This window comes from Cetorhinus maximus, chromosome 11 (assembly GCF_964194155.1).
Source record: "Cetorhinus maximus chromosome 11, sCetMax3.hap1.1, whole genome shotgun sequence".
Lineage (NCBI taxonomy): Eukaryota > Metazoa > Chordata > Chondrichthyes > Lamniformes > Cetorhinidae > Cetorhinus > Cetorhinus maximus.
In genome coordinates, this window is record NC_135889.1 from 81,003,600 (window position 1) to 81,580,315 (window position 576,716).

At 42.9% G+C, this 576,716-nt stretch overlaps 2 protein-coding genes across 7 annotated transcripts; one reads left to right on the plus strand and one right to left on the minus strand.

Moving 5' to 3' along the window:
• Nucleotides 1-61,937: 61,937 nt before the first annotated feature.
• Nucleotides 61,938-132,914, plus strand: galnt3 (UDP-N-acetyl-alpha-D-galactosamine:polypeptide N-acetylgalactosaminyltransferase 3 (GalNAc-T3)). 3 transcript variants are annotated; one of them, XR_013577978.1, is made up of 12 exons: nt 61,938-62,631; nt 69,455-70,064; nt 72,240-72,412; nt 73,068-73,217; nt 74,537-74,771; nt 82,152-82,269; nt 87,520-87,720; nt 111,513-111,644; nt 112,083-112,184; nt 127,774-127,923; nt 131,129-131,303; nt 131,937-132,914. XR_013577978.1 is itself a non-coding variant. In XM_078552308.1 (11 exons), exons 2-11 carry the CDS (start codon nt 69,568-69,570, stop codon nt 132,048-132,050), a joined length of 1,872 nt encoding a protein of 623 aa, XP_078408434.1. In that variant the 5' UTR covers nt 61,959-62,631; nt 69,455-69,567; the 3' UTR covers nt 132,051-132,914. The 3 variants fall into 3 exon arrangements, 1 of the variants encoding a protein (XP_078408434.1); XR_013577979.1 differs by having other exon boundaries at nt 61,941-62,631; nt 131,141-131,303; XM_078552308.1 differs by lacking the exon at nt 131,129-131,303 and having other exon boundaries at nt 61,959-62,631.
• A 19,118-nt stretch (nt 132,915-152,032) lies between these two features.
• Nucleotides 152,033-417,001, minus strand: csrnp3 (cysteine-serine-rich nuclear protein 3). Of its 4 annotated transcripts, XM_078552312.1 has the most exons (8): nt 416,836-417,001; nt 266,049-266,180; nt 263,674-263,773; nt 238,942-239,067; nt 200,730-200,902; nt 164,898-165,157; nt 161,430-161,726; nt 152,033-160,806 (listed from the first exon to the last, which is right to left on the minus strand). In XM_078552312.1, exons 5-8 carry the CDS (start codon nt 200,875-200,877, stop codon nt 159,718-159,720), a joined length of 1,794 nt encoding a protein of 597 aa, XP_078408438.1. In that variant the 5' UTR covers nt 200,878-200,902; nt 238,942-239,067; nt 263,674-263,773; nt 266,049-266,180; nt 416,836-417,001; the 3' UTR covers nt 152,033-159,717. The 4 variants fall into 4 exon arrangements, with proteins under 4 accessions (XP_078408438.1, XP_078408435.1, XP_078408439.1 ...); XM_078552309.1 differs by lacking the exon at nt 238,942-239,067; XM_078552313.1 differs by lacking the exons at nt 238,942-239,067; nt 266,049-266,180.
• Between the last annotated feature and the right edge of the window lie 159,715 nt (nt 417,002-576,716).

The window sequence follows — 576,716 nt, forward strand, 5'->3', positions numbered from 1 at the left end:
GTCTGAGCAAATCCTGAGATTGCCAATTTTTTTTAAGCACACGGGTGATGGAGCTGCACCAATTGGTATGCTGGTGCACTCGGCCAATGACTTTGTTACATTTCATCCTATCAAGCTTCACTTTGAGCTTCTCTTGAATGTACATGCAACACTTCTTTGGCGCATTGAAAGTAGGAACTGCATATCATCCCTTACATGCAACATGGCATCTCCCTTGAAGTCATCAATTATGACAAACCTGTCCATATAGAGCAATTGCAGGTCTTTAACAGACTCAATGCACTCCATGCTGCAACTTTCTGTACCTTTTGCTGCGATACTGTCCTCATGTATTGTAACGGTCCATAAATCTTGGCATATTGGAAGTCCTGCCAGAGCTGGGCCAGCTACAATATAAAACAGTTGAGGTTCCCATTCCAACTTCCCACAGCTGCACTGCAAGGTTATTGTTCCAATGCACTTTATTGATGAGCCATTGTAGCAGTCAGTCTAGCCATAGTGGGTTGTACATAGATTCCCATTTCTCTACATACATAACCTTCAATATACTGAGAGGCAAGATATTAGCACTTGCTCCCATATCGATTTTGACCTTAAGTGAATGCTTACCATTCTTCTGTAGATATATGATCCCAATCGTGGAGAATGCCTCAGATTGAATAATAGCATCATCAAGTCAACCCACAATGGCCCATCAATTGATTATATGGAATGCTTGTTCAACTGGCATCTGAACATGGTTTTCATTCAGATCCTCTTCATGTTTTGCTTCCTCACCAACCTGGTGTATCACCTTAGACTTCTGCTATGTCTTGGCATACCTTTGACTGTGGTTGCCACTGTGTCTTGCACTGTTTCCTCTGCATGTAGTTCATTTTTAGATGCATGCTTGAGCTTGGCCTCCTGCATTGCCTTGCACAATGTCCTGCACACCACATGCTTCGCACAGGTCTTGGTATTTCAGACAATTGTGATTGCATGAGTTAGCCCACATTTACCACAAGGCTCAGCATACTTCTGAACCCTGGTTACCATAGCAACTGCCGTAGCCTTCCCCAATGCTTGTAACTGTTGGCACCCAGCCACGATGGCTTCAAGTCATTAAGTAATACATTGATGCCGTTTCCTTTCTTCTTCTCTAGTAGGTATTTTTGAAAAGCCTGTCTTAGTTTCAAAATCCATTCCAAGAATTTGACATCTAAAAAGTTACACTCCAGCTTTGTTTTGGCACCTTGCAACAAACTGAGCATCTTGTCATTGACTGTATGTCATCAACTCTAAACTATGGATCCGGAATTTGACCAAACTTTGAATTGATTTTCCAGGTGTGCCTATATCTTGCAAGGGTCTGTCTGCCCCTCAGCCGTCAATCCTATTGATTGGTGCAGGCCCTCATTGCCCAGTGCGATCTTGATTTTTCACAGCCTGTTTCTCTGGTTCACTCACTCCTTGATCCAGGAAGCACAGTTCCATTTGTTAGTGAAATAATTAAAACTCGTGTACTATATCCTTCCAATTCATGAGTGGGCATTTAAGTGCCATTTTCTCAATGTTCCTTTAAAAATACTAGCTGTCACAGGTTTTCTTTTTACTTGTATTTCCAAAGGCTTGTCTCTTTTTTTATTTCAGGGGTGGCTGCTGCACAGACTCTATTTCTTCCCAGAGAGCTGCAACTACAACTGTCCAATGTAGCTGTGGGGCTATTCCTACACTTTCAGAGCAGGCCCCACCCATGAAGTGATTCAGCGTGGGAATCCACAGATGGCAAGGGCAGCGCGCTGTGCTTTGGATTTCTGGCCCACTGCCATAACAGTCAAGGACACTTACTCTGCCACCACCACCCCCCCACCCCAGCACACCGCCCCCTCCCCCCACCTGACCACCAATCCAGCTGCTGTGTGGCTATTGTACTCGCACATGGGTCCTGTCCTGTAATGGGTCCTCTGCACTGTTGAACTCTTGAGTTACCTTCAGCCAGTCCTGGTAAACGACCAGTTGTCACTTTAACATATTTGGTGATCTGGATTCCTCCAGCGCAGTCACTCTGTTGTACGCAGTGTTCTTCATAATTTTTCCACTGATGCCACCATATAGTCATTTGGTAGTACAGAACTTGAATATTGCTGAAAAAAGAGACATGTCTAAGCTTTTCGGCTTGTACCCATCAGGACGTTTCGCAAGAATACCAATATAAGGGGAAAACAATAATTTCCACCTATCACTGGCCCTCTATCCAGCTCTACTTGTCCCACCCCACCTTAAACCAGCTTATGTTTCACCTCTCTTCTATTTTTACTTAGTTCTGTTGAAGGGTCATTCGGACTTGAAACGTTAACTGTGTTCCTCTCCACAGATGCTGCTGAGTTTTTCCAGGTATTTTTGTTTTTGTTAATAATTTATTATGTATGTGAAGAGAATGCTGATTGGTTGGCATGTGGTGTTGCCATGGAGAATACACCAGTGATGGTGACTGACAGTTAACTGCCAAGCATTGCTTGAAATTAGGTAGCTTGACCCTCGATTGGTCAAGGCATTACCCTGAGGAATGAGTCAGTAAATGGCTGTCACTTATTTTGTTTAGCTGAAACGGGTGTAATGTGTGTGTACATGTTCTTTCTGTCTGCAAAGAACAGAGGCCTATGTATTAATATATGTAGCTCCCAGTACATGCAAATGCACCACACTGCAAACCCAACTGACAATCTTAAATTGGTTGTCAGCATAATTCTTAACACATTGAGTATTATTTAGCAAACGTTGTCCAATCATGTGTCCAACATGACTCTGCGATATTAAACTTGTGTTTTTTTTTGTTGAAATGTAAGATTAATAAAAATATTTGTTAACTTTCTCATTAATATTTAACCAATTAGTGGAAGTAAATTATGCAATTTCAGCTTTAAAGGAAATATCAAAACTTATTTTCCTTAAAAGGTTCTGAAAATCCATCACACAAGCAATCGCTCCCTGAGGATCTTGACAATTGACAAAACCATTTCTCCAACAGCGGAGATACATTGTTGGTGAGTCACTGGGCCATCGGGCAGAATTTTCCTTGCCTGCCGGCATCGGGCGTGATCGGTGGTGTGAGCAGACAACATGGCATGATCGGTTTTTTTGGACTGCAAGCTTCAGGAGGGTTGGGGGTTGGGGTTAAGGGCAGCCTTGCCATTGAATACGCTGTACAGCATTTGGTGTGGGGCTAGGGTGGGTGAGGGAAGTGGCCAGGCATTCGGTAAACCTGTAGAAAATGATGATTCCTCTGCAACTGAGACAGTTCAGGCACACCAAAATTGATATGACTGGAGTCGGGCTTCTTCCTTATCTTCCCACTAAAGCAACGCAGAAACATCAAAGTGCCACCAAGCGGTCCAGAGCTTCCCCCTGCCAACCACCCCTTGGCACAGACTGCAAATTCATGAGCATTTTACTGGACTGCAGCACAGTTGGGCGACTGTACATGTTGTACAATCTCCTCGCTAAAGCTGGCCATGGAGCAGTCACTGGTGGAGGCGCTCAGAGCCCCTTGCAATGTCAGCATCCCAGTTTGGACCAGTCTCCTCCAGGGTCCAAGCTAACAGTGCAGCCTTGCAACTCACTAATCTCTAGCCATCCAAGTGGTGGCTAGCACTTTCTGGGAAGCATTAAGGGCCCATCACACTTAACCAGGACAGGTTCTTAGTACACCCATGCTAACCATGTGTCTCTCTCTTTCACCCTGCAGGAGCACATCAGGATCATGGAGCCTGGTGAACTAGCTGTATGCCTGATGGCTTACAGAGGGCGAAGACAACAGAGGAGAGAGCGACTGTGACTACTGCATGCGCAGAGGCAGGGGTAGCAACCTCAGGAAGAAGAGGCGGCTGGGGCTCCCACACATGCTGCCCAAGAGCCACAGGCTGGCGCCTAGCGACACCCAGGGTCTATAGACGCTGCTTTGCATTCCTGCAGATGACTGAGAACCAGTGTCGCCGAAGACTGCACATGTCTAGGGAACTGGTCGGTCACATCTGCCAGCTACTGCAGGGTTTGGCAGCACGGGAATATGGAGGGCATCCACTGCCATTGGCTGTGAAAGTGATTGCGGCACTCAATTTCTGTGCCAGTGGCTCCTTTCAGGGCTCCACAGGAGACCTCTGTGGAACTTCACAAGCTTCCACCCACAAATGCATCCATGAGGTCATGGATGCCATTTTTGCGAAGGCACACAACTTTGTACATTTCACCCCGGACCAGGACAGCCAGGATGCTAGAGCAATTGGATTCACCCAGATCTCTGGTTTTCCACAGGTACAGGGTGCGATCGACTGCACTCACGTAGCACTCAGGTTTCTGTCACAAGAAGCAGTGGACTACATCAACCCCAAGGGTTTCCATTCACTGAATGTGCAGCTGGTGTGTGACCACCAGAAACACATCCTGCAGGTGTGCGCACGATTACCAGGGAGTCTGCATGACGCCTACATCCTCAGTTGGTCATAGATCCCTGGAGTCTTCCAAGGTCCACGGAAGCTGCAAGGATGGCTTCTCAGGGACAAGGGCTACCAGCAGAGGCCATGCCTGATGACACCCCTGTGGCAGCCTCAGCCTGCGGTAGAGCAACAGTTTAATGAGGCTCATGCTGCAGCTCGCAACTTGGTGGAGCAGACCATCGGGTCCTGGTGCCTGGACCGGTCTGGTGGAGCCTTGCAATACAGTCCACAGAGGGTGTCACGCATCGTTGTTGTCTGCTGCGCCTTTTACAACCTGGCGCTGCAACGGCGATGTGAGTTGGCTGAGGAGGAGATTGAGGAGCTGGAGGTCTCCTCCTATGCAGAGGACATCGACAGGGAAGAGGGTGAGGTGGATCTCAGAGGCGACAATGACAGGGATGAGGCCCTCGCACTAGCTAGATGGGACAGGCGTGCTTGGGAGGCCCTCATAGCTGCTAGATTTGTGGAGGATGATGACGACATGTAGTGAAGTGACCCCATAGATCCTCACATTGCATCTATGAACGTTTGACTCCAGACTGGCTTATGGCAGCGCAAATATCCTCTGTGAGAATCCTGTCATGGAGATGCAGTGGAGGCCCTAATAGTCGCTCGATTGCAGGAGGATGATGACGACATGCAGTAAGGACACTCCATAGATCTTCATGTAGCCTCTGAGAATGTCTGACACCTGTTTGGCCGAGGACAGCTCACTTGCGCTCTGTGATCAGGGTCACATCATACAGAGGCAGCCATGAAACTTTAAAAGCATCTGACCCTTTGTCCGCCTTCAGTACCAGAGCACTTCAGGAGCACAGCATCAGTGGTCACTGATGCTGGTGTGATGGGGGACAGCCCCACCTTAAAGGTGCTGAGAGCACACAGAGAGAATGAGAGAACTGTGTGGCACCTGCCCACTACATTCTGACAGCAATGTCAAGCACCGCTGAGGTGCAGGCATCAGTAATGTGTCCAGGCAGTGTGGGGCCGGACCATCACTTTGATCTGAAGGCTGCACAAAGCACAGGGAAGGGGCCCTGGACTGAGACACCTGCCTTTATCTTGTGCAGAAAGGTTTCACATTTAGGTGACAAGAACACTGCTCATTAGAACAAGGAACCATAGGCAGGGAGACATTCTTGGGAGTTTATTTACAATGGTAAACAGTATGTACAAGTGATTAACACCCATGCTCAGGCTGTGCAATTACTTCTCCTTAACTTTCCTAACCCTGTTGCTACGTCTTGATGCTCCCCAGACATCCACAGTGGAAGCGGAGGCAGTCTGGTGGCTGCGATGCCCTGTGTGTGTTGACTTTAGCAGGCGTCTTAGGAGGGCTGAGACTTGGAGGGCCCCGGCCTGATTTTGGGGTTCCACTGTGTGGCAGTGGCACCCTCCCTGCCTGTGGAGTTGGAGCTGCTGAGGTCACAGGAAGAGGGGAGTCAAATAGGCCAGACGCTCTCAGAGTCACCTGGATGGATGGGCCCGGAGTGTGCACCTGCTGATCCTCCTCCCTATAAGTGCCCGAGGGCACTAAGCTGACTCCTTGAGGAGAAGGGGTAGCTGGAGTGAGGTCGAGCTGCCTGGCACCCCTCTCACGTACACACTGTTGGAGGCCAACTATGGCATCAGTGATAGAGTTGAGCCCATGCAGCAGTGCAGGAGCGACGTCCTGGACCAAGGTCTCCATGGCGGCCGCCATCCTACCAGTGTTGACCTCAGTACATTGGCATGCCGGCGCTATCACCTCAGAGTGGAGGCAGACGGACTCCTCCGTTGTGCCTTGCAATTTGAGGAGTGCAGTGGACATCCCTTCCTGATGTTCCCGAGCTTGCCTTTGCAGCTCCAGCAACTGTGACATGACCGAGTCCAGAGGCTCATCATCTGACTCGGACTCAGCAAATTTCTGGCCTCCAGAAGTCCTCCGATTGCCAGGTGCCACAGAGGTCCTTGCCGCCACCTGATTTGGAACTGACAGTGCGGTGTGCTCACCAGATTGTGATTCCAAGGCTATTCTAAAGCTCGGTCCCACTGAGGTGTGTGTCTCTGCCCTGGTGGAGGGTGTGTGTGAGTGCTGTGATAGGACTTCAAGGAGGGTGCCTTCAGATTCCTCTTCAGGGGTTTCTTCGGGGCTTGATTGGGGGCCCTGGGTCGTGGACTCTATTGACTGTTTCCAGATGTGCTTGCAGAAGCAAGGGGAGATAATTAGTGCATGGCTGTGGTTGGTGAAACAAGACACATTTGTACAGCATGGTTTTCTGATGTACTGCTGGACCATCACTTGGTAGGGCACCGCCCACCTCACCGTCAGCACAGGACTGGTCCAGATTGTCGCCGGCCAGCTGGATGGCTCTGTTTTCAAAGTCCGCGAGGACCTTAATTTTAGGCATTCCGCCACTGGTCAGCAACCTCTCCCTCTTGTTGTGTGCCAGCTTGTCCTGCATAAATAGGGATGGAGAGAATACAAGCGGGATGTCTGCCAGACCAGATTATAAGTATGCCTGGCATGTGTGGGTGGTGAGTGGTCCCATGGACGGGATGAGGACAATGATGGTGAGTGTGAGAGAGTGAATGGTGATGTCCCATGAACTGGCAGTGAGTGAGATCGCTGTGGATGTGCAATGGGTTTGTGAATGTGTGAGTTGAAAGCGACTTACCCTGGTTGAATGGAGGACATCATTCATCCTCTTGCGGCACTGGGTGGCTGTCCTCTTTTGAAGGGCGTTGGCGCTGACCACCGCTGCCACCACCTCCCAAGTTTGATTAGTGCTCTTGCTACCCAACCTGCAGCCAAAGCAGGGGGTAGAAGACATCCCGGTGGGCCTCCATGGTATCCAAAAGGCGCTTGAGGGATGCGTCACTGAACCTGGGGGCTACAGTCTTTTTGCCTTTCAGGGCTATGTCTTCCTTGCAGCAGTCGTGGTCTGGAAGCAATGAGATGTGTGTGTGCAGCTGGAGTTTAAATATGGCGCCTGGTGCGATGCAGCGGTGAGGTGATGGCGGGCGAGCAAATGAGAGCCTGCTCGCCATGGAAATGGCGTGTTTCCTGGGAGTACATAAATAATGTGGTGGGTTTGGGACAAAACGGCATGAAAACCCGCCATCGCAGCCGGCGGGTAAGACATTGTTTTACCCACCAGCTACCTCACAGTGAAAATCTGGGAAAATTCTGCCCATACAAACCAAGAAATGCCTTAGTTAACTGACCACAATTACAATTACCCCAATGTCTCTGAGCTAAAAAGCAGAGGAGGGATTGAAAAATTAGTCAAGATCCCCACTCCTGCTCGTAGACTGCATATTGGATAGAATGTGAGAATAGGACAGTTGCGTGTGTCTTGTTCTACTGATAGTTTTGAACCAACTTCACTTAAAGAATGTCCCATTCAGATGAGGGAATTGTTGGGAAAACCATCTCTTCACAAACTGAATTTTTCCTTTAAAATATGGAAAGACATTGCATGATCTGGACATTTGGATACTGACCTGGTGTTTTTTTAAAAAGGGCCATAAGTTCACTTTGGAACTCTCAACAAGCATGTATTTTTCAAGCAATCACCTGACCAGCATGGTACTGGAGGAAGAGCTGTTTATTTGTTTTAAACTGCAATCACTTCAATTGATGGAGGCTGGTGGGGGAGCGAACTGATAAAGGCACAGACAAATTATTTACTGGAAATCACATGGCAGAGACAAGCTTTAAGTTTTGAATCTGTTGTTTTGTGAATTCAGTCTTGTTGGGGAATAAGCTAAGCAGGAAGGTGATACTAACTGACTCTCAATCTCTCTCTCTGCATTGGTTGAAATTCTATATGTGGTTATAAACCTCATAGACATTTACAACACAGAAGGAAGCCATTCGGCCCATCGTATCCCCACCATTCAATGAAGATCTGACTACACTAATCCCATTTTCCAGCGCTTGGCCCATAGTTGTGGATGCTATGGCAACGCAAGTGAATATCTAAATACTTCTTAAATGTTATGAGAGTTTCTGACTCAACCACCCTCTCAGGCAGTGAGTTCCAAACTCCCACTACCCTCTGGGTGACAAAAATTCTCCTCAACTCCCCTCTTAACCTTCTACCTCTTTCCTTAACTCTATGCCCCCTGACTATTGACCTCTCTACTAATGGAAAAAATGCCTTCCTAGCCACCCTATCTATGGTCCTCACAATCTTACACACCTTTATCAGGTCCCCTCCCAACCTTCGTTGCTCCAAGGAAAACAACCCCAATCTTTCCTCATAGCTCAGACCCTCCAGCCCAGGCAGCATCCTGGTAAATCTACTCTGTACCCTCTCCTGTAGCCAGAGAATCTCATCTGAGTGTAACTTATCTGCATTTTGGAACTACAAAGCTAGGACAGCAAGAACTGGTCCGGCACTATATGCTCCTCTATGCTGAAGCTCCGTTGGTGAGAACCTCTAGACATTTACTGGGACCAGTGGCCTGTATTCACACAAGGGAGCTCCTGATTGACAGCATCGAGACCCTGCGAACTTTATCTTTTATTTTTATAATGCCTATCCTCTAAAGTCCATCTCTGCAGAAAGACCCGACCTCTTTGCCCTTTGTTTGTTTGTGTGTGTGTGCTGGGAATATTTTTAAAATAGATGGACAGTTATACTTCCAGAGTGCCATTGTGTGTTAACCAGTTCTTGCAAATTGTTTAAAAATAAAGCTTTTGTTTATAATAAATCAATAATTCTGAATTTATTGAAAGAAGCCTGGTTAAGACTCTTTTCATTTTGGGTCTAACAGTAGCGAAGGTAAATAATTGGCCATTTTTGAGAGTGAATTAAACTTTTAAACTAATGGTGTGACTGCGGAGTAGTGGGGCTGGATAAACTGCGCAATCCTCCCATTCCAGTCGTAACAGAATGTAAAGCTCCAAGTAACAATGGAATTATACTCCCAGCTCTGGGGATATACATTTTAGGGGGAGACCATGGCATAGTGGTAGTATTGCTAGATTAGCAATCCAGAGGGCCAGGCTGGTGTTCTCAGGACATGGGTTCAAATTCCACAATGGCAGTATTTAAATCCAATTCATAAAATCTGGAATATAGTGCTAATCTCAGTGATGGTGACCATGAAACTATTGTTGATTGTCATAAAAACCCATCTGGTTTACAATATCCTTCAGGAGAGGAAATTCGCCATCTTTGCCCAGCCTGGCTCCAGGCCCACACCAATGTGGTTGATTCTTAACTGCCCTCTGAAATGGCCTGGCAAGCCACTCAATTCAAGGGCAATTAGAGATGGGCATCAAATGCATGGATCTCATGGTCTCCGCCTACCAGTGCAGCAAAGAGATCTTGGATGACTTACGCCTGTGCGGAAGGTGAGAAAACGTCTCTTAAGTTGAGAAATTGACCACCAGAGAGCTGTCAGGAAGTTGGCCATCACTTGCACAGTGGAAAATATGGGCTCCAAGCTCTGCATGATGCCCTGTGCCACACAGGAGCCAGAATGTTCCTTGACAGCAACAAGAGGCTATCTGGCAGCCAAGCATCTCGATGTGTTATCCTATCGGTGTTCTATGAGTTCTTGTCTAAGTCTCCTATAGCAGAACTCATGTGATCTTGCTTTCTAGTGAGCTGACAGACATGCTATCCTTTCCCTTGGCCTGGTTCCACCCCACGACAGCTGGGGATTCATTATGTGCAGATCCTGACTCTACACTAGCCTCTAAAGTTTGTGCAGAGCCGGTATCTGAGTTGGTGGCTGTGAGCTTCACATCAAGGGAGCGCGTTTGTTCTTTGGAGGTCTGGTACAGCTCTTTCTCCTGTGGTTGCTACGCCAGGCCAGGCAGCTGTTTTTGGGTATCAGAAAGCATAAAATCAGAAAGGGATGTTTGGGGTGATGGCAGTTCTGGGATGGTATGCAAAGCAAAAGATCCGAGCTCATACCATGTGCAGCTTGCACTTCATGCCAGATAGTAGGATGAAGGTGAAGAGGAAATTAAGGAGCATAAGGAAGTAAAATACCATCAAATGCTTTCAGGATGCTGGATGCTATGAACATTGTTGAAGCCAGTCCTGTGATGGTGAGAACCATCTCCTTGTCAGGCTCAGCATGAAGGCATGCCTGGCACTGACTGATCCTCTCCTGCTGCTTTGTATTTCAAGCCACCTCGTCCTGCAAAAGCGAGGACAGACAGTCTATGATTGTGTTACACTGGGCAGAATCGTCCCAGATTTGCACTGAGTGTGGTAACCGGTGAGTAAAACTATGTTTTACCTGCCGGCAGCAATGGCAGCTTTCCACATCATATCGTCCCAAACACGCCACATTAATTATGCATTCCTGGGAAGCATGCCGTTTTCATGGCAGGCGGGCTCTCATTCGTCCTCCCATCATCAGCTCGCCACTTCCTCATGCCAGGCGCCATATTTTAAGTGCAGCCGCGGGTACACCTCTCAGTGCTTCCAAACCACAACTGCTACAAAGAAGACATGATCCCGAAAGGCAAAAAGACTGCAACCCTCAGGTTTAATGACGTGTCCCTTGAGCACCTTTTGGACACAGTGGAGACTAACCATGATGTCCTCTACTCCCATTCTGGCCGCAAGATGGGCAGCAACCTCACTAATCTGGCTTGGAAGGCAGTGGCAGCAGTGGTCAGCGTCAACACCCTTCAAAAGAGGACAGCCACCCACTGCCGCAAGAGGATGAATGATCTCCATTTCCACCAGGGTAAGTTTCTCTTCTCATCACCCTCAACTTACACACTCACAAACCCATCACACATTCACAGGGCCCTCACTCACTGCCAGTTCAGGGGACATCATCATTCACTCTCTCGTACACAGCTTTATTGTCCTCATCCTGTCCATGGGACCACTCATCACCCACACATGCCATTCATACTTATCATCTGGCCTGGCAGGCATCCCGTTTATATTCTCTCCATCCCTATTTATGCAGGACAAGCTGGCACACAACAAGAGGGAGAGGTCGTAGACTGGTGGAGGAATTCCAGAAATCAAGATCCTCACAGACTTCGAAAACAGAGCCATCCAGCTGACCGGCAAGGATCTGGATCATTCCTGTGCTGACGGTGAGGTCAGCGGTGCTCTACTAAGTAAGGATCGAGCAGTGCACTATCCATCAGTCAACCATGCCGTGAGTGGTGTGCCCTGTTTCACAGGCCACTGCCATGCACTAAGTATTTCCTCTTGCTTCCAGAGGCATATCTGTCAAACAGCAATGAGGTCCAAGACCCAGGGCCTCCAATAAAGTCACAAAAAAACCACTGAACAGCAATCTGACAGCATTCTCCTTGAAGTCCCACCACAGCGCCCACCCACATCCTCCACCAGTGCAGAGACACTCACCTCAGTGGGACCTAGCATTAGAGTAACCCTGAATCACAATCTGGTGACCACATCACACTTTCTGATCTACAGCAGGTGGCGGCAGGGACTTCCCAGGTGCCCGGTACTCGGAGGACTGCTGGAAGCCAGAAATTTGCTGAGTACAATTCAGATGATGAGCCTCTGGACTCGGTCATGTCACAGTTGTTGGAGCTGCAAAGGTAAGCTTGGGAACATCAGGAAGGGATGTCCCCTGCACTCCTCAGATTGCAAGGCATGATGGAGGAGTTTGTCTGCCTTCAGGTGAGGTGATAGCACCGCATGCCAACGCACCAATGTCAACACTGGTAGGATGGCTTCAGCCATGGAGATCTTGGTCCAGGATGTTGTTCCTGCACTGCTGCGCAGGCTGAACTCCATCACTGATGCTAGTTGGCCTCCAACAGTGTGTACACAAGAGGGGTGCAGGGCAACTCAATCTCACTCCAGTTTCCCCTTCTCCTCAAGGAGTCAGCCAGGGGGCCCTTGGGCACCCATAGGGAGGAGGGTCAACAGGTGCACACCCGAGGGTCATCCACCCAGGTGACTCTGGGATTGTCCAGTCCATTGGAATCCCCTGTTCCTGTGACCCCAGCAGCACCAGTTCCACAGGTTGAGGAGGGTGACATGTCCACACAGCAGGTCCTTGAAAGCAGGCCAGGGCCCTCCAGACTTTGGCCCTCCCATCAAGGTCATCACAGACAGGGCTTTGCAATCAGCAGGCTGCCTCCACCTCCGCTGTGGATGTTCAGGGAGCACCAAGACGTAGCAGCAGGGTTAGGAAGGTTAAGAAGATGTAGTTACACAGCCTGGGCATGAGTGTTGGTCACTTGCACATAATGTTCACTATTGTCAATAAACACCTAAGAATGTCTGAAACAAAATCAGAAAATGCTGGAAAACTCAACAGGTCGAACAGCTTATTTGTGGAGAAAAACATAGTTAACGTTTCAAGTCCATATCACTCTTCTTCAGAGCTTTTAGCCTCTTCCCTGTACTTTGTGCAGCCTTCATACCAAAGTGATGGTCCGGCCTCATGCTCCTTGGACACTTTACTGATGCCTGCACCTCAGCGGTGATTATCATTGCTCCCAGAATGTAATGGGCAGGCATTGCAGAGTTCCGTCATTCCCTTTGTGTGCTCTCAGCACCTTTAAGGTGGGACTGGACCCCATCTCTTCAGCATCTTTGACTGGCAATGCTGAACTCCTGAAGGGCTCAGGTGCTGAAGGCAGACAAAGGATCAGGTGCTTTTAAAGTTTCATGGCTGCGTCTCTATGATATTACCCTGATCTCAGAGCGCAAGCGAGCTTCCCTCGGTCAGCTCAGAGGCTATGTAAAGATCTATGGAGTGTCCTCACTGCATGTCATCATCATCCTCCCACAATTGAGTGACTATTAGGACCTCCACTGCATCTCCATGACAGGACCATTATCACAGAGGGTTTGTGCGCTGCCATAAGCCAGACTGGAGTCAAACATTCATAGATGCAGTATGAGGATCTTATGGTGCCTCCTCACTGCATGTCGTCATCATCCCCCACAAATCTAGCAGCAGTGAGGGTCTCCCGAGCATGCCTTCCTTGTCTGGCCAATGCGAGGGCCTCGTCGCTGTCATAATCGCCTTCGAGGACCTCCTCACCCTCATCACCGTCGGCGTCCTCCTTATCAGAGGAGACCTCCAGCTCCTGCGTCTCCTCCTTGGCCAGCTCCTCTCCCCGTTGTAGCGCCAGGTTGTAAAGGGCGCAGCAGGCAACAACAATGTGTGACACCCACTGTGGGCTATATTGCAGGGCTCCACCAGACTGGTCCAGGCACCGGAACCTCATTTTCAGTATTCTGATGGTTTGCTCCACCAAGTTGAGCCTCGTTATTCCCTCGATCTGCAGCCCCCTGAGGCCACCACATGAGTGCCATCAGCCACACCTTCTGCAGGCAGCCCTTGTCCCCAAGGAGCCAACCCTGCAGCTCTCTTTCCATTCTGCCCATTTCAGTCAGCAACGGCCTCCTTTGATGCAACACAGCTTGTGGTTAAGAGGAAGCCTTTGAGCTGTTGTACTTAAAGACTGCACTGCTTTCTCTATGTCTGTCTTAGTGAGAGGTCTTCATTGAACTGATTGTAAGATGGCAACTTGCAGAGCTTCCCAGTGGCAGGGATCACATGACTACAGCAAACCAGATCAGAATTGTAGTTCTGTTGCATTTCAAGCCCAACTATCACTCTTTTCATTATGAACAAAAGACACAAACATCCCCCTTTTCCTAATTAACAAAAGACAGGTTTCCATGCACTATCATGTGGAACTCTAAGTTACCCAAGTTACCCTCTATACACCCGCTGTTCTTATGCCTTAACAACTGATGGTTCTACTAGTCGGTCTCTGCACATGCATTATATACATGGGCCAGAATCTTCCCGTCGGCGATTTGGGGGCGGGGCCCACTCGCCGATGGGAAAATGACACGGGATGACGTCGGGAGGAACCCCTGACGTCATCCCGGTCCCTTTAAATTTTCAGGAAGGCGGGCGGACAGCGAAATCAGCTGTCCATCCGCCGGCCGGTCAATGGCCAATTGAGGCCATTGGCAGTGTAATTAAAGTAATTAAAGGCCCTGCCCATCCTACCTTAAGGCTGGCGGGCAGGCCAGGAGCCCCAGTGGGCTTCTGATAATACAAGAAACCTCATCCACTGGCAGGATGAGGTTTCATGTTCCTTTTTAAAATTTTTAATAAATGTAATGTGATATTTATTAACATGTCCCATCTCGTGTGACATTGTCACATGAGGGGTACATGTTAATAATATTTTTATTTTTGTATTTTTTAAGTTTTGTACACTGCCACTAATCTCCCTGAGACAGCACTTAGTCTCAGGGAGCAGCGGGCTCTTTTGCGCGCATGTGCCAAAGAGCTCACTTTGACAGCTGGGGATTCCACCCCCCCCACCCCCCCCGCCCCACCACGCACAGGAAGCACATAGCACTTCCTGTTTGGCAGGCCGCTGGGCAGGCCTTAATTGGCCCGCCCACTCAAAATGGCAGTTCACCTCGTTTCGGGGCGGGGGGTCGGCTGTCCGCCCGCCATCAAGCCGGTGGGGCCTGCACGCCCACCAAGGGCAAAATTCTGCTCATAGTCTTTAAATTGTGCAGGTCTCTTAGTACGAGTGTGCGTTGTCATTGGCTGTTCATCTGGGTGATGTTCCTTGTCCAGACAGTGTCTTTCCTGTGGCACCTTTTGCCCTGGTACCTGTTGTTGTTCCATTTCCATTTTTGGGGAACGACTAGACCTCTGGGGCAGATGATTATTCTGTACAGCTGAGGAAATCCGCTCTTTCTGACTGGCTGACTGCAGTAAAGGAATAGCTTTGCTAGTCGTTCGTATCTGCCTACAGTTGCACTGGTATATTTGGTCATTCACTTCTACTGCATATGATCAAGGTGACAATTTCTCTACACATCTCCCAATTTTCCATGTGGGCTGGCTCCTGTTGACCGCATTGCAGGTTTGCACCCTGACTGGCTCTCCGATGCTCAGCTCTGGCAATAGTTTGGCAGTCTTGTCAAAATGAAATTTGGCTTTCTGTCGTTTCACCTTTTTTTCACTCACACCTGTTACTACTTCTGGTTTCAGTGCTTTTTTGTTGTTGGAACAGTCCTTCGTCTGTGGTGTGACATTAGTCTTTGGGCTTGACTACTTTCCATGCCTACAGACAGTGTGTTTCTCCACTCAAGGACTGCCTTGTATATACCTGTGCTCGATTTCTTGATTATTCCTTTGGCAATTTTGACTGCCGCCTCAGCCTTTCCATTTGATTGGGGATAGTTCAGAGATGATGTGTAGTGTTGAATTTCCCAATCCTCTGTGAAATGGCTGAATTCTTCACTCATGAACTGACGGCCAGTGCCACTCATCACAATGTCTGGAATGCCATAACAACTGAAGTGTGCTTTCAGGCATTCTACTACTACTCCCATCGACGTTGAAGTCAGCTGGACTAACTCCCAGTAGTCAGAATAGTAGTCTACAGTGACAAGATAATCAGTTCCTGTTATAGTGAAGAGGTCTACTCCCAGCTTCATCCATGGTCTGTCTGGGAGGTCATGCGTCATCTGCGGTTCTCTAGCTTGGTAATCCCTCTAAGCACCACACTAGCCTATGTGGTCTTTAATTTCATTGCTCATATTTGGCCAAGGGAGCACTTCTCTCACCTTTCTCAGGCTCAATTCAATTCCTTGATGGCTTGCATGGATGTGCTTCAGCATCTTTCCTCTCATTTCCTTAGGGATGATGACTCTATTTCCTTTATACAAGATGCCATTTTGGGCTGTCAATTCATCTCAGTATGCCCAATATGCTCTTGTAACCACAGGTGTGTCCTTGATGCTTTCAGGCCATCCTTTCATCTCTACTCCTTGTAGCACGTGGAGAGTTGCATCTTGTTAGGTAGTTTGCTTGATTTGAGAAGGCACTTATCTGTCAGATTCAATGACTCTGCTGGTTTGATGACTTCCAGATCAGGTCGAGCTGCTGCTTCACGTTAAATCGCTGTTGACATGTTTAGGGTTACCATTCCAAGCTTTAGACTTGCTCCAGCTGAGATGAGTGGCTGTTGTGTCCCATCTATGATTTGAAACTCTAAATCGTCCTTCTTGCCATTGCATTGGGCTCTCAGACTAATTTGTCCTCTAGCTATGTATTTGCTTTTCTTTGTCCTTTTTCAGCAGCTCTTGGCAGATTTCAACATTTCTGTATGTCTTTCTGAGCTGTCTCTTCTCTACAGAATTTACAGGATTTCAAAACTCTATTTAATCTTGACGTCCTGACACCATGTTTCGTCTTTTAGGACTGCAGTGCTTTCTTAGTGTCTGTCTCAGTGAAAGGTTTTTATTGAACTGATTGTAGGGTGGCAGCTTACAGAGCTTCCCTCATGGCAGAGGTCACATGACTACAGCAAGCCAGATAGGTCATATAATACTGTTGCATTTCAAAATGTATAATGGGTAACTGGTGTAACTCACAGTTACACATGATAGTGCATGCAAATTTGTCTTTGTTCATTGGGAAAAGGCGAATGTTTGTGTCTTTTGTTGGTTACAAAAAGAGGGATGTTTGGGTTTTGAAATGCAATAGTACTACATGTACTAGTCAACTTGCTGTAGTCATGTGATCTCTGCCATGATGGAAGCTCTGTAAGCTGCCATCTTACCATCAGTTCAATGAAGACCTCTCTCTGAGACAGACACTGAGAAAATGCTGAAATCTTTGAACACGAAACAGGGAGTTGGTGGCTAGTTGAAAAACATGCCAGCCATGCAGGCCCTCTGTTGTTTGTACAATGAGCCAACAGTGCAAGTTATGTTGTGCTGAATGCTGAAATCATGGAAATGAGGAGGCAGCATGAAGTTTGCTTGCTGTCTGCTTCAACGGGAACAGACATGGACAGACCATGAATTGCAACCCCTTGCCTTTAAACAGGCCTTAACAAATTTCCCCCAGTTGCTTTAAATAATTGTTTGTGCATTCCAGGCCAGGAGTTATTGTAATAACTAAATAGATTGCTGTTCTGGTAAGAAATTTAAAAGTGGAGTATGTTTCCCCAGGAAAAAGTGTGATTTTTTTTGGAATTGTTAGTTTAAGTGCAGGGATTTATTGCTGCATTGTTCAGTAATATACTCAACATGGTTACTTTCTCAGTTCCTTTGAGGCAGTGTTTTGCTTTGGCATGTACAGTTTGGATGCACTATTTGTGCTGTTATTAAAGCATCTTGGTCGAAACGTTTGGTGCAGGTTTCTAAAGAGAAAATAAAAGTCAGATAAGAGTATGTTATGTGGGAATAAAGAACTAAAAGTGATTATAATAAAGCAAATTCATGAGGTGCTAACAACTAAAGAAGTGAAATTTGATCATGTTATAATCCTGATCTGGACCCCAAAATAACTAATAACCTTGAAATTATTCAAATATATCAATCATTTGTACTATATATTGATGCATGCATTATTCATAGTTCCATTTTTGTCTCACTTTTTAATTGCTATCAGCTATTTTGGTTACTAGATGATGCGTCTGTTCCTTTTACTGATCCATGATGACGTCCATACAGTAATGTAATAAATTGAAATACTTTGAATGATAATGGCTATTAGGAATACTCTGCATGTTGTACTATGCAGTTATAATACATTTGAGAAAAGGTCATGCAAGTCAGATTTATTTCACTAATTAGATCTTTTTCATTGAAGCTTTAGATTAAAATCTATGTTCAATATTAGCAGCATTAATTTTACTATTGTCATATAACCAGTAAGTTACATTTCACAGCTTCATGTCAGCCATAGCTACAATAGGTATAGCTCACAGACAGTGGATGCCTGACTGAAAATCAATACATTCTGTTTCAACAACATATAACATTTCTGCAAACATTACATACGTACAACAATTAGAGTAGAACATTTATTTTCCTAATCCCTTTTCTCCTGATCATGGGTGGGAGATAAAACATCTTTTTAAATCTTCATAAATTGATTTCACGAGTTTGCAACATTTAATATTATGCAGGAAACATATAAGCACTCCCAGAATTTTGATTGAATACATGATTTATTTTTCCAATAGTAAGCTCTTGAATCAACAAAACAATTTGTCAATTATGTGAAAGTATTAAAAGCCCCTTATTGTCAGACGATTATATGTATTGTTATTTAAAACATGTAATTGTGTACAGTATCATTCATTGTTTAAAATTCTTGTGTGCCCTATGTGCCTGAAACACCACACATTTTCAACAATTTATAAAATATAGACTTGATAATCATTATAAAGACCAAAGAGAGGCAGTTTTACCTCCTGGCAAGAACACGCAGGCATGGATTGAGACCGAGAATGTTAAGAGACTGTCTTGAGTTTTTAACTCTTGGGCCTGAAATACATAATCCCTGATTATCTCTCGTCCAAACCTGACTGAAAGCCTTACCACTGGAGACCTGAACAAGCAATGCCTTTGCATACAGGTAAGTGGTTGTAAGAGGGTTGAGAGAGCATTGTAGGAGGGGAAGGGAGGTCTACAGCAGAAATGCCCAAAGTTTTCTTGTGGGGTTCAAAAGAGCTGTCCAGGTTGGCCTTAGGGGAAGCCATGATGGTTTCCCTACATAGATCTCAGGTTAAAGTTGGAGACCAACCTCGATGATGTCATATTTAAAGAAGGGCCATGCTGCTTTCTAGTGGTGTCTTTCTTGACTGCTCAGAAGAACAGGTTATGATCAAAACCCTTCGGAAGACAATGGTGCAGCTAAGGCCCACAAGCCACTTGAATTGTCCACTTGCTAGGATTCTGCAGGGTTAAAATTGGTCATAAGAATTTTTAGTTGATATTTTGGAAACAAATTTGCTTCAGCGACTTATGTTTTTAAATTACCTTCTTGGAAAATAAGGCTATCATGCTAATATTTTTTTTTAAAAAGGATATTTTAAGTTGGCATTACCTAAACTGCACATTAAAGCTGTAATAAGGAACTTTTAGCTAATTATTAGTATTGTTTGTAGATGTGGGCCATTACAATCCTAAAGATACTGCAGCATTTGTCGGATGTTACAAAATGTATCTCATAATACAGGCATAAATATAAATGTGTCATTAAAGCACATAATATAAGAACATAAGAAATAGGAGCAGGAATCGGTCATTTGGCCTCTTGAGCCTGTTCGGCTATTCAATACGATCATGGCTGATCCTTTACTTTGCCTTGACCTTCCTGCACTATTCCCATATCTTTGATTTCCTTAGAGTCCAAAAATATATCAATCTTACCCTTAAATGTACTCAAGGACTGTGCATCCACAGCTCTCTGTGGTAGTCACATCCTACCCCAATTTCCTACAGATCCTATTTTCACCAGGGAGCAGATCAGGGGTGGGATGTGACTCCCCCGTGTGGGAAACCTGAACTCAGCAGGGCCATTTGAACTCTGTGCTGAATTCAGACACCATTTTTGATGCAGCAAGAGCCTTATTCCACAGTATGTGAATTATGAATTTTTTAGAGTAGACGGAAATGCTTGTAAAGGGTGGATAAGGTTTGTAGAACTGTCAAGCTGTCAAGTTATTTAAATTGCCAGCCCTTTAAAAATTAGAAAAATTGCCTGCCTGTGTCTGTTAGTTGAAAGAAAATCTGTTCTAACAATTTTAATGACCGTTTGTTGACTTAACTCTAAGTGATGTCATTATAACATTATTAATGCTTGAGAGCTTTGCTCAACCTATAATTATCACAGTGGGGAGCTGCAAGTTCTCAGTTTAATTGATAGCTCAAAGAGATTATTAAAGAATTAGCTGTCTTTAATCTGGGATTTTGAATACAAATGTTTGTTTCTTTAAGGGGTTAAGTACTTGAGGGGATTTAAATGGGCTCTCATGAATGAGCTTTTTTTTTATAAATATGAAGTCTATAATATTTTATTTATTTTATTTCATCTCAGCATGGTTGCTAAGGTCTGCCCATGGTGGATATTGGATGAGTTAGCATGGAGGGTGTAAGGGAAAAGCATGGTGGTGGGGCTATGAGCTGGCACTAAGTTTGTATAGGAGCTATAAAATCCATGGGTGTGTGGGGGGCATGGGCTGGCATGAGTTGGCACTAAGTTGGCATTGGGACCATAAGGGTGCATGGGGTGGGTGGGGGCATGGGTTGGCATAAGTTGACTTGAAGTTGGCTTTAGGACTATAAGGGTGCATGGGAGTGGGTGGGGGCATGGATTGGCATGAGTTGGAAGGTATGAACATAGGGAGTGGGTGAGAGTGAGGGGGTGTGAAGTGGGAGGCCTGGAGGACATAATGTTTAAGAAAACAACTGGGACAGAGGACTGAGGTGGGCCTTTTATCCAGTCTGCCTTGGCACTTAGTGTTCTCTGTAGCCGCTCTGGGTTGGTGGGCCCGACTCCATCCCATACCAGCCTCCTACAGTCTGTTTCAAATAGCTCTAAGTTCACCTGTAAAAAAATTGGACCTCCAGTCACAACAGCCACCAGAGACTGTCTACATGACATGCTTGAACAGTCTTCCCTTCGAAGGAACTTTGCAGTTAATCCAGATCGAATCCCGGCCATCTAAACTTATCTGAACTAAATTCAAGAGTGGGAGCACCTCCATCCTTCACTGGATTCTCAAATATGTGGGCTGCTAATAATTTGCTTGGTTTTAATATTTGTAGAACAGCGCTACCTTCTTTAATTGTATCTTTCTTGGAGGTGTGATGTATGATTGAAATAGCATTAGACTTTCTGAGGTGAGTGTGTGAATAAACAATCCTCCTTGACTAAATCACAGAAGTATGCTGTTGGTGACTTTTAAATTGACTGTGCACTAACGACTGTGTGGTAACCCACACATTAGCCTTTTCAAAACTAAACTACACTAATTATGGATAGAAGGTTTCAGTTTCTCTCTCTCCATTGTCTGTAATGACTGTTAGATGAACTTCCAAGATTGGACAGCACCTGCTGAAAAATCCTGAGTGTGCTAATATCTACACTAACAACCAATTTAAGATAATCAGTCACGTTTGTAACATGGCACATTTGCACTTGCTACAAGCAATATTCATTCATAAGCAGGGATCTGTTCTCTGCAAACAAGAGGAATATGTTCAAATCTTGTGCTTTTTTTGAATTATTCAGAAGCATGAGAGACCAATAGTTCCTGTTGCTTTCTCCATGGCAGCTCCTCGGCCAATAGGGGTCAACTAGCCAACCAATCAGCACCCTTTTTCTCCTGCGGTATAAATTGTTATGATCATTTGAAATTTTGCATTCTTGTGTTTGTCCTGATGAGTACAAGATGAAAAGCTTCGGCAACATGTTTCTCTTTTCAGCAACATATAATCATTTAATTAAAGTTATGCAATTTATTTATATGCTGACAGTTTATTTACTTTCTCCTAACTCCTTAAGTGAATAAAATAATAACGATTACTACTCCAAGAAATAAGCTAACTCCTAATAACTGATTTTAAATAATCTTCTTGTATTTCATACATAAGTTGCACTGACTCTTGGTTTGAACATAACTCTTTCCTGGGATAGAAACAGGACTTGTATGGACTTGGTGGATTACAAACCTCAAAATATTCAAGCTTTTAAAAAAAACTGTCCGTTATGAACAAATGAAATCAATCAGTCAAAATTATTTAGTGTGTAAATAAGGCCACTTGCAACAATCTATTGACGTAAATTTGGAACAGGAATTTGAACTGTAATAATTTCTAAACTGCTCAGGTACCACAGATTTAAAGGGACAATCAGACTGAGACAAAAAATTAATTGAAAAGTTATCTGGAAAATCTAGCTGACAGCTCAAATATAAAGGAATATGGTCGCTTAAAATTAACCATCCGCCTCTACTAAACCTCTCATCCATGCATTGTTCACCACCAACTTGATTTGTCTTTATGTTCTCTTGACTGGTTTCCTGAACTTTTCTGTATGTGTGAGTTGTCTAAAACTCCACAACCTGCAATATTTAGTCCCACTAACCTCTCACCCTGCCTTCTCCATTGATTTTCCATCTCTCATCTTCAAAATCCTTTTCATTATTTACAAATTCCTCCATGGTATCACATCCCAGCTCTATGTCTCAAATCAAGCTTTCTAGCTCTGGTCTGTGTGTTTCCTATTTCCCTTCCTATCTTCTTTTGGAATTTTCTTCCTAAACATTTGCTCCTTGCAACATATCTCTCCACCTTCAAAAACCTACTGTAAACCCATTTCTATAATCTTCCATCACCTCCCCTAATTCTTATTTGGTGTCCATTTCTTGTCACTTCTCAACTCCCTCCCTACATTATGAAGCATCCTGTGTTAATGACATACTATAAACGCAAGTTCTATTATTCTCGTTGCCATAAGGGGATTTTCATTTTCTAGTTACATTATTCCATTGCAATCTGGCTGCATTTAAATAGCCAGTGTAATGTCAACAGAACACTGCAGTAATAGCCGTCACTTTTTTTGGTAGAATGGTTTATGCTAACATTTCCAAGGTCTGCTGCGAGAATGTGAAATTTATAAAGGTATAATTCTCACAAGATGCGAGAGAATAATGTTTACATTTATGTTCTTGTAATACATACGTTCTAAAAAAAATTCCTCTAGAAATTTCCCCTGGGTTTCTCCCAATCAGCTGTTGGAAGCTTAGCAGAAGATTGGCGCAAACCCCGTTACAGGCATAGGTGGGACTTCTGCTCATCTTGTAGCGGCAAATCGGGAGAACCCCCGGGGAAATTTCCACCATTTATTTATATGTTAGAAATGCATTTAATTAATTTGGCTGCATTTAAATACATTAGCATTCCTCAACTGGTAATTCTTCACCAGCTCACCTGTTAACTATTAACCAGTTCTCTAAATTAACGGTGTACCTTTTGGATTCACTATTGTTTTAAACACTTTTACGCAACACACAAATCTGGACACAATCTGTTCATTGTCTTTAGACTAAATTAACCGCACCTCCCTGGGGAATGAGTGCCGTATATCTTAAAGATAAGATCAGTTGGCAGACAGGCAATCTGAGAATGGTTTTCATTTGTTTCTATAAAATTGTGGGGTTTGGTCTTGGAATATACCGGATTTTTATTTTCTTTGCCACATAATTTAACGCAATATTTACAGTCTTGCTTACATGCCAGCAACATTTGCTTGCGGTTCACTTAGCTGTTAGCGTATAATCCAGTCACTAAGAGGCCAAGGAGGTATGCGGTGGTCACTACAACTGTTGATTTAACTTTGCATGGGGGGCTGGGCTGGGCGGGGTGTCGGCAGAAACTCGCAATAATATGTGGCTTTTCACCTTACCACTATATTGCAGTCTTTTACTCTCAACTTTTCTTTGTTGATGCAAGTTGGTATGTATCTGACAAGGTGCAAAAAGTTACCGACTTTTGTTTGGTAAGTCAACACTCACAATTGTTGCTTTTCTTAAAGATTCTGTAAAATACAGGAGAACTGAATGGAAGTTAAATCCATTTGTAAGACATAAGGCAGAAGATGTATGAAGCCCCGTGGTGTTTTAATTATCTAGCTTGAAGAATAATGTGGTCTTAAGCTGCGTTGTACAGAAACATAAACCAGTACTGCAACTCATGCATCTGAGTTTGAACAAAGTAAAGAATAGTTTGTTTTTTAGAAGTTTGCGTGGTCGGTCAGTACATTAAAGGATATACTGCAGGGCTGTGTTTGGTACAAAACTGAGTTATATTTGATTGAGTTTTTGTTTACCAGATTGCTACCCATGTACAAAGAGACACATGGAACAATAGCTAAAGCAAAGGCCAAGGAGTTCTGGTTCATGATCTTTAACTTAACTGCAGAATAAATGCAAAAAATGGTAAGGAAAGTCAGCAATCTATAATGAGAGTTTTTTTTTAATACTTTGGTTATATTAATACATGACAAAATTAGATATTTTCAATGCCTTTTCAGCAATAGGAAGTTCTATTTAGCAATCTACTTATTTTAATTCAATTGTAATACAGTTATCAATAAATTAGTACAAATATTCTAAGTTCTTCAAGATCTTTTTAATCATAAATGAAGAATTAAGACCTAACATTTAATAAATCCAAGGTTTATTTCTGCTGTGATGCCCTAGTGAAATCTGATTATGGTCAGAGTGACATCTTTGTAAGAGCTGCAAGGACTGTGTGACTATTAATTGAAAACTGAGTCTGCATAATGATTTGTAATTATTATCAGAAGCTATTAATACATGTTTTTATATCAATTCGTTTGTGTTTTGTATGGCTGTAACAAAGAAATTTCCTCCTGCAGGCATTTATTCATAATTCTATTTTTTGTCACACCACAGCAGGAGATAGCTTAAAAGAAAAATGCACCTTTCTTAATAGAAAAAAGACATCAGTTGTGTCGCAGCTTACAAGTCCTTTACTATAGAATGATGTAGTTTGTATTAAATTCATAGAATCAAGGAATGATTAGAGCACAGAATGAGTTAATAGGACTTTGAAATTGCATTACATAAAGTTGGCATATCATTATATGAACAGGTTACTTACAAATTACTTGCAAATATCATAGCGAGGCATTTCTAAACCTTAATTTCTTTTACTTCTAATGCTGTTTTGTTGAAGATTTTGTAAATGTTTCTGTCAAAACTACATTTAAAGAGGTTATTCTTTTGTAGCTTATCACTATATTGTTGTTGAGACTACGCACTTAAAACAACATAGATTTTTTAATAAACACAGTGGCCAGAATTTTCGGGTCAGCGAGCAGGGGCGGGACCCGCTCTCCAACACGTAAAATGATGAACGGTGACGTCGGGCATTCATCCCGACATTACCGCGCGTCCCGACGTCACCACGCATCATTCAGATCTTGAGTTCGGTGGGTGCGCACCGGAGTCGGCTGCACCAAACTGTCAAAGGCCAATTAAGGCCATTTAAACACCAATTAAACTAATTAATGGAGCTGCCCGTCCAACCTTAAGGTTGACGAGCAGGCAAAGAGCCCAAGTGGCCTTCGCATTTATCATGAAACCTCATCCACGGGCGGGATGAGGTTTCATGAAGGTTTTTAAAGTTTAATAAAAGTTTTTAATAAAATTCATTGACATGTCCTAGCTTATGTGACACTGTCACATGAAGAGACATGTCTTAAATTTTTTTTTTCTTTATACACTTTTCCAAAATCAGACTAATCTCCCTGAGGCAGCTCTTTCGCGCACATGCGTGAAAGAGCGCAGGCTCCAACTCAGCCTTCTCCCCCCACCCGCACAGGGAGTGCACAACACTTCTGGGTGCACATCACGCTGGGCAGGCCTTAATTGGCCCGCCCACATAAAATGGAGATGCGCAGATGATCGCCGCGGCGGCGATCGGCTATGTGCCCACCTGCGCCCGCTCCCATCCAACCCCTCTGATGGGGAGAAAATTCTCCCCAGTAAATATTGGTTAAATTGAAACAGATAGGTAAATCATGTTCTGGACAATTTTAACTCTTTAAATGTTTCAGGCCAAAATAGAAATGTAAACGGCAACATACGATGGCAACGTGCAAGACACATCAGTGGTCTGTTAGTCTAAAAATTACACTTCGTCTTACTGCATGAGAGATTGCATTATAGTGCTAATTAAGCACTATTTTGTCACAAATCTAGTTTGACATCATTAGCAGTCAACATTGGATTACTTCAAAAATGAACATGCTTGGAAATATCATTCAAGTGAATATTTCACAAAAGTTGTGGAACGAACAGGAATGGGACAGAATGGTATTCGTGTCCATGTGAATGGATGATCCCACTGCAATACAGGCTCTTGACCTATATTGGGAGCACGCCAAGGATAGGTGGCCACATATGTGGGGACTAATATTTAGCAGCTATTCAAAGGTTGTCTCGACAAAAAAAGTCTAACACAAGCAGTAGTAACCAAAGTAAATGTGGCAGCAAGAAAAGGTCTATGAGCATGTGAGGGAGTGATGCAGCATTCAAACACTCTGTTTGATGGCTGGTGAAGTGGAGAAGCTGCTGTGTGCAAGTGTAGAAGAGGGGTTATCCTGAATGCCACTCCACAGGGCAGAGGATGGTGGTCAAGCTTAATGAAGTGCCCACAGAACAAGGAACAAACGCAGAAACAGGTGTCACAACTGAAGGAAGCTGCCAAGGTGTGAATACCCAATAGTACCATTGAGCAGACAGATGGCAAAGATATCCATGTATCTCATGAACAAGGGCAACCCACAGGGGATGTGGCTGCTGATGCCCATGGGGTGGCCTCAGACTGCAGCAGAGCAATGGTATAACAAGGTTCATGTCATGACTCAGGCTTTGGTGAAGCAAACAATAGGTACTTTGAAAATGAGGTTCTGGTGCCTCGACAGGTCCGGTGGAGCACTGCAATACAGTCCACCAAGGGTTCGCGCATCATTGTCACTTGCTACGCGCTCCATAACCTAGCATTGCAATGGGGGGAGGACCTGGCTGAGGAAGAGATGGAAGAGCTGCACGTCTCTTCCAATGAAGAGGACGTTGAAGGGGATGATGGTGATGAGGACCTCGAAGGCGAGGATGCCAGCGATGAGGCCATTGCACTGGCCAGACGAGGTCAGTAGGCTCGGGAGGCCTTCATAGCCGCAGGATGCGAGGAGGATGATAATGAGATGCAGTGAGGGCAATCCTGATATCCTCACATTGCATTTGTGAACGTTTGACTCTTGTGGCTGATGGCAACGTACATACCCTCAGTGCTCAGGCTCATGTCATGGAGACACAGCAGAGGACCTAAATTCCAGGAGGATGATTACAATATGCAGTGAGGGCACTCCATAGATCTTCACAGTGCCTCTGTGAATGTCTGACTCCTGTCTGGCTGAGGGCAGCTTGCCTGCACTTTGTGATCGGGATCATATCATGCCAAGAAACTTTTAAATGCACCTGATCCTTTGTCAGCCTTGAGCACCTGACCCCTTCAAGAGCACAGCATCACCAGTCACAGATGCTGAAGAGATGGGGGCCAGCCATGCCTCAAAGCTGCTGAGAGCACACAGAGAGAATGATGGAACTCTGGAATGGCTGCCCACAACACTCTGGCAGCAAGGATAAGCCACTATCAAGGTGCAGGCATCAGCGATGTGTCCAGTGAGTGTGAAGCCGGACCATCATTTTGCTCTGAAGGTTACACAATTCATAGGGAAGAGGCCCCGGACTGAGACACCTGCCTTTATCTAACCCTGCTGCTACATCTTGGTGCCCCTCTTTCATCAACAGTGGAGGTGGAGGCAGCCTGCTGAGTGCTACACCCGGTCTGTGATGATCTTGGCAGGCATGCTCTGGAGGGCTGAGACCTGGAGGGCCCTGGCCTGTTTTTGGGGTCCTGCAGTGTGGCAGTGGCACCCTTCTCAGCCTGTGGAGCTGGAGCTGCTGGAGGTCACAGGAAGAGGAGATTCCAATGGGCCAGATACTCCCGGGTCCCCTTGGTGGATGGACCAGGAGTACGTACCTGCTGATCCTCCTCCCTATGGGTGCCCGAGGGCCCCTGGATGACTCCTTGAGAAGCTGGAGAGAGATCAAACTGCCCCGCACCCCTCTCATGTTGACACTGTTGGAGGCCAACTATGGCGATTGCAATGGAGTTCAGCCTGCGCAGCAGTGCAGGACAGATATCCTGGTCCAAGCTCTCCATGGCAGCTGCCATCCTACCAGCGTTGACCTTGCTGAATTGACATGCCAATGCTATCACCTCAGACTGAAGGCAGATGGACTGCTCATTGTGCCTTGCAATCTGAGGATTGCATCGGACATCCCTTCCTGATGTTCCCGAGCTTACCTTTGCAGCTGCATCAACTGAGGTATGACCGAGTGCAGAGGCTCCTCATCTGACTCGGACTCAGCAGATTTCTGGCCTCCAGCAGTCCTCCGAGTGCCAGAAACTTGGGAAGTCCTTGCCACCATCTGCTGTGGAACAGACAGTGCGATATGCTCACCAGAATGTGAGCTCGAGGCCACTCTAGAACTAGGTTGCATTGAGGTGTGTTCCTCTACGCTGGTGGAGGGTGTTGGGTTAGTGCTGTGATTGGTCTTCAATTAGGGTGTCATCAGATTTTTCTTCCAAGTTGTCTTTAGGGCTTGAATCCTGCACCAAGCACATGGACCCCCTCAGCTGCTTTGCAGATGTACCAAGGGGAGACAAATAGAGCATGGCAGGGGACTGCAGAACAGGGGAACTGACTCACAGCATGGTTGTCTGATGGATGGTGCACTCACTTGGTAGAGCACCACTGACCTCACCATCAGCACAGGAGCAGTATAGATTGTCTAATGGCCAGCTGGATGACTCTATTTTCAAAGTCTATGGGGACCTTGATGTCAGGCATTCCTCCACCAATCTGCGACCTCTCCCTTTTGTCTGCCAACTTGTCCTGCATGAATACAGATGGAGAGAATGTAAGCAGGATGCCTGCCAGACCAGGTGAGAAGGATGCCTGGCATGTGTGGATGGTGAGTAGTGCCATGGATGGGATGAGGACAGATGAAGGTGTGTGTGAGGACAGGGAAGATGAAGGTGTTTATGAGAGAGTGAATGGTGATGTCCTTTGAAACTGCAAAGTGGCTGCTTTTGTTCTGGTGACTCACAGAAAATAAGTCACAGACAGGGGGTCAGCCATCTTAATGGTCTTTGTTCAGCCAGAAGATCCAGTTTAAAATTAAGAAATAGTAATGTTCATCTCGGTTCTGTTCCATCGCAGTGACTTTGTCCACTTTGGCAGGAAGAATAGAAAAGCAGTATACTATTTAAGTGGAGAGAGATTGCAGAACTCGATGGTGCAGAGGGATCTGGGTGACCTGGTGCATGAATCACAAAAAGATATTATGCCACTGCAGCCAGTGATTAGGAAGGCAAATGGGATGTTGGTGTTTATAGCAAGACGAATGGAATATAAAAGCTTTACTGCAGCTGTACAAGGCCTTGGTGAGACACATCCTGAAATCTATGTGCAGTTTTGGTTTCCCTATTTGAAAAAATATATGATTTTGTTTGAAGCAGTTCAAAGAAGGTTCACTTGACTTATTCCTGGGATGAAGGGCTTATCTAATGAGGAAGAGTTGAATAGGTTGGGCCTGTACCCATTGGAGTTTAGAAGAATGAGAGGTGATCTTATTGAAACATGTAAGATCATGAGGGGACTTGATAGAGTAAATACTGGGAGGGTGTTAACACTTGTGGGGGACTAGAACTAGGGATACAGTTTAAGAATAAGAGGTTTCCCTTTTAGGCAGATATGAGGAGAATTTTTTTTCTCTCAGGGGGTCATTAGTATGTGGAAAACTCTTCCCAGAAAGCAGTGGAGGCTGGGTCATTGAGTCGGACAGATTTTTTTTTATAGACGAAGGAGTCAAGGGTTATGGGGAGCTGAGAGGAAAGTGGAGTTGAGCCACAACCAGAGCAGCCATGATCTTATTAAATGGTGGAGCAGGCTCGAAGGGAAAATGGCTACTCCTGCTCTTAAGCCCTATGTTCCTATTGAGGGAGCCTATTCAAACCTCAAGTTAAAATTGTAAAACATGCTGCACACATAATTGAAGATTGTCATACAAATCCTACCTAGCTGTAGGATAAAAAGTGTAATTTTGAACACCATCACAGATGAAAGGAAGTTTCGCTAGGTTGTGCAGTTATTTTCACATACTCAGTTTAAGATTTAAGCCTATCCATATGTATTAACACAGAGAGAATAAGCGTAATCTGCTGTTTTAAATGTTTTTCACCAGTAAAGGCTATACAGTATGAACGTAAAACATCAAAAGAGATTTATTACAGAGATTTCGGGCAGCATTTTCTGCGCCCGCTTGTGTCGGGTGTGACCAGTGGCCTGAGCGGACAATATGGCGCGATTGGTTTTTACGACGGTGGGAAAGCAGTTCGTTGGTGGGCAGCATTTCCTACCATCGGACGTCAGGAACCTCATTGCAATACATCAGCATATCATTATCAAGCCAGCCCGCTGGAATCATCCCTCCCCCTCCCCCTCCCCTGGATCGCCCATTCTTCCCATCGACGTGTTTCACAACAGCACATAAAAGGCATGCAATTGGCAGGCTGCACTTTGAGGGGAACTCAGAGGTGAGTACACAGTAACGTTGTGCAGCGCATGCCAGGGTCATCTGTTGGATTTCAAGCTTTAGAGGTGTTGGGCAGGTCAGGGTTAAAGGCAGCCCTGCCATTGAGATGACTGGTGAAAGGGGGTGGGGGAGGGACGCAAGGACTGCCCTGCTGTTGAATATAATGCGTTAGCATTCGGGGTGGGGGTTAGGAAGTGGCTACGCATTGGGGAAACCTGTATTAATTGACCATTCCTCTGCAACTGAGACAGTTCAGGCACAGCCACGTTGATATGTTTGGGGTCGGGCTCCAAGCTTATCTGCCCACTCAAGCAACGCAGAGGCATCAAAGTGCTTCCAAGTGCTCCAAAGCTTTTCACCCCCTATGACCCCTCCGCCCCTGCCCCAGCACAGACTGTAAATTCATGAGCGTTTTAGTGGACTGCAGAACAGTTGGACGACTGCACACGTTGTACAACCTCCTGGCTAAAGCTGGCCATGGAGCACTTACTGCTGGAGGTGCTCACAGCCCCTTGCAATGTCAGCATCCCGGTTTGGACTAGTCTCCCCCATGATTCAAGCTAACAGGGCAGCCATGCAGTGCACTAATCTCTGGCCATCCAAGTGGTGGCCGGCACTCTCCAGGAAACATTAAGGGCCCGTCACACTTAACCAGGACAGGTTCTTAGTACACCTATGCTAACCACGTGTCTCGCTCTTTCATCCTGCAGGAGGAGTACATCAGGATCATGGAGCCTGGTGAATTAGCTGTATGCCTGATGGCCTACAGAGGGCAAAGACAATGGAGGAGAGAGCGACTGAGGCTCCTGGCTGCGCAGAGGCAAGAGCAGCAACCTCAGGAAGAAGGGGCGGCTGGGGCTCCCGCATACACTGCAGAAGAGCCACAGCGAGCAGTTGCTGGTCGGCGCCTAGCGACACCCAGGGTCTATAGACGCCGTGTTTCATTCCGGCAGATGACCGAGAACCAGCGTTACTGAAGACTGCGCATGTCTCAGGAACTGGTCGGTCACATCTGCTACCTGCTGCAGGATTTGGCAGCATGGGAACATGGAGGGCATCCACTGCCAGTGGCCATGAAAGTGACCGCAGCACCCATTTTCTACACCAGTGGCTCCACTCAGGGCTCCACAGGCGACCTCTGAGATCTCACAAGCCTCCACCCACAAATGCATCCATGAGGTTATGGATGCCATCTTTGCGAAGGCACACAACTTTGTGAATTTCACCTGGGACCGGGACAGCCAGGTTACACGAGTGACTGGATTCACCCAGGTCTCAGATTTCCCACAGGTTCAGGGTGCGATCGACTGCACTCAGATGGTGCTCAGCTCTCTGTCGCAACATACAGTGAACTACATCAACCACAAGAGGCTCCATTTGCTGAATGTGCAGTTGGTGGGTGACCACCAGAAATGCATCCTGCGGGTGTGCGCACAATTTCCAGGAAGTGTGCATGACGCCTACATCCTTAGTCAGTCACAGATCCCTGGGGTCTTCCAGGGTCCACAGAAGCTGCAGGGTTGGCTCCTCGGGGGCAAGGGCTACCCGCAGAGATGACACCCGTGCGGCGGCCTCAGACTACAGCAGAGCGACGCTATAACGAGGCTCATGTTGCAACTCGCAACTTGGGTGGAGCAGACCATCGGGATGCTGAAGATGAGGTTCCGATGCCTAGACGAGTCTGGTGGAGCCCTGCAAAACAGTCTGCAGAGGGTGTCACACGTCGTCGGCATCTGCTGCGCCCTTAACAACCTGGCGCTCCAACGGGGAGATGAGCTGGCTGTGGAGGGGTTGGAGGAGCTGCACAGCTCCTCCAATGAGGAAGCTGACGGGGATGAGGGTGAGGAGGTCCTTGGGGGCGACGATGACGGCGATGAGGCAGGCGTGCTTAAGAGGCCCTCATAGCTGCTATATTTGTGGAGGATGACGACGACATCCAGTGAGGTGACACCATAGATCCTCAGATTGCATCTGCGAACGTTTAACTCCAGTCTGGCTTATGGCATAAGAACATAAGAAATAGGAGCAGGAGTAGGCCATTTGGCCCCTCAAGCCTGCCCTGCCATTCAATAAGATCATGGCTGATCTGCCTCAGGACTCAACTCCTCTTTTGTGCCAGCTCCTCATAGACCTCCCTGATATTTCAAAAATCTATCTACCTCCTATTTAAATACTTTCAGTGATCTAGCCTCCACAACACTATTAGGTAGAGAATTCCAGATATTTGCTACCCTCTGAGAGAAGAAATTTCATCACATCTCAGTTTTAAATGAATGCCCCCTTATTCTGTAACTATGTCCCCTAGTTTGAGATTCCCCCATTAGTGGAAACATCTTCTCAACATCTACCCTGTCAAGCCCCCTCAGAATCTTGTACATGTCAACAAGATCACGCCTCATTCTTTTAAACTCTAATGAATAAAGGCCTAACCTATTTAGCCATTTTTGATAAGTCAACCCCTTCATCCCAGGAATCAGCCTCGCGAATCTCTTTTGAACTGCCTCCAATGCCAGTATATCCTTTCTTAAATATGGGGACCAAAACTGTACACAGTACTGCAGGTGCGACCTCGCCAACACCCTGTACAGTTGTAACAAGACGTCCCTATTTTTAAACTCCAAACCACTAGCAATACAGGGCAAAATTCCAGTTGCCTTCTTAATTACTTGCTGCACCTGCATGCTAACATTTTGTGTTTCATGCACAAGAACACCCAGATCCCTCTGTGCTGCACTTTTTTGGAGTCTCTTTCCATTTAAATAATAGTCTGCCTTTTGATTCTTCCTACCAAAGTGCATAACCTCACACTTTCCTACATTAAACTCCATCTGCCAAGTTTTTGTCCACTCACTCAACCCATCTATATCCCCTTGCCGATTCCTTATGTCCTCATCACAACATGCCCTCCCACCTATTTTTGTATCGTCAGCAGATTTGGATACATTATACTCTGCGCCCTCCTCCAAGTCAATAATATAGATAGTAAATAATTGAGGCCCCAGGACCGATCCTTGTGGCACTCCACTAGTTATGACATTCCAACCTGAAAAAGACCTATTAATCCCAACTCTCTGTCTTCTGTGTTAACCAATCCTCAATCCATGCTAATACATTACCCCCAATACCATGAGCTCTTATCTTGTGCAATAATCTTTTATGTAGCACCTTATCGAATGCCTTCTGGAAATCCAAATACAGGACATCGCGCGGTTCCCCTTTATCAGCTCTGCTTGTTATATCCTCAAAGAACTCTAACAAATTTGTCAAGCATGATTTCCCCTTCACAAAAACATGTTGACTCTATTTGATTGCATTAAGCTTTTCTAAATGCCCTGCTATTTCTTCCTTAATTATGGACTCTAGCATTTTCCCAACGACAGATGTTAGGCTGACTGGTCTATAGTTTCCTGCTTTTTGTCTCCCTCCCTTCTTGAACAGGGGCGTCACATTAGCAGTTTTCCAATCCTCTGGGACCCTCCCGGAATCCAGTGAATTCTGGAATATTTCAACCAATGCCTCCACTATCTCTGCAGCCACTTTCTTTAAAACCCTTGGATGCAGGCCATCAGGTCCTGGTGACTTGTCTGCCTTTAGTCCCATTAGTTTCTCAAATACTTTGTTCCTCGTGATAGAGGGTATTTGCTGTGAGAATACGCCTGTCATGGAGACACAGTGAAGGCCCTAATAGTTGCTCAATTGCAGGAGGATAATGACGACGACATGCAGTGAGGACACTCCATAGATCTTCACGTAGCCTCGGAGAATGTCTGACTCGTGTCTGGCCGAGGGCAGCTCACTTACGCTCTGTGATCAGGGTCATATCATAGAGACGCAGCCATGAAACTTTAGAAGCAGCTGATCCTTTGTCTGCCTTCAGCACCTGAGCCCTTCATGAGCACAACAGTGGTCACAGATCCTGAAGAGATATGAGCCAGCCCCACCTTAAAGGTTCTGAGAGCATGCAGAGAGAATGAGAGAACACTGTGGCGCCTGCCCACAACATTCTGGCAGCAACGGCAAACACTGCCGAGGTGCAGGCATCAGTAATGTTTCAAGGGAGTGTGAAGCCAAACCATCACTTTGGTCTGGAGGCTGCACAGGGAAGAGGCCCTGGACTGAGACACCTGCCTTTATCTTGTGCAGAAAGGGTTCTCATCTGAGTGACAGAAACACTGCTCGTCAGGACAAGGAGCAATATGCAGGGAGACATTTTTGGGAGTTTATTGACAATAGCCAACAGTATGTACAAGCAATGCCCAGGCTGTGCAACTAATTCTTCTTACTTTCCTAACCCTGCTGCTACATCTTAGTGCTCCCTGGACATTCATGGCGGAAGTGGAGGCAGCCTGTTGATTGCAACACCCTGTCTGTGATGACCTTGGCAGGCGTCCTCTGGAGGGCTGAGACTTGGAGGGTCCCGGCCTACTTTCAGGATCCTGCTTTGTAGCAGTGGCACCCTCCTCAGTCTGTGAAGCTGGAGCTGCTGAGGTTGCAGGAAGAGGGGATTCGGATCGGCCGGACACTCTCGGAGTCACCTGGGTGGATGGCCCCCAGAATGTGCACCTGCTGATCCTCCTCCAGATGAGTGCCCAAGGACCCCAGGCTGACTTCTTGAGGAGAAGGGGTAGCTGGCGTGAGTTCGAGCTGCCCCGCATCCTTTTCGCATACAGGCTGTTGGAGGCCAACTATGGCATCATTGATGGAATTCAGCCTGCTCAGCAATGCTATCACATCAGTCTGAAGGCAGATGGTCTCCTCCATTGTTCCTTGCAATCTGAGGAATGCAGCGGACATCCCTTCCTGAATTCCCGAGCTTGCCTTTGCAGCTCCAGCAACTTTAACATGACTGAGTCCAGAGGCTTGTCATTTGATTCAGACTCAGCAACTGTCTGGCCTCCAGCAGTCCTCCAACTGCCGGACACCTGGGAAGTCCCTGCTGCCGCCGGCTGTGGATCAGGCAGTGCGATGTGTTCACCAGATTGTGATCCTGACGCCATTCTAAAGCTAGATCTCACTGAGGTGTGTGTCTCTGTGCTGGTGGAGGGTGTGGGTCAGCGCTGTGACAGGACTTCAAGGAGGGTGCCTTCAGATTCCTCTTCTGAGGTGTCTTTGGGGCTTGACTGGAAGTCCTGTATCATGGAATCTCTTGGCTGTTTCCCAGATGTGCCTGAGGAAGCAAGGAGAAATATTAGTGCGTGGCAGTGGCCTGTAAAACAGGACACATGACTCACAGTATAGTTGTCTGATGGATGTTGCACTGCTGGACCCTCACTTGGTAGAGCGGCGCCGACCTCACTGTCAGCACAGGACCGGTCCAGATCCTCGCCGGCCAGCTGGATGGCTCTGCTTTCAAAGTCCGTGAGGACCTTGATGTCAGGCATTCCGCCACCATCCTGTGACCCCCTCCCTCTTGTTGTGTGCCAGCTTGTCCTGCATGAATAGAGATGGAGAAAGTATAAGCAGGATGCCTGCCAGGCTAGATGATAAGTATGCCTGGCCTGTGTGGGTGGTGAGTGGTCCCATGGACGGGATGAGGGCAATGATTGTGAGTGTGAGAGAGTGAATGGTGATGTCCTTTGAACCAGCAGTGAGTGTGGGCCCTGCGGATGTGTGATGGGTTTGTGAATGTGTGAGTTGGGAGTGTTGAGAAGAGTGTCTTACCCTGGCGGAATGGAGGAGATCATTCATTGTCTTGCGGCATTGGGTGGCTGTCCTCTTTTGAAGGGCATTGGCGCTGACTACCTCTGCCACTGCCTCCCAACCTGGGTTAGTGCTGTTGCTGCCCATCCTGTGGCCAGAGCGCAGGTAGAGGACATCCCAGCGGGCTTCCATGGCATCCAAAAGGTGCTCGAGGGATGCGTCGCTGAACCTGGGGGCTGCAGTCTTCTTCAGTTTCAGGGCCATGTCTTCCATGCAGCAGTGGTGGTCTAGGAGCACTGAGATGTGCATTTGCGGACGGACTTTAAATATGGTGCCCGGCGTGATGCAGCGGTGGGCGTTGGTGGGCAGACGAATGAGAGCCCACCCACCATGGAAATGGCATGTTTCCTTGGAGTGCATAAACAATGTGGCAGGTTTTGGATGATACGGCGTGAAAACTCACCATTGCGGCCGGCAGGTAAAATGTCGTCTTACCTGCCTGCTACTGCATGTAGTGCAAATCTGGGACGAGTCCACCCTTTAATTCTCATGCAGCCAATTATTCTGCTGTAAGACCTTTTACAAGTATATAAAAAGCAGGAGAGTAGCCAGAGTAAACATTGGTCCCTTAGAGACAGAGCCAGAGACAGGAGACATTATCATGGGGAATGAGAAAATGGCAGAGACATTGAACAAATATTTTGTGTCTGTCTTCACTGTAGGAGACACAAACTGAATACCCGAAATAGAGGGTAACTAAGGGGCTAGTAAATGTGAGGAACTTAAGATCATTAATATCAGCAGAGAAAATGTATTGGGGAAACTTCAGGGACTAAAATCTGACAAATCCCCTGGACTGGATGGCCTACATGCATAGATTCCAAAAGAGGTAGTTGCAGAGATAGCGGCAGCACTGGTTGAGATTTTCCAAAACTCCCTGGATCCTAGAATGGTCATAGCAGATTGGAAGTTAGCAAATATAACACCACTATTCAAGAAAGAAAAGAGGGAAAACAGGGAACTATAGGCCAATTAGCCTGACATAAGTTGTCAGCAAAATGCTGGAATCTATTATTAAGGAAGTCTTAACAATGCATTTAGAAAATAATAGTACGATCAGACAAAGTCAGTATGGTTTTACAAACAGGAAATCGTGCTTGACAAATTTATTTGAGTTTTTCGAGGATGTAATTTGTCGGGTAGATGAAGGGGAATTAGCAGATGTAGTAACTTAGATTTTCAAAAGGCATTTAATAAGTCGCCACACAAAAGGTTAATACGAAAGACAAGGGCTCATGGAGTTGGGAGGTAATATATTGGCATGGTAAGAGGATTGGTTAATGGACAGAAAGCAGAGTGAGGATAAATGAGGCATTTTTAAGTTGGCAGTCTGTGACGAGTGGAGTTTTGCAAGGATCAGTGCTGGGGCTTCCATTATTTACAACCTATATTAATTTTCTAATGATAGGTGGGAATGTAAGCTGTGAGTAGGGCACAAAGAGGCTGCAAAGAGATATAGACAGATTAAATGAGTGGGCAACAAGGTGGCAAAAGCAGTATAATGTGGGGAAGTGTGAGGTTATTCACTTTGCTAGTAAGAACAGAAAAGCAGAATATTCTTTAAAAGGTGTTAAACTTGTAAATGTTGATGTTTAGAGGGACTTGTACAAGGATAACAGAAAGTTCGCATGAAGGTATAGCAAGCAATTAAGGAGGCAAATGGCAAGTTGGCCTTTATTGCAAGGTGATTGGAGTACAAGAATAAGGAATACTTGCTACAGTACTTGCTATTCCATACCTAGAGTACTCTGTGCAGTTTTGGTCTCCCTATTTAAGCTAGGATATACTTGTATTGGAGGCGGTACAGCAAAGATTCACTAAGTTGATCCCTGGAGAGAAGGTTGGCCTATGATGAGAGGCTGAACAAAAACTTGGGCTTATACGTTTGAGGTTCAGAAGAATGAGAGGAGACCTCATTGAAACATATAAGATTCTAATTTAAAGGGTCAGGGTAGACACTGGAAGGTTGTTTCCCCTGGCTGGGGAATCTAGAACACATTGGGGTGGGGGTGAGGGGTCAATCATTTAGGACTGAGATGAGGTGAAATTTCTTCACTCAAACTGTTTTGAATCTTTGGAAATCTCAATCCTAGAGGGTTATGGATGCCATTTGTCAGTATATTTAGGGCTGAGATAAGCAGTTTTTTTTGGTCTCTCAGGGAATCAAAGTGATATCGAGAGCAGGCAGGAAATTGGGGTTGAGGGTGAAGGTTAGCCATGATCATATTAAATGGTGGAACAGGCTCAAAGTACTGTATAATCTACTCCTGCGCCTATTTCTCATTTACCAAAGGTTTCAATATTTAAGGGTGGATGAAAACCTGATAACAATCATTGCTTTACAGTGTCTAATTTAGTTAAATTCTGGACTTATTACGTGGAATTCCTGAGTTTTACTAGCATTTTGAAGTGTGCTTTCTGCAAATCAGCCCATTTTTCCATGAACATGGAAATCAATACATTTATTTATAATGTGCTAAAAGGCTGCTGCTCCCTATAATCATGGTCACCAAAGTATAATGGCTCAAGAAAGTAGACTTTCCTGGTCCAGTGAAGTTCAGTCTAGAGTGAATAGGAACTAGTGCAAAAATTGCCATATGTGCTCTGAACTTGTTGCACATAGTTTTCGGTTTTCAGGTTGTCTGTACAATTATTGCTCCCTGTGTAGGCAACTAGTTTAACAGAGGGAATGGAAAATGATACTTTTTGATGAAACCTAGCATTATGCAACCACAAGTGGCTATATAGGAACCAAAATAGTTTCAGCCTTTGAAAAACTCCAATTAGTTATATTTCAAATAAATAGCTCAATGGCCATGAAACATCGAGGGACATTTTGCAGATACAGTAGATGCTACATAAATGCAGGGTTTTTATTTGTTTCTTTCAAACTGGGTAAATCAATTTTTGTTTTTAATATGCAGGATTCTAGATTTTCACTCGCATTTAGATGGTTGTTCTATAGATTTTTAAGTGCGCTTCCTTAAACTGACAACTTTGGACATCCATTTTGTGTGGGTTGGTGTATATGAAGGGTGCAGGGGAAGAGGAGAACATGTAACTCATGAAATAAATCTTGAAGCATTTTATATTGACAGCAACAATATAAATGATTGATTTTTCATTTATATAGTTCTACAAATGTAGAAAGAGGGATGTGGTCCTGTAGCCAGAATTTAGGGAGCTAGGTAGGAAATTAGCGTGCAGAACCTCAAAAGTAGTACTCTCCAGATTACACCCAGTGTAATGCGCAACTGAGTATAGAAACAGAAGGATAAAGCAGATGAATGCTTGGCTGGAAAGATGGTGCAAGAGGGAGGGCTTTAGATTCTTGGGCCATTGGGACCGGCTATTGGGGAGATGAGACCTGTAATGGGCATAATGGGTTACACCTAAACAGAGCTGGGACTAAGTTCCTTGCAGGGTATTGGGGAAGGTTTAAGCTAACTTGGCAGGAGTGTGGGAACCAGGACATAAAATCCGAGAGGAATACTAAAATTCACAGATTACTGGGTAATCTGGAATACTAAAATTCACAGATTACTGGCTAGATAGATAATACTAGAATAGGGAATAGTAAGATAATAGCTGTGGTCAGAGTAAAGTTAAACTAATAAAGTCTAAATCAGGGTCACTGTGCATATATGTGAATGCATGGAGTATAGTAAATAAAATTGGTGAATTACAGGTGCAGGTTGCCATGTGAAAAAATGATGTAGCTATAACAGAAACCTGGCTTAAAGAAGGACATGACTGGGTGTTAAATATCCCTGGACACAAGATGTTCAGGAAAGATAGGAAAAGAAGAAAAAGGGGAGGGGTGGCGGCATTGATTAAGGAGAGCATTGCAGTGCTGGAGAAAGAGGACATCTCAGAGGGGTCAAGGACAGAATCTAATTGGCTTAAGCTAAGGAATAAAAAAGGTGCAATTACATTTCTCAGTATAGTCTATAGGCCATCAACTCATGGGAAGGATTTAGAGCAACAAATTTGCAAGAAAATTACAGAGAGGTGCAAAAATTACTGTGTAATTCTAATGGGGGACCTTAATAATCTGAATATAGACTAGAATAGTAGCAGTGTAAAGGGCGGAGAGAGTGAAGAGTTCCTTGAATGTGTTCATGGAAATTTTCTACAACAGTATGTGTCCAGTCCAATAAGAAAGGAGGCACCGTGAGAGCTGGTTCTTGGGGATGAGGTGGGCCAAGTAGATCAAGTGTCATTATAACGTTTAGGGGACAGTGATCAAGGTATCTTAAGGTTTAGGCTGACTATGGAAAAGGACAAAGAACAATGCAGAGTAAGAATTGTTAACTGGGGGAAAGCCAACTTCAATGGAGTAAGAAAAGATCTGGGCCAAATAAATTGAAGTCAACTGTTGGCTGGAAAAACGGTAACTGAACCCACTCTCAGCTGTAGGCATTGAGTAGTTAATTGGTTAACTGCTTGAACCTGATTACTCTAGCCCCAGTTCAGTTTACTATAAATTCAGGGTTCTTTAGTGCAGCCAAAGCAAAAGGAGTGCAGCTGAGGTAACTGAGTGAAGGCTTGAGGGACCAAATGGCCTACTTCTGTTCCTATTTCGTATGTTAGTATATTGCCTCCCCACGTTCTTCCTACCAAAATGAATGACTTCATATTTTTCCACATTGAACTTCATTTCCCACTTGGCTGCCCATTTTACCAACTTGTCTTTGTCCCTTCGAAGCTCCACACTATCCTCCTCATGGTTTACAATGCCTCCAAGTTTTGTATCATCTGCAAATTTTGAAATTGTGCCCTGTACACCAAGGTCCAGGTCATTAATATATATCAGGAAAAGCAAGGGTCCCAACACCCGGGGAACTCCTGTCTAAACTGCAAGAAAGAAAAACTTAGGCTGCTTATACAGTGCTATCCAGTTACTGCTAATTACAGACTAGATTAGATTTTAAGAGCAAAACTTAATAACAAAATTAGCACTTAAAACACCCCCTCTGACCAACCTCTAAGTCTTCACTCAGTTTCCTGAAAAGAGTATAATTCTTGTAAAGGGTACAATTCTAACGGGGGTATAAGGGCAGAGGGACCTGGATGTTGATGTGCGTAAGTCACTGAAGGTGGCAGGACAGGTTGAGAGAGTGCTTAACAAAGTGTACAGAAACTAGGCTTTATTAATAGGGACATAGAGTATAAAAGCAAGGAGGTTATATTGAACTTTATAAGACACTAGCTCGGTCTCAGTTGGAGCATTGCTGGAATATCCAGTTCTTGACGCCACAATTTAGGAAAGATGTGAAGACATTGGAGAGAGTGCAGAAAAGATTTACAAGAATGGTTCTAGGGATGAGGAACTTCAGTTATGGAGCTAGATTGGAGAAGTTAGGACTGTTTTTCTTGGAGAATGTTGAGAGGAGATCTGGTCGAGATATTCAAAATCATGAGGGTTCGGAACAGAGAAGATAGGGAGAAACTGTTCCCATTCATGAAAGGATTGAGAACGAGAGGACACAGATTTAAAGTAATTGGCAAAAGAAGCAAAAGCGTTATGAGAAAGAACTTTTTCACACAGCAGGTGGTTAGGGTCTGAATGCACTGCCTGAGAATGTGGCAGAGACTAGTTCAAATGAGGCATTCAAAAGGGTATTATCTGAAAAGGAAGAATATGCAGTGTTACAGGGAAATGGTGGGAGAATGGCACTAAGTGAATTACTCACTCGGAGAGCCAGTGCAGACATGATGGGCTGAATGGCCTCCTTCTGCGCTGTAACAATTCTGTGAAAAGTATATACACTTTTTGCAACATCTTTTGCCAACTAAAACATTTATGTCTTGAGCATAATTTGAAGACTTCAATGGTAATTGAATGATATATTTGCCTATACAATAAAGTGTCAAAATGTGCATATAATTTGCTTTGTTTTTGTCTTTTATAATGATTTTATATATACTGTGGCATTCCAAACATGATCATTGGGAACAAAGACATGAAAATTACCAGCAGTAATTTGCAATTTTGTATTTAGATATTGATTACTTGTCAATTTATTTGTTATTCATTCTCAATCTTGCTATAACGTTTCCTTCATATCCAAATTTTACTGGAATCCTAAAGTTACACGAGAATCTATCTGCAGAATTAAAAGTCTTGGTTAGGACTGATCACATATTAAATCTGGAGTTTGATGCATTAATTGTAATAGAAGTAAATCAAGTATCAAGCCTTTCTCATTGGCTGAGCTGTTGGGGGGGGTGTGTGGGAGTGGGTGGGTTGCGATGGTCACAGTGAGGCCTGAAATTCATGCATATCTGCTGCTTACCCTCCTGTTCCTTCTACCCATGGGATAGGAAATGGATACGAAGCCAGATTATTGTCTTATTAGTAATTGAAACAGGCTGTATTCAGCTGAGAGATCAGCAAGGTTAAGATGCTAACATTTTGGGACTACTAAAGATTTCCCAGAGGAATTGTTTGTGTTAAAGCAGCATGTTTTTTTTTTGCAGATTCCTGCTTTTGAGTTCTCAAGGCCTAAAGCAACTATGTGCTCGTTTTTTTTTCCTGTGGGGTGATTTGGCAGGGATATCAATATTTTCAAGAACTTCCAGTGCCTGGAATTTCTGAGCTTGGCAATGATGAGCTGATGACAGTATCATCCGCAAGCAAGGTCCTGTAAGATGTATTTCCCTTCTGTATTTCAACTGTAGCTTAAAAATGTAAAAATACTTTGGCTTTGGATTTTGTCATGCTTAAATTCTCAAAACTACTTCCTGAGAGCAGTAAGTGTAATCCAAGCCTTGGTTATAATAAACTGCACGTTTACAGCTTATATTCTCAGTAAAAGGATCAGGTAAAACAACATGGCTATTTATTTTGATCCTAGGTAACCTGCTTCTTATCTCTTGATAATGAATTTAAAACTGCTGACATTAGCTAGTATCAGGCTGAATGCACTATTCTTTAAGTTTTACCAGCAATGAGAATTAGTGTCTCTCACCAAAATTCAATAAAACACAACCATCACTCATGTAAAAAGTGCCCTAATTGCAGAAAAACATCGTTTTCATTGGAGTAACCTATAAATATAAATGTAAAAGGCATCTGAATAAGAATTGTTCTTGTAACTAAGTTTTAATTAGCAGCAGTAAAAAGGAAAAGTGAACATTGCCCGTGCAGACTATTTGAATTTTCTGTGATTTTGTATCCAAGCAACACTTCAGTGAAAAGGTTGAATGCACAGGACCCTGACATCAACATACTATCCTGCTGCTATTCAAACAAACCATGGCAACTAAGCCACCATTTCTTTTTCAGTCTTTCAATCAAGATATTACACATTGTCACAAAAGTGGGCTACAGCTTCACCAACTACCTAAGGCCATATTGAACTTTTTAAGCAGGACCTGTGTTTTTTAAAGAAATACAAGGAAAGACACTGATCAAAAGATGGCTGATACTGTAAAGTGACCACTTTCTGGAAAATCCCTATGTGGATTATACTGACAAACCTGCCCTGAGAACATGGAATTTCACACCTGAAGAGGTATCAAGGCCCAATTCAAACAGAGACACTTGAAAGAAAGGAATGGAAAATGCAAAAGGCTGGGCTTTAATCTCCTGTGTCTGTGGAGACAATGGATTGTTTCCTACAGCTCAGCAGAAATCCAGAAAAACCAACTCATGTTGATTTATATTTCAGAATATGTAAAAAAAAGTTCTGAGATGAAAGCAAAACGGACTGTGGAAGTAAGACATGCCTATTTCACCCTCCTGGGAATCAGTCAGTGACAGTGACAGAAGAAGGTCAGAAAATTGGACAGAATATAAGGAATGGATGACTAAAAGATTAATAAGGAGGGGAAAATTAGAGTACGAGAAAAAGCTAGCCAGGCATATAAAAAACCAGACAGTAAGAGTTTTAAATATAAATATTTAAAAACGAAATGAGTTAATAAAGTAACCATTTTAACACTCCACCCTGTTCTCTTGCCCACATGTCTGTCCTTGGCTTGCTGCATTGTTCCAGTGAAGCCCAACACAAACTGGAGGAACAGCACCTCATCTTCCGACTAGGCACTTTACAGCCTTCCGGGCTGAATATTGAATTCAACAACTTTAGATCTTAAACTCCCCCTCCCCCCATCCCCACCCCGTTTCTTCCCCCTCCCTTTTTTTTTCAATAATTTATATAGATTCTTCTTTTCCCACCTATTTCCATTATTTTTAAATCTACAACTAATACTTTGTTAGTCTTTCCACCCCACCCCCACTAGAGCTGTACCTTGAGTATCCTGCCATCCATTCTTAATTAGCACTTTTCTTAGATAATATCACAACCTTCAACACCTCTTTGATCCTTTTGTCTGTGACATCTTTTGATTATCTGCTCCTATCACTGCTTGCTTGTCCCCACAACCACCCCACCCTCAACTTCTCTCTCCCCCCGCCCCCCACCTTAGACCAGCTTATATTTCACCTCTCTCCTAACTATACTTCAGTTCTGCCGAAGGGTCATGAGGACTCGAAACGTCAACTCTTTTCTTCTCCACCGATGCTGCCAGACCTGCTGAGTTTTTCCAGGTAATTCTGTTTTTGTTTTGGATTTCCAGCATCCGCAGTAGCTTTTAGCTTTTTGTTTTTATAACAAAGTAATTGTTGATCCTATAGAAAGTGAGTCTGGAGAATTGATAATGGAAAACAAGAAGATGGCAGATGAATTGAACAGGTATTTTGCATCATTCTTCACTATAGAGGATACAAATAACATCCCAGAAGCAACTATAAATCAGGGAGGGAGGAACTGAGGAAATTTACCATCACCGGACAGCAAATTGTTGGAGCTGCGGGCTGACAAGTGCCTGGATCCTGATGGACGTCATCCTAGGGTCTTAAAAGAAGTGGCTGGTAAGATAGTTGATGCATTGGTTTTAATTCTCCAAATTCCCTCGATTTGACGAATGTCCCATTAGCTAGGAAGAGAGCAAATGTAACTCTGTTATTCAAAAAGGGAAGGAAACAGAAAGCAAGGAACTACAGGCCAGTCAACTTAACATTTGTCAGGGAAAATGTTAGAAGCTATAGCAGGGCACTTGGATAAGTTCAAGGTGATCAGGCAGAGTCAACATGGCTTTGTAAAAGGGAAATCAAGTTCAACCAACTTATTGGAGTTCTTTGAGGAAGTAACATGTGCTGTGGATAAAGGGGAACCTTTGGATGTACTTTGCTTCGATTTCCAGAAGGCACTTGATAAAGTGCCACATCAAAGGTTATTACGGAAGATAAAAGCTCCAGGTATAGAGCATAACATATTGGCAGAAGATTGGCTAACTAACAGGAAGCAGAGATTAGGCATAAATGGGTTTTTTTCAAGTTGGCAAGATGTAACGAATGGTGTGCCACAGGAATCAGTGCTGGGACCATAACTGTTTACAATTTATATAAATGACTTGAATGAAGGGATAGATGAGATGGTTGCCAAAGTTGCTGATGACACAAAGATAGGTGAGAAAGTAATAAGAGGACATAAGGAGGGTACAAAAAGATACAGAAAGGTTGTGAGTGGGCAAAGATCTGGCAAATGGAGTATAATGTGGGAAAATGTGAAATTGTCCATTTTGGCAGGAAGAATAAAAGAGAAGCATATTATCTCAGTAATATCAGAGTAATCTCAGAGCTATGAAATACAGAAGGATCTGGGTGCCTTAGTGCATGAATTGCAAAAGGCTAGTATGGAGGTACACCAAGTAATTAGGAAAGCAAATAGAATGTTATCATTTATTGTGAGGGGAATTGAATACAAAAGTGGTGAGGTTACGCTTGTTATACAGAGCACTAGTGAAACCACATCTGGGCCTGGATTTTTCCTATGGCGGGCGGGCTGGGCGGAAGTGGGCGAGGGCGGGCAAGGAGCCGATTGCCGCCATTTTACACAGGCGGGCCAATTAAGGCCCACCCAGTGTAATGCACGGTCGGTAGTGCTCAGCGCTATCTCTACGGATGGGGAGGAGGGAGAGGAGAGTAGCACAGAGCTACCTCAGGGAGATTGAATGATTATGAACATTAATAAAGAATGGATTTAAAAATTTATTCAAACATATCCCCCTCATGTGACAGCATCAAATGAGTTGGGACATGTTTGTAAAGGTGGGAAGATTAATTTATTGAATTTATAAAAGCTTCAGGAAACTTCACCCCACCCGTGCATGAGGTTTCCTGAAAAACGTGAAGGCTGCTTGGCCTTTTCTAGTATTTATGCAGCTAACTAGGGACCTGGAGGTTCATTTGCGGAGGCTAGAATTTTCCAGCCCCTCCCGCCGGCGGGATCTTCGGGTCCTGCCATAGTCAATGGATGTTTGAATGGCTCGTCACATTTTCCGGCCCTGCCCCCGCTGCAATGGGGCCGGAAAATTACACCCATAATCTTCAAAGGAACCTGGGAGGTCCTTGGGCATAGATATTTGAAGGTAGCAGAACATATTGAGAGAACTATTGGCAAAGCATATGGGATCTTGGGCTTCATGTATTGAGGATTTGAGTACAAAATCAGGAGGTTATGCTGCATTCTAAAAAATCTCTGGTTTGGTCACAAGTAGAGTACTGTGTTCGATGTGGTCACCATACTTTAGGAAGGATGTGAGGGTCCTTGAGAGGATGCAGAGGAAATTTATCAGAATGGTTCCCGGGATGAGGGATTTTAGCTACAAGTTTAGATTGCAGAAGCTGGAGTTGTTCTTGCAGCAAAGGTGATCGAGGTGAGATTTGATAGAAGTGTACATGATTATGAAGGTTAGACAAGGTAGACAAAGAGATATTGTCCCCATGAGGTGAACGTATGAACATACACACGGACATACGAACTAGGCGCAGGAGTAGACCACTCGGCCCCTCAAGCCTGCTCCGCCATTCAATAAGATTATGGCTTATCTGTTTGTAACCTCGACTTCACATCCCTGCCTACCCCAATAACTTTTCACTTCCTTGTTTATCAAGAATCTATCTACCTTTGCCTTAAAAAAAAATCTGCTTCCACCACCTTTTGAGGAATAGAGTTCCAAAGACTCACAGCCCTCTGAGAGAAAAAAAATCTCATCTCTGTCTTAAATGGCCAAGCCTTTATTTTTAGATAGTGACTCCTAGTTTTAAATTCTCCCACAAGGTGAAATATCCTTTCCACATCCACCCTGTCATGACCCCACAGGATCTTATATGTTTCAATCAAGTCATCTCTTATTTGTCTAAACTCCAGCGGATACAAACTTAGCCTATCAAATCTTTCCAGTAAGACAACTGTCCCATTCAAAATATTAGTTTTGCAAACCTTCTCCGGAATGCTCCCAAATCATTTACATCATTCCTTAAATAAGGAAACCAATACTGTACACAGTCCTCCAGATGTGGTCTCATCTATGCCCTATATAACTGAAGCATAACCTCCTTTTGTATTCAATTTCCCTCACCATAAATGATAACTTTCTATTAGCTTTCCTAATTACTTGCTGTACTTGCACACCTTTTACGATTCATGCACTAGGACACCCAAATCTCTCTGCATCTCAGAGCTCTGCAGTCTCTCACCATTTAGATAATATGTTCCTTTTTAATTCTTACTGCAAAATGGACAATTTCACATTTTACCACTTTATACTCCATTTGCCAGAGCTTTGCCCGCTCACTTAACCTATCTACATCAGTTTCTGGCCTCCTTATGTCCTCTTCACAACTTATTTCCCACCTATCTCCATATCATCAGCAAATTTAGCAACCATTGCGTCAGTTCCTTCATCCAAGTCATTTATATAAATTGTAAAAAGTTGAGACCTCAGCACTGATCCCTGTGGCATACCACTTATTACATCTTGCCGACCAGAATATGACCCATTTATGCCCACTGTCTGATTCCTGTTAGCTAGCCAATCTTCTGTCCATGGCAATATGTTACCTCCTACACCATGAGCTTTTGTTTTCTGCAATAATCTTTGATGTGGCACCTTATCAAATACCTTCTGGAAATCTAAGGACAGTACATCCAACAGCTCTCCTTTATCCACAGCGCATGTTACTTCAAAGAACAATAAATTGGTTAAACATGATTTCCTTTGCACAAAACCCTGTTGACTCTGCCTGATCACCTTGATTTTTTCCAAATGCCTTGCTATAACGTCGTTCATAATAGCTTTTAACATTTTCCCTAAAACAGATGTTAACCTAACTGGCCTACAGCTTCCTGCTTTTCTGTCTCCCTCCCTTTTTGAACAAAGGAGTTACATTTTCTATTTTCCAATCTAATGGCAGGCATCTTCCATGAATCTAGGGAATTTTGGAAAATTAAAATTAACACATCAATTATCTCACTAGCCACTTCTTTTAGGACCCTAGAATGAAGTCCATCAGGACCCAGGTACTTGTCAGCCCACAGCTCCAACAATTTGTTCAGTACCACTTTTTGGTGATTGTAATTTTCCTGAGTTCCTCCCTCCCTTCCATTTCCTGAATTACAGCTATTTCAGGGATGTTACTTGTATCTTCTATAGTTAAGACCGATGCAAAATACCTGTTTGATTCATCTGCCATCTCGTTATTTTCCCTTATTAATTCCCCAGACTCACTTTCTATAGGGCCAACGCTCACCTTGTTCCCTCTTTTGCTTTTTTTATATATCCCTAGAAACTCCTCTTATCTGTTTTTCTATTTCTAACTGGCTTTCTCTTATATTCTAATTTTTCCCTCCTCCTCAATCTTTTAGTTATTCTTTGCTGTTTTTTATATTCTGTCCAATCTTCTGATCTGCCATCCAACTTTGCGCAATTGTATGCTTTTTCTTTAAGTCTGATGCTATCTTTTTTTTAGTTAAGCACGGATGGTGGGCCCTCCCCAAAGAATTTTTCTTCCTCATTGGAATGAATCTATTCTGTGTATTCTGAGATATCTCCTTAAATGTCTGCCACAGCTTTGCTAGTAACCTATCCCTTTAGCTAATTTTCCAGTTCACTCTGCTTTCATGCCCTCATAATTGCCCTTATTTAAGTTTAAAATACTAGTCTTAGACCCACTCTTCTCTCCCTCAAACAGAATGTAAAATTCAATCATATTATGATTGCTGCCACCTATGGGTGCCTTCACTATGAGGTCATCAATTAATCCTATCACATTGCACAATACCAGGTCTAGTATTGCCTGCTGTCTGGTTGGCTCCATAATGTGCTTTCTTAGGAACTATCCTATGAACTACTCATCTAGGCTATCTTTCTCAGTCTATATGTAGATTAAAATCCCCCATGATTATCGGTGTACCTTTCTGACAAGGTCCCATATCTCTTCCACTATACTCTGTTCTGGGATGTAGTTAGTTAGAGGACCTGTACACCACTCCAATAAGTGACTTTTTGCCATTTCATTTCTCATCTCAACCCAAACTGCTTCTACATCCTGGTTTCCTGAAGTTAGGTCATCCCTCTCTAATGTGCTAATATCACCATTCATTAACAGAGCCACCCCTCCACCTTTTCCTAACTTCCTGTCCTTCCTAAATGTCATGTACCCTTCAATATTCAGGTCCCTATTTATGTCACCCTGTAGCCATATCTCTGTAATGGCAATTAGATCATACTTATTTATTTCTATTTGCGCTATCAATTCAGCTGTTTTGTTTTGAATGCTACATGCATTCAGATACAGAGCCTTTAGTTTTGTCCTTTTATTGTTTTTGTAATGTCTAACCTTGACTGCTGATTTACTCTTAGATCTGTACTCTCTACCCCTCCCTGTCACGATCTGCTTATGATTTCCCATATGAATACCTTTCTCTCTTCACTTGTCTGTGCTCTTTGATTTACCACATCTTCCCACATTTGATCCCTTGACCCACTATTCAGTTTAAAATCCTCTCTACTTCCTTAGTTATGCGGCTTACTAGAACAACAGCTCCAGCATGGTTCAGGTGGAGACCATCCCAACAGTACAACCCCCACTTTCCCCAGCACTGCTGCCAGAGAGCAGCGCAGAAAGTGGCGGAGACTTCAGTTTGAAAAGGATGTGGAGAGCGGCAGGGACTTCAGTTTGAAAAGGATTGAGACTTTGGGACAGAGAGGTTACAACAGCGAGACTTCGGGACAGAGAGGTTAAAACAGCTAGACTTCTGGACAGAGAGATTAAAACAGGGAGACTTCAGGACAGAGTGGTTAAAACAGCGAGACTTCTGGACAGAGAGTTTAAAACAGGGAGACTTCCGGACAGAGAGGTTAAAATAGCGAGACTTCGGGAGAGAGAGGTTAAAACAGCAAGACTTCGGGAAAGAGAGATTAAAACAGCGAGACTTCAGGACAGAGAGTTTAAAACAGCGAGACTTCAGGACAGAGAGTTTAAAACAACGAGACTTCGGGACAGAGAGATTAAAACAGGGAGACTTCGGGACAGAGCAGTTAAAACAGCGAGACTTCTGGACAGAGAGATTAAAACAGGGAGACTTCAGGACAGAGTGGTTAAAACAGCGAGACTTCTGGACAGAGAGTTTAAAACAGGGAGACTTCTGGACAGAGAGGTTAAAATAGCGAGACTTCGGGAGAGAGAGGTTAAAACAGCAAGACTTCGGGAAAGAGAGATTAAAACAGCGAGACTTCAGGACAGAGAGTTTAAAACAGCGAGACTTCAGGACAGAGAGTTTAAAACAGCGAGACTTCTGGACAGAGAGTTTAAAACAGCGAGACTTCGGGAGAGAGAGTTTAAAACAGCAAGACTTCAGGAGAGAGAGGTTAAAATAGCGAGACTTCGGGACAGAAAGGTTAAAACAGCAAGACTTCAGGAGGGAGAGGTTAAAATAGCGAGACTTCGGGAAAGAGGGGTTAAAATAGCAAGACTTCGGGAAAGAGGGGTTAAAACAGCGAGACTTCGGGAAAGAGGGGTTAAAACAGCGAGACTTCGGGAAAGAGGGGTTAAAACAGTGAGAATTCGGGAAAGAGGGGTTAAAACAGTGAGAATTCGGGAAAGAGGGGTTAAAACAGTGAGAATTCGGGAGGGAGAAATTAAAACAGCGAGACTTCAGGACAGAGAGGTTAAAACAGCGAGACTTCGGGACAGAGAGGTTAAAACAGCAAGACTTGGGGACAGAGAGGTTAAAACAGCAAGACTCAAGTAGGAGTAAGGGTAAAATAAAAGCAAGCTTCAAGGAAGTAAGGCAAGGCTGGATGGCCTCTACTTTAATGCCAGGAGTATTACAGGTAAAATGGATGAGTTAAGGGTGAGGATTGACACGTGGAATTGTGATATAGTAGCCATCACAGACGTGGTTGAGGGAAGGGCAGGATTGGCAGCTCAACATTCCAGGATATAGAATCTTCAGGCGAGACAGGGGACGGGGTAAAAGAGGAGGAGGCGTTGCATTGTTAGTTAAGGAATCAGTTACTGCAGTAAGGAGAGATGATATCTTGGAGGGGGCATCGAATGAAGCTTTGTGGGTAGAGTTTAGGAATAAAAAAGGGGCAGCCACATTGTTAGGTGCTTGTTATAGACCCCCAGATAGTCAACGGGAAATTGAGGAGCAAATATATGCACAATTTGTGGAGGTGTGTAAAAACAATAACAATAGGGTAATTATATCAGCTGATTTCAACTTTCCCAACATTAATTGGGATAGACATAACGTTAAGGGCTTGGATGGAGTGGATTTCTTGAAATGTGTACAGGAGAACTTTTTAGGTCAATATGTTGAGGGTCCAACAATGGACAGTGCATTGCTGGGCTAATTCTGGGGAATGAAGCCAGACAGGTGGCTGAGGTGGTGGTGGGGGAGCATTTTAGTGATAGTGACCACAACATGGTACAGTTTAAGTTTGTTATGGACAAAGAAATCGACAAGTTGCAAAAAAATGTTTGGGATTGGGGGAGAGTGGATTTTAGTAAAATAAGGCAGGATCTGGCCAAGGCAGACTGGGAACAGTTACTTGTGGGGAAATCTACATAAGGGACCAAGGGGGCAATCTATGCGTGGAGCCAGAGGACATCGCTAGAGTGCTGACTGAATACTTCACATCCATCTTCACCCAAGAGAATGAGGATGAAGGTATCGAACTCAGGGAGAGAGTGAAGAGGGCATTCCCTCCCATCCTGCAACTACCACATAGGCCAGTTGAAGAGGAGAAACTACAATCCCCGACCACATAGCGACCAGAGAGACTCAGGCTTCCTTTACCGGTTTTATTCAAGCATATGCAAGGGAGCCGCAATCATTCCTAAGAATTAAGACCCAGCTCCCAGATTGATTACATTTCACTACTTTTGTACTTTTTCTTATCACAATACATTTGAGTATATTTGAATATATCCAATCGGTAACCTACACATAGGTACCATTTTAAAACGATCCTATTGAGTACGTAAACATGTGATTTTGCTAACCAATTATTCTAAAGGGTGTATACATAATTATATTATCCAATCAAAATTAAAACACGTACGCAAGACCTTGGTTCTCACAACTCAAGACTGCTGTTGTTTCATCAAAGACTCCTCTGTCCATTGTATGTTTTCCCATATCTAAGCTAAAACCACCTGCCCTGTCCTTATCTGAGAGAGGAGTATACCTAAATTAACTTTATGTTATGTTTTATCTCCAGTCCAGCTCTCAAGGCTTCATCGCATCGTTGCACCACTTGAATGGTTCTGCCTGTGGCTGGACTTTAGCTCGTCTCTTGAAACTGTGTAAATCACACAAACTCAAAGCCCCTTTGTTTGCAATATACATCTGCTTACCCTCAGCTGTCATTAGGTCTAACATCCATGGCTGCTTGGAGATTTTAAGTGCTCTTCAGTAAATTCTTAGTGTTCTCATTTAGCAATTTTAATTTTCCCCTAACAGAGAGACTGCGAGGTTCTTAAGCAAATTGATATAGGGAGTGACAGGGTATTGGAGGTGTTGGCAGGCTTAAAAGTGGACAAAACTCCAAGTCCGGATGATTTGTGTCCCAGACTGTGAGGGTGTCAAGGGAGGAGATCGCAGGGGCTCTGACCTGAATTTTTAATTCCTCTCTGGCAATGGGGGAGTTGCCAGAGGACTGAAGAACAGCTAATGTGGTTCCGCTATTTAAGAAGGGTTGTAGAGATAAGCCAGGGAACTACAGGCCAATGAGTCTCACGTCAGTAGTAGGGAAACTATTGGAGAAAGTTCTGAAGGAGAGTATCTATCTCCACTTAGAGAGGCAAGGTTTGATCAGGGATAGTCAGCATGGCTTTGTCAGAGGGAGGTCATGCCTAACAAATTTGATTGAATTTTTTGAGGAGAGGTGACCAGGTGTGTAGATGAGGGTAGTGCAGTTGATGTAGTTTATATGGATTTCAGCAAAGCCTTTGACGAGGTCTCACATGGAAGACTTATAAAGAAGGTAAATGCACATGGGATACAGGGTAATTTGATAAGGTGGATTCAAAATTGGCTTAGTTGTAGGAGGCAGAGGGTGATGACAGAAGGATGCTTTAGTGACTGGAAGCCAGTGACCAGTGGCGTACCACAGGGATCTGTGCTCGGTCCCCTATTATTTGTCATTGATACAAACAACATAGATGACTATGTGGGGGGTCAGATTAGTAAGTTTGCGAATGACACAAAGATGGGCCAGGTGGTTGACAGCAAGGTTGAGTGTCTTGGGCTACAGGAAGATATAGACGGGATGGTCAAATGGGCAGATAAGTGGCAGATGGAATTTAACCCTGAAAAGTGTGAGGTGATACACTTTGGAAGGAGTAATTTGACAAGGAAGTATTCAATGAACGGCATGGCACTAGGAAGTTCTGAGGAACAAAGAGACCTTGGCGCATGTGTCCATAGATCTCTGAAGGCAGAGGGGCACGTTAGTGGGGTGGTGAAAAAGGCATATGGGACACTTGCCTTTATCAATCGAGGCATAGATTACAGGAGTAGGGAGGTCATGTTGGAGTTGTATAGAACCTTGGTGAGGCCACAGCTGGAGTACTGTGTGCAGTTTTGGTCGCCACATTATAGTAAGGATGTGATTGCACTGGAGGGGGTGCAGAGGAGATTCACCAGGATGTTGCCTGGGATGAAACATTTAAGTTACGAAGAGAGGTTGGATAGACTTGGGTTGTTTTCGTTGGAACAGAGAAGACTGAAGGGCAACCTGATCGAGGTGTACAAGATTATGAGGGGCATGGACAGGGTGGATAGGGAGCAGCTGTTCCCTTTAGTTGAAGGGTCAGTCACAAGGGGGCATAAGTTCAAGGTGAGGGGCAGGAGGTTTAGGGGGAATGTGAGGAAAAACCTTTTTACCCAAAGGGTGGTGACGGTCTGGAATGCACTGCCTGGTGGAGGCGGGCTGCCTCACTTCCTTTAAAAAGTACCTCGATGAGCACTTGGCACGGCATAACATTCAAGGCTATGGGCCAAGTGCTGGTAAATGGGATTAGGTAGGTAGGTCAGGTGTTTCCCACATGTCAGTGGAGACTCGATGGGCCAAAGGGCCTCTTCTGCGCCGTGATTCTGTAAAAAAAAGATAAAGCAGATGAATAAATATATAAAGCTGGAGAGATGGTGCAGGAGGGAGGGCTTTAGATTCCTGGGACATTGGGACTGTTTCTGGGGGAAGTGGGACCTATACAAGTTGGACAGGTTACTTCTGAACAGGAACAGGACAAACATCCTCTCAGGGAGGTTTGCTAATGCTGTTGGGGCGGATTTAAACTAAATTGGCAGGGGGATGGGATCCTGAAAAGCAGTTCAGAGGAGAGAGAAGCTGAGATGGAATTAGAAGTTAAAACGCTAGTAAGTGAGTCTAGAAGGCAGAGGAAACATAGGTTAGATAAGAAAGAAGAGAGTTTAGCAAGGCTAAATGGAATATATTTTAATGCAAGAAACTTGAAGAATAAGACAGATGAGCTGAGGGCACAGATAGGCATGTGGGAGTATGATATAGCTATGACCGAGACTTGGCTAAAAAAAGGGCAGGATTGGCAGCTCAACACTCCTGGTTATAGGTTATTCAGACGATATAGAGAGGGGGATAGAAGAGGCGGTGGGGGGGGTGGGGTTTGCAAAATTGATCACGGAATCAATTATAACAGTGAGGAGGTATGATATCTTGGAAGGATCATCAAATGAGGCCATATGGGTAGAAGTAAAAAACACAAAAGGGGCAAACTTTGCGTGTGTACTATAGGCCCCCAAACAGTCAGGGAGAGATAGAGGATCAAATTTCAGAGAAGTGTAAGAATAATAAGGCAGTAATAATAGGGGATTTTAGCTACCTAAATATTAAGTGGGACAGTTTTAGTGTGTAAGGTAGGGAGGGAGCAAAATTCTTAACTTGCATCCAGAGCTTTTTTAGCCAGTACGTAGAAAGCCCAACAAGGGAAGGGGCAGTTCTGGACATAATATTCGGAAATGAGCCTTTGCAGGTGGAAAGCGTATCAGTAGGAGAGCATTTTGGAGATAGTGACCATAACTCAGTTAGATTTAGGATAGTTATGGAAAAGGATAAGATTGGGCTGGGAATAAAAATTCTAAACTGGGGAAAGGCTAATTTTATTATGATGAGATACAATTTGGCCCAAGTGGACTGGGAGCAGCTTCTTGCAGATAAAACTGCGTCAGAGCAGTGGGAGGCATTCAAAGAGGTAAGAGCGAGAGTACAAGGCAAATATGTTCCCATAAAGACAAGGGGTGGGGGGATCAACTCTGGAGAACCCTGGATGTCAAGGGACATAAATGTTAGAATTAAGAAAAAAAAAGAAGCTTATGGCAGATACCAAGGACTCAATATGGCAGAGTCCCTAGAGAAGTATAAAAAGTGCAGGGGGGAACTTAAAACCGAAATTAGGAAAGCTAAGAGAGGGCATGTGAAAGCATTGGTAGGTAGAATAAAGAAAAACCCAAATGAGTTTTTTAAATATATAAGGAGCAAGAGAATAACTAGGGAAAGAATATGTCCAATTAGGGATCATAGAGGTAATCTGTGTGTGGACGTAAAAGTCGTGGGTAAAGTCCTCAATGAATACTTTGCATTGGTCTTCACAAGGGAAAAAGACCACATAGGTATAGATATCAGGGTGGTGAACTGTGAAATATTAGAGGAAATTAATATAGAGAGGAAGAACCAGCGGGTTTAGCGGCCTTAAAAGTGGTTAAATCCACAGACCTGGATGAGATGTATCCCAGGCTGTTGAGGGAGGCAAGGGAATAGATATCAGGGGCCCTAGCAGTAATTTTTAAATCTTCTCTGGCCACAGATGAGGTGCCAGAGGACTGGAGGACTGCTATCATTGTCCCACTATTAAAAAAGGGAGGAAGGGATAGACCAGGGAATTACAGGCCAGTCAGTCTAACCTCAGTGGTGGGGAAGTAACTAGAATGAATTCTGAGGGACAGAATATATCTGCACTTGGAGAGACATGGATTAATCAGCGATAGTCAGCATGGATTTGTTAAGGGAAGGTCGTGTTTCACAAATTTGATTGAGGTTTTTGAGGAGGTAACCGGGGGTATTGATGAGGGTAATGCATGCGATGTGGTCTACATGGACTTTAGGGGGTTGAGTCAGAAACTCTCATAACATTTAAGTATTTAGATATTCACTTGCGTTGCCATAGCCTGTAGGGCTATGGACCAAGCGCTGGAAAATGGGATTTGTGTAGTCAGATCTTTGTTGACTGGCACAGACATGATGGGAAGAATGGCCTCTTTCTGCACTGTAACATCTATGAGTAAACCAGAATCTACTTCTCCCACACCAGTCTTTGAACCACGCATTCACTTCTCAAATCTTATTTGCTCTATGCCAATTTGCATGTGGCTAGGGTAATAATCCAGAGATTATTACTTTTGAGGTTCTGCTTCTTAATTTGGTGCCCAGCTCCTCATACTAACTATGCAGAACCTCCTTCCTTGCCCTGCCTTTGTTGTTGGTACCTACATGGGCCAAGGCGACTGGATTCTCTCCCTTCCACTATAAGTTCAGCTCCAGCCCAGATATCCTGAAACCTGGCACCAGGTAGGCAACACAGCTGTTTGGGCTCTCGCTCTTTGCTGCAGAGAACAGTGTCAATCCCCCTCACTATACTGTCCCCTACTACCACTACATTCTTTTTTGCTCCCCCCACTTGAAAAGCTTCCTGTACCATGGTGTCATAGTCAGTTAGCTCATCCATCATGCAACCCCCGACTCTCATCCAAGCAAGCTGAAAAAACTTCAAACCTGTTGAACAATTCCTGAATTCTTGCTCTCTGGGTCCCCTTACCTGCCTCATCTGCAGTCAAATCTTGCTGTCCCTGACCACCTTCCAAATAAGAAGACCCTATCCTAAGATATGTGACTGCCTTCTGATACTAAGTGTCCAGGTTACTTTCCTCCTCCCTGATGCATCGCAGTGTCTGTAGCTCTACCTCCAGCTCAATGACTGAGCCGAAGCTCCTCAAGCTGCAAACACTTACTGCAGATGTGTGGCACACTGGTATCCAGGAGCTCCCACATGCTGATGCTGTGGCACATCACCTGTCCTGCCATCCTTAATGTGTTTTAATTAATTACTTAATTCTTTATTCAATTATTTATTTTCCTTTTTTATATATTTTATTGACTTTACCACAAGCTTCTGTACTATTTTAAAACTTAGAAAGAGAATAGACCATAACCACTTACCAGAAACTCACCAAAACATTGGTTTCTTCCCATGTAGTGAAGTAAGAACCAATTTCTAGAGGGTGAAAGGTTAGAAAAAGCAAAGGAGCACCTCCTTTTCCTCCATGCCTAACTCCCTCAACTCACCAAACTCCCAGAACGCACTCCAGAAAGACTTGAGGTCACAGAATTAAGGCTTTGGGCAAGACATAGAGGGGGGATGTGAGGAAGAACTTACACAATGAGTGGTAATGACCTGGAACTCACTGCATTCAAGCTAATGGAAATGAAGTTGCTCGATGATTTCAAAAATAAATTGGATGGGCCCTTGAGGAAAATAAACTTGCATGGCTATGGGAACAGAGAAGGGGAATGGGACTGAATGAGCTGCTGTACAGAGAGCCAACATGGACTAAGCGGGTGGAATTGCCTCCTTCTGTGCCATATTGACTGTATAGGCTGAATTTCATGGGGTGGCGTATTGCTCGACACCCCCTACCTGTTGCAAGAGTCAACCAGCCGTCGACGGACCCAAAAAAACCCACCCAGTTGTGCTGATGTGCTACTGGTGGGTAAAGCAGGCTATGAGTTGGACTTCCATCCCTCAGAAAATCCTGCCCTCAAGATCTGCTGGCCAACCAGATTGGCTGGCAGCTCTAGCAGTCCCAGCAGTGCCTGAACTGAGTAGTGGGCACTGGCGGAACTGCAGGAAGTCCCACGAAGAACTTTGATAGATCCCGGAGCCAGGGAAATCCTGGGCTTTTAGGCGGGGATGGATCAGATGGCCTAGGGAAATTTAAAGTCCTCCCTCCTGTACCATCTCTCCAGCCACACATTTATCTGCTCTATCCTCCTATTTCTGCAATCACTTGCACGTAGTACTGGGAGTAATCCAGAGATTACTAATTTTGAAGTTCTGCTTGCTAATTTCCTAACTAGCTCCCAAAATTTTGACTGCAGGACCACATCCCTCTTTCTTGTAGACCAAGTCTGCTGGTTGTCCACCCTCCCCTCTCCGGGTACTCTGTAGCCCTTCAGTGATATTCTTGACCAGGGAGGCAGCATACCATCCTAGATCCACATCTGTGGTCGCAGAAATGCCTATCTGTACCCCTAGCTTTCGAATCTCTTATCACGATTGCTCTTTCAATCTTCAATGTGTCCCCCTCTACAGCTGAGCCACCCGTGGTGCCATGGATTTGGTTCTGGTTCATGCCCCTGATGAACTACCTCTTCCATCAATATTCAGAACTGAATTCTGATTGGAGAGTGAGATGCACTCAGGGATCTCCTTTACCACACCTGCTTATTTTTTCTGACTGTCTGGTGGTCATCCATTCCCTCTCTCCCTGCATAGGCTTAAGCTGAGAGTTGGCCACATCTATAAACATGCTATCCACAAAGCTTGTAATCTTGCAGAGCCACTGCAATGATGCCAGCTGCTGCTCAAGCTCCAAAACCAAGAGCTCAATCTGCTACACCTGATGACATTTCCCATACATATGGTTATCCAGGATACAGGATATGTCCTGGAGTTCCCACGTGGGACAGCAGGTGCATTCCAGGGGATGGAACTGCCCTACTATTCCTCTATCTATAAGATATTAAAATTTACTACTTAAAAAAGGATTCGCCAGCTCCTCACTTATCTTCTGTTGTCACTAAATATGGGGAGATTAATAGAAATACTTTTATTTAACCCTTATATAAAAATGATTTAAAAAAAATTCCCATCTCCTAGACTAACTTCCTAGCTTTGTGGGAAGGGAAACAAGGCCACAGTGCTCACCAGAGAATCAACTCATGCCGTTCCAATGATGTCACAGTTAGATGTTTTTTCTCTCTCACTTCAGTGATCCTTCCCTGTTGCACACTCCTCCCAGTCAGCATCATAGTGATCCTGAACTGCTTCACACGCCTCTCAGTCTGCTTCACAGTGCTCCCGGCCTGCTTCACAGTGATCCCGAACTGCTTCGCACTCCTCCGGTCTGCTTCACAGTGATCCTAATCTGCTTCACACTCCTCCCAATCTGCTTCACAGTGATCCAGACCTGCTTCACATTCCTCCCGGTGTGCTTCACAGCGATCCTGACCTGCTGCACACTCCTCCCAGTCTGCTTCACAGTGATTCTGACCTGCTTCACACTCCAACGGTCTGTTTCATAGTGATCCCAACCTGCTTCACACTCCTCCCGGTCTGCTTCACAGTGATCCTGACCTGCTTCACACTCCTAAGGTCGGCCTCATAGTGATTTTAACCAGATGCACACTCCTCTCCTCCTGCTTCATAGTGAACCCCTCCCATTCTGCTTCACACTCCTAAACTGTTTCTGTAATGTTTTCAGCAAAATTCCTGCTGATACAATGATCTCCGACTCACCTTTTATGATTGCATTTGATAATTTTTAATAAAACGATAAAATGCTGGGAGTACTCAACAGGCTATGTAGCATCTGTGGGGAGAGAAAAACATAGGCTGGCTGCTGCAGGTTTTCTTTGCTGTTTAATTCTCTTCCGCTAATGTTCCTGGACTACACATTTTGAAGAAGTTCTGTTCTTATCACATGAAAAGCGTTTTTCTTTTTGCTTAATTGTAGTTTTTACTTTGCCAGCTCCATTGGATTTACTTTGTTTTATTATTCTTATCTTAGTTTGCTTATCTACTTTTGTAACCCTTCATATTTAATTTAGATAAATATCCTCTACTAAAGCCAGCGTCCCGGATCTTGGTTAATAAACAACCCGTCCAACTTGCATTATCCTATTTTCACCCCACTTACCTATAAACAATGTCACTGACACCCAACTTGCTCCTTATTTGGCCCTAGAATTCGATCGTGATCTCGTAAAAGTGACAATAACATACAATGTACAACTTTGCAAATTTTCTCTCCTAATTTCTAGACATTATGATTGATCCTACTTTTAGCATTAGTCTCTCCCTTGAGTCATTAGATGCCAATCGCATAAAGCTGCCAAATAGTTTTTAACAATTATGTTTTGAGTCATTCAGTTTACACTGATGCTTTTCAATTCAATTGCTATTTAAAGATAACGCTCGTATAATCTCTTATAATAGTTTTGTTACCAAAGGTTCTTAACCTGTTTGCTTACAAACTTCTGGCAGGTCTTTCTCCTTCGACAACGCGTGGACTCTTCGACAGTTCACAGACTTTGAGATGAATTACTCCGCATTTTTTTGTGTTGAGATTGAATCTTCTGTGAGGACATAGCTGTCACCTTTACTAAAATAAAAATGATCGTTCGTCAGTTGGATTCATGTAATACCTGAAGAAAGCATGTGCATTGTGACAAAAGAAAATATTAGGCATTTACTACAATCTTTAACGTAGATTGGTTTACATAAAATACTACTCCTAGCAGGAGGCGTTTCTCATGCACAGGATTTCGAAACGTTAATGCAAAAGCGCCATTCCTGGTCTTACTGAGCGGATACAAACTATTGTCTCCTGTAACACAGGATCTTTCATGTAACTATGTGTAATTTCCCGTGTCCTGCCGCTGTGTTCAGATCCGAGATACACCAGCAAGCTTGGGGTGGTACGGAACTAGTGTTTGCATTCACCAGCTCTGAACATCTCGGCTTTTTGTAGTTCTTTTGGCTAGCACGCGTTTGGATCTGTATCCGTATCCGGAATTTTTGCCCAAAAGATTGATACCTTTAGCATAGGAATGTGGTCTTTCGGATATTTTTGAAATTTTGCATCGAGCCAACTGGATTCACAAACAGACTTTAGCCACTCAGCCGGAATGCAGTTTGTTTTGCTTTAAAATTGGTGGTGGCAAGAAAAATGTTATTTCGGTGAAGAAAACCTTTCAGTCAGTACACAAGCAAAATAAATAAATCGAGAGGCAACGTTCGTCCAGGCATTCTATGCCCATTAGAAAACTTTTACACAGATTGTCAGAACGAATCTGCAAGGTTTCCACGTTTCGCTGATGCTGTGACCATTTTCTTTCCAAGCCCTGGTTTAATACCCTTTGTATAGCGACTGCACCCAGTCTGCTTCACTAAACTCACAAAGCACCGCAGCAGCCCTGTCGTGCCTGTTCCTTTCCCTGTTCTCAGTGGATGGACCAATCTGCAAACTCGATAAATTAATATTTGTATCTTTCGCTTTCGTAAATTTATTCTCAAATTTCAGATTTTGAGGACTGGTGTTTCCCGGGTGTTTTACGCCTGAAAGGTGGACGTGGTTTTTATTTGTGGACGGATGTGACAGTCAACCTTTCGACATGTTTAAAGAGAGAGTCCAGTGGAGGTGGCGCGGCCCCTTTAAATCTCCTGCCTGGAGCAAACTCACCTGGAATTGGGACTGGCGCATGCGCACCCGGGCCCACCTGCGTGTGCACACCTGTTTCCAACGAGGCGGAAGTTGGTGCTGAGGGTGAGAGGAGTGGAGAGTGAGGGTGAGCGGAATCCCTGTGGAAAACTGTAGTGTTTCGCTTGTGGTGGGGGCGGGGACGCCGGCTGGGCACTTCACCGAGTTGCCCGGTTGTTTTGTTGAAAGCCGGTTGGTCGTGACAAGCCCCGACTGATGTCTCCTCGCTCTGAGACTCCTGCCTGATTCACGGTATTGTATCTATCGTCCTGGCCTCCACAGGCGATGAAAGCTGACTTATTTCAGTCCAGATCTGATTGAATTTTCAAACTGGCGAGCACATCGTCACCCCACCTTTAATGTTTCATTTTATGAACTTTAAAAAAAAAATCAGGTACAGCGTGCACGGTCATTTCTTGAAGGTTTTGAAGATCTTTTGAGCTGAAGATCTTGAGAGTTTCTGGATTCAGGCTTTTCATTCACCTTAAAGTTATCGAGGCTCTTCCAAGAACCAACGCTTAGGGTAAGTCACCATTTATTCTGCATTAAGCATTAAGAACACATTTAAAAAATGGTTTTAAGAAATAAAAAGTCTTTCAGCATCTGTGGAGGAGAAACAGTTAACATTTGAGTTGAATATGACTCTTTAGAACTGATTTTAAGGGTGTGCACATAATTGCAACTTCCATGTTGCTGTGATGCTAGAATTAGAATCAAATTTGGACTCAGGAAGTGATTTGAGACACTGGGTTTGACACTCATTGAGTGTACCTCAAAACAAAAAAAACCTCAATTTCTCTACAATATTTATCTCTGTTTTATGCCAGAGTATGCGTATAACTAAGGCCAAAGGGAGTCACAGTGAACCCCTCCGTATAGTTGGAGTCATACATGGCGCAAAGGATAATGGTTGTGGGAGGCTCGCTATCACAGCCCCAGGACATTGCTGCACAGTCCCTCAGCAAAGTGTCCTCAGTCCAACCATCCCTCTGCCATAAGCTCAGGGGCACTGCTGTTTAGTGATGATTCCACAGTATTTGCCTTCATTCATCTACTCCTTTGTTATCAAGGACATTCATTGTAGCATACAGCAGTGCATGAGTAGGATTCAGCTGACAAAGGGTAGCTAACGTGCCATACAAATGCCAGATAATGACAATCTCAAACAAGACAAAAGCCCAGCCTCTCCCCTCGACCTTCACTAGCAATACCACCGTTAAATTCTCCATCATCAACACCATGAGGGTCACATTTGAAAGATTGCTTAGCTTTACAAGCCAGATCAACACTGACTACAAGAGGAGGGCAGAGACTCTTTGATGCTCAAAAGCCTTTCTTCTAATTACTAAGCTCAAATAAGAAGTATAATCATATACTTGCCACTAAAGGCTGCAACAACACAAGCTGGCAGCATTCAAGTCTGAGCTGTTTGCTTGATCGGTGTTGTGCCATTGACCTAATGTCTGCTACTGGTTCAATGTGGCTACAGGATGCACTACAGTGCTACTGTTGTTATCTTAATACTACGTCTCTCCCCTGCAACCTATAGTATCAATGACAACAGTAGCAATGCTTTAGCAATAAAATCACCTCCAAGTTGTCCATCAATCTGATTTGGGAATACGTTGTCATTCCTTCATCAGTGCAGGATCAGTGTTCTAGCATTCCCTACCTCATGCAATTGTGGGAGCACCAACAGCTTGAGATATCAGTGGTTAAAGAAACACACTCACTGCCTTCTTGGAGAAACCAAGGATGACCAGTAAATGTTGGCTTGCCAGTGCCATCTGGAGAAAATTCAAAAATAGATTTGAGTATGGTGTCAAATTTGGTTTAAAGTGCTCAGAAGGTCTCACTAACCCTTTTGGGCACTGTTTAAACTAAACCAGATTTGACCTAAATAATTAGAGTGTGCGGACAGTCTGTGCTCCAAAAGTATTTAAATATTGAGGATTGTATAAGGAGTTTAGCATGTGCCTGGCTGACAGCATTACTGCTGCTATCAGTCTTATCAATTATTATTGCTGACTATAGTACACCATAAGCTTCAGTTCTGTATTTGTAGAAATTGATTTATTTTGTCAAGTACAGTAAACCATTAGCTGAAATTTTCCGCATTGGAATTACAGCTAAGTTGAAAATCATACAATATTTTACTATTGTCAATGAATTGTGTCTGCATTAAGGGTAACAACTGTTTGAAAATTTCAATCTGTTCCTTTTATTGGAGCAAAATGTGACTCGATATGTAATGATATACATTAAGGAAGCAATATATATTTCTAATTGTATTGTGAATTTTTAAGATTAGATGTTTGAGTTGTGGTTGTCCGTGAATGACACTGTAATGATCCTGTCAGATTCCAGTTTTGTCCATTATTATTGCATTTAAAAGAAAAACCTGCAATTTGCGACAAGGAAGACGGATGGCATGAGTTGTGAATATCCACAAATTGCTAGACAATTTCCACCGCTTCACCTTCAACCTCTGAAAAATGGAAGCTCGCTGTTGACCTCTTCCACAAATGTCTAAAAAATAGCTGCATTTGTGCTCACTGCATAAAATTAATATTGCTTTGGAAATCTTAAGGACCCTTTATGGGGTGATTTATGGTCCTGACGTGCTACTCAAATTTGGAGGCCCAGAGGGAGCAGTTGAAATTTGGTGTCTCATTCCTGCAGATAGCAAATTGTTCCTGGTGGGACATTTGATTTAAAATCACTAAACCAATCTTTCTTTTCCCTCTATTTCTCTTTCTGGAACTGATCTGATTCTAATTTGCCCTGTTTCCTTTTTCAAAGTTCACTGTATTTCTTTCTCTATGCTTAAATCTTATTGGTCAACAACATGTATTTGTATTGCACCCTCACTATATATAAGTGCTCCAAAATGCTTTACAGGAGCATTATCAAACAGAACTTGACATACAGCCAAATGAGATATTGGGATTTTTTTTATTCTTTGGGATGCGGGTATTGCTGGCAAGGCCAGCATTTGTTGCCCACCCCTTTTTGTCTTTGAACTGAGTGGCTTGATAGGCCATTTCAGAGGGCAGTTAAGAGTCAGCCACATTGCTGTGGACCTGGAGTCACATGTAGGCCAGACCAGGCAAGGATGGCAGATTTCCTTCCAGATGGTTTTTAACCACTGAACCATTGTCACTTGTTGTAATCATTAAACTTCAAATTCCACCATCTGCCGTGGTGTGATTCGAACCCAGGTCCCCACAGCATTATCCTAGTCTCTGGATTACTAGTCCAGTGACAATATCAACTACACCACCACCTCCCCTAGTTGACTGAAAACTTAGAGGTAGATTTTAAGGAGTTGGGGACTTGAAGTAATGTTGCCAAAGTGACAAGAGAAACCATAGCAGCAGATTCTCTGACTCCAACTGGATAGATAAAAGTAAAGTAACCATTTGAGGACAGTCCCACCCTACTGAAAGTCGGAGGAGAGACATTGGAGGAGGATAGCATGGTCAACCATGTTAAATGCTGCAGACAAATTGAAAAGGATGAGAGGGATAGGTTATTACTATCATAGTAATATAGAATATTGTTTGTGATGTTAAGTTTTCCTCGGTACCATGGCAGAGGTGGGAATCTATTGAGGGGTTCAAACGTGGCATTTCAAGGAATCTGGGCACAGAATTGGGAGGTAACAGCCTTTTCAAGGACTTGAGAGGAAAGGGAAATTGGATTTGGACAATAGTTTGCAAAGGGTCAAGTAGAGTTTTTGATGGGGTGATGACTGCAGAATTAAAGCGGGCAGCACTTGAGGAAAGTGACCCGTTAACAATAACAACTAACATGATGACCAGGAAGGGAAGTTGGGAGCCATCTTGAATAAGTCCCACCATTCACCAAGGTTGTTGATCTCCCAATGACTGCATTGAATTGTTAGCCATTTGCACTTCCAGCAATTTGTGACACTAATGTTAAGTGCCATTCAAGCACACAGACTGCACAAAGGTCACAAAGCAGGGATCCTTTATTCCACTGGCATCAAATCTTTATAAACATTAATGGAAAAGCGTAACTCAGAAACAAATTATTTACAATGGACGTCAGTGGCCAACATTGCAGATCCACCAGGATGCTATCAAGAAATTAACTCCTTATCTCTAATCAGTTGGGTAGCAGAGTTCAGTTAGTGGAGTTCACGTTGCTAATTGCCATGACCACATGAGCCAGATTACCTGCTCATCCAGAGTGTAAAAGAACCTTCTGCTCTTCGGACTAGGGTGCTGTCTGGGCAGCCCATCTAGATTTCCAGCAGCTGTATTCCTGCCACAATTCCCCTTCCTTGTTCTCTAGCTACAGTCTGAGGCTGCGGGCTGCCCTATTCATGGCCTTAGCTCTTAACACGTTGCAACTCACAAGCCCCTTCTCTTTTCTCCTTGCTGCTACTCTCTCCTCATGGCTTCAGGCTCTGCCCCTCCTTCAGCTTGTGCTCAGGGCTTCAGGTGCCTCACAGTGGGTGGGGTCCAGTATCTAGCCCCGGGCGGAAGTCGGGGCACCAAGGTGTTGCTCACTTCTCTTGCTACTCAAAAATAATTGGAGCTTTTGAGTGAGGGGAAACCAACTCATCACTAGATGCCCCACAAGCAAATTCTGGGCCATTTCCTTGGATTTCATTTTATGGTATTTTAATAAAAATTTTGAACTTGTTCCGTTTGTAATAAATGCAGCATTTTATTTTTTGTGGCAGCTTAGTGTATAGTTAAGCCAAACTGAAATAAGTGAATTAGTATCCAAACTCATTAATATGGTTAAAATTAGATATGCTAGGTTATATTGGTGTAACATCAGAGAGTTAGACTGTAATACTGGATTTGTGTGGACTGTATAATAAAAATAAGCCAATTAATTTGGTTGCAAATTCTCATTACACAGTCGTATAATGATTATTACATTACTAAATGATTTACACTAGTCAAAATTTGCTATAATAGTGAGTTCTTGAAGATTACTTTTCAAAATATTAGAGACCCTTTCTCATTCTCCTTTCACTTTTTCCCCCTACCTACCCTCAGTCCCTCAGCTGAAAAATCCACACCATGGAGTGCAATTACCAATTTAGCTGTTGGGGGCGACTGCTCAAAGTTCTCTTGAGCTGGGTGTAAAATTTTCCTACTGAGTTACATATGTTTCACATATGCTTTATTTGCAATATATTCCACTGTTAATTATGTACAGTAGCAATTGGCAGTACTTACAGACTTACATTATCTTCAAGCATCTTGTAAACCTTGGTTTACATTACGTTGGAGGAAATTTATTTGAAACTGCATGCCAATTTTGTCAGTCATTGTGTTTTTAATTTTAAAATTTAGTTGCTGTAGACAGAAAATAATTGATATTATATCTCCTGAGGGGAGGAGGGGAACCAATGTCGGGGAGGTGTGCATATGTTTGATTTTTGGAAAATAAAATGTCAACTGAATTAATGTCATGGTTGCGGCACAGATCAACTTCAATATTTTCATGGAAAAAAACATGTTATGTTTCTCAGATGCTAACCCTAACCTGCTATGTCATATAAGGAACATTTGAGCGAAACATGGAAACAGTAAGGGTCCATGAGGTGTTGCTTTTTGCTTTGTTTTCATGAAATAGCTAATACATGCAAAACATTTTGATACAGCACAAAAAAGAGCATTGTGGTCTTGCATTATTTGTTGTCAGTTCTGAATAACATTGGTTGAGATCTAGGGCTTACTGACTATATTTGCAATGCGGCCTGGAAGTTATTATAGCCATGAAATAAATGACCAATTCTAGCTGTAAATTATAGGCTCACAAAAATAGTGGCCCAGAATTTATTAGAGCACTCCTGTTTATTAGACTATCCGCCCGCTCTTTGGTTCAAAATGTTTTGCACTGCAAATTGCTGGTCGCATGAAGGATAGGGTGGTTAGATCTCTGGTTTACACTATACCCAAAGCATGACGCCTCAAAGTGCAGACCAAAGGGTGAACAATTAACCTTATCATGCCAAAAACCTTGGAACTTACAGCCTACAAAGATGATTAATGTCAGTTGATTCAAGAAAATTAGAAAGGCATTTGAGAAAAATCAACTTGCATGGATATAGGAATGGAGCTGGAGATTGGGACTGACTGGATTGCTCCACAGAGCATGGACTCGGGCCAAATGGCCGCCTCCTGTGCCATAATGACTTGATGACTATGACTCTATAAGAGATGCACACTGGATAAGCATCACTGGGTGTGCCAAACTGCCTGTTTCCATGCTGTAATTTCCACATGTATGCAATTTTGCATTAATGTGAAGAAGTTCTGGCTTCTCCCTAGTGCTAACCACATGAACGTATGAATTAGGAGCAGGAGTAGGCCTCTCAGTCCCTTGAACCTGCTCCACCATTCAATAAGACCATAGCTGATCTATTTGTAACCTCAAATCTACATTGCTGCCTATCCCCCATAACTTTTCAACCCCTTACTTATTAAGAGTCTATCTACCTCTGCCTTAAAAATATTCAGACTCTGCTTCCACCACCTTTTGAGGAAGAGAGTTCCAAAGACTCTCAACCCTCTGAGAGAATAAATTTCTCCTTTTCTGACTTAAATGGGTGACCCCTTATTGTTAAACAGCGATCCCTTAGTTCTAGATTCTCCTACAAGAGGAAATATCCTTTCCATGTACACCCTATCATCATAACCGGTGCAAACCGATTGTGCTGACTCCAAAGCAAGATGGGACTTCTTAGAGGAATTTCTCTTCACTCTAAGAAGTTTTACTCCATTTCGCCCTAGTGTTAACCTGAATGCTAATAATGGTTCTCGATGCATTACTTTAAGGTGCAGCATCCTTTCAGTTATTTGGAACCACATCCTTAGAGTAAATAATTTTACAGGATATACCTGATAACTTGGGCACATATAGGATGTATGATTCACTGAACTGAAATATTTAATCCAAAATGCCATTGTAATTAGCAGGAGAAGCAGAGTGTGTTAAATTTAAGACTGTATAGAGACTGTGCAGCGAAATTGTGATTAAAACAATGCAATTTTTACTTTTTATTCAATTTTTAGAAGTGAGCAATTTTGTTAAATTACAAGAGACAAGTACTGCTTCCTTTACAGCTAAGGCAATAATGTATGCCATATGGAGTAAGAACATTCTTAAATAAGGCTCCTTTTTCTGTGTCTCTGTGACCACCTCTTTACAAATAGTAATGGATTGGTTATGTATTTTTTACAATTTTGTTTTTCAAGCAGTTGTAGCTTTCATTTCTATATAGAAAAAAATGACTGCATTGGGTCTGAAGGAGTGCCTGAGGCTTGCATAATATTTATTGACACTTTACTTTTCAGATTCAAGATTTTACTACCTCATGAAAGTTTGTGCAAGCTTCTTTGCTGCTGGGAGCTGGATGTTCTTCTAAACTTTAAAACAACATTTCTGGAGTGGATATTTAAGACTAAGCATGCCTGTAATTAGAAGGCTCTTAAGAAGACGTTATTTGCCCTGGAAACTTGTACTTGTAGCTCTTGTGTTTATCACATTTATATTTCTGATGCATAGGGAAGTAGTTGGGACTACAACGCAAGAGCCATGGCTGAAAGAAATGGTAGTAAAGAAAGACAAAATGTTGCACATGATGATGGGAGCAGTGAACAATCTAAGAGACTCAATTCCAAAAATGCAGATAAGAGCACCTATCAGACAGAAAGACTCTACAGACGGCAAAAAACCCTGTTTGCCGGGATATTACACAGCAGTAGAATTGAAGCCTTCCATGGAGCGGCCACCTGAGGATTCAAATGCCCCTGGAGCTTCTGGGAAGCCATTTCATACTGATAATCTCTCCCAAGAGGAGCAGAAGGAAAAAGATCAAGGAAATGAGAAGCACTGCTTCAATGCTTTTGCAAGTGATCGAATTTCTTTACACAGAAGCCTTGGACCTGATACACGACCACCTGAGTATGTTTACTATTTGCATCTGATTTCAAGTAATCCATTACTCTTGTGAATTATGGCTTATTTGTTTATATTTAATAAGACAGTTCAATTTGAACTTGATATTAGTATTCACCTTTGAGTGTAAAAGCCATTTAGATACTTTAATTTATAACTTGAACATGTGTGCATCAAACCTTTTAGAGAATGCATTGATATTGCAGTTTTAGCATCATTGCCAGTTTAGCATTGATTTGCAGTGTAAATCAGGAGGCAGAACCCAACCTAACTCCAGTGATATGGACTAAAATTCCCTGGAAAGGGAAATCTTCCGTCTCTTGGTTTCACTGCATAGAATGTAAATCCAGTGCAGATTTGAATTCGGGTTAGGCTGAGCACTTTGTAAACCATCTTAATTTAAATGTTTAAAATGCAGAGATTGTCCTCTCCCTGTTCTCTATACATATACATTCCTATCTTTTGGAAGACCTCCCTGTCCATGCATGTGTTGAGAGATATGAAGAGCTCTCCCCTAAACAGTATAGTGAAAGTTGCAGCTGGCAGGAGCCACAACTGCGTCCTGGCTGAGTACAAGCTGAACTATAGCTACTGGTCCTGGACTGGTGACTGCAGTTAAATGCACTCATGTGTATCCCTTAAATGTAATTTGATTGCCTTTTAATGACCAGGTAAGCATTCAGAATTCATGTAAGTCATTTGATTGAGTAATCCATTTAATGTTATTAGTTGAGTATAAAGATTTCCAACTAACTCAATTCAAAGAAACATTTTTATTATAGAGTTGGATTTCTAAATTTTTAAAAATTAATTTACGGGATGTGGGCGTTGTTGGCTAGGTCAGCATTTAATCCCCATCCCTAATTGCCCTTGAGAAGGTGGTGGTGGTGAGCCGCCTTCCTGAGCCACTGCAGCTTCTGTATTGTAGGTACACACACAGTGCTGTTAGGGAGGGAGTTCCAGGATTTTGACCCAGCAACAGTGAAAGAACAGTGATATAAATTCCAAGTCAGGATGGTTGAGCAGCTTGGAGGGGAACTCCCAGGTTCTGGTGTTCCCATGTATCTGCTGTCCTTGTCCTTCCAGATGGTAGTGGTCATGGGTTTAGAAGGTGCTGCCTAAGGAGCCTTGGTGCTTCTGCAGTACATCTTGTAGATGGTACACACTGCTGCTACTGTGGTGGAGGGAATGAATGGCATCCCTTTCACAAGCAATCAAGCAGGCTGCTTTGTCCTGGATGGTGTCAAGCTCCTTGAGTGTTGTTGGAGTTGTACTCATCCAGGCAAGTGAAGAGTATCCCATCACACTCCTGACTTGTGCCTTAAACCACGAAACATAACTAACTTTACACATTGCAATAATGAAGTGTCACAGTCTACATAAAAACTTAAAGGAGTGTTTTGTTTTAAATCTACTTTTTAATAAAAATTTGCCCGTTAAGCAAAATTTAATATTTTGTCCCCTTCTATGAATGCAGATGAATTATGAACTATAAGGACCTTGTTTAATAGCGTACTTATTGTGCAGTAACTACACATTTAGACTTGAAAGTACGCATATACAGATCTAATGAGAAATTATATTTTCTTTCCTTAAAACATCCAAAAGTAATGTACTCCTGAATAAATATTCTTTTCACTAGAATAAAAAGCCTAACATTGTCTTTAGCATAAATATAAAGTCATCCAGTGCAGAATTGTGGCTTTTTCATAGTACTTTTAAAAGAGAAAGAAATGGAAAGAAAAAAAAATGCAGAATAATTTGTTCCAGTTGTAAAAGTAAGTAGAGCATAATTGTATTATATGGAGCTTTACAAATATCAGTAAACTTGTTTATTTCTAGTAGTTCTATTGAATATAATGGCAAAATTCCATTTAATTCGAACCTGTCCAGAATTGTATATCTGTTATTCTGAAGATGTCCAATGAGAAATTAACAAAGTAAATGAACCATTAACTTAATAGCTGCTGCTGAGTGACATTTGTAGAGACTGCTTCAGAACTGGATATACTAACATAGAATGGAAGTGTTTGATCGTTTCCTGCAGCTCTGCTAGATATTTAAGTAAAATAACAAAGTGGATAAAGGCTCTGTAACTGTAATATGTAGTCAAGAATAACATTTTTATCTTCATAAATTTCACTATATCTTCAAAATCCTTATGAAATGTTTTCTGTCCAGATGTATTGAACAAAAATTTAAGCGATGTCCTGCCCTGCCTACTACTAGTGTGATTATAGTGTTTCACAATGAAGCTTGGTCTACACTACTCAGAACTGTTTTCAGTGTAATGCATACTTCACCCGCTATATTTTTAAAAGAGATAATTATGGTGGATGACGCAAGTACAGATGGTAAGTACAAGCTACCATCAAGACTTTTCTTTCATATGAATGATTAAATTAAGTTTTTTTGGTATCTATTCCACGATCCCATAATTTACAAAGTATACATGATGAAAATAGCCAATCTACTTCAGTTTCTAAAATACTATTCAAGTATAATTTTGAAAAGATTTAAACCTACTCAGTATATCCCGAAAATATGAGTGAATGCTATTAATTTTAGATTAACCTTAGATAAGTGTTCACATCAATTTACTTAAAATACTTGTGACATAAACTAGTCATCAATATATTAATATTTATACACTATCATGAGAAGCTTTTACTTTTACTTTTGTAAGAAAAATATTGTGAAAATTGATCTGTTTGTTATGCAGACCAATTCATGGTAAGTGTCCTGGCTGACATTCCAGTTTAATCATGATCATTTGATATTTATTTGGACAGTGGGTAATCACAAGAGTATATTTTAATATTTTTAAAAAAGATTAGATTTCTTTCCATAAGTGTTTTTAGATTCACGAAGAAACAACTTTGGATATAAATCAAATGTCTTTGTTCAATGCTTGTGGTTTGATTCTGATTTCTTAACTTTTTTCAACTGATTATGCTCATTGAAATAGCTACGTTGGAAATGTAAGGTAACAAATATTTCTATCTACAGATTACTTAAAAGATCAATTAGATAATTACGTGAAGCCATTTCAAATAGTTAAAGTTGTTCGTCAGCAGGAAAGGAAGGGGTTAATTACTGCAAGATTGCTAGGAGCCTCAATAGCGACAGGAGAGGTCCTGACCTTCTTGGATGCCCATTGTAAGTTGACTAGTTTTGACTTTTATAGAATGAGTATAACAATTTTGTGAATAATAATTGTAAGCATTACCTTTTGATCTGAGAAAGTAAATTAGCCCTTGAAACACTGTTTGTTTAGTATAAACCTTACTAAAGAGTGCACAACCTTAGATTGGTTTATATTTTACAAATATTATGATATATGATATACGGTAGTATCGTCATTTTGTTATTGGACTGTCCATCCAGAGACCTACCCTAGTTATTTGGGGAGGTACATTCAAAACCCATCAAGGCAATTAGGAAATTTAAATTGTTAATTAAATGTCTAGAATTTTTTAAAAATAGACAGTATATGCAATGGCAATATTGAAACTACCGGATTGTCATAAAAAATCCATCTGGTTCACTGCGTCATTTAGCAAAGAAAATCTGCTGTCCTTACAAAATGGCAGATGCTAGTCCCACTGCAATTTAGTTGACTCTTAACTGAAGTGGTCTAGCAAACCACTAAATTTTATAGCGATGGGCAATAAATGCGGGCCTTGCCAGCGGCGCTCACATCCTATGAATGGATATGAAAAAAAAATTGCCTCCAGGAGCCACACTGGGCAGTTAAATTTTATAAAGCTAGCAATACTCTCAAGTGAAGTGAACCCAAATATTAAAATTAAGTGCTGAGTGTAAAAATGCAAACCAAATAAATTAACTGAAAATGAGCTGAATTCATGATTTACTTAATTGACCACATTTACTCTTTTAGTCTACATCATTGCTGCTACTTAAAGATTAGCTTTCATGCTGATGGGACACTATTTGTTTATAGAAGCCATGAGGAAGATGTCAGGAAAAAAATCTGACCCATAAGAGATCAAATGCAAAATTTTATCTAATGGGGATCCCTTCTATTTTTTGTTTTTGTTAATTTAATCCAAAGGGGATGGGAAAAGGGGAGTGTATTATATGATAAGTTTCCTAACCTTCTCGCCAAATGTCTCACATAGTTCATATGCTAAGAATTCTTTTTGATTAATGCTATTTTTCAACTTGTTTATTTTTCAATGTGTAATATATGTGCATACATCATATATTACTAAATGGTGAATATCTGTAGAGGAAAACCAAAAATTTAAATTAGTCGCTATTCATTAAGAAACCTGCAGAGAGCAGTGAAGCTACTTGGGGCTAAAAAATAATTTGTTTGATTTAATATTCTAAGATAGCATAAATTTACATTTTAAGCAAAGTCTATTGGAATTATTTGCGTTCTGCCAGATATTTTCCTAGAATCAATGCAGCACAACCTTTGATTTGATCAAAACCTTTTTTTACTCTATTAGGTGAATGCTTCAACGGTTGGCTGGAACCTTTGTTGAGCAGAATAGCTGAGAATTATACAGCTGTGGTGAGCCCTGATATCTCCAGCATTGATCTTAATACATTTGAAGTGGCGAAACCAAATCCATATGGACAAAATCATAATAGGGGTAACTTTGACTGGAGTCTGTCATTTGGATGGGAACTCCTTCCTGACCATGAGAAGAAAAGGAGAAAAGATGAAACTTACCCCATCAAGTAAGTTCACATTTTCAAAATGCTAATGTGATATTAATTATGTTAACAAACTATGATACAAGAACTACAAGATAAATATCCTGATAGATATTCATCAACCCTTCATTGCATTGCACAAAGGTAGTCGAGATTCTTAGTGTGGAAAGTCCTTGATCACAAAATGACAACAGTGCGCCATAAAACAGTAGGTAATAGAAATTTATTGTATAATTAGAAACAAACTGAATAAATTAGGAAACATGAATCACAACAAAAGTGCATTATTGGTTTTGTTTGCCAGCACAAAATTCTAAGGAAAATGGAAGCTAGAAATGTATAGAACCACGAGGATGACAACTTATTTAAAAGAAAATGTGGACTTTGTAGAACATTGTAGAAATAAGTTAATACTGACCACCATTGAATAAATTGATAGTATTGGAAAAATAATAAAGCGATAGGTACAGCAAAAAATACAGTAGATTAATGGAACTGCAAGTAGCAGAAAAATAATAAGCTAATGCAACAAAAGTGCACTCAAATTAACAAAGAATGGTGGATTGTAAACTTAACTCACAGGTACCTACTTTTCTATTAATAGAGCAGTGGGAAAGTGAGATGCCAGTGAATGAATCAATTATTAGTAAAGTAGTATTATAGCTTTTATGAACGCTAATGTTGAATAGCCACAGCAATTCCATGCAAACTATTATTTTTGATAGTATCTGAAATTGTGGTAAGCTGTTTAGGAGTTCTTTGCGTTAATAAAAAGGTGCTTGAGTTGCATTGATGCAGATGCTCCATAACTCAGTTTAAAATAAAAAAGATTTTGGGGGTTTTTTTTAAAGAAAGTTCCATCTTGTGGCTGTAAAAGTTGGCCCTACAGTGCCACTGGTTTCAATACTACAGGAACCAGGAAGTCATAAAAATGGCAGGGGGTCCACTTCCAGTGACATCCTGTGTGGCTCGTTCCCATCACCATTTAAAGGGCAATACTGTGGCGTGTTGTGCATGCACCAGAAGAACCCTGAGTGGGCAGATTTTAATGTCAGTCAGTATCAAATGTTGATTTGGTGTCCGACTTGCCATTTTTGACCTCATAGGTCCTCTCTTAATGCCCTCTCTCAAACATCCAGAGCTGAACATAGTTCAGGAGGGATCCACCTGTGTTGTTTAAAGACTTCAGCATGGGACTTCCAGGTGAGGTGCTTTTGACTTTTTTGCTGCTGTAGGGTTAGCGTAAGAACAGTTTACTGTGATGTTAGAGGAGCTCTCACAAGCTATTTGAGTCAGGGGGGAGTGGTGCTAAACTTTTGCAAGGAGTTGTGAACGTTGAAGGCCTTTGAACAGAGCTTGCTGCCAGTAGGCACCTTATTGTCATTCCTTTTGACTGCCACAAGACGGGGAGATGGAGCCCAAGCAGCAAAGATGCAACGAGATTCATGCTGTAACCAGTTACATCATGGAGCAAACAACTGGTGTTCTCAAACAACAGTTCCATTATCTGGACCACTCAGGGAATAGCCTTCGTTTACTCGCTGGAATGTACCTCTGAATTTATGGTGGCCTATCGTGTCCTGAGAGTGCCCTTGCCATCAGATCTTCAGCGAACACCTTGGGAGGAGGAGGCATTTTGGACATTACTATCGCACTATATAGCTCATCAGACTCTGCTTTCCTGACAATATTCCCTCATCACTGTTGCTCCACAATTCTCCACCTTACCATCCCTTTGCTACAAGCTGTCATAGCACCGTCTGGTCAAAATCCTGAAGTAAAAAACACCACAGTAAACAATTCCCTAATAACTTTATCCACAACATTTCCAATTATACATACAAAACTGAACTGTTCACTCTTGTGCTTACCTTTACCTCTTGTCTTGCATGTGTCTTTGCCTAGCATTTGTGAAGTAGTGCTACCTCAGTTGTTGCAGCATTGCTGGTAGATGGCTGCTGACTTTCAATGGGGGAGATTGCAAGTGGCTTTGCAGTTCACCTTCAATTGGCTTTGGCTCTTGCAGGACCGGCTTCAGACTCTATCACCTTAACATGGAAGGTGGCAGTCTGGGTTGGCTGGCTGAGACATCAGCAGGAGCATTGGTCTAGTGGCAGTAATGGGAGCACAAATGCTGTCACCCTATGATACACAGCAGGTTTGTGCAAGTCAGCGTCACTGCCGCTCCCCTCTGGTGGTATCTCTGCAATCCTAGTAACCTGCTGAATCACTGATTACTGGACTGCAGTGAGATCCTGAAAGTTCCTCTGAGCACTGGTATCCACAGTCATGAAGGCAACCGTTTTGATTCTCCATGATCAACATAGATCTTATGACCTTGGTCTGAGTTTCCACTGCAGCATTTTCAGTGCTGCAATGGAAGCTGAGACATAGCCAGCAGATGCTGCATCATGGCTGAGTCATGGAGTTGGCCACAATTTTCAGACTAAAAAGGATGGACTCCAAGCTCTGTGCCAAGTTGAATTGGGACTTCTCGCTGCTATTTGACAGTGACTACAGGCTCTAGGGAAAACCTTGCATTGCACCAAGCATTTGATGTGCATGCCCATCAGCCATTGCCCCATTTGAAGTCCTCATCTGTGTCCTCTCAATCTGCACTGCACCCTTGGAAGAGCTGGCACAAGCACTATCCTTTCCCCCAACCTTGCTGAAGCCTATTCAAGCCTGATAACTTGCATGTAGATCCCACCACTATACTACCCTTAAAGTATGGGCGGTGCCAGTATCTGAACTGGAGGCTGCAAGTATTAGAACAAACAACGGTGCTTCTTTATCCAACATCTGTTCGTCTTATGCCTCATTGGCTGACCAGTGTCAGTCCTTGGCTATCAGAAAACGCAAATGCAGAACAGGGTTAGGTTGAGGGAAATAGGGTTTGGTGGAAAGCACAAAGTGCATGGTCACATCATTTGCTGTTCTTCATACCAGATTATGGAAACTGAGAAGTTGCATAAGGCAAAAACGCACCGCCATCATCCTGGATAGTTTCAAAAACACTGGTTGTAATAGACTGTGACAGCCATACCAACAGTTTGGAGCACATCTTGTGTAAGGAGCTTGTGGTACAGCTGTGGCTGTATATAGCAGGCTTTCTCATTATATACCAGCTTGTCCTGCAAGAGAGGGGGAAGGGTAAATGTGTTTTGCAGTGTGTTTGGGTGATGTACTGTTTTACCTGAATAGCTTGAAATATGTGGTAGCTGTGACACATGGATATGAGGCTTGCAGTAGTGCCTAAATATGTGAAGCTGAGGTGGAACTTATGTTAAGTGCGAGTCTGATTGTTCATAGTTCAGTTACGGTGGCGCAAGCTTGGTGCAGTGGGAAGGAAATGGCATTTCCTGACTAATTAGTTGGTCTATCCCTTCTTCTTTTTAAAAAAAAAATAACGGGACAACCTTAGCATTCTTCCAGTCCTCCGGCAACTTTTCTGAGGATCGGAAAATTATGCTCAGAGTAATTAGCAAAATGTATGGGATCCTGGGGTTCGTGAATGAGGTATTGAAAGCAAGGAAGTCATGCTCAATCTTTATAAAGCTCTGGATAGATCACAACTAGAGCATTGCATCCAGTTCCAGTCATCACACTTTAGGAAGGGTGTGAAGGTCCTTGAGTGAGAGGAGATTGACCAGAATGGTTCTGGGATTGAAGGACTGTAGTTACATGGTTAAGTTGGAGAAGCTGCAGTTATACTGTTTGGAGCAAAGGAGATTGAGAGGAGATTGCTCAGATACATGATTATGACAGGTTTAGATCAGGCAGACAAAACTCGTTCCTATTAGCCAATGGTATAAGGACAAGGGGACGTAGATTTGAGGTTTTGGGAGTATGAAGAAGAACTTTTTACAGAGTGGTAATGACCTAGAACTTACTGCCAATGAGGATGTTAGAAGTATAGATGCTCTGTGGTTTAAAAAAGAGGGACATAAACTTTCAGTGGTATAGGGATAGAGTGAGGCAATGGGATTAAATGGATAGTTTTAGAGAGCTGACATTGACTCAGTGGGCCAAAAGGTCTCCTTCTGTACACATGTCCGTCCTTGGCCTGCTGCAATGTTCCAGTGAAGCTCAACGCAAACTGGAGGAACAGCATCTCATCTTCAGACTAGGCACTTTACAGCCTTCCGGACTGAATATTGAGTTCAACAACTTTGGATCATGAACTCTCTCCTCCATCCCCACCCCCTTTCTGATCCCCCTTTTTCCAATAATTTATATATATTTTTCTTTTCCCACCTATTTCCATTATTTTTAAATGTATTTCCATCCATTGTTTTATCTCTACCTTTTTAGCCTATATCGATCCCTTCCCCCCCATACCACCCCCACTAGGACTATCGTCCTGCTTTCTACCCTTAATGTCACCATTAGCACATTTCTTAGCTAATATCACCACCGTCACCACCTCTTTGTCCTTTTGTCTATGACATCTTTTGGCAATCTCCACCTATCACTGGCCCTCTATCCAGCTCTACCTGTCCCACCCCACCTTAAACCAGCTTATATTTTACCTCTTTTCTATTTTTCCTTAGTTCTGCTGAAGACTCATACAGACTCGAAACGTTAACTGTATTCCTCTCCGCAGATGCTGTAAGACCTGCTGAGTTTTTCCAGGTATTTTTGTTTTTGTTTAGGTCTCCTAATGTGCTATAATGACTCTGACCCTGTGCTGGGATCTCAGGAGGAGGCAGAGATGGATCAACCACTTGGCATTTCTGGCTGAAGGTGGTTGCAAATGTTTCAGCCTTGCCTTTTGCACTGGGCTCCTCCATCATTAAGGATGGGGATGTTTGTGAAGCCATTTCCTCCTCTGGTTAGTTGTTTAATTGTCCACTGCCATTGATGACTAGATGAGGCAGGATGGCAAAGCTTAATTCTGATTTGTTGGTTGTGGGATTGCTATGCTTTGTTATTACATGCTGCTTCTACTTTTTAGTATGCATGTGGTCCTGTGTTGTAGCTTCATCCGGTTGGCATCTCATTTTTAGGAATACATGGTGCTGCTCCTATCATGCTCTCCTGCACTCCTCATTTAACCAAGGTTGAGTCTCTGACTTGATGATAATGATCAAGTGACGGGCATGTTGGGCCATGAACAGTTCTGCTGTTGAGGCCCATAGTGACTCATAGATGCCTTGTTTTGAGCTGCTAGTTCTGTTCTGAATCTATTCGATTTAGCAAGATGGTAGAATTTCACAATATAATGGAGGGTATCCTCAATGTGAAGATGGGACTTTGTCTTCACAGGAACTCCTAATAATACTATATTGGGCCTATGTATCTGCGCCAAGTAGGTTTGTGAGGAAGAGGCCTGTTAGGCTTTTCCATCTTGTTCTCCCACCACCTGACCCAGGCCCCGTGCCTTTCAGGTATGTTGTTCCAGAATTGGCCAGCCTGGCCTGTAGTGGTGCTACTGAACTCTTGGTGATGGACGTTCCCCCATCCACCGTACATTCTGTGCCTTTGTTACCCTCAGTGCCCCTTCCAAGTGTGGTTCAATATGGAGAAGTACTGATTCATTGGCTGAGGGACAGCAGTAGGTGGTAATCAGCTGGAGGTTTTCTTGCCCATGTTTGACCTGATGCCATGAGACTTCCTGGGGCCCAGAGTCAATGTTGAGGACTCCCAGGGCGATTCATTACCAACTGTATATTACTGTGCTGCCACCTATGGTGGGTCTGTCCTGCTGGTGAGTCAGAATGTACCCAGGTATGACGATGGAGGAATGTGCAACATTAGCTGTAAGGTATGATTTGGTGAGTATGATAGTGTCAGGCTGTTGTGCTCTCTCAATTTTAGCACAAGTCCTCAAATGTTGGTGAGGAGAACTTTGCAGGGTCGACTAGGGTGGGTGTGCCTTTGTCATTCCCAGTGCCTTGATCGTTGCTTGGTGGTCTGCCTAGCTTTATTCTTATTCAATTTGTCCATCGTGGCTTGCTACAACTGAGTGGCTGACTGGACCGACCATTTCTGATTAAGAATTAGCCACATTGCTTTGGGTCTTTGCCAGACCAGGTAAGGATGACGCAAACAAAAACAGAATTACCTGGAAAAACTCAGCAGGTCTGGCAGCATCGGTGGAGAAGAAATCAGTTAACGTTTCGAGCCTTCACGGCCCTTCGGCAGAACTGAAGCATAGTTAGGAGAGGGGTGAAATATAAGCTGGTTTAAGGTGGGGGGGGGAGGGGGGGAGAGAGAAGTTGAGGGTGTGGTGATTGTGGAGATAAGCAAGCAGTGATAGGAGCAGATAATCAAAAGATGTCACAGACAAAAGGATCAAAGAGGTGTTGAAGGTGGTGATATTTGTCTAAGAAAAGTGCTAATTAAGAATGGAAGACAGGACACTCAAAGTACAGCTCTAGTGGGGGTGGGGTGGAAAGACTAACAAGTAAACTAAAACCTTGTTAGTCTTTCCACCCCACCCCCACTAGAGCTGTACTTTGAGTGTCCTGTCTTCCATTCTTAATTAGCACTTTTCTTAGACAAATATCACCACCTTCAACACCTCTTTGATCCTTTTGTCTGTAACATCTTTTGATTATCTGCTCCTATCACTGCTTGCTTATCTCCACAATCACCACACCCTCAACTTCTCTCTCCCCCCCCCCCCCCCCCAACCTTAAACCAGCTTATATTTCACCCCTCTCCTAACTATGCTTCAGTTCTGCCGAAGGGCCGTGAAGGCTCCAAACGTTAACTGATTTCTTCTCCACCAATGCTGCCAGATCTGCTGAGTTTTTCCAGGTAATTCTGTTTTTGTTTTGTATTTCCAGCATCCGCAGTAGCTTTTAGCTTTTTGTTTTTATATAAGGATGACGTATTTCCTTTGCTAAAGGGATATTGGTGAATCAAATGGGTTTTTATGACAATCTAGTAGTTTCATGATCATTAATGAGGCTAGCATTTTATTCTGAATTTTAGTTAATTAATTGAATTTAAATTCCCCCAATTGCTGTGATGAGATTTGAACTCTTGTCTCTGGAGCATTAGTCCTGGCCTCTGGACTACTAGTTCAGTAATGTTACCACTATGTTACTGTGCCCTTGAATACCATCTTTTAGCTGGTTCCCAAGGAAGCTTTCCTCTGGATACCCGAGGATGTGTAATATTTTATCTATTTCTCTTATTAATGTAATGCCATTGGGGGTACTATCACCACAGGGACTGCTGCAGTTCAAAAAGGTCTGCCACCTACTCATGGCACAAAAATGCAACCTTGTTCGTCACTCATAGCCTGCTACATAATTCTAATTTCACAATAGATAAACTGGGTGACCTTTTATTGGAGTTTTCTTCAGGAAGAAAGGCGGTCAGAATCTCAGCAATATAAGTTCTATGGCTCAGAAGATAATTAATATTTTGTCTCTTAAATTAATTTTGCAGGTCACCAACGTTTGCTGGTGGGTTATTTGCTATCTCGAAACAATACTTTGAATTCATAGGCAGTTATGATGACCAGATGGAAATTTGGGGTGGTGAAAACATAGAAATGTCTTTCAGGGTAAGTATTATGATTTTTTGTTGCAAAAACTGCATTTGCAAATTTTCATCCAAATATTGTTAATGCTGTTTGTTTAAAAGCTGCTTTTTCCCCTAATTTTAATCTGTCAACAGATTGTAATTTAAAACTGGTGACTTGTATATTAATTTGCTGACATTTATGTGTGATAAACACTTATTTTTTTCTGCTTGTGTCTCTTTCGTCTTAGATTGTTAGGTTGGAGTAGGGCTTTTTATAGCACTCATCATCAATTAGTAAGAAATGAAATTTGAGCAAGATGAGTTGGCCACTCTTGAGTATCTCACCAACAAGTGGGTCGTTGGCACAAGTGCCTAATTAAATTCAGGAATAGGATGTATCTGCTTAACTTGAAAATAAAAATAAAGACTGGGATTTATGTAGCACCTTTCACAACCATAGGGGGTCACAAAGCACTTTATAGCTAATTAAGTGGTTTATTTTTTGAAATGTAGTCACTGTTGTAATATTGGAAATATAATTCATTATGGACCTTTCATTTATTTTGGTTCAGTTTGGACTGTCTACATTTTTTTCACATACACAGAAGGAAAAGCATAAATTCATGTTGACTTCAAAGTTTAAGAGTACTGTTTTTGAGGATTTCAGTCGTGTGGGATACGTAACAGGATAATTGGTGCGGAATAAATTTGATTTGCAACCTTTAACCACACAATGAATATTCAATTTATGTGTAGCTGAATAACTACAGTAGAATGGCTGATTTAGAATATTGTGCTATATGTAATGTGCTACGTTAATTATTGTCAGGCATGTGTGCAGGGATATTGTATAATGCTTCATTCCATTGGCTTTCCATTGCCATACTATAACCTATAACTTGCACTTAGCACTTTTAAGTCCCACAATGCTGCACAAAGAAAGTGGATAAGTATTTGAAAATAAATGTAAAGGATATAATGAAAGGGTCAGCAATTGGATATCTCTTTGAAAGCTGGTGTGCTGTGACAGACAAATACCTGCTTCAGTGCTTCACAATAACTCTGAAAGCAGACATTAAGAAGGTGATTGAAGGTATACTTGAAGAAGTAGGTTTTGACAAGGCTTTGGAAGGCACAGAAGGTTTGTAGCAAGGTGAATGATAGAAAGACCATTCTGGAGTGCAAAGACTGGTGGCTAAAGCTTTGACACCAATAATGATGTGAAGAGAGGGCAAGATGCACAATAAGCCAGGCTTGGAAAAGCAAAGGACGCTGTAGTGTAAAAGGTTAACATCAAAAGCACATGAAGTTGATGTAATGATGATGTAACACCACATGATTGAGTAACAGAGATTTGGAGGGAGCAGAAGCTCCAACCTTGTGCAGAGGTCTTAATATATATGTAGTAGCTGTAAATAATGGTTTTAACAAACAACAGTCTCAAGCAGCTCACTTTGGGAGAATGGTCAAGCCCCAAAGAACCCCATCTAGACCCTGAACACATAACGAAACATGGTGGCAGCAGACAGCGAGTAAAAGACCTGGAAGAAAGAACTCCAAGAAGCAGCTACAGACCAGGCAAGATCCTTAAAAGAAGGACAAAAGGAACAGATTCAAAACTCACCAAAAAGACCACTGCAGGTGCAGCACGTGCAGGGTGAGACACAGACCCGGAGTCAAGATGGCAGTGAACACAGACCAGAATCAACAAGTAACACCAGTGAAGCAGCAACAATTCCAGGGCTTGGTGCAACCATGGAATCCACACTACCACTCCCAGAACCATTCCAGAGGACTGAAGGCTCAGCATAGGATAACCGGAGAAAGAGGTTTTCCATATATAGAACTGCTTCTGGTTTGCACAAAAAACAGCAAAATGATACGCAGTTGGAGCTATTGATGAGGACGTAATAGCGAGGCAGGGAGTCAATGAGACTTCAACTTCTAAAGTGCTGCAAGCATTTGATTCATATTTCAGCATTCCCAAAACTTAGCTATGGAAAGGGCAAAATTTAACACGCAAAGGCCAAGCGAGAGCATGGATTTGTTCATCAATCTATATAGGCTGACAGAAAATTGTCGTTATGGAATATTGAGGGAGGAATTGATTTGTGATGACAGTGTAGTTGGGGTCTTAATGAAGCTCTATCAGATCTCTCTCAAATGAGAGATTTAACACTAATCAAGTTGCGAGACAAATTGAGTTTAGAAAGCAAAATAGAGCATTTGTTCACGGGGAAGGCCAAGTCCCATGGAAAAGAATGTGAGAGGCGGTTCGGTGTGCCGAAGAGGGAAAGCACATCAAATCAGAAGCACGCCAATCTTGAAAATGCCCTTGGTGTGGCGGGAAAAACCTGCAAGCGGGAAGAATGCCCAGCAGGGGGAGCCGGGTGCCACAGCTATGGAAAAATAGGACATTTTAACCTTGTCTGTCGATCTGAAACAGCCTGCAAAAGTAGGAAAAATATTAAAGCCAAGCCACATACAAGAAATGGCAGAATCACAGTAAAAGGAAATAATTTTCCGCGGGAAAGTAAATGAAATGGAAAATAAACAATGGAGTATTAAACTTGGAGTGGATGGACACCCCACCGAGTTCAAATTAGACATAGGCATGAGTTTCTGTCTTATCCGATGGAGGAAAATGGCTTAAGCACATTACATTACAGCCTTTATCAAGGTACAAGGTCCAGGTGGAATTACATTGAAAGTTTTAGGCCAACACATGGCAAAATTTGAAGTACAAAAATAAAGAAATCATTGAACCCCTGTCATCCAGAATCAAGAATCTTCTTTACTCAGCAGGAAGACATGCTTAAAATTGAAGGTAATCTATAAAATTGATGAAGTTGCTGATGAACATTATAGCAGTACATTCGGGAATGAATTTCCAAGATTATTCACAGGCTTGGGAAGACTGAAGACCAAGTATTGTATTACCCAAAGAGCTGATGCTAACCAACTTTCCTCTTTACACCGAGGAAAGTCCCTAACCCACACAAAGTCAAGAGTGAAATTGAAAACTGGCTATCTCACCAGTAACCATGCCAACAAAATGGTGTTCAGGAATGGTCCAAAAGCTCAATTAAGATCTGCATGGGTTTAACTCAACTAAACAAATCAATGGAACATGATCGATCTTATGTGATGACAGTCTTGTTAAATTCGCCAGGAGCACCTTTATTCACCAAATTAGATACAAACAGTGGACTTTTGCAGTTGCCTCTGGACGAATCCAGATTGCTGACCGCTTTTACAACACCATTCGGTCATTATTATTGCTTTAATGGATTACCATTTCAGAATTGCGTGTGCTCCTGAAATTTTCCAGAGAACAATGTCTCAAACCCTAGAAGGTATGGAAGGAGTAATATGCCATATGGATGACATGCTTGTAAATGGCTCCATAAGAGAACTGCATGACCGTAGAGTTGGAGCAGTCCTGAAAGTCATACAGGATGCAGGCCTAACATTGAATGAAAAATGTGCGTTTGCCAAACCCACAATTAAATTGCTAGGTCACATTGTAAACGCCTCAAATAATAGGCAAACCACAAAAAATAAAGGTGTACGTGCCTCAAATAATAGTTAAACCACAAAAAAACAAAGGTGATCAGAGAGTTTCCACAACCAATAACAATACCTACACAACTTGAGCATACAACCTGATGCTCAAATTCTCCCGAGGCCATTAGATAATATATGCATGCTCATTATTCTATATCTAGGTACAACAATGTTTCACTTTGACATAATATTTCCAGGTGGGGCATACCTGTGTTCTCGCAAAAGCAAAGGGAGTTTTGGCATTAAGCTCCAATTAAGTTAATCTATGCTACTCTTGAATTTAAAAAAATGGAAATGGCATAACTGGAAAAGATTTCCACTGTGGTGTGATAATTTTGAGGTTAAACTTCAACTGTGTTTGGTATCCTGAGTTACTTGCTAGATCTGGTTGGTGACTCTTGCAATGTCAGAAAGTGTGCTGTGACTTCTTACACTTTTTCAAACACCTTCAGACAAGGCCTTTGGGTAATTAAAAAGTGTAACTGGAGGTTTGAATAATTCAAAATTCTTGGCTCCTGTATGAAGCCTAACGATGGTACTAGGCAATAATGTATCTTGGTTGTTCTTTTGTGTCCACAAATATAATCAATCTCAAGTTAACATGAGAACTTCTTGGCTCCAGTCCTAGATGAACAAGGGAATCGAATGTTCTGGTTACTGAGTCACCGTATTAGACTTGATACATGATTCTTTATACAGCTCAAGTTCTTTCTCAAAACTTCTTAAGCTAGATGGAAGTTTATTATCCTATCTGCTTCAAAAGGTGTGTCATTTCCTCTATGTAGTTGTGAAAAAAGAATCTCAATTATGACAAAGCTATTAAGCATGGATGATAGACGCAGTTGTTCTGTCCTACAAAGTTTTGTATATGTTTATGTTGAAACATGGATAAAATTATTGGCTGTTTGTGCAGTATTCTGCTGTATTGTGCATTAGACGTGCCTGCACAGTTGATTTCATTCTTAATTGGAACTATTTAGTGTTCTCTCTAAAATAAGCCAGAAGAAGTTATTTTAGATTTAACTCTTAACATTTGACATTACAATAACAACTCACATCTGTAGGGTGCCTTTTTAAGTTGGAAAACATCCCAAGGCACTTCACAAAACTATAATCGGGCAACGGTTGACAACGAACTTTGAAAGGAGTTATTAAAGTGACTAAGACCTTGGTCAAAGAGATGATTGTTAATCCAGACTATACCAAACCAGTTAATACAATTTATCAATTCAATGCCCTGTGGTTCCTTGTTCCATCTGCATCATTAACATGGGCGAGAGTTTAGTTCACTCAAAACCCATTCAATTACACAGAATTTAAATCTGGCTCAATATCTTCTCAATTTAAAGAATTGAGAATTCTTTATCTTCATGAAAGTCTTTAGCAAAGTTTTTTTTCCAGTTGGGAAGAGGAACTACATGTCATTTACTTTAATAAACTTGCACTAAAGTGTTACTATTTACTACATATAAACATGTTTGTGTAACATTGATCATCGTTTTAACTTTTTTTGCAGAGATTCTCATGTCTGGGCAGGGTGATGGTCTTTTCTGAAAGACATCTTTTCATACAAGATTTTTCTATCAGATTTAATCTAACTTGTTAACAGATGACTTTTTCTAATCAGCTGTTTCCAGATTCTAATTATGTATTAAGGTAGTTGCACTGAACTGTTAGCTGTTTTGTTTATTAATATATCAGTGCCTTTCCTTTTTACTAACAGGTTTGGCTGTGTGGTGGACAATTGGAAATTCTGCCATGTTCTGTAGTAGGTCATGTTTTTCGCACCAAGAGTCCACATACTTTTCCCAAAGGCACTCAAGTAATAGCTCGCAACTTGGTCCGTCTGGCAGAAGTATGGATGGATGACTACAAACAGATATTTTACAGACGAAACCAACAGGCAATGCAGATGTCTAAAGAGGTAGGTGGCATTGCTAAAATGAGTACTTAGGAATTACCTTGTATTATTGCAGTTTATATAGATTGCCTACCAATAGTTTATAGTTTTATTCATTTTTGGGGTTTAGAATTGTTGAAGATTTTCAAATAAAATGGTTAACAAAAATATTTTAATAAATATTTAATACATCTATTCTCAAAAGAATGGTTTCTTGTACTACTTGTTTAACGTTTTGCTCAAGAAATGACATCCAAAACATGATGCATAAAGCACCATGGAGAAACAGGCTTATAACAATAATGTTATAGGTCTAGCTTGTTTGGAGCATTGTGAATGTTTTTATTCGCCAGCATTTTAACCTTTATTTTTAAAAAGCTCAAGTAAGTGCATAACTACAGCTAACCGAAATTTTAAAGAATACAATAATTCTGTAGCATCGCAACCTTGGTTCATAATTATATCTTCGTTGCAATCCATTTCAGTCAGAACATTCAAAAGGATTTTTTCTTTCTATTTATTTGTTGTGGCGTTGCTGACAAGGCCAGCATTTATCGGCTATCCCTGATTGCCCTTGAGAAAATGGTTGTAAGCTGTCAACTTGAATTGTTGTGATCTGTAATATTGGTATTCCCACAGTGCTGTTAGGTAGGGAACTCCAGCATTTTAAGTCAGCAATGATGAAGGAACAGTGTGTCACAGACAGAATGCATGTGCTCTCTCACTGCCCATAATCAGTATGTTTTGTCTTGAAAGAGGTGTGTATTCCAATTAAATAATTTTGCAGCAAGCTTTCGTGAGTTTAAAATAAAAGAGGTTATTATTTTCTCACACGCTTACCCCAAATTAACCAGCATCGCACACTCGCACGCACTCTCGCGCACACACTTGCAAGCATGCAATTTAGATCATGATATTGTACTTCTATAGATTTCCGGTCTCCCATGTTGGCCGGTCTGGGTTTCTTGAATGGTTTCAGTGGTTTAAAGTTATAGTCAAGGGTTTACAGCAGATTGCGAGGTTTCCTGTACTCCACTATCTAGGAGGTAGTTCTCCAGTTGAAATTTGAAACAGGAACAGGCTAAATACTTTGGCTGTTTGATGACAGGTTCTCTGGCTAACAACTGATCTTTCTTCAAATGGCAAAGATGGCCCAGCCTTTCTTTGCAGCTGTTGTCTTGTTGGTATTCTTCTGCAGTCTATGCAGGTCTCTTCTGGGCCTTGGGATAATAAAGGATCTCAATATCAGAAGCCAGTTTTGCTCACATGGTAAATGTCCATTATCTACCCAGAATGGCGTAAAGCTAAAAGGCCATTGACATACAATAGGAGATAGATGGTGATTTTTCACACTTGATTGGATAACTGGTCTCATCAGCTTTATTTTGTTGAGCTGCAACCCTGGAGATAGAGTCTAGGAATCTAATGACTTTTTGAGTAAGCATCAAACAATGGCATGTGTGAATTCCAGAGTTAACATTTAACTTGGTATGTCCATTTTAGGGGGAAGGTCTCCCAACCATGATTATTTAATTCAGGACTTTCTGGAAGCTTGATAGTCTGTGTTGAATAAGAATAGTTACCTGACCCCTTGGCAGCCATCTAAACAGCTCAACAGTGTCCATTTTAATTAAATAAAAGACCGTTCCAAAAGCTTCCACACAAGCTTAGTCTATGTGTAAAGCTATGAATATGATATGCCTTTGCTGGACATGATGAGTGATATATCTCCAAGTCAGACTTCGTGGGGAGAATGGAGAGGACGGTATTCCAATGTGCCTACTGTCCATGTCCTTGGTGATAGAAGGCATAGGTGGTCAAATGAGGCTTGATGAGTTGGAGTAGTGCATCTTGTGGATGGCACACACTGCAGACACATTACACAGGTGGTAGAGATAGTGAATGTTTAAGGCAGTGGATGGGATGCCAATCAAGCGGGTTGCTTTGTTCTGGATAGTGTTGAATTTCTTGAGTGTTTTTGGATATGCAATCATCCAGGCAAATGGAGAGTATTCCATCACACTCCTGGCTTGTGCCTCATCAATGGTGGACAGGCTTTGGGGAGTCAGGAGGTAAGTTACTCTCACAATAACCCAAACTCTGACCTGCACTTGTAGCCACAGTATTTATGTGGCTGATCAGTTTCTGGTCAACAGTGATGCCAGAATATGGATAGAGGTGAATCAATCAGCCCTAGGATGTTGCTTTAGGAGTTCCTCAGGATGGTGACCTAAGCCCAACCATTTTTAGCTGATCCATTATTGACTTCAGAAATGGGGATGTTCTCTGATGACTGCATAATGTTCACCATTTGCAATTCCTCAGATACCAAAGCAGTCTGTGACTGCATGCAGCAAGACCTGCATGTCACTCAGCCCAAGCCTGAATGCTAAGTAATATTCACACCACACAAGTGTCACTTAATGACCATCTCCAACAAGACAGAATCGAACCATCTCTCCTTGGTATTATCATTGCTGAATCCCCTGCCATCAACATCCTGGGGATTACCATTGATCAGAAACTTAATTGGACTAATCACATAAATACTGCAGCTGCAAGAGCAGGTCAGAGGCCAGGAATTCTGTGACAAGTAACTCGCTTTCTGACTCCCCAGAGCTTTTACACCATCTTGAAGGCCCAAGTCAGGAGGGTGATGGAATGCTTTCCACTTGCCTGGATAAGTGTAGCTCCAACAACACTCAAGAAGCTCTACATCATCCAGGGCAAAGCAGCCAGTTTGATCAGCATTCCATTCACTGCCTTAAACACTGTCCCTGCACCACTGTAGCAACTCTTAAAGACTCGTTCAACAGCAACTCCCAAATCAGTAACTTCTACCATCTAGAAGAACAAGGGCAGCAGAATCATGCGAACACCACCACCTGCAAATTCCCCACATTGTCTCACTTTGTCCTGACTTGAATTCCCATCACTGGATCAGAATCCTGAAACAATTTAAATGATATTTGGAAGGATCAATGCAACTTTTTGTTTGTGATTTTTCTCAAAAGTGTGTAACTTTTCCATCTTCCCAAACAAATTTTCATAGTTCCCTTTGAGTAATATCATCAGTCCAATCCTTCGATCATTGCGCTGCTTTTTCTGTTACAATACTGACTTTTAAATGGAAATGATAAATAGTTGGTTCATTTTTACTTTAACTTGTTTTCTAAATTGTGCTTGGAAGGTAATTTCAGCAGCCTTTGCTTTTGACTATTGAAGCATTTGTTTGCTGATGCTAGCTAAATTGTGCAATTGCTTTCTCTCCTAGTTGTCCAACTTTAAACCAAATCTGAATTTTTCTGTACATCTTAACTCTTTAATCATTTTCTTCGTTTTAAGGCATCTTTTTTTCTTCCCCCACTCCTTCCCTGCATTTTCTCTCCTGAGTCTTTACCACACAAACAATTCTATTTGCATGACCAGTGGTACCCTGGTGATCGAATTAAAAGTGTGTAGGCATGGACAGGGCTTAATATAACTCTACTTAATTGTTCAAACCCTTGTATGATAGTACCTCATCTCTTTGATTTCCCAATTGGCTTCTCTTTCCCCTCCTCTTGTTTTTCGGATCAAGTGCATGGTTCAGATTAGGTATTCAACAATGTAGAAAACTGTGAATATGATCCAAGGCTTAACCATTCTGAAGCAGTGCCAATATGAATGCTACTGTGTTTAGAATAAGTAACATTGATTTCTGTTAAACTCCAGCTTTTTTCTCCACGTTTCCTTTATCCCTTTTCCCTGCCACCCTTCACCCTTGTCTCCAACAAGTGTTCAAGTTTATTAGTTGTTTATAGCTTTTAATAAGGCAAGGTATATGACAATTTAAATAGAATGTTTGCTTAGTTTTTTGCTTGTCCCTGATTTTCAATTGAAATATCAGGCCAAATTATAACATCGTTCATGAGCTTTCATGAGTCTTTATAATTGGTATCGCGATACTAAGTGGCGAATTTTCACTGTTGTTTACAGTTATTCAATAAACTTTTCTGAATTTTTAATTAGATCTTCACTCGTTTTGGTGGTATTTTTATGTTCCACATGAGCAACTATTTGAATTCTTTATTCAAAACAATTATCGAAGGCTGGTGGTTTACAAACGTTAAGACACTTTGTATTTCAAGTGTGAGTGAGTCATGTCAGTAGTCTACTTTCTGTAACTTTGCAGCTTCCAACTTGTAATATAAATGGAAGAGTGCATGCCTGAACATGTGGCTTAATTCTGATAGACTATTAAATTTGGTTTTTTCCCCAATTCTTGACCTCACATGATGTCCAGACACATCTATATGAATTGCCCTCTTTCATGTTGATTTATAAATTGTGAATTGCAGGATTTACACTTGGTATCACCATAAAAGCCATTGAAACACATTTTACATCATATATACATTGATCAAAATGAAGGTTGTACAGAAGACATGAAACAAAAAACAAAAGGATCAAAGGTTCATACAACTGTCAGCAGAAATGTTATTTTGGAGCAATTTAAATACTATCGAAAATGTCAGCACAAGAACAATGGGCCAAATGGCTTCCTGATTCTTTTATTCAGAGGAGCAGAAATTTTCCATAGAGAGCCACAAGGAACAGGTGAATTATAAATTCTGCAGTGAAGTGGAATTGCCCGTATACCGCGTACTTCCTTGTACCACTCGCATTCCCATTTCCCTTCCAACTTCACCTCCTTTTGTATCTGACCAGAAATAAAAGTCCAAATGTCACTTACAAAACAACATGAGAAATAGGAGCAGACATGTGCCATATAGCCCATCAAGTCAGCTCTGCAATTCAAGAAGGTCATGACTAAAATTCTAAATGAGCTTCCCTTTCCCGCCCTATTCGCATATCCTTTGATTCCCTTAGTGCCCAAAATCCTTTGATCTCTATCTTGAATATATTAATCAGCTGAGCATCCACAGCCCTCTGTGTTGAGAATTCTAAAGACTCACAAACGTCTGAGAGAAGAAATTACTGTTCATTGTTATGACCACAGCTGGTGTTAATTGCTGCACAAACCAAATTCCAGAGGGAAACTGTGCTTAAGGGCCACAACCTTTTTTTTGTATTCTGTTAACGAGAATAAGATGTACTGATCTCAGCAGTAAGAGGTCCAGTAACATTTTGAGTTTTTAAAAATTAAAAGCTTTATTTACAAAAAAAAACTTAAGCACACAAGATTACAGTTACACAATTAAGGTTAGCCTTACAAAACGTTCCCCCAAAGCTTTACTTGGTCAAACCCACAAGTAAGTGACTTCCAGGCAACGCTCCCTTCTAGATATTTAAATATGGAATCCAGTAATATCACAGAAGGCGGACTGCTGTAGCTTCAAATAAAGGTGCACCACATGACCAATACCCTCTTCAACTTTCTGGAATTAACTTCAGAATAAAACTGCTTGCTGCAGCCCAAGACTTCTCAAATGCTCCAACAGTTCCAGCTATTTCCAGCCATCTCCAGCTTAACAGCTATACAGCCATCTGCAGCTTAGCAGCTAAAAACCAGCTATCCACAGTAACTCTAATATACTTTTGTCCCCTTTCATCTCAGTCCCATTTTTTTTCATTTTTTCACATCCCTTTGAAACTTAAACCCTTCCAAGTATAAGATTTTTCATAAAAACAAAAAGCTAAAAGCTACTGCGGATGCTGGAAATCCAAAACAAAAACAGAATTACCTGGAAAAACTCAGCAAGTCTGGCAGCATCGGCGGAGAACAAATCAGTTAACGTTTCGAGCCTTCATGGCCCTTCGGCAGAACTGGGGATTTTTCATGATTTTTCATGTTCCCATCTTGTCTTTGCTTTAGGTCAATAAAAATATAATAGTCCTGCTACTATTTACCTTTGGACTACAGCAAGATGCAAACATTGTTCTCGTTACCTCTGATTCCCCTTTGAAATTCAAACAACCTCTCAACTTATTTAAAAATGCAAACATTAGATCTAACCTGTTTACTTGTACCTCAGACTTAACACTTTTAACTCTTCATGTTTCCAAATCCCCAGACAGCATGACTCCTATCAACCTCTTGCCAAGCTTAATTAAATCACACACACCCAGCATTTTTATTTTCAGAAAATCATAATGTTTCCCAAAATATAAAAAATAATCCATTCTCACATCATCACAATCCCTTATCCTGAGAATGAGACCATTGGTTCGAGACTCTCCAGCCAGGGTCACCCCTATATATAAAAGAAATATATGTTTCAATGAGCTTACCTCCCAATTCTTCTAAACACAAAGGAACTTAGTCTCATTTTACTCAGTCTGTTCTTATAGGATGATCCGGGAATTGATCTAATTAAATAAAAGCTAAACACTGTGGTTGCTGGAGATGTGAAATAAATACCGAAAGATTTGGCAACATCTGTGGAAAGAGAAACTGAGTTAACGCCTCAAGTCCAATATGACTCTCCTTGGGTCTTAGTTTTTCCAGAACTTGGTTTTTATATCAATCTAATCAACTTTTGTTGCACCCCCTCTAAGGCAAGGATTTCTTTCCTTCCTGAGGAATGCAGTGATTCTGTCATGATGAGAAATTTGGCATTGTACTTGGGTGGATGGTAGAGATTGAGGATTTTAAATGAGATGCAAGATTGGTGGATCAAGATGAGATGCTCTAAGGAGCAGAAGGTGCCAGAGGAGTTGGGACAGATTAAGGTAGGATTTGGTGATCAGCTACAACATCACTGCTGCGGTTTGAGTGGGGCAAGTGGTGCAATGTAAAGTCAAGTGGGGAAGTTTCACAAAGGCGTTTTTCAGACGACTGCCAAAGAACCAAGGAATAGTGACTGTTGACATGTTATGTTGCTTGGGGTAGCATATCATTACAGGAGTGAAATTCTTTTAATTTCTTAAATTATGGCATTCACACAAGGTGCTGTAAGGCAATATGCATGGAGTCAATGACATCCAACAGCACTCGGAAGCTAGCAAACAGTGCAGACCCATGTGCTCACTCCACTTACTGCTTCTCTTAAAAATATAAGTCAATTGAGGTTACCTAGGAGGCATGGTTAGCAGCAGGAGTGTGGTGCCACATTCATGGATACAATGTAGGAAGTGATTTAATGACCTAAGAAAGTGAGAAAAGTGGGAGAAATGGTACATTTGCTATATCCTGATATATGTATCACCCCAACTCTGTTTCTCTACCATCTCAAACTTGCTCCAGCACATTACGCCTTACACCAATTTACCTAGCAGGTGCACCTATCCATCTTTGTCTTTGCACTTTCTCATAACCCCATCCATCCATCCACCATTGATCCTCTCCCTAATCCATGTGTAATCTCATGCCTCTCATACACACTTCGGCAAATGCTCTCCATCCATCCATTCAACACGTGCCATAATACTTGTTCATGGGTCGTCTTTGCCTCTTTAGAGGAGAACACAACACAGGACACGAGGAAAGGGCAGAGAACAGGAGGTGGCCTGCCAGCCATTTGTAGCTAACAGAATCTCTCAGAATCACAGTGCAGAAAAGGCCCTTCGGCCCATTGAGTCTGCACCGACGCGTGAGAAACACCTGACCTACCTACCTAATCCCATTTACCAGCACTTGGCCCATAGCCTTGAATGTTATGATGTGCCAAGTGCTCATCCAGGTACTTTTTAAAGGCATAGGCAGTCTCCACCACCCTCCCAGGCAGTGCATTCCAGACCGTCACCACCCTCTGGGTAAAAAGGTTTTTCCTCACATCTCCCCCCTAAACCTCCTGCCCCTCACCTTGAACTTATGCCCACTTGTGACTGACCCTTCAACTAAGGTGAACAGCTGCTCCCTATCCACCCTGTCCATGCCCCTCATAATCTTGTACACCTCGATCAGGTCACCCCTCAGTCTTCTCTGCTCCAATGAAAACAACCCAAGTCTATTCATCCTCTCTTCATAACTTAAATGTTTCATCCCAGGCAACATCTTGGTGAATCTCCTCTGCACCCCCTCCAGTGCAATCACATCCTTCCTATAATGTGGCGACCAGAACTGCGCACACTACTCCAGCTGTGGCCTCACCAAGGTTCTATACAACTCCAACATGACCTCCCTACTTTTATAATCTATGCCTCGATTGATGAAGACAAGTGTCCCATATGCCTTTTTCACCACCCCACTAACATGCCCCTCCACCTTCAGAGATCTATGGACACACACGCCAAGGTCTCTTTGTTCCTCAGAACTTCCTAGTGTCATGCCATTCATTGAATACTTCCTTGCCAAATTACTCCTTCCAAAGTGGAGAGGAGGAGATTCTGGAAATCTGTGGTCTTAGCATGCATGGCCATTGGAGAAGGGACCTCCCAGCTACATGTGAAGAAGTTTTAAATATCATTCAGCCACGGCATACCACACTCACTCATGTTAGCCAGCGTTTACTCTAAGCTGCACGGGTGTGTGATTGTGCAACCAACAGGCCAAAAACAGATGATAGTCATTTAAAGGGTGTGCATGTGTAGATGCATGACTGCCTTATAGGGACCACTTAATGCATGAAACATGCAGCGCACAGCAAAAGGAAATTAGAGGAAACTTTACTGTTGGTGTTATATCAGCAGTGCTTGAAATATGATTATGAGCACAATGTCATGAAAGGTTCTTATCCTTGTCAGTACTCTTTTGTTCCTTTATCTCCCTCTGAGTGGTCTTTTGTCCAGCAAGAGGCAGCCCAGTTGGCTGGCAACAGCAATGAGGTGGTGCATCTTCAGAGGGAGTGACCATCACAGAACTCATGCAAACCATCTTGGTAGTTCAGTTACCTTTTCCTTTGTAGAGCCAGTAAGGCAGATAATTGAGCTTTCACCTAGTGACTCACACATCACTAGTGGGCAAGGAGACAGGGACGGAAGTGGAGTGTCTGCTTCTGACGACCCAGGACGCTCCAAGCTCTGTTCAGCTGGATGCAAATGCTAAACCTTGGGGTCTGCTGATGAACAGGATACTTCTGGAACAATGACAGACAATATGCAATGTACTGGTAGGAGTTCTAGCACAGCATATGCTAGCAGAGAGATTGGAAGAATCCATTTCAAGCATGACTGGCACAATGTTGAAGGCCTTCCTGATGTCTTTGTCTATGGATAGAGTAGCAACCCACATGAACAGCAAATACATGAATTTATGTGGGCATTTACTCCAGTGATTTGCATACTTACCACTTTAACTAGGATATCTAATACTCTAGCTTTGGCTGTTCATTGACCCACTTATCAGCAGCAAAGTGTTCTCCAGCTCACTGGTGGCAGAGAAATGTAGTTGGACCATGAGATGGATGCTGGTGAAAGAGGACATAGAAGTGGGGACTTGGCACAAAGCGCTTCCACTTCTCACCTGTTGTTCCTAATCTCCTCTGCAGTACCCCTCCCCCTCGCCTCCCACCCACCATTATCAGATCCTTTAAAGTGTTAATGTTAACCTTTTTATCTGATTTGTTTAATAAGTAAATTACATTAAATCAATGAAAATTTCAGATAAATCTAATTTAAAAAATTAAAAAGTCAGATTAGCATTCTTAACCATTTAACACTTGAAAGGTTCCTTCGGTGCCGGCAGCCTCATTAAGTATTTGTGAAATGAGTGGAGGCGCCTTAGCACCTGGAAATACCAGCCCTAATCTTTTTCTGTACAAATAGTTCAAAATGCTCACTTGTTTCTTACTTGCCGTTTAAATTTGCAGGCTGGTGATCGAAATTGTGAGACCTGCAGGGAAAGGGGCAGGGGGGTGGAACTGTACATTAGTTCACTATAGTTTCTAGACTTGGGGTGCTACGGTGCAAATATCCGGAAGTAGCTGGGCCTCCAATGTGGAACAACAGATGCTGAGCTCATCGCTGTTATTGGCACCGCAAAATCAGGGCCAATGAAATTGACAATCTGCTTCACTGGGGGTTGCTTTCATATATCTTAATATGCTGCAGTTTAATGCAGAAATGCCGGTTTGAGCCAGCTTCCTGATGAGCTTGCGTTTTTCTGGGATTTCACCTCCCAACCACACCACGCATTTCCCCCACCTTAAAATTCTTATGATGATTTTAAAGGTGAACTTTTATAACTGGCTTGAAAACAAAGTTATATCATTGATAGGCATTGAAAATTTAAAGTTCCCATACTTTCAATAAAATGTCTTCAGTAAGATTGGCTTCCATCAGATAATTTTCTAATTATTAGAATCCCTCCAAAAAAATAATGTTGGACTTCTGAAATTGGATTTTTTTTAGTTTGAAATATAGTGCATTATATGAAATGGTTACAATGTGCATTCATTGTTGGATAGAAAGGTGTTCAATTGTAACTATTATTCCCATACTCCAAAGTTTAAACAAAAATCTATTGAACTCAATCTTTTGAATACAGGAGAACCATTGGATACGGTTCATTACCCTTTTGATTGCTACAAAAGTTTTTTTTTTTGCTGGCACAAGTACAAAGGCTTGCATTTTGGTTTAATTCTGCTGTGGGTGAGCAGCAGTTTCTTCTGGGTCTTGGGAAAAAGACCTATCAATCCAAGTTGTGATGGGTCAAGTGACACACTTTATTCCATTCTCAGCTAGTCAATTCTGAGGTAAAAATTGTAGCAGTATGAAAAAGGGTTTTGAAAATATAAGTTTGTATGGTTTTAATTAGAGTAAAACATTGTATAAAAGTGAATTGTGCAGTTGTCTTTACAGTGTCGTGTGAAATTGTCTTTGTTCTTTGGCATAGGACATGATGTGTTTTTGTCTTTGCTTTCAGTCTCGATTGTAAGGCTTGCTGTCTGACCTAGTATACAAATATGGAAAGGTCAGGAGCATGGAGAAGAAGGTGATATACATTGGGGAGCTAGGACACCACTGTTTCACCTCATTCTTTACTTTGAAACTATCAGAAGTGGAGCCACCAAAATATACAGTGCTGTGCATATTGTCATGGAAGGAGCGGATGAGACTGAAGAGATTTGGTGGACTGTCAATTTTCCCCAAAATCTTGTTGAGTCCTGCTCTGCTGATGGTGTCAAATGCCTTGTTGAGATCTCCAAAAGTAACGTAAAAAGGTATACCCTGTCCCCTGCACTTCTCTTGTAGCATCCATATAGAGAAGATCCACAGTAAATCTGCTGGCACAGAAACTGCACTGTGCCTCCCAGTACCCTTGATCTGCAAGTAGATGGAGTCTTTTAAGTATGACCCTAGCAAAGGTCTTACCCATGACCCGAAGGAGTAAGATTCCCCTGTGATTGTTACAGCCTCCTTTGTCGCCTGTATATTATGCTGATTTTTTACATGACATTTCTCCTGTAGAACAGAGCCGACCTTCCAACAGAGAAGGCGAAGTTCATGAAGGTATGACAATAGATAGGACTTTGTGCTTGAGCAGTTCGGCTGGGATTCCATCCTTTCTGGTGCCCTTCTGTTTGCTAAGCATTCTATGGCCGCCTTAAGCTCAAGTGATGAAGACAAAAATAAATCTCATCCTGATCAGAGAACTCCTCTACATGCTGCTGATGCTGCACTAGTCGCCCACACAGAAACTAAGCTAGAAATATTAATGAACTGTCTCTCCCATATAACTTGCTCTCTCTGACTATAGGTATCAAGAAAACTGTGGTCATGGGCCAAGGTGTTGCGTTGCAGCCCCTGATCAACACCTTGTTGGAAGTGGTTAGCAAATGTTGCCACCTCGGATCTATGGTGACACACAATCTGTCCCTTGATGCAGAACCAGATGCGCACATAGGGAAAGCAGTCACCACCTTTGGCCAACTCTCAAAACACAAATGGAACAGCATCAAGGTGAACTTTGGGACCAAGCTAATGATTTATAAGGCCTGTGTTCTCAGCACCTTGCATGGCTCTGAAACATGAGCGACTTACAGCTGTCAAGAAAAGAAGCTCAATAATTTCCAACTTCTCTATGGCGCATTATGGATATCTTGGCAGAACAAAATGATGAATGCGGCAATCCTCTCAAAGGCAGAGCTCCCAAGTTTGTTAGCACTCATCAAGCAGAGGCAACTTTGTTGACTCGTGCATTTCCACAGAATGGAAGATGGGTGCATACCTGAGGACGACTTGTATGATGAAGTAGCCAGAGCCAAATGCCCAATAAGTCACCCAAAGCTCCATCTCAAAGATGTTTGTAAACTTAACATGATGTCCCTCGACATCAATTATCATGCCTGGAAGTCACTAGCTGATGAGAGAGGAAAATGGTGACACCTCGTGTGGGCTGGCATGCACCATAACCAGTGGCAATAGCAGCTTGGCAACAGATGCAAACATGAAAACAAGAACCCACAATGAAACTCGGTAACTTCATTTCCAGCACCAGTGGTAGAACTTGCCTCTCAAGGCTTGGCTTCTTTAGTCCTCAAGTGCACCATATGTGAAGACACCCCACCTACTGTTTGCTGTGTGTCCATTTTTCATAGATGGAATGATGCAGGCAACAATCTTTGGCACAGTTGTAGTCTGAAAATGGTTTGTGGCTAGCTGTAATGCAATAAATTGAAGTACTGTTGATTTAATGAAAATGTTCACATGACCATGTGCCCTTTGAAATCATTAAACTTCATAAGCTTCTTATTGGATTGTAATAAACTTGGTGTACCAGACAGGTTTCATGTTAGAACTTTATTTACAGAGCTGCTGATGAAGTTACATGCTTGTGCCAAGACCAAGGCTAGAAAGCTCCATCCCTAAGACTACCCAGCTGATTTGTCTGTACAGTCACATGATCCCCATAACAATATGAAAGGTTTTACTTACAATCACCACATTCCTCTCTTTTGAATTTTGATTTACCTCTCTTATTTACAAAAATATCTTAACCCATAACATATACAAATATATACAGTTCATGCAATTATCGATTAAGTCTTTGTGGTAGTTTTCTGATTTGGGTAGAGCATTGCGACTCTACAACTTTAAATGCTTCCATTGGATCGACATGACAAGGAAGGGCAGCATCAGGGACATCCTTAGACAGAATTATTTATGTCAACAGAGACATGAGGCATGCCTATTCTTTGTCACTCTGGCACCTGGGGGAACAAAGGCTCGACTTTAATTTCAGGTGGAGTAACTATTTGTTGGAGTGTGTCTCTACCTCTAAGATGATCCACACATTTCCAAACAATCCTGTTTTCCACTTTCACTTGGTAAGACAATGATCCTGTTTCAGAGACAATTATACCAGGAACCTATCTCAGTCCAGTTCCAAAAATTCGCACAAAAACTCTCTATCCCACAGTAAATTTTTGACCTGTGCTGCAAACATTATGATCCACTTCCTGACTACTCTGGTTCTTCTCCACCTTCCCCTCTAAGTTAGGGGATACTACATTCAATCTTGTACGAAGGCGGCATTTCATTAGCAATTCAGGCGGTGGTGAACCTGTAGTTGCAGGAGGAGTCGGGCGATAGTTGAACAGAGATTTTCAAATTTGTGTTTCTGACCTTCCTTCACATAATTTCTTCATGCCTGTTTTAAAAGTTTGTACTGTTCCTTCTGCTAACATATTGGATGAGAGATGATATGGTGCTGTTCTGATATGTTTACTCCCACTTAGGTTCATGAATGTCTGGAATTCTGTACTAGTGAAAGCAGTACCATTATCCAAAACAATGATTCCTGGTAGGCCATGTACACTAAAATATTGGCACAGCTTTTCAACAATTGCATGTGATGTAGGTGATCTCACTTCATGTACATCATCCACTTTGCACGTTGATGATCACTAAAAATGTGGTACCTAAAAATGGACCGACATAGTCTATATGTAGTCTACCCCAGGGTTAACCAGGACACTCCGACAGATACAGTGGAGCTGAAATGGGCAACTGCTGCTATTGCTGACACCAGAGACAGTGTTTAACCATTTTTTTTCTATATCAGTCTATACCTGGCCACCAGGTATACTTTGTGCGAGCATCTTCATTTTTGAAATGCCTGGATGCACACTATGAAGCTCTGTCAATGGTGGTTCTCTTCCTTGCGAAGGGACGTCAACTCTTGCTCCCCACAGCAAGATACCACCTTGACAACTTAATTCAGATGTACAGGCATAAAATGGTTTTAATTCTTCAGAGACTTGTGCATTTGACCATTCTTGCAATACCTGTTCTCGGACTCTTGATAAAATTGGATCCCAGTTTGCCCAATTCTTTATCTGCTTTGCACAGACCAGTGAGGGGCCCAGGAAATTGAACACAAGTACAACTTCTTGAGGTACTGGAGCATGTGTAATGCTACCTGGGAATAGAAGATGACTAAGGGTGTCTGAATTTGCTATATGCACACCCGGACAGTGCACAGAAGTGTACTTCTAAAATGTACTTACAAGATCAAAGCCTATCTTTGAACTCCAGCAGAGGCTATCGGTGGAATTGCCTTGTCTTCACTAAATAATCCCAATAGTGGCTTGTGATCCGACACTATGGTGAAGAGTCATAGAGGTCTACAGCACAGAAAAAAGCCCTTTGGCCCATCAAGTCTGTGCCGGTCAAACAAGTACCTAACTATTCTAATTCCATTTTCCAGCACTAGGCCCATAGCCTTGTATGCCATGGCATCACAAGTGCACGTCCAAATACTTCTTAAATGTTATGAGGGCTTCTGCCTCTAACACACTTTCAGGCAGTGAGTTCCAGATTCCAACCACCCTCTGGGTGAAAAAATTCTTCCTCACATCCCCTCTAAACCTCCTGCCCCTTATTTTAATCTATGCCCCCTGGTTATTGATCCCTCCACCAAGGGGAAAAGTTCCTTCCTGCCTACCCTATACATGCCCCTCCATAATTTTATACACCTCAATCATGTCCCCTCTCAATCTCCTCTGCTCCAGAGAAAATAACCCCAGTCTATCCAATCTCTCCTCATAGCTAAAACTCTCCAGCCCAGGCAACATCCTGGTAAATCTCCTCTGCACTCTCTCTACTGCAATTACATCCTTCCTATAATGCGGATTCCAGAATGTTCCAGCATAACCTCCTTGCTCTTATATTCTATGCCTCGGCTAATAAAAGCAAGTATCCCATTTGCCACCTTATCTACCTGTCCCGCTACCTTAAGGGACCGGTGGACATGCACACCAAGGTCCCTCTGATCCTCGGAACTTCCCAGCGTCCTACCATTCATCACGTATTCCCGTGCCTTGTTTGTCCTGCCCAAGTGCATCACCTCACACATAGACCATAAGACATAGGAGCAGAAATTAGGTCATTCGGCCCATTGAGTCTGCTCTGCCATTCAATCATGGCTGATAAGTTTCTCAACTCCATTCTCCCGCCTTCTCCCCGTAACCTTTGATCCCCTTACCAATCAAGAACCTATCTATCTCGGTCTTAAATACACTCAATGACCTGGCCTCCACAGCCTTCTGTGGCAATGAATGCCATAGATTCACCACTCTCTGGCTAAAGAAGTTTCTCCTCATCTCTGTTCTAAAAGGTCTTCCCTTTACTCTGAGGCTGTGCCCTCGGGTCCTAGTCTCTCCTACTAATGGAAACATCTTCCCCACGTCCACTCTATCCAGGTCTTTCAGTATTCTGTAAGTTTCAATCAGATCCCCCCTCATCCTTCTAAACTCCATCGAGTATAGACCCAGAGTCCTCAAACGTTCCTCATATGTTAAGACTTTCATTCCTGGGATCATTTTCGTGAACCTCCTCTGGACCCTCTCCAGGGCCAGCACATCCTAAGATACGGGGCCCAAAATTGCTCACAATATTCTAAATGTGGTCTGATCAGAGCCTTATAAAGCCTCAGCAGCACATCCCTGCTTTTATATTCTAGTCCTCTTATCCGGATTAAATTTCATTTTCCACTGATCAGCCCATCTGACAAGCCCGTCTATATCCTCTTGTAATCTAAGGCTATCCTCCTCACTAGTTACCACCCCACCAATTTTCGTGTCATCCGCGAACTTACTGATCAACCCTCCTACATTCAAGTCTAAATTGTTTATATATACCACAAACAGCAAGGGACCCAACACCGATCCCTGTGGAACCCTACTGGACACAGGCATCCAATCACAAAAACACCCCTTGACCATCACCCTCTGCTTCCTGCCACACAGCCAATTCTAGATCCAATCTGCCAAATTGCCTTGGCTCTTATCTTCGTAATCAGTCTCCCATGCAGTACCTTATCAAAAGCTTTGCTGAAGTCCAAGTAGACTACGTCAAATGCATTGCCCTCATCTACACACCTGGTCACCTCTTTGAAAAATCCAATCAAATTGGTCAGACATGGCCTTCCCTTAACAAAACCATGCTGACTGCCCTTGATTAATCCCTGCCTCTCCAAGTGTAGATTAATTCTGTCCCTCAGAATTACTTTCAACAGTTTCCCCACCACTGAGGTTAGACTGACTGGCCTGTAGTTCCCTGGTTTATCCCTGAGGTATTGAAAATTATTGCCAGCGCCCCTGCTATCTCCTCCCTTGCCTCACTCGTGGAGATTTATCTACTTTTAAGCCTGCCAGACCACTTAAAACCTCTTCCCTTTCTATGCTAACTTCTTTAATTATATCACAGTCCTTCTGCCTGATTTCCATACCTTTGTTGTCCCTCTCACTTGTGAACACTGACACAAAATATTCATTTAGAACCCTACTTACATCTTCCGGCTCCACACACAAATTACCACTATGGTCCTTAATGGGCCCTACTCTTTCCCTAGTTATCCATGTCGGCCATGCAAATATTGATGGAACTTCTTTATTCCAAATATTACAGATAAGCCTTCCTTTTCAATTTGTGAATAACCCTTCTCAGCCTTAGAGGGGGTTCTGGATACGTATCCTACTGGCCTTTTAGAAACATCCTCCATCTTGTGAGGCAAGTCTGCTCCCACTCAGTAGTAGGGAGAAGCATCACAAGTTAGTATTATTCCTTTTGACAGGTCATAGTATACTAGCAGGCATGACGAGGGAAAAGCTCCTTGAATTTTGTGAAGGCTTCTTCTGGTTGTACTTTCCAAGACTATCTGTGGTTCTTCAATAATAAGTGTAAAGGGGCCAACACTGTGGATAAATTAGGCAAGAAGTGACTGTAGTAATTTATCATGCCCAAAAAAAAAGACTTGAGCTCAGTGACACTGGTAGGAGACAGCGCTACCTTGATTACTCTCACTTTCTCCTCTAATGGATGCAGTCCTTGGGCATCTGCTCGATGACCCAAATAAGTGACTTCTGTCAATTGAAAAGTACACTTTCTCTTTTTTTCAAATGTACACCAGCCTCCAAAAATCTCTTTGGAACCTCTTCTAGGTTAGCTAAATGTTCTGCTTCCATTGATCCTAATATCAGGACATTATCCAGGTACAACATAACTCGGGGAAGTCCTTGTAGGGTTTCCATGGTTCTTTGGAAAATCGCACAGGCAGATGACACACCAGAGGGTAGGCATGTATATTGGTACATGTTGTGCGTGTTGCTGGATACATACCCTCTAGATGTGCTGCTCAGCTTCATCTGTTGGTATGCATGGTTCATGTCTAGTTTAGTGTAGAATCTTCCTCCTGCAAATTTAGCATACAAATCTTCAATTCTCGGGATTGGATCTTTGTCTAATTTAGAAGCCTTGTTCACAGTTAATTTGTAGTTTCTGCAAATGTGAATCTTTTGATCTGGTTTCATCACAGGGACTATGGGTGCTGCCCATTCTGAAACTTGGGCTGGCTGGATTATTCCTAACTTCTCCAAGCAGCACAATTCTGCATCCACCCCCTCCTTTAGGGCGTAAGGCACAGATCTGACCTTAAAGAACCGAAGTGTTGCGTCCGAATCTACGTAAACTTTAGCTAGTAGGCCTTTTATCTTTCCCAACTCATCTCAGAAAACTCTGTCACCCGCGGCCCTTACTCTAGAGTTAAAATTGAATCTTTGCACGATCACCGATGGCTTAGGCTAAAAATGTGCCTTCACGAGGTCTACTAGCTCATTAAAGGATCTGGAATTTGGCACGTTCGGGGTCATCAGACTATGGATTAGGTTATATGTCTTCCTCCCGCAGACACTTAAAAGAATTGCTCTCTATTTCTCCTCTACCGTTATTTTGTTCGCCACAAAGTAGAAACCCAGGCGCTCTATTTACTGACTCCAGTCTTCGATGGACGAGTCATACGGGCCAATTCTGCCGAAGAGTGGCATGACTGGCGAGTATATTTTTCTTTCTTCCCTTAAAATCGAAATACTCATTCGCGAGATGAGGTGCAGCGTCAGAGATTTTTATCCTCGTCACCAATTGTAATACCAGACAGTCGTCTTGTTAGAAACAGTAAACTTCATTTGCAGAGCTCCTGATGAAGCTACATGCTTGTACCAAGACCGGGGCTAGAAAGCTGCGTCCCTAAGATTACCCACACTTGTGCCTGTACAGACGAATCAGCCCTATGATCCCCATAACAGTATGAAAGGTTTTACTTACAATCAGTACATGGATGTTTGACATAAACTGCTTCATTATTTTATATCAGGGTCCGGCTGCTGAAAACATAGGTTGTTTCCATGGGATTTCTGGGTTTGTTTTGCATGAATTGATCCTGCTAATATCAATCTTAAAAACAGACTTTGCAACTGGTCTGTTTTTAAAACAATGTAGCAATGACATTATGAAATGAAAAAATTTTTAGGTGTTTATCCGATTGTTTTCTGAGATGTTTGTTCATATTCTGAGAAAGCTGTTCTTTCATAAGGTTGCTTCTATATCCAAAGGATCTAATGTATAATTGTCAGACTTATTAGCTACCCTTTAAAAGCAATAATGAATTGGAACTTAAAAATATGAACGATGGTTAGAGCTCCCTAAATTGCGTAAAATTGCTAGAGCCTGTACTTGACAAAGTGTGTTGAGAAAACTTGAAAGAGCAATAGATATTTGTCAACCCAGTTATTTTGTAGCTCAAATTATTGATCATTTTGTATGAGGGAAAACTTGAAAGAGCAACAGATATTTGTCAACCCAGTTATTTTGTAGCTCAAATTATTGATCATTTTGTATGAGCACCTTAGCTAATGTTTTGCATCTGTGTAGCATTTTACTAAGTAAATCTAGACAGTATTTTAGCTTGTATAAAGTGGCTTAGTATTTTCCACAATCTTGAGATGGTGGGTATCCTACCTGTTCTCCAGTATGTAACTTAATCTGATTGAGGTTAACTGTTACACCAGGGTAACACTAATTCAATATGGCTGAAAATAAAAATGCTGCTTTCTCTTGTTACGATTTGGTTAGGAACCAGTAACTTTTGTTGAAAAATAGACAAAATTTTAAATCTCAGGGATTTACTAAGAGAATAAAACCACAAGATTCCACAGTTTTAAACGTACAGAAGATTTTTTGCTGTGTAAGAGTCAACAAAGTAAACAGTCAATGCTATCTATCTTATACTCTAACATATATAATTAACATGAGGTAAATGTGAATTAACAGGCAAACTGGTCAAATACAAACCATAAACTGCACACCAAATGGCAGACACAACCAAGACAGATCCCACAAATGTCTCCAGACATCAATGACCAGAGTGAATCACAAAAAATCATTCAACCTGTGTCTTCCTCACGAGGGATTTCAGTTCCGCTCCTTTGAGGATCTTGCTTCTCTTTTCCCTCAACAGCAACTCCAACCCAACCTGGAAGCCTTTTTGTTTGTTCTGCCTACAATGAGTTCACAGAATCACAGAATTGTTACGGTGTAGAAGGAGGCCATTTGGCCCATCGTTGTCTGCACTGGCTCTCCAAATGAGCGTTATGACTTAGTGTTATTCTCCCGCCCTTTACCCATAACCTTGCACATTGTTTCTATTTAAATAATAATCTAATGTCCTCTTGAATGCCTCAATTGAACCTGCCTCCACCACACTTCCAAGCAGTGCATTCCAAACTGGAGCCACTCGCTGTGAGAAAAAGTTTTTTCTCACATCACATTTCCTTTTTTTGTAAATCACTTCAAATCTGTGCCCCCTCGTTCTTTGTGAGTGGGAACAGTTTCTCCCTATCTACTCTGTCCAGCTCCCTCATGATTTTGAACACCTCTATCAAATCTCCTCTTGATACTGAACACCTCTATCAAATCTCCTCTTAACCTTCTCTCCAAGGAGAATAGACCCAATCTCTCCAATCTATCTTCATAACTGAAGTTTCTCATCCCAGGAACCATTCATCTAAACCTCTTCTGCACTCTCTCCAATGCGTTCACATCTTTCCTATAGTGTGGCACCCAGAACTGTACACAATATTCCAGGCTGAGGCCTAACTAGTGTCTTATATAAGCTCAGCATAACCTCCATGCTCTTGCACCCTATGTCCCTATTAATAAAGTCCAGGATATTGTATACTTTATTAACTGCCCCTTCCACCTGTCCTGCCACCTTCAATGATCTGTGCACATACACACCCACATCCCTCTGCTCCTGCACCCCTTATTTTATATTGTCTCTCCATGTTCTTCCTACCAAAATGCATCACCTCATACTTCTCCACATTGAACTTCATCTGCCATCTATCTGCCCACTCCACCAACTTGTCTAGATCCTTTTGAAATTCACTGCCCTTCCCACAGTTTAAATTGCTTCCAAGTTTTGTATCATCTGCAGACATTGAAATTGTGCCCTGCATACCAAGATTTACATCATTAATATATATCAGGAAAAGCAAGGGCCCCAATATCAGCCCCTGGGGAACTCCACTCCAAATCTTCCTCCAGCCTGAAAAATATCCATTGACCGTTGTCCTCTGTTTCCTATTACTCAGCTGATTTTGTATCCATGTTGCTACTGTCGGGCAACAAGAGTCTAGCTCAAATTGCCCCAACAACTGTTCACCTCCCAGTAGCTCAATCTCTCTTCCTGCAGCATCATTCCACTGGGAGCTACGAGGCTGTACCCCAGCATCTAATTACAGGCAGGATCATTGCTTTCTAGCTGCACTTAGCAGACTACCACTGCTCACAGAATTTTTTTTGCCCCAATTCCCAGCCTCATGGAGCAGACCATTTCGCTTCACTGAGCTGCAACTGCTCCCTATGGGCTTTCTGAGCACCAATTACCAGCTGAGCTGCTGCTTGAACTGAACTTGAATCTGGTTAAATCATACAACAGAGGTCAGCTTCTCTTCTGAAACAGGATCAGATGTACCCAATGTTGGTACATTCTGAACCTTAAATGTCACAATCTCCAGTCAACCAAGGGTCACTCTGTTAAGTGCTAACTTAAAATGGCTCTACATTTTCACACTTATCATAGGAAATTTGGTCTACCTACTGAATTTGGTCACTATTTTCTTTCCTTATTCCCCATTGCTGTTAAGGGTGAATTTGGAAGGAGGGGGAGCTATAATTGGAAAACCTAAATGTGCCCATCCTTCCTAAGCTATGCACTGCTTTGAAAATAGTATCTGATTGGACCAACCATCCATGGAATTTCTCTGCCTTAATCTGCCAGTAAATGACCCTGTACTATAAGAAGGGTTATTTCAAGTACAGTCGCTAAAGTATGTAGATTTTTATTTGATTGTTCTGATCAGCATTTGAATCTTAAATGAAAATTCTGTGTCCTTGCCTACTTGTGATTACAAAATAGAATTATTAGTGCAGTACAACTTGCACTACATAAATGTTGGTTACACTGACACAGGTATTGCTTCCTTTTGCTGCTTTTTCTGGAAAATTGAGAAAGCAGAGCTTTTACCTGCAGCGAATGAAGGTTTAAGTTTTACTCATAGCTTAGATATCATTTTTAAAATTGCTTTCAGCTAGTTTTGTGTCTGTACATGAGACAGAACCAGCATTGAGGTGAATACTAACTGTCCTTGTGCTACTTCAGGATGGGGGTTAGGAGATAAATTGACCAACTGACTCAGGTTAAGATTTATACACATATACGAGTTAGGGTGAAGAAGCTTTGGCTGTGAGGCCAATTAAATTTTACATGAGGAAAGCATTATTAGACATGGAAGATCTGGATGAATGGTGGACATCTGCTCATTAAGTAATTGTATACCCAAGATAAAAGCAAAATACTGTGGATGCTGGAAATCTGAAACAAAAACAAAAATAGCTGGAAAAACTCAGCAGGTCTGACATCAACATGCTGAATGCTATCTTTGAACTAGATTGTTTGACAGCTTTGTATTTGGATTCCTATGGACTGGGATTAATTCTATAGATATTCCTCATCTTTAGGTCAATTCACTTGCAAAATTGAACTACATTGGATACTTAGGAATTCCCACTAACACAGTGGTAGACTGTGATTTTGATATAAAATGTACATCATATACACATTTTTAAAAATTCATTTATGGGATGTGGGCATCACTGGCTATGCCAGCATTTATTGCCCATCCCTAATTCCCGCTCAGAAGGTGGTGGTGAGCTGTCTTCTTGAACTGCTGCAGTCCTTGTGGTATAGGTACACGCACAGTGCTGTTAGGGAGTTCCAGGATTTTGACCCAGCAACAGTGAAGGAACAGCAATATATTCCAAGTCAAGATGTTAAGTGGCTTGGAGGGGAACTTCCAGTTGGTGGTGCTCCCATCTGTCTGCTGTCCTTGTCCTACTCGATGCTAGCGGTTATGATTTTGCAAGATGCTGTCTAAGAAGGCTTGGTGAGTTCCTGCAGTGTTTGGCATCTTTCTTGTAACAACATAAATGAGGCATTTTTCTTTCTAACATGTACTTAAACTGGGTCATTTAGCTAGTCAGAGGAAGAGACAATTTTGAAAACTGTTCCTTTATGGCAGACATTTAAATGTCTTTAGTTAGCCCCAACACACTGGTTGCAAATTGTAACCCTGTCCACTCATCATGATGCCGCAACCCTCCTGGAAATTCAGTGAATCAAGGAAAGATAGCATTTCGTTGTCCACCAGGTCCTCAACACCAGTTGAAGCTGCACAGTCCCTTTCTGGATCCGTGAGCTTTACCGTCAACATTGCACATTCAATGCTGATGAAGCTCAGAAAACTGAATAGAGTTTGCAAGAAGTCACAAACAAATACCTTGTCAACAACTCAATGCAAAATATCCCTGGCTTTGATCATCTGCTAAACTCACACACTAGCAGATGCAGATACTTGATGTGCAAATTAAAAATTTTAAAACTCTTGCATGTGACAGTGGTCACCCAGTACAGACAATGGTGCATATAATGATTCACAAATACAGAAGGCAAGGCATCACTGTGATGCCCTCTGTTACTGCTGAGACAATTATCTCCTTATTCACCTGAATATAAATTATAGTTGCTGCTACAGATTTACATTAACCATAAGAGAGATTTGCATTGAGTAGACTTTAAGTTGTACATGACATTCCAACCCATAAAAGTATTGTATTAAAATCATTTTTGAATATTCTTGCCAATAAAAATATCTGCATTCCCTTGATGATTTACATAGATTAATAGTTAATTAGTGTATAGACAAACTGTATCCGTTACAAGGTAAAACTAAAGGAGCAATATAAACTTGTGTTTTGTTCATTTATTCTGCAAATGTTCAACCAGAGTTATGCACTGAGGAAGAACTGTAGTTTTTAAAAGCATGGCCTTGAATGTAAAGTGTCTTCAGGAGACACAATTAAATGTTATTAAGTGTACTGGGGTGAATTTAAATGTTTTGAGGGAAAGCTGTTGAGGAATTAGATGGGAAATTAAAATGTCCCATTTCAGAAGAAAATACTTTATACAAAGCATATGTTGTCACTCGTCTTTGATCCACAGGCAATTCGTATTTTAAATCCTTTCCCTGATTGTGACATTATATTGATTCAGTTAGTCAGCATTCCCTTAATAACTTAGTGCTTCTCTTTAACAGAAAACATATGGAGACATTACTGAAAGGCTAGAGTTGAAACAACGTCTACATTGTAAAAATTTCACTTGGTATTTGAAGAATGTTTATCCTGAGGTGTTTATGCCCGATATGTCTCCTGTACATTATGGTGCAGTAAGTACTTTTTTATATTACACATTTGTCATGAATTAATTCACTATTTTAAAAGAATTATTGTCCTGTTTTATGAATATAGGAATTCAGTTTTTGTATTTAACATTTTAGAATTTGTTTTGATTGCAACCTTGCTTTATTTAGTAGTCTATCAGCATTTCCAAATTTCTAATTTTATGCTTGAGCTATTAGTTGTAAATCTGAGATTTTTACATATTTATCAATTATGTACTTTGATTATTTTATAGCTACAATGCTTTTCAATTAAATATCTTTAACTGAATAAAACAAAATCACGCTAAGATAGTTAGCATTGGCCCTTCTGAAATGTAAGCTCTTTCTCTTCAACAAAAAAGTAAAACATATTTAAAAAAACATTTTAGTTTATCAGGAAATAGGACTGCTGCTTTGATTTTTTTTTTAATTCTTCAATTTCAGATTAAAAATCTAGGTTTGGAAACTTGCCTTGATGCTGGAGAAAATAATCAGGGTGCCAAACACTTAATAATGTATTCTTGCCATGGTCTTGGAGGAAACCAGGTAATAATATCAAAAATTCAATTTAATAATTCAAAGTTAGATCACTTTTGGGAAAACCATTGCTTCTTATTAGATATTTTCAGTAATTCTTCTCCCTATAAGTAAATGACCCCTGGGGCAAAATATTTTCACCTGTCAAGTACATTATTTGGGTGTATTGGCTACAAAACTCTAAATAATTTCATTCTCCGTATGCTTCTCTAGTTGCTTTGTACACTAGTTAAATCCCTGATAATGATTACAGTTTTCTTATTTTTGTCACTTTTTAATCTGTTCATTTGACTTTTTGTATTTATACGCCAGCAGAATTAGCTACTGTATTTTTCATGACATTCGTAACATTTCAGGAAAACACTAAAATCTCCTTGGACGCTCACTGCCAGAAATGTGGTGAGAGCCCTGTTTATATTTGTGAATGGAGTTTCTACCACACTTCCGGTGCAATTACGATAGAAAAGTGGGATCAGCTCCATGAAAGTTCCTGACTTAGTCTCTTTGCAATGCAGGCAAAAAGATGACCCAGGAAAGTACACACGTCAATTGGCAATGTTATTCAAAGGTACAATGAACTTGAATTTAGCTGTGTTACAAGTGTTAAAGTAATAATGGCCTGGATTTTTGAGAGGAAATCAGTGCTTAGTTAATAAAGAGTAAATCGGGCAGAGATCACGCATTACACATCCAAATCAGGAAGTTGTCTAAGTTGCCCTGCTCCTCCAGAAGCTACGCTAAAACAGTATATGGCCGAGAGACTCATTCAATTACACAGAAATTACACACGTTGCAGTACTTGCATAATATATACGCACTAAACATGCCAGAATTTTTTAGGACTTGCCCATGCTAGTGTAAGTAAATTTTTAATGGCGTGGTAAGCCTTACTTACTGCCAAACAAACTCTATGACATGGAAAATTAACTTCTATAACTGTGGACACAGCTTATTTCAGATTTTAATTATTGTCGAAAATTTAAAAATCAACTTTCTTTTACTTTTTATTGCATTGATGTTTGTGAGCGATTGCCATGTCAAATTGACTTGCTGAATTTCCTACTTTATAACAGTGTAAATAAAGTTTTGAGCACTTCAAAAAGTGCTCAAGTGGCTATAAAGCCCTTTGGGATACCAGATGTCATGAAAGGTGCTACATGGATGCAAATCTTGATTTGGGCTTTTACACTGGTACTTGCAGTGATTAGAAATCTACTTCAGCCTGGAATGTGTCTCGTTTAAAATCCATCTTTCTCTCCTAATTTTGCTTTCTGTATATGAATTTGGCGTTGAATTACTATTCTAACTTACACTTTCTGGTTGAGACTCTGCATGACTCATTAAGAATTCTTCAGTCTGGTTAAGGAGGTACACAGTTGTTGGTCCTGTTCAGACAGGTTCCAGATCCCCCTTCTGAGGGTGCCAGGCTGAAATGGATTTCTAATCACTGCAAGTTCCAGTGTAAAAGCCCATACCAAGACTTGCATTCATGTAGCACCTTTCATGACATCTGGTGTCCCAAAGGGCTTTACAGCCAATTGAGCACTTCGAAGTGCACAAAACTTTATTTACACTATTATAAAGTAGGAAATTTAGCACGTCAATTTGACGTGGCAAGAGCTCACAAACATCAATGCAATAATGACCAGATCAACTGCTTGTTTCAGTGATGTTGATTGAGGGATAAATATTGGCCAGAACTCAGGAACAAGCTCTATTGCTCTTCTTTGAAGTAGTGCTGTGGGGTATTTTACATCCACCTGAGAGGGACGCCGAGGTCATCACTTAATGTCTTATCGAAAAGGCAGTAAGTCTGTTGGCAAGTACAAGTGTGATGAATGGCTGGTGCCATTTGTTTGCTGCTGACTGCAAAATCCAGGCTGATTTTCACAAAATAGTAATTCCTCACTTAACATTTTAGCTGTATTCCTGAAAAGCGCAGCTTTAAATTAAACAAATTTAAACAAATCAGATTTTCCCATTACAACCAAAGAAAAGGCTTTAGTTAGGTTCTGTAGGACCTTGCCCATCAAAAAAAAACATTGGGCAGAATTTTCCGAGCCCGGTGGTGGCGGGTGTGATAGGTGGTGTGCACAGAAAAATATGGCAGGACCCACTTCACGACAGCGTGAAGGCAGGTCACGACCTTCCGCTCGGGCTGCGTTTTCTACCATCAGTCGGCGGGCAGCTAATTGTAATATGTTAGCATATAATTAAAAAGCCATCCCACTAGGCTCTTGGAACCCCGCCGTATCGTCCGTCCACGTTGGCGGGAAAGCACACCAATGTGTTTCACAATGGCACACAGGCAACGTGCACTTGGTGGCCTTCACTTTGGGGGAACTGAGGTGAGTGAGCAGCAACGTTCTCCACGGTTTGTCTGTGTTTACAGGCCTTGGGTGCTGGGGAAAACTGATGCCTGGCTCCACAGACGACTGCTGAGGGGTGGGGGTGCCTGGGGACAAGTGCTGGCCAGCCTCAGTGGTGACTGCTGAGGGGTGGGGCTGGGGGGGGGTGGGGGGCGGCGGTGGTCAAGTGCTGCCCTGGCGCTGCATCCTGTGCACAGGCAATCGAGGTGGGGGCAGGGTAAGCGAGGGAAATGGCCACGCATTAGGGACACCTGTATGAACTGACCATGCCTTTGCAACTAAGACAGATCAGGCGCAACCAGTGATATGATTGGGGTTGGCCTCCTAACCTGCCTGCCCATGCAAGCAACACGGAGGCACCAATGGGCCACCAAACGCTCTATACCTTACCCCGCCATCACCCCACCAGCACAGACATTGAGTCCACCACCACTTTAATGGACCACAGAGCAGTTGGACTGCACACGTACAATCTCCTCGCCAATGCTGGCCATGTAACAGTCACTGCTGGAGGCACTCACAGCCCCTTGCAACCTCAGCATCCTGGTTTGGACCAGTGTCCCCCATGTCACAGGTTGACAGGGCAGCCAGCAGCTCACTCATCTCTGGCCATCCGAGGGGTGACCAGCACTCTCCGGGAAGCATTAAGGGGTAGTCACGCAGAGTTAGGAAAGGTGCTAAGTACAGCCATGATAACCACTTCTCTCTCTCTCTTTCATGCTGCAGGAGGACCACGTCAGGATCATGGATCCTGGTGACCTAGCTGTATGTCTGATGGCCTGGAGAGACCATAGAAGATGGAGGAGAGAGCGACTGAGGCTCCTGGCCATGCAAAGGCAGGAGCAGCAACCTCATGAAGAAGGGGCAGCAGGGGCTCCAGCACACGCCACCCAGGAGCGACAGCGAGCCGTGGCTGGTCAGCGCCTAGCGACACCCAGGGCCTATAGATGCTGCCAGCCATTCCGGCAGATGACTGAGAACCAGTGTCACTGATGACTGCACATGTCTAGGGACCTGGTAGCTCACATCTGCCATTTACTGCAGGACTTGGCACAAAGGGGGCATGGAGGGCATCCACTGCCAGTGGCTGTGAAAGTGATCGCGGTGCTCAATTTCTACGCCAGTGGCTCCTTTCAGGGCTCCACAGGTGACCTCTGTGGGATTTCACAATCCGCCACCCACCAATGCATCCATGAGGTCACAGATGCCGTCTTCTCCATGGCACATAACTTTGTGCATTTCGCCTGGAACCAGGACAGCCAGGATGCAAGGGCCTGATCTCAGGATTTCCACAGGTGCAGGGTGCGATTGACTGCCCTTGTGGCGCTCAGGTCTCCATCACTACACTAAGTGGACTTCATCAACCGCAAGGGCTTCCACTCACTGAACATGAGCTGGTATGTGACCGCCAGAAACATATCCTGCAGGGTATGTGCACGATTTCCAGCACCTACATCCTGAGTCACTCGCAGATCCCTGCAGTTTTCCAGGATGCACAGAGGCTGCAGCGTTGGCTCCTTGGGGACAAGGGCTACCCACAGAGGCCATGGCTGATGACACCCATGCGGTGGCCTCGGACTGCAGCAGAGTGACACTATAATAAGGTTCATGCAGCAGCTTGCAACTTGGCAGAGCAGACAATCGGGATGCTGAAGATACGGTTCTGGTGCCTGGAACAGTCTGGTGGAGCCCTGCAATCCTGTCCGCAGAGGGTGTCACGCATTGTTGTCGTCCGCTGCGCCCTCTGCAGCACTGGGTTGTAACAGGGTGAGGAGCTGGCTGAGGAGGAGATGGAGGAGTTGCATGTTTCCTGCAATGAGGAGGACGCTGATGGGGATGAGGGTGAGGGAGTCCTCGGTGGTGACGACGATGGGGATGAGGCACTCGCACTGGCTAGACGAGGCAGGTGCACTCGGGAGGCCCTCATAGCTGCCAGATTTGTGAAGGATGATGACGTACGGTGAGGTGTCCCTGTAGTTACTCACCTCGCAGTTGTGAACTCCAGTCTGGCTTATCTCAGGGCCTATACCGTCTCTGAGAATGCTCCTGCATGGAGATGCAGTGGAGGCCCTAATAGTCACTCGATCACAGGAGGATGATGACATCATGCAATGGGGACACCCCATATATCTTCACATGGCCCCTGAGAATGTCTGACTCCTGTCTGGCCAAGGGCAGCTCGCTTGCACTCCATGATCAGGGCCATCTCTGAGACGCAGCCACGAAGCTTTAGATGCATCTGATGCTGTGTCTGCTTTCAGCGCCTCAGCCCTTCAGGAGTTGGCGCACAGCTTCACTGGTCGCAGATTCTGGTGTGATGGGTACCAGACCTACCTTAAAGGTGCTGAGCACACAGTGAGCATGAAAGAACTCTGTGGCACCTGCCCACTACATTCAGGCAGCAATGACCAGCACTGCTGAGGTGCGAGCATCAGTAGTGTTTCCAAAGAGTGTGAGGCTAGACCATCGCTGTGGTCTGGAGGCTGCACAGAGCACAGGGAAGAGGCCCTGGACTGAGACACCTGCCTTTTATCTTGTGTAGGAAGGTTTCACATCTGAGTGACAAGAACACTGCTCATCAGAACAAGGAGCCATAGGCAGGGTGACATTCTTAGGAGTTTATTGACAATAGTGAACATTATGTACAAGTGATTAACACCCGTGCCCAGGCTGTTCAGATGATTCTCCTTAACTGTCCTAACTCTGCCGCTACATCTTGGTGCTCCCCGGACATCCACAGTGGAGGTGGAGGCAGCCTACTGACTGTGACGCCCTGTCTGTGATGTCTTTGGCAGGTGTTCTCTGGAGGGCTGAGACTTGAGGGCCCTGGCCTGCTTTCGCGGTCCTGCTGTGTGGCAGGCACCTTGGCCTGTGGAGCTGAAGCTGCAGAGGTCACAGGAAGAGGGGAGTCAGGTGGGCCAGTCACTTCCAGAGTCACCGCTCCTGGGTGGATGGCCCCAGAGCATGCACCTGCTGATCCTCCTCCCTGTGGGTGGCCAAGGGCCCCTGGCTGACTCCATGAGCGGAAGGGGTAGCTGGAGTGAAATTGAGCTACCCAGCACCCCTCTCGTGTACACACTGTTGGAGGCCAACTATGGCATTAGCAATGGAGTTAAGCCCACTCAGCAGTGCAGGAGTGAAATCTTGGACCAAGGTCTCCATGGCGGCTGCCATCCTACCAGTGTTGACCTCGGTGCGTTGCAATGCAACTATTCCCTCAGCCTGAAGGCAGACAAACTCCTCCATCATGCCTTGCAATCTGAGGAGTGCAGCAGCCATCCCTTCCTGATGTTCCCGAGCTTGTCTTTGCAGCTCCAGCAACTGACATGACCGAGTCCAGAGGCTCGTCATCTGACTCGGACTCAACAGCATTCTGGCCTCCAGCAGTCCTCCGAGTGCTGGGGACCTGTGAAGTCCCTGCCTCTGCCTGTTGTGGATCAGAAAGTGCGATGTGCCTATCAGATTGTGGTCCCGAGGCTACTCTAAAGCTAGGTCCCACTGTGGTGTGCGTCTCTGCACTGGTGGAAGGTGTGGGTGAGCGCTGTGACGGGACTTCAGGGAGGGTGCCTTCAGATTCCTCTTCAGAGGTTTCTTTGGAGCTTGCTTGGAGGCTCTGGGTCATGGACTCCATCTGCTGCTTCCTAGATGTGCCTGCGAAAGCAATGGGAGATAATTAGTGTATGGCGGTGGCCTGTGAAAGAGGACACATCACTCACAGCATGGTTATCTAATGGATGTTGCACTGCTGGATCCTCACTTGTAGAGCAGCGCTGACCTCACCATCAGCACAGGACCAGTCCCGGTTATCACCAGCCAGCTGGATGGCTCTGTTTTCAAATTCTGAGAGAACTGTGAATTCTGACATCCCTCCACCGATCTGCAACCTTTTCCTCCTGTTGTGTGCCAGTTTGTCCTGCATGAATAGAGATGGGGAGAGTATATCAGGACACCTGCCGGGCCAGATGATAAGTATGCCTGACCTGTGTGGGTGGTGAGTGGTCCCATGGACGGGATGAGGACAATGATGGTGTTTGTGAAAGAGTGAATGATTATGTCCCTTGCACTGGCAGTGAGTGAGGGCCCTGTGGGTGTGTGAAGGGTTTGTGAGTGTGAGAGTTGGGAGTGGTGAAAAGAGTGACTTACCCTGGCGGAATGGAGGAGATCATTCATCCTTTTGCAGTGGATGTCCTCTCCTGAAAGGCATTGACACTGACCGCCGCTGCCCAAGCCAGGTTGGTGACATTGCTACCCATCCTGCGGCCAGAGCCGGGTAGAGCACATCCTGGCGAGCCTCCATGGCAGCTAACAGTCGCTCGAGGGACCTGTCATTGAAGCGGGGCGCTGCAGTCATTTTGTCTTTGCTGGCCATGTCTCCCGGGCAGCAGTGTTGAGCTGGTGGCGATGAACGCTTTGCTGGCGGCTGCCTTTTAAAGATGGTGGCTGGTGTGATGTAACAGCGGGCTGATGGCGAATGGGCAAATGAGAGCCCGCCCGCCTTGGAAACAGCGTGCTTTGCGAGAGTGAATATATAATGAGACGGGCTCAGGAAGATACGGCGTGAAAACGAGCCATTTACGTTGGCGGGTAGGATTCCATTTTACCTGCCCACTACAGCATTTAGTGCAATTCTGGGAAAATTCAGACCATTATGTTCTAAGTTTAAATACTATACATTGCTAAATTACTATATTTGCAAAAGAAATAACTTTTAAATAAAATAAATGTTAAAATATAAAAGAAATAAACTAACTCTTTCTACTCGCCTGCAGCTCACCGCCTCTCCCACTTTATGCCTCTTCCGCTCTTTGCCTCTCCCGCTGCCTGACCCTCCAGCTCACCGCTGATGTGCTTCTTGCCCCTCCCGCTATTGGCTATACAATTACACAATCTACTTTTATGCAATTTATGCAATCCATTATATAATTGGAAATTTTATCATTTGATTAGGTAACAGAAAATACATTGTAAATACAATAGTTACTTATAATAATGACATGATACGGCACATAAGGTGCTATTCAGCTCAGTGTGTACACATCTTTATTAGAACTTTCCAATTAACCTCTCTCCCCTGTTCTTTCTCCATTGTCCTGTTTTTTTTTGTTTCCCTCCAAGTATTTATTCAATTCTGTTTTGAATGTTACTATTGAAACTGCTTCCATCATCCTTAAAAGGCAGACCATTCCATATGACAACTCCATACAAAAAAAATGTTCCCATGTCGCCGCTGTATCTTTTACCAGTTACCTTATACCTGTGTCCTCTGGTTCCCACCACTTCCACCACAGAAAACAGTTTTTCTTTATTTACACTATCAAAACCATTCATGGCTTAAGAACATTTAAATTGCCTCTTAACCTTCTCTTCTCTAATTGGGATGACCTCAGCCTCTCCAAGCTCTTCATCCCTGATACCATTCTCGTAAATCTCTTCTATACCCTCTCCATGGCCATGACACCCTTCCTCAAGTATAGTGTCCATAATTGAACACTATTTCAGTTGAGGCCTGACAGCCTTTTATAAAGGTTCAGCATTACTTTGTTCGTTCTTTTACTCTGCCTCTTTAATAAAGCCAAGATGCCATTAGTTTTTTTTTAAAAAACTACCCTTTTAGCCATTTCTGCCACCTTCAAAGGTTTGTGTACATGCATCTCCAGGTATCTCCCTCCCTGCACCCTTTTAAAATTTGTACCATTTTGTTTATGTTGCCTTGTCTTTTTACATTACTCTGCATTAAATTTCACCTTCTATGCGTCTGCCCCTTTCACCAGTTTGCCTATGCCTTCCTCAAGTCCATTACTCATTACCTACTACATTTCTGAGTTTCATGTCATTTGCAAAGCTTGAAATTATGCATTCTAAACCCAAGTTCTGGTCACCAATATATAAAAAGAGTAGTGGACCTAATACTGACTCCTGAGGAACACCACTGAATACTTCCTTCTAGCCTTGAAAAAGAATTGTTTACTGCTAGTCTCTGTTTTCTGTTTTTTAGCCAATTTTGTATCCATGCTGCCATGGTTCCTTTAATTCCTTGGGCCTTAATTTTACCAGAAGGTCTGTTATGTCTAAACAGGGTGACTTTTCTACTTTGAGCAGTGCGAATATTTTTTGTACCTCCTGTTTATTTTTATCCTATCCAGCATTATTACTGCCTTTTCCTTTACTCCTTTATTGGCAGCTCCCTCCTTTCTAGTAAAAACTGATACAAAGAACTTACTTAGTACGTCAGCTATGCCCTTTACCTCCGCAACAACATCTCTTTTCTGGTCCCTAATAGGTAACTGTGAGTCACAAAGCAAGCGAGGATTGATATTACTCCCCCCTCTTATTTTTACAAAACCTTGATGAAAGTAGTGTTAAAAGTTCCAGACAATGCTAAGCTGAGCATGATGTTCTCAGAGGAGAGAGAAAGAGTGAGAATCGATGGAAGGGAAATTGTGTTTGACAAATCTGTTAGCGTTTTTGAGGATACAACTAATAGGATAGATATGGAGGAACCAATGAATGTAGTTTACTTGGATTTTCAAAAAACATTTGATTAAGTGCCACAGTAGCCATTGCACAAAATTACAATTTAAGGGATTAGGGGTAACATATCAGCATGGATTCAGGATTGGTTAATAGATGGAAAAGGGGTTGGTAGGAAAAATGAAAAAGCAGAATATTTTCTGAAAGGTGAGAGGAAATGTTTGCATTCATAAGGACCTGAGTGTCCTTGCACAGGAATCAAAGTCCACATGCAGGTACAAAGGGACTGGAGTATGTGTAAAGAAGTCTTACCGTGAGCTTCAGGAAAGATGGAGAAGAAAAGAAATGAGCAGAGGTAACAGTATTGATTTAAGGAAAAAAATTACAGTGCTGGAGAGAGAGGATGTCCCTAAGGGGTCATGAACAGAATCTATTTGGTTAGAGCTAAGAAACACTAGAGGTACCATTGAACTGCTTGGTGTATTCTAATGGCCACCAACTAGTGGGAAAGATATAGAGTAATAGATTTACAAGGAAATTACAGAATGGTGCAAGAATTAGAGTTGTTATATTGAGGGAACTTTAATTATCCTAATACGGATTGGGATAATAGTGTAAAGAGCAGAGAGGGCTCCTAGAATGCTTTCAGGAGAATTTTTTATATCTGCAAGTTTCCAGTTCAACAAGGAAGGAGGCATTGCTGGATCTGGTTCTGTGGAATTGGGTGGATCAAGTGGTCAAGTGTCAGTGGTGGAACTTTTAGAAGATAGTGATCATAGTGTGATAACATTGAGGTTGCCTATGGAGAAGGACAAGGGGCAATCCAAAGGAAGAATAATTAAACTTCAATGGGGTGAAAATGGATCTGGCCCAGATAAATTGGTATCAAAAAGTGGCAGGTAAAACTGTAACTGAGCAACACTAACAGAGCTGCCTATAAAGAGAGAGTTTGGGTACAGTAATGGAGGAAAGATAGGGCAAACAAATTCATAACTCCTTGGATGATTAAAGAGATAGAGAATAAGATGAAACAGATAAAGAGTGCATATAACAGAAGACAGGTGCATAATACAATTGAGAACCAGGTTCAATATAGAAGGTTCAGAGGGGAAATAAAAAACAAATGAGAAGCAAAAAGAGAGTATGAGAAGAGACCGGCAGCTATCATAAAAGGGAATCCAAAAATCTTCTATAGGTATTTAAATAATAAAAAGATGGTAAAAGGAATGTACCAGATGAAGTTTATGAAGAGAAGTGTGAGGTGATTCATTTTGGTGAATATAAAACAAAGGGTACGATTCTGAAAGGGGTGCAAGAGCAGAGAGACCCGGGGAGATATGTGCACAAATCCATGAAGATGGTAGAATAGGTTGCGAGCTCGAGTAATAAAGCATATAGTCTCCTGGGCTTTATAAATAGGAGTACAGAGTAGAAAAGGAACAAATTTATGAAAAACTTTTATGAAACACTGGTTCAGTCTCATTGGGAGTTTTGTGTCCCGTCCTGGGCACCTCACTTTAGGAAGGATGTAGATGCATTAGAGAGGGTGCAGAAAAGGTTCATGAAAATGGTTCCCAGAATAAGGAACTTCAATTACATAGATTGGAGAATCTGGGGTTGTTCTCTATGGAGAAGGAAAGGTTGAGAGGGGATCTGATGGAGGTATTCAAAATCATTGGGGGCCTGGACAGAGTAGATAAGGCGAAAGTGTTCGGAACCAGGGGTCACCGATTTAAGGTGATTGGCAAAACAAGCAATGGCGATGAGGACAAGTTTTTTTTTATATGCAGTGAGTGGTTATGATCTGGAATGCACTGACTGAGAATGTGCTAGAAGCAAATTCACTTGTGGCTTTCAAAAGAGAACTGGATAATTATCTGAAGATAGAAAATTTACAGGATTACGGGGAAAGACAGATGAGTGGGACTAGGTAAGTTGTTCTCATAGAGATCTGGCACAGACACAATAAGCTGAATGGCCTCCTCCTGTGCTGTAACTATTCTATGGGCAGAATTTTACGAGTTGGTGAGCAGGGGCAGGGCCCGCTCGCCAATGCGTAAAATGACGCGCGGTGACGTTGGGGGGAACTCCCGGCATCATCGCACCCAATTTAAATTTTCAGGAAGGCGGGAGCGCAACAAAATCAGCTGCGCACCCGCCGACCTGTCAATGGCCAATTCTTAAGGTTGGCGGGCAGGCCAGGAGCCCCAGCAGGAACTAGAAAAAATTTGAAACCTCATCCACGGGCGGGATGATGTTTCATGTAGGCTTTAAAACATTTTAATAAAGATTTTGTAAAAATTATGGACATGTCCCAACTCATGGAACATTGTCACATGAAGGGACATGTAAAGAAAATTTTATTTTTCTATTTTAGTCTTTTTTACATGTGCAGCCCATCTCCCTGAGGCTGCACTTAGCCTCAGGGAGATTAGTGTGCTTTTTCGTGCGCATGCGCGAAAGAGTGCACCCTCGATTTTGGGAATCCCGCCCCCCCACCCGCACAGGGAGCACAGGGACATCACGCTGGGCAGGCCTTAACTGGCCTGCCCACGATCGGAAGCGCGCCCATATGCGCCCGCCCATCAAGTCGTTTCCCACCCCCCCAAGACGGGGGGAAAATTCAGCCCTATGTTTCTATTCTATTAAATGTACAAGGAATGGTGAGGTCACGTGTGGAATACCATTTTGATGACCTGACCTCTTTACCCAAGGAGGGACATACTTGCCTGGAACACTGGTTCCCAAAGTGGGCTACCCATTCCCCTGGGATTATGGCAGATGTCTTTAGGGGTACTTTTCTGTTAATTGTGTAATGGCAGATTTTCAGGGATCTGAATGTTATTCAGACCTCTGCCTCCCCCTTTCTGTAGTCTAGGGGTTCCCAGGCACTTGTGGTTCTGGTTCTCAGGCTAATGTGCCACTGCTAACTCCCTGCTGCTTACTGCTCCTGCAATCACAGGTTGTTTCTCTCCTGCACTTGCTGCTAATAGACACAAGATGCAGTTGTGATTGGAGCAGCAGTGGGGAGGTGAGTGGTGGTTCCTGGACCTGAGCACCAGTATGGTGGTGGTGTGAGAGCAGCAGCTTCTGGCCAAAACGTTGTCCATTTGGGAGAGATGGCTGCTTGACCTGCCAGTCTACAAGCTGCTGTGCGGAAACGGCTTGTGTGGCCGAGGCCGTAATCTTGGTGGAATGGGAGTAGAGGGTTGTGAAAAGGTACTGTTGAGTGAGAGAGAGTAGGGGGTTTGGGAAAAGGAACTGCTGAGTGAGTTGGGTGGGAGGAGGGATTGGTTTGGGAAGAGGGGCTGCTGAGTGAGAGTGGTGGAGAGGGGCTTGGGAAGTAAATAAGATAAGTTATATTATTATTATTGACACGTTTACCTGTAATGTCTAATTACAATTTACAAAATGTGTGGTCATTAGAGGGGTGGGTATGCAGAAACTTGGTACACCTGAATAGGTGTACTTGATCAATAAGCTTTGGGAACCACCGCCCTAGAGGGATTGCAACAAAGTTTTACTAGACTGGTTTCTGGGCTGGCAATATTGTCCTATGAGGTGAGATTGATTAGTCTCTGCCTATATTCGCTGGAGTTTGGAAGAATAAGAGGTGGTCTAATTGTAACATACAAAATCCTTAAAAGGCTCTACAGGGTAAATGCTGAGAAAATATTTCCACTGGCTGGGGAATCTAAAACTTGGGGTCACAGTCAAGTTACCTCTAACCTGAAGAACCCTAAAGATCAGTTTAAGTGTAATAAAGCTAACCACTTTCTTTGTTATACTCAACAAAACCCACAGTGTGTAAATAGCAAAGTATTCACTGAATTGGCAAGTATATCCTTTGCAAACAACAAAAAAAACCTGTTGCAGTCAAATGAAAAAGGGGGAAAGAGGCAGCCATTTGACCTCTCCTCACCTGGTTGTAACAACAAAATTAAAGATAATTAATAATTCATTAAAATGATCTGATAATTGACCAAGTAGAAAATAAACTTCATAAGTTACACCAAGTTTTAAAGAACTAATACCTAACAGCATTACTGGAATTACATCTTGGATATCGTAGTTAGTTTTGGTGGCTGTACTTAAATTTGAAGGGCAATCGATATGGTTTCAAATGATGGAAAGTAGCTTTGAGAAGTAAATTTGTTCTTGGAAATATTGTAGCCAATATGCTGAAGGCACTCAATAAATTGTGTGTAGAAGGGCTTATTTTTGAATGGAGTAATTAATTGTGAATGAAGCTACTAGTTAAACATAATTGAATTATTTCTTCACACTAGGAGCACTTGATTTTTGGAATTAAATGCCACTTAACAAAATGATTGCTGATTTGACTATCAGATCTGTGGCTTAGTGTTGAGAGGCAAAAAAAAACAATTTCAAGATTTGAGCTTTAGTAGTAGGATAGGAGAGATATGAGAAGTAGTTGTGTAAAAGAGGACAGAAAATTGGTATGGTGAGGTTCTTTTGTTTTAGTAAAACATCAATAAAAGCCGTGGGATTAATGGGGAGCAGCAGCAGAGATATGGAATTGGCTCAGATAGAGAAAGTAAAGAGTAGTGCTGAATGGTTGTTTATCAGACTGGAGAGAAGTACACAGCGCTGCCCCCTGGGCATTGTAGTGGGATCATTGCTTTTTTGGTCACATATTAATGACCAGGACTTGGATATAGGAAGCAAAGTTTGCAGATGACACGTAGCTTGCAAATGTACTAAACAGTGAGGAGGATAATGGCAGACATCAGGGGGACAGAGACAGGCTGGTGACATGGATGAACACATGGCAGATTAAATTTAATGCAGAGAAATGTGAAGTGCTACATTTTGAGGAAGAATGAGGAGGAGCAATTTAAACTAAATGGTACAATTTTAAATGGGAGGAAGGACCAGAAGTTTACATACACAAATTTTTGAAGGTTAGGGCTCAAGTTGGTAAGGCCTCTTATTTTTATTATTTAAAAAAAAAGCCAAAAGGATCCTTTGCTTTATTATTATAGGCATACAGTAAAAAGCAAGAAGTTTTTATAAATCACTAGTTGGTCCTCGGGATTATGTCTGATTATGAATGCCATACTTTTGAAGAACATCAAGTACTTGGAAAATGTGCAGCAGAGATTTACTAGAATGGTGTTGGGGATGGAGGACTTCAGTTATATGGAGAAACTGGGCTCGTTATTTTTTTGAGCAACAATAGCAAAGAGGAGAATTGATAGAAGTGTTCAAAATCAGGAGTACTTTTGATAGAATAAATGAACTGTTTTCAGTGAGGGCCAGTAACCAGCAGAGACAGATTTAAAGTGATTGGCAAAAAACACAATGACATGTGGAAACATATTTTTACACAGCGAGTTTTTTTAATATGGAATGCACTGCCTTAAAGGGTGGTCGAAGCAGATTCGATAATAACTTTCCTAAAGTGTATTGGATATATGCTTAAAGGGAAAAGAGCAGGGAGAGTGCAATTAATTGTGTAAATCTTTTAAGAGACCGTGGGCCATATGGCTTCCTTCTGTGCTGTAAGATTCAATGTAAGATGATGAAGAAAAGTTTCATTTTATAACAGTATTAACGCAATGGAAAAATATAAAGCAGAGGAAATTTCCAATTATTAAAATTCAAAGGTGCATGGCAAATCTCAGTTCAGTTGTCATTGTAATGACAAATAATTGAAAAGTGGCAAACCAATCGAAATGATGCTCTTTTGCCTGCCTGAGCAAGGAGAACCTGCTAAGTACCTTCCCATGATGACAATTGTAGTAATTCTAGTGCAGAAAATGTGAGCTGCACATCAACTTCATGGAGAGAAAAATTGTGTGGGTGTATAATCGGAGGCTGATCACCTGTCAATTTCTGCTCATGCTCAACATGAAGATTATCAATTAACTCTATAATAAAACGAAGAGAAAAAAGCCATGGGCATTTAAGATTGTGTAAAAGGGACAAATGTTGCCAAAGGTCCTTGCATTTTGGATATGTTAGCAATTTTGATTGAAAATTGTTCCAAAAATGCACATGCATATGAACATACGAATTAGGATCAGGAGTAGGCCATTCGGCCCCTTGAGCCTGCTCCACCATTCAATTAAGATCATAAGTGATCTGATTGTGGCCTCAATGTCACTTTCCTGCCTACCCCAATACCCTCTGACTCCCCTCTTAGTCAAGAATCTGTCTAGCTCTGTCTTAAAATCAGCATACGGTCGTTGAATATTTTTGTTATGTGTTTTATTTTCTTTAACATTATATATGGAAAGTTTTGTAGCAAAACTGCAGACTAATGCAATCTCATTCAATTAAGACAATCAATACATATTACACAATGTGCAAAGACTATTATAATTTCCCATTATTTCAGAGAAGAAAAAGGGACTTCTCTCTCATCTCCTAGCCAATGTTTATCCCTTAACTAATATCACTAAAAGAGATTATCTTGTTATTATTACATTACTGTTTGTGGGACCTTGTGTAAAAAAATTACCGGCTGCTCTTTCCATATTACAATAGTGACTACTCTCAAATGTACTTTTTTAGCTGTAAAACACATCGTAAAGCCATAAGGGTGCTATATAAATGCAAGTCATTTTATTTTTTTAAACATAGATTGATGTATAATTTTATATTTGATGTAATTCAACAGATTTCTCAAAACCAGCAATTACTATAAGGCCATGCAAATTTCAAAGATTTCGCCTGAATTCAAAGTGCATTTATAATGCAATTTATTAACATGAACTTGCTGTTCTTTTCAGTACTTTGAATATACCTCACTGCATGAAATTCGTCATAACATTCGGAAGGAGTTGTGTATTCATAACTTGAAAGGCATTGCTTTTCTTGAGGAATGTACACATAAAGGTCCATACAGCTTTGTTTCAGGAGAGCAGAAATGGGAAATTCAGGTGATTAATCAATTTCCTTGCTGAGATTGTAATTGATCCCATTTAATGTGTGATGTTGTACTTTGGATCTAGTTTTAAAGTTGTTACAACTTGTATAGCAATTATTGAAGTTTACTGTTGTAACAAACTTTTAAAATTAATTATAGCAATGTTATTACAAAGTGCATAGATTGTCTATTTCTATCTATTGCATTTGAATAAATGATAAACAAAGCAGCTTTGGGATGTTTTGCCTTGAGGGGGATGCCTCTTCTTGCAATTTAAAATTCTAACCTAAGAGGCCACCTAATGGCTTAGTACAAAAATGCAGTAATCTATCATGATACTGAATCCTATAGAACAGGAATGTACCCAGTTCAACCCCATGTCTATGCTGATTTAGCTGATTAGAGCCAGAACAGTAGTTAAGAGTGAACACTTTAATTCCAAAGATGAATGATTGAAAAGTGTCTAAACACAATTCAAGATAGTTCAGGAACCAATTAAGAATAGCAGGTAGACACTGGAGACAAAAAAAAGGAACATGAACACCAGAAACATTAAACATATGCTTCAATTTGAAGCTGTTGTGGCAATAGGGATCAATGAAATAGTAGGAATGTCAGAAATATGACTGACAATAGAAGATGCTGATCAATAGAACATAGGATTATAGAATATTTAAAAAAGGTAGTGTAGAGTGGAATGGACATGGTGTAATGTAATTTATAGAGGCCATCAGAAAGATTTAATAAAATATGCTATGGGAGATCAAATACTATGCAGCAACTACTTTGGGATCTTTAACATGAAACAATGCAAACATACAACTAATACTAAGGGCATATGAAAATCAGAATAATGAGGGGGATAGCTTGTCCTATGAATAGATAACTTTTATAGATTCTATTTTAATAGGGGGCTTTAATTAGTCAGATATAAATTGGAAATACCAAATTGGTTAGGTTCAAGTTGATGTATCTTTGTGATGCAGTGTGAGCTAATAAGGTGTCATGCAGGAAATTAATTCTTGCTGCTCCTTATGGGTGTCAAGTACAAAATTACAGTTCAACATGATCTAAGATTTGGAAATACTTGAGCACACTAGGTGTTGGTATGCAATTTTAGAAAAAGCTAGCTTCAAACAATTGATGAAACTGATTAAGAAAACTGGTAGTAGGGTGTTGAGGGGAGGGCTTTGTATAACAATACTTCAACATTATGCCTTTTAAAGGTGTTCCACTTGTCCCCTACTGAAAGATTAATAAGCATAGAATGAACAAACATAGCCACTGTTGAATTAACATGAGTAAGAACCAAAATCAGGAAGGAAAACAGCTTCCATAGATCCTGCGGTGAAACAGTTTCAGGAATGTAGAAACTTGCAGAAATATGTTAAAATGGCAAAGCAAAAATTGAAAAAGAGTATAATTGTAGGTGGTTTAAAAATTGTCTTTCAGTGCTATAATAGTTAGACAATCTGTAAAGATTTGTGAACCCTGCTAATGAAATAAAAATGGAGAATGACTATAGGGTTTAAAAGGCTAATATGTTTGCCCTAAGTATTCACAAGGGAGGAGAAGAGCTACATGGCCCTCCTAAAAAGTGATAATCCAAATAAAATTAACATTTTTTTTCTTAGATGAGATGCAAGTTCCAGAGCTGAAACGATTCACAAATAAATTGCCATTACAGATGGTATTATATCTTAAGTATTAGAGAGATGAGAGGTGACACTTGTGAAGAATTAATGATCATTATAATGGAATTGATAAATGCTTGAAAGGTCAGATTTGAAACAGCTTCAAAAAGAAGTGACAAAAAGATGCAGCAAACAATAGATGTATTCATCTTGTATCAATACCAGATAGAAAAATTGAATTAATTATTAGGATGAAATTTGAACTCTGGAGCTTAATGTTGGCACCCCTACAGTTTCTAATTCACGCTTAGAACTTGGACTCAGAAACTCGATGCAAATTAGTCATATTCACTAACAATACAAAAATACAAAGGGCAGTTAAACCTCAGAAGGCAGCTCAGAGAATACAAAATGAGTAACACAAAATGTGTAAATTAGTGGAACAATAACAGTTTAAATCTAATGCAAAAAATAAGTGCTGCATATTGTAATTATAATCAGGACACGTAGCTACTCCACAAATGCTGCTGAAGTAGGTAAGGATGAAGTTAACAGGTTTAGGTTAAGAAAATTTGGTGCTCTACAAATCCAATCTTGCAAAAGAAAAATCAAAAATTGAATGCTGATCTTTATATCTAAACCAAGAATGTAGAAGTCATAGAATCATAGAATGGTACAGTGCAGAAGGAGGCCACTTGTCCTATCATGCCTGCATCAGGTCTTTGCAAAGGCTATCTAATTAGTCCCACTCCCTGGTCTATCTCCATAGCCTTACTAATTTTTACCCGTTCAAGTATTTATCCATTCTCAAAGGTTAACTGAATCTCCTGTCAGTTGGTAGCACGCTCACCTCTGAAAAGATTGTGGGTTTGAGTCCCATTTCAGGACCAGAGCACAAAAATTAAAGCTGACACTTCAGTGCTGTACTGTTGGAAGTTCTGTCTTTCTAAAGAGACGTTACACTAAGGTCCCTCCTGCACTTTCAAGTACATAAAATATCCTATAGCACTGCTTCAAAGAGGAACAGGGGTATTATCCCTGGTGTCCTAGCCCTTATTTAATCCTCAGCCAACATCGGGCAAATGGATCATCTGGTTATTCTAGCATTGCTATTTGTAGGAGCTGTAGGCTATATTATGCCCACTTGAGAGGGCAGAAGGGACCTTGGTTTAACATCTCATCTGAAAGACAGAACCTCCGACAGTGCAGCATACATTCATACTCCAGTACTCACTGGAGTGTCAGTTTTTATGTGTGTTCAAGTCCTGAAGTGGGACATGTGCAGATTGACTGACTGCTTTGGAATGCCCTGTGGTCATGAAAGGAATTCAAGTTATTTCTTTCTTCCAACACTATTTCAGCATAGTGCATTCCAGACCATTGTAACTTGCTCTGTAAAAAAGGTTGCCTCCATTTATTAAGCCAAGGATTCCATATGCCTTTTAAACAGCCTTTAGGACATCTCCTGGCAGCTTCAAAATCTCTTGCATGTACATCCCCAGATATCTGCTGCTGTAATGGAAGTCAGAGGAAGTTGTATCAAAAAATGTGTTCTCGCCAGGATACAACTTGTCTATTGTCTAGTTCTATTCACAGTAATGCATGGAGACCTTCAGGACCTGAGAGGAGGTGCAGGCGACACCTGTGCAACTGTTCCCTAGCTTAATAGGACTGAGCTATGAAGAAAGATGGAAAAACTTGGACTTTCCAGCTTTATAATGAAATAGCTGAAAGGTGATCTTGGGAGGAACATATGGTGGTAATTTAAATCTGGAACACAGCTTCTGACTAAACTTTGACTGCAGAACCAGACAGTCTAAGTTTATACTGGTAAATGGGAAACTCAGGACAGTGTCAGGCACTTCACACAGAGTAATCAATACATTGGAATGGACTTCTGGGAAGAGCAGTGGAGACAAAATAACAATGTCAGAAACACTTGAATGCTTTGCTCAGGGAGGGGGAGAACTGGAAGTTTTCTAGACAGATAAGCTGAATTGTCCTCCCGACCTGCAATATTTTCTGAGTTGGCCTCATTTCTCATGAGCTAGGGAGGGGGAAATACAATCTGGGTTGCTGCTGATTGTAATATAGTAATTAAGTGCTTAAAAGTGCACTTTGTGTGAACATTAGTTGAGAACAAGTCTAGTTTTCAAAATGGATGAGACCATCAGTTTCTATAGTAAAATACTCGCTAGGCTTATTCATGCCAGTTGCTTGAGTGAGCTGTAGCACAATTGTAGCATTTGTGAATCCATACTACAGCAAAAGTTAGTGCCTTCAGAGTGGAGATAAAATAGGGAGGAAGGAACATCAATTTAATTTTTGTTAAAAAGGCATTCAGGAAAAGATGCCGCAGACAGACCTCTTATAAATATGTTTTATGTTTCAGGACATGCATCTGGTAAATCAATTTTCAAATGAGTGCTTAACTGCAAGAGGGGAAAAACCGAACTTGGTGCCATGCAATCCTTCTGATCAATACCAAAAGTGGATTTTCAGCTAACATACAATATTGTTCCAAAACAAAATGAGGATTTAAGTGCATATTTTATATCACAAGTCAGGAAATATTTGCATGGGTTGTAAAGCAAAAGAACAGAAGAATTATAGCTATTATAATTGAAACATATTTTCAAGACATTCTTAAATGTTTGAAATGAAGCATATTGCACTTGAATGTATTAGATGGTGCTAGGGTACCTTCCTGTTTTTCTCTACAGGCAATGAACATTTTTTAAATCATTTTACAATATTTTTTATTCCAGTACATAAAAGTGAATTCAGAGGATGTATAATGTTTTGATTACTGAGTGGGTGATAACACATGCTAGAAATTTTAATGTGTGGATAAGTGATCAAATAAGTTACAATTTACTTCTGTAAATGATTTACTAGGGATTTTTCCAATGGATATATTTTTGGGATTTGGGTATATACTGGAAATGATTCTTTCCTTTCATGAGATACAAAATAATGTATGTGCTTGGGAATATTTTTACCACATGAACCAAGAAGAACTTTCTAAAAATGAATCAGTACAATTTTTTTTTTGTGATACCTCATTTGGTTTCTCAGAGTACATGTATGATTTGATCCTTTTTGGTTTGATGAAATTCATAACTTTAACAATTATATAGAAAAATACACCTTTAGAACTGTATCATGTCACTGCTGTGTTATTTATTTTATTGAGATTACCAGAAATGGGTTGCAGTGGTCTTTTTTTATACTAATGCAACTATGGTTGCGGGAGTCTTTTGTACAGAGGTGTTCAAATTTCTTTGATATACTGTCAAATCAGTCTCTCCAGAAACTGTATTTATAATGTTTTTCAAGCCCTATTTTCAATAAAATGTCTTCACTTTTACAGTATTAGTCCAAGATTTATTTCCTAATCTAACTCAAACCATACATGATGAGCAACTGGAGAACAACCAGGACCTGTGGAACTGCATTCTAGCAAGGAATTTTTAAAAATTATTTCATGGGATGTGATCATCGATAGCAAGGCCACCATTTTGTTGCTTATCCCTAATTATCCTTGAGAAAGTGATGTTAAGGTGCTTTCTTGAACCGCTGTAGTACATCCGGTGTAGTGCTATGATCCCCGCAGAGACTGATTTCTTTTTAAAAGTTTGAACTTCCAGTGAATGGCTAAAAGGATCATGCAACAAGATTTAAAGTTTTAAGACTTCTACTGTAACACACAAACTAAAAGCAATATTTCAGTAGACAACTTATACTCTAATGTACAGAAAAGATCCCCCCGTTTATAGCAACAAAAATCTTCCTCTATGGTTATACTTCACTCTGGACTGGTACCTGGAGAATGAAATATCTATTTAAGGAACAAAGTGATTCTTAGCTCCTTTTATCTTTTCCAGCCTGATAACTTCCAAACCCTGAACTGACATTCACAATGTGGGTTACCCTGGAGATTCCTCCCTCTGGCCAAAGCTAGGCAAATCTTCCATCATTGTTTGAACCCTCAGGACCTTGATCTCCTCAATCCAAACGCAAGCACCCACCGTCGTTTTGTATGGTGAACAATAAAAACTTGTTGCCTTTCTCTCTTGAACATATCCTACAATGGCTTCCTTTGAACTCTTCCTCTCTCAAAATCCATCTCAATGACAATGTGAGATACTAATTAGCTACCCTCTAGACCGTTAATTCAATTCTATATTGGAATTAAATAGACAATTTACAAAACCTGACACTCCTAACACCTCCCTGGGAGTTGGAGACTAACAGTCTGTGCCGTCAATACAACTACTTGGTTCATTGTTTACGGTGTGAATATCATGCACCACCTTCCCAGTCAAACAATGTGGGCCACCTCTTTAACCTTGCCACAGAGGCTTGTTGCCAGCAGAATTCAGAACAGATCGCATGAACCCCCCAATATTCCTCCATTTTATCCTAAATTAAAGACTCTCTGTCCCAAGTATAACAATCTTATAAAACCTTGCATTTGCATCTGTAGGTATCTCCACTGTGCTGTTAGGACACTCGTTTGGACTTTAACACCTTGACATCGCTCTTAAACAGGAAGGTAGGTGTGTGTGTGAAGGTGGGGGCAGGGAGTGGTATAGTCACAAGGCAAATCTTGCCTCTTGAATAGCTGGAGAATATGGACATTCTATTTGCTATAAAGGTATGATTTATATTTCTCTTATTAGCTTTCTCCTTTGTTTCGCTAACTGATTGGATTACTAAAACCCTGTATATTTATGTTTACTTATCTGTATAGATGTCCCAGTGACAGTATAGAAGCTTTGGGCATCTAGGTGCAAAATCTAGTTGGATTCCCAACAGGAGACAGGCAATTTTTGTGGATAAGTTAATTTCTTTTGCATGTTTCTTTATTTTTGTGTTTCTTATAACCTACATATATAGTCAGCTGACTGAAGAAACTCTGGTACTGAAAAAAGCTGTGAGCATTAAGAGAGATGGTTAATTGACTATGCTATAATAAAAGCAAAATATTGTAGATGCTGGAATTAACTGCTGTTTTGTACCAAATTATGCCTAGAAATGGAACAAAAGGTCTTCTATTTGCTTGCTTTAAATGTCCTGTATGGAGTGGATCAAGAAAGTATAATTTATGTTAATAGTTTACAGAAAACTAAGTTGTTTGTGTGTGTGTGTGTGTGTATATATTCCTTCAGTTTGTTATACTTTACTTATTTTCCATGGTTAAGACACACTGCTCTGAAGCTTTCAAATTTGAATGGGTCACTGGCATTCTTAATAAATTATAAAAGAGAGTATAAAATTTTTGCCTGGCAGTAATGCTTATTTGGTGCTTTCACTCATTCTCGGGGCTGAAGCTGATGTTTCGAGTTGAAATGGACAGATGTTGAATGGAAATCTAGTTTCATAGGCAGAGAAATTCTGGGTCACGTGTTGAGGTTTTTCCCTGTAATATGAACTGGGGGTGGGGGGGTGTGGAATGCAGCAGTTATGTTTGACCATTTAAAAAAATTCACAAATGGATATCTAAATTTTCAGCCCAGGCATAAATAGAACTTTGTATTATATGACTTATGAAGTCTTGGTGTTGCAACAAACAGAAACTGACACTGCCCAAAAAGACCAAGCAGAGTTTATAATAGGAACTTTTAAAATTATGAAGGGTTTTGATAGGCTGAATAGGAAAGACTAATTTCCTCTGAGGGTTCATCAAATTAAAAAGTGAATGAGGAGAAAGGTTAGGCAAAGTTTCTTTATACAGCAAGTTTTTGGATCATTGAGGGCGTGTTGAGTCAGAGATCATTGCTCCAAGGCAAATATAGTTAAAATTTAAAATAAATGATAATACTGGACTCTGGTAGAATTGGTTCTGGTTTGTTCTCGTAAAAAGCTGATACAAACATGATGGGCTGAATAGTCTCCCTTCTATCCTGAGTATTCTTCTATTCAATAAGATCATGGCTGATTTAATTGTGTCCTTAACTCCACTTTCCTGCCTGCCTCCCCCAACCTTTGACTTCTTTGTCAATCAAAAATCTATATAACACAGCCTTGACTATAATCAATGACCAAGCCTTTACTGCTCTCTGGGGAAGAGAATTCTAAACACTAACCACTCTCGGAAGAAATTCCTCCTCATCTTCGCCTTAAATGGGACACTCCTTATTTTAAACTGTGCTCCTGAGTTCTAGATTCCCTCATGAGAGGAAACATTATCTCAGCATCTATCCTGTCAAATCCCTTAGTATATTCTATGGCCAGAATATTGCTGTCGGCATGCAGGGGCGGGCCCAACGCGCAAAATCATGTGTGATGATGTCGGGCATGCGTCCTGGTGTCATTTAGATCTTTCGTTCGGTGGGCGTGCGCTGGAGGCGGCTGTGTGCCCACTGAACTGTCAAAGGCCTATTAAGGCCATTGGGGAAGTAATTTAGATAATTAACAGCGCTGCCTGTCCAACCTTAAGGTTGGCGGGCAGGCGAAGAGCCCAAGCGGCCTTTGCGTTTTTCAGGAAACCTCATCTACGGCCAGGATGAGGTTTCCTGAAGGTTTTATAAAATTATCAATTAATTTTTGCACAATTCATAAACATGTCTCAGCTTATGTGACACTGTCACATGAGGGGACATGTTTAAATAATTTTTAACTTTATTATTTATAAATTATGTGCTTAATCTCCAAGGCAGCTCTGTGCCTCTGAGATTTCTGCGCTCTTTCGCGCGCATGTGTGAGAAAGCTCCTAACTCTCCCTCCTCCCCCACCCGCACAGGTAGCACTGAGCACTACCGGCTGTACGTCACACTGGGTAGGCTTTAATTTGCCCGCCCACGTAAAATGGCAGCACGCAGCCGATCGCGGGCGGCAATCAGCTCTGTGCCTGCCCCTACAAAGCCTGCCCAACACAGGTAAGTTTCTGGCCTATGTTTCCTCTTGTTCTTCTAAACACCAATGAGTATAGGCCCAACTGGCTCAACCTTTCCTCATAAGACAAACCCCTCATCCCAGGAATCAACCTAGTGAATCTTGTCTGAATTGCTGCCAATGCAAGTATGCCCCTTCTTAAATGAGGAGACCAGAACTGTACACAGCTTTCGAGGTGTGGTGTCACCAATGCCCCAAACAGTTGTAGCAAGATTTCCCTAATTTAATACTCCTTTCCCCTTGCAATAAAGTCCAACATTGTGTGCCTTCCTAATTACTTACTGTACCTGCATGCTGACTTTTTTCTGACTCATGTACAAGGATAATTAGAACCCTCTCTACAGAACATTCTGTACTCTCTCCATTTAAATAATCTTCTGCTTTCCTATTCTTCCTGCCAAAGTGGACAACCTCACATTTTCCCATATTATACTCTATCAGCCAAATTTTGCCCACTCACTTAACCTATCCACATCCCTTTTTAGACTCTTTTTGCATCTCCCTCACAACTTACTTTCCTACCTATGTCCTTAGCGTCAACAAATTTGGTTAGCGTCAACAAATTTGGCTACAATACAGGCAGTCCCTTCTGCCAAGTCATTAATATAGATTGTAAACAGTCTAGGCCGCTGCGATGATCCGTGTGGCACTCCACTAGTTACAGTTTACCATCCTGAAAATTTATGCCGACTCTGTTTTGTGTTAGTTAACCAGCCCTCTTCTATGTTAATATAGCACCCCCAACACCATAAGCATTTATCTTGTGTAGTAACCTTTTATGTGGCACCTTATCAAATGCCTACATCTAGCTACACTACAAATACACTACTGGTTCCACTATACCCACTCTGCTTGTTACATCCTCAAAGAACTCTAATTTGTCAAAAACAATTTCCTTTTCGCAAAACCATATTGACTCTGACCAATAGTATTATGATTTTCTAAATATCCTGCTGTTACCTCTTCAATAACGGATTCTAGAATGTTCCCGATGAACGAGATTAGGCTAAGTCGCCTGTAGTTTCTTGTTTTGTCTCCCTCCTTTCTTGAACAGTGCTACAATATTTATGGTTTTCCAATTCGCCGATACCTTTCCAGAATCTAAGGAATTTTGGAAGATTTACAACCAATGCATCATTTATCCCTACAGTCATTTCTTTTAAGACCCTAAGATGTAGATGATCATGTCCAGGAGATTTGTCAGCCTTAAATTTCATTAGTATTCCCATTACTTTTATCTCTATTGATAATGATTGTTTAAATTCCCCTCTCCCTTTTGCTCTTGATTTTTAAAAATTATTCTCAGGATGCTTTTTGTGTCTTCTACTGTGAAAACAGATACAAAATATTTATTCAGTGCCTCTACAATTTGCTCAGTCCCCATTATTCTCTCTCTATCTCTCTCTCGCAGTCCCTTGAAGCGAAGAGGACACTTGACACAGAGCCCTTGGCAAGAGCTCACTCAAGATGTCTTTTAAGATGGATATGCTATTGCACTGCAGCTACCACGTGGTTCTCGCTGACTTGAAAACTCTCCTACAAACAAAAACAGAAAATGCTGGGAAAACCCAGCAGGTCTAACAGCATCTGTGGAGAGAAAAAACAGTGTTAATGTTTCGAGTCCTCATGACTTCTTCAGAGCTAAAGAGAGTAAAAATGTAATGAAATTTATACTGTTAAAAAGGGGGTGAAGTTGGATAGAAGGCCAGTGATAGGTGGAGGCAAAGGAGAGATTGCCAGAGATGTCATGGACAAAAGGAAAAGGGTTGTTAATGATAGTGATACTGACTGAAGGAGGTGCTGATGGTGGCATTAAGATCAGAAAGCAAGAATTTGATAATGGCAGGACCACGGTAAGTACTCTGGAAAGAACAACATGAACAAGTGACAGAAGGTCCTTGTGGGGGTGGGGAAAAAAGATTGAAAATAGGATAAAAGGTGGGGATAAATGAATAAAAATGAAAATAAATAAAAATAAGTGGATAAAAAATAATTTTAAAATGAAAAAATAAAATTAAGAAATGAGAATGAATATTGAAAAAAAGGGGATATAAAAAAGGGTAAGGATGGAAGAGAGAGTTCATGATCTGAAGTTGTTGAACTCAATGTTAAGTCTGGAAGGCTGTAAAGTGCCTAATCGGAAGATGAGGTGCTGTTCCTCCAACTTGCGTTGGGCTTCACTGGAACATTGCAGCAGGCCAAGGACGGGGCATGAGAGCAGGATGGGGTGTTGAAATGGCAAGTGACGGGAAAGTCTGGGTTATGCTTGCAGACACACCGAAGGTGTTCCACAAAGCGGTCACCCAGTCTGCGTTTGGTCTCTCTAATGTAGAGGAGACCACATTGGGAGCAGCGAATACAGTAAACCAAATTGAGGGAAGTGCAAGTGAAGTGCTGCTTCACCTGAATGGAATGCTTAGACCCTTGGATGGTGGGGTGGGAGGAGGTAAAAGATCTCGTGTTGCACCTTCTGTGATTGCAATGGGAAGGTGCCGTGGGAGGGAGATGAAGTGTTGGGGGTGACGGAGGAGTGGACCAGGGTGTCCCGGAGGCAACGGTCCCTACAGAATGCCCACAGGGGGCGGGTGAAAGGAAGATGTATTTGGTGGTGGCATCATGCTGGAGTTGGCGGAAATGGCGGAGGATGATCCTTTGAATGCGGAAGCTGGTGGGGTGAAAGCTGAGGACAAGGGGGACCCTATCATGGTTCTGGGAGGGAGAGGAAAGAGGGCAGAGGTACGGAAGATGGGTCGGACACAGTTGAGGGCCCTGTCAACCACGTGGGTGGTAAACCTCGGTTAAGGAAGAATAAAGACATGTCAGAACCGTCATTTTGGAAAGTGGCAACATTGGGTCTGATGCGGCGGAGGCAAAGGAACTGAGAGAATGAGATGGAGTCCTTACAGGAAGCAGGGTGTGAGGAGCTGTAGTCAAGGTAGTTGTGGGAGTTGGTGGGCTTGTAGTGAATATTGGTGGACAAGTCTACCACCAGAAATTGAGACAGAGAGGTCAAGGAAGGGAAGTGTCAGAGATGGACCATATGAAGGTGATGGAGGGGTGGAGATTGGAAGCAAAATTGATAAATGTTTCCAGGTCCAGACGAGAGCATGAAGTAACACCGAAACAAGTCATTGATGTACTGAAAAAAGAGTTGTGGGAGGGGGCCTGAATAGGACTGGAACAAGATATGTTCCACATGCCCATAAAGAGATAGGCATAAATGGGGCCCATGCAGGTACCCATAGCCGCATCTTTTATTTGGAGCAAGTGAGACAAAGGAGAAATTGTTCAGTGAGAGAACCAGTTCAGCCAGGTGGAGGAGGATGGTGGTGGATGGAGATTGTTCAGGCCTCCATTCAAGGAAGGAGTGGACAGCCCTCAGACCATCCTGGTGGGGGATGGAGGTGTAGAGGGATTGGACATCCATAGTGAAGAGGAGGTGGTTAGGACCAGGGAACTGGAAATAGTTAATATGACGTAGGGCATCAGAGGAATCACGGATGTAGGTGGGAAGAGACTGGACAAGGGGAGAGAGAACAGAGTCAAGATAGGAAGAAAGCTCTCCTACACTTACCAGCTGCCATAGGAATATTGGAAGGATTTACAAGTTGATAATCAGCCTGTTTAGCCACGCTATGCATGCACCTTCCGTAGCCACGCAGTCCTGTCGTGGGACTCAAACCCAGAGCTTCTGACTTAATGGTAGGGATGCTAAATACTGTGCCAGAAGACCCCATGATTCCCCACTATTAATTCCCCTGCCTCAACCTCTAAGGGACCAATGCACACTTTAGCTACTCTTTTCCTTTTTACATACTTGTAGAAGCTTTAACTGCCTGTTTTTATATTTCTTGCTAGTTTTCTCTCGTACTCCAATTTCACCCTCTTTATACTACGTTAGTCATCCTTTGCTAGTTTCTAAGACTTTCCTAACCTTCTGGCCTACCACTAATCTTCACCGCATTGTACGCCTTTCCTTTCAATTTGATACCACCCTTAACTTCCTTCGTTAGCCACGGATGGTATATCCTTATAGAATCTTTCTTCACAAGAACACAGTACAAAAATCTTACGTTTTAATGATTGCCTCTCATCCTTCTGAACTCCAGATGTGTAGGTCCAATTTACTTAACCTCTCATCATAGAACAACCCCCTCATTCCAGGGACCAAGTTAGTGAACCTTCACTGTACCACCTCCAATGCAAGTATATCTGTATATAATATATAGATACATGGATATAGATATATAAAATGAAGAATATATAAATAATATATCATCTATATATACTATATCCATATTCATTCCTTAATGGACTATATCTTTGTTGAGAGTTATGAAATATCTCCTTAAATGTTTGCCACTGCTTCTCTACTGTCTTCCCTTTTAACCTAGCTACCCAATTCACCCAAGCCAAGTTTGCCTTCATAACCTTGTAACTGTCTTTACTTAAGTTTAATATACTAGTTATGGACCCACATTTCTCACTCTCAAACTGAATGTGAAATTTCATTGTGTTATGATCACTCTTGCCTGGAGGATCCTTTATTATGAGGTATTTAATTAATCCTGTCTCATTACACATTACTGAGTCTAAAATATCCTGTTCCATGGTAGGCTCCAGAATGTATTGTTCTAAGAAACTGTCTTGATGATATTCTATGAACTCATCCTCGAGACTACCTTTGCCAATTTGATTTGCCCAATCAATGTGAAAATTAAAGTCACCCATGATTGTGCTGTACCTTACTTGCAAGGCCTTATTATTTCTGATGCATACTCTGTCCTAGTGTGGCTACTGTTAGGAGGCATATAAACTACTCCCATCAGTGACTTTCCTTTGCATTTTCTTGTCTCCACCCAAACTGATTCTACATCTTGATCTTCCAAACCAAGATAATTTCTCACTATTGTACTAATCGCATCCTTTATTAAGAGTCACTCCATCTCCCTTTTTTTTCCTCCAGTCCTTCTGAAATGTCAAATACCCTTGAATATTCAGGTCTTGGTCACCTTGCAACCATGTCTCCCTAATGGCTATCATACCATACTCATTTATTTCTAATTGTGCTTCAATTCATCCATTTTGTTACAAATGCTGTAAACACTCAGATATAGAGCTCTGCACCTTCCTGTAACACTCTGGTTATCATTACCCATATCATTACCCTGCACTAATGCCTTGTCCTTTCTCTTTAACTTTCCAAATATCCCCTCACATAACTCCTCCTATTTAAATTGTTCCCTGCACCACAGAGCCATGGTCAATGTTCTCATCCTCCATGCAGTTTGTGTTTCACCAGGACCACTCGGCTCCTGCCCTCATTACAGCCTTAGTCCAAACATGGACAAAAAAGCTGAACTTGAGAGGTGAGGTGAGAGTGACTGCCTTTGACATCGAGGCAGCATTTGACTGAGTGTAGCATCAAGGTGCCCTACCAAAACTGAAGTCAATGGAAATTGGGGAAAACTCTTCACTGGTTGGAATCATGCCTAGCACAAAGGAAGATGGTTGTGGTTGTTGAGGTTTGTTGGAGGTCAGTCATCTCAGTCCTGGGACATGACTCTGCTGCAGGAGTTCCTCAGAGTACTAGGCCCAACCATCTTCAACTGCTTTGTGAATGACTTTCTGTCCATCACAAAATCAGAAGTGAGGATGTTCATTGATGATTGCACAATGTTCAGCACCATTCATGACTCCTCAGATCCTTGAGCAGTCTGTGTCCATAAGCAGCAAGACCTGGACAACATTCAGGTTAGGTTGCTGAGCGGGAAGTAAAGTTCGCACCACACAAGTGCCAGGCAATGACCATCTCCAACAAAAGAGAATCTAACCATTTCCCCTTGAGATTCAATAGCATTACCATCACTGAATCCCCCATTATCATCCTACTATCACCATTGACCAGAAAACTGAACTGGACCAAACATATAAATACCATGGCTACAAGAACAGGTCAGAGGCTGGCAATTCTGTGGTGAGTAACCCAGCTCCTGACTCCCCAAAGCCTGTCCACCATCTACAAGGCACAAGGCAAGAGTGTGATGCAGTGTTCTCCACTTGCTTGGATGAGTGCAGCTTCAACAACATACACGAAACTTGAAGTTCAGAGTCCAGCTCATCAACTCTGAGCCAAAGTTCCTCAGCCTGCAGACACTTACTGCAGATGTGGTTGCTGTGCATCATGGAGGTGTCTGCCAGCCCTCACAGCTGCTACATATCACCTGCCTTACCATCTGTGCTGTGTGTTAAATAAATTAGCTTTAAAAATATCATTCAATGATTATCTGTAGTTATATAAAGTGGTTTAACTAATTAAACTATAAATGTAATACAATTCTTATATCTCCCCATTTACAGACAGAGAAAAAGCTTAAAACTCTCAACCACTCACCTATCTGTTCACCTAATTAATGCTTCTGGGCTTCAATGTTCATGTCCTGTTGCTGGTCTCTGGCACCCTCTCTTGGACCACTCCTTCATTGTAAAAGTTCAGAACTGCACCACCTCCCTCACTTACCAAATTCCCAAGCTTAAACTCTGTTTCAAGCTGGACTCAGTCACAAGCTGCTATCTTCATGCTTTCTTAATGTGCTTTGCAAGACCACTTGAGCTGAGTCAGGTACTGCTGGCTAGAGAATCCGTAGAACCATAGAAAAGTTACAGCACAGAAAAAGGCCTTTCAGCCCATTGTGTCTGTGCTGGTCAAAAAAGAAAAAAAATTAAAAACTAGCTGCCCATTTTTTGATCCTACCTTCCAACACCTGGTCCATAGCCTTGCAGGTTACAGCACTTTAGATGCAGATCCAGGTTGACCATTTCTACCTTTGCCACCAAACCAGACAGTGAATTCCAAACACCCACCACCCTCTGTGTGGAGAATTTTTTCCTCATGTCCCCTCTAATCCTTCTACCAATTGCCTTAAATCTGCTCCCCCTGGTAATGACCTTTCTGCTAGGGGAAACAGGGCATCCTGTCTACTCCATCTAGGCCCCTCATAATCTTGTACATCTCAATCAGGCCATGCCTTAGCCTCCTCAGTTCCAAGGGAAAAAAACCCAGCCTATCCAATCTTTTTATTCAGTTAGCTACCTAATTAGCTGATGACACAAAGATAGGTAGGAAAGTAAGTTGTGAAGAGGACATAAGCTAGAAAAAGATTTAGATAATTTAGATTTAGGTTAAGCGAGTGGACAAAGATCTGGCAAATGGACTATAATGTGGGAAAATGTGCAATTGTCCATTTTGGCAGGAAGAATAAAAGCGCATATTATCTAAATGGTGAGAGATTGCAAAGCTCTGAGATGTAGAGGGATCTGGGTGTCTTTAGTGCATGAGCGCAAAAGGCCAGAACGCAGGTATAGCAAGTAATTAGGCAAGCTAATAGAATGTTATCATTTATTGTGAGGGGAATTGAATACAAAAGTAGGGAGGTTATGCTTCAGTTATACAGAGCACTATTCAGACCACATCTGGAGTACTGTGCACAGTATTGGTCAGCTTATTCAAGGAAGGGTGTAAATGTGTTGGAAGCAGTTCAGAGAAGGTTTACCAGACTAATACCAGGAATGGGCGAGTTGTCTTATGAGGAAAGGTTGGATAGGCTAGGTTTGTATCTGTTGGCGTTTAGAAGGGTGAGAGGCGACGATCAAAACATGTAAGATCTTGAGGGATCTTGACAGGGTGGATGTGGAGGGGATGTTTCCTCTTGTGGGAGAATCTAGAACTAGGGGTCACTGTTTAAAAATAAGGGGTTGCCCATTTAAAACTGAGATGAGGCAAATTTTTTTCTGAGGGTCATGAGCCTGGAACTCTTCCTGAAAAGGTGGTGGAAGCAGATTCTATGAATGTTTTTAAGGAAGAGGTGGATAGATTTTTAGTAAACCAGGGGGTGAAAGGTTATTGGGGGTAGGCGGGATGCAGATTTGAGGTTACTATCAGATCAGCCATGATCTTATTAAATGGTAGAGCAGGGTCGATGGGCCGAATGGCCTACTCTTGCTCCTTGTTCCTATATTCGTATGTAGCTGTCTCTCCAGCAGAGAGCTTGTTTATCCCCAAAATTGAAAGGAACTTAACTTTAACAGTAAATTGCAGTTAAATGCTAAATGCAAAACTTGACTAGATTTTAGAAAGAGATTAACCCTTGAAATTTCCTCACTTAACAAATTTCTGAGCTTACACGCAGTCTCAAGCTGCACTTAGTCGTGAACTGCTATTTTCGTGCTTGCCTATTGAACTTTCACTATTTTTAATTCATGAAGGATTTCAATTCCATTAAAAAAATCGATTTTAGATTTTCTAGGAAGGTCAAGTGTGAGGCCTGCAAGATTGATGTGCCCTTGAACAATTACTATTGTCAGGAAGATATACCAATTGTCATAATGTTATTGGAATTTATTGTTAAGTAGAGTAATGGTGAGGTCTGTGCCTATGTCTGTGTGTGTGATTTAATTGAATTAAAGGCAGCTGGTCTGAAGGCTTTGATGTATTTGAAGATGAGCTAGCTTTGAAAGGTTAAGTAGGTAAACATAGGTGTGTAAAGGGAACATTTGCATTTTTAAAACAAATGAGATTGTTTTTAAAGGAGGGGTGAAATGGTGAAATGTATCTTTACCTAGCCAGGTAAAGTTCAGAAACAGTGGGCGGAATTTTCCGAGCCCACGTGACGGGCGTGATAGGTGACATGCGTGGAAAATATGGTACAACCTGATTCACGACGGCATGAAGGCAGGTCGCAATCGTCCATTCAGCCTGCCGATGGGCCATGTTTCCCACCATTGGTCAACGGGGAGCCAGTTGTAATACATCAGCATATAATTAAAAGGCCATTCCGTCTGGCTCTTGGAACCCTGCCATATCATCCATCCACATCGGCGGGAAAGCACGCAATGTGTTTCACAACAGCACGCAGATGGCGTGCACTTGGCGGCCTTCACAATGGGGGAACTGAGGTGAGTGAGAAGCAGCATTCTCCACAGCGCGTCTGTTGTTTACAGGCCTCCAGGGACAACTGATGCCTGGCCCTGGAGGCGACTGCTGTTGGGGGGTGTCTGAGGGGAAGTGCTGGCCAGCCTCGGAGGCGACTGCCTTATGACTGCCGACATGATGCAACAGCAGGGTGATGGCGGAAGGGCGAATGAGGGTCCAGTCGCCATGGAAACGGCATATTTTGAGGGAGTGAATAAATAATGAGCCAGGTTCGGGACAATACAGCGTGAAAGCCCGCCATTTCTGTCGGCAGGTAGGACTCCATTTTACCCGCCTGCTATTGCACTTAGTGCAATTTGGGGAAAATTCTGCCCAGCGTGTTTATTTTTCCCAAAGATTACTGGTAAAATTAGTACTGAGAGATTTTTATTGTCACAGTGATAAAGTCCAAAGACATAGTGAAACAATGGGAATTTGCATTCAAAGGGGAAAATATGTAGAAAGGAGCGAAGCTTGTGTATAAGGCGAGGCATTCTAAGATTTACCGAGTGTGAAACCCTCCAGCATCTAAGCCCCAAGCTGCTGTCAACAACGAACTGAAGTTAAGAAAACTCACTTTGATTTGATTGTTCAGGGTATCATGTTTCTTTGCCTGGGTCTTTTAACATCTATGTATCTTATTGTTGCCTTAATGAAGGTAACTGGGAGTTAGATTAATTAGGGAATTTAGAAGTTATCATAGTAGTAATTTGTAGATCTACATATGTATTTAAAATCATTTCTTCTAATAATAAAGGTTTAATTTAGTTTTGTAAGAAACCTATATGACTTCTTACTACTGAATTCAAGGTGCACATCTCAAAATTTATACAAATTGCAAAACAAGTGTGGCAGTTGTTTCAAGTTTCCCTCTGGGATTTGAGCAGCTCAGCATTTACTGTGCCATGACAATTTCTAGACTAGCATTTTGACCCTTAACGGACTTAATCAGTTTGTTTTTGTCAAGGAGGTGTTGTAAATATTCAGCCCGTGTAAGTGAGATTTGGTTCAAATAATTTCTTGGCCATTTATTTTATCAAATTTTTCCTGGGGCCTCTCCTGAAATTTCAGGGAGGGATTAATTCATGATTCAATTTCACACATGTTTTATGATTTGACTTCTCGGTGTTTTCATTTTCCAAATGATTTTGGTTTCCTTCATTTTAATTTGTCTTTCCACACAGATTACCTCATTTTTCGTGGTTAAGTGTCTAAGTTATCATGCTTCTTACCTGTTGATCATGTCATGAAGAGATATTAATGTCTATAATGTTATTGGAAATTATCTTTAAATTGGACTTCTAGTAGGGTGTGTGTCTGTCCATATGTGGCTTAATTAGATTAAAGCCAGCTAGTCTGGGTGCTTTGATGTGTCGTACTTTTGAGAAGTTAATTGGATAAATGTAAGGAAGTTAAAAGGTAAAGTTTAAATTTGCATTTGTTGAATAAAACATTCAAGAGTGGGAGTAAAATCTTGCACCCAGCTGGGAGACACCAAGCAATGTATTTATATTACTAATAAAGTTGGTGAAATGAAAGGATCATTGCTGGGAGAGGTAAAATTTTTTAAAAAGTAATACAATGGAAAATTTACATTCAAAAGGGAAGTTAGGTATAAACAGAAAGGAGTTTGCGCGTATAAGTCAGAGGCATTTAAGATCTAACCAGCCTGTAAGTCTACAAGTGTGTCTGCAAAGGAATGGAATTTCAAGGAATCTTATTTTGAATTCGTAAGGTCAAATGTGCTTTGCCTGTTGTCTGTTTAAAATCTATGGGTTTTTGTTGCCTTGGTGAAGATTTACCTGGGAGTGATTAATTTGGGGATTTGTTTAAAAGTTATTATGGTAGTAATTTGTAGACATGTGTATGTGTTTAACTTGTTAAATTAATAAATGTTTAAGTTAGTTTTATATTAAAAAAAACACTTGAGGCTCGGTGGTCTTATTCCTGAATTCAGAGCTGCATTTCAAACATACCAATTGAAAATATAGGTTATGACAGTTGTTCAAGTTTCTCTCTGGGATTTAAACAACTCAGCCTTTACCAACTGCTGTGTCATAACAACCTCAATAAACCAGGAGGTCCTGCAGGACTCTTCTTAAACTTTAGGGAAGTAACATTTTTTTACCTTTGGTTCACTGAATCTCTGATTTTTCATTTTATTTTCTAGAGATGTCCTTGCCCAGGCATGCTTTTGTAATTAGTTAGCAATAGCTCCCTTATTTCCTAAAAGTTTTTAATTGATTGAGATTCCTAAATTTTTTTGAATGTGATTTTTATTTTCTTCCATTTTGTTTTCACAGGGCTTATTTCGAATTTCTCAAAAAATATTTTTGGGGTATACTTTTTGCAAAATTTGTTAATTCCTATAAATTTTGAACATGATTTTGACATTAAATTGGGATGAATTTCCCAATTATCAGAACTAATTTGTTTCTGTTGAATTTTGTGAATTTCACATCACTTTTCATTAAAATACAGGGAAACAAAAAGTTTACAAGAACATTATATATGTACACGCACATACAAACATTTAATTCTTTCCTCTTTTTACTTATATTTGTAGATGAATTGCCTGCATCATTCACATAACTGCAGGTATCAGACCTTTTCCAATTCAATTAAGTAGGTGCAGAATTATAGCAGTATTATGGTGAATTATTTAAGCAAGCATCTCTTGTTGTCTGAAGCCATAGACTCTCGGCTCCCTCTGCTGTTAGAATATGTAAACACCAGTATCAATATGGCAAGAAAACCATAGTGAGACTGGTAGGTTTACATGGGATTAGGATTGTACTCTTTTCTGGATTAACTCTGGATCTGAATGTGGCATTAGAAAATGGGATTTAGTATCTTTAAAAAGAGATGGCTGCACATTTCAAAGCTGGGTGTTTTTAATACCGGTAAATAATAAATTGGGTCTTAAGTTATTTCATACTGGATTTCTGAATGAGGGTATGTATCCATACACTCGCAGAGCTAACCTCAGTAACCAAAAAGTGTACACACTGTACAAAACACTATACATACTTGAAATTATGAAGCACACAACTGGTTTAACCATTCATTGCCAGATCTGTTTGGTCTACAATATTGGACCCTGCTAACCTCTTGTCAAAATGCTCACTACTCCAGGTGAATTCTAGCATGAAAAGATACCCCACGTTCATTACTACTAACTGTCTCCTTAAACCTCTCTCCCCTGCTCCCTCCACCTTCAACAAATGCAAGGAGCTCAGGGACTCATTTATCATTCAGTTACCTCAACTGCATCATTCCCTTCACCATACCCAAAACATTAATCTTTCCTTAGGGTCTCTCCTATCCACCTCCTCCCCCTCATGCCCTCTGAGCTCATCTTGTCCTTGAGACTCATTTCCTATTCTCTGCACCCTATTCCCACTGAACTGTTGACCACCCAACTTCTCTTCCTGGCTTCCTATCTAAATAATATTGTTAACTTCTCTTCCTGGCTTCCTATCTAAATAATATTGTTAACAGTTCCCTCTCAGGATCTGCCCCCACCTCTTTCACATCCACCAACATCACCCCGTCCTCAAAAAACTCACTAGCGATCTCTGTCTTTGCAATTTGTGATTCCATTTCCAACCTCCATTTTTCTCTGCAAAGTGTTTGAATGTTTTGTTACTGCCCAAATTATTGTTGTCGATCTATGCTGCCCAAATTATTGTTGTCGATCTATGCAAATCTTTCTTTCACCTTCATTTAAACATCTCCAGTCAGGTTTCCACCCCATCACAGCACTAAAAAGTGTCATACTTGAAGTTAGACAACTGAAGACAGGGCCTCAATGGTACTGTCTAAAATCTGGATTTCTGTCCCTTAACCTCTCTGATTTACCATCTCTCTCTGCTCCTGTAAGATGCACTTTAATAAGGATCAACAGTCCCACTTGGTATGTTGGCTACCTGGTGCCAGAATGAGAGATATTGGAGATGGAGGGGCAAGCTCCATGTTGGGACCAACTACATAGGAAAGAATAGCCAAGAAGTTCTGATCAGAGAGTACCAGAATCTAGGGGTTCAGTTTAATTTAAAAAAGGACCTCAAGGGTTATGATCTTTGGGTTATTACCAAAGCCATGTGCAAATTGGCACATGAATAAGCAGATTAGGGAGCTGAATACATGATTGAAGGAGCCGGCTGGCAAAGAGGGTTTCCATTTCATGGAACATTGGCACCAATACTGGGACAGCATGGAAATATCTGGTTGGGACAGGCTTTACCTGAACCAGACTGGGACCAGGCTCTTAGCAGAAATGATGAATAAGGCAGTCACAAGGACTTTAAAACAAAAAGAGAGGGGCAGGCTCAGGTGATAAAGCTACTATAAATAATAATTCTAAAACAAAGAGGGCAGGGAGTAGAGTAGCACGTTGGGGGACGAGACCTTTGTTCACCTCCTTGTGGAATGTGCCTTTGCAAAGAAGGTCTGGAGAGAGATGCAGTGGTTTTTGTCGAGGTTCATTCCGAGCAGTTCTGTGACACAGGACTCTGTGCTCTACAGCCTGTTCCCAGGGGGACACACCGAGACAAACATCAACTGCAGCTGGAGGATCATCAACTCAGTGGAAGACGCTCTTTGGTCTGCCCGAAACTTGTTGGTCTTCCAGTGCAAAGAGTTGTCTTGACCAAGTGTTGCAGACTGGCACATTCCATGGTCCAGGACTACTTGCTGAGGGATGCACTAAAGCTTGGGGCAGCTGCCGCAATGGGGAAAGGTCGCTGTCTAAGACCTTTCAGCCATAGTGCACCAAGGGGCTGGGAAAGGTATAGACCCCTTGGCTCACAATGAATGTATGCATTAAATACTAATTGTATTATAATTGTATTGAAGCACCTCAGAGTGCAACATACTGTATGTTGATAACTCCAATACCATTGCACTGTCTGTAATGACCATATTGAAATGATTGTAATATTCATTGATTGTACTGAAGCACCTCGTGATCCATGTGTAAAAGATGAATCTGATTGCACTTTTTGTGTTGACGATTTAGAAATATTTTGTAATGTTCTTCCAGATACTTTGAATAAAGTATATTTATCAAAAAAAATTAGTCAGAAATTGGGCTTTAGGCACTATAGGTGATGGGAAAATTAAATGTGCTAAGTAATTAAATTAGGAGAGAGAAATAAGAAATGAGACAGAGAAACATTAGAGCAGAAAGACCGGTGTGTGGCCCAAAAAAGCATTCTTTATACAAAAGTATTGGCATAATCAGGAACAAATTAAATGAATTGCAAGTGCAAATTCAACCTACGTGGTAGTCATTAATGGAACACAACTACAAGATGGTCAGGACTGGAAACTAAATATACTAGGTTCGAAAGCCTACAGGAAGGATCAGGAAACACGTGGAGGAGGGTGGGTGGGTTGGGGGGAAGAGTAGCCATAGTGATTAAGGATGAAATTACTTCAATGGTAAGAAAAGATATAAAATGACATAAGCATTTATAAATGAGATAATGAGATCAGTGGAATTAAGAAATAGAAAAGGATTTGAAGCTGTAGTGCAAGTTGTGTAATGGCTCCCTGGTAGTAACTGTGAAGTCGTAGTTTGCATAAATGCTGAGATTAGACAAACAACTAGCAGAAGAGTAGTTTTAATGAGAGATTTTGGGTTGAATTTAATACCCTCTGCCATTGCACCTTTGGTGGTGGTGAGAGCCATTTAATCAGGCAGAAGGGTGGCTGCCCCATTGCCTTCACACCTTTACTCTGATTAAGTCTGTGCTGGGAAGTCTTGCGGATGGCTTTTCCATCCCTCTGCTAAATTCAGGCCCATAAGTGGGTAAATGCCATTGATATTAACCCAGTGGCGGGCAGGGGGCTCGCCCTGTAGGTAGCATAACAAGCAAATCTGTGCGGGGTTGCTTGCGGGCTCCCAATGGGGGTCCCTTGTTCAAAAAGGGACTCAGTGCTTGATTGAGGTACCTGGCATTGGAAAGGAGGGGGCCTGCTGAGAGCCACCCCACTGCCTTTGCTGCCAACCCCACTATCCCACCACTCCCCTCCTATTCCCACTTACCTCTGGCCTGGAATCCAGTAATGATCGTAGGCCTCTGGTGTGTGTCATACCAACAGCAGGCACTACCTCCCCATTGGTGCTGCTGTCCAACCTCTGGCTGGCCGGCTGCTCTCGGCGACGGTACTTCCGCCCCCTGGGTCTTTGATCCCGGGATAGGCCCACTGTTGCCCAGTTAAGTGCTTGAGTGGCACGTAATACAACAGGACTTCCCTAAAAGTGGGGTTCTCGCTAGCTCTCACCTCTATTAAATACTGCCCTTTAAGTTTCATACAGATTGGGATAAACAGACAAGTTTGTGTCAGAAAGATAGTGAATTTCTTGTGTGAATTCAGGATACCCTCCTAAGACATGTCTTAGGGCCAGCAAGTGTTGTATTAGATTTAATCATGGGCAATGATGCAGATTTCATTAATAGCATAACATTGCATGAACATTGATCTATTAGCGATCATCATATGATTGATTTCAACATTGTTTAGAAAGGGAGAAACATGAAACAGCTATGAAGATTCTAGATTTAGGCAAGGCTGACTTCAATGGGACGAGACAGACACTGTCCACAATAAACATGAAAAATCTTTTAATGGGTAAATCGATACAGAACTAGTTTATGCCTCTCAGGAACAAGAGCTCTACTTGCCAAAAAGTAAAGCCATTGAGGACAAAAGAGGTCAGGGACAACATAAAATCCGAAAGAAAAGCATGCAGAAATGGAAAAACTAGCAAAGATCTTGCTGATTGAGCAGTTATAAAGAACAACAAAAGATTGCAAAACATTTAATAAGAGCTATGACCAGGGAGTAGGAAATGCAACTTGCAAGGGGTTTCAAAATCAACAATTTTTATTTTTACAATTATATTAGGAAAAGTAAGGTGGTCAGGCGCAATGCGAGTCCCTTGACAACCAATGACAGTGGCATTGTAAATGAAAATAAAGCAATGACGGACATAATTACTTGGTGTCCATATTTACTGTGGACATATCTGATATCCCAAGGAAATTAATATGGAAGTGAGGACAGGGACTCACCAAAATTAGCAGCAACAAAATAAAAGTAACGAATGAAATAATGGCACCAAAGAGTGAGAAATCTCCAGAACCAGATGGTTTCCATCCCAGGGTTTTTAAAGGAAGTAGGTGAAAGCATTGCAGAGGCCCTAACTATAATCTTCCAAAGATCTCTTGATTCAGGAAGCATTCCTTTAGACTGAAAAGTTGCATCTCTGCTATTTTAGAAAGGTAAGAGGAGGAAGCCTAAAATATTGTTGTTGGGAAGTTACTAGAATACATAATTAAGGATAGAGTGATTGAACACCTCGAAATTTTCAGATAATCAGAGTCAGAATGGGTTTGTAAAGGGCAAGTCATCCCTAATAAACCTGACATAATTTATTACAGAGGTAACTAAAGTATTGGGCAGGGGAACATTTAGGGATGTTATTTACATGGACTTCCAGAAGGCATTTGGTGAAGTCCTTCATAAGAGACTTTGCTAAAGTTGAAGTTCGTGAAATAGAAGGAAAATTATTGAACTAGTTTGGAAATTGGCTGAGTGGCAGGAGACAAAACTGAGATGAGGAGGAGGTAATCTTAATTTCAGAATGTGATTTGTGGGGCTGAATTTTCATTCGGCTGTGGAGGCAGAACCGGTGGCATATGGGCCAACAATTGCTGCTATTGGCCAGTGTGCTGGCAAGTTCCCACTTCCGGGGCTAATTTAAAACAGGCTGGAGTCAGGGAGGGTGGGGGGAAAGGCAGGAAGGGAGATAGAGAGTTGACTGCTACCTACCCACAAAAAGTAGGTAGTCAATTATGCCACCTAAAAGATCTTTTAAAGCTACTCTCCCAGTGCCGAGTGGAATTTTCCTGTTGGCGTGCAGGGCCTCCGCTGAGGCTGAGGGATGGAGGCAGGCTCCCATTGTTAAGACCAGTAGGTCAGCACATTATCCAAGTAGCAGTACCACTTACCCACCACCACCCTAGCCATAGACATAATGCCCGAGCTAGAGCTGCTGCTGCCCAGTGGAGGGGTTGAACCTCCACGACAATGGCTGGGCAGCTGTGGCCTCTTTATATTTATAAGTTTATAAAAGATCTTCAGAATGGACCTCTATCTTGGGGAACCATCTCTTTCGCCTACCTATATTGGCAACTCTCATCACTGATGGTGGGGCTGCTAATCTTTCAGTGCTAAAGGGCACTGAAAATTGGCCCTCCAGCCTCAGGAGCTTGCCCACCAGCCTTAGCTGGTTGGGGCACTGGGAGGCAGCCACTTAATTGGACGCCTTCTTCAAAATCACTTCCAGGGCCCCGCCACCTGGAATTCAGCCCAGTGTTGGAATTGGACCCTGGAACAAAAGTCCAGCCCTACAGGGCATACTACAGGGATCTGTACTGGCTTCAACTACTCACTGTACTTACTATTGACTTAGATGACAGGACTGAGAACTACATATCTAGGTTTGCCGTTAACATGAAGATAGGCATTGTAGTGTAGGCAGAAGCAGGAAAATACAAAGATATTAATAGATTAAGTGTACGGGGCAAAAATGTGGTAAACTGATTTCAAAATAAGCAACTGTGAAGTCATCTACTTTGAACCGAAAACGGACAGATTATTTTCTAAATAGTGGAAAATTAGACACAGTAGTATTGGGGTCCAGGTAGAAAGATCATTAAAATGCCACGCACAGAAAATAATCAAAAAAGGCTATGCAATGCCAGTCTTTAGATCTTTACACAACCTAAAGTTTACATTCTGGGAATTTAGAAGGCTAAGGAATGATTTGATCCAAGCTTCCAAAATGTTAAGCGGAACTGATAGTTTCGCTTTAATTATCCTATTTCCACTGGTGGGGAGTGTAGGACAAGGGGACATACCCTAAAAGTTAGGCCTTTCATGAGTGAATACTTTTGTAAGCAAAGGGTGGTAGAAGTTTGGAAATCTCTTCCACAAAAGGCAGTTGATGCTAAATCAGTTGTTAATTTTAAATCTGAGATTGATAGATTTCTGTTAACCAAAGGTATTAAATTATATGGGGAAAAAGTGGGTATATGGAGTTAGGTCACATATCAGCAATGATCTCATTAAATGGCAGAACAGGTTTGAGGGGCTGAATGACCAATTTGGTTCCTATGTTAAAGCTTGGTCAAATAGGCAGGCTTATAGTCACCTATTCTAATATATCCTCCTTTGGCTCAATACTAATTTCCTGTGAAACATCTTGCTGCTGTTATGTGGAACATCTTAACGTTTATGTATTGGTATTGCAAATGTTTAAGAACAACAAGAAGAATGTAATTTTAGCCTACAAATGATTGTTGTTGAAAATTGAATGAAGGCAAGAAAGAACTAGTTGGCAATGATGAAAATTCAATTAGTACTGTATTTTGGCTTTGTTTCTACAGCAATGTGGAATAATTAAAACATAGAATTTTCACATTCTGACCATCTATAAGCAACAATTGTATGTGCAAAGAAGGCAAAGAACTTCAGAAACAATAGATTGTCCAGTTTTACAGGCCCCGAAGATGCAAGTTATTTGGACAAATGTTAAACCTGCACCTCTCAATAGCTGGAATACAAACAAGCAGACATCAGAAAACCGAAGCTCATATAATACAATTCAGCCTTAACAATTAGCACTATTATACTAGCAACAGAAAAGATATTACAGTAAAATTTGAGAAAAAAGTTTGCAATATATTGTTGCAACAGACCACAATAAATACATCAAGTATTTGTATCGTCATTCATAGTAAATACTGCACAGATAAATACTACCAAGGAGACATCTACTGTGAAAAAGTTTATTACAATATATAAGACCCAGATTGAATTCAGTTGTTGAGATTTTGTGGCTTCGTAGCCTACCTTCCTCTTCTCTTTTGGCACAACTAGGGTCACAGGTAGACTGTATAAATTCTTGCAATATCCACAGTTTTCAAAAATAGCAAAGTATTTCCTGTATGGTAGGATCCTGGATGAGACAACTAAACTATTGTCAAATGTGAGTTGAGACACTTCCAGTGTACATTTTAATTTCTCTTTCAGTGATGATAAGTGTTATTTAAAGTAATTTCCAAAACGTAAAGCTGAAGTCGCAACCTGCCCGAAAAGTATTTGCCTATGCAAACTTACAAAGCTGATTTGGACCAAAAACCTCTCATTTCTTTTAACTGTATTCATGATAATAGCTGTTTTACTCAATTTTCTTCCTGGATTAATCATCATGTGACTAATTTTGATCAAAGGTAAAGGACTGAAGAGCTTTAGTGATTACACAACTCTATATTACTTGTGCCATCACCAAAGCTGGAACTAGATGTATTCTGTACATCCTGTCTATTGCCTGGTGGTATTTTCTTAAGAAGCAAACAGCCTCAACGTACTATGCCAGTTTAAACACCCAGTGCCTCAGGAGTTTCCACACGATTTCTAATATTCAATAAAGTTAGTTTTTAAGAAAAACCTTAATTCCAATAATCCCATTTACATGAAGCAACCAATGTCACCCAGAACTATTGATTAACCTGAATTTTACTCATTATATTTTGTTTACATGCCTAGTTACCACAATAACTGACAACAGCAAACTTAAAGGGCAGAATTTTACGCTCCCCTGGAAGTGGGTTGGCAGGCAGGTGTAAAATTTGATGTAATGCCATGGGTGCAACTGACTCGCTCGCCCCTGACCCCACCGGAATTGTACATGCAGTGGAGGGCGGGGTCGGGTGGCTCACCCGCTATTGGGCTAAGTGAGGCCCTGAAGTGGCCAATTAATTGCCATTTAAGGGCCTCTATGTGCCCCGCCACAATTATTCCTGCAGTGGGCGGAGGCTGGACACAAGTTTGAAGCCTGCCAGATCCCATACCTCGGGCTATTGGTGGAAAAGGGAGGGGATCCTCATTTGTAGGCCCCCTGGGTCTATTAGAGCTCCCCCAAGGTATCACCTCTCTTCTTGGCCCCCAGCTCCCTTGCTGGGGACTCCTAACGTGACCCTGGTGAAACTCCCCCAACTCACCTCCCCAATCTGGCTCCAGGACTGACTACAGTCCCAACAGTGGCCACCGCTCTTAGTGAAGCTGCTGAAACCAGAGAGCTGCCGGTTATTTGATTGGCCAGTAGCTCTCACGATGAAACTTCCTCCTCAGATGGGGGCAGAAGTCTCACCTTGAGCCAATTAACACCCCTCAGTGTTAAATGGCTCTGCAAGACAACCCACCAGAGGAAGAGGAAAGGCAGGCTTCCCATCTACCTTTTCGCTGGTGGGGTTGGGTGGGAACCCTGCTTAAATGTAATATTCTGCCGAAAAAGATAATCTCATATTTATTGCTATATAGCAACATAATCAGATTCAAATGGCTTTTCAGGGGGATTAATATGCCAATTACCAGCTACTCACCTAATAGATGCCAACATATTTGAAAAAAAAATCTTTTTTTCTTGAAAGTGCCAAACATATTATTGAACCAAGGATGATTTTTGAAATTCTTTGCAAAAACTGCAATATAAGGTACTTGCACAAAAAACAGCAAATGTGTTGTTAAAAATGTTATTGCCTTGGTAGTATAATGTTCAATTAAGTGCATGAAGAATTCTGCTAGAAAGGATTAACCTAAAATTTCAAACCATTGAGAAGTCAACAGGCATTGATCTATAGACCCAGCTGATGTCTCTGTACTATCGAAGTATATATAGAAACAGTGGTAGAGTATGTTGGATGCCAAAAGTTTGTCAATAAATTATCTGTCGCTTGCCTTTAAATGGAAAAAAAAACACCAGTTATTTCAACAAAGGCTATATTAATGAGTAATTGAACCATCTAAAGATGGTTGCATTTGCTGTTATCGATATTTGCAAAGTTAAGTAAATTGGTAAAGCACAATTATACTAAAAATTTGAATTGCAAAGTTATCATTTTTTTGGAATATACAGTTCCAAGACTGTACAAGTATAAATAATAACCTACATTACTTTGGTCCCTGCAGCCACATGTTGAAGAAAGCTCAGAATGAAAGGAAAAAGGTCTCATATATTTTGCTTTTTCAATGTTGTATTTTGGATGTAGATTGTTCTAATAGTAATAGCAATTTTGGTCACTTTTTTTGAAACTAAACTTAAACCTGTAGTAAATATATTCAGCACCATATTCAGCCTTTAACAATCAGTACACCTAATTCTAAGCAAATTTAGGTTTAAAATGTTACAGCACTGCTGATTGCAGTTTTGAATCATTATTTTGATATGGAGGTAGAGATGGTGTGTAGTTGGAGGCTGGTTTTCAGAGCCTTTCCTTCATTGTTACACAAACATGTTGCATGCTACAAGTAAATTTTATCCAAATGGACAGTTGTGATTTATATTCTATTTACATGACACAACTTAAAATAAACTTCAAGTAGATCAGTATAAACCCGCACAAAATAAAGCCAATGGGTTTAAAATTCTACAGCGATCTGTAATAATTACCATATGATAAATCCATGCATTAGCAGAGTAGCTCAGGTGTCCTGCTAGAATTCATGAAATGTGAGGCTTCAAATTATTATTTTTTAAATAAAATCACACGTGGGCTTTCTGAACCTTTCACTTTTAAATTTTTAAATTCTAAATCTGAAATCCAAACATTTACCCACTAATGTAGCTGCTGAGTAGGAGCAGAATTTAAAGTGAGATGTATTGAATGAAATGAACATTCAACCAGGGAATAATATAGCATAACTTACACCCTCTGATTGCTGTCAAAAGATATCAGGAACTATTTAATGGAGCGTTAAAATGAGGTTCTGATAACTAATGACCTTTACTGTGGTTGCCTGAGTATTTTTTCCCTATACATAAGCACATTCACACCCTAATGGGAACACATGAATTAAAGTAAAGTGTTTTCCTGGAATGCCTTTTCAAAGTCACCACTAGATTTCTACAGGCTGTGAGGACTGCTTTTGACAATTTCCATCTCACTGAAGTTGAGTCTCTGCACTATTCCATTTTGCAGGTGCTTCATGTAGTTGAAGATACTGGCAAGTGAGGGGGGAAAATTTAAATTATCATAGAATATCTTACTACAGAAAATAAATTCAGGTCCTCAAATGTGTAGCTTGACAAAACATCTAGATTCCTTTTATAAAGAAATATTGAATTTTAACTGGATAAGTGCACAGTACTTATAAAGAGCCCACAACAATTTTTCTGTGGTAAAGATTTCACTTTAGTCTGCTTGATAGAACAAACATGTATTTCCTTTAGTTATTAGTGGTAACAGAAGTGGATTGTCTTTTCAGCCTCTCCATTTCCACACTGTTGATAGTATGGAATTTTTTTCTACAGTAGACTTAAAAAAAAAATATATCCAATGTAGTCAGTAGAGGAATAACAATGCAGGATTCCTCATTCATTACAATGGAACTAGCTCAATTGCACATGCTACAGGTCAAAAACACAACAACCTGTTTTAGGATAATTCCTACAGCTGCAAGATACATCCACGGCTTTTAGTTTTACATCAGCTGTTCTGGCTCCACAACTCTATAGAGTATTGAATAAAAACACAGTAAAGAAAGAACTGCCCACTTATATCAAGCTCAAAGTATCACCTTAATTAAAAATGAAATCTATATAATTTCAAACAAAATCTTCTGCTGCATGCCATGGATCGGATCATCAGTCTCCCATGTATACAGCTGGCAACAGGAATATTTAACATATACTTCACATAATTGCACACTAACTGGCATAAATAAATTCACAGATGAAACAATAAAATTATTTTCATAATTTTCACATGTACAGTACGTAAAGTTATATCCATATATTTTGTTGAAAACTGGGATCTTACTTAAATTTTTGAGAATATGTGATGCAGACTAAAAGCCAAGAGCAAAGCTTGTGATATAATTCTTCAATCTGGCTGGGTTGGTATCCTTCACCAGTAATGCTTGTTTAACAGTTAAAATGCTTTTGAAGCCATATAAATTATTAATGACTAGGATGGCTTATACCAAATCACGCAATGCCTAATGCAGCATTTCACTGCTGTGGATAAAGAATTGTATAAAGTCTGCTTCCGATCACATCCTGTAGTCTTTAAAGCATTGAATGCTAGTGGCATCAACCACCATTACTGACCAGTTGACCTAAAGATGGTGGTGTTAAAAACATGTAAACTATTTAAGTTATACTCCTTTCCATTCTGAATAACTGGTAAAATGTAGTAAAGAACAAAAATTAGAGTGACTGAGCACACTAAACAAACACAGTTTCCACTACTGATGTTTTAATAGTCTCTTCTAACAGTCCACTGCCCTCTGGGAGGATGATGGTATTTTCCAGTACCTGTTTAGGTGCGTAAACATCCCCATTTGAAGCAGCAACATAGTCATCTTGAACATGGTTATTTAAATAGCTTTGAAGCTCTGCTTGAGAGTGGTTAGGTTGTTGTTCAGCATATAAATTGTTACACTGAGCATTATTTTCATGTGCTGAAGGACAACAGACTATCACAGAAGGTGTTGCTATGGGATAGTGAGCACCGGTAAAGCTCCCCTCTGGCTGGTGTGCGTATTCAATATATTGCTCTACAGCTGAGCCATAAGGCACCAAGGAAAGTGCTCCATTCTCCTGACTCCTCTCCGTATAGTTTGATGTTAAAGTGGCTTCTACACAGAAAGGCTCATTGCCACAATCTGTAGTAGCAGTTGTAGTGCTGGTAGTAGCAGTAGTGGTAGCAGCAGCAGCATTACCCTCTATTTGATAATATAGTGTTGAAGAATTAGTGTAATAAGAGGCATCTTCTGATGGTGTGTTATCATGCGCAGAAGTGCCATCAGCGTAGCATAACACAGAAGAAAGGGGAATAGCTTCAGTTTGTGTCACAACAGGGGCAGCCAATGCTTCACTAAAGCTTTCAGCTTTGCTGTCTGCCTCTTCGTCCGACTCACTGGCTGCTAAGCTTTGAATGCTGGAGTCCGTTATGCCACTGCACAAACTGCTCCCATCATCATCCTCCTCCTCCTCATCTTCTGCTTGCCAGTTCAGCTCCTCTGCTGACTGAAGGTGCATCACTGCCGTTTCGGGTTCATTTTCAATGTCAAAGCTGTCTGCAACAGAATATTCATGGGAATGCTGGCTTTGTATCAGATGACTAGCATGAGCATTCATGTCTCCTGAGAAACCATTCTCCATCCCAAGCTGCTGCTGATTTTTCTCCAACTCCAGCTTCATTATTGTGTGCAAAAAATGTGTCCGTACTCTAATCGGGTTGAACTCAATCCTGCCTGCAGTATTGCTGCAGCCTTCTTTTGTGCATCCACATGGGAAAGACATGCGGTCCACCTAGGGGAAAATTGCACAGACAAGTTATTACACAAGCAAATGCATATGTTCCATCCCAGGTTCGGATGCCAATTAGTGTGTTGGTATCCCATGTGCCTCAAGGTCACTGTTTTCCTGATTTTATTTATCGGCACAGAATGCCATACTACACCACCAAATACATATTCAAATGTCATTTTTCATCCATTTGTGATGAAAACAGAAGACTTCCAAGTCAGTACTGGGGGAAAAAACAACCTCTTGTGTGCAGAACAAATACAAAGGCTATTTAGTCCTCATGATGAAAAGATAAAGGTAATTTTAAAAACATGCTGAGGGGTCGTCAGTATCCATTATATCTGAACTATTTTATTTAATGAAAAGAAGTCCCGACAGTCATTGCACACATTCAAGCCAAACAGCATTGTTAGTACAGGCAGCACACTAACATACTCTCTCCACTCCCCATGCAGCAAGCTACAAAAGAAATATGCTCTGTCAGATAGGAAGGGAGAGGGAACAACAGTTCATTTGATTTGAATCACAACAAAATGTGTCAAGAAATAGGGCAGCACTAGATAAAAATACACTTACAACTAAACAAAAACTAGGGTTCATATAAATGACTCATGTTATCCACTTACTTGGCATTTAATCCCTGCTTGACTACAAGCACAAAGTTCAGGATCACAGTATATTCGACAATCACAGCCACAATCTTCCCTGGATACACGAATTGCACGGAGCTCATGTTTCTCCTCTCCATCGATCTTTTTAACCCCAGAAGCCCGTAATAATGCCCTTCTCTTTTTGGTCGGCAATGGTTGTAAGAAGAAGTAGTCATCAACTTCTGTATTATCTAGGTCAATGTCGTCATCAGAAATATCATCTAATGTGAGTGTATTGGCTTCCTCAGACTCTACTGTGCCATTTTTTGTTAGCTGCAAATGCAAAGCATGATTGACAATAATACAGTCAATACTTATCTAAAATACTATTTCAAATGATGCAATTTTACAATTTATTGAATAAATAACACATTAATTATCAAAAGACAAATATTTACATTTTTAATATAAACGTAAATAAATTTTGAAGCAACAAATGTTCAATGCAATAAATTCTGGAGAAGTGTGTTTTAATGGACCACAGCCTTCAGGTGCCAACCCTACCATCTTCCCACTCATTCCCAAGTTCATCCCATAATTGCAGGGGGGGTGGGGGGGTGTAGTGGGCAGGCATTCGCCAGCCAGCCCGCCATGTTTACATAATTAATCAGGGCTTAGTTAACAAGCCAATTGAGCCCGATATCACATTGCCCATGCCATAATACGGTTGGCATTTTTATAAATAAACTTTTTACAAGGGGTTGAGGGAGTACTCTCTTCATGGGGCTTGGACTTTGTGCTTCGGGTGGGATGCTCCCCTAAGATAGTACACCCACTTTATTTATACCTGCCTACTCTGTAAAACATACCACCCCCACCCAATTCCCTAAGCTGTCCAAACCCTCCCTGCCCAAGACCCTGGACTTATCTGGCTCCGGGATCCATGGGCCTGCTTACCATCCTAACAGCGCCCACTAATACATTCTTAGCGCTGCCAGCCAATCAGGTTGGTCAGCAGTTCCCGAGAGTGGGACTTTCTCCCCGGTGAGGGGTGTAAGTCCCACAGGCAGCAGTCCATTGAGCCCGTCTGCAACACATTATGGCTGCAGTGCAGGTTGGAGCCGGCTCCACGCCTATTTTGCTTCTGGGGGTGGTGGTGGTTGGGGGGGGGGGCCGGCGTTTGTGTGTGCAAGCTGTTTGCGCATCCCCAGACACCCCCACTCTTCCTGTAATATGCTGCCCTATGTTCATTTTCAAGATTAAATTGGATAGGTAGAGGACAAATGTCACCATGGACTGGTTCGGCTGAATGGCAATTTTCTATATTGTGACCTCTATGTGTTTCTATGATATGGTAATGTGTTTAGATATAATCTATATTACTGCAATTACAAATTTGTTTACAATCACTTTTGCATGAAGACAAATGTACCCCTAAACACAAGGTACTTATGTGAGTAGATGTTAAATGTACCACCCTATTAAAGTAAACAACAGGCACCTCGTCTGTAAAATCCAGAAGCAATGTACATTAATATAATATTGTACTTTGACTCACTGTTGAAGTCAGGACACTGTGGAGCATTAATTTATTAACTTCAATACCAATAATTTCTCAGAACATATGCCATACAAATGAAATATATTTCTTAAACTACCAACATAACAAGAAGCTGCCATTGCAACTGCAAAGCTTTCAAGCTCTGGGCTACCACTTTGAATTCCAACAACTACTGGTAGGATGAAAAACATCATAGTTGTAGAATGCAAAACCTGGGCAGTAGAAAGCAGAACAATCATAGCTCTAAAGCCTCAAGTCTTTGGGATTTCACTACATCCTAAGTTTTAATTATTATATTTATAATCCATGATTTAGTGTCTTTATTCAGTTTACTTTTTCATAATTTCCTCCCAGGCAGGCTTGTGCTACTTAACTCCCAGAACTAGAAAAATGGCTTATGACACTTGTTATTTTAGTTTGAAGACCTGGTGGAGAAGTTTGCTTCACAAATTGTTAGCAAAGCCCACACAAATTCATGTTCTCTGCAATCTCTTTTCTATAGACCTAATATAGATGAACATCTGACAGTAAGAAAAGCATAACATTGTATTATACTACAGTTAAATTGGAGCAGATCCAAGAAGTAATACTGATATGAAATTGCAATCAGATCAATGCAAATTTATTTTACTTCCACTAGCACTGCGATTACTCAACAGTCTGTGCAAAAGGATGGGACTGATTGAACAGTTAGGATCCTACTGTGAGCAGAATGTGGTGTTTTCAATTCAATGAATTGATGTGAGGGTTATTTTATACAAATGGACCTAATTAGTTGTTTGCTGAACTAATTCCAATGTTTACAATTAAGAGAAAAGGACATTAGTCAACCAGTGGAACCAGTGGATAATCTGCAGCTTTTGTGGCTATTTTTTTTCCTCTGGTGTTGGTGCATTAATTTTCCAAGTTTGCCAAATTCTGTTTCAAAAATATGGTGTCAAAACTCATTATCACGTCACTTGAATGTGATCCAACTTCTCTGGCTTGTCTGCTCCCAAAACACTGTTCATAAAGGCAATGAGCTTTATGCTAATAAATTCTAGCACATTTAACTTTTCAAACTGCTGTTTAAAAAATTATCATTTATCAGTTTGATGGCATTCCTATTGGATGCATTGTTGTGGGTGCTATGTTTAGGTATAATTTGGTGAAACCCAAACAAATAACCTTGAAAGACCATAGCATATAAATTCATGGATCCCCAATGAGACAGAGTAACTGGAGCTCCATGGGACTTAACACTCGCCAATATCCAAAGACCTCAATTCATTCAGAAATCCAGGGGTCAGCTAATTGCAATAATACTTGTGGAATAAGAGTATGAGTTCCATTCACTAGAGGTCACATATATAGAGCTGAATTCAAGGGCTACATGCAGTTCAGCAGTTGCACAAGCTCTCGGGAGAGAGCTGCAACACAAGCAAAAGGCAGACATGTAACTTTTCAGAGACTGATGTGATGTTGCAGAGCTTCCACATTAGAGAATAGAAGGATGCCATTTTTGGAGCATTAAGAAAGAAGCAACCACATGCAGCAACGAGGCATTTGCAAGGAAATGGCTGTGACTGGTGATGGGACCTCCAAAAGCCCCACGATCCCCTTGCATTGTCGTAACTAGTTAATTGGCCTTATTGGGTCAGCAAAGATAAGAATATTTTCAGATGAATAACAGTCTATATAACTGATATATAACCATGCATATTTGCAATTGCTGATTTGGACCCATCCCCAATCCAGGAATTTCAGGGTTTATTGGATTAACGTTACCAATCAGTATCAAAATTGAAATTCATCAAGACACCGCCCTCTGGTCAAACCTGCAAATACTTCTTGGAGTTTCAAAAATATGACCTCCACAAACTGTGGCCTGAATTAAGGCTGTAGTCGCCACTGTCAGCTATAAATGCTTCTGAATACGGATAATGGGTATGGAGTCATCTTACCTTCAATTTCAGTGAGTTGAGCTTTTCCTCCTTCAGGTGCTCTTTCAGCATCTCTCCATGCAGTCTCTCTTGCTCCAAGGCAAATTCCCCAAGTGTGTACTGTCTTACACATTTGTGCCGATTGGACATGCCAAGTGTGCTGCCACCCTGGCTGGGGACACTAGTGAAGCCCTGTCTCCGTGTGAAGTAATAGACAGTCACATAGTCAAAGCGAACATTTTTTGTCCTCATCCGCTTCTCCCTTTTCAGGATTGATGATGCTGTGGATATAAAAAGATAAAACTAGCTCAGATACTGTTCAGATAATACAGATAATGTTCGACACCGACTAACTGTACTTATAAAAATACACCATCGTGAAATATTTGATGCAGATCTGACATAAATGATTGAGTCTTGTTGGTAAACTTAATCATTACTGTTTTAAGCTTTGCAGTAAGTATTCTTAGGGGTGTTTATAAAACAATAGTGAAAATCTTTGTTAGAAGTACTGTATATTCATATTTCCTCGATTTTTAGTGGACTGAAAGATCTGAAGGTGGATAAATCACCTGGACCAGACGGATTACACCCCAGAGTTCTGAAGGAGATATCTGAAGAGATAGTGGAGGCGTTAGTGGTGATCTTTCAGGAATCACTGGAGTCAGGGAGCTGGAAAATCGCTAATGTAACCCCCCTGTTTAAGAAGGGACTGAGGCAAAAGACGGGAAATTACAGGCCGATTAGACTGACTTCGGTCGTTGGTAAGATTTTAGAGTCCATTATTAAGGATGAGATTTCAGAATAAGTGCATGGTAAAATCGGGCAAAGTCAGCATGGTTTCATCAAGGGGAGGTCATGCCTGACAAATCTGTTAGAATTCTTTGAGGAGATAATGAGTAGGTTAGACAAAGGAGAGCCAATGGATGTTATCTACTTGCGACTTCCAGAAGGCCTTTGACCGCACAGGAGGCTGCTCAGTAAGATAAGAGCCCATGGTGTTAGAGGCAAGGTACTAGCATGGATAGAAGATTGGCTGTCTGGCAGGAGGCAGAGAGTGGGGATAAGGGGATCCTTCTCAGGATGGCGACCGGTGACTAGTGGAGATCCGCAGGGGTCAGTGTTGGGACCACAACTTTTCACTTTATACATTAATGATCTAGACGAAGGAACTGAGGGCATCCTGGCTAAGTTTGCAGATGATACAAAGATAGGTAGAGGGACAGGTAGTATTGAGGAGGCGGGGAGGCTGCAGAAGGATTTGGACAGATTAGGAGAATGGGCAAAGAAGTGGCAGATGGAATACAATGTGGGGAAATGTGAGGTCATGCACTTTGGTAGGAAGAATAGAGGCATAGACTATTTTCTAAATGGGGAGAGAATTCAGAAATCTGGAGTGCAAAGGGAGTCCTAGTCCAGGATTCTCCTAAGGTTAACTTGCAGGTTGAGTCGGTAGTTAGGGAGGCAAATGCAATGTTAGCATTTATTTCGAGAGGACTAGAATATAAAAGCAGGGATGTGCTGCTGAGGTTTTATAAGGCTCTGGTCAGACCACATTTAAAATATTGTGAGCAATTTTGGGCCTCGTATCTCAGGAAGAATGTTCTGGCCCTGGAGAGGGTCCAGAGGAGGTTCACGAGAACAATCCCAGGAATGAAAGGCTTAACATATGAGGAACGTTTGAGGACTCTGGGTCTATACTCGATGGAATTTAGAAGGATGAGGGGGGATCTGATTGAAACTTACAGAATACCTAAAGGCCTGGATAGAGTGGATGTGGGGAAGATGTTTCCATTAGTAGGAGAGACTAGGACCCGAGGGCACAGCCTCAGAGTAAAGGGAAGACCTTTTAGAACAGAGATGAGGAGAAACTTCTTTAGCCAGAGAGTGGTGAATCTATGGCATTCATTGCCACAGAAGGCTGTGGAGGCCAGGTCATTGTGTGTATTTAAGACTGAGATAGATAGGTTCTTGGTTGGTAAGGGGATCAAAGGTTACGGGGAGAAGGCAGGAGAATGGGGTTGAGAAACTTATCAGCCATGATTGAATGGCGGAGCAGACTCGATGGGCTGAATGACCTAATTTCTGCTCCTATGTCTTATGGTCTTATGGATAAATATACCTCCCAATGTGTACAGAGCTATAAAGATCAGGACAGCCTTAAGCTCAATAACTGGTTTGTGCTAAGTTTGATGACCTTGGTCAGGATTATAATAGGGGATATAATTGACTACTCTGTCCTCTAGCTATGGAGGGGAAACTTGCCTGGGTTCCCTTCCTGATAGTTATTTAGGGGTCCATGCTGGAAAGTATGCTTTTATGGGTTTCATGTAAGGGCAGAATCAGGTACAGCTAAAATGTTCCGCCCGTATGCTTGTACAACCTGCTAATAACACTCATCACCATGGTTTCTAGAGTATGGCTGCTTTGTTTGATGTCAGAGATGGCCTGCATCCATGAACAATGCCAAGTTATGAGTCAGGAAGGAGAAACATTGAAAAGGAGGATATTAACAGAATAAAGGTGCTTACCAGTGTCCTCTAGTGGCTCAACTGTGGAAAATGTTTCACTAAAATATACAAACATTCCCATCCACAATTTTGTCCATAAGAAATAGATTTATGTAAATCTAAATGATTACTGATTAAATATTAGGGATTGTGCATTCCTGTATGTCTGAACAGCAGATCCACAACAGGTGCAGAAAGGAGTGTTGAAATTAGATCAGTAAGGTCCTATAACTTCCTTCTGCTTGAAATTCTGTGCACTTCTATTTATAGTGAATTGAAGCGCTTGCATCTATTTCTAGTGTGAGCCTCATTAAGGCTTCAGGTTTTCTGCAAAAATATTCAAACGAACACCTCGCACAGTTCAGTGGCACTTGCGTGCCAGATTTGCTCTTTTATACTTGGCGTACCTTTCTTGGAACGCCAGCAAGGAAGTTCTGTGATGTAGGAGCTCTTAAATAGTCTTTGGAAAGATTTTGTTTTGTAATGTTTACAGAAGCTCTATTGAACAATGCTTTTGTCAGGCATTTTTTTTTGTATTTTTGTTCAAACAAGTTAATTATGGGAGAAAAATGTAAGACATTTCACTTCATTTCTTAAGCTAAGTTCATTTTTAAAGCACCTTACATAAAGTATTTCATGAGTGAGGTGGTACAAAATGTAAGGAAGCATGCTAGGGAGATTGGCAGGCCCCCATCATTCTGTAGGTATTAGAACACCTAATTACCAGTAACATATAATACAACAATGCCTATATTATGCGTAAGATTAGGTACTATGTTATATGATGACTTGTAAAGGGAGTCCTATAACAATAGAGAAACTGGAAGATTTCATTGGGGAAAGATTAAACTGGCAATGATTTCTTCGAAACTAGAAACACCTAAAAGCATATAAATAAAGTCATGTTTTGATTTCTCTTCTGCAGAGGCCATCTTGATAGGTATTCATAATGCGTTTTTGGTTCTACAAAAGGACAATGAATAATAGGGAAGGACAGTAGATTTTTTTTTACATTCAGCTACTAGTTTAACTGAATAGGGTTTGCAAGTTTTATTTCACTGATCTATCTATTAAAAGAGCTGATAAGTCTTATGTGCCATTATGCATGAAATATTCTAAGCCCTGTCCTACTGTTGGGACCTTGCACTGACTTCTGTGGACAGAAAAAATTCAGACAGTACACCTGTGGTTTTCCAATAAACATTTGTATGTTATCTGTGCCAGTGACATGGAGTCCCATAAAAGTTTGTAATTGAATCACTAATACTGCAACAAAGAATGGTAAAATAAAAAATGCAGGTTAAAAAAAATGGAATAATCTCCTGCTCTTCTTCTGAGGCTACTATTTTTAATTTAAGTGGGTTGTGGGAACTGATTATCCCTAGTTCTGCAGCAGTGTGAATAAGATGACAAGGGCAACAGAATCACCACCCCGTTTGTTGATTGATCTGGCTCAATGATTGAGTGGGAGGTGCTGAGAGAACAACTGAGAGGGTTAGGGAACCATGGGGTCAATTTTAACCTTTGGTGATGTTGAATAGGCCACCTGTTATACACTGTTGCCGATTTTTGTTTCCACCATGGAAGCTTATACATGCCTAGGTCCTAGGTTATGGTGCAACACTATGTACTATGATGTAAACCTGCTGCCGCAAATCTACATTTTAAACATGTAAAAAAGTTGCGATCAGCGATGTGTAACCCTGACAGAACATGACTTTTACAACAAACCCTTCTGCCTGTTTATATTCAAAGAAATTTTTTAACATACTGTACATTTGACCAGACTTGCAGTACAAATGCAACTGTTTGTATCTATAAACTTAAGTTCTTTAAAAGCAAATCCAATTTAGGATAATTTAGTTATAGTTTCTACATTTTAAGCAAAAAATTAATTGGGAAATATGGTGGGGAGGATTTTATGGTGGTGCTGGGCATTTCACCTGCTGGCTGGAGAGCTGGCAAGAGATCCACGTTGCTCCTTTGGGAAGGCCCGGTTGTATCAAGTGCTCTTCAGGTACTTAAGTGGCTAGTAGTAAGCTTTCCCTGGGATCATGGACCCTGGGAGGTGGGGCGGGGGGGGGTTGGAGGTGGGGGTGAAAACTCCACCCACTGAGAGCTGCTGGCCAATCAGAGGCTAGCAGCTCTTTTGCTTAGCAGTGCCACTGGGGAGGCAATGGCTATTGCCGCAATGACACCCACCAGGGGCTCAGGATTGAGGAGTGACCTAGGCCACAGGTAAGTAATGGCATGAGGGGTTTTGTGGGGTTAGGATCACAGGGGAGAGGGTCCAGAGGGGGTTGGCAGCAAGGGCAGGTGTGTGGCTCTCAGCAGCCCCCTTCCTGATGCTGGGTCCCTCGATCAGGTTCCTTTCAATGAGGGATCCAACCCCTTCCATGAGCTCATCGTGCTATCCACATGGCGACAGGCCCACCTGCCTCACCGCTAATACTAGAGGTGGCAGGATGGGACCCTTAAGTGGGCATTAATTGCCAACGTAAGGGCCTCAATTGGCAGCGGGGGCAGAAAGTCCGACCACGTGTCTTCCTGCCCTAGACTTAACTTTGGCAGAAGCAGTAATAGCAGGTTGCTTGCATGCCACCCTCCCATCTTCAAACATGCCTCGAGAGGGCATAAAATTCTGCCCACCGTAATTCCTTTAAGACAAATAAATTATTAAACTGGATTTTAAAACCTTATACATTTGTTTAAAATTATTTAAAAATCTTTGCAGATCTTAGTTTCAGCTTCATCGAACAGGTGGGCTAAATTCATTTTGTTACTACATCATTAAATGTTAATAGTCTACTTTGAAACAAAAAGTCACTATACAAAGATGCAAGCTTAAGAAATGAAGAACAGAAAATGACCAGCTGGTCCATCTAGCCTGTCCCACACATTCACGTTATCTTTAGCATCACAATTTCCAACACCCCCTACCCACCCACAGCCATATGCTCCCCTGGGTGGGGAAAAATCTAGATAAAAGATACAAGGTTATTTGAGGGAGAAAAAAGGTCCGTGAATTTCCTCTCTGACTGGTGATTAAAATTAGTCCAGGAGACCATATTAACCACAATTTGCATCAGCTATCTTTAGTTCTCCATGATTTCAGCCAAGCCATGAACTGGTTCAGCTGTCTTATGGAACAATTGAGGATTCACTGCATCAGCCAAATATTAATGCAAAGGTTTATGATCCTCTGGGGAAAAAAAATAATCACCAGACATTAAACCTCCTTATATTCATGATCCCTGGATATCCCTTAAATCACAAAATAATACAGCACAGGAGGTGGCGATTTGGCCCACTGTGCCGGTACTGGCTCTTTGAAGGAGCTATTTAGCAATTAGTCCCACTTCCCCTCGCCTTGCAGTTTTTTTTTGTCTTTAAATATTTATCCAATTTCCTTTTGGAAGTTATTATTGAATCTGCTTCCATCACCCTTCAGGCAGTACATTCTCGATCATAACTCATGGCATAAATTTATTTTCTCCTCTTGCTGCTTCTGGTACTTTGGCCGATTACCTTAAGTCTGTTCCCTCTGGTTTCTGACGTTTCTGCCAAATAATCCATTTATATGAATACTGTTTAGTGCCATCATTATTTCAAAACTCCCTTTTTCTATAAAGTAAATAGGCCCAGCTTCAAAAGTCTATCAGGCTGACACAAATGTTTTAAACTGGGCATCCTTCTTATGACCGTCTTTTGAAATTGCTCCACAGCCTCTATATCAGCTACCACATGAGGGAATCAAAATTGGACTTAATATTCCAAGTAAGGCCTAACTAAGGTCCTATACAAAATGGCGCTTTTATTTTACAATGAATAATCCTAGCAATGCAACCTGTTACGATTTCTGTTGCGATCTTGGTCGAGACCAGTAACTTTGCTGAAAAAGAGACGTGTCAAAGCTTTTCACTTTGCACTCTTCAAAAATACCAGTATTCTTGCTGGAAGTCAACAATTTATACCGTATGTGAAGAAAGTGCTGATTGGGTGGCAAGTGGTCGCTGATTGGAGGGGAATAAGAAAAGTGATAGGCAGAGAAATCAAGGGCAAGAATCAAACAGGGCCTCAGTGAAAAATAGTGGGAATGGGACAAGTAATGTTAAAAAGACAAGCCTTAAGGCGGTGGAGTTGCACTGCTGGTTAAAGAGGAAATTAATGCAATAGTGAGGAAAGATATTAGCTCCGACGATGTGGAATCTGTATGAGTAGAGCTGGGAAACACTAAGGGGCGAAAAACGTTAGTGGGGGTTGTATATAGACCCCCAAACTGTAGTGGTGATGTTGGGAATGGCATTAAACAGGAAATTAGAGATGCATGCAATAAAGGAATATCTGTAATTATGGATGACTTTAATCTGCATATAGATTGGGCAAATCAAATTAGTAATGATACCCTAGAGGAGGAATGCCTGGAGTGTATACAGGATGGTTTTCTGGACTAATACGTTGAGAAACCAGCCAGAGAATAGGCCATCCTAGACTGGGTATTGTGTAATGAGAGAAGAATAATTGGCAATCTAGACGTGTGAGGCTCCTTGGGGATAAGCAACCATAATATGATAGAATTCTTCATCAAGATGGAGAGTGATGTAGTTGATTCTGAGACTAGGGTCCTGAATCTTAATAACTGAAACTACGATGGTATGAGATGCGAGTTGGCTATGATGGATTGGGAAATGTTACTTAAAGGAATGACAGTGGATAGGCAATGGCAAACGTTCAAAGAGCGCATGGATGAACTGCAACAAGTGTTTATTCCTGTCTGATGCAAAAGTAAAATAGGAAAGGTGGCCAAACCATGGCTTACAAGGGAAATTAGAGATAGTATTAGATGCAAGGAAGAGGCATACAAATTGGCCAGAAAAAACAACAGACCTGAGGATTGGGAGCAGTTTAGAATTCAGCAAAGGAGGACCAAGGGATTGATTAAGAAGGGGAAAATAGAGTACGAGAGTAAGCTTGCGGGGAACATAAAAACTGACTGTAAAAGTTTCTATAGGTATGTGAAGAGAAAAAGATTGGTGAAGACAAATGTAGGTCCCTTACGGTCAGAAGCAGGGGAATTTATAATGGGGAACAAAGAAATGGCTGACCAACTAAATACATACTTTGGTTCTGCCTTCACAAAGGAGGACACAAATAACATACCAGAAAAGTTGGGGAACACAGGGTTTAGTGAGAGGGAGGAACTGAAAGTAATCAGTATTAGTAGGGAAATGGTGTTGGAGAAATTGACGGGATTGAAGGCCGATAAATCCCCAGAGCCTGATAATCTACATCAAAGAGTACTTAAGGAAGTGGCCCTAGAAATAGTGGATGCATTGGTGGTCATCTTCCGAGATTCTATAGACTCTGAAACAGTTCATACAGAATGGAGGGTAGCTAATGTAACCCCACTATTTAAAAATGGAGGTAGAGAGAAAACAGGAAATTATAGACCAGTCAGCCTGACGTCGGTAGTGAGGAAAATTCTGGAGTCCATTATAAAAGATTTAATAGCTGAGCACTTGGAAAACAGTGGCAGAATCGGACAGAGTCAGGATGGATTTACGAAAAGGAAATCATGCTTGACAAATCTATTGGAATTTTTTGAGAATGTAACTAGTAGAGTTGATGAGGGGGAGCCAGTGAATGTGGTTTATTTGGGCTTTCAGAAGGCTTTCGACAAAGTCCCACATAAGAGATTAGCGTGTAAAATTAAAGCGCATGGGATTTGGGGGTAGTGTATTGAGATGGATAGAAAACTGGTTGGCAGACAGGAAACAAAGTGGAGGAATAAACCGGTCTTTTTCCGAATGGCAGGCAGTGACTAGTGGGTACCGCAGTGATTGGTGCTGGGACCCCAGCTATTCACAATATATATTAATGATTTAGATGAGGGAACTAAATGCAATATCTCCAAATTTGCAGATGACACAAAGAGTGGGTGGGAGGGTGAGCTGTGAGGAGGATGCAGAGATGCTTCAGTGTGATTTGGACAAGCTGAGTGAGTGGGCAAATGTATGGCAGATGCAGTATAATGTGGATACATGTGAGGTTATCCACTTTGGTAGCAAAAACAGGAAGGCAGATTATTATCTGAATGGCTATAAATTGAGAGAGGGGAATGTGCAATGAGAACTGGGTGTCACCGTACACCAGTCGCTGAAGGTAAGCATGCAGATGCAGCAGGTGGTAAAGAAGGCAAATGGTATGTTGGCCTTCATAGCAAGAGGATTCGAGTACAAGAGCAGGGATGTCTTGCTGCAATTATACAGGGTCTTGGTGAGGCCACACTTGGAATATTGTGTGCAGTTTTGGTCTCCTTATCTGAGGAAGGATGTTCTTGCTATAGAGGGAGTGCAGTGAAGGTTTACCAGACTGATTCCTGGGATGGCAGGACTGACATATGAGGAGAAATTGGTCGGTTGGGATTATATTCGCTGGAGTACAGAAGAATGAGGGGGGATCTCATAGAAACCTATAAAATTCTAACAGGACTAGACAGGGTAGATGCAGGAAGGATGGTCCCGATGGTGGGGGAGTCCAGAACTAGGGGTCACAGTCTGAGGATACGGGGTAGACCATTTAGGACTGAGATGAGGAGAAATTTCTTCACCCAGAGAGTGGTGAGCCTGTGGAATTCGCTACCACAGAAAGTAGTTGAGGCCAAAAGATTGTATGTTTTCAAGAAGGAGATAGATATAGCTCTTGGGGCAAAAGGGATCAAAGGATATGGGGAGAAAGCGGGAGCAGACTAGTGAGTTGGATGATCAGCCATGATCATAATGAATGGCGGAGCAGGCTTGAAGGGCCGAATGGCCTGCCCGTGCTCCTATTTTCTATGTTTCCATGATTGATAGAGGATTGCCGTGGAGAATGCACCAGTGATGGTGACTGACAGTTAACTGCCAAGCATTATTTGAAATTTAAGCCAGACAGCTTGACCCTGATTGGTCAAGGCATTGCCCCTGAGGAATGAGTCAGCAAATGGCTATCACTTATTTTATTTAGCTGAAACAGGCGCAATATGTGTACATGTTCTTTCTATCTGCAAAGAACAGGGCCCTGTGTATTAATATATGAAGCTTCCAGTACATGCAAGTGCACCATACTGTGAGCCCAAGTGACAACATTAAATTGGTTGTCAGCATAATTCTTAGCACACTGAGGATTATTTAGCAAATGTCCAATCGCAACATCTAATGTTGGACACTGTGTTTAGATTTTTGCAAGTACGGGCTGGTTGGGTATGGTTTGTACCTTGCCTGTTGCAAACAGTGGTTGGGGCATGCTGTTTCATACAGCAACTTCACAGACAGTATATAAATTGTTGTCTTTCCCCTATATCAGTATTCCTGCAAAGTGTCATGATGAGTGCAAGACGAAAAGCTTCGACATGTCTCTTCTTCCAGCAATACTCAAGTTTTGCACTACCAAACAACTACCAGTAATGCTTTTCTTATAAAAGAAGAAATCCGAAATCCCAGTAATTTACTGAGAGAATGAAGCCACAAGATTCCACAGTTTAAAGAAAAGAATTTTTAATATACAAGAGCCAAACAAAGCAAACACTAAATACTATTTTTGATAACCGCCTATACTCTAAAACCCAGAATCAACTTAAGTTAATCATGAATTAACAGGCATATTGTGGTGAATTATAAACTATAAATTACGCATTAAATGGCAGATACAACTAAGACAAATCTTACGAGTTGGCTCGGCATTCCACTCAGCATATATGTAATCAATCTCAGTCACAAAGTCAATCAAAACTCTGTCCTCCTCCCGAAGAATTTCAGATCCTTTTCTTTTGGGATTTAGCCTGATCCCCAGCTGACAGCAACGCACAAGCAACCTGAGTTTCATGGGCACGGTCTTCAGCAAAAATGGCGCATGTTGCATAACCTCTTTAACTCAGCTTATAACTGTCTGGATGGTATAGATCCATCAATGTTATTTTTAAGTAACAGGAACAAATTCTCCAACAGGTAGATATATAGCCACCACCTGGGGGTTCATCTTACAAACAATCTTCAATAGGGATTCCACATTCAGCAGAGAACTTTCAAGCAAAGAGGGTTCTTGGATTTCTGAGGAGGAATCTTTGGAATTGCAAGATAAATATCAGAGTTACAGCTTACCATGTTTTACTGGATTGTTGCTACCCATGGTGTGTACTACTTAGACACCATTGAGCAATCTTGTAGAAGTTACAAAGAAGTCTTTATTAACATTACTAAACCATGTAAATATTTACAGTAGTGGGTACAGGTATGGAGAGGACTCCCTGGCATGTCCTTATGTGTTGCTACCTAGCTCTACACTGCTGACCTAAGCTCTAAGTCAGGTGCCTTCTTACATCACCAGAGGCAGCACAGTACTCAGTCCCAGGTTAAGCTTTAATGCACCGGATCCTTCTTCTACACCTCCCCCCCAAGTCTTTATCCATCTTTATCCCCTGGATATAGATTGACAATAGTTACTTACAGTTTGTTTCAAGTCTTGTGTTGTCATAAGGCTTGTGTACTTAACTTCAGCATTGCAAATGTAACTAACTCTAAACTACTTCATGATCAAAATTAACAGCATGCATTAACAGAGTTCACACCACCCTATCTCCCCACTTCAAGTCTTTGAAATCAGGGTTTGAGGTAGTCTGGAGGTCTTGGACCGCTGCGACGTCTCATTTGATATCTGTTTGTGAGAGTGGCAGGAACTATGGGCTGTTGATCTTGGTGGTGGATCGTTGGTAGGAGCTAGTTGCAGGCATGGTTTCATGCGCTTTTTCCATTGGTGAGTGTTGCACCACCCCTGATCAGTCAGGTGGCTGCAGTGGTGGTTTGGTACCATGAGTGGTGATCGTTTCTTTCTGGAGAGACAAGAGTGGTATTGTCTGGCAGTCGGTTGCGACCCTTCTTCTTCTTCTTTCACTTTTTCCAGCATCTGGAAGCCTTCTGGGATTGAGGGAGATGGAAGGAGAGCGTAGAGACAGCTCACTTTTGTAGAGTAGTGTTTGTGTTGGGCTGCTACCTGGTTCCAGTGGACTCTGTGGTTTCAATCACACTGGCTGGTAGTTTCTGTGTGTAGGTCGTCATCTCAACTGACTGCACCATGGTTGCTGGTGGCGACAGAAGCTCTGCTGGAAGTTGTTCTGGCTCTAGCGTCGCCTCCACTGGGGGTGCTGTGGTAACCTCCTACGCTGTTGGCTGGTCTGGCCCTTAGTTCAGTTCAGGGACCTGTAAAGGAGAACAGACCTGCTCCACGAACAGGAAAAGAGGTTACAAACAAAATCAACATTGGGCTGCTACTTCATAGTTGGGCTTTCGGGAGGACCCATTTTTGGCTGTGTGTGGACTGTGGTGATCTTCTCATCTTATGCCGGTTGAAGCAGGTTGACTGCTATACAGACATCTATACTGAGGAGTGAAAAGGGCTGATTTGGCACGACATAATTAACTGCTGTGAATTGTTTGTCAACGTAGCTTAATGGCTTTAGAATCGTTCCAATGACTGGGAGTGGGACTCTGCCTGCACCAAACAGCAGGGTGTACATGGTTCGGACCCAGTGGCCTTGGAGCCACGTTATTCATCCAATAAGACGGTCACTCTGGTGATGAAATCTAACTTGCAATTAGTTAGATGGCCATTTACTGACATGCCCGTGTTCCAGGAGGAGGAGCCGCATCATCTGATGTTGCTCAGGAATAAGGGCTGTGTGTCTTCTGGACCGGTGGCCCCGCAGTGCTAACATGGTCGTTCAATAGGGTGGTTGGGGGTTGACCCACCCTGGCTCTGACAGTTTCTGTGGTTCTTTGGCCAAATGTGGTGGGCTGAGGTGTGGATCCTGCCCCATGAATTGCTCTCACCTCTAAGAATGATCCGATGTTGGTCTCTCACCTCGGACAGCCTGATGAGCTGAACAGCCTTGTTGAGAGTGAGGTCTTCCTTGGCTTGGAGAAGGTCAGAGAGTGAATTCTTCGCAATACCTACTACGATTCTGTCTCGGATGAGTTCTGAATTCAGATCTCCATGTTTGCATCCTTCTGCCATACGGTAGAGGTTGTTGATAAAGGAATCGACAAGTTCCCCAGGCTGCTGGACTTTCCGATTAAATTTGGCGCATTTGAAGATCTTGTTGGATCACAGGTTGAAAGAGAGGTCAAAAGATTTCAAAACATCTTCAAACTTATCAGATGATTCATCTCCGGTTTGCCTGGCGTTGATATCATCTGCAATTGGCCCAATTGAATAAAGTAATGTGCTAACTTGTTCTGCCTCCAACTTTATATTTAATCCTGCAGCTGTGCTACATCTGAAGAGCCTTTTTCTCCAATAAGTCCAATTGTGAGATTGGTCTGGGCCATAGGTAAGGCACATTGGGATTGCAATGAAGAACTGCGATCCATGGTTGAAAAATCTTTAAGTGTGGGTGTCCCTTTAAGAGATTGGAGGGTTTCAAAAAGCTACTGCCGGTATTACCAGGGAGGTGATTTTCATGTGCTTCGGACTTTTGGTGCAATTTTTAAAATGGCAGCAACAGGCCAGGAGGAGGAAGAAGCTGCAAAATAGCCACGTGTCGAGTTGTGACTGTGGGTCAATTGAATAGCATCAGCCTGCTGCGGGTTGGGTCTGAGTCTGGGTCAGGAGGGCATGAATCTCGCTGGCCAGAAGGCCGAAAATTTTGTGAGGCTCTCGGGCTTTCGTTTAAATGGGGGTTTCTGTGTGTTTGATGGTTTTTTTTTCCCTTTTTTTGTGCTCCGGATTTGAGGGCTACGTGGAGACAGTGCCGAGTTGGAGGTTGGGCTAGCGAAAAATGTGTTACTGAGTTTTCTGCCTGACTGATTTTTAAAATAAATAGTTTGCAGGACTGGCTTCCCTGGAGCTTTAAAAAGGTTGCATCTTACCCTGCAGGCTGCTGGGTCTGATTTGGTGAAGCTGCTTCCATAGTGATCCAATGGAGACTTTAGTTTGAGCTTAACTTCTCCCTTTTTTTCTGCTGCCAGGATCTTCTGTCCCTGGGGCTTTTCAGGTGAATTTTCTCAACTTCTTCCTTCTTGTGAGGTTTTTTCAGGGCAGAAATTCGTTGCTGGTGTCATTTTCTTGATTTCTTCAATCTTTTTACAGAGGATGTGGTTTTTGATCTTCAGCTGTCACCATGTTCTGTTGGGTTGTCACTACCCATGCTGCTTGGACACCATTAAGCAGACTTGTTGAAGTTACCAAGAAGTCTTTATTAACATTACATGTACATATTTCCAGCAAAGGGCACAGGTATGGAGAGGATTCCCCTGGCATGTCCTTACATGTTGCTACCTAGCTCGACACTGCTGACCCAAGTTCTAGGTCAGGTGCCTTCTTACGTTACCGATGGGCGGTACTGTACTCAGTCCCAGGTTAACCTTTAATGTATCAGATCCTTTTACTATATACTAAACATTTGTTTGTCCAATCCTGAAATATGCAAGTTGTCTGTGAGATCCTTATATGGCGAGAGGTATAAATAAAATTGAAGCAATCCAAAGATACGTTGCATGATTCTGCACAATTCAGAGTGGGAAATACACTAGTGTCACATCCTTGATCAAGGATTTAGAATGGGGATCATTGCAGCAGGAAAATATGTTGTATAAAATATGGAATGGAATGGACTGGTGGGAAAAACAAACACTTGGTGCCCTCTGGCATTGATAAAACATAAGGTAGCCACCTACACAAACTACAAAGACCATTTGTTTCCAAGACAGTGTATCAATAATCTTTCTTCCCAAGGATAATTCCACAATGGAACAAGCTGCCAAAGGAAATAGTCACAGCCCCATTACTTGAAATCTTTAGATTACTTCCATTTATAAGTTTTCATTATCATGACTACCATTTCAGCAGGTCATGCCTGGTTTAGCTAGTGTTACCCATATAAATGTTGGTGGAATATGGATACTAGTCTGTGATGCTAACACAACTAAAGCAGAAGCAGCTGCAGAAACTGTATATTTGCCTACTCTCAGCTTCTGGATCGAGCCTCTTCAGCCTGCCGGTACCGCACCACCGGGATCATCATCTGAGTCTGATGACTCTGTGGCCTTTTATATGCTTTCAACCATTTCCAGCCTCTTGAGAAGCTCTGATTTCCGATCACAATTTAAGTCTTAGTTTCCTTCGAAACAGGAAGGGTTTGCTTCCTTTCTCTGTTTCCCTTTTCCATTAGGGCCTGTCTAAAAAAAATACAAGCTTTGAAATCACGGATTCCATTACAAAACTAAGACCTTATTTGCTTTGGGTAGCACTGCATAACAGTAGTCAATAGCCTTTAGGGAATATGCAATATAACAAGGTTCTCAACAGACTTCAGTTCTAAACCCAGTAGTGTATAAAGCATAGATGGCTCTAGTCCTGCCGATGTGTAACACTACATGTATCCATATTAAATGGTGCTTGCCAAATAAGGGCTCATTCACCCATTGCTGTAAGATTCAGTTGCAGTGGTTTATTTTTATGCATGGTGCCACCACTCATAGATTCTTGTATCATCATCAAAATTAAGGACCACTCCCCAATTAATTCAGGTCATCAATGAAGTAATGGCTTTAACACTGATCCTGCAGGGAAGCACTCGTCCCCAAGCAAATCTGCAACCTTTAATAACCACTTTCCACCTATTGGAATGCAGCCGATTTGTCATCCAATCTACCAGCTTTTCACAAATTTTACATGATTGTATCTGGTGGAGTAACCTATTACATGGCAGCTTATCAAAAGCTTTCTGCAAAGCTATGTATATGATGACTTCTGGGCTAAGTTTATCCACCAACCTAGTAACCTCTTTAAAACATGAGAACAGATTGATAAGATATGACCTTTTTTCCAGAAGCGAATTACATTTTTGAAAAAGTCTGTCAGCAAAAGTGCTGAGTCTGTAAACATTTCTATGATAAATGGATAATTGTCACATATTCTTGTAATATTCCACTCCTGCAGACTGCATTCAAATTGCTATGAAATAGCTTACGCTGATGAATTGGATTAAAAACCCAATATAGACTAATATATGTGCTGTTTATTCAGTTATCAAGGTATATTTTTGACCTAAATAAAAGCAAAATCCTGCGGATGCTGGAGGTCTGAAATAAAAACAAAGTGCTGAAAAACTCAGCAGGCCAGGCAGCATCTGTGGGGAGAGAAACAAAGTCAGTGTTTCGAGTCTAATGTGACTCTTTTTCGGTACTTATCTTTTCTACTTTTGATTGTGCCAATGTTGTCCAGATAAAGAACATCCAGAGGCACTTTGCTAATTTATTAGTGCATGAATTTTACTCTTCTTTCTCAGAAGTTAATTATTTGAAGTGAATAAACACTTAAAAATTTTGATCTGACCTTCAACGTCATCCTATAATATAACTTGAAGATGAAGCCGTCAATACAATTTTTACATTGTATCAAAATTATCAGGTACTTAGGTTCTTCAATACTAGAGAGCTGAATGCTCATTCGGGAGATTTGAGTACAAATCCCAATATCGACAATACTTGGAGATATCTTATCACAACAATGGTAGTGCAGTGTAATGTGATTATACTAATAGTAATCCAGAGGCCCTGGCTAATGCTCCAGAGAAATGAGTTTAACATCCACCTTGGCTTGTGGTAGAATTTAAATTCAATTAATTAATAAATCTGGAATAAAAAGTTAGTCTCAGTAATTGTGATCATGTTGTAAAAATCCATCTAGTTCATCAATGTCCTTCAGGGCAGGAAATCTTCTGTCCTTACCCAGCCAGATCAACCCACAACAATGCGGTTAACTCCTGCCCTCTGAAATGGCTTAACAAGCCCTGAATCGAATCAAACTGTTACAGGAAATTTGAAAAAGAATACAACTGGACAGATCATACAAGATCAACCTAGCAGTGGAAATGACGAAAGCACACTCTGTCTAATCAGCCCTGCAAAGCCCTCCTCAATAACGTCTGTGGACTTGTGCCAAAATTGGGGGAGCTGTCCGACAGACTAGTCAAGCAACAGCCTGACATAGTCGTACAGACCGAATCATACCTTACAGACAATGGCCCAGTCGACTCCATTACCATCCCTGGGTATGTCCTGTCTCATCAGCAGGATAGACCCACCAGAGGTGGCAGCACAGTGGTTACATAGTCAGGAGGGAGTGGCCCTGGGAGTCTTCAACATTCACTCACAAAGTCTTATGGCATCAGGCCAAACCTGAGGAAGGAAACCTCCTGCTGATTAGCTGAAGTAGGGTAAAGAGTCAATACTCCTCCATATTGAACACCACTTGGAAGAAACACTGAGGGTAGCAAGGGCACAGAATGTACTCTGGGTGGGAGACTTCAATGTCCATTATGAAGGGTGCCGTGGTAGACCCATCAGTTACCAAGCTGGCTGAGTCCTGAAGGACCTATCTGCCATACTGAGCCTACAACAGGTAGTGCGAGAATCAATAAAAGGGAAAAACCTACTTGACCTCATCTTAACCAGTCTACTTGTTGGTAATACATCTCTCCATGACAGTACTGGTAGGAATGACCACTGCACAGTCCTTGTGGAGACAAAGTCCTGTCTTCACACTGAGGATACCCTTCATCATATTGTCTGGCACTACCATTATGCTAAATGAGGTAGATTCGGAACAGATCTAGCAGCTCAAAACTGGGCATCCAGGAAGTGCTGTGGGCTATCAGTAGTATCAGGACTGTATTCAACTACAATCTGTAATCTCATGATTTAGCATATCCATCGCTCTACCATTACCATCATGCCAGGGGATCAATCCCAGTTCAATGAGGAGTGCCAGAGAGTGTGTCAGGAGCAGCACCAGCATACCTAAAAATAAGGTGCCAACCTGGTGATACTACAACACAGGACTACATGTATGCTAAACACTGCAAGCAGCATGTGATGCAGCAAAGCAATCCCACAACCAACAGAACAGATCAAAGCTCTGCAGTCCTGCTATTTCTCATCATGCATGGTGATGGGCAATTAAACTACTAACCAGAGGCAGAGGGTTCACAAACATCCCCATCCTCAATGATGGGGCAGCCCAGCATGTCAGTGCAAAAGGCATGACTGAAACAATTGCATCCATCTTGAGCCAGAAGCATCGAGTGGATAATTTGCCTCCACCTGAGGTCCCAGCATCACAGATGCCAGTCTTCATCCCATTTAATTCACTCCACGTGATATCACAAAATAGATGAAGGTACTGGAAACAATAAAAGCTATGGCCCTGACAACATCACAGCTGTCGCACTGAAGACTTGCACTTCAGAATTAGCCACGCCTGTAGTCAGGTTGTTCCAGTACAGCTACATCTACCCAACAATTTGGAAAATTAACCAGGTATATCCTGTCCACAAAAATCAGGACAAATTCAATACGTTCAAGTATCACTCATCAGTCTACTCTCAATCATCAGCAAAGTAATGGAAGGTGTCACTGATAGTGTTATGGAGTGACACTCACTCAGCAATAATCTGCTCACTGATGCTCATTGTGGTTCTGCCAGGGCCAGGCGACTCTAGACCTCTTTACAGCCTCAGACCAACCATTGACGAAAGAGCCGAATTCCAGGTACAAATAAATAAAAAGTGATTTCAGTTCGGCTGCTAGGTTGGGCGGCGGGGCGTGAGTGTTGGGAGAAAAGGGGTTGGAAGTGAATTAACTAACATTCAATATGCTTGTTATGAAACACTGCCCTTAAAAACAAGTACTTTGGTTACTAAACCTTAATGGTTAGTGATAATTTTAACTATTTTGAGAATAAGCTCCAACATTCACCTTATCTCTGAAACTTCTCAAAGTGTATCCTTGCTTCAAATCAGCTTCCCCAATACCATTACTGAACATCCCCAAACCTTTTAGAATTGAAAGAGAATTGGCAAAATAAAGCCTGGGGAAATGGTGAAGGAGATATGAAGGAAGATGCTAGTGCCTGGAACACTTGGACTTATCTATTTTTAGCTCAGTTATCAGGCTTCCTCTTCTATTTCTCTTGATTGTGGCGAGGTTATCTTTATAGAGTAGTGTCCTAATTTATCAGTGCTGACACCTGATGAAATGTTACCATCCATGTGTAGTATGAAAGTGCAATAAGAGAGAAAAATAGGCATTCTCTCACTCAGTTCTTCTTAAAAGAAAGTAAGTTTCTTCCTTCCCAGACGAAGTTTAGCCCCTTTTATATGGGGTTTGAAGAACTGCTTTTACTGTTGACCCCTAACACACGGATCTTGTGCAGCCAACAGTAACCCTAAAGTAACTTCCCTGATCCACTAAAGCTGGTATCTGAGATATAGGTGTCAGCTCAGTTTCCATCATTAGCAAAGTGGGAAAGTTTACTTTGTTTTAGTTTGCCTACCAGACTCATCCCCACAGGAGCAATTTTTTGCCCATTTCTTTTTCAATGAGAAAAGAGATAACTGGAAGTCTAAAAGCAAAAAACTGCGGATGCTGCAAATCCAAAACAAAAATAAAAATACCTCAAAAAACTCAGCAGGTCTGGCAGCATCTGCGGAGAGGAACACAGTTAACGTTTCAAGTCCGTATGACTCTTCAGCAGAACTAAGTAAAAATAGAAAAGAGATGAAATATAAGCTGGTTTAAGGGGGGGTGGGATAGGTAGAGCTGGATAGAGGGTTAGTGATAGGTGGAGATAGCCAAAAGATGTCATAGACAAAAGGACAAAGAGGTGTTGAAGGTGGTGATATTATCTAAGGAATGTGCTAATAAGTGACATTAAGGGTAGAAAGCAGGACAAGTAAGGTACAGATAGCCCTAGTGGGGGTGGGGCGGGGGGAAGGGATCGAAATAGGCTAAAAGGTAGAGATAAAACAATGGATGGAAATACATTTAAAAATAATGGAAATAGGTGGGAAAAGAAAAATCTATATAAATTATTGGGGAAAAAAAAGGGGGGGGATCGGAAAGGGGGTGGGGATGCAGGAGAGAGTTCATGATCTAAAATTTTTGAACTCAATATTCAGTCTGGAAGGCTGTAAAGTGCCTAGTCGGAAGTTGAGGTGCTATTCCTCCAGTTTGCGTTGAGCTTCACTGGAACAATGCAGCAGGCCAAGGATGGACATGTGGGCATGAGAGCAGGGTGGAAGTTCAGTTTTGCTGGTGCAGCTGCACATGCATTACTTACAGAGTTCAGCCGAGTACTTTCAAGGTAGAAAACTATGCTGGAACTAACCTATCAATTTATCTCAAATCCTATACCATAAGAATCTACTTCCATTTCCTTCGAAAGTACTTCCAAGTTCATAAAAATATTTGAAGTATGTATTTTCCAATAGCTTCTCTTTTACAGTGTTACAACTTCTACTGCACGTGAAATATACAGTAAAAAAATCCATCTCATTTCATATGATGTATCATAGCATTGAATAGCAACCTGTTATTTCATAATTAAACTGTTGGGTGCTGAATTTCTGACACAGTGTGCACCTCAGCAGTTACCTTGGGTCACTGCTTGATGTTGCAATTTTACTGAAAAAAGAAGGGTGCAGAAACATGTTGATTCATTCAGAGCAATTTGTCTCTTTCTCCACATTTATTCATTAAAGAAAGTGGAATGGTAAGTCTTTATACAAGGTGTATAATCCCTAGGACGGCGGGATTGTCTTATGAGGAGATATTGAGGAAACTGGGCCTGTATTCTCTAGAGTTTCGAAGAATGAGAGGTGATCTAATTGAAACTCTCAAAATTCTTACAGGACGTGAAAGGGTAGATGTGCATGGGACGTTTCCCCTGGCTGGTGAGGCTAGAATCAGGGGACACAGTCTCAGAATAAGGAGCAGGCCATTTAAAGCTGAGGTGAGGAAGAATTTCTTCACTCAGGTGGTGGTAAATCTTTGAAATTCTCTACCCCAGAGGGCTGTGGAAGCTCAGTCGTTGAGAATATTCAAGACAGAAATCGATAGATTTCTGGATACTAATGATATCAAATGAAATGGGGAAAGTGGGGAAAATGAAGTAAGAGGTAGATGTTTGAATGGTGGAGCAGGCTCGATGGGCCGGATGGTCTACTCCTGCTCTGCTTTCCTATGCTATGTGTAAAAAAAATTTTGAACAAGGAGAATTAGGGAACCCTAAAGAAAGAACATCTGGCAAATATAATTAATAGCAGAGCTGGCTGAACTGCAAAATATAAACACTTTCTAATACTTCCTCAGCTACATGAAAGAAAACAGAAAATCAAAAAATTGATTAAAATAAATATAAAACATCTGGATTCTCAGCAAAAATGTTATCTGAACTTCATCAAATATTCAAAATGATGAACTTTACAAGAAGATTGTACATCCTAAGTTTTCATTAACAAGCAGCAGTGTGAATTCAAAGCTCACTCTTCCTAAAGCTACTGTTGGACACTGAGGGAACATCTGTTAGCTAGTTCAAGAGTAACTTGTCAATTTCATCTCATCACCTATGTACTATTGGCATTTCCATCTCTCCCTTCCATGGATACCCCAGCAGAAAGCAGCAATTTCACTCCCAAGTGCAAATACAATGAATTCTTAACTAAGAGTTCAAATTGCAATGTTGCTGTAGGCATTGTAGCTTCTCAGGTGCATTTTTGTGGCCTAATATTACCAACACATTACTGTGGGTTCACACAATCTTCCACTTACAATATTTTGGAAAACTGCTTTTATAAATAACTAAATTCAATTTATTTCTACTGCAAATATGTTTCAAACATTAAACAGCACATTATATTAGGATGTTTCTCCTTGTGGGAGAGACTAGAATTAGTTTAAGGGGTCTCCCATTTAAGATGGAGATGAGGAGATTCATTTTCTTTCAGAGGGTCTTTGTTTGTGGAATTCTCTTCCCCAGAGAACAGTGGAGGCAGGATTACTGAACATTTTTCAGGCTGATTTGGGTAGATTCTTGACTGACAAGGAAGTCAAAAGTAGAGATCACAATCAGACCAGCCATGATCCTGTCAATTGGCGGGGCAAGCTTAAGGGGCCTACTCCTGCTCCTAATTCCATGTTTGTATATTTTTAAGCATTTATTACAGACCTGAGAGGCAATGTGGAGCAGGCTCAATGAGCTGCATGGTTTGCTTATGCTTCTGATGTTCTTATTAGAGCCATAAATTAATATAAAACATGAACTCAATGTAAACTTTATGACTTGTTTTACTACAAAACATTGATAAGTACATGCCAACCAGGCTTATTACTTAATTTTAGGTGAGAAGGCTCATGTTTCTTTTTCAAACAATACTTGTGTCTTTTTTACTTGGTAATGTGCCAAGTGATCAGCTGCCAGGCCTGGGCCAATCAATACTGATGAGAACCAGCTGTTAAAACCCCAGGAAAATGGCTTGAGGAATATCTCTGAGTGCAAATTTCAGTGCTTTTCCATAATGAAATTGGAAATTCTGTGGTGAGATTTTAGGTCCACCACTGGACAGTTTTCTTGCAGGCAGAATGGTGGGGAAAGTGGAGATGGGATGGGTGGGTAGGGTGGAAGAACTTCCCACCTACAAATGGAGAATAGCCAATTGAGGGTATTTAAGGGCCAATTAGGGCCTATTGTCAGAGGCTGAATGGAATTTTCTAGAGGCATCAGGGAACAGACCAGCTCCCTGGGGCCATTTTCCCAGTGACAGAATGGGGAGCCAGTGCTTCTGGCAGACTTTGAACCCCACTTCCCCCTGCCTGGCCTCAGCTGCAGCCTCAGACCGCCCTTTAGAGGTATACCTCTCCATAATGGTGGCTTGGCTGCTGGGCCTATCTTTTATTTAATATTTTAAAAGTTGGAGAGTGGTGCCTCCATCTTGGGGTACCCTCTTTCTCTACTTGTAAAGGCAGCCTGTTGCTTTGCAGTGCTGGAGGACCAATGGGAGGCCCGCCCACTGTCCTTAATTGGATGGTGAGCCCACTAATTGGTCAACATGGGGAAAATCACTGCCAGATTCCCCACACAGTGTGGGGTTCTGACCCCCATTTGACCCTAACACTGGGGTCCCAAAGCCTATGGGGAGTAAAAGCCTGCCCCACGTGTCCACTCTGTTGAAAAAATCTTAAAAATCAAGAGATTTGGTACAAAAATTATGAATTGCTGTTTTTCCAAACATAAACCAATATAGGTTGACAGTTGTTTTATAAACTTCAATAGTGGAATACTTAATCTCTAACAGGTTACAGCTCTTTACAAAAACTATATAAATGCATCTGAAATGCTTTACAAAGAACTTTTTTGGCAAATCTACCTGTTAACTGGGTATGATCATGGCCCCACTTGAGGTGCAGGGTCTAATGCCATATTCTCTTCTCAAGAGGCCAATGAGCCTGCAGCAAAAGTGACTGGTTGTAGAACCTGGCCCCACAGCTGCTGGATGTTGGACAGGGAGAGCAGAGAGTTTATCATCACATTAATGTACTGGCATGCATCAGTCTATTAGTTAATCAATGTAACGCCTTTTGCTTAAATGAATTGGGTTGTAAATATTAATTTTTAATGTCTATGTGAGCACTTGTGTTTGCTATCCATGTACTTATACACAAATGCATTTATAAATAACAGATATATTTGTTAGTTTTATAAGTATTTGATTTTACCTATGTGTGTGCTGTTTATAAATATATTTATAAATACGTTAACAGCATTTATAAGTAACATTCGCACTACTCAAGTGCCAGGCAATGACCATCTCCAAACAAAGAGAAGCTAACCATTTCCCCATGACATTCAATGTCGCTGAATCCCCCACCATCAAGCAGAAATGGAAACAGGACTAGCCATATAAATACTGTGGCTATAAGAGCAGGTCAGTGGTTGGGAATTCTGCGGCGAGTAACTGACCTCCTGACTCCCCCAAGCCTGTCCACCATCTACAAGGCACAAGTTAGGAGTGTGATGGAATACTCTTCTCTGGCCTATATGAGTGCAGCTCCAATAACACTCAAGATGCTCAACACCTTACAGGACAAAGAAGCCCGCTTGATATACAGTCCATCCACCACCTTAAACATTCCTTCCTTCCGCCGCTGACACATCTTGGCAGCAATATGTACCATCCACAAGATGCACTGCTGCAACTCACCATGGCTCCTTTGACAGTACCTTCCAAACCCATGACCTCTGTCACCTAGAAGGACAAAGGCATTATATGCATGGGAAACCACCACTTGCAAGCTGCCCCGCCCCCAAGACACACACCATCCTGAATTGGAATTATATTCTGGGTCAAAGCAACCTCCCTGACAGCACTATAGTTGTACCTACTCTACATGGACTGCAGCGGTTCAAGAAGGCAGCTCACCACCACCTTCTCAAGGGCAATTAGGGATGAGCAACAAATGTTGGCCTAGCTAGCGACACTCACATCCCACGAATGACTATAATACAAATTTGTGTGTTATTGATTAGTGCATTTGCATATCTCTCTAATTGTGTGATGCTTTGTTCCCCAATCACCTCCATTTTAAGTATACTCCATGGTTTGTGCACTGTCCTATTTGCCATCTTTTACTTCCAATATATACTTCCTTTCCCTTTTCAACTCATTGAAACTGGCCTCAGTAAAGTATATTTATCATTGACTATTCTATTTCTTTTTCAGCTTAATTAAGTTCTGCTCATTGTGTCCCAGATGTATCCCTAGAAACTGTTTCTCTTAAAAAAAATTGCCATCAATACTGTGTGAGTACCAGATTATCAGATGTTTAAACATTAAGGGTCCAGTGGATCCCTATCCAGACATCATTGAACCCTGGACATTACCCCAACTCCCAGTCGCTCACATGGCTGCATTCAACCTGTCACCTGTCATCTTTGCCAACACTCACAAATTCAGCATCTTCAAATGCAAGGAAAATGTCAGATCATCTGTTAGGTTGATGATCAGTAACATAACTTCCCAGCATAATAACAAGGCAACATCGAGGAAATTACCAGCCAATAGTGAGGTTCAATTTTTCCTGAGAAATCACGTCTGCGAGAATTGGCATGACTGTCAGTAAACAGTTGCAAAAAAAAAAATGGCCTAAATCTTTCAACCTTCGGATCGGCAGAGACTGGACATATGCCTGGAGATGCTCGGCGCAACCCTACAAAGATCCTGATGCGCTGACCTACATGGAAATTGCCCGAGAAGTTCCAACTTCCAATAAGCAATTCCCCTGCTCCCCAGGGCCTCCGCAAATATTTACCTGAATAGTTACCCTGAAAATGTTAGGGATTAAAACCTAGTCGAACTCCTGAGTAACTACTGATGCCCCCCCCACCATCACTCACACTGACCCCCTGAGTAGCCCCCGACCCAATCCGAATACCCCCTCCGACTCCACCCCGAATCGACTCCACCACCCACCTGCCTCCTTACTTACCCACTTGCCCATCCTACTTACCTCAGCCATTTACCTCACCATCCTACCCCACTATCCATCCTACTCAATCATACACTCATCCATTCACTAACATTCAAATTGGACCTATAAATTTACTGTACGCCAGTTGGCACTGTAAAAAAGGGTCTTTGTCCTGTCTTGCCGCCACCCTACCACCCAGTCCAAACTCTACTCCGTTGCAACAGGGCTCTCAGAGGGACGCTGCGCTCTGCATTTATGGGAAAGCCATGTTTTTGAAGGTCCCGGAAGAAATACAGAGCAGTGTGGAGTTGGGGGAATTTTTGAGTGGAGCGACAATCCAATGATGATTGCTGCTCCACGGAAGATCTGGGCTATTATTTTGCCTATTCCTACTTAACTGAGGAGTTCTGTTTCCATTCTGCTCCAAAAGTCTTTCAGTGCTGGGGGGGATCTGTGAGTAAACCAGTAAGTACAATTTAAAAAGGTAGGGTAAATCAAATCAGATACCATACCATGGAATGGGAACTGCTTAATGCTGACAAAGTCTATGTAATTTGATACTGATAACTAAACATTCACATTTCTTTCAGATACGATGCGTATTTCTAAGAAATGGATCCTTGGCAATGGCTCACGCAAATATATTCAGATATTCTAAACCTTCATAATGTTTATATCTGATCCTGACATCTACAATCACCTCAATTTTTGAAGCTTAACAAGTTTTTAGTATACAAAATCACAAAATTGTTGGTGCAGAGGGAGGCCATTCGGCCCATCATGTTTGCATAGGCTCTCCAAATGAGCATTATGACTTAGTGCCATTCTCCTGCTTTTTTCCCCGTACCCTTGCATGTTGTTTCTATTTAAATAATCATCCAATGCCATCTTGAATGCCTCGATTGAACCTGCCTCCACCACACTTCCAGGCAGTGCATTCCAAACTCGAACCACTCGCTGTGTGAAAACGTTTTTTCTCACATCATATTTGCTTATTTTGCAAATCACTTTAAATCTATGCCCTTTTGTTCCCGATCCTTTTACGAGAAACGGGAACAGTTTCTCTCTATCTACTCTATCCTGCCCCCTGATAATTTTGAACACCTCTATCAAATCTCCTCTTAGCCTTCTCCTTGCCAAGGAAAACAGTCCCAACCTCTCCAATCTGTCTTCATAACTAAGTTTCTCATCCCTGAAACCATCCTTTTAAACCTCTTCTGCACTCCCTCCAGTGTGATCACATCCTTCTTAAAATGTGGCGCCCAGAACGGTACACAATATTCCAGCTGAGGTCTAACTAGTGTCTTATATAAGCTCAGTACAAACTCCTTGCTCTTGTACTCTATGCCCCTATTAATAAAGCCCAGGACACTGTATGCTTTATTAACTGCTCTCTCCACCCATCCTGCCACCTCAATGACCTATGCACATGCAACACCCAGGTTTCTCTGCTCCTGCTCCACCTTAAGAATTGTACCCTTTATTTTATAGTCTCTCCATGTTCTTCCTACCAAAATGCATCACCTCACGCTTCTCAGCATTGAACTTCATCTGCCATCGGTCTGCCCACTCCACCAATTTGTCTATGTCCTTTTGAAGTTCTAGGTTGTCCTCCTCACGGTTTACAATGCTTCCAAGTTTTGTATCATCCACAACATATAACACATAAAATATCCAGGGCCCTCACATGTGGATCATTTTTTTCTGAGCACATATTGATGAAATTTTGAGATGTATTAACTAAAATTGAAAGCTACCCACAATAGCAATGGCGTAGAATTTTATACATTCTCCCATTTCATATTAGATAGTTATATCCTGTGTAAGGGCGCTCTTCAGACACTTCCCAAATTACAGATAATGCCTCAGAGCATAGAACAATGTGGGAAAAAGGCGGCTACCGAGAATTAAAAAGGAAGTAAAAATAAAAAGGAAGAAAAAAGAAAGTCAAAGGCACAGTTAAAGAGAACTATTTTTAAGAGTCTCTTGAAAAAATACACAGCCCCTTAAAAAGAACTCCCAGCTGTCTCAGCGACTTCCAGTTTCTTTCCTCCTGTTTCCACCTGCCATAATGCTGCTGTTTCCATCGACTTACTCAACAACTCTTCCACTTGCACATTTTCCACTCTCATTCTTGCCTAAAGATGATGTCCTAAGGCCTTATTGAAGTTGGGGCTTGGGCCTCATCTATATGACACCAGAGAGCAGCAGACACCAATTGGGTGTGGTCTTAAGAGTTTTAGTTGAGTCAGGTAGTTCCTGGGGGACGATACAACTTAGATGATGAGCGGTGGGGGGGCAGTCCAGGCCTGCCCCGTTTTCCTTCGAGCCTTCAGCACACAATGGCAGAACTCCCACCACAGGTGCTGCAGTGGCATGAGCTGTCCAGGCCCACTGGCCATTTTGTGATTTTCTTCCATCTCTTACAAATTCTAAGTTAAAAGGTATTTTTAAATTCTCATTTAATTTTTTATTGCTTTTCTACCCCCTCTGAAACTCAAGGTCTTTCGAGGTCCACTTCCATCTGCCTGGTGCATGTCTGCTTTCTTCCACCATCACCAGCTCTATCTCATGCCCACATCAGGGAATTACACTGTCCTCTTCCCCCAATCATGATATAATTCAACATGACTAAGTTCTGAGGCCTAGTGACTCCTCCTCATAGAAAGTCTCATTCCTGATATTGCTTTTAAAAGTGAAGGACTTGCAGACAGTTCTGACAAAAGCTGAGGGTATAGCAGTAATTTTCTTTTTATTCTTTCATGGGATGTGGGCGTCGCTGGCAAGGCCAGCATTTGTTGTTCATCCCTAATTGACCTTGGAGGTGAGTGGCTTGCTAGGCTATTTCAGAGGACAGTTAAGAGTTGACCACATTACCGGTCACATGTAGGACGTCAGATAGTGAGCCAGATGGGCTTTTACGACAATCAATGATAGTTTCATGGCATGTTACTCAGAGTAGCTTTTTAATTTCAGATTTATTAACTGAATTTAAATTCCACAAGCTGCCATGGTGTGATTTGAACCCACATGCCCACGGCATTTGACTGGGCGCCTGGATTATAAGTACATTACCATTATGCCACCACCCCACCCCTACCCCCCCAAAGTACTCTGGAAAGTGGTACACTCCATGCAGAACGAAAGGTGAAGATGGCACCATGGCACTGGGCTGAACTATGGCAGGATCTTGAAGTTGGATCAGAGGTTACAGTGGAGGGGCAGAGGAAAATTCAGTCAAAGAGTGGAACAGTGCCAGCCATCAGGAGCAACAGTGGGAAAAGAGCAGACAGGATGCTAGATATCAAGCTCCAAAGTGGGTGAAGAATAACACCATGGTGCCATCCATCTTGGCAACTGGAAGGTCTCAGAGATAAGCAAGGAACAGCATTACCTTTCTTGGAGAGCAAGGTTGGAAGACTCAATCAGGGGGAGGTAAAATGAAAAGCTGAGATTATTTGTGACAGAAAACATGATAGATGGGCAAGACTGAAATAGCGTGATAGGAATTGCATGATGAGAGAAAGCGGTTAAATGTTATTTTACCAGACATGTGTGCATATGGAAGGTAAAGTTTAATATATTATTGATCTGCTAAAAATCAGAATGGTAACAGAACTGTGCATAATGAATCAAGAGGATGAAAGGAAGGCCAGTACTTAACACTGGGCAAGGGCATAAATGTCAGGGGTAAGCTTGCCTCTCCTCTACTGGTTTGACCTACAGACATTTGAGGTGGGTGGGCTGTTAAGTAGCTCGAGGTGATACTTCCATCCCCAGCTGGGGAGGAAGCGCAGCCTCAGAGACCTGCTGGCCTATCAAATGGCTGCCAGCTCTCCAATCCCAGCAGCGCCACTGGGAGTGGTGGCCACTGATGGAAATGCAATCAGTCCCCAATGGTGACTGGATGAATGTAAGTTAGGTGAGGTGGGGTGGGTTGGGGTGCGGTGGGGGGGGGAGGAAAGGGGGCACTATCACCAGGATCAGGTTGGCAGGCCCTGGCAAAGGGGCCAGTGTGTGCACGGCTGGATTGGATGGGTCAGGCGGGAAGGAGGAATGTGAAGGGTGGGACCTTGAGGTAGGGCCTCTAATTGGCGCAAGGGGGCTTTAAAGGAGGTACACTCCTTCCACCCACTACCACATAGAATTTTAAGGGAGGCGATAGCATAGTGGTATTGTCACTGGGCTAGTATTCCAGAGACCCAGGGTAATGCTCTGGGGACCCGGGTTTGAATCCTGCCACGGCAGATGGTGGAATTTGAGTTCAATAAAAATCTGGAATTAAAAGTCTAATGATGACCATGAAACCATTGTCAATCGTTGTAAAAACCCAGCTGGTTCTTTAGGGAAGGCAATCTGAGGTCCTTACCTGGTCTGGCCTACATGTGACTCTGGACCCACAGCAATGTGGTTGACTCTTAAATGCCCTCTGAAATGGCCTAGCAAGCCACTCAGTTGTAACAACCGTTACAAAGTCACAAAAAAGGAATGAAAAGGAAAGAATATCCAGAGTAAGTGTCTTGTGTTGACAGAGACAGGAATCTAAGTCAAATATGTGTTTGTTGTTGGAGGTTTAGGCCAATATAGTCAGAATGATGACAAGAATGAAAAAAGGAATGAAAACGGACAGACCAACTGGCATCACCCTCCTGTACCTACACCACATGGTCAGCAGCAGACCACCATCTTCTCTACGGCAACAAGCGATGGGCAATAAATGCTGGCCCAGCCAGCGAAGCCCACATCCCATGGATAAATAAAAAAAATATTAAAAAAAGAAAGCTGTTAGGCTTCAGATTTGGTGCTGGCCTCCGCCCACAGTGGCCATAATGCTTTAAGTGACCATATTAGGATCTCAATTAGCCCATGGATGGGCGGGCCTCCCGATGCCTCCCCAGCTGTGGATAGGCATCAGGAACCTTCCATGGAGTGGTGTAAAATTCAGCCAGAAGAAATTAAAGCATAGATAATTGTAAATTACAGATACAGGAATAACTGGAATGGAAAGATGCTGCATAGGCTGAAAGTAAACAAGATAAAGGAACTGCATGAAGTTGATGTGATTGCAGAACAAAAAAGGAAGGTGAAGAAAAATATTTTCAAAAGCACAAGTTAAGAAAACATTGTAAGACTAGAGCCTCAGCTCTGTGCTGTAATGTGAGCTCAGAATGCGGATTACACACTCTTCCACTTCATAATTTGAAGTGCACTACATTACCATTAAATCATCATCACACACCTCCACTTTATGATTTAGAATTTTGAAGAATATTGTACTGGGAAGGTCTTGTGCCGCAGCGGTAGCATCCCTACGTCTGGGCCAGAAGTTCTGGGTTCAAGTCCCACTTCAGGACTTAATGGCCACAGAAGGTGTGTTCATAGTGTGGTCAAACAGGTTGATAATCAGCCTGTAAATCCTTCCAATATGCCTGATGGCAGGCGGTAAAAGCGGAATAGTTTCTTGGTCAGTCATACTGCAGTACTTTGCCAAGTAGTATAAATGTAAGGACATTAATGAGAAAGTATCTGACTTCAGAAGATCATTTAGTAGAATCAGTAGGGGTGGAAATTGGGAACAAGAGTCAGAAAACATTGGTGAGAGTAGTTTATAGGCTCCCTAACAATAGTCATACCATTGGGCAAAGAATTAAACAAGAAATTACTGGAGCTAGTAACAAAAGAAATGTAATAATTATGGGGGGCTTTAACCTTCATATAGACTGTGCAACAAATTGACAAGAGTGATTGTGAAGATGAGTTTTGTAGAATGTTTATGTGATGGTTTCTTGGGGCAATATGTTGTAGAACCAACTAGGGATAAAGCTCTCTTAGATCTATTATTGTGTAATGAAGCAGGGTTAATTAGTAATGTTGTAGTAAGAGGTCCACTTGGAGGTAGTGATCCTAATACCAGTAAATTTCATGTTAAGTTTGAAAGTGACATACACCAATAGCAAATAAGAATCTTGAAGTTAAACAAAGCCAATTACATACGTATAAGGGCAGAACTGGCTAAGGTTAATTGGGTAAATAGACTAAAAGGTATGGAGGTAAATGAACAGTGGAAACATTTAAAGAATCAATTCAAAATCTTCAACAAAAATACATTCCACTGAAAAACATAATATTAGATAAATAGAAGAGACTTACAATGTTGCAAAAAAAAAAACAGTAGCAAGTCTGAGGATTGGGAGTGTTTTAGAAACCAGCAGAGGGCCACCAAAAAGTTGATAAAAAGGGAAAAAATAGAATGAGAATAAACTAGTCAGAAATGTAAAAAAATAATTGCAAGAGCTTTTAAAAGTATATAAAAAGGAACAGTGTAGCTAAAGTAAATGTTGGTTCCTCAGAAGCAGAGACAGGAGAAATTATCATGGGGAATAAAGAAATGGCAGAGGGATTGAACAAATATTTTTGTCTGCCTTCACAGCAGAAGACACACGTTTCATACCAGAAATAAACGGTAACCTAGGAGCTAAAAGAGTGAGGAAATTAAGAAAATTAACATCAGCAGAGAAGAAGTATTGGAGAAACTTTGATAGCCTAAACCGTAGGGTTCTAAAAGAGAGAACTGCAGAGATAGTGGATGTGCTAGCTATGATTTTCCATAATTCCTTAGGTTCGGGAATGGTCCCAATAGATTGGAAATTGGCAAATGTTACAGCACTTTTCAAGAAAGGAGGGAGAGAGAAAACAGTGAACTACAGGCCTGTTAACCTAACATCAGTTGTTGGGAAAACACTGGAACTTATTAATGAAGTCTTAACATTGTACTTGCAAAAGCATGTGATTAGAACTAGTCAACATGGTTTTACTAAGGGGAAATCCTGTTTGAGAAATTTATTAGAATTTTTTAAAGGATGTAACTAGTAGATAAAGAGAACCAGTAAACGTAAAATACCTGGATTTCCAAAGGGCATTCAAAAAGGTGCCACACAAAACATTAATAGGAAAACTAAAGGCTCATGGAGTTGGGGGTAATATTTTAGTATGGATAGAGGATTGGTTCATGGATAAAAAGCAGGGAGTGGGCATAAATGGGGCTGTTTCAAGTTGGCAGGTAATGAATAGTGGAGTGCCGCATGGATCAGCGCTGGGGCCTCAGTTATTTACAATCTATTTTATTGACTTAGATGAAAAGACAGAGAGTAATGTATTAAAGTTTGCTGATGATACAAAACTAGGTGGGAAGGTAAGCTGTTGGGAGGACACAGAGAGGCTGCAAAGGGATCCAACAGATTAAGTGAGTGGGCAACAAGCTGGTAGATGGAGTATAATGTAGGGAAGTGTAAAGTTATTCACTTGGTCGTAAGAATAGAAAAGCAGAACATTTCTTAAAAAGGTGTGAGCTTTGTAAGTGTTGATGTTCAAAGAGACTGGGTATGTTCATACAAGGAACGCTGAAAGTTGTCAGTTGCGGCAAGCAATTAGGAAGGCAAATGGCATGTTGGCCTTTATTGCCTAAGGATTGGAATACAAGAATAAAGAAGTCTTACTACAATTGTACAGGATTTTGGTGATACCACATCTGGTATACTGGGTGCAGTTTTGGTCTCCACATTTAAGAAAGGATATACTTGCATTGAGGCAGTATAGCAAAGGTTCACTAGATTGGTCCCTGGGATGAGGGAATTGTCTTACGATGAGAAGCTGAGCAAATTGGGTCCACATTCTCTGGAGTTTAGAAGAATGAGAGGCGATCTCACTGATACCTACAAAATTCTGAAGGGTCTGGGTAGGGTGGACGCTAGCAGATTGTTTCCGCTGGTTGGAGAGTCTAAAACACAGGGACACAGTCTCAGGAGAAGGGGCCAATCATTTAGGACTGAAATGAGAAGAAGTTACTTCACTTAAAGGGTTGTGAAACTTTGGAATTCTCTACCCCAGAGGGTTGTGGATGCTCCTTTGTTGAATACATTTAAGGCTGGGATAGACAGATTTTTGGCCTTTCAGGCAATTAAGGGATATGGTGAGCAGGTGGAAAAAATGAAGCTGAAGCCCAGGATCAGCCATGATCATGTTGAATGGCGAAGCAGGCTCAACAGGCTATATGGTCTACTCCTGCACCTATTTCTTGTGTTCTAAGTGGTTGAAGTTGTTTGTGCTAGAGTACCTTTAACCAGCCTCCTACACTGCTAGAAAATGCATGTAAATAATATAAGTTTTTGTAGTATGAGAAGTCAATCACTAAACCAAAAGTTGTACCTCAATCTTTAAGTTCAAATCCCTTACAAATATCAAATAGCTGTTTGTCACTACATGATTGTAATCTTATTTTTACTTTCAGCAAGGTGAGGGATGTTAATGCTGAGGAAACTATTGTTTTTTCTTCCCATTTATGGGTTCCAATATCAGTACCAAATACTTCCAGGCTGGGTAACGATGTAGAAAACAACTTCCTCTACACATTATATTTTCATCTCCACGTAAGTAGAGCACCTGCCCAAGTACACCAGTGATAATATTTTCACTTCCCAATACAACTGTCCTTGTGACCACTCTTAAGCTTAATTGTGTGCAGTCCTGTGCTATGAATTCATAACTAAACACTTGTGCCATTTAGCAACTGACTAGGAATGTGATGACAATGACTGCCAGTAAAGAGAGCATCCTAAGCTATTGACTTCTTCTGCCTTTTCACAGATAGGTCTCGCAGCTCTCTTTAAATTCTACTTGCATCTTTAAACCGACAGCTATGCTGCTTTCACTATTTAGTTTAATTTATTTGTAACCATTTTTATGCATATAATACAAAGCTTTTCCACAAGCATAAATTCCTGGGTCTGGGGACATGGTTTTCAGACACACCACCATCAGGGGAGAGGGGGAATTCAATCCCATTAGAAATACAGCACTCCTAGGGGTGATCATAATGATGATTTTGTGGTAAGGATAATGGTCATCAGTGTTCATCGTTATTATGGAGTAAATCACTCAGCAACTTCAGGCATCTGCACACACAGTTAATTGGGGAAATAATGTTTGAGTTTCCCTGCTCCTCTACCAAATAGCCATTACCTACCAAATACCCATTACCTACCAAATACCCATTAAGCATGCCAGAAAAAGTAGAGTTTGTCAATTCAAGTGTAGATGAATTTTTAACAGTGTGATATATCTTAATTTCTGCCAAATAACAACTCTCTTGCCACAGAAAAAATACTGTGGAGTCTTCTTTCTGTCTCTTAATCCCATCTTTCTTTCCCTTGCTTTAATTTGCTTCCAGTAGCTGATTTGACATTGAATCAAATATTCTAACTTACACTTCCTGATTTAAATTTTGTGTGTCTCAGAAAGGATTCTTAATTCTAATTGGTTGAGGAGATAGGCCATTACTTGCCCTTTTCACACTTGTCTCAGATCCCAAGGAGAAGGTGTTGAGCTGTTTTAGCTCTCTAATTACTGCTAGATGTAGTGCAAAATACAACAGAAGCATAAATGCAATGAATGGCAAGCATCGTTTGTTCACTGTTGACCACAGAGTCTGAGCCAATAGTCCTCAGTATGTGGACAACACTGACTGGGCTACAGCCTTGTGATGGTGACATTGGGCCTTCCAGTGAGTGTTTCTTTTAGAATCAATAGGCTTTCTAAATTACTTTGGAGAGGATTAGGAATCAACCATATAGCATGAGGCACATGTGCATCAGACAGGATATTGTGTCAAGTTCTCTCTCCTGCAGGTCAGTAGCAAGCTAGCAGCTTTCATAGGCATTTTCCTGGTTCCAGCATGGAAATTACCATATTCATTAAATTTTATTTTGTATCTGAACTCTCAATCTCTTGAACACTAATCTAGTACCATCATCATGATGCTACAATACCTAACCAACATAGAACTGAGGAATTAATGTCATTCACACCCTTAGCAATACTGGCAAATAGGACCCGACATCCAGCACTGGAGGGTCATTGGGCAATGATCATTTAAAACTTTCATCCTATTGTCATTAGTTAAAATTACTTTCTATGTGCTGACATTATTGATATTTGACTAATTGGATGTGTAACATATATCATTGTCATGAAAAGGTGCCGATGTCCATTCAAAACCTCTAAATGAGCCTGAACTCCAGAATTTGGATAGGGTCGGTGTTGCAGGCAGCAAATGAGTAGAAGTTCTACAGCAACTCAGACTCATCCCCCTACCCCTAACCCTCCCCCCACCCACCCACTCAGGAATTTCAGGGTCTAAGTAGGTAATTTTACATTTTGACAGTAGTATAAATTGGATTGGCTGCCCTTTATACAGCTCCCCAGACTGTCCTTATTATTGAACACAATGGAAGGGAGAATTTGAGAGTTGTAAAACGATCATTTAACCCTGTTTCACACTATTGTCATTAGTTAAAATTACCTATGTGCCTACATTATTGATCTTTGACTAATCAGATGTGTATCATATTAAAAACAAGTAGTTCCTTCCATGAGACAGGTGGCAGACCTGCCATACCACCACATATGGAAGCAAATTTTCATTTGCTTAGATGATGCAATATGGTCTCTCCATACTGTATAATACATATAATTCAGAGTCATACAATTTATGACACCAAAGGAGACAATTTAACCCATTTGCACCAATGCCAGCTTATGTAAAAGCTACCCACTTAGTCCCAATCCCATCCTTAAAATGTTTTTATCTCAAAACATGAGATTGTGTCAGAAAGTCAGCTGGTGCAAATTACCCCAGCAAGAGCCAATGTGTAGGAGGCTGCAGAGTGCCCTTATGACTCGAGTAACCAGAAGTCACTGGCTATGAACATCACATGGGTCCTAACATGAACTCTCCATCAACTTTCCTGAGTAATAGATTCAGTGGCTTTGATTTAACTGCCCCTGCCTGACAGGAAACAAGCAGAGTGAGAGGACAGTTAAAATGAAGCCAGTCACTTACTCACACTGATCCTTTGCAACTATATTGCAACTTGGCAACTGCTAAACAGATGTAATTTCAGTTATATCCTCATCATAACATTGAAAATTTTTAAAAATACACTTACGAGTAAAATGGCTAGAAGTGGATGGGTTCACACTGTCACCACTCTCTGCGCTTTCACTTTCAGAGATTTCATCATCCGACTCCCTTATAGAGGAACATGGTGAGGCTCCTTCAACATCTTCAAACTTTCTCTTCAAAATCCCACTCATGGTGTTCTCAAATTATTAACAGCAACTGTAACAAAATGTATATTTAGTTGAATAATGTTTCTCACTTTCCATTAAAAAAACACTAAACTCATAGCTGATAGTAACTGGAATGTGGGAGGCTCTAGGTGTTAATAAAGAATAATTAAGGCTGAAGTGACCCATACATTTCTCAATTACAGGACAAATTAAAATTAAACAAGTTTATTTTCAAAATTATTGATCTGCTCTTATGCCATCAATTTTTCAGAAATGTAACTGAAGTAAGAGTTCATTAATGTAGGTTTTGACACATGTAGCACTGATCTTTGCTCCTTATTCTAGTTTTAGATTCCATAATTAGCAAGCACTGCAGGTTAAATGCAGAGGTCAGCAGTATGAGCATACAAATTGTACGCAACTATTCTCGATTCCCTGTGCGAAAAGTTAAAGTTCTTATAAACGATTGGAGCAGTAAGCAATTATTCCTATAAGAAGACATCTAGTGCTCTGAGGAGAAATGTATTTGGTCTTGAGGTCTTGACCATTTTTTGTCTATACCCAGGCACTCCTGATTATTCTTTGGTGGGTTCACACAAGCACGTACAAAAGCAAAATATGTGGTTGTTTTTGTATCACAAGAGCATGTGTTGGGTTGAATCATAAAAAAATGGATTTCATTCTGTCACTGACAATTAGTTTATGATTGGACACATTTGGACAAGGAGATGATTTGTGTTTTATACTATAATTACAAGAGCTTCACTTAAAAGAAAACACTAAGTTGTACTAGTAATTAAATGATTATGTCTGCCATTATTGGCTTGGTTTTAAGTAACCTTCCACATATTGCTTACTGCGCAACGAAAGCTATTCCAGGTCTGAGCTAAGCTGTTTAAAGTGCTTGTGTGCTCATAAATCCCAAAATAAGATGGGATTGTTCAATGCTTTTTTTGAAACTAAACATTTTGACTAAATTGTTTACTTCAAGCCTCTCAATGTCCTTTACAGTTTTCAAAATAAAAGTTTTCAATCACACAAATCTATATGTAGGATTTTTGTAGGATTGAATTCACAGCAATTTCATAAAATAACTCCCACTGACTAAAACTGGTACTCAAGTAACCATCTTTGGAATTACAATAATAACAACTTGGTTATTCAGGTTAACTCAGGATATACTTACCCTGCATTTATTATATCAACTTGCGGTTTCCATTTCACCCGCTATATAACATCTAGCTTGCAACATGGAGAGAAAAAGATCCTCAAAATAGCAAACTTTAGCATGCATATAATCTGCACTGAGGTAATTACAACCTACCCCTCGCAGTAGTAAACTGACATGATCAGATCAGCTACCTAACTTCCACACCACCTGATTTTACTTTCCATGGACTAAATACTTCATTAAGAAAAAGGGTAAATTATGCTTCATTAAATTATAATTCATTAAATGAATTGTTTGTATAGTAGCGAGACAGCAAAATATAACGTTTATATGAATTGTTTTTATTCATTCACAGGATGCGGGTTTTGCTGGCTGGGCCAGCATTTATTGCCCATCACTTGAGAAGGTCTGGTGAGCTGCCTTCTTGACTGCTGCAGTCCATGTGGTGTAGGTACGTCCACAGTGCTGTTAGGAAGGGAGTTCCAGGATTTTGACCCAGCAACAGTGAAGTCACGGCGATATATTTCCAAATCAGGATGCCGAGTGACTTGGAGAAAAACTTCTAAGTGGTGGCATTCCCATCTATCTGCTGCCTTTGTCCTTCTAGATGGTAGTGGTCATTGGTTTGGAAGATGTTGTCAAGGGAGCCTTGGTAAATTCCTGCAGTGCATCTTATAAATGGTACACCCTGCTGCTACTGTGCGTCGGTGGTGGAGGGAGTGAATGCTTGTGGATGGGATGCCAATCAAGCGGGCTGTTTTGTCCTGGACAGTGTCAAGCTTCTTGAGTGTTGTCAGAACTGCACTCATCCAGGCAAGTGGGGAGTATTCCATCACACTCCTGACATGTGCCTTGTAGATGGTGGACAGGCTTTGGGGAGTCAGGTGGTGAATTACTCAATGCAGGATTCCTAGCCTTTGACCTGCTCTTGCAGCTACAGTATTTGTATGGCTAGTCCAGTTCAGTTTCTGGTCAATGGTAACCCCAGAACGTTGATAGTGGGGGGTTCAGTAATGGTAATGCCATTGACTGCCAAGGGGTGATGGTTAGATTCTTGCTTGTTGGAGATGGTCATTGCCGGGCACTTGTGTGTGGTGTGAATGTTACTTGTCACTTGTCAGCCCAAGCCTGGGTATTGTCCAGGTCTTGCTGCATTTGGACATGGACTGCTTCAGTAACTGAGGAGTTGCAAATGGTGCTGAACATTGCACAATCAACAACAAAAATCCCCACTTCTGACCTTATGGTGGAAGGAAGGTCATTGATGAAGCAGCTGAAGGAGCCGAGGATACTACCCTGAGGAACTCCTGCAGTGATGTCCTGGTGCTAAGATGACTGACTTCCAACAACCACAAACATCTTCCTTTGTGCTAAGTATCCTCCAACCAGCAGTGAGTTTTCCCCCTGATTCCCATTGACTCTAGTTTTGCTAGGGCTCCTTGATGCCACACTCGGTCAAATGCAGCCTTGATGTCAAGGGCAGTCACTCTCACCTCACCTCGGGAGTTCAGCTCTTTTGTCCATGTTTGAACCAAGGCTGTAATGCGGTCAGGAGCTGAGTGGCCCTGGTGGAACCCAAACTGGGTGTGAGTGAGCAGGTTATTGCTAAGCAAGTGCCGCTTGATAGCACTGATGATGGGCCCTTTCATTTCTTTACTGATGATCGAGAGTAGACTGGTGGGGCAGTAATCAGCTGGGTTAGATTTGTCCCGCTTTTTGTGTATAGGATATACCTGGGCAATTTTCCACATTGCTGGGTAGATGCCAATGTTGTAGCTGTACTGGAATAGCTTGGCTAGGGGTGCAGCAAGTTCTGGAGCACAAGTCTTCAGTATTATTGCTGGAATATTGTCAGGGCCCATAGACTTTTCACTATTCAGTGCCTTCAGCCATTTCTTGACATCACGTGGATTGAATCGAATGGGCTGAAGGCTGGCATCTGTGATGCTGAGGACCTCTGGAAGAGGCTGAGATGGATCATCCACTCAACACTTCTGGCTGAAGATTATAGCAAATACTTCAGTCTTATCTATTGCACTGTTGTGCTGGGCTCCCCTATCATTGAGGATGGGGATATTTGTGGTGGCTCCTCCTCCAGTGAGTTGTGTAATTGTCCACCACCATTCACGACTGGATGTGACAGGATTGCAGAGCTTAGATTTGATCCATTGGTTGTGGGATCGTTTTGCTCTATCACTTGCTGCTTATGCTGTTTGCCACGGAAATAGTCCTGTGTTATAGCTTCACCAGGTTGACACCTCATTTTTAGGTATGCCTTGTTCTGTGCCCTCCTGCTCTCTTCATTGAACCAGGGTTGATCCCCTGGCTTGATGGTAATGGTAGAGTGGGGAATATGCCAGGCCATGAGTTTGCAGATTGTGTTCGAGTACAAATGCACACTATTTTGATGAAAGTGCTGCCATCAGTCAGCCTGAACTGGATCTGAATCAAGGTTCCTGAGCTGAAAGGATAAAAGATACATAAAAGTGCCATCAAAAGGAAGTAATTGAACCCATCGTGCCTTGGTTGCAGTTGGTAGGTCTGCATTGGAGCTATGTACTCAATTCCTTTTTCTAAATTTTTGTACCTCTTTAATACTTTTTGGGTTTGTTTTAAATTACTGCATTTAACGGATTCTTCAATATTGAGATACAATGGTCCCAACCAGAATATCATGGATAACAGATGTAGCTCCTTGGGTCTCACAGAGAAGTAATGTCTGAAGAGGCAGGGAGCTTTGTCTGAAACAAGCCATTTAACTTCAGAGGACTTGCAGAACAGTCAATCGCCATTACCAATGACAGAGTTACGGACACCCTGAATTTTTGTGCTTCAGGGAAATTTCAACCATCCTCAGAAGGTCAGCCTGTTTGCTGGGTACCTCTAATTAGATCACTTTGGTCTTGATATTAACACCTCTTCCTCATGTTAACATATTTAAATCAGGCTCCCACTGTGCAATTGTGAAACCAATTTAAAACTCACTGCTGCTATGCAGTTTTCACAGGGGGTCAGGAAACTCAGCAGTGAACAGCGAGGCAGGAGTTGCTGATCCACATGATGAAGTGCCTTTTCCAGCTTTTCTTGTGGGTCAGGAGAAGCATGCATGCTCCTCCCCACCCCTGCCCTTCAAGGAAGTCTTCAGTGTACCGCAGCAATGATATCTGACATTACCCTCCTCCTGCCATGGTGGACTTGGCTGAAGGGCAACTCCAAAGCCTGTAAGACGAGGAAGACTGGTGTGCTGGAGCTAGCAGCAGCATTGCAGCTAAAATGCCAGGGACACAACTGCATAAATATCTCACAGGGAAGTCCCTTCAATGAAATCTGCAACTGGGCAATATTATTTTCTAATTGACGTAAATACAATCGACCAAGTGTTATTTACCATACTTGTATATTTTTAGCAGAGAATTATTTGTAAACATCTGATCCTTAATTTTCTGCATAAAGAATTACAAGCTGCAAGATTCAGTGAAAATGAATCCATTTTTTAAAAATTGTATCAAATACTGTAACGCATAAGTCAATTTTTCACAGAAGCCATGAATTTCTGTATTTTGCTTATTTTTTCCGGTTAATATTAAGTTCTCTCCAACTTGATTCATTCTGGTGAATAATTCCTCATCAGGCTGATGAGCTACATGGAACATATAAGGCCCACTATCTGCATCTGCAATGATTTCTGGTAGACTTGGACCAATGTCAATGGTATCCCTTGCTGCAGCGACACTGGGCTTATTACTTTCAGAACTGCATCTTGTGAATGACTGGAAGATTGGTCAGTACTACCAATGACTTGAATGTCAAGCACATGCTACTGTACTCATCCCTTGCTGGATGGCATTTCCTCCTAAAGCTAACTGATCAGTCTGAGTATAAAAGACTGGTCTCCATGGGGCAGCTTCTTGATTGATTCTAAAGGATTAGATAGAAGCATCTAAGTTCAGTGAATAATTTTTGTGCTTTCAATCCCAAAGCCTATGTAGCAGAGCAGGAGCATCCATGAGAAGTATTCCTAACAAGCCCATGACGGATACAATCGCAGTCTGCAATCCACATCTCAGTTTTGTTGTATTCTTAATGAAGAATGCAGTGCAGACAACTGTTCCTCCATGACAGCACATATCTCGATGCGAGACTCCTCAATATGACCCAGACCACATTCCACATCATGTGGGAGCCAAGTAGCTGTGCAGTGCTCCCATGATGCTGTAAGTTTCAGTTTCACTTCAGAGCCATTACAGTCTACATCCTCATTCAATTTAGGAGTATAAGTCATGGTAAGTGTGACTTCCAAGCAGTGCTTTGTGTTCATGCTCTGATCCTTTATCAGTATATATACTTCCTTTTCCTTCTGTATCTTCTCTGCTAATTGCTGAAACGTTTGATTTTGTTCATAGGATGCGAGTGTCACCAGCTAGGCCAGCTTCTGATGCCCATACCTACTAGCCCTCGAGAAGGTGGTGGTGATCTGCCTTCCTGAAATCCTGTAATCCATGTGGTGTAGGTACACCCACAGTGCTGTTACAAAGGGAATCTAATTTTTGGACCCAGTGAAGATGAAGGAGATGAAGTAGGGTTCCCACCCCTCCAGGATTGACCTCTAGGAATTGAAAATCAATCTCCAGGACACTGCTACGTGTGACCCTGGAAGAAAATCATCAGGGCCTTAAAAAAGTTTGTTTTTTCTGTCATTTTCTTTGAACATTTCTCTTTACCAGATATAAGAAATATTGAAAATGTTAAAAAAAGGCTGTTTGGCTGACTGTCAAGGATCATCCAACTGGATGCTTTCCAATTGGCGTAGGATGTGTTGGCCGACTAAAGGCTGGAGCGTAGGGGAAAGTCATGTAATGCAACCTCCAGGAACACATTTAATCACAGTTAGCAAACCTAAGACAAAGGAGGTGAAAGAGCAGTAATAATGCTTAAGTTTTTTTTACTGTAACAAAAGGCTAAAAGCTCTATTGACTAAACACTATAGGCAGGATTTTCAGGTCATCAAGTGGAAATGATGGGTGGGCCTGGGAGTAGCCAGGAAACGAGTCACTGCCCGTGATTGGCCCTTGACCGTGATTTCATGCTGGCTGACAAATTAATGGCTAGCCAGCGTGAAACACGCATGGACAGGCTCAGCGCTGCCGGGATGGGGGCGGGAGGAGAGCGAGCGCTTAAGTCTGCAGGGAAGCACACAATGAAAGCTCCCTCAGAGAGCTGCCTCAGGGAGCTGGAGAATTTAAAACCAAGAAACAAGGATGTAAAAATTCAGAAAAAAATTTCCACACATTGGACTCACTCACCTAAAAATAGAGATAAAAATTCTGCCCATTTTTTTAAAATTGATATCGGAAACCTCATCCTGCTCTTGGATGAGGTTTCCTCAAAAATCTAAAGGCTGCCCCGCCAACCGTAACTTTGGACAGGCAGCAAAAAATCACTGCTAATTGAAACTTTAATGGCCTTAATAGGCTTCTTAATTGTTGGCGGGCATGCTGCTGACTCTCTCGCATGCACGCGGCCACCGACCGAAATATTGCGCGACGTCATCACGCGCTATTTTATGCCCGATCAGGTCGGGTGCATGCCTGCCCGCCTGCAAAATTCTGTCCTATATTTGTAGGCAACTTATACTTTAAACCACAGAACAGGATATTCTATTTTATTTATTTTATTTCAGCACAATCAAAAAATAACACACTTCATGGGTATACGTTACACTGTCCTTGAAGTAAACTTTCAGTTCTTCCGAAATCAGCCTAAAGAGATTCTTAGCTCCCGAGGGTTCATTTCAGCTCTTTTCCTTTCGCAGCTTGGTAACATCTAACCCCAGAACTGTCCTTTATGGGGAGTGTATTACTGGAGATCCTCCGTCTAGCACAAGCTAGGCAAGTCTTCCAGCCTCATTTTAACTCTTCACAAATTTCATCTTTTCAATCCCAGCGTGAGCTTCCACCCACATTCTGGCGTGATGAACCATAGAGACTTTAAGCCTCGAGCTGCTCTCTCTCTATCTTCTGGACCCTGGCAGACCAACTCACCTGCCTGTGAGTTTTCAGAGATATCTTAGAAATCCTTCCCCTCTCAAAGCCCATTTCCATGGCAACGTGAATTACGTGAGTATTGTATCAGCTAGAAATGCAAATTAGCCACAATTGAGAGTCCAATTCTCTTTTATCTTTGAACTAAATGGACAGTTTGAAGCACAACTGTTTACAAGCCAACATTCTTAACACTTTGCTGGGACTTAGGTGACTCTCAGTCTGTCCACTGTTACCACAGGCCGCTGCTATCATCTCCAAGTGTGAATACCTTTCACCTTCTTCCCAGTAAAACAATGCAAGCCCACTTTGAAATCTGACGATCAAGCCATTCAGGTTTGCTGTCAGGCAGACTTCAGAACAGGTTACATGACCCCCATTCATTTTACTTAAAGACACAGTCGCAAAACATACCAATCTTATGCACCTCATAACTGTAACAAGTACTGTTCAAGCTGCACTCTTATTATTCGTTCGTGGGATGTGGGCGTCGCTGGCTGGGCCAGCATTTATTGCCCATCCCTATTTGCCCTTGAGAACTGATTGGCTTGCTAGGCCATTTCAGAGGGAATTTAAGAGTCAACCACATTGCTGTGAGTCTGGAGTCACATGTAGGCCAGACCAGGTAAAGACAGCAGATTTCCTTCCCTAAAGGACATTACAGAACCAGGTGGATTTTTATAACAATCGACAATGGTTTCATGATCATCATTAGACTTTTAATTCCAGATTTTTTTAAAAATCGAATTCAAATTTCACCATTTGCCATGGTGGTATTCGAACCTGGGTCCCCCGAGCATTACCCTGGGGATCTGGAGTGCTAGTCCAGTGACAATACCAGGCAAATAGAGACTATTCCATCACACTACTGACTTGTGCTTGTAAGTAGTGGAAATGGGCTTGGGGGAATCAGGTGTGTTACTTGCCGCAGAATTCCAAGCCTCTGACATGCTTTTGTAGCAACAGTATTTATATGGCTGGTCCAGTTCAATTTCTGGTTAATGGTAGCCCCCGGGATGTTGATGATGGATTAGTCAGTGATGGTAATGCCATTGAAAGTCAAGGGAGGGTGGATATATACTCCCTTGTTGGAGATAGTCATGGCCTGGCACTTGTGTGGTGTGAATGTTACTTGCCATTGATCAGCCAAGCCTAAATGTTGTCCAGGTCTTGTTGCATGCAGGCATGGACTGTCAGTACCTTAGGAATCGCAAATGAACACTCTGCAATCATCAGCAAAAATCCCCACTTTAACTTTATGGGCAACATTTAATGGGTAATGGGGTTTCCTATTCCCCTGCACTGAAAAAGTCAGCAATTCTCTGGTCCCAGCAGTGCAACCAGGAGTAGTTGCCATTGCTCAGACTGCATCCTGTGCCAGCAAAGAGCAGCCAGGATACAAGGTAAGTCAGGGGTGGTGCAGAGGGGGAGGTTCCTAGCAAGGCCAAGAATGGCCCATAAAGGCCTCAATTGGTGAAAACCTGTTGAGGTCAGGGCAGGCAAGTAGGTGGCATAAAAGTCACCCACAGAATTTTAAGGACCCTGCCCTGCCTGCAAAGCCACGTGTGGAGGTCCATGAAATTCTGCCCTATGTTGGCAGGAAGATCATTGATGAAGCAGCTGAAGATGGTTCGGCCCAAGGACACTACCTTGAGGAACTCCTGTATCGATGTCCTGGAGCTGAGATGATTAGCCTCCAACAATCACAGCCATCTTCCTCTGTACTATGTATGATTTGAGCAAGAGGAGCCACGAGTTCAAAAAGAGTGAGAGAGGAGACAGGAGTTCAAAAAGAGTGAGAGAGAAGACAGGAGTTTAAAAAGAGTGAGAGAGGAGCCGGGAGTTCAAAAAGACCTGAGAGGAGCTTAGAGCTGGGAGAGGTTAAAACAGCAAGAGTTCGGGAGAAAGAGTTTAAAACAGCGAGACTTCGGGAGAGAGAGGTTAAAACAGTGAACCTTTGGGGCAGAGAGGTTAAAACAACGAGACTCAAGTAGGAGTAAGGGTAAAATAAAAGCAAGGGTCCATATTCTATTTAGTTAAGATATGTCTGGGGAGCTCAGGCCCATGATTTGCATATCCTGCACTATGTGGGAAATCCTAGATGCTCCTGGTGGTCTGGTTGACAATGTGTGCAGGAGATGCCTCCGACTGGAGTACCTCGAGCTCCGGGTTTTGGAGCTTGAGCTGCAGCTGGGGGCACTACGGTGCATTCACGAGGCTGAGAGGTTCGTGGATAGCACGTTTCAGGACGTGGTCACCCTGCAGCTAAAGGAAGTGCACAGCAGAGAGGGAATGGGTGACTGCCAGACAGAAGAAGGGTACCAGGTAGGTAGTGAGGGAATCCCCTGAGTGCATCTCACTTGTAAACCGTTTTTCAGCTTTGGAAAATGGTGAGAGTGATGGTTCCTTGTGCAGCCCAATCAGAGCCAGGGCCATGGCAGTTTGGGTGGTCCAGTCCCTCCGGGGTTGGGGGGGTGAAGAAGTGTGAAAGGGGATTCATTAGTGAGGGGAGTAGACAGGCGCTTCAGCGGCTGTAGACATGACTCCAGGATGGTATATTGCCTCCCGGGTGCCGGGGTCAAGTATGTATTCTGAAGGGGGGTGGGGGGGAGCGGTGAACAGACACAGGTCGTGGTCCATGTTGGGAGCAATGACATAGGAAGAAAGAAAAATGAGGTCCTGCAAGCAGACTTTAGGGAGTTAGGTAGGAAATTGAAATGCAGGACTTCAAAGGTAGTAATCTCCAGATTACTCCCGATGCCATGCAGTAGTGGGTATAGGAACAGAAGGATAGAGCAGATGAATGTGTGGCTGGAAAGATGGTGCAGGAGGGAGGGCTTTAGGTTCCTGGGGCATTGGGATCATTTCTGGCGGGGGGTGGGACCTGTACAAGTTGGACGGGTTACATCTGAACAGGAATGGGACCGGAGTCCTCATGGGGAGGTTTGCTAATGCTGTTGGGGTGGAACTAAACTAAATTAGCAGGGGGATGGGATCCTGAAAAGTAGTTCAGAGGGGAGAGAAGCTGAGATGGAATTAGAAATTAAAACGCTAGTAAGTGAGTCTGGAAGGCAGAGGAAACATAGGCTAGATAAGAAAATAGTGAGTTTAGCAAGGCTAAACGGAATATATTTTAATGCAAGGAGTCTGAGGAATAAGACAGATGAGCTGAGGGCACAGATAGGCATGTGGGGGTATGATATCATGGCTATGACCGAGACTTCACTAAAAGGGCAGGATTGGCAGCTCAACATCCCTGGTTATAGGGTATTCAGATGAGATAGAGAGGATAGAAGAGGAGAGGGGGTTCGCAATATTCATCAAGGAATCAATTATAGCAGTGAGGAGGGATGATACCTTGGAAACATCATCAAATGAGGCCATATGGGTAGAAGTAAAAAGCACAAAAGGGGCAAACACGCTGTTGGGTGTTCACAATAGGCCCCCAAACATTCAGGGAGAGATAGAGAATCAAATATGTAATCAAATTTCAGAGAAGTGTAAGAATAATAAGGCAGTAATAGAAGGGGATTTTAACAACCCAAATATTAACTGGGACAGTTTTAGTGTGCAAGTAGGGAGGGAGCAAAATTCTTAAGTTGCATCCAGGAGAACTTACTTAACTTCTTTAGTCAGTAGGTAGAAGGCGCAACATGGGAGGGGGCGGTTCTGGACCTAATATTCGGAAATGAGCTCAGGCAGGTGGAAGACGCATCAGTAGGTGAGCATTTTGGAGATAGTGACCAAAACTCAGTTAGATTTAGGATAATTATGGAAAAGGATAAGGTTGGGCCTGGAATAAAAGTTCTAAACTGGGGCAAGGCTAATTTTACTAAAATGAGATACAATTTGGCCCAAGTGGACTGGGAGCAGCTGCTTGCAGATAAAACTGCGTCAGAGCAGTGGGAGGCATTCAAGGAGGAAATAGCAAGAATACAGGGCAAATATGTTCCCATAAAGACAATGGGGGAGGGGGGAAACCAAGTCCGGAGAACCCCGGATGTCAAAGGACATAAAGGTTAGGATTAAGGAAGAAAGAGAAATTTATGGCTGTTACCGAAGGCTCAATACGGCAGAGTCCCTAGGAGTATAAAAAGTGCAGGGGGGAAACTTAAAAAGGAAATTAGGAAAACTAAAAGTGTGCATGAGAAAGCATTGGTGGGTAGAATAAAGGAAAACCCTAAGGGTTTTTCTTTTAAATATAGAAAGAGCAAGAGAATAACTAGGGAAAGAGTAGGGCCAATTAGGGACTATAGGGGTAATCTGTGTGTGGACCCTGAAGACGTGGATACAGTCCTCAATGAATACTTTGCATTGGTCTTCCCAATGGAAAAGGACGAAGCAGCTATAGACATCAGGTTGGAGGGCTGTGAAATATGTGAGGAAATTAACAGAAAGAGAGGAGGTACTAGCAGGTTTAGCAGCCTTAAAAGTGGATAAATCCGCAGGCCCGCATGAGGGCATCCCAGGCTGTTGAGGGAGGCAAGGGAAGAGATATCAGGGGCCCTGGCAGTTATTTTCAAATCCTCTCTGGCCACAGATGATCTGCCAGAGGACTGGAGGACTGCTAATGTTGTCCCATCATTAAAAAAGGGAGGCAGGGATAGACCAGGAAATTACAGGTTAGTCAGTCTAACCTCGGTGGTGGGAAAGTTACTAGAAAGAATTCTGAGGGACAGAATATATCTGCACTTGGAAAGACATGGATTAATCAGGGATAGCCAGCATGGATTTTTTAATGGAAGGTCGTGTTTGGCAAATTTGATTGAACTTTTTGAGTAGGTAGCCAGGAGTGCTGATGAGCGTAATGCATTTGATGTGGTCTACATGGACTTTGGCAAGGCTATTGATAAGGTCACTCATGGCAGACTGGTTAAGAAAGTAAGAGCCCATGGGATCCAAGGCAACATGGCATGTTGCATCCAAAATTGTCTGAGAGGCAGGAAGCAGAGGGCGATGGCAGAGGGATGTTTCTGTGCCTGGAAGTCTGTTTCCAGTGGGGTTCTGTAGGGCTCAGTGCTGGGGCCCTTGCTGTTTTTGGTGTACATAAATAATTTGTACTTAAATATAGGGGGTATGATCAAGAATTCGCGGATGACGCCAAAAAATTAGTACGGTGTTAAGTAAGGAGGAGGATAGCCATAAACTACAGGAGGATATCAATGGCCTGGTCAGGTGGGCAGAGCAGTGGCAAATGGAATTCAACCCAGAAAAGTGTGAGGTAATGCACTTGGGGAGGGTTAAGAAGGCAAGGAATTATACTATGAATGGTAGGACCCTGAAGATCAGAGGGACCTTGGTGTGCATATCCACAGATCCCTGAAGGCTGCAGGGCAGGTAGAGAAGTTAGTTAAGGAGGCATACCGGATACTTGCCTTTATTAGCCGAGGCACAGAATACAAGAGCAGGGAGGTTTTGCTAGAACTGTATAAAATGCTGGTTAGGCCACAACTGGAGTACTGCGTACAGTTCTGGTCACCACATTGTAGGAAGGATGTGATTGCACTGGAGAGGGTACAGAGGAGATTTATCAGGATGCTGCCTGGGCTGGAAGGTCTGAGCTATGAGGAAAGATTGGATAGGCTGGAGTTGTTTTCCTTGGAGCAGCGAAGGTTGAGAGGGGACCTGATAGATGTGTATAAGATTATGAGGGGCATAGATAGGGTGGATAGGAAGGCACTTTTTCCATTAGTGTAGGGGTCAATAATCAGGGGGCAATAGGTTTAAGGCAAGAGGTAGAAGGCTAAGAGGGGAGTCGAGGAGAAATTTTTTCACCCAAAGGGTGATGGGAATCTGGAACTCACTGCCCGAAAGGGTGGTTGAGTCAGAAACTCTCATAACATTTAAGAAGTATTTAGATATTCACTTGCATTGCCATAGCCTCCAGGGCTATGGGCCAAGTGCTGGAAAATGGGATTAGCGTAGTCAAATCTTTGTTGGCCGGCGTGGACACGATGGGCCAAATGGCCTCCTTCTGTGCTGTAAACATATATGAGTCTATATGGTGTTTTTCCTACTGATTCCCACTGAATTCAGTTTTGCTAGGTCTCCTTGATGCCACAGTCAGACAAATGCTGCCTCGAAGTCAAGAGCAATCACTCTCACCTCACCTCGAATTCAGAATTTTGTCCATCTAAACTGTAATGAAGTCTGGAGCTGAATACCTCTGGAGGGATCTAAATTGAGCACCGGTGGGAAGATTATTGCTGAATAAGTACCGCTTGATGGCACTATCAATGACCCCTTCCATCAGTTTGCTGATATAGACGGATTGAGTGGTAATTGGACTGATTGGATTTGTCCTGCTTTTTGTAGACCTGACATACCTGGGCGATTTTGCACGTTGTTGGGTAGATGCTACTGTTGTAGTTGTACTGGAACAGCTTGGCTCCAGTTGCAGCAAGTCCGGTAGCACAAGTTTTGAGCACTACAGCAGGCATGTTGTCAGGACCCGTAGCCTTTGCTATATCCAGTGCGTTAAACATCAAATGGAGTGAACCGACTTGTCTGAAGACTGTCATCTGTGATGCTAAGGACCTCAGGAGGAGGTCAAGATGGCTGCAAATATTAGCCATGTCTTTTATACTGACATGCTGGGTTCCCCCATCATTGAGGATGGGGATGTGTGTGGAGCCTCTTCCTCCTGTTAGTTGTTTAATTGACCACCACCATTCATGACTGGATGTGGCAGGACTGCAGAGCTTTGATCTGATCCGTTGTCTTTGCTATCACTCAGCTCTGTCTATCGCAATTAGCTTCCACTGTTTAGCATACATGCAGTCCTATGTTGTTACTTCACCAAGTCGGCACCTCATTTTTAAGTATGCCTGGTCCTCCTCCTGGTAGCTCTCCTGCACTCCTGATTGAATCAAGATTGATTCCCTGTTTGATGGTAATTGTAGAGAGAGGGATATGCTGGACCATGAGGTTACAGACTGTGGCTGAATGCAATTCTGCTCTTGCTGATGGCCCACAGCACTTCATAACTGCCCAGTATGGGCTGTTGGATCTGTTCTGAGTTGATCCTATTTTGCACAGTTGTAGTGTCACACAACACGATGGAGAGTATCCTCAGCATGAAGATGAGGCTTTGTGTCCACAATGATGGCGTGATGGTCATTTCTATCGAGATTGTCATGGACCAATGCATCTGCACCAGGTTTATTGGTGAGGGTGAATTTATAGGTTTTTTCCTTCTGTTGGTTCTCTCAGTACCTGTTGCAGGCCCAGTCTGGCAGATATGTCCTTCAGGACTCAGCCAGCTCCACCAGTAGTGGTACTACTGAGCCACTCTTGGTGACGTACATTGAAGTTCCCTACTCCAGAGTACATGCTGTGCCCTTGCTATCCTCAGCATGAATGCTTCACTAAATGTGATGTTGGATGCTTCTTTGGCAGTTTTGACAATCACAGCATGTCATTCTTTCAGTGTCACTGCATGAAAGAAAGCCTGTCAGGCTGCTGGAGATCCAGCATTGCCTAATTGGCTCCACCCACCAGGATGCCAACAGCCATTTCTGCAGGGCATGTCACGCCATCTAACATGGTGCTAACCATGGGCAACTGTTCTCTCAGGGTCTGGATTAGTGCAGAGGCTGATGCAGTGATGTACCATTCGTGTCAATGAAGAGGTTTGATTGTGTGCCTTTATCACTTGGTCAACTTATTAGAGGGTGGCCAGCATTTGTGGAATGGTAATGCTATCAGGAGGGGAGATGGGGAGAGAAGGCTAGAAGGCTGACGGGTGTAGAGGAAGAAAAGCAATGCAATTGTTAACTCTTAACTACATAAGCCTTACACTTTGGGAAAAGTGAATGGACAAAGTTGGAACTTCAACCCCGAGTAATGACATCCAGCTTTCAAAAAAATATATTATTAATTAATATTTTGTGTTTTTAAAGCTTTGAACATGTACCCTAACTTTTTTTAAAAATTACTGTTTTGGTGAATTTCTATGCTGCTCTTCAGAATGAGGGATAACAATGTTGAAAAATGAACTTCTGTGCCCAGTATCTGCATCAAACGCTCCTAGGTCACATATAGCATGGGCCATATGAAGAACAAGGTTCCATTTACTGTGACAAGTGCTAACTTCTCCCCCCTTCAAACTCAGGCTACCACCTATTAATATTGCACAAATTTTCATTCTCTGAAAGCAGCAGCTTCTGTGACATTTCAGAATATGATGACCAATTATTTCCAATATAAGGACAGTCTGTATAATGGAATTTAAGCTGCTAGGAACTAGGGCTGATATTTCCCAAGCTTATTTCCCACAGAATCTTTAGTGGTAGTATTGATCTACATTTAGGTACCATAATTGCAAGGATAATAATTTTATCTACCTTTTGCACCATCCAAATTTTCACAGTAGATATATCTTAGTAGTTACTTGTAAACCGAGAACATATTCTGATGTGAAACATGAATGACTACACTTGCTTATAATAAAAGAAAATACTCGCAAAATATTAAAGGGCCCTCCAAACATCTGATAACATTATCCATGTGCAAAAATTCCCCGGATGACTATAAAAGCTAGCCAACATACCTAAATATATGATAAACACAGAGCATCTAAAAATAATGCCCAAGCAGGGGTACAGTTGCTTTAATTTAAGAGCAGGTAAGTCATGGACAGATAAGCTGCAATTCTCAATCATATCCTCCTTGTATTCATCTTTGCTTTACTTCTACTTGAATACTTGGCTCTTGTTATAGCAAATTTTCTTTCCATTTTATTTTCCTTATTATGATGCTGCTCTTGTTTTATGCCATTAGATCTTCCTAATTATACTGGCACTTGGCAGCAACATCCTTCATTTACCATACTGCAAACCAAATTGTAATAAAATTTGTGTTACAGAAAAATGGAAGTCATTCTGTCAAGCATGTAAAGCTGAAGTGAAAGATGCACTTAGCTTTTTTTGAGCTGCATTTTGTAAATCTCTCTTTTATGTTCTGCCATTCCTTGCTCAGTCTTTCCCAGTCCTACTTGAGTACTTCATGATAGTACCACCTCTTCATACTACTAAAAATACTGACGTTACATTTATAGCTGTTGAAAATCTGCATTTGTTGTGGCAAGAAAGGAAAGCAATAGCAGTATAACACAATTTGGAGGTTCATGATTCTCAGTGGGTTCAATCTGTTATTTTTTGACCCATTTTCATTCCTCAAATTTTCTGGTTTCAGCAGAATGTGCTACTTACCACACAAACCCCTTCATGTATGCAAACTAGTTGGATAGCTTACAGAGTTTGTTATGATCCTGGACCAGACCCCCAAATTTTCTGTACAATCTGGTTAAGGAGCAGTAACTTTTTGTTTAAAGTAGACAAAGCTTGCGATCCAAGGTACTTAACTAAGAGGATAAAGCCTCAAGATTCCACTTTTTTTTCAAAAACAAAATAAACTTTACTATATAAGGTCAGAAAAATAAAACAATTTACAGTATCTATCTTATACTCTAACATTCAGTATTAACATGAGGTAAACATGAATTAACAGACAAACTGTGGTCGAACACACCGGATGCAACCAGGACAGACCCTAGAGATTTCTCAGCAATCACCCAGATGTCAGTATCCACGGTGAGTCACAAAATCTTCTTAAAGTTCTGTCTCCCTCAAGAGAGATTTCCAGTCTTCACCATTGAAGGTCAACCTCCGAATTCCCTCAAAAGCTGCTCTGACTTGGACTACCTCAATGACTTCACCACCCAGGGTTTAAATTTCATCTCCTGAGACTATGTTCCCCTGGAGGCAAAAGTGGTCCTTTGAAGCAGTGGTATTCTGCTTGGTGTTGCTGAAGATCTGAAATTGTGCCTGCGAGTTGTTGCTGAAGTGCAACCTCAGGAATTTTTTTATTGCTGAAAGGGCAACTAGGGATGGGCAATAAATGGTGGCCCAGCCAACGAAGCCCACAATCCATGAATGAATAAAAAAAAAAATCCTGAGATTGCACTCCAGCAACAGCTCATAGGCACAATTTCAGATCTTCAGCAACACCAAGCAGAACACCACAGTTCCAAAGGAACACTTTACCCCAATGGCCCGCAGCACAGAGTCACCAGCCTTCCATTGCCTTTTCAATCTACAAGGCTTCTCCAGAGCCCTCACTACTTGCAGCCCGCTAACTGCAGCACTTTTAATGCTTGGAGCCTCTTTCTTTCTTCCTCTCTCCAGTGGTTTCTCTCCCTGATGGTTCCTACCAGTGGTTTCCTCCTGGTGGCTCTTTCCCCAGTTCCCCCCACTCCAACTCTTTCTCTCTCTCGGACCTCTCCCTGTCCCCTCTCTCTGAATTCTCTCCCTGTCCACTGCCCCGGGTCTCCTCTTGTTATGGTGCCCAACACCTGGGTCCCACGATTGGATTTTTCATGCCATTTCTTCTCCCCACACAGGCACACTGGGCACTTGTCCCCAACCCAAAGATCTCACAACACTGAACTATGCATGCACAGCCTGCTCCCAATTCATGCATGCGTGGAACTTCCCAGCCATGTCAGGTCTTGTAGTTCCTGACTTTCGCTTGGAAATCAGGTAAGCCGGAATGCTTAACCAGTTGAAGAGCAAATTTGGTGGTGGGGGAACTTAATTGGGCGGGGCAGTGGGAGGTGGGGGATCTGTCTTCTCGCCTGTTATGGTTAAGTGCAGGGCAAGAAGGTTCGGGTATAACCTTCCCATCCTGCCGCCAATTGAGGCCCTCAAGTAGGCAATTAATGCTCAGTTAAGGGCCTCATCCTGCTGCTGCAGGTATTCACCCAGCAGTGTCTGGGAACCTCTCCATGCAGGAAGCTCGAAAAGCAAACCCTGTTGAGGTTCCTTGTGGGTTTCAGATGGCATGGGGGGGTCCTTTGCTCAAAGGCACTCTGTGTCCGATTGAGGAAACAGCATCGGAAAGTGGCGATGGGGAGGGGGGGGGGCGGTGCTGAAAGCCAGGTCTTGCCCTTGCACCCCAACTACCCTGTGATCCCTGTCCCGCCATCATTCGCCTGTGGCCTGGGTCTCTTGGTGATCAGGGACCTCAGGTTAAGTGCATTATTGGTAGTAGCCACTGCTCCCCTGGCAGTGCTGCTGAGCAATGAGGAACTACCAGCCTCTGATTGGCTGGCAGCTTTCAGCAGGTGGGACTTCTGGCTCAAGGGTCCTTGATCCTGGGGGAAGGCCCACAACTGTGCAGTGAAGTGCTTGACTGCAGGGGAAGGCAGTGGCATGATGGTATTGTCACTGGACAAGTATTCCAGAGACCTAGGGGACCTGTGTTCAAATCCCACCATGGCAGATAGTGAAATTTGAATCCAATTTTTAAAAAATCTGGAATTAAAAGTCTGTTCATGACTACACATAGTCTAATGGCCTACTCGTGACTCCAGACCCACAGTAATGTGGGTGACTCTTAAATGCCCTCCAAACAAAGGAAATTAGGGATGACCCTAGCCAGCGATGCCCATATCCTATGAATTAATTTTTAAAAATCTTATTTGCTTGCATGTTTCTGAATTTATTTTTAAAGTTGCAGTCTGTAAATCATTTGACTTTCCAATAGTAGTCCTGGTACCAAATAAAAGACTCTATGGATATTGGGCTTATAATAGTTCTCAATCTTTCTTGTTTAGCTGTTCATAACTTAGTTATGAAAATGATTGACAGGGCTTCTATCAGATCAGTGATTAATCATTATGGTGACCAGCAATCAAACAACTACACAATTATCGAATAGATATACTGAAGGAATTATACATGAAGGTACTCAAAGCTATGAAAATACATTATGACACTGGTGTTACAAAGATTACATAGAGGAAAAAGCAGCAATGCCATTGCGCTCAAAAGATTACACGTCAACCACATCTTAAAGCACCATTCACAGATGGATAGTAGAAAAAAGCAAAATGTTGCGGATGCTGGAAATCTGAAACAAAAACAGAAAATGCTGGAAAAACTCAGCTGGTCCAGCAGCATCTGTGGAGAGAGAAACAGAGTTAACATTTTGAGTCCATATGTTCTGAAGAAGGGTCATACGGACTCGAAATGTTAACTCTGTTTCTCTCTCCACAGATGCTGCTAGGCCTGGAAGAAAGAAGTGTTGATAAAAGCAAAATACTGGGAATCTGAAACAAAAACAAAAATAGCTGGAAAAACTCAGCAGGTCTGACAGCATCTGCGGAGAGGAATACAGTTAACATTCGAGTCCGTATGACTCTTCATCAGAACTAAGGAAATATAGAAATGAGGTGAAATATAAGCTGGTTAAGGGGGTGGTGGGACAGGTAGAGCTGGATATCACTGGCCCTCTATCCAGCTCTACCTGTCCCACCCCCCTCAACCAGCTTATATTTCACCTCATTTCTATATTTCCTTTGTTCTGATGAAGAGTCATACGGACTCGAAACGTTAACTGTATTCCTCTTCGCAGATGCTGTCAGTCCTGCTGAGATTTTCCAGCTATTTTTGTTTTTGTTTCAGATAGAAGTGTTGATTCTGCTCAATGGTGAACAGCATTCAGATTTACATTTAACAATGATGAGTGAAGATTATAATATTTCAAAAAATATTGTGGTGACAGGGATATGATTTTTAGACCACCAAGCTATTCTCTGGAGTATTTCTTAAACATAAAACATCAGACAAGTGCATTGTTAATAGGTCAAAATAGCAGACCTTGAATGTACATTAGTTTCAAAATTAAGTGATTCCATTTCTTGCGATCAGTGCAACATATGGTTTTGAACCCATGATCATATATTTTCTAAAAGTAATTTTTTTTTTCAAAATGTCAACACACAAGAGATTCCTCTCATTGAATTGTTTTGTGCATAAGTTCTTGTTTTTGAAAAGTTTGTATTATTGACATTAAATTTTGAAACTTCTCAAGACTTAACAACAAAAATTGACATCTGTCCCCAAACTGTTAGTCCTGGTCATTTTAAAAGAATAATATTCCTTAATTATCATCATTATTGACAGTAATCGCCATTACTATGATTTGACCACAAACAATCTACTAATTGACTTATTTTAAGAAAGCATTTGTAAGGGAATATTACACAAGATAAACTGCCACAACAGGCATTTTTGTTCTTGCTAGGCAGAGTAGACAATCACTGTGCAGTCTTTTCTATTTGAGCTGACTGTTCCCAGAGCAATGCACATGATGGCGTTGGTGGTAGCAGCCTCACTACCACGCCTGTAGTCTCATCTGATTCAGAACAGGATACAATTGGCTGGGCTAGACCAATTGCTTCAAAAAAATAGATTTTAAATAGTGTCACCAGAGGGATAACAGTATACTTATTATTTTTAAAGTCATGCAATTGCTTTAAAATGGAATCATTAAGATCAATGAATCCTTTGGGTCTGCTTTATAATCACCAAGTTATTCCCACGATGAATGGCAATTAGTTGTGATCTTGATCACTGCAATTCAGGCAGAAAACTGCAAGGAAAATTTAAACTTCGACTTCATAACAAAGCCTTATGATTATCAGTATAAGCAAAAACTGCATTTTACACAGCAAATCTTAGATGCTAAAACACTGCAAGAACAGTGCAGTATGAAGAATTTGTAATATGAAAGGTAGATTAATTTTTGTGCATAGTGTGAAACTTACATGGAATGTGTGGTATCATTTTTATAACACCTAATGCATACTGTCTGCTTTCTACTGTACTTCTGCTGCAGAATTGCTGCAAGCTAATTACTATAGAAATGTTTTGATGCCAATGTAATCTTGGTTGTACCCAGATGCATCCAAATTGCACTCTATTAAGTCCCCCTTCTTTTGATACTTCAATAATACTGCATAACAGTTACTACAGGTAGAAAATAGCATCTCTACTTCTATTGGTTGTTCAATACAATCTTTTGCTTTACCAGATAATAAGCAAACGAGATGTACCTTGTGTAACATACATTCACTCAGCAGCACCCGTGTCTCCTCAGATCTGAAACAGTTATGCTTCCCAGTACTGAGAGAGAAATACTAGCACCATATGCTTTCATTGTTTAATGACAACAGCACACTCTACAAAGGCTCATTAGCTTCTGCTGGCTGAATAGCTCCAGTCTGACTCAGACCCCCTGTCACATGGGAGGAATGTCTGAAACATTCAGACGTGCCAGTGTTTTACTGTCTGGGGAAATTTTTATCAGCCGAGGGAAAGATATGACCCATGCCAGCCTGATTTCAGCTATTACTGCATCTGAATTGATGGCACAGGCTTCTTACAGTGTGTATGAACCTTGGAACCACTCACTAGTTGCCTGCCTGATGCTTGTATATGAACGATTGGAGGGTGGGGAGGAGAAAAGAAATCATAATCTTACATTATTTATGAGAGAGAGGAAGCACCATTGACTATCTGGTTTTATTATTTACAACATTTTATTTTCTTTCTACTATATTCACTAAATGGGAAGGTGGGCTGATAATCCATGGCATCTATTGTCCCCCTTGAACAGGGCAGCTCAGGAAACTGTTGTTGAGAATAGGTTGTCAAATGGTTTGCTAATCACGTTTCATATAGAAGATTAACAAAAAAGGGGATTCAATGGCGCTTTCTCTCCCTCGTGTCCTTTAGGGTTATAACTTTACTGCGATCATTTAATATTTGATTAGAAAACTGCACCTCAGTTGCTCCAATGATAGAAGCCACTGAACCAAGAAGGCCTCAGGTTCCATTTTTTGACTATGTTGAGTTAGCTAGTCACAGATGGAATGGCTACAATTGGCCTCAAATCCCTTCAACTAAAAAATCGACCAGTTTGACAGGAAAATGTGTGTGGATGGGCCTGTGGGAGGTGGTGAGATAACCAATAGAAAGGAAAACCTACTGGACCTCATCCTCACCAATGTATCTATTGCAGATGCAACTGTCTGTGAAAGTACTGGTTGAAGTGACCACCACACAGTCCTTGTGGAGACAAAGTCCTATCTTCACCCTGAGGACACCCTACTTCATGGCACTACCACTGTGCTAAATGGGACAGATGCACGGGATCTCCACCACATGCAAGTTCCCCTCTAAGTCACACACCATCCTGAATTGGAATTATATCGCTGTACCTTTACTGTTGCTGGGTCAAAATCCTGGAACTCCCTCTTTAATCATATTACGTGTACCTACACCCACATGGACTGCCGCAGTTCAAGAAAGTGGGTCACCACCATCTTCTCAAGGGCAGTTATGAATGGACAATAAATATACATAAAATATATATATATAAAAAATTGAGGTCAAAATCAGGCTTGACTCTGATGTCCCTGTGGGATGAATAGCCTGCCAACACTCACTGTTTAGGCTCACAAATGAAGAACAGCCATTTGGGCAAGGTTCCGATGGTGCCCGCCATCAGCAATATAGTATCCCAGCAGGAGTCAACATGCTCAGATGAGGAAGGAAAAAAAAACTGACAAAAAAAATCTCTGAATGTGCTTTCAGAAAGCCCTGCAGTTCCTTTGTCTACTTAGTTATGCTTGAAGCCTATGAAATCAAGAATGTGCATAATAAGCGAATAATTAGCATACTGGAGCTTTCACCAGAAGATCCATGAGATCACTTTCAGAATTTAATTTAAACATTGCAAAATTATTCTTGTGCACCTAAGAATAACTGTGAGGCCCAGTTTCTGCAGTACATGCCTCATATGTAAGATTTATTTGAAATCAAACATTCACGATAAGGTTTTATTAAGTGTGCGAAGACTTTAAAGTATTTTTAACTTTCGCTTATTCAGGTCAATAAAATTAATATGTGTGCTGCTTTGTATTTTTGGGAATTAGAGATTTCAATTCAATTTTTAAAAAATTCTTAATCTAGTAATAAATTAAGAAGATTGTTTATGGTGTACAGTGTCACACTTCCCCTAATATCCATCCTCTAACACGTCTGTGTCAGACTTGATCAAATATAAATCTGTTAATTTATGGTGAGAATTTGAGCTCTCTCCACTCAGCAGGGAGTGGGACGGCATTTAAAATGGAGCAGCTCTAATTTTCCACATAGTTTATGTCAATTTCTGATATTAACGTCATTAGTTTGGCAGTGGGTGAAACGCCCAGCAGACTAAGACAGGTGCATCATGAATCGATGCCAATGGGCTCCAATTGCATTTAACCTATGCCTGAGCAGTTAAGTTTCTCTGCCTTTCCCTCTAGGTAAAACCAGTTTGGCAGCTGGCAAGATCCTCCAAGGCAAGTTTAAAAGCGTCCTTCTTGGGATCGTTAAGAGCAGCTTTGCTCTTTCAAAATCCATAATGAGAGTTGTGGCCTCCCCAAAACCTGACTTAAGTCCTATCCTTCCAGGATACCCTCCAAAACCCATCCAGTGATTTGCCTGTTTGGGTCACAGTTGCTCATCTTTCGCCACATGCACCTGCTTTACTGCACACCGACTGCCTCTGCCTCTTAATGCCTGGACAGCTGACTAGCTGCATGCAGATGTAGCCTGAGAGTTAAAATGCAGAGTCCTCAACCTTAGGCCTGCAAGTGCACCCTACACTCATCCACATGTCCAAACCTAGATGGGGATTAAAATCTGCCCCTATGTTAACTTTTCTTTCATGGGGATTTGAACACTGCTGGCAAGGTCATTGAGCCACTTATCTTGAATCACTGCAGGTCATGTGGTGTAGATACACCTACAATGCTGTTAGGAAGGGAATTCCAGGATTTTGACCCAGCAACAGTGAAGGAATGGTGATTTAGTTCCAAGTCAGGATGGGTGTGACTTAGAGGGGAACTTTTCCAATCTCGGTAGAGACCGGTAACTTTTAAAAAGAAATCTGAATTTCCAGTTATTAACTGAAAAGACCACGCAATAAGACTTCACATTTTAAAGGGAAAAAACTTTTACTGACAAAAGAAAATGATAAAGCACTATTAACTTAACACTACATTGTAAGCACTTGTATTTTTAACCAAAATTCCAAACCAAACACTCCTCATTCTACTTTTAATTTCAACAGAGGACTCTTTTTTTATGTTACAGTTACTTGAGTTTATTCAAGTTTCCTGGGATCAAACCAAGCTGTGTCACAGCTTCCTTAGATTCCCAGTTATCTTCCGAGGCGAGGGATTTCTTAAGGTTTCTCCCACTAGCATCCGGCTAGGTGAATCTTCCAACCCTATTTCAACATCTCATGAATTTGGATTTCCCCAGCCTGAGCAGGGGTCTCACTTGCATCTTTGAGTAGTGACTCCAAATCTGAAACACCCTGGATTCTGGATGGCCCTCTGCTCATTGTTCTGGCTACTGACAGATCCTCTCTCTACCTTCTCCAAGCTGCTCTCACACAGGCTGACCAACACAGCCCAGATATATAAAAAGCTTCCTAACTCCCATAGCCTCCACCCTCATGGCAATGCATGGCTTTCCCAGATAGAAATGCAAATTAATTATCTTTAACTTTAAACCTGTCCTTTGATCTGAAAAGTAGCTGGCTACTTTAAAACCTTCCCTCATTTACCAGGTGCCTTCAATCCCTTATTTGATCTAGGAAAATTACATGAGTAATTTAAGCCTTCTGGTTAACTTCAAACCTTCTTTCAAGATGCCTACAGATAGCCCATTTCCTCAAGAGATATTCAGAGAGGGTGTGAATACCTCTCACCATCAACCCAACAACACAATAGGACTTCCCATTTCACTTACTACTCCTGGCCTATTTGATAATCTATCCAGACCAAGCTTTCTTTCATCTAACCTCCATTTAAAACCACAGTCTCCTGAACCAGAATAATATCTTTGAAGATGATAAACCAAAAGTTGCAATCCTAAAACACATTAATCTTAAAATTATGTATTTATAAACAGAACTTGCAGGTGGTGGTGTTCCCACAAATCTGCTGCCCTTGTGATTCTAGATGGTAGGTGTCATGGGTTTGGAAGGTGCTATTGAAGGAACCTTGGGGGTTTGCTGCAGTGCAACTTGTAGATGGTATACATTGCTGCCACTGTGTGTCACTGGTGGAGGGAGTGGATGTTTAAGGTAGTGGATGGGGTGCCGACAAACAGGCTGCTTTGCCCTGGATAGTGTCAAGCTTCTTAAATATGCTGGAGCTGCACTCACCCAGGCATGTGGAGAGTATTCCATCGCACTCCTAACTTATATACACTCCTTGTAGATGGTGGACAGGGGCTGGGGAGTCAATGGGTGAGTTACTCGCCACAGAATTCCAAGCGTCTGACCTACTTTTCTAGACATAGTACTTATATGATTGGTCCAGTTCAATTTCTGGTCAATGGTAAACCCCAGGATGTTGATGGCAGGCGATTCAGCAATTCAACAAGTATCAAGGGTAGATGATTAGATTCTCTCTTGTTGGAGATGGTCATTGCATGGTATTTATGTGGCATGAATGTTACCTGCCACTTATCAGCCTAAACCTGAATGTTGTCCAAGTCTTGCTGCATTCGGGCATGGACAGCTTTAGTATCTGAGGGGTCTCAAATGGTACCAAACACTGTGCAAACATCAGCAAACACCCCTTCTTCTGCAATTATGATGGAGGGAAGGTCATTGATAAAACAGGTGAAGCTGATTCATCCTAAGGCTCTGGAGAACTCCTACAGTGATGTCCTGGGACTGAGATGACTGATCTTGAACAACCATAACCATCTTCTTTTGGCTAGGCATGATGACAACCAGTGGAGAGTTTTCCCACGGATTCTCACCGATTCTAGTTTTGCTTGGGCTCCCTGTTGCTACACTCGGTCAAATGCTGCCTTGGTGTCAATGGCAGTTGCTTTTCACCTCACCACTGTAATTCAGCTCTTTTGTCCATGTTTGGATGAAAGGCTGTTGTGCAGTTGATTGCACAATATACAATTTTATTCCACATCAAACAATTTTCATCTAGCTGACTGGGCAGCATACAAATGCATGAGTTGGGACACACATCTAATCTTAAAGTCAATATAATAATAGAGATGAATTGAACAAAATGAAGGTGGGCAAGGATAATGATGATAGTGGAGTGAGGTAGGGTGTGGGTGACGAGCAAGTTGCAACTTGTGAAGGATGAAACTATGAGGGCTGACAAAATATATAATAGTCAAGGCAATTCATATATTGTTTTTGTATAAAATGCACAATGTCTAAAATAACAATAAATATTCCTGCATGCCACATAATGAAAATGGAATTTGACTTATCCAGTGATCGAGGTCAGTGCTTGTATAGGAAACTTGCTGGTCTATATTACATTCACACAAACAAAGCGAAAGAATTGAACTTAAGGGTAAACTGAGACCATTATTCATCTCTCTTTTTCTCACAGAACAAAATTGTTCAGAAACCACTGCCAACTATACATGTATTAAAACAAGGTTTTCCTCTTCATTATACCTGGAGAATAAAACCTGTTGCGTTGGGCCTTCATGAACACAACAGGATTCCAATGCAACACAACTGAACCTACATTGGCAAAAAGTGTAGGTCTAACAGAATAATAGCTAGGCAGAGGTGCTCCTGCATCACTTTCTCCTACTTTTGCTCATCATCCAAACAGAATGGTACCACAAAAAACCTGGAAATGGGTGTTGCGTCAGGACTGTTTTTTCATTCTTTGACTAGGCCAGCATTTTTATTGCCCATCCCTAATTGCCCTTGAGAAGGTGGTGGTGAGCTGCCTTCTTGAACCGCTCCAGCCCATGTGGTGTAGGTACACCCACAGTGCTATTAGGGAGGGAGTTCCAGGATTTTGACTCAGCAACAGTGAAAAAACAGCGATATAGTTCCAAGTCAGAATGGTGTGTGCCTTGGAGGGGAACTTGCAGGTGGTGGTGTTGCAATCCATCTGCTATCCTTGTCCTAGGTGGTCGAGGTCGTGTGTTTGGAAGACTTGCTGCAGACAGCAGAGTCTGCAGTAATTCTGGAAAGCAGTCTGAAAATAAATGGATGCAAAGTACAATGTACTGGATTTTTCTTTAGAAATAACAGTGAGGTTAACAGGGTTTACAGTTATTCAGATGTAAATCGGACAGCCACTGGAATGCTGCCTCCAAGCAACTGGCCTAGTCCGTGGAGCCTTCTAGGCAATCTCTGACAATAGGTCTTAATAGGCCTTTAATTCCTGTTAATTGGCGCTATGTAGGCTTGCTGCTCCACCCCATTCCACCTCCAGTAAAACAGCCCACGTGTGGGATGGTGCCAGCAAACTGGCATTCCAGCCAGCTAGCAGTGTGAATCTTTGAGCCCAACTACCTCTGTACGCTTCCCCATCAGGGGCTAAATCCCCTGCCCTTAATGTATTTTGCCTCTTTTATTTCTCTCACTTAATCCCATCTCTATCTTCTGATAGAGATCAGGAGGTTGCTGTATCTCGTCAGGAGACTGGGCATTGAAATACATGGAACGGCATGAAGTAGCTGCACTTGTGTGAAAGGTATAACACTAACCAGGCCAGGAAAAAGTTTGGATCCGTCCAAACTAGTGAAAATAAATTTTAAAACCATATAGTAAGTTGTAATTATTCCCAAATAAACCATCTAGCAATGAAAAGTAACTTTCACAAGTGTGGCGTCTCGCTCTTTCAGATTTCCATTATTGTTGGCGATTTTTAAAAAAAACATTTAGTGCACGATTTTGCCTGTGGATCAGGACCCTGACATTGGGGTCAAATGGTAGTCATGAACCTGCACTGTGTGGGAAACAGTCAACGGTTGTGATTTTCCCCTAACTGGCCAATTAGTGCCAAGAGGGAGGGCTTGCCAACCAATTAAATGCAACAGGAGAGTCTTGAATCTGAAGGGCCAATAGGAAACCATCCACCCCAGAAGGAATATAGGCTGCCTTTTCAGGTGTGTGAGAGAGAGAGAGGGGGGAGAGGGCATTCAAGATGGAGGCGTTCTCTCTCCTACTTTTTCAGCTTTTAAATTTAAATGTCAGCAGCAGCTGGGCCACCATTGTGGAACAAACCCTCCACAGGGTGGCCTTTGGCTGCAACTGAAGCCAGGCAGGTGGGGAGGTCCTCAAAGCCGCCCTGGAGCACCCCTGCTCTGTCACTGGAATGCTGTCTCCAAGCAACTGGCCTAGTCCGTGGAGCCTTCCAGGCAATCTCTGACAATAGGTCTTAATAGGCCTTTAATTCCTTTTAATTGGCGCTATGAAGACCTGCTGCTCCACCCCATTCCACCTCCAGTAAAACAGCCCAGGGGTGGGATGGTGCCAGCAAAATGGCATGCCAGCCAGCTAGCAGTGTGAATCTTTGAGCCTAACTACTTCTTTACTCGTCCCCATCAGGGGCTAAAACCCCTGTCCTTAATGTATTTTGCTTTTTATTTTGTCTCTTTAATTTCTCTCGCTTTTTTCCCTTTTGCAATGAAAAATTCTGATAGATCTTCTGAATCTCTGACTGGCAAAAAGGTATAGTCATTCCAGCTACAATTCTATGCAATCTAATTTTAACTTCTATTAAATATGTTATCCCTATTGCTGCTAACAATTCAACTCCTATCTCTCTTGATGCTGGATCCTGCTCTCAGGAATATTTCATGCCAATCACAAAATCAAACATCATGTTCTGGCAATCAGTTCTTCCAGTATATAAACTTAGGATAACTTTTATTCACTGCAAAGCTATTAGGATTGACAAAACAATGTAAAGGCATTCATAAACACCCAGAAATATTTCAACTGCTGAAACTGCAAAAGACAATCTGAAAAGCATTGTATTACCAACAATTTTTTCAGACTGAAATGGAAATAACTGAAACTTTCATGTCACAAACTAGTTGTTTTGCTCCTAATGTCTGCAAGCAGAATAATTTACATTTCTAAACAAATTAAATTGGTAATGTTCTTATGTCCAGTTCATAGAATTATAGAATGGCTGCAGCACAGGAGGAGGTCACATGACTGATCGTGGCTGTGTTGGTTCTCTGGAAGAACAACTCTGTTAGTGCTACTCCCCTGCCAAGGCACTGCAAATTATTTCTCCAGAGATAATTACCCAGTTCCCTTTTGAAAGCCAAGATTGAATCTGTCTGCACCACAATCTCAGGCAGTACACTGCAGATCCTTGCCACTCGTTGTGTAAAAATGTTTACCCTATGTCATCTTTGCTTCTTTTGCTATTCAGCTTAAAACATTGTCATCTGATTCCTGAACCTTCTGCCAATGGGAACCGTTTCTCTCTGTCTACACTGTCTAGACTCCTTATGACTTTTAACATCTCAATCAAATATCTTCTCAATCCTCTCTTCCCTAAGGAGAACAGCCCCAGCTTCTCCAATCCATCCACATAACTGAAGTCCCTCATTCGTGGAACAATTCTCATAAGTCATGTCTGCACTCTACATATCCTTCCTAAAGTGTGGAATTGGTCGAAATACTCCATCAATATCCTAGGGGCTTACCGTTGGCCAGAAACTGATCTCACTAGCCATATAAATACTGCAACTACAAGAGCAAGTCAGAGGCTGGGAATTCTACAGCGAGTAACTCACCTCCTGATTCCCCAAAGCCTGTCTACCATCTGCAAGGCACAAGTCAGGAGTGTGATGGAATACTCTCCATTTGCCTGGATGAGAGTGGCTGAAACACTCGAAGCTCGAGACCATTCAGGACAAAGCAACCAGCTTCAATGCCCCACCCACCACCTTAAACATTCACTCCCTCCATTACCAACACAGTGGCAGCAGTGTGCACCATACGAGATGCACTGCAGCAACTCACCAAGGCTCCTCTGACAGCACCTTCTGAAACCAAGACTGCTACCACCTAGAAGGACAAGGATAGCAGACACAAGGAAACACCACCACCTGCAACTTCCCCTCCAAGTCACTCACGATTCTGAATCTAAACTATATTGCTGTTCTGTCACTGTTGGCGAGTCAAAATCCTGGAACTCCCTTCCTAACAGCAATGATAGTGCATCTACACCAGATGGACTGCCACAGTTCAAGAAGGCAGCTCACCACCACCTTATTAAGGGCAATTATGGATGAGCAACAAATGCTGGTTCAGCCAGCAACACACATCCCATGAAAAAATAAGAAAAAAGTTGAGGCCAGTGTTTTATAAAGGTTCATGGTAGCTTATTTGCTTTTGTACTCTATGGGCTGAGTCAGGATGACTTGGGAGCCCTTTAAAAATGATGGGTAGGTCCCGATTCTGGGATTGCCAACCCCGTTCCTGGGGTTTCTGATTTTTGGGAGTGCCTTTTAAGTGTGTGGGCTGGTTTGAGTTGCAAGCCCGCACCCTGAACTCTCGACTTTGCTGATTCCATTGTGCGGATAGAAATGTCCTACTCCTCCGCAATTTTCAACATCGGACCAGCTTTTCAAAGAGTCGTGGGTCACAGTACCTCAGAGGGAACCTTTTGACAGGTAAATTCAAAAGATCCTTGCCATGCCCTCAATGCCAAGGTATGCCCCCAAACCACTCCCTATGGCCACTCATGCTCCCAAACAGCCCCTATGGCTCTCAGCAGCCCAGAAATCCATTTGTCTGTTGAAATACCCAAGCCTCAGGGAAAATCTTGCTTGGCTGACAGCTCTGGATCTGTGATCTATGCTGTCAATTTCACAATGTTTATTTACACAAGGTAAAGCGATTTCAAGTGCTCACAGTTTCAGCTATTGATACTTTAAAAGGGTCTGGGTGACTGACACTTTTATTGGGTTATAATAAAAAGGAGTTTTTTTTTAAAGAAAGTGGGAAGTTTCAACAAATGACTTTTTTAAAGCTTTGTTACACATTCTACTGTCACTATAGGGCTCATTGCTTCTATACAGTGTACAGGTGAATGGACATGGACATACTGTAGGTTGATATTGGGGAGCGTATGGGACCATTGGGGTTGTTTGTGGGCCATAGCTTAGAGGGGGGGCATGAGGCAGCCATAGCACTTGTTTGGGTGGCATAGCTTGGCTTGGGGGGGCATCAGGGGCCATAGGGGGTGGGTGGGGACATGAGATGGCATGGTTGGGGCGTGGAGAGTGTGTGGGTGGTGAGGGCTAGTGGGTCCTACTTTTTTTTATTCTAACCTCAGCACCAAGGTGGGCCTTTCCCAAAGCCCACCTCCACACCCAGCAGCCTCTGTGCCTGCCTCTGAACATTCTCCAGTTTTCCAAGGTTGGCTGGCCTGACTGCAGCCCGCATCCCACAACGAAAATCCTGTCCTTGTGGGCACATTTTCCAAAGGTGGCCGGGCCAAACCAGGAATTCTCCTGACTCACTACTGCCTCAAGGATGCAAATCCAGCTCTATGCCTCTATTTATAAATCCCAGGATTCCATATTCCTTATTAACCACTTTCTTAACCACTGTCACCTGCCAATGATTTGTGCACATATACCCCCAGGTCCCACTGCTCCTGAATCCCCTTTAGAGTTGTATCCTTTATTTTATATGCCTCTCCTCGGGCGTCTCACCAAAGTGAACCACATCACACTTCAGTGCACTAAATTTCATCTGTCACATGGCAACCCATTCCACCAGCTTACGTTCTCTTGAAGTCTATCTGTTATCTGAGGTCAAATGACAAACCAACACTATTTTCCATATACATAAAGGAATAGGTATATGTTCAGGGTCTGAGGGCAGGCCGGTCCTTTGTTCCACAGATATGTAAGAATACGCTAATGCATGTAATGTTTAGCTGTCACCTTGCATATCAGGGGAGTTCAAAGAGGTGGCTGTAGGCTCCATCTGCTGTTTATGGCATAATCATATGTTAGGTTTTTGAAGGAGACCCTAAAGCTTTTAACCCTCAAGAGCCAACATTTCCACGTATCTACTCAATAGTCTAACGATCAGGATTGAGGTCGCTAATCGGGGAAGGGGCAATAAAGTGAGTTCTAAAGGATGGGATTATGAGAACTGTGCACCGTTTTGCACATAAGCTCTATCTAATGGTGTGTAACACCCTGGAGAAATACAGAACAACATACAATACTGCACCTGCAGCTCTAAACATCTGTGCACATTCTAATTCCTTCTAAAAGCCAACAAACAAACTCAAAATATCAGGCAAAAAAAAATTCTGATATAAAATGTGCAACTCCTTTAGTAGAGATGGGGCAGGATTTTTAGGACGGCACACGGGCACAACCGGCGGGCCCAGGAATAGCCGGGGAACAGAACGCTGACTGCGATAGGCCCCCGACTGCGATTTCATGCTGGCTGGCCAATTAAAGGCCAGACAGCATGAAGCGCGCGCTGAAATGCTCAGCGCTGCCGGGGTAGGGGCTGGAGGAGGGCGGGCACTAATGTAAGTGCGGGCAAGCGCTGAATACAGAGAGCTGCCTCAAGGAGCTGAAGACTTTAAAACTAATAAATAAAGTTTTTAAAATCCGGAAAAAACTGTCCACACATCACAATCAGTCACCTGAACATATACATGATAAAAATTCTGCCCAGGCGTTTTCATTTTTAAAAATTTACTAACGGAAACTTCATTCCACCCGTGGATGAGGTTTCATGAAAAACGCAAAGACCGCCTGGCCGATTTGCCCGTCCGCCAACTGTAAGGCTTGACAGACTATGAAAAATCGGAGACAATTACTACTTTAATTTCCTTAATTGGCCTCTTAATTGTTGGTGGCTGCACTTCCGACTTATGTGCAAGCCCGCCGACCGAAATATTGCGCGGGACGCTCACCCAGCGCCATCTCACGCAATTTCACAGTCGATCGGTTCAGGCGCACGCCCACATGCCTACCTAAAAATTCTGTCCATGGGCATTTAGAAAATTAGGTGTTTATTTGTGTAGTGATGAACTAGACTAGCTCCTGTTAACATGATAGCACAAACTCAATACTATACTATTTCAGAGAGATAGTAATTAAAACTCAGCCAGCAGAATTAAAGTTAATTTTGGATCAGATGAGTACTTGTTTGTATTGATAGATCAAACACAACATGAAGCTACTTGTGTGAATTGGGCAGAGCATAAACATAACTTAAGATGTTTGCTGCTGTTTCAAGCTATACGTTGGCTATCATCACCTGTTTATTTTTGATATATAGGTGTTGACTTTGGTAAAATTTGTAGATTTCAAGCTAAATTTTGAAGCAAAACATTTTGTAGCATTATTAACGTTGAAGATATTCTAACCTCTAACCTTATTGGAACTCATTAATTAAAGTTACATAATGATTTGTCTATTCAATATTCCAGTTCACTAATGGACATCCGAATGGTATTTTCTTCCATTTACAGTGAAAATATGCATAACTTTCATCATTTAGCCCATAAGGAAAAACTGAACATATCAACTGTATAACAAATAAATATAACATTTTAGATATAAAATATCTCAATTTCAAAGCACTTGATTTCCATCTATGTATATTTGCAAGGCACCTGATTCTCCCAATCCAAGCTATGCTATCAAAAGAGAAAAGAAACAGCTGGAAGCTGAACACAGTTCCACAGTGAAGACAACTTCAGTGAGCAAGACAGTGTACCTCATAGCAGCCTGTTCAAGAACAGAATAGTAAAGTCAGTCCCAAGACAGTCAAAGTCAGTTCCAGGACATCACTGTAGGAGCTCCTCAGGGTAGTGTTTTAAGCCCAACCGTCTTCAGCTGCTTCATCAATGACCTTCCTTCCATCATAAGGTCATAAGTGGGGATGTTCACAGATGATTACACAATGTCAGCACCATTCATGACTCTTCATATACAGTAGCAGTCCGTGTCCATATGCAGCAAGACGTGGACAATATTCAGGCTTGGGCTGACAAGTGGCAAGTAACATTTGTGCCATACAAGTGCCAGGCAATGACCATCTTCAACAAGACAGAATCTAACCATCTTCCCTTGCCATTCAACCATCTCTGAATCCCCCACTACCAACATCCTGGGAGTTACCATTGCCAGAAACTGAACGGAACCACCCATATAAAGCTGTGACTACAAGAGAAGGCCACGGGCTGGGAATTCTGTGGAGAGTAACTCACCTTCTGACTCCCCAAAGATTATCTACCATCTACAGGCACAAGTCAGGAGTGTCATGGAAATTCTCCACTTACCTGGATGACTGTAGCTCCAACAACGCTCAAGCTTGACACCATCCAGGAGAAGGCAGCCCACTTGAATGACACCCCCCCATCCACCACCTTAAACATTCACTCCCTTCACCACCAACCCACAGTGGCAGCATTGTGTACCATCTATATGATGCACTGCAGCAACTCACCAAGATTCCTTCAACAGCACCTCCCAAACCCATGAGCTCTAACACCTAGAAGGACAGGGACAGTAGATGCATGGGAACACCATCACCTGTAACTTCCCCCCAAGTCACATACCATTCTGACTTGGAACTATAATCGCTGTTCCTTCACTGTCACTGGGTCAAAATCCTGGAACTCCCTTCCCAACAGCACTATGGGTGTACCTACACCAGGTGGACTGCGGCATTTCAAGAAGGCAGTCCATCACCATCTTCTCAAGGGCAATTAGGGATGGACAATAAATGCCTGCGATGCCCACATTCCATGACCAAAGTAATTTTAAAAAAGGTTCGAGATCATGCCACCTTTTTCTGCCTCAGTTGTGGAATAGTGGTAGCCTAAATATAAGGTAAACATCTTTAAATAGGAATAGGAGGAATCCATGAATTTTAAATCTGGAATTTTATTTCAAACTGACTTGGGACATCAAAGAATTTTATCCCCAAAACCTTCAGCTTTCTGTAACCAATTCCGAATTCACTGCTTTCTCCATAACTTTCTCTAAGGGTATGAATATTTATTTACCCAACTGAATTAAAACAAGAGAAGGCCACAGGCCTTTTCAAAATAAAACAGGAATATAATTCCAAGTCAGTGTAGGCAGTGGATATCATGAGCCAAGCATCACCAAAAAACACTTCTAGAAATAGTAATATTCAGTTACTAGCTCGCGTCAGCCTTGGCCTGATGGTAGCAACTCTCACCTCAGAGTCAGAAGGCCATGAGTTCAAACCACATTCCAGAGAATTGAGCACAGAATCTAGTCTGAAACTTCAATGAGTACATAGGGAGTGCCATCAGACATGCCATGTTACAGATGAGATGTTAAACTGACACCCCATCTATATTCTCAGGCTTATGTAGAGGATCCCATATTCCAACGAGAGTTGAGGGAGAAGGGGCACAGGGGGATTCTCCAGGTGTCCTGGCTGATATTTATTGCACAATCAGCATCATTATAACAGATTGTCTCGTCATTGATCTCATTGTTATTTGTAGGACTTTGCACTTTGCACATAGGTTACCAAGGTTTCCTCACATTACAACAGTAACCACTTATTGCCTGTAAAGCATACTTAAGTAAAGTTTATTCTCTTTTTTCTCCTTGTAGGTAAAATGGAAGGATAAAATGCTCAACTTCCCTAACATATTGCAAATCCTAATGTTTTTAATGTTACATTAAAACTACTTGCATTTATACATATATTATGTAAACCTTTAATATTATGCTGGAAGAAATGTTGCTGCTACAATTATCATGTACAATTAATCTTTGAAAAATCTTTCAAAATAAATATCTAGTCAGTCTGTTTTTGAATCAGAGTAGGACTATTTGCAAAATAAGTTTGCGATCTTATTTGAATGATGAAAATATAATAGTTTCAGGTTATATTTCATTGTCAAACAATTCTGCATTAAGTGTACATAGCCACAAACTTTCCTTGCATAGGAATGAAACAGACTGGCTGCAGACAAAACCAACAGATCATGTAGTGCTTTCTGATACATTCATGTCCTTGTCTCTTTTAAGTACTGAGCACAGGCCAACAGCTGCCTCTTTTTTCATGTGAGAGAGCACCAACTCTCATCACAGATTCAAGCTGCCAATTACAGTAGCTTGTCATTATAACAATACATACGCATACAATAATGGGCATAGGTTATCTCTGATAAATACATTCAGCCATATAAAAAACTGTTCATCATATACTTTTTGTTTCCTGTAACATGATTAATGGTCACATTTTTTCAAAAAATATATTTCCAGTTTTCCACTTTTTTTCTAACTACTCTCTATTTTAAATGTCTCACCATATACTGTATTTCACATGCAATGGAAGCTCTACAACACCGTGAATATCAGCAAGCTATTTGGTCATGCGGCACTGCATTCAAACCCTGTTTTTAATGTTCATAAAGGCAGGGATTTAGTACAAACCACTGGATGGTAATCAGGAATGGATATGTTGCCTGGTTTTCCTGACCCTACCCTAAGGAAACTGAAACTAGTTGTCATGTCTCAATTGTTGCCTCAGTTATAATACAAATGAGGATCAAGCAGTGAGACCAGTGCAATATCAGTAACCATTAATCTGTCACATTTATAATCTACCGTTAGAAATGTTGAAAACCTTAGGCCTGCCTTTAAGATCAGCTGGTACACAGTGCATGATCACAACTATATTTTCCATTTGATCCTCCCTACATTATTTCTGAATCAGGGTAGTTGTAAATCAAACCTAAAATATCTCAAACATGTTATCAACAATAAAATGCTAAATTAGTTCACTTTGTGTTATAATTGCATTTAAGTATTTCAATGATTGCAAAATACTTTACTTCCTAAGATATTTCTATCATTCTACTGAACATTACATTATTTTACATAAATTATACATTAGAACCTCTAAATAAAATAATTATTTTGAGTAGTTTGCGCACAGAAAACATTTATTAATATTTCACTGTAAGCAGAACATTTTACCAGTTCACAGGTCAAAGATTCTATCATCCATTTGCTTGACTGACTATTCCAGATTTTCATTCCGACACATTGCCAGTATCCCATGGGTAAATATGCTTCATGTCCTGCATAACGTTTTATTTTCCTTCCTTAGAAAAATGCTAGAGGCACTGGCAATAAAGAATATTTCAGCTTCCAAGACCTACAAACTTGCATTCACTAATTTATTGAATTGCACGTTTGTAACAGTTCAGCCTGTATGTGGCAATTAAACAGGGTCATATAAGTATTTTAAATTATATTTGATAACCGACTGCAAGTGCATTTTTGATCTGCCAGTGTGTTGTTGTCTTATAAAGCTCACAGGCATTTCATCCATTAGCACATAATTCATGGTATCGGTTTGTAATAAATGCATTTTTTCACCTCTTCATAATTTTGCTAAACTTTGCTCTCAACATTCCATACCATTCATAGCTCTGAAATTGTTACAAAATTTTATGAAACGTATAATCAATTTTAGGGGTGTCACTTAAAGACCTAGATTTCCCTGTGCCACGCACAATCTCGAAGAGCAGCTACAGAATGACTTCTGGAGCAGGTGCTGGCCAAAAGCCACTTCCCCCACGAAAGAGAGAGAGAGAAGAAAATCTGAGGGTGAATTATTTGAGGTATCTCACAGATTTAAATGCTACATCAGCTGGGGACTGATGCACTGCAGACAGAGATCTCTGATGGAGTAAAGGTAAATAAAAAACTAATAAAACATTCCAGATGCTTATGTAAAAAATGAAAAAAATGAATTGTTCACATTTTTTGACACATTTTTCCAATTTCCCACCCTTTTCTTCAATTCCCCATCTCCTCTAAAGGCCTTTGCAAGGGTTCAATTAAGTGTAATTAAACTGAGATCACAGAGTGCTATCAAGAGCAAAGCATAACAGAACTTCATCTAACACTACCAAAAAAATGTTAACTGTTCACTCGTGGCATTGCTTGTTTTTAGGGTGTTTCCAATCCAGAATTCTGTAGCATTCACTGCACTTATTAAAAAAGGTACATTGTGCGAGACGCTTTGACATTGTAGGGGTACATATAAATGAAAGTAGCATTAAAGTAAAAATGTCTGAAATAATCTTTCAATCCCATGTAGATCACACTTAGAGGTTACCATTGTTCAACATTTCTCACAAGTGACTGTGTTCAAAAAAATAATCCAACATACCAGTAATTAACTTGTAATTAATTTTTTCACTTCCCATTAACATGCTATTCAGCAAGAGGTCCCATCACTTGTGAACAGTTATGTCAAACTCATCTCTGGAGTATTGGTTGTGACAAAATCCTGAAACTGAACCATTAGAATGTAAAACAAACACTGAAACTGGTTCTATAACTTTTGAAATAAAGTCGGGTGTAGGTTATTCTATGATATTTGCAACAAATGTATGCATAAAGAACACATTTATGATTTATTTTCAAAAATCACACTGAAGAAATAATTGCTCACAGTGGCCTGCATCACGTGGCTTAACCCTTCATTTTCATCTCCAATTAAAAAAGACACAGGCCTCAATTTTACGAGGTGGGTATCGTGCCTCTGGCTGGTGGGGTGTGCTTCAAGCTCTCCATGACATTTCAGTGTGAGACCTGGGCAACTGTAAAGCTGGGGTATTAATAAACTTTGAAGGAAGGCTGCTCTTCCAATCACCTGATGATCGGGCAGCCTGCCCATGTGACCTTCTCTATTTTCAGCACATTCCCTGGCCTTCCTTAAAGCGGGGATGCACCTCTTGGAGCAAAGTTGGATCCCCATCTTGCATTTTTCATACTTGAAGAATTTCTGGCTGCAGACTTGGTTCAAAGGACTTTGCCCCATTTTCATCTCTAGACGTGCAAGTGGAGGAAGTCAGCACCAGAAGACAAGTACCCTGACATTGGAATGAGCATTACTAAGACCACTGCCAAGTAGGCCTAGACAGAGGTAGCTAAGAGGGTCAGCGTCAACAGCATCATGTCATGGCCCTGAGTTCAAAGCAAAAAGAGGTGAGTACACCTCTTCAACCCTCCAACTCTCTCACCAGCACCTCATAACACTCCTTTCATTACTCCCCTATTGTTCTCAGCTAATATCGCCCTCAATCAACTCCTTCAACATCACGAGGAAACACTAAAACACTTCCTTTGCAAAACACACATCCACCCGCACGGAGGGTTGGGTTCCCCATTTTAAATGGGGGATGCAAATAGAATTTCCTCCCATACACAATTTTCTTCTAGTGGTCAGGGGTTTTGGAAGCCCATTAAAATCACACCAAGTTTGAGTGTTAGTGAATAAAATGGAAAGCTTTGCTGAAGAGTCTGGAACATTCAAAGCTAAGTGTAAAATTTTTACACACCTTCAAATGTTACTATTAGGTATTTTTTTGTAATGTTGATGTATTTTTAATACATTGAGTCATCATAGGGATTTGTCCTGCAAAGGTTAGTTGACACTCACATTGACCAGCATTGTGTAATTGTTCACATTACGAGGGAGAAATTCTATAATACAATGAAAAATTTTACAAAATGTCCTGTCAGTCTGAGCTGTCATGTTTTGTAGTGTGATTTAAATGGTTCTGGTTGATTCAAAAAAGACTTCTGACACTTGAGGAAAAAAAATCTAACCACTTGCTCCCATCTGTTGATTGACAGACACTCTGCTTTGAAATTGATATGAATGCTTTTGGTTCTTTCCATATTTATTGTTTGGACAGCTGTGGCCAGTATGAATGCTTGGCTAAGTTTCAAGTACTAATAGTGCTAATAGGTTTCAGCACAACAGGTGCATTCATCTGAAAATGGATGACAATTTTAAGACATTGTAAAAACAGGTTGCATCTTTGATGTGGTTTCTAGTTTGTTGACACAAGCTAATAGGATTACAAGTATTTCAAGCTTTATTTCGCATGGCAGAATGTATTTTTCTCGGAATCAATGGTAATGCATTTGATGGAGGCTTTAATTAGATATTGAGAGGTTTTTTTTTCCCCAAGGAATGTAAAATATTTTCTACTGATATTGCACAGAATCTGAGGATGGTACATAGTGGATAATAAATGAGTGGCTATGGAGGATATAGGGGAATGTGGTTTAGGGAGCCTTTAAACAATGTTAGGAGCCATGCTGCTGTCGCCGAGAACTGAGATGGGCCTTCTCATTAGCTCACCTCCACAGCCCACTCCTCTCGCACTGGTTTGTGGCTCACAAACTGAACTGCGAACCTGAACCCTGCGGGAAAAGACAAAATTTCCGGGCAAAGTTGCTCATCAGTTAGGAATGCAGTTTGCACGCTGTGAAAGGGCCTGATTCACAAAACACACTCCCAAGAGGAAAATCCAGCCTATAGAGTACAAAAGAAAGGAATTTATGCTAAACCTTAATAAAAGACTGGTCAGTCTTCAGTTGGAGTATTGTGCTCAATTCTGGGCATCACATTTTAAGAAGGATATCAAGGCCTTAGAAAGAGCATAGAATGGTACCAGAGATAAGACCAGAGAAACAGGGATTGTTCTTCTTAGAGCAGAGAAGGTTAGAGGCGTTTAAAGTCATGAATGGTTTTCATAGAGTAAATAAGGAGAAACTGTTGGTAACTAGAGGGCACAGATTTAAGGTGATTGGCAAAAGAAACAGAGGCGACATGAGAAAACCTTTTGTTACACAGTGGCTTGATTTGGAAGGCATTGCCTGAAGGGATGGAAGAAGCAGATTCAACAGGACCTTTCAAAAGGGAATTGGATAAATACTTGAAGTAAAAAAAATACAGGGCTGCAGGGAACAAGCAAGGGAGTAGGACTATTCAGATAGTTCTAACAAAGAGATGACAGGCACAATGTGCCGAATAGCCTCCTTCTATAGGGTACCATTCTATTATTCCATGAATGTATGTCATTCATTCTGGGGCACATTACATGGAGAACCCCAGCAGTTAGACATCTGAACCTCGTCTTAAGCAGTTCTATCATCTTCATCCTATAAGGATACTGGTTGTGCCCTGGCTTCTATTGCATCTGTGCTTAATTTATTTAATGTGTTAACTTGTTTAAGGTATTAGTCTTGGCTCAATTTTAGCACTCTTGCTTCTGTCAAAGGTCACCAATTCTAGCTCCATTCCAGAGACTCTTGAGCACATAATTCAGGTTGACACCTCAGTGCAGAACTGAGCGGAGTGCGTTGTTGGAGATGCTGTCTTTTGGATAAGACATTAACCAGAGTCCCATCTACCCTCTCAAGGTCCCATGGCACTACTCAAAGAAGAGCCAAGATTACTCATGGCTCCGGCCAACATTCATCACTCAACCAACATCACTCAATATAGATTATCTGGTGATGCATTATATTGCTGTTGATGGGACCTTGCTGTGTGCAAATTGGCTGCTGTGATTCCCTGCATTACAACAATGACTATATTTAAAAATTACTTAACTGGTTGTAAAGAGCTTTGGGACACCCTGAGGTCATGAAAGACACTTATTAAATGCAATAAAAGCAAAATACTGCGGATGCTGGAAATCTGAAACAAAAACAAAAATAGCTGGAAAAACTCAGCAGGTCTGACAGCATCTGCGGAGAGGAATACAGTTAATGTTTCGAGTCCATATCACTCTTCATCAGAACTAAGGAAATATGGAAATGAGGTGAAATATAAGCTGGTTGAGGGGGGTAGGACAGGTAGAGCTGGATAGAGGGCCAGTGATAGGTGGAGGCAAAGAAGAGATTGCCAAAGATGTCATAGACAAAAGGACAAAGGGGTGTTGACGATGGTGATATAATCTAAGGAATGTGATAATGGTGACATTAAGGGTAGAAAGCAGGACAAGCAAGTGACAGATGGCCCTAGTGGGGGTGGGGTTGGGGGAAGGGATCGAAGTGGGCTGAAAGGTGGGAATAAAACGATAGATCAAAATAAATTTAAAAATAGGTGGGAAAAGAAAAATATATTTTAAAAATTATAAATTATTGGAAAAAGGAGGATTGGAAAGGGAGTGGAGATGGATGAGAGAGTTCACGATCCAAAGTTGTTGAACTCAATGTTAAGTCCGGAAGGCTGTAAAGTGCCTAGTCAGAAGATGAGGTGCTGTTCCTCCTGTTTGCGTTGAGCGTCACTGGAACATTGCAGCAGGCCAAGGGCGGACATGTGGGCTTGAGAGCAGGGTGGTGTGTTGAAATGGCAAGCGACAGGGAGGTCTGGGTCATGCTTGCAGACAGACTGAAGGTGTTCCACTTCACATGCACCTCCCTCAATTTGGTCTACTGCATTCGCTGCTTCCAATGTGGTCTCCCCTATATTGGAGACACCAAACGCAGACTGGGTGACCGCTTTGCGGAACATCTTCGGTCTGTCCGCAAGCATGACCCAGACCTCCCTGTCGCTTGCCATTTCAACATACCACCCTGCTCTCATGCCCACATGTCCATCAATCTCCTGAGTGGCCTTCCTGCTGCCCTCCCACCCATCCACAATTTTACATGTGCTTAGGGTGGCACGCCTACCCTTGAAACAATTGAAACTTTAACTGGCCAATTACTGGCCATTTAAGGGCTGCTTTCTGCCCAGCCTCCATAGAAAAGTTACAGTGCAGAAAGAGGCCAATCAGCCCATCGTGTTGGCACTGGCCAAAAGAGAAAAAGAAACTAGCTGCTCATTTTAATCCAACTTTACAGCACCTTGTCCATAGCCTTGCAGGTTACAGCACTTCAGGTGCAGATCCAGGTACCTTTTAAATGAGTTGAGCATTTCGGCCTCAACCACAAACTTAGGCAGTGAATTCCAGATGCCCACCACCCTCTGGGTGAAAAGGTTTTTCCTCATGTCCCCTCTAATCCTTCTACCAGTCACCATAAATCTATGCCCCGGTAACTGACCCCTCAGCCAGGGGAAACAAGTCTTTCCTGTCTACCCTATCTAGGCCCCTCATAATTTTATACACCTCAATTGGGCACCCCTTAGCCTCCTCTGTTCTAAGGAAAACAACCTGAGCCTATCCAGTCTCCCCTCATAGTTACAATTTTCAAGCCCTAGCAGCATTCTTGTAAATCTCCTCTGCACTCTCTCCAGAGCAATTATGTCCTTCCTGTAATGTGGTGGCCAGAACTATACACAAACTTCCAGCTATGGCCTAACCAGCATTTTATATAGTTCCATCATTACATCCCTGCTTTTGTATTCAATACTTCGCCCAATAAAGGAAAGCATTTCAGATGCTTTCTCGACCACCTTGTCCACCTGTCCTGCCACCTTTAAGGACATGTGGACATATACTTCAAGGTGTCTCCCTTCCTCAACCCCTCCAATAACTTCCCGTTTATTAGGTATTCCCTCGCTTTGTTTGCCCTCCCCAAATGCATTACCTCACATTTTTTTGCATTCAATTCCCTTTGCCACTTTTCCGCTCACTCAACCAAACCATTGATATCATTCTGGAGTTGGTAGTTACCCTCTTCACTATCAACTACACGGCCAATTTTTGTGTCATCTGCAAATTTCCCAATCATGCTTCTCACATTTAAGTCTAAATAATTAACATATACAACAAACAGCAAGGGCCCCAATACTTGAGCCCTGTGGAACACCACTAGAAACCGTCTTCCATTCGCAAAAACATCCATCGACCATTACCCTTTGTTTCCTGTCAATGAGCCAATTTTGGATCCAACCTGCCACCTTCCCCTGTATCCCATGAGATCTCATTTTACTGACCAGTCTGCCATGTGGGACCTTGTCAAATGCCTTACTGAAATCTTTGTAGACAACATCCATGGCTTTACCCTCATCAATCCTCTTTGTTTTTTCTTCAAAAAAATTTAAGTTAGTAAGACACAATCTTCTCCTAACAAAACCATGCTATCCTTGATCAACCCATGCCTTTCTAAGTGACAGTTTATCCTGCCTCTCAGAATTGTTTCCAATAATTTACCCACCACCGAAGTCAGAATGACCAGCCCTTTTTTAAATAATGGTACAATGTTCACAGACCTCCAATCCTCTGGGACCTCACCTGTATCTAGTGAGGATTTGAAAATGATCCTCAGAGCATCCGCTATTTCCTCCCTGGCTTCCTTTAACAGCCTGGGATACAATCCATTTGGCCCTGGTGATTTATCCACCTTCATGGATGCCAGTCCTTCCAGTACTTCCTCTCTCACTATGTTTATTGTATCTAATATTTCACACTCCTCCTGTTTAACTACAATATCTGCATCATCCCTCTCCTTAGTGAAGGCAGGAACAAAGTACTCATTGAGAATCCTTCTCACATCTTCTGCATCAACCTACAAGTTACCACGTACATCTCCGATAGGCCCTAACTTTTCCTTTGTTATTCTCTTGGTCTTAATGTTCTGGTAAAATATCTTACGGTTTTCTTTGATATTACCTGCCAATATTTTTCGTATCCTTGCTTTGCTTTCCAAATTTCCATTTTTACTTCACCCTTGTACTTTCTATACTCCTCTAGGCTTTCTACACTATCAAGGCTTTTGTGACTCATAAGTTTTCTTTTTCTGCTTTATCTTGGCCTGTATGCTTCTGGATAACCAGCGGGCTCTAGATTTGGCAGTACCACCCTTTTTCTTTGTGGGGACATGTCTACACTGTGCCTGTAGAATCTCGCTTTTGAATAACACCCACTGATTTGACACAGCTTTTCCTTCTAATCGCTGTATCCAGTCTACTCTCGACAGCTCACCTCTCAGCTTTGTAAAATCCCCCAATTTAGAACTTTTACTCCTGTTCTATCTTTGTCCTTTTTCATAATGATGCTAAATTTAACTTTTTATGGTCATTATCTCAAAATGGTTCCCCACTGCTACTACATCCACTTGCCCAGCTTCATGTCCTAAGACCAAATCTAGAATTGCGCCCATTCTCATTGGGCTTGTTACGTGCTGGCTATAAATGTTCTCTTGAATGCAGTTCAAGAATTTTTACCCTCTGTGCCCTTCACAACGTTCATATTCCAATTGATATTAGGGTAGTTGAAGTCTCCAATGATTACTGCCCTATTGTTTTTACACTCAGAATTCTGTATACATATTTGCTCTTCTAACTCCCTTACACTATTTGGTGGTCTATAGTACACTCCTAACAATGTGGCTGCCCCCTTTTTATTTCTGAGCTCAACCCATATGGCCCCATTTGATGCTTCATTTAGCATATCATCCCTCCTCATGGCTGTAATTGATTCTTTAACCAATAATGCTACACCACCACCTTTTTTATTCCCTTCCCTCTCCTACCTGGAAACTCGATATCCAGGGTTGTTGAGCTGTGGTTCTTTCCCCTCCTTACACCAAGTTTCTGTTATAGCGATGATATCATGCTGCCATGCGTCTATCTGTACCCTCAGCTCATTGGCTTTATTTACTATGCTCCTTACGTTTACATATATACCTTCTAACACTGCTGAATTCCTGTGCTGTACACTTTTGAACCTGTGCTGCTTCAGTCTCTCTGAGTCACTCACTAATTCTCCATCCCCGTTCCCTGCTCTGAATTTGCCAATCTATTTTAAGCACCCCCCCAACAGCACCAGCAAATATCCCTGCGAGGACATGCATCACAATACTGTTCAGGTGTAGACCGTCCGGCTTGTACTGGTCCCACCTTCCCCAGAACCGGTCCCAATGCCTCAGAAATTTGATGCCCTCCCTCCTATACCAGCTTTCCAGCCACATGTTTATTCATTCAATTCTCCTGTTTCTATACGCGCTTGCACGTGGGACTGGGAGTAAATCCTGAGATTACTGCTTTAGAAGTCCTGCTTTTCAATTTCCTTCCTTGGTCCCTGAAGTCTGCTTTCAGGACCTCATCCCCTTTCCTACCTAAGTCATTGGTACCAAAGTGGACACGACCTCTGGCTGATCACCATCCCCCAGAAGAATATCCTGCAGCCACTCCGTGACATCCTTGACTCTGGCACCAGGGAGGATGGCCACAGAAATGCCTGTCTATTCCCCTAATTAATGAATCCCCCAACACTACTGTTCTTCCCCTCTTCTTTCTCTCCTCCTAAAGCAGAGCCGCCTGCTGTGCCACAAACTTGGCTCTGACTGCACTCCTCCAAAGAACCACTGGTATCCAAAATAGAAAACTGATTGACGAGCAGGACTCCAGGGGAATCCTGCACTACCTGCCTAATTTTTTTGGACTGCCTGGCGGTCACCCATTCCCCTTCTGCCTCCATGCTCTTAAGGTGTGGTGTGACCATTTCTCTGAATGTGCTATCCAGGTAGCTCTCAGCCTTATGGATGCGCCACAGTGACTTCAGCCGCTGCTCAAGTCCCAAAACCCAGAGCTCAAGATTCTGAAGCTGATGACACTTCCCGCACGTGGGGTCGTCTAGGACACTGGTAACGTCCACAACTTCCCACATATTACAAGACATGCATTCCACACAACCGAGCTGTCCTGCCATGGCTTCAATTTACATCCTTTAAACCAAAGTCAAATAAAGTTAATTCACTTTTGAAACTTAATTATACCTGGCCTCGACTTAATTTTATTTCCCCATTGCTTGTGTTTCTTACTTAAATTTAAGTAGCCCCTTCTTTTAAAAAAGAATGTGTTTTTCTAATTTTCAGCTACTTGACGGCACTCCCTAACAGCAACCAATCACCAACTAATGAACTTATGTTTATTCTGTGATGTTAGGTGCTAGATGCTGCTGACTTCCTGCCCCAGGGCCCTCCTCTCACATTCTCCGCTAGGCGCTGCTGACTGCCTCACATTTGAGGTTGGTGGGAGGAGTTCAAAAGCAGGAGGAAGTCTGACAGGTCAACCTGTTCAGGCCATGGGTGGGAAGGGGAAGGGGACACCCTCTCAAGGGGCCCCTTTCCACATCAGGAAACCCCTGTCCCCCACAGCTGCTCCATGTGCTCCATGCCCCCCAACCTCTCCATCAACTTCCCCGCCACCCCACCTGTTGTCAACTCCCCTCCCCTGCATGAGAGTCCCCTGCACTTACCTGGTCCTGGACTCCAGGACTTAGAATCTAGGGACTGCTTGTAGTCCAGTTCTAGTCACTGCTGCCACTTGCGCCGCTAGGGTTACAGAGCTGCAGGCCAATCAGATTGGCCGGCAGGTCTCTGAGACAGGACTTCCACTCTTCACTCAGGTGGAAGTCTCGTCTCTAGCTACTGCTGCGATCAGTGGGGATGCGTTCCCCGCCAACTCTTTGGGTGGCGGGGTGGGAAACCCCGCTATCTGAAAAACTCTGTCCATAAAGCATTGTGGCACCTCCCTCGGTACCCACCCGGCACAGGCCTGCATGATATTGTTCCTGTGATCAGCCACTAGCTGCACATTGACGGAGTGGTGACAGACTGTCTTTTTCTGCTAATGAATGTTGTTGGCTCATGCTCCAATGCTACATTTTTGTAATTAATCAAGCCCTACATGTGAGGGAAGCCAATCACTGTTGGAAAGCCATGAGCTCTCCCCTGTCAACTGCTGAGGTAAGTAGACAAGGTAATGTACTGCTTGACCCTGGCATATCAGATGTCGGTCACCTGCTTAATGTATTAGTGAACAGCATGCTGATGACATTGATGTACTGATATGGCAGATCCCTTAGGTCAGCAGCCAGATGATTCTGTTGAAGGAGGGCCAAGAGGCTGTGACAGCTTGTCTGCAGAAGTGCATTGTCCTCCCGTATTGCACCTCAGTTAGATCCAGGAAGATGACTCTTGGCATGTAGATCCCGTGTACTGAGTATGACCACCAAGAACAGACTTCGGTTACGTGGATAGATTAGAGAAGCTGATGTTGTTCTCCTTAGAGATGAGAAGGTTGGGGGGAAATTTGATCGAGATACTCAAAATCACGATGGCTCTAGACAGATAGATCGGGAAAAATTGTTCCTATTGGTAGAAGGATCGAGAACCAGCGGACACAGATTTAAGGTGATTGACAAAAGAACCAAAGGCGACATGAGGAAAAGCATTTTTACATAGTGAGTGGTTAGGATCGGGAATGCATTGCTGAAGAGGGTGGTTGAGACAGATTCAATTATGGCTTTCAAAACAGAATTGGTAAGCTCCTGAAGAGAAAAAATCTCTAGGGCTCCAGAGAAAGGGATTGGGACCAGCTAAACTACTCTTGGAGAGAGCCGGCCGGGACTCAAAGGGCTGAATGGCCTCCTCGGTGATGTAACCAGATCTATGCTTTTCCTAAAACAGATTTATGTCCTTTATAAGAAAGATGCAGAACAACAAATAACCCCATCTATGTTGTTATGTTGTTACACCCAATTTGTGAAACTGCCCATTTCATGAAATAGCCAGTCAAATTGCCCATTTCTTGAAATAGGCAACCTATCTGCACAGTTCATGAAACTGGCAGTTTGACCACCCAGTTCATAAAATGGGCATTTAAGAGTCAACCACATTGCTGTGGGTCTGCAGTCACATGTCGGCCAGTCCAGGAAGGACAGTAGATTTCCTTCCTTAAAGGACATTAGATGGGTTTTTACAACAATCAGCAATGGTTTTGTGATCATCATCAGACTTTTATTTGAATTCAAATTTCACCATCTGCCATGGTGGGATTTGAACCTGGGTCCACAGAGCCATACCCTGTATCTCTGAAATACTAGTCCAGTGACAATACCACTATGCCATTGCTTCCCCATAAGAGACCATGGGATGCTTATATACTTTTCAGAGTTTGTGAGTCTTCTTTTCACCACCATGGCCAGTTTCAATGTGGGCTTATCGCATGATGTCTAGGACTGCTTCCTTGATAGCCATGTACTTACCATTGCTCAATCACCATTTGTGCCTTTGAAGACAAACTTGCTTCCCCAAATTTACAATGTTCTTGCTGTTACTGAGCAATTTAGTGCATGATGTTAAGCTTGTACACTGCAACAGGCTTGAGTAACAATTCCACAAATAAGATTTTAAAAATTGTTCATAGCACTGGCCACTTCATGAAATGAGCTTTCAAACTGCCTATTTCATGATCTGTGCAATGGGTTTGCCCATTTCATGGGTGTAACACACGTTATACATCACAAAGCATTTTACACAATTAATTTCATTAGTTTAAACATAAGAACATAATAAATTGAAGTAAGAATAGGTCGCTTGACCCCTCGAGCCTGCTCCATCATTCAATTACGATCTTCTGCCTCCCTCCACTTTCTCCATATCCATTGATTCCCTGAAAGAATAAAAATCTGCCTAATTCAGGTTTACATTTCGTCAACGATGGAAAGTCACAATCTCTGGGGTAGATAATTCCAAAGATGCACAACACTCTGAGTGAAGAAATTACTCCTCATCTCCTATATCCTAAACGATCAACCCCTTATCCTGAGACTGTATCCCCCATGTTCTAGATTTTCTAGCCAGTGGAATCTACCCTTTGGCTCACAATCTACCCTTCAAGCCCCTCCAGAATCATGTATGTATCAATGAAGTCACCTCATCCTTCTATATTTTAGATTTACTCTGCCTCTCATCATAGGGCAAACCTTCTCATCCAGGAATTAATTTAGTGAACCTCTGTTTAACCGTTTCCAATGCTAGATTATTCTTCTTTCAATATAGGCCAGAATTTTACGCTCTAGGAGCGAGTGCACATCCGACCCGAAGTCACATGAAATCGCGTGAGAAAACGTGGGGCATGTGTCCTGACCTCATCATGCCATCATGCCATATTATGATTGGTGGGTGTGCGTGGGAGTCAGAAGCAGACCACTGACAATTAAACGGGCAATTAAGCCCAGTAAAAAGGCAAATGTATGACCCATGTGCCCTGTGTGATTTAGCGGTTGGCGCACAGGCCACACAGCCAGGTGGCCATCTCGTTTTTAATTGAAACTCAATCCATAAAAAAGATAAAAGTCGACCAGAGCTGTGGCAATGTGAGTTTAGGTGAGAGTTGGTTTTTGGTAGTTTTCTGACAGTTCATTGCATTTCCTGCATTTTCTGGTGCACTCTTTGGCTTACAAGCTTTCTTAGAAGCTTTCTGCTGTGTTTCAGTGCACTATCCTGTGCCATCTGTATTCCGACAAATGGGGACTGATTACTCCGCTGGAGAGACCTCCTTTGGCTTATAAGCTTTCTTAGAGGCTTTCTGCTGAGGGTACCCTTCAGTGCACTATCCTGTGCCATCTGTATTCTGGCAAATGGGGATTGTCTACTTCGCTGGAGGGACCTCCTTTGAAGAGGAGGAGAGGGCCAGAAGAGAGAGAGGAGGCCTGGCGTTTGCAGGTACCATCCTAGAGAGTGACCTGTGGGAAGAGAGGTGCAGCTGAGGGGGTCAGGGTCAGCAGGAAGTGCAAGGTGGAAGGGTCCATTATTCTGCAGCCAGAGTCTACAGGCAGCACACCAGCTACCTGGACATGTCTGAGGACCAGTGCTGAAGGAAGCTCCACCTTTCTAGGGAGACTGTGACCTCCATAAGCCAGATGATTGGCCCAGAAATCACCTCAAACATGAAGGTGGCCACCCTATGCCAGTGGCTCTTAAGGTAACAGTGGCCCTGAACTTATTCATCTATGGTACTTTCCAAGGGTCATTGGGAGATCTATGTGGTGTATCCCAATCTGCTGTCCACAGGTGCATCAAGCTGGTCACTGACGCTCTTTTCAGACGGGTCATGAAGTTCATTTATTCCTGGACCAACAAAGCCAGCCAGTCTGAGCGAGCCAGAGGCTGTACTGCAACTGTTGGCTTCCCCTGCATCCAGGCTGCCATAGATTGCACACATGCAGCAATAAAGGTGCCAGCGGGTGAGCCGGGTGCCTTCGCCAACAGGACATCTCCATGAACGCGCAGATTTTTTGTGACCACAAGCCAAAGGTTTTGCAGGTCTTTGCCAGGTACCCTGGCAGCTCCCTTGATGTGTACATCCTGCAACACTCCCAGGTGCCAAGGCTTTTCATCACTCCAGCTCACTTGGATGGTTGGCTCCTGGGTGACAAAGGCTATCCCCTGAAAAGGTAGCTCATGATGCACTCAGATGCCAAGGGCAGAAGCAGAGGAAAGGTGTAATGGACAAGGGCGGTAACTGAGAGGACCATTGGCCTGCTCAAGATGAGATTCCGCTGTCTGGACCAATCAGGGAGAGCACTGCAATATCCTCCAGAGCACATCGCGCTTACTGCCGTTGTGCGCTACGCTCTGCACAGTCTGAGCCTGTCAAGATGGAGGGTCCACTGGGGGATGAAGACAGCGTGGCAGCTTCCTAGGCAGAAGAGGACAACTCAACTGATAGCTCTGATGAGGAGCCATTGGAGCCCAGGGTGAGGACACGGCTTCAGAAGTGAGGAGCCTTATGGGAAGGCAAGGGGACCAGGGAGGCCTTGATTCTCCATTCTTTCAGCTAGGCATCCAAGGCATGACTTGAAAGTGAGGGCAAGGGTGATGCCTCCTTACTGAACATTCCTGATGAGGCCATCCTGTGACCCTTATGTTAAGTAACAACCTCTGAAATAAAGTTTGCAGCTCTTCCCATCTGTCACAAGCCACTCCCATGCCCAACACCTATGAAAAACATGAATCACATTCAGGCTCTGACCCATAACGACATCTTTAAATGGTAGTCATGTTTACACAATTTGAACATAGAACATGTATCAACTGAAGTTATATCACCCGTGACAATCTCTCTTGTGTTTGTAGTGCATTAAACTTCTGTTTGCAAATACTACGTCTTGGTCCCCCATCACCGGCAGTGGTATTAGAGGCATCCTGCTGATTGTGAGGTCCTTTTGGCCCGAATGATCTTGCGGACATCCTCTGGCTGGCTGAGCCTGTGTAGGCACCGGCTGGGAGGGAGCGTCCAGCCCCATGGCTGGGCACTCCTCAGTTGTCACGGCCTCATCAGATACCACGGCACTGGCAGAGCGATGGAGGGGCTGCTACCTTTATCTGGAGCGCCCCGAGAGGAACCCGCAGATGCAACATGCAGCTCGTCCGCCAGCATGAGGTTGATTTGAATCTCCCTGCTCACCATTGATGGATGGGCACCTAGTAGACAGACTAGATGCTTCGTCCATCTCTCACGCTCAGCAACCTGCTGAGATCACTGCCAGTGTGAGAGCTTGCAGGTCCGAGCTCAGCCCTAGAAACCCCTGATTTTGTTCTCGGAGCTGCTTCTACATGAGGGTTGTCACGCTCTCAATTGAGGAGTCTGCGCGCTCGGAGCTCCGGGTCAACGCAGTGTCCATGCTCTGCTTGGATTCCTCCAAGACAGAGACCATAGTACGCAGACCCTCAGGGATCTCTGCCAGATCTTCATACGCTGGACATCATGCATCTACTGCCTGATGGATGACTCCAGAGGCTCATCATCAGCCTCGGACTCAGCATGCCCCTGGTCTCCAGCAGTCCTCACTGCCGGCACCCTGAGCACAGATCTCTGCCTTCGCCAGCTCCTCATGTGAATGTGATTTGCCCTCACCACTGTGCACTACCATCTGATCTGACACGCTATTGCCTGCCGACATGCCTCTATCTGCGCTGGTGCTTGGAACGGAAGGATGATGTGACGTGGGTGCATGTGTCCACGGCTCCCTTTCGGGTGTCAAGGTAGGGTCCTCAGGGTCTCTCGGGCTTCATGAGGATGGCGCATCTAAGGGAGGAAGAGAATATAATTACATTGCAACAAAGTGACTGTGCATGCACAATGGTTGCTTGTCACAATGGACAACTGCCTCACTGAGGCACTGTGATTAGATGAGCAATGGAGCTCTTGATTTGGACTTCTCATTGGCGATGCCACGATCTTACATTTTTTAAATACTTCCCCAGTCTCTCACCCGTCCACTGAACTCTTATATTCCTCCGAGACCCCTGCCTCTTTGCGGCCTGTGGACCTTGCTCCATGCTCACATTCTATGTCCCAGCACCCATTCATGCACGCTCCAGCGCACTATGGCTTCTCTTCTCCTGTACGGAAAAGGTGTATTCATTAGTGCACCTTCTACTTGCCACAGCATACCAGCCTCGCAGCACTTCCCCTCTCCCCCCCAACCCCAAGGAGACCCAGGTTGAGGTGCTCATCAGATTAGCACACCTCACCCTTCTATACACCCAAGGCAAATGGGCACATCCCCCACATTGGCTGGCACAGTGATATGTGCCATTTGGTACTCTGCATCTCACACCCCTGAGTGCCACGAAGAATGGCCACCCTCCAAGACATCTATACGCAGTTCCATGCCAGGTTGGTACTCACCGTTGTGGAGTGCAGAAGATCAATGCCTTTTCCGGCACTGGATCAATGTGCGGCGCACAACATCATGCCCGCTCACCTGGGCAGCCATCTCCACCCAGGCCTCCTTCATCAGGTGGGGTGGCCTCCTCTTGCCATCCCATGGATTGAGGATGTCACGCTGGGCATTCACTGCTTCCATGAGAGTGCGCATGCACTCGTCAGAGAACCAGGGGCAGGGGGGTGCAGAGTGCCCACTGGCATTGCCCTCCTGCCTGGTGTGCCCAGCGGTGCTGAGGCCATAACTCCTGCCAAGTAAAAATCTTATGCTTTCTCATGGACAGCTCCTAAAGCTCCTCACCAACTTCTGGCTGCCTTTAGGAAATGCCTGTGCTATTTTAAAAGCCTCTTCTGGGTCACTATTGGACCCAGCACTTGCCACGCTCCTGCTGGCAGCGCTGAGACAATGTCCGGGTGCGTTTCACGCTGGTCGACCCTTAATTGACCAGCCAGCATGAAATCGCGTCCAGGCTGCGATCACGGGTGGAAGCAGATAACGCATCAGCTTCCGGGCCCATGATTACGCACGCACAACATGTGTAAAATTCAGGCCATGGAGACCAAAACTGCACAGAATACTCCAGGTGTGGTCTCATCAAAGCCATATACAATAGTAGCAAAACTTCCTTATTCTTGTAATCCAAATCCCTTGCAATAAAGGTTAACATGCCACTTGCCTTTCTAATTGCTTGCTGTACCTACATGCTAACTTTCTAAGTTCCTTGCATGAATACACCCAAGTCTCTCTGAACTTCAACATTTTCAAATTACACACCCTTTAAAAATATTATGCATTTCTCTGTTCTTATCATCACAAAGGTAACAACCTCTTTTCCATATTATACTTCATCTACCATCTTGCTGTCCACTCACTTAACCATCTATATCACTTTGCAGCCATTGTGTCATCTTCATAGCTTATATTCCCGCCCAGCTCTGTATTGTCAGCAAACTTGGACACGTTATTTTTGGTCTCTTCTTCTAACCCATTAATATGTGATTGTAAATAGCTGAGGCCCCAGCATTAATCCTTGTGGCACTCCACTAGTTAAAGCTACCAACTTGAAATGTCCTACATGCAAATATATTACCCCCTAACTCCACGATCCCTTATCTTGCATATTGAGTGGCACCTTTTTGAATGCTTTTTTTTGGAAATCAAAGTATCTCAAATCTATTGGCTCCTGTTATGACCCCAGCTGAGGTTACCCCTGGACAAGCCTGATCCCAGCTTGATAGATGCTAACTTTTATTTATTTGTCTAGATACGTGGAGAGTAGCTACTGAACAGAGGCACAGGGGTCAGCTGATGAACTTTTAACAAAAGAATAAAACATTTATTCAACAAAAAAAGGTTCACTTATATTTCAATACTCCTTTACCCACAATTACACCTTTACAGATGTATACAGATTTGGAAGGATAACACAAATTACAAAAGCTATCATATACTCTAATGTACACACAGTAAGTACACAGTCCATGTACACTTATGGCGACCTGTGGTCAGACATACCACATTCTGAAGCCAGATGTCATCTCAACCAGGTGCTATGGATCTCTCCTCAACTCCCCCTAGAAGCTTGCCACATAGCGAGCCAACCAGTCTCACTGAATTCCATCCTTCGCACGAGGGTTTCCAATCTCCACTCTACAAGACATTGCCTTGGAATCTTCTCCTAAACCGACACTTTCTCTCAAGCGCTTTCCGCAAGGGTTCACCTTCAGGGTTTCAAACTCTCCTTCTGATGTTCCTGTTCCCTGGGTCACCACATGCATTCAAGCTGGCTTCCACACACACTGTCTCTCTGACTCAGCCGTCAACAGTGCACCGCTGCTTCACATGCCCATAGCAAAGAGTGGGCAGACCTTCAGTTGTCTCTTTGGACCTTCTTGCCTCTTGCAAGCTGTTCTTGCTTAAAATCTGCTTTCTGCAGCTTTTGTCTCTAAATCTGAAGCTTGGAGCCTTGCTAACGCTTACCCTTAACTTAATTTAACAGGACTTTTTCCCAGGTTCCTGTCCTTCCTTTGATTAGAAAGTCTTCTTTGGACTTTCTCTTCTTACATTCCCCTGGATTTTTGGAGTTTTCCTTAGCTTGGGGTTTGCTATCTGACCCCTTTTAGGCTGCTTCTGCTTCACACTGCCTTCAAACCAACTGAACTCAAACAGCTTCCAAAGCAAACTGCTGTCTTTCTTCTTGTGTGTGTGTGTGTGTGTGTGTGTGCTCCTGTGGGAGGGGCCTGCCTCTCTGGGTCCCTGTTGCTAGGCAACAGTTCAATCTTTCTACCCTTGTGTGTTTACTTTTTCTTTAGAGGTCGTAAAACCCCTCATTTGAAATGCAAGCACTAAAGTGAAACTAAAATGAATTTGACCTTCCTTAACATACAAATACAGAAATACAAATCAAACTTAAACTTTAAAGCTAAAACTCATTCCTAACACCCAGAAATACCAATATAACTTACTTAAACTATCTCTATTTTCTAACAACTCCTCTTAATCTAACCTGATAGTCACATCCTCAATAAACTCATCCACTATTTCTGCAGTTCCCTCTTTCAGAACTCTAGGATGTAGGCCATCAGGTTATCAGTATTTGGTGGCATTAGTTCCTTAAGTTTCTTTAACACTATTTACAAACAAACATACGAATTCGGAGCAGGGGTAGGCCCCCTCGAGACAGCTCCGCCATTCAATAAAATCATGACTAATCTGAAAGTAACTTCCACTCCACATTCCTGCCTACCCTGATAACCTTTCACCCCCTGCTTATCAAGAATCTATCTAGCTCTGCCTTAAAGATCGTAAAAGACTCTGCTTCCACTGCCTTTTGAGGAAGAGATTCCAAAGACTCATGACCCTCAGAGAAAAAAATTCTCCTCATCTATCTTAAATGAGTGATCCATTATTTTTAAACTGTGATCTCTTGTTCTAGATTCTCCCACCAGAGGAAACATCCTCTTCACGTTCACTCTGTCAAGACCCCTCAGGATCTGATATGTTTCAATCAAGCCACCTCTTACTCTTCTAAACTCCAGTGGATACAAGTCTAACCTGTCCTACCTTTCCTCATAAGACAACCGTCTATTCTTGGTATTAGTCTAGTCAACCTTCTCTGAATTGCTTCTAATGCACTTACATCCTTCCTTGAGTAAGGAGACCAATGCTTTAATCAGTACGCCAGATGTAGTCTCACCAGTGCTCTGTATAATCTCCCTACTTTTGTATTCAATTCCCCTCACAATTAACAATCACACTCTATTAGCTTTCCTAATTACTTTCTGTACCTACATACTAGCCTTTTGTGTTTCATGCACTAGGACACCCAGATCGCTCTGAATCTCAAAGCTCTGCAACCTCTCACCATTTAGATAATATGCTTCTTTTTTATTTTTTCCTGCCAAAATGGACAATTTCACATTTGCCCACATTATACTCCATTTGCTAGATCTTAGCCTGCTCACTTAACCCATCTATATCTTTTTGTAGCCTCCTTACGTCCTCTTCCCAACTTACTTTCCTACCCATCTTAGTGTCGTCAGCAAATTTAGCAACCATACTTTCAGCCCCTTCATTCAAGTCATGTATGTAAATTGCAAAATAATTAACATCAGCAGAAAAATACTTTTTAAGTTCCTCATTCTTACGAGCCCTTGGTTACCTTTTATTTCTGGTGTATTACTTGTGTCTTCGACTGCGAAGACAGACACAAAATATTTGTTCAATGTCTCTGCCATGTCCTTCTTCCCATGATAATTTCTCCTGTTTCTGCCTCTGAGGAACCAACATTTACATTAGCTTCTCTCCTTTTTATATACTTTTAAACATTCTTACAATCTGTTTTTATAATACTGGCCCTGTGCTGGTTTTAAACTCTCCCAATCCTTCTGTTTCAAACAACATTAGAAGTCTCTTCATTTAATCTAATACTATCCTTAAATTCTCTAGTGAGCCACGGATGGATCTTTTACCTTGAGTTTTTGTTTATCAATGGAATGTATTTTTGTTGAACATTTTGAATCATTTCTTTAAATGTTCCCACTGTTTATTAGGCATCATACCTTTTAGTCCATTTACGCAATCAACCGTAGCCAGCTCTCCCTTCATACACATGTAATTGGCTTTATGTTTCAAATTCTTGTTTTGGACTGGAGTATGTTGCTCTCAAACTTCACATGGAATTCAGTTGTACTATGATTACTTTTTCTTAGATGATCTTTTACAATGAACCTGCCTCATCGCACAATACTCAATCTAAAAGAACTTTAACCCTAGTTGTTTCCACAATATTGTTCCAGAAACTGTTAGAAAAGCATTTGACAAACTCAAACTTCCAAACTACCATTGCTAATTTGATTACCCCATGAAGATTAAAGTTCCATGCGATTATTACATTACCTTTGTCGCAAGCAACAATTATTCCTTGTTTAATGCCCTGTCAAATTGCATAATTAATGTTAAGGGGCCAATAAACTATTCCCACCAAGTGCTCCTACCCTTGTTATTCCATACAGATTCTACTTCCTGATCTTCAAGCCATTGTTTATTACTTTATTACTACTGTTCTTATGTCATCCTTTACTATCAGGGCTACTTCTCCTCCTTTCCCATTCTGGAAAAAGATCCAATAACTGGTACGGAGACAAAAAGTCCCAAAACAGCTATGAAACAGACAAGCAGTTGGTCTGCAGTTAGGTGGCATTGACCAAGGCAGGTATGTTACCTGGCCATCCACTCCAATACTCCCCTCCATGGCGTGGTTGACCATTCAGCTCTCAAGTGGTACAGAAAGGAAAAAGGGGCAGAGACTGATTATACTGGGGAGTAAAGCCCCTTATATGTTACCACAGCATTTCTGTGACTTCCCACCGTGGTCGTCCTGGGGGTTTCACCTACAAGTGCAGTATAATGACTATACAGGAGATGAGGCGAGAGACAATATTCCCTGCTCTCTGTTTCAGGTCCAATTACAGGAACTGAGGGGTCAGCGAACAAGGTGGTCTGAGAAGATAGGTAGAAGCTTCAGTTATCACCTTCAGTAAGATCTCAGGGGCCAGGAGTTTTCTAATAACAGTCTGATTGTTGTTAGACTGAGGCTGGTAGTCAGGTCAGCAGTTGTAGGCCTTTTAGGCTTGCAGTTACATGTGTTCCCACCTTCTTTTGTTAAGCACAAGGCCCTTGCAAAGAGAAAGCCTGTACAGGGGTGTGACTAGATCATGCAAGAGAGCAGACCAACCAAAAATAAGTATTTTGAGGTTTCACCAGGAACAGCACTGTTCAAGCATATTGCATCTCTCCAGCAGCCAGGTAAGTAGGGGAGAATACTGGAACTCACTTCTCATTACCGTTCTTCAAATAGTCCCTTAGGATATTTAATGATCATCTGGAACAGGCAGATGATATGTTCCAACATAAAAGTCACATGGGGGAGTGGAAGGGACAACATGGTATCATCTTAAACAGAGTGACTGCACCCTACCAGGAAGTTACTGGCTTGAGGCGCAGAGCTGAATGTCAAATAGGCCAATTGCTAGTGTAGACAGCAAACTCAAGTATAGTTCTAGAATGCCTCAACATCAAGGTGCAGCATCAGAATGAACACTGAGCTCTGCTGATGCTGAGAGCACCATAATAAGGATCAGAGAATCACAAAATGAAGACACTGGAGTGCAGAGAAGATTCATGAGAATGGTTCCAAGGATAAAAGAACTTCAGCTATGAGGAGAGATTGGAGAAGTTAGGAGCAAAAAGCAAAATGCTGTGGATGCTGGAAATCTGAAACAAAACAGAAAATGCTGGAAAAACTCAGCAGGTCTAACAGCATCTGTTAGAGTCATATGGACTCGAAACGTTAACTTTGTTTTTTTTCTCTCCACAGATGCTGTTCAACCTGCTGAGTTTTTCCAGCATTTTCTGTTTTCGTTGGAGAAGTTAGGTCTGTTTTCCTCGGAGAAGAGAAGGCTGAGAGGAGATCTGATAGAGGTATTCAAATCATGAGCGGTCTGGACAGAGTAGATAGGGAGAAAATTTCCTACTCCTGAGAGGATTGAGAATGAGAGGGCTCAGATTTAAAGTAATTGGCAAGAGAAGCAACAGCAACATGCAGTGAGTGGTTAAGGAATGCACTGCCCAAAAGTATTGTGGAGGCAGGTTCAATTGAAGCATTCAAAAGGGAATTAGACTTTTATCTGCAAAGGAAGAATGAACACGATTACAGGGAGAAGATGGGGAAATGGCACTAGGTTAATTTCTCATTCAGAGAGCTGGTATAGACATGATGGGCTGAATGGCCTCCTTCTGCATTGCAACAATGCTGTGATTCAGCATCTGTCCATGATGGTGCATTTCTGTTGAGAACTGATACAGTTAGCTTACCATCCCGAGTGAGATAAGGCAGTGGGAGAAACAGGAATGTAAATGAATACAAGAATAATTAAATGTATGCTTTCCTGCAGACGCCTACACTCTTACCACTTTTCAATCTTTTAAATGTTACAGAGCTGACTTTACAAACTCAGCATGGAGTCTCAGCAATGGGAGAACCATTTCATAAAATCAGCTTTACGTGGTCTTAGTTCTTCATATGTTCATTTAACAGGTGACAACAGCATTATAATAATAATGTAACTACATCTGATCTTGAAAGGACAACTCTTCAAAGTAGAATAGTGAAGATAATTTGTTGACTGTGGAGACAATTGTTCATGATTCTGCAGGAAGAGAAGGCCATGATTTCAGGCTTGTAGTGACAGTGCTGTAACCTAAATTTCCATGCTATGTGTGTATATTTAGTTTGATGATTAGGCTAAGAACTCTGATGCACTATTTTCTACGGTGTGCCCTATACCACCCATCTCATCAGAATAGAAGATATTCATAGTACACAAAACATGCAAGGTGACTGGCACATACTATATATTATATATAGATATACTGATAGAAGATGTACAACATTCATACAGTGCCATATCAATCTGAACTATTGGCCCAATGCAGACTTTACTGCTCCTTCGCTATGGCACACATATAACTTTGCTGCTCACTTTACAACATACATATATAGGAGTTTCTGCATGGCTCACATAATTGAAAATCACTAGACTGTGGTATATTCAATTACAAGAAGAATCAACTTTAAAGGCAATCACAGTAGAAAATGATGCAACTAACTTTCTTAAGTTTTCTCAGTGAGAAGATATAGAGTAATAACAACACAAAAGCTTGTAATGTACAGTCCCATGGCATATATGTTCCACTATACTGTGCATAACTAAGGTCATCATATTGTAGTGGTGTTCCACTACTGACTAAAATGGAGCTTTTGCCAAGATCAAGAAATACATTTACTGAAAAGAGGGCAATTCTATGTGCACAATATAGTTACTCCATTAGATCAATATTTAATAATTGATTTTTCTTCTGAAAACATTCTCCGTGAAAATAAAGTCTGTTTTCTGCGTCACTAAGAAAAAACATACATTTTGTAAAATGCCCTAAACCTATCGGCAGTTCTAAAGGAATTATTCATATTTGGAGTTGCTGAACAAGTGCTAATGAACACAATTTTTGATGTAACAAAAAAAGTTTGTGAAATGTTCAATGATTAGAAACCTTGCCAGGAAAGATAAGGGGGTGAAATTGATTGATATTAGCAGTGTAAAATAGACTCAGTGAATTGGAAGGAGATTTTTCACTGCACCCGCTCTTCTTTCCATTGAAGCTCACAGAATGAGAGTTGTGAATTTATGAATTAGGAGCAGGAGTATGCCACTCGGCCATTCCAGCCTGCTCCACCATCAATAAGGTCATGGCTGATCTGATTGTAACCTCAAATCCACTTTCCCGCCTACCCGATAACCTTTCACCCCTTTTCTTATCAAGAATCTGTCTACCTCTGCCTTAAAAATATTCAAAGGCTCTGCTCCACCGCCTTTTGAGGAAGAGAGTTCCAAAGACTCAGAACTCTTTGAGAGAAAAAGTTTCTCCTCATCTCTGTCCTAAATGGTAACCCCCTTATTTTTAAACAGCAGCCTCTAGTACTAGATTCTCCCACGAAAGGAAACATCCTCTCCACACCCCTCTCAATACCCCTCAGGATGTTATATATTTCAATCACTGAAGCATAACCTCCCTACTTTTGTATTCAATTCCCCTTGCAATAAATGATAACATTCCATTAGCTTTCCTACTTACTTGCTGCACCTGCCTTTGTGCTTCATGCATGAGGGCCCCTAGATCCCTCAGAGCGCTTCAATCTCTCACCATTTAGATAATATGCTTCTTTTTTTATTTTTCCTGTTCAAACTCTTTTTGGAGACTTGTTTTCTTGTCACACTGCTGCTGTCACTTGGTTTGAAATTAAAAATCTTGGCAATATTTTCCAAGTCAATGGGATTGCACTATTGCAGTGCAATTGTGTAAAAAAAAAAGTGAAGACTGTAAAGGTCAGCTTTGTCTTCATTTTTCTCTTTTTTCCACAGTGAAGGATTACTCCTTCTGCCAGAAAGCTAATTTGTTCCCACAGGTAAAGCTTTGACGCAATGCATGTGCTATATAACAAGCTGAGAGATGCTGAGCAAAGGCAGCTCAACACTATGGTGAATTCAATCAAAATATAATACCCTGTGAATCAGTTAGGGGTCTGACTTGTGCCCCTTTAGGTAGCATAAGTACACTGTATTCAAATTTAACAGATATTCTTCAAAATATGAATTTATTTAAGCCATGCTTCATTGTCCAGTATACTCCTGGAACAAAATGACATTCCATGCCATTACCCCAAGTGTAAGGGGTTGGTATTACATTATTTATAGCACTGACTTATGTCAGAGCAAATAAGAAAATACGGCTATTTGTATTATTGTATCAGATTGATGAAACTCTTTTAAGTGATTTCTCTTATTAGTTATCCTTCATGTGAAACGACACTGAAATTGCCTTTTCAGGTTAATCTGACCATAAAAGCAAACAAAAAGCCCTAAATACTCCATGATTAGCAATCAGGGAGTTCAGGCAAGCTGCTAAATATTGGCCAATTCCTTTCTTCAGTATTTTTGTAGGTCACTTTGTTAATTAGTAGTGGGTACAATGAGTTATTGGATTGAGGTTTACCTCATTGTAACATCATTGCAGATCAGGTGCTGAGTGAATTCCAATTTTTCGTAGCGTTTCTAAACTTCATTGTATAACAGATAACTTCCACTTTATCTTTCAGGTCTACTCATGTACAGCTTCCTAAGACAACAGGTTGGATTTTGTTTTTATGGCAGTGTAGTGGCAAGGCATCTGCCTGCTCCACTGACTGTGCCACAGTCTCAGCCTATTTCCCTGGAATGAAAGTCACTTAACATGCAGAGTGGGCTCCAAAGACACTCCTCCCATGAACCATGAAGGGGAGCACACATCTGCTGGGGGGCCCTGGGGTGGTGGAGTGGGGAGAGTGATCAGGGTGGGAGGCATGTTGGGGAAGCATTAGTGGGGGTGGACATTCTACCTAAAGGGGCTGAAGAACCCAGAAGAATAATTTAGGAAAGTCATTAGCACTGAAGACCATTGAATCCTCAAATTTTAATTTGTATTCTCCCCTCCATGCCATTACCCCAAACAAAAGCGACTCTTAAGGATAACCACTGCAACACAGTTATGGTTCAAAGTAGGTACATCATTGATAGGTCTTAATGTGCACTCACCTTGAAAGCCTTTGTAATTTTAATCTGATGGAGATGTCCTGGCTAGGTCCTGATTTTCATTGTCATCATTCTTCAGATCTCAGGGTCTGTCTCAGTTTACCTAAGATAATAAACTTAAAAATTAGCTAACATGCTGGTAATACTTAAACTACTTTAGATAACCAGCAAAGAGATTACATTTTAAATACTTTAAAATATTCAATACTTTTAAAATGGTTTGACAGCATTATTCATTCATACATACAGCTGATTGATTTTCACTATGTCCTTACAAAGTTGCTTAAAGTACCTGCGTCTTCAATTTGCTGTATTGCAGTTGTACAGGAGGAAAATACTTTAAAGGCAAAGACAGAATTAAACAGATTAAGTTTCCCAGGAGCTGGGGTCCCACTGCTGGGGTCTCCCACTTAAGAAGGTGATGAAGAGAAATCTTTTCTCTCAAAGGGTCATTGGTTGGTGGAATTCACTTCCCCAGATAGGAGTTGAAGCAGTGTCATTAAATATTTTTAAGGATGTGTTAGATAGATTCTTGATTGACAAGGGAGGCAAATGTTATAGGGATAGACAGAAAAGTGGAGTTGAGGTCACAATTAAATCAGCCATTATCTTACCAAATGGTGGGGCAGGCTCAAATGGCCTACTCCTGCACCTGATTCGTATGTTCATATGTATGTATGTATGCTCATGGTGGAGGCTAACTGTCAACAAGAAACATTTTCCCCGTACACAGCTTGCTACTGCAGTTTCTTAAGCATCTATAATAGCAGCTTAAACTGGGGTGCAATTTTTGTCAGCAAAACATTGAAGCATTGTGGATCTGCAAGAGGATAGCCGGATATAAGGAGTTTCTGTAAGACACTGAGGTTTCCAGACGCGGCCAGTGGAAAGACCTCTGAATAGGAAAGTGAACCTCTTCTTTTTGGAAGGTCAGCAGATGCAGAGAAATTGGTGAATTGGCATGGTAAGATGTGGCACTAACTGAATATGATCAGCAATAGCTCCAGGATCTTGCTACAGCACAGCAATAAGTTTAACAATCTTACCAAGAATGGCAAGATAATACTCCCCTTCATATTCCCCATACTTTCTGCACAGTGCTGAAAGAACCTATCTCTGCCTCAGTGCTATTTAAATTTCCTTCCACTGCTTCTCATTGTTGGCACCAGATCAGTAGGGTAGGCAACACTGCACCTCCTCGTTTCCAAGCAGCCAGCTTTTGCAGAGGTAACCAGTAGAGGGATAGAGGATTGGTGAAATATAAAAACATCACTGAAACATACACAGACCTGCATGATGTGATGATGCTGGTCATCACAGACCAGATGCAAATTAATAGAGTGGAAATGCTTGCAATTCATGAAGGTAATTGTGTGAAGAAGCACACAAGGCAATAAGTGTGCAGTGAATTACACTCTGGACTTGGGACAATCCCAAAATCTGTGTGAACCACATACCTTATACTGCTGTTTCTGGAGGAAAATGATGAAACAGTTCCTTCTCGTAAATAAGTCATCAATCACCTGTTTAACAAAAACATTGATTGTGTGTAATTCTAGCAGCCCCACAGTTAAACATCTGTTAAACATCCTGTGTTGATAATGGAATCTATTGCAGGAAGGCTACATCAAGCAAATGTAAATGGAATAGAATGGGTTGAAAATGGGGCATAAGTGAGAAGCTGGAAGTAATTAACAAACTCTAGTTATACCAGGTTTACAAAGTATGTAGTTAATAAAACTTACTCAGAACTGCTGTGTCTGGGGAGAAAAATCTGCCGGGCTGGGTGGGGTAGCATGGGCCTCTCTCACCACTGGTTAAATCCCAGTCGTGGCAGGATGAGGCCCCTAAGTGGACATTAATTGCCCTCTTAAGGGCCTTAATTCTCCCACTAGCAGGCAGGCCACCTGACACCACCCCCACCACTGGTATAACTGTGCTGGGGACAGGGGCAGGTGGGAAGGCGGCAGACAAGCCATCCGTTGGATTTAATGAGCCACCCCGCCTTCAAACCCATCTGGGGAGTGTTAAATCCAGCCCCACGTGTCCAGCAATGGTGATGTCATCAAACAGGGTAAGCAGCCAATTATATTGAAGCATTCTTGCAGGCAGGAAACTGGAAAGTAAAATGCAAAGAATTTTCATTTTTGAATAAAATGCCGAAATTTGACATCCCACAAATATAAAGTTATATTTCAGGGACAGTGAGGCTTTCCAGCAGTAATTAGGAACTTCATTCATCAAGGTACAACTTTATCAAAGGTTTTACAATGAGACTAATAACATAAAAGGGAGGTTCTCATCAGCTTAGTTACTTCTAATTGATTGTAGTCCGGCCATTACTTCAAGAATGCACAATATGAAAGAAACAGGATCACCTAAAGCAAGTCCGATATTTCTGTGTCTAACTGCACATATTCAGACTCCAGAAGTCGCTGTTGTTTCGACTATGTGAGGAAGGGTGAAATGACTCCCTTATTCTTCCAATTCACGTTTGACCTTAACAAGGTCTTTAAGAGAATTGAGAGAGAACGTGCTTACCGATTCTGTATGAGTCCTACTATTTACGCTTTGAGGTTGTAAAGAATTATTCATACAGGTTTTCTTAGGTTAAACAAAGAATTTCCCGAGCTAAAAAAAAACTAGGTAAAACTCAACCATCATTCATACGGTCACACACATTTGTCTCAGCTCACACACATACTAATACAGAATGCTGAGTATGAGGATAGGTTTCTAGGATTTTTTTTTAAAAACAGTTCATGAAAGGTAAAACAAATGAGTACGTGGTTAGCTGCACCTTGGCTGATCTCAGTGCAGTGCTTCAATATTGCTGCCATTATGTTCAGCTGTCCATGTGAGTATAGTGGTATGGAGCAGATTTCCTTGTATTTGGAAAGTTTTCTGTTTGCAGTCATTTTTTCTTCTCAAGATGGCTATTTTTGTAACTGGGCACAGCATGTCAAAAAGACAGAGAGCACACAGCTTCAATCTGTCTGTGTTCAGTACAGCATTGCCTTTTTTTCTCTCTCTCCTGCTTGGTAAGGCCCTTGAAGTAGCTTGCTGGTTGTGTATTCCAGAGAAGTTCTTTTAGTTCATGTCCGCTGCAGTTATTGCTTCAGAACAGGAAATAGCATTTTGATGTCTCATCTCAAACATTTGAAAATTGAAGCGAGGTGAGAGTGACTATCGTGGGCATCAAGGCAGCATTTCACTGAGTGTGACACCAAGGAACCCGAGCAAAACTGAAGTCAATGGGAATCAAGGGGAAAACTCTCTAATGGTTGGGGTTATACCTAGCACAAAGAAAGATGGTTGTGGTTGTTAGAGGTCAATCATCTCAGTTCCAGGACATCATTGCAGGAGTTGCTCAGGACAGTGTCCTAGGCTCAACCATCTTCAGCTGCTTCATCAATGACCTTCTTTCCATCATAAGGTCAGAAAGGGGGATGTTAGCTGATGATTGCACAATGCTCAACACTATTCGTGACTCCTCAGATACTGAAGCAGTCCATGTCCAAATACAACAAGACCTAGGCTGTATCCAGGCTTGGGCTAACAAGTAACATTTGTGCCACACAAGTGCCAGGCAATGACCATCTCCAACAAGAGAGAATCTAACCATTGCTGCTTGACATTCAATGGCATTACCATCACTGAAACCCCATTATCAACATCCTGGGGGTTACCATTGACCAGAAACTGAACTGGACTAGCCATATAAACACTGTGGCTACAAGAGCAGGTCAGAGGCTAGGAATCCTGTGGTGAATAACTTGCCTCCTGACTCCCCAAAGCCTGTCCACCTTCCACAAGGCACAAGTCAGGAGTGTGATGGAATACTCTCCACTTTCCTGAATGAGTGTAGTTCCAACAACACTCAAGCAGCTTGACACCATCCGTGACAAAGCAGCCCACGTGATTGGCACCCCATCCACAAACATTCACTCCCTCCACCACCAATGCACAATAGCAGCAGTGTGTGCCATCTACAAGATGCACTGCAGAAACTCAGCGAGGTTCCTTCGACAGCACCTTCCAAACCCACAACAACTACCATTTAGAAGGACAAGGGCAGCAGACAGATGGGAACACTACCACCTGGAAGTTCCTCTCCAAGCCACTCACCATCCTGACTTGGAAATATGTTATTTTTTCATTGTCACTGGGTCAAAATCTTTGAACTCCGTTCCTAACAGCACTGTGGGTGTACCTACACCCTATGGACTGCAGCAGTTCAAGAAGGCGGCTCACCACCACCTTCTCAGGGGCAAGTAGGAATGGGAAATAGATGCTGGCCTAGCCAGCGACATGCATATCCCATGAATGAATAAAAAAGAGTCTGAGCGGTGTGAGTAGTCAGGGGATGGGGTCTTTCATGCTCCTCAGGTGGTGGAGTGTCTGTCTTCATCTCACTTGGTGGAATGCGAAATTGAGTATTGCAGCAGTCTGGGCAGCTTTCCCATTGTTTATATAGTGTCCCAGTTTTTAAAAAAAATCCAGCCAGCGAAAGAGAAATTAGAAATTGCGTCTTCGAAAAGCACACCCTCATAATACTCAGTTTCAGAGGAGTACTGATGATCAGCAAATGACATGATTACTACTGCAAAATGTGGACCATTGATATCCCCAGTGCTTCAGTTAATTACTTTCATCTTCTCACTTAGGTCTGCTTAATGCTGGTGGGCATTGGAGGAGCGGGGGCGTGGTGGTGGTGGTTTGGGGGGGGGGGAGAGATTGGAACGGTCACTCCTTAATGGTCTTAGTTGGGGGCTCCCACAATGTTTAACCCCACAGGCTGCCCATCCCCATGACTTCTCAAACCCCAGCCCCCTAACCCCCTCGCCAGGGCCTGCCAGCTTTGCACCCAGCAAGGCCCCCAACCATAATATAAAAGCAAAATATTGTGGATGCTGGAAAGCTGAAACAAAAACAAAAACTGCTGGAAAAGTCCGACAGCATCTGTGGAGAGGAAGACAGAGTTAACGTTTCAAGTCCGTAAGACTATTCATCAGAACCAACCACATTTGAACGATCCAGCGCTAAGCACCCAAAATGCAGGACAGCTACCGGCCTCTGATTGGGCCCCAGCTATCTAAGATGGGACTTGTTGTCCCCGAGGGAATCCTGCCTCCAGTCTATTAATGGCCAACTGGCATTCCCCTCGGCAAGCTCTCACCGAACTTTACAGGCGAAGTTGGGGTGGAGACTCCGGAGCCTCGTATAATGCATTCCTGGAGATCCGCTTGACTTGGCACCAGATTAAAACTGATGTTGGGAAACGGGAAATCCATGTCACAAAAGATTGACAGATTTTTGTGGGCAACCTGCTTCAAGGCCAGTGGCAAGTGCCATGAGTTTACCGCTGACCACAATATTCAGGCCAATATTTATTAGATTTTCATCATTTCTTTTCTGTCTTATTCAAGGGTTTAAGCTGCAATTCACAAACACTTTGGACTAATTAGCGTTGCATCGAGACTGAAAGTTTTTGTTTCCTAGTTTATATTGTCTCCAGGAATTCCACCCTATAATTCAAGTTGCATGGCTTAATAGCCTTGACTATGAATCACCTCACAAATGATGCCCATTAATTAGCTGACAATAGATGCTTTTGGAGCTCACAGGGCTACTATACTATTCCTTCTCTTGTTCAATGGCGGGAGCAGTCTGGCACAGCAATTCCCTCCCTCCAGCAGATTGATAGTCTGGAATGCCAGCTCACAAGCAGATGCTGGCAAACCCAAGCAAAAGGTAGCTCTAGTGATCAAACCCACAACCATCTGGTTTGAATGCAGCTGCACTATCACCTGGACTACCAGCTTGTGTGTTCAAAAATACAATTTGACTAATTCATGTCCATGAGCCAAATGATCTTCAATCTTCTATAAATCCCCCAAAAAAGACTATGGTTTAGTAATCAATTTAATGACGAGGAACATAAAGATAAACTGGTCTGTCATTATATAGATGTAAGTCAATCCATGTTCCTTTTATTTAAAGAGTAATTTATTCATTCTGAAATATAAATAAGATATAAAACACGAGATATAAATAAATGAACTTTATGACCCAGCACATCCTCTGCATGCAGTTTGCTGAAAATACAATTTGAGACATTCTATTTAACCGCTTCAGAGAGGGCGCTTATGTGCAATAACCCTTGTTCTATTACTCATTACCCTATCACCAGAGTGGATATGGAATATTATATTTATCCAGGAGTGAGGGAATGGGAAAGGAGAAAGGAAGAATCTCAAAATACTGCTCAGCCACCTGCAACAACCAAGGCACTTGGAGAGTGATTCAGCCCTGCATTTGCAGTTGGTCTCAGTTCTTTTTTCTAATGTTCTAAACATACTAATATTCAGTTTTCCTTTTGAAATAAAGGGGCAGAATTCTTTCATCTGCATGCTGGTTCCAGTAGCATTAACAACAATGGCGAAAACATCAGACAATTAATGCACTACTAAAAAATGGCACTGAACATTACAAATCTCAATTTCTCCATCTGCTGCCATGTGCATTCTAAAGTGTCAAAGAGACTTGGACAATTCTATTATTATTATTTAAAGGGAAATTCCCTAACATGGACATTAGGGGCCGGATTTTTACAGAGTTGGGCCAACCCGGAGGCCTTTAGAATAGGTGGCCGAAACCTAGATGCGGAAGTCTCATGCCCATTTCTCACAGATCCCATTTTTGCCAGCAGGAAGAAAGGGGAGGGGTGTGAATCTCACAGGCTGGAAACCTGAACTCAGCAGGGTCACTTGAAATTAGCACCAAATTTAAACAGACCCCATTTTCATTGTCCCAAGGGCCTTGACCAACAATTGAGAGTCATAAATTTATGGAGTAGATGTGAATGCTTGTAAAGGATGGATAAGGTCTGAGTGTCATGATCTGAAGTTTTTTAAAATCCTGAGCCATTAAATATAGGAAAAAAACAGGCTGAGGGTGTCAATTAGAGTTTAAAAAAATCTGTGCTTGACTGATTTCTGGTGTAGGTTAGAAAAAACTATTACCATATTTTCCTGTGGTTTCGATAGTGTTCTTTGTTGACATTTCCCAAGGACTGCTATTACAGCGGACATAATTATGAATTCTTGGCTGTGTTTCAAAAGCTTCAAAAACAGATCTCATTGGGGGGCTGAGTTCATCTTTTGATTGATACTTTAAAGAGGCTATTGAAGGATTAGCTGCCTTTGGTGTAGTTACGGAACATAACTTTGTTTTTAAAACAGATTTAACACTTGAGAGGATTTAAATTCTTTGAATCGGTTTCATGAATGGGAGATTTTCAATATCAAGTATGTATGAATGAGAACTCTATTAGATTGTTAGAAGTTTAATTTTGTTTCATCTTCACATGGCTCCTGAGGTCTGCCCATTGTGGATAGTGGGTGAGTGGCTATGGAGGGTAAGAGGTGGCATGTAGAAGGCATTGGAGGGAGCATGGAATATATGGGGGTCTTATGGAGTTCTATGGTGGGGGGCATGAGTTGGCATGGAAAGTGGGTGGGGCTGAGGGGTTGTGAGGGATGAGGGTTAGAGGGTCCTACAAGTTTTAAAATAACTTGTCCAAAGTCTCAGAGAACCAAGGCAGGCCTGCTAACCAGCCCAACTCAGCACTCGCCCTTCCCTGTGGCCGCCCATGGTCTGTTTATGAGGTTGGTAGGCCCGACTTTCCTGCCCCTTCCCCCCCAGCCAGAGCAAAAATTGGGTGCAATGGGGCCTTGAAACTGAAACAAGTCTGCCAAGTCAGGAAATTTCCTGACTTGAGCTCCCTGAATCAGTGGCAAAAATCTGCTGTAGCTAGATTGCACTATAGAACTGAGCAAACCATAAAAAAGAGAGAGACTGTTGCGCCATCTTTCAACTGAATAACAATAGTGCAATTGTGCCTGCACTGCAGCAGCTGCTAAGGCCTTCGCAATGTATTTAAGCTGGTGCACTGATAAACATTCAGCAGAATGGCTCTAACAGAATTTACTGTGCCAAATTAACATAATTGAGATGTTTCTGTCCCTCACATTCAGTCAAGCACTAATCTCTGGTGCTACTGTTAAAATCCACCAATGGGGTGCTCCATCATGTCGATGATATCATAGATCACTTTTGCAGTACACATTGTGCTGCAAACTTATGAGAAGTATGCCTATCAAAAAGGCTTATTTTAATGCAGCGAGAAAAGTGTACCACCTTCATTACCAAAAGAAACAGACCTGTGAATTGCATGGTGTTTTTCTCTCAGCAGTAAACATACCTGCCAATTCCATACTCATAAATATGGACATGAGGCCCAGTGGTTTAAATAGAGTTTCCTGATTAACACATTGCTATCATTTGCTTATTTCCTTCAAGATTACCTTCAGATTCTTGGGATGCTATTCAACTGAAGAAAACAGTGTCATTTCTTTCCGGCTTCTCTGTGTTGTGATGCTGGACAGAAGTACTGCACTCAAACTGTGCTGCCCCTGTTCTGGATGAGCTCTCGCTGACATTGGTGCCCTGGGTCGTTAACGTAGAACCAGAAAACTGGTCAGGCAAAAACATACCTACAGGCTCCCAAGAAGGCCACAACTGTGGGCTTGTTTGTCAGCCAAGGATTCTTCGGGTACTGGTGGAAAGCAGGAACCAGGAGCTTAGGAAAGTCCTCAGGCCCAAATATCCAGTGGGTTACTTTGAACTACCTCCAGACGTACTCTTCTGCTTGCCACTACGCGCACATTCGCTGTTAGCTTCTTGGGATGATCCTGCACATCAGTGATGGCCCTGTGTCTGAAATAGACACAGGCCCAGGCCCAACCTTCTCCCCACTCTGAGAAGCTCCAGAGATCATGGCACAATGTAAAAAGTGCAGAGATTCAGCATACCCCTTTTTCCTGACCTAGCAAATCAGGGGTTAATGACCAGGAGAATTGACCCCAACATTTGAGGGAAAACAAAACCTGAAAGTAATGGGAGAAGAAAAAAAAGAAAGTGTCTCCTAAGATTCAAAAGCTTTCACAGTAACTGTTGAATTTGTCATGATATGTGCGTTTCTAACTGCGTGGGACTTAAACCCACGCCACCGAAACTTAATATCATGTTATAAAGGGTTGATTTTGATTTGGAAATACTGAATCAAATAAGCATAGCTACAAGGGCTAGAGGGAGCTAAGGTACACTTACTGTACATACATGCAGTGAGTAAAGTCTGCATGTTGCAATGACCACTGTTGCCACATTGGGAAAACTGAACTAAAGGAAAAGAAGACAGATGAGAACAGAATATAGCTGCAGTATCACAGCTCTTCTGATAAACCAAGACAACAATGATGCCTTAAGATCCTGTATAAATAACAATGACAGGACGAAACATATTGTAATCTAGTATTAATACAACTGGTCCAAAGGTTGTTCTTTGTCCATCACAGCATTTTGTGTTATTTGATATCTCATTTACAATGATTTATCTTTGCGCAATTTTCCCAGAAACCAGTTAGGTCTGTTATGGTATCTTGTGTTGTAAAAGTTAGACAGTACCAACCCATTCAGGCCCTGCAACTCCATGGAGGGCTCACACTACATAATAATAATCTTAGTTAATAGGTTCTCAAGTTATCTAAGTTTAGTTAAATCTGTATGAAATTGCAATTCTCTAGATACGTAACAAAAGTGAAAGCGGCAGAGAGCTAACTAAATTTCCCAAAACAACAAACTTGTTTACATGTTAGCTAAGGCTAGGATTTAGATGTCTAATCCTAGTTTTCTCGATTTCAATTACTGTTTTGCATTTCATTTGCATGTAAACTGCACTGGCTCATCAAGACTATGCTTTTAATTAAAAGCAAGATGTTGCAGGTGCTGAAAATCTGAAATAAAAACATTGCTGGAAATACTGGCAGCATCCGTGGAAAGAGAAACAGAGTTAATGTTTCGAGTCAAATATAACCAACCCTCAAAACTGCAATTAATGCCCACTTAAGAGCCTCATTCCACTGCCGATGGGATTTGACTGGCAGCAGAGAGGCTCATGCCAAGCACCCAGCCCAGCCCAGCAGGCTTCCTCCCAAAGGGCCCTCCCTAAGGTCTTATCTACCCCAGGTTTCCCTCCCCAAACGGCCTCGCAAATCCCAGGCCCACACCCACAAACATTTAGGAGGTCCCGATCCAGCGCTGAATGTCTCCTCAAGCCCTGGGTGCAGCACTGGCAGTAGCCAACATTCCCTGTGGCACTGCTGGTACTGGAGAGCTGCCGGCCTCCGATTGACCGGCAGCTCTTGGTCGGGCTTCCTGTCCCCGAGGGCCGGAATTCCTGCTTCCAGTCTATTAATGGTGAATGAGCTGTTAAACTGCGGGGGGCAGCCGTTCTTCCCCTGGGCAGGCTTCCCCCATCTCCACCCTCCTGACCTTTTAGCTGGAGCAAGTGGGGCCCACTGATGCCCCGTAAAATCCAACTCATAGTAATTTGTGGAAAATATAACAAACATGTAAATTAAAAGACTTTGGGAGCTGAATTGCAAAGCCCCCAAAATAGAGGACAGGGATTGCGAGGGGCGATTAACCCAAACTCATTCAATTTAATGCATCTATCCCCTAAGACGTGCGTACTGTCAGAACTTGAGCAGGTGGCTGCAAGTGTAAAATTGAGTGACAATGCTGCGACTTCATCATCACACTCTCTTTGGTGCTCCTCCACTGCCTGGGTTATGGCATCTTTGTGCTGCCTGCTCATTTAAGTAATTGCTCCATGCAGGCAGCACCACCTGCATTGTTTAATGGTTACACGTGGCAGTAGGGGCTCAAAATGGAAACTTCCTAGCACCATCAAGGTGACCACCTAGCACCATTAAGGTGACCTTAATGCCCACCATCAGCACCTCCTTTAGCCCTTACCACTACCATTAACACCCCTTTGTCCTTTTGTTCATGACACCTTTGTCAATCTCTCCTTTGCCTCCACCTATTGCTGGCCTTCTATCCAGCTTCACCTGCTCCACTCCCCTTAAACAGTACAAATTTCATCACATTTTCACTTCACTTTAGCTCTGAAGAAGAATCATATGGACTCGAAACGTTAATGCTGCCTTTCTCTCCACAGATGCTGTTAGACCTGCTGAGTTTTTCCAGCATTTTCTGTCTGTGTTTCCACTTAAAGCTAGCCTGTACTACTTGGAGGATGTGCATTGTGGCTGAAGCAGGTGTTGGCAGTCGTGCAGGAAATGAATCTGACCTGGGAAATAGTGAAGAATGGCTCAACATGGGAGGCAGCCAACTCCACAAAATTTTCAGACCCTGCACTGGAGGCCTAGGTGGAGGAGATGGAAAGTAGAAGAGAGGTCATCTATCCATGGACTGGGGTTCAAGAGGTCCTCCAGACACATGGCCAAAAAGCTGTGGTGGGAGATTGCGATGTCCAGGAATCAAGCCCAAAAAGCAGTGGGAGGGGGGTCACAATGGCCAGGAGTCAAACTCCCAGTGTCCTCCAGATAGTTATTCACTGTCGAATAATGTACACTATGTGAAAAGTGTGAGTGAAGAACGGCTACGAATTTAACTTATTGACTTGAAAAAACTGCTGGAGAAGAATGAACTCTCCAAAATTAAGTGGGTAGATGTAAGTCAACAGCTTGTTTGGCAAAAAGAAATGCATGTACAAAGAAATTAATCGGGGTCCTGGGGATGGGAGTCTTACAATGTAATGTTTAATGATGGAAGTTTTTGATTTAATTTGGTTTTAAATTTTGATTTTACGTATTAACTCTAATTTCTATTTAAAGAGAGAATGGGATCCATTACTTGTATGTTAATTGTGTTTAGTTGTATGTGAGTGGTGAGCGTTAACCTGGCGATTCACCTGAACCCCTAATGGCAACAGCCACTGCTCAAATTGCCAAACTTCATTACTCACTTATAAACAATCTTTATCAATCAGGATTCATGTCTAACATTCATATGCTTCACTTCACCCTCTACACACTTAGCACTGCTGGAAGCAACACCAATATCTCAGCTTGCACACGGGCAGTTATTGAATCATGACGGTCATGCCATCCAAACAGGTTACACGTCACTTGCTTGCATACTTCCCCTCTTGTAGGACATGGTGATAAACAAGCAGAGGCAGCAGAAGCTAATTGGAGGGGCTGAAGCTGGCCTGCATATCCTAACCCCCATGGAGGAGATGGTGCTGGACATACTTGGGATGCCCATTGCTGAGACCATGCCAATGGCAGGGTTGAAACCATTGAAGATGACAGTATTCTCATACCTAATCCTCTTTCGCTCATCCCTGTCATCCTCTACTCTCTTCCGATTTACAGGTTGCAGATGGTGTAAACGTGCACCTCGTACTTCCTGAAACCCCCCACCCCTACTCCAGCAGGACAACCTTACTCTATGTCTTTTTCCTTTGAGTTGCCCAGAAGCTACATCCTAGCCAGGCAATGCAGGAAACCCAAGACTGTGATGATGAAGATGCAGCACCATCATTTAATTTCACACTTGTAGCCACCAGATACGGGCATTGTGTGTATCCTAGAGGATAAATCAGAAGTGGGATCTGCACACAGGGGGACACTGGGAACAAGCAGGCTGAAGCCAGGGCAGGGGTAAAATATAGCACGTGTCAGCCCTCCAACGTGCGAGGTACACACACAGGTTCTGCTTCAGAAGACACAGATGAAGACTTTGATCGGGCAGCCTACAGAAGAACACTTATGGATATGCACAACATGCTTGGTGCATTGGAAACCTGCCTTTGTCTCCCACCTCCCACTAGTCATCCTTCAGTTCGTTGTGCAGCTGGCATGGTGGACTGCCACTGAATGAAGGCATCATAACTGCTACCAGAATAGCAACATTGACCTGCATGATTGTTGTCTATGGTCACACAGCAGCTGAATGTTGAGGGAGTGGAATCCATTTCAGTTCAAGTATTGGACAGAAGCGCAAAATGATGTGTGTATAGTCAAAGGCATCTTGCACAATGGGAAGCTTGCAACCCTAATAGGGCTGCAGGCTCATTTTGTCTGCTTCTTTCTGGCAAGGGAATGAAATGTAGCCAGCTCGCAATAAATAGCAAGCCCCAGTGACCTCCCATATGCAACAGTGGACAGCAAACTGAGATGTTACAAGCTGAGATATTTCCAGCTCCAGCCTGCAAAGAGCCAAACACATAAGTTCATCACTAAATACACCTTCACAGTCATTGACAATATCATCCTTTCTTTGCTTTGAGGTTGCAGTCGTGGCTGCAGCAGTGGGTAGATTTCAGTGAGGATGTTCTTGCTGATGTGCAGATGTTGCACTTTTTGTCACTGGTAGGTAGAATTGTTCCATGAATACCCTCCTGCTGAGAGCCCTTCTCTCTCTCTCTCCTTCCTCTCCCAGCAGTTGACCTGTGCAATCTCTTCATTCTCCCAGCCATGCTGTTATTCCAAAGGGAATGTCTACCAGTGCACCCAAGCCTGGAAACAACTCACTTGTATGGAAGCCTTTGGTCAACCAAAATCCATCAGCACCTATCACACCACTCTGTATACTCTTGCAAATTGAAACAACAATGGGAAGTATCAACACTTATAGAATCATAGCAACAGCTAGAAGAAATCAACCAGCAACTAACCAATAAATAGTTGATGTACTTTTTAAATAGTGTTGTATGTTCAGCTGTGCAATGTCAAAAACTGGCACTACCTGGAATATCAAGCTTCAAAATAGCACCATGGGTCAAATCAGCAATTGCATGCTGATTGACATCATGATCTGCCTGCTCTGCAAACTTCCAGCAAATGTTCATTCCACATGCTAATACCCTCACCAATATGGTGTCCAGCACAAATTTCCCCATTGTGTGCATCTGCTTTGGATACCATTATGAAGGTCTACAGGCACTAATGAGCCTAATTTATTACCCTAATATTGGTGTACGTATTAAATTATTACATGGCTTGAAAGGGAGGAATTAATATCGCTAAACCTTGGACTCTTTGCCCGAAGGCAGGTCTGACCCACAGCGCCACAACCTCCACCACAGTAGGGCAAGGAGACAGGTCCCAAATCTACCCCAGCCAGAAGGGGGGCATCAAATCTCATGGCCACGCACCAATCTGATCCACACCAGCCATTCAGCCAACTGAGCCAACTGCCCCCCGACAAGCAGTCAGAGTTGCTGTGGCAACATACACTTATATGTGCATATTGTAGCCTGATGGTAGAGGCTCCAATTGCTTTCCATCATATGGCTGACTAGGAATGTCTCCTGCTCTTACACCTGTCATTGACATTTTCCTTGGCCATCAAGTTCCACTCCAGGGACCCAGAGCTTCTGGCTCAGAGGCAGGGACAGTGCCCACTGCGCCACCAGACCTCAAACCTTCGATTACGCCTTTCAAAAGAGGTTATAAATTGATGAGGTTTACATTGGTAAATTTATATATTCTTTTCTCCCTGTTTAAATTAAAGTCAATTACTTGGCAATCTGGTGTCCAGTGTCTACAATTAAATAAAATCTTCCATTTTACTTTAACTGACAAAATGACATCTGTTAGTTGCTAGGTAACACCAATACATGACCAATAACATCAAGTCAGTGTGTTCATTTTGCTGAAATTGTTGATGCTGACACATCATTTGTTATTTGAGCTAAATAAGTATCCTGAAACAGCAAACAGCTTTCCTGAATGTTCAGAAGTTTTAATATTTTAATCACATGGCTGAAGAAGCCTAATCTTCAAAGCAATGGTATTACAACCCTACTGCTACCTCTTATGATTATCAGTGAAGATCTATTCACCATGAAAAACACAAGATATAGATGACTACGTGTGACTCTGCAGGACTCCTTAGTTTAGTCATGGATACTAATACCTTCAGGCACATAAAAACTGAACACATCCCAAATGAACACATCCTGAATGAAGTAATTGCTGGATTGATCCGAAGTACATTAATGAAGCTGTATTGACTATTCTGCTGCAGCATATGGTGCCTTACTGATCTGTACACATTTTAACATTCCTTTTATTCTGGACTCAAAAGCAATGCAGTGTGTGATAATTATTAGCTCCAGTGGCACTTTGCCTTTTATAGCTGTAATGTCTAGTCATTTACAATGTAAAATATTCAATTGAAATTCTTTTAATAGCAGAAGTCTTCTTTAATGTAATCTAGTACTGAGATATCCTTTAGGGGACAGAGATCTCATACCTATATTCTTCATAAAAAAAATACACTGACAATGGTTCTGTAACACTGTTCTTGCATAAATTTTAATGTTCCTTTTGATTCATAGAAATAACATTGCAAATAATTAAATATAAAACTATCAAGGTTCTTGACAATATAGCTCAATACAGAATTATCGTGATAAGTAGAGTATTTCACTCATTAGGGAATCAACAAATTATTCTTCCTGGGGACAGTGAGGCTTTTTGGCATTAAAAATATATTGTTTCTACATTGTTAATGTTCATCTATAGTGACTCATCATTTACAACTGACTAACTTAGAAAAGATCAAAAGCAGGCAAAAGGGAAACAGATGCCAATCCGGTGAAGCATGGATATAAAATGTAGAATTATGGATAAGCAGAAGGATTTCAATATATGAACAGAATCTGTAAGGAGGAACATTATAAGTGTCTAAAATAATTGCAATATTTCAAAAAAAGGGTCAAAAATCTAGTTGGAAAAACTGATAAAGCATGCTTAATGTGTGTTTTAGGAGTTATTATAATAATAATAATATTGAGAAATCTAATTGGTAAATGCTTGGAAAAATCATAACCTATTAAAGGACTATCAGCATATTTGAGGAAAGGGACATCATATTTAAATAAACTACTGAATGCTTTCAAATATATTCTTGACATGACGGACAAGGAAAACGCAGGTTTTATATATACTTAGATTATTAGAAAACTTTCCATGACCTTACATTGACATTAATGGTTAAGCTATTGAATTGCAGAATAGCAAACAAAATAAAGTAGTTGATATAAAACGAGTAGAAAAAGTTAAACAGGATGAACAGGCTCTTTTCAGGATAGGGAGAGAGTAATTATAAGGTCTTTACTAATGTTATACAAATAACGGTCTAGAAATTAGATGTGCCATTTTTTGGACATGGGGGCCGCAGTTTGCAACCTCACTGCACCCTTTGCCATGGAGGTAGGCAGCACTCAAAACGAATCTGGCACTGCCACTTCATTTACCTGATTGCAGCATTGGTTCAAGTACAGTCTGTGCTGCTGTTTGGCTGAGTGCTTTGTAGGGAACCAAGTACCACGCGCTGATAGCATGTGGTGCAGCCTGCCTGCTCCTCTTTATGACTGTTAGTCTTAATGGGGAAAAAAAATCACAGGAGACTGCTGCTAAATGTTATTGCTACAATTCTAAAGAAGAAAATGGAACACCAGGTTCACGGGTGCAGCACTGGAGGTCTTAGCCATGGAAGTGGACAGGAGGAGAGATGCCATGGTTCTGTGGAGGGAGCTAGGAGGATCTCAGCAGGTGACCAGAGAGGTCAATTCCCAGAATTTGGTCTCAAGGACCTGGTAACAGTGCTATAAGTCCATTGATCTCATGTGAGTTGTCAAGGTAGTGAATGTATCTCCACATTACATCTCCTACCAACCACAGCACAAACCTCTCGTAGCACACATGAATGCACACATCCCATTACACACCCGTTATCAGTCGCTGGCACTCAGGACTCACACCTAACATCCAGATGCTCCACCACATCTTTGCACATTTTCTCATGATGCCAGTCTCGCACCTAGCTCCTGCTGCTTTCACACACTCCAGCTATTCAGCTGTGGCAAGTACATCACTCAAAGACAGTGCAGCACAATCACTGACATTCTGTCTTCTCCCTTCCAAAACAAGGTGGAACACAATAAAAGGGATCAGAGCAGAGCGTACAGCGAACAAAGATATCTGCATCTCCTGAGCCCAACAGGGGAGATGGCTCTGAGCATCTTGGGCCTATTGTGACAGAACCATTGACATCCAGTATCACTGAGAACACGGAGGATGAATGCATATTTGGGCCTTATGAACGTTCTCAACTCCCAGCACACCTTCAGCCTGCTCTCTGGCATAATGAGTAAGCTACAGGTAGTGTGACCATGGACGACTTTCTTTTCTCACCAAATCCCTCCCACACTCCAACCTCCTCTTTCTTACTTCTATTTTCAGACGTACACCCAAGAACTGCCAGCTGCCCAGGCATAGCAGCCCCAGGAGGAGGGGTAGGGGGGAGGGGTAGAAATTAACAGAACACCACAGATCAAGAGGCCCCATTTCTTAATCCGTCACTCACAACCAGCAGCTCACATAAGGACTCTGCATGCACATTTGAGGCAAGCACTGGAATCTGCACATTGTGATTTATTGGGTGCAAGCAGATCGCAGCCAGGCCAGGGGAAAGGATAGTCCAGTAGCGGGTAAAGTCACAGATGGGTTCTGCTACAGGGGAACCAGATGAGGACATTGATAGGGCAATATCCAGAAGAATACTGATGAGGAGGATGCAAACAGAGTTGCTGGTGAATGCCAGGCAGCCTCCTGTCACTGTCAAAGACACTGTGGAGACCAGCTCCAACTTTGCAGAGGGCATCATGCAAAGTTTCACCTCTCCTCAGCCTCTATCCCATCTGCCTTTCATGCTGATGGCCCAGAGTCTACTGCAGCCCCTGTACTTCTTCCAGCCTACGTGTGGACAGGTCACCAAATCCTCTGCCCTCCCTGTGAGGATGCAGCAACATTTTCTGCCATATACAGAAGCTCACCACTACACCTTCAAAAACACTCTACTGTATCCCACAGAGGCATTGTGCTGTAGGAGGCGTTATTCTAAATGACCTTATTGCAAATTGGGTGCCTGGTACTTTAAACGACCCTAATGCCGGGCCCTTTTGGCAGCTGAATCGAAATTCTTTGGTGAGTAACAAGATCATCAAAGTTTGTTGAGTGGACTTGCATGATCCAAGTTCACAAATAGAGTCATCAAATCAGCTGAGTGATGTCACAACAGCACCAGTTCTGTGGCATCCGATGCATGTTGGGGACTCCCCATTCCAGTGCCCTTCTTAACATGGGACACCTCTTAGTCAATGGCCAAAGTGGCTGGAGGCTCAGCGAGCCCCATTCAGAGGGACTCAGGCTTCCTTATAGGTATTTCCAGTGGCACCACAGATCCAAATTTTGTGCCCAATCAATCTGAGTACACAGTAAGTAACTAACCAGATATATAAACACGATTGAAATAGGAAACAGGACAAAAAATTAGAAAAATTATAACCTGATTCAAAAGGATTTGGACCTTTTAATTGGTGGTACATGGAATTTAATGGAAAAAATTTGAAATAATTAATAAAGGGGGAAGGGACCAAAGGACAGATTACTTATTAAAGGGGTAGAACCTGTTGATTAGGGAATTAAACTAGGGTTATCTTCGTTAAATGTATGAAACCACTAGCATTGTACTTAGCTGCAGTGAAATAACTATATCTGATAAGGTATTGAGTAGTGTTAGCAGAAGAACCCAGTAGTCAGTGGAAGAGAGTAAAAAAAATAAAAGTTTGTATTGTGTGTTTGGATTACTTCCAATCACCTAAGCACAGAAAGGATGGTACTGCCACTGAGAAGGAAAAAAACGGAGCAACAAAGATACTTCTGGAATACAGGAATTTAGCAGCTGGGGAAGTTTAAAGAAATCATATGTATTTTCACCACGAAAGAGAATACTTTGAGGTGGTCTGTAGGAAGCCTAGAGGAGTATAGAAAATGCAGGGGTGAAGTAAAAACGGAAATTAGGAAAGCAAAGAGAACATACAAAAAAATATTCGCAAATAAAATCAAAGAAAACCCAAAGCTGTTTTACTGGAAAGTTAAGAGCAAGAGAATAACTAAGGAAAGAGTAGGGCCTATCAGAGATGCATGTGGTAACTTATGCGTTGATGCTGAAGATGTGAGCAGGATTCTCAATGAGTTCTTTGTATCAGTCTTCACTAAGGAGAGGAATGATGCAGACATTCTAGTTAAAGAGGAGGACTGTGAAATATTAGATAAAATAAGGATGAGAGAGGAAGTACTGGAGGGACTGACATGCTTGAAGGTGGATAAATCACCAGGTCTGGATGGTTTGTATCCCACGCTGCCAAAGGAAGCCAGGGAGGAATTAGCAGATGCTCCGAGGATCATTTTCCAATCCTCACTAGATACAGGCAAGGTACCAGAGGATTGAAGGTCTGCAAATGTTGTAATATTATTTAAAAAGGGTCCGAGGCATAGGCCAGAAAATTATAGGCTGGTCAGTCTGACTTCGGTGGAAGTCAGAATTGAAATCAATTCTGAGAGATAGGATAAACTGTCACATAGAAAGGCACAGATTGATCAGGGATAGTCAGCATGGTTTTGTTAGGGGAACATCATGTTTTACTCACTCAATTGAATTTTTTGAGGAATTTTGAGAAAAATGAATTTTAATAAGGCATTTGACAAGGTCCCACATGACAGAGTGGTCAGAAAAGTGAGATGTCATGGGATACAGGGGGAGGGGGTGAGTTGGATTCAAAATTGGCTCAGTAACAGGAAACAGAGGGTAATTGTCGATGAATGTTTTTGCCAATGGAACGCAGTTTCCAGTGGCATTCCACAGGGTTCAGAGTTGAACCTTGCTGTTTGTTGTATATATTAATGATTTGGACTTAAATGTGGGAGGCATGATCAGGTTGCGGGATGACACAAAAATTGGTCATGCAGATGATAGTGAAGAGGATAGCTGTTGTCTCCAGAACTAGATCAATGGTTTGGTTGAGTGGGCAGAAAAGTGGCAAATTGAATTCAAGCCGGAAAAGTGTGAGGTAACGCATTTGAGGAGGGCAAAAAATGCAAGGGAATACTGAATAAACAGGAGGATATGGAGCGGTTGAGGAAGTAAGAGACCTTGAAGTGCATGTCCACAGATCCTTGAAGGTGGCAGGACAGTTGGATAAGTTGCTGAAGAAAGCATATGGAATGCTTTCCTTTATTAGACGAGGAATTGAATACAAAAGCAGGGATGTAATGACGGAACTGTATAAAATGCTGGTTAGGCCACACCTGGAATTTTGTGTACAGTTCTGGTCACCACATAACAGGAAGGACATAATTGCTCTGGAGGGGGTACAGAGGAGATTTACAAGAATATTGTCAGGACTTGAAAATTGCAGCTATGAGGAAAGATTGGATAGGCTTGAGTTGTTTTCCTTAGAACAGAGAAGTCTGAGGGGTGACCTAATTCAGGTATACAAAATTATGAGGGCCCTAGATAGGGAAAGACATCTTTCCCCTAGCTGAGGGATCAATTACCAGGGGGCATAGATGTAAGGTGATTCGTAGAGGGATTAGAAAGGACATGAAGAAAAACTTTTTACCCTTCTCAAGGGCAACTAGGGATGGGCAATAAATGCTGGCCCAGCTAGCGAAGCCCACACCTCGTGAATGAAGAAAAAAAAATCTGCAAGTGAAATGCTGTAACCTGCAAGGATATGGAGCAGGGGCTGGAAAGTAGGATTAAAATGAGAGGCTCATTTCTTTTTTTTCTCTTTTTTGGCCGGTTCAGATACGACAGGCTGAATGGTCTCTTACTGCGTCATAACTTTTCTATGGTTCTATGGTCTAACTGAAGCCTGAAGTTTGTGGGCAGTGAAATTGTGACACTTGTCACCGTCTTCAAAGCAAGTTGCCCACAAGGATCTAACAATCTCTATAGTGTGGATTTCCCCTTTCCTAATGATAGTTTGAATGTGGCATCAAGTCAAAAGCATCTTCAGGTATCCAGCAACAGTGATGTCACCAGTAGGGGAAGCAGCCAGTCATATTGAAGAATTCTCATGGACACCAAATCAGGAAGTAATATGCACTGGTTATCCTTAATTTTAATTACATTTCACAGGGAGCAAAATTAATGATTGGGACAAACACATTTGAAGCTGAAATATCATACATTTCAAAAATATATATTATACATTAAAGTTTGGAATTTTTAGCAAAATGGAAAAATTTGAGATTACACAAAGATAAAAATTGATTTTCCAGGGTTAGAGAGGTTCTTCATCAATAGTTATGACTTAGTACACCACTAAAATTACAGTTAGACCTCATTAACAAGATGTAACATTTTGGAGGCTTTTAAGAGTGATATTACAGTGTAAGAGGTTAAGTTCTCATCAGTTCAGTGATTGCTGATTGTTTGCAGTCAACAGTACATTGGAGAAGCACTTCTGGATTTCCCTGTTCAACTGTGCATGTGTGGGCTGCAGAGGTTGCTGTCAGTTTCAAAGGAGTAAGCAGGGAGAATACTGGCTGTTTTCATTGTCAGTACTACTGTAAAACCTGGACTATTGAAGGAATTCACTAAACTGACCTAAACAAATGGTTTGCTACAGTGAAGAGCTCCAAAACCTTTGGATACCAGTTAAAATGAATAAGAAAGAAAAGTAGACAGAATCTTAACACTCAAATAGTAATGGCATTGCACAATTAGTAGCTAAAGTTAACAAGGATGGCCACTGGGCATTAAATTCAAAAGACAATCAGACGCCTTTCTGAAAGGAAAGAAGGAATTGAAAAATATAGTGGGCAGATGTGGTAGTCCTACAGAATATCTGTGAACCAGCACCAGTTAAGATAACGGAGGTATTAAACCCTATTACTTTAACATGAATATTAGATTGAAATCCTCTTTATTTCTCCCCCCACAACCCCAACTCCCCCACACCCGCTCTCATGCACTGCTGTCTCTTCTTCAAGAGAAAACATGTTCCTGTCCGATTTATCCAAATATGGTGCACTGCAAACGACAAGCTGAATCAACATGTTAATCTATTTGATTTATTCTATTAAAACTGCAAATATTGGATTACCGGCAATGGTAACATTCACAATTAAATGTATGCATGGACCAATATTACCCTAGGAACTGACAGGGCAGAACATCACCTTGTATTATGCCTGTACTTATATCTGGATTCATTATTAACTTAGTAGTTTCAAATAAATGAAAGCACACATTTTAACGCTACAAAGCACAATTAGCAGTAAAAGGTCCCATTTGGTTTAAAATGTTCTCTGGAATTGTGCTGACCTGAATGCCTGTTGTTTTTGTATACAAAAGTACACATCAGTAATTCCATGTCATCTTACATACAAACTGATTTGAACTGAAAAATCTGTAACAGAAAAACAACTGAATTCTATTCTGATCAGTACAATCCAAACTAAATTTGATCCTTAAAGTAATAAGATAAAACGTTTCAGCATTTCAATCAGATGCAAGTCAAATTAACTTTAAACCTGTGTTGGTTTGTAATTTACAATTTAAACCGAAAAACTGTTACCGCTGTTGGGTACAGACATGGCTGCAGGCATCACAACGAATCTCACCTTCCATTCTGCACTCTATGCATGCCTGAAGCTGCTTTGCAGATTCAACAAATGAGCATTATTGATCTCTGCTTTGACACAAACAAAATAAAAAGGCAGACAATAACTTTTACAGTAGCCAGAAGAAAGTCTGGTGTCAGACTGAGAATTGTATAACATCCAATTCCTCCAAATATTTGTCTTTCATCTTTGGAACATGTAATAAATATCAACTGCTGTATTTCTTGCGGAGAACATACTTATATTTAAACAGGAGCCTATCGCTTTTGTGGCACTTCATTTAATTGCAAAATAAGCCCTAGAAGGACCCAGCGAATTTTAAAAATGCACTAAGGGAGAGACCAAGCAGCAGACCCAGAGAGTATAAAAAGAGCATGAAAAGAGAGAGAGAGAGAGAGAGAGAGAGAGAGGCAGACCAGACTGTAGCTCCAGCATGGACTGGTCATGTTCTGAGAAAAACCAAAATACAATGTCACAGGGAAACAGTTAAGTGATTCGTTGGTGCGAATTATTCTCATTTAGCTTTTAAAACTTGGGTAATTAATTAGTAATTGTAAGGTGTTACTGTAGTAATAATGTTTGTAGTTGGGTTTATTAATTATAAATTTATAAGACAAATAAATTAATTAACATAATAAAAATGGCAGGGCAGGTGATGTGTTGCGGCTACAGTATGCGGAGCTGATGGATGCCAGAGCGATCCTGCAGCTCGAGGAGCCTTTGGCTTAGAGTCAATGGGTTGGAGGTTGAATTACAGACACTGCAATGCATCAGTGAGGGGGAAAGGTTACCTGGACGCTTTGTTCCAGAAGGCAGTCACACCCCTTAGGTCAGAGACGTGAGGGGGGTGTTGCTGCGAGTGAGGCATGGGTACCAATGACATAAATAGGACTAGGAATGAAGTTCTGTTTAGGGATTATGAACAGCTAAAAGCTAAACTAAAAAAAAACTACAAAGGTAAAATTTTCTGGATCATTACCTGAGCCACAAGCAAATTGGCGTGGGGTAAATTAGAGATAGGAATGCATGGCTCAAAGATTGGTGTGGGAGAAATGGATATCGATTCATGGGGCATTGGCACCAGTATTGGGGAAAGTGGCATGGTCTTCACCTGAATTGTGCTGGGGCCAGTGTTCTGGCGTGTTGTATAACTAGGGTGGTAGAGAAGGCTTTAAACTAAATAGTGGGGTGGGGGAAGAGATCATGTGAGAGGAGATGTGATAAATAAAAGGGAAACAACAGGGTAATAGAGCAGGGTAGTGATTTGGTTAATGGTAACCTGAGTGTGGCAGGAAATGACAGAGCATATAAACTTAAGATTGCATCAGCAGACAAAGTCAGAGATTGCAAAAATGGTAAAAAGGCAAAGTTAAATGCTCTGTGTCTGAATGCATGCACCATGTGTAGTGAAATGAACAAATTGTTAGTACAGATAGAAAAAAATATGTATGACCTGATAGCCAATACAGACACATGGTAGCAAGGTGATCAAGGTTGGGGCCTGGTTACTGAAATATTTGACATTTTGAAAAAACAGGAAGCTTGGAAAAGATAGTGGGGTAGCTCTGTTAATTAACAGCAGTTACACTGTAGGGCAGGGTAGACAGGAAGAAATAAATGAGGTGTGTAAGAAAAGTTCCATGATAATCATGGGTGACTTTAATCTACATGTATATTGGGTGAATCAGATTGTCAAAGGTAGCCTGGAAAATGAGGTCATAGAATGCAATCAGGACAATTTTTTTTAGAGCACTATGTTCTAGTGCCAACCAGGGAGCAAGCTAATCTAGACCTGGTTATGTATAATGAGACAGGATTAATCAATAATCTCATGGTAAAGAGCCTCTAGAAGACAACGATCATAACATGGTAGAATTTCATGTTCAGTTTGAAGGTGAGAAGTGTGGGTCTAAGGCTGGTGTTTTAAACTTAAATAAAGGCAATTCTAAGGGTATGAACACAGAGCTGACTAAATTAATTGGGAAATTAGGTTGAAAGGTAGGACAGTAGAAATGCAGTCGCAGACTTCTAAGGAAATATTTAATAACTCTCAGCAAAGATTTATCCCAGTGAGAAAGAAAGACTCTTTGAGAAGGATGCATCACCTGTGGCTAAATAAGGAAGTTAAGAATAATGTCAAATTGAAAGAAACACTGTAGAAATCTGTGAAAATTAGTGGTAGGTCGGAAGATTGGACAGATTTTAAGAACCAGCAAAAAATGACTATAAACATAATAAAAAGGGAGAAAGTAGAGTATGAGAGAAAGCTAGCTAGCGATATAAAAACAGACAGTAAAAGGTACTATAGGTATTGAAATAGGAAAAGAGTAACTAAAATGAGTGTTGGTCGTCTAGAGAGTTAGTCTGGGGAATTAATAATGGAAATGCAGAAGCATTGAACAGGTACTTTGTATCTGTCACTGTAGAAGACTTAGAAAACTTCAGAAAGATATTTGAAAATCAAAAGGTGAAAAGGAGGGAGGAACTTTAAACAATCACCAATTAGATCTAAAGGCTGACAAGTCCACAGGGCCTGATGACCTGCATCCTAGTGTCTTAAAAGAAGTGGCCACAGAGATAGTAGACACATTGGTTATAGCTTTCCAAAATTCCTTAGATTCTGGAAGTACTGTAACACCTCTATTCAATAAAGGAAGGGGGCAGAAAGCAGAAAACTATAGGCTAGTTAACCTAACATCTGTGATAGGGAAACTGCTAGAATCCATTATTAGGAAGGTTATTTATTTATTCATGGGATGTGGGTGTCGCTGGCTAGGCCAACATTTATTGCCCACTCCTAATTGCCCTTGAGAAGGTGGTGGTAAGCTGCCTTCTTGAATTGCTGCAGTCCGTGTGAGATAGGTACACCCATGGTGCTATTAGGGAGGGAGGTCCAGGATTCTGACCCACCGGCAGTGAAGGCAGAATGGTGAGTGGCTTGGAGGGGAACTTACAGGTGGTGGTGTTCCTATCTGTCTGCTGCCCGTGTACTTCTAGTTGGTAGTGGTTGTGGGTTTGGAAGGTGCTGTCTAAGGAAGTTTGGTGAGTTCCTGCAGTGCATCTTGTAGATGGTACACACTACTGCTACTGTGCGTCGGTGGTGGAGGGAGCGAATGTTTGTGCATCAGGTGCCAATCAAGCAGGCTGCTTTGTCCTGGATGGTGTCAAGCTTCTTGAGTGTTGTTGGAGCTGCACTCATCCAGACAAGTGGAGGGTATTCCATCACACTCCTGACTTGTGCCTTGTAGATGGTGGACAAGCTTTGGGGAGTCAGAAGGTGAGTTACTAGCCACAGGATTCCTAGCCTCTGACTGCTCTTGTAGCCACAGTATTTATATGGCTAGTCCAGTTCAGTTTCTGGTCAATGGTAACCTCCAGGATGTTGATAATGGGGGATTCAGCGATAGTAATGCCATTGAATGTCAAGGGGCCTCCTTGTCCTTTGACTCCTCGCCCTCAGATGATATGGCTCCTTTGCCAGCCTCTGGTCTGCGATGTGAATGCTCCTCCACCATGCCATATAATGGAACATGCAGCAAAAGACTTTGACATTCTTGCAGGTGACATCCTGCAAGATGGTTAGATTCTGTCTTGTTAGAGATGGTCATTGCCTGGCACTTGTGTGGCACGAATGTTACGTGCCACTTGTCAGCCCGAACCTGGATATTGTCCAGGTCTTGCTGCATTTGGACATGGGCCTGCTTCAGTATCTGAGGAGTCACGAATGGTGTTGAACATTGCGCAATCATCAGCGAACATCCCCACTTCTGACCTTATGATGGAAGGAAGGTCATTGATGAAGCAACTGAAAATGGCTGGGCCTAGGACACTACTCTGAGGAACTTCTGTAGTGATGTCCTGGAACTGAGATGATTGACCCCCAATAACCACAACCATCTTCCTTTGTGTTATGTAGAACTCCAACCAGTGGAGGGTTTTCTCCTGATTCCCATTGACTCCAGTTTTCCTAGGGCTCCTTGATGCCACACTCAGTCAAATTTGCCTTCATGTCAAGGGCAGCACTCTCACCTCACCTCTGGAGTTCAGCCCTTTTGTCCATGTTGTTCCAAGGCTGTAGCAAGGTCAGGAGCTGAGTGGCCCTGGCGGAACTCAAACTGAGCGTCAGTGAGCAGGTTATTGCTGAGCAAGTGCCGCTGGATAGCGCTGTTGATGACCCCTTACATCACTTTACTGATGATCAAAAGTCGACTGATCGGTGGTGATTGGCCAGGTTGGATTTGTCCTGCTTTTTGCGTACAGGAAATACCTGAGCAATTTTCCACATTGCTGGGTAGATGCCAGTGTTGTAGCTATACTGAAACAGCTTGACTAGGGGTGCGGCAAGTTCTGGAACACAAGTCTTCAGTACTATTGTCGGAATATTGTCAGGGCCCATAGCCTTTGCAGTCCCAGTGCCTTCAACCATTTCTTGATATCATTTTGAGTGAATCAAATTAGCTGAAGACCGGCATCTGTGAGGCTGGGGACCCCTGGAGGAGGCCAAGATGGATCATCCACTCAGCACTTCTGGCTGAAGATTGTTGCAAATGCTTCAGCATTATCTTTTGTACTGATGTGCTGGCCTTCCCCATCATTGAGGGTGGGAATATTTGTGGAGCCTCCTCCTCCAGTGAGTTGTTTAATTGTCCACCACCATTCACGACTGGATGTGGCAGAACTGCAGAGTTTACATCTGATCCTTTGGCCATGGAATTGCTTAGCTCTATCACTTGCTGCTAATGCTATTTGATGCAAGTAGTCCTATGTTGTAGCTTCACCAGTTTGACACCTCATCTTTAGGTATGCTTGGTGCTGCTACTAGCATGCCCTCCTGCACTCTTCATTGATCCCCTGGCTTGGTGGTAATGGTAGAGTGGGGGATATGCCAGGCCATGAGGTTATATGTCGCGGTTGAGTACAACTCTGCCACTGCTGCTGATGGCCCACAGTGCCTTCTGGTTGCCCAGTCTTGAATTGCTAGATCTATTCGAAATCTATCCCACTTAGCATTGCGCACACAACACAATTGTGCATGTCCTCAATGTGAAGATGGGACTTTGTCTCCACAAGGACTGTGAAGTGATGACTCTTACCAATACTGTCATGGACACATGCATCTGCTGAAGGCAGGTTGGTAAGGATGAGGTCAAGTATGTTTTTCCCTCTTGTTGATTCCCTCACCACCTGCCATAGACCCAGTCTAGCAGTTTCGTCCTTTAGGACTCAGCCAGCTTGTCAGTAGTGGTGCTACCGAGCCACTCTTGGTGATGGACATTGAAGTCTCCCACCCACAGTACATTCTGCACACTTGCCACCCTCAGTGCTTCTTCCAATTGGTGATGGAGGAGTCCTTATTCATCAGCTGAGGGTGGAGTGGGGAAGGGGGGAAGCAGTAAGTGGTAATCAGCAGGAGGTTTCTTTGCCCATGTTTGACCTGATGCCATGATACTTCCTGGGGTCCAGAGTTGATGTTGAGGCCTCCCAGGGCAATCACTCCCAACTGTATACCACTGCGCCACCACCTCTGCTGGGTCTGTAGTGGAGGGGGACAGGACATACCCAGGGATGGTGATGGTGATGGTGATAGTGGTGTCTGGGACATTGTTTGTAACGCTGTGATACAGCTCTCCCAATTTTGGCACTAGCCCCCAAATGTTCGTAAGGAGGACTTTGCAGGGTTGATAGGATTGAGATTGCTGTTGTCATTTCCACTGCCTAGGTTGATGTCAAGTGGTCTGTCAGGTTCCATTCCTTCCCAGATTGATACAACTGAGTGTCTTGTTAGGCCATTTCATAGGGCAATTAAGATCAACCACATTGCTGTGGGTCTGGAGTCACATGTAGGCCAGATTATGTAAGGATTTCCAGGTCTGGAGTCACATGTAGGCCAGATTATGTAAGGATTTCCAGGTGGGTTTTTTTTTTACAATCAAAAATGGTTTCATGGTCATCATTAGATTTTTAATTGCAGATTTTTATTGAATTCAAATTTCACCATCTGCCATGGTGGGATTTGAACTTGGATTCCCAGAGCATTACCCTGGATCTCTGGATTACTAGTCTAGTAACAAACCGCTACGTTACCGCATCCTCTTGCAGGATGCTTAAAATCATAATGGGATCAAGCAGAGTTAACACAGCTTTCTGAAAGGAAAATTGTGTTTAATTAATTTATTAGAGTTCTTTGAGAAAGTAACAAGCAAGGGGATAAAGGGGGACTTGTAGATGTGGTGTACTAGGATTTCCAAAAAGGACACTAAATAAGGTGTCACATCAAAAGTTATCATACAAATTAAGAGCTCATGAGTCAGGGGTAGCATATCAAAATGGATTAAGGATTGGTTAGCTAACAGGAAGCAGGGAGTAGAGATAAAAGGGTCTTATTTCTGTTAACAAGCTGTAACTAGTGGAGTGCCACAGGGAGTAGTGCTGGTGCCTCAACTACTTACAATTTATATCAATGACTTGAACGAAGGGACCAAATCTGCAGTAGCTAAATTTGCCAATGACACCAAGATAGGTCGGAATGAAAGTTGTCAGGAGAAGGTAAAGTCTACAAAGCGATATAGATAGGTAAGTGACTGGGCAAAAAATTGGCAGATGGACTATATATTTTGGAAAATGTGAACTTGTCCACTATGGCAGGAAGAATAGAAAGGCAGTACAATATTTAAATGGAGAAAGATTGCAGAACTCAGTGGTACAGAGGGATTTGGGTGCCCTGGTACATGAATCACCAGAAATTGGTATGCAGGTACAGCAAGTGATTAGGAAGGCAAATGGAATGTTGGCATTTATTGCAAGGGGAATAGAATATAAAAGTAGGGAAGTTTTACTGCAGCTGTACAGGGCCTTGGTGAGACCACATTGGAAGTACTGTGTACAGTTTTGGTCTCCTTATTTGAAAAATGATATAAATATGTTAGACGCAGATCAGAGAAGGTTCACACAACTCATTTCTAGGATGAAAAGCTTATCTTTTGAAGAAAGGTTGAACAGTTTGGGCTATACCCATTGGAGTTTAGAAGAATGAGAGATGATCTTACTAAAACATATAAGATCCTGGAGAGGATTTGAATGGGTGGATACTGGGACGATGTTTCCTCTTGTGGGGTAGACTAGAACTGGGGGCACAGTTTAAGGATAAGAGGTCTCTGTTTTAATATGGAGATGAGGAGCATTTTTTTTTCTGAGTGTCATGAGTCTGGGAATTCTCTTCCCCAAATCAGGTCGGCTATGGTCTTATCGAATGGCAGAGCAGGCTTAATGGGCCAAGTGGCCTACTCTTCCTCCTATGCCTTATGTCCCTATGATACTGGTAGGGTTTCATCAGCAATCAAAAACAAGCTAGGTCATTTCTCACGACAGTATGTTTGGTAAAGATGAAATTGAGACAGAATTAAACAAGAGCTAGACTGCCATTTTTAAAAAAAGTAAGAGTCGCTTTAAGTATTACCTGGCAAAAAAATGAAGAGCCTGAAAGGTCCCAAACATAACAATGGATAAGTAATGAAATGTGAGTGCACCCAAATACCCAACTTTTAAAAATGAACCTGTGTTCATTCTGGAACTGAAAGTAATTAGCCATAGCCCACAAAGGACAAAAGGCAGTTCTCTCCATTAGAGATAAACAGTCGGTCACATATAGCTTGAGGGTACCACTCCACAATTGTGGGGCAAGGTAAGGAAGTAGGCCTCCATTAACTACCACAGCTGGTACAGGGACTGAATCTCTGACATTAGTTTTGTTCTGCCATCTAGCCAGCTGAGATAACTGAGCCCCCTGAAACCGGAACTGAAACATAAAGAACTGTACAGATATGTAATCTATCCTGCGCACTCGCCTAAATGCCGGGTTAAGAATATAAACCGTGACCGTATCAATAATTTATATTTTCCTCTTTAGTGAAAACAATTTTGGGCAGAGCTTTTCATCCTGTGGGCTGGCATGCGCCCCGGCCCAATTGGGAGTAAAATAGTGCGCGATGACATCGGGCGAGTGTTCCGACATCATTGCGCACTCGGGTGATATTTTGCTCAGCAGGCATCACAGGTGCCGGAGCAGCGCCCACCATTAATTAAGCAGCCACATAAGGCCCTTAACAGTCTAATTGACTGTGATTTTTCCTTGCCCGTGCGATTTTCTGCTTGTCCCCCAGAGCAGGTGTCAATGATTGTAGTTGCATGTTGTGCTCGCCACAATCTGGCACTGGCAAGTGGGACCCATCAGAGGAAGAGGATCCTGACGCAGCACAGCGGGCCACAGATGACGAGTCCAGTAGTGAGTCAGAAGAGGAGCACAGTGAGGAGATTGCTGAGGGCATGAAGCCAGACCTTGGTAACCTGCATGGAGGCAGGGACAGCAGGGGCACCTTGATTCAACACTCCTTCAGCTAGGCTACCAAAGATCAGCTTCAAATGCATGCCATGAGTGCCACCTCCATCCCGGGTGTTTGAAACCCAAAGAACACTCAGTGCCTGTGGAATAAAGTTCAGAGCCACCTATGTTCAACATTACATATTGACTTTCCCCGCACCAATGAACTAAAAAGGTGAAGCATACTCAGGCCATTATGACAAAAATACAATTTATGTCATTCTGACAGTTCAATAACCTTAACAGAAACATTTCTGGAATTCAACATCAGACCAGTATACATAAAGTAAACAAAAATGAACATAAAATCACTCATGACCTGTCCCTCTTGTGCTCATGGTGCTTTTAACTTACATTTGCGAGTGCTATATCTAGGTGCTCGCTGGCACCAGCATTGGAGACAGCCTGCTGACTCTACTGCCTTGTTGGCCTTGATGACTTTGGCAGTCGTCCTCTGGCCAGTGGAGCCTGTGCTGGCTCCACCTGGGAGAGAGTGGCCAGTGCCACGGCTGACATTTCCCCACTTGCCGCAGCCTCATCAGGTGCCACTGGCAGAGGGGCGGAGGAGCCGCTGCCATCATCCAGAGCACCCTGAGAGGAGCCCACAGAGACAACAGGCAGCCCGTGCACCAACGTGAGGTCGCTCTGGACCTCCCTGCCTCATCCATCTCCCACACTGACAGTGACCACCTGAGGTCATGCCTGTGTGAGGGTTTGCAGGTCCGAGCGCAACTCCAGGGACCCCTCATTCTGTCCCTGGAGTTGCCTCTCTGTCAGAGTCGACACTCTCTCAATGGAGGAGGCAGTGCATTCGGCCATGATGGTTAACGTAGTGCTCACGCACCGCATGGACTCCTCCATCACGAAGATTATGGCACGCACACCCTCATGGATCTCCGCCAGATCGTCTGGCACATCTTGCTGGACATCCAGTGGCCTGCTGCCTACTGGACAACTCCAGTGGCTCATCATCAGCCTTCGGCTGAGCATCGTCCTGGTCCACAACAGTTCTCTGACTGCTGACGCCCTGGGCACACACTGCCTCCGCCTGCACCTCAAGCGATTTTGAAGTGCACTCACCAATGTGCACCGCAAAATACTGCAGATGCTGGAAATCTTATACAAAAACAGAAAATGTTGGAAAAGCTCAGCAAGTTTAACAGCATCTGTGGAGAGAAAAAACAGAGTTAATGTTTCAAGTCCGAAGAGTTTGAAGAAGAATCATACGGAGTTGCTGAGTCTGCTGAGTTTTTCCAGCGTTTTCTGTTTTTGCACTGAGATACTAGTCGCCGCTCTAATGCCCACCAAGGAGCTGGTATCTGCGCTAGTGCCTGCTTCAGAGAGCGGGTGTGATGCAGGTACAAATGACGTTTGGCAGTCCTCCAGTGTCAGGGATGGTCCTTCAGGGTCTGGAGAGTGAACATCTGCTGGGGAACCTAAAAGGGAGAAGGACATGTCATTCATTAAAGTCATCACACTGTCACTATGCATGCCAGGTACCCTGGTGAGACAATAGAGGTCTGCATTATGGTGCCCTTGTCTTCTAATGATCAATGGGGACTCCAGGTTCGAGGCTCACATCAAAGAAAAGACTACACTAGAATGGTTGCACAAGCCACTCCACGCCTGATTGCACGTGGGGCGTGCTAGCTCTCGAGCTCCAGGGTGTCTTGCTCATACCTCAAGAGGATTAGGAAGCTAACAGGGCCTTCACCAAACCATGAGCTTTCTATATTGTTGTGGGCCATCTTCTCCTGAAACAACAGATGAGCATTGATTAGTCCACTCTACGTGTACCCCATTGCAGCCTGGCCAACCCCAGCTGAGGAGCACATGGCAGGGCACTTCCAAATCGTGGCCCTCGAGCCGCAGGTCTCTCAGCCCAAGCAGCCAAAGCTCACCCACTTGGCAGCTCTGACGTGATTGACAGTTGGCACTCTGACTCTAGTACCCCTGAGGTCCACAGAGGGACGGCCAGACCTTAACACATCTGCACACTGACCCATGCCAACATGGTACTCATCCTTCCTGAGTGCAGCAAGTCATTGAAGGGCTTCTGGCACCGCACCCAGGGGAGCCCCATCACGTCACGATTGCTGACCAGGGTTGTCAGCTCCTCCCATGTCCTCTTGGTGAGGTGCGGTGGCCAGCTCCTCCCATCCCTAGGGACAAGGGTGTTCCTCCTGGCAGTCACCTCCTCCAGGAGGATGGCGAGGCACTCATCAGAGAAGCAGGCGGAGGGCCGAGTGCCTATCCGATCTGCCCTCCCGCCTGCCATGTCCAGCTGCACTCGGGTCCATAGTGCCAGCTCAGGGAACGTCCTCCGTGACAGCCTTCCAGGGGCTGCCTGGGCTGCTTTTAAACCAGCCGTTGGACACGGTGGCTGACAGGCCCCTTCCTGGCCCTATGCGGAGCCGCGTTTCGCGGTAGGCAGGCCTTAATTGGTTCCCCCAGCGTGAAATCATGTTCAGAGCCTGATCGCGAGTGGCAGTCGGTTTTATGGCCGCTCGCGGGCCCGCCCACAACACCTGCCCAATGAAGGGAAAATCCTGCCCTTTAATTCTAAATGTAAAACAATATTCGTATTTGAGCAATCAATTGCTAAATATATACCAGCTTTTCAATTTGTATTCTGTTTGTAATTTTTTACATCTTGAAAATCAAAACTTTTTTTTTTAAGCACCTTCCTCAACTCAGAAAATCCCAAAATAGTTTACAGCCACTAATAAATGTTTTAAGAGTCACCACTGTTGTTATGTAGGAAAATATGCCAACCAATGTATACGCAGCAAGGTCCCAAAAAGAGTAATGAGATAAAAAATCAATTAATTTGCTTGTGGTGGTGTTGGTTGAGAGGTTAAGTGTTGACCAGGAGAAATAAAATGTTTATAAAATGAAATATTTCTTTGTTTCTTTCCTATAATCTGCATTAATATGAAAAACAAATAAACTTTAGTAGCGCAATGTTTCAATTTAAATAAGAAAAATACTAACTTTATATCCTTCAAAATGGGGGAGGTTTTGGGAGGAGAAGGGCAGGCAAATCTGTCTGGAATACATGTTACTGACAGTGCATAATGGTGAAAATATTTCCCAGAAAAATTTAATAATGCATCGAACAATGATTTGCTGTTTCTGGATATTAAAATTAGTGTGGGATTTGACTGATTGTGTAATAACGTGTAATAATGCAAATGTGCCAAACGAACAAAATGTCCCTTCAGAACAACCATTCAACTTATATTGGGGTATTTATCCTCCAATAAAGATGGGAAGAGAAATTTGTTCACACCGCTGCTATACAGACTTATCTCAATTCTCGGTGAAATATCTTTAAAGAATGCTGCGCAGGTTGCCACCCGTGCAGAATCAAATTCTCCCCCCTTTTTTTCCCCATCCATTCCCTACCCTCACCTTTAGGGCATATGCTCTCACTGCTCAAGGTGACAGGTTAGTAGCTTATTTCCAGGACAAAGTAAATATTACTTTTTCATGTTCTCTTGGGTAACCTAATCTAACACTCTCACCATCCAAATTTTTTTTCGTCCACAAGGGGATACTTGTTCTCCATTCCATGCAAGTAGCATAGTTGATATTTTCATAGAATCATAGAATGGTTACAGCACAGAAGGAGGCCATTTGATCATTCGTGTCTGTGCTAGTTCGCTGCAAAAGCAACTCAGCTAGTCCAACTCCGCTGCCCTTTCCTTGTAGTCCTGCAAATTATTTCTCTTCAGATAATTCTCCAATTTCCTTTAAAAAGCCATAATTGAATCTGCCTCCACCACATTCTCAGGCAATGTTTTCAAATCCTAACCACTCGCTGCATAAACAAGTTTTTCCTCATGTCACCTTTGGTGTTTTTACCATTTATTTTAAATTGGTGTGCTCTGGCTCTCGACTATTCCACCAAGGGGTATAGTTTCTCTCTATCTACTTTATCCAGGTCCCTCATGATTGTTAACACCCCAGTCAAATCTCCCCTCAAGGGACAACAGCGCCAGTATCTCCAATCAATCCAAGTAACTAAGGTCCCTCATATCTGGAATCATTCTTCTAAATCTTTTCTGTGCCCTCTTTACATCCTTACTAAAGTATGGTACCCAGAAATGGAGACAATATTCCAGTTGAGGCTGAACCAGTATCTTATAAAAGTTCATCATAACTTCCTTGCTTTTATACTCCATGCTTCCATCAATAAATCCCAGGACCCCATATGCCTTCTTAACCCCTTTCTCAGCCTGCCCTATTCACGACAACAATTTGTGCACATACATCCCAGGTACTGGATAGCATGTTTCAGGGCATGATCACCCAACAGCTTAAGGAAGATCAAGCAGAGGGGGAATGAGTGACCGCCAGACAGAAGAAGGAAACTAAGCAGGTAGTGAGGGAACTAAGATGAGATACAATTTGGCCCAAGTGGACTGAGAGTAGCTACTTGCAAGTAAAAGTGTGTCAGAGCAGTGGGAGGCATTCAAGGAGGTAATAGCGAGAGTACAGCGCAAATACGTTCGCATAAAGACAAAGTGGGGCGAGGGGGGAGAACCAAGTCCGGAGATCCCCAGATGTCAAGAGACATAAAGGTTAGGTTTAAGAAAAGAAAGGAAGCTTATGATAGATATCGAGGGCTCAATACGGCAGAGTCCTTAGAGGAGTATAAAAAATGCAGAGGGGAAATAAAAAAAGAAAATTAGGAAAGCTAAGAGAGTGCATGTGAAAGCATTGGTGGGTAGAATAAAGGAAAACCCAAAGTGTTTTTTTAAATATATAAAGAGCAAGGAAAGAGTAGGGCCAATTAGGGATCATAGAGGTAATGTGTGTGTGGACCCAGAAGACGTGGGTGCAGTCCTCAATGAATACTTTGTGTCGGTCTTCACAATGGAAAAGGACGAAGCAGATATAGACATCAGGGTGGAGGACTGTGAAATATTAGAGGAAATTAATAGAGGGAGAGAGGGAGAGAGAAAGGAGGTACTAGCAAATTTAACGGCCTTAAAAGTGGATAAACCCATAGGCCCAGATGAGATGTGTCCCAGGCTGTTGAGGGAGGCAATTGAAGAGATATCAGGGGCCCTGGCAGTAATTTTCAAATCCCCTCTGGCCACAGGTGAGGTGCCAGAGGACTGGAGGACTGCTAACCTTGTCCCATTAAAAAAGGGAAGGGATAGACCAGGAAATTACAGGCCAGTCAGTCTAACCTCAGTGCTAGGGAAGTTACTAGAAAGAATTCTGAAGAATAGAATATATCTGCACGTGGAGAGGCACGGATTAATCAGGGATAGTCAGCATGGATTTGTTAAGGGAAGGTTGTGTTTGACAAATTTGTTCTAATTTTTTGAGGAGGTAACCAGGAGTGTTGATGAGGGTAATGCTTATGATGTGGTCTACATGGACTTTAGCAAGGCTTTTGATAAGGTCCCTATGGCAGACCGGTCAAGAAAGTAAGAGCCCATGGGATCCAAGGCAAAGTGGCACATTGGTTCCAAAATTGGCTGAGAGGCAGGAAGCAGGTGGTGATGGTAAAGGAATGTTTCTGTGACTGGAAGTCTGTTTCCAGTGGGGTTCCGCAGGGCTTGGTGTTGGAGTCCTTGCTGTTTGCAGTTCATATTTGGACTTAAATGTAGGGGTATGATCAAGAAGTTTGCGGATGACATGAAAATTGGTAGGGTGGTAAATAGTGAGGAGGATAGCCATAAACTGCAGGAGGCTATCAATGGACTGGTCAGCTGGGCAGAGCAGTGGCAAATGGAATTAAACCCGGAAAAGTGTGAGGTAATGCACCTAGGGAGGGCTAACAAGGCAAGGGATTACATTATGAATGGTCAAGGCATAGAATGCAAGAACAGGGAGGTTTTACTGGAACTGAATAAAATGCTGGTTCGGCCACAACTGTAGAGTACTGCGTACAGTTCTGGTCACCACATTATTGGAAGGATGTGAATGCACTGGAGAGAGTGCAGAGGAGATTTACCAGGATGCTGCCCGGGCTGGAGGGTCTGAGCTATGGGGAAAGATTGGATAGCTTGGGGTTGTTTTCCTTGGAGCAATGAAGGTTGAGAGGGGACCTGATAGACGTGTATAAGATTATGGGGGGCATAGATAGGGTGGATAGGAAGGCACTTTTTCCATTAGTAGAGGGGTCAATAACCAGGGGGCATAGATTTAAGGTAAGAGGTAGAAGGCTAAGAGGGGAGTTGAGGAGAAATTTTTTCACCCAAAGAGTGGTGGAAGTCTGGAACCCACTGCCTGAAAGGGTGGTTGAGTCTGAAACTCTCGTAACATTTAAGAAGCATTTAGATATTCACTTGCGTTGCCGTAGCCTCCAGGGCTATGGGCCAAGTGCTAGAAAATGGGATTAGTGTAGTCATATCTTTGTTAGCCGGCATGGACACGATGGGCTGAATGGCTTCCTTCCGTGCTGTAGATGTCTATGAATGTCTCTACTCTTGCACCCCTTTTAGGATTGTATCTTTTAGCTTATATTGCCTCTCCTTGCTCGTCCTACCAAAATGCATCATTTCACACTTCTCTGTACTAAATTTCATCTGCCAGATGTCCACCCATTCCACTAGCTTGTCTATATTCGCCTGAGGTATTTGACTATCCTCCTCACAGCTCACAACACTCAAGCTTTTTGTGTTATTCTGCAAATGTTGAAATTGTGCCTGCACACCCAAATCTGATTCATTACATGGATCAAGGAAAGCAGTGATCCAAGTACCAATCCTTGGGGAGCACCTTCTTCCAGTCCAAAAAATAACTGTACACCACTACTCTGTTTCCTGTCACTCAGCTAACTTCATATCCATGCTGCCAAGGTGTCCCTTTTATTCCATGGGCTTTGACTTTGCCAACAAGCCTCATATGTGGCACTTTATCAAACACTTTTTGGAAGTCCAGGTGCACATCAACTGCATTACCCATATCAATCCTTTTTAATGACCTCATAAAAAAACTCAAATTAGTTAAAGACAGTTTGCTTTTACAAATCCATGCTGGCTTTCCTTATTTAATCCACACTTGTCGAAGTGACTGTTAATTTTGTCTCAGATTATCGTTTCTAAAAGCTTTCTCACCACTGAAGTTAAACTGATTGGCCTGTAATTGCTGGGATTAGCCTTACAACCCTTTTTGAACAAAGGTGTAACATGTGCAATTCTCTAGTCCTCTGGCACCATCCCTGTATCTAAGAAGGATTGGAAGATTGTCAGTGCTTCCACAATTTCCACCCTTACTTCCCTCAATATCCTTGGATGTATCTCATCCGGTCCTGGTGACTTCTCAAATTTAAGCATGGCCGGCTTTTCTAATACCTCTGCTTTATCAATTTTTAGCCCATCTGTTGCCTACCTCTTCTTTCCCTGTGATTTTGGTAGCATCTTCTTCCTTGGTAAAGACAGATGTAAAGTACTCATTTAGCCATGCTCTCTTCTTCCATGTGTAAATCCGCTCACTTGTCAATAATTGTTCCCACCCTTCTTTATACTATCATCATACTATTTATACACTTAAAGAAAACTTTTGGATTCCCTTTTATGTCAGCTGCCAGTCTCTTCTCAAACTCTCTGTGCTTTCCTTATTACTTTTCCACTTCCTCTCTGGACTTTCTATATTCAGCCTGGTTCTCACATGTGGCGTAAACCTGACATCTGTCAAAAGGAACTCTTTTCTGCTTCATCTTACTCTCTATCTTGTTGGTTATACTGGGAGATCTGGCTTTGTTTGTCCTACTTTCCCCCCCTTGTGGCAATGTACCTTGATTGTACTCTTGAACTGTCTCCTCTTTGTATTGCTGAAAAATAAACAGACATGTCGAAGCTTAGAAAAGTTTAGCCATGCCTCTTTTTTCAGCAATACTCAAGAACTGTACTACCAAATGACTATTTGTCTCCTCTTTAAAACAAACACATTGTTCCATTACAGTTTTGCCTGCCCATCTTTGATTCTAATCTATCTGGGCCAGATCCTTTCTCACTCCACTGAAACTGGTCCTCCCCAAATCATTATTTTCACTCTGGATTGCTCCTTAGCCTTTTCCATAGCTAACTTAAGTCTTATGATACTATGGTCACTGTCCCCTTTTTGTTCCCCTATTGCCACTTGATCCACTGACTCACCTCATTTCCCCAGAATCAGATCTAGCAATGCATCCTTTCTCATTGGGCTGAAAACATACCGATCTAGAAAATTCTCCTGAACACACTTCAGAAACTCTTACCCCTTCTTTGCCCTCTACACTATTAAAATCCTAGTCTTAATCAAATACCTCCCATTATAACTACTATATAGCTTTTGCACTACTTTGTAATCTCCTTGCAAATTTCTTCCTCTATATCCTTCCTAGCAGTTGGTGACAAATAGAACAGACCTTGCAATATAATGGTACCTCTACTGTTTCTTAGCTCTAAACAAATAGATTCTGTCCTCGGATTCTCTAGGACATCATCTTTCTCCAGCACTATAATATTCTTCTTAATCAGTATCATTACCCCTCCTCCTTTCTTTCCTTCCCTATCTTTCCTGAATAACTGAATAACTTGACCATCCAGTCAATACTGGTCCCACCTCAGGACCGGTCCCACCTCAGGACCGGTCACAATGTCCCAAGAAGCTTTAGTCCTCACTTCTGCACCATCTCTCCAGCCACACATTCATCTGTTCTATGTTCCTATTTCTATACTCACAGCTGTATGGCAATGAGAGTAATCTAGGAATTATTACCTTTGAGGTCCTGCTTGTTAGTCTCCTTCCTAGCTGTGGAGGTGTCAGCTGTGGCTCAGTTCATAGCACCCTCGCCTTTGAATCAGAGGGTTATGGGTTCATGTCCCACTCCCGGAAAAACCAAGAACTGTGATTGTACTCGAAAGAGTTGCAATCTGTGACTGTTGATAACTCGAAAGAGTTTCCTTCCTAGCTGTGGCTACCAGTTTGTTGAGCAAACAGCTTAGCAATGCAAGTATGTAGAATTTCCACGACTGGTAAATAACCACCAATAAACAGTGCTTACAATTTTAGTGTTTTGAACACAAATTCAGGATATATCACTAAATTAAAAAGGAAATAGTTTAAGCAACATGCTTGCTATCTCCATGATTGTACAAGGTTTTCAAACAAAGTTCTTAAAACAAAAGCCACTTAATTCAAAGTACCTGTTAATTCAATGGTTTTTAGCACTAAATTCCCAATTTTGTGTGTTAAATATACTGCTTCACTTTTAGGATTGTTCATTAGGCTGCTCAATGCCAAATACAACAAATTTAGCCACACATGGTGCATACTCTGCACATTTGTACCTGAATTTCACATTTGAAGTCCTGGTTTACAAATTTAAGAAATCTAGCGGCTGTTACAGGTGGGTGTCTTTGCTAAACATTGCCCAAGCTGCTGTGACATCCAGTGGAATCCGAATGTAGGACTCAAACATTTGGATGTCTTATCTGATTTTAAGCCAGCAAAACAGACAGCTGAGAGTGGAATTTTCCCCCATTATATCCAGAAACAAAGCCAATAGGACCAACTGCATCTCATTAATAAAAGCTGGGGTTCTGAGTGGAGGATTGGAACAGCACTCAATTATTTTGCTCCTTAGAAAAGATCTGCAAGCACAGGCTCCTATAAAAAGATATGGGCCTGAATTTCATGCTTGGCGAGCGCGGGCATGGAAGTGGACGTATAATCCGCTCCGGGGGACGTTGTGTTTCCAATGCGATTTCATGCTGGGTGGCCAATTAAGGGCTGCACAGCGTGTAACGCGTCTTTCAATCATCGGGAGGGCTGGGCGGGGGCGGGAGCCTGTCGGGACCCAGGTGGGAGATTTTAAAGCAGCAGAGGTAGCTCCCTGAAGGCTGACAGGGGACACGTTGTAGCTTTAGAGTTGTTTGAGGAAACTTTTTTTTTGAGCTGCAATGGCATCTGCACCTGTTGGGAATGCCAGGCTGGAGGACATGTCCTGTGGGCAGTCAGCCCTCAGGTTCTCGGATGAGTGCCTGGGAATCCTCGTGGAGGAGGTAAGTGCCAGGTGGGACATCCTCATCCCCATGGATGGCAAAAGGAGGCCAACCTCCCGACCAAGAAAGCATGAGCAGAGGGTGGCTGCCCAGGTCAGTGGCCATGATGTTGTGTGGCGCACATGGGTGCAGTGCCGCAAAAGATTCAACGATCTGCTGCGCTCGGCAAGGGTGAGTACCGAGTTGGCATGGGTCTGTGTGGGGAAGTGTTAACGGCTGGCCGTCCCACCGTGGTGCTTAGTGGTGTAAGAGTCTAATTGCCAAGTGTCAATGACATTGGAGCTGGCCAAGGGGGAGAGCTCCGGCTACTTTTCCTGATTGCTTTACGAGTTGAGGGCCACGACTCGGATGTGTCCTGCAAGGTGTTCCACAGATGGGGTTGGCCAGGCTGCAATGGTACTGCAGGTAGAGAGTGGACTAATCAATGTTCCTCTGTCCTGTCAGGAGAGCAGAAGCCATAAAAACATCGAGACGTCAAGGACAGGCGGAGGCCCCCAATCCTGCACATATTGGTGAGATGCAAGACGAATGCCTTAGAGATGGAGTGCCAGCGCCAAGCTCGGTCCACAGATTGTGGAGAGGCAGGGGTCTCCGGTGAGGATAAGAGTGCAGTGCACAGATGCAAGTGTGTCAGAGTGGGTAAACGTTGCTGTGTTGTCTCATCTGATATGGAAACCTCAAGCTGGAGTCCCCATTGTTCTTTGAAAGATGATGGCACCATGATGCATATCACCATTGTCTCACCAGCCCGCCTAGCATGCACAGTGACAGTGTGATGACTAATACTATTGACATGTTGTTTTTCTTCCCAGGAAACAACTGCAGGACCCTGATGAGCCACAACTGACACTGGAGGACCAGTGGCCGTCAGATGCACCTGTGTCACACCCCCTCTCTGCAGCAGGCACCAGTGCAGATACCAGCACCTTGGCGGGCATTAGATCATCAGCTACAATATAGGTGCACAGTGGTGAGGGCACATCACACTCACACGAGGAGCAGATGGAGGCAGAGAGGTCGGAGGACTGCTGGAGACAAGGACCATGCTGAGTCCGAGGCAGATGACAAGCCTCTGGGTCATCCACTAGGCAGCAGATGCTGGATCCATGGGAGTGATTGGTGGAGATTCCTAAGGTTTTGCATGCCATGGTCTATGTCATGGAGGGGTCCATGCAGAGCATGAGTACTGCGTTCAACCTCAGCACCGAGCGCAGTGCCTCTTCCATTCAGATAGTGGCGACTCTCATGGAGAGGCAGCTCCAGGAACAGAATCAGTGGTTTCTGGGGCTGAGCTCAGACCTGCAAGCCCTCACACAGGCAGTGACCTCAGAAGATCTCTGCCAGTGAGAGAGATAGATGAGGCATCTGTACTAGTTGCCCCTCCATCAATGGCAAGCAGGGAGGTGCAGACCGACCTCATGTTGGCACACGAGCTGTCTGTCATCTCTGGGGGCTCCTCTCAGGATACTCTGGATGGCAGCAGCTCCTCTACCACTCTGCCAGTGGCTGTGGCATCAGATGAGGCCATGATGACTGAGGAGTGCCCAGCCATGGTGCTGACTCTCTCTCCAAGGCGAGGCCTGTGCAGGCTCCACTGGCCAAACGATGACTGCCAAGGTAATCAAGGCCAAGAGTACAGCACAGTCAGAAGGCTGCCTCTGATGCTGCTGCCAGCAAGGTCAGGTCACCAAGATGCAGTACTCACAAGCGTAAGTTTAAGGCACCGTGAGCACAAGAGGGACTTATCACAGCTGATCTTCTGTTCTGCCATGTTTTGTTAATTTGGTTACTGGTGTGAGCATTACCACCTGATATTGTTATTTTCGCTTTCTGTGAGTGTCAACATTGTATAAATTTGCTTTTGTGTTAATGGCCTGAGCATGCTTCACTTGTTTATTTTTTAGGTGCAGGGCATGCCAGTATATCATGCTGGATGTCAGTGGCTCTAAACTTTATTGCACAGGCACTGAGTGGACATTGGGTTCAATAAAATGGGTCATTTCAAACATCTGGTAAGGAGGTGGTGCCCCTGGCATGAGGTGAAAGCACTGCCTTGGCAGCCTAGCTGAAGGAGCATTGAATCAAGGCCTCCCTGAAGGTTCCAGAGGTCTGCCTCCACATCCTCATCATGTTCTTCCCTGGGTTCCTTTTCTGGTCCACCACTGGAGTCATCATCTGTGGCCTTTGGAGCTGTCACAAGTTCCTCTTCCTCCAGTGGGTTCCCTCTTTGCCACAGCCAAATTGTGGAGAGCGCAGCATGGAATGACTATCAGAGACACATGCTCTGGAGGGTTTAGCAGTATTCCGCCTGAACGGTTCAGGCATCTGAAGCTCATATTCAGCAGACCTATGGTCCTCTCAATGTCCACCCTTGTGAAGGCAATGGCTCCTATTATATTTCTGCTCTGGTTCTGTTCTTAGGTGCCGGAGAGGCGTCATAATCCATCTTTTCAAAGTATAACCTTTGTCACCCAGCAGCCATCCATCCAGTCGAGCTGGAGCCATGAACAGTATGGCATGTGTGAGTGTCAGAGGATGTAAGTGTCATGGGAGCTTCCAGGGTACCTCGCACAGACTTGCGGAATATGCATCTTGTGGTCATAAACTATCTGGACATTCATGGAGTGGAAGCCCTTCTTGTTGAGGAAGGCACCCGGCTCACCCACTGGCTCCTCAGTGGCAACATGTGTGCAGTCGATGGCACCCTGGATGTAGGGGAACCCAGCAATTGCAGCGGAGCCTCTGGCTCGCTCAGCCTGGCTGGCCTCGTCCATCCTGAAATGAATAAGTGCCATGATCCACCTGAACAGAGCATCGGTCACCAGCTTCACACAATTGTGGGCAGCTGATCCACACAGATCCCCCAATGACCCCTGGAAAGAGCCAGAGGCATAGATGTTGAGGGCCACTGTGTTCTTCAGAGCCAGTGGCATGGAGTAGCCACCCACACAGCTGGACGTAACCTACGGCCCAATCATCTGTCATATGGAGATCACAGTTTCCCTGGAGAGGCAGAGCCTCCTTCGGCACTGCACCTCTGACATGTTGAGGTAGCTGCATCGCTGCCTGTACACTCTGGCAGCAGGATAGTGGTGCCTTCTGCAGCCCCTTCCACCTTGGACATTTGCTGGCTCTGCGCCCCATGTGCCTGCGCCTCTCCTCCCACAGGTCTCTTCCTTGTACGCTGGCCTCCTCTCCCTTCTGCCCCCTCCCTTCCTCCTCAGAGACCGTGCCACTAGCAGAGTACACAATCCCCATTATCAGAGAAACGGAAGGCTGTCTAGTGACTGGAAGGGTCCACACAGTATGAATCCTCCAGGGGCCTTGGAGACACCAATGAGTCCTAAAATGAAGGCTAGCAATGCAATAACTGAAGCTCAGGACAGAGATAAAGCTGTCAAATTTCACAAAGCAACCAGCAGCAAACTATCTCCTAAACTCTGCACTACTCACAATAGCAATGCACCAGGCCATTTTTATCCCGCCCTTGGATGACAATTCACTAAAAACGGGCTGCCCGCCTACCTGTTTTGCCCCTGCAACAAGTGTGAAATCGCACTGGCAATGTAAAATCGAGTGCAACTGACTTTTTAATGGCTTCAATCGGCCCTTTAATTGTTGGCGGACGTGGCTCCAACCCGCACGTGCCAGCCGACCTCAATATTGCTCGTGTGCGCGATGACATCGGGATGCACGCCAGATGTCATCTCGCGTAATTTCACGTGCACTCGGAACGTGAAATTCGGGCCATGGTTTAATAGTTCAGAGATAAACCTTCGGTATTTTAATATAGGTTTTACTCCACCTGCAAATGAAATGAAGGATTTATTTATTGTTTGTACACATGGAAATAAAAGCACAAAATTTCAATAATTAACCCCTCCCTATCCACATCAGTTTATTTTTCAGCAGGGTCAATGACAAACAGTTAAGGAATGGAAACTTTGGTCATATTTCTCTCCAGAATTAAATCTATGCAGGTCAGAAAAGACTGGATTTTAAAAAAAATGTTGTTGTAACTTTGGCATCTAAACAGGTCTGGTCAATCAGGCTTTGTTCATCATTCCACAAAGCTTTGATTTATGCAGTGCCATATAATGTACGACAAACTGGCCTCATAATTTAGAACTAGTTCCGTTATAATGAATTCTTTGACACATTTCAACTTTCTTCCTTCCCCTACACCCCCACAACTGACATCTTCATCATATGGGATGTCTTTCTGACTATATTGCAAGAATCCACCAAACATACCCAGGTATCTCAATGCTTTTTTGATGACTCCAATGGGTTGGTCAGTGAGGGCTCAATGTGACCCATGGAAATGATGGTGGAGGAGTTTCACAACTGAGTGTGGCTTCCTAAAGGAAGCCATAAGCAAAGTGTGTAAGAAATATATGTCACTATGTAAGCAAGCAGCCTGTAACTTGTGCAGGGACAAACAATGGGAGGATTGCAGCTACCAGGAAAAGCAGGCATAGACCTCCATCATACACTTCAAGTCATCACACATCAGTTGAGCATTAATATTGCAGCTGTGAACACAAGGAGAGTGGTAAGGAGGCCAAGAAAATCACACCCAGTGTTACCATTTTTATAGGAGCAAACATAATTTAATTCTCAAGACTGAATGCAATCCAGCTTTCACCCATTACGAAAATTGCTGAAGTTGTGCATTCCGAATTGCTGTTGGCACAAATCAGAGTTGCCTCACACCATTGTCAATTCAGAATTATGTGGGCCAGTGCCAATAGAAACTGAAGGTAGATTTATAGCTGATGTCCTCACCACCCACCCTGAAAAAATATCCAGCCAGCGTATTGTTCTTCTTACCAGCTGCACATCCCTCCCTCTGTATCATCCTTTGGATCACTTGCATAATAGTTACCATCTGTTCTCACCACTCTAATTGAAACCTTCCAAATTAATGAAAAAACCTGCTCATGCACACTCATGTGAGCTATATACACAAACAGCAATTCACTTACACACAGTTTGTGCACACGCAAAAACAATTTAATTTTAGAAAGATAAAGCTTTGGAGCAACTGTGGAGCACAGCAGCTATTTAAAGCTTGTGATTTCATTCCATCTCCAATTCAGATTAAAGCTATAGCAACACATTTTACTATAACTCCAAAATGTGTGAATTTCTATCATCTGAATTCTGAGATTACATAGGATTCATGGTGATGCTCAACTCCAGTTAATTTTTAATTGAGGTCAAACCAAAATTAAGTATGCCTCTTTAAACAGAAATACCATGCAAATGCTTGCATCAGAAACACAGCATGTAGTTGAGTCACTATGAAGACTGAACCAGATTAGTCTCCAGTTAACGTCATGATTGTATAGCCACCAGCAGAGGTGCACTGGCTTTAATGTTAACTGGGGCAGAGGGGCAAGGTTTGGATGTGCAGGGGGGAATAGTTCTCCCCACGGAGAGCTTAGCATGAGGCCTGGACCATTTGAATTGCAGGGCCTCTTTTAGCTATTCCATCACCTCCCTCCTGCCCAAAACTGACATGGCTGATGTCAGGGCTAGTGGGCTGGAGCTGAAAATTAGATCACGAGCTTCAGGATGATGGGGTCTGAAAAGGCATTATCAGGATTATCCAGGCTTGGCCAAGTTATGAATTTAAGTTTTAAAAGTGCTTGCAGTAAAAAAAATAGAATGAATATGACCTTGAATGACTAGCCTATGGGTCAGTCCATAATAAAGCTAATGAATGTGACCTTTGGATCAGGATAAAATAAATTGATGAATGGTTTGTGAGTTATACTGTAATAAACTGATAGCTTGACCTCAGGGTCAAGCTATGCAGATGACTAGGCACTGCAGTGAAATGTCAGGATAAACAAAATTCATGTTTTGGAACATAGTTTGTGCTAATGGTCAGGTCATTTCATGATTGTTTTACAAATTCCTCCATAACTGCTGAGGTAATGAACAGGTCATTCTGTGTTTATGTTGTAAACTCTTTTGTAATTAAGGATGTAACAATTAGATACACAAGATAAGAACATTGTGAGTTAATGATGAGTTAACTGAAAGATGGTATATATAACCAACAGAAACGGTGTAACTTTGAACTGCCTTTTAGAACATTCTGAAAGAGCATTTTCCATGTGTGCACACAAGTGCTAAATAAAGAACTGCTGCAGAATCTACCTACAGCAGACTCTGTGTCGAGTGTCTTTTAGATACTCCACAACAGGGTCCCAGAGCTACAATCCTCTTGGTCATTTCTGGCCAGTTAGTGCCACCTGCTGTGATTTTGCTGTTGGGTTTTACACTCTTCCAATCTCAACCTTAAAATCAATTTGCAGTGCCGATAACATCATTGGGCTGTGAGTTTTGAATGTAAAATATGTACCTGTCTGCCTGTAGTGGGAGCCTCAGCCACCTTGAATGTCAGGGAAGATGAAATGGTGGCAGGCAGGGATGTAGTGACCTCTGGCCAGTAATTCAATGTTGTCTAATCTTTACACAAAAACAAAATATTACAGGTGCTGGAAATCAGAAACAAACCTAGAAATTGCTGGAAACACTCAGCAGGTCAGGCAGCATTTGTGGAGAGAAACAGAGTTAGCCTTTCAGGTTAATGGCTCTTTTGATCTTTCATCAGAGCTGAGGAAAGATGTAATAGGTTCTGAACAAGTGGAAATGGTGGGGCTGGAGTGGGGGTGGAGGTGGAGGAAGGGGGAGGAAGAACAAAATGGACGGTCTGTGACAGTGTGGAGGGCAGGGGAGATTAATGACAAATACTGTTCTCACATTGAACAGCTTCTCCATCAACTCCATTCACCTTCTCCAAATAAAAGATGTTGCTATGAGTATTTCTGGGCATAGGCTATCCACTAATATTCACAACAAATTCATGAACTCCCACAGTTACCATAATGACACTTCCTCACACCCAACTTCCTGTAAAGACTATATTATATTCTCTTAGTTTCTCTGTCTCTGTTGCACCCGTTGATACGAAGTAATCTTCCACACAAGCATTTCCAATATGCCTTCCTTTCCTCAACCGAGGATTCCACCTGACCCACAGCATACTACTGTCGTTAACAGGGCCCTTCACCTTGTCCAATCTATTTCACGCACTTCTGCTCTCACCCTTTCCCCGCCCTCCCAGAATCAGTATAGGATTCCCCTTGTCCTCTCCTCCTCACCCACTAGCCTTTGTATTCAACGGATCATCCTCTGCCATTTCCACCACCTCTAACACAAAGTTACCACCAAACACATCTTTCCTGCCTTCCTCTTTTCAGCATTCCAAATGGACAGATCCCTCTGCAAAACTCCAGGCCACTCCGCAATCACTCCGAACACCCAAGCACAGGAAATGCAACACCTGTCCTTTTACCTCCTCCCTTAACATCATCAAAGGCCCCAAACATTCCTTCCAAGTGAAGCACAAGTTACTTGTACTTTTTCAACTTTGGACATGTATTCACTGCTCATGATGTGCTCTCCTCAGCACTGGGGAGACCACACAGAGGCTTGGTGACCACTTTGCAGAACACCACTATTCAGTCTGCAGGCATGACTCTGAGCTTCCCGTCGCTTGGCATTTCAATTCTCCACCTTGCTCCCAAATCTGACCTTAGTCTTTGGCCTGCTGCGCTGATTCAGTGCAACACAAACTGCAACACAAGCTTGAGGAACAGCACCTCATCATTCGATTCGACACTCTACAGCCTTCTAACTCAACACTAAGTTCAACAATTTTAGATCATAACCTCTGCCTCCACTTTATTCCTATTTTTGCTGATTCTGTTTTGTCTTGTTTCTTTATTTCTTCATGTTGCTTTTGGACAGTTGCTATGCAGCCATTCACGCCTCATCTGGACACATTTTTGTTTCTTTACTATACTCTTTACCACTCCCTTTGGCTTTTGTACCATGAAACGTTTTGTCATTTAATGTCGCCTGTCCTCCACCCTATCACAGACTGCTCTTATGTTTTTCCTCCCCCCTCCCCACTTACACTTGCTCAAACCTATTACATTTCTATCTTTCCTCAGTTCCAGTGAAGGGCCCTTGATCAGAAACCTTCCAAACACAGCTCTCAACATGTGAGGGGGTTAAAATCATGGCCACTGTCTTTTTTTTTTAAGGACAGGCAATGAATTTCAGGTCAGATCCAGCTTTTACTAAAAAAAAGGAAGTAGAAATTTGATATAAACGTGCCCTAAAGGGAGAAGCAACTTTGTCAACTAGGATGAATAGACTCCCATCAGCCTAAATGAGTCTAACCAAACCCTGCATGAAAATTAAGGGTGGGTGGGGTAGTTTACCAGGGTCCCTGAAAATGGGTATGAAGGTGGTTGGGAGGGGAGGAAAGGGATTAGAGGAAAATGTGTGGGCTGATTTGCCAACATATTCCTGGCTCTGGTTACTTTATTCAGTGCTACATTGGCAATCCCCATATCAGTGGCAGGAAGCCAACTAAAGTTGGTTCGGACACATGTAACAGAAATTTTCTCCAGACAATAGGGAAAATTACCAGTGACATACAAGATCTTTGCTGTGTCTGCAGCTTGTCAACTCATAGGAGGATAATGGAAGAGCGGAGCACCATGACAATAAAATGTTATCTGCCCTTTAATGTTGAAAATTGGCAGCTTGAGATCATCTCCAGGCAGAGGCTTGCAATTACATTATTGTCTCTTGGAGACTGCAGTAAGCAATAGTGATGGTGGTAAGGAATTGGCTGTCATTGCCTCTAGCTGTTTCATGCCTCCATTTTGTCCAGGTCTCTCATGCCCTATTTGCATCACTGTTTCCCTGCAGATAAAGTGAAGGTTGCCCGATGGCCTGGCAATTGTATGTACTGAATTGCCCTTCTGCCTCCTCAACCTGCTTGCCATCCCTAGTTGGACAACGATCCAAGAAGTGCCCTCTTAACTGGATGCCTCCTGGAAGATTAGGCCAGTAGTCACACTGCTGTGGCGATGGGGTTCATGACCCAAAAATGGTCCTGCCTTCAAGAGAAAAACTAAGTTGGGAAAATTCAGCCCAATGTATCATTAACAGTAATAGAAAATAATATGGACCTGTGCAACTGATTTGTAACTGACAAACCATCCTACAATGGAATTTTTCTAACATCTTTCTCAGCTGCAAAATATCCACAAGATTAAAATCATAATACTTTATATTTCACAGCAGATTTATGTTACCTTTCTGTAGAAATATCACATTTATATCTTTGCATTTTGGAACAAATCATAAAAAGCTTTACTAATAACAAATCTAAGAGCTAATATAATTTGTTAGATACTGTTTCCACAGGACTTGTCAAACACCGTACTGTTTCTCTACAGCTGTAGTCATCCAGGTCCAGAAACGTTCAAACCTTTTCTGAGTTACATATACAATTAGAAAAAATATACAAGCCAAAGCTTTATTTTCTAAATTAGATCCTGTTGCATGGCAAAAATACATTCTTATTGCCATTCACATAAGATGTGCACATGTTAACACTTTAGCAAAAGAGTTATAGCTACTACTTGATGTGCTGCTGGAACCCTGTAAAACTGATACTTATAATTTTTAAACAGTCAATAAATGATGAATTATATATTTAAAAAAACATAAGGCAATATTAGTGCTGCATTTGTCCTATAAATCACTTCAAATTAATGAAAGCAGTAAAACAGGTTGTTGTTTTGTTAAATATGAATTTTAAATATAGCATTTTGGATGCAGTATTATTAACATTTATAAAGGATACTGGAGCTGCATGTGACTGATGTAAACTTTACACCATCACTCCAGATCTGCTCTAACCGGCCTGATTAAGCTTCCAGTCTTAATCTACATAAGTATGTAGAAGACTGCAGCCAATTGAAAGCAACATGATCCAGGATGAATACAATCACTCAGTAATCTAGTCCAAGCCTATTTGTGCTCTAAATCGGCTTGATGCATGCCACAGTTTTACAACCTGGTGTGTGACCGGGGACTCAGATCTCACAGCTTCATGGCATTAACTCAGTTTGCACACACAAAAGCCACATTGCATAACAAATGTGACATTTCTAGGTTTTACTTTTGAAACATAGGCCGGCAAAGAAACTCAGCTGGGTTTGGTGCTTGTATCACTACAAAACAACACAATAAATAATGGGGTATCCTTGATCGCAAACAAGATGCTTACACAGATATCATTATGCAAGTGTCAATGCAGATGCTGTGCCCTCTTCCACCTGCAGCTTATTAGAGGTTATATTGTGGTGATGTTGGCTTTCTGACAGTAGAAATTTAATTGCTTCAGCACAGATTCCTTTATTTTGTTTCCGATTATAGCAAAATGAATTAGTTTAATCTGGCCTCAACTTTTGAATCAGTTTAAAGCAGACTGAAAGGGAATGTTCTAGTCATATTGTGATGTGGTGGCATAACCATGTCAGTGTTTGAATCAAACTCCAATCCCATAATAAATAGAATGGAAGACTAGCGAGCCTTTTGCATGCTTTCTCGATTAGCGAATACTTTCATTCCTATTGTATTTCAGGTGAAAAGCAGTATTTCCTTTACATAGGCTACAATATTCAGTGAAGAGAGTTCTTTTTTATGTTACCATTTTGCATCTCCTAGATAAGAGAAAAAGCTTAAGCTTGGTTATCCATGGCACACTGATTTGTCAAGTGTAAGGCACTTCCTTTCTGTGTTTTACTTCAAGTTTGCTGTTAACATTGATGGAGTTATTTCAAGTCACTTACTTTAGAAAAATGTTTTACACAGCTAAATGTTGTTCATGTATTTTGCATTTTACAGTAATTGCGGGCATTTTAATTATACTTTATTGAGAAATGCTGCCTGAATATTAACATCACGTGCATCTTTACTTAAAGGGTGTCCAATCCTCATTTCCGGGGGTCGTTGTAAAAGTGGGTAGAAGCACCCCTGCTCCCACTGGCTCACAAACCGGTAAGGTTCTCCCTGAACTTGTCCTCACCTCCCTTCAGATGTTGGTTAAGGCCTAGATGAACCAGCCAGCCAGTCCCAGTGCTAAATGTGCAAGGCTAAAGAAATTAAAATGACAATCTGCCTCCTGTGAGTGCATTATTTGCCTGTCCCTTGTCTGGCCTCTGTTAAATCAGGAAGTGGAGACTTGTTGGGATCGGTTTCTGATTTTAAAAATTTTAACATTCAACCCGACTCCAACTCACACTTAGGTGTTAAAATTCAGCCTTGCTCTCAATTTGGTGAGAGACCAAACATAAAAAAAAACTGTTCCATTTGTGGATTTGTACTACATATCCCCTTACCTATATTTGGATGGAAATTGAAATGGGAAATAAGTAGGAATAACAAACTTATCATTCCAGGAGATTTTAATTGTCCATTCATTGATTGGGACTGGAAGGGAGTAAATGAAGAAACTTGGATAGGATTCCTAAAACGCGCACAGGACTCTTTCCTCGAGCACTATGTTTATATGCCTATAAATCGAGAGGTCTTAATTGTTCCAGTTGTGAATAATGACACAGATCAGCTAGGTAAGTTGATATGGTAAGATGTCAGGTCCAAAGAAAAGAAGTTCAAAAACAAGAGTACTCGATGGAAACAGGATAGATTTTCTAAAGATGTGGAGTGAGCTGAGGCGATGTGGGAAGAAAAATTGGAACAATTGTAGATCAACAATGGAACAACGTTAAAATGAAGGATGTAAAATTACAGAATAATACATACTATTAAAAAGAAGACTATTTCAAATTGCATGATGCTGTGGATAAATAAAGAGAGCAAATAGCATCTATAGGTAAAGTAAAAATGATAGATCCAGGAGATCACAAGACAAAAGGTAACAAAAGGAGTAGGAGAGGAACTTAAAAAAAATTATACAAAATCACAATTTAATAGGATAATTATTAAATGTGAGGTAACACCCCTGAGAAGAAAGAATACTCCGTTAGTAGAGAAAAAATGGAAACTGGCAGTGATACTTAACAAGTATTCTGCATTGGAATTTATGATAGAGAAGAAAATTGAGGAGGGGGCAAATTTTGAACTAGTTAAAATAAGTCGAAAGGTATTATTCCAATAAATAAATGGAAAGTGGTAAAGTAAATAAAACCAAAGGAAGACCTATGTGGGGTAGATTCCGAGGGAGAAATGAGAGAAGAAATAGTGGAGACCCTAAATATTATATTTCAGGGTTCTAGCGAGAGTGGATGTGTGCTGGACAACTGGAGAATGATCAATGTGGTATGTATTTTTTTTATAAGATGGTGATTGAGCAAACGCAGGTAATTATGGGCTAATTAGTTTAATATCTGTAGTAGAGAACATATTGGAACCTTTAATTAAAGATGAAATTACTAAATATCTAAATGAAGAGAAAGTAATTAGAACCAGCCAACAGGAAAGATTGTGCCCAACAAACCTGATATGGCAGATAGAGGAACTTTACTTAATGTGGTGGATGTAGACTTTCAGAACGTTTTTGACAAGGTACCATGCAGAGGATTGCTGAAAAATGTTAAGAGGATTGGGCAAAGATAGCAGATTGGATTAAAAACTGGTTGGAAGGGCAAAAGGGGTAAAGAGTTAAGGGCAATTTCTTAGGTAGTTAGAAATGGATAGCTATGTCCCACTGTTCTAGGAGAGCGGGCGGAATTTAATGGAGCCAACGGGAGCAGGAAACGTGGCAAGTGGATCCACTGAATCGCATAGGATGATTCAGATTGGAGTCCCTGTGGCGGGAAAAGGGAAGGCAATTACGTGCACGGTGGGAAGGAAATGAGGCTGCAAAGCTGCTCTGAAGCATCAGGAATGTGGTAAAGCTCACTGACAAGGTCCTTAAGTCAGATTTACATAACTCTGAATTAAATTTTATGCTGCCTTACAAATTTAACAAAATGCGCAAGGGGATCCTGCGCCACCAGAAACCCATCCATTAAAACCTGGTGGTTCTCAGGCAGCATTTCTAACTTTCAATGGAAATATTGATCCATCTTCCATTGCAATGCAGTCTAGGACTGAGGAGAGAGAGAAGGAAAATATTGGTCAAACGAGAGGGGCAGTGTTGAGGAACTGAGGGCCTAGAGCTTTAAAGGGGATGCTCAGCTCTGGTGTACTGAAGGGCCAGAACCTTAAAGAGGAAACTTTAAATGGTCACAATGGGATCAATCCATCCTCAGCAACCAGTCAATAAAGGGTAGGAGTCATAATGATGGGAATCATCCACCCAGTGTTACAGCACCCATGAGTGCTGGAGAAAGTGCTCAGAGGAAAACAGCACCATGGTGCAGAGCCACCTTTGCTGGCACTGCAGCTGCAGCAGGAATTACAAACTGCAGCTGGGCAGGAGCCACTGCAAGGCCAGGCAGAGCAGCAATAGGAGAGAGGGAGGAGAAGGGGGATAGTGACACAGCCCAGAGTCTGCACAACCTGAATAAATTACCTGCAGATGTCTGGGAGGCAGTGCCAAAGATGACTCCACTTCTCCAGGAAGTCAGTCACCGAGCTGTGCACCATGATGTAGGGCGATATGCATCCAATAGGATTGGGTGGCCACCCTATGCTAGAGGTGCTCAAAATTACTGTTGCACTCAACTCCAAGCCTCCGGATCCTTCCAAGGATCCACCGGTAACATGTGGGATATCCTACGAGGCAGCATGCTGCTGCATAAGGCAGGTGACCAATGCACTGAGGCAGCTCTGTGCCTTTTGGGAGCTTTCTGTGAGCGTACGCGCGCGCTGATGTCCGAACTCACCCTCTTCCTCCCCCACCCAGGCAGCACTTAGTGTTTCAGCACATGATTCATGCTGGCTGGTCATTAATTGGCAGATGGAGTATATTGTGGGAACATGTGAGCAAGAAGAATAGAGATGCAGAATATTATTTAAATGGAGACAGACTTCAGAAATCTGTGGTACAGAGGGATCTGGGTGTCGTGGTACACGAATAACAAAAGGTTAGCATGCAGGTACAGCAAGTAACTGGGAAGGCAAACAGAATGTCGGCTTTTATTGCAAGGGAAGTGGAGTATAAAAGTAGGGGAAGTGTTTCTACAGTTGTACATGGCCTTAGTTAGACTGCATCTGGAGCACTGTGTACAGTTTTGGTCTCCTTACTTCAGGAGGGATATAATTGCACTAGAACAGCTCAGAGAAGTACACTAGGCTGATTTCTGGGTTGAAGGTGTTGTCTTATGAGGAAAGGTTAAGCAGCTGAGGCCTATACTCGTTGGAGTTTAGTAGAATGAGAGGTGACCTTACTGAAACATAAGATTCTGAGGGAAATTGACAGGGTGAATGCTGGGAGGATGTTTCCACTGGGGGAGTCTAGAAATAGGGGGCAAAGTTTCAAATTAAGGGGTCTCCCATTTAAGACAGAGATGAGGATGATTTTTTTTCTCAGAGGATAGTTAAACTTTGGAATTCTCTCCCCCAGACAGCAGTACAGGCTGGGTCATTGAATATATTCAAGGCTAAGTTAGACAGATTTTTGATCAAGGAGGAAGTCAGGGTTATGGGGGGCAGGCAGGGTAGTGGGGTTAAGGCCACAATCAGATCAGCCATATCTTATTAAATGACTGAGCAGACTAGAGCGGTTGAAAGGCCTACTCCTGCTCCTATTTCTTGTGACCTTCTGATGCATATGTGCTTCAGAACTCCCAGGTGACACATTTGTTCCAGCCCCACCTGCAGCTAAGGGATGGATCCTCATGGCAGAGGTTGCCATCTCTGGACTGGCTAATGATGCCAGTCAGAAACCCTTGCAATGAGCTAGAGGAACAATACAAAGCACGTCATGGCTCCACATGGGCCACTATCAGATAATAAGACTGATGAAGATCTTCAGCAATTCTGTTGCCTGGACCGTTCCGTGAGAACTCTACAGTATGACCCAGCAACAGCCTCATGGATCATTGTTGCCTGCTGTGCCTTGCACAACTTGGCGCAGCAAAGGAGTGTGTCCTTGCACCCAGAAGATGCAGAGGAGACACAAGCCTCATTTGATGAGGAAGATGGGGAAGAGGAAGTTGAACAGGCAGGCTTGTTACATTATCAGCCTACAACAGAGGTCATAGGCATGGCAATACGTGTTAGGGAGGCCTGCGAGAACCTGCTTCTCAGCCATTTCCAGCATCCATCACCCTCATGAGGGGCAGCTGCTTTCCAACTTGCCATTCTACCCACCAATGTTTTATGTCATGTGAGGATTCTGAGATCATAACCCAGTCTCTGCTTTCACCATGCTCCATTACACAGAGAGCCATATTCCAGTTGTAATCTTCTATAAATGGAAATGTATATGGTATCCAAGAGTTTCAGAAGCCATTCCTAAAGAATTACTCACTTAATAAAAGACAAGTGAAAGCCCAAACCCAAATCATAAACAAGCAACAATATCTAACATCAGAGATTTAAGCACCTTGCCACCTGGCACGTCAAAGCTCTGTTTTAATGCATTTCCTTGTGTTGCGATGAGGTCAATCACTGGCATCCGCAGCTGAGGTGGAGCCAGGCTGCTGATCTCCATGCCTTTGTGGCTCTGTGATGACCGTGGCAGCCGTCCTCTGGTTTCCTAAGGCCTAGAGGGCTCCTGCACATGTGGAGAGGCCTCCTTTATGGCCACTTCTGCTGGAGGCATTTGGGTCACTGTCAAAGAGGCTGGGCAGCTCCTGCCCACTCTTGGAGCATCTTGAGTGGAATCGCCAGATGTGGCAAGCGGCAGCTACTCCAGCCTTGCGGTGCGCGATGGCATCTTCTGCTTTCCATAAGAGGAGGTGCACCTGGAAGAGGGTCCAGGTGCACTATTCGCCTCTCATCGGCCACTACTGCAGTAAGCTCATGTCAAAGCGATCATTTGCAGGTTGCACTTACACCCTGCATCCACTGAGTGGTCTGCTGGATCTGTCTCTCCATGACGGTCACCAACCTCTCCACGGAAGAAACCATGCATTCATATGCCTGAGCAATGACAGAGTTCAGGGCCTGAGTGGATTTCTCCATTATCATCCATACACATCCGCTCAATGTCTCAGGCAGCTCCACCACATTCTCTACTGCTTGTCACTGCAATTCAGCAGATTGAGAGTGTGGCCAACAACAGAGGCCCATTATCAACTTGGGGCTCAGCATGGGCCTGTCCTCCAACAGTCTTCTGACAGCTGGTGCCTTCAGCTGTCACAGCCTCCATCAGCTGCACCTGCCTTTCACTGAGGTGTTCACCAGATTTACAACCCAAGTCAATTCATGAGTGTGTCCCCACCAAGGTGACTGTATTTGCACTGGTGGAGGGTGCAGGGGAAAAATGCGTTGCTGCGTCCTCTGAGGCATAGGCACGCTTCCTCAGAGGCGGTCTGAAGAGCTTGAGTAGCGGCCTCTCCATGCCCCTCTGGAGAGCATGCACCTGTGAGGGTGAATAAAACAATTAACTCCTCTGTCCTCAAAACACCTATTCCCATTCATTAATGTCACGTGCTTCCTTTCTGGCATGAGGTGTAGACAAATCTGTAGTTGTCCTCACTCTCAATTGGCTATCACTCTGATCTCCAATCTCTACACTGGAGATGGAATGACCACCCTGCTCTCTGGCCAACTCAAGTGCCTCCATCTCAGCAGGGGGTCAGTAATCAAATATCTGGTATTCTTCCTCACCATCATCACTCTTTCCTGGTTGTTGTGGTCCCTTATCTCCAGCAGGCAGAAGGGAGAGTGAGTCTCCAGAACATGATGAGGTGGACCCCTTTTTGCTGACCCTCCCTCAGGTCCATGATGGACACATGTATAGGTCTCTCTCACATGTTCAGCGTCATGGGACTTGGAGGGTGCTGACAACAAGATGTGAAGGAAGGCTAAGTCCAGAGCAAACACATTAAAAGACCCACCTCCATTTCAAAAAACCTCAGCCCAATTCTTCCAATGTAATCAATGGCTCACTGATATACAAACGAACCTTTTAACCACTTTTAACCCCTTGACCTCACCCTACCCCCTCACCCATTATCCACAGAACTCACAAGCCCTATTATAATAATTGGAAGCCATTGAATAGCTCATAAACTCTGAGTAAACACCAGACTCTTCAAACCAGCTGTGCAGACAAAGTCAAACTCTTATAATATGACGATGAAGTTGAATAGTGGCCAAGAGTGCAAAGATCTCCCCTGGTAAACGGACTTCAGAACTGCTATTTAATTAGATGTCTAGACTGAATTCATAAAAGCAATTGGAAAAAAAATAAACATTTACACATTGTTATCATACTAGGTTACTTCAATAGTGTGAAATGTACTCTACCTTTTTATCCATTAGATGAACTTCTTTAACTCATCTGGAAACTCTACAATGTTGGACTTTTACTTGACAACTTGCCAGTCAGCGGAAGTAACTATCTGGCAAACAGATTGTTTAAGGGATAGTTACATCTTCCAATCACAGCACTGTCATAACTCACCTTAATGAACACAGATATAATTCATGTTATAGCATTTCATGTTGAACTGTACAGGAGGAAAAACCATTTCACTTACATTTTAAACTCTTCCCACCAACAATCCATGTTTCATACCTCCATGTAGCTGGTGTAAAATCTGACAGCTGCTAAAGTCTGCTGCCTCCATGAACATTAAAAGAAAACTTACCTGAGGCTCTCAATAAGCTGAGAACACGGTCAGTTACCTCCTTCCTTGGAGCGGACGTGTTCCGGGGCTTGCTCCCTCCCCTGCCTTCCTAATGGCTGATTACCAAATGGAGGCAGGGCCTCCAGGTGAGCCATTCAGTGGCCACTTTTTTCCGGTTTCGGTCCCATTTGGTCCCAATCAGGACCATGAAAATCCAGCCCTTACTGTTGGATTTATAACACTTCATATGCAGTCTACCATAACTGTGTACTAATCACCAAACATTGAGGAATAAACATTTGACTAAGCCCGCTTTCAGGTACATGGGTTGTGATATGTGATTTGCCTATGCCTTTTCCTTTGGAAGCAGTCGGCAGCATGTCCCATGCTATTTTATTGCTTTATGGCTTCAGTAGTGTTGACACCAGCGGTGTTACACAGCCCAAAATCACAGCAATGCAGATCTAAAACTGTTTAATTTTTCAAACTATTCCACATGAGAAAAATGAATAAAATGTAATTTTCTTTAAAAAAAATGAAGCATAATCACCTACTAGGAAAATATTTTGGGGCCTTCTAATCTGTCTAGATTTAGACAATAACATTACATTGTAAACCAGGTTGCAAAAATACAGACAGAATAGCTGAAATTAACATGGCTTTCAATAGCAGCTATAACAATTTTGAAGCTCCAAATACATTTCTAGATTGAAACAAAAACCATATCTGTCTGTAGCCACTTTATTATACCATTATGTTTCTTTAACCATAAATCTGCACCATAAATACCCTTTCATATTGCTTATATTAAAGAAACAATAGTTCATTCTGGATTATAAAAATTCCACTATCTTATTTTGTGGAAAAATATGATCTATCATTTAGCAGCTCAATGTATCATCAGCTCTTTAAAATGTCTTCTTACTGCAGCCCAATGTCACAAATGTGACATTTTTAAAAATCATTGTTACATTGCTCTAATGTTGCTGGTCCTTGATGAGAAACTGTTTGTAATTAAGGTATAATGCTCATGTGGAATTAATTGTTAAAAAAATGGATACAAAAGTTGCTGCTATTTATTAAATTTAAAAGTATATAAAATTTGAAAATGCATTAATTTTGTGATAACTGGAACTTTAAAAGCGCCGAGGTATTGTTCGGTGATTTGCAGAGATCTGACAGAAGGTCCTAAACAGATGCAATATGGGAATATTATGACAGGATGAAAAACAGACTGAGCATAAAGGATTTTTTTTCAGGCACCTTAACTGCTTGTAATCCATGGGTGGGAACAATGAACAACTGAAGCTCCTTTCATGGGCGCCCTGTTGTATACAAGCTGGTCTTGTAGTGTGACCAATCCATTCTGTTTTATCTACATTTCTTTAACTGTACGTGACTGGCACAGAAACATTGTTGCAAATAATCTGTAAAGTCATCATGTGTTCTCCTTTCCTTTAGCGTCCTTACCCTTTTCCGGACCATCTGGCTCAAATTTTATTTTAAATATGTACAAATCATATAAAATACTTGTCCAAGTATTCTCTGGTGCAGTTATAATTGTTTATTTACATCTGTATGTAAATCAAAATTGTCAGAATAGTAAAGCTGAAATTTGTTCTCTGTAGCTTCCTTGTAAGGCCCTTTTGTTTCTCTATCTTTAAAAACTTTCTCAAAACGCATCTTTGACTAAGCTTCCCACTTAATGTCTCCATTTATGGATAGGAACACCCCCCCCCACATCTACTGTTATTTATGAAGTGCTTTAGGGTTTTTTTAACATTAGAAGCATATTATAAATGCAATATACTGCCCCAATGACACGAGGCTGCAGGTAATTTGCTTGGCTTGTATTTATTATTTTAAAGTTTACTGAGGCTAAACCATTTTGAAATCTTCTATTACCGAATTCCTGTTGCATATCTTGTACAGATGTACTTCCTGTACCTCAGATAAAATGTGACTCCAGAGGAATCATCTTTTGCAAAATGATTACGCTGATAATTACATTAAAAAGTAGCACACAACAGAGCTTAGCCTTCAGTGTCTGAACACACTTTCAATTAATACAATACATTTATTTTGTCTATTACTATGTCTACATATCTTCTCAATTTAAAATAATTCTGAAGTTTTGTTACTATAACTAACTGATTTGTAAAGGCCAATGTTCCTGACTAAACAATTGCAGTCAACCTTGGTGACTGACATAAATTGCATCAATAATGAACTAGTGAGGAAATAAAGAAATAGAATAAGAGATATGAAATACACATGTAAGAGAAAGAAGAGGATTTCAAACCTACAAAGCAAAAAAAAAATCAAAGGGTGACTGAAAGATATGCTATAAAATCAAGAAATCTGTTTACCTCAAAGTTTAAGGTGAACACCTATATTAAAATCTTTGCAATCATCGACATATCAACTAAGTGTTATCAGGACTAAATCTATTTTGTAATTTTTCTTAAAGCCCAACTGGTAACGTACTGAAATTCTCAGAAAATTTTCAAAATGTGTATGTGTCCACGTGAATACCTAATCACAGATTTTCACTGGATATTACAAAATATTACTGATATAAAGAACTCAGAACACTTCTTATCCTATTATGAGACATAAGTAAATAAATAAGGCACATGGTGAAGTTAATGATTGAGGGTGCTGCCCTTTAGAACCCTCTATGTTTTTATGTTGTAAGAATGCCACCACTATTAAGGAATTAACTTTTCCACAATCTAGATGTTTGGATGAGATGTTTTGGAGACAAAGCAGAAAAAAACTAGAAGAAGTCACTTTTACCCATACACTAATGATGGAAGAGGTACTGTGAAAGAGAATGGCAATATTTGACTTTAGCCATCCCTCCCCCAAGCTAAACACAAGCAAGCAAGCCTGTTAAAGAGATTCCAACTGAGACAACATTATGTGCACTATCAAGTGAGCCTGGTATGAGGTCTGGAGAAAAAAAGCAAGCAAAAGTTATTTTTTAATCTAGTGGGTGATGAAGCACAGGTGTGAAACAGCTCATATCACCAGTAGATGCAAGTCTAAATTGGCTTGCCCTGAAAAGGCTGGAGAGGGTGACATGCCTACATGATGATATCAAATGGTACCGCCGATGAATCTCTCTTTTATGCATGCATCACAGGGGATAGAAAATGTAATGAGAAAACATACCACTACTAAGCCTGTGACCGAAAATGTCAAATTACTATTATTAAATGGGATTCTAGGATTTTGACCAGTGGTTTTGGGAACACATGCACAATTCCAATCATTTTCCCTGCATAAGCTTCTCCCCATCTATCAAATATCGTGGTCTATTTTGTGATCATCAATATTTGCATTCCAATACTTACTGTAGACTCTGATGGAATGCCTCAACGATAATTTAATAATAACTACCTTGGTGTTCTCACTACATAACAATTTCAGACCATCTAGACTCCAAAACTCCATTCACCAGAAGCCAATAACTGATCTTTGCTGGAGTACGTGCAGGAGCATGGCGACTGGCCTTAATGTTGGAGGCCGAGAGAGAGGGAGAGGAAGAGAAAAAAAAAATCTCACATCTGACAATTATCCAGTGAATTTTGATGCAATTTCGATACAAAGATACTGAGTGAATATATCAATCTCATCAGTGGTACCTCCACAGTTGAATAATCAGTCTGACCAAGGAGGCCTGGCAGAGGTTCGTACCCATGGCACCCACAAAAGAACCATCCAGCAGTACAGAAAAAGGATGAATGATCAGCTGCACACCATCTACTCACCGCAAAGCGACATTCATAAGGGCTTCATGCAGTCCAACATGAGTACAAGGGATGTCAGACAGGAGTTTGAGTTGCAGGACTCAGCAGCAGATGGGATATGTGCACTGCATGTGTGCCATTCACTTCATGCTCTCAATGTTCTAACAGTTGCAGGACATCCTGCTTGTTAATCACTTACTGGGGAGGGCTCAGGAGCTGTCATAGGCATGCATGCTCCTAAACTGCTCATGTACCCATTGGAATGACACTCAATCCTTCTGTCTGTCTGCAGAACCAAAACACCCATAATAAGACGGTGTTGGCCAAGACTGGCATTTCGGATTTCAGAGTGCTTAATACCTTTGAAGAGGAGGCCACTGAATTAGCTGGGGAGGACTGGGACTATGCATGCACCAAAGGCGCAGGGACAGGACTCCCCAGCAAGCCAATGTGGATGCCTCCAGTCTGCAGTTGTCAAAAGCGCTGAAAAAGAGAGACACAGTTTAGATAAGGGAACCTGTTTAGGCATCTAATAAATCTTTCTCCATTCCAGGTACCAGCAAGAAAAGGGTCTGGAAAAGAACCCAGGCGATCCACAGCTTCACCCTCAGAAGCGAGGTTGGAGATGATGACTCTCAATCCTCAGAGAATGCACCATAATGCATTCATCTGCACCCTCCTGCAGCACAGATACGTTCATCTCAGTGGGTGTGCGTTCTAGGGTAGTCTCAGAGCCATAATCTGGTGAGCACATCACTGACATGAGTCCACAGCTGATGGAGCAAATGACAGCTGAGGTCTCTGACACTTACAGGACTGCTGGAGACCAGGCCCCTGCTCAGCCCCATGCAGATGACAAGCATCTGGACTCGAGCATAGGAGACATCTTGGAAATGCAGAGACAGGCAGGGGAACATCAGGCAGAGATGCAAGAGGCTGTGCACAGGCTGCACCGAAGGCTAAAGGAGTCCATCCACATTCTGTCTGCTGTCGTGGCTCCAGCATGTGAACACTTGGCCGCCCCCATGGAAAGGGTGGTGGCCACCTTGGAGACCCAGGTCCAGCAGAACTCACAGTTGCTGCCGGATATCCACTCGGACCTGAATTCCATCGCTCTAGCCATGGGTGCAGTGCAGCAGTAGCTAGGCAGGAGGAGGATGAGACACATCTGCCTCCCTCCAGTTGCCCAAACTCTTCAAGGAGGTGTCATCATGTACCAACAGGGAGGAGGAGCAGCAGCAAGGCACCCCAAGGGTACCCTGCCACTAAACTTCCTCTCTGCCAGTGACCCCATCGCCTACAGCAGGTCAGGCCAAGGAGGGTGCACCTGCACTTGTGCAGGAGACATTCAGCAGGCTGGGGCCTCTAGGCCTTGAGCCATCAAAGAATGCCTGCCAAAGTCATCACAGTCAACATGGCATAGCAGTCAGCAGGCTCCCTCCACTTCAGGTGTGGTTGTCGGGGCTGCACCTAGACACAGTGATAGAAAAAGAATGATAAAGAACTTTTCAAGGCACATAGGTGGCATGGGAGCACAACCATTGTATATTAATTTTTTATTCATTCACTGGATGTGGGCTTTGCTGGCTGGGCCAGCATCTATTGCCCATCCCTAGTTGACCTTGAGAAGGTGGTGTGAGCTGCCTTCTTGAACCACTATAGTCCATGTGGTGTTAGGAAGGGAGTTCCAGGATTTTCACCCAGCAACAGTGAAGGAATGGTAATATATTTCCAAGTCAGGATGCTGAGTGATTTGGAGGGGAACTTCCAGGTGGTGGTGTTCCCATCTATCTGCTGCCCTTCTACATGGTAGTGGTCATAGGTATGAAGGTGCTGTCCAAGAAGTCTTGGTGAATTCCTGCAGTGCATCTTGAAGATGGCACACACTGCTGCAACTCTGCGTCGGTGGTGAAGGGAGTGAATGTTTGTGGAAATGGTGTCAATCAAGCGGGCTGCTTTGACCTGTACAGTGTCAGCCTTCTGGAGTGTTGTGGGAGCTGCATTCATCCAGGCAGTGGGGAGTATTCCATCACACTCCTGAATTGTGCCTTGTAGATGATGGGCAGGCTTTGGGGAGTCAGGAGGTGAGTTACTCATCACAGGATTCCTTGCCTCTGACGCAGTGGAGCCAGGAAAGGAGCCATTGGTAAGACGTTTAGGGCTGCAGTCACCTTTAATACTACCAGCATGGGATTGCCTCCACATGACTGCAGATGCAGGTCTTTATGGAGAAACTGGCATATGTGAGCCACATTCCAGGACATCCTAAAGCACCTCCGCTGTTGCTTTACGCTCATCTGCAAGTGGCTGCACTACCTCGGATATACCCGAGTTCAGGCCAATGTTCGCGTTGCACTGGCCCCTGGTAACGGGCATCCTGAGGTTCTTGAGGCTCCGCTGTCTCTTGCTGCACTGGCCATTGCTCCTCCTGGCCCTGGGCTAACCTACGCCAGTCCCTCCTCATCTGGACAAGGGCCAGAAAGGCAGGGTTGTCTGGAGCCTGCATCATCTATGCCTCAATGGATCTGAACAAGGTGCTGTGATTTATCTAATTAGCATATTGTTTGTAGATTCATTTCATCTCTGAGCCTCTAAGACAATGCTAAGCCCTGTGCCTGGCATCCTTCTAGATATGGCATCCCCACCCCACCCCTTCCAGGTGAAGGACATTATGAAAGATCACAGTGAGTGTTTCTCCCATTCATACATGATTATGCATGGTGCATTGACGAGGGTAGTGACAGTCATGTGCGAAAACCTTCCCTCACACACTATTCTTCTTGCTTCCATTACCCTTGAGACTCTATAGAGACACAATTGCCTTGACATCATAGAAACATTTACCACATAAACCCTTGTCAGTCATGACCATTTACCCAGGAGGATGGAGGTTTGGAGTCAGGTGCTGGCTGCCATCCACTACCATTTCCCTTGGAGGTATCCACTTCCCTCCCTCACTTTATCTCTGCCTCTGATAGCAGCCGATGCCAATCAGCATACAATGTATGGCATCTCCAGACCTTGATGGGTTCTCGCTGGAATGCGATCCATTGGTCATGGAGCAATGCTATTGGGCATTGGAACCTCAAGAGGAGAACTCAGCCGAGCCTGACTCTCCATGGCGTGGACTAATAATTAATAGGGTGCCCCTCAATTCGCCCAAAAAAACAAAGCATTAACTCCTCCCACCTGAAAAAAGACCCACCCAAATGCTTGAGAGTTTTTATGGACTGTGCGACAACCTTGACAGCTTAGCATGGTGTGTGTGAGGTTTGCCAGCATATCAAGCAGCTTCTATCCTCCCCCTGTTACCCACCAAGTTCCTCCCAACCTCCTACACAATCACTGTCTTGTCATTCCTTTCCCTCCTGTAACCCTTCAACCTCCCACTATTACCCTGGACTTATTATTTATGTGGACATTCCTGCTCTCCCCCTGTTCCCATAAACATTGATATGCCCATGCCTCTCCTGATCCTGACACCTCCCATTCTCAATGCCAGCTGTACCCTGACCCCACCCCATGAGACCATCCACTAACCACCCATGACCCTAGCACTTCCACTCTATCTGATCCAACTCCCACCCTACAATGTGACCAAGGCATCCATGACATGCTTACCTTCCTCGGCAAGTTGCGAACAGTGTGGCTTCTTTCCTCAGATACCCTCCTCAATGGCCCCGGACAACAGTTTGGCTTCTTTCCTCAGACACCCTCCTGCCCTTCCCCGCTGACCCTGCCTCTCTTGCCCAGCCTCCGCTCCACCCTTCTCCACTGACCCTGCCTCCCTTGCCTAGTATTCACTCCATCTTTTGCCGCTGACCCTGCCTCCATATCCAGATTTTGCACAGCTTGGACTACCAGCACCCAATCTCAATCAAGAGGCTGACATTTGTGAGCGGTCTCCAAGAAGGCCAAAGCAGCAGCTGCTCATTCCAAAGTCCAGAAAGAAGTCTTGCCAGGTGCATGCCATTCATATACAGTTGTAAATGAGAAAGTTAAAATTTCTTGCTGGTGGGGAACTTAATTTGGAGGGGCCACTTAATTCTGGCAAGCTGGCCTTTTAATGAGCGTGCATGATGTGCAAAGGTATACAAAAGAGCTTCCCAACACTGGTCATCAGGAAGCTCGACCCACCTTTAAAGTCCCAAGAACTTAATTGCAAAAGTTCATCCCACCATTGGGAAACTGATTTTTTGGCCTCATGCCAAATTAAACTCCCCTGCCTGCCAAACTGCCTGCTGCAGGCAGAACTGAAACATTCCAGCCTGTGTTTTTTTTTACCCCCATTGAAGTTGAAAATAATCCCTTAAAGACTAACAAGGGAAAATCCAACCTAGAAAGAGGAATAAACAACAGTAGGTCAGTCGGCCATTATACACCTTGCCTGGTTTTCAATTGCAGTCAATGGAAAGGAAAATTGGATGGATGTATAACAGATGGATCCATTACCATCTATCTAACACCCTGCCGAAGTCGAATTTCATCCCTAAATACTTAATTCACAAAAAAAGCAAAATATCAGTAACAGTTGTTTACATTTGGCATGTCCTGAGTAACTGATGGCTACCATACCTGTGGCCTTAGCAATTAATCAGTACAGCCATTATTATTGCCACATTTACTCCAGACCTGTATCAGCTCTAATGTTTGACATCCCCTCAAGTAACTCATTATACTATTTTGGAATTGTAGGCTAGTAATTAATTTTGTAGCCATTTGCTTTCGACAAATTTCGCCAAAAGCTTTGACGTTCTTTATTCCAAAATAGGCATATTAGGATTATATTATTATATAGATTTCAAATTCTTTCTGGCAACCTAGGCAATTTTCCTTCAAAGGCTAGAAGGCCATAGATTAAGTTTTGGTGTTCATAAATTGATATTACAAGATCCATTACAGGAAGAACTTAATGTAATTCATTTGTCAATTTCTAAATAAACAAATGATTCAAGCTATAATTGTAACATAACCATATTACCCTTCTGACTGGATACTAAAGGGCTGATTTTCCTTGACATGGAACCTCACCTTCCAAGATCAGAAAATCAAAGGCCAGCAGCCCACCTCTGACATAAATGATGCTCAAAAACAATTGGTGAAGTCCCCCTGACTTCCCAGATGTGAGTAGCAACCCACGATTTCCCAGTATGCACAAGGCTTTACATATGAGCAACCATCAGCCTTGACTCAGCAAGTCACACTTCTGCCTCTCAGTCAGAAGTTGCTATTTCATATGCCATTTCAGAGACTTGAGCACAAAATTTAGGTTGACAGAGAGCTGCATTGTCAGGAGTGCCGTCTTGCAGTTGAGACGTTAAACCAAGACTTTCACTGTCCTCTCTGATGCATGTAAAAGATTCGATGGCACTATTTCAAAGAACAGCAGGGTGTTGTCCCCTGTGTCCTGGCGAGTATTGATCCCTCATCCAACACCAATAAAAAGAGATCATCTGGTCATTACCATGTTGTTTGTGCGGATTGGCTTTGTGCAAAATTGCTATCATGTTTCCAACATTATAAGAACAGCTACACTTCACAAGCATTTCAATGGCTGCAAAGTGCTATGGGGCATCCTGAAGTTTTGAAAGTCACTAGATCAATGCACCAACTTTATTTTTCCACCGCACATTCTGAAAATCAGCCATTAAGCAGTAATATTTATCAGGGTTAATGATGGCAAAAACCTTGGAAGACACCAGTACTCTTTTATAGCATTGCCTAATTTGATTCTGTTAATTTGACTGTTAATTTTCTAACAGTCCGGAATTGCGCAAACGCATTATTCTGATAAGCTGAAGTGAGTGAGAAAGATGCATTGTAACACAACTGGTACTCTGAACTGTATTTGGCCATTCATTTTTTTTCAAAACCATCTGTATTTCCCCATTGCAAACAAAGTTTGTTGTAGTGAGCACAAAGCCATCTGCCACAGAAATAATGATTGGACAAATCAGTTTGTAACGGCTCAGATAGCTCATAAAATCGTCTAATTACGAGCAAAGGTGCTACATGGTAAAGCTTTCAAACAGCTCAACATTAGAAAAGACAAACAGATTTGTGTGTTTCAGTGGGATTCATTCTTGTTTCCCTTCCTTTAAATACCATTTACTGATTTGTATAGCTGCTCTGTATTACTTGAAAAAAATAATCAAGTGCAGGTGGCACTGTGGCAGATGTAATAAATGTTTCTTGTCTTTGCTTCTTTAAGTCATAATGATTTAGACAATACAATGTTTTAGGCAGACTCTGAGAAGTAAGGGATGAGAGAGAAATGTTCAATATGCAATCACTTCGATGTAGGAACTCCTTTCAAATGTCCCCTTCCTGGTATTTGAGATGCTGATGTCCACTGCAGTCCCCTACCATTACCCTTGCTGGGGTTGGTTAATTTGCTGAGATTTGCCACATCTGGGAGCTTTCTGGTTTGCATGCCTTAGTCTAAACTATATGGTGCATCCATTCCATGGAGCCAGAATTGGATTTCTGTGGATCATCAACTCCTTGTTATTCAGAATTCTGGGGAAATACTGAATTAATTAATGGAATGACTGAATCATCTGAATTCCCCCTTTCCAAATACAACATAGACACATGCAGTTTCTACCCACTTCCTATTTAGCACAAATCCAAAGTACAAAGCTTCCTGTAATTTTGTAGGTACTAAATGTGCAATCTTCCATCTCCAAAAAATTTAAATTAAAAGGGTGTGTAAAAGCCAGAAAATAGCACTCAAGGCCTGTAAGGCCACAACCAAGAACATCCTGAAGCCAACATCAGTGGAACCAAAGTTATCATTTTGTTATTAATAACCATTTTAATAATTCTATTATTAATAACCAACTAGAGTAGTAAATACTACATACAAGCATGCAGTCCCAACCTATTCCCCATTGGCACAAATCCAAAGCACAAAAATTATTATTGACCAGAGTTTTTTTTAATTAATTCTTTCACGGGATGTGGGCATTGTTGGCTAGCCAGCATTTATTGACCATCCCTAATTGCCTTCAAGAAGGTGGTGGTGAGCCACCGCCTTGAACCACTGTGGTGTAGGTGCACCACAGTGTTAGGACGGGAGTTCCAGGGTTTTAACCCAACGACAGTTAAGGAACGGCGATATAGTTCCAAGTAAGGATGCTGTGTGGCTTGGAGGGGAACTTGCAGGTGGTGGTATTCCCAAGCATCTGCTGCCCTTGTCCTTCCAGGTATTAAGAGGTTGTGGGTTTGAAGATGCTCTTGAAGGAGTTTAGTGAGTGCTGCAGTGCCTCTTGTAGATGATAGACACTGCTTCCAATTTGCATCAGTGGTGGAGGAAGTGAATGAGGTGGTGGATGGGGTGACAGTCAAATAGGTTACTTTGTCCTGGATGCTGTTAAAAACTCACTGCTGAATTCCCAGCCTCTGACCTATCCTTGTAGCCACAGTATTATATAGCTGATCCAGTTCAGTTCCTGGTTAATGGTGGCCCCTAGAATGCTGATAGGGGGGATTGAGTGATAGAAATGCCATTCAATGTCAAGGGAAGATGGTTAGATTTTCTCTTGTTGGAGATGGTTATTGCCTGACACTTGAGTGGCACAAATGTTATTTGCCACTTATCAGCCCAAGCTGAATGTTATTCCAGGTCTTGCTACATAAGGACACAGACCGCTTCAGTATCTGGGGAGGCTCGAATGCTGCGGAATATCGTGCAATCATTAACAAACATGCTCACTTCTGGCGTTATGATAGAGGGAAGGTTATTGATGCAGCAGCTGAAGATGGTTGAGCTTAGGACACTACCCTGAGGAATTCCTGCAGCAACGTCCAGGGACTGAGATGATTGACCTCCATGCTGCCCATACCAATATAGGTGTGCACTGGAATAGTTGAGTCTTGAGGTAACAAAGGCATGGATGAGGGTTTCAGCAGCAGTTGAGCTGAAGCAGGTGCAGAGATGGGTGAGATCACACAAGCATTGTGACAAATTAGTAGCATTCGAGCATTCGTGGAAGTGGTGAATTAGAGCTGGGTGATATTGGTATACATGTGAAACCTGATGTTGTGTCTTTGGATGATTTTTGCTGAGGGGCAGCAAGCAGATGAGAAATCAGAGGGAGCCAAAGATCGATCTTTGGGGGCACCAGAGGTAACACTGCCAGAGTGGGAAGAAAAGTCATTACAGGTAATTCTCAGGCTCTGACTGGATGTAAAGGAATGGGACTCGGCAAGAACAGCTCCACCCATCTGGCAGGCAGAGGCATTGGAGGAAGATGGTGTGGTCAATTGTGTTAAAGACTGAGGACAAGTCAAGAAAGATGAGCAGGGATAGATTTTTACATTCACATAGGATGTCATTTATGACTTTGATAATGGCCATTTCAATGCTACAGCCTGGGCAGACATTTGCTAGAAGGGTTTCTACTGGATTTCCTTATTCATGTGAGCCGAAAGTAACCAGAACAAAGCTTACCGATGCACACCAAAAACAGTGACGATAGTTGAATGAGTGAAGACAAATGTAGGTCCCTTACAGTCAGAAACAGGGGAATTTATAATGGGGGACAAAGAAATGGCTGACCAACTAAATACATACTTTGGTTCTGTCTTCACAAAGGAGGACACAAATAACATACCAGAAATGTTGGGGAACACAGGGTTTGGTGAGAGGGAGGAACTGAAAGAAATCAGTATTAGTAGGGAAATGGTGTTGGAGAAATTGACGGGATTGAAGGCCGATAAATCCCCAGGGCCTGATAATCTACATCCCAGAGTACTTAAGGAAGTGGCCCTAGAAATAGTGGATGCATTGATGGTCATCTTCCAAGATTCTATAGACGCTGGAACAGTTCCTGCAGATTGAAGGGTAACTAATGTAACCCCACTATTTAAAAAGGGAGGTAGACAGAAAACATGGAATTATAGACCAGTCAGCCTGACATCGGTAGAGGGCAAAATTCTAGAATCCATTATAAAAGATTTAATAGCTGAGCACTTGGAAAACAGTGACAGAATCGGACAGAGTCAGGATGGATTTACGAAAGGGAAATCATGCTTGACAAATCTACTGGAATTTTTTGAGAATGTAACTAGTAGAGTTGATGAGGGGGAGCCAGTGGATGTGGTTTATTTGGACTTTCAGAAGGCTTTCGACAAAGTCCCACATAAGAGATTAGCATGTAAAATTAAAGCGCATGGGATTGAGGGTAATGTATTGAGATGGATAGAAAACTGGTTGGCAGACAGGAAACAAAGAGTAGGAATAAACCGGTCTTTTTCCGAATGGCAAGCAGTGGCTAGTGAGGTACCGCAGGGATCGGTGCTGGGATTTAGATGAAGGAGCTAAATGTAATATCTCCAAATTTGCAGATGGCACAAAGCTGGGTGGGAGGGTGAGCTGTGAGGAGGATGCACAGATGCTTCAGGGTGATTTGGACAAGCTGTGTGAGTGGGCAAATGCATGGCAGATGCAATACAATGTGGATAAATGTGAGGTTATCCACTTTGGTAGCAAAAACAGGAAGGCAGATTATTATCTGAATGGCTATAAATTGAGAGAGGGGAATGTGCAACGAGACCTGGGTGTCCTCGTACACCAGTCGTTGAAGGTAAGCATGCAGATGCAGCAGGCGGTAAAGATGGCAAATGGTATGTTGACCTTCGTAGCCAGAGGATTCGAGTACAGGAGCAACATTGCCTGTATTTGCTGCAATTATACTGGGCCATGGTGAGACCACACTTGGAATATTGTGTGCAGTTTTGGTCTCCTTATCTGAGGAAGGATGTTCTTGCTATAGAGGAAGTGCAGCAAAGGTTTACCAGACTGATTCCTGGGATGGCGGGATTGACATATGAGGAGAGATTGAGTCGCTTAGGATTATATTCGCTGGAGTGCAGAAGGATGAGGGGGGATCTCATAGAAACTTATAAAATTCTAACAGGGCTAGACAGGGTAGATGCAAGAAGGATGTTCTCGATGGTGGGGGAGTCCAGAACCAGGGGTCGCAGTCTGAGGATACGGGGTAGACCATATAGGACTGAGATGAGGAGAAATTTCTTCACCCAGAGAGTGGTGAGCCTATGGAATTCGCTACCACAGAAAGTAGTTGAGGCCAAAACATTGTATGTTTTCAAGGAGGAGTTAGATATAGCTCTTGGGGCGAAAGGGATCAAAGGATATGGGGAGAAAGCGGAAGCAAGTTATTGAGTTGGATGATCAGCCATGATCATAATGAATGGCGGAGCAGGCTCGAAGGGCCGAATGGCCTACACCTGCTCCTATTTTCTATGTTTCTATGTTAATACAAGAAATAGAGGCAATGGTATGGGTAAATCCCTGCAATTTCCCAGCACATGCAAATCAAACAAACTGCTGAACATCCAAAACATAGGATTTTTTTTGGATCTTTGTTCCAAGAAATTTATTAAAATATGTTGTCTTTTGATGGCCGAATTGTGTTAATGACAATCATCTTTAAGCATGTCTGGCTGTGCAAAATCACAAGATATCCATTGATTTTGACACTGCTAGGAACAACAGTTTGCTGGTTTTCCTTGGCCTTACATTAATACTTGGCAGTTGTATGCACAATGCGGGCATTAAATGTTTATCTTGGACCAGAAGAAAATCAGACCAGGAAAACGTGCATCAAAATATCCAATGGAAGACATAAATCACCTGAAACTTTAGTATGTTTGTGATCTGTAAAAATGTAATTATTGTGCAGCCAACAAAATGTATCTAATTATCTGTGACAACTGCAGCATAATTATTTTAAATAGTCTTCATATCATGACACAACACAGATGTGTTTTGTCGCGCACATCAGCAAAAATTATTAAGCCAAAGCGAACTGACAAATGGCATTCATCACAAAGCATCTAGGTGCTATGGCAACCAACTGAGGTAATACCATTAGTGCACCATACTACTGCAGGCAATACCACTGATGAACAATTCCAATACTGCTAGTGTGCAATATTAATGGAGACAGCACTGTTACTAAGAAAGGTCATTGGAACCATCAATATCAATATGACTGAAGTGAGTCTTTGATTGATTGGCAATTTCTTCAGCAGCACCTTTCAAATTCGCAATTTCTACCACCTGAAAGGACAGGGCAGCAGATGCATGGGAACACCGCCACCTGCAAATTCCTCTTCAAGTCACACAGCATCCTGACTTGGAAATATACCACTGTTCCTTCATTGCTACTGTGTTAAAATCCTGATATTCCCTACCTAACAACACTGTGGACATACCTACATCACACAGACCCCAGCTGTTCAAGGTGATGGCTAACCTCCATCTTCTCAAGAGCAATTAGGGATTACAAATAAATGCTGGCCTTGCCAGTGATGTTCACAGCCCACAAACAAACGAAATAAGATCCAAACTCAGGGTCAATAAGTGTAGGATTCAAACCCCATGCTGGACAGTCCTAAGTGCACATTTGCTCCTGAATTCTGGGTTGACTTCCAGCAACATACCACTGCCCAGTGGGTATTGACAGCCCACCCTCATCATGTATTATGGAAGCCTATTAAACCTTAACCAGATAAGATTAACCACACCACCAGCTAGTATGAAGACAATTGTGGCCATGAGAGGAGGATTCTTGTCATGGTCTGTCAAATTGTTAATTATTTAGTGAATCCTTCCACTATGTCACACTATTCTCTGTACGACAGCAGGTCATAGCCCCAAATTACTTACGGACATATTGAACTTTTAAGACAGACATGTATTATTTTTAAAAAGCTGGCAAGCAAAAGCTGGTTGAGACTGTAAAGTAACCACTTGCTGGAAAATTCCTATGTCGGTTACACTTGACCAACTAGTCCAGAGAGCAGAATGTCACATCTAAAAAAGTGTCAAGGCCTACTTCAGACAGAGACACTTCAAAGGAAAAGATGCAATGTAAAAATTGAACTGTAATCTTCTGTGGTTACAGAGATAATGAAGGCTGCAAGTTATATCCCAGGCTGTGGACATGGTGTGAGTTGAAAAGAAAACTGATCTGGGAAAAAGACATGTTTGTTTTTTTCCCTTCCAGGAACATACAAGAAAAGGGTTAAAAAGCCAACTGCAACCCTGATCTCTGTGTGCTAGCTTTGGTGTTCCGGGCCTGGTGTGTGAAGGTCACAGCTAAAGAACATCAACTAGGCATCAATGTGCTTGCAGGTGAAAAAGTCCTCTCTTTCTGATTGTTGGAGGCAAGTCACAAGTCAGCAAAGCCAGAGTTGAAACGGAAACAGGACAACTCCTTTCAGCTAACCTGCAGAACCAAGAATCTCCAAACTGCTCAACTGCCAAAGTCAGCTCTACCAGAATCACCCAACTTAATGGCTGCAACATTTCACCACCTACTCCTCATGGACAAACCAAAAGACTGATTCGTATACATCTTAACTTTTATTTCTGAACTCACTTCTCATTTCCGTCTGTATGCATGTTGCGTTTTTATTATTTTTTTCTCATGTTTTGGTAACTGATAAGCTCATTCTTTGACACAAGAAAGCCTGGTTAAAACATAAATATATTTGGACTGGGAAAAGGTATCCAAAAGGGAAGGGATCCTTTTTAAATTAACCTTGTTGCGACCAACCAAGGGGGTTGAATAAAAAAGTGGAGCCAGTTCATCCCTCCCCACCCAGCAGCATAACGATTTGGGGTACCTTGTCCAGGGTCATAACAAATTGGGGGAACCTCACCCGGGGACCAGTTGTAACATCTCCAACGCGAGAATTTAAAGATATGAAAACAACAATATCAAAAGACAATATTGCTATTCAGCAATGTTACATTATGGGCTTTTAATAACAAAAACATGTATTAATGTAGCACCTTTAATGTAGAAAACTGCACAAATGGATACCAAGCTAAAGAAGGAGACATTAGAAGGTTACCAAATGCTTGGTGAAGAAGGTGGGCTTTAAGTAAAGAGGAAAAAAGGGATGAAGATGATTCAGCAGTGGAAGGGTTTTGTAAGAGTGTGGGTAAAGCAGCTGGACACAGTCTCAAATGGTAGGATGTCAGGGGGATGCACAAGAGGTCAAAGCATCTCCTATATTCTCAACTTAATGTCAAGTTTCAGTTCATTGAAAGAATCTGTTGTCAAGCCACTTCCATCAGGAAAGAGGTGTTGGAGAGCAAAGTTTTTCCTTGAGAAACATTACAAGCTGCACTCAATGCCAACTCCATCCATCTCCCCAGCAATGTCTCAAGATGAACCTGTTTGCTGTTTGCAATCTTGTTTCCTATTCAACCTTGACTTGAGCTTTCAATGTCATAAACACACCACCACAATAAGCACCCCCGCTGTTATTTTTGAAATATCGTGTGTCTCTGCCCTTGCCTTAGCCCAGCTGCTGCAGAAATCTTCATCCATGCAGTTTACATCAGACTTTACAATCCAGATGTTTTCCCGGCCAAGCTCCATCTTCTAGCCTCCGCTGTTCACACCTTAACCACACCATGTCCCACCTATCAACCACATCCTCGCTGGCTGACATTGGCTCCTGGCTCTCTGGTCCTCCAATTTAAAATTCTTATTCTGGTGGTTCAAATCTCTTCACGGACTCACCCCTCTCAGCTCTGTAACCTCCTACAGGCCGATGACGCTCCCTCCCTCCAACTCCACCTATTATTCCTCTGACTTTGATGTCATGTGTATCCCCCTTCCCTTCCCCCAACCCTTGACAGCATTGTTTTCAGCTGCCCATACCTTATATTCTGGAATTCCCTCTTTTACTCTCACATCTCCACCATCACCTTTGTCCTTAAAACTCCACTTGAAACCATGTTGGCACAGCTTTTTGTTACCCCTCCTGGTGTCTCCTTCTTTAGTTCAGTATATTTTTTTAAAATTATGCCTCTGCAAAACATCATGAAATATTTTCTACATCAAAAGGCACCATAACAAAGCAAGTTGCTGTTCATGTTATAGTGAACAGGACCACTGTTGAATGTCATGAAGTTAAAAAAAATATGAAAATAGCAAAAAGAAATTCCAAAAGCAAAATACTGTGGATGCCAGAAATCCGAAATAAAAACAGGCAAAGCTGGAAATATTTAGCAGGTCAAGCAGTATTTGTGGAATGAGAAACAGAATTATCGTTTCAGGCCAAGGGTCTTTCTTCAGTTCTGAATTTCTAAAGAAAGTTGCATGAACTGAAACGTTAAAATAAATTCCACCGTGGATTATTTTTGAATCCACAGGAGTGTGACTGGAAGGAGCACATAGCATTCATTTCCTTTGCATGCAATTTAATTACTTCTTAATTATTAAAGATGCACTGAAACAGGCTTTGGGAATACCATTTGCAAATACTCTGCAAAGCACAGCAACTACTAAAGTGCACTAAAAAAATGGCAGTCAAAAGCAGTTCATTAATGTTCTGAACACTGATTGGACTGTAATTGTTTTCAGCTTTCAGTTGAAGAGTTTTGGGATAAATTAAGAACCCTGTCCTCCAAAAGCAATTGGAAATTGCTGTCTGAAAAAGTATATAACGGCAGTCACAATCACATTTGCATTATACTTTCATGAAAAGACCATTTCTCTGATAGCGCTTAAAAAAATTATACAGAAATGCTACTTGCTTCCTCAGATGCTCAGTTGATTGCATAAATTAAAAAGGGTTAATTTTCACAAGGGCACTGGCATAAAACTGGCAGTTGCAAATCGGTTGCCTGCTATACACTCCAAGCAATAGGCTTCACTTGAAAGGAAATTCAGGTGGCTAATAAACTGCTACAACCAATTTTCTGAGTGATGGTGAAAGTTAGCATTTACCTCAAAAATACCTGGAAAAACTCAGCAGGTCTGAAGGGTCATTCGGACTCGAAACATTAACTGTGCTCCTATCCGCAGATGCTGCCAGGCCTGCTGAGTTTTTCCAGGTATTTTTGTTATTGTTTTGGATTTCCAGCATCCATAGTTCTTTTGCTTTTATCTTAGAATTTACCTCAGTGAGTAACTGAGGAACCGAGACCAGAAACAATTCAACAAAAAAGAAAGCACTTGTTTAGAAAAGTCATCAGCACTCCACGGAGGATTAGGGTTTGTGCAAAACAACATTAACAGTCTTTAAACAACAGAATCACTGCAACACAGGATTCTGCATGGCATTTAGCTGCCCCCTCCTTTGTGCTGTACCACAAATGAAATCTACTTTGACAAATGAGAAAATAACAAAAGTGATTTGCAATGTAGCAGATTATTTGTATGTTGCTGCATAAAAGAACACAAGTTTCCCCAACTGTCTGAATTTCTCAAGTACAATTCTAAGACTTTAACAAGGATTATATGCCTCCAGGGTTATTTTAGCAACTGTACGATACACTCAGGGTAGATGAATATTGAAGAGCAAGAGACATTCTAGCCTAGAAATTACAGTTGGCAACATCAGCGGCCAAATGCGCATGACAATCCTCAATCTACTATTTACCAGAAGGTTTAAGCTATTTAAAATAAACAATTTATTGGTTTAAAATGATGTACAAAGGAATGTCAGACAAATGCACTAAGTACGTGTCTGCTAATATTGCCAACAATAATTTCTAAGTTGACTTATTAGTATTTTCTGGGATGTGATAACAAGAATGAGGGGCATTTTTATTGTACAGCTGGAAATTTGCATTTGATGAATAAATGACGGAGAAAAGAAACCTGCATCATTCACTAAATCTTGGTTCTTGGTTCCGTGGCCAATAGAAAACTCTTTCAAACACTTATAAAACAAACTGAATTGAAAGATCAAATCAGACTGCTCACTGTAATACATATAATCATCCTGCTTTACCATCCCACACTGAAATGTATTTTCCTATCACAACCAACTTTGCATGTTCAGCAGGAAGAACAACAATCTTTGAAGCTGCAAAATATACAGTAAATTGCTTGAAAGTAAGAAATTAGATCAAGTTCTTCACATGTAATTTATTGAACTCTGAGCATAATTCAAGCTAATTCTAAAATTTGCATCAACCTAGTGTTAGGGAATAGGTGTTTTTACTGAGTAATTTATAAGTAGGCCACAAAATAATACAAGTTATTAGATTGGTTCAATAAAAAGGTTCCTAATGTTTAGAAGTCTCAAATAACTACCAGATTTTGATTTAAAAATTGAACCGATCTTTTTATCAGACTTCAATCACTAACTTTGAGACCTGTGACACATGGGACGGAATTAATAAAGTGCACAAGAGCAATAATCATAGCAGGGGTTGTGTATAGTCGAGTGGGAGGCCACTTTTCACACTTTGGGAGTGGCTGGAGAAATCATGTGGATGGCTGGAAGGCAGCAAGGCAGCAAAACCGCATTCAATCAAAGACTAATTAGGCCAATTGAAAGGGCACTTATCTGTCATTAGCATATACTTGAATACGACCTAATGGTGCCTTCAAAATTTAACACACGGCGAATGGGTACCCCAGGCTGTCTATTACCTGGCCAATAAAAGCTGGTGATTTTCAAGCGAGGTCACAATCCTTGAGAGGAAAGTCAGCCATTTTGGAGCTTCGATCCCTGTAATCTGCTGGCGAAGAAACAGCAGCAGAGAGGCAGACCTCTGTAGGTGAGGGCTGCTCCCAGAAGCTGAGTGGCAGACTGCAGGAGGGGAGGGGCTGAATGGAGAGGTGGAGAGTCTGTAGCTGACACTGCTTGCAAGGGAAATGGTCAGTGGAGGGACTATCTTCAGAGAATGGGCATTATACACCCAATATTGAACCCACGAATGGTGGACAGAAGGCACTGAGGAAAGGGAATCCAGATACCAGAGGCTGCATAACGGGGTCATAAGGAGTACCAAGAAGTACAACCTGTATCTGGCCAGTAACCAGGGAACAACCATGGGGAGTGATCCAGGAGAGAGGCAGAAGATGGAACGTCCCACATTCCAGAGTATTCAGAGCTCAAACCAACCATTTGCAGTTGTCTGAGTAACAGTGCCAGAGCAGACTGCACCTCTCCAGGGAGTTAGTCACAGACCTCTACATGCTGCAGAACAACCTGCTCTGATGGGGCTGGATGGATACCCAATGCCAGTGGTGCTAAAGATCAAGGACCCACTGGCGACATGTGTGAGTTATCATGGGCAGCCACACAACACTGCAAAAGGGAAGTCACAAATGTTCTTTCTAAAAGAGCTGGAAAGTTTTTGCGCTTCCATACTGCTATAGGGTGGCTGAGTTGTGCTATTTGATAGAGCTGATCTGCAGACACTTCTCGGGGTGGAAACATTAAGTTTATTTACAATATACTCAGCAGCAATGACACGTGTGCTTTCAACTCCAACTCCATCTCTCCACTGACTCTGAGGTAGTCCCGTTACTCTCCTATTGGTTACTACAGATCATGTTATCTTGCCTAACAAGTATTATTCTTAAAAGGTACATTACACACTAAATAAAACCATAATTACTACATGTATGGACCCGGAAAGCCAGGCAGAGAGTTCTGTATGCTTCAGGGCCATTGCAGGCTTTCCACAAGTGCAGAAAATCATGGATAGCATACACATGGCCAAAGTTTCATCAGACTAACCTGAGGTCTTTATCGATAGGAAGGGCTTCTATTGAATTACTGAGACATATTCAACTTGAAACGTTAGCTTTGTTTCTCTCTCCACAGATGCTGCCAGGCATGCTGAGTATTTCTAGCACTTTCTTTTTTATCTCCAGGATCATTATAGTGTGCTGCACCCTTCACAATCTCACAGAACAAAGGGGGGAGGCTTTGAATCCTGACAGGTGGTTGTATCATCGTCTGACTAGGAGATGTGGAGGATGTGATTGAGGAAGGAGGACATCATAATGTGACACCTGCACCTGAGGTCAGAGTACTGGAGCAGCATGTTGGGAAGTTCGTGAGAACCTCATTCAGAGTTGGTTTCTCCCTCCATGAGGTTCCTGAAAGATCAGACATTCACCAACCACTGGAGACTTCTCCCCCAAATCTACAATATTTGCATCATCCATCATACAGCCTCTCTTTGCCCACTGCTCCAACAAGGGAGATAGCCAAGCAACAAAGTCACATGACACACAACAACTTAGAAGTTCAAGACCAGTGTTTTCCATTTAGAGGCCACATGAAAATGAATAACTGAAACAGGATGAAAACTGCTTTCACAATTTAATCATACACAAAGCTACACACTAACATTGAAGACATTTTCACTGTGTCATCATGGTGCGATTAAGTCATTGTCCAAAAATGCTTACGGTTTCTCCGATGAGTTATGGCCCCCTCTATCTGCAGCTCAGCTGCAGGCAGGCTGCCAGGCATGAAGCCCTGTTGCCTGAGATCTTATGCAGGCTGACCTTTGAGTGCTCAAGGCCTTGAAGGGCCCGGCATGCTGAGGGGCTCTCTAGTCAAAACAGAGGCCTCCTCCATGTCCTCATCTACTGGAGGCATTCAAGTCACTGACAGAGGGAGAAATATGCGCTGTCCAAGCTGGAAGTGCCATGACAGAAAGCCGACGATGTGGTAGTCTGCAGTTCCTCCTCCCTCTGTGTGTGATGGAACTTCCCTTAATCCCAAGATAGGTTGTTGACCTGGATGGGACTTCAGGCTCAACATCCCTCTCTCATCTAGCCACTGTTGCCCTGGCCGAGGTGATGTATGCATCTCACTGATGCACACCTTATAGAAAAAACTCTCATCCATGAAAACCATTCAAAGATTCTAAATTCCCTCAAGTAGCCAATCTTTTATAAAAGCAAACAAACTTCTAGTTAGTAACAACAGAGACAGATAATCCTTTAATAGCTTCTAAAAGCTGCCTATCAAAACATGAACAACCACCCCCTCCCTCAGAAATAAGCTGTTCTGGACATTTTGAAACTCAGACAAGCATTCATAATGAGCTCAGCTGTAATAACAGCCCTTGGGAAATGTTAACAATTAATTCTATTGAAACTGCAGCAACAGGTGGCAATTTATTTTCTAAGCTACACGTGATGGCCTGTCAATCAATGTATTCCAGTAGCATACATTTTTTTAATACTCTAACTGACAGCTTCAGCCAGTCTTTCTTTCATTTTTAAATAACTTCAGATCATGACACTTAAACAGACCTTATCTGCTTCAAGAGCTTTAACATCTCCTCCATAAATTAGTGACTCCCAGAGTGTGCGCTAAGGTCCTTGGAACAGCAAAAGTAGGGTATGTTTAAACTCAGCACTATTTTCAAATGACCCAGCAGATTAGTGTTTTGCACCTGTGCAATTCACATCCCCCCTCCTTTACCCTACCAGTGAAAATTGTATCGGCCAGAAATGGGCAGGACTTCTGCATTCCAGTCCCACCAGTTATTTTTAAAGATCTCCAAATCACACATGTTCAGAGATTTTTTTGCATCAATGATAAGAGTCTAGGTGTCTGTCTTCATACAAAATTAACCAGGGTCTCTGAAGTGCCCTCTTGAAGCCAGAATGTAGGTGTTCAGGAAAAATAAACTGCCTCTGCCTGACAGCAGCAGCAAATGAATAGACATAATGAAGTTTGAAAGAAGGTAAAGGAAAAGAAAGAAAGCACATCTCCAGAGTGCTCTTTTTATAAAAAAATATTATAACTTTCATGGGCAAAGAGCTTAGACAGGCAGCCTACTCCCAACTTTGTCCATGTTGCTCTGTAATCAGTTGCTAGGAGAAAAGCATAGGATGACTCTCCAAATGCTCTCATTTTTAGTCCTTTCCTCTGCATAAGAGTTCTGATCTCAGCACCTCCTTCTGACAAATCAATGTCGTAAAATTGCCAAAAAGATATAACATTCAGTGTGTAGATGCAAGCACAATTCCATATTTTCATACTCTTTCTTTACTCGTCGATAAAACAATTCTGCAATGTTAGACTTAAAAATAGTAGATTTAGTGGAATGTCCAACTTGCTACAAACTGAAACTTAGTAGTTCTAATGCATTTTTGATTTTAGAAATACTAATTCAGTCCTAGAAGTGAAAATCTGTCCTTGTTGCTACCTGCGTCAACACAGAAAAGTGTGATCAAGAATCAAATGCTACTAAACCAACACTTCACTCTGTTCAAACACCAGGGCCACATTAAAAAATACATTCATGGATTAATTCTGTAATCATTCATCCTTTGAATAATTGAAATTTTGTGATCAATAGAGGGACTAAATTACAACAACAACTTGCATTCAAATATTGCCTTTATTGCAGCAAAATGGGCAATGCAACATCACAGGAGTGTCACCAAACAAGATATTAAAGCAGGTGACAGTAGGGTTTAAGGAGTGCTGTCAAGGAGGTGGGGCGGTAGGGGGATGGTGGTGTAGAGAAGTGGAAAGGTTTAGGGAAGGAATTAGAGAGTTTGGGGCCTAGACAGTTGCAGACAAAACTGTCAATGGTATAGCAATACAAATTAAAGAATAAACATTTCTTGATCAAAAATGCAGCCTGGGTTTTTTTAAACTTGTACACTTGCCAGACCACAATTTCCCCTCTATTCATTTTAATGGAAATGATAATTATGGGCTGACGAGTGCAGATGTTCAAACCCCCAGCTGTAGTGTCTTACAGGGAAGCGCAATCATGCTTCTATGAATAAAATGTCAAAAATGGCAAACCCAGCCCCAATGTGTCTACTTCCGATTTTATCAAGGATACGTGGCAGACAATAAACCTGCTTTACGAAGGTAGCCCCACCCTTCAATTCTTTTAAGGTGGAAGTGTGCCTCAAATTTGATATCTGTCCCATTTTAATGCTGCCAGTTCTCACTGTTCTTGGGAAACACAGAAGCTAAAGGGAGGTGGGAATGAATGGATAGAGTGGATAAATGTCTTTTCAGTACTGTTTGTGGGCCACGAAAGAAATAGTGATAAGGATACTGGATAGGTTAAAAATTGATAAAAAAGGAGGTATTAAAAAGGCTAGCTGCACTTAATGATGATAAATCACCAGGGCCATATCAGATGCATCCGAGGATAATGAGGGAAGTAAGGGTGAAAATTTTAGAGGCACTGGCCATAACCTTCCAATCCTCCTTAGATACAGGGGTGGTGCCAGAGGCAGCAAACGCTACACCTTTGTTCAAAGGAGGATGTAAGGATAAGCGCAACAACTATAGGCCAGGCAGTTTAACTTCGGTGGTGGGAAAGCTTTCAGAAATGGTAATCTGGGACAAACAGTCACTTGGACATATATGGATTAATTAAGGAAAGCCAGCATGGATTTGTCAAGGGAAGATTGTGCTTAACTAATTTGATTGAGTTTTCTGACAAGGCAACAGAAAGGGTTGATGAGGGCAATGTGGTTGATGTGATGTACGTGGACTTCCAAAAGGCTTCTGATATAGTGCCACATAATAAGCCTGTCAGCAAAGTTAAAGTCCATGGAATGAAAGAGATACTAGCAGCATGAATACCAGTTGGCTGACTGACAGGAAACAGGGGGTAGTGATGAACAGTTGTTGGAGAATGGTATGTAGTGGGGTTCCTCAGGGGTCAGCATTAGGGCCACTGCTTTTTTTTTGCCTTTATTAATGACTTAGACTTGAGTGTGCAAGGCAAAATTTCAAAATTTGCTGTGACACAAAACTTGAAAACATTGAGAACTGTGAGGAGGATAGCAATAGATTTCAAGAGGGCATAGACAAGTTGATGGAATGGGCAGCTGCATGACAGACAAAATTTAATGCACAGAAGTGTGAAGTGATATAGTTTGGTAGAAAAAACAGGGAAAGGCAAAAGAAAATAAAGGATACAATTCAAAAATGGGTGCAGGAGCAGAGGAACCTGTGCGTACATATGCACACATTGTTGAAGATTGCAGGAAAGGTTGAGAAAGTGGTTAAAAAGAGCGTAGAGAAGCAAGGAGGTGACAGTGAACCTTTATAAAACACTGCTTCTGCATTAACCAGAGTATTGTGACCAATTCTGGGCACCACACTTTAGAAAGGAGGTGAAGGCACTGGAAGTGGTGCAGAAAAGATTTATAAGAATGGTTCAAGGGATGAGGAACTTCAGTTACAACGATAGATTGGAGAAGCTGGAATTGTTCTCCTGAGAGAAGGGTGACAGAGGTGTTCACAATCATGAGTGGTCTGAACAGAATAGACAGGGAGAAATGGTTCTGATTGGTGGAAGGGTCAAGAACCAGGGGACATCAATGTAAAGTGATTGGCAAAAGAACCAGATGAGGCATGAAGGAAAACCTTTCATTAAGTGAGTGATTGGGATTTGGAATGCACTGCCTGAAAATATAGTGGAGGCAGATCCAACCACAATTTCAAAGAGAAATTGGATAATTATATGAAGAGAAAAGATTTTCAAGGTTACAGGGAAAAGGCAGGGAAGTGGGACTAGCTGAGTTGTTCTTGCAGAAAGCTGGCATGAACACAATGGGTTTAATGGCTTTCTTCTGTGTTGAAACCATTCTATAGTTTCTTCTGAATCCCATGCCCCTGCCCCATCAAGCTTACCTGCTTCCATCACATGATTGAACCTTCACAATCTGACCATCCTCCACCCTGCGATTAGATAGCTGATGTTTAACCCTCGATGTCTGACACACCTCCCCTTGCTGTCCAATGTCCAACTGCTTTCCCCCCACCGCCCCCAATCCCTACATGTCCAATTAAGTTTTGTTCCATTTCCTGCCCACCTGACAGCCAACCAGGGTCAAAATGTCCTTTAAAAAAATTAGTAGTGTTTTGAAGAAGGGTACAGACCAGAAACAACCAGTCTTGGCATGTTGCAGATGCTGACTGACCTGCTGAATATGTTTGCCATTTTTGTTTTTATTTCATGTTTCCAGAATTTGCACTTATTTTCTTTTTTGATATTTTTAACTGTGCAAATCATGTGGACAAATTTATTTACTCAGAGGGTGGTGAACCTGTGGAATTCTCTATCACAGAAGGCTGTGGAGGCCAAGTCACTGAATACGTTTAAGAAGGAAATGGATTTCTAGACACTAAAGGAATCAGGGGGTATGGGAAGAGGGCAGGACTATGGCGTTGAGGTGGAGGATCAGCCATGATCATATTGAATGGCAGAACAGGTTTGAAGATCCGAATGGCCTACTCCTGCTGTGTTTCTATGCAAAAGAAGCAGCAATATTTCTGTAACATCTCAGGGCGCTCAGTATTTACAAACACATCTCAATTAATATAAAAATCTTTTTCTAACCACACAGTAGGTTTAGCATTACTATAATAAACCTATGATACTAGTCTTGGCAAATACTGGGAATAATGGAATACCCTAAATATCATTCATCCTCCACTTCCTCCCATGTGGCTACTGTCTGTCAATCATGTAGAAATGATTATTGCTTGCTTCAGGGTATGAGTGCTTCCTGACTGCCCAAGTCAGGTTGCTGGATCCCTGCAGACGTTTGAATGTTTCCAGGTCTCAGTAGGCCTGAACTTGGTGAAGTAAGAAATTTAAATGGTCCAGTTGCACCCCAGGAAGAGGCCCAACTCCTAGCAGGGCTTATGGCCTGGAAATGCAAAAGTACCTAGGAATGAAATAAAGTTTTGCTTTGGGTTAGATTATTTTGAGACAGATATTATGGATTTTGTTGAGTTTAGATCCAATTATAAATTGGAGTGGGAATAAAGCAGGTAGGAGTCAAGGCGAATGCCAAACTTCCCTGGCCTTGGCAGTATGAGGTCTGGGAGATTGTAACTCCTAAGACTCAGCTGCATGCCTTGATTCAGTTGTCCACCCAAACCCAGCAGGTACTGGCTGCTGGCCTACCCAAGAGTGACCGATTGCCAGGTAGCAGGAGGCCACCTTCTAAGACTGAAGGTACATTCCACAGCAGTCAACTAATGTTGCAGGGAGTGGGGGGGCGGTTTGCAAGGGTCTCATTATTGAGGGGGGTGGGAAGGGAGGTGGTTGAAAGGGAACACAGGGAGGAGATGATAAATATTCTTTTCGGGGCCAGGAGAAGCAGTGGCAAGTTTTGACTATCAAGTGTGAAAAAAAAATCCATTAAATTAGGAGACAAACTTATAACAGCTTTGGTGCTCATATTCAGTGATTCATAAAATATTAACAGGATGGGAAGAAGGTCTCATTTAAAGTAATATGTTAATTTTAGTTGGCTGTTTTGATACACTTTGTCTTTCTTCCTGTATTTCCTGTAGTACACAGCTGTTGTCTGTGTCAGTTATAAACTGCAAAGCCATCAGCTGTAAAATGCTATGGCAGTTTTAAAGGGTTTTTGCCAAAATTACAAGAGCTGCTTGAGGGACAAATCGCTGCTTACAGGCCTTTAGATACAATGCAAAGAATATTTCCAGCTAGTCTACTCTTAAAAGGGTGTAAATGTTTGATTTGAGAACTGAGTGGTACTGAATTTAGCTAAAACCTGACCAGGCATCCTTCTTCAATTTTGAACTGATCCCCAAGGTCAGATTTTCACGGAGCCTGGAAGATTCCGTGGACCTTTACAATGATGGGTGAGGATATGGAAGTTCACCCCCATTCCTGACAGATCCCATTTTTGCCAACACGAGCAAGGGGGCTCACACAGGAGGGAAACCTGAACTCAGCATAGCCATTTGAACTTAGTGCTGAGTTCAAGCAGACCTCCAATTTGGCTGGTCCAAGGGCCTAAACCCGCAATGTGGGTGTGATGAATTTAGGCAGCAGACATAAACGCTCTTGAAGGGCGGATAAGGTCTGTCTAAGTGTGGTGATCTTAAGTTATTTAAATCCTCTGGACTTTAAACATGATAATAAAATATGCTGAAACTTTTTAAGAAACACTCTGCTGGGCTGGTTTGGTTATCAGGCTGATGTTGGAAAAAAGCATTGCCTGTGTAGTTTCAAATAGGTGCTTTGTCAACATTATTATGACATGAATGCTTGGTTGAGTTTCAAAAGCTACATTCTCTCAGTAGGGGTCTCTGAGTTCACAGTTTGAGCGACAGTTTAAAGAGGCTATTAAAGAGTTATCTGTGTTTGATGTGGGATCTGAGTAGAAGTTTGTTTTTTTATGAGATTAATCACTCGTGGAGACTCAAAAGATTTGAATGGATTCCATGAATGAAAGTTTTTTTCCACTATCAAGTCTACATGAGTGAGAATGTACTAGGTTATTAGAAATTTATTTTTGTCATTTCCACATGGCTCCTGAGGTCTGCCCATGATGGATACTGGCGAGTGACAATGGAGGTAGCATGGGGGGGGTTATGAGGATTATGGAGCTGAATTTCACAGACCTGTCATGGCAGGGGCAGGGCTGGAAAATGTGATGAGCTGTTCAAAAGTCCATTGACTTTGCTGGGACCAGAAAATCCCACTGGCGGGAGCGGCCGTAAATTTCCACCCATGGGGCTATGCGAAGGTTATGGTGGTGTGAAAATATGTGGGGGGTGGGGCTAAATGGTCTACCAGCTTCTAAAACAACTGGTACAAAGTCTCATAGAACTGAGGTGGGGAGGAAAACAGATCAATATGCATCCTCCCCCCAATCCCATAAAATGAATGGATCTATCAGCAGTCAAATCAGGACAAGACTCATGAAATCCCTGCCCAATAAACTCAGCAAAGCCTTAATGTAAGGAGACTGATGCCCAAAATGGAAGACCTACCCTTTAGACTAGTCAAGCAACAAGAAAAATCCCTTAATTGCTTTCCTTTGCTTTCGATTTTGTAGCCATATTTCAACCCATTCAGCTATCTGGCCCCACACACTGACCTTTAGCATTAGTCTCTTATGCGGTAACATTTCGAAGGCCTTCCTAACGTCCATGTATATAAGATAATTTGTATTGCTTGTCTACTCCGTTATTTCTTTAAATAATTCAGTCAGGTTGGTCAACATAACCTTCCTCTTAGAAATCCATTCTGACTTTTTAAAAATTACATTCTCCATCTCTGGCTTTTTAAACCTGAACTTTTAGCAAAGATTATAGTATCCTTCCTAACACTGATATTAAGATAACTGATCTTTGCTTCCATGCATTAGTTCTATCTTCACTTCTGCTCAGTCAAATTTTGATTGATAACACTCTTGTGAAGCACTTCAGGACATTTTGCTATGTTAAAAGTACTATAAAATGCAAGTTGCTGTTGATGATAGGAGTTACATATAGAACTTGCCAGTGTTCTGACATATATCCTATCTCTATATATATTTTATATTTGGATAGTTCTGTCTCTGCTATCTCTCTCCTAGTTTTTTTTTAAAACTATGGATGAAATCCATCTAAACCAAGCATCTTGTCCTCCTTATGTTTGGCTAGTTAGTCTACTATCTCCTCATTGTCTATGTTATTTGTTACAATATTCTTGCTGACTTTGTCTACTGTTGTTATTTTGTCTTTGCTAGCTTCCTCAGGAAATACAATGGTAAAGAATCTATCACTGTTGTTGCAATTTCTGTATCATCCTTCTGATCCCTTGGTAGCCCGATCCTTATTTTAGTTCACTTTTATTACTGTTACGTGAATTTTATTAACACAGGTGTCCCAGCAACCCTTTTTCCTTCTCTATCATGTATAAACATATGCTGTTCTGCAATGTTTCAATTCCAGGAGAAATCTTTAATAACACGAAAGCTTATTATGCCAAAATTATCTTGTACAATATCGTTCTAACCATATAGAGTATCTAGGAAAAGATATACAATTCAAATTGTGAGCCCATAATTTCCAATAAACACTGCTTCTACAATATGAAGAAAGTAATACCACCCCCCACTCCCCAAATGAATCAGGAATCAAGAATGTTCAATGCAGAAGAGCCAAAGTAAAATCATAATTTCTAACCAGCAGCCATGCTGCTAATTTTATTTTTATTTCAAGTAATTTATTTTGATATTTTTTCATATCCTCATCATTTCATTGCATTTTTAAATGTTTTTGTTAGAGTAAATGATGTCAATATGAGATTTATAATGTAAGGAGAAAATTTAAATTCTGCAGAGTTTCTGTAAACCAATGGCTTTGAAAATTTCCTCATGCAGTTCCTCTGCAAATATTAGTACACTGATAAGGAACTCCTGTTCCCATTTTCAAAAGGCAGGATGAGCTAGAAACAGTGTTACCTTTGCAGCATATTTTGCTGAAATAGACTGACCAGAAACCCAAAGCTGAGCAGTGACTTAAATTCTGAACTGTAACTAAAGTTTAACTAGATGCAGAGATGCTTGTTTAAAGTCACACGTATACACACACAGGCTAAGCAAAAAATGAAGAAGAGCACCCCAAATCAGAAACCCACTCAGATCTGTAATAACACACCAAAACTACATTGTGCGATGGCAAAAATAATGCGCTAGTAAAACCACAAATATATTAAAACATAGAAATCTGATGATCCTGGAACTCCTCACAGATGGGGGTCCAGGGACCCAAGTTTAATCATTTTTGCTGTGCAATAACATTGGTAAAATTGACAATAAATGCTAAACTGTATGAAACGTGCCCTCATCAAGTCTGTCATCCTTTCTTAGAATAATTCATGAAAAAAACTGCAGGAAAGCAAAGTATTTATGGAATAAAAACAATACAATCACCCTTTGTTCCCATTTTCCTGTAAAATTACACCTGTAGCAAAACCATGAAAATGCTTTAAGGGGAATGAGTTCTCAGTATTTATCTGGAAATATGGAACAAGGCCCTATTCCATATACCCTTAAAATAAAGCAATAATTAGTACCACGCACCAGTTTATATCCTTTACTGCTATTTCAGGTATTCAGAGAACCCTGCTGAATGTAAAATATTTAACAATTAATGCAGTTATAAATTTTAACCTCACTGAAAATATGCTAGTAATAAATCTGTTCAATGTAGATTCGCTATAAATTTTCAAGTCCAATACCTCTTGACTATTTTAAAGAACATTTGGCAAGCAGCAGAAATCTAAGTACCAATTGGCAAGGCCTGAAACATTCAGTTTCTTTAAATCCTGGAATTGATTTTTTCCCTTTACAATTTGTCTAATTTCCATAAAGCTGACAGCACATAATTTAGGTCAATAGCACCATTTTTTAGAAAACACTAGAAGATATGTAAATAAAAAAAACAATTTATTCTGGTCTAATATTTAGCCAATTAATAAGTCAAATTTCCCACTGTTTCTTTTCCAAAACCAACATGTCTTCTCCAGTTTCATCTCAGAAAATCTCAGTCTTCATGTACACTGCAAATACTTTGATTCTTTTGAGTGTGGCGGTCCAGCATATTAAGATTTATGTGTTTTCAAAGATTCATGCAAATTTGTATTATTTTCAGATTCCCACAAACAGTAATGATAGTTATAACAAGCTGCAGTGTAATAACTGTAATCATGTATTGAAAAATACAAATATTACAAGCAGACTATTGTAAGCTTGCAACCTTTCCAATGGGGATGGAATGCATGACATTTTTACTGTTTGTAGAACATACTTCTACACAAAGCATTTTGCATTATACTGAACATTAATTAGAATTGTCTAATTTTACATCTATTTATGTATCTACTTTATCACTATGTGAAGCAAGAAGTCATTTAAAGATGTTCCCACCTATCTTTCAAAGGGAAAAAAAGCTAAAATAATCATTAGAACACTATTTATGGCCACAGAACAAAACCTGTGATGTTTTCTTGCTCTAAGAGAGAGAACAGGGTTGAGAAAGGTTTTACATTTATATTTTAAGAACATATTTAAAATACACAATATCTGCCTCCACAGCAGTCCTTGAATTGCCCTTCAAAATATGCTGGTTAGGTTAAGGTTCAAGTTTCTGCTAAAATGCATTTACATAATCACACACACAAAACCTTTCATAAACCAGTACACTAGGTCAGCAAAATAATGTAATTGTCTATTTTCTATTATTTTCAGCAAAAAAAATTCATTGATTGAGTGGTTACCTGGTGCAGTTTTATTAAAACAGCTGAAAATACAATTTTCATTATTAGGACTATCATTTCAGCAAGCCATGCCTAGTTTAGCTATTGCTACCCATATAAATGTTAGCAGAATACAGATACTAGTCTGTGATGCTGACACAACTAAAGCCGAAGCAGAAGCAGAAGAAGAAAATGGGTTTATCACAAAAAATGAGCAATTTTAATAAAAGCATCTAGTCTTGCTAACCTTATTTTAATCATGGCAAATGACTTTAAAAGTATACTGAACAGTTTACTAGTTTAATTGATGCACGTTGGACAGCTTCTTAATAAACTAAATATTTTTTAACAGGCAAAACCATTTAAAATGTGCCTACTAGTGCCTGTGTGACTAAAATATAAGCTCAATTTGAAGACCCTCCTCGAATGACCGCAAACGGGTGCAAGAAGTGGGAACTCACTATCCTCATAAATTAGATCTGCAGGCATGGCTAGTTTTGTGGGCGTCAACCATAGAATCTTGATTTATGGCTTGATATAAGCTCTTTTTGTTTCTGCGATCTTTTTACACTGGTTCTTCGGGTTTCACCCATATTGTGCTAATAGTACTAATAAAACTAATGACAACCAGCAAAAGCTCTCAATCCACATGGTTATGGCATGTAATTTATAGTGAGAATAATGGTGAGGCAATCAGAGCTCACTGTTATAATGGAGGAAATCTGAGAGTGACTTCTGGAGTCGGATTTTTCTCTCCCAATGGAGGTACAAAACAGGACGCGAAATGCTTAATTCAGTTATCTTTTGCTAGCAAAACAATTTCTCTCTGCCTTCCTGATCCCACACTATTTTTGTTGATTGGGAAGGCCTTCAGTGAAAAATGGATGTGTGCTTTTTCCAAGGTTCAAGGCACCATTTTTTTAGGACCACAGGAAAATTGCAATTTGTCCCACATACAATTTGTGTCTGCTGGTGTGATTTTAGGAAGCCCTAAAAAAAGAGCACCTCCTTGGAAAATTTGCGATCACCTGTTGAGGAGTCATGGACAATCTGAAAGGCAAGTGTAAAATATTTTGACACCTTAGAGTCATAGGGGTGTAGAGCACAGAAAAAGGCCCTTCGGCCCATAGAGTCTGCGCCAGTCAAACAAGTACTTAACTATTCTAATCCCATTTTCCAGCACTAGGCCCATAGCCTTGTATGCCTTGGCTTCGCAAGTGCACATCCAAATACTTCTTAAATGTCATGAGGGTTTCTGCCTCTACCACCCTTTCAGGCAGTGAGTTCCAGATTCCCACCACCCTCTGGGTGAAAAAATTCTTCCTCTCATCCCCTCTAAACCTCCTGCCCCTTACCTTAAATCTATGCCCCCTGGTTACTGATCCCTCCACCAAGGGGAAAAGTTCCTTCCTGTCTACCCTATCTATGCCCCTCATAATTTTATACACTATAGTGTGTAAAATATTTTGACACCTTGGAGTGTTTTGACACCTCAAGTGTGACAATTAGATCTTGTATTATAACACAGATTGTTAGGAAAGAGAGATAGTTTAAGTGAGTTATACATGGATGTGTGGGTGTTAGGAATAAGTTTTAGCTTTAAATGTTTAAGTTTGGTTTGTACTTCTGTGTTTGTCCATTAAGAAAAGGTCAAATTGAGTTTTAGTTTCACTTTAAAAGGTGCCTGCATTTCTAATGAAAGTTTTACAACTGTTGCAGCAAAGTTAAATAAACAAGAGTAGAGAAATTGGGCTGTTGCCTAGCAACAGGGGCCCAGAGAGGCAGGTTCCTCCCATAGACATACAGAAGAAATTAGAAACAGCAGTTTTGATTTGGAAGCTGTTGGTTTCAGTTGGTTTTGAAAACAGCTGCCAGGAGAGACTGAAGCAAAGGGAACGTAGAGCAAGTCCTAAGCTAAAGAAAAGACCCCAAAATCCAGGGGAGTGGAACAGGAGAAAGTCCCAAGCAGACCTTCTAGTCAAAGAAAGGACAGGAACATGGAAAAGGTCCTGTTAAGTAAAGTTAAGAGTAAGGGGCGAGAGAAAGGCTCCAAGCTTCTGGTTTAAAGAGGTAAAAGCTGCATAAAGCAGATTTAAAGCAAGAACAGCTTGCAAGAGACAAGAAGGTCCAAAGAAATAGCTGAAGGTCTGTGTGGTAATGTATGGTTTATGTAATGTATAGTATACCTTTAAGAAGGATGTTATAAAGGAAGATCACATGATCTTGTGTAACCAATAGAAGAGTAGCATGGGCTACCTCTGTAGTCAGTAGTTAGCAGTCAGAAGTATGGAGATAGGGTTTGGCTTGGAAGCATACATGTGTAGCTGCTGAGTACCTTGTAAATTAATAGAATGTGTTCCATCTAAGAAGAGTCTGCTGAACTCTATCTATAGTACCAACTCAGCCATCCCACAACAAGCATGCAACTGGGATCCACAAGTCCCAACAGTCTGTAACTCTTTGCTATGGTCATGTGAAGCAGTGGTGTACGGTTGACGGCTGTGTCAGTGACAGAGACTGCATGCAAGACTGTTTGAATGTATGTGGGCATGACCCAGGGGAGAGGAATATCAGAATGAGAGTTCCAAACTCTGGAAGTGAACCCTTGTGGAAGGTGTCTGAGAGAAAGCATCAGTTTGGGAGCAGATTCCAAAGTGAGTTCTTGGAGGCTGGAGATTGGAAACCCTCGTGTGAAAGACGGAGTTCTGTGAGGCTGACTGGCCTACAGTGTGACAAGTGGGGGACGTTGAGGAGAGATCCATAGCATCTGGTTGAGGTGGCATCTGTCACTTGTTTTCAGAGTGTGGTGTGCCTGACTATAGGTCTCCAATTGGTTCACATGGACTGTGTACTTACTGTGAACATTAAAGTATAAGATAGCTTTTGTAACTTATGTTATCCTTACAAATCTGTATATATATGTAAAGGTATAGTTGTGGGTGAAGAAGTATTTTAATATAGTTCATTTTTTCTTGTTTAATATATGTTTTATGCTTTTGTTAAAAGTTTATCAGCTGACTCTGGTGACTTTGTTCAGTAGCCCTTCTTCATGTATCTAAACAAAAATATAAAAGTCAGGATCCATCATGCTGGCTTCCACCCTGGGATCAGGCTTGCTAGTGGTAACCTCAGCTGGGGATTACAACAATATGTGTAGATCTGTCCTGTAAAGCTAAGTTGACCCTTACATTAAACACCATTGTGTAAAACAAAAACAGAATTACCTGGAAAAACTCAGCAGGTCTGGCAGCATCGGCGGAGAAGAAAAGAGTTGACGTTTCGAGTCCTTATGACCCTTTTCTTCTCCGCCAATGCTGCCAGACCTGCTGAGTTTTTCCAGGTAATTCTGTTTATGTTTTGGATTTCCAGCATCCGCAGTAGTTTTTTGTTTTTACCATTGTGTAAGTGTTGTCATGCATTACATTACTTTTTCCTTGTAGCTGTAAGCTTTTGTTATGACAGCTGTAGATATTATGAATCATTGGCTGGATTTCAAAATCTGATAACGGCTTCAACACAGCAGGTGGTCTACTGATCCAAGAATGACTGGTACTTGTAAGACACTGTAATAACAGAATATGCCTTTGATGTGATTTCTTGTTTGTCTACAAACCTAACAGGCACTTAAAGGATTACATTTTTACACTGTATTAGTTATTTTTTCAGTATTGAGAACAGTGGCCTTGAATTCAGGGTTTATTAGTTTGTTAAAGATTTAATTATTTTTCCCCAATAATTTTAAAATAATTCCCATTCCTGGTGCATGGCTCCTGAGGACTCTACATAATGGATACTGGGTGAGTGGCTATGTGACTGGCTATACATGGGAGCCATGGAGGTGGCATTGGTGGTCTGAGTGGGCATGGGGGTGAGTGGGAGGTAAAAGGGCTTGGAGGTAGGTCGCGGTTGAGAGATGAAGTTTAGGGGGCCTTTAACAATGTTGGGAGTTGGGCTGCTGTCCTAGTGAACGGAGGTGGGCCTTCTAACCAGCCCACCTCTGCACCCACGCTCCACACTTATTTGCAGCTTGCAAAATCCACTGCAGACTTGGCCCCTGTGTGAAAAGACAAAAATCCCGGGCAAAGTCACAAATGGGTAGGGTGTGCATTTCGGAAAGCGCAAAAGCGTGGTCAGGTTTTCCAGAGCATGCAGGAAAAGACAGCCTCTGAAGAATGCACATGTGCAGTTAAATATGGAAACCCAGAAGCTGCTATCAGATACCCCACCCCATCACAGAGTGTGCTGTTGCAGTTCTCACCAATAGACTTGACATTTAAAGGAAGCAGTGGCATGAACCTGGGGTACTTTCCCACTTGTTCCGCACTAAAAGTGGCTGAAAAAGCAAAGTTTGGTGCATTTTAGGAATAAAGTGCATTGTTAACATCATGATAGCTTTTCCAGCCCAGAAAAAATAATTTTCTAGGTCTGGTGTCTCATCTCTCAGAAGAAAATCCCTTAACCCCATCTGTATTTCCAAATTTTTTATTTCTCTTTCTGTATATCACTGAAATCTAATTTATAACTCCTGCTTTAGATTTCCTGTTTTGGACTGTGCATGTCTCAGTGAGGATGCTTCAATCTGATTGGTTGAAAAGCCTCACTGTTTCTTATCTTCTTCAGAGATGCCACAGGTCACTTGTTCAGGGTACTGTGCTGGAAAAAACACCAGATTAGTACAAATCTTTGTTGAGAAGGCTGCTAAAAAAGCCTGTGGGCAGCTGTCAGCGAGGCAAATGGCAAGTGCCATTCCTGCACTGCTGAAAACAAAATCCAAGTCAATATTTTCAAAGCGGGTGCTGTAGGAACAATCTTTACTCCCTTATTTTACTTCAAAATTTGTGTTTGAACACAAAAAAATCAACAGTAGATTCAACATTCCACAATATAAAACGTAAGCATCTAAAGAGAGCATCAGTTATGTTATCTAAATCCTGGCAGGACTTTGCCTCTAGAGTCGCAACCCAAAGTCGGAATCATTTCCGAGTCTCGACTCTGCACCGGTCAGGGGTAAGTACACAACCCACAATTTTCTCTCATGACAGCAGCTAGTGGGGAGGTCTGATGACCAATTAGCAGCAGAGGGCATGGAGGTAGGATTTCTGAAGTTAGGGCCCAATTTCAAGGCATCACGGCAGCCATTCTGAATCAGAATGCAAGCTTCAAAGCAACAGGTGAAGAGGCTGAGGCCTGGTACCAGCGCAGGACTGCTCTATGATACTCCTGCAACCCTTATGGTGCTGCTGGAGGTCCTCTTGCAAAGGGTGGTAGGATTAGCCAATCTAGACAAACAAAGCAAACCAGGCTGTGGGTCATAGAAACTGTGACAGGAGAGTAGCATAGAGGAACTACAGTGCCTCAAGAGATTTAATGACCTTATTCGCTCCAGCAAGGTGAGTGCAATATGAGATCCTGATGACAGACCTCTCGATATGCAACCTCTGGTAGACACACAAGCTGAGGAGCCTGAAGGTGGATAGTGCTCCTTAACATGGGAATACTTGTGCCCAGGGTGGTTACTGACCCCTCAACTTTGCTCAGTGCTGTTTAGGACCTGTCAGCACTGCTACCTGCAGCGTCTTATGTAAAAGAGCCACAGGCATTGGTGAGAGAAGCCAGCATTGCCTTTTCTTGCTCTCTTTTGTCCTTTCAGGAAAAGATGGAATATACTGCACAGCAGAAGGATCACAGAGGGGGAGGAGTGCCTGGCTTGCTATTGTCACTGCCATGGATGTGGCAGAAATGGAAATTGCCAGAGTGGCCCTCAAGGACCAAATGGGAGAAGAGATGGGAATAACTAGTGCAGTGGATTGATAAGATAGTGAATTTTGTAGATGAACGGGGGTGGAGTGCACTCCTCCATGTCTGATAGCACACCAAAGTTTCAGCTACATTGGGAAGGCTCAGCACTGCAGATGCTTCTGCTGTCAGAGGTGAGAGTTCTCATGATTTCCTTGCGTCTCCCACTGGGTCAGCTGTGGAGGACGAGCACTGTCTCATCACCAGGGGAATCTCAAACACCTGAGACAGCAGAGCCAGCCTTGTAACATCATACAAGTGCACCCTTAACCAGCACAGATGGCTGAGTTCATAGCACCCTCGCCTTTGAATCAGAAGGTTGTGGGTTCATGTCCCACTCCCGGAAACCAAGAACTGTGAATGTACTCGAAAGAGTTACATGCGATCTGTTGATAACTCGAAAGAGTTACACTCACATTGGTGGGTCCTTGCATGTCATTAGAAAGGGTAGATGAGCATAGCATTGGCATGATGGAGGGAGTTAAGGGAGGTTGAGGGCAACTCCCATGGATGGAGTACAGACACAACCATATTCAGCTGGATACAGATGCATGACTTCGGGACTCACAAGCAAGATAGATGTGTTCCCACATGTCAGAGTTTACTGAGGCAGTGCAGGGTCATGGGCTGAGAATGGAGGAGTCCATCCAGTTCAGCTGTGCCACAATGGCACAGAGCTTTGAACACATTCCTCCACTGTGAGGGTGGCTAATCTCATGGAGGGCCATATGCGACAGCATTCTGAATGGATGCAGGAGCAGCTCATTTACATGCACAGAATACATACCACACTTTGTAGACTTGATTGGTCATTGGTGCTGCTGGTGCAAAGGTGCAGTGAGTGGATGCCAACTGTAGCTCAGCTGGTGGCCCCTCCAGTGATCCAGAGCATCATCCAATGGCTTAGGCAGTCACTGAAGGGGATAAGGGAGCCTCTCCTCATGAGATGCCATCATTATCATTGGCCTCTCTCTGACTGAAGGGCCATTTATGCACAATCTCCCAGGGACGAAGGCTGCCTCTGCATTGATGCTGGTACAGTAGCCTCTGGAGGTGCTCTCACTGGTACCTCCATGACAAGGACAAATGCCAAGGATATTTCAGCCACAAGCATGCACAAGAGGAGCACCAGCTAAAAGTAGCCGAGAGGAGAGGCCATCACGTTAAGTCAGAGCACTGAGTGGTTCACTGGGGTTTATTTCACTTGTCAATGTGCGCTTTGTAACCTTTTACTAACACTGTAAACATTAACACATGACTGCAGACGATGTGAGCTTCCATTCCTTAGTCGCAAGACTCGAAAAGATTTGATGGGTCGAGGAGGCCGAGTAGAAAACTGAGGACACACCCAAAGGTAAGTGGGCCTTCTTTTTCAATTTGCAGTCAATGATCATGTCATGGGGCCTTCTCCAGTAGTAGCCAAAAGACCATGAGAGCAGTGCCCAGGCATGAGCAACACTTTCCACCTCTGCCTTCTGGCGCTAATCATGCCAGGAAGCAAAAGAACAAGACCTTACTTCCATCATGATGGCATTAGACCCAAATGACAGATCACTGTGTTTCAACATAACTTCTAATTTTGTTATGTTTGTAAATACATTTTCATGAAGCCATTGTGCCTCCATATCTTCAATCATTCCTGCATCTTGTGCTGCTCTGAGGCCTAATTTTAGTTGCACTGGACAAATGACACCAGTCAATTACCTCTAATAATAATTTGATTACATGATGTTATAGACAATGAAGTTCCTGAAGGTTTGGACCAGAGCAGGCTGCATCCTATTTGTATCAATAGGGATTTACGATCAAGGAGCGTCATGATTTTTTAAGATTTTCATTTTACAAAAGCATATGCTGAGTTATTCTAGTTGTAAATTATGTTTTTTAGTCTACAAGCTACAGAGGTGCTGAAGCAGTCATATGTATAGCCATTATAAAATATCCCAAGGGAGCATGATTTAAGTGATTGCTTTAGACAGTACAAGTGGATTTTCTCATACTGTCAATATACTAGAATATCTCAAAAACTATTATGGTAACTTTCTTGAGCTCTGTTAACTTGCTAAATAAACAGGATTTCCATGTTGTTAGCAGAACAGGTGTTGAGACTAGCTCTTTAAGGATTAAGGCCATGTAACCTTGGGGACTGGTTACAAAAATTAGGACTGTTATTGTGCGTGGAATTGTCTGGTGAACAAAGTCAAAAGATAGTCATAACTTGTGTAAGTTGCAATTTTATACAGACCCATGCAGCAGTTGCAATGGCATCTTCAAATAGTTACTCAAACAAAAGTAACTCTGTAAGTGATTAATGTAATCAACTGTTTGAGCTTTGCACATCAGAAATTTCTCTGAGGACACTGCTTTTAATAAATATATGTATATACTTATGTTTCAAAAAGTAATGTTTGAAATGGGTAGACAGACTGGACAGATCTACAGGGCAGGTGTGTTATTGCCTGACCAGTCATTCTTCTATTAACAATCCATAGTTACTGACTGAGAAACAAGAGTTAAAATGATCATGAAACAATCTGCGTATTGTATAGGTTACAGTTTTTACTGAACAAGCTGGCCTTTCCGAAGACCTTGGTAAAAAATGCACTGGGATTCAATTTATGAAATAAGCTGGATAAGCTATCCAAGGCATCAAAAAGTCATAGGCAAATTTGTAGCAATATTAAAGGCTATTTTCAATCTTGTCACAGAGACCCATTCCATTGAAAAATATAAACCTACCACATCAATAGCTTCACATGAAGTATGGGGCTTATGCAGTGACCATTACTATAGTAATGTCATTAAAACTGCATCTTATTAATATTTCAGTCCATTTTGAAGTAACAGATCTACACATTACTTAAAATGCAATGCAACATTAATCTTAAGTATTTATTATTTTCTGCCTAAGTACCTAATTTTTGATGTTGCAGGAACTTCTATGTGCTACCTCAGAGACCAATTAGAACTAGCCATGGGCCAAAATTAAATTAGAACTGTCCTGTGAGGGCTGTGATATAGGCACTGAGAAGTAATCTTTTTTTAAAATAGTTTAGAAAGGTAGTTTGGAATAGTTAACGAATTAAAATGGATTAAATTGAATAGATATTCATATACATACAGCAGTGAGTTGTTGGTGATCTGGAATGCACTGCCTGAAAGGAAGGTGGAAACAAATTCAACAGTAACTATTAAAAGGAAACTGGATGGATATTTGAAAGGAAAAAATGTACAGGCCTATGGGAAACAGGGGATGAGGGACGAATTGGTTAGCTCCACCACAGACATGATGGGCTGAATGGCCTCCTTCTATGCTGTATCATTCTATGATTGATTGTTTCATTCTTTAATATGCATTAGAGACAAAGATGATGTGCGAATATGTTATGAATATATTAAAAATAGCCATTGTGAAATGGATTCATTTGTATTTTGATTGTATCCTCTGTATCCCAAATATAAACTGGGCCACTTCTGATCACTACACAAATACTGAAAATAACTGAATTTAGCAGATTACCCACAATATTGCAAGGGCACTTCATAATGAACCCTTGCATCATTAAACAGATTCAGTAGCAAAACATTATCAGGCATTAACGCTTAATCAAACAGGTAAGTATTTGCAAGCGCTGACAAAAATGAATTTGAATATTAGTAAAGCTAATGAATTTTCCTGCTCACTACACATTGTGGTCTGCTGCTGAAGAATGATGATTTAACAATTCATCAGGACTAATGGTTGATAAAGCAAATTATTTTCTGTGGGTAACATACAGTGTTGTGCTCAGCATAATAAGAACTTTTAGAATTTATAACAATCTATAGAATTCTAATCGAAATGTAATTCCATGCATTACATGCTATATTTTAGATTATCTGATTTTTTAACACTAACTGATATATTTGGTTAACTTGAAGATGCATTTAAAAAATAACCAGAGCAATACGTAGAGAAATCATGCATCTGAAGGAAGAATTGAAAAGTTGGGTCTTTCATTGACAATTGGGTCTTTTATTGATAGAACAATATAGATACAGGGTGCTAAGGTGTTAATTATGAAAGTATGGTGCAGGGTAGATAGAAGCAAACTGCTTCTGGTACTTGCGAGGCCAAGAACAAAAGATAATAGACTCAACATTAAAAGTAAAAGCAAGATAAATATTCTTATATAGGGCAGAATTTTACGGCTCTGTTTCGGTGGGGATGGGGCCGTAAAATGCGGCGAGACGTTCTAAACCCCACTGACTTCAGTGGGAACGTAAAATCCCGCTGCCGTAAAATTCTGCCCATAGAGTTACAAGGCTGTGGAATTCATTTCAAGGGTTAGAAGTCGAGACAATATTGTAATAGCACTGAAGATTCAATCGGTAATGTGCATGAAAGAAGAGGATGAAGGTATATAGGAACAGGTAAAAATGAAATCAGGAATATGTGCCATATGGTGGGCAAACATTGTGGGTTGTACCAAATTACATTTTACTGTGGTGGAATTTCTGTTTGTCAAAACTCCACCACACCTCCCCTAGCTCCACCACCTCATAAATACATACACACAGTTTCCCTGGACAGAATCTTCAGTAGCAACGAGATTGTCGGTGGCAGGACCGGAAGTATGATGCACGTCGGCTCGTAGGCGGGACATATGGCCTTGCGTGATCGAGCACTGGCTAGCCAATTAGTTATTCATGCACAAGGAACGTGGCAAATCAGGCGGCAGAGTGGACTGGAAGTTGATGCCCAGCTGTTGCCCCATGGGATGGAAAACCTGGGCACCATATTTAAAGATGACCCAGACAGGTATTTATTCCCTGCAAGCCAGCAGCATCAATCTCACTGTCTGATAGGTGGTTTTGGGAATTACAACTGCTGCCACCCACTTCTCCACCTACCACCTAGATCCCTGGAGCTGCTACCACTCTCTCCAAGTGTCAAATTTCTGAGCACAGACAGTGAGTGGCCCCATGGTTCAGCAATGCCTATTTGCAGGTTCTCCTCCAGACCATCCACGAACAGAGGAAGATCTTGTTCCCCAAGGATGGCAAGAGGAGGCCCTTCCTCATGCCTCAGCACTTTTGACCAATGGGGAGCCCTATACTTGGTAGTGGCCACACCCTGGTCTCCACTCACCCCACCACTGTCAACTTCATCCTCGAGGTTCACTGCAGAGACCTCCTTGTTGAGACAGCCATGACCATAAACACTCGCACAGTAACTCTGGTACTGGAAGCCATCACTCTATACACTCCCTCAATCTCCTTTGACCTTCTCTTCATGCACAAGGAATGGCTATAAATTGAGAGAGGGAAATGTGCAACGAGACCTGGGTGTCCTCGTACACCAGTCATTGAAGGTAAGCATGCAGGTGCAGCAGGCGGTAAAGGCGGCAAATGGTACGTTGGCCTTCATGGCGAGAGGACTCGCATACAGGAGCAGGGATGTCTTACTACAATTGTACAGGGCCTTGGTGAGACCACACCTGGAATAGTGTGTGCAGTTTTGGTCTCCTTATCTGAGGAAGGATGGTCTTGCTATAGAGGGAGTGCAGCGAAGGTTTACCAGACTGATTCCTGGGATGGCATGACTGACATATGAGGAGAGATTGAGTTGGTTAGGATTATATTCGCTGGAGTTCAGAAGAATGAGGGGGACCTCATAGAAACCTATAAAATTCTAACAGGATTAGATAGGGTAGATGCAGGAAGGATGTTCCTAATGGTGGGGGAATCCAGAACCAGGGGTCACAGTCTGAGGATACGGGGTAGACCAATTAGGACTGAGATAAGGAGAAATTTCTTCACCCAGAGAGTGGTGAGCCTGTGGAATTTGCTACCACAGAAAGTAGTTGAGGCCAAAACATTGTATGTTTTCAAGAAGGAGTTAGATATGGCTCTTGGGGCGAAAGAGATCAAAGGATATGGGGAGAAAGCAGGAGCAGGCTATTGAGTTGGATGATCAGCCAAGATCGGCGGAGCAGGCTCGAAGGGCCAAATGGCCTACTCCTGCTCCTATTTTCTATGTATGTTTCGTCACCCTCGCCCCTGACTCCATCACCCTTGCCCTGCCTTCAGTGACCTTCGACCGACCCATCACCCTTGATTAGCTATCATTGACCCTCAAACTTCCCCTTGGCACAGTGAAACTGCCCCCCCATTATCCTCGACCAGCCATCCATCATTCTCGATACCCCCCTATCACCCTTGGCCTTCCCTCTATTGCCCTTGACTCTCAGGACTTCAACATTGAACTTTCTTGTATGATCTTTAATCCCTCCACATTCATGCCTATCCTACTGTCTTTCGACATTGACCTTCCCTGTATAGTCCAGCTTCTTCCCTCTATCCCCACAAGACTTCACAGGGTTGCCACCTCTCTCCCTTGGACAGCCATGTCCTGCCTCCTTTTCACAGCCACCACCCAACCTCAATCATCAATGCCACTTCTCTAGTAGTTGAACAAAGTTCCCCAAAGAAGAAAAAGCAATTCGTTCTCACTCCAAATTCACTAGGAAGATAACCCCATCTGCTGCACACCACACTTAAACAGTTGTGAATCTGAAGCTGCATGTTTCTTGTTCACTGATTACTTAATTGGAAATGTACACTTAATTCTGGTGAGGTTTCCTTTCAATGAGCATACATGACATGCAAATGTATTAAAAAGGAGCTCCCGGCGTTTGCTATTGGGAAGCTCGATCTACTGTCAATCCCCCGCCAACTTAATTCCGTAGTTTCATCCCACCATCAGGAAGCTGACTTCTGGCCTCCCACACAATTAAGTGCCCCTGCCTACCCCATTTCCCGCTCTCAGGAGCTTCACAAAATTCCACCCATGCAAAATTATCTTTTCATATACTTGATTTTATGTTAGGTAGCATAGCAACAATGTAGCTAGACTGAATTGTGACTGGGATGAATGCCACAAAAGATCAACGCTGACGCTAGCTGAGACACAAAAAACATTGGAGAAATTACGCTGAAGGGCCAGTGATTAACACTGAGGTTTCCCACAGCCTAATGCATGTTCAACAGGTAATGAGTAACTCTGAGCTTCAGCTTCTGCACACAAGGGAAAATGCTCCCGATGACAACACATTTTAAAATGGGTGCAGGAATAGAGAGACCAGGGGGTCTTCATTCACAAACCATGAAAAGATGGCAAGATAAATTGACAGCTTATTAAAAAAAACCCATTTGATAGGGCTTTGGAGGTCCTGTGGCGCAGTGGTAGTGTCCCTACCTCCGAGCTGGAAGCTCCAGGACTTGATGGCCACAAAGGTACATTCATAACATCATCAGACAAGTTGATTATCAACCTGCAAATCCTTCCAATATGCCTAAGGCAGGCAGTAAGAACAGGAGAGTCTCCTGGTCAGCCAGAACCTGCAGAAGGCAATAGCAAACCACTGCAGTACCTTGTCAAGCATAAGCATGGACCAACACATAGAAGTCCATACCGCCAACACCCTCTTGGGGCATGATGCCTGAAGAGAGAGAGATATGGCTTTATAAATAGAGGTATAGGGTAGAATTTAATTCATCCCCCTGGAGGCAGGCTGGCAGCTGCGGTAGCTGAATAATGGGACAGAAAGATTCAGGATGGAGACCCCATCACCTTCCCGACTCCCCCCAATTACATCAGGGTGAGAAGGGTCAAAGGTGGCCTTTTCCACTGGAGATCAATTAATCATCCTGTCTCAGTTGGTATTCAATCAGCGGTAGGCGGAGGCCACACTATCTAGGAAACTGCCAGGTAACCCTAGAGGGTATGCCTACAGCCTGATGCTGGAGGAGGGAGGGGGGGTTCCCTCCTTGAGGCATACTGTGGCAAGTGAGGGATCCAGGAAAAGACAATCCCCACCCTTTACAAGAAGCCCTTACCTCTTCACCTGGGCCTCCCTGACTGGTCCCGTTAATTCCCCCCACACTCACCTATATCCCAGGGCTCCAGCAGCGATCTTCAGCCTCAGGCATTCTGCAGTTCTGGTAATGGCCACCATTCCCTGTTGCACTGGCAGCACTGGAGAGCTGCCTGCCAGTGATTGGCCGGCAGCTCTTGGAGACAAGACGTCCACCCCATACCAGAAAGCGTGGGGGGGAAATTGCCCTGGTAGAGCCAGAAACCCTGACATGTTGCCTAATTGGGTCTTAATCCCAAAAGGGTTTCTGGAAAAGGCCAAACTGGGGTTGCCACCAGCTCTCCAGCTGGACGGGCCCACTGCCATGACCATTAAATTCTGCCCTTACAGTGCACAAACAAGGAGGTTATGCTAAAGCTTTTTACATCACTGGTTAGGCCCCAGCTGCAGCAGTGTGTCCAAATCTGAACACCACACTTTAGGAAGGACCTCAAGGTCTTATAGAAGGTGCAGAGGTGATTTACTAGAATGGTACCAGGGATGTGGATAATTTAAGGTAACTAACAAAAAGAACCAGAATAGAGATTAACAGAATTTTTTTAAGCAGTGAGTTACAATGATCTGGAATACACTGCCTGAAGCAGTGGTGAAAGCTGATTTAAGATAAACTTTCAACAAGAAATCGAATAACTACTTGGAAGTAGAAAAACTTGCAGGGTTATAGAGAAAAAAAAATCAGGGAATGGGAATAATTGGATAGCTTTTTCAAAGAACTGGCACAGGCATGATGGGACAACTGCCCCCCTTCTATGCCATATAGTCCTATGTTTCAATGAATACTATCTACAAGGATGTAAAAGATGCAGAGTTTGAAGTTTATCTGTTGGATCACAATACAGAACTTTGAGGTTCAACTTCGTAGAAGTTATGGAATAATAAAGTGCTGGTATCTCTCATACTACTCCATGTAAAATTTTGCAGAAGTCTCAGCTGCTTAGTTGCTCCAATGATACGAGGGATAGACACTGGAATGAAAGAGGTTATCTCATCAATCCAGTGAGTTCCAACTGCACTATATCAAGGAGAAAGATTTTTGTTTGGAGTCCGCAATATAGCTTCGTAATATTCTATGAGTTCAATGAAATATACTTTGTAGAACATTAAAGGTGCTGAGAAAAATAAGGCCAAACATTTCCAGGATTCCCACTGTTCAACCAGCTTTCAGTTATTTCTATTCTTATTTAGGGCAGGCTGCATTAATGCATTACCTCTCAAGTGACTGGAATACCAAGTCACAATTTATTATTACTGCAATGACATTTACACATTCCTCCTAGGTATGCAAAGTGATATGCCACACAATGACTATGCCTTGCCAATGATACCATATCCCATGAATGGTTAAAAAAAGAATGCACATCAGATACATACATCTAGATTTTTCCCCAGTATTGACTTGTCCACTATGTATATCAAAGAGCTGAATCTGCATAAACGAAGGAAGTTTATAAACCTAGTGGGGTAGAAGTGGGTGGATAACATTATAATCAATTGCTCCTGATAGTTATTGACTTGATCTTCTCAACACAAAAGATAACACACGATTTGTCTATCTACTGTCCAATTCAGTCTATATTTCCTGCATTGATTTAGTCACTACTTGTTTTTTGCAGATGGTAAGTTTATCACACAGAAGGGGTTCGTATCATCAAAGCAAATATTATCACTTTGACAATATGTCTGAAGTTATTGATGAAGTAAAAAAAGAAAACAAGCCTATTTCCCTGAGAGACTCCTGCATAGGTATTGTGACAAGATGATGAACATCCATTTATCATGGCACAATATTTGCATCCTCTTAGGAACAAATATATGTACTTCAGTAGCTCACAGGCATACCACAAGAGACCAACACACCCCGCCTTCAAAAGTTTCATGAATACTGAGGTCCATTGCTCTAACTTCATGGCAGGCTGAGAGAATAAAACAGTTTTTGGATCATGAAACTGAGAGGATCACAAGTTGTGATTTCCACCGAAGATGAATTGACAGGGTGGCAGGAGGTTGTAGTGACAAAGATGTTGCAATAACTTCTGATTTATTACAGTTCCTTGTTTAGGACTGGAATTCCAAGCACACTGTGCCTTTAATATTAATACTTTTTTCAGGAGATAGCATATCATGGAATGGTTACAGCACAGAAGGAGGTCATTCAGCCCATCTCTGCACGACACCTTATTTGGCTGACTGGAGTGAAATATTTTGATGGAATTTTTGGTGGCTAACCTTGGATCTCAAATAACATTTTTAACAAATGTGAAGGAAATATTGGTCATTTTGAACACAAAGTAGTCCTAAGCAGAAAACAAAAGGATTGGTTTTTGAAGTTTGTTTTGGTGGTGTTAACATCGCATTACATTCTCTAATATGGGTTTAACAAGATTCACTTATTACACAGTAGTAATTTCTTACCACTAACGAATGACAACACAAATGGAAATAATTACTAGGGGGTGGATTGCATTTAAGTTTGTACTTTCTGCTTTATCAAGGCACTTGTGGTACAAGAAATGCAAATTACACTAGAACCAGATTTTGTCACTTAACTCTATTTAAGTCATTAAAAATACTCTTCTTTTGGTATACCTGAATAAATTGCTCATATAAAGTAAATGGTGAAATGTGACTGATGCATTATGATACATTAGGAAGTAATACAAATTATTTTGAACAGTATTGCTACTGGATAATACATCTACCAAACTTTGCATTTAATCGCTTAACGATATTTTGGTTCAAGTTGGTTAACCCTTTTCTTTATTAAGTCATCAGATTGACGGCTCAAGTCTCATTTCATGGCCTTACCACATAATCTAGTGTGGTGCCGAAATAAGGAAGCATTGTAGCAACAGACATGTCATTCATTCTGTAGGAGGTTTAAAAAACAGACTGGACCTTTGTTTAGATAAATATTTGCCAAATTCAAAGACTAAGTAATTCTCCTGCTGGCATGTTTAAGATATTAACTCTAATCAACACCACCAAAAATAGATTAACAGGTTATTCATCTTACTGCTGTTTGTGGGATCTGGCTATGTCCAAATGGCTGCTGCATTTGCTTACAAACAATAGTGCATTTCAAAGTAATTCTTCGTGCATGAATTACGTTGGCATTGCAATAGCAATGTTGAAGTTAATTGCTGTCTAACAGCAAACTTAGTACTGAACAGGAATCAAACCAGGAATCAAACTCAGAACCTCCCTGGTTTTTGAGGCTGAATCTGCTGAATCAACAGGAATTTTGCACGGGATTTAGCTCCTGCAACCCTTTTAACATTGTTTTATTTTTAAAATAGTTCACTGCAATTTTTAATATGTTTCTTTGTACCCTCTGCACATTATAAAAGCGACAGCAGTTTTCTGGCTCAGGTCTCGGAGCTTTCTCAAGCAGAAGTTGTAGTTAAATAAACCACAACCTGTCAAAATATTGCTGGAAATATGTAATAGATTTGTTACTTTAATGGATTGCTAGCCAAAAAAGTAACAAAAATAGCAGCAATTAGTAACCATACAAGAGTTTCACTTGAATGTGAGATTAAATTCAGGAAAAAGTCCAGATGAGTTTTACATTTAAAAAAAGATGACTATTGCTGTTCTGTGAAGTTTTTCTCCTGAAGCCAAGTGTGATTAAACAATTAAAGTAACCCAAAATTTTGTAGTAAGTGACAGCAAACTGAATTGATAACAAAATGGTGATTTTGCCAGATTAGGAATATAAATCCATTCAGAATATTTTGCAGTGTCTTTAATTAAATTCTAACTGTTTATTTCTCAATCCCTGTTGAAAAAAGTCTGGTTAACAGATGGAATTTGGATAATTTTGGATTTTTTTTAATACATCGACTTCCTTAACATTTTTTTAAAGGCTCCTGTTACAACTGTAGCTTTAAAAACAATTACAGTGCAATTCAATCCAATGTTTCTCTACATTAAGAACATTTATTTTCCTGAGCACAATGCAACAATAGTCCCTCAGCTCTCTGAAAAACCTAATTCTTTTCAATCAACATATTTTACTTATTCTTGGCCTGGCATTCATGCATTTCAGCCAGGGGAAAGAAAACCAAACATGAATTATTCTATTCAGCATTAAAGTGGGCCAGAACATACTGGAATAGCAGAGGTGCAAGAGCTGACTGAAAACATGGCCTAGAGTGTAGGAAAATACCATCAGTGTCCATGTTCTGCCAAGCATGCACAAACCGAATTGCCAGCTCACAGTTTAAAATGCAAGACTGACCCAGAATTCTACTTTCACAGCACTAAGCATGCATATTGTTGCATTTGTGCTGGCTAATGTTCAGCTCTGCAACATAACAAGGTATTTAATGCTCAATATCAATTAGTGAGTGAGTCAAAGAAGCCCAATTAAATACTTCTTAAAAAATTGTTCCACAATGAACTTATGCCCATGTGCTTTATACTCTGTGTCTTATTCTCCTGTTCTTTCTGAATCGCTCCAGTCTATTTTTACCTTTATCAATTCCTAAACTAGGCAATCGCAACAATTTTTTTTGCCAGTATCTTCTTGCTGGTCTGAAATTAGGGCCAGGATTTTCTGTTTGGCGTGCAGGGGAGGGCCCAACACACCGACGCATAAAATGACACTTGGTGACGTCAGGCCTGTGTCCTGACGCCACCGCGCGTCATTCCGATCTTTCGTTTGGCGGGCGCGCATCAGATTCGGCTGTGTGCCCGCCGAACTGTCAAAACGCCTGTTAAGGCCATCAATAAACTAATTAAGCAATTTAACAGGGCTGCCCATCCAACCTCAAGGTTGGCGAGCAGGCAAAGAGCCCAGGCAGCCTTTGCATTTTTCATGAAACCTCATCCACTGACGGGATGAGGTCTTATGAAGGATTTATTAATTAAATTAAAATTTTCATAAAAATTCATAAACATGTCCCAGCTCATGTGACACTGTCACATGAGGGGACATGTCTGAATAATTCTACTTTTTCTTTTTTTCAAAGTTTCATTTTGATCTTAATCTCCCCAAGGCAGCTCTGTACCTCAGGGAGATTTCTGTGCTCTTTCACACGCATGTGTGCAAGAGCGCAAGCCCCGACTCTCCCTCCACCCCCTGCCTGCACAGGTAGCGCTGAGCGCTACCGGACGCGCGTTCCGCAGGCCTTAATTGGCCCGCCCACGTAAAATAGCAGCGCACAGCCGATCGCAGGTGGCGATCGGCTCCGCGCCCGCCTGCGCCCGCTCCTGACCTGCCCACCTGACGGGGAGAAAATGCTCCCCTAGGTCTTTTTGATATTGACTATGCTCTGAGCATCTATTTGTCCTGTACGTTTCTGCATGTCACTTCTTTTGTGGTCAACAAAAATGCGATTTAATATGAAGCTTAGTTAATCAGAGGTACATATTGTTTGATTGTCCTATCATTAGGATATTTATGCAATTTAAAGAAGTAAAATTTTCCAATGTAAATGAAATGTTCTGTAAAATAAATTTTAAAAATCATAGAATCATATCACCCTGCCCCGCCGCTAACCCCAACTTCTCTACACTAATAGTATATCAGAGTTCTGACGTTTTTGGGTGAGGGTTGGTGCTTAGAGAAGAAATACAATTAGAAACAGTAAAGCATTTAATTTAGATAACATTTCATTTGAACAAATTTTCTCTTTAAAAATAAAACTAATTGAATTGTTGGAAAACACAGCTTTTTAAAAATTAAAATGAGAAGGTTCAAATATAGCAGTTATGTGGGCAATAATTTGTATTGTTCTGGTTACCTAGAGATGGGGTACCAGGTTAGTCCATATAGCCATGAAGCAGAGACATGGGCTGGATTTTCATGCTCTCGAACGAGGCCAAACGGAGGGGGGAAACCAGAAAAAAATGGTCAAGTGAGGCTGCTGGAGGTCCTGGTTCCTTTCCCAACCTTGGCCATTTTCAAGAAGGTGCGAGAGGGGGCAGGCTCTGGAACCTGCCTGTTTCTATGAAAGAGGCAACTAAAAGCATTGTGGGCTCATTGAAAGCCTGCCACAGATAATTATTTTTAAAAATTTTCATGGAGGCAGCTGGACTTTAGCAGCTGTCAGGTTTTATACCAGCTGTATGGAGGCATGAACCATGGACTAGAAGCAGGAAGCATTTATGAAGTAAGTAAAATAGTTATGCCTCCTTTACAGTTCATCATCAAATGATGCAGCATTAGTTGTATCTGTGTTTAGTAAGGTGATTTAGGACAGTGCTGTGACTGGAAGACGTAGCTATCCCTGGCAAGCTGTCGAGTAAAAGATCAACATTGTAGATGTGGTAAAGTCTTCAGAGGAGTTAAAAGCATTCATCTAATAGATAAAAAAAGGAGAGCACATTTCACACAATTGAAAGCGTAGCCTCATATAATTACCAAGTGTGAAGGTTTCACCTTTTCCCATTGCTTTTATGTATTCAGTCTGGATATTTGTTGAGATAGTAGTTCTGAAGTTTGTTTGCTTACTTGAGTTTTTTGGGCTCTTGGCTGCAATTCAACTGCCTAATTGTTTTACAAGTGTTTGATATTGTTAATACAGCTGGTTTGGCGAGTCTGTTTACTCAGGGAGTTTTATGGGCTAGTCAATGGTTTTCAGCTGTTGTAATAGGGCTTGGGAGTTCTGTTCATAAAGTGGATAATAGGTGAGGGGGTGGGGAAGGGGTTAAAGTGATCAGATGGTTCAACTGCATATAAGTCACCCACTGATTGCCTCGGAAGGACTCAGCTGAGGCTTTCTGGGAATGGTGGCAGGCCTTTTAATCTGACTGCTCTGGACTCAGCTTGCCGCCACTCCTGCCTCCAAGCCACTTATAGCCTGGATTCCTGGAAGATCTCCCCTGCTAGTAGTCTCAAGACGGAGGTGGGATTGCAATGGTAGGACTAGTCCCACCTCCTGTTTTCCACCTCCAGCATGCAAATCTGGCCAATGCTATTTCTCTATGGGAAGGAACAAAGAGTTATTGCTGGAGCAACTGGTTAGTATAGTAAACAGATCTGTGATAAGTCACCTGGGTATGTGTGTAGCATAGAAAGCTGTAGATTTCAAGTGTTTGGTCAGTGCCTTGTACTTTCTTGCTATGGTGCTGTTCTCTCTGCATATTGTGGTGCTTGTTTGTACATTATTGCTGTGGCTAATGAATTGGCGTTACTGAAGTGCTGAAGGCTTGAAATATGCACTTCCACTTTTCTACATTATTTTTATGCTGTTAATGTCTACGATACTTATTCCTGGAAAACCCTTATTTCTCATTAAACTTTATTCATCAATTTATTTCTTCATTTTGAACTTTATTCATTAATTTAGATTAAGGAAAGGGTATGTAGTAGTCTACTTGATAAGCAACATTAATATTAGCCTTAAGGAAGCCACAGTCCAAGGCATCCCAGCCTCCCAGTTAAATGACAAACGTAGCAACAAGACATAAAGATGAATAAATTTAAATAATAATGTACCAATCTGTTCACAGAAGGCTTCATATGCTAGGCAGAAGTTGATGAAATATTAGCTTTCTTAAGGAATGCTGTTTTGAATTCTGAAGGATCACTTAGAGATTCTGAAAGCTTATTCATAAATATGCAAATTACAGTAAACCCTTGATATAACATTACCTTTGGGAGTCATAAGACAACCATGTTCCAGTGAAGGGCACATTATTACAAGAATGTTTGTGTACTTCCTTTATTAAATCACATAGACATAAATAAAATAAGCTCTATCAGGAATCTTGTTGTGGCAGTGTGTTAGCAAGCAGGATCATTTTACATTGATGTTCTTTTAATGACTTTGTACTAAAGTGCTACTTGGTAGACCACTGCCATCTTCCATTATTTTGCACAGATCTAAGACAATATACCATGAAAATAACTGATCTATCCCACTAAATTATCCCTCCTTACATTGCAGTCTCAAGTGACTGATTTTATACTGATTGCTTTACTATGTGATTGAAACACACAGATACTGCCTGGAGTATGATAAGGATCTAGATAAGTACACTCGAAGCATACTGATTTCAACTTATACTCTTGGAAAGAAGACTCAACTCACTAAACCACCAATAATGCATAAAGGGTAGGTTTGCATCAATAAATGAAACTACATTTTATTAGAGGCTCTGCACTGAAAAATCAAATTTCTGCACAGAAAAGGGAAAGCAATGTTTACTTTTGCTGAAGAAAACCTGCAGCAGCATTGATTTGTGGAAAATATGAAGACTAATTAGAATTTTTTTTCATGTAGTGTAGGTGCTTCTTTAGCAGAATAGTGAATGGGAAGCAGGACACTGGATGGAACACTACTTCCTAAAAAGGTAATAGTTAGTCCTTTTTTAAACTAATTGATGGAGAAGTATTTCTGTCCACAAATGCTACTTCCTATAACACTTTTACATCGACATTTACAATTGAAACTTCATATATAAACATTTATAACGTGATTATGGACATTTTAGAATTGAATAGTTAAATGCTAACAGTTGAATGTTTTTTGATCAATTGCTCACCGTTTTAGTGTCTGAAATTGTAAAGTCCAAAATAAGCTTTGAAACGAAACCAGAAATACAAGTTCAAAACCATTTTAAAAAAAAAAAGACATTTAGGGTACAGATAAACAAGCCATTAAAAGTAATGCTTCAGGTTAATGTCAGGTTCATTGAGGTTCATTTCTAGAGGGATAAAATTGAAAAGCAGGGAAGTTATGTGAAATTTGTATAGAATCTTGGTTAGACCACATGTTATAGAGTTGATCTTCCAGACAACTTTTCTTGGTGGAAACATTTCTCTTTATTTAGAGGACAGCAGCAGCAACTACACATGTGCATCAAACTCTGTAACTAAAGAAGAACTCTCTTCTAGAGGTTCCCCATGCCGTTAACTCATTGGTTTACACAGATCATGTGATCTTACAACACTGGATAAATGTAAGACTGTAGCTTTAAGAATAATCCAACTATAATTACTACATTCCTCTCCCTTTAACTTTTCTGTACATTTTGTATTTACAAGGGTATTTGTCTCATGACATTACAATATTTACATAGGTCATGAAATTACAAGTTCAGTCTTTCAGATTGTTTCCTGATCTGTGTGGAACATCATAGCTCCACAACTTCCGATTCTTTGGCTGGAACCACGTTATCAGGTACATCATTAGGCACGTGAATTCAGTATCTTCCACTCTGACAGAGACATTGGGCATGTGTGTCCTTGGTTGAGCAACTTCAACAGGAACCACAGGTTCAGCAATGGTTACAGGTGGAACATCATTTTGTGGGGCACCTCCCTTTTTCTTAAATGATCCACATGCTTACGGTTGATCTGGCCCTTCACTTCCACGTGGTACAACAATGGTCCAGTCACAGAGCTTACTTTACCATAAGACGTAGGAGCAGAAGTAGACCATTTGGTTCATCGAGTCTGATCCGCCATTCAATGGTAACCACTTCAATCCTCCACCGAAATTCTTTACATATACTGCTTCTCCAACAGTAACTCATCACTCACGACTATGCAAATCATGTGTCCCTTGACTTTTCTCCATCTTCCCCTCCAAATTGGGAATTATCAGGCTTAGTCTTGTTCAAAGACGGTGCCTCATCTGCAGGTGTTGCTCCTGTTGTAGTGTGGGAGGGTTGTTCCATATTGAAATGGGACATGAGCAAGTCTGGCTTCCAATGATTCACCTGTTAACTTTTCCATTCCCGCCGTAAAAGTTTGTACTGCTCATTCTGCCAGTCTGTTAGATGAAGGATGGGATGATGCAGTCTTCACATATTTGATACCATTGTTGAAACTCCGCTTGTAAATGCAGTATTATCTGAGACGATTACATCTACATGGATGGCGAAGCTCTGGCGTAGTTTTTCCAATCGTAGCCCCTGACGCTGGTGACTTTATCTCATAAACATCCAGCCACTTGGAATGAGCATCTATAAATCAGTAGAAACATGGTCCCAAGGAAAGGACCAACGTAATCTATGTGCAGTCTCACCCAGGATCTACCAGGCCACTCTCATGGGTGTAATGGGGCTGCCACCGGCAACTTTTGTAGCTGTTGACCATTGCACAGTGTTTTACCATCTTTTCAATATCGCCTTCCATTCCCGGCCGCCAAAGGCAACTTCACACTATTGCCTTCATTCACGAGATTCCTGGATGGGCACTGTGTAGCTCTATTAAAAGTGGTCCCCTTCCTTGTGGAGGAACTACTACTCGTGCACCCCATGATAGAATACCATCTTGGCTGCTCACCTCGTGTCTTCGGTTGAAAAATGGCTTCAATTCATCAGAGACTGGTTTCTGGGACCAACCATGTAACACTCCGGTCTCTCACTTGAGACAGGACTGGACCATGATTTATCCAGTTTCTTATCTGCCTGGCAAAGACTGGTGAGGAATATAGGAAAATCTAGGGAATACGAGTTTTTGGGGCATTGGGATGTGGTCATTGTTCCCTTGCAAAGGAAGGTGACTTAGGGCATCGGCATTTGCTATATGAATCCCTGGTCTATGTACAAAAGTGTATTCATAGGCTGCCAAAATTAAGGCACATCTTTGTATTCATGTAGAAGCTATGGGAGATATAGCCTTTTCCCTTGTTAAACAGACCCGAAAGTGGTTTGTGGTCTGATACTATCGTGAAACGTTGCCCATGCACGTATTGGTGGAATTTTTTTTTACACCAAAAATAATCGACAGACCTTCCTTTTCAATCTGAGAATATCCTTTTTTACCTCTGGTAGGTGTCCTGGATACAAAGCCTTATCGGCCTCTCTGTACCGTCATCCATCCTGTGAGATAGCACCGCTCCCACTCTACAGGGGGACGCATTGCAGGGTAGCACCAATTCCTTTGTCTGGTCATAATGCACTAATAAATTTGAAGAGTGTAATAGCTGTTTTACTTTCATGAAAGCATCTTCTTGGGGTGACTCCCAAACCCAATGCAGGTTTTTTCTTAGCAGTGAAGGTAGAGGGGCCAGAACTGTTGATAAATTTGGTAGAAATCAGCCATAATAATTTACCATCTCTACAAATGATTTAAGTTCAGAGATGTTCTTAGGTGCAGGTGCCTCTCTGATTGCTTTAACCTTCTCTTCAATAGGGTGTAACCCTTGGGCATCTACCTGCTGGCCCAAATAAATGACTTCATTTGCTTGAAAAGTGCACTCTTCCTTCTTTAGGTGTACTCCTGCTTCTAAAAATCATTTCAGGGCTTCCTCTGGGTTAGCCAAGTGTTCCTTTTCTGTGAATCCAGTTATCAGGTCATCATCCAGGTCAACCATAATCTGAGACAATCCCTGCAGTAAGCTCTCCATTGTCCTCTGAAAAATGGCACAGGCCGAGGAAACACCGAAGGGCAGGCGTGTATATTGATATAGCCCTTTGTGGGTATTTATGGTCACAAATTCTCAGGAGGCATCATCCAGCTCCAGTTGCTCATATGCGTGACTGGTGTTAAGCTTTGCATATGTTGTCCCTCCTGCTAGTTTGGCATTTGGTCTTCAATATTGGGAATAGGATACCTGTCCAATTTGGCTGCTTTGCTGACCATTAGTTTATAGTCCCCACAGATCCAGACGGTCTGGTCTGCTTTAAGGACAGGGACTATGGATGCTGCCCACTTTTAAGAACTGAACCACTTTTATGGCACCCAGCCTCTCTCTAACCTCTCCAACTCAGCATCAACCTTCTCTCTCAGAGCGTATGGCACCAGTCTTGCTTTCAACAAGCGAGGGATTGCTTCTGGGTCCATGTAAATCTTGGCCTGTAGGGCTTTGGATTTTTCCCAGTTCATCCTTGAAGATTGTGTCAATTTTTTTAAGCAGCTCTGGCAGTCTTGCTCTCAACTGGAAGACTTCAGACCAGTTTAAGTTAATCTCTTTCAACCAATCATCCCATGGAAGGCTTGGTCCTTCACCTTCTACCACCATCATTGGTCGCTGTGTCGACTGGTTTCCATAATGAACAGTTACTCTAGTGATATCTTTTACCTAGATTTCTTCGCCCGACTAAGTTTTCAACTTGGCAGATGTTTATTCCAAATTTAATTGTTCAGCACCTTTATTTAAATATCTGAAAGTGTTCTCTTATTATAGCGGCAGAAGCACCTGTGTCTACTTCAGTTTTTAAGGGTTTACAATTCACTTGCAATATGACAGTAATTGGCTCTGTTTTCCCAACTTTCATGTTGAATAAGGAATACATATCAGAATTGGTTGTTTCTGGCTCTCCTACACTATATAATTCATTGGACTTTGTTTGTTGCCTGGAAGTCTGTTTAAGTCTCACCTTTGCAATGTTTCAATATGTGTCAACTTTCGTGACAAAAGTAACACTCTACCTTTTTTAAATTGCCAATCATTAGGAGTACGATTGTTTCCACGTCCATAAAAATTAGTTTCCAATTTTGTTGCTAAGCTGCTTCTTAATTTTTGGTTAGCCGGGGCTGTTACCCGCCACTTTCGGCTGACTGTTCTCGCCCAACTGGGAGAGTGGTGCCATTTTACATCCCTTGAGTCGCTTACGAATCCCTTACAGCGCTTTCCTCCACAAGCGTTATTTCTAATGCTTTCTTAAAATCAAGATTTACTTCAGCCAGCAATCTTCGCTGAATAGCATCCTCCTGGATGCCGCATACCAAACAATCCATATGCATGTCACTCAGGGTTTCACCAAAATGACAATATTGTTAGTTGTTTTAATTTCGCTACATAGGTAGCCATGGTCTCCCCCGGGGCTCTATTCCGTGAACTGAACCTGAACCTCTGCATTGTGACTGAGAGCTTGGGTCGAAAATGTCCCTTAATGAGGTCAACTAATTCACTGAAAGTCTTCAAATCTTGGGCATTGGGGGCCATCAAGCTTCGAATTAAACTGTAGATCTTGCTCCCACAAATACTTAAGAGAATCGTTTTCCTCTTTTCCTCCCCCATGATTTTGTTGGCTTGAAAGAAGAACACAAGACGTTCTATACATTGAGACCAGTCATCTGTGGCTAGTTCAAAGGGATCAATTCTGCCAAACTGTGGCATCTCAGATGAGTATATCTTCCTTTCTTTTTATTGAACTTAGCTACTCACAATCGCTGAGCGTACAGTACCGAATCCTATTTATCCTCGTCACCAGTTTGTTATAGAGTTGATCTTCCAGACAACTTTTCTTGGTGGAAACTTTTAAATTTATTTACAAGACAGCAGTGGCAACAACATGTGTGCATCAAACTCCATAACTAAAGAAAAACTCTCTTCTAGAGGTTCCCCACACTGCTAACTCATTGGTTTACACAGATCATGTGATCTTACAACACAGGATTATTCTTAAAGCTACAGTCCTACATTTATCCAAACTATAATTACTACACCACACTTAAGAACTGTGCACAGTTCTAGGTTCCTTTTTTTGAAAAGGGTATAGAGGCACTGGAAAAGGTGCAAGATTTACGAGAATGATAAATATAACCTCCAAGTTCAGTTATCGGGAAAGGATGAACAGGGAATTCCATGCTGACTACTCTTACATTTTTCCCTTATACTCTTATATTTCTCCATGTTTTTCATTACTTCTTTGAGTAAAGATTCCATAATCTTTTCGACCATTGCTATTAATCTAACTGGTCTATAGTTCCTGAGACTTATTCTAACTTCTTTATTAAATATAGAAATATTAGCTGCCCACCTGTCCTCTAGCACTATTCCCTTTTCTAGTGAATGTTTACAGATGTAATACTACCTCTGCTGTCTCTTCCCTAACTTATTTTAATATGCATGGATGCAATCCAGCCAAACAAGGGATTTTGTCCTCTGTTTAGCTTATCAATTATTTCCACCTTTTCATCTTAAATGTTGCTATATCATTTTTGATTCCTTCCTCTAATGTCATGTCCATCCAGTTAGTCTCTGGTAAACATGGAGGCAAAGTAACTATTTAACATTTCTATCATTTTGTTGTCATTACATTTGAGTTGTACATTCAATAGTAGCCTTGTCCATGCCCTGATTTTTCTTTTGTTATTTCTGTAACAGTAGAACTCTTGGCTATTTATTTTTATATTCCTTGATAATGTAATTTTGTAGTTTCGCTTTGCATTCCTAATTGTTTTTACTTCTTTCCTAACCTCTTTGTTCGCCTGTCATCCTCTTCTTTTGTTATCTATGTACTTGGTATATAATTTTTTCTTTTGTTTCAATTTTGACCTTTATCGTTTTATTTACCAATGGTGTTTCATTCTTGGTTAATTGTTCTTGTTTTTTTTTTAAAGCAGGATATATTTCTCCAGGATATATTGATCACCTTTTAAAATATTTTTCACTGCTGTCCTATCCCTTTGTCAATAATGTCTGACATGTGTGCAAATTGGGTGTCAAGGCCCTAATGATTCCAAAGTCAAGCAGTGCAAGACCCCCTCTTTTAGAGAATCTCATTCAGCTTTCTTCATGTGCTTGGTTGGGTCTAATGCCACACTCAGATTGCATTTACACTGTAACTGCAGCATTGGTGCAAAGCCAAACAACATTTAAATTGAATCTACAGCTGAAGTGCACAATGCAACTGAGAAGAATGTGTTTATAAAAGCTAACCCCTCACTTTAATCTTTAATAGACTAGATTCCATAGAATCATGCTCAAAATATAAGCTTAAATTTTATTCAAAGAATGCTATTGTAATATTGTATTCATTTCTATAATTTTGTTTGATACACGCTCTGGAAAATTCTAGGGGATCAACTTTACACAAATATATCAATAAAGATGTGTATTTTGAAATTGAAAAGTATATCACTATCTCAAGGGTTAAGTATTACAGCTGGCTTGAGCACAGTGCACTTGGCAATACTAGGACTGTGTTTTTAAGGTTCGAAGAATATATACACAAATATGAGCAGGAATGTAATATAACTGTTATGATGCTAAACAATGAAGCCATTTTGAAACTAGATTCTTAGATACCAAACAAGCAAAGTAAAACAATAAATCTGTGTCTTAAAAGAAGTAGTGAAAACCTTTTGGAATAATAGATAAAACATACGCTAATTTTACTGTCCTGTCCTATGCAACTATAAATCTATTCTCATTAGTTTTAAATTTTATAGATGACATGATGGATACTACTTAATTGCATACTGTATTGGCCTACGACCTGACTGACAAGGAGGGCTGACATTTCAGGCCAACAATGCTAGGGGCAAGCTTCATTCATATTCATTTCATGGGCATACTGAAGTTTACTAAAAAGTCCAGAATGTTAGAAAGGCAATTTTCATCCTGAGCCAAGCTAATTATGAACATTATTAGAATGCTGCTGAATGTCAGTGAGGATTGAACCAACAGACTGACCTTGTTCAAATGATACCATAGTGAAATAAGTGAAAACAAAGCAGTAACAGGATGAAGCATTGATCTGGCCAACTTCCAATTACAAATATATTATGCTTGTTGTAAAGTCAAGAAAATTGATACAGTATTATTTTGCCCAGCACAGTATAATCAGTTTGTATGAACTGTTGATTATATGAACAGTGTAATGGTGAGAAAAAATGCAAGAATTTATTGCTCATCTGTTTACAAAGATTGTCTCAGTAATCACCTGCAGCTTATTTTTCAGTAAATCAACAGTAATTATGTGACAATTATTAAATTTCCATAATGAACAATATCATATACAAAACAGTGTTAGGATATGCACTCCTATCTTACTGTAAAGAACTTACAAAAATAACTTAAATTCTATATATTAAATATATTATTTACAATATAAATTTAAATATAAATAACGAAGGAATGAAAGGGACATTCAACCTGGCTTTCTCATGCAGCTTCACTTTCAAATTTTAGCCAACCATTTCCAGCTTTCCCTCTAGGTTTAAATGATGAGATGATTTTTTACACATTGTAAGATTGGGTAAATTTGACTTTATCCTTTTTTGTCCTGGACATGATGCATTTTGTTTTGTGCTTGAGTTCAGAATTGTTTGACTTGGTCTCAGAAAGATTGAGTTTGGAAATGGCATTTATTAAATGCTAACATGGTTACAGTGTTAAAAGGATTACTTAGACAAAACAGCTTTTGCTTTGGATTTTTAATAAAATATATACCTGCTTATAGCAATATGTTTTAAACCACAATCTGCTCAATGTTGCTTTAAAACAGAAGCCACATTATACATGGATAGACAATGGCAATGCACACTTTACTAGAGGGAGACTCAGTATAGCTTGGCAGTCATCTTGGTGGGTGCAAGAAATATTACTGTATTAAAGGATTTTAGAACTTCTATTAAGCTGATCAAAATATTTCTGATACACCTTAAATTCCAAATTGATTTTATATACCATGGCTGGAGTTTAGCATCCAGCATCGAACTTAATGTTGGCCAAGAAACCAAAATAAATATGATCTTTTATCCATGGCATAGCTTTTATCCATGGCATAGTACTGTGTAACCTCCATGTTTAAATTAGCTATTTCAGCAGTCACATTTAGAATATAAAAAATGCTATGACAATAAGCAATCCTCTGAAACAATGGATGACAGAAATAGAACTTAAAATGAAAGAGACACAAAGGTAAAAAAGAGAGAGGGACACAACTCTAAGTCAAATAAAGTAGTGACTTAATGTTTGCAGCATTTTTAAAACAAGGAAGAAGCAATTCAGAGATTGACAAAACGGTTGAATCTTATCTATAAAATAATGCAGGAAAAAAATTAAATCAATGCTGGAAGTAACAGGTATTTGCACATGAAAGGTATATGACCATCAAATGTTACCCCTCCCCCTGCATCCCAAGCATATGATATATTCAGAGCTAGACAGAAAAAGAGGGAAATACATGAGAAGAAAACACATGACTTTTGCTTGAAGATTTTAGGTTTTGAAATGTTGTAATATAGTTTAATCAATCATGTTTGCCTAGGCACATGCACATAAGGCAGGTGACCGAGGAGGCCAAATATTGTCAGAAATCATCTTTCACAATCACTTCTGCTCCTCAAAACATGCTAATGTTTACACCTAGGATAAAGTTAGTTTTTCTTCCATGATGCTAGGCCAAGGACAAATCTACAGGACCATGAATAAAATGATACTTGCTTTTATAACAATCTTTATAATTAAACCATTAAATGTTTTTTTCAGCAGCACATTTTATGACTATGTCTGAGATTTTATTTTGAATTGGTAGAGTCATGCAAATTTAATTGAGGTTAGATAAATCCATTTAACATGTTTTTCAACATTAAAACAGGCACAAACAGAAAAAAAATCAGTCCCACATGAGACCGGAGGAACTAAGTCTAAGTACAGAATGGAACTGAAATTTGGCATTCTAATGAAGAAAGAAAAGCAAGAGTCTGATTGCTGAAGGATTTAAATGCACTGAAACATAGATTGATAAAAATAATCTAACACATAACCTGAGAACAGTTTTAAAAAAAAAACATTCTACTGGAAGCTCTTCAGCATAGTTCAGATTTAAACCAATACTGATTTGAATGCAAGAAGTGTAAGCTATTGGATAAATCTGAACCTCATCTGTTATGTAACTGACACAACACCTGTAGTTGAAAAGCATTTTGGGAGAATATCTTTCCCAATAAACCATGAAGCAATGCAGTGAATCAATCAGTTACATATTTACATCTTGCCAACAGTCAAACTGCTAGTGCAGTGCTGTACTTTCCACAATATTCAAGCCAGTCAGAAAATTCCTGATTTTTTTTTTTCTTCACTCTCCTGGGAAATGTCAGTTGTTAAAAGGTTCTCGTCTTGGAAGTGATCACACATTAGGTCTATTCTTTATGATCACCTCAGAAGCGTTGCACTCGTTAAGCAATCTGTCGTAGTACTTCCATAACATGACATGCTCGTTAGTCTTCAACAGAATTTGCAGCATTACATTTACATGAAATTTTACAGCATATTTTTATTTCCCTTTTTACTACTTTAACAATACTGCTGGCTTCTTTGTGCCTTCTCTTCATAATGAATACAAAATGTCTCTGCACACTTCTTGCCTGCATGATTGAATAAAATGGCTCATCCAGAAGATGTAAACCTGACCTCATTAATTAGCACGCATTGAAAGCTTTTCCCATCTGTACCACATGTACTCTTCACAGACCAATCAATCACAGCTTTTTGCAAAGAATTACTTGAACAGCTGAAGAAGAATGGCAATATGTGTATAGACATCCTGCTGGTATCATTGGAGGTTTTCAAATCTGGCAGAGCAGCCTTTGCAGTTAATCAAGCTTCACACAGCCTAAATCCTGAGCATAATAGTGGGATGGGCAAGAAGCAGTATATTTACTAAAAGGAGGTTAATGGTAACAGACAGTACAAGAAGCCAAACGTTTAATCCTCTGAGCATTAAGCAAAGCAATTCTGCCATCACTTTCTAAATGTGAAAAGTGCCACAGTGACATCAGCATTTGAATTTGACACTGGAGCTTTAATAGACCGGAACTGCTCACCAATCCACATCAGTAGTTACACAAAGCAAATATACTCAAACAAACAAGTCCCTTGTAACATTAGCAATATTTAATATTGTTATAAAACTCAAAACCCTGGCGTCTTACTTGATCCTAATCTGAGCTTCCAATCGCATGGCCTCTCCATCACAAAGAATGCCTTCTCATACCTCCATAATAACATTCACTGTCTCTCTCTTTCTCTGTACCCCAGTTTCTGTTTTTTTTCAACTCCAGGCAGGACTATTCCAATTCACTCCTGGTCAGTCTCCTGTCTTCCACCCTCTATTAATTTTCAGTTCATGCAAAATGCTGCTGTCTCCACATTGTACTCACCAATTATCCCTGTGCTCGCTGATTTACCTTGGTTACTGACCCACAAATCAATTCTAAAATTCTCATCCTCATGTGGAAATCCCTCATGGCCTCACACCTATCACCATAACCTTCTTTAGCCCTACAAATCTCCAGGAGCAACGCATTCCTCTAACATTGACCTCTCCTGCTTTGTCTTCACCTACCTGAGCCCCAAATTATGGGCTTTGCCTCCCAAAACCCTGCCATGTTTCTCTTCTCCTCCTTTAAAATCTACTTCTATGACCTAGCTTTTAGTTACTCACTCTAATGGGGAGGCAATGGCGTAGTGGTAATCCAGAGACCCAGGGAAATGCTCTGGGGACCTGGGTTCAAATCCCACCATGGCAAATGATGGAATTTGAATTCAATAAAAATCTGGAATTAAAAGTCTAATGATGACCATAAAACCATTGTCGATTTTAAAAAAAAAACAACCTTTAGAGAAGGAAATCTGCTGTCCTTACACGTGACTCTAGACCCACAGCAATGTGGTTGACTCTTAAATTGCCCTTCTGATGGGTAATAAATGCTTGCCTACTCACATCCCATGAACGAATTTAAAAAAAAGTATCTCTGCATGGTGGCAATCTCCTTCAAAGATCTGTGATCTTCCGGACTGGTTTCAATTACCTGAGAGAAACTGAGGAATTTTCCAGACTTTCTTTCCCATGTTCAGCCCCATGTACCTTTAAGCAATTTGTTGCTTCTCTCTGAAGATTACATAGCTGCTGCAAGCGTCCAGTCATAGGAACATAGAACATTAAAAAAGATCCACATTTACAACCTTTCACAAGTTCAGGATACACCAAAGCGATTTAAAGCCAAATTGAAGTGTAATCTGTTGCCGGAGGTCACCGGTAGCGGTTGTTGGCTTAGTACAAAGAGGAGAAGAGTCAATTCTCTCCTAACTCCTAAATTCGCTTTATTCACATCGTTAGATCATCTACAGATAGCTTATATGTCTGCTTAAATATAGATATGCAGTTTACAGCAGGTTACAGTTTTATACCCAAAACTAGGATCTAAACGCACACCCAGTAGGTTTCTCTGACACTCCCTGAGTGGTCACAGAATATAAAAGCTAATACCCGAAAAGGAGAGCTGTCACTGGCCAGGTGTTCTATTCTCTCTCTCTTGTGTCTCTACGTTGCTGACGTAGGTTCTTCCACTTCGGCGATGGTTGTTCTCCGGAGTTTTCGCTGGTTCCACGCCCGAAATTCTCCATTCTTATACTGAATCTTATCTCTTCAAGCTGTGCTGTCTCTCTCCCGTTGGTTTAGGCTTGCTTGCCTAGTCTGTGGCATCTTCTCATTGGCTCTGTCCCAAGGACTTAGGTAGCATTACCTCGTTACTCCTTTCCTAAATAAGGACTTGTCTCTTATCACATTCCCTTTGTTTTCCAAGAAACTCAGCTACTTCAAACCGGTTCCAGCCAGCTCAGGCCAGTGACTGGACTCAGGTTACTTCAGGTCAAAAGTTGCTTTTGCCTGTGTCAGCAGTTCGGCTGCAGCCCCTGGCCAACAAATCACTGTAGTAATGTAGAAAGCACGGCAGCCAATTTGCACGCAGCAAATTCGCACAAGAGCAATGTGACGATGACCTGATAATCTGTTTTCGTGATGTTGATTGAGGGATAAAAATATTGGCCCAGACACTGAAGCTAACTCCACCGCTCTTCTTGGAAATGGTGCCATTGAATCTTTTGCAACCGCCTAAGGGGGCAGATGGGGTCGTGGTTTATTGCCTCATCTGAAAGATAGCACTTCTAAAAGTGCAGCCCTGGAATGTCAGCTTAAATTTTATACCATGAAATAGCCTAGACACAGGAACAGGAGTTAAGCCAGTTAGCCCCTCGAGGCTGTTCCACCATTCAACCCTTAATATCTTTTAATAAATAAAAATAGACCAATCGCAAACTTAAAATTAAAAACTGATCTAACACCAATTGCCATTTGCAAAGAGTTTCAAACTTCTACCATTTTCTGCCTGTAGTTGTGCTTCCTAACTTTACTCCTGAAAGATTTGTGCTAATTTTTAAACTATGTCCCCTAGAGTCTTAAGTCCAGTAGAAATACCATACATACGTGTGTACAAGTCTAATTTTTGGGACCCATTTTTTAAGACAAAGGTCATGGGGTTGACCTTTACACACGTAGTTTTTCAAGGGGTTGACATGTTGATTTGGGCCCAAGTGAAATCCAAAAAAGACCATCACAATAGAATAAAGTAAAAACCAACAAAACTAAAGAATTCATATTATTAAGATTTATTAATTTTATAATGTTGAAGGTATATACATTTCACCCAACGCAATATAAATACATGCTGAATCAACAACACCGCGTTAAAGTCACTTCGATCACCATGAATCTCTGAACAATTAGTCCCAATCACCTGGTTATATAACATCATTGTATGGATCTTTCTCGTCTTCATCAGTAGTAATTTCTTCCAAAAAGCAATTAATCGGTAGTAACTTCAGTATCATCATTCCACAAGTAATTGCCCTCTGTACCGCTCCTCTACGACCCATTGACACAATGCCATTGAGGGCGCTCGTTTATTTCTGCCCTTAGTGAGTGTTTTTTCAACTTCCAACATCCGATTGTTCCGCCTCTTTTAGATATATCCAAATGACAGTATCCAAGGGTTGAACAGCTCTTGTAAAACAACTGGGACTAACTGCCATATCAGTGTTTGTCGATCTCACATCACTGACTACATTGTTGACAAAGTGGGACTTGAACATGTCACAGGCGATCAAATGTTTTCTTTGCACAGTCCTCCTGGTTTCAAATTCCACACTTTGATCCATTTCTTGCAACCACCTTCATCCATCCAAAATTTCCCGTGAACATGGATGCCAATGCCTTTCTGAAATTTTTCTTTGGGGAGAGTTTTTCACTTGAATATCACCAAAGAACTGGAAATATGAGGCCCAAACACCAATCCTTGCAGTAATCCAATAGTTACAGCCTATTAATTAATTGAGTACTTGCCCATTATCCCAACTCTTCTAGCTGATGCCATTCAGCCATTTCCTAACTAGGTAAATCATTTTCCCATAATTCATGATGTCAGTCTTTTGCTGTCAATCATTTTTTGTATGTTCATACATTCCTTACACTGCTATGTTGTCAGCTGTGGAGAACTGGCAACCTAATATGCTGTGGTGGACAGCCATGAGCTGAAAGACGAAAGGTCAAATTTCAGCCTTTACTCTTATATATGCAATGGTGCAAGAACATCACCGCTGAGCAGCAAGTAACTTCTCAGCTTTCATGAGGCAGGGAGCAAAACTGGCATATAGAAGTAATGGAGAGGAATGATGGCAGTGTAGTCTATGTAGCGTCCTGACCAGAAAGGGTTTATTGATGGCAAATGATCTTTTAAACTATTAAGGGATGAGGAATCTATTTTGTGTATTGCTGAAAAAAAATTGAAGTTTTTCATCTTGCACTCATCAGGACAATTCTCAAAAATACTAAAACAATTTGTATCTGTCATCAGTTAACTGGTGCATTCTCCATGGCAAGACCTCTATCAATCAGAGTTTACTGGTCAACCAATCAGCACTCTTTTCTCATGCAGTATAAATTGTTGCTCCCTTTACATCTGGTATTCTTGCAAATTGTCCCGGTGAATGCAAGACAAAAAGTTTTGACAACATATGCCATTTTTCAGCAATATTAGAGTTCTGTACTACCAAACAACAATCTATTTTGTGTTAAATTATAAGACTGCAGAACTGAGAGATCACAAACAGCCTGATCGAGGTTAGCCATGTTGATTTTTTAAAATTATTTTGCAGGATCTGGGTGTTGTTGGCTAAACCAGCATTTATTGCCAATCCCTAATTGCCCTTGAGAAGGTGGCAGTGAGCTGCCTTCTTGAATCGCTGCAGTCCATGTGGTGTAGTTACACCTACAGTGCTGTTCAGGAGGGAGTTTCAGGATTTTGACCCAATGACAGTGAAGGAATGGTGATGTAGTTCCAAGTCAGAATGTTGAGTAGCTTGGAGGGGAACTTGTAGGTTGTGCTGTTCCCATGCATCTGCTGCCCTTGCCCTTCTAGGTGGTAGAGGTCATGGGTTTGGAAGGTGCTGTCGAAATAGTTTTGGTGAGTTGCTGCAGTGCACCTTGTATATGGTACACGTTTCTGCCACTGCATGTTGGTGGTGGAGGGAGTGAATGTTTAAGGTGATGGATGGGGTGCCAATTAAGCAGACTGCTTTATCCTGGATGGTGTCGATCTTGAGTGTTGTTGGAACTGCATTCACCCAGATAAGATTTCATTTAATTATGAACTGTCTCACAAATTCAGTCATACTTAGAGACTAATTTATCTGTAGTACAACTATAATAGGGTGCATTCTATCATTTGCTTAACCTAGATATTAGCAACTTCCACGAGGAGACCAAAGGCACTTTTCGACCAAAGACAGCCTGAAACTTCTTAATAAAGGCTGGTTCAAGTTGGTGCAGAGATAATAAATGTTACAAAATTTACATGAAGAAATATAAAAAAGGTGAGAGTAGAACGCAGAATTAGAAGATGAAACAGAAAGAGATCTAGAAAGTTGAGTGTAATGACTGTGATGTGTGAGCTTCCCTGGAAAAGCACTGCATGTGTTCCGGGATGCTGACTACAAGTATGTTCATGTAATCCTTAATAAACTTGTAGGTGCTTGATGCCTTTGTCTAAACCTCTAATCTTCTGTCACACAGACAGGGAGCTGCAGCGTCCATGTATCCTTACACTATAATGGTCAAAGCAGCATAATAAAGTTAGTCATCTGACAACATGGCTAATGGCACATATAGAAGTGTAAATTTAAAATCTTAATTAAAAATCTTAATTAAAATAACAACTACTTGATACAAACATTCTGTCAGCAAATAAACTAATAAGCAATGCTCCAAAAGCTTTCAAATAGAGACAATGGTAATTATGAAATTAAAAAAACAAATACAAACATTTGAAATAAAAATACTGTGACAGAGATGGTAAGCACAAATATTAAGGTGAGGCCTTAAGTCTAGGTTCACTGCATGTTAAGTATCTGATCTCCACTCAGTTATCAAGGGAAGGCACTGAACAGAAAAAGGCATCTCCCTACATTGAGAGAACCAAAACCAACAAGCAAGTTAACCTCCTGCACTCATTCAAACAATTCTATAGCATCACCATCAGGAATCTGGAAAGGAATTAAAAATATATTGCATTTTTGATCCATAGAATGCATTGCAGCAAAATAAGTGATAACATATTCCACTATTTATAATCAAGGCACCATACGGAAACTAGAAGAATTACTGCATTAATATAAGCATGAACAACCTTCATAATGTAGGCCTATTGTTAGAGCTTTCTTTCAAGCATTATAGTCAACATCAAAATATAGAAAATATACCTGTGGAAGCAAAATAACTAAGGTCTAGACACAAACCTCAGATACATTGGTCAGAGAGTGTAAACTGTAATTGGCTCGATTTGTTTAACCCCAACTGAAAAGAATGGTAGAAATGAAGAGTACGCTATCTAAAATACATTGTTACTTGATTAACAAAACTGGCATGAAGTCATTAAGCTCTTCGATGATTTGCCGGCAGCTAAATATTACTACTAAAATAATGACTTTCTGCTTTTCACCTAGCAGTATGAGGAAATAAACTCCAGACTTAACTGTTCTTTTGTCTCGTTCTACGTATTTTTAAAAAATAAACAGCAGCTCGAGTATCATTTTTAAAAATATTTAACATTTGACTTAAATTATCTGAAGAATCATAATTATCGCCTTTAAGTATATTTCAACCATAGAATTGTTAAAAAAAACACCATAAAAGTTGCGACTAATTTATTCTGACCATCACAACAGTATGCAGAGTATGAACAGCACGGATGATCCATTTATGTTCTTGCACTGATCCTATGCTTTTAACGAGATCATTCATTAAACAGGATCGCAATTTTAAAGCAATCCCCGTCTTTGAATAGTCCTGACGTTTTGGCTAAATAATTGCAATTTCAGTAATTTTTTTAACGGTTTTAAACATTATTATAAGTCTGTATTTACAAGCGAATCTCTCTCACTTTGATCGCTGACGGGGGGGGGGGCGATGCCCGGTGTGGAGCAGGGGGAAAAACTGCAGTATGTGAATAAAACTGCCCACTAAGTACATTACTGCAGCACCGAAATAAAGCAGCATCGTTCACAGAACCCACTGATCCAAGCTGCAAGTTAGACGGTGAGAGGCTGATGTCGATCTTCTCGGCTCGCCGCCTAAATTCAGGAAGCAAAGCGCACACGCCGATTACAAGCGCACCTTTAAATAACATTTCAACATCATGCGCTTTCGGTCCGGAGATTTTTTTTTTAAACTCGTTAATTATCGCTGTCTTTTTTTTTTAGAAAATATTTTCCAAATTCGTGTATTTTTGTCGCGGTAATACCCCACATTTTTATAAAGCCTAAAATGACAAAAGAAATGCATGTAATTGGAAAATGTACTGAAGTTGAACTATTTCTTAAACCCCGTCTGATTCATACCACCTAACCTCGCTATGTCTTGTCAAAAACAAGTTGAGTAAAATTGTTTATAGAAAAAATAAAGCTAATTTGACTCGATCAATTCTGGCTTGAATTGCTGTCTCTCCGTCCAGAGCAGTTAAGACACATTCGCCAATAGTCTACATACCCAAACCAGTGAGTTTCAATGGTTACTTTCATTAACGCCAGATGGCCAAACTGACAAGCCGTCCAAGAGTCACCGGCGATACGCAGCCCCAGGACAAACAACCTTCATTCTCCTTAGCATTCAAATGGCAGCAACCCGGAGCCTTGGCAAACACTCAAAAAAGATAAAAGTATTCAACACTAAAGTGCCATTACGTACTTTTTTTGTTTTCCCCCTGCTGAAAATCCTGCAGATCAAATGTTGAATGGGGGCTTGGTCTCGTCGTGCAGGGAAGCCCGAGGCTTCCTTGCTGCTGATCCGAGCTTGTTTTTCACCCGATCTTTGCTTTTCTGATTATTTTTGTGCAGACGCATTAATTTGCAAAGCGTGACAGTTGCATTTTTAGTTCCTTGTCCTGCCGGACTTCCTTATGTCCACATGAAGAGGGGCAAAGGAATAACGCAGCGAAGCTGACATACAATTAATAGCCCCAGCTGGAAATAGGAAGGATCCTTCCGCCTCTCAATCCAAACAATGGAGCAGCTCTGCACCGGCAGAATGGCAACACACTGTAACGTGACTTGCCTGGGCCAATCATACACGCGCCCACTAACTATATGGGCGTCATTTACATAGTCTACATGTGCACATTGCTTTTGTTGCTGAGGCACACAGGCTGCTGTGGAAAGAATAAGAGCAAAGCAAGAGCTATGCAGATGCTGCATACACATCCACACATGCCTCGAAAGCACAAAAGCCCTCTGCTTCAATGAATTTCGTATTGTAATGAGTTTATTATGTGGCAATTGTCGAGATTTTTTTCTCCAGGCTCTGCCAGTGACATTGTAATCTGGTGAAAATACGGTAAGAACGCTACTTTTGAGCCATCACCAGGTGACACATAATAATGGAACATTTTTAAAGACGTTTCATGAATTAATGCAGCAGCCCAGAACAAATGATATTTGAAAACGGCTTTAATGTTGTCCTGTCGGTTCTTAAGGAAGTTCGTCTCAGTCAGTGCTATGAATTTGAACCATGCAGGGATGCCTTCAGGACATCCCCAAAACACTTCCGCTGTCCGCCCCCCCCCCCCCGGGAGTCTTCTGCCACGACCCAGCTTCAAGTAGAACAGTTGCTTCGGGAGTCTGGTGTCTCCTTGACAAGGTGCCACATCAAAGGTTACTACACAAAATAGGAGTTCATGATGTAGGGGGTAACATATTAGCATGGATAGAGAATTGGCTAGCTAACGGGAAGCAGAGTAGGCAAGATATAACTAGTGGAGTGCCACAAGGATCAGTGCTGGGGCCTCAACAATTTACAATCTATATCAATGACTTGGATAAAGGGACTAAATGTATGGTTGCTAAATTTGCTGATGGCTCAAAGATAGGTAGGAAGATATGTTTTGAAGAGGACATATGGAGTCTGCAGAGGAATATAAATAGGTTAAGTGAATAGGCAAAAAAAGGCAGATGGAGCATAATGTGGGAAAATGATTATTTAAATGGAGATAGATTACAAAACTCAGTGATACAGAGGGATCTGGGTGTCCTGGGACAGGAATCACAAAAAGTTAGTATGCAGGTACAGCAAGTGATTAGGAAGGCAAATGGAATGTTGTTTATTGCAAGGGGAATGGAATATAGAAGTAGGGAAATTTTGCTGCTGTTGTACAGGGACACATCTAGAGTACTGTGTACACTTTTGGTCTCCTTATTTAAGAAAGGACATAATTGCGTTAGAAGCAGTGCAGAGAAGGTTCAGTCATCTGGTTCCTGGGATGAAAGGTTGTCTTATGAGGAAAATTTGGACTGGTTAGGCCTGTATCCATTGGCATTTAGAAGAATGAGAGGTGATCTTATTGAAACATCTAAGATCCTGAGGGGATTTGACAGGGTGGATGCTGAAAGGATGTGGGAGAGACTAGGACTAGGGGACACAGTTTTAAAAATAAGGGGTCTCCCATTTAAGATGGAGATGAGGAAACATTTTTTCTCTCAGAAAGGTTGAAAGTCTGTGGAATTCTCTTCCCTAGAGAGCAGTGGAGGCAGGGTCATTGAATATTTTTAAGGCTGAGTTAGATAGGTTCAGACTAGGGAGTCAAGGGTATCGGGGTAGATGCGAAAGTAGAGGCCGCAATCAGATCAGCTATGAACTTATCAAATGATGAAGCGGGCTCGAGGGGATGAAAGGCATACTTTTTAAAAATTCATTCGTGGGCTGTGTGCAACACTGACTAGGCCTGCGTTCATTGCCTATCCCTAACTGTCCTTGAGAAGGTGATGGTGAAATGCCTTCTTGAACCACTGCAGTTTAGATACACCTACAGTGCTGTTAGGATGGGATTTCTAGGATTTTGACCCAGCTACAGTGAAGGAATGGTGATATAGTTTCAAGTCAGGATGGTATGTGGCTTGGAGGGGAACTTCCTGGTGTTTTTTTTTAAAAATCATTCATGGGATGTGGGTGTTGCTGGTTAGACCAACATTTATTGCCCATCCCTAATTGTTCTTGTTCAGAGGGCATTTGAGAGTCAACCACATTGTTGTGGCCTACCACATATAGGCCAGACCAGGTAAGGACAGCAGATTTCCTTCCCTAAAGGACATTAGTGAACCAGATGGTTTTTTACAACAATTGACAATGCACAATCGACTTTTAATTCCAGATTTTTATTGAATTCAAATTCTACCATCTGCCGTGGCAGGATTCCGAACCCGAGACCCCAGAGCATTACCATGGGTCTCTGGATTACTAGTCCAGCAACAATACCACTATGCCATCACCTCCCCCTTAAAAGTGGAGAGTATTCCATCACACTCCTAACTTGTGCCTTGTAGATGGTGGATTGTCTTGAGGAATCAGGAGGTCAGTTACTCGCTGCAGAATTCCGAGCTTCTCACTAGCTCCTGTTGCTACTGTATTTATATGGCTAGTCCAATTCAGTTTCTGGTCTATGGTAACCTCCAGGATGTTGATTGCCCTGCTCCTAATTTGTATGTTCATATGTTTACGTTGGAGGCTATTAGCTAAAGTTATGTTTCTGAAAGAAAATTCAAATTCCGCCATTTGCTGTGGCAGGATTTGAACCCAGGTCCCCAGAGTATTAACCTGGGTTTCTGGATTACCAGTCCAGCAACAATACCACTACGCCATCACCTCCATCATATTTATTGATGGTTTAAATAATGCAATAAAGAGTCATATGCCCAAATTTGACAATAACACAAAGGTTTCTGGTACAGTAAATAATGTGGACAGGAGCATAAAATTACAAAGAAATGTCAATGGATTAAATGGGTGGACAAAACTGTGGCAGATAGATCAGATAGATTTCAACTGCAGGTATGTGTGGGGCCATCCATTTGGCCCAGAAAAGGCTAGATGTGAGTATTATTTAAATGCTGAAAAGCCAGGAACAATAGATGTCCAGAGAGATTTAAGGGTCCATGTATACAGGCACAAAAAAAGGGTACAAGAAAAAGGCTAAAGAAATGTTAGCCTTTAAATGCATAGGTCTAGAATATAAATGGAAGGAAGTTTCTCCAGAGCTATACAAAGTCCTGGTTAGACCATACATGGAGTACAGTTAAGGGCACTGCACCTTAGAAAGTGTGCAGTCCAGATGGACCAAGTGTTACTAGGATTCCATGTCTTAGATTACATAAACTATGTTAATATTTCCTGGAATATAGAAAATTAAAGGATTATTTGCTTTAGATTTTGAGGATTTTGAAAAGAATTGATGGGACGGATGGAGAAAACCATCATCTTCTGGTGGAGGAACTCTACAATAAAGGGAAGTAACCTGAAAATCAGAGCCAGGCCATTCAGAAGAGAAATCACGAAACACTTCCACATACAAACACTCACACAAAAAAAACCAATAAATACTAGCTCAATTAATCATTTTAAATCTGAAATAAAGAGATTTTTGCCAGCCAAAGATATGAAAGTATATAGAGCAAAAGCAGGTGGATAGAGCTAAGACATAGATTATTCACAATCTCCTTAAATTGCAGAACAGGCTCAAGGAACTGAATGGCCTAGTCCTGGTTCTAAATTTCTACGTTCCTTTCCTTTTTACAAAAGCCTTTTTAAAAATTCTTTCACATGGTGTGGGCGTCACTGGCTAGGCCAGCATTTATTGCCCATCCCTAATTGCCCTTTTATATTTGTATATTAATCTAATCTATTTCTGCTCTTTTGATTGTCTCTATTTTGCATGGGAACTTTCCTTTCCAACTTAAGTAACTTTTCACTTCCTCATTATCTATTTTGCCAGCTCATTCGCTCCCTTCCTGTGCAGACATAATCCATCCTTACAGGAGAACCCCATCTTTCCCCAGAACTAGTCCTGGTACATCATTAAACAGAAAGCTCCTCTTCCCAACAGCATAATTTACTCCTGAATTTTCTATCCTTTCTTATTCTAGTTTCCCACGTATCTCCTATCTCCTGTCTTTTGGTGCCATTGTAATCCAGTTGATGGTCCTGCCCAGCACCCTCATCCTCTCCATGTGAAAAGTGGAAGCATGAGTTGGGAGATTGGAGGGAGAGAAGAGAATGCCTTAAAAAGCGATGGGTAGAAGAATGCCATTAAGAACTGGAAAGCTTGGAGGAGCAGGGAGTATTTCCATGGCCAGTATGAAGAGCTGGAGGGGATTCAGTGCTTTTGCAAACTTGTTCTGATGATATGGGTAAAGACTGAGACAGGTAAGTTGAATTTTGCAAACTGGCTGGCTGATTGTTGAAGCAGGGCCAGATAACATAGAGGCTGATGGGGGTCATTGCTGGGGAGCTAAATATACCAACACAACACTCCCACCTCTCCCAGCCCCACTAAAACTCACCATAAAATTCACCAGAATACATAAAACTACTGGATCAGTTTCAATTAAGTGTACTATATTGTGATATGATTTGCTTTATTATTAATGTAGTAAATACTCTACTGGTCTTTTTTTTCATGTATTTGCTACAGGTTGTGTTTTAATGGTTTGGAGTGGGGGTGAGTAAGTGGGAGGGGATGGATGCTATGAATGTTCTTTGTGCCCAGGGCCCCAATAATTCGTTACCTGGTTCTCTGTGTAGACAATTTTTGGGGGAATTGATCAACTGGTGGGTCTGTTAAAACTCAAATGTAACTTGGTTTTTAAATATAAAAAAGAGGGAAATAATCAATTGCGAAGCATGAAAGTGTTCAAAGTCAACCTGGACTTATCATGTAAAAATTCAACATTTTTGAGGAAATCATGCCCCGGGACACCTAGAAATGCATCAACAGTTGTGGACCTCGGTGAGAGAATCACATTTGGAAGAAAGGTGCATCATATTTTATATCTGTTTTCATGGTAGAAGACATTAAAAACATCCCAATAATAGTAGAAAATCAGGAGGGATCAAAAGGGACGGAAGAACTTAAAACAATAATTATCACCAGAGAAAATTTACAAGGTAAAATTATGAAACTAAAGACTGACAAGTTCCCTGGGCCTGATGGCCTGCACCCTAGGGACTTAAAAGAAGTCACTGTATGGTTGTAATCTTCCAAAATTCATACATTCAGGACAGGTCCTAGCAGACCACAAATGTAACATCTCTGTTCAAGAAAGGAGGGAGACAGAAAATAAGAAACCATAAGCCAGTTAGCCTAACATCTGCCATTGGGAAAATGCTGGAATCACTTATTAAGGAAGTAGTAGCAGGACATTTAGAAAATCATAATGTAATCAAACGCAGTGAACATGGTTTTATGAAGGAAAAATCAGGTTTGACAAATTTATTAGAATTCTTTGAGGATGTGATGAGCGGTGTGGATAGAGAGGAACCAGTAGGTGTAGTGTATTTGGATTTCCAAAAGGCATTCAATAAGGTGCCACATAACAAGTTAACTGCATGAGATACGAGACAAGGATGTTTGGGATAACATGAATAGAGAATTGGCTAACTAACAGAAAAAGAGTCAAGAAAAATGGGTTATTTTCAAAATGGCAAACTATAACTAGTGGTGTGCTACAGGGATCAGTGCTGGGAATTCAACTATTTACTCTCTCCAGTCAGCAAAATTGGCCACTACCACCTTTGGAGACCTGGAGGCTGACTAGGAAATCTCAGTTGGCTTCCTTCAAAAGGCCTGTGACGAGTGTACCACATCAAATTACCCGCCAGCCTCGTACATGAAACATAAAAATTTAGCACAGCAAGTAATTATGAAGGCAAATGGAATGTTGGCCTTCATTGCAAGGGGGATGGAGTATAAAAGTGGAAGAGTCTTGTGCGGGGCATTGTTGAGACCACACTTAAGGTACTGCATACAGCATTGGTCTTACTTAAGGAGGGATATACTTGCATTGGAGACAGTTCAGAGAAGGTTCACTATTTGATTCTTGGGAATGAAGAGGTGGTCTCATGAGTTGAGGAGGTTGGGCCTATGCTTATTAGAGTTTAGAAACATGAAACATTATTAGATTCTGAGGCTTGACAGGGTAGATGCTGAGATGATGTTTCCCCTTGTCAGGGAATCTAGAACTGGGGGGACTGATTTTCAAAATACAAGGTCGCCAAATTGAGATGGAGATGAGGAAGAATTTATTCTCCAAGGGCCAAAAGAGTCTTTGGAATTCTTTTTCCCCAGAGAGGTGTGGAGGTTGAATCATTGAATATATTCAAGGTTGAGACAGACAGATTCTTGATCTATAGGGGAGTCAAGAATTATGGAGAACAGGCAGGAAAGTAGAGTTGAGGGCAAGACCAGATCAGCTTTGATCTTACTGAATGGTGGAGCAGGCTCAAGGGGCTTAGCCCTGCTCCTTTTTCTTATGTTCATTCTAAAGGCTTGACTGGAATAGCCCCATAGTCCACATTCCCCTGTTTGCTACTAGACAATTCACTGTTGGGAAAAGAACATTTTTAAAAACTTTTTCCACTTAATTATAGATTATTCGCTACTATTTTGAGAACAAAGTTTTAAAATAGAACCAAAAATAATTCATTCCCAAATAGTAAATAGAGAATAGTTTTCAATTAAGTTAGCAAATGTGCCTTATTAGACAAAAAACTGCACTGAAGGTTTTAAGGAAGTGATGGCCTCCAGGTGCAAACCCAAACGTGACAGTCGTTTTAGATTCCCATATATTGCTATATGCACCAGATAAAATGTAAAGGAGATCAATATTTTCAAAGGGATTGTGTTCCCAGACCCTCCTATGAAATAAAATTTGGGTCCTCAAATTTGTATTTCCCTCAGGCTTTATTGTATGTTATTATATGTACGTAGAAATTAATACTCAAAATAAAAGCGGAAAGTTCAATTGCATACAGCTTCCTTCAGACTCAGATGATGCCAGGAGTATGTTATTTTTCTCCAACATGAATAAAGTATTGTTGGATATACCTATAGCTTATATTGCAAGTCATGGAAAACATAATTTCTCATGTCACAGGCTAATAATTAGGACTACAAGCAGTGTCAGCTGTTTTGACACTGATGAGTTTTACTAGTTTTCCAGGTTTCCATGTAACTATTGAGGTGTGCTGTTATAGATCATTTAACTGCAGAAGCACTTATATATAAACCTATATATTAGTTCAGCAAATTGTTTAGCAAGATAATCTCAGATGTAACCTGCAAGAAGATTGATATTAGATAAATTGTTTTGTAAAATGTCCCTTTAAATCTTAATCTAGTATTATCAATAGAATAAATAAGTGTGCCACTTGTAGGTGCCCTGTCATGGGGGAAGAATTGGGGAGAGCAATACTATCAACCTACAGCACCTCCCAACTTCATTGTTTTGCTAATGTTACAACCAGGTGGGGGCGGTTGAGTGGGGGGGAGGGGGGGAGTTAAATTACTCCCCACTGTTCCCTCTCCTCATTTGAGCGCAACAGGTTTTTTTGTTTGAAAGGATATACTTGCCAATTCAGTGAGTACTTAACTATTTGTGTATTGTGATCATAAAAGAACCAATAGGACAGGTTTCCTCAGGTTTAACAAAGAAAAGGGTTAGCCTTATTATACTTAAACTGATCTAAGTAAACATAATAAAATATGCACACTGACTTTCGTACATACACACACTCTAAATTCACACACACAAATACAGATTACAGAGTGAGGAAGGATGGGTTGGCCAAATTAGAGTGCATAAAAATAGTAAAACAGTATACAGTCTGTAGCTTGGTGACATGGCTGGTTTTAAGCTGAATTCGAATGTCTTGATGCTTCGGATTTAAAGATGTAGATGACTGAGTTGGTTGTTCTTCAGGAGACAGTAGTGCTGGGTTGGATTCTTTTAAGAAATCCTCGTCTGCAGCAAGGCATCCCTGGATGATCACAGTCAGTAAACAGGGCTCGAAGCTGGAGATCTTCCTTCCACAGCTTCCAACCTGATAGTCTCCCAGCCTCAGACGGCCCGCTTCTACCTCCTACCCAAAATCGACAAACAGGACTGTCCTGGCAGACCGATCGTGTCAGCCTGTTCCTGCCCCACGGAACTCATTTCTTGCTATCTTGACTCCATTCTCTCTCCCCTTGTCCAGTCCCTTCCCCCCTACATCATATCAACAATTTCCAGTTCCCTGGCCCCAACCGCCTCCTCTTCACCATGGACGTCCAATCCCTCTACACCTCCATCCCACACCGGGATGGTCTGATGGCTCTCCGCTTCTTCCTCGAACAGAGGCCCAAACAATCCCCATCCACTACTACTCTCCTCCGTCTGGCTGAACTTGTTCTCACGCTGAACAATTTCTCCTTAAACTCCTCTCACTTCCTCCAAATAAAATGTGTGGCTATGGGTACCCGCATGGGCCCCAGCTATGCCTGTCCCTTTGTGGGGTATGTGGAACATTCCTTGTTCCAGTCCTACTCCAGCCCCCTCCCACAACTCTTTCTCCGGTACATCGACGATTACTTCGGTGCTGCTTCATGCTCTCGTCTGGACCTGGAAAAATTTATTAATTTTGCTTCCAATTTCCACCCCTCCATCATTTTCACAAGGTCCATCTCTGGCACTTCCCTTACCTTCCTTGACCTCTCTGTCTCAATTTCTGGTGATAGACTGTCCACCAATATCCATTACAAGCCTACCGATTCCCACAGCTACCTCGACTACACTCCTCACACCCCGCTTCCTGTAAGGATTCCATCCCATTCTCTCAGTTCCTTCGCCTCCGGCGCATCTGTTCTGATGATGCCACTTTCAAAAACAGTTCCTCTGACATGTCCTCCTTCTTCCTTAACTGAGGTTTTCCACCCACGGTGGTTGACAGGGCCCTCAACTGTGTCCGGCCCATCTCCCGCGCATCCGCCATCACACCTTCTTCTCCCTCCCAGAAACATGATAGGGCCCCCCTTGTCCTCAATTATCACCCCATCAGCCTCCGCATTCAAAGGATCATCCTCCACCATTTCCGCCAACTCCAGCATGATGCCACCACCAAACACATCTTCCCTTCACCCCCCTGGCAGCGTTCCGTAGGGATCGTTCCCTCCGTGACACCCTGGTCCACTCCTCCATCATCCCCTACACCTCAACCCCCTCCCATGGCACCTTCCCATGCAACCGCAGAAGATGCAACACCTGCCCCTTCACTTCCCCTCTCCTCACCGTCCAAAGGCCCAAACACTCATTTCAAGTGAAGCAGCATTTCACTTGCACTTCCCTCAACTTAGTCTACTGCATTCGTTGCTCCCAATGCGGTTTCCTCTACATTGGAGAGATCAAGCGCAGACTGGGTGACCACTTTGCAGAACACTTTAGGTCTGTCCGCAAGCATTACCCAGACATCCCTGTCGCTTGCCATTTCAACACTCCACCCTGCTCTCATGCCCATGTGTCCGTCCTTGGCTTGCTGCATTGTTCCAGTGAAGCTCAACGCAAACTGGAGGAACAACACCTCATCTTCCGACTAGGCTCTTTACAGCCTTCTGGACTGAATATTGAGTTCAACAGTTTTAGATCACGAACTCTCTGCTCCATCCCCACCCCCTTTCCGATTTTCCCCCTCCTTTTTGTTTTTTCCAATAATTTATATAGATTTTTCTTTTCCCACCTATTTCCATTATTTTTAAATGTATTTCCATCCATTTTTTTACCTCTACCTTTTAGCCTTTTTCGATTCCTTCACCCCACCCCCACTAGGGCTATCTGTACCTTGCTCGCCCTGCTTTCTACCCTTAATTAGCACATTCCTTTAGATAATATCACCACCTTCAACACCTCTTTGTCCTTTTGTCTGTGACATCTTTTGGTTATCTCCACCTATAACTGGCCCTCTTTCCAGCTCTTCTTGTCCCACCACCTCCCCCCCGCCCCTGCCAAACCAGCTTATATTTCACCCCTTTTCTATTTTTCCTTAGTTCTGTCGAAGAGTCATGCGGACTCAAAACGTTAACTGTGCTCCTCTCCACAGATGCTGCCAGACCTGCTGAGTTTTTCCAGGTATTTTTGTTTTGGATTTCCAGCATCCGCAGTTTTTTGCTTTTATCGAAGCTTACCATGTGGGTTGGAGAAAAAGGAGGCAAACGGGACCTCATTTAGATCTTCTTCCTAAGCTGCTTGTCCTCCGTTCTGTTGAGAAAACATGTGCTTAAAATACACAAAGGGCTGGCTTGTCATGTGACCTGACTTTGCCAACTGCCAGGGGGATTTAAAAAAAAATACATTGTCCATGCATTCCAAAAGTGACTTGATTAGCTTGTGCCTGGAAGTTAACTTAGCCAGGGTCTCATTGTCCAAGCAATTAGTTTTAATGGCTTCTCCAACAGTTGAATACTTCAAGTGATTGCCATAGATGCTTTGTTAATGAGACAGGAGATTCAAGTCCTTCACACTCTCCTGAAGTCAGATGGGTTTTGCAGGCAGACCGATTCCACTCCAGTGTATTGGAATATAGAACATACAGTAATGCAAATTGGTGTTAGCCATCTTGGTCTGCAAATTCAAGTCACTTTAGTCTGTGTTTTTAAAAAGTCTGTTTTTAAAAGTTCAATTCAGGTTTCCAAACAATGGATTAAATATAATTCAAAGACAGAATTACCTGGAAAAACTCAGCAGGTCTGGCAGCATCGGCGGAGAAGAAAAGAGCTGACGTTTCGGGTCCACACGACCCTTCAACAGAACTGAAGCATAGTTAGAAGAGGGGTGAAATATAAGCTGGCTTAAGGTGGGGGGTGGGGGGGGAGAGAAGTTGAGGGTGGGGTGGTTGTGGGGACAAGCAAGCAGTGATAGGAGCAGATAATCAAAAGATGTCACAGACAAAAGGATCAAAGAGGTGTTGAAGGTGGTGATATTATCTAAGAAAAGTGCTAATTAAGAATGGATGGCAGGTCACTCAAGGTACAGCTCTAGTGGGGGTGGGGTGGAAAGATTGATAAGGTATTAGTTGTAGATTTAAAAATAATGGAAATAGGTGGGAAAAGAAAAAGATTAAATATAAATATTTGGCATAAAACTCATCCTCACGACATTAAGAACAGTAGTTATTTTACAAAGCAGTTTTTCTATTTTGCTCCATGATAATTAAAGACATTTACTGGCACTTTATCATTGTGGAGAAACATCTCAAGTATTTCACGTACTGTTGTCATGGTTACTTTATTACCTGAATGGGTACATTAGTCAATTTGTGCACAGAAAGAATCTACAAACGGCAATGAAATAGGGCTATAACTTCCAAGCTCCTCAGCGTTGAATTGGGGGAAGCACCCCAAAGATACACTGGGGAATCCCCTTCAGAGGTTCACAGGTAAGGTTTGCACAGCAATTGCCCAGAAGTGCAAACTTCCCTGGGCAATTGCCCTGCACTAGGAACTGTCCAAAAATACAATTTACATTGCAAACTTTGGATGGTTCCAACTGGGTTACACCAATAGTTACCCAGAAAAAGTTAGAAGAATTAAAACCACTCAAAACTTCTAGGTCACTATTGTACAGACCCAGACTGACCCTCCTCGGGACTCCCTCCACACCCCCAACCCTGTAGAGGACATCTCCCCCACTCCCTGACTCCACCACACCACTGAACATTCCAGGGGTCTCCCCGCAACCAACTCCCCCAGCGGATTGCCCCCAACCACACAGGACACCTGCCCCTCACCCCCTCCAAAACACCAGTGGGCCTAACTCTCAACCCCACTGCCACCTTGGCCCCCAAGGCCCAAACGGACTTGACCCGAGGCCCAACTATAGCCAGAAGACTGGACACCCTCCCTCCTCCACTGAGGCCTGACACCCTCCCCTCCACACCCCCCGCGCAGACCTGGGCAGGCCCGAGGCCTGATTTCACCCCCCCACCCCGCCCGAGGCCTGTCACCCTATTGCCACCACCTAACCCCCCCCTGCCAGCGAGGTATGACACCCCCTACTCCTGAGGCTCGAAATACCCCCACCGAGGCTCAAACACCCCCCACCCCTGGGGACCAACACCCTCCCCTACCCCCCGCCACCTCCCCACTAACCCCATCACCTCTCCGCCCCCCTGACACCTTTCCGCCCCTCCGAGGCCAAACACCCTCCCAAGACCCTTCCTCCACCTCCCGCCCCACACCGAGGCACGACGCCCTTCCCCTTTCCACCAACCTCACCCCAGGGACCAACACCCTCCCCCGCCCTGAGGCCCAACATGTTCCCCCCCAAGGCCCTCCATCGACACCCTCCTCCCTAGCCGCCCCCCTCCAAAGGCCTGACACTTCCCCACCTCCCAGAGGCACAACACCCACCCTCCATCAACCCAAGGCCCAACACCCATCCCCATCCCCCCCAAGGCCCGACACCCTCTGCCCCCCCCCCCCTTTATTATGCAATAATTCAGTTAAAAGGTGTAGGAAATTTTCCAAATAAACTAGTTTGCTACAGGAATTGCAAGAATTGCACACTGGATACAAATTTGTGGATGTGCATTGTGTAGGGCTAGTTGTACAGCTCTTTTAGAGGTTGAAGAATTCAAGAAAGAATAGAGAAAATCATCAGTATACCTTGACTGTCCTGTTTGGTCATTGAAATGTTTGTGATTCTGGTTAGTGACACCTCCCTCTACATGGCACAATTGACATTTCTGGCAGGTTTTTTTGACAATCTGTGTCTTTAATCACAATATCATCAAGTTGGGCCTACAGATCAGATTCCTTGAAATTGAAACATCTCCTTTGCTGCCTCTGCATGACACCCTGGTCCCTCGTTTGACTGGTGTGCCAGTCCTCTGATGAATAAAGTAGCAGAAAACTATTGTGGAGATGCAATCAAGCATTAACAAAGTGAGCCAAGCACTGTTCTTTACTGACCTGCTGTTTCCCCAGCCTGATGCTATGATCATCAGCCAAAACTAATTTTTTTAAAGGCTGCACTCTTCCATGAACACTAGCAGATCACTCCTGTTTTATACAGGTTTCATGTCAATCACTAAGATAAAAGCAAAAAACTGCGGATGCTGGAAATCCAAAACAAAAACAAAAATACCTGGAAAAACTCAGCAGGTCTAGCAGCATCTGCGGAGAGGGACACAGTTAATGTTTCGAGTCCGAATGACCCTTCAACAGAACTAAGTAAAAATAGAATCTTCTATTTCTAGAATCTTCTATTTTTACTTCGTTCTGTTGAAGGGTCAATCGGACGCGAAACGTTAACTGTGTCCCTCTCCGCAGATGCTGCCAGACCTGAGTTTTTCCAGGTATTTTTGTTTTTGTTTCATGTCAATCACTACTCCAATGGATATGCAAATGAGATGACTCAGGAAATTCTTGTGTACGTACCTCACTAGATGAGGTATGTTAACTCTCTTTTCCATTGGCACAATGTGATGCAATTCATTGTGTTGAAATTTGGAGTAATTATATTTAAAGTATTAACCATAAGGATGGCATCCCAAGTCATGATAGTAATGCTTAGGTTTACCGGCTAAACTCTGCATTAAATCTAGACTTAAAATCATTCCATGGTACCATTTTATAAATACGTTTCCCAAAGCTAATTACTAGTATGCTTTAACTTATTGGTGTATAATGAGATTCACACTGCAGAATGAATGGTTGTGACGTAATTAAAATGAGTTCATTAAGAAATAATTAGCTAAAAGCAAGTAATAATTAGCAGTTGATTGAAAAATTCTTTAACTAATATTTATTATAAATAATTAGATGCATATTATCAGTTGTAACATTGCATATACCTGGACTGGTAATTCAGGATTTGGACTCAATGCAGCCTATATCCTTAAATTTACTTTACGTTAAAAATAATATTTTAAATTATCCATTTGTGATCATTAATGATATATCTTTTCTTTAAAAAAAATCAATTCACATGCATTAATTGCACTTTAGTCACTCACCAGGAAATGCTTCAACTGCAGTATTTTATTGCAACAATGATTTAACATGGTTGGAATAAAGCATATGCAACAGCTAGCACTATGCAGCATTTGAAAGAAACTATTTCTGTATTCTGATATGATTACACAATCTAAACATAATTTATAATAAATTACATTTGTTATGTAAGTCACATACAGATTCTTATCAATTCTGTGACTGGTCTACCAATAGGTGAGCTTCATAAGCTCAAGTAGCTCCAGATCTCCACAATATCTAGTGCCTTCTAAAGGAAATTTGCTTTGTCTTGACTTTCTCCCTCTCTCTCACTCACACACATCTTCCTTATTGAACCTGCCAAATAATCTCCAAATACTGAATTTATGGGCCATTTTTTGACCTTAATGATAAGCTTACATCTCCACTCGTGAAGAATCTTATAAATCATTTGCTGTGGGTCTGGTTAGCTTACTGGATGTGAAATTGCCTCTCTTAATGCTGTTTGTAGCTTTGTGCCACTTGTATGGCCTGTGTTGCCAACCACTTCTAGCATGGGCTGCACAGTGTTGCTGAAGGAACAGGGTCCCCAGAAGACCTAGAATTAAGGCTATCCTGACACCATTAACCCAACTGGCTAATATGACACCAAGGGCTGGATTTTCTGGTGTCCGGGCCTCCCCATTGTTGTCCCAAGCCCATCTGTGTCCTCAGTGCACTTGCTGACACAACCTTTGAAAGGCGGCCCCCTAATTGGCTGCCTTTGCCTTTTTCCCATCCCGTTGAGGATGGTGGGCAGACTCTCAATGCTGCAGGCCCAATCAGAGGATCCACAGTGATGTCAGGTCAGCAGCCCCACCGGGAAAGGTGGACACTCCTGAAGCAAAAATGCTAGCACCAGGGAGCCTCAACATGGAGGCGCCCTTTGCTGCCTGTATCTACGAGATATATTAAAGACGCCTGAAACCAATAGGGCCATCGGGTTGGAGGAAAAACTCCTCCACAGGCCTACTCACAGTCAGGGCTGTAGTCTTTCATCAACACAACCCCTTCCTTGGGCATGAAGCCTCTGGATCCAATGGCCCGCTGGCATGCTGTCAGCAGGCAGCCTTGATTGAGCTGTGGCCTCTGCACATGGTGGGGAGGCACTCAGATGTCAGTAAAATTCAGCACAAAATGGCCCTTACATGGACCGTTATTTACACTAATTGGTTGCCTGCCTTCGTGGAGCAGGCAGTTCAACTGGTTTCTAGTCCACCCCTGGGAAAGTTCCCAGGAGGCAGGGATGCATTGGGAAGTCTCCTGACGTGGCTTCCTAATATTTTCCTGACTCTCCCACCTCCAACCCTGCCTCCACAGGACCAGGAACATTCAGCCCCAGGATTCTAAACTTGGACCACAGTTCCAGGCCATGAATTTGCATATCACTCACCAAAGATCATGCTTGTAGCTTCAAGATGGGACCTGAAACTCTATTAATTAAAGGGTCGCTGTGAAAGTTGCAGGTGAGGTATATTTGAGTAACTTTTGCTTAGTTACAGCTGGTGGAACTGTGCTGGATTCTTGGAGATGATTTTTGCCAGTTTCTAAAGACAGCTGAGCAGGAGAGGGGACAACCTCATCTGGGTACAGGAGCAGTTGTTGCACTGCCTCTTGGTCTGCAACATGAGGAGGCAGAGAAGGGAAGCTTTGTGAAGTGAGAGGGAGAAGAAGGAGCATAGGAGATAGGATGAGGCACTCTGGGTCCCATGTAAATGGACAAACTTTATGGGCAAATTGTGAGGCTCCTCTTCCACTTCAACAACTTCACCATCCCAACATGAATCCAACATTCACCACAGTCATATCCACATTATACTCTGCATTACAACTTTCCCTTGGACACCATCAATCAATAAAAGCCATCAACGAAAGCCTTCACAAAATATCTTTAGAGAGCAACATATCCAATTATACAAACGACAATAAAGTATTCACCATAATGGATTTCTTTAGTGCTTGAGTTAGTGCTTAGTGCTTGGAATAGTTTATAGCCCCCCTAACAGTAGCTACACAGTAGGTCCAAGTATCAAGAAATAATGGGGCTTGCAAGAAAGGTATTGCAGTCATTATGGGTGATTTTAATCTTCACAACGATTGGGCAAATCAAATTGGCAAAGGACCATGGATGATTAGTTCATCGAATGTATTCGGGACAGTTTCTGAGAACAATATAGTCTAGAACCTACTAGGGAACAGACTATTTTGGACCTACTAATGTGTAATGAAACAGGATTAATTAAAAACCCCATAGTAAAGGATCTTCTAGGCGTGAATGATCATAACATGATAGAATTTCACATTTAGTTTGAGAGTGAGAAATTTGGGTCCATAAAAATGTCTTAAATTTAAATTAAGGCTATTACAAGAGTATGGAGGCAGAGCTGGCTAAAGTGGATTGGGTAAATGGGTTAAAAGGGAAGACAGTAGAGAAGCAGTGGAAGACATTTAAGGAGATGTTTCAAAACTCTCAACAAAGATATATTCTATTGAGGAAGACAGACTATCAGAAAGATGCACCATCCATGGCTAACTAAGGAAGTTAAGGGTGGTATCAAATTGAAAGAAAAGGTGTACAATGCTGCGAAGATTAGTGGTAGGCCAGAAAATTGGGAAAGCCTTAGAAACTAACAAAAGATAACTTTAAAAAATAAGAGCAAGAAATTGGAGTATGAGAGAAAATTAGCAAGAAATATAAAAACAGAAAGTAAAAGGTTCTACAAGTATATTGCAGTTGTCTTTTCTGATATTTGGTGTCCTGCTGGTCATGAACCGCTGTCAACACTTGATGCTTGAGCCTGCCAGGTGGGATGAGTTGCTTCACCTCTCTCAGGAACCAGCCAACAGAACACACTATACTCCTCCAGGTCCTCTTTCAGCATGTCAGCAGTTTACTTGTCTGACTGGACTCTTTCATCAGATGGCACCAGGTTGGTGAATGTTGGGCTGACCAGTAGTCTACCAGCTGAAGCTCTCCGATGTCGTCTTCTGAGGTGAATGGCAAAGGTGAAACCATACATGGCTCTACCTCTCTGGATCCTGTTTGGATCTTACTCATAAGTTCATTGGTGATACTCTGCTGGATCCCAGCACGGATGTCATGGGGAATTGGGTTTGGAATGCTGCATTTTGCTTGAGGCATAGGCATAGCACCAGCCATTGCCCCTTCTCACTGGGCGGATTTGAATTTCCTCGTGTGATCAGTCTTCTGGCTGAGGGCATCAGCATTCACATTACTTTTACCCTGACATGTATATAATCTGGAATCAGAACGGAGTGGAAAAAAATAAATAAATAAAAGCAAAAAACTGCGGATGCTGGAAATCCAAAACAAAAACAAAAATACCTGGAAAAACTCAGCAGGTCTGGCAGCATCTGCGGAGAGGAGCACAGTTAACGTTTCGAGTGCGAATGACCCTTCAACAGAACTAAGTAAAAATAGAAGAGAGGTGAAATATAAGCTGGTTTAAACGTTAACTGTGCTCCTCTCAGCAGATGCTGCCAGACCTGCTGAGTTTTTCCAGGTATTTTTGTTTTTGTTCAGAACTGAGTGAGTTCCATGACCCATTGGGTCTCTTTTGCTCCAAGCTTGGCAGATGTTTGAAAGGAGCTGAGCAGCTTGTTGTCTTTAAACTCTTCAAATTCTGCACCAATCAGAGTGTCTCTGAACTTCTGGGAAATGGCCCACCTCAAAGCTAGCAATTTGAGGCTCATACTGGAATAATTCTGCATATTTTTCTAATTCAACTTGAGACTTCAACTGGCATAAGCGATAAGCCGATAGAATTAAAAGGGGCCAGGATGAAGCCTGTAACATTTAAAAAGGCCAGAATAAAGCCTTTAGGATTTAAAGTAGCCAGGACAGGGCCAGAGGAAAGCCAGGACACAAGGCTAAAAGTAGTGGAGGTTGAGGGAAGTGCATGACAGGTGTGGTTGGCAGAAACCTGCTTCCTGGATATAATAGAAAGTTCCCAAATAAACAAGCAGGAAGTGAGGGAGAAGCCTCACCTAGTTGAAGAGTCTTAGGGGAGTGCAGTGGAGTCTGGGCAGCCATTTGAGGGCAGTAGTGTCCCAGAGGATATGGGGCAGATTGGGAGAAAATCCATCCTTATGATGAAGGAAAATGGGAAGATGATATGCCCTAAGAAAAACGCACTTGGAAAACCACAAGGGAAATACAAGTGCAGCCATTGGGGAACTTCCCACTAAAAGATCAAATGGTCAGGTCTAAAATCCAAATCCCAAACCCCCAGAAATCCAGCAATTCAGCTTGAGGACAAGATCCAGGAGGAGATTCCAGACACCTTTAAAAGGATTTAGGTACAGGTTATCACCTACGGTCATCCTAGAAATAAGAATCTTCAATGGACCAGAAAATAACCTATCTAGCCCATTGGTTGTGGAAGGGGCCATTGAAAGGTAAAAATCTGTGCAGACAGAGAAATTTGCATAGTACAAACATATTAGAATCAATTTGGAGAGACAGGATGAACGGTCACTTGAAAGGCGCAGGTTGATCAGGGACAGTCAGCATCGTTTTGTTAGGGGAAGATCGTGTTTTACTAACTTAATAGAAATTTTTGAGGAAGTAACAAGGAGGATTGATGAGGGTAGTGCTGTGGATGTTGTCTACACGGATTTTAGGAAGGCATTTGACAAGGTCCCACATGGCAGACTGGTCAGAAAAGTGAGATCACATGGGGTACAGGGGAAGGTGGCAAGTTGGATCCAAAATTGGCTCAGCGACTGGAAACAAAGGGTAATGGTTGATGGATGTTTTTGCGAATGGAAAACGGTTTCTAGTGGTGTTCCACAGGGCTCAGTGTTGGGCGTTTTGCTGTTTGTTGTATATATTAATGATTGGGAGATAAATGTGAGAGGTATGATTAGGAAATTTGGAGATGACACAAAAATTGGCCGTGTAGTTGATAGTGAAGAGGATAGCTGTTGTCTCCAGAATGATATCAATGGTTTTGGTTGAGTGGGCAGAAAAGTGGCAAATGGAATTCAGTTTGGAGAAGTGTGAGGTAATGCATTTGGGGAGGGCAAACAAAGCAAGGGAATACTTAATAAACAGGAGGATATTGAGAGAGGTTGAGGAAGTGAGAGACCTTGGAGTGCATGTCCACAGATCCCTGAAGGCGGCAGGACAGGGGGACAAGGTGGTAAAGAAAACTATGGAATGCTTTCCTTTATTGGACAAGGTATTGAATACAAAGGCAGGGATGTAATGGTGGAACCACATAAAACACTGGCTAGACCACAGCTGGAATTTATGTACAGTTCTGGTCACCACATTACAGAGAGGACATAATTGATCTGGAGAGAGTACAGAGAAGATTTACAAGAATGCTGCGAGGGCTTGAAAATTGCAGCTATGAGGAAAGATTGGATCGGCTAGGGTTGTTTTCCTTAGAACAGAGGAGGCTGAGGGGCGACCTAATTGAGGTGTACAAAATTATGAGGGGCCTAGATAGGGTAGACAGTAAAGACTTGTTTCCCCTGGCTGAGGGGTCAGTTACCATGGGACATAGATTTAAGATGATTGCTAGAAGTTATAGAGGGAACGTGAGGAAAAACTTCTTCACGCAGAGGGTGGTGGGCATCTGGAATCCACTGCCTAAATCAGTGGTTGAGGCTGAAACGCTCAGCTCATTTAAAAGGTACTTGGATCTGCATCTGAAGCACTGTAACCTGCAAGGCTACGGACCAGGTGCTGTAAAGTGGGATTAAAATGAGCGGCTAGTTCCTTTTTGAACCTTGTCTGGCCGGCACAGATGTGATGGGCAGAATGGCCTCTTTCTGCGCCGTAACTTTTCTATGGTTCTATGGGTCTATTTCTCCTCTGTAGCCTGTGAAATGCAATTTCTTCCAGGCCCCTTGACCTTCCCCAGAACCCACTGCTCACCAAAGACTGCGTGACTGTGGTTATCAAAACACCCAAAGCACTACAAATCCTAGTCCGCAAGACAGAACTTAACTGGAAATTTTAAAAGCGAAAAAAGAGATAGAAGACACTGGAGCCCTAAATACAAGCCTTCTCCCAGCCAGACCCCAACAGCCAATGAAAATTCAATTACACTTCCCAGGAGGGATGATAAGAAACCTAAGCTTAAAGAAAAAAAACTGTTACAGACAACTGCAATATAGAATTGAGGTGTGAATAGTAGAATGAGTGTCCAGAAATAATGATCCTATTTCTCTTGCTTTACTATGAAAGCAATACAAAACAAAATGTATTCAAGGTTCCATTTTTCCCTGTGTGGCAGAGGCATATCATGCCCAGTGAAGACATTTCCTATTCAAAACTTAAAACATGGACTGAGTTCTTATATAATTTTTCAGATCTTTTATTTAAAATTGGAGTGACAAGACTGTTTAAGATGGCTACTGAGGTCAGGTGACTTTTGCAATTTCTGCCTCAAACCTTGCAGAAAGTTCCTGTTTGAATAACTTTCAATATCCTGGGGGTTACCATTGACCCAAAACTGAACTGGACTGACTTTATAAATACTGTTGGCTACAAGAGCAGGTCAGAGGCTAGGAATCCTATGGCGAGTAACTCACCTCCTGACTTCCCAGAGCCTGTCCACCATCTACAAGGCACAAATCAGGAGTGTGATGGGATATTCTCTACTTGCCTGGATGGGTGCAGCTCCAACAAAACTCAAGAAGCTTGACACTATTCAGGACAAAGCAGCTTGCTTGATTGGCACCACATCCTCAAATATTCACTCCCTCCATCACTGGCAATGGCAGCAATATGTACCATCTACAAGACACTGCAGGAACTCACCAAGCCTCCTTAGACAGCACCCTCCAAACCCACGACCACCACCATCTAGAAGGACAAGCGCAGCGGACACATGGGAGGGCCACCACCTGGAATTGCGAATGGAACTGAACTCTGGGCAATCATCAGCAAACATCCTTGCTTCTGATCTTATGTTGGAGGGAAGGTCAATAATGAAGCAGTTGGAGATGGTATGTCCAGTCTGACAGCTATGTTCCTTAGGCCAACTTGCTTAGTGGTAGTACTATCAAACCACTCTTGGGGATGGAAATTGAAGTCCCCCAACCAGAGTAAAATCTGTGGCCTTGCTACCCTAGTTCTTTTTACCAAGTGGTGTTCAACATGGACAAATACTGATTCATTAGATGAGGGAGGGCAGTAGGTGGTAATGAACAGAAGGTTTCTTTACGCATGTTTGACTTGATGTGATGAGACTTCAAAGGGGTCTAGAGTCTGTAGTGTAAAGGGTTAATGTTAATTATATTAATAGACAGTTTACATCATCAGTGATTTAAGACAACAGAGCCTACTAAGGGATGATTGTGTGTGAAACCTCATGCTAAGCCTTATCCTAGATATAGTTAAAAAAATGTTTAATAAAAAGTAAAGTTTACCAACAGCCTTGTCTCCAGCAGCTTCTATCAATCCTGAGCTAAGACCCACAACAATGATAACAGCGAGTCAATGTTAAGGACTCTTAGGACCACTCCCTTCTGACTGTAGTCCACTGTGCTGCCACCTCTGGTAGGTTTGTCCTATTGCTGGGCTAGAAATACTCAGGGATGGCGATGGAGGATTATGGGACGTAGGCTAATAGGGATAATTCTGAGAGTATGTCTCTATCAGGCTGTTGCTTAACTGATCTGTGAGACAGCAATTCCAATTTTGGCATAAGTCCTGAGTTGTTAGTGAAGAGAACTTTGTAGGATCAACTGGGCTGGACGTGCATTTGTTGTTTTTAAATCCAGTGCTTAGGTTGAAGTTGAGTAATCCATCTGTTTTTATTCTTCTTAAACTTCTTTGTGCTGATTTGTTACAACTGAGAGGCTTGCCAGCTACTTCAGATGACAATTAAGAATCAACTACACTGTTTTGGGTCTGGAGTCACATATAGGCCAGACCACACAAGGATGGCAGGTTCCTTCTTGAAAATACATTGTGAACTATTCGGGTTTATACGATAATCTGATAGTTTAATAATCATTATTTTATTCCAGATTCCTTTAGTTTAAGAACTGAATTCAAATTCTAAATGGTCATGGTGGCATTTGAACTCATGTCCCTAGATTATTACTCCAGCCTTCTGGATTCTCATGTTTTAACAGGTTTGAATCTTTGAAAAGCAATGTTATGTATTGGCTAAATAAAGAAAGAGCAAGTATTTTATGTAAAGCAAATGCTGGAACCAGATGTTGCCAATTTAATGTTTGGATAATTGATGCCCTCTGAAATTTCACTTTCAATGATAATTATATTAGTAGAGTTATGGTTTGATCAAAAAAAACCTCAATGCTCTATTGGCCTCTAGTGGAAGAAAGATTCTATAACATTTAATTTCATACTGGGACAGCTGCTTTCATTAGGCAATTTTAGGCTTGTTACTTCCTTATTTGGACACCAAGCCAACAGAAATATTACACATAAACAGACAAATGCACATTGGTATTAACTTTTGTGCTGGTAACAGGTTACCTGGGAGAAGCAGTAATGTCGTACAGAGATTGCACTATAAAGGTATCTGATGCAACAGTTAAAAACAAACTTTGGCAAGGTGCCATTCAGAATTTTATGATCAAAAAGCGTTGATCATCCTGTTATCAGGAAAGCCATATTTTACCTTTGTTCGGTGTATTTTCGGGCTGGAAGCCGAACGCTGGCCAGATGACTGCAACTCCCGGCATGCCCGGGGTCTCGCCGTCAGCCCCGCCGCGAGGAGACAGGCCGCGCATGCTCGGGTTCCTGCGCCAGCTGCGGGGATTGGGCAGTGTGCTGGTGTGGGGCGTTGCGATGGAGATAGGACTCACATTGATGTAAGCGCAGAGAGAGATAAGGGGCAGGCAGGCCCGCCCCATGATGGTGCAAAAATAACAACCGTGGGATCGGAAAACGAGCAGACACATCACCCCCTCTGCACGTTGCCCTCGAGGTGGCTGTGGTGGGGAAGAGACCGTTGTTCACCTCCTTGTGGATTGTGCCTTTGCAAAGAAAGTCTGGAGAGAGATGCAGTGGTTGCTGTCGAGGTTCATCCCGAGCAGTTCTGTGACACAGGACTCTGTGCTCTACGGGCTGTTCCCAGGGACACACACCGAGACAAACATCAACTGCAGCTGGAGGATCATCAACTCGGTGAAAGACGCGCTTTGGTCTGCCCGAAACTTGTTGGTCTTCCAGCACAAAGAGTTGTCCCCGACCGATTGTTGCGGACTGGCACAATCCAAAGTCCAGGACTACGTGCTGAGGGACGCACTAAAGCTTGGGGCAGCTGCCGCAAAGGCGCAATGGGGAAGGGTCGCTGTCTAAGACCTTTCTGCCACAGCGCACCGAGAGACTGGGAACTGTTTAGAGCCCCTCGGGCTGTACAGCTCAAAATGAAAGGCTGTAAATGATTGTAATATTGTTTGTACTGATGCACCTGGTGATACATTTTGTAAAAGTTTAACCTGGATTGTACCCTTGTAATGGTGTTTTTGAAATGGTTTGGAATGTGATTGAAGATATTTTATGAATAAAGTATATTTTTACAAAAAAAAAGACACATCACAGATTAGTCAGATTTATTCGGGCGTTGAAAAGGCGGCAGGAGGTCTCCGGCTTCGCGCTGCTGGGGCCCCAAGGCTTCTTCTTAGCTCAGTGGAGCTGAAGGGAGAAAAATAAAACTGTCTGCCGGAGAGCCAGAAGTTGGGGCGAAGAAGAGCTTGTAAGCAGCTGTTGTCTGCTAGAGAGCTAGTTGGCAGCAGCGCAGCTGAGAAGCTGGGGCCATGCCTGTGTATAGACACGAGAATGTGGCCTGGCCAACACAAGGCGGGGGCACAGCCTCGGTAGGAGGTTCACTTAGCTGGGAAAGGTGACCAAGAAGGCTGGACCTCCGAGCAGATTTGAAAGTGGCCTGTTGGGTTAAGATTGTATATGTGGAACTCGGGTAGAGTAAGCTGCTGTCAGTTGGAGATCAGACTAGCTCCTTGAAGGAGTGAAGTTAAAATTCCTTGTGAGGAAGTTAGAGTTTCTTAGAGGATTTTGTGACTTTTTTCAATCATGGGTTGTGGGCATCCCTGGTTAGGCTAGCATTTTTGCCCATCCCTAATTGCCCTTGAGAAAGTGGTGATGAACTTTTTTCTTGAACCGATGTAGTCCATGTGGTGTAGCTACACCCACATTGCTGTTAGAGAGGGAGTTCCAGGATTTTGACCCAGCAACAGTGAAAGGATGGTGATAAATTTCCAAGTCAGGATGGTGTGTGGCTTGGAGGGGAACTTCCAGGTGGTGCTGCCCTTGTCCTTCTAGATGGTAGCGGTTGTAGGTTTGAAAGGTGCTATCTAAGGAGCCTTGGTGAGTTCCTGTGGTGCATCTTGTAGATGGTACACACTGATGCCACTGTGCGTTGGTGGTACAGTGAGTGAATGTTTGTGGATGGGGTGCCAATCAAGTGGGCTGTTTTGTCCTGGGTGGTGTCGAGCTTCTTGGGCGTTGTTAGAGCTGCACTCATCCAGGCAAGTGGAATATGAGGAGGCAGGAGATGAGTAACTCACCGCAGGATTCCTAGTCCCTGACCTGCTCTTGTAGCCAGTTCAGTTTCTGGTCAATGGTAATCCCCAAGTTGTTGTTAGTGAGGGTTTCAACGATGGTAATGCCATTGAATGTCAAGGGGGCAATGGTTAGATTCTCTCTTGTTGGAGATGGTCATTGCCCGGCACTTGTGTAGCACGGATGTTACTTGCCACTTGTCAGCCCAAGCCTGGATATTGTCCAGGTCTTGCTGCATTTGGACGTGCACTGCCTCACTATCTGAGGAGTTGCAAATGATGCTGAACATTGTGCAAGCATCAGTGAACTTCCCCACTTCTGACCTTTTGATAGAAGACAGGTCATTGATGAAGTGGCTGAAGATGGTTTGGCCTAGGACACTACCCTGAGTAACTCCTGCAGTGATGTCCTGAAACTGAGATGATTGATCTCCAACACCAGTTCGTGGTTAACCCAACTGACTTACAGTGATGACTGTCAATCTGGGTGGATTGCTGAGAAATTCAGGGAACCCGTCTTGGTGGTGCTTGCCATTTAGCGTGCAGTTTATGGTGTGTTCAACCACAGTTTGCCTGTTAATTCATATTTACTTTATGTTAATTCTGTAATTTGGAGTATAAAATTGAGTATTACCTCTGTTTTGTTGATTTTTGTATAGTAAAATTTATTCTGTTCAAAACCTTGGTATCTTGTGGCTTTATTCTCTTAGTGAGTAACTGGGATTTCAAATTTCGTCTACTTTAACTAAAAAAAAGGTGTCAAGTTTCTAGAGTGTTGTTGGAGCTGCACTCATTGAGGCAAATGGAGAGTATTCCACCACACTCCTGACTTGTCCCTTGTAGATGGTGAACAGGCTTTGGGGAGTCAGGAGATGAGTTACTCACTGCAGAATTCCCAAATTCTGACCAGCTCCTGTTCTTTCTTCTTCTGTTGTATGGCTTTAGGAGCAGAAGCTATTGCCACAGTTTCAATGTTAAGTTCCCTAACCAGTCCAATGCCCTGCTAGAGAGCAAGTGTAATTCCAGGGTCTTGATGCTCAAACTTGAGTTGGGGGCAAGATGTTATTATGTGCTCAGTTAAAAACAAAATACTGCGGATGCTGTAAATCTGAAACAAAAACAAAAATAACAAAACATTAACTGTCTTCCTCTCTGCAGTTGCTGTCAGACCTGCTGAGTTTTTCCATCTATTTTTGTTTTTGTTATGTGCTCCATGGTTTGGTCAGGGTTTCCACAGTTGCAGCCAGGTGAGCTTTTGAAGTGCCACTTGTACATCAACTGGCCATGTCTACTCTGTATTCTAGTGAGAGTTGTTCACATGGTCCGAGGAAATTGAAGCCTGCTTGTTGATATGTTGGATCAGAGACTATTTATTTGAGAGGGTGTTTTCTACCCAAGCGTTCCTTGGGGTTTCATTAGCGTTATGGAGTTGGAGATGTTTGCTTTGTGCCCATTTCATAGAGCCATGCTGTGAGTGGTCTTGAAAGTCTCTATGGATGGGGAGATCCTAGTTATTTGTCTGCGTGTTTCATTGACTGGTGGGAGGGGCAATATTTGAGAGGATTGGTAATCACTGAATTGGAGTTGATCTCAGAGTTCCAGAGTTTATCCTCATTACTGAGTGAAGTTGTTTGTCAGTGTGTTTGGTGTGACAGCTTGAGGCTTATGCTGGTGCACAGTATTCAGCTGTTGAGAAGACCAGAACTACAGTAGAAGTATGAAGGACAGTGGTTTTTGCACCCCAGCTTGTGCCAGCGAGCTTGCAGATGATGTTCACTTGTGTCATGGACTTTTCGGCAGTCTTTCGGATGTGGTAACGGTAAGTTAGGGATTGGTCAAGGGTCACTCCAAGATAGTAGGAATCGGGGCATGCCACACTTTTTCTCCACAGGAGGTGACATTTAGGGTTTTGTGTTCCTTGCCACTTTTCCAGGTGGAATGCAGAGATGATAGACTTGACTGGGTTTGGTTGCAGTTTGGGGTGTATGATGGCAGCCACCTTGTGGCTCACCCTGTCATCATAATAGCGATTGAATGCCCTTTACAGGTCCCCTGGTTAATGGAGCAAAACTTCAAAAAAAAAATCAGCAATGGCAATACTATTGAATGTCAAGGGAGATGGTTAGATTTTCTCTTGTTGATGATGGTCATTGCCTGGCACTTGTGTGGCATGAATGTTACTTGCCACTTATCCGCCAAACCAGAATGTTGTCCAGGTCTTGCTGCATGTGGGCACAGACTGCTTCAGTATCTGAGGAGTTACAAACCACACTGAAGATCGTGCAATCATCAGCAACATCCCCACTCCTGACATCATGTTGGAGGGAAGGTCATTGAAGCAGCTGAAGATGGTAGGGCCTAGGACACTACCCTGAGGAACTCCTATCTTGGGGCTGTGATGATTGGCCTCCAACTATCACAAACATCTTCCTTTGTGCTAGGTATGACTCCAACGAGTGGAGATTTGCAAGGGTTCCTTGGTGTCACACTTGGACACATGCTACCTTGATATCAAGGATGTCGCCTTGATGTCACCTCACTTCTGGAATTCAGCTCTTTTGTCCATGTTTGGACCAAGACTAATGAAGTCTAGAGCCAAGTGGCCCTAGCGGAACCCAAAAAAGAGCCACTTGGTAGCACTGTCTATGACACCTTCCATAACTTTGCTGATGATTGAGAGTAGATATGGGTCGTTATTTGGCTGGATTGGATTTGTTCTTTTTATGGACAGGACATACCTGGGAATTTTGCACACTGTTATAGCAGACATGACGTACAAAAACACTCCCTTCTGTTCATCACCATGTACACCCTGACCCTAAGGAATGAGTGACTGGCTATCTTCAAGCATCTCTCACTGCTGTAGGCGATGTCCAGGCCAGTCATTCCACGTGGTGCCTTTAACTGCAACATCAATGTGGCTGGACAATCGGGCAGGTGCCAACAACAAACTGGATGCTCCTTCCAAATTTCTGATTGAAATTATAAGAGCTGCAAAGCTGTGTGACATCTTCAGCAATGTGTAGATGGAATGGTGTGTAGATACACCTGGGATGAGGCCAAATGGATCCGTCCAGTTCATAATGGACGACCTATTTGTGTCCTGAGTGCTTGCCATCAGATCCACTGACAACCAGCCAGTGCTCTTCCTGACTACTGCCCCCTACTGGAAGACCAGAGCATTATCAGGAGGATATGGAAGCTGAAGTTAAAATTGTTGACCCCAAAAAACATTGAGGAACTCAAAAGGGGATTACAAAGGTTGGAGAACTGCAAAACTCCTCTTTGATTCCCTGGCATATTGGTGGAAGTGATAAAGGTGAACATCAAGAAGTTTGTCATCTTCAAAGGTGTTCTGAAGATAAGATATAGAGAGAGTCAGAGTGAAATGCCCTGAGTGCAGAAAACCATGCAGAACCTGCACCTGATGTGGTCGAAGTGGATCAATGTCAAGGAGGATCTCCAAGAGATGTAGAGTCAGCAGGCCTTGCTCTTTGCCAAGGAGAGCTCCAAGATCATCATCCAGTCCAAAGTCTGCTCGATGGAGCAGGATGAGACATACTTGCCTTTCCCCTTCAAAAGGTATACAAAGAGCCCTCTGATTAGCAACCTGAAAGAAGACGGCTGCTTGGTAATGTCACTGTAACCTGACATACTAGGGATCAGCAAATCCTTTTGTGCAGGCTGAATGACCTGAAACCTACTGACAGCACAGCATCCCCAACCTTCCTGTCCTCTATCATGGAGATCTTGGATGACAATAAGTTAGAAAGTCCGGGCAAACCACTAACTGGACGAGCTGACAAAGACCATCCGGTCCTTTGAGATTGCTTCCAACAGTTTACTGGCTGAGTTATATTCAGCTCTGGGGCTGGAGCAGCCCAGACATGCTGGAAGTGTATGTGAATATGCTTCTGGCTGGCAGCAGATTGAAATCCATGAGGAAAGGCATCATTGCCCTCATCTGTAAGTAGAAATGGAAAAGGGTGGAAATCCAAAATTGGCAGCGTATTTTACTGCTTAAGGTGGACTACAAAATTCTGTCCAAGGTCATTGAAAATTGGGTCAAGTCTGCTCTGGAGTTGGTGATTCACCCCGATCAAACTTGTGCTGTACCCGGTAGGCAAATCTCTGATAGCCTCATGCTGCTCAGGAATATGATCACTTGCATGCAAGACAGGGGGTTGACACCTGCCTCATCAGCTTAGACCAGTTGAAGGCCTTTGAAAGAATATCACAAACCTATATGATGGAATTTGTGGGGGGAATCTGCAATTGTATCCACTGCTCTACACAATTATAATAGCGCAGATTCAATCAATGGGTGAGAATTGGAAAGCTTCCTGAACAAATCTGGAGTTAGGCAATGTTGTCCTCTATCCTCTGTCTTGTTCAGATTTTCTATTGAACCCTTTGCCGCATCCATCAGGAAAGATGCAAACATAAGAGGGGTGACAATCCTAGGTAACAGAGGCACACAGGTCAAAGCCTCCCTGTACATGTATGATGTGATATCTTTTCGGATCTTCTGTTGATTCATGGACTGATGAGCATCTGCAATCAGTTCAAAGGGACCTTGGGAACCAAAATAGATCACCAGCAAAACACAGGCCATGGCCATTGGGAACTGTCGTCCCCTGGTCATGAAGAGGTTCGTGTCCATAATGTTATTGGAAATTATTTTTTAAAGTAAAGTTTAGTGGTGTCTGTGTGTGTGTGTATCTTAATTGGATAAAAGCCAGCTAGTCTGGGTGCTTTGATGTATAGAAAGAAGTAGGTTTGAAATTGTAATTAGATAAACATAGGGAAGTGTAGAGACAGGTGTTAAGGGTGTGCATTTGCATTTGTTGAATGAAGCAATTCAAGAGTGGGAGTAAAATCTTGCACCTAGCCGGGAGATGCCAAGCAATGTGTTTATATTACTCATAAAATTAGTGGGATGAAAATATTATTGTTAGGAGGTGTAATGTTACAAGCCAGGTGATACAATGGAAAATTTGCGTTCAAAGGAAAAGCTGTAAACAGAAAGGAGTTTGTGTGTGTAAGGCAGAGGCACTTAAGATCTAACCAGCCTGTACGCCTGCAACTGTGCTTGCAAGGAACTTCGTTTTGAATTTGTACGGTCAAATGTGCTTTGGGGCCTTTTTGAATCTGAGTTTTACTATTGCCTTAATAGGGGTGTAACTGAGAGTCAGGTCAATTTGGGGATTTGTTAAAAAGTTGTTATAGTAGGAATTTGTAGCTATGTGTATGTATTTAATTTGTTAAATTAATAAATGCTTAATTTAGTTTTATATAAAAAAACTTCTTGAGACTCAGTGGTCTTATAACTGCTGAATTCAAAGCCTGCATCTTGAAATATACAAATTGTAAAAATGGATTATGGCAGTTGTTTCAAGTTTCCCTCTGGGATTTGAGCAACTCAGCCTTTACCATCGGCTGTGTCATAATACCCCTTCACTGTCAGGTTAGAGTATCTAAAGGTGCTGAGGATATGGTTCAGAGGGGCTGGGGCGTGTATCAAAACTGAGAGGAACATCTAGCCATGGTGAAACAGAAGTTGGTCATGAGAGATTGACAGTCCCTCTTCATTGCGGGTAAGAACCTTGGTCATCAGGTGTGAGGTGAACTTGGTGTTGCCATACGTGGTGCAGGACTGGCCAATACCCCGCTCTAGCACATAGGCGGTCACCCAAGCCATATTTCACTTTATCTGGAGATTGGATCATGTACAAATCTCTAGATAAAGAGGGAAAAAACCCAACATCACACCCATTCTGGTGCCCAACTTTGTGTGATTGCAACAAGTTGTGTGTAGGTCTTCAGAACGAAAACACCAAATGTCACAACTGAGGTTCTATTTGTCTCCGGTGTTGCGAAGGATGGATCTGGCCATGTTGCCACTGGAGCTCCATTGTGTTGGCCTGTGCCATAGTACCCGCCCTTTATGGGGAAGTTAATTTAGAAATACACCTTTGATCACAAGGCCATCAGGCAGTGGTCCTTGAGGCCCTGCAGGAAAAGGAAATGGTGAATCTTATCGGATGGTTCGCTGAGCAGACTGTCAAAGCCATTTACCAGAATGCCCTATCTCAGAAATTTCAAAAAAGCACAAAGACATAGCTTGGCTGGTGGTGATGAAGGCAATCCCTGTCAGATGCTTCATGCACACCTGAGTCTCAGTGCTACTGTAGGCTCTTGTTGAGGTGGCTGCAGTGAGGATGAGTCTGCCGCCCACCTCCTTCTGGAATCTGCCTTTGAAAGCAGATCTGGAAAGATGCAGTCGTTTTTGCCGAGGTTCATCCTGAGCAGGATTTTGTTCTACAGGCTGTTCCCAGGGACGTACAGTGAGACAAACATCAACTGCTGGAGGACCATCAACTCAGTGAAAGATACTGTTTTGTCTGCCTGAAACTTACTAGCCTTAAGAGATATCCACACTGAGTTTTGCAGACTGGCACATTCCAAGCTTCAGGGCTATGTGCTGAGGGACACACTAAAACTTGGGCTCAATTGGGAAAGTCACAGTTTAAGGCTCACCTGCCATAGTATACCCAGGGGTGGGAAACCATGTAAAACTCCTTGGGCTGTATGTTTGACTTGAAATGTAAATATAACCTGAAACTGTAAGCATAGCAAGACACCTCAGAGTGTCACTCTCTGCACTGAACAAAACTGATTTTGTTTTGCACTTCATGTAATGAGACATTTGAAGTTATATACGTTTACAAATTTTATGAATAAAGTATATTTTTGGGAAAAAAATTTCCATATTGTGTAGATGCCAATGTTGTACCTGTACTAGAACTGCTTGGCCAAGAGTGCGGCTAGTTCTGAAGCTTATGTCTTCAGTATTACAATCGGGATGTTGTCAAGGTTCATGGTCAGTGCCTTCAGCCCTTTCTTGAAAGCACGTGGAGTGAATTGAATTGTCTGAAGATGAGCATCTGTTGATGCTGGGGACCTCGGGAGGAGGCTGAGATGATTCATCTACTCAGTACTTCTGGCTGAAGATGGTTTTAAACACTTGAGCCTTGTCTTTTGCACTGATGTGCTGTGTTCTGCCATCATTGAGGATGGGGGTATTTGTGGAGCCTCCTCCAGCTGTTTAATTGTTCACCACCATGCATGACTGGATGTAGGCAGGACTGCAGAGTTCATATACACATGCAAAAGGACAAAAATGGCATTGGAAGTGTATGGAAGTAAGAGAACTGAAGAAGGAAAGCTTGCCTTCATTGCAAGCGGAGTTTTAATTCTTGAAATAAATTGGTAAAAATATTCTTTGGACCAAGACAAAAGTGATTTGAGAGCTAATGTGACCTAAAAAGATGTGTGAAGTAAATTACATTACCAAGAGTTAAATGATATTGGAAGAAATGCTTTTGTAATGGGCCAGATTGGATTAATGGTGCATTTAATAAGTATTTTATATTAATTTCAAATCCAGTACTGAAAAGTAGTTATGTGACTGTTTAGAAGATATCATGACTTTATTTTCAAAGTTACGAATTTCTTGATGAAACTTGTATTAATAGTGGGATTTGTGTATTTCTTGTTTGCTTTAATTTTTTTGTTGTTCTGTTACTGTTTGACTTAAATTTAGCAGAATGGGAAGTTGTCCACTAGGTGTCAGCCTTGGCTGAATGGTAGAATACTTATTTCTCAGTCAAAAGGTCATTTGTTTAAGTTCCACTCCAGAAATTAGAGCACTCTACTGCAGTACTGTGGGGTTTCTACACTATTAGCAGTGCCATCCTTTGGATGAAACATTAAACCAAAGTTTCCTTCACATTGCACATGAAAGATTCCATGGCATTATTCAAAGAGAAGCAAGGGATTTCTCTCTGGTATCCGGACCAATCCTTATCCGTTAACCAACAGCATTAAAAGAGATTATCTGGTCATTATCTCACTGCTGTTTATAAGATCTTGCTATGTGCACATTGATTGCCGTGTTTCCTACATTGCAACAGTGACTAACTTGAAAAGTAATCAATTGGCTGTGAGGTGCTTTGGGCTGCTCTGAAATGGTGAAAGACACAACATAAATGCAATTTTTTTTCTTTCATTATTAGTTATCTGGCTGAAAGCATTGGCATAATTGTTCACAGCTGATACAAAGATTTGTTTGAGTTAGGATCTTAAATGAGAAGAAAATCAGATCTAGATACAATGAAAGAATGGGAGGATATCATTTCACACAAATAAATGTAGTGTTATGCACTGGGTAGTGCAAATTCCAAGCATGTGTATGCCATGTAGGAAAGAAACCTAGGTATTACAGTACTTGAATTTTTTAAGATCTGTGCCACAAGGCTATAGGAAAAGAAAAGAGGTTAAATTGCTAGGATAATCCAATACATAATTTTCTACACACCCATCACCTACCTACCAAAGACCTCATCATTCAGTACTCAAGACTTCAATCCATAGACGGATGTAGCACTGCTGCAAGCCTCATACCAACAGCTCTCACTGGCACGTTAGCAGCTATTCACTATGACAGCCCCATCAACCAAATATATTACAGTACGCTCACTGACACACTTCCCTCTTTGCTGCAGGAGAAGGTGGTGCATAACAGGATGCAGCAGGAAATGATTACATGAGAACAAGTACACTTAAATGAATTAGCCACATGGAGAGAATGCTGGCCATCATAGGAAGGGGTATTGCTGAGCCCATGGCTAATGATGGGGTTGAAATGATTGTTAATGAGGGTATCTGCATACCTAATTTTCCTCCTCACATCCCTCACTATCTTCTGACTGAGAAGCAGCCGTTGGTGTGAGAATGCACTTCTTACTTTATCCTCTTTCTCACCACAACCCTGTTCATTTTTCATTTCAGATTCCCAAGAGCAGGAACCTTCCTAGTCAGAATAGGAAGATGATAATAAAGATGAAGAGACACCATCACTCCATAGTAGCCACGTTACTAACGCTTCATAATTTAGAGGCTGGAACAGAGGAGGAATCTGCACATGGTGAGGCACTGGGCATGTGGGAAGGAGCCAGGGCAAGGGGAAAGGATAGCAAGGTATCAACTTGCTAGAGGCTGAGGTCACACATTGCAGAGAAATCAGCTGAGGAATTTTTTTAAAAAGTTATTCATGGGATGTGAGCGTTGCTGACATTTATTGCCCATCCCTAATTGCCCTTGTTCAGATTAGTGAACCAGATGGGATTTTACAACAATCAGCAATGGTTTCATGGTTGTCATCAGACTTTTAATTCCAGATTTTTATTGAATTCAAATTCCATCTGCCATGGTGGGATTTGAACCCAGGTCCCCAGAGCATTACCCTGGGTCTCTGGATTATTAGTCCAGCGATGGTATCACTATGCCATCACCTCCCCGAAATGATGGGGTAGGTTACAAAAGAAGTGCTGCAGCAGAAGCTCATACTTCTGCTATTGTGGCTCTGGATACTGTTGTTCAAAGAAGAGGCCTGGATGCCACAGCAGCCCATCAATCTGTTCTCAAACAGATCAGTAGGATTGCTGGGGTGCTGATCCACGAGGGTAGCAGTGGCTCCAAGGAAAACAAACCTTCTGTCCTCTCTTCAGTTGATAGCATTGTGCTTCCACCCAACACTCTGCCAGTGCCCTTGCTGTTGCATGTCCACCAGGCAGCCCAGACTGCTGTTGCCCATGTTAAAATGGTGCATTTGAAGCCAAGCCTTCTACTTTCAGAACTGTTCAAGGTCCACCTCCAAGCCCATCTGCAGTCTCCCCAGTTGAATGTTAGCCATGCTGCAGCCACTGGATTAGCACCTCCTAGAAGCACTAGGAGAGGCAAAGGCAAACAGATGACAGGCACTAAGGGAATGACCAAGGTTGATAAGTTTTTTTTTGTATACATAATGTTGCGATTGAATTTGTAAATTTGGTTTGCAATGTGCAGCTTCTGTTTGTATGTTGTTGGACAGAGAATGATGTGCTGGTCAGTGATAGAAGAAAGGTACAGAGCATGCGACTATTAGTGAATGGAAAAGTGTAGATGAGATTACTGGTATCGTTCATTAATAATTTCATCATGTAGAGCCTGAGTAGAAAGGGGCTGACTATGCTGTAGCTTCAATTCCCCTTCCTGTTCCTTTACACCCTGTTCCATTTCCTCCTCCTCCTACCTTCTCCTTCTTCTCTTCTTCCTCACACACCTGCTCCTCAGCTTCTGGTTTGAAAAGTGAAAGGCTGACCCCCTCATACTGGTCAGGTTACGCAACATTCAGCGTACTATCGCAAATAATACCAGCTCTGTGGCAGGGAACCTCCTGAGCAGTACAGGCAGTAGAAGTGTTGTTTGAGGATGTTGATGGTCTGACTAGCTGACAGGAAACAGAGATTAGGATAGGTGGGTCATTTTCTGGTTGGCAAGATGCAATGAGTGGTGTGCCACAGGGATCAGTGTTGGAGCCTCAACTTTTTATAATTTATACAAATGACTTGGATGAAGGGATTGAAGGTATGGTTGCTAAATTTGCTAATGACACAAAGCTAGGTAAGTTGTGAAGTAAGGAGTTTACAAAGGGATACGGATAGGTTAAGTGAGTGGGCAAAGATCTGGCAAATGGAGTATAATGTGGGAGAAATTGTAGAGCTCTGAGACGCAGAGGGATTTGGGTGCATGAATGCAAGAAAGTAATTAGCAAAGCTAATAGAATGTTATCATTTATTGCGATTGGAATTGAATACTTAGGTCCCGTTGAGAAATTGGTTTGCAACTGACCGCAGTGTGTGGTCCTTGAAGGGACTGCTGGACGCAGAAAGATAAGATTTCAGTAGCCCCACCCCAATGATTCTGTCTTTGAACCCTCTCGCACATTGTACTTTTAGAGGGTTGTAAGAGTATCTTTAATCAATACTGTCACCCCCTTCTGCTTCTATTTTACTTCACCCATCTAGCTGAAGTATTTTGCAATGCTTCTGTGGAATATGTTAAAGTGCTAAATTAATACAATTAAAAAGATACATATCTTATAGAAATTAACTGTATCAACACAAGAGGGCACTTTCATACCATTTTACACTGTCAGCAATTTTTTAAGCACTTGATAAACCCTATCTAGTAGTTTTTATTACAAATGTATATTGTTTCTGTTTTGTTTCTTTTTTGTCTTTTTCTCCCTTGCTTAACTTTAACACAGGGCGGAAGCAGAATGTGCAAAGGCCTGGGTGGATGTGCAATGCCAGGGAGCATGAGCCATTTTCCAGACCTCATTAACATGACAGTAAACCAACTCCCATCTGAAGGTGAGAGGAATGGCTTGGAGGCTGATGGTGGGGGAGGGGTGGAAATGGGATGTCAAGCAGCTGAAAGATGCTTCTGGGGACTTGGAATGTTGACAGGCCCGGAGGATATTTCAATATTCACGAGGCCCCCATTGGGTGTGGAGGTTGCATAAACAGTTTCAGAAACATGGGAATTAAAATAGTCGCTATTTTAATACATTTCCCCAAAGTGAGCAGGGTTTAAGTGAAGCCTATGGTTCCATTCCCAGTGTGCATTTATTAAGCTAGAGCTTCTATGCAATTGAGGAGACAGATACTGAAAAATTATCTGCACACGTTTATAGCAGAGCCCATTTAATCTGAGTTGCCCCATTGTTGCAGTAATCCAAAACTAATCTCATGCCTTATTCTCTTTCAGCATCTTGTAAATTCCTCTGCTGAAAATGTTTTCACTTTTCCCTTAAAACATTGCAATGTGCTTTGCTCCTATTCATTGTTGCAAGTGCCCCATGCTGTAACAATCTGTTACTCCTTGTGGAATCATTACATTTCTTTTGGCATTGCAGCCAGGTCCTGATAAAAATGCAGATGGCATTCAAATGTTAGGCTGTATTGTGCCAATTTGTCATGATAATTGTCTGCTGTATGAGGAAGAGCACCTCCTTTCCATTGTTGACTTGTTCCACCAGCACCTCCATAGAGGTATCTGAGAAACTTGGGTGCTGATGGAACTCATGTTAGCCGTAGAAAATCTCTCAGGCCATCATGCTGCTTCCCTCCTTTGCCCGCAAAAGAAGCACCTTTCATTTAAGCTATTGTCTCAAGAGTCCATAACATTGGCCAATTAGCCACATCCCAAACTGCATGTTGCCAAGAGGAATGCATTTTGCGTTGGCGGCTCACCTCTATGAAGTTAATGACGGGGAACCCAGAAATTGGGACAGATCCCCCTCCACTCCTCCATGTGGTCTTTGCTCTCAGCCACCTACTTCTTACCATTTCCTATCGGAGGAATAAAATCACCCCTGTTGAGTCTCCAATCTCTTAACAGAGCTGGGGAAATTTGAATACAATGTAATCAGGTTTGCCAGGAGTCCTGAAAGATTTCCAGAAAGCACTTAACTGCTTTGTTTACTTCCTAGCAGTCAGTTATATAGCAACACTGACAAAGTTCTGTCTACCCTCTCAGTCAGGAAAGGGTAGGACTGGGAAGAGTAAATCACTATGTAAAAAATGGTGGGAAAATCCAACAAGGTCAGAATAACTTCCTTGTGCCTGGTAGCTTGATAAATGTCTGACAAATTGAATGAGTAGGTTCTGACTCAGAGATTCTTTTCTAAAAGAGACTGATGGACTCACACAAGTACAAGAAATAGGAGTAGAATTAGTCCACATGGCCTGTCGAACCTGCTCCTCCATTCATTATAATCATAGCTGATCTTGGGTTTCACCTCCACTTTCCTGCACGCTCCCCATATCCCTTAATTCCCTGGGAGACTGAAAATCTTTCTATCCCAGCCTTAAATGTATTCAGTGATGGAGCATCCACAACTCCCTGCGGTAGAGAATTCCAAAGATTCGCAATTCTTTGAGTGAAGTAATTTCTTGTCATCGTGATTGACATCCTTGAGGGGGATTTTTGCCGTGTGCGTTTACTTGAACAGCCCGCAGAAAGGCGTATTCATACAGCTGGGACACTTCTAGTCGAGGTACCAAGTTATCTTCCACAATGCAAACTATTGGGATTCTATTTTCTTTGAGATTTTCTTTGCTTAAAAAAGTGATATTTTTATTTTTATTTTTCCTGTTGAATTAGTGAGAATCGCAATTTCTCTTTTAATGACAGAATCGTTTTCCTGTCCTGCTGTTGGCCAGCAAGGACAGTACCTTACCTTCCATGTTCAGATTTGTTAAGAGGGGGGTAGTGAAATTGAGCTCGCTAGCACCCATTTTTGGGTGCTATGAGGCCCCCTAAGGTTCCAAAATAGCATCCATGGCTCACATGCTTACTTCTGATGCAAAGTGCACCAGATACTATATTGTAAATGGGCTAGTGCAAGTACATCATAACACCCACCAGGAGAGTATAGAACAGGCAGCTCATGATGCCAAGCAGTGTGGAATGCTGCTTTACTGCCCGGGAACACACATCTGATGGCAACAAGGACCCACCAGCACTATTACAAGGGCCATCAACTACTTACTGGTTAGTTTTTGTATTGTTTCACCAAAGGCTGTTGCTGCAATTCTATGCATTTTGGGTGCATTTCCAAATTTGTTAAAAATTTCAATAATCTACCGGGAGTGTTGTGGCTGGTGCGGAAGTATTTTTCTGGTGACTTAAAAGCTTGGGCGCGTATTGTTGACAGTCAATGGCAAGGAGACTGGCAGAGGTGTGAGCACGAATGCTGTCAACCAGAGAGAGGACTGCAGGTTTGTGTTCTATGGAGCCATTGCCACTTTCCCAGGATGATACCTAAGCAATCCAATAATCTGTTGGAGAACTGAGTGCTGAATTGCTGTGATAACCCGCAAGCCCCTTTGAAGAGTTTCACCCAAAAACCTGATGGCAGCAGTCTGAACGTTCACTGCAACACTCAGATGTTCAGAGATTGCTACTAGTGCTGCAGTGGAAGCTGAGACATCTACCATTAAATGCTAAATCGTGGTTGGTTCCACAAGTATATTGACAGAATCTTGTGGAGCTGTCGGGGGTCTCGCCTCCCAGAAGGAAAAACGTTTTGGACCAGTACTCTTATTTTCCAGTTTTTACAGTTTTTTGCCTTCTGGGCTGCCATTTGGGGAGCTGGCAAGAGACCCACATTGCCTCTTTTTGAGAGAGCCTGGTGAACCATTAGCCAATTAAGCAGTTGAGAGGTCACCGGTGGGCCTTTCCCTGGGGTTAGGACCCCAGGGGCAGAGGTCCTGCCTAATAAGAGCTGCCGGCCAATCAGAGGCCAGCAGCTCTTTAGCTCAGCAGTGTCACCAGAGAGCTGGCGGCTGGTGGAGTGACAGCCACCAGAGGCCCAGGATTGTGGAGCCACCTAGGCCAGAGTTAAGTAATGGCAGTTGGGGTTTCGTGGGGTGGAGGCCATGGGGCAGGAGGGTGTAGGGGAGGTCAGCAGCAAGGGTTCTCAGGCCTCCCCACCCCCCTCAATGTTGGGTCCCAAGTTCCTCTATCAGGCACTGAGTGCCTTTGCAGGAGGAATACCCCCACCTCCTCCCCGCTCCCAGGAGATGTCAAGCAGCCCACAGAGGTATACGTATCATGCTCTCCACATGGCAACAGGTCTACCTGCCCCCGGGTTAATACCAGGATGAGGCCCTTAAATGGCCATTAATTGTCCACTTATGGGCCTCAATTGGCAGCAGGGTCTGAAGGCCAGCCATAGGCCTTTCCCCTACCCCCAGACTTAATGAATGACATGTCTTGCCCTGCGGTGTTTGTTTTAAGTGGTTCGCACCTCATTGCTGGATACGTTGGCTTGAGAGAGGATGCTGCTTTTCTTGGCATGGACTGCCTTTCTTGCCACCAGACTTGGAGGATCTTGCGAAGGTACCCCTCCAATGCTTTGAGATGCCTGTTGTAGGTTGTCCAAGCCTCTGAAGCATATAGGAGTGTGGGGATCACTGGTGTCTGGTCTCAGGTTTGAGACCCTGGTCCTTAAATGTTCATTTCTTCATTTGGCTGAAGGCCGAGCTGGCACATTGGAGGCGATGATGAGTTTCCTCATCTATGCTTTCATGGGGAGAAGGCTTCCAAGGTATGGAAAAAGTTCCATATTATCCAGGATCTCACCATTGATCATAATAGACAAGGGGAGGTATTCTGCTGTGGGACCTCATTAGAAGAGGACCTTAGTTTTCAGTGTGTTTAGTGAGAGGCCAATTTCTAATATGCTTCAGAGAAGGTGTCAACAATGACCTGGAGCTCAGCTTCTGAGTGAGCACACACACGAGCATCATCCATATACTGAAGCTCCATGAGTTTGCAAAAATCACAGACCTGTAACACTAACAATGGAAAATGAAGCAGTGTGTTTAATTGGGCAGCTATGTCATGTTTCTGTTGCTTTTCAATGGGTATGGAGATGAAACTGCTGGCTATATTAATCAATGTATCAGATATCTATTTGATACATGTGTAGCTGGCACATTAACTGATACAGCAACATCAGCCTGAACAAGCTAAAGGTGGAAGCTTTAAACACAGTAATATTTATTGCCACTGGCTGTACTGTGTCTAAGTTGCAAATCAGTTGCTGATGCCCTTGCACAGGTGACAAAACTGCAGCTGGCTCGTTGCCCCCCCAGAGTCTGCAGAGCTCTGTCCTTGATCACTAGCATTTAACCTTACTGTCAGTTGCTGCCCATCACAGAAAGTGACGGTTTGCATGTAGGTGGTTTGTGTCTCTTAAAAGCTGGTACCGGATTAACTTTCTTTATGTGCACAACTTTATTTTATCTTTTTCTGAACTGAACTCATATAAATGCTTCTTCTTTATTTATTCATGAGCTGTGGGTATAGCTGGCAAGGCCAACATTTATTGCCCATCCTAAAATGCCTCTAAGATTGTGGTGGTGAGCTTCATCTCGAACCATTACAGTCCATGTGGTATAGGCACTCCCAAAGTGCTGTTGGGAGGGAAATTCCAGGATTTTGACCCAGTGGCTAAGAAGAAATGGCAAAGTATTTCCAAGTCAGGATGGTGTGTGGTTTGGAGGGGAACTTGGAGGTTTCCATGCACCTGCTGCCCTTCTTCTTCCAAGTGATAGAAGTCACATTGTACTGTGGAAGAAGCTTTGGCAAGTTACTGCAGTGCATCTTATATACGTTGCAGCCACAGTGTGTTGGTGCTGGAGGGAATGTTTATTTTAGTGGATGGAGTGTACATTGTTGCTTTGTCCTGCATTGTGTCAAGCTTCTTGAGTGTTGTTGTGGCTGTTCTCATTCAGGACAGTATTCCATCACACACCTGACTTGTGCCCTCTAGTTGGTGGAAATGCTTTAAGGAGTCAGGAGTGAGTCACTTGCTGCAGAATACCGGCATCTGACCTTGTGACCACAGTATTTATTTGGCTGGCCCAGTTACGTTTCTGGTCATTGGATATTAATATTGGGTGATTCAGGGATGGTAATTACATTGAACTTCAAGGGGAAGTAGGTGTCCTCTTGTTGAAGATGATATTTGCCTGGCATCTGTGTTATGCAAATGTTACTTGCCACTTCATTTATAGCCCTCTTTCTTGTAATATATTAGGCGTGGTATGTAAAAACAAACTTTCTGTTACTGTAAATAATTTTTTCTGCCAACAATTATTGAATAAACACATTAATAAACATTTCAGAAATATTGAAAATACTCAACATTACAACAGTCCTATGCTAGTCCTACAGACCAACAGTACTGTAAACATTTCAATTTAAAAAAAATGCATACCCAGTATCCTTCTATTGTGCTCATTCATAATGTTCTTTGAAAGCAAGAAATATACCACTGACCTAAATTCTGGGAAATTGCTCAAGGTAGTCATTCATTTTTTTTTTGCATTCTAGGACCTGATGCTATCTCTTAAAGTGTTCACACTCGCAAGGAATTGGGCGCAATGGTAAACTCATCAAACTTAAAGGGTGAGGGTTTACCAGCCTCTGGGTGTGGGCTTGGGGGTGGCGGGGTAGGCAGAATGCTGGGGAGGCACAGCGGGAAGGGTTCCTGACGCAGTCCCATTGCTGGGTCATTTTACTAATTAAGGGCCCTCATATACACCATCTTTCTGGGCTACTGGCATTTCTCCGGTGGCATAATGGCCCTGCCATGTGGGAAGGTCAGAGGTTGACAGTTGCATGGAAGGGGCCTCCCAGAGGCTTTCAGGGGGCAGGGGGGGCAACGCATTTGGAGGCTCCATGACCTATGTGGCAGCACTTTGTGGCCCCAACACCAGATTTGGAGAAGGTACCTTGGCAATCACTAGGGCCTGCTGACCTGGCCTCAGCAATGAAGAACATTTTCTGACCCCTCCGTGAAGGCACCTCAAAATGGAGGTGCCCTCTTGTTCTCCTTGTAGCGTCGGAAACGGCCACTTCTCTTGCGACGCTGCAGAGCTGCTAGTGCTTCTGAATGGGCCAGAAGCTTGGAGACCCAACTTGCCAGCCTCAATTGGACGCCAGAGCCAGTAGCAGTCAAGTAAGAGGCACTGCTAGGAAGATTGCAACTGTGGTCCCGTTGCTTGCCCGCACAGGCTCAGGACCTGCATTTGGTCCTGATGTCCAGATTTAGGCCCTTCCAGGATTTAGGCCCTTCCAGGAACACCCTGACCAAATCTCAACGTAATTGCATTTATGGGAAAATGTGAGGTTGCCCATTTTGGCAGGAAGAATAGAAAAAACAATATTGTTTAAATGGGGAGAGACTACAGAATGCTGCCCTATATAGGGATCTGGATGTCCTTGAAGACGAATCATTAAAAAGTCAACATGCGGGTACAGCAAGGGGTGGACTTTACGGGCAGATGAATTACCTGACCTCCCCCCCACCCTCACCAAGCACCTTGCCAGCCAGAAATATGCTGCCCTGTGGTGATAATACTCTGGGAGTGGCCATAAGAGGGCGAAAGTGGACTTGCACCCCTCAGGGACAGGAAGTCCCTTCCTAGAGAGTTGCCAGCCAGTCAGATTGGCCGGCAGCTCTGTAGTTCCACCAATACATGTGCAGAAGTGGTCACTGCTGGGACTACAGGCAGTGGAGAAGAAGAGAAAATGGATGCCAGATGTTAATCCGGGGATATTGGGCGGGCACAGCTGGGAGACTCCAGCAAGGTGTGGGAGGGAGGCAGGGGGAAGGGTGGGTGCCCATGTTAGAGAGGTCAGTGGAGGAGGGACAAATAATGGTACCATCTTGGAGGGATGTCCCTGATGGGCACAATGACCACCCCACCAACCCCCCCAACCCCCCATGTGCATGGGGAGATGGTGGCATAGTGGTAACATCACTGGACTAGTAATCCAGAGGCCCAGGCTGATTCTCTGAGACATGGGTTCAAATTCCATCACAGCAGCTGGTAAAATTTGAAATCAATTAATAAAATCTGGTATTGAAAGCCACTGTCATTAATGGTGACCATGAAATTATCATCAATTGTCATAAAAACCCAAATGGTTCACTAATGTCCTTTAGGGAAGGAAATCTGCCATCCTTACCCCTGTCTGGCCTACGTGTGACTCCAGACCCACAGTAATGTGGTTGACTCTTAACTGCCCTCTGCAATAGCCTAGCAAGCCGCTCAGTTCAAGGGCAATTAGGGAAGGGCAGTAAGTGGTGTCCTTGACATGACTCCCACATCCCATGAAAGAATGAAGAAAAAAAAATCAGATCAGTCATGATCCTCTTGAATGGTGGAACAGGCTCAAATGGCCTGCTCCTATTTCTTATGTTCCTAAGTGGCCACTTAAGGGCCTCAATTGGCCTCCAGGTGGGAAGGTCATCCTTGACACTTCCATTCCCAGATCTAATTGGGGGAAGTCAAGAAGGAACGCGCTCTTCACCCCAAGCTTTGCTGCCCCATTACACAGCCTTTGCCCCCACCATCCCCCCCATCTTCATACTGTTCCTGGGGAGCATTAAATTCCACCCTCAGTGTGGTCTAAACAAGGCTTGATACGGGTTTAGCATTTAGAAAGAAATACTAAATTTAGAAAGACAACCTGTTTGGTTTGCTTTTTTCATGGCCTTACTAACCTTTGGCACAACATTTGGTGATTGACGTATTTGTAGTCATTGATCCTCTACCTCACCTAGTCTTGCACCTTCCAAGTAATGTGACCTTCCTATTCTTCCTACTAAAATGTACTACCTCATGTTTATCTGTGTTGAACTTCATCAGAACTTGCATCAAATCTTTGAAAAATTAGAATAGAAGAATAATGCACAGTATTGTTCTATGTGAGTGCGCTGCAAAAAATGATGTTAAAAGATTTATAAGGACCTTGTTTCCTGAGTTAGTTGACCTGAAAATTACATTTAGACAAATGGCTTTTCATCGTAGTTTGACTATTTCTATCTTTTCTGTGGTTATTTTAATGACTGAGAACAGCTGAAACTATTCTCGGTAACTTTCAATGTGTATTGTTAATTATAGGTGAGTTTTCAGATAAGCCAACTTTTGGCACACCCCAGGCAGTTCGTTGATCTAATTTAAGGAAGCCTAAAACCCAGTATTGAGAATGTCTCCACTAACCCTATATGAGATAGGATTGTTCCCTGCATTGAGTTCATGCTAGAAGCAAACTCAAGAAAGGGTAAACTCAGGGTTTTTTTATTTGCACACACTCAAAACATTGGGTGAGAGGTGGGGGGTCGCTACATAGCCCCCTGTGCATTCATACAATAAAGAGGGATAGAGAGAAAAACATTTACAGGGCAAAGACCACAGAGCAAAAATTATTGTTTCACATGAGTCCAGACTCCAGAATCAAAGTCCAATGGTGTATTTCTTCACAGAGATCAGCAGGCTGAAACTGATGCTGGATAATTTACTTTTCCAGTAGAGATGACTTTCACAATGAGATAGTCATGCAGAGATGAATCAGTCATATAGACAATGGTACAAAAGATCTAAAATAAAAACAAAAAACTGCGGATGCTGGAAATCCAAAACAAAACCAAAAATACCTGGAAAAACTCAGGTCTGGCAGCACCTGCAGAGAGGGACACAGTTAACGTTTCGAGTCCGAATGACCCTTCAACAGAACTAAGTAAGAATAGAAGAGAGGTGAAATATAAGCTGGTTTAAGGGGGGGTGGGACAAGTAGAGCTGGATAGAGGGCCAGTGATAGGTGGAGATAACCAAAAGATGCCACAGACAAAAGGACAAAGAGGTGTTGAAGGTGGTGATATTATCTAAGGAATGTGCTAATTAAGGGTAGAAAGCAGGACAAGCAAGGTACAGATAGCCCTAGTGGGGGTGGGGTGAAGGGAAGGGATCAAAATAGGCTAAAAGGTAGAGATAAAACAATGAATGGAAATACATTTAAAAATAATGGAAATAGGTGGGAAAAGAAAAATCTATATAAATTATTGGGAAAAAAAGGGGGGATCGGAAATGGGGTGGGGATGGAGCAGAGAGTTTATGATCTAAAATTGTTGAACTCAATATTCAGTCTGGAAGGCTGTAAAGTGCCTAGTCGGAAGATGAGGTGCTGTTCCTCCAGTTTGTGTTGAGCTTCACTGGAACAATGCAGCAGGCCAAGGACGGACATGTGGGCATGAGAGCAGGGTGGAGTGTTGAAATGGCAAGCAACAGGGATGGGTAATGCTTGCGGACAGACCGCAAAGCGGTCACCCAGTCTGCGTTTGGTCACTCCAATGTAGAGGAAACCACATTGGGAGCAACGAATGCAGTAGACTAAATTGAGGGAAGTGCAAGTGAAATGCTGCTTCACTTGAAAGAAGTGTTTGGGACCTTGGATGGTGAGGAGAGGGGAAATAAAGGGGCAGGTGTTGCACCTTCTGCGGTTGCATGGGAAGGTGCCGTGGGAGGGGGTTGAGGTGTAGGGGGTGATGGAGGAGTGGACCAGGGTGTCCCAGAGGGAACGATCCCTGCGGAATGCCGCCGGGGGCGGGTGTGTTTGGTGGTGGCATCATGCTGGAGTTGACGGAAATGGCGGAGGATGATCCTTTGAATGTGGAGGCTGGTGGGGTGATAAGTGAGGACAAGAGGGACCCTATCATGTTTCTGGGAGGGAGAGGAAGGTGTGAGGGCGGATGCATGGGAGATGGGCCGGACACAGTTGAGGGCCCTGTCAACCACCGTGGGTGAACTCTCTCCTCCATCCCCACCCACTTTCCGACCCCCCCCTTTTTTTCCAATAATTTATATAGATTTTTCTTTTCCCACCTATTTCCATTATTTTTAAATGTATTTCCATCCATTATCTCTACCTTTTAGCCTATTTCGATCCCTTCCCTTCCCTTCACCCCACCCCACCCCCACTAGGTCTATCTGTACCTTGCTTGTCCTGCTTTCTACCCTTAATTAGCACATTCCTTAGATAATATCACTACCTTCAACACCTCTTTGTCCTTTTGTCTGTGACATCTTTTGGTTATCTCCACCTATCACTGGCCCTCTATCCAGCTCTACATGTCCCACCCCCCCCCCCCCCCCTTTAAACCAGCTTATATTTCACCTCTCTTCTATTTTTACTTAGTTCTGTTGAAGGGTCATTCGGACTCGAAACGTTAGCTGTGTTCCTCTCCACAGATGCTGCCAGACCTGCTGAGTTTTTCCAGGTATTTTTGTTTTTGTACAAAAGATCTAGTAGTTTCAGTAGAAGCCGTGTACATGGGGGCCAGGCATTCAAACCTGGACAGAGCCCCTTTTCTGTGCTGCTGCTTGGGAGATGGAAAGATGGCAGAGGGAGCTTCGCAGCTCCATAAGGCAATATTACAGGCTATACCAGTTGGGGTAGAGTGGGGGGGCATGTCACATGACTCCCACCTCTCCACTCTGGTTTTGACAAAGGGTGTATATCCCTTTATATGGGTTCCTGAAATTATTAATGTTCCAGCCATTAAGTCTTAATTGGAGCTGCAGGGTCCTTTGTTCTGGAAGATGAATTGGCTCTGGTTGGCCAAGTTTGGCTTATGAAATGTAGATGACCTTTGTATAATTCCCTTTGAATTTTGTCTCTTCAGCCCACGGGGGTTGTTATCATTAGAGATAAAAAGGCACAAGTTTCTGCAGTACAGCCAAAAATAGCTCTTCTTATTCGAGGGTCACAGCCAGACATGGCGTCAGCCATTTTAAAAGGTCATTGTCCAGTTTTAGAAATTAGCCATGAGGATATATATATATATATAATGTTATAGAATGTACAGTGTGAGGTCTTAGTCCTGTTACAACACTTTTTTTTCCTCTGACAAAAGATGGTAAAGAAATAATAATGTTATTTTGTGTTTATGGGAGAGATGCAAAAATTTCAATACTATATTTACATTATTAACAAATGGTTAGCTGAATTTGTTTTCCTCCCATAAGATGGAAAAACAATATTTGAATGTAAATCTAGTGATAAAAAGATGACTGATACCTCTTTGATGCTGAATATTGTCAGGTTTGTATTCTTTAATGCCATCTTTTTTATTGTCTTGTTATTTTCATAACATTTTATTCAAAGGAATATTTTGAGTATACAGAAAAAAGTGTTTTTTTCATACTTTTATTTGGCAGCAGGGAATTGATTTATTGAAAGAAGGTTTCCAGGATTCTGACTCAATTCATAAAACTAAATTACCTTGTACCTTCATAAACATATTTGGAAAGAATTATATGTGCTGGAAGAAACTGGAGCCTGCTTTTGCAAGTAATAATTATAATTAGTCACCTCCTAAACACAGTGGTTTCCTGCTGGTCTGCATTGTGTTTGAACTTTCATACCATGTCAGGTCAATGGTATTTCATGGGGAGAATTCTTTTAATAGGTTGTCATTGTTTAGGCTATAATCACAAACTAATGATAGCTTGAAACCTGTTGAGTTTTTTTGTGGAATGTACAAATCATGTTATTAAAATAAATAGCTTACAAATTTTCTTGATAAGCTTGCAGGTTTTAACATGGAGCATTTATTTATATGTCTGCATATCTTTTTGTTAGTAGGTTCCCATTGTGTTTACTGTCCAAAACTACTCAGGGAAGACTGGATGGAGGAAGCATAGTTGAATATAAAGAATAAATGATTATAAAGTAATTGCAGTACAAAAATATAAAATCAAAATTACAATTCAAGGAATATTCTGTAATCTGAGCATCCATGGAAGGTTCACTAAAGGCCTAAAAATCTATTATTGAGGAATCCAAATTACACCATTACATGTGTTTCAAAATACCATGCAGTTACATTAACAGTGCTGCAAACATTCCTGAACTGGTAGTGGGGAGAGCGGAACTTGCTGAATTTTCCAAGGTAAGCCAGTTCCCATATGTTCCCTGCCATGAAAAGCATCCATGGCAAGACAGGCCTGCAGTGCAATTGGCTGGAAATTGCATAAATCTGTTTAGTTAGCAACTCTGAAAGAGCAGCTGTTTGCCATTAAAAATAGGGCTGTTTCATCTATTAATATAATGGCAAATGCTGAATCAGCCATGGAGAGGTAAATGATTTCCTTTCAAAACTGATGTGATGATGATAGGGAGGAGCACTCCTTTTCGGCAGAGTCACCAGAGGATGTAAAAACAGAAAATGCTCAAAATAGTCAGCAGGGCAGGCAGCATCTGTGGAGGGAGAAACAGTGTTAATATTTAAAGTCATTGGCCTTTCATCATTGATCTTTCATTGAAGGGTATGTTGCAAAAGGTGCAGCAAAGGAGGGTGGCCCTCTTTAGAGTAGGAGACCAGCCTCCTGTTAAATCACTGGTCCAAGTTGTATGGTAGAAGGTTAGAGATGAAGTTAGTGCAGCCTCCTAGGTTTGTCAGATCCCAAAACAAATTCAGATGAAGTCCATTTATATCAAGAGAAGGACCAAGTTAAATGTATGCATCTCTTGAAAATATAATCACTATTTGATTATAAAGCAATTCCATAAATCTAAATGTTGAACTGTTGCACTCAGTGAGATAGCACAAAAAGCATGAAAATATCCTTTTCCCTTTTCTCAACACTTATATTGTATAAAAGCTGCAGCAGACAATTCATAGAATGGTTACAACATAAAAGGAGACCATTTAGTCCATTGCGCCTGTATTGGCCCTCTGAAGGAGCAATTCACAGTGCCACTGCACTGTCTTTTCCCCGTAGCTCACCAAATTTTTCCTTTTCAGATGATGATCTAATTCCCTTTTGAAAGCGTCACTTTATCCTGTCTCCACCGCACCCTCAGGCAATGCATTCCAGATCCTAACCACTCGTGATGTGAAAACATTTTCTCCTTCTGTCACTGTTGCTTCTTTTCCCAATTACCTTAAACCTGTACCCTCTGCTTCTCAGTTCTTCCATCAATGGGAACAGTTTCTCCTTACCTACTTTGTCCAGATCCCTCAAGATTTTGAATACCTCCATCAAATTTCCTCTGAAGCTTCTCTTCTCCAAGGAGAATAGTCCCAACTTCTCCAATCTTTCGCTGTAACTGAAGTTCCTGATCCCTGAACCCATGCTCGTGAATGTTTTCTGTACCCTCTCTGATGCCTTCACATCCTTCCTAAAGCGTGGTGCCCAGAACGAGACGGAATACTCCAGTTGAAGCCGAACCTGTGTTTTATACAGGATTAACAGAGCTTCCTTGCTCTTATACTCTATGCTCCTATTGATAAAGTGCAGAATCCCGTATGCTTTATTAACTTCTGTTTCAACCTGAACTGCCACCTTCAATGATTTATGTACAGATGCACTCAGGTTCCTCTGCACTTATACCTCCACTATTTCTCATGCTACACCTTAGTTTCTTGCATGTTCAGAGATCAGCTAAGAATTTGTATGGTCACCACAAGCAACATGTATGCAACTTTGAATGCCTGGAGGGCAACAAATTAACTGCCTGTGTCAAGTCATTTTAATAGCCATCCTTGAAATGTCAAACAGGACTTCACCAGCAGCTGCAGGAAATCTAATGTAGATTCAGGGTGATCGCTCATGCATTGACCAGCTTTTGACCTTTGGTGAATAGTCAAGAAAAGCAAGAAAAACCATACATTTTCAATTCAAAATAGCTCCCACTAACTATAAAATATTTAATTCCTCTTGCTGATGGACTATGTAAAAGATACAAAAACTGTATTACTTCATTGCTTATTGAAAGCAAGTAATATTGCTTAAAGTATACTCAAACTAGTTCAAAATAGCTTAATACATTTACATGTTAACTGACAAATTTAATCAACTTCATTGCAGAAATAACAATGTTTATTGTTAAAGGAAAAACAGTGCTTATGGGTTTTCAAAAGGAGTTTGCTAAGGTGTCACATGGGAGATTTGTTGGTAACATCAAGGCAATGCCATACAAGGAAGTGTGGCCCTCACCCCTTCCCCTCCCTCACAGAACCACAATAGGGTCTCCTTGTTCTCGCTTTCCAACCCACCAGCCTCTGTATTCGAAAGATTGTCCTCTGCCATTTCTGCCAACTCCAGCACGATGCCACCAACAAACATTTCTTCCCCTCCCCTGTCAGCAACAAACATTATTTCCCTTTCCTGAAGCCCTCTTTACTTTGTCTTATCATACAACGATCTTCTAAGTGCATTGTGAAGACTCATCAGTAAGGGAATCAAGGGTTATGGGGAAAAGGCAGGAAAGTGGAGTTGTGAATGGCGGAGCAGACTTGATGGGCTGAATGGCCTACTTCTACTCCTACGTTTTATGGTCTGTCTTTAATAATGGATTCCAGCTTTTTCTCAGCAACTGATGTCAGGCTAGCTGGCCTGTAGTTCCTTGTTTTCTCTCTCCCTCCTTTCTTGAATAGACATGTTACATTTGCTAACTTCCAATCCACTGGGACTGTTGTAGAATCTGGGCAAGTTTGTAAAATCATAACCAGTACATCTGCTATCCTTGCAGGTACCTCTTTTAGAATCCTAGGAGGTAGGTCATTAGTTCCTGGGAATTTGTCGACTTTTAGTCCCTCAATACTTTGGCTGGAATTTTCCACGCCTGTTTGCAATCAGGCATCTTGACAAAAGGAAGCAGAAAATATTGCGAGAAGGTCAAAAATTGGTTTTACGGCGTCGTAAAACCAGGTCGTGATTATGTGCTCCAGCCGTCAATGGTGGGCAGCGTTTCCCGCTGCAGAACTTTGGGAATGTCATTTCAACATTTTTGCATGTCATTATGAGGTTTCCTTGCTGGAATCATCCCCCCACAATGGATCATCTGCGCAAGCCAGCGTGCAATTAGAACAATGTGTTTTATCACGCAATATAAGCAACATGCACCTCGTGACTTGAACTTCACTCCTCACTTTGAGGTTGCATCATGTAGCACTCGCAGGAATCAGCACCAGGCTTCGCAGGCAGATCACTTCACTTTCAGGCAGTTGTTATAGACAAGTCTGTACCTACCAGACCAGCGGTAAGACTGGGTGGCTTTTCATGGGCTGCAAAGCTAGGCCTGTACTGGGGAAGGGGTCAAGTGGCCTCACACAGGAGAAGGGGCTGCAGGGCCAGAGCTGCACTGGGGAAGGGGGAGAACTGGCCTTACACTGGAGAAGGGGCTGCAGGACTAGGGCTGTACTGGGGTTATGAGTGGGGAAGATTGCACTCAGGCACATGACTGGGAGGGAGGGTATAGGGTTGAGGGGGGGTGGGGGGGTGTTGTTGAACAATGTAAGTGGCTCCAAGATCAGGATGGGTGAGGTCCACACAGGCCATAGGCATATCCACTTCAAAATGTTCAGGGGCTAACAAACGGACATGCACCAGACGCATGATAAGATCAAAGAATACACGGGGTGGATGGAGAGATCTGTGAGGGAAGGAAACATGAACATGAAGCTCCTCTGGGACAATGGGAGGGGTTTCCATACACACACAGGGAGGGTCCAAGCTGTTCTGGCAGTGAGAATTCTGCACTATTATGTTCCAACTTGCACTGAAGGCATCATGCTAAATTAAAATGAGGGGAAGCATTGCTGGTGAGGGCACTGCGGGCACATTGGAGGACAGCTGCATGCACTGGGGGTACTGATTACACTGGCATGCAACTGAACTGTGCAATCCCAAATGAGGAGAGGTACAGCTGAGACATGTTAGGAACCTTGTAATAATAGTGCAGGGAATCAGGAAAGTGGAGCAATGATGCCCATTCATGCGAGACCAATCCTGCAACGTGGCACTAACTGATCTTGTTTTAACTCCTTGTTCGCAGCTTGGAAATTCCCCAGAGTAATAATGAACTCCATAGGAATTGGGTGAATAGACAAGCTCCAGAAGCCTATTAGAAAGTTGGCACTGAGTGGTTCACTGAAGAGAAGCCTCAGACCCCCTTCAAATAACCTCATTTCCTGAATGAACATACACCCTCCCAAGAGTGTAGCATTAGAGTGTAGTGAATGAGGCTCTCAGCGCCTGGGCTGAAAGCAGCAAGCAGCACATCCAAGCGCCTGGTCAAAACTATGTCATAGCAAATGGTCATGTTTGGGGGTGCGGGGGATGTGGGGTGGTGTTTGGGGGGACCTTGATGCGCATCCCGCACTGGCCGTCATTTCAGGGGCGAGCACTCTCCGACATGGAAACAAAGCACCTGAACCCATATCACTGATGAATCATTGACAGAATGAGGACCTTTGGAGACGAATGCTGACACTTGTCTCTTTCTCATTAATACTGCGGAAAGGAGACCATCAGGAAGATGTAGGCTGGATCTATCACCACCTGCTTTCTCACCTACAGGCAGGAGAGAAAATGGAGAGGAGTATGACAGAGATGCCTGGATTGCCAAAGGGAGGAGTAGAACCCTCAAGACCAAGGGCCAGAGGGCCTCCTCCAGACGCAGGGGATGAGGCTCACAGACACGTTGTGCATAGGCAACTCGCAAGACCCAGGGTCTACAGAACTTGCATGTCTTCCCTGAAAATGAACGAGAACCAGTGTTGCTGACCTCTGCAGGTTCAGGGATCTGGTGACTCACATTTGCCACATTCTTCAGGAATTGGCGCCACGAGGACTCGGAGGACATCCATTGCTGGTGGCTATAAAAGTAATGGCTACTCTGAGCTTCTACAGCAGCAGCTCCTTCCAGGGCTCCACTGAGGAGCTCTGTGGGATCTCAAGTGTTCACTCACAAATGCATTCATGACACCACAGACGCCCTTTTTACCAAGGCACACAATTACATCAACTTCGACAGAGACCAAGCAAGCCAGGACACCAGAGCACTGGCTTTGCTGAGATTTCCAGAGGTGCAGGGTGCCATCAACTGCACTCATGTGGCTATAAAAGGTCCTTGGCAACAGGCACTCCAATACCTAAACAGGAAAGTCTACCACTCGCTCAATGTACAGCTGGCCTGCGATCATAAGAAACTGATCATGCAGGTTTGCGCCAGATACCCAGGAAGCATCCATGACTCATACATCTTGAGCAGATCACAGAGCCCAGACATCTTCGAGAGACCATACAAGGTCCAGGGCTGGCTCCTATGTGACAAATGGTACCCACAAAGGAAGTGGCTGATGAGACCCATTCAGCGGCCTCAGACACCTGCAGAGAGAAGGTACAATGATGCTCATGCCGCTAACCGTACATTGGTGGAGCACACTATAGGGATGCTGAAGATGCGATTCCGATGCCTGGACAGGTCTGGCGGAGCGCTCCAGTACAGAGGGTCTCATAGATTGTCGTGGCTTGCTGTGCGCTGCACAACCTAGCGCTGAAAAGGTGGGAGGACTTGCCAGATGACAAGATGGAGGAGGTGCATGTCCCGTCCAATGAGGAGGACCTTGAAGGTGACAAGGATGATAAGTTTGAGGAAGCCGAGGCTGCAGAGGAAACATAGGAACATAGAAAATAGGAGCAGGGGTAGGCCATTCGGCCCTTCGAACCTTCTTCGCCATTCAACATTATCATGGCTGATCATCCAACTACATAGCCTGCTCCTGCTTTCTCCCCATAACCTTTGATCCCTTTCGCCCCAAGAGCCATATCTAACTCCTTCTTGAAGACATACAATGTTTTGGCCTCAACTACTTTCTGTGGTAGCGAATTCCACAGGCTCACCACTCTCTGGGTGAAGAAATTTCTCCTTGTCTCGGTCTTAAATGGTCTACCCCATATCCTCAGACTGTGACCCCTGGTTCTGGACTCTCTCACCATCAGGAACATCCTTCCTACATCTACCCTGTCTAGTCCTGTTAGAATTTTGTAGGTTTCTATGCGATCCCCCCTCATTCTTCTGAACTCAAGTGAATATAATCCTAACCGACTCAATCTCTCCTCATATGTCAATTCCGCCATCCCAGGAATCAATCTGGTAAACCTTCGCTGCACTCCCTCTTTAGCAAGAACATCCTTCCTCAGATAAGGAGACCAAAACTGCGCACAATATTCCAGGTGTAGTCTCACCAAAGCCCTGTATAATTGCAGCAAGACATCCCTGCTCCTGTACTCAAATCCTCTTACTATGAAGGCCAACATACCATTTGCCTTCTTTACCGCCTGCTGCACTGGCATGCTTACCTTCAGCGACTGGTGTACGAGGACAGTACAGGTGTTGCACATTCCCATCTCTCAATTTATAGCCATTCAGATAATAATCTGCCTTCCTGTTTTTGCCACTAAAGTGGATAACCTCACATTTATCCACATTATACTGCATCTGACATGCATTTGCCCACTCATTCAGCTTGTTCAAATCACACTGAAGCATCTCTGCACCCTTATCACATCTCACCCTCCCACCCAGCTTTGTATCATCTGCAAACTTGGAGCTATTACACTTAGTTCCCTCATCTAATTCATTAATATATATTGTGAATAGCTGGGGTCCCAGCACCAATCCCTGCGGTACCCCACTAGTCACTGCCTGCCGTTCGGAAACTCTTTGTTTCCTGTCTGCCAACCAGTTTTCTATCCATCTCAGCACACTATCCCCAATCCCATGCACTTTAATTTTACATGCTAATCTCTTATGTGGGATTTTGTCGAAAGCCTTCTGAAAGTCCAAATAAACCACACCCACTGGCTCCCCCTCATCAACTCCACTAGTTACATCCTCGAAAAATTCCAGTAGATTTGTCAGAAGAGGCCATAACAGGGGTCAGACGAGGCAGGTGAGCAAGTGAGGCCCTCATTTCCACCAGATTCAACTGGGAGGATGAAGAGTTGTAGTGAGTACCTTCTTGGACAAGTGCCCTCCATCATGGGCCAGCTTGAGCACCAGCATTGCAATTCCTCTCATTTCACCCATAGTCTTCAATATGAGGGTGAATAGTTACACATCAGGCTCACATTGTCCTGATCTTTTGAAGGATGATGAACCCTCGGCACCTTGCGCCCTTCCTGAGATGAGATGCTAACTGGAGGAGGGTATCCCGGCATCAAAAGTCTTCAAGCATCTCTCCAGCATCCCAGTAGCAATGACACCCTGCAAGACCCAGGAGCTGTTGCACGATCCTCAGTAGTCTCGTCACTATATGCCTTCAATGTCACAAGGCTCCTCAATGAGATCCATCTCAAGCAACGGAATAAGCACACTGTGTAACATCGATGGTGAATCAGATAATTCACACTTGGACAAGGCAGCTGATGACATTCCGCTGCTGTGAATCCATTTAGAAATGACTCAGTTGGCTGTGTAGCATTGTTCCAAATCATACTGACATCTGGCACTCAGTTCGGGATCCTGGGCTACATTTATCCTCACATTAATATGGATGCAGACCACCTGAGCATGACAATGTCAAAGACTTGCCCGCCAGACATCAAAATGTCTCCTCTTTAATACCAACATTGTGCCCTCATGGCCAGCTCAGGCCCTTGACAAGACCACAATGCGCACACACCATGAAGCCCTCAAACGCACACGTAATTGCTAATAAACAGCACACTTCAGCTTCAGTACATCCTCGCTCCTATCCCATTGCTCCCCTCCACATAGTCTAAAGCAACCATGTGCACTTCCAGGGCATGCTGAAAGCCTCTATTGCCCACCAGAAAACACCATTTGCAATTAGCATCAGTGAACTTAGCGAGTGCTCATGAGGGGACGCACATTGCTGCATCCCTAGTTTGTGATGAGAGCCTTGTCCCTGCAAGACACAGAACTACAGGGTGAGAGACATTCAAAGTTGGATGTATGAGTGCCAGGAGTACCAGAGGAGAGCACCATAGAAGACCTCTCACAGTGCTCACCCACACCCTTCACCAGCGCAGAGACACATACCTCGGTGGGACCTAGTTCTAGAAGCAGGCTTAGATGCATGATCTGGTGAGCACAGCACCCAATCTGGTTCACAGCAGGAGGAGGTAGGGACATTCGAGGACACTGGCACTCGGGGGTCTGCTGCAGGCCGTGATTCTGCTAAGTCCCAAGTAAGATGATGAGCCTCGGGACTTGGTCCTAAATCAGTTCCTGGAGCTGCTGCGACAGTCAAGGCAATATCAGGAAGGGATGTAAAGTGCATTCCTCAGATTGCAACATATGATGGAGAAGCCTGCCCGCCTTCAGTCTGAGCTCATAATGCTGGCGTGACTACGCACTGAGGTCAATACTGTTAGGATGGCAATCTCTGTGGAGACCTTGGCCCAGGACATTGGTCCTGTACTGCTGCAACAGCAGGACTCCATCGCGACGTAGACCTTGGTGACATTCATCAGTGGCTATGCAAGAGGGGGATGGGGTATCTAGATCTCACTCCACCTGCCCCTTCTCCCTCAGAGTCAGCCAGGGGCCCTCCGGCACCCATAGGAAGGAGGACCAGCAACTGGACACCCCAGGGCCATTCAGCCAGGTGACGCCGGGACTCTCCAGTTGATCCAAATTTTCTCTTCCTGTGACCCCATCACCTCCAGCTCCACAGGCTGAGGAGGGTGCACCTGCCCTACAGCATGACACCCAAAGCAGGCCAGGGCCCTCCAGAGGATGCTGCCAAGGTCACGACAGACAACAGGGCACAGAGATTCATCAAGTTGCCTCTACCTCCACTGCGGATGTCAGGGAAGCACTAAGAAGGGACCGTTGCCTCCACAACACCCTGATCCTCTCCTTCCCATGGCACCTTCCCTTGCAGTCACAGGAAGTGTAATACCTGCCCCTTTACCTCCTCCCTCCTCAATATCCAAACCCACAAACACTTCTTCCAGGTGAAGCAGCAATTTACTTGCACTTCAATCAATTTAATCTACTGTATTCGCTGCCCACAATGCGGTCTCCTCTACATAGGGGAAACAAAACGCAGACTGGGTGATTATTTGTGGAACACCTTCCCTCAGTCCGCAAGAATGACCCCGACTTTCTGGTTGCTTGCCATTTCAATTCACCATCTTGCTGTCATGCTCACTTTTCTGTCCTTCGCCTGCTACAATGTTCCAATGAAGCCCAAAGCAAGCTGGAGTAACAGCACCTCTTCTTCCGATTCAGCACTTTACAGCATTCTGGACTCAACATTGAGTTCAACAACTTCAGACCATGAACCCTGTCTTCCATTTTGAAACTTTTCCCCCCCCACAAGTGCCAGTCTGCATTTTGTTCTCATATTTTTGCTTTCAGACAGTGCTGATCTTTGTTCTGCTATTGACACATTCTGCTATTTTGCTTTCAGACAGTGCTGGCCTTTATTCTGCTATTCAAACTTAGTCTGGAACAATCCTTTGTTCCTTTAATACTATAATTCCCACTCCCTTTGCCTTTGGTTCCTCAAATTCATGTCATTTAATGTCCCATGCCCTCTAATCTATCCCTGACCTTCTCTTTTGCTCCATTCACCCCTTCCCCCTTTTTCAACAGCATAAAGCTCATCACATTCCTACCTCTCTTCAGTTCTGAAGGAGATTCATTTTGGACTTGAAAAACAAATTCTGTTTCTCTCTTCACAGATGCTGCCAGATCTGCTGAGTTTTTCCAGCACTTTCTGTTTTTATTTCAGATCTCCAGCATTCACAGTATTTTGCTTTTATTATATGAATAGGAAGTTGGTTAAAGGACAGATTCAGATTGGACCTGATGTTTTAAGACTCTCCAGGGCCAAAAACAGAGGTAGTTGGGCACTGAAAACAATGCCACCAGCCTGTGTCTCGCCTCTCCAGCTCCTTCCCGTCCCTAGGCCATTTTTCTGGAGGTGGGATTAAGGGAAGCAAGGCTAATTGCCGGCATGCAGTGAGTAACCTGCTTAACAGCCTATTAAGGTGTGTTAATGGAAGCTAACTGGAATTTCCAGTTGGCACTCAAGGTTCCTGCAGACAGCAGGGGCCAGTTTAACTGCCTGGAGGCAGCCTCATGGAGGCCAACACTCCAGGCAAGCATAAAAGGCCTCCCTACTTGCCTGCATGGGTACAGTAGCCGCTATAGGGTGCCCGTTACCTAGGTTTTGCCACACCCCTCCCACTTCACAGTAGTGGCCTGGCTGCAAAAGCTATTTTTTTAATTTTAAACTCAGGAAATTGGTATCTCTATCAGGTATCTCTATTTTGAAGGGCCCTCTCCCCTACTTACCTGCCATCATAGCCTGCAGCTGCTTTCAAGCCGAAAGTCTTCTGATCGGCCCTCCAGCTTCAAGAACCTGCCCGCCATTCTTAAATGGATAGCATGTCCACCACCTGACTGTTAATTGGCTGTCCTGGGGAAAATCACATTACGTGGCTACTCCCCACGGTCTTCAACCCAGCAGGGTTCAGAAGCCTGTTGGGAAAATCCTGCCCATTATGGTTCTTCTTCTACAGGAGTATCCTAGATTATTTGCATATCTACAAACCGTGGCTTATGTATGGTTTTATTATGGGGCAGGGCGGGGAGGCAGGCCGGAAATCTACCTCAGCCAAAACGAGGATTGAACCCTGCACTGTTGGCGTTATTCTGAACCATACGATAGCCATCTAAGCTAACCAGACCCCTGAATTATGGTTAATCGATGTTCCAGATTGAAAACAATGTAAATGAAGGTAACCTCAAGGACTTAATGTTGGGGTCATTGCACTTCTCAGTAACGATTTGGATTTGAGTATAGGGGTGCAGTATCCATATTTGAAGATGATGCAAAAATAAGGGGTGGTTAAAGGTGAGTGCCTTCAGAAGGAAACAAATCTGGAGATTAGCTAGTTGAATGTCAGATTAAATTTAATGCAAAGAAATGTTAGGTGATACATTTTGGGAGGAAGAACAATGACATTTACTGTTTAAAAACTCAAAAGAAGTAATGGAGTAAGTGGAAAGACTTAAGAGTTCAAATACACAAATCTTCATAGTGGGAAGACTGCATGATAAGGTTGTTAGAAAAACACATGCGATCCTAACTTTTGTGAATAGAACAGTGTAGTACAAAAACAGAGGTAATGCATTATATAAAACATTGGTAGTGTTGCAGTTAGAATTTTAAGTCCAGTTTTATGGCCTTACATTAGGAAGGATGCAAGGTTGTGGAGAAGATGTAGAAAAGATTAGTAAATTGATAACATGGATGAAACGCTTTAGTTACGAAGAACTAGAGAAACAGGAGCTCTTTTCATTCAAACAATTAGGTTAGGTGTAGATTTGATATAGGCGTTCAAAGTTATGAATGGTTTTGTTAAGTTAAATTGGGACAAATTATTCCTGCTATTGATGAGTTGATTTTTTTTTAACACCTGAAGTTGTTAGGACTTTGGGCGTAGAACTTTCATCCCACAAAGGCCTTCTTTCCTCTTGGAGGTTTTGTGGCACCACCAGCTGCTTCTGGCATGGCCTGCATGGCGTGCCGCCTTGAAAAGGCACTATGTGGGCATTCTCAGTGTGTGCTGGAAGCATCAGAAGGAGCACTATCCTGATATCACACAGCCCTACTGGATGATGTGATGCCAGAATGTCTAATTTGGACCATGCAGGTCCGGACAATGAATTTGTGATCCATTCTAAAAGAAGCAAGTGCTGAGCTGCAAGTGGGCTCTCTACTAGAGTTGTTTAAATGGTCAGGTACTCAATTTGCAGGTATGACTGTTTTTAAGAATCTCTGCTATTCTAAAACGTCAGAAGGGACACTGGAGTGTTTTTGACAGTGTTGTGAATAATTTCTGGATTTGCCAAAGACGACTGCTGCATCCTAACAAAGAGGGCAGAGAAGTAGGTGACTTGTCTGCACAGGGGTTGGAACAGGCATGGGGGGAACAGGGACTGCGCCCTAGGTTTGCAGCACCAGAGGGAGATGCTTGGCTGTCTGAAAGCAAAAAGTCAGCAGGAGTATGTTGGCGTGAGGGAAAGGGGTGGTGAGATGGTAAGCAAGAGGTTTCCAAGAGGGCCAGCTCAGTGCCACACCTTCTGCCAACTTGGAGTCAGACTTTTCCATGCTCCATGATAGTGATAGGAGCCTGTCTGGCAGGTCAGTTAATGGATTCAGCATTTCAGTGTGCGTGCCTGTCATGATAATAGTTGATTTGTGGTAGTGGACTCCAGTATTAGATACTATATGCTACTCTGTACTAGATAGGGGGTCACCTGACCTGGGAGTTGAAGGTCAGATAGCACAAGTTGGAGCCTGTCTTGATAGAATTCAGTTCTGTGTTCATGTTAGGAAAATGTATTATCAATAAAGTTAGCTCAGCTACAATGTCGACAGCCTGTGTGCATTGTTGAAACGAAAAAACAAGTCATGGGGCAGGATTTTCCGCTCGGTGTGCAGGCACACCTGACACGCCCGAGCTTGAAATAGCGCGCGATGATGTCGGCCGAGCATCCTGACATCATTGCGCGCACACGCGATATTTTGGTCAGCGAGAGTCGACAGCATGCCCACCAACAATTAAGAGGCCTATTAAGGCCATTAATTAACCTGTATTTTTCACTACCTGTCCAAAGTTACGGTTGGCAGGCTGGCAAATTGGCAAGGTGACCTTTGGATTTTTGAAGAAACCTCATCCATGGAGTGGCTGAGGTTTCTGTAATTAAATTAAAAAAAGAATTTTGGGCAGAGTTTTCCAAATCTACATGTTAAGGTGAGTGAGTCCGCTGTGTGGACATTTTTTCAGTAATTTTAAAGACTTTATTCATTGGTTCAAAATACTTCTGCTCCCTGAGGCAGCTCTCTGCCATCAGGGAGCTTTCAGTGTGCGCTCCCCCCTGCCAGCGCAGACTTCAGTGCTCACCCTCCTCCCCCCACCCCGGCAGCTTCTCAGTGCGCCTTTCATGCTGACTGGTCATTAATTGGCTAGCCTGTGTGAAATCACAGTTTGTGGGGGGGGGGGTGTGATTGCAGGCAGCAGGCTGTTTTCTGGCCGGTCCTGGGCGCACCCACCGCACCCGCCCGACGACCTGTAAATCCTGCCCCTTGTGTCAGAAGTAAACTAAATGCAACAATGGAGATCCTGAAACCACCGACAGAGCTCAGTTTGGAGGGAAATGTCGTCGAAAACTGAAGGAGGCTCCAGAAGCAATTTGAACTGTACCTCACAGCAACACACGGTGATAAAAAAGATCCTCCGATACAGTCTTCCACCTTTCTTCATCTAACAGGGCAAGAAGCCCTTGAAGCCTATAACATATTCACATTTGAAAATGATGAGAAATGAAATGACTTGAAAGAAATAGTGGAAAAATTCGAAGCCTACTGCAGCCCTAAGAAAAACATCACATGAAGGATACAGATTTTTTACGTGCATGCAAGGCAGTGACAACATTAGTCAGTATGTAACTGTAATGAGAAAATGAGCTAAATCATGTTAATTTGGAGATCTTGAAGAATCGTTCATCCGAGAGAGAATAATTTGCGGGATTGCAAATGACACTCTGAGAGAACAGCTTTTGAGAGAAGTTCATTTCATGCTGGACAAAGCAATAAATATCTGCAGAGTGGCAGAGACAATGAAATGCCAGATTAAATAAATGGCAGAAGATGATGAGCTGCACATGGTCAAACAGTTGGATGCAGTTAAACGGAAACAACAACCCGGGAAAGAACAAATAGACAGTCTGAACATAAAAAGAACAAAACTGCTATTAAAACATTTAAATGCAGCCGATGTGGAACAGAGCATTTACCACGTAGTTGTCCAGCCTACGGAAAGCGGTGTAAGAACTGTGATAAACCATATACTTCTCTAAGATGTGTAAATTGAAGAAAATGCACATGATTGATACAGACATTGAAACAACTTTTTGTTGGTGCAGTAACAACAAATTCCAAAGAAGATGAATGAAAGGTTAATTTAAAAATTGCTGACATGATGGTAAATTTCAAGCTTGACACAAGCGCATAAGCAAATGTCATTCCCATAAGCCTGTATCATAAGATAAGCAAAGAAAAACAGCTAGCTAAAACAAAAGTGAAGCTGTCTACTTATACAGGTAAAAAAATTGCTGTAGAAGGCAAGTGCACACTTAAAGTGAACTACAAAAAACAGTCTCAAGCACTTACATTCATCGTGGAATCAAAGCTTGTTAAAATCTGAAGCTAATCAAGAGAATAATGACTGTCAGCACTGATGACATCCTGAGCAAGTATAAAGATGTGCAGGGGATTGTCTACCTAAAAGGAAAACACACCATCAAGGTTGACAAAACTGTGATACCCAAAATGCACCCGCCCAGGAAAATATCAGTAATGCTGAGAGACTGACTGAAAGCAGAGTTGGACAGAATGGCAAAACTTCACATCATCAAGAAAATTGAAGAATCGACACAGTGGGTTAATCCAATTGTAATTGTAGAAAAATCAAATGGGAATCTGCAAGTCTGTCTGGATCCCAGAGATCTAAAGCAGGCAGTAGAAAGAGCATTACCAGCTGCCCACAGCAGAAGGGATCACGTATAAGCTAGCTGATGCTAAATATTATTCAGCCTTGGATGCAAGTTCAGGCTTCTGGCAGGTCAAGCTGGATGAACACAGCTCAGAAATACTAAATAATCATGGGGCAAAAGTGGGGGGGGGGGGGGCGGGGGGAGGAAATAAATACAATAAATATCACTAGAGAAAAAGTACTAGAGAAACTAATGGGTCTAAAGGCCAATAAGTCACCTGGACCTGATGGGTTGCAACCTAGGATATTAAAGGAAATATCTGCAGAGATAGTGGATGCACTGGTAGTAATCTTCCAAGAGTCCTTAGATTCTGGAAGAGTCCCAGAGGATTCAAAAACTGCCAATGTAACACCCTAATTCAAAAAGGGAGGGAGACAAAATAACAGGTCATTGGGAAAATGTTGGAGTCTATTATAAAGGGTGTAATACCAGAGCATTTAGAAATGCATAATCTAATCAAGCAGAGTCAGCATGGCTTCATGAAGGGGAAATCATGCCTGACAAATTTATTAGAATTCTTCAAGCAAGGAAACAAGCAAGATAGATAAAGGGGAATCAGTAGTTGTAATAAAAAAAATTAAAAGTGGCGTCACGGTAAATCTGGGACCTGATTGGCTGGTAGAGAAGCTGCACTGAATTTGAATCTAAAACATTGTTAAACTAATTAAACCAAATAAATTAATCACTTAATTAATAAGTAGAGGGTATCTAGACCAGAATCAGGGTATTACTGTTCTTAGAATTTAGCATTTATAGTAGAAATCTAGCCCTAGGGAACATATAGTTAATAAGGAGTCAATAAGCAGTTATTAGATTTAAATTAATTTATTAAATAGTTCTAGAAATGGCAGTTGCTGGGATGAAGTGCTTCACTTGTGGGATGTGGGAAATCTGTGATGCTTCAAGTGTTCCGGACAACTACATCTGCAGGAAGTGTACCCAATTGCAGCTCCTCACAGACCGCATGGTTCGGTTGGAGCAGCAGTTGGATGCACTTAGGAGCATTCAGGTGGCGGAAAGCATCATTGACAGGACCGCCCACTTAAAACAGAGATGAGGAGGAATTTCTTCTCTCAGATGGTAGTCAATCTGTGGAATTCTTTACTGCAGAAGGCTGTAGAGGTTGGGTCATTAAGTATATTCCAGGCTGAGATAGACAGATTTTTAATCAGTAAGGGAATCAAGGGTTATGGGAAAAAGCCAGGAAAGTGGAGTTGAGGATTATCAGATCAGCCATGGTCTCATTGAATGGCGGAGCAGACTTGATGGGCCGAATGGCCTACTTCTGCTCCTGCGACTTATGGTCATAACACCTTCTTTCAGTCTGCAAGTATGACCCCGTCTTTCCGGTTGCTTGCCATTTCGATTCACCATCTTGCTGTCATGCTCACTTTTCTGTCCTTGGCCTGCTACAATGTTCCAATGAAGCCCAAAGCAAGCTGGAGTTACAGCACCTCTTCTTCCAGTTTAGCACTTTACAGCATTCTGGACTCAACATTGAGTTCAACAACTTCAGACCATGAACTCTGTCCTCCATTTTGAAACTTTTTCCCCCTAAGTGCCAGTCTGCATTTTGTTCTCATATTTTTGCTTTCAGACACTGCTGGCCTTTATTTTGCTATTCAAACTTACTTGGGACCAATCCTTTGTTCCTTTAATACTATCATTAACACTCCCTTTGTCTTTGGTTCCAGAAATTAATGTCATTTAATGTCCCATGCCTCTAATCTATCCCTGACCTTCTCTTTTGCTCCATTTGCTCCTTCCCCCTTTTTCAACAGCATAGAGTTCATCACATTCCTACCTCTCTTCAGTTCTGAGGAAGAGTCATTTTGGGCTTGAAACATTAATTCTGTTTCTCTCTTCACAGATGCTGCCAGACCTGCTGAGTTTTACTAACACTTTCTGTTTTTATTTCAGATCTCCAGCATTCACAGTATTTTGCTTTTGTTATATGAATAGGAAATTGGTTAAAGGGCAGATTCAGATTGGACCTGATGTTTTAAGTCTCTCCGGGGCCAAAAACATGCAAGTTCAGGCTTCTGGCACGTCAAGCTGGATGAACGCAGCTCCTACCTCTGTACCTTCAACACACCATACGGGCAATACAGATTTTTAACCTACCTTTTTGTATTAATTCAGCTCCGGAGGTGTTCCACAGAACAGTGAAGCAGCTGTTTGAAGGGTTAGAAAGCGTGGAAACCTATATCGATGATGTGCTGGCCTGGGGAGCCACACGAGAAGAACATGACCACAGACTGAGGAAGGTACTGGCCAGAGCTAGAGAAAGGAATCTCAAGTTGAAGAAAGAAAAGTGTCAATTAGGTCTTCATGAAATCAAGTACTTGGGGTATGTGCTAAGAAGTGAGAGACTGAAGCTGGACCCAAGTAAAATCGAAGCAGTCTTGAACATATCATCCCCAGAATATAAGAAAGTCTTCGAGAAGTTTTTGGGAATGGTGACCTATCTTGGGAAATTCATTCCAAACACGTCAGACCTGACAGCACCTCTCAGAGAACTTCTACAAAATAATGTGGAATAGCACTGGGAACAAAGTCACCAGGAAGCTTTGACCAGTCTGAAGAGAACACTGAGCCAGGCACCAGTATTAAAGTATTACGATGTCAGTCAGCCAGTCAAGATTTCAGTGGATGCTTCAAAGGCTGGCATGGGAGCTGTCCTCTTGCAAAATGAGGCACCAGTGGCATATACTTCAAAGGCAATGACTGAAACACAGCAGCAGTATGCCCAAATGGAGAAAGAAATGCTAGCAATTGTGTTTAGCCTAGAACGCTTCCATCAGTTTTTCTGTGGCAAAGATGTGGAGGTAGAGTCTGATCATAAGCCTTTGGAAGCTATACTTAAAACCCCTGAACTGTGCACCAGAAGAATCCAAAGATTATTCATTGACCTGCAGAAGTACCAGGTCAGAGTTAAATACAAACCAGGCAAGGAAACGTACATCGTAGACACTCTGTCACGGGCATACCTACCCATCATGGAGGAAGAGAATAAAGGAATGGAAGCACAGGTTCACATGCTAACAAAGAACTTACCTGTGGCTGTAGCCAAACTGGATGAGATCAAGGAAGTGACCAAGAACGGCACCATCCTGAGAAAACTGCAGCAGGTTGTGCAAACTGGCTGGCCCACACATCGGAGTGGAGTCCCTTCTGCTGTACAAGAGCACTGGAACTTTTGTGAGGAACTTTATGTTGTAGAAGGAATATTTTTCAAGAGAGAAAAGATCATAACTCCTGCAACACTGAGGAAAGAAATGCTGCAGCGTGTAAATGAAAGTTACCTCGGCATAGAAACATGCAGGAGAAGAACTCGAGATGTAATGTATTGGCTTGGATTGGGAGCACACATTGGGGAAATGGTGAATGTGTGTGCAGTGTGCCAAAAGTTCTGTAAGTTACAACAAAAATAATTACTTCAACCACACAAGTGTTCCAGAGAGGCCGTGGCAGAAAATTGGATTGGACTTGTTCACATTTGACAACAGTGAGTACCTACTAACAGTAGATTATTACTCAAAGTTTTTTGAGTCTGTGTTGCTGAGAAATGATCATAAGAGCATCTCTGTAATAAATCATTTAAAATCAATTTTTGCTTGCCACGGCATACCTGAAGTACTCATCACAGATAAAGGTCCACAATTCTCAAGCACTGAGTTTCACAAGTTTGCACAGGGCTGGGAGTTTTGTCACAATACGTCAAGTCCCAAATATTCACAATCCAACAGAATGGTGACACGTACCATGCAGACCTTAAAGCACCTTTTGAAGAAGGCAAAGGCGAACAGAAGAGACCCCTACCTGACTATGCTGGATTTCAGGAACACTCCATTAGAAGGCAATGGATCACCTCCAGCACAGCACCTGATGGGGAGAAGACTAAGAACTAAGCTTCCAACTGCACCTCAACTATTATTTCCACAGGCAGAGCTACGGCGTGCAGGACCTGCTCAAACGGAGACAGCAGAAGCAGAAACAGTACTTTGATTGAGGCGCCCAACCTCTGCCTGACCTGAATATGGGAGAGACAGTGAGGATTCAGCATGAAGGGGCCCGGAATCCTGCTGTTGTCACAGAAATCACAGGAGAACCAAGACTCCAAACGGACCAACAGTACAGGAGAAATCAGAAATTCTTACGGAAAACAAATGAAACTCAACCCTGCTCTGAATCAGAAAGTGTAGCTGAAGATCACCAGTGAAGCAACAGATAGCCAGACAAAGCCTGAGAGCCCTGAAAACTATCCAGGGGGTGATAGTGACACATGTGGAGAATGCCCCTTGTCCTTCAAAATCACCTCTGTCATCATCCAGTGGAAGAATTATGAAAAAGATACAGAGATGAGTAAAAGACAAAACAGATTGATCAGAACAGAGTGAGAAAAAATAGATCAGAGATTTTGTGTACTTGAGTTGTATAAAAGTTTTTTTTTAAAAAAGGGAGATGTCATGATAATAGTTAATTGTGGTAGTGGACTATAGTATTAGATACTATACGGTACTCTATACTAGATAGGAGGTCACCTGGCTTGGGGGTTGAAGGTCAGCACAAGTTGGAGTCTGTCTTGATAGAATTCAGTTATTGCAGATATGTGTTCATCATAGGAAAATGTGTTATCAATAAAGTTAGCTCAGCTACAACATTGACGGCCTGTGTGTAGCATTGAAACAAAAAAAAACAGTGCCCATCAGTATTTTCCTGTATGCATCCCCATTGAAATCCTCATCTGAGTCCTCTGCAACCTTCCCCTCCTGTGAGATGGCAAATTAACCATTTTTTGTCCCAAATAAAAACAGAAAATTCTGGAAAAACTCAGCATGATTGGCAGCATCTGTGGAGAGAGAAACAGAGTTAAAGTTTAGAGTCCGAATGACTTCTTCAGAGCTGCAGAGAAATAGAAATATGACAGGTTTTATACTGTTTAAGAGGGGGTGGAGCAGGTAGAGCAAAATAGAAGGTCAGTGATAGCTGGGAGCTCAGGAGAGATTTGACAAAGATGTCATGGACACAAGACAAAGGGAGCGTTAATGATAGTGTTAAAGACTAAATAAGGTGCTGATAGTGACATAAAGGTAAGATATTAGAATATGTTAATAGCAGAACAAGGGTCTGTGCTCTGTGAAAGCAAAACATAAGAACAAGTGACAGATGGTCCTGTGGGGGTGGGGTGGGGGGGAGTTGAGGGAAAAGAAAATTGGATTAAAAGGGGGTTAAGATGGAGGAGAGAGTTCATGGTCTGAAGTTATTGAACTCAATGTTAAGTCCAGAAGGCTGTAAAGTGCCTAATCAGAAGATGAGGTGTTGTTCCTCCAGTTTGAAGTGTTGGGCTTTGGGAATATTGCAGTAGGCCAAGGACAAACTAGTGAGCACGAGAGCAAGATGGTGAGTTGAAATAGCAAGCAACAAGAAAGTCTGGGTCATACTTGCGGACTGAACGAGGTGTTCCACAATGCAGTCACCCAGTCTGTGTTTAGTCTCCCCAATGTAGAAGGGACCACATAGGGAGCAGCAAATGCAGTAGACTAAATTGAAGGAGGTGCAAGTGAGGCGCTGCTTCACCTGAAAGAAGTGCTTGGGGCCTTGGGCGGTGAGGAGGAAGGAGGTAAAGGGGCAGGTGTTGCACCTCCTGCGATTACCCCAGCCTAGTTGCAACCACCTTGTGTCTGATGACTCACCTCATGTTGATTCCAGTTCTATACTAAAAGATCCATGCAGTGCCAGTATTTAACTTGGTGGCTGCTAGTGTCAGATCAAGTGACAGGGTCTCTTCATTTGTACTGTGCTGTTGCTCTCTTTCCTCCTCCTGGGGTTAGCAGTGCAGGTAACAGTGCTTTGGTGTCTGAAGGCAGAAAATCACCAAGAGTATGTTGGTGTGAGCGAGGAGGGTGGTGAATGACAGGCATGAGGTCCAGTGTCACACCATCAGCAGCCTGCTAATTGTGCAAGATAACAAGATGAGGGTGAGCAGGGGGCTGAGAAGAGACATAAGACAGGAAAATACCATTGTCCCCATTGTTCTCAGTGCCACGGGATGAGAGGCTCTGTCACAACCAGCACCATGATTATCCTGGGCTCAGGATTTGCAAGCATCCTTTCCATCCCAGTTCTACACTGTCCCCTTCTATTGTATGACACCTTGGCCGACAAGAGGGAAGGCAATATGTCAGCAATTGTGTTACAGTATTTTTGGGTGATGTGCCTTCCATAACTGAATAACTAGAGATATGTGAAGGCAGCGGGACATGGGTGGGAGTCTTGCAGGAATGGTAAGTGTGTGAGGGTAAGGTGGAAAATATGGTTATCAGGCATGTGTTGAGTGCCAGGGAGCAGTGCTGGTGAGTGATAGGGGTGTGGTGCATTGAGAAGCATGAGACATTGGTGGTTTGATGGGTGGGAGATGTCCTGAAGATAGATTCACTGACCTGACAACTAACTTGAGGCCATTAGATGTCTTGTGGCACTGCATCCAAAGCCCTTGGGTTAAGACATTGGGAATTGTCCTCCCTGGTCACCTGTTCCAACTCCCGCCTGAGAACGGTCCTTGAGGATCTCAAAGCCCTCTGTGGAACAGTGGCAACTCCCTCTCTGCCCACATCCACCGCTAATGTCTCCAGCATTTCATCTATCACCTTGGAATCCTCTCTGTGCCCTGGAATTCCATTTTCTGTGTTTTAAATTACAGCATTATTATTAACTGCAGCTTCACTTTAAGATGGGTAGACTGCCTTTAAGAAGACCACTTGTTCTTAGCACAATGCTGGTCAACCCACTGCTTAGTGCAGAGGTGGGTTGTAATGAGGCATTCAATCAGCCTCCTGCTACAATCATAGTAATGAAATGGGAGCACCAAATCTATGTGCTGTGCACCTTTAATGAAAGCAGCTTGAGCAGGTTGTGAATTGAGACTCCCATGACTGTAAATGAGTTTAAGTCAAAAGCAAAATACTGCGGATGCTGGAAATCTGAAACAAAAACAAAAATTGCTGGAAAAACTCAGCAGGTCTGACAGCATCTGTGGAGAGGAAGGCAGAGTTAACGTTTCGAGTGCGTATGACTCTTCATCAGAACTGATGAAGTTCTGATGAAGAGTCACACGGACTCGAAACGTTAACTCTGTCTTCCTCTCCACAGATGCTGTCAGACCTGCTGAGGTTAAGTTAAATGTTAGTCCAAAAAATCTTACTCGAACATGTGCTAGAAGCAATAATAGCTTATAGGAGGGAAATGGATAAATATTCTAAATATACATTTTTAGAGGGCATTGGCAAGGGCAGGGAATATGACTAAATGATGAGGGCCGGAATTTTCTGCTCCCGTTGGTGGCAGACGTCATGACGGGTGGGTTTGGAGAATTCAGTGAGAGGGGCAAAAATCAGTTTCACGCCAGTATGAAATCACAGTGGGATCATCCAATGGTGCCGCCATGGCAGATGGTAAACTTACAGGCTTTGCGAGTCCTGGAAGACAGCGTGAACCCAATTTGCAACCGACCAATGGGGTGCAAAGTAAGGCTCAACCGGAATTGTCCCCCCACATCCAATTTAGCATTATGCCAGCAGGAAAACACACGGCCTAGAACATGCCTGAACAAGCATGACATGCAGAAGTAGGGACTTCCCTTTAGGGCCTTGCTCATATCGCGGACATCCGAGGAGAAGAAGATGCTGGAGCCCTGCAGCTACCGGACTCTGGAGGAACATGTGCATCGCATGCTGAGTGGATCCTCATGCACATGGCTCCACCATGTAGAAGCACTCAGAAGGTGGGAGGTCTCCACGCAGCAGCTTTGACTTGGCTGAGACTTCGAATCTTCACAGACTTCGCCATGGGCTGGTATGGATGATCGGTGAAGTGTGGGGGGAGCAAAGGAAAGTCTAGGTGTGAGTGGGAGAGGAAGGTGTACCAGGGGATGGGGAGGGGTGAGGTCAGGGGTGGGGGAAGCGAAGGTGTCAGGAACAGAGTAAGGTTGGGAAAGGAGTGAAGATGTTGGGGGGGGATGAGGTTGGGAAGGGAGAGGATGAGAATGGGGGTAGGTGGGAATACAGGGGGAGGAGGGTGTAACGGGGAGAATGCTGCAAGTAGGGAGGTAGGTGTAAGGGAGGGAGCTCAGAAGGGGAAAGGTATCCAGGGGGAGTTCGGAGGGTGAATGGTGTCTGGGAAGAGCAGGGAGCTCGGAGTGGGGAGGGAATAATGGTGGAGAAAGGAGTAATGGTGGAGGAAGGAGTAAGTCGGGGAGGGGGGTGATGGAATTTCCAGGTGAACATGCAAGGGAGTGTGGAGTCAATGACTGCCTCCTAGGATGCGAACTTACGGTGGGCATGGTAGGATGGAATGGTGAGTGTGAGAGGGGGCAGAGGGAGCCTGTAGGGTGGAAGGGTGGGAGTGCCTTGGTACCAGGAGAAGGGGTGGCGACGGTGATTGGTGAGGACACGGAGGCTAACATGGATCCTGGGAGTGGGAAGGAGGGGGTTGCGGAGGTCAATGTGGATCAGGGTGGAATTTTCACAAAGGTAGGGAACGTGCACGTTCACCTGGACATATGTGAAAGCGAAGAGTTCGGTCCATAGGGTAAGGGCGGGGAGGTGGAAGGTGATCCCGAGGTGTCGACTGTGATGGGCAAAAGGACATGGGTGACTGGGGGAGGGGAAAAGATGGGGTAGCTTATGAGAAACTTGACTACTACCATGTTTTTCAAATCGAAAGTGAATGTAGCCTCGTGTTGGACAGGCACAGGTGCTGCATGGGATTGTAATCAGTGGGTAAGCAGAGGTGCAGGTCAGTTCAGATGGACAACTGAAAGAGAACCCTAGCAGGCAGCATTGAAAATGTTCAGGACAATGAGATGAGTGTAATGGATGAAGGCCCCACATGTGTGAGAGAGTGCTTACATGAGGCTCTGAAAGGCCCTCCCTCACACACACTTCCCCCTCCAGAATCACTGGTGGTCTGGCTGCATGCAGCTGAACTGCTAGTTGAGGGGCTGGGGGGTGGCGGGTCTGCAGGGGGAGGACTCACAAAGCCTGTAAATGAAGCTGAAAGGCAACATTACATATTACTTAGTGAAAGTGAATATATTTTCAGATTATAAAGTGACAAAATGTGTTCACCCGCACAACCACTTGTGATCAGAATTTCTTAACTTTTATAGGCCTACCATTACTTCTAGGTGCTGCCCTGACATCGCAGCAGGGGTGGAGACAGCCTGTGCAATGGTTGGCCCTGTTGCCTCTGATGACTTTGGCGTGCATCCTGTGGACATGCCAGGCCTTGAGGGCCCCGGCTTGCTTTGGCTGTCCTGCTGTGGGCCAGCTGCTCCCTCTACGGTATCAGAGGATGAGGTTGAGGGGGGTTACAAGGAAAAGGGACTCGGAGGGAGCGGACAGCCTCTGAAATTCCTGAGTAGATGTCTTAGCGGTGTCCAGCTGCTGCTCCTCCTTCCTTCAGGTGCCCGAGGGCCCCGACCTGACTCCTTGAGGGAAAGGAGCACCTGGAGGGACATCAAGGTGCCCTGCTTCCCTCTTCCCTTGCCACTGCAGGAACTCACCCATGGCTACTACGATGGAGCGCAGGTCTGCACGCATCTCTGCATTCTGCTGGTCCAGGGTCTCCACGGCATCTGCCATCCTTCCCATGGAGAGCTCAATGTGTGCACATGTGGGCACCACTTCATCAGAGAGCAAGCAGACTCACTCCCCTGACTCACGTGCCACTCTGTTGAGAGTTTCCAACAGCTCTGCGTGGTGTTCCCCCACCTTCTGCTTACTTTCAACTATGTGTTGGAAGGCCAAATCCCGAGGCTCGTCATCTGACTCAGACCTCACAGATGCCTCTTCCCCAGCAGTCCTGCAAGTGCCAGGGAGCTCGGCTGAACCTACCTCCTCCTGCTGAGGACACATGTCCGTGCAGTGACCACCAGATTGTGAACCCGAGACTGCTCTAGATCTAGGTCCCACTGAAGTGTGTGTCTCTGCGCTGGTGGAGGGCGTGGGTAAGCACTGTGACGGGTCTTCTAGGCTGCTTATTTCCCGCTCTTCAATGGAGAAGGTTTCCTCTTGGCTAGGTGAGGACCTGGATGGAGCTGAGGGACTGGCTGGTGGAGGGCGTCGGTCACTTGGCAGAGCTCCCTTTGGATCAAAGTAGAGATAATTAGTACATGGCAACAGAGTCAAAAATAGGAGAGAGAGCACTCACAGTTGCGTTGAGAGAGGGATGATGTGGTGCAGAATCCTCACGTTGGTTTTTGCCACCAGCCTCCCCGTCACTGCAGGCACAGTCCACGTCTTCACCAGTCAGCGCGATGGCACACTCCTCTCAAAGTGAGTGAAGGGCATAATGTCGGCCACTCCACCCCCCGTCTGGGGCCTCGAAGTCCTGTTGTGAGCCAGCTTCTCCTGCATGAAGACAGATGGAGAAAGTGTGAGCTTGGCACCACATGGACTGTTTGCGTTGTGAGCAGAGCCATGGACTGGATGAGGACTTGAGGTCCAGAGGATATGTGCGTGATGGAGATGTGAGGGTGTGTGTGAGAGTTAATGGTGTTGTCCCTTGAGATGTGAGATCCCTATGGATGTGTGATGGGTTTGGGAGTATATGTTGAGCGTGATGAGGTGGTTGGCTTACACTGGCGGAACAGATGAGAGCACTCATCCGCTTCCTGCACTGGATGGCTGATCTCCTCTGTTCACTGTTGGCACTGACCAACACCTCCCAGGCCGGATTGACCTGCGGCCAGAGCAGGGGTAGAGGAGCTCGCAGAGGCCCTCCTCTGTGTCCACTAGGCACCCCAGAGAGAGGGTTGCCATCACCTTTGCATTTGGGGCCATCTGTGGCCTGGAGCAGCCCCGGTCAGTAGACATGAAGTAGGCTGCGCTCCGGCGCACTTTAAATATGGTGCTTTGAGCAAGGAAGTGCTGAGGTCATGTCGTGGCGGGCAAATCCAAGCCCGCCCGCCAGTGATCAGGGATGTTTCCTGTGAATGCATTAATAAGGTTGGGAAGGGGACGACATGGCACGAAAATCCGCCAATGCGGCCGACAGATGAAATGTAATTTTTCACGCAAACTACTGCACTTAGTGCAAAGCTTCTATAAATATGTAAGAAGAAAAAGATTGGTGAAGACAAATGTAGGTCCCTTACAGTGCGAAATGGGAGAATTTATAATAGAGAACAAGGAAATGGCAAAGCAATTAAACAACTACTTTGGTTCTGTCTTCACAGAGGAAGACACAAATAATTTCCCAGAAATGCTGGGGAACCAAAGGTCTAGTGAGAAGGAGGAATTGAAGGAAATTCGTATTACCAAAAGAACAGTGCTGGAGAAATTAATGGGACTGAAAGCCGGTAAATCCCTAGGGCCTGACAGTCGATATCCCAGGGTACTAAAGGAGGTGGCCATGGAAATAATGGATGTGTTGATTGTCATCTTCCAAAATTTTGTAGATTCTGGAAGAGTCCTGGCAGATTGGAGGGTGACAAATGTAATCCCACTATTTAAAAAGGAGGGAGGGAGAAAACAATTAATTACAGACCGATTAGCCTAACATCAGTAGGAGGGAAAATGCTAGAGTATTATAAAGGATGTGATGACAGGGCACTTAGAAAATATCAATGGGATTAGACAAAGTCAACTTGGATTTATGAAAGGGAAATCATGTTTGACAGACCTACTGGAGTTTTTTGAGGATGTAACTAGCAGGATAAATAAGGGAGAACCAGTGGATGTGGTGTATTTGAATTTTCAGAAAACTTTTGATAAAGTCCCACATAAGAGATTAGTGTACAAAATTAAAGCACAAAGGATTGGGGGTAATATATTGGCATGGAATAAATATGAGGGTAAACTAGCCAGTAATATAAAAGAAGATTACAAGAGTTTTTTTTAGATATATAAAGGGTAAGAGAGAGGCAAAAGTGGACATTGGGCCGCTGGAAAATGACGCTGGCGAAGTAGTAGTGGGGAACAAAGAAATGGTGGAGGAACTGAATAGGTACTTTGCGCCAGTCTTCACGGTGGAAGACACGAGTAACATCCCCAAAGTTCAAGAGAGTCGGGGGGCAGAGGTGAGTATGGTGGCCATTACCAAGGAGAAGGTGCTAGGAAAACTAAAAGGTCTGAAGGTGGATAAATCACCTGGACCAGATGGATTACACCCCAGAGTTCTGAAGGAGATAGTTGAAGAGATAGCGGAGGCATTAGTGGTGATCTTTCAGGAATCACTGGAGTCAGTAAGGGTCCCAGAGGACTGGAAAATCGCGAATGTAACCCCCCTGTTTAAGAAGCGAGTGAGGCAAAAGACGGGAAATTACAGGCCGATTAGCCTGACTTCGGTCGTTGGTAAGATTTTAGAGTCCATTATTAAGGATGAGATTTCAGAATACTTGGAAGTGCATGGTAAAATAGGGCAAAGTCAGCATGGTTTCATCAAGGGGAGGTCACGCCTGACAAATCTGTTAGAATTCTTTGAGGAGGTAATGAGTAGGTTAGACAAAGGAGAGCCATGGATGTTATCTACTTGGACTTCCAGAAGGCCTTTGACAAGGTGCCGCACAGGAGGCTGCTCAGAAAGATAAGAGCCCATGGTGTTAGAGGCAAGGTACTAGCATGGATAGAAGATTGGCTGTCTGGCAGGAGGCAGAGAGTGGGGATAAGGGGGTCCTTCTCAGGATGGTGGCCGGTGGCTAGTGGAGTTCCACAGGGGTCAGTGTTGGGACCACAACTTTTCACTTTATACATTAATGATCTAGATGAAGGAACTGAGGGCATCCTGGCTAAGTCTGCAGATGATACAAAGATAGGTGGAGGGACAGGTAGTATTGAGGAGGTGGAGAGACTGCAGAAGGATTTGGACAGGTTAGGAGAATGGGCAAAGGAGTGGCAGATGGAATACAACGTGGGGAAGTGTGAGGTCATGCACATTGGTAGGAAGAATAGAGGCATGGATTATTTTCTAAATGGGGAGAGAATTCAGAAATCTGGAGTGCAAAGGGACTTGGGAGTGCTAGTCCAGGATTCTCTTAAGGTTAACTTGCAGGTTGAGTCGGTAGTTAGGAAGGCAAATGCAATGTTGGCATTTATTTCGAGAGGACTAGAATATAAAAACAGGGATGTGCTTCTGAGGCTTTATAAGGCTCTGGTCAGACCACATTTAGAATATTGTGAGCAATTTTGGGCCCCGTATCTCAGGAAGGATGTGCTGGCCCTGGAGAGGGTCCAGAGGAGGTTCACGAGAACGATCCCAGGAATGAAAGGCTTAACATTTGAGGAACGTTTGAGGACTCTGGGTTTATACTCGATGGAGTTTAGAAGGATGAGGGGATCTGATTGAAACTTACAGAATACTGAAAGGCCTGGATAGAGTGGACATGGGGAAGATGTTTCCATTAGTAGGAGAGACTAGGACCCGAGGGCACAGCCTCAGAGTAAAGGGAAGACCTTTTAGAACAGAGATGAGGAGAAACTTCTTTAGCCAGAGAGTGGTGAATCTATGGAATTCATTGCCACAGAAGGCTGTGGAGGCCAGGTCATTAAGTGTATTTAAGACTGAGATAGATAGGTTCTTGATTGGTAAGGGGATCAAAGGTTACGGGGAGAAGGCGGGAGAATGAGGTTGAGAAACTTATCAGCCGTGATTGAATGGTGGAGCAGACTCGATGGGCTGAATGGCCTAATTTCTGCTCCTATGCCTTATGGTCTTATGGTCTAACAAGGGCTCACAATCTCAGGATACGGGGTAGGTCATTTAGGACTTAGATGAAGAGAAACGCCTGCACACAGAGGGTGATGAACCTGTGGAATTCTCTCCAACAAAGGGTTGTAGAGGCCACGTCACTGAATACATTTAAGAAGGAAATAGATTTCTAGATTCTAAAGGCATCAAGGTGTATGACGGGGAGAGAGTGGTGTTGAGATGAAGGATCAGCCATGATCATATTGAATAGTGTTGCAGGTTCAAAGGGCTGACTGACCTACTCCTGCTTCTACTTTCTATGGCTCTATATGGGATAATTCCACCCTAGGTCTTGCAGAGAAGGCACGGAATAACAACCATTACCCCATCCACACAACGCTTAAACCCAACTCCACTAATCGTGCCTAACTCCCTAAACGTCAAGGGATATATCCATCCAATTAAAAGCAAGGGTCACAAATTTTTTCCTAAGAAATAGGTAGCTATGAAATTCCTCCAATGCAGAATCCGGAGTGCACCAAACTCACAAAGGACTGGGTGCCTTGCAATGAGACTTATATCATAAGATAGCAGGGGAAATTGAAGAAAACTGTGAAAGAAAACTATCACGCCTACCACCAGCAACAGAATACAAGACAGTCAACTTAAAATAATACATCAAGGGCATCACACTCCACAATTGCTTCCCAAATTCCACTCTCTGGTGGATGCTTGCTGAAGGAGTTGCAATCAGAAAGTGCTACCCACTTTCTTGTCATGTGTCTGCGTTTAGTCTTTCTCGGCAGTACTTCAGAAAAACAAAGAGAGTATGATGGAGCTCACAATTCCTTCAACCACAGGCCTGTGCATTTAGAGCCTTCTCACTGGAAGAGGAGTCCTTCCTAACCTTATAAAGCTATTGCTGCTGGTTGCAAGGTGTATTCGCATTCTGTGGCAAAGTACAAATCAATACTGACCTGTAATATGAGGTAAATAGAAGCTACCCCTTGGGTTCATGTCCTATATTTATAGTCATATAGGCCACAAGTAATGACATCATGAGCTTCTATTTGGTTCGTGAATTGTAACTGTATCATATTAACAGAGATGGCTTATGCTGTTTTATGAAGTGCCAAAGTACTAGAAAAAGTAATTGCTCCCTTCTGACTTGGATAGTTTCTGGTATTCAGGCAATTGAAAGCAATTTGCAGCACATAGTAATTGAATCACAATTTCTAACTATTCAGGAAAAACAACATAGAGTATTCTGGTCAGTTTGTGCATGCAGTGTGTTGCATGATTCAGGCTGACACACAAAATCTACAGGAATGACTGCGAGCAGTTAGTTTCATCATGGCTTGAAATTGGCTCCAGCTTATTAGTTTATCTTTATGTCAATCACACAAACTCCTCAATTAGATTTCAACTTGCAGTTCATTCTTAGGTATCCATTGTTATTCAATATGGACACAATCTGAATCCCTTGGCTAGATAGATGCCAGCCGGTAACTCACTCCTTGAGCTGAACTGTCACCAAGGAGGTAGGAAACAGGAGCCAGGTTTGTTTTCAGGTCAGAAACCCACCTCTGAGAGGGGCAACTAATTAAACTTAAAATTTCCACATACCTAAGCCCTTAATTGGCACGGAGACTGGTTCCCTGTCCAATTAAGAGAGGCAGGCGGGCTTTCAAAGCTGAAAGACCAATCTGAGACCTTCCAGCTTCAGAGAAGTTAGCCAGCTGCAGTACGATGTAAGTAACTGGGAGGGTGCCTCATCAAGAAGGTGACCTCTCAGCTGCTTTTGAAAAAAAATTAATAGAAAGCCATAAAAAGCACTTGTGGGGGACTTCATCTTCATGTAGACCAGATAAATCCAATGGGCAAAGGTAGTCTGGAAGATCAGTTTGAAGAATGTCTTTGCGACAGTTTCCTGGAATAATACATTGTGGAGCCAACTAGGGACAAAGCTAGTTTAGATCTGATATTGAAATTAGCACTCTCATAGTAAGGGATACCCTGGAAAAAAGTGATCATAAGACAATTGAATTCCAAGTTAAGTTTGAGAACGAAATACTCTGGTCCTAAATAAGAATCTTAAACTTAAACAAAACTAAGTACATAGGTGTGAGGAGAGAGCTGGCTAAGGTTGATGGGGTAAATAGATCAAAAGGTATGGCAGTAATTAAACAGTGGGGAACATTTAAAGGAATAATTCAAAATGCTAAACAAAAATACATTCCATTAGAAAGCAAAAACTCAGGGAGAAAGATCCATCTGTGGCTTATTGGGATAATTTAGATTAAAAGAATAGGCCTATAATGATGCAAAAAAAGTACTAATCCTGGGAATGGGTGAGCTTTAGAGACCAGCAAATAATGACCAAATTGTTGGTAAAACGGGAAAATATAGAATATGAGAGTAAACTAGCCAGGAATGCAAAAACGGATTATAAGATCTTTTAAAAGTATATAAAAATGAGGACAGTGACTAAAGTAAACTTGGAGGCAGAGACAGGAGAAATTATCATGGGGTCTGAGGAAATGGCAATGTTGAACAAATATTTTGGGCAATTTCCTGCACTTATGCTCTCACCCATTCCTATTCCTCCTGAAGCCATGATAGGGTTCCCCATGCCCTCACCTTCCACCCCACCTCCACATTCAAAGGATCATCTTCCACCATTTCTGCCACCTCAAGCATGATGCCACTGCTAAACAGACGTCCCCCGTCCCCCCCCATGCCCTGTTAGCATTCTGAAGGGACCATTCCCACTCTGACACCCTGGTCCATTCCTCTATCACCCCTAACACCTTGTCCCCTTCCCATGACACCTTCTCATGCAATCGCATGAAGTGTAACTCCGCCTTTTTACCCTCTATCTCCTCACCGTCCAAGCCCCCAAATATTGCTTCCAGGTGAAGCAGCCATTTACTTGTACTTCTTTCAATTTATTGTACTGTATACACTACTCACAATGTGATATCTTCCACATTGGGCAGACCAAACGCAGATTGGGTGACTGCTTTGTCGAACATCTCTGCTCAGTCCACAAGCATGACCCCAAGCTTCCAGTTGTTTACCCTTTTAATTCATCACCTTCTCTCACACTCACGTTTCTGCCCTTGATCTACTACACTGTTCCAGTGAGGCTCAACGTAAGCTTCAAGAATAGGCACTTTACAGCCTCTGGACCCTACAGTGAGCTCAACAATATCAGACCATAAACTCTTTCTCCCATTTTAATATTTTATTTGTCATCCGTTGGTCGTGTGTGGGGTTTTGAAAATGCAATCTTACTAAGTGTACTACCTAGCTTGCTGTAGTCATGTAACTCTGCCATGAGGCAAGCATGGTAGGCTGCCATTTCTAATCAAGCCTCTCACAGAGACAGGCACTGATAAAGACTGCTGTCCTTATACATGAAACATAGTATCAGAAAGTGGAGAAAAAATTGATTTTTCAATCCTGGAAATGTGCCAAAGAAGACATTGAAAACCCAGAAACACAGAAAGGTTCCAATCTGCAAAAAAAAAGCTGCTGAAATAAAAGGACAAAGAGAAAAGCTGCAAGCTAGTACAATACCAGCTATAGGGAAGGTGCAGCTAAGAAAGGCACACAGAAAAGTTCAAAACTGCAGATAGCTACTACAAAAGGACAAAGGAAAAGCAGACACGAAAGGATAAAAGGAACACAAACAAAGGCTGCAAGTAAATTGCTGAGTGAGTAAAAATGGCTACAGTAAGTTTTCCACTTCCATCTCTAGTCAAAATGAATGGTGATACGTGGAAAAATTGACAGTTTTTCCATTTACAGTGGCAAAACTATGAGATTGCAACGGACTTAATTAAAAACCCGGAACTGATAAGAGTAGCCACACTTTTAAGACTGCTGGTGAGGGACTGCTACAAAGTGTACACCACCATAAATCTAACTGACAAATAAAGAAAACAGGCGGCCAAGATTTTGAACGCACATTTTGAACCCAGAGTGAATGTTGCATATGAACATTATATATTCACCACTAGAGTTCAGAGTGAAAACGAGCCGAAGTGGGCAATAAGGCAGCTGGCAGAATCACGTGAATTCGGACAGCTAAATGATGATCTGATTAAAGACAGATTCATCTTAGGCGTGCAACATCCCTCTGTGAGAGCAAGCCTCCTGAAAGATGAGGAGCTGATGCTAAAGAAAGCGATAGACGTGTGTCAAAATGCTGAAGTTGTGAAACATCAACTGGATCATGTGTATGGCAGAGCAGAACAGGAGATACGTTATGCTGAGAGACAGTCCAAGCTGAAAGAATGGACCAATCACAGACAAAGGGCAGGATGCAAATACTGCGGAAGACAGCATGCATAGGAAAAGAAGGATTGTGTAGCATGGGGGATATAGTGCTTTAACTGCAAGAAGTAGAATCATTTCACACACAAGTGTTTGGCTAGAAAGAAACAGAACAAACCTATGCAGATGGCCACGGGAGAGATATCAACAGATGAACAGGTTGGTTCAGTAATGTCTATAGGCAACAAGTGGATTGTGCCTATTAGCATGATGACTGCAGAGGGAGAGTATCAGGCAAACAAGAAATGCCTAATAGATACAGGTGCTCTATGCAACATAATGACCTTCACAGATCTGTGCGAAGTGGCTCAACATGGCGGTCCAAAAATGAAGCCCTCAAAAGTAAGGTTGTGGCCAAATGATGGCACGGTACTCACACCGAGAGGACAAATTAGTCTGACAACACAATGCAATTGTAAGAAGGAAAATCTGGACTTCCATTTCATACATTGGACGCAATGGATGCTGATGTCAGCTGAAGCAAGTCTAAAGCTTGAACTGATAACCTTAAACATGCTTACAGAAAAGGGGAAATAAAAGATTCCAGAGCAAGGAAGACAATATGTAATGAAACCACAAGTGCAAGGAAATGCATGAGCAGAAGGTAAATGAAGCAGTTCTACAGGAAAATGTACACATCAGAGCTGAACTGGAAGATTTGAAGGGCAAGATTCCAGCTGAGTATATACCATTGAAAATGCATGATAAACTGAAGCCTTCAATGAACTATGCTGTGCAAGATCAGAATAAAATAATTTCAGAGACAACACTAAGGTACCAGGAAGAAGCAACAACCCACAATTCCATAATTGGCAACTCAAAAAAAAAACTCAACTAGATGTACAGCCAGGCAAAACAGCAGGCAGAAAAGGCACACAAAGAAGTTGTGACTTTGAAAGACCCCTTGAAGGATCAACATGGAGCCATGAAAAAACATGAGGAGCCAGTCAGGGCACAAACCCTCAATGCTGTCAACAGGAGTCGTCCATGTGTAAACTTGGGAGTGAAGCTGTTCCTTCACTGCAATCGGCCAGCCATGGAGCAGGGACCTTACCAGCTGTACTGATTACAGAACTACTATCAATACTGGAGGTCTACATGTCCCCAATAACCCTAATGCAACAACAACAGTTATTAAGGCAACGAGGGCCACGGGAATGAGGCCATTAAGAGACCTGCACGATTTAAAGACTATGTGTGCAATGCATGCCCAGTGACCGACTAGTAGAACAAATGGTCATTAATGGATAAGAACAGTGGGTGTATATTGGGTAACTTGGATAACTCACAGTCACACAGCCTTGTGTATGCAAATGTGTTTTGTTCGCTAGGAAAAGGGGGACGTTTATACCTTTTGTTCAATATGAAATGGGAGATGTTTGGCATTTTGAAAGTGGAATCTTACCAATCGTATTACCTAGCTTGCTGTAGCCATGTGAGTCTGCCATGAGGCAAACACTGTAAGCTGCCATTTCTGATGAGTTCAATAAAGCTTCTCACGGAGACAGACACTGATGAAGATTGCTGTCCTTATTCATGAAACAGGTTGAATCTTGTTTTTCATGTTTTTGCTTTTGGACAGAGCTATTCATTATTTTGCTATTCACACTCACTCTGGATAAATGTTTTGTTTGTTACAATCATTATTACTCCCCTTGCCTTTTGTTCATAATATGGTTTCACTTAATCTGTCCTGCCCTCTATTCTATTCCAGACCTTCCCTTTGTTTTACTCCCCACACCACCACGCCTTCCCCAACGACATAAAACCCATCATAAAAACCTTCAGTTCTGAAGAAGTCATATTTGACTTGAAGCATTAACTCTGTTTCTCTCTCTATAGATGCGGCCAGATCTGCTGAGTGTTTCCAACACTTTCTGTTTTTATTTCAGATTTCCAGCATCTGCAGAATTTTTCTTTTACTTAAATACTCTGGGCTGAATTTTTGGGGCTCCTCAACATCGGGAACAGATGCAGAGGGTGGCGGGGGGAAAAGATTGCTGACGCTGGTTGGCGTGTCAGTTGCAGATGGCTGTTCCCAGCACTGGCCATTTTTGGGAGACAAATTTGGGGCCCAGCAAACTGCCTGACTCCATGAGGCGGGCAGCCAATTAGGCTCAATAAGAGCCTTATTAAAATTAAGTTCAGGAGGCTGACTCCTAAACTTGGCCTCTACTCTTCTGACGTGCCAAGGGACAGATCAACTACTGGGAAGTGGACTTTGATGGCAGCTAGGCCAAGGTGCCAGTGCTCCTGGCAGGCCTAGAGGCCCTCCCTGCTTGCCTGGGTAGGGTTAAAACCAAAACCCACTCCTAAGAGGGAATGCCCACCCACAGTGTTGGCCTGGCTGTTTTTTGTGTTTTTTTTTATGAAAGTTATTAAGAAGTGGCTGAGAAGGCACCTTCTTGTTGAAGCAGCTCTTCCAGTTATTTACCTTCTACTGTGTTGGGTGCATCTCCGCCCCTGTTTCCTGCCTCTGTGGCAAAATTTCATCCCTTTGTCTGCATTCACAGTAGAAAACACAAATTATGTGCCAAAAATTGTGGCTAACCAAGGGGCTAATAAGAGAGGAACTTAAGATAATTAATATTAGCAGAGATAAAGGGTGGGATTTTCCCCCCATTGCACTAACTGCAGGAGTGGACGTGAAAAACTGCATTTTACCGGCCGACCTCAATGGTGGGTTTTCGCATCGTATCACCTGCTCCCTGGCTCATTAATTATGCGTGCGTATGAAGCATGCCGTGTTGCTATCGGGTGGCCTATGATTCGCCATCCATCGCCAGCTCACCGCTTCCTCACCCCAGGCACCATATTTAAAATGCAGGCACGCAAAGCTTCCTCAATGTTGGCAGTCCAGGACTGCTCCACTGAAGACATGGCCCCAAAACTCAAGAGGATGGCAGCCCCAAAATTCAGTGACCCCTCACTGGAGCACCTGCTGGATGCAGTCAAGGCCTGCCACCATCCCCTTCATCCTGCTGTGGTTGCAGGAGGCCCAGCAAGGTGACCAATCTGGCTAGGGAGGTGGTAGTAGCATTGGTCAGTGCTAACGCAGTCCACAAGAGGTCAGTCACCCAATGCTGGAGAGAATATCATCCATTCTGCTTGGGTAAGTCAACCATCTCATAGGGCAGAATTTTCTGGGTGATGTGCAGTGGGCGGGCCCTGCACATCAGTGTGTAAAATGACACGAGGCGACGTTGGGTGAGCGTCCCGACGTCACCGCACGCCATCGCAATATTTCGTTGGGAGGGCGTGCGATGAAGTGCGACACGCGCCTGCCATTAATTAAAGGGCTAGTTAAGGCCCTTAACTCGGCAATTGACGCCGATTTTCAGGTGCCCATGCAATCTTCAGCTCGGCGCATGGGTACAACGGGCAGGCGGGTAAGCGACTTTTTAATAAAACTCATCCATGGGCAGGATATGAGGGCTCAGTGGGGTTGTCAACCTGGTCTCAGGATATGAGGACTCAGTGAGGTTGTCAAACTTGCCTGTGTGATCTGTAGCAGTTCAGAACGAATTTCAGCAGCTTTCTGTGTACTTTGAACCTTCAGCTCAGCACTCTTCAGTCAGGAATCTTTATCGGGCCTGCAGCTTTCCAGAGGCCTCCCTTTAGCCTGGGTATGTGTTCTGACATGTCCACTGGAGGCAGCTCCCCTGAGGAGGAAGGGAGGGCTGGAATAAGGAGGAGGTCAGGAGTGCACAATCAGCCTCCAGGGGAGCCACCTTTAGGAGTACAGGCGCAGGCACAAGGGACACTGGGCCAAGAGGTAGTCCAAGGCTGAAGGGGCTGCAGAAGACACCACTTAACTGCTGCCAGGGTATACAGGCGACGATGCAGCTACCTCAATATGGCTGAGGTGCAGTGCCAAAGGAGGCTCCGACTGTCAAGGGAGACAGTCAACTGTCAGATGATTGGCCCTGAGATCTCTCCTAACTGTATTGGTGGATACCCCATGCCAAAGGTTCTGAAGGTCACAGCTGCCCTCAACTTCTATGCCTCTGGCTTCTTCCAGGGCTCGGTGGGTGATCTTTGCAGTCTCTCCCAATCAGCTGTCCACACTTGTGTCAAGCAGGTTACAGACGCTCTGTTCAGGCGTGCATTGACCTTCATCCACTTCCGCTGCGACCAGGCAAGTCAGGCACAGCGAGCCAGAGGCTTCGCGGCCACTGCAGGCTTCCCCCGTGTCCAGGATGCTATAGACTGCACACATGTGGCTATCAAGGCGCCAGCAGGTGAGCCCAGTGCCTTCGTCAACAGGAAGGGCTTCCACTCCATGGACGTGCAGATAGTGTGATCACAGGATGCTGACTCTGCAAGTTTGTGAACATACAAACGCAGCACAAAGGAGCCACCTTCAGCCATGGTAACACATGTGGATTTTCTTTTGATCCATCATATGGTCCAACAAAATGAATCCCAAACGTTTTTACAACTCCAAAAAATAATAATTCCCTAATCTAGGGCCAACACAAAAGCACCAGTGAGAAACTCGCTGTGTGCCTAACGTGCCTTATGCTTACGTTTCTGGGTGCTATGCCTTGGTGCTGCCCCATCGCTCGGAGTGGCTTCTGAGACAGGCTGCTGACTCTGCTGTCCTGTTGGCCTGGATGACCTTGGCGGACGTCCTCTGGCCCGTGGAACCTGTGCTGGCCCTGCCTGGGAGGGAGTGGCCAGTTTCACAGCTGGAATTTCTCCAGTTGTCGCAGCCTCAACGCATGCAACGATCACTGGCAGAGGGGCAGAGGAGCTGCTGCCCTCATCCGGAATGCCCTGAGAGGAACCAGCAGAGACGACAGGCAGCTGCTGCACTGTCAGGTCACTTCGGACCTCCCTGGGCACCGAGTTGGGACACTTGGTGCCCAGACCATCTCCCACATTGCCAATGACCACCTGTGGCCATTAGTGCTGTGAGGGCTTGCAGGTCTGAGCATAACCCAATCAGATGCTGATCAATCTGTTGGAAGCCGCTCTCCATGAGAGTCGCCAATCTCTCAATGGAGGAAACCTGATGCTCTGTCCTGAGGTTCATGCCATCACTGACACTCTGCCTGGATTCCTCCGCCACAGAGACCAAGTGAAGCACACCCTCATGCAACCCTGCCAGATGCTCCCACGCATCCAGCCGCTTGTCCAGCAGCTGCTGCATGGCGGACATCTCCAGAGGCACATCATCACGGCCCGACTCAGCATATGCCTGGTCCCCTGCAGTCCTCTGGCTACTGGCACCATCGGCACTCTCTGTCCGTGCCATCTCCTCCAGCGATTGTGAAGTGCCCTTTCCGCTGTGCCTCAGGACACTAGCCAATGTCCGATGTAACAATTCCCACCGATATGCTAGTCTCTGCGCTGGTGCCTGCCTCGCTGAAGTGGTGTGATGCAGGTGATAGTTCAGGTGTGAGAGGGGGCATCTGCAATTCCTCCTGGTGGCCATGCTCTGATGATGCCGAAATTAATAACAAGGACAGTGGATCAGTTAGCGTGCACACACTTCATCCCTTTCCCCCAGGCTCATAGTGCACTCAACCTTCCAGAACCTAAGGAGACGAACATTGGTGGGGTGGAAAATAGTCAGGAGGAGGCCCAAATATTACAGGTGGATAAGGACGGGCTGGTCAGATGGCCTAGGGATGCCAAATGGAATGTTATGTGGATAAGTGTGAGGTGATGCACTTGGGTAGGACAAACAAGGTACGGGAATACACGAGGAATGGTAGGACCGTGGCAAGCAAGGACGATGAGAGGGACCTTGCTGGGCATGTCGTCAGGCCCGTTAAGGTACCAAGACAGGTACATAAGGCGTTTAACAAGGTAAAAGCCTTGCTTGCCTTTATTAGCCGAGGAATAGAATGTAGGAACAGAGAGGTCATGTTGCAAGTGCAGAAAACGCTGTCGAGGTCACAGCTACACTTCTGTGTTCAGTTGTGTTCAGCACTTCATGGGAGGAATGTGATTGGAGAGGAGAGAGTGCAGAGGTCGCTGACCAGGATGCATGCTGGCCTGGAGAGTTGGAGTTATGAGGACAGATAGCATACACTGGTGAAACTTGCCATGGAGCACAGGAGATTGAGGGGTGACATTATTGAGCTTCATAACATTATGAGGAGCATAGATCGGGTGGACACAAAGCAACATTTCCCCTTGGCGGAGGGATGACTAACCTGGTGGCATTTATTTAAGGTAAGGGGCATGAGGTTGACAGGTGGGGTGATGAGGAACTTTTGCACAGGGTAATGTGGGATACACTGGCTGAAAGGGTGGTGGAGGCAAAAACCCTCCTAAGAATTAATAAGTATTTGGATGTGCAGTAGCGATACCATGGCATACAAAGCCATGGGGATAGCGGTCAGAAATGGGATAAGGCGATTTTGGAAGGTACTAGACATGCGCATCTTCAAAGGGCCGAGGGGCCTTTGTCTATGACCCACATTTCTGACTCTATCAGTCTGTGAATGAGCAGTATTGCTACATTAACAATTCCAACAATCATCAGTGCTTTGGATGGCGGGAAGACAGAGCGGATGGGACTGTGGACCTCAAATACCTGGCCGCTCCACCCCAGCCTCACCGATACCTGTGGACCTGGGTGCATGGTGCCTTTCAAGCTCCAGGGCCTCCTGCTCAAAACTGGTCAATATTATGAGCTGGGCCTGGCCGCCTCCAGTGCGCAAACGTTCATATGCATTATGCGCATTTTTCTCCTGCAAAACAGAGAAGACCATTCATTGAGGTTAATTGTTCATGTACTCTGCACGTGCATGCTGCACCCCAAACACAGTGGTCCATCTGAGGCCTCCAGTGCCTCCTGGCTGCTCCCAACCAGCCCCACCCCCCTCCCCGCCTCCCAACAGCCACCTTGGACAGATTCGGCGTCCATCACTTTCAGAAACACACGGTCTTAGCTCCCATGGCAAGGAGGCGCAACTAGGTGCAACGAGGGCACCAGATGGCTCTTGGCCATAAGACCTTGAGGCTCCCCTTCCACCATCTCATCACCATGAATAGGACGTGTTGGAGTTATGAATATGCGCCTAGCTGCATCTCCCGGACTACTCATGTGCAACTAAGACCAACACATGGTGCGGGGAGAACCCATCTTCTCATGAACCACTGAGGCTAATGTAAGCATGGTCACTATCTGCTTGACCACCCAGCGTGTGACAAATGCCCAAGTCATGGGTATTCAATGAGCCAATGCAGTCACAACACTAAGACTTCGGGGGGGGCGGTGCCTCAAAGGCTAAGGCTACCTGTTTGGTTAAATGCCCAACATCAACATGGTACACACCCTTCCAGAGCGCAACAAATCATTGAAGCGCTTACGGCACTGGATCCAGGTGCGCTGCACAATGTCACGGGAGCTCACCACCTCTGCCACTTCCTCCCAGGCACGCTTCGTCATGTGGGGGGCCCTCCTCCTCCCATCCTGGGGAAACAGCACCCCCTGCTGTGTTGCCACCTCCTCCACAAGGCAGAAAAGCAGTCATCGGAAAAGCGAGGGGCACATTGGCACCTGCTGGCCTACCCTGCAGCCTGCCTTCCTCCTCTGATCTTCCCTCTATATTGGCCTGCTGTGCAGACCCCCTGTGGTGCCACCTGCCGCTGGCCATAGTGAACAGCCTAAAGGAGGCTTCCAGACCTTTTTTCATACAGACTGCTGAGTCACTATTGGACCTGGCGGTCTGTACACGCCCGCCGCAAACTTAAGACTCCCGCTTTCCACGGGAGTCAGAAATGCGCTGGGCGGGCCTTAATTGACCCACCCACGCAAAATGGCAGTGCAGCCCACGTCAGCATCAGCTCCGCCCGCCCGCCCAAAGGAAAATTTAGGCCATAATTCTCAACCCTCATACTCACAAGCCCATCGCACATTCACTGGCATCTCACTCCACCAGCTCAAGGGACATCACCGCTCACTCTCTCATACACCCTCACATCTCCGTCTGGGCTCACCTACTCTGGGGCCCACATCCTCATCCCGTCCATGGCTCCCCTCACCATCCACACATGCCAGGCAAACTTATCATCTGCCCTGGCATGTGTCTTTCCCACACTCTCTCCATCTGTCTTTATGCAGGACAAGCTGACGCACAATGAAAGGGAGAGGTCCCAGACCAGGGCTAGAGTGCCCAACATCAAGGTCCTCACAGAATTCAAGAATTGTGCCATCAAGCTGGCCGGAAAAGACATTGACTGTGCCTGCGCAGATGGTGAGGTTGGTGGTGTACACCCAAGTGAAGATCCTATACTAGCTCATCCCTCAGATTACCATACTGTGAGTGCTTTGCCCTGTTTCAGAGTCATCTGCCATGTACTCACTATCTCTCCTTTCTCTCATAGGCACCTCTGGAAAGTGCCCATCTCCAGCCCCAAGGGCACCTCAGTTGAGGAACCAAAGGAGAGCGCCATAGAAGACCCATCACAAGTGCTCACCCATACCCTCCATCAGCGCAGAGACACATACCTTGGTGGGACCTAGTTCTAGAGCAGGCTTAGCATCACGATCTGTTGAGCACAGCGTACAATCTGGTTCACAGCTGGAGGAAGCAGGGACATTCGTGGTCACCGGCACTCAGAGGACTGCTGCAGGCCACGATTCTGCTAAGTCTGAGCCAGATGACAAGCCTCAGGACTCAGTCCTAAATCAGTTGCTGGAGCTGCTGAGACAGCCAAGGGAGTATCAGGAAGGGATGGCAAGTGCATTCCTCAGATTGCAACGTACGCTGGAGGAGTCTGCCCACCTTCAGTCTGAGGTCAAAACGCCGTAATGGCTACACACCGAGGTTAGTACTGGTAGAATGGCGGCATCCGTGGAGATCTTGGTCCAGGACATTGGTCCTCCATTGCTATGTAGCCCTTGGTGGCATCCATCAGTGGTTATGCAAGAGGGGGATGGGGCATCTAGATCTCACTCCAGCTGCCCCTTCTCCTCAAAGAGTCAGCCAGGGCCCTCGGGAACCCATAGGGAGGAGGACCAGCAGATGGACACCCCAGGGCCATTCAGCCAGGTGACTTTGGGACTCTCCAGCCGATCCAAATCTCCTCTTCCTGTGACCCCATCACCTGCAGCTCCACAGGCCGAGGAGGGTGCACCTGCCTTGCAGCAGAATGCTCAAAGCAGGCCAGGGCTCTCCAGGTCTCAGCCCTCCAGAGGACGCTCACCAAGGTCATCACAGACAGCAGAGCGCGGACAGTAAGCTAGTTGCCTCAACCTCCACTGTGGATGCCGAGGAAGCACTAAGACGTAGAGTTAGGGTTAGGAATATTTCAAAGATTTAGGATCACAATGGTGGCATGGGTGTTCACAACATGTTTGTAATGTATACAAATATAAATAGAATCACACCTATTTCACATCTACTCTTGTGTATAGCTCTTTTTTATGATGAGTTGTGTTGCTGTCAATCAGGTGCAATACCATGGTCTCTTCCCCCACTTATGACACATATCGCTATGATGGGCATCTCATCAATGTAGTGTACTACATAGTGTGTATCCCTTTTGCACACCATTCTCAATATTGTGGTGTCTCAATCTTAATGTTAAGTGTTGGTCTGCATCCATATTAATCTGAGGATAAATGCAGCCCAGGATCCCGAACTGAGTGCCAGATGTCAGTGTGATTTGGAAGAATGCAACACAGCCAAATGAGTCATTTCTAAATGGATTCACAGCAGCGGAATGTCATCAACTGCCTTGTCCAAGTGTGAATTATCTGATTCACCATCGATGTTACACAGTGTGCATATTCCATTGCTTGAGATGGATCTCATTGAGGAGCCTTGTGGCATTGAAGGAATACAGCTGCAAGACTACTGAGCATCAAACAACATCTCCTGGGTCTTGCAGGATGCCATTGCGACTGGGATGCTGGAGAGACGCTTGAAGACTGTTGATGCCGAATGCCCTCCTCCAGTTAGCATCTCATCTCAGGAAGGGCGCAAGTTGCCGAGGGTTCATCATCCTTCAAAAGATCAGGACAATGTGAACCTGATGTGTAACTATTCACCCTCATATTGAAGTGTATGGGTGAAATGAGAGGAATTGCAATGCTGGTGCTCATGCTGGCCCATGATGGAGGGCACTTGTCCAAGAAGATACTCACTACAACTCTTTATCCTCCCAGTTGAATCTGGTGGCAATGAGGGCCTCACTCGCCCTCCTGCCTCGTTTGGTCCTGCTATGGCCTCTTCCCCTGCAGCCTTGGCTTCCTCAAACTCATCACCTTCAAGGTCCTCTTCATTGGAGGAGATGTGCACCTCCTCCATCTTGTCATCTCGCAAATCCTCCCACCTTTGTAGCGCCAGGTTGTACGATGCGCAGCAAGCCACGACAATCTATGAGACCCTCTGGGGACTGTACTGGAGTGCTCCACCAGATCTGTCCAGACATCAGAATTGCATTTTCAGCATTTCTATAGTGTGCTCCACCAATACTTGGCTAGCGGCCACCTTCTCTCTGCAGGAGTCTGAGGCCGTCGAATGGGCGTCATCAGCCTCTTCCTTTGTGGATACCCTTTGTCATGGAGGAGCCAGCCCTGAATCCTGTGTGGTCTCTCGAAAATATCCGGGATCTGTGATCTACTCATGATGTATGAGTCATGGATGCTTCCTGGGTATCTGGCGCAAAACTACATGATCAGTTTCTAATGGTCACAGACCAGCTGTACATTGAGCAAGTCGTAGCCTTTCCTGTTTATGTATTGGAGCACCTGTTGCCAAGGCCCTTTTATAACCACATGGTTGAAGTCGATTGCACCCTGCACCTGTGGGAATCCGGCAATCTTAGCAAAGCCCAGTGCTCTGGCGTCCTGGCTTGCTTGATCTGTGGAAGTTGATGCGATTGTGTGTCTTGACAAAAAAGGCATCTATGATCTTATGAATGCATTTGTACATGGACACTTGGGAGATCCCACAGAGCTTCCCAGTAGAACCCTGGAAAGAGCCACTGACGTAGAAGTTCAGAGTGGCCATTACTTTCATAGCCACTGACAATGGATACCCTCCCAGTCTCCATGGTGCCAATTCCTGGAGAATGTGAGTCACCAGATCCCTGGCCATGCGGAGGAGCCACTGGCGACACTGAGTCTCGCTCATTTGCAGATGTCATGAAGCTATTAATGTATATAATACTTTGGAAACTACTTTTCTTTTAAAATAGAGATTAGTCAGCGGGTTTGTCTTAATTGGATTAAAGACAGCTAATCTGGGTGCTTTGATATGTACTAGTTTTGATATGGAAGAGAGATCGCGTGTATTTGCATTTTTTGAACAGCATTCAAGAGTGGGGTGAAAACTTGATGCCTATCTAGCAGATACCAAGCCATATGTTTATGTTGCTAATAAAATTGGTATTATGAAAGGGGTTTTATTGTTAAAAGGTGAAGTTCAAAGAGGTTGTTGATACAATGAGAATTAACGTTCAATGGGGCTAGTAGGTATAACTTCAGTAGTTTTCAGGTGTACAGGGCAGAGGTAATGTAAGATCAAAAGGCAGCTGCAAGCCTCCAACTGGCTCCACAGTGAAAAGAACCTCATTCTGAATTTGTAAGGTGAAAAAGCTTTGCCTGGTGTCCGGTTAAGCCCATGTTGCTGTTGCCTTAATGGAGATTAGTTTGGGAATTTGTTAAAGGTTATGATAGTAGTAATTTATAGCCACATGTACATATAATCTAATCCGTGTAAATTAATAAAATGGTTCATTTAGTTTAATGTAAAGCCTCGAGAACTAGTGGCCTGATTCCTGAGTTTAGAGTCGCATCTTAAACATAACACTTAAAATCATTGGTTATGACAGTTCTTTAAAGTTTCCCTCTGGGATTTTTAAAATAACTCCAACTGCAGCTTTACCATCTGCATCGGTCATAACACAAATGAGACATGGAAGCTCTGCAGACCCTGGGTCTTGTGAGCCGCCTACGCACAACGTGCCTGTGAGCCTCATCCCCTGAGTCTAGAGGACCCCCTGCTGGCCCTTGGTCTTGAGGGTTCCACTCCTCCCTTTGGTGATCCAGGCACCTCCATCGCACTCCTCGCCTTCTTCTCTCCTGCCTGTAATTGAGAATACAGGCAGCAATAAATCTAGCCTACATCTTCCTGATGGTCTCTTCCCCGTAGTATTGATGAGAAAGAAGCAAGTGTCAGGATTAATCTCCAAAGGTCCACTTTCTGTCAACGACTCGTCAGTGAATATGGGTTCAAGTACTTTGTTCCCGTGCCAGAGAGTGCTCGCCCCTGAAATGATGGCCAGTGCAAGGTGCGCATCAAGGACACCCCCCCGCCAAACAAGACCATTTGCTATGACATCGCTTTGACCAGGCGCTTGGATGTGCTGCTTGCTGCTTTCAGCCCAGGTGCTGAGAGCCTCATTCACTACACTCTAATGCTACACTCTTGGGAGGGTACATGTTCATTCAGGAAATGAGGTTATTTGAGGGGGCCTGAGGCTTCTCTTCAGTGAGCCATCCAGTGCCAACTTTCTAATAGGCTTCTGGAGCTTGTCCATTCACCCAATTCCTATGGAGTTCGTTACTGTTCCAGCGCCATCATTGCTCCACTTTCCTTATTCCCTGCACTATTATTGAAAGGTTCCTAAGTGCTTCAGCTGTGCCTCTCTCCTCATTTGGGATTGCACAGTTCAGTTGCATGCCAATGTAATCAGCACCCCCAATGCAGCTGCCCTCTAATCTGCCCGCAGAGCCCTCACCAACAAATCTTTCCCTCATTTTAATTTAACACTGTGCCATCGCTGCAAGTTGGAACATAGTGGTGCAGAACTCTCACTGACGGAACAGCTTGGAATTTCCATGTGTGAGTATGGAAACCTTTTCCATTGTCCCAGAGGAGCTTCATGTTCATGTTTCCTTGCCTCACAGATCCCTCCATCCACCCCGTGTATTCCTTGATTTTATCATGTGTCTGATGCATGCCCGTTTGTTAGCCCCTGAACATTTTGAAGTGGATGTGCCCATGGCCTGTGTGGACCTCACTCATCCCAATCTTGGAGCCACTCACAGTGTTCAACATCCGCCCCCATCCTTGCAACCACCCCCCCCCCCCCCCCCCCCCCCACCCCAGTCATGTGCCTGAGTGCAATCTTCCCAACTCATAACTCCCAGTACAGCTCTAGTCCTGCAGCCCCTTCTCCAGTGTGAGGCCAGTTTCCCCCTTCCCCACTATAGCCCTAGTCCTGCAGCCCCTTCTGTGTGGGGCCACTTGACCCCTTCCCCAGTACAGGCCTAGCCCTGCAGCCCACGAGTAGCCAGCCCACCTTACCGCTGGTCTGGTAGATAGAGACTTGTCTGTGACAACCCCCTGAAAGTGAAGTGATGCTGCCTGCGAAGCCTGGTGCTGATTCCCGCGAGTGCTACATGATGCAACCTCGAAGTGAGGAGTGAAGTTCAAGTCACAAAGTGCATGTTGCTTATATCCCATTGTGAAACACATTGTTCTAATTGTACGCTGGCTTTCCCGGATGATCCATTGTGGGCGCATGATTCCGGCAAGGAGACCTCATCATAACATGCAAAAATGTTGAAATGACATTCCCAATGTTCTGCGATGGGAAATGCAGCCCGCCATTGACAGCTGGAGCGCACAACCGTGACCCAGTTTTATGATGCCGTAAAACCAGTTTTTGGCCTTCTCACGGTATTTCCTGCTTCCTTCTGCCATGATGCCCGCTGCGAACAGGAGTAGAAAATTCTGGCCGATGTATTGGAGAAATTTAAGGGACTAAAAGTCGACAAATTCCCAAGAACTAATGATCTACCTCTTAGGATTCTAAAAGAGGTATCTGCAAAGATAGTGGATGTACTGGTTATAATTTTCCAAAGTTCCCCATATTTTAAAGCAGCTCTGGTGGATTGGAAGTTAGCAAGTATAACATCCCTATTCAAGAAAGGAGGGAGAGAGAAAACAAGGAACTACAGGCCAGCTAGCCTGACATCAGTTGTCGAGAAAAAGCTGGAATCCATTATTAAAGAAGTCTTCACAATGCATTTAGGAGATCATTGTATGATAAGACAAAGTAAACAAGGCTTCAGGAAAGGGAAATCATGTTTACCAAATTTATTGGAGCTTTTTGAAGATGTAACTCAGGGTAAACAAAGAGGAGCCAGTAGATGTGGTATACTTGAATCTCCAAAAAGCATTTGATAAGATTCCACAGAAAAGGTAATACAACTGATAACAACTCAAAGAGTTGGGGGTAATGTATTGGCATGAGAAGGGGATTGGTTAACCAGAGAGTAGGGATTAATGAGGCATTTTCAAGGTGGCAGGCTATAATGCCACAAGGATCAGTGTTGGGGCTTCAGTTATTTAAAATCTATATTAATGACTTAGACGAAGAGACCAAGAGTAATGTATCCAAGTTGCTGATGAAACAAAGGTAGGTGGGAATGTAAGCTGTAAGCAGCGCACAAATAGTCAGCAAAGTGATATAGACAGGTTAAGCAAGTGGACAACAAAGTGGTAAATGAAGTATAATGTGGGGAATTATGAGGTTATTCACTTTGGTATCAAGAATAGAAAAGCAGATTATTTTTTCAAAGGCAAAAAGCTTCTAAATGTTAATGTTCAGAGTACTCGAACAAGCGTGCAATTCTGGTCGCCACATAACCATAAGGAAATGGAGGTGTTGGAGAGGGTGCAGAGGAGGTTTACCAGGATGCTGCCTAGTCTGGAGGTAATTAGCTATGAGGAGAGGTTGGAGAAACTCAGATTGGTCTCACTAGAGCGACGGAGATTGAGGGGCGACTTGATAGAAGTTTACAAAATTATGAGTGGCATGGACAGAGTAGATAGTCAGAAGCTTTTTCCCAAGGTGGAAGAGTCAATTACTAGGGGACATAGATTTAAGGTGAGAGGAGAAAACTATAGAGGAGATGTGCGGGGCAAGTTTTTTACGCAGAGAGTAGTGAGTGTCTGGAATTCGCTGCCAGAGGAGGTGGTGGAAGCAGGTACGATAGTAGTGTTTAAGAGGCAGCTTGACAAATACATGAATAGGATGGGAATAGAGGGATACGGACCCCAGAAGTCAAAATGTTTTAGTTGACGGGCAATATGATCGGTGCAGGCTTGGAGGGCTGAAGGGCCTGTTCCTGTGCTGTACTTTTCTTTGTTCTTGTTCTTTGTTCTTTGAACACAGAAAGTTAGCATGCAGATACAGCAAGCAATTAGGAAGGCAAATAACATATTGGCCTTCATTGTAAAGGGATTGGAGTACAAGAATAAGGATGGCCTGGTACAATAGTATAGGGCTTTTGTGAGACCACACCTGGAGTACTGTGCGTTGTTTTGGTCTCCATATTTAAGAAAGGATATAATTGCATTGAGGGAGTACAGTGAAAGTTCACTAGATTGATTCCTGGGATGTGAGCATTGTTCTATGATGAGAGGCTGAGTAAGTTGAGCCTAATATTCTCTCTGGAGTTTAGAAAAATGAGAGATGATCTCATTGAAGCATACCAGATTCTAAAGGGGCTTGACTGTAAAGTTGTTACCCTGGCTGGGCAATCTAGAACAAGAGCACAGTCTCGGGATAAGGGGTTAATCATTTAGGACTGAGATGAGGAGATACTTTGTCACTGAGATGGTTGCGAATCTTTGAAATTAGCTACTGCAGACAGCTGTGATGCTCCACAGTTGAATATATTTAAGGCTGAGCCAGACAGATATTCAGTCTCCAGGAAATCGAGGGATAAGGGTGGGAAAGTGGAGTTGAGGCAGAAGATCAGCCATGATTTTATTGAATGGGGCAGCAGGTACGCGGGGCCAAATGGCTTACTTCTGCTCCTATTTCTTCAGCTCTTATGTTTATATGCTTGACTAGGCCATAATTAAGTAGCTAATTAACATCTCATCAGTCTCAGATCAGCTTTATTTTGATTTTTAGTTTCTTCTTTTATGAGGTTTTGCATATAAAGACTGATCATCTGAGGAATAAAAAGACACAAGAAAGAATATTTTGCTTATTGAGAAGGCATTCTGCACTTCTAGGAACATGAGAGGCCTCGGCAATGTGAGCCATTTGATGCTAGGTAGGTGAAGCGAGTCAAGTTAATTATCCAGAGCACAGCTCAGTTCCTTTACAAATCCAAGAAAGCAATGAAATGGACCACACACACTCAACATACTAATAGTTAAATATCAGCTGAAAATTTAACATACTCAATACATAATAGAAGTAACTGGATTTAAAGGCTCGTACAGTTGGGTTAACACTGAACTGAGATGCAAGCAGCTTCAGGTAAGCCTTGTTTTTGAAGTTATTGTAGGAGTAAAAGCATTAGTAAAGGTTATTTAAATCATCAAAAGTGAAAATACTTTTTTTTAATTTAGGACACTAAAAGTGTTTCTTCTTTACTCAGTAGCTTGTTATATAATATATTCATATTAATCTAAGTATTTCATCTAGAATTTTTAGTTAATTAGGCTCTAGATAAATAAATTTTTAATTAAATTGCATTGTACTATTACACAAAGACTTCACTTGCATACATAAGTAATAGAGATGGCATTATTAGCTGGTCTGCTTGAAGTATTATTGAAACTAAAATGAGCACAGTAATGTTACTATTGTTCCCCATGTTTGATGCCAGTACAGCATCAATTTTCCTCAAACATGGGGTGCAATGCTACTAATTTCACAGAAATCAAAAGTCTGAGATTGGTATTAATACCGTAACTGCATCTGATATGCAAAAGATTTTAACAGAACTTGGGCAGCTATGAAAATTTCAACAACAATTGTTAGCTGGTGATTAGTGTGATAGCACATGTTTGAGCATACTTGCACAGAGCTTTGCTGTTCCATATTTGAAAGATGAGAGAGAACATTCTAATCACAATTGCTTGTATGCATCACATTTACAGTTACAACCACTACTGCATGGCTTGGTGTGGTTGAGTTAATACTCAATACACTGCACTCACAGATTTTTATTTTAAATTTTTTAATGGGCATAGGTGGCAAGAGAGAGCAATGCCTACAGTCCAGCCCTGAGGAGCCGGCAGCAGTGCTGGAAGAAGTTTAATGACCTCACATGAATAGTCAAGGTTTATGAATCCATCTTCACTGAATGACATCCCATATCCACCAAACCACTAGCATCTCATACTGCTTAGTGCACCACATTCCAGTCAGTCACCCAACACAATCCTTGGCACTCAAGACTTGCACCTAACATACACATATTCCACCTCACCCTCACACATCTTCCAATGATATCAGCCTCTGCATTTCTCCGCCTATGGCAAGCACGTAACCCAAACACAGTGTAACACGATTACCGACATTCTGCTATCTTTCTTGCATGACATAGTGGTCCATAGCAGGATGGAGAAACAAAGAACCAGCATAGGGTAGCATGCCTTCATTCACTGAGCCTGATGGAAGAAATAGTGCTCTGCCTCATGGGGCTGGCTGCAATAGAGCTTGTAGTATGGCGTACAAGCTGCAGAAAGTATAGCCATAGACATCTGGCTGTCCTCCATACCCACCTTTCTCACTCCAACTTCCCCTTCTGATTTTATGCTTTCAGATACCCCAAAACTGCAACCTGGTCAGCCAAAGTGCACTAAGGAGGAAGAGAGAGAGTTTCCAGGCTGTCAACCAATTCTCAATCCATGCCAGTATATTAGATCCCATGTGCTTTAATTTTGCCCACTAGCCTCTTATGTGGAACCTTAACAAAAGCCTTCTTGGAATCCAAATACACCACATTCACTGGTTCTCCCTTATCTATTCTACTAGTTACATCCTCAAAAAACTCCAGTAGATTAGTTAAGTATGATTTCCCTTTCATAAACCCATGCTGACTTTGTCTAATCCCGTTAATGCTTTCCAAGTGTTCTGTTACCACATCTTTTATAGTAGACTCTCACATTTCCCCCACTAGTGATGTTAGGCTAACTGGCCTGTAATTTTGTGTTTTTACTCTCCTTCCTTTTTTAAATAGTGGGGTTACATTTGCCACCCTCCAATCTGTAGGTACTGCTCCAGAGTCTGTAGAATTTTGGAAGATAACCACCAATGCATCCAATATTTCCAGGGCCACTTCCTTTAGTACTCTGTGATGTAGATTATCAGGCCCTGGGGATTTTTCAGCCTTTAACCCCATTAATTTCTCCAGCACAATTTTTTTACTAATACTGATTTTCTTCAATTCCTCCCTCTCACTAGACCCTTGATTCCCTAACATTTCTGGGGAATTATTTGTGTCCTCTTTTGTGAAGACAGACCAAAATATGTGTTTAATTCTTCTGCCATGTCTTTGTTTCCCATTATAATTTCCCCCGTTTCTGACTGTAAGGGACCTACGTTTGTCTTTGCTAACCTTTTTCTTTTCACATATTTATAGAAGCTTTACAGTCAGTTTTTATGTTCCTTGCAAGTTTACTCTCATACTCCATTTTCCCCTTCTTGATCAATCTTTTTGTCCACTTTTGCTGAATTCTAAACTGCTCCCAATCCTCAGGCTTGCTGCTTTTTCTGGCAATTTTATATGACTCCTCTTTGGATCTAATACTTTCCCTAATTCCTTTTGTAATCCATCGTTGAGCTACCTTTCCTGTTTTATTTTTGCGCCAGACAGGAGTGAATAATTGTTGTAATTCATGCATACGTTCCTTAAATATTAGCCATTGCCTATCCACCATCAATCCTTTTAGTGAGGTTCCCCAATCCATCATTACCAACTTGTGCCTCATACCCTCATAGTTCCCTTTATTTAGGTTCAGGACCCTAGTTTCTGATTCAACTTCTTCACTCTCCATCTTAATGAACAATTCTATCATTTTATGGTCACTCTTCCTCAAGGGACCCTGCATAACAAGAGTGTTAATTAATCCTTTCTCATTGCACAATACCCAGTCTAGGCTAGCCTGCTCTCTAGTTGGTTCCTCAACGTATTGGTCTAAAAATTAATCAAGTTCACACTCCAGGAAATCCTCCTCCACAATATTATTACTAGTTTGGTTTGTCCAATCTATATGTAGATTAAAGTCACCCATGATTACAGTTGTACCCTTATTGCATGCATCTCTAATTTCCTGTTTAATGCCTTCCCTTACATCTCTGTACTGTTTGGGGCCTATAGATAACCCCCACCAATATTTTCTGCCCCTCGGTGTTTCTTATCTTCACACAAACAGATTCCACATCATGATTTTCCGAACCAATATCCTTCCTCACTATTGCATTGATTTCTTCCTTTACTAACAATGCTACCCAACCTTCTTTCCCTATTTGTTTGTCTTCCTAAACATTGAATACCCCTGGATGTTCAGTTCCCATCTTTGGTCACACTGCAGCCATATCTCCGTAACTATATCAAATATATCATAACCGTTTGTATCTATTTGCGCTGTTAATTTGTCTACCTTATTGTGAATGCTCTGTGCATTAAAATACAATGCCTTTATACTTGTCTTTTTAACCTTGAAAAGAAACTAACATTGAATCAACAATTGCTGTTTGATCCCATGATAGCACCACTTCTGACCCACAACACACACAGCATACTCCTAACATTGCCCTTCCTAGCATGGAACACTGCACAGACTGCACTGAAAGTGGCCTGAAACATGGGCAGCATCATTCTCCTGCTTTGGCTGTTCCATGGCACTGGTACCAGTGGCAATATGGAATCCATGTTTGAATCCAAGGACTGCATTCACCCACTTGATCTCTATTAGTTTATTCCAGACATAAATTAGAACCTGTAACTTAGATCTTCTAGTATTGGACCAAAGGGGTAAAACTGTGACCATTTCCATGATTGTCACATGCTCTTTTTTCACATACCAGCACTTATTAAATATTGAAATGATTTTATTCATGAGCTTTAGTTAGATCCTCAAGTAGTTTCAAATTCTATTTGTCTATGCAGCAGCATCCAGCAATTTAGTGAATTCAGATTGCTGGGAACTCATTGATGCTATTTTCCAGTATACCCAAGCTGCACAAAATGGAGGAGAAAGCTCATGTAAGGGAATTATAAGAGAATTGGCCTCTCAGTGAGTTTGGAGTACAACAACAATATTAGATTTCTCTGTGAACTAGACGGGATTAGTTAAATGCATAATGAAGACAGGGATATTAGAATTCTGAGTGATTTAGATAGACATTTTAAAAAATATTGGGAAATTAAAATACTGCTTGTTCTTTTGCATGGTGTGTGGACCTGTATAAAACTGTTATGCACTAACTCTAAAAACACACCAGAGTATGTTTTTCATTCACTAGTAACTGTCCCGTTGGTGCCAAATATGAGGGCAAGTGCCAGAATATCTGATGGAATCCTTCTGCTGGGCCCCTTGAAAGAGTGCCAATCGAAATCTTCTGGCTGGCCATTTAAGTTGGACTAAAGTATTCTTGCACATAATGTGCAAGAGCTTTAAATATTAAAATATATTGCAAAACATAAATAAACCCTAACATAATTTTCCTACGAAAGGTGTGATCACCTGGTATTATGCTGTCCTGCTCATAGTCAGTACATGAAAAAGGTTTCAAGGGGTGGACGTTATTTTGTCACTTTATTTTCAGTAGCTTTTTACAGCTATTTTTTTTGTATATTTCTCTGTCTTATTGACCTTAGAGCATCTATATGTTTATGTAAGGACAAAACTAGTGGAGTATTGTTTACAAAATCACTAGGAGCTAACAGTATTTAAAGTAAAGAGTTCAACAAGACAGAAGGATGGTGAAGAAACAGTGGAGACGATAAGGGCCTCTTACAATGTAAGCTTTCACTACAGCTTAGGGAAAGACAAGGCATCTAATTGCAAGCTGCAGAGTCTTTTTCCATTAAACAGGCTAAATTAAAGTTTAATGATGGTAGCTGTTGTTAAAGCACTTTGATTGCATTACTTTGTGTTTGAAATGATACAAAATGGATGAAAGCATGGCAAGAGGCAATTTGGCACCAAAGCCAAACTTCTTGCATTTCTCATTTTGACATCAACCTCATTGGCAGGTCCTAGCGCATCTGCCTAACAATGACTGAAAAACCTTTGTGGGCTTCAGGTTGGCACAGGTGTAGCATCTGCTGCCAGGGTGCCTGCAACCAGCTTGCAACACAGCTATACCATTGACAATGGCCGTCAAGGTCACACACTACCTTCAACTTTCCAACCATCTCCTCATTCCACACAGGCTATAAAGCACCTCAGGATATCCTGAGGTTGTGAAAGGTGCTATAGAAATGCATGTCTTTCTTTTCCTTTTAAACTGGCTCTGCAATATTGGTCAAGCGGTTCTGTGTAAATTGCAGCTTAAATGTGTGCCCTGGTGGAGTAAGACATGTATAATGAGCATAAAATAATTGTAAGTGTATAAGAGCTCGGCATAGGCTAGCAGTAAAAATGTACCAGATTGAAAGGCAACAGTGTGACCTATTTAGTGTTTGGTACTGTTTGCAGCCTATCTTGGTAGTGTTATGATATGGCAGGTGATATTTGCCAGGCTGAGCAAATCCACAAGGGAAACTTGGCCACACTATTACAATGATTTTGCAATTTGTATTTATTACGAGAAGGCTTGTACACTGAAGCCAGAAGTAATGAGTCCACTACCACCTTTAAAAATTTTAAAGGATAAATTAAAACATTTATGAACAAAAGAAGAACAAGCATAAACACATGCAAGATTACAGTTACACAGTTATAACAGTTCCCAAAATTTCTACTTAACCAGACTCCCAACTATACATCTCCTTTAAGGCAACAGTCCAAATAGATTCAAAATTTATGAAGTCACCCAGCAATATTACCATAAGCATTGACTGGACTATGGAATTCCAAAGGCTTTTAATACAACTTTGGTTACTAGAACAGCAAACTTCTGCAGGGTGGCTAGAGGCTTTTTCCCCAAGTCTGTTTCACACAATGACCTTTCAAGATCTCACATGGCCACACCTCACACAGCCTTCCAGCCTTCTTTAAATATATTTCTCCCTTTTTGATCTGTAAATTCCATTGTTTCAACTTGTCTTTAGAAGTTACTTTTCCCAGAATATAAAAATCTTTCATGTTATCATCATGCCCAGCACTCTTGGGAAAAATCAACGTAATAACCTTGCCTTATCTACCTTGCCAGTTGTAAATATTTTCCATGTCCCTTTGAAAATAAAATGTCCCACTAATCCTACTTATCTAAAAATGAAAATTTCATTCACACTGTTTCTGCTGAGACCTCAACATAACTTATTCATCTCCATTTCAAATACCTGTTTTACACCTCACATGTTTGATAATTTAAACCTTTCAATCTAACCATCTCTAGTTTAATTAAATTAGCCCCACACACAGAACCATACACACTCACACACACAAGCCTGCATTAAAGTATTCCACAATAATATTGAGAAAAATATGATAGTTTCTTGACACTTCCATCCTTACGGATAAATGAACCATCATAATTTTAAAAGACAGTTTCGGTTACTCAGCCCATCTTACATTTCTTGCTATACTCATCTATATACACAAAACTATTACCCTACCAGTTACATGCATTACGTAACAATATATACAAATTCTTAGTATCAACAGAGGTAATTTCAGTCCAGTGCCCATGTTTCAAATGTCCATTTTCCTTTGAACTTTAAACTCTTGACAGTGCATCCACAAACATAAGTGGCTCACCCATGTGACCTGTTAAAGGTCCAAAGTCCTTAATTTAAGACAGGTGGTCAAGTTGATAAACATCCTGTGTTTGTCATTTGACACTTTGAAGTTTACCCTGTCTGGGTTCAGATGAGGGACCATCATAATCCAATGGTCGGTTGATGGAGCCCCCTTCACATTCATCTGACACACATTGAGTTTCATTGAGGCTTTTGTCCACGGTGAGCCAGAAATATGAGCTGGCTGGAAAGCTATAGTCCTGTTGTTGACGTTCCATCCTTAAAGGGATGTATGAATTTCCTGGATGGCTGTGAATGTCCATATATCATTGGGTATTTGCTTGAGTCTCAGAACTGTCTTGAGCTGATACTACCAAGAGTCACATGGTTTGCAGTGGGCATGTTAACAGTTTGTTTCTGTTCAAAATTTTAGAGTATTGTCTGAAAGTTCATCATATACTGGAACATGACAAACTAAACTACCAAGAGTATAGAAATTGATTGCAAGAGCTTTTATTAGTATATAAAAAGGATGAGAGTAATGAAAAACATTGGACCCTTTGAGACAGATACAGGAAAAATTATCTTGGGGAATGAGGAAATGGCAGAAACGTTGAATATTGAGATATATGTGTCTGCCTTCAGAGTAGAAGACCCAGTCAGGGGCTGGCAGCTTTCCATTGTCTGTCAGGGTCACCAGGAGCATTGGCTGCTGCCAGTAATGCACCCACTGGAGCCATGGAATCAGCAGGGGACTGCGGCCACAGTGAATGAAGATGGGATGGGCCTCAATTTGCATTGGGGTAGGAAGGCCATCAAGAACTTAATTGGGCAGAGGCGTGAAGGTGGCTCAGTCCCCATACCGTACTGTCCTTCCTGATTCAATGCCCTTTGTCTTCAAACTGACCACTGGGGTGGCAAGGTAGGCATTAAACTCCACCCAAAAGTTTATTATGCAAGATAAAGGCTCATGGACCTGGAATAATATGTTATCATGGATGGAGAATTGGCTAACGAAAAGAAAGGAGAGAGTAAGAATAATGGGGCATTTTCAAGTTGACAGTCTGTAACTAGTGGAATGCCACAAGGATCAGTGCTGTGGCCTCAAGTATTTATAATCGATATTATTAATGACTTAGGTGAAGAGACCAAGAATAATGTCCAGGATTTTACAGCCCCTCCTGCCTGGTGGGATATTACGGTCCCACCGAACTGAATGGAGATTTAAATAGCTCTCCGCATCCACCAGAGCGGGGAGGAGGGTGGGGTGGGGGGAGGATGGGGGGTTGGGGGAGACATGCCACGGCAGGGCCGTAAAATCCTGGCCAATGTATCCAAGATTAGTGATGATTCAAAGCTGGGTGGGAATGTAAGCTGTGAGGAGGACATAAAGGGGCTACAAAGAGATATAGATGGTTAAGTGAGTGGACAACAAGGTGGCAGATGGGGTATAATTTGGAGAAGTGTGAATGTTATTACTTCGGGGTAATAAGAATAAGAAAGCTGATTTTTTTTTAACAAGGCCTGAAACTTTAAAATACTGATGTTCAAAGGGACTTGGGCATTCTTTTACAAGGAGCACAGGAAGTTAGCATGCAGATACACCAAGCACCTAGGAAGGAAAATGACGTGTTGGCTTTGTTAAAACCACACCTGGAATACAATTTTAATGAAAGATCTTCAAACCGTAATGTTAAGCCTGTTTCTCTCTCCAAAGCTGCTACCTGACCGAGTGTTTTCAGCATTTTCTGTTTTTATTACTGGTATACAGTGTGTAGTTGCATATTTAAGAAAGGGTACACTTGCCTTGGATGGCTGATGGTCATGGATATTCTAACTGAGCAAGTGAGATAGGAAGTGCCATGGTCAATGACGCTTGCAGATGACATTGAGATATGTGGTAGGGATGAGAAGATGACCCAGTATCTGGAAAACAGGAGAAAAGCACTGGAAGACAGAGATATGAAGATCAATAGAACAAAGACCCAATATATGGACTGTCAATTTGGGCATAGGGAAGTGAGTCAGAGTGAAGGTATAAAGATTATGGGTGAAGACTTGGAGAAAGTGAATAGTTTTAAGTACCTGGGGTCACTGGTGGCAGAAGATGGAAGCATGGAAGTGGAATATTAGCTCTGATTAGGGTAATTGGAAGAAGTACAGTGGAGTGTCCTGTGATAGAGAAGCATTGCTGAAATTGAAAGGAAGAATCTACAAGATAGTTTGAGACTGGCGCTGTTATATAGTGCAGAAACTTGGGCAACATCAATCAGAGAGGAACAATGACTGAATAGTAATGAGATGCGGATGCTGAGTTGGAAGTGTGGAGTGACGGAAAAGGATAAGGTCAGGAACTAGCACATCAGAGGGTCAGTGAAGATTGTGGAAGCATTGGAGAAAGTAGTGAGAATGATTGAAATGGTACGATTATCTGTTGCAGTAAGAGAGAGAAAGAGAGGACATATGGGCCAGAATTTTTCCGTCGGCGAGCTGGGGGTGGGGCCCGCTTGCCGACGCAAAAATGATGCTGGATGACGTTGGAAGGAACCCCCGGCGTCATCCCGCCCCATTTAAATATTCAGGAAGGCGGGTGGACAGCTGATTTTGCTGTCTGCCCGCCGACCTGTCAATGGCCAATTGAGGCCATTGACATGATAATTAAGCCAATTAAAGGCCCTGCCTGTCCAACCTTAAGGTTGGCGGGCAGGCCAGGAGCCCCAGCGGACTTCTGAAAAAATATGAAACCTCATCCACTGGCAGGATGAGGTTTCATGTCTATTTTTAAAAACTTTAACAAACTTTATGTGATATTTATTAATATGTCCCATCTCGTGTGATATTGTCACATGAGGGGGACATGTTAATAATTTTTTTATTTTTCTATTTTTTAAGTTTATAAAACTTTCAGCACTTAGTCTCAGGGAGATGTGCATTCTTTCGTGCACATGCGCGAAAGAGCGCACTTTGACAGTTGGGGAATCCCTCCCCCCCAGCACAGGAAGCGCATAGCGCTTCCCGTCAGGTGGCCCGCTGGGCGGGCCTTAATTGGCCCGCCCACTCAAAATGGCGGCGGGGCCCATTTCGGCGGCAGCGATCGGCTGCCTGCCCACCCGCCGCCAAGCCAGTGGGGCCCACCCGCCCATCAAGGGCAAAATTCTGCCCATAGTGTGGCGAGTGATGGAGAGGGGACCAGGGCCGATGCAGGAGTATTAGGAGCCCTAGGCAAACCTTCAGCATGTGAACGCACCTCCACCCCTGCTCCACCCACCCCCAATTAACTTTGAAAAATGAATTTTGAGCATTAGTATGAATGAAAATTCTGCATAAACCAGATAAACCAGATCTGAATGGGACTGCAGAAGGAAGAGGAAGGCCCAAAGACCAGATGGAAGGATGTGGTGGCAAGAAACTTAAGCACAGCAGGGTTGGAAGAGGAATGGGTGACAGACAGGAAGAGATGGAGAAGGCTTATCATCTAGTATTGAGGCAAACCCAAGTAAAATGGGAGAAAGAAAAAAAAGGAGAAGAGAAAGGAAGGGAAAAAAACAACTTTGACTCCTGGATGAGAAGCTAAGTACATTGGGCCTATACTGTTTGGAGCTTAGAAGAATGAGAGATGGTCACATTGAAACGTACAAGATTCTGAAGGGGCTTGAAGGGTAGAAACTGAGAGATTGTTTTCCTGGCTGAGGAATCTAGGATAGCGAGGTCCAGCCTCAGGATAAGGGGTCAATCATTTGGAACTGAAATGAGGAAAAATGTCTTCATTCAAATGGTTGTGAATCTTTGGAATTCTCTACTCTAGAAGTTTTTGGATGAACCATCATTGAATATATTCATGGCTGATATTTTGATCTCTCAGGAATCAAAGGATATGGGAATTGGTGGGGGGAAGTGGAGTTGAGGCAGAATATCACATGATTGTACTGAATGGTGGAGCAAGCTTGAGGTAGACCATAAGGTCTACCCCTGCTCCTGGGGCAGAATTTTTGATTCGCCAGGCGGCCGCGATCAGCGGGTCCGGGAGCGGCCGGGAAATGGACCACCAACCGCGATCAGCCTCCAACCATGATTTCATGCTGGCTGGTCAATTAACAGCCAGCCAGCGTGAAAGGCGTGCTGAAAGGCTCAGCACCGCCAGGGTGGGGGCGGGAGGAGGGCAAGCGCTGAAGTCTGTGTGGGCGCGGGGGAGCACGGAAGGAAAGCTCCCTGAAGGCAGAGAGCTGCCACAGGGAGCTGACAAATTTAAAATCAATAAAAACAGAATGTAAAATTGGGAAAAAATGTCCACGCGTCAGAATGAGACATTTCAACATACGGATGATGAAAATTTTTTCAAAAAGTTTTAATCTTTTTTTAAATTAACTACGGAAACCTCATCCCACTCTTGGATGAGGTTTCCTCAAAAATGCAAAGGCTGCCTGGCCAATTCGCCCACCCACCAACTGTAACATTGGACAGGCAGTGACAAATCACCATCAATTGCTCCTTTAATGGCCTTAATAGGCCTCTTAATTGTCAGTGGGCGCACTGCCGACCGAAGTATCGCACGAGTGTCCATGACGTTGGGATGCTCGCCTGACGTCATCACCCACTATTTCACACTCAAGTGTGCCGGGCACACGCCCGCATGCCGAGCGGAAAATCCTACCCCTGGTTCTTATAGTCATAAATGAAGTTATGTCCTTATAGCATGGATTAGGCAAAATGAAAGATAATTTCAGAATGCTGGAATTTACAGTTTCAATTCATACTTTGACCTTGCCTTATGTAAAGATTAGTACCAGGTTGAAGATTTTTAATCTTCCTGTCGCTCTAAAATAATATGCTGTTCAAAAGATTTCTCAATTTTAAAAGGTGTGGTGGGAGCACGACGGGGGAAAACATTTTCTGTGTGTTTTTTGTATTAAAATCATAAATTCCTCATATTACGAACACATTTCCAAAGTTGCTACATCTAGCACTCAAAAAAAATCATTCCAACATATGTTATTTCCAGCCTCTACAACATACATTTTGTGTGGAAATGGACAATCTTTTGTTTGTTTTTTAAATTTTTTATAACGCCTCTAACTTTTGTAGTCTCTGATGAATGTTACGTGAATAAATAATTTGTTTGGCGTAGGTGCAGTTTTTCAGAAATAATTTTAGATTGACTAGTAAATTTTCATATTGAGAAGGTGTCGCAGATGTAATAATAAGTATAATAATATTAAGATGTAATAATAAAACCTTAGTATTCATATAAGGATACCAGGCTACTGTGCTTAATCTGTGTTTGGTTGAAGCAGGATGTAGATACTTATCAAAAATAAGGAAAAGAGAATCATTTGCCTTTTAACAGCTCTTTGTTGGTCCCCTTAGTTTATTAAATGAATTGCAGTATTATTTACTATTTATATTCCTACATTGTGCAGAACGCAAAAAAAAATTTATTGAGATTGATTGGAGTTAGATGGGTTGGCTTATCTTAAAATCGAAAGTCTGGTTCTTATTAAAATAATGTCTTTCCTGGTCATCTTATCAATTCATTTGGAAACAGCAGAACAATTGGGTCTGTTGCTAATAGAGTACAGAGCTCTTGCTGAATGTTAATTTTGCTGCAGGGGCAGTTTTTAAAAAGTCTAACGAGCAATCTCCACTTTAATTTTCCTTATTACTTATGACATTGCCATGCAATATGGATTTTCACAAGCATGTACTCTCCTTTATTGCTCTAGTGATTTACGTCCGATGTACAGACAACTAAGCAAGGTAGACATTTAGCTATTAGTGTGGCCTTTCATTGATGGCAGATGTTTTTCATTTATTCATGTGGCCTGTAAGCCATGCATTAAGTATAGGTTTTCAACCTATGCTCAAAGGCACAAAATGTGCATGAATAAATATTGGATTCTACTCATTATGTTTCTAAACATTCCTTAGATTGTATACAAATAGCAGAGATGTTGCCGTTTGCCAAGATTTTCATCTTGGCATTATTTTCGATGTGCAGGATTCAGCTTTGGGCTTAGGTAACAAAATTTCATATATGATTCTCAACTTTTATATTTTCCTGCTGCTCATTAGTTATCTGTTGACTTAAAAGTCTAGACGCCAACTAAGTGCCTCTGTTGGACAAATTGTACAAGCAAGGACCACGGAACTGAAAGTTGTTGAACTTGCATCTCTTCAGCTGTGTACATTACTACAAATGCTCACACTGCTTCCTTGACATGATGAGTGCTCTCACACAGAGTGTGCCATATATTCATTAACAAAATAAATCTGCTAATGAATAACTAAAGAACAGTGCAATTATCCCGTTTACATGCACATTGTACACAGTGCATGGATTTCATGTATTCCAAAGTAGCAAAAAAGGCCGTGTGTCAGAAACCACTGTCTCACAGAGGCAGTGTTAATTCATTTTAGGATTTCATGGAAAAGGATGAAGAGAAATAAAGAAGGTATCCAAAGGATCTCAAGGCATTTTAGGTGGTCTGCCCAAACAATAGAAGACTGTAGTTATTACCTGGCAATGACTGAAGTATACTGTGTTCAGCGAGAAGACAGTTACAGAGCTGTTCTATCTGCTTCAAAGAAACTTGCATGCAACGTCACAATAAGAATGCCATTGCACGTGACAGTCAAGGTGACTATGATCCTTGTTTTTTATGCCTTTGATTCTTTACAACTCAGGGCTAATGCTAGATACAGAATCAGACAATTTGCTCTGCACAGATGTATCATAGTTGACTGGTGCTTACTTCAGCAGGGCCCATAACTTAATCATTTATTCCATGAAAACACCATGGCACTGACTGTTCAATTCAATTTACTGCTGCTTTCCCAAAGTACAAAGGTAATTGATCACATGCAAGTGGCCATTTGAGCACATAGATACAAATAAATAACCTACATGAAGGAAAATGGGATTTTCTACATCAATGTGCAGTTGGTGAGTGACTACAACAACAATGACAGCATCTTACATTTATATAATGCCTTTAACATAATGAAACTTCCCAAAGTGTTTCACAGGGGCATTATAAGACAAAGTATGACACATTAGGAAATAAAAATCCGATAAGCAAACAGCTTGGTCAAAGAGGTAGGTTTTAAGCAATGTCTTAAAAGAGGAAAGTGACACAGAGAGATAGAGGGAGGGAAATCCGGAGCTTGTGCTTAGGTAACATTATGTATGATTGGCTAAGAGCCCAGGCACCTATGAGAATAATAGAACGCCTATGCCCCAAAGGGAACTTTGTCTGATTGACAGATCAGTCTCTCTGATCTCTGTGGTCAATTTTGCAACATTTGTTGACATCAGTTGTGGTTTCAAGTGTTTGTGGTTTACGGTTTTCAAAACTTCAAAGGGCCTGGATGATTGACAGTTTTATTAGATTGCCATCCAGACTTTTTTTCCATAATAGAAAGTGATCAATGGATTACACTTTTTTCAAAACTTTCTTTACACATTCCACTTGACACTGTGGTGTTCATTGCTTCTAGAAATATACAGTAGGTCAATGGGCATGGAACTGGCAGATCTGGCCTGAGGGGTTGGGTGATAGGGAAGAGCCTGTTATAGGAGCCATGGAAGGGCCTGAAGGGATGGGTGTAAGGGCAGAGCTTGGCATAGGGGACACGAGCGAACATAGGAATGGGTGGAATGGTAGAGCTTGGCATGGGGGGAATGAGAGGCTTGAGCGGGTGGATGGAAGGGCAGAGCCTGACATGGGGGCATGAGGGGACATAGGGAGTTGGTGGAAGGGCAGAGTCTGGCATAGGGGGCATGAAGTGATATAGTTGTGTGTGTAAGAGCAGAATCTGGCATTGGGAGCATGAGGGGACATAGAGGGTGGGCGGGGGGGGGCATGAGGTGGCATAGATGGGGCATGTTTGGAGGGTGAAGGGGGTGTGAGGAGTGAGGACTAGAGCACTTTTTTTGCATTGGGACAAAGTCCCATGGCACCAAGGTGGCCCTTTAAACAGCCGGCCTCCGCACCCGGGTACCTCGTGACTGTCTGATTTCCTAAACAGCAAGCCTGTGGTTCTTTTCTAAGTGCCCTGACTCGTAACGCTATACCGCTGATTAAATTAAGTTGGCAGCCAGCTGACTCACGCAGCCATTTGCAGACCCTTTTTCATCAGGCAGAAGCTCACTGCCGCCATTTTGGAAAGCCTGCCAAAAACCGGCAAGCACGGGATGATCCATTGTTCAGCAATGAATGGTGACACCATCTTGGAAGCCTGTAATCTCTTAAAGCTGTACCCACACTTTTAAAAATCTTCAAAATGGATCACAATTCCACACTTTCAGCTCTACTCGGATTCATTCATGGCCCAGAGAGGTCACAGAATTGGAGTCTTTGGAGGAGAAGATTTTTAAGTTACAGCATTGCCACAGGTCTGAACAAAAAAATCAGAAGCAGAACATGTCAATGCACTTCTTTACTCAATTGAGCCAATTTAAGATGACATCATTTCATGACAAGCTATCAATGAATCATCTGCCAAATTTGATGATGTTTTAAAACCCTTTGATGTTTATTTGAACCTGAGATCTAATAAAATATTGCAGAGAGCTAAATTTAATAAGAGTCCAACTGGCCAGGGAACCTGTCCTTCATAAACTATCTCCACAGGCTGACAGAGGGATATGAATATGGTAATTTAAAGTCTTAGCTCATCTGACAGAATCATGGTGGGTCTTTCAGATGATTCAGCCTCTGACCCCCTACAAGTTAAAGATGATTTCACCCTAGACAATACAATCCAGCTAATTAGACTGTCTGAGTTACATGAACAACACAGAATCATCCTAAGGGGGGAGAATACTACTTGGGGCAGAAACCAACCCTCAGTCCACCATATCAGGCCACAGAAATGAAGGAAGTATCATCCAAATCAAGGAAAGCAATTCCTGAACTGCACAACAAAGTCAACTTTCCAATGCTGCGGTATGAGGCATCCTCACAGGAAAGATCAGTGTCGTGTGAGTATTGCCCAATGCTTCCACTGCAACCGATAGGGACACTTTGGTAAACTGTGCAAGTCAAAACCCCAGCACCACACAGACATCCCAAATTCAAAGCCTCCAAGGCCTTTCAATTTGAATGACAGACACTCCACTGTGTGGAGCTGGGGGAGTCTGACTCCTGGTCTTCGGCATAATCCTTGAACCACTGAGGAATGGCCACAAACAGATCTTTAAGCTGATGTATGTTTCCCAGAATCAGCCTTTCTTCCTTCTGAGCAAGGATGCCTGCACAGCCCTAGATCACCTCCAGACGGCAGGAGATGTCAAGACTACCACTGTCATTAGCCAGCCAGAACAACACAGTCCTGAGTCCTCAAACACTAAAGAGTATTCAGACTCTGGTTTCACCTGCGATCTCTCTTCTCTTTTTTGGAGCAGGCTTGTCCATCATTATTCCAGGTCTGGGAAAGTCCCCAATGGTCAGACCAACCTACTGCACACGAGATTACCATAGCACCTCTGGTGGAAGTGGTACCAGAGAAGGATCAACAGTCTGAGGAGCCTCTACCTCCAACTATGACAATGGTACAGTGGTAGACACACCAACCACTGTGCACACATAACAACTTCCAACCAGCACGCCAGAACCACAAGGTTTGCTGGAACCCCATAGCAGTCTCGCACCATCAACAACAAAAAACAGAGGTGAACATGCTACTCAACCTTCTTCTTGCCACAGGAACACCTTTCCTCAGCCTCAGAGCTTCCCATGGCCCAAATGGAAAATGAAAAAGGAAAGACACCATCAAGCAGATGAATGCCAATATCATCCACCCCGCAAGAAATGATCAAGAGTAACAACCATGCACTGCCAAATCAGCCAGACCAACCAGGTGTGGTTTAACATCAAACAGTGGAAGAAATGGATGAAACCGTACCCACAATGCCAGTCCAACCTCCAAGCCAACAACAAAAACAGAACCACCGGGGCCACTCTCCCAACAGAACGATGAATAAGATGTGGAAGAGTTATAAGGCCTCCAGACCACTTGAACCTCTAACTTCAAGGACTTGAAGCCGGGAGATGGAGTAGTGAGAATGTTGTGAATGTTAATACTGGTGTAGCTATAATGTTGGAATAGCATCAAGGTTATAACAATAAGGTTAATGCATAAGATTTATAACAATGTAAGACTTGAAGTAAATTAAAGTAGCTCTATATCCATGGGATAAAGATTTGGGGGGGAAGTGTAGTAGTAGGGTCTGGTACATACAGGGTTAATGTGGCACTGAGCACACTATCACCTACACAGTGATGTAATAAGGCACATGACTCAGAGCCAGGGGCAGTCTGGAGATGGACAGAGATGTGTAACGACCTAGGAAAGAGCTTTATACCTGTACCCTCTACTGTATATGTGTATATAGTTATGAGTTGTTAATAAAGACTTGCTGTTAATATACTCAAGGCTACAAAGCTGACTTAATGGTGCCCAAAACAGAATTCGTCATTATGCTGCATATCATGATAAATCTTGACACCTGCTTAGCTGAGTACTGCAGGACTCTTCCATGCCAGCTCAGGCAGTGGAATCTTTGCTCCAGGACATCAGTGGTCTGCACTATTAGATTTATTGTGGCAGAACTTGTCTCATTTTATGCATGCTGCACATGTGTGTGTTTGGATTGTGAACCGATTCACGAGCCATGTTGTCACTGGATAGCCCTTGTTGCTCAGTAGCCATCTTTGGCTCGCTGTGGTGTTTGAAATACAGCAGGCATGGAAGATTGCAGGATAATACATTGTATCCAGTACCAGGGTACCAGGCATTAAACTGCATGATGGACCCCATGAGGTCGCACATCAATTGTATTTTGAGAGAATGGAACCTGTTTTGCTTCAGGTACATGGCAGACTTGACTTGAGATGCACACAAATCATCCATTTGCTGTGGAGGTTGTCACATTGTAGAGAGGCAAAGAGAACAGTCCTTTACCTCCTATTTTTTGCAACATGCATGGTTAAGAATTTTCCATTGCCTAGGACTTTTAACGGTCAAACACTTTCCCTTCTGTTGCGGGCAAGTATATTCCAGTTTATATTGATGCTCGAGCTCTTCAAATTAGCTCTGGCTATTGACCTCATGCAAATGTTAGATTAGTCATCCCGCTGTGCTAGTGGAACTTGTATACAGTTGATAAATTATGCAAATTCTAAATATCATAATTACATAGCCAGCTGAGTGCAATTGCGTTATCCCTAATTTTCAAGGGAACAGAACTTCACAGACCACATTAATTAAGTTAATATTATAAAAATGCTCACCAGTTAAAAAATTCCTTATAGTGATTTGAAGAGCAAATAGCAATCATTTTTCTTAAAAAAAAGTCTACTTTGAAAAGTGGCATCTTGAGTGACTGAATGAGGCAAACTATGAATAGTCAGTGTCATATGTCATGTAGTCTAATACTCAGCTGCTAAATGTAATCAACTGACTTTAAAAATAATGCCCACTAAAAATGGATAATATCACTGTTGTGATATCAAGTTTTAATACAGCTATTGAGACTATTTCCCACTTTATCTATATTCAATACTACATTTTAAATTTTAAAAATGATTTTAAAATTTGACGTTTTGAGAGCTTAATGAGTAACTGAGCTACAGAGGTTAGGGAGGGTCAGATTCTAACAGGGTCAACACCGAGTTAGCTTTCTGTCAGGATAATGGTAGAGCTCACACTAGAATAATGCTCACAAGGCAAGGTATCAGAGGCTGACTGGAACAAGCAGAAGTGTATTCCTGCATGGAATCATACTCTTCTGAAGAAGAGATGGGAGAATACTGATGGGGGAAAAATGCACTGACAGTCTAGCCCTATGCATTATCCACTTACAAAAAAGGTAATACATGATATTAGTTAATAAACTTTCCTGTTCGATGAGTCCTAAACATGTAGTGCAATATTTTGAAATACCACTAACTGCAGACCAATAAAGCAATGCAGCATTGCTTGTATTCATTATTTTAAAGGAATTATGACACTGATGCTAGTTTCTGCATAACCAACCTTTACTAACTAACCATAAAACAGATGAAAAGACCAGGTCATTGAGTGTTACTGTTTTTAGATTGCCTTGCAGATGGAACACAGAAGGCAGAAGTCTCCTATGGACCTTCTCAGTTACTATGATCGCAGTCAATGCATATCACTGTTTCAGATCTTTCAGCTGTTTCCAAGGCAACATCAGCAACATTTATGGAACAGTTATCAAAGTGAGTAAATTCATGTTATAGTTCAGCTCATATTGTTAGAGAAAAAAGTAATAATTACATTTTGTTGAACTAGCTTATAGAAATTGCACTGAAACATTCATAATAAAAAAGACCAATGTAATTTTTTGCTTTAAAGTATTGGTGTATTAAAAAAATGAAATATAATTAGTTACTCAAAGGATGTGTGTTATTTACTGACCTTAGCAATTATTACTAAATCGGTAAAACATGGTTAAAATATTTCTTCTTACTTTATATGGATTCATAGAGTAAATGTGCTTTTTGTTACCAAACCTCTTGGGAATCTATGAGTGAATCGGTCTGTCTGACCTATAATTGAACAGATGCTTTTGTGATTGTGAAGCACAAGATGTTTATTTTTTGAGGTTTGCATTTGAAAGAAGATATCAATCAATTTTTTTCTGCAGACTATTAACTATTTTTTTGTCCAAAAATTGTACACTAGCGTGTAAAGTGAATTAAAGAAAGCTGTGCTGTTCTCATAGTGTTATTGTTCTAAAATAACTTATTCTGTTTCCTATATGTGTTGTCAATAAAATGCTGAGCAGCTTATTGTGTATATTCAATTGCTGTTTTAAGATTATTTGCACAAGCTATTTTATTCCCTTTTAATTGTTTACAGATTGCATATTTTATATTTATTTCACAATACGTTGGTGGTGTTTCATGGAAACAATTTCACCAAGACTTTGCACTAAAATACTGAATCATTTATTCCTGTCCTGCATATATTCTGTGAGATAGCATGCAAATAAAAAAAACATTGTTTGGGCATCACAGAAAGAAAGATGAGACACTCTGTTTTTAAAAAAATGAAACAGTCCTGATGCTTGACTCATTATTTACACATATCTAAACTACAATTCAAGAGTGGAAAAACACTTCTTTTTACTGGGCCCACACTGACTGACCTCCTACGACAAGCTAAACACATGAACGATTTTTTTGGTTTAAGACTTTTTGAATGCAGCTAGACCTGGACAATATCCAGGCTTGGGCTGACAAGTGGCAAGTAACATTCGTGCCACACAAATGCCAGGCAATGACCACCTCCAACAAGAGAGAATCTAACCATCCCTTCTTGTCATTCAATGGCATTACTATCACTGAATCCCCCACTATCAACATCCTGGGGGTTACCATTGACCTGAAACTGGACTGGACTAGCCATATAGATACTGTGGCTACAAGAGCAGGTCAGAGGCTAGGAATCTTGCGAAGAGGAACTCACTTCCTGACTCCCCAAAGCCTGTCCACCATCTACAAGGCAAAAGTTAGGAGTGTAATGGAATACGCCCCACTTGCCTGGATGAATGCAGTTCCCACAACACTTAAGAAGCTTGACACCATCCAGGACAAACCAGCCTACTTGATTGGCACCACATCCTCAGACGTTCACTCCCTCCACCACCAACGCAGCAGTAGCAGCAGTGTGTACCATCTACAAGATGCACTGCAGGAATTCACCAAGGCTCCTTAGACAACACCTTCCAAACCCATGACTGCTACCATCTAGAAGGACAAAGGCAACAGATAGGTGGGAACACCACCACCTGGAAATGCTCCGCCAAGTCACTCATCATCCTGACTTGGAAATATATCATCGTTCCTTCACTGTCACTTGGTCAAAATCCTGGAACTCCCTCCCTAACAGTGCTGTGGGTGAACCTATACCACATGGACTGCAGCGGTTCAAGAAGGCAACCCACCACCACCTTCTCAAGGGAACTAAGAATGGACAATAAATGCTGGCCAAGCCAGCAAAGCCCACATCCCGTGAATGAATAAAAAAACTGCTCCAGAAACCCATCTTGTACATACTCTAGGAAGTCATCCTCCGCAACATTAATGCTAATTAGGTTTATCCAGTCTATATGGAAATTCAATTCGCCCATTATTACTGTATTATTCATGCTACATGCAGCTTTCATTTCCTGATTTTTACTTTGCCCGATGCTGCCACTAGTTTGATGGCCTTTGAACAACTCCCACCAATGTTTGCTGCCCGTTGCTGTTTCTTAGCTTCACCCAAACTGATTCTACATCTTGATCCTTTGATCTAAGAACCTCTCTCACTAATGTACAGATCTTGTTCCTTATTAACAGTGCTACTCCGCCTCCTTTTCCCCTCCACCTATCCTTCCTAAATGATGAATATTCCTGAATATTCAGATCCTAGTCCTGGTCACCCTGTAACTTTGTCTCTGCAATGACAATTAAATCATATCCATTTACCTCTCTTCGCACCTTCAAATCATCTACATTGTTGTAAATGCAGCATGCATTCAGATAGAGTGCTCTTAACTTTGTCTTTTTAACATCATTCCGTATTCTATTCCTATTTGATGCTTGTCTTCAATTTATCTGCCTTCTATGTTCACTTTCTACTTTTCTACTTCCTGTTACCAGGTTTGCTTCCCTCCAATCTGAGCTCCCTTTCAGGTTCTCAACCCCCAGACAAACTAGTTCAAATCCTGCCCAGCAGCACTAGCAAAACCTACCTCCGAGGATGTTAGTCCCGGTCCTGCTAAGGTGCAACCTGTCCATCTTGTACAGGTCCCACCTGCCCCACAACCAGTCCCAATGCAATGGAAATCTGATGCCCTCCCTACTACACCACTACTCCTGCCATGCGTTCAATCACTCAATCCTCCTATTCCTTTGTTCACTGCTAAGTGGCACTGGGAGTAATCCTGAGATCACTGCTTTTCAGGCACTGTTTCTTAATTTCTTTCATAACTCCCTAAAATCTGCTCTCAGCACCTCATCCCTCTTCCTACCTATGCTGTTCATGTGAATGTGGACAATGGCTGTTCACCCTCCCCCAGAAGAATGTCCTGCAGCTGCTCTGTGACATCCTTGACCCTGGCATCAGGGAGGCAACGCACAATCCTGGAGTCATGTCTGTGGCCACTGAAACGCCTGTCTGTTCCACTAACTAATGAATCCCCTATGTCTATTGCCTTTCCACTCTTTTTCCTCCCCTCCTGTTCAGCTGATTCACCTGTGGTGCCATGGACCTGGCTTTTTCTGCACTCCTCCAAGGAACCATCAGTATCCAAAATGGAAAACCAGTTAGTGAGCGAAATCAACTCAGGGGTCTCCTATACTACCTGCCTGGTTCTCTTAGGATGCCTGGCCATCACCTATTCCCTCTCTGCCTGCATGTTCCTAATCTGTGGTGTGACCGCCATGTGCTATACACATAGTTCCCTGCCTTGCCGCTGCACCACAGTGACTCCAGCTGCCGTTCGAGTTCTGAACACGGAGCTCAAGCTTTCGCAGCCAGTGACACTTCCTGGAGTTGTTTGTCTAGGACACAAGCTGCATCCACAATTTCCCACATACTGCAGGAGGCACATTGCACTTGGTTGAGCTGCCCTGCCATACTTTAACTTTACAGACTATTTATTGTAAGTAGAATAACTTACCAGTTACTCACCAATCAGCTTCTTCTGCTACACCGATATAAGAAACTAATACTGGAGGGTATAAAGGTAGAAAAAGAAAGGAGTACCTCCTTCACGCATCGCTGAACTCCCTCACTCACCAAACCCTTAGCTTGACACTTAGTTCAAGCCACTCTCAAGTCTCCATAGCCTTTCAAGTCTGCTTCCCTTGGGAATATTGAGTAAAACTGGAGGCCAGGAGGCTCAGACCCTGAATCTAAAGCATACCTTTTGAGATATAATTAGGGTAATTTCCCTGAATGCAAATTAAAGTTCACTTACTTTGTTTGAGGCCTAACATTACCCACTGCAGCAACATGTCATCATTTCAATCATGCACTGACTGTTGTGTCTTGCATCAGGAAACTCAGTGCAAGGCAATGCCACAATCATGCAATCTCATTGAGTGGTGATGTTAGGCATTAAGTCAAAATCCTCACTCATCAATGCTCTCTGCTTATAAGTTACGCTTTTATCTGGTTAAACAGACATGTGTAAAGGAAGGAAAAAGGTGACTTTGGTCCCCTGGTTCGCAAAGCTAGATCTCCACCCCTGAGATATTCCTCGTTTGATTTCTGGGTCTGTTGTCAATCAGCTGATAGAGATTGAATGCTGGGATTAGCCAACAACTCCATTATCATTATATCAGGATGATAAAAGTCAAACTAAATGGATCTTGATCTTTTTTCCATCTCGCCTTGATTCTTCTTAACCTGTTCCTAAATTCTATCAGCCATAACCATAAAATCTCTTGCAGTCCACCTTCCCATAGAGACATATTCCAATGGATGCTCTTAGTTTAGGGATGTATTCTTATGGGCAAGACCAATTGTGCTGTTATGTTTCAAAACAAATTTCTCATTCTCCCTTACCCCTGTTGAATTAAAGTTTCTTGAAATTACCTTGAATGAAAATGATTATTTGGCCAAAAGAGCTATAAAAAAACATGTCAGCACAGAAGCTCAAGGTTCTCCCAGTGATGTGTCATATAGGAAATGACTCAGCTAATAATTAAATAAGGATCAATATTAGCAGCCCTCAGATCTCAGGACTCAATCTTGGGTACAGTACAATGTAGCAGCCTGGCGTAATTCGCGATCAGCCAACAATCAATCTTGCTGGTGGCTTTGTTCCCAACCCCCATACATCATGTGATAACACTTAACCCGCAATTGATTAAAGTTGATGTAATCTCATACATTTCTTTGTGACCAATGAGTCACATTGCCAGAAATACTTGGGCATCAATAATGTGAAAGTATCCTAAAGGCATTAAGTTCCTTTTGGCTTTCTTTCATAGCAATGTAAGTTTAACACAGTGATTTTCTAGCTTTTTGTTTTAGAAGGTTCCCTGTTATATTGATACTCTCCCTGGAACTCCTTTAATTCTAAAAGGTAGTGTACCAGAAATTTGGGAGTTCCCATTTTTAATAAAGCTGCACACAAATAGTGAGGTCAGAGGATCCCTGGAATTGGACCTTGGACCTCATTCACGTAGAGATTGTGCTATGGGAGGAGACCACAGAGCTCAGCTGCTGGAATCTGCTAATACTGCAACAACTCATAACCAAGGGCAAGTGATAGGAGACTGGTGTTAAGATTATTGGGCTTGTGGGGGTTGAAATCGGACCTCAAGGGGAGGGGAAAGTGAGCAGGTCTGAGTGGGGATTGGGGGGAGGAATTGGGCCTCAAGGTGATGGGGAGGGAGGTTGCTGGTTGAGGTGGGAGTGAAATCAGGGAGTTAGGGTGCCAGGAGCAAAAACAGAAACAGAAAATGCTGGAAAAACTCGGCAGGTCTAAGAGCATCTGCGAAAGAAAGACAGAGTTAATGGGCAGAATTTTCTGGCTGGCAGGGGGTCGGAGTGAGGGCGGGCGCAGGCGGGTGCGGACCCGATCGCCGCCTGCGATCGTGTCTGTGGCACCATTTTACGTGGGCGGGCCTTAATTGGCCCGCCCAGTGTGAATCGCAGCTCCCGAGGACAGCGAGAGTGGGCGGGCGGCGGTGGGACTGCAATGACCACCGGGTCCAATGGCGACCCGACGGCCTGTTTTAAAAAGTTGCGGCAGCCTTTCAAAGGCTGTGAATCATGGCCAGTGGAAGGGCTCCCCAGAGCGCTGCTAGTGAGCAGGCGAGGCAGGAGGGTAGGGCAGGAGGGCACTGTGCCTCTCGTTTCTCCAATGATTGCCTTGCTGCCCTCCTTGAGGAGGTTGCAGCATGGCTGGAGGTCCTGGTACCCCAGGACAGGAGGAGGAGAACCCCTCACATGACCAACATGCCTGGGAGGAGGTAGCGGAGGTGGTGAGCTCCCGCGACGTGGTGCGAAGCACGTGGATCCAGTGTCACACGTGCTTCAACGACCTGTTGCATTCAGGAAGGGTGAGTGCCATGTTGGCATTGGTCACTGAACCCAGCAGGTAGGCTTTCCCCCCTTGGTGCACCTCCCCCACCCCACCAAGTCTGAGTGCAGCGACTGCATTGAATCATTGACGGCATGTGTCCTTCGCTGGGTGGGCCAGCAGATATTGCCCATGCCGAGGTCACCCTGAGAGGGTGGTGAAGAGATGGGTTCTACCCCCGCAGCATGTGGTACACTGAGACCCACATTACTGTTCTGGGGGCAACCTGGAGGAGCTGCACCGAGGCACAGAGCTAGAACTCCAGGACATGTCAAAGTCAGGGTGATGACATGCTGGGAGGAGAGATTCAAGGTGGCGTGGCACCGATCGATCTACTGTCCTCTCTGCTCCAAGTGCTTGCGCCTCCTTGGTATGGAAAATTAGACCATGTGGTGCCTAATGTGATGTAGACAGCATTTGGCCGGGGCGGGGGCGGGAGGGGGTGGTGGGGGGGAGGTGGGGAACAGGGCTAGCATCTTTGTGTGAGTGTTCGGCAGCAGTGGGGTGAGAAGACACTGGTGCCCTGCAATGTCCCACTCTGGTTGAGGTGAGCCGTCCGCGAAAAGAATCCAGGTACAAGTAGCACTAATCAATGCTCTTCTTTCCTTTCCAGGAGAAGAATGCACATAATGCAGTCAAGCGGGTGAGGACTGGTGGTGGGCCAACACAGTTAGCGATTCTCAGCCACTTTGAGCAGGAGGCTCTAGATTTGGAGAGGCTCCATGCGCCCAGGTTCACCGGTGTCAGTGAGGCTGGGTTGCCACGGACAGGTATGTTTGCCCAGCAGTGAGGTCACCATTGTTCTCCCAACAGCCATGGCAGTGCTGAATATTCAGTGATTGAAGTTTGCAACATGGTTTGACCATTGCTTATGGAAGGATGAATGCATAATGACCCGGGGCACCAGGATACACATTGACATTGTCTCCACGTTAACTGACCCAAGAGGACGACTGCCAAGGTCATCAAGGCCAACAGGACAGCAGAGTCAGCAGGCTGTCTCAGATGCCACTCCCAGTGAGGGGTCAGCACCAAGACATAGCACCCAAAAACGTAAACATAAGGCACCTCAGGCACACCACGGGTTTATCACTGGCGCTTTTGTGTTGGCCCGCAATGAGGTCTTTATGATATGTGATTTTTAACACCTTTGTCATTTTATTTCATTAAGTTTCTTTGGTTGCAATATTAAATTCAGACATGTCACCATGGCTGAGGTTGCCTCTTTCGTTCTGCAGGTAGATGGTTTCCAATAATGTAACGAGTGTTTTGTGGGACATTCAGCTTTATTAACAAGGACATTAGTTAATGTTCCTAACGAGGCATATTTTGCACTTAGGTCTCGAGTATGAAGCCTACAGCCCAGGCTTGTCCTGGAGGACCATATGTGTTGTGCTAGCTGAAGGTTCTTGGATTAAAGCCTCCTGGGTGACCCTGCCTCCCTGCAGTATGCCCGGGTCAGCGTCTACCCCCTCAGCATTTCCCTGTGCGTGCTCATCCTCGGACTCACTGCTGGACTCATCATGTGCATCCGCAGCCAATGCGTCTACGTCTTCATTGTCCACAGCGCCCCTCCTTTCCAGCGCCAGATTGTGGAGAGCACAGCATGCAACCACTATCAGCGACACACAATCTGGGGTATACTGGAGTGCGCCCCCTGAACAGTCCAGGCATCAGAAGCGCATCTTGAGAAGACCAATGGCTCTCTCCCCCACAGCCCTTGTGGAGGTGTGGCTCCTATTGTACCGCTGCTCAGCTTCTGTTCTTGGACGGTGGAGAGGCGTCATGAGCCACCTTCTGAGGGGATAGCCCTTGTCACCCAGCAGCCATCCATCCAACCGGGCTGGAGCACTGAAGAGGCCCGGCACCTGGGAGTGTCTGAGGATGTAGGTGTCATGGGAGCTGCCTGGGTACCTTGCACAGGCTTGCAGAGTCTGCATCCTGTGGTCACACACTATCTGCACGTTCATGGAATGGAAGCCCTTCCTGTTGATGAAGGCACCGGGATCACCTGCTGGCGCCTTGATGGCCACATGTGTGCCGTCTATTGCACCCTGGATGCTGGGGAAGCCAGTAATGGCCGCGAAGCCTCTGGGCCGCTGTGTCTGACTTGCCTGGTCCCAACAGTAGAGGATGAAGGTCAATGCACGCCTGAACAGAGCGTCTATAACCTGCTTGACACAAGTATGGACAGCTGATTGGGAGACATCGCAAAGATTACCCATCGACCCCTGGAAGGAGCCAGAGGCATAGAAGTTGAGGGCAGCTGTGACCTTTAGAGCCACTGGCATGTGGTGTCCACCCACAGTTTGTGGAGATCTCAGGCCCAATCATTTGACAGATATAGTTGACTGTCTCCCTTGAGAGACGGAGCCTCCTTTGGCACTGCACCTCAGACATATTGAGGTAGCTGCTTCGCTGGCAGCAGGATAGTGGCGTCCTCTGCGGCCCCTTCTGCCTTGCACTGCCTCTTAGCCCTGCACCCCTTGTGCCTGCGCCTGACCTCCCAAAGGGGGCTCCCCTGGAGACTAAATGTGTCCTCCTGGACTCCTCCCCCTTCTAGTCCTCACTTCCTCCTCGGAGGAGGTGCCTCCAGTGGAGAATTCAGCTCCCAGGCTAAAGGATGGCTTCCTGAAACATGCAGGCCCAAAAAAGACTCCTCACTGCAGAGTGCTGACCTGAAGGTTGTGAGTCCAGACCAAGCAGCTGGAATGCGTTTTAAAGTATTGCAGATCATACAGGCAAGTATTAGTAACTTTGAAAAAACAATATTTGACAGAGCACACTCACAACCCCACTGAGCCGTCTTATCCTGCCCGTGGATGAGGTTTATACAAACGTGTCTGACCCGCCTGCCCGTTGTGCCAGTATGCCAACCCAAAGGGCACCAAAAAATGGCCGTCGATTGGTGCCTCAAGGGCCTTAAGTGGCCGGTTAATTAATGGCGGGCGCACATCGGAAATCATTGCACCCGCCCAACGAAATATCACGATGGTGCGTGGTGACGTCAGGACACTTACCTGACATCACCGCGCGTCATTTTACGTGTGTGCGTGCAGGCCCCGCCTCCGCACGCCAACGGGAAAGTACTGCTCAATGTTTCAAGTCCGTATGACTCTTCTTCAGAGCTTTGCTTTTATGTTAGGGTGCCAGGAGGTCGGGGAGTTCAGCAACAGAATGTTTGGGATGGAGATTTTGATAAGTAATTTACCTTTTTCTGTGTACCCAATCTTTAACATTGGTTTCCAAAGGAAACTGGTGCTGCATTGGCTGCCTCAGAGAAAAAATTTTGCTGCAAAGTCCTGCAGCTGGTGTTGGCACCTTATTTTGCATATACAAACAGTGTAACTCCTGTTTCAAGTATAGGTAAAGGTCACCACTTAATAATCCTTACCCAATATAGTGGGTGAAGCGCTTCCAGTTGAAAGCTTGTGTACACTTCTTCCTGCCATTTTTGAGTCTTAAAAGGTCATGCAGGGCCTGTAAAAATGGCATTTCATGGCCAGATTTAACCCCAAGGGCAGAATCTTCTGTTTGGCGAGTGGGGGGCAGGGCCCGCTTGCCGACACGTAAAATGACGCAGCCGAATCAGCTGCTCGCCCACTGAACTTTCAAAGGCCTATTAAGGCCATTAAAAAATAATTAACATGATTAATGGACCTGCTCGTCCAACCTTAAGGTTGGTGGGCAGGCCGGGAGCCCAGGCGGGCTTCTGAAAAAACATGAAACCTCATCTATGGGTGGGATGAGGTTTCATGAGGGTATTAAAATTTTTATAAATGTTTAATTAAATGAAATTGACATGTCCCAGCTCATGTCACAGTGGCACATGAGTGGACATGTCAGTAATTTTGTTCCCTTCTTTATTGAAATTTTCAAACCTGAGCCAATCTCCATGAGGTAGCACTTTGCTGCGCGCGCAAGAGCGCACTCCTGGTTCAGGGAATCCCCCCCTGCCTGCACAGGGAGCACTTCAGCAGCAACAACAGCAGTTTCAAACATAGCAGCAAAGATCTGAGCAGCTGCAAAGACAATGAAGGAGTAAAGGGAAAAGGTTATCTCACTGCATGCAGGCGTTCCTCAAAAGAATGTCTCACCTCCAAATGAGAGGGGAACGGTGAATTAATGGTAGTCAGCAGCTAGGCAGCTAGTGTCGTATGTTACCCTTTGCAGTGGGAATTGGAGCCAAACACCAGGGTACTGTCTCTGGCTGTGAAGGTTACAGTACTCATTCAAGGCTGCAGGAGATGACATAATACACAGTAAGCCATTTTCTTTCCAAACATCCAACAAACAGGTGATGGATGCTATCATGTTCAGTAAAGGCATGTCCTACTCAACTTTAAATATGGACTCTGTGCTCTTATAGAAATTTTTGGAACTGTCTTTTATTTAAAATGAACACTGATGAACTGCTAAGATGGCTGCCAAGAGGCCATGTGACTTTTGTTTATTCGACAGGCTATCTCAAGCTTCCGGAAAGTTCCAAATTGGATGACCATGGTGGGGGGCCTCCCCCTGGAATGGACATGTCCAGACAAAACCCCTCTGTGGAATTCACACTGTTCGAAGCTCACTCAAAACACAGAGTCATTTGACTCCTAGACTCGATAGGCGAATCATCTGCTCCTGTTTGTGGCGGGCATCATAGCAGGCAGGAGCAGAAAATATCAGGAGATCGCAAAAACCGGTTTTCATGTCATCAAACCAGTTTACGATCGTCCGCTCCGCTCATCAATGGTGAGCTACGTTTCACACCACCGCATGTCAGGAACCTAACTTCAATACTTTAGCATCTCAATATAAGTCCTGCTCGCCGGAATCATCCTCTCACACTGGATCATTTGGGCACGTTGGCGTGATTGCACACCAACGTGTTTCACAATTGTACATAAGCACGTGCACCTGCCAAGCTGCAATTTGCTTGGGATTTCAAGGCTTGTTTGCCCACCTTGCTTTGGGCAGCACTCGCGGTCATCATTGCCAGGTTTCGCAGGCAGGACCACATCACTTTTAGAGGGGCTCAAGGGCAGGTCTCTACCTACCAGATTCGCCATAGGGTGGGGGTGGCTTTTCAATGGCTGTAGGGATGGGGCTTGCTTGGGGAAGGGGGAGAAGTGGCCTCAGGCAAGGGAAGAGGCAGCAAGGCTGTACTGGGGAAGGGGGATATCCCACTGTACTGTGGAAGAGGGGTATCTCAGGGTGTGTGGAGATACGTGTTGATCTGTGCAAGTGGCTTCAAGGTGGTGAGGGCTGGGGAGGCACTCTCCAGAGGAGATGAGGCCAGATGGAGATATGAGGGTGTGCGTGAGAGAGTGATTGGTGATGTCCTTGAATTGGCAGTGAGTGAAATGCCATTGAATGTGTGATAGCCTTGTGAGCATGTGAGTTTAGAGTGATGGGATGATTGCCTTACCCTGGTGGCATGGATGAGATCATTCATCCTCCTTCTGCACTGGATGGCTAACCTCGTCTGTGCAGCGTTTGCATTGGCCACCACTGCCACTGCCTCCCAAAGCAGAGTGTTGAGATTGCTGGACATCCTGTGGCCAGAGCGGGGTTGGAGGACATCATGGGGAGCCTCTAAAAGGCATTCCAGTGATGGGTCACTGAACTCCCCTTGGCTTTCCCGGCCATGTCTTCACTGGAGCAGTCCTAGGCTGCAAGCATTGAGAACTGTGTGCGCGGCTACAGTTTAGATATAGCACATGGAGTGAGGAAACGGAGGTTAAACCGTGGCAGGTGATTCAGAGGCCGCCCGCCAGCGAGACAGTGTGTTTCCTGTGGCTGCATAATTATGAGGCGGGAAGCAGATGATATGGTGTGAAAACCTGCCATTACAGCCGGTGCGTAAAACATAATTTTTCAAGTCGACTGTCACACTTATTGCAATTCTGGGACAATTCTGCCCGATATCTCCAGGTTTGCAATTTAACAAAAGAAAGCTGATGAGACCAGTTATACACAAGTTAAGTGTGAAAGACTACCATCTATCTCCTATTATGTAGTGATGGCTTTGGACTTCCAAACCATCCTGGTTGGACAATGCCTTTATTGGGCATGTGATCAAAACTGGCTTGAGATAATGAGTTTTGTCTAAAGACTCAGATGTGATCTATGTAGTCCACAGAAAAACACTGAAAAGAGAACAGCTGCAGGACAGGCAGTGTCACCTTTGCCTTTTAATAATCGGGAGGCTATAAAATCTTTAAAAGGCTTCCGTTCTGATTCCAGAACTCCAAGTCCAAATCTGTAAAGAAATTTGACCTCCTGATAAGGAAGCCACATGGAACCGACTTCATGATCTGCTGAGAAGCCATCTATTTGAGGAAATCCCGCAATAATCCTGATATTTAACGCCAGTTATTTGGACACATCTAAGCTACAATTCAAGAGAGGAAAAACACTTCTTTTTACTGGGCCCACACTCACTGATCTCCTATGACAAGCTAAACACATGAATTGTTAACTATTTTTTTGGTTTAAGACTTTTTAAATGCAGCAAGACCTGGGCAATATCCAGACTTGGGCTGACAAGTGGCAAGTTACATTCGTGCCACACAAAGTGCTAGGCAAAGACCATCTCCAGCAAGAGAGAATCTAACCATCCCTCCTTGACACTCAATGGCATTACCATCGCTGAATCCCCCACTATCAACATCCTGGGGGTTACCATTGACCAGAAACTGGACTGGACTAGCTGTATAAATACTATGGCTACAAGAGCAGGTCAGAGGCTAGGAATCCTGCGGTGACTAACTCACCTCCTGACTTCCCAAAGCCTGCGCACCATCTACAAGGCACAAGTCAAGAGTGTGTTGGAATACTCTCCACTTGCCTGGATGAGTACAGCTCCAACAACGCTCAAGAAGCTTGACACCATCCAGGACGAAGCAGCCCACTTGATTGGCACCCCATCCACAAACATTCACTCCCTCTACCACCGATGCACAGTGGCAACGGTGTGCACCATCAACAAGATGCACTGCAGGAACTCACCAAGGCTCCTTAGACAGCACCTTCCAAACCCACGACCACTACCATCTAGCAGGAGAAAGACAGCCAATACATAGGAACATCACCACCTGGAAGTTCCTCTCCAAGCCACTCACCATTCTGACTTGGAAATATATCGCCATTCCTTCACTGTCGCTGGGTCAAAATCCTGGAACTCCCTACATAATAGCACTACAGGTGTACCTACACCACATGGACTGCAGCAGTTCAAAAGAACAGCTCACCAGCACCTTCTCAGTGGCAATTAGGGATGGGCAATAAATGCTGCCCTATGCAGTGATGCCCACATCCGCTGAATGAATTTTTAAAAACTTGTAGATGTGCACTGTTTTCTTTAATTGTGCCTTTCTTGAGTGTGTTGTGTGAATGACATAGCTTGTAAGCCATTTTGGAGTGAGTGTGTGAATAAATAATTTTCTTTATTTTGAAACCCATGAAAGTTTGCTGCTTCCTCTTTAAGTTGACCATCTGCCAAAGGGGGCTTAGAAACACACATATCTGCCTTTCCAAAACAACTACACTGATTAGCAACAGAAGGGAAGGGAATTAGGGGTTTCACTTTATTTCTCCCCTGTCTGTAACAGATGCCCTCTTCACAAGGCGGCACCAACACCCCTACTTCATAAGTCATAAGTCTCCTTCTTACACAACTAAGGATATAAATGCCAACATCAATGCAAAATGAAAACCTCCTCCAGCCACCATCATGGAGATGAACCCTAACTGCTCTGAGTGACAACAGATTGAAGGTGTGTAATGATTCTCTGGAAGCCCCTATTCATGCTTTCCACACTTCTAATTACCTGAAACGGTGTTAAAAACATTAGAGTCACAATGGTCACAGTGTGAGTTCCCAGTGAAGCTGTCAGAGGTGTCACCCAAAGTTCCATCATTGTGGACCCGGATGCAGAGTTCATAAAGTCCATAGTTGGTTGCATGATATCAAAGGAGTGCTCGACAATACCCTCACAAGATGGAGCTGGACTCCATTGAGTGCAAACTTGCTGGCAGGCTGCCCAGTGCACTAAAAAGGTATTGGTATATAGAAATTAGTCTTTTGGTGTAGTGGGAATGTTATAGGAATATCGAACACCAGTAGGTCTTTCAACCTCTCAAGCATGTTCTGCTATTTAATGAGATCATGGCTAATCTATGACCTAGCTCCTTATATCATCTTTGTTTCATATTCCTTAATATCTATGGTTTGCAAGAATCTATCAATCTCAGATCTAAAACTGACAATTGATCAGGCATTAATTCCCATTTGAGGAAGGGAGCTCTAAACTTCGATCATCCTGTGTGTGTAGAAGTAAGTGTTTCATAATTTCACCCCTGAAAGATCTGGCTCTAATTTTAGATTACACCCGAATCCTAGATTCCCCAACTAGTGAGAACTGTTTCTACCCTATCTGTTTCCCCTCCTCATTCAAGTACCATGCTTTAAGAGGGCATTGGAAACCATGGACTTCCATGGGTGTGGTCCATGATTAAGCTTGGCAAAGTACTACAGTGGTTTGCCGTTGCTTTCTGTAGTATGGCTGACCAGGAAACTCTCCCACTCTTAACACCTACCATCAGGCATTTTGGAAGGATTTACAGGCTGATAATGAACATGTTTGGCCACGTCATGAATACACCTTCCAAAGTCCGGGAATGGGACTTGAGTCAAGAGCTTCTGGCTCAGAGGTAGGGACGCTACCACCTTGCCACAAGACCCCTCTGTTCCCCTTAATATCATGAAAACTTCCATCAAATCACCCATCAACCTTCTAAATTCCAGGGAATAAAAGCATAGTTTGTGTAATCTCTCCTTGTAATTTAATTCTTGGGAGTCCAGGGATCATTCTGGTAAGTCTACAATGTACTTCCTCAATGACCAATCTGTTCTTCCTAAGATGTGGCACCCAGAACTCCTCACAGTATTCCAGGTATAATCTAACCAGGCTGTTCCAAAGAAGAGCCATATCGTATTTGAAATGTTAGGCGGAATTTTCTGCCTTGCAGACTAAGTGTGGTGGTGGGTGGGATAGTCAGCGAGTTTCCTGCTGATCAGTGGAGCGGGTTCTCACACCCAGACTTCTACTTGAAAGCTGATTAATTATGAACCGGTGAGCTGCTCGATGAATCACATGCCGCGGCTGGCACTGATTCACCCACCCACCGTTACCTCAGGAGGTCAAAGTTCCTGGCACCATATTTAAGCTGCACTACACACTCATACACTCTCTGCAGGCAAGCTATGCTGTGTGGACGCATGACATGTCCTGCAGGAGAAGCAAGTGATCCTTGCCTGAGCCACGACTCCCTGGTGACTCTCCTCCGGGCAGTGCCCAAACGCCGAGAGGTCCTCTTCCCGAGGGATGGAAGCAAGAGGATGGTCAGCCTGACCTCGTTGGCCCAGGAAGAGGTCGCCAGGAAGTCGTGGCTGAGGCAAGGATCGCTTGCTTCTTCTGGAGGACATGTCATGCTAATTCTGGGATGTTACTTGTGTCCTCTATAGTGAGACTGATGCAAATGCTGGTTTAATTCATCCGCCATCTCCCTATTAGTAATATAAAGACAGATAGTAAAAGTATCCATAGATATTTAAATCAGAAAATAGTTAACAAAATGTCCAATCTTCCACTTGAAAGCTCATTAATTACGCATTGGTGAGCTGCTCGCCGAATCACATGGTGAGGCAAGCACTGACTCATTCGCCCGCTGTTACCTCATGGAGTCGAAGCTCCTGGCACCATATTTAAGAAGGAGCCAAACACACATTCACTCTCTGCAGCCTTGCAGTGTGGTGTCACTTAACAAAATGTCCACCACGAGGAGCAAGTCCTGTGCACCACAATTCAGCCACAACTTCCTGGTGACTCTCCTCCAGGCCATCCACGGATACTGACATGTCTTCTTACTGAGGGCAGCAGAAGGGTGACCAACCTGACCTCGCCGGCCTGGGAGGAGGTCGCCAGGGAGGTCAGTGCTCGTAGCACACAGAAAATAAACACCCTGCAGTGCAGAATGAGGATGAATGATCTCATCCACTCTGCCAGGGTAAGTGTATCTTCTACTGTAGACTCACAGTCTCCATGGTGTTGAACATTGTGCAATTATCAGCGAACATCCCCACTTCTGACCTTATGATGAAAGGAAGGTCATTGATGAAGCAGCTGAAGATGTTTGGGCCTAGGACACTATCCTGAGGAACTCCTGCGGTGCTGTCCTGGAGCTGAGATAACTGAACTCCAACAACCGCGACCATCTTCCTTTGTGCTGGGTATGACTAGGTATGACTCCAATCCTGATTCCCATTGACTCCAGCTTTGCTAGGGCTCCTTGATGCCACACTCAGTCAATTGTGGCCTTGATGTCAAGGGCAGTCACTCTCACCTTACCTCAGGAGTTCAGCTCTTTTGTTCATGTTTTAACCAAGGCTGTAATGAGGTCAAGAGCTAAGTGGCCCTAGCGGAAACCAAACTGGGCAATAATGAGCAGGTTATTGCTAAGCAAGTGTCGCTTGATAGCACTGTTGATGACCCCTTCCATTACTGATGATCAAGAATAGACTGTTGGGGCGGTAATTGGCCGGGTTGGATTTGTCCTGTTTTTGTGTACAGGACATACCTGGGCAATTTTTCACATAGCCGGGTAGATGCCAGTGTTGTAGCTGTAATGGAACAGCTTGGCTAGGGGTGCAGCAAGTTCTGGAGCACAAGCCTTCGGTACTATTGCCAGAATATTGTCAGGGCCCATAGCCTTTGCACTATCCAGTGCCTTCAGGCGTTTCTTGATATGACATGGAGTGAATCGAATTTGCTGAAGACTGACATCTGTGATGCTGGTGACCTCCAGAGGAGGCCGATATGGATCATCCACTCGGCACTTCTGGCGGAAGCCTTATCTCTTTGCAATGATCTGCTGGGCTCCCCCATCATTGAGTCTGGGGATATTTGTGGAGCCTCCTCCTCCAGTGAGTTGTTTTACTGTCCACCACCATACAAGACAGGATGTGGCAGGACTGCAGAGCTTAAATCTGATCCGTTGGTTGTGGGATTGCCTAGCTCTGTCTATTACTTGCTGCTTATGCGGTTTGGCATGAAGTAGTCCTGTGTTATAGCTTCACCAGGTTGACACCTCATTTTTAGGTATGCCTGGTGCTGCTCCTGGCATGCCCTCCTGCACTCTTCATTGAACCAGGGTTGATCCCCTGGCTTGATGGTAATGGTAGAGTGGGGCGGGATAGGGCGGGCCATGAGGTTACAGATTGCATTCGAGTACAACTCTGCTGCCCCTGATGGCCCACAGTGCCTCCTGGTTGCCCAGTCTTGAGTTGCTAGATCTGTTCAAAATCTACCCCATTTAGCGCGATGATAGAGACCACTCACCACCCACACATGCCAGGCATACTCATCATTTGATCTGGCAGGCGTCCTGTCTACAATTTCTCCATCTCTATTCATGCAGGACAAGCTGGCACACAACAAGAGGGAGGGGTCACAGACCAGTGGAAGAATGCTGAAATCAACATCCTCACGGACTTTGAAAACAGAGCCATCCATCTGGCCGCAAACGATCTGGTCTGGTTCTGTGCTGATGCTGAGATCTGTGGTGCTCTATGCAGTGCAACATCCATCAGACAACCATGCTGTGAATGATATATCCTGTTTCACAGGCCACTGCCATGCACCAATTATCTTCCCTTGCTTTTACAGGCATCTCCGGGAAACAGACAATGGAGTCCATGACCGAGGGCCTCCAATTAAGCTTGAAGAAACCTCTGAAGAGGAATCTGGAGGCACCCTCCTTGAAGCCCCATCATGGCGCTCACCCACACCCTCCACCAGCGCAGACACATACCTCGGTGGGACCTAGCTTTAGAATAGCTTTGGGATCACAATCTGGTGAGCACATCGCACTTTCTGATCCACAGCAGGTGGCGGCAGGGACTTCTCTGGTGTCCAGCACTCGGAGGACAGCTGGAGGCCAGAAATTTGCTGAGTCCAAGTCAGATGACAAGCCTCCGGACTTGGTCACATCAGTTGCTTGAGTTGCAAAGGCAAGCTCGGGAACATCAGGAAGGGATGTCCGCTGCACTCCTCAGATTGCAAAGCATAATGGAGGAGTCCATCCTACCTCACTCTGAGATGATTGCCCCGGCATGCCAACGCACTGACACTGGTGGGATGGCGGCCACCATGGAGACCTTGGTCCAGGACATTGGTCTTGCACTGCTGTGTGGCTCAGCTCCATCGCTGATGCCAGAGTTGGCCTCCAATAGTGTGTACACGGGAGGGCTGCCAGGCAGCTTGATCTCACTCCAGCTACCGCTTCTCCTCAAGGTGTTAGCCTGGGGCCCTTGGGCACCCATCGGGAGGAGGATCAGCAGGTGCGCACCCCAGGGTCATTCACCCTGGTGACTACGCGAGTTTCCTGCCCATCCGAATCCCCTCTTCCTGTGACCTCAGCAGCTCCAGCGTCACAGGCCGAGGAGGGTGCCACTGCCACACAGCATGACCCCCGAATGCAGGCCGGGGCCCTCCAGGTCTTGGCCTTCCAGACAATGCCCGTTAAGGGCATCACAGACAGGGTATTGCAGTCAGCAGGCTCCCTCCACCTCCGCTGTGGATGTCCAGGGAGCATCAAGACATAGGGGCAAGGTTAGGAAAGTTGAGAAGAATTAGTTGCACAGCCTGGGCACGAGTGTTAATCACTTGTACATACTGTTAACTATCGCCAATAAATTCCCAAACATGTCTCCCTGCCTATGGCTCCTTGTTCTGATGAGCAGTGTTCTTGTCACTCTAGATGTGAAACCTTTCTGCACAAGATAAAGACAGGTGTCTCAGTCCAGGGCCTCTTCCCTGTGCTCTGTACAGCCTTCAGACTAAAGTGATTGTCTGGCCTCACACTCCCTGGACACATTACTGATGTCTGCACATCAAAGGTACTTGTCATTGCTGCCAGAATGTCGTGGGCAGGCACCACAGAGTTCCGTCATTCTCTTTGTGTACTGTCAGCACCTTTAAGGTGGGGCTGGCCCCCAGCTCTTCAGCATCTGTGACCACTGACACTGTGCTCCTGAAGGGCTCAGGTGCTGAAGGTGGGCGAAGGGTCAGATGCTTCTAAAGTTTCATGGCTGCGTCTCTATAACATGACCCTGATCACAGAGCGCAAGCGAGCTGCCCTCGGCTAGACCAGGAGTCAGACGTTCTCAGAGGCTATGTGAAGATCTATGGAGTGTCCTCACTGCATATTGTCATCATCCTCCCTCAATCAAGTGACTATTAGGGCCTCCACTGCATCTCCATGACAGGAGCATTCTATCAGAGGGTATTCGGACTGCCATTAGCCAAATTGGGGTCAAATGTTCACAGATGCAATGTGAGGATCTATGGGCGTCGCCTCACTGCATGTCGTCATCATCCTCTACAAATCTAGCAGCTATGAGGGCCTCCCGAGGGGCCCTGCCTCATCTAGCCAGTGTGAGGGCCTCATCCCCGTCATCGTTGCCTTTGAGGACCTCGTCACCCTCATCCTCGTCGGCATCCTCCAGCTCCACCATCTCCTCCTCAGCCAGCTCTCCTCCCCATTGCAGCGCCAGGTTGTAAAGGGCGCAGCAGATGACGATGATGTGTGACACCCTCTGTGGACTGTATTGCAGGTGTCCACCAGACTGGTCCAGGCACCGGAACCTCATTTTCAGCATCCCAATGGTCTGCTCTATCAGCTTGCGATCTGCAGCATGAACCTCATTATAGCGTCGCTCTGCTGCAATTTGCCGCATGGGTGTCATCACCCACAGCCAATTGCGGGTAGCCCTTGTCCCCGAGGAGCCAACCCTGCAACTTCTGTAGAACCTGGAAGACTTCAGGGATCTGTGACTGACTGAGGATGTAGGAGTCGTGCACACTGCTAGGAAACCATGCACACACCCACAGGATGCATTTCTGGTGGTCGCACACCAGCTGCACATTCAGTAAGTGGAGCCCCTTGTGGTTGATGTTGTTTACCATGTATTGTAATGGAGATCTGAGCGCCACATGAGTGCAGTCAATCACACCCTGCACCTGTGGGAAGCCTGAGATCTGGGCGAATCCAATCGGACTTGCATCCTGGCTATCCCGGGTGAAATTCACAATGTTGTGTGCCCTTGCAAAGATGGCATCTGTGACCTCATGGATGCATTTGTGGGTGGCGGATTGTGAAACCCCACAGAGGTCACCTGTGGAGCCCTGAAAGGAGCCACTGGCACAGAAATTTTGCACCGCGGTCACTTTCACGGCCACTGGCAGTGGATGCCCTCCATGCCCCCTTGTCACCAAGTCTTGCAGTAAGTGGCAGATATGTCCAACCAGTTTCCTAGACATGCACAGTCTTTGGTGTCACTGGTTCTTGGTCATCTGCAGGAATGAAAGGCAGCGTCTATAGACCCTGGGTGTCTCTAGGCGCCAACCAGCGATGGCTCGCTGTGGCTGTTGGGCGGCGTGTGCGAGCCCCAGCTGTCCCTTCTTCCTGAGGTTTCTGCCCCTGCCTCTGCGCAGCCAGGAGCCTCAGTCGCTCTCTCCTCCACCGTCTTCACTGTCTGTAGGCCATCAGGCATACAGCTAGTTCACCAGACTCCATGATCCTGATGTACTACTCCTGCAGGATGAAGAACAGAGACATGTGGTTAGCATGGGTGTATTAAGAACCTGTCCTGGTTAAGTGTGAAGGCTCCTTAACGCTTTCCAGAGAGTGCTGGCCACCAGTTGGATGGCCAGAGATTAGTGCGCTGCATGGCTGCCCAAGTCCCCACCCACCTCCGCCCCACTCCACCTGACCGATTGACAGCAGCTTTGCCCATTGGACTGCATGCTGTGCTCTCAGCTCAGGCGCAGGCATTCTCCTAACCCACGCTGCAAGGCTGCACTGTTAGCTTGAACCATGGAGGAAACTGGTCCAAACTGGGATGCTGACATTGCAAGGGGCTGTGAGCGCCCCCAGCAGTGACTGCTCCATGACCAGCTTTAGCGAGGAGATTGTACAATGTGCCCAGTCATCCAACTGTTCTGCAGTCCACTAAAACGTTCATGACTTTGCAATCTGTGCCAGGAGGGTGCAAAGCTTTGGAGCACTTGGTGGCACTTTGATGTCTTTGCATTGCTTGAGTGGGCAGATAAGCTAGAAGCCTGACTCCAATTGTATCAATGTGGCTGCACCTGAACTGTCTCACTTGCAGAGGAATGGTCACTTTATACAGGTTTCCCTAATGCGTGGTCCCTTCCCTCGTCAACCCTACCCCCCACCCTGAATACTTTTGCATTAATGGCAGGACTGCCCTTGACACCCCTGCAACCCACCTCCCCCCCCCCCACCCCACAAGTCGCCTCAACCGCAAGGCAGCCCTTGCCCGCACCCCCCAAAGTCGCCTTGACAGCAGGGCTTCCCTTGACACCCCAAATGCTTCTCAAGCTTGAAGTCCAGCAGGCGACCCTGGCGAGCGTTGCACAATGTCACTGTGCACTCACCTCTGAGCTCCCCTGAAAGTGCAGCCCGCCAAGTGCACGACTTTTATGTGCTGTTGTGAAACACATTGGCATGCTTTCCCGCCAACATGGACGGACGATCCAGCAGGGCCGGGGGTTGGGTGGGGGGGGGGGGGGGGGGGGGGTTGACGGTTCTGGCGGGCTGGCCTAATAGTGACATGCAGATGTATTACAATGAGATTCCCGAAGTCCGATGGTGGGAAATGTGGCCCGTTGTCAACGGGCTGAGTGGACTAGTTTCACGACAGCGATCACGCCATATGGTCTCCTTCCAAGCGAAGGATGTACTTGCCATAGAGTGCAATGGAAGTTCACCAGACTAATCCCTGGGATGGCAAGATTGCCTTATGAGAGATTGAGGAAACTGGGCCTCTAGCGTTTCGAAGAATGGAAAGTGATCTCATTGAAACTTACAAAATTCTTACGTGTGTGACAGCATGGTTATGGATAGGATGTTTCCCCTTGCTGGTGAGTCTAGAACCAGGGGACACAGGCTCAGAATAAGGGACAGGCCATTTTAGATTGAGGTGAGGAGGAATTTCTTCACTCAGAGGGTGAATTATTTTCCCCAGAGGGCTGTGAAAGTTCAATATTGAGTAAGTCCATGACAGAAATCGATAGATTTCTGGATACGAATGACATCAAGGGATATGGGGAGAGTGTGGAAAATGGCATAAGAGATTGATGATCAGCCATGACCTGTTTAAATGGCAGAGCAGGCACGATGGGTCGAATAGCCTACTCCTGTTCCTATTTCCTGTGTTCCTATGTAACAACTGGTTTATCCATCTACTGCCAGAACTGGCTGGAGCACTCAAAGCAGTATCAGATCCTGTCTCCTTCTGAACTTGCCACACTCCGTTCTCTCAGGTCCAACCCTGACTTTGTCATCAAACCTGCCGACAAGGGTGGTGCTGTTGTTGTCTGGCATACTGACCTCTATCTCGCAGAGGCTGAGCACCAACTCTCAGACACTTCCTCCTACCTCCCCCTGGACCCCACCACTAAACATCAAGCCATTGTTTCCAGGACTATCACTGACCTCACCTCCACTGGAGATCTTCCCTCCACAGTTTCCAACCTCATAGTCTCCCAACCCCGGACAGCCCACTTCTACTTCCTCCCCAAAATCCACAAACAGGACGGTCCTGGTAGACCAATCATGTCAGCTTGTTCCTGCCCCAAGGAATTAATTTCTCCCTATCTTGACTCCGCTCTATCTCCCTTTGTCCAGAGTCTTCCCACCTACATCCACGATTCCTCTGATGCCCTTTAACTTATCAACAATTTCCAGTTCCCTGGCCCTAACCCCCTCCTCTTCACCATGGACGTCCAATCCCTCTATACCTCCAATCCCCACCGGGATGGTCTGAGGGCTCTCCGCTTCTTCCTTGAACAGAGGCCCGAACAATCTCCATTCACCATCACTCTCCTCCATCTGGCTGAACTTGTTCTCTCACTGAACAATTTCTCCATAAACTTGTCTCACTTCCTCCATATAAAAGGTGTGGCTATGGGTACCCGCATGGGCCCCAGTTACACCTGTCTCTTTATGGGGTATGTGGAACATTCCTTGTTCCAGTCTTACTCAGGCCCCCTCCTACAACTCTTTCTTCGGTACATCGATGACTGTTTCAGTGCCGCTTCATGCTCTCATCTGGACCTGGAAAAATTTATCAATTTTGCTTCCAATTTCCGCCCTTTCATCACTTTCACATGGTCCATCTCTGACACTTCCCTTCCTGACCTCTCTGTCTCAATTTCTGGTGATAGACTGTCCACCAATATTCATTACAAGCCCACCAACTCCCACAGCTACCTCGACTACAGCTCCCCACACCTTGCTTCCTGTAAGGACTCCACCCCATTCTCTCAGTTCCTTCGCCTCTGTTGCATCTGTTCCAATGATGTCACTTTCCAAAACAGTGCTTCTGACATGTCCTCCTTCTTCCTTAATTGAGGTTTCCTGCCCACGGTGGTTGACAGAGCCTTTAACCATGTCTGACCCATCTCCCACACCTCTGCCCTCACACCTTCCTCTCCCTCCCAGAACCATGATAGGGTCCACCTTGTCCTCACTTTTCACCCCACCAGCCTCCGCATTCAAAGGATCATCCTCCGCCATTTCTGCCAACTCCAGCAAGATGCCACCACCAAACACATCTTCCCTTCACCCACCCCTGTCAGCATTCCAAAGGGACCTATCCCTCCGGCACACCCTGGTTCACTCCTCCATCACCCCCAACACCTCAAGCCCCTCCGACGGCACCTTCCCATGCAACCGCAGAAGGTGCAACACCTGCCCCTTTACCTCCCTCCTCCTCACCGTCCAAGGGCCCAAACACTCCTTTCAGGTGAAGCAGCGCTTCACTTGCACTTCCCTCAGTTTGGTCTACTGCATTTGCTGCTCCCAATGCGGTCTCCTCTACATTGGAGAGACCAAACACAGACTGGGTGACCGCTTTGCAGAGCACCTTTGGTCTGTCCGCAATCAAGACCCAGACCTTCCTGTCGCTTGCCATTTAAACACTCCATCCTGCTCTCATGCCCACATGTCCATCCTTGGCCTGCTGCAATGTTCCAGTGAAGCTCAACGCAAACTGGAGGAACAGCACCTCATCTTCCGACTAGGCACTTCACAGCCTTCCAGACTTAACATTGAGTTCAACAACTTCAGACCATGAACTCTCTCCTCCATTCTCACCTCTTTTTTGATCCCCCCTTTTATCTATATTCATTTTAATTTTTAAATCTTTAGTAATGAATTACTTAATTTCCCCACTTATTTTCATTATTATTATTTTTTAAGTTTATTTCAATTTTTATTCATTGTTTTATCCCCAGCTTTTAGACTTTTTGATCTTTTTTCCCACCATTGTCCCCTCCCCCCACTCGGGGCATCTGTCACTTTCCAGAGTGCTCACCCTGGCCCTGCCATTATCACATTCTGCTTTCCACTCTTAATGTCACCATTAGCACCTCCTTTAGCCAGTATCACTACTATTAACAACCCTTCAACCTTTTGTTTATGACATCTTTTGCAATCTCTCCTCTGCCTCCACCTACCTCTGGCCTTCTATCCAGCTTCACCTGTTCCACTCCCCTTAAACAGTATATATTTCATCACATTCCTACTCCCCTTAAGTTCTGAAGAAGAGTCATACGGACTTGAAACGTTAACTCTGTCTTTCTCTCCGCAGATGCTGTCAGACCTGCTGAGTTTTTACAAAATTTTTTGTTTTCGTTTCAGATTCTGCTCCCTCTTGCTCAAAATGCTCACCATTCCAGGATCATCCTGGAATGCAAAGATAACCCCCGGCTCCTTATCTCTACTACAAACAGTCTTCCTAAACCCTTCTGCCTGTCTTCTCCACCTGCAACTCCAACAATAAGTACAAGGAGCTCATGAACTCCTTTGTCACTAAGATGGAGAACATCCAATCAACAGCTTCTGCCATGCCCATCCCTTCCATTAGCCCATCTGTCCAAGCTTACTCTAAACTTCCTCATGCCCTCACCCTGAACTTGCATCTTTCTATAGTTTCTCTCCTGTCTCCTTTCATACCCCCTCCGATCTCATCTTGTTCATGAGATCTACCTCCTGTTCCCTCATTATTATTCCCTCTAAACTGCTGATCACACAGCTTCCCCTCCTGGTCCCCATGTTAGCCAATATTGCTCATGGTCCTCCCTGTTGAGACGTTGTCCCTCTCTCCTTTAAACCTGCCATCATCACCGTTCTGTTGCAAAAGACAATCCTTGACCCCAATGTCCTCACACATTATCACCTCATCTCCAACCTCCCTTTCTTTTCCAAAGCTTTGAATATGTTGTTGCCTGTCAAATCTGAGCCCATCTTTCCCGTAATTCTATGTTTGAATCCCTCCAATCAGGTTTCCATCTCTGTCACATTAGCAAAACAGCTATTATCAAAGTCATAAATGGCATCCTATCTGACTGTAACAAAGGTAGATTACCCCTCCTCATCTTCTCATCGTGCCTGCAGCCATTGAAATTGTTGACATCATCTTCCTCCAAAATATCTCTAATGTCACCCAGATGGTGGGACAGCTCTCAGCTGGATCCATTTTACCTATCTAATCATTGCCAGAGTATCATTTGCTATGGCTTCTCTTCCTGCTCCTGCACTGTTCCCTACAGATCTATCCTTGGCTTCCTCCTATTTCTCATCCACTTGCTGTCCTTAGGCGACATCATCCGAAGCATGGCATTAGTTTTCACATGTACACAGACAACATCCAGCTCTACTTCACTGCCACCTATCTCGGCTCCTCCACTGCTTTTAAATTATCAGACTCCTTATCCGACATCCAATACCGGGTGAGCAGAAATTTCTTCCAATCAAATAGTGGGAAGGCTGAGCCATTATCTTCAGTCTCCACTCAAACCTCTGTTCCCAAGCTATTGACCCCATCCCTCTCCCAGGCAACTGTCCAAAACTAAACCAGCCAGCTCACAACCCTGGTGCCATTTTTGATCCTGAGATGAGCTTCCGACCACATATTCATGCCATCACTAAGACTATGTTTTTACACATGCGTAATATAGCCCAGCCTCACCTCTGTCTCAGCTCATCTGCTGCTGAAACCTTCATTCATGTCGTTGTAACCTCTAGACTTGACTATTCCAATACTCTACTGGCTGGTCCCCCACATTCTACCCTCTGTAAACTAGATCTCATCCAATCCTTTGCTGCCCATGTCTTAACTCATACCAAGTTCTGTTTCCTTATCACCCATGTGTTCACTGACCCACATTGACTCTCACTCAAACAATGTCTTGATTTTAAAGTTCTCATATTTGACTTCAGATCCCCCTCCATGGCTTCGCCCCTCTCTACCTCTGTAATCGCCTCCAACCCCCAACTCTCCGAGATATCTACAGTCATCTACTACTGGTTTCTTGAGCCTCCCCAATTTTAATCTTTCCACCATAAGCTCCAGAATTCTTTGACTACACATCTCTGCATCTCAAGCTCACTTTCCTTCTTAAAGACATCCCTTAAGTCTTAAATCTTTGGGTAAACATTTTGGGCAGAATTTTCTATTCCAGAGACTAAGGGCGAAATCATCCCAGATTCGCACTAAGTGCGGTAGCAGGCAGGTAAAATGACATTTTACTCGCCGGCTGCAATGGCGGGTTTTCACGCTGTATTGTCCCAAAACTGCCGCATTAGTTATCCATTTTCAGGAAACATGCCATTTCAATGGCGGGCGGGCTCTCATTCACTCACCATGCTATCACCTCAATGCTTCATCACGCCCGGCGCCATATTTAAAATCCAGCCGTGCGCACACACCTCAGTGCTTCCAGCCCATGACTACTGCAGGGAAGATGCCCACAAAAGGCAAAAAGGCTGCAGCCCTGAGGTTTAGTGACACATCACTGGAACGCCTTTTGGAAACCATGGAGGCTTGCCGCAATGTCCTCAAACCCACTCTGGCCACAGGATGGAGAGCGGTGTGACTAACCAGGCTTAAGAGGCGATGGCAGTGGTGATCAGTGCCAATGCTGAACAGAACATGTTGGCCATCCAATGCAGATAAAGGATGAATAATCTCGTCTGTGCAGCCAGAGTGTAGCAACCATCTCATCACTCCAAACTCACACACTCAGGCCATCACATATTCACTGGCATCTCACTCACTGCCAGCTCAAGGGACATCACCACCCATTCCCACTCACATACCCTCACATGTCCATCTGGCCTCATCTCCTCTGGAGACTGCCTCCTTTGGCCCTCACCATCTTGAGGCCACTTGCACAGATCAACATGCGCACCCTCACACACCCTAGATTACCCTCCTTCACCCGTACAGCCCTTGCCCTGCAGCCATTGAAAAGCCACCCACATATGGCTGACCTGGTAGGTAGAGACCTGCCATGAGCCCCCTTAAAAGTGAATGGCGCTGTCTGTGAAGCTTGGAACTGATGACTGCGATTGTTAATGAAGCAAGGTAGGCAAACTAACCTTGAAGCCATGAGCAAAGTGCAGCCCACCAGGTGCACCTCGCTTATGTGCTGTTGTGAAACACATTGGCATGTTTTCCCGATCCAGCGGTGGGGGGAACGATTCCAGTGGGCTGGCCTAATAATGATATGCAGATGTATTACAATGAGGGTCTCAACGTAAGATGGCGGAAAACGCCATTGGCAGGCTGAGTGGGCAATCGCAAACTGGTTTCACGTCATAAAACTGATCATGCCATATTGTCCGCACACGCCACCAAATGCCCGATGCCAGAGGGCACGGAAAATCCCGGCCTAAATCTGGCAGCGCAAATGAAAATCGGAGTGACTTCCGCTGGAGAGTGGGGTGGCTGAATACGTGAGGTCTTGCACTGTTCAGTTCATTAATTATTCAGCTGCGAGGAGAGCGTTGAATTTTGTGGCAGGGCATGCACGAAGTGGCCCAAACAGCCATTCACTCTTCAACTCTGCTCCTTGACTCCCCCCGCTTCCCAGTCCTGCCTCAGTTTCACCCCTCCCCTGTGCCCAGCTTTGGCACAGCTTATGTGACAGGCAACTGTTATCTCATTGATAGTGTGAAAGGAAGGCAAAAATAGCGTCAGCTGACCTAAAAGTCCAGGAAAAAGTATAACTTGCCATGTGCACGCCACTTATGTACAGTCGTGAAACAGACATTCTAACTTCCTGCTGGTGGGGTGCTTAATTTGGAAGCGGTACAAGATTCTGGTGTGTTGGCCTTTTAAGGAGCGCTCATGAAATGTAAAAGGGGTTCCCGACATAGCTCGACATAAAGCCGCCGTGAAAGATGGGAGAACAAGATTCCAAACTAATTTCCCGACGTAAGGAAACTGATTTTTGGCCTTCTGCCAAATCTTGCACCCCCGCCCGTCAAGATTCCTGATGCAGGCGTAACCAGAAAATTCTGCCTTTTGTCCTCTGACCAATAGCTCCTTATATGGCCAAGTGTTTTATATATATATATATATAGCTGAAGAGATAGTGGAGGCATTAGTGGTGATCTTTCAGGAATCACTGGAGTCAGGGAGGGTCCCAGAGGACTGGAAAATCGCTAATGTAACCCCCCTGTTTAAGAAGGGAGTGAGGCAAAAGACGGGAAATTACAGGCCGATTAGCCTGACCTCAGTCGTTGGTAAGATTTTAGAGTCCATTATTAAGGATGAGATTTCAGAATACTTGGAAGTGCATGGTAAAATAGGGCAAAGTCAGCATGGTTTCATCAAGGGGAGGTCATGCCTGACAAATCTGTTAGAATTCTTTGAGGAGATAATGAGTAGGTTAGACAAAGGAGAGCCAATGGATGTTATCTACTTGCGACTTCCAGAAGGCCTTTGACAAGGTGCCGCACAGGAGGCTGCTCAGAAAGATAAGAGCCCATGATGTTAGAGGCAAGGTACTAGCATGGGTAGATGATTGGCTGTCTGGCAGGAGGCAGAGAGTGGGGACAGGGGGGTCCTTCTCAGGATGGCAGCCGGTGACTAGTGGAGTTCCGCAGGGGTCAGTGTTGGGACCACAACTTTTCACTTTATACATTAATGATCTAGATGAAGGAACTGAGGGCATCCTGGCTAAGTTTGCAGATGATACAAAGATAGGTGGAGGGACAGGTAGTATTGAGGAGGCGGGGAGACTGCAGAAGGATTTGGACAGGTTAGGAAAATTGGCAAAGATGTGGTAGATGGAATACAACGTGGGGAAGAATGAAGTCATGCACTTTGGTAGAAAGAATAGAGGCATAGACTATTTTCTAAATGGGGAGAGAATTCAGAAATCTGGAGTGCAAAGGGACTTGGGAGTCCTAGTCCAGGATTCTCTTAAGGTTAATTTGCAGGTTGAGTCGGTAGTTAGGAAGGCAAATGCAATGTTGGCATTTATTTCGAGAGGACTAGAATATAAAAGCAGGGATGTGCTGCTGAGGCTTTATAAGGCTCTGGTCAGACCACATTTAGAATATTGTGAGCAATTTTGGGCCCTGTATCTCAGGAAGAATGTGCTGGCCCTGGAGAGGGTCCAGAGGAGGTTCACGAGAATGATCCCAGGAATGAAAGGCTTAACATATGAGGAACGTTTGAGGACTCTGGGTCTATACTCGATGGAGTTTAGAAGGATGATGGGGGATCTAATTGAAATTTACAGAATACTGAAAGGCCTGGATAGAGTGGACGAGGGGAAGATGTTTCCATTACTAGGAGAGACTAGGACCTGAGGGCACAGCCTCAGAGTAAAGGAAAGGACTTTTAGAACAGAGATGAGGAGAAACTTCTTTAGCCAGAGAGTGGTGAACCTATGGAATTCCTTGCCACAGAAGGCTATGGAGGCCAGGTCATTGAGTGTATTTAAGACCGAGATAGATAGGTTCTTGATTGGTAAGGGGATCAAAGGTTACGGGGCGAAGGCGGGAGAATGGGGTTGAGAAACTTATCAGCCATGATTGAATGGAGGAGCAGACTTGATGGGCCGAATGGCCTAATTTTTGCTCCTATGTCTTATGGTGTTATGTTATATTTTGTTTTATACTGCTCCTGTGAAGCACCTTGGGATGTTTTATTACGTTAAAGTTACTATATACATTGTAAGTTGTTGTAGGCAATGGAACATTTCAGCTTCCTTGGCACTGGCTCAGTTGCCAAACTGGGAAATTTCTCCTGGTGATATGTTCTGTCAGCATCTCCTCCCAGCTTTAGAGGCCCATCATGGTTGGACAATATTCATCTTAGATCGCTTATTGTGCCTATCTGTGATAATAAAGGCATTTTATTATACCTGTGTATGGCAAATTAAGTTCCTGTCAGCACTTTTTATACTTTGCTTTACAAAAAATTAAATCAAAAAGCCGCAATGAAATAACTCACTTTACCGGAAAGAAGCCATGGGCTACAATTTTACCTCCTGCGGGCGGGCACACGCCCAACTCGTCCGGCCGTGAAATAGCATGAGATGATGTCAGGCAAGCATCCCGACGTCATCGTGCACTCGCACGATAGCTCACTCGGCAGGTACACACGGCATTAGGAAACACACCCGCTGACAATTAAGTGGGCAATTAAGCCCATTAAGGAGGCAATTGAAAGCGATTTTTCGTGGCCCATCCACTTTTACGGTTGGCGGACAGGCCAATAGGACCGGTGGCCTTTACGTTTTTGCTCAAACCTTGATCCAGGCCGGAATGAAAACTCTGTGAGGAAATAAAATAAAAAGAGATATCAGGGGACTAATTTTTTTATGAGGTATGCTTTCAGGTGCTTGATAGTACTGCATGGATACATTTTGCAGCATTTTTGTTGTTTCATTTATTCTGTGGAGGCCTGCAGCTCCCTGAGGCAGCTGTCTGCCTCCAGGGAGCTCACTGGAAGCGCTCACTGGAAGCGCTCACCTGCACCTGCGGCGACGTCAGCACCCACCCTCTTCCTGCCCCCACCAGCAGTCCTGAGCCTTTCTCAGGGCACGTTTCATGCTGGCTGGCCATTAATTGGCCAGCCAGTGTGAAATCAAGGTCGGAGGCCAATCGCAGTCGGGTCCCATTTCCCGTCTGCCCCCAGGCCCACTGATTGCGTGCACCTGACGAGCGTAAAATTCAGGCCTTGGAGTCAAAAAGTAACCAGTCCGCTGTTGACATGGCTAAGAACTGACATGCCATGCGGTACACATAACTTCAAATGGTGCTTGACATTCCAGTGTCACTATCAACTCTTTAAGAGATCAACATTCTTAATGATGTTCCTCATTGATAATCTAGGTTTGTTCTTGAATGATATCTGAATAAATTATGTTTACTTCAGGTTCCTAGTAGAAATTTTGAAACAATCCACAAACATTTCAAAATTGGATGGTCTTGCACTTGAAATACATGACAACTGACTTCAATTTTTTGTTAAAGTTCAATTACTCATTCTCATATGACGAATGGAAGAAAACAAAGCAGTAGTAGCCTTTCTGTAATATCCAGAGCAAAATATTTGCTGGAATGTTCACAGTCATGGTTGTTTACTATGCATTGAGTATTTGATCATGCGGCTGGTATAAATAAGCAAATATTTTTAGCTGTGATATGTAGTAGCAGGTCAGTCCTGTGGATATCTTTTGAATTTTCAATAAAGCTCAGATTTCATTCAGTACTGAGATATTGCAGGTTTTTGCACTCAGTTCTAGTAAATTAGTATTTTTTCATTAATTTATCTGTTAACATTGCGCATCAATAATAAAATTCTATATGTGGATAATCCCCTAACTGCAGGAAAAAAAGAGTAGCTATGGTTGTGATTTTTGTGTGCATTCACATGCTGAGTGGCCTGCAGACCTTTGAATTTGACAAGGTCATCTCCTACTGCTACCTCTATTAAAAAAAAAGCCCAGGATGTGTTTCTGGAGGACCTGCAGCAGAACTAGGAGAAAATTTTTCCCACAAGGGAATTCTTCAAGTTGAAACAAGGCAGATCAAAGAAGACAGTCAGTGGCCAGTTGTCTGACTAGGTCCTTCTATGTCCATAAGGTCAAGAGAGAGAATGAGGATGACATTCTCTAAGCTGAGGAAAAGTGACAAGGCAAGGTTAACTAAAGGGTGCCTACTTAAAAGAGAATAATGTTTCTACTTTTCAAAGACAAGTACACAGCATGATGTCACATTAGCAATATAGCCTGAAAAGCCTTGACTCCCTCCTAATATCTTCCGCCTCCTACCTACTCTCTCAGTAAAGCTGCTGTTGCCTCATGCGGCATGCGAACATACAAATGTACGAAATAGGAGCAGAAGTAGGCCACTTGGCCCCTCGAGCCTGCTCCGCCATTCATTAAGATCATGGCTGATCTGTTTGAGCATCAAATTCCACATTCCCATCTACCCTCAATAACCTTTGATTCCTTTGCCTAACAAGAATCTATCTAACTCCGCCTTAATAGTATTTAATGATCCCGTCTCCACTGTCTTCTGAGGCAGAGAGTTCCAAAGTCACACAGCCCTCTGGGAGAAAAGAATTCTCCTCATCTCTGCCCTAAAAGGGTAACTCTTAATTTTAAAATAGTCTCCCCTAGTTCTGGACTCACCCACAAGAGGAAACATCCTTTCCGCATGCACCTTGTCAATACCGTTCAGGATCTTTTATACTTCAACCAGGTTACCCCTCATTCTTCTAAACTCCAATGGAAACAAGCCCAGTCTGTCTAACGTTTCCTCATAAGACAACCCGCTCATTCCAGGTATCAGTCTAGTAAACTTCCTCTGAACTGTCTCTGAATCATTTACATCGTTCCTTAAATAAGGAGACCAAAACTGCATACAATTTTCAAGATGTGCTCTCTCAAGTGCCCTGTATAACTGAAGCATAACATCCTTACTTTTATGCTCAATTCTCTTGTAATAAAGGATAGCATTCCATTAGCCTTCTTAATTATTTACTGTGTCTGCATACTAACTTTTTGTGACCCATGCACTAGAACACCTAAAGCCCTCTGCAGCTTGGAATTCTGCAGCCGTTCTCCATTTAAGTAATACTTTGCTTCTTTATTCTTCCTGCCAAAGTGAACAACTTCATACTTTCCCATATTATCCTCCATCTGCCAGATTTCTGCCTACTCATTCAACCTACCTATATCCATCTGCAACCTCCTTATGTCCTCTTCACAATATACTTTCTTACCTAGTATGTTTTCTCATCATAACTAAGACCCCTTAAAATATTTGCATGCTCTGTACTCATTCTTTCCTCTTGGCGGACTCATTGGATGTACCTCATGTTACATCATAATTTGTATTACCTATGACCATCATGAAAGAATCCATACTGAGGATGGACCAGCCAGCCTGCACCACCTCACTCAACATGAGGACATCAACTTCCAAAACATTGAGGCTGTAGAAGAAGTGGGTAAGGGTTAATTTGGCATCCACATGGCAACCTAGCAAATTAAATGCTCTCTTTGCCTTCTTGCTTACCCTTCAACTTCACTCAATCACATACAGGCACATCTTCCTTTCAGCAGAATGGCACTGTATTTGCTTTGTTGCCAAGTGCGCAGCCATTTGTTTCATGCCCAATGCTGACCCATGTGTCCTGTCTTTTTGTAGCAGCAGCTCCCAAGGTGAAGCATTAGTCACTAGGGGTGAACAGAAAATTGGTTCATCACGTGAACATTTGTCAAGTGGCCCTCAGCACAAGCAAAGAAACATGCACTTCGGTGAATCAGATAAAGTTGATCCATTCAACATAAGTGAGAAGTAACTGGCCTGCCTAAATAGAATAGTAAACCTGAGGATTGGGAAGATTTTAGAATTCAGCAAAGAATGACCATGGAATTGATAAAGAAAAAGAATATGAGAGCAAACTATGAAGAAATATAAAAATAGATTGTAAAAGCTTGTATAGGTACATATGTAATTGAGGGTTCAAGAAGCATGAGATTCCTATTGAAGAATAGTATCTTGTACTCTCAGTAGGGTCACTGTCAGAAAAAACATTAGATTTGATAATGAATGGTACTTTAAACAATGGTGGAATTAATTCAGGACCTGTATTTAATGGAGACTCTGGAGGTCTTGGGACCACAAATGTTGAGCCCTGTGCAAATTAATTAATATGTACCACATAGTATGTTACCGCAATAAGTCCATCCATACTGATTTTGCAGAAGTGCATAATACTGCAATAACAATATTATAATACTCAAATAGTTAAGTGTATTTATAGTATCGTAGAATCATAGAATAGTTACAGAATTAAAGGAAGCCATTCGACCTGTTGTTTCCATGCTGGCAATTTGCAAGAGCAATTTAGCTAGTCCCAATCCCCTGCCCTTCCTCATAGCCCTGCAAATTAATTCCTTTTAAGTACTTATCCAATTTGCTTTTGAAAGCCATAATTGAATCTGCCTCCACCACTCCTTTAGGTAGTACATTCCAGATTGTTACCACTTGCTGTGTAAAAACATTTTTCCTTATGTTACTTTTGGTTCTTTTGTTAAATACTTTAAATCAATGTCCTCTGGTTCCCAACCTTTCTGCTAGTGGGAACAGTTTCTCTTTATCTACTCTGTCTAGACCAATGATATAACATTTACGATTTTCACTGAGCAAAGAATACACAGTGCTTTGCAATTTACACAAGAACATCACACATGATAGGATCAACTCTCACTACTGACATCTGAACCAAGCACCAGAAATAATTTGCAAAAAATAGACGGTGATGTGGCAGATGAAGTACAGAGCGCTGGTGATGAAGGAGAAGCAGTAGCAAGGGTTGCCAAGGGGCCAACAGGTAAAGGGAAGAAGTCTACCAAGACAGAAGCTCATATGGTCCATATTGAAAAGACTCTGCATATGCATGACTGGATAGAGATTGATTAGAATGAAAATTGTCTGTTATGAAGCTTGTGGCAACACCAATGACATCTGTAGTTGTAACCACAGTAGTGAACTCACTGGACATAGTGGAAATATCTTTGTCAAATACTGCCATTGCTTTAGGCTTTGGGATCTCAATAGCTGGGTCCCATTAGCATGCTACTGGTTTTCCTGTGCTTCCTTTTCCTGACAGCTTTGACCTGGCTAGGGTTAATATTACAGATTGTTTGGGATGACATAATTGAAGCCTGATCTGCCTATTAAAACAAAGACCCCACCAGCTTTGGGAAAGCTTCCTTGTTGCAAAGTGGGTAAATTCCCTGCTCCATTTTAACTGCCCACATCCATTGCACTTTCCCCCTCCAGCACCACCCAACCTGCTTTGTAATTGCAATGTGGGGGAAGTGGGTTAGATTAAAATTCCCCTTAAAGTATCAGTTGGCCAAAAATAAATGTAACCGATCATATGCTGTTCCCGGCAACAAAAATACAGGCAAAGCAAATAGCAGTTCCAACATTGTAGCTATGTCCAGTAGAAAGTAGTGTACAATTACAGACCTCACTGTGAGAACTGGGTAATTGACTTCTTGACTGTTTCCCTATCTGCAGGAATGGGTCTGCTGGTTGTGGTTTCTGCATATCATCATCATAATATTCTTTCATGAAATGCTGCTGTTCATCATGCAAGTCCATAGTGAGATCTTGACAGTAACAACATTGTGCAGTTTACAGCATTGTTTAAACAACTTTTCTGTGGCCTGTTGTAACGCAGCCCTATTTAGACAAGCTAAACCATTATATTTTGCTTTCCAAATTTTTGCTCAGTGACATGGGGTCAGTTTCCATGTACATGCTGTCAACACATGCACCAACTTTCGCAATCCTTCTACAGCCTCTTTGTTGATAGACTGAAATCCCAAATACCAGATTGCAACTGTTTTAATCATTCCTCTTAAATTGTTTTTCTCCTCTGGGATTAGATAAGAGTATCAAAGGTTTAGAAGCAAAGGCAGGCAAAGGAAGTTGAGGTACAGCTCAGCCATTAATCTAACTGAACGACGGAACAGAGTCAAGGAGTTGAATGGCCCATTCCCATTCCTAGTTCTACGTTTCTACAATTGTTTCTCCATCATCCAGCTTGGGATGGGCTACAAATTCCTGCGATTAAAAACTAGGAAGATGAAGCCATCGTTTTTGGTCCTTGCCATAAACTTTTTATCCTTAATATCATTCCCCTCCCCGGCCATTGTCTCGGGCTGAACCAGTGCATTCCCCAATGCATTCCTTATTTCCTTTGCCACATCATTCATGCTCTGGAATTCTCTCTACCTCCACCTATCCACTTCACTCTCCTCCTTATATCTTTGACCTAACATTCATCACTCCTTCTAATATCTCCTTGTTTGGTTCTGCATCATTTTTTGATTACACATCTGTGAAACACTTTGCAACATTTTTTTATATCAAAGGCATATATAAATACAAATTTTTTTTGAAACATGTTGAATTCATGCCAATTTTACAAAATTCTAAGGCAAAGGATAAATGGCTAATATATTACCATGCTCAAGTGTATCGTCAAATCCTAAACAAAAGGAGATATAGAGCTCTGGACAGCAGCGTCATGGCCTTGTTCTCCTATTCAGAATGGATTGTCTAGTACATATCGATAAAGCTTTTTGTGAACAAAATATAACATTGATTGCCAAGATTATTGCGCTAGAAACAACTTACAGATTCTAACAGCTTTTTAGCAGCTACATTTTTTTTGGTAGCTACTGGTTTTGCTTTTGCGTTGCAGCAGTCATGCAAGAAATGTCCACTGCTTAAATGACAGGGGCAAAAAGGTTCTGCTGATATGAAACCCAAAGAATATGTAACTCCTTATGTTGCTGTGTTTCCCAAAAATCCCAGAATGTTAATATCCTAACTATTTATAATAAAGACACTGCAGTGTCGCAAAACATTTGCTGTCCCAACTCAATGAATCATAGAACCGTTAAGTTATGGCTTTACAATACCTAATGTGACAAGTTCCAACTCCCAGCTGGGCTGTCAGAGAGAAGTGCAGATTGAAGAAATGCTACTCACAATAACATTGAAGTAAATTAGAGGATATATCACCTGAGGTCATTTCTGTTATCTCATTGCAACTGTCTTCAAAATAGCAATGACAGCCTTGGGAAATGATATTGTACCCTCCTCAGGAAAGGAATGAGGACATACAAAGGGATCTATATAATTGTCAGGTGAAGATATTTTTAAGGAATAGGTGGAATAAAATCAAGAGAACTGTTCAAGTTAACAATAACCAAAGTGTTAGGAATCCTTGATTTTATTATCTATACATGTTGCCTGAATTGTTGCATTCTGCAATACTTTAGTCACTTCATGAGCACAGGGCAACTTGACTTTACATTTTGTATCAAATAAACTTAATAATCCAGTAATTCGATCGTACCATGCCTCAGGATCTAAAATGGCAGCTGTGTATTCCGGCTGGAAAAGGAGGAGAAGGAAAGCAAACCTTTAGGAGCAAAGAATCACTTTGGGTTGGTTGTAGGAGAACAGAGTGTTCACTTAAAGAACAGAGTAAAGTATAAACACGGAGGGAGATTTTTAGTTGCATGAAAGCATTAACAAGGGAACTTTTCGGTAGTATTGAGTATAAGTTGCCTATGAAATAGTGTTTAGTCAATGTTGTTTTAAGTTTCTTTGTTTCAGTAAAAGGCGTAAAACTTGAAATCTCGTTGTGCAATCCCTTTAAGTTGGCCACTGGGAATTTGAATTTCTTTTTAAAAGTTATCCATGTCTACAGCAATTGTAACAAAATAATTTTCACCCTTGTGTAAAAAATGGTATATTATACAAAATACTACAAATGGGAACAATACATACAAACATACGAATTAGGAGCAGGAGTAAGCCACTCAGCTCTTCGAGCCTGCTCCGTCATTCAATAAGATCATGGATGATCTGATTGTAACCTCAACTTTACGTTCCTGCTTATCCCTGATAACCTTTCACCCCCTTGTTAATCAAGAATCAATCTAGCTCTGCCTTAAAAATATTCAAAGACTCTGCTTCCACCGCCTTTTGAGGAAGAGAGTTCCAAAGACTCACGACCCTCTGAGAAAAAAAAATTCTCTCCCTCTCTGTCTTAAATGGGCCACCCCTTATTTTTAAACAGTGACCCCTAGTTCTATATTCTCCCACAAGAGGAAACATCCTTTCCATATCCACCCTATCAAGACCCCTCAGGATCTTAAAGGTTTCGATCAGTTGCCTCTTACTCTTCTAAACACCAGCAGATACAAGCCTAACCTGTCCAAGCTTTCCTTATAAGACAACCTGGCCATTCCTGGTATTAGTCTAGTAAACCTCTGAACTGCTTCTAATGCATTTATATCTTTCATTAAATAAGGAGACCAGTACTGTATACAGTACTCCAGATGTGGTCTCACCAATGCCCTGTACAACTGAAGCATAGCCTCCCTACATTTATAATCAATTCCCCTCACAGTAAACAATAACATTCTATTAACCTTCCTAATTACTTGCTGTACCTGCATACTAGCCTTTTGCGATTCATGCGTCAGGTCATCCAGATCCCTCTGAATCTCTGAGCTCTGCAATCTCTCACCATTTAGATATTAAGCTTCTTTTTCAGTCTTCCTGCCTAAATGGACAATTTCACATTTGCCCACATCATATTCCATTTGCCAGATATTTGCCTACTCACTTAACCCATCTATGTCACTTTGTAGACTCCTTACGTCCTCTTCACAACTTACTTTCCTACCTATCTTTGTCATCAGCAAACTTAGCAACCATACCAACTGTCCCTCCATTCAAGTCATTTATATAAATTGTAAAAAGTTGAGGCCCCAGGGTTGATCCCAATGGCACACCACTCGTTACATCCTGCCAACCAGAAAAAGACCTACTTATGCCAATTCTCTGCTTCCTGTTAGCAAGCCAATCTTCTATCATGCCAATATGTTACTCCCTACACCATGAGCTTTTATTTTCTGCAGTAACCTTTGATATGACACCTTATCAAATGCCTTCTGGAAATCTAAGTACAGTACATCTACCGGTTCCCCTTTATCCACAGCACATGTAAGTCCTTCAAAGAACTCCAATAATTTGGTTAAACATGATTTCTCTTTCACAAAACCATGTTGACTCTGCCTGATTACCTTGAATTTGTCTAAATGCCCTCCATCTTTAGGAGTAGCTTCTAACATTTTCCCTATGACAAATGTTAGGCTAACTAGCCTTTAGTTTCCTGCTTTCTGTCCCCCTCCTTTTTTGAATAAAGGAGTTACATTTGCTATTTTCCAATCTAATAGAACCTTCCCCGAACCTAGGGAATTTTGGAAATTTAAAACCAATGCATCAACTATCTCACTAGCCACTTCTTTCAAGACCTTAGGGTGAAGTCCATTCGGATCTGGAGATTTGTCAGCCCACAGCCCCAACAATTTGCTCAATGCCACTTCCCTGCTGTTTGTAATTATCCTGAGTTCTTCCCTTCCATTTCCTGATTTAAGCTATTTTTGGGATGTTACTTGTGTCCTTTATAATGAAGACTGATGCAAAATATCAGTTTAATTCATCCGCCATCACCCTATTAGTAATATAAAGATGGATAGTAAGAGTTTCTATAATTATTTAAGTAAGAAAATAGTTAACAAAGTGTCCAATCTTCCACTTGAAAGCTCATTAAATACACATTGGTGAGCTGCTCGCCGAATCACATGTTGAGGCAGGCACTGACTCATTCGCCTGCTGTTACCTCATGGAGTCGAAGCTCCTGGCACCATATTTAAGAAGCGGCAAACACACATTCACTTTCTGCTACCTTGCAGTGTGGTGTCACTTAACAAAATGTCCACCAGGAGGAGCAAGCCCTGTGCAGCACAATTCAGCCACAACTTCCTGGTGACTCTCCTCCAGGCCATCCACGGATGCTGACATGTCCTCTTACTGAGGGCAGCAGGAGGGTGACCAACCTGACCTCGCCGGCCTGGGAGGAGGTCGTCAGGGAGGTCAGTGCCCCCGTAGCACACAGGAAAGAAACACCCTGCAATGCAGAAAGAGGATGAATGATCTCATCCACTCTGCCAGGGTAAGTCTGCCTTCTAATCACGGTAGACTCACACTCTCATAAGGGCATCCAGCACTGTAAGGATTCCAGTCCACAGGGATCTCACACACTATTAGTAGAAGGGACATCTGCATTCAATGCCTCCCACAAACTTCAACATCACCACCATCTCATGTATCATCCTGCACAATCAACATCTTCTACGCTTCCTGGGGAGAGCACAGTACACACACCCAGCCGTGCACGCTTCCCAACTTCTCTTCCATCCATTCTCATCACATTCCATTCCATCTGTCTTCATTGCCAGTCAAATTCCCAGTGGCCAACTTAAAGGGATTGCAGTCATGTTAGTCACTTGCCCTTTGTGTCATTTAAGGGAGATGTGTCAACCCCGAGCCTGAAAATGCATATAGATAGAGAAATGGTCTTTAAGAACTTGAAGCACATGGTTGAATAATGTGTGCTCCTGTGTCTTAGAGGGTGACACCTAATGTTGTGGCATCAGGACTGTGCCTCTCTGTTGTGAATGTGAAAGCACACTTCCTGGATGCATTATGTTCACTGCAACCAAGTCCAATTCTCAATGTCCGCTGAAAATGTCACATGCTGGCAGCAAAGACTGCACAATGTGCAGTTAACTCAGGTTGCGTGCTGGTGTGCTGCCTTTCACACTGCACAGGCGTCACACATAGCATTGGATACAGACCTTTCCAACGCTGATCCCTTCGTTATCCACGATGGTTACTGGCCCCGGGCTGAATGATGAGCTTGCTTGAGATGTCAATGATTGGAAAGGACTACCCGATCACTTGCATGCCTCTAAGAGACAGGCCAAATGTGCACTTATCATCTTGTGTGGTCCTTAGTCTCCCTGAAACCTAGTGGCAATCAATGTGTCACGGGCATGCCTTCACATCTTGCCACTGCGATGGCATCCTCATGTGGAACATCTTAATCCTGATGCGGGACACCCTCTGTAGAGAGTACTACAGAGCCCCACCTGAATGGTCCAAACATTAGAAGCGCATCTTCAGGATGCCAATGGATTGGTCCTTGATGGGCCCTGTCACAGAATGCATTCCATTGTATCGCTCCTCCAAGGCACTTTGAGGATGACAGGCGGTTGTCATAAGCCAAATCTTGTCATAAACCAATCCCTGTAAACGCCATGGGCCCTCGAAGATCTGTGGCACTTGGGAATGCCTCAGGATGTAGGAGTCATGAGAACTCGCAGGGAACCTGGCACAAACATACATGATATCCTTCTGATGATCGCACACCAGCTGCAGTTGATCTGGACTCTGCACTGCACTGATCTTTATGAAGATCAGTGGCTGCTGACACAGAGCTCTCAGAGTGACACGTGTGCAATCAATGGCAGCCAGCACTCATGAGAAACCGGAGATCACCACAAATCCCAGAAATCTAACGGCCTGACTGGCTTCATCCATTGTGAACTGGATGTAATGATGTGCCTTACTACAAAGGGCATCCATAACTTCCCTTATACATTTATGCGTGGAGGACTGAGAGATGCCACATAGATCCCCAGTGGATCCCTGGAATGAGCCACTTGTAAAATAAATTGAGTGCGGCGCTCACCTTTGCAGCTACTGACAAGGGATGGCCTCCCAGCCCATGCGGCATCAGATTCTCCATAAGAAAGTGGCAGATGTAAGCCACCACATCATTTGACAAACGAAGGCATCTGCGGCACTGTCTCTCTCGCTCATCTTCAAATATGAATGTCTTCTTCGGTACATCCTGGGTCATGCCAGTCACTTCCATGGGATGGGTCTCACCTCCTCAGCCTCTGGGTCTTCCTGGGGCCTCTCTGGACCATGCAGCTCAGGCCAAGGCTTTTCTCTAAGTCCTGCCAGATGGCTATGGGCCCTTTTTCTTCTCCTTATTCTGAACACAGCCATCAAGAAGGCAGCATTGCCTGCAGCCTCCATTCTGCGCTCCTCCTTCTTCGTGTGGACAGATAGACCAAATTCATGAATGCAGCTTACCCTGCAATGATCAACCTTCCACTCCAAGGCTGAAATCCAGTGTAAAGCCCTTGGGCTGCACTCATTAGAAGCGTACCATTCCCAGTTCCACCCTTGCACCTGAGGAGCTAATTCAAGGATCATGGGTGCCTTATAATTCCCCCCAGCAACTAGACACCACAATCATTAATAGGATTGGAGTTGGTTGAGCATAGCCATGTGCTTTCAGACTCCCCCAAGGCTGTCAAGCTGCCTCATTTGGATTTGAATACACCATTGCCTTGCACATTTGGAATCTTTGGAAGCCTTGTGCCCTGGAAGCCATGTCTATCCTACAATGTGATATGCAGGGTCTCATGGAACATCTTGCATATAGCACATGCCCTGCTGCCATAAATCCTTAGTGGTGTGATCCCTCTTCCCTTCTCACATTCCTCTGGTGGCAAAAGGCTCAGTCAGACCAACTCAAATGTGACCCCAAGCTCTAATGTGTAATTGTGTCAAAGGGCACCATGTGTTAAGGTTCCTGATTCATTACCTTTTCAATAAGCCTTCATGACTTTTCTCAACTGAGCCTTGAATTCAATGTTCTCTTTTGTAAAGAAATGGGGTGCCTCTTGAATAGGCCCATGAGTTCAGCTTTGAACTCCTCCACATGGCCTCTGGCAAATTTTTTCTCAGGGTCTTTTTTAACTGTGTCATTCCATTGGGCAGTCAACATGGTGGTGCTGCACTTTTACTTTGAGACCAGCTTCCAGCCTCCCCCTGTCATCATGGCAGTCCCTTCAATCCTCCCGGACCCCTCAACGTGCAGGTAGACCTCCCTCTGGTCACTCTCTGTCCTCCCCTAGTAAACCTGGAGCCCATTGTAATCTTTGTGGAAATTCCTGTCCTCCCCCTGAACCCATCGCTGCAGATGCCCCTATTCCCCATGTGGACCTCACCCCTCCCACCTTGAGGTCCTCTGTACTGTCACATACCAAGACCACCCTGCCAGAGCTTCAAGTATTGCTCCCCCAGTATTACATGTTCCACATTTACAGGCTGCAGATGCCTCCCTTAACCATGACAGTACTATCTCAGCCCTGTACCGAGCCACACACCCCCGAGATCCCTGTGTGTGAGGCACAGACCACTCACTGCACACCATTCTGTCCACCATCCCTGTTGTGCAGACAGCCCTTCCCCCTCTCTGGATCATGACCATGAAGTGCATGGCCTGCATAGCCCAGGACTGGCTTTGATTTCTTACCTTGACAATGCGGTCCACAGGCTACAGGACTGACTTTACTTTCTCACACCTACAATATGGTCCACTGGGCCACAGGACTGGCTTTACTCTCTCAGCCCAACCACATGGGCTCAGCCCCAGGACTAAATGACTGACTGCCACTTACCCTCCAGGTTCATTCAAACCATCGCCTCCCCCAGTCATGGGTCTGTGTGAACCCCTTCCCTCTTGTGCTCTCAACCCCCCTCCCCAGACATGAGTCTGTGTGAACCCCCTCCCTCCTGTGTTCTAAGCACCTCCTCCCCCAGTCATGAGTCCATATGAGCCCCCTCCTTCTCATGCTCTAAACACCCCCTCCTCCAGTCATGAGTCTGTGTGCAGCCCCCCCACCCTCTCATATTCTAAATATCCCATCTCCCAGTCATAAGTCTGTGTGAACTCCCTCCGTCTAGTACAAAACTAACCCCCACCTAACCCCCTCATGAGTCTGTATCCACCTCTTCCATGTCGGGCTCTAGTCCCCCCACCCCCAGTCATTCCTTAGCCTGTCTTTCCCTCAGTCGCTCCCCTGGTCACACTCACACACCCATCCCACCCCAGCATGACTCCGCCTATTCCCCCTCACCCCGCTTCCCCAGTCTGTTCTCTCTCCGGGTACAGTGCAGCTCTGTCTGCGCCAAACAACAGTCTCTCCAGGTACAGTGCAGCCCTGCCTGCGCCCCACAACAGTCTCTGCGGGTACAGTGCAGCCCTGCCTGCGCCCCACAGCAGTCTCTCCGGGTACAGTGCAGCCCTGCCTGTGCCCCACAACGGTCTCTCCAGTACAGTGCAACCCTGCCTGTGCCCCACAACAGTCTCTCCAGGTACAGTGCAGCCCTGCCTGTGCCTCACAACAGTCTCTCCAGGTATAGTGCAGCCCTGCCTGTGCCTCACAACAGTCTCTTCAGCTACAGTGCAGCCCTGCCTGTGCCTCACAACAGTCTCTTCAGGTACAGTGCAGCCCTGCCTGTGCCTCACAACAGTCTCTTCAGGTACAGTGCAGCCCTGCCTGTGCCTCACAACAATCTCTTCAGGTACAGTGCAGCCCTGCCTGTGCCCCACAACAGTCTCTCCGGGTACAGTGCAGCCCTGCCTGTGTCCCACAACAGTCACTCTGGGTATCATGCAGCTCTGCCAGCCCTCCACACCTTGGTCTCGCCTGGGAGACAAGCTTTGACAGCGGTCAGCAGTCAGAGCAGCAGGGAGAGATGGCAGCAGCGCAGTGAAAGGTAGGCAAACAATGCATGTACGCACCCCAAAGTTGCGAGTGAAGTGAAGGTGGGCAGGTGCATGTCACTTTTATCCGGTCATAAACCAGACCAGTCTAATTACCCGCTGACCTGGTATTAAATTAAGAGGGAGAATGTGATTCTGGTGAGTTATGATTTTGATGAGTATTCATGACATGCTAATGCATGTAAATGGGGTTGCCAACATGGATCAGTGGGAAAGTCGACCCTCCGTTGGGCCGCCATGAAAGTCCTGAGGGGAAAATTTCAACTTATTTTCCCGCCAGCAGATATCCAACTTTTGGCTTCATGCCCAATTTGGCGTTCCCATCAACGTTCCCACTGCTGGCCTGAAGGCCAAAAACAGGAATCGGGATTGTTGGTGGGCTCCGAACACGTCCCTATGGGGAAACAGTCGTTCTTTGGGATTTTGTCTGGGGCAGCCCCTTAATTGGCATTGAGACAGGTTCCCAGTCTAGTTAAAGGCACTGGGTGAGCTCTTGAAGTTGGAGGCCTTCCAGTTAGAGAGAAGCAGCAAACTGCAATCGACAGTAAGTAACTGAGAGGGCACTTCAACAGCCAGGACACTACAGTTTGGGGAAATTCGTCCACAGGGTGGCCTTTAGCTGCATGCACACTAAGGCAGGCAGGGAGGATCTGTAGGCATGCCTGGGGTGCTAGAACCCCAGCCTTGCCAGCGGGTGTCCAACTCCAGGCAGTTGAACGAGCCCTGGTCTTGTTAGAAAAGTCCCAGTTAGCCTCCTTTACCTAGTGTTAACAAGGCTCTTCATGAGCTTCGTTGGCTGCCTGCCTTGTCAGGGTGGGTAGTCTTTCCGGACCTCAAACATGCCTCCCCCAAAGTGGACGGCACTGGAAACTGTGTCGGAAAACCTGCACACTGGCCAACAACGGTATTTTCGGGCCCAGTCCATCTCAGCTCCCGACCACGGTGGGACCCAAAATTCCTGCTCAACATCTCTGTTTTTTAATTCTATCCCTATAGAAGTGAAGAATGTAGGGTATCATGAAGGACTCCACAGAAAAGTCGCCATTTCATTGCACAATTGACTGGAAGATTAAAGCAGTGTGTATCTAAGCTCGGAAAATGTGGTCAAGAAGCCACAGAAGAGATGGTGTGGTATTTTGTGATACTACATGATATCGTGTGAAAAGAACAGTTGTCTTGTCGTTGTTAGTTGTGCACTGTCTGCTGCAATTGTTTTTCTTTCACAGTGTAACTCATATAGTGTGAAGCAGAAATCTATTATGGCTTCAGAAACATTAAAGGGAATTTTAACTCTCCCAGAATAGGCAGAGATTAAATGTTTAAAATCAGGAAACACAACCTCAACTCCACTGCAATCCCTCATTACTTTCAGTCTAACGGGGGTGGGTTGTTGGTGAGTGAGAAACCTGTTCTCAAGAGGATGGTCAGCAGTCATAATATTTAATTGAGCCTGTCTTCCCTTTTAGCACTCATGTGAATTTAAGAACATGAGAAATAAAATCAGGAGTAGACCATGATCCATCGAGCCAGCTGCCATTCAATACAGTTATGGCTGATCTTCAACCACAACTCTGCTTTCCCGCCCCATCTCCATGTCCTTTGATTCACTGAGAGAACAAAAATCCATAGGTCTCAGCTTTAAATATATTCAACGATGGAACATTCACAATCCTGTGGGCCAGAGAATTTCACAAATTCACAACCCTTTGAGTGAAGACATTTCTCCTAATCTCAGTCATAAATGATCATATCCTTATCCTGAAACTGTACCCCCAACAACTGTGAGCCAGATTTTCCACACCTCAGAAAATCACTCAACTGACGGGAGCTGAGATCTGCCACATCCAGCAATTATGTACTGTTTCAGCACTGCTTGTGTGCCTGGAGGAGGAGGTTTGCTACAACCTGTCTGTTCTTCACAGTTGGCTGACGCTCCCTAATCCCAACTTCATCCCATCTCAATTTGATGCCAACCAGCAATTTTCCCACCTCCATGATCTCTCCCCGTACTCAATGATCTTTCTGCTTCTCCCACGATCTCTCCTACCCTCCCTAATTTCTGATCTCTGGCTGTGGGTTTTACAGCAGGTTTTCCTGGCAGCCAGCCTCTCAATTGGGCCAGCTACCAGGGGTGAAATTGAAAAAAAATTCAAAGGAGTTTCTGTCATTAAAATCCTCCTCAATATTCATATTTCACAGTATCACAGCATCTCTACAGTGCAGAAGGAGGCCATTCAGCCCATTGAGTCTTATCCCCGTGACCTTGCACATTCTCTCTTTTCAGGTAGCAATCTAATTCTCTTTTGAATACCTTGATCGAACCTGCCTCCACCACCCTTTTTGGAAGTTTGTTCCAAACTCTAACCATCCTTTGGGTGAAAGTTTTTTTCCTCACATCACATTTACTCCTTTTGTCAATTATTTTGAATTTGTGCCCTCTAGTTTTTGATGTTCTCTTGAGTGGGAACAGTTTCTCACTATTTACCCTGTCCATACTCCTCAGGATCTTGAATACCTCTATCAAATCTCCTCTCAGCCTTCTTTTCTCCAAGGAACACAGTCCCAACCTCTCCAATCTATCCTCATAGCTATAGATCTTCATCGTGGGAATCATTCTTGTAAATTTCATCTGTACTCTCTCTAATGCCTTCCCATCTTTTCTCAAGTATGGCGCAGAGCTGGACGCAGTACTCCAGATAAGACTTAATTAGCGCCTTATACATGTTCAACATAACCTCCTTACTCTTGTACTCAATGCCCTATTAGTAAAGCCTAAGATACTATATGCTTTATTAACTGCTCTCTCAACATGCCCTGCCATCTTCAATGACCTATGCATGTATACACCGAGGCCCCTCGGTTCCTGCACCTCCTTTAGAGGCTATCCCTTTATTTTATACTGCCTCACCATATCTTTCCTGCCAAAATGAATCACCTCACACTTCTCTGCATTGAACTTCATCTGTCACTTGTCTGCCTAATCCACCAATAAGTCTATGTCCTTTTGAAGTTCGAGACTATCCCCATCACAGTTGACAACATTTCAAATCTTCATATCATCTGCAAATTTTGAAATCATGCTCTGCTTACCACAGTCTAGGTCAGTAATATATATCAGGAAGAGCATAGGTCCCAACACTGACCCCTGAGGAACTCTACTACAAACCTTCCTCCAATCTGAAAAACAGCCGTTTACCCCTATTCTCTGTTTCCTGCCAGTCAGCCAATTTCTTATCCAAGTGCCTACTTTCCCTTTTATTCCATGAGCTAGAATTTTGCTCACAAGTTTGCTGTGTGACACTGTATCAAATGGCTTTTGAAAATCCATATACACCACATCAACAGTGCTACCTTTATCAACCTTCTCTATTACCTCCTCAAAAAACTCCAACAATTCAGTTAAACATGATTTTCCATTGAAGAACCCATGCTGGTTTTCCTTAATTATCCTGCACTTGTCTAAGTGATTATTGATTTTATCCTGTACTATAGTTTACAGAAATTTCCCTACCACTGAGGTCAAACTGACTGGCCTGTAGTTGCCAGCTTTATCCTTGCACCCCTTTTTGAACAAGGGTGTAACATTCGCAGTTCTCCATTCCTCTGGCACTTCCCCTGTGTCTAAGGAAGACTGGAAGGTTAACATTTACTGAACGTCACCTTTGTATTCTCCCTGCAAATATCAGGCCTTTATTCTAGAACAGCATGCTTCTGAGTGTTTAGAGAAAACAGAATAGAGAACAATGGATAAAAAATTGCATCATCCTTCAAGTAAACAGGAAAATGCCAAAACAGCTGCGTTTTTCAAAGTTAAATGATATACCTTGCATTTTGCAGATTTAAACAATTTAGCAGTAAAACTTTTGAAAACAAAGCTATTTTTCAAATGTAAGCTTTGCTAAAAATATGGCAATGAATCAAGAGGTTATCAAAAGCTGTTCTGCAAAAAATGTGGTCACTGGTTTGGGAAAGGAAGAAGGAAGTTAGTATGCATTAGCATGTTGAAATTCAGGCAGCATTTTACTAACACAATGTTAAATAGAATTACACTATGGTGTAGACAGAACTTATATGACTGTTAGTATGAGGTTATCTTCTGACTCGCAATGATAGCATGCACTGCAAAGAGAGCAATATTAGAAAATAATGGAAAAGAACTTTTAAAATTATTTTGCTATGCAAAGACAGCACATACATCAAAATAAACTTTTCATAATAAGTACAGAGGAAATGTTAGACAAATAAAGAGCAAAGTCCATCAAGATCATCTCCGGAACATCTTTGATGTTGTTAGGTCCCTAATTAATATATTTAAGCAACCTAACACCTATTTTCAGCATTGGTCTGTACAAATTTAGCAGTTGGACCAGTGTCTTTGCAGATTAGATATAAGCAGTTCCATTGCTACTTTGATATGCTTTGCTCCACTTTGTCCCCATAAAATGCGCACTCCACCTACCAATTTCTACTCCCCATTGTTTTCTGAAATTTTTGTAGGCAGTGAATGTTCATGGATCTTTCAAAATTTGTTGGCAATGTTGGTCTTTGGGTGGAAACAATTGTTTTTCAGATTGGAAGACTTGAAATCAATGATGGACGTAACTGTTAATGCAAGGGTCAGGGATTGGTCAGCTGAGGCTGCTATTGTTCGTGTCATCCTCATATCATCAGCCCTCTCCTCCATTCATGACCCTATATATAGCCCCCATCATTGTGTAAAGTTGTGCAGCATGTAAGAAACATGTTTGGGACACTCTTTTGAGGTATATTGCAACCCTTCACAAGAGTTGTCCAGGTGGTAGAAATGGCCTGGTCTTCTGATAAATGCTCTTGTGGAGTAATGGATCTGACTATATCGCAATTCAGCAGGTGATCATGGGTTTTTAAGAGGAGTTAGAAGCCAAATGTGCAGAAGATAACCCTTCTCCCAAGCAACCAGTCTCTGACTTAATATGCAGAGTCAAAGAGTGGGCGCACGAAAGACTGGTGCAGTATGAAGGCATCATGACAGCAGTCACATACCTGCATGATGCGCTGCTGGCCATCACATTGCAGATGAACATTCATAGAGTGGAGCCTTTGCTATTCATAATAGTACCATTTTCAATGATCCAGTAGATTCCAGAGAATCCTAGAGTCCTATCCTTCTGTTTCCGGTTGTTCAAGTGGAAAGTGATGAAATTGTTTGCTGTGCCAAATATGATATCAGTCACCTACTTAATGCAAATGTGTACTGGAGACTGACAGATATCAATAAAACCCTTGTTGAAGCCTAGAGCCAGAGGCAAAGAACTTTCACTGCCGTAGGCAGTGCTTTGCTTTGCTGCGACTATTCGCTGCAGGCTTTAATACAGGTAATACCACAACTCCGTCACAGACTTCCTGGAGAAGCAAAGCTACTTCGTGTACTGCTCTTCTGAGACATACAATGCCTATCATCTCTGGCAGAAAAAGGCTCTTGAAAATCCTCCTTCTCATCCAGCTTTCTGTATGGTATTATGTGCTAATCCTGTTCCCATTAGGAAAACCCAAGAAGACACCAGGATGACAAAAGTACGTCACCAGTAGCCCATTAATTGTTTGCAACATTATATTGGCACTATCAGCAGTTGTATATGGTCCCAGGCAGCTCACCGTCAGAAAGGATTTTAATTTTGGTCCCCTGTGTCTCTGGCATCTGAATCCTGGGCAATATATGTGATTGGGGAAAATCTGGAAAGTTTGATATCAATCAGGCTGAAAGTGGATAACTGGGAGAAAGAGAGAGGGTGATGAAGATAAGAAGTACAATCAGGAGGGAGGAGGGCAGGCTTTACATTATCAGCTTTATAAGCTATTCAGGGCAATGAAAGGAAAATGGGGGCAGGGGGAGGTTTGGACACAGAACTCACAGGGTTTACTTTCCATTAAAATTGCTTCTGTTGAGGTGTGCGATCCTCCCCAATTGATTTTTCTTCTTGCATTCCATCCAGTTATTTGGCATACAGGTGGTAAAGATGAAAATCCATCCCAATTTTAACTTGATGTTAAACTGTGCCAGTTAGGAAAGCCAAAGCTGATATTTGCCTCAAACAACACAGAATTTATCCAGGATCTAATGTTGATCAATAATGCTAAGGATAGCAGAAGCACATGGCAGTCTCTCAATGGATTGAGTCCATGAAAGATATTTGATGAAGCAGGAGGAAATGGAAAAGGAACTGTGAATTTGGAAAAATAGTTCACTTAATAGATTAATCTGGGTTTTGCATGACCACATAAGGGGAAGTAAATGCTTTATGATGAGTAATAGATCCATTCTCTGGAAATTTAACAGAAATGAAATTTTAACATTATGGTTACCCTATGTCAGTTAGTATTGACCCATATTTAACTGCTCGGCTGTGAAATTCCAGCCTATTTATTTTAGCAGCAGCTAGCATTAAATGTTCATTGCTTTAAGCTCCCACAGACTGCTTCACTACAAGTAGAGCAAATTATCAGTAGCACCAGGTTGGTGAGAATATAGCAGTGCCACAAATATAAAGCTGTTTCTGTGAATCTGTGAATAAGTTAACTATCTGGTGCCATACAGGCCAGGAAAGTCCCGGTTTTGAGTTGTACAGTGCTATCTGATCATTGCTGGGGATCAGCGAAGACTCAGGAGGCTACACGTATTACATCACTTCATTCAGGAGTAATGCTGGCAGTTTTTGATATGCTTTGTTAATTAGGCTTTCTAGTCTCCATCCATCAATGATGACATGGACATTAGGTGCTTCCACTAATGCAATACATAAATTAATTGCAACATTCATATTTTTTGTTTCCTCTTGGTTTGTGCGGAATTCTGGTTGGGCTACCATCATTGTCTATTTCGAGTTGCCTTGGCAGATCATGGTGGGTCTTCTCCTTGAACTGCTGCAGCCCTTGTGGGGGTGGTATTTGCTTAATCAGGTTAGATAGACAATTACAGGATACTGACCCAGTGACAATGAAGTTTTGGTGATATATGTCCAAGTGAGCATGGTGTGTCACTTGATGGAGAATTTGCAAGTGATTGTTTTCCCAAAAAATTGCTGCTTTTGTCCATCTAATTAGTTGAGATCAAGGGGTAAGAATGCTGGTAATAACCTGGAGTCTCAAACATAATGGTACTAATTAATTTAGCAGCAGTGCAATTAGAAGACAATTCCACACAAAATTCCATGGTCCACATTCCAATGGCTAAAGAGGTGTCAGCTGTGGCTCAGTTCATAGCACCCTCACCTTTGAATCAGAGGGTTGTGGGTTCATGTCCCACTCCTGGAAACCAAGAACTGTGATTGTACTCGAAAGAGTTGCAATCTGTGACTGTTGATAACTCGAAAGAGTTTCCAATGGCTATAGAGGTGTCAGCTGTGGCTCAGTTCATAGCACCCTCGCCTTTGAATCAGAGGGTTGTGGGTTCATGTCCCACTCCCGGAAACCAAGAACTGTGACTGTACTCGAAAGAGTTGCAATCTGTGACTGTTGATAACTCGAAAGAGTTCCAATGGCTATAACAGGATCACAGCTGCTATGGCCCTCCATTGCTGATGACTCTATTATTTATAGCAATAGGACACCTACTTTTGATAGGGCTTGTGGGTGATTGCGACAACATGCACATCTCCATTTATTGCCTGCCCCGTGCAGCTGTAAAATCTGGTAACTGTCTGCTATTGGGAGTGTCGCCTACGGCACCTCCAGACTCAGTTGAATACCTCCACAGACCCCTATACACTGGAGCTAATCCAGGTTTTAATTATCCTCTGCTCACTGGCCCCGTCTCTTTAGGAGGCCAGATCAAATCCCTGGATAGCACTCCTAAATAGGAGCTTGTTTTCACCCAACTGAAATCTGCGACCCCTTAGCCGGTGTTTTACCAGCCATTACCATTTTACCATTTTACCAGGGGCTGGATTTTCAGCGTGTGGGCGTGAAATATTGCGCGTGACATGAGAGGACATGTTAAAAATGAGATTTAAAATTTTTTATTTTTAATGTTAGAAATCTTCAGCTCCCAGAGGCAGCTCTGTGCCTTCAGGGAGCTTTCACTGAGCTCACCTGCGCGTATGCCCTGACTTCTGCGCCCACCCCCCCACCCAAAGCCTAGGCAGTGCTGAGCGTTTCAGTGCGTGATTCATGCTGGCTGACCATTAATTGGCCAGCCAGCATGAAATCATGGTTGGGGCTCGATCATGGGCAGCAGAACATTACGTGGCTGCTCCAGGGCCCGCCTGCTGTGCCCGCCCGATAAGGGGAAAATCCTCCCTCAGGAGATGGGCTGAGAGGCAGGAGGGTAGGTAAAATGTTAGTGGAAGATCAGGAGGGAAGCCTGACCTCCTCCAACCACTACAAGATATTTCCAAAGGCTGGAAATGGTGAGGAGGGCTCCCTGGCTCAGAGAGCCAGGTCAGTTTCGACGGCGGCCTCTTAATTGACTGCTGCTAGTAAAATCCCTTCCGTGGTCCTTCTATTCACCCATGTAGACTCAGACCCTTTGTTTTGGTCTTGGCGGCAGGACCAACAACATGCTGGTATAATTCTACTCTTCTCCCTCAGCATACCAATCTCTAATCCTGACTGAGTCAGGGAAGCAGAAACACTGTATGTAGAGGGTTCCCATGCTGAGGCAAATCCTGAAGACATTGGACTTGTAAGGGACAAGCAGAGGTTCAGCCTCTTACAACGGTGACTGGGAAAACCTGAGATGGATCAAAACCCACCATAACCAGACTGCATCATTTTTAGTGTTCTGCCCTTCAATTGGGATGCAATTTCTGGCCATAGCACTGTGGACAGCAAGCAGGAATAATGCTACTTTGTGCTAGCATGTCCATCTTTACCAGGTTGCTAACTATCTAGATGCAAGGTTCACAGTGAGATTACAGATATGTCACCCATAGAAAGCTAGTACAAACATAAGAGCATAAGGTCATAAGATATAGGAGCAGGACTAGGCCGTTCGGCCTCTCGAGCTTGCTCCACCATTCAATTAGATCATGGCTGACCTGATAGTGGCCTCCATTCCACTTTCCTGCCTGTTTCCACCACACCCTCCCCGCCTCACCTTCAATAACCCTTGACTCCCTTGTCAATCAAAAATCTGCCTAACTCAGCCTTGATATATTCAATGACCTGGCCACTACTGCTCGCTGGGGAAGAGAACACTAAAAACCCCTGAGAGAAGAAGTTCCTCCTCATCTCGGTCTTAAATGGGAGACTCTTTATTTTGAAACTTTGTCCCCCTAGTTCTAGATTCCCACACAAGAGGAAACATCCTCTCAGTATCGGCCCTGTCAAGCTCTCTCAGAATCTTATAAGATCACCTCTCATTCTTCTAAACGCCAATAAATATGCTTTCCTCATAAAACAAACCGCTTTATACCAGGAATCAGCCTAGTGATCATTCTATAAACTGCTTCAAATGCAAGTTTGTACTCCTTAAGTAAGGAGACCAAAAGTATACACAATACTCTATGTATGGTCTCATCAATGCCCCATACAATTATAGCAAGACTTCCTAATTTTATGCTCCATCCCACTTGCAATAAACATCAATATTCTGTTTGCCTTCCTATACTTTGACTTGCTATACCTGCATGCTAACATTTTGTGATTCATGTACAAGGACAGCCAGGTCCCTCTGTACCCCAGCATTCAATTTAAATAATATTCTTCTTTTCTATTCTTCCTGCCAAAGTGGACAACCTCTCATTTTTTCACATTATACTCCATCTGCCCAATTTTTGCCCACTCACCTAACCCATCTATATCCCTTTGTAGACTCTTTATACCCTCCTCACAACTTGCTTTCCCGCCTGCCTTTATTGTCAGCAAATTTAGTTACAATACAGCCTGTCCCTTCCTCCAATTCATCAGTCTCAATTGTAAATATTTGAGGCCCCAGCACTGATCCACTAGTTATAGGTTGCCATCCTGAAAATTACCAAACATCCTGACTCATTGTTTCCTGTTATTTAGACATCTTCTGTCCATGCGAACATATCACCCTCAACACCATAAGTTCTTACCTTGTGTAGTAACCTTCCATGTGGCAACTTGCAAACATTCTTTATGCACTGTTTGGAGCCAAATTAATTTGGAGAAAAACAGAAAATATTGCTCAGTATTGCAAACAAAGATGTGGAAAATCCAGAACTATAGAGGCTAGCAGCTCAACTTTGATTATGATACCATAAAGTAAGCTGGTACCTGAAATTGATTTGAATCTGGTACACAGGCAGTAAATGTGATACAGAACAGTCTCTTTAATAATATATAATATAACAAAAACAGAATCGAAAACAGAAAATGCTGGAAAAGCTCAGCAGGTCTGGCAGCATCTGTGGAGAGAGAAACAGAGGCCTGAATTTTTCCCTCGTCGGGCGCGTGCTTTGGGCAGGTTCGGAAGCGGTCGGGAAACGGGCCCCCGACCATGATTTCATGCTACCTGGCTAATTAACGGCCAGCCAGCCTGAAACGTGTGCTGAGAAGCTCAGCGCTGCCTGGCTGGGGGAGGGAAGAGAATGGGCATCGACGTCACCGCGGGCGGGGCTGAGTGCTTCCACTGATCTCACTGAAGGCAGACAGCTGCAAATAATAAAATAAAGCACAAAACAGCTGCAAAAAATGTCCATGCAGCACAATCAAGCACCTGAAAGCTTACCTCATAAAAATGCTGTCCCCAGATATTTATTTTTCTTTTATTTCCTCCCGCCCTTGGATGAGGTTTCATCAAAAATGTAAAGGCTGCCTGGCTGATTGGCCACGAAAAATCGCTGACAATTGCGCCGTTAACGGGCTTAACTGCCTGCTTAATTGTCAGAGGGCGAGCTTCTGACTGTCGTGTGCACCTGCCCAGCGAAATATTGTGTGAGTTGGGACGCTCGCCCAATGTCATCTTGTGCGATTTTACGACTGTTCAGATCAGGCGTGGGCCACATGCAGAACATAAAATTCTGCCTGGAGTTAACGTTTCGAGTCCATATGACTCTTCTTCACAGCTTTTAGAACAGTTTCTTTCCCTGTCTTAGGGTAAATGTTCCCAAATGTTCCACTGCACATCACCATCCTGATGGTGGTTTATCAGAATACTGTACGCAGTGCACTCAGTATTTCCTGATAAGGTGCCTAATGTACAATGCAGAGTCACAGATAATTTTGCCCATAGTCATCTTTGGGACAGTTCATTAGCAATAACAAATGCTTTCTTCCAGACAAATAATGTGCCATTTTAATTGGGGTTGATCCTAAAGAGTTGTTGCTATGCCAATCAGGCAAAAAACTGTGTTCAGTGTTTCCTGTCAGTAACTTTTGAAAACATCCAAGATTTTTAAACAACTTTAAGTATTATATGCACCGCATTAACTTTTAAGCATTTTTGCTGTTTCCATTGGAACCTTGACAGAATGATAATTGGATAATGTACTGTTTTAATTCAGGTAAGTAATGGTACTCAAAGGGAAAGTTTAGCAAGTTAGCATAAGTTTCTCTTGATATAGAAAGAGATTTTGAAATGTGATAAGGATGGTTTTAAATGTTTTGAATTAGAAACATGTACAGTGATGTTCAGTCTAACAGTTAACACAGTAGTATAAATTCGATTCTTTGGGGATGTTCTCAAAGCACCCTGAAGAGGTCAAACATGTGAACACATGGGAGACCCTGGCTTGTGACCAACTGAGATGGAGAAGGTTCATTCAAGAAGGCACCAAACACACCGCGAGACTTCAACAGGAGCACGCAGGGCGAAGGTGAGGCATTGGAGAGAGCACACAAACCTCCAAGTAACTCAGCTACCCAACCTTCTAAGCACAACCTGCCTCACATGCAGCAGAGTCTGCAGATCAGCCACCTCAAAACCCGTCAAAATGAAGTGGAAGAAAGTAATCTTCGATCCTGAGGGACTGCCTAAGAAGAAGATAAATTCAGAGTTATGAGAACTATATGATGCTGTTTTATAAATGCATACAAGGATGAATAAAAAGATACAAAATGGATCCAAAAGAATTTAGATGAGCCTCCAAAGATGCATTGATATATGTAGCCAGGATCCTGCAGAGCTAACAAACTGTCTTAACACAGTGGTTATATCGCCACCTCATCAAACAAGTTATATGCCTTTATTTTATCATACAATTGCTTTTTGTAATATCACCAAATAATCTCCAAAAAGATGCTTTTGCCAAGTGGATACAGTAACCCTAGAGGCTGATGCTTATTGATCTGCTATATGTTGAGTCAATTTATTATCAGTTCTGAAACCATAGGATGACACAGTGCAGGAGAGAGCTATTCAGCGCATCGTGTCTGTGCCAGCCCTTTGAAAGAGCCATCTAAACCAACTCACTCTCAGTTCCTTTCCCCATGTTCCTTCAAAGGAGTATTTTTCCCATTCACTTTCGAGAGTTGATACACATCACCCTTACAGGCAGTGCACTCCAAATCATAGCAATTCACTGCATAAGAACAGCTCTCATCTTACCTCTGGTTCTTTTGCAATTACATGAAATCTGTGTCCTTTAGTTACCAACCCTTCTGCCACTGGAAATTATTTCTCATTATTTATAATATCAAAACCCTTCATGATTTTGAACACCTCTGTCATATATCTCCTAATCTTCCCTGCTTATAAAAACAACCCCATCTGATGAGGTAAGTTAAACCCAGCTACGACTGAGCTGATGAAATTCTGAAATCAAATTGCTGTACTGTTTATGATGATTTGGGCAAATAATTTGTTAAAGTGAATAACTTGTTATTATGCAGATTTGCACCTACATTTTTATCTGGAGCACTTTGTGTAGAAGTGCTTTATCTGGATAAGAAATAACTGCACAACAATGTAAGACAGCAAATTTACAAAATTTATCATGAGTTAACATCACTTAGGTAGGAGTAACAAAATGCATTTTTAGTAAATGCACCCCACTGCGTTTTATCAGTTTGCAATTTCCCTGAGGGATGCCAAGAGTCAAATGATATTTCAACCAATATTGTTCTGCATTCCTGTGGATCTAGTCAAGCTGTGACAAGGTTTTTTTAAAATTGGTTTCTGCAGCATGATTCAAGAACCAGAAAAGTACAAAAATAAATCCCCAGACACAAAGGTAAATGCTGATGCATTTTCCTTACAAGATATTATAAAAATGGTTACAGTGTGTGTAGAACTGCAATAGAATGAACTCTCCATAATATTAATAACATCTGTATGGTTACCTATGAGTTAGCTAGTACTGGATAACTAAGCAAAATGTTTCTGGTCCAAATTTATCAGTGAGTTGAAAAATTAAGCTATGGTTTAAAGGATTATACTGTAAACTGAGCACATAGGAATAGCTGAAGTGTGTAGCCATTGGCTCTTTGCTTTCCCTTGAGGTCTCTTAAATAATGCATTGTCCTGAGCGGGATATTGGAGATTTTGTATCCTTTACCTATCTGTTGTCAGGTGTGTGTCAGAGCATCATGCTGGCTGTTCATTAGTGTAATGAGTCCTGGGAACCAAATGTCTTTTAAATATTTGGTCCAAAATGTTGCTGTGTCAGATACTACTACAACTTCAAAAAAGAATCAGTGGTAAGAAAAACAGTACAAGAATTGTTTTACTGTAATGTGATAAGGTGTTTACAATTATTGTACTACGGTTCTAGTTTATTTGCAATGAAGTTGTTTTCCAGATTTAATGTAGTCTTCAAATTAAATAAATGTTGTAATAAACATTATAGCTATTAAAACTTTAATGGCTTCAGAATAATTTAGGAATATGTGAGGAATCATTTGCTTCAAGGAACTGAGGCAGACTTTTATATTGCAAGAGTTGCATTTTGTTGTGAAGAATTGTGTTTTTACCACATAATAATATTTGTCTTAAATCAGACATTTAACTCGCCAACTGAATATTTTAAAAACATAATAAAATGCCTGTTTAAATATCATGCAGTGTACTAATCTAAAATTATTTTTTAATGCAAAACAAATGCTATTGAAACTCTTGCCCGCCCAAGGTTATTTATGGAGCTGACACAATGGGGAGCAATGGTGTGTGGAAAAATTCACTGAGTGACATTGAACTAAATAACAAGAGTGAATTATTAGGTTCTGCACACATGCAATGGATTTATTTGCCAGCATGACTGCTCCAAATGTTTGTAATCAGATTGTACCTTTTTCTATTTTTATAGGTTTGTAAAACAACAGTTGGAAGGATATACCACTGATGATATATCACTAATGTGCGTACTACATATATAGCATTAAACTGGCCTGTGTCACAGTGTATACAATTTCTGACTTTAATATACAAAACAGTGAAGCTCTGCTTTTATTGTAAATTCTAAAAAGTTTAAAATTATTTTTCAGACCTGACAAGAAAAAAGGTGCCAATTTGCAAAGCAACTGGTGGACTACACATTAAGTGTTATCTTTAAAAGTGCTGACGTCAGGGTGTTTTTTTCATTTTCTTCCGAGCATTTACTTAACGGAAAGTGGGTTTCCAAGTAAAAATGTTACGTGGCATTATTCCATACAAGGAAGTGATGGGAATTCACTCTCTTCCTGATCTGGTTTCCTGTTAGCTGGGAATTTTCTCCCCAAGTTCAGCAGTGTTTACTGAAGGTCAGCTATATTCTTGCTGCTTGAAGCAAAACAAGGAAAATGTCTTTTAGATTGACTCAGTTTTAACATGACAAGGGCTGCCGGACTTAAACAAATTCATGTTTTAGCACAGCTGTGGTTCAGCCACAAATGAGATGGATTTCATAAGCACATACTTTCCCTATGATGCTTCAATTGTCTGCCATATGTTTAAATTTTGAAATTTTCTGACTTGTAGGAAACTGAATTGGCAGAATGCCAACTAAAGAAGGGTTCACTGAACCTTTTGAAGAAGTGGGAGTCTTGTGATTCAATTGCATCGTCCTCAAGGAATGTTCTCAGAAGCAAGTGGTCTGAGTCTTTACCTCAGACTGTTTCCAGTAATTTGAAGTTCCTGCTGAACAATACCAAGCTTTCAGACAGCACTCAAGAGCTTTTATATCAGCCCTTCAACAACAGTTTAAAGTCACCAGTCAGCTAATGCTTCCATTCCAAGAATATCAGCAACTGTAATACAAGTACCAGAGCTGGAATTTCGAAGACATCCTGTGTTCTGAGACACTGCAACTTACCTGCTGAGAATAATATTTCTACAAGAATGGAAAGTGAGTCAGAAAGCAGAATGGTGAGGGAAACACAGAGAAAGAACATTTCAACTTCACCTATATCCACACAAGAAACAGAATCAACCCAAGATGAAATTGTTCGGGAAGATCTACAAGCTGCTCGAAGGATTGAGAGATTTGCTATTCCTCTAGATGACCTGAAAATGCTGTTTGAGAAGTCAGACGCACCGAAGAAAAGCAAAAAGGTAACATAATCTTATTAAGCAAAATTAAAGAGGATATTTAAACTTGTCATTTCACCACAGTATATTTGCAAAAGTAAAATCAATAATATGTTACCTTAGGCGAATTAGAATGAATAAATTTGATTTTTTAACAATTCAGCAATTTCCTGACATGAAAGATTGCACCTGATGTTTGTTGTACAATAATGTTCAGTCAGTGCAAGTGTGATTGTTTCATGGATAGTTGATTTAAAAGAAAATGTTTTTCCTGTGTTGATTTGTTGTTTTTAATATAATTCTAATAATTTTGATTGGCGTAATTGGCAACATTCTTCAAAACAAACATTATCAGCTCTTATGTCCGAGTTGAAAAATGATTTTCAAATTGTAACTATGCCTAAAGCAGCCTAAATCTGCCCTAAAACTTGCAGTATGTAGCAGCAAATTTCACTGCATTTCAACTGCTTACTAAGTTCAATTGTGAAGTAACTCTGTGCTAGAATTGGTTAACAGTTGGAAATGCAAATACTCCAAAAACGACTTATTGATACAAGTATGAATCATGAGACTAATAGCCTGTGGGTAGACAGAATAGACAGAATGCATATGTAACCAGCATGTTCTAGACATGCCAGCTTCCTCCAAGCATCAGAGAAGCAAATGTAGCATATGCATGTCTGCACAAGACAGGTATTACTGACCAGGTGATTGAGGCAATGTTATTTGATATGAGACAGCTCAACTTGCTGAGTACAAAGCAGCACAAATGAGCTCCCTTGAAGGCTGAGTGGGGAAATGCAATGTCTGGCATGTTATTGAATCACAAGAGAGTAGGTCCTAGTTCAATCCTTGGTCTGTGTTGAATTATCTGACCCAAACTATTGGGTTAGTGGTAAGGACATGACAACTGGTCTCAGACTACTGAGGGGGAAAACCAACCAAGGTTCTCATGCGTTCTTACCCTTGCTGGAAAATGCCACAGATGTGTGCACACTGAGTAAGGGCAATTTGAATATGGCTGTGATTCTTTTTTTTTCAGCCTTCTGATAGGATAACTCGCTGACAAATTGGCTTGAATTTTCCAGCTCTCCCCGCCCCACCTCCCCCCACCTCGTGGTCGATTCTCCTGTGACAGGGCTGCGAGCCATTGAAATCTCTGTTCACATCGGTAGGATCAGAAAATTCCGCTGGCATGAGGGCCTGGAAAATTCCGGTCATTCTGTCTAGGTTCACGTGTAAAAATGACCAGTGGCCCAATTACAGGAAAGCTACTCGTGCCCAAAGAACTGCATCCGGCCTGAGTCACTCCCTCCACAAGAGAATTGCTTAAAAGCAGAAAAAAAATGAGGCGGAGAATAGTTTAAAAATATTGTGCAGTCGCTAACATTACACCAAAGAGATGATTAGAATGAATGCAAGATTGTGAGGTGTGCATACCCAAATTTCAATATGTGAACCCATTAAAGCAAGCTGTGCTGCGGTATTTCATATGTCATTTGAATACGAGTTGAAACAATTTAACTTTTGTATAATTCAACAATGTGGCCTTATTTAGAATATTACTGATAGCTTCTGAGCCTCTTGCTTTCATTGATGCATTGAAGAGAGGTCAAAGAGTGATAATTCTGAAGATCAGATCTAGTTGAAGGGACGTACACAGAGCTGAACTTGTTTGCATTAGAGACAACAGAAACGTTATCCATAGTTTTAAATGCTGAAAGGAATGAATAGTGTACATGTAAACAACTTTGCAAAGTTTGAACATAGAATTAACAAATAAGATGAGGAGATTTTTCCCTCAGGGAGTAGCAGCTATGTGGAATAGACTCCTAGTAAAAATTGTTAATGCTATTTTGATTAACTGCTTTATATCAAAAAAATTGCAATTGCTTAGCATCTTTAACAGCATATCTCAAGGTGCTTCAAGGAAGGGGAGGAGCATAAGATCATAAGAAATAGGAGCAGGAGTAGATCATTTGGCCCCTCAAGCCTGGATTGCCATTCAATAAGATCATGGCTGATCTGATTGTGACCTTAACTCCACTTTCCTGCTTGCTGCCCATAACCCTTGATATCCTTGTCAATCAAAAATTTGTATAACTCAGCCTTCAACAGACTCCTGGGCTTTCAGCCATGCCTCATTATGTATTCTTGTCTGAGAGCCCAGATATGCATTTGAGTACTAAAACACCTGATCCTTAGAGGAAACCTTGCTTGATTGACAGTTATGTCTCTCTGATTTATGCTGTCCATTTTGCAATGTTTATTTACACAATATTAAGAGGTTTCGAATGCTCGCAGTTTCAGCTATTGAAAGTTTAAAGGGTCTGGATGATTGACACTTTTATTGGCCTGTAATTATGAATGAATGATTGCTTATTAAAGCATTTTTTACATATCCTATTGTCACTGTAGAGTTCATTGGTTCATACAGTGTATAGTGAATGAATAGGCATTTAAGTACCACAGCTTGGCATGAGGGGCTTGAGGATTCACGGGGTGAGTGGAGGTGCATAACTTGGCATGGGGGCATGAGGGGGCCAAGGGGTGTTTGGAGGAGGAAAGTAGCTTGGTATAGGGAGCATATGAGCCATGAGGTGTGGGTGGAGGGGCATAGCTTGGCCTAGGGGGCATGAAGGGCCATATTGGGTGGGTGAGGAACATGAGGTGACATGGATAGGGCATGGGGAGTGAGTGGAGGGTGAGGACTGGAGGGCCTTTCTGTTTTTATTTTAACTGGGATGAAGTCCCACAGCACTGAGGCGGGCCTTTTAAACTAAACAGCTCAACTCAGCACCCGGCAGCACCTGTCACTGCCTCCGAAATTTTTTCCAGGTCAGTTGGCTCGACTCCAGTCTGCCCATCTACTCCCACCTCCACACCACCCCCCCACCCCTCCCCACAATGAAAGTTCAGTCCTGTAGGCACTTTCTCCCAAAGTGGGCAGGCTAAGCAGGGCATTTTCCCCACTCCCACTACCCATGCCAAGGATGAAAATCCAGGCCGACGTCATTCACTCACACACTTGAGAAAGATTCAGTTCAAGAGGATAGTGCACTCTTAAAGGTTGTAAACAAAATAATGGTTATGTGTTTGGCTCTTTTTAAAAATTCATTTATGGGGTCTGGGCATCGCTGGCTAGGCCAGCATTTATTACACATTCCTAATTGCCCTTGAGAAGGTGGTGGTGAGCAGCCTTCCTGAACTTCTGCAGTCCATGTAGTATAGGTACAACTACAGTGCTGTTAGGGAGGGAGTTCCAGGATTTTAACCCAGCGACAGTGAAGGAACAGCGTTATATTTCCCAAGTCAGGATGGTGAGTGGCTTGGAGAGGAACTTCCAGGTGGTGGTGTTCCCATGTATCTGCTGCCCTTGTCCTTCTAGATGGTAGTGGTCATCGGTTTGGAAGGTTCTGCCTAAGGAGCCTTGGTGAGTTTCTGCAGTGCATCTTGGAGATGGTGCACACTGCTGCCACTGTTCATAGGTGGTGGTGGGAATGAATGTTTGTGGAAGAGGTGCCTATCAAGCGGGCTGCTTTGTCCTGGATGGAGCCAAGCTTCTTGAGTGTTGTTGGAGCTGCACTTACCCAGACAAGTGGAAAGCATTCATCACACTCCTGACTTGTGCCTTGTAGATGGTGGACAGGCTCTGGGGAGTCATGGCTGACCTGATAGTGACCTGAAATCTGTGTCCCACCTACTCCCAATAATCTAACAGCCCCTTGCTTACCAAGAATCTATCCACGTCTGCCTTAAAAATATTCAAAGACCCTGCTTCCACCACCTTTTCAGAAGAGAGTTCCAAACACTCACGATCCTTTGAGTAAAAATTTTTTGCCTCATCTCTGTTTGGGCGACTCCTTATTTTTAAACATTGACCGCTAGTTCTAGATTTTTCCACAAGAGGAAACATCCTCTCCACATCTACCCTGTCAAGACCCCTCAGGATCTTGCATGTTTCAATCAAGTCACCTCTTATTCTTCTAAATTCCAGTAGATACAAGCCTAGTCTGTCCAATCTTCCTTAGAAGACAACCCACCCATTCCAGGTATTAGTCTGGTAAACCTTCTCTGAACTGCTTCCAATGCATTTACATCTTTCCTTAAATAAGGTGACCAATACTGTACACAGTACGCCAAATGTGGCCTCACTAGTGCCCTGTACAACTCTACTTTTGTATTCAATTCCCCTCACAATAAATGATAACATTCTGATAGCTTTCCTAATTATTTGCTGTACTTGCATTCTAGCTTTTTGTGATTCATGCACTAAGATCCCTTTGTGCCTCAGAGCTCTGCAATCGCTCACCATTTAGATATGCTTCTGTTTTGCTTCAGTTGTCAGGATATTATCAGGGCCCATAGCCTTTGCACTATCCAGTGCCTTCAACCATTTCTTGATATTATGTGGAGTGAATTGAATTGGCTGAAGACTGGTATCTGTAATGCTGGGGAACTCCGGAGGAGGCCAAGATGGATCATCCACTCGGCACTTCTGGCTGAAGATTGTTGCGAATGCTTCAGCCTTATCTTTTGCACTGTTGTTCTGGGCTCCTCCATCATTGAGGATGGGGATATTTGTGGAGGTTCCTCCTCCAGTGAGTTGTTTAATTGCCCACCACCATTCACGACTGGATGTGGCAGGACTGCAGAGCTTAGATCTGATCTGTTGGTTGTGGAATCGCTTACCTTAGTCTGTCACTTGCTGCTTATGTTGTTTGGCATGTAAGTAGCCCTATGTTGTAGCTTCACCAAGTTGACACCTCATTTTTAGGTATGCCTGGTACTACTCCTGGCATGCCCTCCTGCATTCTTCATTAAGCCAAGGTTGATCCCCTGGCTTAGTGATAATGGTAGAGTGGGGGATATGCCGGGCCATGAGGTTACAGATTGTGGTTGAGTACAATTCTGCTGCCACTGATGGCCCACAGCGCCTCAAGGACACCCCATCTTGAGTTGCTAGTTCTGTTTAAAATCTATCCCATTTAGCACAGTGGTAATGCTACATAACATGATGAAGTGTTTCCTCGATGTGAAGATGGGAGTTTGTCTCCACAAGGACTGTGCGGTGATCACTCCTACCGATAGTGTCATGGACAGATGCATCTGTGGCAAGCAGGTTGGTGAGGATGAGGTCAAGTATGTTTTTCTCTCTTGTTGGTTCCCTCATCACCTGTTGCAAACCCAGTGTAGCAGGGCTCGGCCAGCTCAGTCTGTTGTGGTGCTACTGAGCCACCCTTGGTGATGGACATTGAAGCTCCCCACCCAGAATATGTTCTGCGCCCTTGCCATCCACAGTGCTTCCTAAAAGTGGTGTTCAACATGGAGGAGTACTGATCCATCAGCTGGGGGAGGGGCGGGGGGAGGGGAGGTGGATGGGGGACGGAACATAGTAATCAGCAGGAGGTTTCCTTGCCCATGTTTGACCTGATACCATAAGACTTCATGGGGTCTGGAGTCGATGTTGAGGATTCCCAGGGCATCTCCCTGCCAACTGTATACCACTGTGCCCCCACCTCTGCTGGATCTGTCTTGCCGGTGGGGCAGGACATACCCAGGGGTGGTGATGGTGGTGTCTAGGACATGATCTGTAGTGTATGATTCCATGAGTATGACTATATCAGGCTGTTGCTTGACTAGCCTGCTCTCCCAATTTTGGCACAAGCCCCCAGATGTTAGTAATGAGGACTTTGCATGGTTGACAGGTCTGGGTTTACTATTGTCATTTCAGTGCCGGGTGGCCATCTGGTTTCATTTCTTTTTATTGACTTGACACAACTGAGTGGCTTGCTAGGCCATTTCAGAGGGCAGTTCAGAGTCAACCACATTGTTGTGGGCCTGGAGTCACATGTAGGCTGGACCAGGTGAGGACAGCAGATTTCATTTGTGAAGCAGATGGGTTTTTATGACAATCAACATTGCTTTCATGGTCATCTTTTAATTCCAAATTTTTTATTGGAGAGAATTTTCCCCATGCCGGTCGGGCCGGTTGAGAATGGGCAGGGACCCGATCGCTGCCTGTGATTGGGTCCGCGCTACCATTTTATGCAGGCGGTCCTGTACTTCACGACTCCCATGCATAACAGGAGTGGGCGGGCGGCGGTGGCGGGCGCGCTCAGCCCGCCGGGTCGTCATAAGACCCGGCGGCCTGTATAAAGGAAGGCCTGGCAGCCTTGGAAAGGCTGCTTGCAATGACTGGGTGAACAGCTCTGCAGAGAGGCAATGTTGGTGACGCAAGTCCAGAGGGTAGGCTATCGGGGCAGGCCAGGCCAGAGGATAGGCTATCAGGGCAGGCCAGGCCAAAGGGTAGGCCAGAGGGGCAGCGTACCCTTCGTTTTTCAGATGAGTGCCTAGCTGCCCTCCTGGAGGAGGTGACAGCGCAGTGGGAGGTCCTTCTTCCGGACAGGAGGCAGAGGCCCTCTCGCTTGACCAAACGTGTGTGGGAGGAGGTGGCCGAGAGTGCTAGCTCCCATGATGTGTTGCGACGGACATGGCTCCAGTGCCGCAAAAGATTCAATGATCTCCTGCGCTTGGGAAGGGTGAGTATCATGTTGCCTCAAGTCACTTAATGCAGCCGTCACCCTTTCCCCCAAACCATATCGACCCCCCTGACACCCCCGCCAAGTCTGAGTACAGTAACATCATTGAATCTCTCATGGCATGGATCCCTTGCTGGGTGTGACAGCAGAGATTGCCCATGCCCAGCTCACCCTGGGAGGGTTGAGCTAGGGTGTGTTCTGCATCCGCAGCATGTGTGACACTGACACCCAGAGTATAGAATGGGGTTAAAAGTCAAGATCTGCACCTCAGCAGAGTGCTGGAACTGCGAAGCATGTTAAAGTCAGGGTGCTAACGTGCTGGGAGGGGAGCTTCCAGTTGGCGGGGCACCAATCCATCTACTGGTCTTTGCGTTCCATGTGCCACATGTGAAGGAGGCAGCATTTGGGCAATGGGAGGGGGGTGGTGGGTCAGCCCTGGCTTGTTTGGGCAAGTGTGCGGCAATGCGGGATGACGAAGAACTGGAGTCCTGCAATGTCCCACTCTGGCTGGGTTGGCAGGGATGTGATGGGAATTCAGGTGCTGGACTAATCAATACTCCTCTCTCCTTTTCAGGAAAAGACTGTGCACAGAGCGTCGGAACGAATGCGGACTGGCGGAGGGCAGGCCCAGCTGGCCATTCTTATGGCTTTCGAGCAGCAGGCCATGGACTTGTTAGGTGCCATGCCCCCAGGTCCATTGGTGGCGGTGAGGCTGTGGTGCCACAGGGAGGTATGTTTGGTGAGCACTCAGGTCATCATGCCTGTCACAAAAGCCATGGCACTGCTGAATGCTCCGTGATTGAAGTTAGCAACATGGGTTTACCATTGATTATGGAAGGATGAGCGCTTAATGATCTGGGGGAGCAGCAAGTTGACATTGTCTGCACTGTAACTGATCAAATGTTCTTTTTCTTCCTTTCAGCATCACCGGAGCAGGGCCGGGAGGAGGAGACAGAGGGCCCACTTCTCACCCCTGAAGCCCCCAAGCAAATGCACTCTCCAGCGTCACGCCATCACAGCCAGGCAGGCACCAACGCAGATACTAGCACCTCGATGGGAATTAGATCTTCAGCTAGTGTCCCGGGGCACAGCGGTGAGGGCACTTCACACTCGCTTGAGGTGCGGGCAGAGACAGAGAGTGCCCAGG

Bases quoted from the DNA above. Each gene is read 5' to 3' on its own strand.
- galnt3 (XM_078552308.1), top strand. From the start codon at position 69,568: ATGCCTGTAATTAGAAGGCTCTTAAGAAGACGTTATTTGCCCTGGAAA. The intron at 73,218-74,536 runs GTAAGTTGACTA...TTACTCTATTAG, and splicing joins GACCTTCTTGGATGCCCATT to GTGAATGCTTCAACGGTTGG. The intron at 87,721-111,512 runs GTAGGTGGCATT...TCTCTTTAACAG, and splicing joins CAATGCAGATGTCTAAAGAG to AAAACATATGGAGACATTAC.
- csrnp3 (XM_078552313.1), bottom strand. From the start codon at position 200,877: ATGAGTGGGATTTTGAAGAGAAAGTTTGAAGATGTTGAAGGAGCCTCA. The intron at 165,158-200,729 runs GTAAGTGTATTT...TTATATCCACAG, and splicing joins CACTTCTAGCCATTTTACTC to CATCATCAATCCTGAAAAGG. The intron at 160,807-161,429 runs GTAAGTGGATAA...ATTTTCCCCTAG, and splicing joins AAGCAGGGATTAAATGCCAA to GTGGACCGCATGTCTTTCCC.